General features: G+C 43.6%; 12 protein-coding genes and 2 long non-coding RNA genes across 33 annotated transcripts; 4 read left to right on the top strand and 10 right to left on the bottom strand.

Moving 5' to 3' along the window:
• Positions 1-23911: 23911 nt before the first annotated feature.
• etv4 (ETS variant transcription factor 4) lies at positions 23912-69452 on the top strand. Of its 3 annotated transcripts, none has more exons than XM_037081927.1 (12): positions 23912-24119; positions 31868-31958; positions 32118-32165; positions 39568-39621; positions 56513-56642; positions 57894-58076; positions 58742-59217; positions 63390-63458; positions 64028-64075; positions 65651-65823; positions 67861-67962; positions 68881-69108. In XM_037081927.1, the coding sequence occupies exons 2-12, from the start codon at positions 31904-31906 to the stop codon at positions 69106-69108; spliced, it is 1566 nt and encodes a 521-aa protein (XP_036937822.1). In that variant the 5' UTR covers positions 23912-24119; positions 31868-31903. The 3 variants fall into 3 exon arrangements, with proteins under 3 accessions (XP_036937822.1, XP_036937821.1, XP_036937823.1); XM_037081926.1 differs by lacking the exon at positions 23912-24119 and adding an exon at positions 31237-31293 and having other exon boundaries at positions 68881-69452; XM_037081928.1 differs by lacking the exon at positions 23912-24119 and adding an exon at positions 31495-31745.
• Positions 36268-39013, bottom strand: LOC119010080. The gene is made up of 2 exons (XR_005071894.1): positions 38821-39013; positions 36268-36439 (listed from the first exon to the last, which is right to left on the bottom strand). It is a non-coding gene; the product is annotated as an uncharacterized LOC119010080 (long non-coding RNA).
• A 1439-nt stretch (positions 69453-70891) lies between the features above and the next one.
• On the bottom strand, positions 70892-80386 carry LOC119010069 (ATP-dependent RNA helicase DHX8-like). The gene is made up of 23 exons (XM_037081922.1): positions 80227-80386; positions 79970-80055; positions 79815-79881; positions 79638-79717; positions 78742-78848; positions 78255-78581; positions 77830-77974; positions 77511-77714; positions 77319-77406; positions 77142-77239; positions 76654-76801; positions 75959-76140; positions 75643-75837; positions 75326-75511; positions 75034-75244; positions 73812-73993; positions 73501-73641; positions 73242-73397; positions 73020-73157; positions 72795-72923; positions 72408-72604; positions 72075-72254; positions 70892-71449 (listed from the first exon to the last, which is right to left on the bottom strand). The coding sequence occupies exons 1-23, from the start codon at positions 80327-80329 to the stop codon at positions 71230-71232; spliced, it is 3570 nt and encodes a 1189-aa protein (XP_036937817.1). The 5' UTR covers positions 80330-80386; the 3' UTR covers positions 70892-71229.
• A 1687-nt stretch (positions 80387-82073) lies between these two features.
• On the bottom strand, positions 82074-91095 carry LOC119010068 (ATP-dependent RNA helicase DHX8). Its single transcript, XM_037081921.1, has 23 exons — positions 90915-91095; positions 90540-90625; positions 90374-90446; positions 90188-90276; positions 89810-89916; positions 89232-89630; positions 88761-88905; positions 88391-88597; positions 88216-88303; positions 87699-87796; positions 87386-87533; positions 86639-86820; positions 85854-86048; positions 85570-85755; positions 85269-85479; positions 84993-85174; positions 84637-84777; positions 84382-84537; positions 84062-84199; positions 83772-83900; positions 83196-83392; positions 82394-82573; positions 82074-82293 (listed from the first exon to the last, which is right to left on the bottom strand). Exons 1-23 carry the CDS (start codon positions 91021-91023, stop codon positions 82074-82076), a joined length of 3666 nt encoding a protein of 1221 aa, XP_036937816.1. The 5' UTR covers positions 91024-91095.
• Positions 91096-111011: 19916 nt separating this feature from the next.
• On the bottom strand, positions 111012-147989 carry LOC119010072 (thyroid hormone receptor alpha). 2 transcript variants are annotated; one of them, XM_037081929.1, is made up of 8 exons: positions 147853-147989; positions 136004-136065; positions 130504-130604; positions 129879-130026; positions 129372-129577; positions 119623-119769; positions 116198-116456; positions 111012-115337 (listed from the first exon to the last, which is right to left on the bottom strand). In XM_037081929.1, exons 1-8 carry the CDS (start codon positions 147906-147908, stop codon positions 115087-115089), a joined length of 1230 nt encoding a protein of 409 aa, XP_036937824.1. In that variant the 5' UTR covers positions 147909-147989; the 3' UTR covers positions 111012-115086. The 2 variants fall into 2 exon arrangements, with proteins under 2 accessions (XP_036937824.1, XP_036937825.1); XM_037081930.1 differs by lacking the exon at positions 147853-147989 and adding an exon at positions 141071-141355.
• Positions 147990-148197: 208 nt separating this feature from the next.
• ormdl3 (ORMDL sphingolipid biosynthesis regulator 3) lies at positions 148198-347804 on the bottom strand. 9 transcript variants are annotated; one of them, XR_005071893.1, is made up of 8 exons: positions 346716-346740; positions 338535-338650; positions 328158-328619; positions 326669-326921; positions 325303-325454; positions 231038-231131; positions 194645-194722; positions 148198-148253 (listed from the first exon to the last, which is right to left on the bottom strand). XR_005071893.1 is itself a non-coding variant. In XM_037081943.1 (6 exons), the coding sequence occupies exons 4-6, from the start codon at positions 326840-326842 to the stop codon at positions 259105-259107; spliced, it is 330 nt and encodes a 109-aa protein (XP_036937838.1). In that variant the 5' UTR covers positions 326843-326921; positions 328158-328619; positions 338535-338650; positions 346716-346740; the 3' UTR covers positions 258030-259104. The 9 variants fall into 9 exon arrangements, 8 of the variants coding, with proteins under 8 accessions (XP_036937838.1, XP_036937837.1, XP_036937832.1 ...); XM_037081943.1 differs by lacking the exons at positions 148198-148253; positions 194645-194722; positions 231038-231131 and adding an exon at positions 258030-259108; XM_037081942.1 differs by lacking the exons at positions 148198-148253; positions 194645-194722; positions 231038-231131 and adding an exon at positions 314305-314437.
• On the top strand, positions 338538-364961 carry wnt3 (wingless-type MMTV integration site family, member 3). Of its 2 annotated transcripts, none has more exons than XM_037081932.1 (4): positions 338538-338617; positions 354479-354720; positions 358439-358704; positions 361099-364961. In XM_037081932.1, exons 1-4 carry the CDS (start codon positions 338538-338540, stop codon positions 361576-361578), a joined length of 1068 nt encoding a protein of 355 aa, XP_036937827.1. In that variant the 3' UTR covers positions 361579-364961. The 2 variants fall into 2 exon arrangements, with proteins under 2 accessions (XP_036937827.1, XP_036937826.1); XM_037081931.1 differs by lacking the exon at positions 338538-338617 and adding an exon at positions 347873-348007.
• Positions 364962-365820: 859 nt separating this feature from the next.
• LOC119010070 (vesicle-fusing ATPase-like) lies at positions 365821-390670 on the bottom strand. Of its 3 annotated transcripts, none has more exons than XR_005071888.1 (23): positions 390517-390670; positions 386090-386175; positions 385736-385832; positions 384852-384891; positions 382012-382178; positions 381630-381737; positions 380906-380981; positions 379898-380053; positions 377142-377341; positions 375875-376040; positions 375664-375738; positions 375272-375459; positions 374213-374308; positions 373900-374056; positions 373593-373726; positions 373093-373159; positions 372905-372984; positions 370823-370957; positions 370527-370640; positions 366886-366941; positions 366671-366743; positions 366154-366345; positions 365821-366031 (listed from the first exon to the last, which is right to left on the bottom strand). XR_005071888.1 is itself a non-coding variant. In XM_037081925.1 (22 exons), the coding sequence occupies exons 1-21, from the start codon at positions 390526-390528 to the stop codon at positions 366713-366715; spliced, it is 2241 nt and encodes a 746-aa protein (XP_036937820.1). In that variant the 5' UTR covers positions 390529-390670; the 3' UTR covers positions 365821-366031; positions 366671-366712. The 3 variants fall into 3 exon arrangements, 1 of the variants encoding a protein (XP_036937820.1); XR_005071889.1 differs by having other exon boundaries at positions 366154-366304; XM_037081925.1 differs by lacking the exon at positions 366154-366345.
• Positions 390671-392123: 1453 nt separating this feature from the next.
• psmd11b (proteasome 26S subunit, non-ATPase 11b) lies at positions 392124-400308 on the bottom strand. 2 transcript variants are annotated; one of them, XM_037082046.1, is made up of 13 exons: positions 400150-400308; positions 398920-399021; positions 398626-398822; positions 396894-396951; positions 396367-396561; positions 394771-394915; positions 394605-394665; positions 394329-394391; positions 393901-394026; positions 393641-393676; positions 393488-393539; positions 393241-393383; positions 392124-393144 (listed from the first exon to the last, which is right to left on the bottom strand). In XM_037082046.1, exons 1-12 carry the CDS (start codon positions 400238-400240, stop codon positions 393241-393243), a joined length of 1269 nt encoding a protein of 422 aa, XP_036937941.1. In that variant the 5' UTR covers positions 400241-400308; the 3' UTR covers positions 392124-393144. The 2 variants fall into 2 exon arrangements, with proteins under 2 accessions (XP_036937941.1, XP_036937940.1); XM_037082045.1 differs by having other exon boundaries at positions 392124-393149; positions 400150-400307.
• Positions 400309-401719: 1411 nt separating this feature from the next.
• On the top strand, positions 401720-404529 carry cdk5r1b (cyclin-dependent kinase 5, regulatory subunit 1b (p35)). Its single transcript, XM_037080363.1, has 2 exons — positions 401720-402093; positions 403393-404529. Exon 2 carries the CDS (start codon positions 403617-403619, stop codon positions 404523-404525), a length of 909 nt encoding a protein of 302 aa, XP_036936258.1. The 5' UTR covers positions 401720-402093; positions 403393-403616; the 3' UTR covers positions 404526-404529.
• A 5715-nt stretch (positions 404530-410244) lies between these two features.
• myo1d (myosin 1D) lies at positions 410245-510855 on the bottom strand. Of its 2 annotated transcripts, none has more exons than XM_037080356.1 (22): positions 510396-510853; positions 490256-490464; positions 489225-489318; positions 487982-488147; positions 486912-486965; positions 486471-486566; positions 485687-485803; positions 485037-485240; positions 484476-484621; positions 484233-484347; positions 483939-484109; positions 470053-470123; positions 467277-467351; positions 466682-466814; positions 465853-466019; positions 462312-462519; positions 451109-451332; positions 450286-450424; positions 449303-449407; positions 448997-449110; positions 439918-440072; positions 410245-414697 (listed from the first exon to the last, which is right to left on the bottom strand). In XM_037080356.1, exons 1-22 carry the CDS (start codon positions 510488-510490, stop codon positions 414541-414543), a joined length of 3015 nt encoding a protein of 1004 aa, XP_036936251.1. In that variant the 5' UTR covers positions 510491-510853; the 3' UTR covers positions 410245-414540. The 2 variants fall into 2 exon arrangements, with proteins under 2 accessions (XP_036936251.1, XP_036936250.1); XM_037080355.1 differs by lacking the exon at positions 410245-414697 and adding an exon at positions 438978-439182 and having other exon boundaries at positions 510396-510855.
• Positions 510856-511429: 574 nt separating this feature from the next.
• Positions 511430-519250, bottom strand: LOC119009279. Of its 4 annotated transcripts, none has more exons than XM_037080359.1 (10): positions 518297-519250; positions 516136-516191; positions 515880-515954; positions 515514-515579; positions 514228-514317; positions 514100-514142; positions 513806-513985; positions 513455-513724; positions 512902-512991; positions 511430-512576 (listed from the first exon to the last, which is right to left on the bottom strand). In XM_037080359.1, exons 3-10 carry the CDS (start codon positions 515952-515954, stop codon positions 512170-512172), a joined length of 1221 nt encoding a protein of 406 aa, XP_036936254.1. In that variant the 5' UTR covers positions 516136-516191; positions 518297-519250; the 3' UTR covers positions 511430-512169. The 4 variants fall into 4 exon arrangements, with proteins under 4 accessions (XP_036936254.1, XP_036936255.1, XP_036936253.1 ...); XM_037080360.1 differs by having other exon boundaries at positions 516136-516183; XM_037080358.1 differs by having other exon boundaries at positions 516136-519250.
• Positions 518583-519649, top strand: LOC119009281. Its single transcript, XR_005071679.1, has 2 exons — positions 518583-518692; positions 519348-519649. It is a non-coding gene; the product is annotated as an uncharacterized LOC119009281 (long non-coding RNA).
• Positions 519650-521005: 1356 nt separating this feature from the next.
• On the bottom strand, positions 521006-529243 carry pdk2a (pyruvate dehydrogenase kinase 2a). Its single transcript, XM_037080357.1, has 11 exons — positions 529035-529243; positions 527879-528020; positions 527271-527342; positions 526824-527008; positions 525294-525383; positions 525085-525162; positions 524602-524678; positions 524394-524492; positions 523063-523173; positions 522594-522707; positions 521006-522427 (listed from the first exon to the last, which is right to left on the bottom strand). The coding sequence occupies exons 1-11, from the start codon at positions 529150-529152 to the stop codon at positions 522284-522286; spliced, it is 1230 nt and encodes a 409-aa protein (XP_036936252.1). The 5' UTR covers positions 529153-529243; the 3' UTR covers positions 521006-522283.
• Positions 529244-530383: the final 1140 nt, after the last annotated feature.

The raw sequence follows: 530383 nt of genomic DNA, 5'->3' as shown, positions 1-530383 counted from the left end.
TTTTTTACGCTCAGCAAAACAACGATGTAGTCGTGCAACCGCAGTGTGAGATTTGTGCCAACAGTTTTTTGGGCAGCGCTTTCTAAACAAAGTCATACGTGGCAGTTACAATCGTTTAGCATCCCTGTGATCTGCTTCTCTGATTGAAGGGTCGGGAACTCCCAAACCTTGTGTTGTCCACCCAGTTTAGACTTTTTTTTTTTAGGTTGCTGTTCGTCTTCTGAGTCGGTGGAAACAGCTTTACGCTACTTCTTTAAATTGGAAACATCTCTGGTGATGGTCGAACACACGGGCGTTGTTACCACCGTACCTCCACTACAGGCTCAAATCCATCTTTATGAACGTACTTTGAAAACACTGTTTAAATATAAATACTACATGTGTTCGTTCTTGTGTCCTTTTCTCACAATTGTTCGAGGTTTTCCATTTCTGTAGTCAAACCATCGAACAAGCATTGAAGCGACTGTTTTAAGTTACGGCATCATTGTCTTTGTAAAACCCTGTTAGTGTATTTGGTGGATTAAGATCCTCCGTGTGGTCGGCTGAAGCGCAGCGTTTGGTTTTGGATCTGATGCCTCTGTTTTTCTGACACACTCGGGTCAAACCGAACCGAGCTGATTTGCTTTTCCTTCAGCAGTTTTACGGCGTCAGGCTGAGTCTGCTCTGCAGTGGGCTTTAAAACGTGTTTGTTATTGAATTGGGCCACTTTATTAGCGGTGATCCTTCGATAGCACTGCAGGGATCGAGTGCAAATGCAAATCCCTGCCGCTCCGGGTCAAACCGAGTAGAGCCAGGCCGACAGATATTGATATTTTCTTTAACCAACCTACATTGAAATTGATGTTCTGGTTTGTTTTTTTGTTTTGTTTTTTGTGAAAACTAGAATCTCCTCTGGACTGAAACAGGTGTTACAGCTGCTTCACCTTCAAGACATCATAGAAAGAAATCATTAAAAACTAAACCGTTCAACTTCAACAGGATTTTTTTTTTCACGGTTGTGGTCTGCAGCCATATTCCAATACGAAAGAGCAACAGACAGGTCAATAAAAACATTTTAACGTGTGTGCAGTATTTAATGCCAGTTTCGTTCCCTAAACACCAGCTGTGGCGCTGCAAACGGTCCATAAAGTCACTTAAGCGCTGTGTAATTTCCCTCCGACACAATCCACCGAAAGTGAGAAAGTGAGAAGCCGTCCAACACGGTAGCACCACCTCTCTCTCAGCTGTCCCGCTGAGTGGGAGGCCATGTTGTTTGTGTTGTGTAACTACCGCTGGTGAACCGAAGCACCGGCGGTGATAAAGCCCCGAAAATCACAGCCTGCAGTCGAGATATTTACCTCGGACTGATCTGACCATGGTTTATATCATGTGAGCCGTGTGAGTGGATGGAAGCAGACATGTCTAAAGAGGTGGAGGAGGAGGAGGAGGAGGAGGAGGAGGAGGAAGGTGGGGGCTGCACCTCGCCTTGACCCTTTGTGAAAACCAGTAGACACTTTTGTGGAAACCTGATCAGCAACAAAAACAAGAATGAAGTCAGATCTTTATTTAAGGGAGTCAGCAGGAGCGCCGGTCTGTGATATCCAGAGGAGAGGAGACAAGAGGAGGAGGAGGAGGAGGAGGAGGTGGTGGTGGGAGGGTGGAGTGCCCCCTCCTCCTCCTCCTCCTCCTCCTCCTCCTCCATCCTTCTCTCTTCTGAGTTGTTTTCTGAATGCCTGCCAGGAAAGTTTAATGGCTGTGGAATTTGGACAGGAAAAAAGCGGCGCTGGAAGTTTCAGAGGAAGTGGGGATTTGTGCCTCACGAAGGCAGCACCTCTGTTTGTGTTCTCGCAGGCCGCGAGAGAGAAAGAGACGGACCGGGAGAGTGAAAGACAGAGGAAGAGCGTCAGAGAAGCCCTTTTCCAACGACCAGCGCCGGCCCTCGGGGGGCTGAGGGAGGAGGAGGGGGCGACCTCAGACGAGCCGCCATCATTTAACCTCGCGTATACATCAGCACGCATAGAACAATACGGAGACACACTGCCAGACACACACCCACACACACACGCACACACACAAATATTTTCACATGATGCCGAACACGTGCACACATTAGGTATTCAAGATGCAAACACACACACACACACACACACCACACACGGCCGCATGCACCATCGCACACCGTTTACATCTCGTCCTCCCGAACTGAAACGAGATCTGCAGCTCAGCTCGACTTCTCATCCAGCCAGCTGCTTCTCTCTGAGCTGCAGACGGTACTGACAGATGCTGCTGCACCCACACGTCCTTTCAGTTTCAGGAAATGTGGATTTACAAATGAACAACAGCGAGAGTTCAACGTAGTAATGTTTGAAAATGAGCGCCGTGTCTGGTTTTACTGTCCCCACGTTTAGAGATACAGTCAGCATGAGCTCCAGTGTAACGGAGGTAAATGGTGCGCTTCAGATGGTATTGTACATTTTTGCAGACCACAAATTTGTAGATTTTCAACACTCGTATTAGACGACTCATCTCTCATATTAACATTTTGTACAATTTTGGCGTAGTTCGAGGTGGAGCTCCACGTTCAGACGCTGCGTCCTCACAGCAGCAACCCAGGATTCAGATCCAACCTGCGGCTGCTTTGCTGCACGTTGCTCCGCCCCTCGTCTTCCCTGTCGCCGATTTAAGCTGTCCTGTCAAATAAAGGCACTAAAATGCCCGAAAAATATATATGTTTTTGAAAAAAGTGACATAGATCAGATGAATTCTTGACCAATGACTTGATTTTCTGGTAACAAAAGGATTTTGTCTCAAATAATTTGTCCTTTCTTTTTTCTTTTCTTACCTAGCCAGATCTTAAAGGAACACTTCACCCAAAAAATGAAAAGAATTCAGTCATAATCTACTCACACTTCTCTTTCGAGGTCCACAAAACATTTCTGGAGTTTCACAGGAAAACAGCGTTGCAGCACAAAACTCCAGGACCTCGCCCGTCTTCAGACAGGCTGCACGCTAACGTTTGTAGCTACGCTGCTACAGTAAAGACTTCGGTGTAAAACAGGGATGTAATTAAGGTCTTCTCAAGTGAATTTGTGATCTCAGGGCTTCCACAGCAGCGTATTTTGAGCTGTATGGAGCCATTTTATTTATTTTTCAGGTCTAGACTCCATCTGCTTCAGTTGTTCAGAAGAACGACACCAAAGTTTCGCTCTGAAGCTCCAGAAATGTTTTGTGGACGACAAAACTTAACCCGACTTTCCGTCAGCATGAGGGTGAATACTGCAGATGATGACTGAATTTTAATATTCAGGTGAACTGTTCCTTTTAACCAAAAGTGGCGCTACAACGTAAAACAGAAATGCAGAGATGCATTTAGGTGTATCTTTTGTGTTGGAACGTTGTCCGTCGGGTCCACCAGCTCGCGGTTCTGTCTTCCCACAGTCTCTCAGACCGGAGACTCTCACCATGTCACGGCTTAATGGCTGTTCATCCTCCTGCTCCCCATCCTTCAGCCCACACCTCTCCAGGCTGAGCCCAGAGACAGATGGGTAGACATGGGGACAGACAGGCCAGGCGCCCCCAGCCAGCAACCAGTAAGTCTTTGGATAGAAGGTCCTGGTGCTGGACGAGACCACTGTATCCATTACACACACATTCATGGGAAACACTCCCGGGTTCACTGAGCCTGCGCCGCGGCGTTAGCTACCAGGGGATTCCTTCACACTCGCACGGATGCAGACACACACAACACATTCTCACACATGTGGCGCGCAGTCGACTCACTTCCTCCAAACATCCACGAAGCAGCAGCAGAACCCGACGAGGACACATCCACCTCTCATCACTCCGCTCGGAACGCCACCGGGCAGCGAGTTTAAAGGGCTTCGATCGGAGGAGAGCCCCGCGGCACACGGCGGCCATGAGGGTGATTTAATGACTGCGATGAAAGTTTAAAGAGTCGATCTCACGAGTTAAAATGTGGAGCTCGGAGAGAATCGCGGTCGTGTCGTCTCTGCTGTGTCTTCAGAGGACAGCTTGATGAAGTCTGAGGAAAGAACCTGAGATCATCTAAGTTACTGAGATGCATCATGGGAAACGTAGGATCCAGTATTCTTGAAAACTGACACATCGGGAAGTGTGTTGATTTTAAAAAACAATTCTTGAACCAGTAGAAGTGCAGATACAAGAGGAAGTCCTGGCCTGAAGGACGCAAAGCTAACTGAAGCTCACGTAGCATTATTAAACTTTAAGGTAGAATCAGTGGGATTTTGTCCCAGCTGTTCCTGAACGCACCACGAAGAGAGCTGATTGTTGAGACTCAGGACGTCAAATAGCCACATTTTGGGTCTGTAAAGCGTCCCGAACATCAACAAAAGTGAGAAAATATGAAAATCCAGGCAGAGATGAGACACTAACACGACTTTTCTCCCAATCCCAGCCTCCGTCTGTCTGTTTACGTCTTCTTGCTTTGTTTCATCTGCCGTGCGTGATGTGCACTCAAATGCATCGACATTAAACAAGCTGTGAGGACGAGAAAGTACAGATATTTGTGTTCAGGTGTGGGGAGGAAAAATGAAAAGTTGTCAGAAAAATAAGTAAAGGAGCGACACTAGAAAATCGACGTAGGTATTTAAGCACACAGCAAAGTATTTGTGCGTCATCACTTCTGTCCAAAGCGACCGTGTGTACACAAGAAGCACATCACATTGACCCACAGGAGAGTCGCTGCTGTGCAGTCGTGGAATCGCACACATTACTCACAAAAGGTGTCGTAAAAGTGTTTGTCGCCCGGCTCTGCTGTCAGCTGCTGGGTGTCACGTTCGACACGCTCAAACACAAACACACCCGGAACAGGAAGCGCCTGTCAAGCAAATGGCCCCCTGAAAGTGAAGCGACCGCCGTATAATGTTCCCGCGTCACTTCACCTGTGAAGTCGTGGACAACGGTGGGCGTTAGGAGTTGTTAAACCCGGCTCGGCTCAGCTCGGCTCGGCTCAGCTCCCCCCCGCTGGGTCTGGAACATAACATTTGACACCGCAGCCTGACATGAGAAACAAACCTCTGGCACCGGAGTCGGCCCTAAACAAACTCTGCTGGACACGAAGCCCCTGATAAGTAACAGAACCAGAACACACGTCAGGAGGAATTTGTCTTGATTACAGATTGTATTTGACGCGCGGTATTCCCCGACGTGGAAACTATTTTGTGCTCTTGTGTTCTGGTGGTTGTCGGGGAGCTCTGAGTTCCGCACGCTGCTGGCAATTATGTTGTTTTCTGCCCACAAGTAATGCCTTTGTCGTCTACGTATCTGTTTTGATTAGCCGTCCCGGATCAGCAGATCAATCTCCAGATCGGCTGCCAGCAGAAAATCTTTTTGCAAGAATCTGGAATTACTCACGCTGGAGATCTTGGTGAAATAAGCAGACAATATTCATCCCCCACATATTCATATGGTTTGCGTAAAACCTCCACATGGGCTTTTTTCTTTTTACGAGACTTAAAGAATATTTTTAAGAGAAAGTTATTTATGGTTTGCGTTTATTACGCAGAATCACTGAATCCCTTTTTGTCCGAGGAGGGAACGGAGTTGTGATTGCAATAAGCTGTCGGGAGAAATTACGTTCATGTGACTGAAATGATTAAAATAAAGAAAAGTTTGCTCACATCGAGCTGTTTATATTTTCATATTGACCTCACAAGAGTTTTCATCGGACAAACGCAGGTTTCATCACGTCTGCTTCATCCAGAGACGTCTGCCTTCTCTCAAATAAAACCAGAGGAGCTCTCAGCAGCGCAGACGGTCCTTCAGAAACATGTTGAGGAGATCTTAAAGAAAGTGAGAAGTGATTCCTGGATGGTTGTTTTAAATCTTTTGGTTTTTTATGATCCTCTCCGCTATAATATCAAAGTCAGACTGTGGACGAGCTCCAACATTAAAGTGTGTTTGTGTTTCGTTTAGACGCCGACTGGAAATATTGATTTCACCGCGTGTGTTTGATCAGTTTGATTCTTTAAACGTTTCTGACACGTTTGCTTTTATTCAGTCGCTGATGGACGGGAGACAGAACGGAGAGGGTGACGTGTTTTATTATCAGCTTCTCCTCAACTTGCGTTATTGTTGTCGTCTTTTAAAGGTCTAATGTTCGTGTTTATGTTTCTGACTTTTTTTTTACTCTGATTTAATATTGGAGATTAATGTAAGAATTCAAGGGTTAAACAACAAGCTAAATTCTAAGTTTAAAGTCTGAATTCTGAGGAAAAATGTGATAATGTTACTTTTAAACTTCCCTGTACAGACAAGAGAACTCAGATTGTATTTCTGAGAACAATGTAAGAATTCAAGAGTTTAACATCCAAATTCTAAAACAAAAAAAGTCTGAAATCTGAGAAAAACGTCTGGATTCCAAATTCCGAAAAGTTTTCTGAGTTAATTTCTGAGGATAATGTAAGAATGTAAAAGAGTTAAACGTCCGAATTCTGAAGGGAATCCGAATTTTGAGATTTTTCTCTGACTTTATTGCCGAGATAAATGTCAGAATAGTCAAAAATAAAAAAGAAGAAGTCAGAAGCCTCCAGAAACATTTTCAGCTGCTCTCATCCTCGCTCACACTTTTTATTTCCTCTTTCTAGTCGTGACATGTTTTCATCCAGGTTCAGCCACGTCAATCATTTTGTGGCTTTGCTCTGAAACGTGCTGCACAAAAATGGCTTCAGTTTAAATAAAAGGTTCTTGTCTGACATTAGTTTTACTTTCATACATATTAAAGGAACGATTCACAGTTTTTCATGTCAAAACAATAGTTTTTTTCTCCCCTTGACTCAAACAAACTCTAAAAAAAGAGTTTTGTTTTCTTCCCCCTGACGAGAACTTTTAATTAACACAAAGAAGTATTAGACTGATTCGCTTTCAGGCAGAAATGTGCTGATCCAACCTACTGAATTCACGCGTAACACTTGGCAAAATGCACAACAATGCGACCCTGTCTGCAGAACCGGGTCTCGGGTTCATGCACTTGCACCGGGCGCTCTGTTTGCATCCGGCCAGACGAGGAATGTAGATTTACAAGCCTGTGCAGCCATGCAGATGTGGAACCAAAGAGCAAGTGTTATGGTGTATCCCCTGGTGTGCGAGTCCACCGTCTCCTCTCCTCGTCCCCCCCCATCCACACCCCTCCTGGCCTTCCACCTACCTCCACCCCCACCCCCACCTCCACCTCCACCACATCTCCCCTGTCCCACCTCCCCCCTCAGTCAGCGGCGGGAGCTGCAGCATCCCTGCTGGGCCCTGCCTGTTTATCTCTTCCGAAGCAGCCATGATTAATGAGGCCCTGAGCACATCCTCTCTTTCCCCTGGACCTGGGGAGCCCCACAGCTGAGTAAACAGGCCCAGCCGCTGTTCCACCCCTGCTGCCGCGATCCCGGGCCCGAGGTGGGTCGACAGGGAACCCCCCGACCGCAGGTAGAAACTCACGAGATCTGTCAGAAGCTCCACTGCGCTCGTCCAGATATATCACGAGCCCGACAAGTGTAAGAGATCCAACGCGAAGTCATCTGGGTGTCAGTGGGTGAGGGGAGCACATAAACCGACCCACCAGAACATGTGTGGCGCGCACACACACACACACACACACACACACTCCTGATGGTCAAGCAGTTCAGGAGAGGAACATGCTGAGTTATGACTCTCTTACATGTTCTTTAAAGGGACAGTTCACCATAAACATCTCTCACCCTTTGTGTTATTCATACATCTACATTGTGTCGTGTGAGCTGAAGGGTTTTTGGAGATATCAGCTGTATATTTATATTTTTTATATAGAAATCGGTCTTGATTTCTTGTTCCAACCAGTTTCAGCCGTTAATATCATGCCATCCAAACATCAGTCAGCCTTTAACCAGTGAGCAGGCAACACAGAGCTCAGATTACATGTCAGAAAGACGCATCTGATGTGTTTTAACTGTACAAGAACACAAATGTATGACTTGATTCACTGATTTGAGTGAAACTGATGTATTCCGGTTCTAATGTCCTCGTCCTCTACCTGAACCCTCGATGATTGTCCAGGTGAGCAGATGGCTAAAGTAGCTGCTAACAGCGGCTAACTGACCTCAAGTCAAACGCAAAATGTTGGTTTTGTTGTTCTCTCCTCACTTACTACTTCCGGTCTTTGTCTGTTTTCCCGAGTAGTTTCTGAGTTTACCTGTGTCTCATCAGTTAATCCCTCCAGGTGTGTTGAAGCTTGTGTTTTCTCCTCACTTTCACCTGTTTTCTTCTCCTGGTTTGCTGCTTTTGACTTTTGTATTTTGACAACAACACTCACATTTTGTTCTGCTGCCTGTGTGTCTTGTGTTTGCATCTCCTTTCGTGTTACTCTGACACTGGATCAGAAATGGGAAGTGATTTTCAGGCACAGCGTTTGAATCTTGAACCCTCTGATATATTATTGGGTTCGTCACAGTCTGCCATAGCAACCGCTCTGATCCGCTGAGCACAAAACATTTAGTCTGATTTATTAATGTGAGATTCGGGGCTCCAGAGCTCCGACCGCAAATATTCTGCCTATTTGATACGAATACAAACTTTTTCTCTCCGACGTTTCCCCCGTTAACTCGACTCTTCTGGCTCGAGTCCCGCCAGATCCTCCGTCTCATACTTCTCACTTTCTCATTAAAAGAGAAGAATGCTTCTGAGATTTGTATTCGACTGCGAGGAGAAGACCGAGAGAGAAATAGGGTTCCTGTCAATCTGTCATGTGGACGAGGCACCGGGTCACGGCGCCGTGTTATTCTACACCCACGGACTCCGAGGAGGGGAAGGAGAGGAGCCCTGGTGAAACCTGCTCCTCCGGCTGGGTTCTGTCCAAGCCCTCCGTTATTACCTGCTCCTCGGCCTGCTTCCTCTCTAACAACCTCTGTGTGTCGGCGTCAAGGCTTCACTCATCTCCTGAACCGTATTTCATCAGCGCGCAGACAAAAAGAGAAAACGTCTGAGAGCGAAAGGGAAAAGATTGGACCAATCAGTTTGAGCGACCTGACAAACGCAATAAGCCAAAGGTTTATTTCAGGGCTCCCTCTAAATGGGCTTTAAGATCTCGTATTTCTCTGTTTATATAAGGCTATTTCTTAATTATAGTGTGTGTGTGTGCATGAGGCGTGTGTGTGTTTGCGTGCGTCTGTCTGCGCCTTGTGTGCGCACGCGTCTCCCGCGCCGGACGCTGATTGGTCTTGATGGGCTCGGAAAAGTGACATCATTACCAGATTGTGTGGATTTCCCCCCCGAGAGGTCAAACCGAACGGGCCGGAGTGAAACGCTGCTCCACGCTGCGGTGAGAAGGAAACCAAAGATCTGCAGCTCTGCTCTCGCCGCCATGATAACGCCGTCACCGCTGAGTGCAACTGACACGGCGGAGGACCGGGGGCAGCGTTTATGCATTTCACTTGTTTTAATCTTTAACTTCCACAGAGGGATTCTTTTCTTTCTTACTTACTTTTTTCATTATTTTTGCGAGGCTATATCTTGAAATCTGAAAACATCTGAGAGACGAGAAATAAAGAGGGACAGCGAAACCCGTCGAGACGCTACGCAAACCTCGATATGATAACAGGAAGATCACAGGAAGAGATAAAAAAAAAAGAACCTGTGGTTCATGAAGCTGTGGAGGTTTCTGGGTTATGTTGCAGGATGATGATTGTTGAAGACAGAAATGAGAATTTTTAGGCACAAACCAAATGATGAATCAAGTTATTACACATGAGCAGCTGCTCTGACGGCGGCGGCACAAATTCAAATATAGTTTTATGTTTTAAAAAAATGATAAATTCACCTTGTGACCTGGTGGAGACCTCAGAAAGAAACAGTAAGAAGGGTCCAGACTGTATTGAAGTCTATGGGAGAAACACCCGTCATACATACGTCGTTTGTTCTTTCATTTTCTGGAGACATTTCATCATCAGAAGTCAAACGTCAGAGGTTAAGTCGACTGCTGATTTGCTGAAAATGCATCTCTCATAGGCTTCAATACAGCCTGGTACCAGTGACGTAATGACCCTTTCTTCTTTTCTTATTTTCCTGAAAGTGGATCACATCATTTTTAAATTTGCCGTGCCTTTACGTAAGAGTATTGTCGATGTTTTTATCGGCCCTGTCCTAAAACGGCCTCATTGTTATTAAAAATATCAAATTCATGTTTATAATAGAGCACTTTTTATGTGTTTCATGCAAACTAAAAGCCCAAACTGACCTGATGTGATCACTAATAAGATAAAAAAAAAAAACTAACATCACTGTTTGTTACGGACAATAAATAACATGTATGTTTCCTTTTTCGTGCGTTTTTGATCATGAAAACACAACTTGTCTCTGCCGGCGGGTTTAAACTGAACGCTGTTATAAATAATTAGAAGTTTTTGATTCAGACATTATCTAAAGTGATGTTCAGTTGTAATATTTGAATGGTTTACTACACTAAGGCTTCACATCGGTTCTCCATGTGCTGCATGACAGCCGACTTTGTAGAAGGTCGCTGACGCCACCTGGTGCTCAGATACGACACGACACACAACAACTAACTGGACCCGGACACAAACGTCTGGAGTCTGAACTCTGCAGCACCCAGAGAGACGCCAGTGATACGAGGATCATTACAAACATTTACAAATAACTTTACATGATAGAATAAAAACATGGATCCAAACAATATCCTTTTATATATTTTATATCATGTTTTCTCCACATAAAAGTAGTTTAAAAAAGGAAACGCACAGGTGTTACAGGCACATTTGTACAATTTTTCTGTCATTTCTGGAGAAACAGCTTTGCTTAGTTACGTCATCATCACATTTTCATCTAAGCCCTTTAGTCCGCACCACTTTTTAACAGAAAGATGATTAAAAAAAATAACATAAAATGAAACAGAGAGAGCAGGAACCCTCAAAAGTTTGTCGGTTTTTACTTGATGAATGACAGAAACAGTTAATCGAGTCTCAAAATCAGCTGCTGTTCCATCACTGCAGAGAAAAGAAACGTCACTGACCACTACAAACACATTTCAGTCATTATAATCCTGATATATGTTATATATTCACACACAGTTTGATTTTGGTTGGAGGTTTTCACCCCTCAGTCATCCTGTTTTTCTCCTCATCGCCAGTTGCAGCGTTTCCTGCGCTGTCTCTTCATCCTGAGCCGTTGTTTTAAATCTGTTTGTCTTTTAACCGTCAGAGACGATAACACACAGGAGTCGGTCGTATTTATCTGCACAGTCACAGGAGTGCAAACACAACTCAGAGCCGGCAAACAGGCACCTGTGTGACTGTGACTCAGTCTGTGCTGCAGCCAGAGTGACAGATTTGCTCCCCACCTATGAGAGAACAAAGGTCTGTTTAAATAAAACATTTTAGGATCTTTAAAAAACACTTCTTCATGTGTATTTGGTTTAATAAACATCGCCTCAACATCCACCCTGAGCCAGCAGAGGTGTTGTGCTCCACCAGAAGTGGCCTCACGGTGGTGCCTGCGACAACATCATGACCACGTCGAGCTCCTCGCCCTCCTCTTTCCTTTTTTCGAGAGCTCATTACTGGAAACAGTCAGCAAACAATAAAACACCACGGAGGTGCCGTGCTGTAGTATTCCTCCTCATTCATGAGCACGGGCCCTGAGTATGACCCGGTCACATGGTTGCCACCTCCCAGCCCTCCAAAATATTTACTCAAATCAAACACAGCAGCAGAATTTTATCTGGGCCTCGCCGTGTTGCCCGGGGACGTCACCATAAACCTTATCGTCCCCTTTTGGTTCATCTCCTCGGCCATCTGCTCTCACTTACTCTACACCCAGCAGGGCCCAGCACTCGCTCAGGTGGGCCGACGCACCGACAGAAATAGAGTTTACAACATTTACAGTGTAGGTTCATACGTCGTGTTTTCCACTTCCCTCCTCGCACACAGCGTCGCCGTGCCGTGACAGAAACCAAAAGTTAACACGGATCAAGAAAATGAGAGCAAGTCTGCACACGTTGATGTGTTTTTATGAATATATTCAACAAGCTTCTTGCAAAATGTGTTTGTTCTACTTTCGGGGGAATTTGCTCATCTGATGTGATCGATACCACTCTCATGTCTGCCCATTAAATGTGAAGCTACAGCCAGGAGGGTTTCACTTAGCTTAGCATGAAGACATCATGTCGTCACCATGAGGTCAGAACATCCAGTAATTACTCTCCAGGTTTTGTACTGAAGAAACAAACCAGGCGTGATGTTGTATCAGTCATCCACGGAGGTTTAAGATGATGTGATGATTTCTTTCTTCTCCAGTTGGCAGGATATGATGTTAGCAGTTAACATTTTCTGCAAACCACAGATACGTACAGGGTTGATGTTTGTATTAAACAGTTCGTATCACCTTCACACTATGTGCTTATTAGCGCACTTTCACATAAGGAGGTGCAGGGGGACAGTGGACACCTGGGATCATTTTAAGCCATTTTGTGCCGTGAAAAACAAGTGTTTTTAAAGACTAAAGGGGACTTTTCATGCTGTTTTGTGGCGACAGGGAGTCAGTTCATCTCCATCCATGATCAAGGTGACCAAATCAGGTATGTTAAGACAAATCAACATGTTTTTTCTGACGCCGACCAAGTGGTTTCTGTGTGTAAATCTAACCAGAGCAATAGATCAAAGACAAATCAACCAAAACACAAGTTAAGTTGCAACTTAATGAGACATTCAGTTTGATGGTGAGTGGGTTGGTTTCCATTCCTTGTGCTAGGCTAAGCTAGGCTAACTATCTCCCTGATGTGGCTCCATATGCTAATGGTCACACTAGAAGAAACTAAAAGCGAATCCATTAGTTTACTTAAGTCAATTAGTTTTTTTTTTTGCTTATCATGTCAAGAGAAATGTGGTGTGATCATTGTTTTAACTTCGCAATGAGAACACGTAGCAAATATATTGCATTTAAAAAAAGATTCAAACACTCATTTACTGTAAATCAAGATATATTAAAGACCACATGGGTCAAATTAAATTCATCGACGCATTAAGCTAGTTTTATAATGTGCAGTGATTCCTCTGAAGCTCTCTGAATCAAGTCGATCAATCTTTCTATCTTTATCGCCCGATCAATTCCCAAGTGAAATTGGACTCCGTAGCCCGATCAATGGGCATGGCTGTCAAAACAGGTCCTCCAAAGATCTTAAATAACAAGTGCCTCAATGACCTATTTAGAATCGCTTGTGATTATGCAACGGTATGTGTAACTGGATAGCGCAGGGAAAATGTTTGCACTGAACCGGACCCGCCCGTATCAGATGAACTCTGTCATAATATGGCTTTATTAGCTTCAGGGATACAGCGAGGGTTTTTCACATGGTGCTCGCAGTGTCAGTGACACTTAACTTCTAAAGCTAATTGACTGGCCCACATGTGTTTTATTATTATGCTGTGTTTAAGTGATACACTTAATTACTCCTTCAGTTGTAGCATCAGGCCTTCGTCAGCTACCAAAGGATGTGTGTCTCTTAATGATTGTGTCTCCAGCTACGCAATGCTAGCAGCTTTTTAAGCTAAAGCAAATACCAGAATGCTAACATGCGCTCAATGACAATTCTAAAATTCAGAAGCAGGTGTAATTAGCATGTTTACTAGCTTCACTCAGCTTTTTAGCTTGCCTGTGTTTGGTATAGCAAGATTTTTCCTATGTAGCACGCTCATCAGTAGCCAAACTGGACATATGGTTTGGATTGTTGAGCCTTCTGAGTGTTTTAGAGACATGTCCATTACTTCTGCATTTACAAAGTTGTATATTATCACCATGTTTGCTATGTGTTTTAGAGTAGAGATGCTAGCAGCTTTTTGATGGTCTACTTAAGCACACGTAGCAAAATGCTAACATCAATGCTAACATCAGCGTCCTCACAATAGCAGTAACACTCTGATGAAGGTATAACTGACCTATTTCCATGTTTGCTGGCTTAGTTTAGTGTGTTAGCATGGTAGTGTTTGCTAATAAGCTCTAAAAATGTGATGATATGATTTGATGCTGGTGGGATTTTTAAATGTTTTTTGATCAGATGATGCAGCTAAACGAAAAGCAAGAGGATCACCAAAGTTTGTACAGTTCATCCTGAGGTGAACACAAATGGCTGCACCAAATTTCATGCCAAACCTTTAAGTAACTGTTGAGATATCAATTAGGACACAATGTACGTTTCTACTTCAACACAGCTGAAATCCAAACATGAAATCAGAGCCGCAGTAACACTGAGGTTGTGAACGATATTTGACCTTTGCTTTACCTCCCCGTTACATCTCATCTCTCATGAGAAAGTAACACGAGGGACACATGATACACCTGCGCTCAGCTCTACAAAATGCTCTTGTATAATCATATATATGACAGGAATGTGTGGGAAACAGGCCGCGACCAAACGTGTGGATTACCTGCCGAGAGTGAAAGAAAAAAAAAAAAAATCATTAATTCTGATTTTACAAGCTAATGAGATCAAATCTTCTCAGGTATGGACAGGCTAAAGGTTAACTTTATGAGGATACTCTATACTATTATGCAACCGCTGTGAGATCTCTGTGCATTCCTCCTTCGGTGTTGCCAGTAAGGTGATTACTGAGTATCATTTCCTCTGGCTGTGGAAACCCATTTTCTGGGTCAGTGGACCCCACAAAAGGACTGATTGAGTCTTAAAGGGGGCTCCCTCAAGCATACGTTTGCCCCCCTTGTATCCGACACAATGGAGCCCGGCTGCAGCAAAGCAAAGCAACAACGCCCTCGCGACATTACAGGGGGGGAAAATGCCGGGACGTCTGAAGAATAGGCCGCTAAAGTCAACAACACATCCGACTGATTTGCAGCCACCGTGGTTCGGATCCTGTGTCGGCTGATTGTTACTGAGTTGTTTTTGGATTTAAATGTGTTTTTTTTATGTGTTTTCTGCTAATTCAGGATGAATAAACACAAACACATGAACATAAAATACATCTAGTGATTTAATAACAGGACTGGATCCGACTTTATCAGATATTGGACTTTAAATCTTGGACTTTTTTCTTGTGTTTTGTTGCAGTTTAGCAGTTTTTCTGAATAGCAATCCTGAGTGAAAAAAACAGCCATTATACAGAGGAGGGAAATATAATGTTGTGTAATGAAATATAATGTGTGGTTTCTCCAAATGTGCGTACATGCTTGTTACACATGCAGAAAGTTGGCAAAAACAACTTGAAACTATATTATTAATGTGGCTGCTGACGAACAAACAATCAGCTCCTGAGACATTAATGACACACAGAGGTTTGACTTCCTACGCTGCAGGTAGTGTCAGTAAACGTATCACAGACGTGTGGCGGTTATCTCTGAGCACCCTCAGGTACGATGGTAATGTCAGTCAGGTGTGAATAAGGACTTGATTTGGTTAAAGAACAATATACTGCTGGTGACACAAGATGAAATGCCAGAGGGTCGCCAAAGTCAATCAGACGAATAGAATAAATATGGAGGCTGCAACAGAACCTCATTGTGATCGGCGATGACTCAGATTCTCAGAGGTCTGATTGAACGTGACTCATCTGTAACGAGGTGTTTTCTGGTATTAGTTTCCGCTTCATCTGCTCATCAGAAGTGCTCGTGCGTGGCATCAGTGCTGGAGGAGGAGGAGGAGGAAGAAAGGGAGGGATCCATTGCTCCCTGTGTAACGAGATTCCCAGCTAATCAGTGACTTTCCTGCCTTATCTCTGCCATCAGGACACTCGGGAGGCCGAGTAACCCAGGACGAGCTGATGTCATGCTGAGATGGGTAAAGGGGGGAGGGGAGGGGTGTGTGTGTGTGTGTGTGTGTGTGTGTGTGTGTGTGTGTGTGTTGTTTATTTGTGGGCACCAGTGTTTTGTTTCATGTTGTTTGTTGCTGTGTGTTCTCACAGCTCTGAAGTGCCTGTTCATGGTTCCTCCTCACTTCAGTTACTACACTTGTCCTGTACACTTACTGTATGCATTCCTGTGTGTGTGTGTGTGTGTGTGTGTGTGTGTGTGTGTGTGTGTGTGTGTGTGTGTGTGGGTGGAAGACAGACCAAGCTATAATCCCTTTTAAACACTGACGTTGCCCCGAGTGTGTGATTTGTAGAAAGCATGCTGCCGCCACTGCCGCTCCAGACGCAACAAGGCCATAAATCATAAAACAGCATTTCACCCCGGTCGCCATTTTGAAATCTCCCTGCGTGACAATGAGGCTGAGGTGAGACGAGTTCAGGGAGTGTTTGAGGAGTCAACACGAGGCAGAAAACTGAGTTGACCTGTGTAGGTGTCAAAGAAGCGAATGAGATGAAGGCTTGACTTGGACGCCCGTCGTCAGTGGTTTACCAAAATAAAAACAGATATCGTTCTTTATTTTCACGTAATTTAACGAGTTAGCCAGGCTAGCACCTAAATTAGCTTAAGTAATGTCAGCTTACCCTGATAATAATATCCAAACTTTCAAATTTGCACAAAAAAAAGAACATTTCCTGAGATAAAGAGTATAAATAACATACATTTGTGCCTATGTGTTCCTGATCAGATGTAATTCTCTACCAGGTGCTGGCGTTTAGGTATTTATTTGGTCCATCTTGCTTGTGCACTGATACACAAAGAGACTAAAACAAACCATGACGAGCCTCAGTTACCGTCTGCTCGTCATCCCTCTGGAATGACAGACAGTTGAGCGCTCAGACAGAAAGGAAAGCCGACGAGCAGGAAAGAATGAAAGCAGACAGACAGGTAGGTCGGTAGACAGAAAGACAGACAGACAGAGCAGCAACATCTCCCTGATTGCCACGAGAGGTGTCCCTTACACTGGCCCACTGTGCAGTTAATGGAAAAATGATCTCACCCCTTCAAACACCACTGACTTCATCCCCCCGATGTGAGGCGGACAGAGGGCTGACATCAGTGCAGCTTTACCTGAGCGGAGCAAATATAGCATGACAGGAGGAGGGAGCGGTCGCTGAGCGCTGAGCGCTGCCCGCGGTGCCGGCCCAAGTTTTCTCAATGGGATATTGTTTTTATTATGTCATGCTGCATGGCGCTGTACCCTCCACACATGTCCCGAGTGAGAGCAAAACAAGGTGCCGTGTTACATTACGCCGCTCACACCATGTTTCTGCCCCTCTAATGTTTAAAATAAGCAACCTTAAAGGATCATTTCAGTGTATTTTCTCAGTTTTGAGCATCTGTTAAGATAACCGGAGAGACTGCGAAGAGGTGCTGTGGGTGAGAAACACAAGGACTATCTTGGACCAGGTTATTTGGGTTTTCCTTTCCTTTTATTTTACTTGGTGTCAGGTTTCCAAAATCTCAGCTGTCAACTTGTAGGTGAAGGAATTATGGCAGAAATATGACTCGAACAAGATCCGGTATTTGTTGTTGAACCCAGATTTCAGTGACGAATCTGCGTTTGTCTCGAGCGAAGCTTAGGACAAGTTTTTCTGTCCGAACCCGACAACACGTGTGAGAGAGAAGTGACCGAGCCCGACCCGAACCAAGCACTCTGTGTTTTACATCCCGACACTGTAAACGAAAACTGAAGCTCTGAGTTTGTTTTCCTCTGTCATGCAGCTTCTCCGTTCACCCTGATTAAAGACATGTTCGGTGTAGACGACTATGTAAAGACTTTTTTTTTCCTGTCTACATTTAGCAGTATTTATTTATTTCAAGTATAAGTTTACCACATCTGAGAGGAAGATATTGTACCTTTGTCTGACAGCTTTAGTTACTTTTCTGACACAGTTGCAGTGTTTCCTACCTTAATGTGCGGTGAAAACCGTGTTTCTCCAGATGTTTTTTTATTCTGAATGTTTGTGATTAACTGAAGGACGACGTGTTCCTTCATAGTTTACTTTTTAAGGCATAAACCCGTTTAACCTTTAAAAAAAAAAAAAACGACTCGGATTGCATTACAACAGAGCACAAAACAGGCTGAATATTCTCACTCTGACACACACTTTTACTACTTTAAGCACATTTTGCTGATAATACTTTAACCTCAGTATTTTTAACGTTTGTGAAACAAAGGGGGGGTTCTGAGTTCTCCCTCCACCACTGGGTCTTATCCAAAATCTGTGGCAATCGCTTTACAAGTAGGACAAACTGTTACACCAGTCCTGAAGTGTGTTGTATTAAAAAACGCAGTGCATACACAGAATGTGTTTACTGTTTACTGAAGTGAGTACAGCTTATTCCCAGTGTTAGGCTCGCTCCCAGAGTACGCCCACTCACAGCCCTCACATTAAGCTCAGGGCCGTCACACTGAAAATCATCCCAAGTGCTCCAGGGCTCCTTTTTGGTGTTCTGGGGGCCACTTCATGCACAATTACCCATAATTTATAGCCTTATTGTGTTAAAAGCAGGCGTGACAGGGGAAAAACTCCCCGAAATCGTGAATGACAACGATCTCTAAGTGTTTGATTTTTTGCGAGAAGTTATTCTGAGTTAACACATGTCGATGCGAGAGCGTTGCGGAGACGACAGCAGCGTTATTGATCATTCAGACCGTCGACTTTGTGTCTTGATTCCCTTCCGTGCTCCCGCGGTGAGACTCTGTACACAGCACGTGCTCAGAACAAGGTGACCACCTAATTACCGTGAATATAGTGCTAATGTCACCGAGAGCCGTCTGGCAGAGGATGCCTTTCATTAGGGCCGCATCGCACAAACCCACTGGCATTACAACCTCCCCCAAGGACATCAGCTTATAGTATCCTGAGCTATTAGCCCCACGTACAGTTCAGCACAGGCTCCTCCATCAAGGGCCCTCGTGCACATTCCTGGCCTGGTGAAGTCCCGGATGTCCCAGGACGGCACGGACCGCCAGTCGCGCATATTGTGCCAGGCATCTGCTGCATGAGGGGCATTAGCTGGTCCTTACAGGGGGGGCGGGAGGTCACCTTTTATCTTCTGATTCGCTGTTGTGATTGAACGTGTGTGATTAAAGGCCCTCTGTGTGGTGATGATACGGTAGATTTACTCAGGTGATATATCGGTACGTACGCGTTCCATGACTTTCATTATGGACTTTAACAGCATCCATTTAAATCCATTTAATGCACACAGTAATGTTTCCTTTCCATCAACGTGATGTACAAGTATTTCCATACGTATTTCAAATAATGGAGGTATGAAGAACAATATGAAAAACATAAAGGACACAGGAGAAGTTCATCAGTCTTAGAAGAGACTGCCGTGACATTTTGAGCAGATATTCATGGTCCCCGGATGATATTTCCTCGTAACTTTGGTGCTCTCCAGACTTTTCCTCTGCCACAAGTAGACTGACATGTTTACGTTTGAGAAAAAAGTCTCAACACTCAGTTGCAATGAAATTTGGTGCAGAGAGTCAAGATCCCCAGAGGATGAATCCTGTTGATTTTCAACCAAAAAAACGCAGCTTATCATGGTCAATATTTACATCTGTTTTTAGGTGGCGACCTCTCGAGGCTCGTCATTGTCAAGGGTACAAAGGAGGAAGTCAGGTGATGTGGTATTAAGAGTGACAAGCAACAAACACAGGAGTTTCAACCAGGAGAATGCTGTTGAGTTAGTTACGATACGTACATTACGTAACTGAAGTCATTGAATGTAATTTGGTTCAGACATTCATAGCTCCCAGAGGAAACATTTTATGGTCTAACACTTTAACTTCAGTCCAGAACTTTTGTCCATTTCTTGGTCCAACTGCTGCTTGTCTGTTGCCTTCAGAGGATCGCGAACGTCTCCAACAAAATGTCTCCTCGCTAACAAAACAGGAACAGAAAACGAAGACAAACATTTCCTCGTAAACAAGGGATCATATAGAAACTGTCTAAACATTCTGCTTGCGGTGAGTTTTTTTTTCTTTTTCTTTAACCTTCACATCCTATTAAATTCACCGTCACCCCTGGTGGGACATCTGCGGTCAAGCTGAGCGACCTCGTGTTATCAGGTCTCCTAGTACCGGATAAACCCAAACTAAACACAACCGCCCACTTGTTCGGGCCTCCAAACAGGCTTGTGTGTTGTTTTGGTGGAAAGATCTGGAGGCATTGTTTACACCACAGAGTTTACAAGGATCCAGAGTCATTACAAGCAGGAATCCAACAAAATTAGACAGGCTCCCTTGTGAAAACACTACAATACGGGATCGCAAAGCCATGAAACCCCAGTCGAAAATGAGGAGCAGAGCTCAGAAAAGCTAAAATAACTTGGTATTAATCCGGCTTTTGTTTGACTCTCAGCTCAGTACTGAGTGTCTCTTTATGTTGAATTCATAAGAGACATCTTTATGGTCAGTGTGCCAACAGTCCGACCATGTACACATGCCTTTGATTCAACAGAGGCAGTTTTGATGAGGGGGAGGTCGTGCCCCGGGGCCAGCCCCACTGGTTTTCCCCTTGTATGGATAGATAAACCAGCTGCATCACTATAAATGACATAACATGGGATTTTTTTTGTCCCCCCTCGAATTAGCATGGAAATGAAGTGGAAAATGGGATAAAAATGGAAATGTGGGTGAAGAGGGGGGACTGGTGGCAACAATAGGAGGGTTTACACAAAACCAGCGCTATGAGGGCAGTGGGCGAGTGAGCAAGACAGACACAGAGAGAGAGAGAGAGAGAGAGAGAGAGACATCAACAAGGCTCCTCTGTGTCTCCTTAAAGCCATCCTGCTCTTAGAACAAAACAATGTCTCCCACAACACTCCTCGGGCTCCACGATGTGTCCTTGGCTGCTAACAGAGGGGCTGGTTTTATAGTGCGGACGTGTGAATACGCATGAATGTGAATACGTGGATATTTATTCAAACGGGGTCGTTAAAGACACATGCAAATAAGTTAATGTCAGAGCACGAGGTATGATCCCCAAGAAGTTAATGAAATTGAAGATTAGATATCATTCCTTAATGGATAAGTTCTGCTAATTGCTAATGTTCTGTTACTATGTTAATCTCGTTAAATCATGTGAAAAGAAACAGTGAACTGATGACACAGTCGGCAGAATAAAGCATTAAAATGATTCTGCAGGTATCATGTGAATCATGTTGACATTTCTACATACCTGACACAGGTGGGCGAGAGTGTGGCCAAGCCAGTGACCACTGTTCCAGACTGCGTTTCAGCATTTTGTAAATGTCAAACCACTGGATAGTTTTCAGGAGACCTCAGAACAAATTTTCAGCCATGTTTGTGGCGACAGAATGAGGTATTTTAAGCCAAAAGGTGGTCTTTTCCTAACCCTCACCAAGTGGTTATTGTGCCTAAATGTAACCAGATTATAAGCACAGCACATTACATGAAGTTGAGACTGAACCTAAAGAAACGTTAAGATGGAACATTTCATCAGAATTACAATCAATTTAGAGCAATTACAAGGAAGGTAGAAATGTTACAAGTACGTAATTTCTACCGCTGTGAGTCCATCAGCAAAAAAAAGCAGTAGCGTGATGATGTACTGGAGTTGTGTGGGATCATGGGACTTGTTGTCTTAGATAATAAAGTTAAATTCACTTTACTTTCGCAGACTACCTTCTTCACAGTCTGATGTATCATCTGATGATTCCCAGGAACTTCTGCCAACAGGTGACCAAGCGAGTAAGATCAGAGATTTCTCCAGGTTTGACAATTGATGGTAAAATGTAAATACACAACTAAGCATAATATGTAACGAGATTTAAATGCAGAAATGTAAAATGTTTCATGTAATCGGTATGTTCGATAAAGGTTTGTGCAATTTAAAATGGAAAGACTATTGAAACAAAATAGTAAAAGATACCAAACACAATGCTTTGAAGGTGGGTTTTCACATTTTGTTTGCTAAGCTGTATTTTCTGCTGTCAAACCGTTGAGTTGGGTGTTTGCAGAGTCTGTAGATCTGTGTGGGGGAGAGTTTAGAGTCAGCTTTGTGTTTTCTCTGGCAGCTCAGCTGGGCCGGTGCAGCTGCATGGCAGCCACTTCTCTTCAGGGCCGCCAGTCAAAAACACCCCTATAAATGCTATTGTGCTCACCTGATTGATCTTTCACAGGCCCGGAGCAGGCCAGACAGGCTGACTTTGGACGGCGATGGCAAGGAATGGTCGGTGAACAAACAAGCGAGCCAGTGTCTGGTGCGGAGGAGGTTGGGCCGCAGGTGGCGAGGAGGCACGCTTGGGTTGGCGCACTAGCCCTCGTCAGATGCCAGCAGTGACATTTCCTGACTATGGCTATACACAAGCAGGCATCCCAGCAACGGTGCAGTGTCCCCGGGGGAATGAAGAACAGGCCCTGGGTGGGTTTTTACAGCAAAGGAGGTGGGGATGTATGGGACACGCATGCATTAAACATGACGCAGACACACTTTCTCATAAACGCACTAATAAAGATCTCTTTCTGTCTCATCCTCTTTCTCCTCTCTCACACACACACACACAAACACACACCCCCTTTCACACCAGACAAAAAAAAGCCACTCCCATCTGGCTTTTGTCTTTAATGGGAAAAGGTACAATTGGCGTTTCTTCTCGGGTCAGATGACTTTGCAGACGTCTCGTGTGTTTATCAGCTGTGATGGGATCTTGACACCTGGGTGTTCGTGCTAATTTTTGCCCCTTTTCCAGCACGATGGTGCGCGTTGAAGTAAAAGGATTTTCAAGCAGCGCTCGGACATCATTCAGTCTGCGTTGAGATTAAAATTAGACGAGAGGAGCATTGTCACTGGCCTCCATGTCGGTACCTGATCTGGACTGCACATGTGCAACTCTCAGCAGAGATGAGAACGAAGAGAAGAGCAACAAGTCTCACTCTTTAGCAAAGGAAAAGGGGTGAAAATCTGTGTCTGATTGGTTAAAAGGAAAGTTTTTGGCAGTTGTAGGCTCTTGGAAGGGCTTAGATGCTCCCATCAAATGGATTAAAAGCCTAAAAGAAACATTAGCAATCATTTTAACACCATTTAATTATGAAATACTGTGTTTTGGAGTAAATGGGTTGCTAAAATAGATCTATTGGACATTAAATATTAAGAGAAGTCAGTTTTTGTTGGAGTTTAGCGCATTAGTGAAACACACAAACACCTTATTAGTGAGTTGGCTAAACTTCGTACTTGCTAGTTTGTTAGCTTGTTTGTTTTGTCGAGCAGCCTACTTTTAAGGGGTGTACATGCATTATATTTGTGTTAATTTTGGTGTAGAAATGGTAACAGACACCTCAGCCAGAGCTCCTCTGTTGCTGAGAGCAGGCAGGGCTCAGCTGAGGCGGGTGAAGCCTGACTGAACATCACTGCCAGGAATTCCACCGGGGTGGTGCACGGGTGGGAAATCACTCGACTCGTCCCTGTGGTCTGAAGCCCAGCAGGCAGTGACAATCCCCTGCACCAGCCTCAGCAGCACATCGCCAGGAGGTGTAAATCACAATCCTGGAACATCACCGAAGCTAACAACCAATCATGTCAACAGAAGTGACCCACAAATCAAACTCGTAGCTCTCTTGTGTGGAGCGCAGTGTGTTGGCTGTCATAATGAAGGCGCTGATGCGTGTCTGTTCGGGGGCAGCTCTCCAACAGCAACAATGATATAGAAGCGCTTCAACGCCCCAAACAATGGGATCTTTCCAGGAAGGTTGCAAGTTCAAATAATCCAGCGTGACCTTTCAAGGAAGTGCCGTTTGCGTTTTTGAAAAAAAACAAAACAAAAAACTACGCAAGAAACATGGCTGTCTCTATTTTGTCTGGAGTTATTTTCAGGTATGTATTGTTTGCTGAGGAAATCTTCTCCTGGATGTTAAATCAGGCAGCGTGATTTTTTTTATTTATTTTTTTTTTTTGAGCAAGCAGGACACGAGGCGGTCCTGAGGGGGGTCCAGATTTGGCAACGTGGCACAGTAAGGATGTGTGATAAGTCAGGAAACCTACGCGCTGTTGATATTATTTTTGGTCACTCTGGAAGAGAAACTGGAAAAGGTTTGTCTCTGGGTACGGACACGTCAGCGAGGTACAAGGGCATGAGAAACGAGGGACCGACTGCACTGTGTTTCACACAATGAGTGTTTGCATTAGGAATCATTTTTCAGTTGGCATGGCACGTGAGAGAGGCTGCTCTTCCTCGGAAGCCCGTCCACACTCCAAACAAACCCGGGGTCTCTGGCGGCCTGCAGCCTGAGAGTAAGTCCTGTTTGTTTTAATGGTCCTGTGACGGCTGAACTAATGTCGTCCACGTACGGGGACAGTGTGAGGTGACGGACGCCAGTTTGATTTCAGAAGTTTACAAGAACCATACGGAATATTTGCTTTAACTGGAAACAGCTCTAGTGACTGTATTTAGACAGTGATGGAATTTAAGAAAGTACTTGTTCTTTACTTGAGTATTTCCACTTTCTGCAACGACCAGATTTAAGAGGAAGATATTGTACTTTTCACTGCATTATATTTACTCAATAACTTAAGTTACTAGTTTCTTTGTAGAGCAAAAAGCAGCACATTTTAAAATTAATGTGTTTAAAATGCTTAGTTTATATCAAATAATCTGCCAGGGTGGACCCATATTATATAGCATACACGTATGAATACGTGTATAAACTTTATTTACTAATTTTGTTACTTAGGTACATTTTTGCCAGATAATATCATATGAGTTACTTAGACACAAGTCTTTAACTCAAGTACTATTCGTCTGGGTGACTTTAATATTTACCAGAGTAATATTTTAACACGATATCTTTATTTTTACTCAAGTATGACTGTGGAAAACTTTTTACAACACTGTGTTGATGACATGACTACTTGCGTGCAAAAAGGTTAAACTGACAGTTACTGATAATTATCCATTCAACTCTACAGAGCATTTTAGCTCCTATCAGCTAATTGTTTTGGTTGTCCGGCCTTTAACTCTACTGCTAACATCACCTTTCTTTATGTTGCAACTTAACATTTCTTTATGTTCAGATTTGTATCTTATGTTGTGACATCGCTGTGTTTATGTTCTGGTTACGTGTAGGAAACAAATCCTACTTGAGTGTTTGGGAAAGATCGTGTTCTGTTGCGTAAAATGTCCCATCTCGTTTACAAAATAATGGTTCTGCTCTTTCAGAAGTTGAACCGCAATCACTAATAGTGATCTCTCACTTGAAAACCTTAAGGTCAAACCACCACCAACACCTCCACCTCCTCACAACAAGTGAGCTCATTTATTGTGAATGTGAGGACGAAGTTGGCTGATGAACATAAAGGAACATTTAGCAGGTGGAGACCAAAAACAGAGCTAAAAGGAAAACTAGTTTGCTCTCTCAATTCAACAGATGATAATATGTCAGTATTGTCTTTACAACTTGGCCCAAAGAAAACCAGAAAAATACAATTTAAATTACTTTCTTAAAAATTACACTGTTCAATCTACAGAGTGTATTAATGTTTTTGCATTTCTTTTAACCGTAGAGTTCAAATGCACCAAAATATAATGAAAAACAAAAACCCAATAAATCCACTTGTGGTGAGGAATTTAGATGTTGGCACACATGGATCAAACCCAGATGGTTTGGTTTTGGTTTTGGCAGCGCCTGGCGTTGCAGGGCGAAGCTTGTTATGGGAATCCATTACAGTCGCAGTAGGAGTTCAGCCGCTGCACACACGTTACGGACGCAGCTGGTCGGTGAAGATGGGCGACTTTATGAAAGACACACAGAGATGCGATACACTGCCGGGTTATAACACAAACCTCAATCATGTCACCAAAGATATCAAAATATCGATCCATTCTTAACATTTATGGATACCAGCTGCACTTTCTCCACTCTCTCTTTCCTCTGACAGAGAAATGACACATGTAGTATTTTAAAGGCTTTATTCAAAGAGGAAACAAAACATTTTTATTAAAAACATGTGTGATATTTGATGTTTCTTTCACTGTTCTCCGCCTCCAGTGTAAAATAGAAATAGTTTCATCTTTTCGAATATATTTTCCTTTATTTTTTCCCCCATGGTATCGAAAACGGTGGAGAAAAACAATAAGGTGTCGTATCAAAGTTAGAAATTCAAGTGTTGAAGCCTTTATTTTTTAAATTCATTTCATCGATTTGATGAAGAGCCGCGTCAGACTGATCAAAGACTGTGTTTGTTTGTTTGTGCTCATAAAAACAACTTATTCAGCAAAACCATGAACTATCAAAACTTGCAATTTATATTTGGACCATTAAGATATGAAGATGAAGTTGACAACAAGGACATCAAGTCTTTAACGACATCATATAAAATGGCAAATTTTATGACAATGGACACACTTTGGGAAAGAAGACTGGGGTTTTTTTTTTTTTTAAATCAGGCTTCCAGTAAGTCCCCGTGTGGCGTGTCCTTGTTTTATCAAAGATCTTCACTTGTTTATCGGTCACCATCGGCCTTATCAGGAGCGAGGAAGGAGTGGGAGGGATGGAGAGGGGAAGACGACGCTCCAGAGGGAGGAAGACGGAGAGGTGTTGTCGACAAGCCTTCCAAACAACTCCACCCTCCTCCTCCTCCTCCTCCTCCTCCTCCCCCACAGACGCCTCGGCCTCTGGCTCCTTCTGGCTCCTCGTCACCTCTTCCCTTCTTTAATTTTCTCTCTCTCTCTCGCTCTCTCTTTTTGGTCTTTTAATTTCTCTCCTGAAAGTATTCCGCCGTCTCCCGTCTGCCTCCATCTCGACACTTCTCTGTCTCTCAGCTATAATAACATTTCAGCCATCCATCACGCCACAGCCAGCTTTGATCAATAAGCACTCTGAGTCCACTCCACAGCACCGCACTGGACTTAAAATGTCTCCCCTCTGTCTCTGTCAGTACTTATCTCTCTGCTGACAAAGCCATATTAGACTCAGGGGTGGATGACTATTACAATAGATTTCACAATGCATATCAGCGCCGTGTTGCATTTGTGTGTGTGTGTGTGTGCGAGCCATGAATGAAATAGGTGATCTAAATGGCGACGGCCCGCGTTCTGTTAAAATTTCAATCCATCCGTAACGATCTGAAGAGGCTGTAAATCCTGCGGCTACGTGAAGCGCATCAGCACAACATTAAACGGAGGTATATCACGTACGGCGTAGGTATTTCTTCCTCTGAGGATGTCGAACCATGTGCGAATCAAAAACACATGTGCTCTCCGAACACGTGCCGCGATTTCAAAAGTCAACTCAGTCTTTGATTCGACCCATGGGTGAGAGGTGACGGCGAGCCAACGAGAGAGAGAGAGAGAGAGAGAGGGGTTTTCCACAGGAGGACTTTTATATTTGAATCGTTTTTTTTTTTTTTTTCACATGTGAGACGTTACTTTCACATACAGACAGAAAAAAGAGATGATTCACATGCAGAAGAGGTAATTTTCAGATGGAAAATGTTGCGTCCAAACAGCTCACGGGGTTCGATGTGACACATTCCAGCGTGACCTTTTTTTATTTTGTTGCAAAAGCAGGAATTTGTCAGTTCTGTGGTCACAATAATGTTGAGTCATGCTGTAATATATGTGACATATTGCAGAAACAGCACAAATGTTCCCATCCTCCTCACAGTTTATATAAGAAGGAAGTCTCTACATGATGAAACCAAACATTCTCGGCTCATGATGTCTCATCACAGGTTGTGTATGTTAGCTGCGAGCGATCAAACCAAAGAGGGGGTTTTTTTTTTCTTTCTTTGGCTGTTTTGTTTTAAAGAGATAAGTGTGATACAGGTGTGTGTGTCTAAACCACCGGATCTGTGAGGCTGTTTTCAGAAGCACTGTGAGATAAATGATTATGTCAGCGTGCTAACACAGTCACAGTGACCATTGTTCTGAAACCAGATTAGCATGAAAAATGTTGAAAGATGATACAGCGCGTGGTGACGCCCCACCCGTGATTGCTTTCCCACTGCTCTGCTTCTGTTCAGCTAATGTTTGTTGCTTGAAAAAGGTCAGATTCAGGGTTTATTATAATCAGGGTCAAAGCTAATCGCAGGCAGTTGGAGCGGTTCTTCACGGACTACTGTTAATTTGTCAGCATGCTAACATTTGCTAATGCTTCTAACAGTTGATTAATAGATTGGCACAGAAAGTACAGTTGAGGCTGAATGACATTAGGTTTGTACATATATGGTCATAAACTAGAAATATTAAAAATTAATCATTAAAATTCATCCAGAGGGGAACATGAATGAATGAACCAAATTTCATGGTTACAGTTATAGTACACACAAATTTCACTCAAAAACAACACATTTGAACCTCATTGTGGCGCTAGAGGAATGTCAGAGAAAGTCACTAAGATTCACCCTCTGAGGAACATGAATTTCCAAAACAAAACTTAAGGCTAAACCACAGATTACTTGAGCAGATGTTTGACTGGATACGTGGAAGCATTGATGAGCAGAAAGGAAAAGTCAGAGAACCACCAAAGTCATTGAGATTCATCCTCTGAGGAACATGAATTTCAGAACAAAATTTTGTGCTAATCCAAGGATTATTTGTGCAGATATTGAGCTCAATAAGGGAAACGTTGATCTACTGGTGACACTTGAGGAAAGGTCAGATGACCACCAAGGTCATTGGGGTTCATCCTCTGGGGACCATGAATGTTCATTCAAAAATTAGTTTTAAACATCTGCAGTTATTTCTTTGGATATGTGAAAATAGTTAACATTTTTGACTTGCCGATGTCATGAGAGGAAAAGTCAGAGGATCAACAAAGTCGTTGGGGTGCATCCTCTGTGGAACATGAATTCCTGAACATGAATTTGGGCTTAAACAATCATTACGTGTGCAGATATTTTGCTCAATAAGTGAAAACCTTGGCCTGCTGGTGGCAAAGGCAACATCAGAGGATCACCAAAGTCATCTGGAGTCATCCTCTGAGGACCATGAAGTTCTGCATGAGATGAGTTTGTGCCAAACCATCTGCAGGTATTTTACTGAATAAGTGAAACTTTGACCTGCCAGGTGACCTGAAGGAAGAACCAGATGATTACCACAATCATCGTGATTCATCCTCTGAGGACCGTGAACATCTGGGCAACATGAAACAGGGATACATCTGATAGTGCCTGAGATGTTACAGTCTGGACTTGACCCACCAGACGGACAAAAAAAAAAAAAAAATGCTATTTTGGCTTTAAAATGGGGAAATTCCCCTGTCTTGAGTTGACATGCTTTGAAGTCATGTGTGGTTTTTGGGAAATAACAGAATAATGTTTAGCTTTGCTGTAATGTCCGGGATCGAATGAGGTACCGCTGATGAAAAACAAAAGGAGTCTGAAGCTCTTTAACAACTGTTCATCGAAGCATTAGCTGCTGTTCGCATGATTTTCTTTTCTCCTTTAAACTGTTTAACTTGAAAGATTTTCAGAAGTCAGAGAGAGAGAAAAAAAAAACTCTCCAGTATTTCACCACATTTGTTTTCCATCTGCTTCCCTTCACTTCTCCTTTGACCCTCGTATCTCCACCATATCAACCTCAAATGGTTACAGAGGAGCTTAAAACGTAATGAATCAAGTCCTGAGCAACCGTAATGTTTCCTTTTGTAATATCCTTCGAGCCCGTCCTGGTTCAGTGCTGCTCTACAGCGAGCGCAGGGCAGCTAATGTAAAATTTATAGCCTGTTGTGTGTATCTAAATGTACATCTAAACATCATTAAGCAGGAAGTAACATGTACAGTATCACCTGTTTATGGAGATTGAATCAGATACAAACAGAGGAGGAAGCGTGTGTGTGTGTGTGTGTGTGTGTGAAACTCGACCTCAACTCCCATCAGAAGAACTTTTTTTGTTTCCTGTCTCCTGGCTTCCTTAAAAAAATAATAACATAAAAAAAACAAAAAACAGCCCTTGGCTTCAGTCTGCAGACGCGAACGAGCGGAGGATTTCACCCTCCTCGACGGTGTTTTTGAACGAAAAACGCTTCGTGGAGCAGAACTTTTTTTTTTTTTTAAATCCTGTGGTTTTCTTTTTCAAAAAACCACAAGAATGTTAGAATGTGTATCCCTGAGCTGGGTTGACATCAGCGTGAACGTACAGAGATCCTGCAGAGAGAGAGAGAGGTTGTTTTTTTTTAGTTTTTGATCACCACTTTGAAAAAGAAAAAAAAAAAAAAAGGAAAAGGGGAGTCGAGACGTGAAGTGAAGTAAACAAGGTGAAGTTCTTTGAGTTTGTCCCGGGGTGGAAAAAAGAAAAACAACATGTCAGGGCTGTCGTGCCAGGGCAGGTTTTTATGAATGGAAGTTTTTTTTTTTTTCAGACTTTCCCTCTCTCTCTCTTTTTGTGAATGAAAAACAACTGGAAAATCCAGTATGAAAAAAAAAAAGCCCCATAGCCCCGCCCCCTCAAGAGGAAGCTGATTGGCTCGCTGTGGCTCAAAGCTCCGCCCCCGGTTGCTAGGAGCACGGGCGACCTCGCTTCCGATTGGCTCGCAGCTTTGAACCGAGACTTCATTCATAAGTCAGTATATTCATGCAGGACAAAAGGCGAGAAATTCGAGCCCTTGAAAGAGGAAATGCACCAATCGGGCCGCTCCGTCTGGTCCGAGAAGAGAGAAGAGAGAAGAGAAGAGAAGAGAAGAGCGAGTCTCCTAAAAAATAAAAAAATAAAACAGTCTGGAGCTGAAATGACAGAACAGCTGGCGCTCCAAAAGTCACTAAAATTCAATAATAAAAACTCGCTCCGACTGCGTGCGTACTGCTGTTTTATTTCATTCCTCGTCGAAATAAGGTTTTAGTTTCTGTAGTGTTGCTGTGGAGTCAAAACTACAACATCTGTTTCCCGTCACTTGGAAAAAAAAAAAAGAAAAAAAAAGTAGGAGCCTGGCAGTCCGTCCGGGGCAGACGTGGCAAAAAGCCCAAAAAACATGAGCGATAAATAACACTTATAACTCACACACACACAAACACACACACGCGCGCGGATTTATGAGGTGGTGGACATGTTGCTTTAAAAAAAAATATATACAAATGATATGAACAACAAAAAAAACAGCACAAAGTCGCCAAATACATGTGAATTATTGTGCGTAAAAGTACCTGGAAGTTAAAGGTAAAGTCTGTCACACACACACACACACACAAACAAACAGAAACAAAAAGAAGAGATTTGTAAAGAGGGCAGCAGCCCGCTGGGTAATCACTCGCCATCACTTCCCCTCGGCATTTTTTGTGAATGGAGCTCATTATGCATGCAGCCTCCACGCAGATCCATTCACAAGCAGCGGCGGCGGCGGCAGCTCCCTCCTCTCCCCTGCAGGCTGCGTGGATCTCACTCAACTCAGCCTAAATGACCACAAACGGTTAACGGATGGATTATAAGATGGATGGATATTTGGACCAGCAAGTGCCTTACACTTTAGCAAATGTACGTATGGATGTTAACTTCCAATGCTTTTTCTGTTTTGTGTGTGTTTTGCTTTCGCCTCCTGTGCGCTTTTATGTTTCTCTCTGTGTGTGTTTCGGTGAATCCGCGTCGCGTCCTGCACGAGTTTTTGTGCCGAAGCAGCCGCAGCAGCAGCAGCAGCAGCAGCAGAAGCAGCAGCTGTGTGCTCGATACAGAAAAAAAAAAATACTTCATAACTTCACACAAATCTGCAACAAAGTACAGCAGAGCAACGCGTTTGGTGATGTTTGTGAGCGCGGGTTGTTCTGTGGCACAGTTTGGCTGAACGTGCGCCAAATGGTCACTTTCTTCAGACGCAAAAAAAACAAAAACAGCGCGTTTGTGTGTTTTCTTTTTTCTTTTCTTTTTGGTCTCCTTCAACAGAAATGCCTCCGCAGCTGAGAGATGTGTGGTTGTAGCTGCAGCAGACTCATGTGAAGCTTTATAAATATTTAGCATTAATCGTCATTCGTGTCCACATTAAACATGACATGACTCTCTGTTCTGCAGACTCGCTGCGTCTCGCTTCTCTGTTAACGTCTGTGTGTTTTTGCAGAAGTCGCATGGAAATGGGCCCCTAAATAGACTGTTGATGGCTGCGAAAAGGAAATACATGGACACAGAATTACCCCCTCAGGAATCTGAAGGTAAAGAAGTTGGAAGTCGGCCCTCTGGTCTCTTTACATGACGCATGTTTACATCATGAACCCCTGGAGGGGACGTCAAGTCTGAGACTCCAGTTTAGACTCCTGCAGTATCTGAACTTGTGGTCTGACTGTTCTCTGTTTTTCTCTGTTTCTGTTCAGACCTCTTCCAGGATTTAAGCCAACTCCAAGAGACATGGCTCACAGAAGGTGAGCTGCTATTTACTTTCCTTTTCCTTTTCCTCGTGAGGCTGTCTGGAAAAAGATTGGTGAACACAGAGAAGCTAAAGAATACAACACGCGCATCACGTTTTATTCAGCTTTTTAAAGTAAAAGTCTGATAAAAATCTTGAGTTCAGTGGTTGTCTCCTCGACCTCCCTGCTGACCGACAGTCAGGAGTCCACAAAGCATTTTCTGGAGCTTCACAGTGATGCAGCGTTCTCCTGAACAGCTGAAGCTGATGGGGACTTGTTTTTTTTAAAAAAGTAGAAAATAACCAGAAACAAAATGTCTCCGTACAGCTCGTCCAGTTTAATCCAAGTCCTATGGAACACCAAAGATCTGAAATTGGTTTGAAAAGACATCTTCTCTGTAGCTGCTAGGCTAAAAGCGTTGGCGCTTACCTCGCCTGAAGTGGCTCGACCGCGTGTCAGGGGTGTAAATAAAATATTTTCAAATCAGTCTGAGAACGCTGAGATCTCAGGTTGATCTGAAAAGACGTTGTTCACACTCCTGACACACGGTCGAGTTCGCTCACCTGCTTCAGACCAGGTAGCGCTTTTAGCTTAGAAGCTACTCTGAGTATTTCCGGTTAAAAAAGGATGTAAATGAAATCTTTTCAGATCAGTCTGGGATCTCTGGGCTTCCTGAGACTTGGATTACTTCAGAGACATTTTATGCTGCTTTTCGGCGGCTGTGAAGCTCCATGAAATGTTTTGTGGACTACGAAACTTCCGGCTGACTAGATAACGCCTGAGTTTTCACTTTTGGACGTGCTGTTCCTTTAACTTCCATCGTTCCGTTGACAGCATTTCCACTGTTCATCATGAATGTGCTCTGGTGAAAAACACTGACCTCCTCAAGTTTTTGCTGAATCTCACTCGAGGGCCCAAACTTTTCTGATGCAACACACATGCTCATAAAACATACAAGAGTTTTAGAAGAACGAGTCCGGAGAGAACACAGACGGGACGTTATTAGCTTTGAGCATGTCCTATTTTGGCCATGTTGGCATGTAGCGTGCGTGCCAGCCAGCAGCCAATGCAAACAAACAGGCTGTTTGGCTTGTGTCACTCAAAAGGCGCATAGCAATGAAATGAGGCCCAGTCAGAGGCAGTTGTCAGCCAGTAGACTTAATAAGTGCAACGATGATGTGAGCCCTAATAGAGTAATTATACCGTACGTCAAGAGGATGGGAAACAACGTGAGTCATCGTGTGAACCCGGAGCAACAACAGTGGCGGGACGGAGGCCACGAATGAGCTTCAAGCTGCCGGTGGAGACGGAGAGCGGCGGCGGGAGGTGTGAATTGAGTTGTGTCGGAGGCTTTGATGTGCTTTGATGTGGAGGTTTAAAGGGAAATGCCACTCATTCTTGACATTTAATGTGAACCGCATCGAGCTGATAAATCCTGTTTAAAGTCCCCCTGCGACAGAACAACGCAGATCCGCTTATTGTTGCTTCACCCGGATGTTTTGAGCCTCAGCGTGCTGACGGCTGTTTTCACCTTCAGGCTCTTTATAAGTGATTTTGTGACATCACAGCTTCTAATACAGTTATGTGTGATATTATATTGTCAGCATGAGATGAAACTGTACATATATCACCTTTGATTCTGGACACTGTTATATCTAAATGTGACACGTGTTGTTTTCTGCTGGTTGATATTGAGATCTGTGAGATTTGAGTTTGTCGCTCAGTCCTCGAATTCATGAATTGTTTCTGGTGAGATTTTAAAATATTGAGATGTCTGTTGTTTACCACGATATTGCCGTGGTCCAATATGCAGCTTACACATGTGTGATGTGGGAAAGCTCAACACTCAGAATTGATTTCATAGTGAAATATGAGACATCTTGTGACTCGTATTTAAACATTTTAAAGCTACAACAGGTAACTTTGATGTTTAGTTGAGTTTGGAGCCCCCTGTGGACAAGCGTGGTAGTGCTTCCACTGTCAAACCTGCAACGTATAATGTCAAAAATGAAATTAAATGAAAAAAAAATCTCCTCCTGCTTCTCTTCAACTCCTCACTCCAGCTTCGCTTGGGAGGATGTAAACACAGGCGCCTTCGGTCTGCACGCAGATCCCGCTGGCAGGCGAAAAATTGAATAGTTAAAGGTGCAGTTTGTAGTTTCTAGGGGAAGAAATGTTTTAATCAGAGGAGAAAGATCTTCTCTGTTTTACTTTGTTTGTGTGGCGGACCCTGACACCTTTCTAGCTTCAAACAGTGTTCTGGGATCTTATTTTCCCGTTTCACAGCCAGTTAAAAGCTCCTTGTAGTAGCTTAAAATGAGATATATTTGAGGATTTCTTTTAATCAAAGTCTCGAAGCAGAGACGTCTTAAAACAAGTCTGAGGGGATCTTAAAGTGCCTTCAGCCTTTTGATTGTTGAGTTAAGTCTGTAACCTTTTATACCTTTTATGCACTCGGCATTGTGTTGTTTCGTATTCTATGTAAATGCTTTTCTCATGAGGTGAGCAAACAGCACAGGTCTGGGTGTTGCTCTGTCATTAGGAGTAAAAGCAGATTAGTTAGAAACGTTACGTCACCTTTTTAAAAACAGAAACAAGTAGTCGCAGTATTGACTCTGAGTCACACGCAGACTTTGTCTTCACAGCAGATCAGCAAACTAAACTTAAGGAAGCGAGGCGGCTACAATCAGAGGACGAGCTGCAAGCGGTCATCTCTGAGGGAAGACCAGACATTTAAATTGAGCTCCTTCCTCCTCCTCCTCCTCCTCCTCCTCCTCCTCCTCCCCGGCCGGTCCTGTTCGTGGCAGACAATGCTGCATCCACGTTAGCTTTTCTCACCTTTTTCACATGCAGCGTCAAAAAAACCCAGCAAGTTCACTTCACGCCGGCAGACAAAGACGACAGGGACCAATAAAGCCGCGACAATAGGTGTCGCTTCAAAGTTGGAGCCCTATTTGTATTCACTGTGAGGGCCACACTTAAAGGTTCAGTTCACCAAAACAAAACAAAAAACTCACTTTGTCCACTTACATCAGGTGGTGTAAAGTCTGTAGCAGGATAAGAGCAACCAGCTCACTGCAATGAGCGTGAAGGGAGTTTTAAAAAGTGTTGTTAAAAGTACCCAGAAGTCATACATGAGTTAAAGTTTAGACGTTATTTTAAAATATAATTATTTACATAAAGGTAAATTTGGCTCTGATGCAGCATGTAATATGTAAAGTAACTGTTAACTTAATATAATGGAGTAAAAACGTCTATATGTGAGAGTTTAAAGTTTCAGAAAATGGAAATACTCGAGTAAAAGTGGCTTTAAATTGTACTCAAGTGAAGTATTTGTGTAAAATAACTTGGTTACGTTCAATCACTGACAAAAAGTCATGCTTGAAGAAAGTCACTCATACAAATACTCGAGTAAATGCCTTAAAGTGTTAGATATCCAACTTTTTATTAATATATTTACATGTATGGGATCTGACATTCAGCATCTGTTTGTTGTTTTTTTTTTTTTTTATCTGATTGCCGATAAAATAAAGTAATTTAATGCCGTGAGACTTTGGCTCTGCACAGTAACAAATAACAAAAGTAATCAAATCAATGTAGGGCAGTAAAAAGTACAATATTTGTCTCCAACATGTAGTAAAGTGGAAGTACAAGCCCCTTAAAATTATACTAAAGTACAGAACTTAAGTGTTTTAACACCACAAACTGTCTCCCCTTCTCTTCTAGACTTTAAAATCTTTGCAAATAAAACAAAAAACTGTCTGCACAGCTGTCAGGTGGATAGGAAAGTGTGTATTTTTTTGGGTCATTTTGGTGAACTAACCCTTTAAAAGTTGACATTATCTTATGTCCTGACTTTACAGATTCACTGGCAGCTTATTGTTGAGTCACAGCGAAGTGAGTTAGACCAGAGAAAAAAAAAAAAGCAACTCCAGGAGAGAAAGATGGAAGTGTAACTCTATCAAAGTGTTATTTAAACCTAAGTACGGGCTTGTTTTCAGCTTCCCCGGCTTAGACCTCTCCTTTCCTGTTGCATTAATTAAAGACCTTATCATGACTGATTGCAGTTGTGAGGGATTCACCAAGATTGTAAAAGCTGGGTAGCTGGAGGGAGTTCTTTTTTTTTTTTTTTTTTTCTCCAAAGGAGAGCGGAAGCAAAAAGAGAGAGAGAGAGAAGAGAGAGGGTGAAGCGCTGAATGGCAAGAGTTCAGGAGCTTGTCACATCTTGTCTCAGTTTGGCCTTTAGGTTTATATGACTGAGGCGGCGTCGCTCCTCCCAGGATCTCCCACTGAGAGGAAAAAAAACAAAAAAAAAGTCATTCAAGGTGCCTGGAAGCATCGGGGAGAACATGCGTCTGCGCTCGTATAAACACACTTTTCCTTCTTGTGCTGACTTGCATCTCAAAGCCTCTGACGAGGTGTTCCTGGAAGCGAATCAGATCCGCACACACACACACACACACAAACACAGGAAAGTGCGCTCGGCAGCGTCGCGATAACGTCTGATGCTCTGATTCCTCCTCCTGCTGCCTCTTTATGAGGTCCAGCGTGTTCCACTCTGGACGTGTTGCAACCAGCAGAGAGAGAGAAAAAAAAAAAAAAAAAAAAGATTGATCGCTGGATGTGCAGAACGAAATATTGGCGGCTGCTCTGTCTCGTTCAGCAGCTTTGTTTCTAACCCTCCACCCACCCCGAGGCTGAAGGTCTGAAAAGTTAAAAGGGGGTAATATTATTATGGTATAGTCGGCCGCAGGATGCTGTGTTGTATAAGAAATCGATGTAATTTATCTGAACACGCTCCAAAAAAAACGCCGTCGTCCGGTTTCCTCTGTACAGGAAGGAGCGGCGTGACGACACGAAAGTGGATTTGGATTTCTTATTTCCTCTTTTTGTCCTCTCTCTGGTGTCTCTGGAGCTCTGTGTCTGCCTCGAGTTTTGGTTTCTGTGTTGTGTATCATCGACTGGAAACTGTAAAGGGAGGATGAGCACAGAGAGAGAGGGGGGGGAGAGGAGACGGCTGAGGTTGAATGCAGGGTCAGATTTATCGTCTCAGTGCTTCATTTTAAACTGTTTAATGTTTTCAAGAGCAGGAACATGCTCGATTTTTCAAACTCATCTGGTGTTTCAGCTACACAACCACTCGTGTAAACCAAAAATCCTTTTGGTATTTGAAATCAAATGATCAAATTTGTCATAATTATCTCCTTGAAATGAGTGAAAATTAATTAATCTTGATTAGAGAGACGCCTGAGATGCATTTAAGGGGATTTATTGGAAGAAATGTGCGATAATATTCAACAAATTGGTGTATAATCATCTGAAACTAAGAAATTCTGATGTTTCTACAGCAGTAGTTCTGCAGCCGACCCCGGACTGTACATGTTTGATTACATTTTCAGCAGTAGTCTGAGACGAAGGGTATTTACATGATGTGCAGCCACACGGCTCGATGCCACTGAATCTTACACACTGCACCTTTAAAATGTGATGACAAAGACTTTAAATCTGGACATTTTTGGATTTCAAATGACGTGAAAGTACCTGGGAACCTCAGTATGTCCTCAGAAGCACTTCACAAATGTTAGGACTGGGCAACAAAATATTTTTGATGGAACACCTTAATGTCGACCATCTTGTTGGGATGTCAGGATGAGTAATCATCAGTAATGTGGATATAATGACTAAGTGTGTAAAGTCAGGTATTAGAACAAGTCCAACTGTCTGGTATGTTCATGAAATCGGCCTTTAAAAACAGGAAAAGACAAACAAACACTCAGACGATGGTCTCGTGTCACGATGACGATATCATTTCAATATATTGCTGAGAAAAAGTGCGTGAGGTACGAGCCCCAGGTTGTTTCCGGATGAGGTCACAGTCACATGTTTTGGTGCCGAGTCATGGTGGATTCTGCAGGTGTCCTCGCCCGGCGTCCATTTGTAGTCAGCGAGCGGTGCCAAACTTCCCCCGCTGCGTGGTGCCACTCTGTTTCGCAGCTCATTACACCGCTGATTGAGTTCATGATATTTAATGATCCCACATCAACTTTTCCCCTACCAGCTCGCACCATGATGTAAGTGTGAGTCCCCCAGCAGTGGAAACACTTTTTAAAAAAAAAAAAAAAAAAAAAACCCTCAGAAACCTCGTGGAGCTGGATCGAAGCCAGATTTTGGTAGATTCACGGTTCGGTCGTTAATTCAAGAGCCGGCGATCAAACCGCGGCGCCGTGGGTGAGTCCGACCTCCTCGCCCCTCTGCAGGGTGTTGGCAGGCGAGTGATTCGGGCTTTTCTAACCTGTTTGTGTGACTCAATGTCCAAAAAGCTCTGAACGGGACAATTGTGAATGGGTTTGGATTCCTAAAAAAGGAAAAAAAAAAAAGGGGGGGGGAGGCTGTACAATAGTGTCTGTCTAGCTCGGCTGCACCTGGGCTTGGCACCACTGACTGTGCTGTTTCAGTTTGATCCTGCATGAGGTTCATTGTGGGAGCGTTTTCCAATCAGGGGCCGCTGACATCGAACACCACTGCAGCTCATTATGTTTCAGATCAAGATATCACACACACACACACACACTCTCGCATCGCTGCACCGACTCCTCAAGTTTTATCTTTTTTTTTTCAACAAATCATTGTAGCCTCTCTTCAGACACACCGTTAAATGATAAAACCTTACCTTTGCTCATTCACCTCTCTCGATTTGTTCTCCATCCCTCGTTCACGCAGCGGACAAAATCCAGACTACTTTTTTTTTTTTTTTTTTTCCCGATTTGTTAGACACTTTGGGGACAGAGCGGGGGTTTGAATCAGAGGAGCTGGTTCGTCACACCGCTTGACAGATTTCTTCACTTGTCCTGCCAGATACAGCCTGTTTAGTCTGTCTGGATCTCTGTAACGGAAATAAAAAGGAAACTGGTTAAAAAGCTGGTGGAACAGACCCGACGGCCGGGCGTACAGATGTCAGCCCATTTTGAGTTGTTAAGAGTGAAAATTACGCGTCTTTTTTTAATGAATTAAGTGTTGATTGCAGGATGTAAAGGCTGTAGAGTGACGACACAGTGGGAGGGTAGTTTGCTTCGGCTATTTTTGCACCGAAATCTCCCAGAAAAATGAAGGCTGACTGGAAACAGAGGCCCCCCTGGCACCATTTCTATCTGATTTCACATCCCGGTTGTCGACTGAATGAATGCGAAGCAGTCGTCTTTGCAGCTGTTTAATTACCGAGGCCTAAGGTCAATGTTCTTACGTCCGTGTGTGAAGTGTTAAGTCGTCTGAACGAAGCTCAGGCCGGCTCTGACTCAGATTTCAGAGGGAGAGGAAAAGTAAGACAGAAAGAGGAAGGCAGAAAGGTCAGATTTGCTCTGAAATGTAATAATAATGATGTTTAAGTCACGGCTGCTCTTTCTTCTTCTTCTCATTTCAGCTCAGGTTCCTGACAGTGACGAGCAATTTGTTCCTGATTTCCACTCTGAGAACTGTGAGTAACCTCTCTTTTCAACTTACCATGTCTGTTAAAAAAAAAAAAAAAAAAAAACTGCACCGGAAACTAGATTTCCTGATCATACATGACTCTTTTTTTCATTGATCCATGCAACATGCACAGCTGCACGTGGACATCGTCAGCTTTTTTCCTCTCAGATTTGACACAGCTGCATGAGATGAGACGGGGAGGGGAGAAAAAAAAACAAAAAAACGAGCGTCCAGTCTTGGCTGTGACACGGCCAGAGGCTTAGGTGGGGATACTGTAACCCGCTGATGTTACAGTAATCTCTCTGGCAGACAGAGCTATGCAGAAACAGAAGGCCTAATGAGCCAGTTCATCATGGAGTGAATTTGGATGTGCTGCCGTCATCCATTTGCATGCCTTTGAAAAGCTTGAATGGGTACGGCCCAGGAAACCGGTAAAAAAAAGAAAAAAAAAAAGAAATTCAGGGCGCAGGTACAAAGATCGGCCTTTGTGCACGTCGGAAGGTGTAAAATGGAAAAGCAAATTCCTGGGCTGCACAACTGAGCAGCTATTTGAATGACTTTCCCTTTCTTGTTGTGTCTCAACAATGGCGAGTCAGGATCTGGGTGGGAGGACGTGTCGCTCTGCAAACAGTGCTTTTTTTGTTTTTTGTTTTTTCTCTCCCATTCAACGCACTGCAGGCTTCTCTCGCCCGTCTTCAGCAATGACACTGAACCGATTGGTTGGGAGAAAATAATCTCATCCCAAACGTAGAACTGACAGCTTTCAGTCCCGAGTCAAAGGCGCTTCCTGTGGTTGGAGCCCATGCGTCCTTTTGTGTGTAAACATCACGTGATGCGAGCGGCTCTGAGTCGCGACCCGCCCGGCCTCCTCGGTGACACATGCCCCCTGCGCAACATTGTCGCTCTGTGTCGGCCCACAATGCCGGGGAGGAAGTGTAGATGAGCCCCGGGGCACTCGGAGGCCATGTCTACTTAACCCCCTGACCCGTCAGCCAATCAGCTGTCAGGCCTCTGCTAACGCTTGACCAGGGTGTGATTTGCAGGGTCACGGGGGCTTCGGTTTGACGGGCAGCTCACTTATACGTAGCGGAGACTCTCCCGCGTTGACAGACAGTGTCCCTGCTGGTCTCAGTCAATGGCCGCGGAGTTGAGTTCAAGCGTCTCTATTCAGGGAAAAATTGAAGCTGACAAGCATCTATAAATATATTCATCTCTGCGTTTGTTCTGTGCTGCATGTGCTCTATTAAAACCAAACAAAGCCTTGTATATTTTCCCATAAAGGCGTCCGCAGTGTCTGCTGTTCTTTTTTTAAAAAAAAACAAAACAGGTGACTCACCTGTTTTGGAAACTCTAGACATGTTAGAGAGAGAGAGAGAGAGAGAAAAAAAAAGGCAGCATAAAGCCTTAATCCCAGGTGACCGGAGTATAATTGAGGCCTGCATTGGAAACGGTGCCCTGGTAAAAAAAAAAAAAATTAAACATTGTTGTTTACTGAGTCAGGTCGTTACCTGCTCGGGTGTGGCGTTGACGGAGAGGAGAAGACAGTAACAGCGAATAGAGAAGAGACGTGAAAACACTGGGACATGTTGGAATGCTAGATTAGGGAACAGGACGGGGGGGAAGAGGAGGAGGAGGAGGAGGAGGGATTGTGCAATACCTGCACATCTGGTAAATCTATCTCATCTGGTCTGTTCTCCCTCCGCTCGCGGCTAACAAGCGTGCTCTGTCTGCAGGCTGCCATTGAGGGAAGGTTAGACAAACATGCAAACTTTAATGTACTGGCTGACCTGCCTGTGTGTGTGTTTTAAAGGTAATTGAGCCGTTGGTGATAACTCCATAGTTATGTAATGTGATTGGAGGCCTTAAAGGAACAGTTCACCCCCCCCAAAAAGAAGAAGGAGAATTCAGCCATTATTTACTCATCCACATGTTAGTGCCAAGAAACATTTCAACTGAAACAGACGGGGACTTGTTTTAAATAAAAATGCAAACGTCCGGCTTAATCCGCGTCTCAGGAACCCCTGAGATCTCAGAGTGGTTTGAAAAGACATTATTTACAGCCTCAACATGTGGTTGAGCCGCTTCAGAACGAGTGTGCGCTCATTTTTTTTTTTTTTTTTAAGCTTAGCAGCAACAGAGAAGATTTCTGCTTAAAATTAATGTTTTTTTTGGATTAATTTCGGCTCTGAGGGCTTCTAGATTAGTGGATTACATCTGGAGCCATTTTGTGTTCACTTCCCGATCTACTTCAGTTGTTTTGGAGGGAGCTGTATGGACAAAGAAACTTTCCCCCGTCTGTCCATCGACGAGGTGCTGAGAAGAGAATAACTTTTTTTTAATTTTGAAGTGAACTGCTCCTTTTTTAAACAGTAATCAAGCCATTGGTGCCTTGAGTCTTTAAGTAGAGACGGATTCCTGTTAGTTTTTGGCGAGCTGACGTCCTCCTGACGTTGTGCTGATCTCCTTTGTCTGTTTACCGCCTGCGGGGGGAAGAAACACACGGAGGTGTCAGTCAGATTTATAGCACAAACGATACTTAATTAAAAGCGTTTGAACGTGTCACTGCTTTTGCTTTTTTTATGTGTGTCAGGAAACGGTAAGAAAAAAAGAAAAGTCCTCGTCGGAGCGTTTCGCTGAGAGCCGAGAGCTCGTTCTTCTTTGTCCAAGTATGTTGTTTACACTTGGAGCAGCTCGAGAGATGTGACCCATTCATAAATTTTCTTCCCTGCGTGCGTAAGAGGAAGTGTGCCTCTCCCTCCCCCCTCTCTCTGCCTCTCGCTCTCTCTCCTTCTCCCTCCCTCCCTCTCTCAGTCCTCCGCTGCTCTCCTTCGGTCTTCATTCATAAAAAAGCCCTACAGTACTACAGACCCCCTCCTCCTCTCCAAGTGGATACTCCAAACCCCTCCCTCCCTTCCTGTGTCTGTACAGACTAAGTCGAATTTAAAAATCTGGACGACCACCCCTCCTCCACCTCCTCCTCTCCTCCCCTTTCCCTTTTCTCTCTCTCTCTCTCTCTCCCTCTCTCTGCACACATTGAGTGTTCCAAGATGTGAACTAATCCAGAGATTTTCGGAGCTGTGTGGGACGATTGTTTAGTTTTGTGCCTTGCAGTAATTATAAAGGAAGTTGTGGCCGTAGAGCGCCGTCGCAGTGCTTTTCACTGAGCAAAGTTTAGCGAAGAGGGGAGAGAATGCAAGAAAAGAGGGGAGAGGAGGGGGGAGGAAGAAAAGAGGACATGCTTTGTGAAAATGTGCATCATCTGTTTTGTTTGACTGTATTTTGCAGTGAGACCGCACAATTATTATTATTATTATTATTATTATTAGACTTGTGAAACTTTGTACAAACATGGTGGAAATTACCGCATTTTATGAGCTTCAGCAGCGGGCACGGAGGAAAACGCAGCCCCGGGACGACTTTCACCTGCATGTTTGAAATGTATTAAATACCTACAGAAGTACAGGAAGTCCCACATCTTTAACTTCTCTTTTATCGATCCATAAAAATGGTAGAAAATTGTGAGACATGTTCTCGCAGCCTCGTAGATCTTTGAGTTGCTCGTTTTGTCCAACTAACAGTCCACACGTCGCCCTTCTGCAGCTTTTTTGGCAGATTGAGCAATGTGGAAGGTGGCGGACCCCGCCAGCAAGAAACACCTCTGAAGTGAAACCATGCATCACAAGAGAAATGGAAGCTGTGATTTCAACCTTTTTTTTTTTTTTTCTTTTTGCGAGAGTTGTATATCTGCATGTTCTTCTGGATTCTCTTTTTTTTTTTTTTTTTTTTTTGTTGCCACACTCACGGATGGAGAGGGTCCAACTTCTCGTAGAAGGGGAAAAGAAAAAGGGCGGTTTTGACGCCACAAAAATGGCTGAAAACATCCGCAGGCCTCCTTTAAAAAATATGGCCTGGTGTGACTCCAACGTGGCTCTGAACAACACCGCCACGTTTTGTACAATTGTCAAACTTTGGACTTATTTCTGGTTAGCATGAAACATTCACTGCTGCCATTTTATCCTGGCGACTGAGCTTTTGCTTCACCGGCAGTGTGAGGCGACGCAGCATTAAGCCCTGGTTGCTGCTGGTTGTTCTGTGTCGGTCTGTTGTGTCTGGGCCATGTGATGTTCAGTGCACTATTGCATCAGACAAAAGAAAACAAGCAAATCCTGGGAATTTGGAAGGTTGTGTTCAGCTTTCACGCTCGAAGTCAGAGTTAATGGTTAATCACAAACTCCCCTTAAAAAACCAGACAGAGAATAAGAAGAGAGGGGAACGGTTCCGGTATAACTCGGCTCTCCCAGCAGTGTGTCTCTCTGGCTCTGCGTGTTCTGCTTTGTCATGAATTCACAGCCTTCCTCTTGTTTGGGTTGTTTTTCTGGATCAGAACTGGCCCAATCAGGCCCTATTTGGAGCATGGGGCGATTGGGGACCGAGTCACGCCCCTCCCTCTCCAACTCCCTTCTCTCCCCAGAAGAGAAACATGCAGCTCTGTGTTCGCCACTTTCCAAAATACAGCTGCTATGCAACAAAGTGCACAAAAACAGCCAGGTGGCTGCCAGATATGCCCTGGATACTCGCTCGCTCGCTCTGCGGAGGCCCGGCTTGTGTTTGTTGCACTGTTTTGTTTTCCCCGCGAGTAAAATGCTTGATTTCTCTTACAGATGATTTCTTTTGACAGCCTCTCATCCACTTACTCATGCACACACATAAACACACTTGGCCTGGTGACTGAGCGCGCACACACACACACACAAACTTCAGCCCGGCGGTTTTATGAATGGGCTGGTTGTGAAAGACTGGCTGAGGCAGCACATTGAGTTAAGGGGAGTGAACCTTCATTCATCACGTTGAGGGACGTTGCTCCATCAAATACAACACCTATGAGCGGTGCCAGCCAGTTTTCTGCCAGCTTTTATCCGTCTACAAGATTTAATTTAAGGAAGCATGTAGGGCCGTGTTTTGTTTTCTTTTGTTTTGTTTTCTTTTGTTTTATTTTGTTTTGTTTTGTTTTTTCTAGTGATCCATTTTTAATCCTGAGCTACATGATTTTCTCTCATGTGTTTATGACCTGACAGCCTTGTTTTACCAGGACAGTGTTTTTTTGTTTGTGAGTTTGGTCATTTTTCTCTTTTTTTTTTCTGTCATGTTTTCAAACATGTGAAAAAAAAAGTTCACACATATACGTATTTTTTAAAATATTTTTTCACCTATCCTTAGTATCGTTTTTTTGCTTCCTTTTCACACAAAAAAAATAAACGTGTTCAGAAAAAAAAAAAATCAGAAAAAGAAACTGACCATGTGCACAACAAAATTTGAAATTCAAGAGTTGGAAAAAAAAGTTTTTTTTTTCTGCCTGGATTTTTTTCCCACATTTTTTTAAGGAAAAAAAATGGAAGTGAAATTATTTTGCCGTTTATTTTAACACATAAAAAATAAATTGCAGGAGAAGATTTTTTTGACAGAAATGGACAAAAAAAAATCTGTTAATTTTTAGGTCAGTGTTAAAAAATAAATAAATAAAATTCAGCAGATAAAATAAGGCGATGTGTGAAACCAAGGCTTTTTTTATTTGTTTATTTTTTTCCCCAAGAGAAAAAATTTCAGGGTTTTTTTTCCAAATTTTTTTTAAGTTGTCAAAAAAAGTTTTGATTAGTTTAATGTGTGTATATATATATATATATATATATATATATATATATATATATATATATATATATATATATATATATATATATATATATATATATATATATATATATATATATATATATATATATATATATATATATATATATATATATATATATATATATATATATAGAGAGAGAGAGATTTCTTGAGGAAAAAAATTGGTGTGACACCAAGTGGTAATTTTTTCTGGTACAAAGAAATCTTTTCCCACATGACATTTTCTTTTCTGCAAAAAAAAAAAATCTTCCATAGAAAATGATAAAACAACCTTCCCTCTGGCCACTCAGGGCTTCCATATAACTCGTGTTTTAGGGTTTTCAGACTCGGGCTTTCTTTTGCACTTTCTTTCCTTAGTTTAGCTGCAGTCGCCTCTTTGGTTTCCCCAAAATTGCAGACAGTCTTCGTTACATTTGTTTCAGGTTAGAATCCTAAAAAAAGACTCTACAATTACCCAAAAGTGACTGCAAGTTTACAACATTATTTAAGTCGATTAAATCCAGTGAAAATGGGTTTGTAAAGGCCGAGCGTGGAGAGTAATAGGCGTTTAACAGCTTCCAGTGGGGAAGTAAAAGCTGTACTCCTGCGTGTTGATTCAGAACAGCCCCGTCAAAGCCAGGGGGCCGCGGGGATTTGAGCCAGGCAGCGCAGCCCGAGTGTCAGCAGCATAGCTTTGTGAATGGACGGCACTGTGTGTTTTATTACAGGAGAGTGAGGGGAGGTGTGTGTGTGGAAGGAAAAGAGAGAGTGTGTGTGTGTGTGTGTGCTAGTACATCCCTGTGATGCTCGTGCCGCTGCATTTCTACGTCCGTCTTGGCGTGTTGAGTCCGGCTCTGCTCTCTGCAGCTGGAAGGTTTTCTCTGTTTGAAGGCGAGCACAGACCGAGTACAGTAAGTCCAAAGAAAACACTGGTAGCTCAGTCCGGTTTGGACATTTTGCCTCGATCCCAGCTCATTAAAATTTGGGTTTCGGTCTCCTTTTGGCCATCATTTCTATTGGTACAAACAAGATTGTATTCGGAAGGTAGTCAGGTTGTAAGAAAACTTGTTTGGGAAATAAAAACGAGCAAATTATTACCCAAACTTTCCATTTCTCACTAAACTTGTGTACGCACAGTTTTCCTGGGCATTGAGGGATGATTAGCGGCACCGAATGCGTTCATTTTTTGCTTTTACTTCCAAATGCAGTCGGTTGAGATGTTCTGGCTGAATTGGGTCTAAAAACATCTGTATGATTCAAATAAAGGCCGTCAGATCTTCAGATAGTTCCTGACTTTCCCACCATGTCAACACTTTTCCGATGTTGGAACTGTTCAACCATTTTTGCAATTTTCCCAAACCAAATCTACAAAGATTCCCAATCCAGGCGACAACTGTCCCGATGTGTGACAGTGTTTATGGAGGCAGGATTTAACCTTTTGTTCACGTCTTGCGAGGGAGCTGAATTCACAGGATCGTGTGATCTCCACTCCATCTCGCCAGCCTTCACGCTCCTACGTGACGGATGCTTTCGCTTTTCTCTCAACCAACTTAAGCAAAGATTGGATTTACCAACTCGCTCCACTCGAGCTCTCCTGATGTTGATGTGACTGGTTGGTTGAAGTTAGCTTGTGATAGACGGACAGTTCGTCCAATCACCTTTTGAAAGTTCCTGCCCTTTTCCAAACCCTTTTCCAAGAAGAACATCTCAGATGGTTCTGGTTTGTTTTATTCGACCTCCATCACTTTTCATATGTGCGAAGCCACGAAAAGCCTTCGAGTTTTGTGTGTTGACGAGCTTTGATGAACTGTTTTGCCTTCAGATGTGGTCAGACGACACTTCATACAAACAGCCTCTTAAACATTTCTGACCGTGTCTCTTGCCCGCTCTTACTTTGTTGCACCACTGTCACCACATTCCCAGATCTTTGCCATCACTTTGGTGAGTACACTGGCGTCAAAAGCTGTAAAAGAAATGATCATCAAAACAACAGAAATTAATCCAAGTTGTATAGAAACAGAACAATCGTTTTGAGAGTCTGAGTGCTGACCGAGAAAGGAAAAGCAAAAGCTCCAACACACTAAACACACTCTGCACGTGAGTGGAGGAGGCGGCTGGACCTCCAGTAACCTGCTGACACAGACCAGTAGGTGTGCAGAGCGAGCTGAGAGCCAGCGTGCGGCCATATTGATCCTTCGCCGATCCCGGAGAGGAGTAGGAGGAGATGGAGGGTGGGCTGGGGGGGGTTGATGGATGACTTGATAAAGATAAAGCGCAGATAAATCAGCATGGAGGCAGATAGAGGAAGGAGAGGGGTAAGAGCGGGTCAAACGTGCCGCGTGCACCGCGGTCGAGATCCCAATCGGGGGGGGGGGTGACGGAGGGAAGGGGCGTTGCGAGAGGAGCAGGAAGAGCTGTGGATGTGGCATGTGTGCTGATAATTTCCAGCAAGGTGTCCGGGGCCGCTCTGCGACTTATCTCCGTCTGATAAGGTCGAGTTTGACTGGAAACGGCGGCTGGAAAACACGCGTACGGGCACGCATAGGCGAACAAACAAATGAAGTACAGCACATACACCCTCCTCCTCCTCCTTCGCCTCACATCCACGGTACCCTGGTGGGCAGTGGGAGCTCATTATATCATTTCAGTAACAGTGTGGGGGTGAATCGATCGCTGCATTAAACATTAAGAGGGGACAGCTATATTGGGGGCTGAGGGATTGAGAGTGAGGAGTCAATATTGTGCCAGATTAATTACATCCATGCCTCGCCTGTGACGGGCTGTCCCTCTCGCTTGCACATGTCCCGGGACAGGGATGTATTGTATCAGGTCCGCTAAACAGCAGTGGAGCGGTGAGATTTATGACTGGTCAATGGCCATTTTATAAAAAGCCCACGCGGCAAAATTGAAAGTGAAGTGGACAATGGGGAAAACGCGGGATGTCAGAACCTTTACCGATTGAAATAGAGATCCCCAGGCGCCAGCAAGAGCGAGGAAAGATGAAGTTCGTGATCATATTTGGAGTGTTTCTTTTCTTTTTCCTTTTCAGTGTTCGGGGCTGTGAGAATATACAGCTCTGACTGAATGTCCAAGTCGAAAGCAATCGTTCATGTGGTAAAGTGGGATTCGTCATCCCCGGCTGATATCCCAGACAAATGCTGACTGATATCAAGTTCATTGAGAAGATTCGATGCTAAAAGTGCAGTGATTATTCTGGGAAGAAAAACAGAAAAAGCTGAGTGTTCCAGTTCAAACGAGAACACTCTCATCCCTTCAGACGAACGCTGCACCCTATTTCCAGTTGACAAAAAGGAAGTGAAACATTGATGTCTGCAGAAATTCACTGTGCCACTGCCCTTTTCTCATGATGGGCGTCATTCACATCTACATCCTGTTAGCCAACACAACATGATGCATCAAAAAAGAAGGAAAAAAAAACGTTTTAACGGCTGGCGCTAAAAAACAATCCAATTTGCGAGAAGCGCCGCGGGGGCTGTCCCGGGCCAATCGTGTGTCTCGCTGATACCATTGTACTTTCCATCAATCTCGTTAGGCTTGTTTGGCAGGTATCTGACAACCATTCTTTAAATATTCAAGGAGCCTGAACCATTATCAGATGAGAGAGGGCGACCTGTAAATCAGATAGAGCAGACACTAATGGATCCAACACTCCTGGGCTCCCTGAGCAGACAGATACTGAAGCCACTCTCGGGCCTGTTGGCTCTCAGAGAGGATGGAGGATGAGTTAGTCAGTGCTGGCCACAGCTCGCTCGCTCTCTGTCTCTCTTTTTCTATCTTCCTGATTGTGCAGTGACCTGAGAGGCTCACACACACACACACACACACACACACACACACACACACACACACACACACACACACATGTCTAGCACATGTTTCCATGCTCCAGTGGAATGACTGGATACAATCTGCAGTCGAAGCGGTCTGGATCATATTGTGCCGCCTCGCCTCGCTTCCCTTCCCTTCGCTCTGTCTCTCTCACTCTCTGTTTCTCCTTATACTCTCCCTCTTTTCTCAGGGTTTTTCCACTCGACTACATCCTACAAAGCCAAAACACAATAAATAAATATTTAGTCAACGCAGAGTCGAGACTCAAACCTGACTTTTTTTTCTTTTTTTTTCTTTTTTGGGTGTTTATACTCTGAAACATAGAAATTCATGACGGTGTTAGAAGTCAGTTTGTTTGAAATTCCTTTTGTGCATGAACGAGCTTGAGTCCAAAGACAAACATAACAGAACCTCAGTGTAGAAACAGCTACATGTAAAATCCTGAATTAGGAATAAAACTTTTTTTACTTTAAGGATCATCTGTAGAAGTACTCATCATGCAGACCGGCCCATTTCAGAAGACCCTGTTAGAATTATTGATGCACTCGTGTCCAAACGTCAATAATGTAAAAGTGGAGATGATATTAACTAACCTAGCAAACTGCTGGTCGGCAAAATACATCATGATATTATGTCATATTTTATATTTATGATCTGATTCGTAGAAATTAAAGCTGACAAAATAAATATAGTGGAGTAAAACGTAGAATATACACAAGTAGTGGCGTAGCCTTAATTAGAAGAATTTAGTAAGCTAACAGATAAATACTCAAGTACGAGAGCCTTAAAGTTGTATTTAAGTTAAGTTCTCCTTGACACCTGTTGGAAATAATGTTCAAATGTTAGAAATATTGTTGAATACAAACAAGAAAGTAAACAAACACGTAGAGCTAGCTTGTAATTGCGCCACAGCTAGCCTTAGCCAAAAGGCTAACTGTAGCCGCTGCTTTCTCACTCGTTGTTTCCTGTTACTGATTAATATCTTGAATCGTGAACAAACATCTTATTAACTTTTAATTCTATGTGAAGAAGTTGGTGTCATGGAGAAGCAACAGCAACTTGCCAGGCTAAAAGGAGGCTAAAAGTATCTTAGCTTAGCGTATCAGCTAACACCAACTTCCTACTTGTAATTCATGTTATTTTGTCTGATTTCACTCATAGATTTTAATCTTAAATGTAGGATTTTTCATGATTTATTGATAGTACTGATCTTGTTATAAAGTATGCCAATGATGTTGCCTGATTTATGCCCAAATATGTGTAAAATGTAGGCACTGACCTCCTATCTGTTCATCGGTGTTCAAAACCTCCTCCTGTGTATCCGTTTGCTAGGCAGCAAAGACCTTTCAGCCTTTTTTCTCATCTTCCTCGTGTCGCAGAGTTCGACTTGTTGTGAAGCTCAGATAATCTGACACTGTGCTGTTGGCTTTTTATTCCCATCTGAATGTTTAGAGCCCTTAAAACAAACTTATAAAAAGATTCCAAACTTGGACTTAGAAAGCAAAACATACTGCATGCCGAACTTTAAAATTACGGTCGAAAGTATAGGGTATATCTTACTTATAATGCATGTGTTGACAGTCAAATACTTTGAAATTACACTGTTGCTTTTCCCCCCCGTTACGCCGCCCTCTCACCACGATGGAGCCGTGTCTTCAGCTAAGCAACTAATGTCATTTGCAACCCCTGTGAATCAATAGCTTCCTTTTTAACCTTTTAAAACCATTGTGGCTTAATTGCCATCCTTGTTTTTCTTCATTGATCCGTTGCCACATGCGGGGAGAGAACCAAGGTGTAGCCTCTCACGCGTTCTCAAGCCTGCTTTCAGTGCGTCTGAAACCCGGCGCACCGCCACATGTACAGTACAATACACATCATGTGGGATAAGAACCAGATCTCCAGACAGCCCCGAGATGTTTCCTCCTGCGAGTACGACTTTAAATCGTGTTTGTATGATTGGACCCACTGAGTGTGTATTTATGTTACGCTCACATGTTCTTCGGTTTAGCAAGATCCAGTCACCCTGTTTGACACCGGGGCTGATGTCCGATGAGTTACTGTGAGCGAGGCTGTCATGTGCTGCAGACTTCCAGAGGCTTAAGACTTGGCCAAGTCGCACATAAACATCCAGTGTAAGACTCTCCAGAACCGCGGCTGTCTTCAGATTAGATTTCCCTACTCCAGGGCCTTTAATGGTAGGAAATACTCCGTCTGAAATAAGATGGGGGGAGTTCATAGCGAGGCCTCGTTAGAAAGCCGTACATGAGAGTTTAATCCCCTGGTTTTGTCTCTTTCGTCGCCAATCGAAAGGCCTCAATATGTTGAAAAATGACCTGATCCATCTCAGTATAACACCATCAAACCTGCTGTAGTAAATCTCTGTCGGCGTGATTTGTTTTCTAGGGATCCAATAGTGTTTCCCAAGTTGTCCACACCACCTCGGTAAGGCTCCGCTGAGGGGCCCATTGTGTAGAAAGAGTATGTGTGAGTGTGCTCGGGGTGGAGGGGGTGTCATCCCCGCTCCTGCGATTTGTTTGTGGTGGGCGTCTGTTGAATGGGAGACCCCCCCATGTAATGATCCCTCTACTTCCTAAAGCACTCAACCATGACCATCACCTTTCACCCTGCATCCTCCCCCTCTAAGAGACGACATTTACATATGTAAAAGTCAGTCTCCGCCCTGCCTTTCGCTGGGGGTCATCTCTATACCTTCGTCCTCAGAATGGAGATTGAAACGGGAGATGGTGAAGAAGAAGAAAAAAAAAACACAAAAAAAAGGAAAGAGGGGATACAAGAAGATCGCAGTGAGGAAGAACCCTTTGACCTTATCAGTTTAAGAGGTGCTGGGAATGTGCCAGGGTTCATCCGATGCAGATACATACTTGGGTATACCTGCGCTATCTCAAAATTGTCTGTTTTAAAAGGCAACAGCTATTGTGTACTGTATCTGTCTTTTCACTTCTAAACACCTTTCAGGTTCTCCACAGTTCATGAACCGACCTCCTCCCCCCCTCCCACCCATCCGCAGAAACAATGAAATATGAGGATCTCTGTGAGAGGGTGATGTAACATTTAACAAAGCGGTTGGAGGAGGTCGTATTGCCCCAAATAAAAGCAGGAAGAGAAGGGAACCTGAAGAACATAACTCTCCCTGGATCCGTTTACAAGACTGCCACCACCTTTATAAACTTTAGCAGCAAATTTGACATCATTTGGACAGGGAGATTTACTGTGATACGACAGAGAGTTTGTAATAGTTGGTGGGGACCAGGGTTTGTTTTAATTTGAGGACTATTCTTGGAACTGGATGTTAGATTAATTCCAAAATTATGTTTTCAGTCACGCTAGCGGGGTTTAGGAAGTGGACATGTCTTTTCGTGATCTCCTGACTTTATGTGTGTAGCGTCAATAACAGGTCAATGTCGAAATTAATCCAGTACATTGGTTCTTTTCCTCGATGGATTGGTCATGGTTCCAAGATGATATTTATAAATGATGTTGGCAATCCCCTGACTTCCTTCAGCAGCAACGGTCTTTTAGCAGATTGATTTCCATTAAATTTGATGCAAACAATCATGGTCCCAAGAGGATGTGCTCCAATTACTTTGGTGATCTCCGACGTATCTCTACAACTGTTAAATGGATTACAATTAAATTTTGTGCAGTTATACGTGGTCCCCAGAGGTTGAACCTAAATAACCTAAACCTAATGGGTCAGTGTTTAAACTCATCTAATGGATGATCACAACATTTACTGGATTGATAAGACATTGATAATTGAAATGAATGAAATGACATCTGGTGCAGATATTCGTGGTCTTTAGAGGATGAATCTTTCAAACTTTAATCTCAAGATTTCCTGAATGGAGGGTCTTACAATTTGGTAAAGATAATCATGGTTCCCAGATGATGCATCTTAATGCTCTTGGTGATCCTCTTGACTTTTCCTTTAGCAGCATGAGGTTGACTTTTGTGGGGGGGTTTTTAGAAAAATGTCTCAACAACTGTTGGATGGTTTGTGATGAATAATTTGGTGCGTTATTCATGATCCCCAGAGGCTGATCCCTGAATACTTTGATGATTCACTCATCATTTGGCACCGCTAACATTCAACCATTTAACTCATCCAGTGAACACCATTTTGTAAAGATATTCATGGTTCCCAGATGATGTAACTGATGGCGTTTGCAATCCTCTGACTTTTCCTTTAGCACCACCGTGATGATGACTTATGGCTGCAATGCCTTTTGCTTCAGACATTCATGTCCTCCTCGGGATGAATTGTAAATAACTCTGGTGATGCCTTCAGTTTCCATGGTGAGCACAGTAAACATGAAACCTGCTGAACGTGTTGTGAGCTCGCTGCTCGCATGGGTTAAGACGAGCCCTGTTCAAATTTGTCTTTGAATTTAATCAAATTCATGAAGCAGTTCAGAATCTCAGGATCAAAGTGCGCTGAGTTTTCCAATTTTCTCTTTAGCTCCTTGATCCTCAGCTTTGTAAAATTGGTGAATCCTTAATCGGAACATTAACCAGCTCTGTCTAATTGAAAACGCGTGAGATGCAACAAAACGGCGAGAACAATCGCACGAGCACAAAAAAAAACCCTCTCTGTGATGCTCATTTACAAGATTAATTAATAATCCAAAAAGGTCACACACAAATGGATCAAACACACGCATACGCAGACCCCCTCCATTTACAGCTGACGCCGCTCCCGGGCCGGACTTTCTGAAATGGAACATCCTCATAAAACCGAGAGCCACATCAAGGCCAATATTCCTGCCAATCGCATTAGTGGCTCTACTTGGCTGCACCGTGAGTGGACTTATGTACACTCTGAGGATTGTTTGCAGTTCATGACCATAGCAGAGAAAGAGGTGGGGGGGGTGGGAACGTCAATAGACAAACTCACTAGTATTATTAGAGCGGCAGTCATGTGCCACCCTCTGTGTCCCAGCAGACAAGCTGTCGGAGACGTAGAGGAGGCTGGAATCCCATCGTGTCTGTCTGGGAAATCTGGTTAAATGCTCTCTAATCCTGTTGATCCTCCGCTAAAGCCAACACTTCCTCACCTGCCTGCCTGCCATGGGAGAGTGACTGCAGACCAAAAATAGGAAAGGTTATTATGATGAGCCGCGCCGTTTGATTGTTTCGGCTCGGGTTTTATCCGTTTAAACACGTTTCTGTTCTCCGTCGCAAGGTGAACAGGTTCAAGAAGGAATAAACATTTGAACAGCGACAGGAAGCATTTCATCATTTTTCTGAAAGCCACAAAAATCCTGTCGTTTGAGTTCTTCATTTGGCACACAAGTTCACTTAGATGTGAGTGAATTACGACACACCGAAAGCCGGTTGATCCCAGAGTCATCGCTGCGTATCCAGTTTCATTTTGAAGCGTCAGCCAGCAACATTACTGTGCCCAAACGACTTTCTTACAGATATAAAATGCAACAAATCTTCATCAAAGTATCTTAAAACAACTCGACCTTTGTTTTGTTTTTGATGAGTTATCCCAAATGTTTCTAACAATGTTCACAGCCAGACAAATCTGGATTTTTTTTTTTATTATTACATGTAACGGTGTGTTTTATTTCACTTTAACATCTGGGGAAACATCAGATAACAAGTCAGACGGCGAGGAAGGAAGTCGACCGAGAGCCTGAACGTAACGCGGATTAAACCTTTAAAACATTACCTCACCCCCTGAAGTCACAGCATCAGATTTGAATCTACAGTAGTCGTTGTTTAACAATGAAGTCAACAGCCCATGATCTCACACCACTTAGCCACATCACCAGACTACATCTTCTGTTCTCATTGTCTCATGACATACTCTTGTGTTGTAATGTTAAGTTTACAAAATGATAAAAACTTCCCTGAAATCCGAAGTAACGTCTCAAAATGAGCTTGTTTAGTCTGACCAGCAAATCAGATTACGGCAGATTTTTAGCATGCTAACCACGAGCATGCTACGTTTACAGCCACTTAATCAGAAAAAAAAACACAAATCGTTGCGTTTGTGGAGCGAGAGTCAGATGAATGTTTGTCATTTTTACCTCACAAATGAAAAACAGATGATGAAAATTTCCCTTTTGAACTTTCCTTTTTATTTCAAGAAGAGTTTTAAACAACCTCTTCCAGCCAATTCGAGCATCACCGCCGTTTTTTTTAACGTCACTATAATCTTTTCTCACTTTTCTTCCGCTCTATTCTTCCTCCTTCATTTCATTTTTCACTTTCTGTCTCTCTCTTGCCTTTTGTTGCAGAAGCGTTCTCTGGCCTTATTCAGTCAGCCAGACATTTCTTCTCCTCCTTTTCTTTTTTTTTTTTTTTTTTTTTTGTGAATGGACGGCAGTATGTAATTACCTGGGCTGAGCTTTCAGTGTGGCCTGCTCCGTCAGCTCCACACCCACTGCACACACACAAACACATTCACGAGCGCGCACGGAGACACAGACCGGCCGAGATTCCTAATACACACACTCAAACGTGCACTCCCGCACTCGTGCACACACACACATAAATACAGGCCTCCCCAGCTGGAAGTGCACAGCTGCTGCTGTTTACCCTGTCGGGACCAGAAAAACATCCTGTACAGTTCTCCGGGTGAAAACCTCCCCTCACATAATAAACACAAGCCCTCGGCACAGTTTGAAGCTCCACTTTGGGTGGTTTCTGTGGCCATCAAGGCAAAGGTCCCCTCCAGCAGTCCTGCTTGATGGACAGTTCACCGTGCGGGAGGTTTAGTGGTTGTTTTGGGAAGAAAAAGAATTGTACTAAATATGAAGGGGAAACGTGGCTCTGTCAGGTTATCACCCTCCGTCCCGTGTTTTTGCTGTTACCCTCCTGCGTGAAGCGAAGCCTCCGAGCGATTGGGGCCGACATCTGGATACCAATAGGAAAGAATGCCGAGATCCAGTGTATACGCTGTTCTAATAGAGGTGTGACATTCGCTTTCATCAGCCCGCAGACATCTCTCTGGCCCGTAGAGTTGTTTAGCTTTTGAGCTCGACTTTGACAGAGGAAGTTTTGGCTGCTGTTGTGTCTGGAAGAGTGAAGAAAAGTGGGCGAGGACACTTTGGGCTTCCAAATGACTGCTGGAATGCAGTCGTGTGTGAGCGTGTGTGTGTGTGTGCGTGCCTCGGTGTGTGTTTATACGTGTCTGTCGGCTGCCCTTGTGTTTTGCAGCTGACAGTCACTTGAGCACTTTGGCTGGCACGTAAAAGAGATTCCAGCGCAGACAGAAGTATTTTGCTTGTGCCTTTGAGCTGGATGACGGTAGTATCGGGGCAGGGCCGAGTGAGAGAAGAATATACAAATCCCCGCTGTGTGCGTGTGCCAACCCTCATCTCTGTTTTTCTGTTTACCGTCTCTTGTAGCGGTGGCATTTCACAGCCCTCCAGTCACCATCAAGAAGGAACCGCAGAGCCCGGGCTCCGACCCCAGCCAGTCCTGCAGCCACAAGCAGAGCTTCAGCTACCCCAGTGGAGAGCAGTGCCTTTATGCCAGGTACACGTCCAACAGGAGTGATAAGTAAACATTCTGTGGTCGGAGATACACAGTCCATAAACCTTTGTGTGTTTTCACATGGCCACTGCACCCAAATTACCCAAAAACACACACACACACACAAAAACATTGCCTCAAACCCACTTCATGACGGTTGATGTGATATTGGTTGTGTGGCTCGCAGCATCGATCAACATCTTTCCAGAAACAGTTCTGTGGTTTTTCAGAGATACTATTTCCTCAATTATGCCTCTGAAAAACTCCAACCACTGACCCAAGTTCCTTAATTTTTTTTATTTCTTTTATTTTTTTTTTACATCCGTGAGAACGTGGGGAAAAAAACCCAGAGGAAAGTTTTCATGAGAATTTCTTTTATTTTCAAAAAAGTTGTCACATGTTTTCTCAATAGGAGAAAAAAAAAATTAAGGAAGTTGGAAACATTATCTAGGCAACAATCCTTTTCTACAAACATAAATTATCTGTTAAGTTATTTGATCTATTCACACTGACTGACACAGCATGACGGAAACATTTTGCTTTACATGTGACACTTGAATAAGTAGAAATAGACAGAACATGTGATTCAAAGATTTAAAATCAGTGTCTTAGGCCGATTATTGTGAGTGTCGTAAGTTGTCGACCGTCTATAATAAGGTAATTACACAACACTGTGAGCACCAAAACACACAAAACAAACAAACAGTTGTACTGAAGTGGTGGCAAAAGTCTCTGAGTCAGATATCTCAGAACAAATTAAACCGAAACCAGCTCAAAGCATGACACGCACTCTTTGGTCCCTCATCTTCTCTCAGTTTGGGTTTTCGAGATAAGAGCAAATCAGAGCCGTGTCATTTCCTCCTCCCGGTTCTCTTCTGCACCAGGCTTCCTTTTTTTTTGTTTTTTTAAAGCTCTTATTTGGAGCATTTCTGAACTGTAATTGGCTGATTTATTGGCTCTCTGTATATACACTGGCATCCTTTTGCTACCGAGGGCAGAATAAACAAAAACAGTAATGACTTTATTTCAGCATTCTCAGTAACAGAAGTCGTCCATGTCCAGTGACCCAGAACTGATCAGCTGTCATGTCGGCTCAGCTGAAACACTGACCACATGCTATTGACCACCAACCCCCCCACCACTACTTCTATTTGTTATATTGACTGAAAACAAACACTAAAACTACGACCCCCTCCCCAGTACAGCCGTGTGGTTACATGTGCATGTCCTCATGAGTGTGTTCATCTTTTCCAGTGCCTATGAGCAGAAAAGGGCTGCAGGCGGGGCCAAGAGCTCCTGCCCAGGGACCCCCATGTCTCCCATGCAGCAGCATTACTCCCCGAAACCTGCCACGGCCGGACGGCCCGACGCTGGCTACATGAACCCCGCTGCCACCTCCCAGCCACTGCCCAGCAACAGCTACCCCATCAACACCAGGTGACACACCGGCTCTGACTGACATTTTACCACATGTGTGACATTTTTTCAATTACACAGGAGGGTGTGCTTTACCGTCATTGGAAGCTCGATGGTGGTGACGGAGGCCCTGGTCGTGCCAATAATGCAAATAAAGCTCATGCTTGAGTGTGATGTCGCAATGCAGTACATACAATGGATCACAACTAAGTAAAAAATTAAATCTAAATGTATTGATATTGTTGGAATACTATGGTTGGTTTCCAGTTAATAGTCACGTCTGTAGTCTCCTATGTAATCAAACCTAAGTTACTCCTCCAGTAAGTATGCCAACCCTAATTTCTAGCCTCTGTTGAGTAAGCGAGCTAATTTACGCTAACGCTAATATTTTGTAGAGATCGTGGGATGTCCCAACCTGAATAAATACCAGGTGTATGAACAAAAAAACATTTTAGTAGCTTAATCTTGTTGAAACTGAGAGAAAAAACAAGATTTTCTACGACAGATTTATTGACAACGTCTGCAACTAACACATGTAATTTTAAGCTAGTAGCCGTGTCCAACCAACTTAGTGTTTTCTAACGATCATGGAATTTCCCAAACTGAATGAATATAAAGCACAATTGATTGCATTGATTAAAACGTATGTGAGATGCTGACATGAGCTGCTGTGTCTCATGTCTCAGTACCAGGTATCAGGGCCCTTCAGGAGACCCCATGTGCCCCCAGTTCCCACCACAGGGTCAGGCCTTCCAGCGCATGCCATCTGCCCCTGCGGGACATGGCAGCAGTGGAGCTGGAGCCGGCGGGAGTGGAGGTCCAGGGGGCGGAGGTGGTGGTGGTGGTGGTGGCAGCGGTGGAGGTGGAGGTGGTTATCATCGGCAGCACTCTGACCCCTGCATGCCCTACCTGCAGCAGAGCTTTAAGCAAGAGTACCTGGACCCGTTGTACGAGCGGGTGGCCCACATGGCAGGGTCCGGGCACGGCAGCGGTCCAGGACACGGACACGGACAGGGGCATGGATCTCACCCCCACCCTCACCCTCACCCCCACCCTCACCCTCACCCCCACCCGCATCCACACTCACACCCGCATCAACACAGGTTCCCACCAGCTCACATGATGGTCAAGCAGGAGCCCACAGACTACACCTACGAGCCTGGTGAGTAACGCAGACTGATGTCGAGATATATCTTTATTACTGAGTATATGAAATATCAGAAAATAGTGAAGATTCTCATCTCAGCTTCCCACATTTCTTAGAATTTGCCCAAACAACGGTCCAAAAACAAAAGATATTGACAAACAATGATATAAAACAGAGGAAAGCAACACATTTTCACATTTGATTGACCAGAATCAGCATGTTTGCTATTTTTTTCTTTGTTAAATTAGCTAAACTGTGGAAGCCCTGAGGTACATGTGAAGAATCAGTCTTTTTTTCTCCTCTTCTGATTTATTTTTGATCCAATCAGTGTTTTTGACTTGAGAACTGGTGAAAAAAAAAAAGTTTTGCCATGAAAAGCAAATAAATTATGTTGATCGAAAAACTGATTTATTGAGTGATAGTTTCTGCACTCTGAGGGAAAATATTCAGTTACCTTTCAAGGTTAGTGAAAGTCCTGCGCTCCATAAACGCTAACATCAATTTGCAGGTTTTGGAAGAAACACCTATAAGGATATTGACAATTCAAACCCTCAGTTTAATCACATTTCAGGACACTTCAGATCGCAGCTGATAAAAAAACACCAGTGTTTGATTTGTCTGTTCTGGGCTACTGTAGAAAAACGACTGGTTGATGGTAACAAAAACACATTTATTCTTGATGTTCAATTTATGTAAATATATCACACTAAGTCCTTCACACTGCACCTTTAATAGAATGTAGTAAATACAGAACGTGCGTTTGAGCTGACGCTGGAGTCTGAACACTGGCTGTGATGATATAAAGGTTATTTGACATCTAAATCAGCCTCATTTTGGAGACAAAGCCTCCCCAGTGTGCACAGCTCACTCAAGAACAAAATGTCCAAAAGGCAAACAAACTTCTTCACTGTATCTACACTCCTACACGACTCCCTCCCCGCCTCCAAAACTCCTCCTTTCAACTCCCTGACACTTTGCAAAGAAAAGGAAAAAAAGTACTTTTTTTTTTTTTTCCTGCGGCAGCTACACTCCTCCCTCCTTCCTTAATCTCCCTCCTTCCACCGCTCTGTGAGAGAGAGGCAGAGGAATTTCATTGAGAAAATGGAGGGCACTGGAAAGACTAGAGTCCCCGGTGGAGTGCTCCAGGGTTTCAGGTTGCACCAGCGGCTTCCTTTTTCTGCAGGCAGATGAACTCATAATGGAAAAATGAGCGTGGCCGCAGTAACCCGAACCTCTCACTGGCTGGGCTTTGGGAGAGGGGTGAGAGGGGGGAGGGAGCGGCAGGACTGGGTGGGTGGGTGGGAGGGTGGAGGGGCACGGGTGGGGTAGCCAGCTCAGGCACTTTAACAACAAGCTCAACCGCTGGAGAGCATAGAAACCAGCTCCTCTGCCTGCCTCGCCGAATAAAAAAAAAAGAAAAAGAAAACAAGGAGTGAGAAATTTAACACTCCGCGTACATCATGTCCTCGTTCACCTGCACCGACGCTGCTGCAGGACGTGAAGCAGAGAAGCTGACAGGTCCTATAAGCTGTGCCTCCCAGTGCTGAAACCAGCCTGCTTTATGGGCTAACAGCGACCTAATTCCTTTCACTCTGTGTGTTTTTATACTCGCACCTTCGATAGGGAGACCGGATGTGGCTCTGACAAAGAGTCGCACAACCTTGAGACAGACAGACAGAAAGAAAGAAAGAAAGAAAGAAAGAAAGAAAGAAAGAAAGAAAGGGGTGGAAAGTACAAAAGGATGTTTGTCTGTGGATAACTGCTGCGAGGAGGAGAAAGTTGAGTTTGGTGTGGTTTCCTCAGAGGTTCCTCCGATACGCCCGCGGAGGCATTAAAGATCGGAGTTTATCGTTCTTTAGTAGACAGTTATACAAGACATCACACTTTTTCTCGAGATAGTAAATGACAGGAGGCTCAAATTTGGAAACGCTCGTGTCAAATGAATCTGTCTGGAGAAGGTCTGTCCTCTCTTAAAGGAACAGTTTATCGGGAAAAACAGAAATTCAGTCATGAAATACTCCCTACAGCCTCACGCTGATGAAAAGTTAGGAATCGTAGTCCACAAAACATTTCTGTCGACACATTTTCTGACACAACTGATGTCGATGGAAAAGTAGAAACCGGGAAAAAAATCTCCAAGATTCCAAATTATTTTAATGGTGTCATGTGATTCCAGGTAGTTATATAGTTTTGTAGAGAATATTTACACTGAGGTAATAATACAAACTCAGAAATCTTTATTTTTTCCATAACTGAATAAACAAGTCGCTCTCAGAGGAAAACAAGGTCCCCAGAACACTTTGAAGCTAGAAAGGTGGCAGGGTCCGCCACATATAAACAAAGTGAAATGATGAACTTGTGTTTTCCTTGAAGGTTAGTTTGTTTATTCAGGTTATTCAGCCGTGAACACAAAGACAGATTGTTTATTCTGGCAGAAGGAGTCTTAAGATTTATTCCCCACAACGCAGCGCACCATTCGAATGAAGTAGCGTATCTTTTATTCATCAGACACAGTGAAGGGTTTGTTCCTTTCAGAGAGCTAATTGGATGATGTGTATTAAACCGCCTGTGTTGTAAAGGCAACGCGGCCAAATTGTCTGCGGCGACTGGCTTTGTAAATCATCAGCAAATAAACAACCGTCATTTATGGTCAGAAAACTCGTCTCAGACTGTGAAGTCATAATGAGACGCAGGTAATGGAGCGCACAAAAGATGTGTATTCAAGTGAACGGCGTGTTAAGACAACACCTGTGTTTTCTCCTTTTTTAATGTGAACAATGTCCGCTGAATGCCACAAGTCTACCGTCTCCTTGTTTTTTGTAAAAGCAGGGCTCGAGCAGGAGGCTCCTAGTTTCACATACACTAGAGCTTAATCACTGCTATTGTGTCGCATGAAAGACACAAAATGGTCATGCCACTCGGTACACAATTAACCCCGGTGCTCTCACACCCGATCTTACCCATCACTCCCTGGTGGGAGCCTGCCATCTCTGGGCAGACATATTATTTACAGTGTGATCGAGTGCTGCTGCCCCAGAATGGAGGGTTTGATTTTCCCCAGTGGCATCTTATCACAGTGGCGGTGCTGCAGCTGCATTCCCCGGGAGTGAGTCACGGCCGGAGCCGGAAGGCAAACGGGCTGCACCTTTTTTTTTTTTTTCAGTTTTTGTGCTCTCGCTCGTCTCGTTCAAACAGTTGACAGACGGTTTAAAAAAAAAAAAAAAAAAAGGACAGACCAACACAAGCAGGAGTAGTCTGGGGACACGCCTGTTTTTTTTGTTTTTATGCACAAGACAAACACACACAAAGGTGAGCAGGGCAGTCACAGGATGTAGAACACAAAACATTATCACACAAATGAGCCACACAAGTGTTTCGACTTGCAGAGAATTTTTTGCTCGAGGGGTTTTTTTTTGTTTTCGAGAGGACGAACTGTAAGATCTGTTTCAGTGAATGCATCCACAGTGTTTGAGTCAGTCAGTGATGTGCCCAGATGAAGTGCAGACACTGAATACTGTGCCACTTCTCTGGTCTGGTGAAGGTGCTCGCTCACGGCCTAAAAATACCGCCAGAGACGGGGAGTGAAGTGATATGATAAATGCGGCGTTTGTCCTTGCAAAAAATATCCTATATAACACACACACACACACACACACACACACACACACACACACACACACACACACACACACACACACACACACACACACACACACACACACACACACACACAAACACACACACACTCTTTCTCAGACTGATAACTGGCTGAGTAAGCAGAATGTTTGGGCTTTTTTATTGACTCGAATTTAAGATCAGATTTAACTCTTCAGCCACTTTAAAGGAACAGTTCACCCACTCGCTTATTGTCTATCCATGCTGATGGAAATGCAGGTGAAGTTTCGTGGTCCACAAAACATTTCTGGGGCTTTACAGCAAAACAGCTTTGCATCACTCTCCTGAACAACAACAAGTGTCGACAGCTTGTTCAGCGTCACAATGTCCAGAAATGTTCTGTGCACTACAAAACTTAACCTGACTTCTGAATCAGCGTCGATAACAAATACATTTTCATTTTTGGGTGAACGGTTCCTTTAATTGATGGTTGACAGAGCACATTTTTGGGCCACAGAGACACATTTTCAGAGCAAACTTTTGACCTGTAGCTGTGTGTGCTGCTCTTCCAGATGTGCCTGGATGTCCCTCTATGTACCACCACAACGAGGGCTACCCAAACCCCCAGCACAGCAGTGAAGGTAAGGGTTTATTTTTAAGCAGAAGGAACCGAAGCGATGTCACTGTAGCAGTGTGTCCAACCTCCTCCTCTCCCGTGCTGTATCTATTGCTGGTTAGAGCTCTGCGGTCATTGGCTAACCGGCGCAGAGTGACCGTGTTTCCATTGGCTAACCAGCGGTGTGTCTATGTTTCCATTGGCAGGGGCTCTCGCCTCACCCCTGCCTCAAGAATCCTTGAATAAACATAACTTGTGGAAAAAGCACTCTTATTTCCCCCAGAAAGAAAAGGAAAACAATCTTTCCCTTCATTCTCATTGTTTTGTTGCACCATTTTGGGTCATTCAGCTTCTTATTCACCACGTAGGTTCGGTGCAGGAGAGCTTTAAAATGACTCCTAAAGGTTTCAGAGATGTTTCCAAAATAAAATGTTACTGAACAGCTCCTGTCCACTTTAAGTCAACATTTATTGGGAATCATATCCTTGTGTTTTTTTTGTTGGGATGGTGTTTTAGATGCCAAATGAACCACGTAGCTGTGCTCAGATCAAGGCCCCTTGAAAGTCTTAACACAAGTCTCCCTCTGTCTCCCAGGCTATCTCTTTGAAAATGACTCCCGTGTGGTTCCAGAGAAGTTCGAAGGTGAGCCCGCTCTACCCATAATCCCTCTGCATTCGCACACAATTTCATTTGCACACCCAGAACCACTCGTTGTGGAGCTGTTAGATGGATGACAGCAGGTGTAGGATTGAAACACGAGCCATAAAGTGACCCACTCCAGTCTCTATACCTGACCTGACTTCTCAGGTGTGACGTAAGAGGTACGCGGGTGTTTGCGGAGCTCAGTTAGTGGGTTTGGTTTCCCCCGCACACACGATGTCGGGCTCCTCTGTCACAGCGAGAGCAGAGACGGACAGTTTCCCATGGTGCTGCTGGTGTCGGTGATTGATGCTAAAGGAGATTGAGTGGAGAGCCCGAGGGTGTCAGCACTGGTTGAACCAGCAAGAAACACTGAGAGATAAGTTAGCTGAGCGTCTCGTGTTCCTGCACTTGTGTACAACATATCCAGTAACCGGTAAACAACTAAGAACGAAACAATCCGTGTTTCTTTGACACATCGCTACAGACGAGGATTAGAACCACAGAAATAAATAAAAACAAAATCATAACCAGCTCCGATTTTTATTTTATTTTTCTCTGAGTTTTAAGTCAGAATTGTGAGAAATAAAGTCAAATTTTTTAGGAAAAAAGTCAGAAAGTTCTTGTTTTATTTTTACTCATAGTCATATAAAACACTTTGGAAAATAAACAAGAGTACAAGACATACAGGGTGTGTGTATACAAAGGTATAAAATCAGATTTTTTTAGGGGGAAAGGAAAGTCAAATTTTGAGAAAAAAAAAGTCATTTTTTAAGGAAAAAAAGTCAGATTTTTTTTTTTTTTTTTTAAATGTATTTTATTTTGACACATAGGTACATAAAACACTTTGGAAAATAATGAAAAGTAAAAGACATACAGGTTGCGGGTCCATACAAAGGAATAAAATCTGATTTTTGAGGAAAAGATTTTAAAAAATGAGGGAAAAAGTCACTTTTTTTTTTTTTTTAAAAAAAAGCCAGATTTTGGAGGAAAAAAAGTCAGAATTATGAAAGTCACAGCTGTAAGAAAGAAGGTATGAATTATAAGAAATAGAATCATAATTATTACAATTAAAGTCAGACTTCTGTGAAAAAGTCAAAAGTCAGAGTCCTCGGTGGCCTGAATCCTCCTCTGTCCAATGCTTCCTCCACTCTCAGTAATCAGTGGTATGAATCTTACTGTTGCCTCTAAATATCTCTGACCTTAATGTCCTAAAATGTTCTCATTTCTGGCTCCACTGAACACACTGCAGCCGTTCTCGTGCTGGACTTGATAAGCTGTAGTTAATGAGCATTTGATTCAGTTTACGTCAGTTTGCAAACATGAACCATCAAGATTAGACGTCCTGGCTGCTCTACGATCCAGATACTTCCCAAGTCAAAATTTCCTTGTTTGTACATGTAATATAAGATCCATTTCAGACCGTAATGCAATGATTGGATCTAAATGTGCTGGTGCAGATTAACGTGCCCAAAATACATCTAATGAACGTGTGGTAAACCACGGAGCAGCCGGAGAACCACAGATGTTTCAGACTGCGCCGTTAACTCCGATCTCATTTCCTCCTCGGTGTACCAGGTGAGGTGAAGCAGGAGGGCGGTGGAGTTTTTCGCGAGGGAACACCTTACCAGCGCCGCGGCTCCCTGCAGCTCTGGCAGTTCCTGGTGGCCCTGCTGGACGACCCCGGCAACGCCCACTTCATCGCCTGGACCGGCCGCGGCATGGAGTTCAAACTCATCGAGCCCGAAGAGGTACGTCTGAAAAACCTGCCTCTCCTTTCAGGAGCCAGAAACTAATAATAATAATAATAATGATTATAATGTTTATTTATAAGGCATTCATCAAAGTGCTTTACATAGAAGACATGAAATGAAATAGCAAGATGATTTTAAAACATACAGGACAAACAAACTAAAATCTAAATGAATAAACAACAAATTTAAAGTGATGAAATACTGAAAAGCTCGTAAAACAGTTTCTGCATCGCTTACGTTTAAAATAAATTGGATTCTTGCAATATATACAACACATTTAAGATGTTTCTCCTTTAAAAAATACTCAAAGCAATTCATCGATGATCAGATGGTGATTTAAGAGGGAAGGAATGTAACCGCGTAGATTTTCTCAGAAATCAGAAGAGATGATTATCAGTACAGTCAGCAAACACACGATTTATAATTCACTCTTACTTGTACTTTTGATTCTTCAGCACTTTTTATTGCCATAAATTACTTTTGATACTTGAGTGGATTTAATATCAGGGACTTTGGGTACTTTATAGGACACTTTAGTGATCTGATACTCAGCTCAGGTGTGCTGGATGTGACTCTGGGCACCTCCAGGCTCTCTTGGCCTCTCTCCATTCAAACTGTTGTAATATCCCCCTCCTTAAAAGTTTGACTCAAAGAGACGTCATTCAAAATGCATCAGCACTATTCTTAGCTGGTGTTACTGTACGGCCTCGTGTGGAGAACTGTTGATAGAGATCACGACGTTAATATGAATCTGATAAGGACGACGCGGGAGTTATTCTCGGAACGAGTTTATGTTAGCGGGGGGGGGTTGAAGGCGCTACCTTTAGATAAGATAAGAGCGATCCGGAGTGAGATTCTCCTCGCAGCTCTATTCTCCAATCCATCTTCCATTAGTCGCCCCGCATTCATTATTCAACACGTGAAACACTGGATTGATAAATGAAGGACGAGCGCTATCAGAGGATCATCCAGCACCCCCCATCCTCTCTCCTCCTCCTCCTCTTTTCTCCTCCTCACATTTCTCCAGTCGAGACATTTCTGTGATGTTTAAGTCTGAAAGTTTGGACTGGACGCCACCAGACAGCGTCCATTTAGGTTGGGTCCTAATACGGGGCGGCTCTATACTGTGTTTTCCATTATCTTTTTACTGTACATTAAAAATGAATGGGCTGAGAGTTGTTTTTTCTTTTTTTTTCTTTTTTTTTTTTTTTACAAGAGCAATTAGAGCTGAGAGCGCACTCAGAGATCAAACAGGGCTGCTGGCTTGATGGCCACTGTGGGACACAACCTGTCTCTTCCTGAGTCATGAATCTCAGCGTCTCCCTCCTCCTCCTCCTCCTCCTCCTCCTCCTCCTCCTCAGGCTTTACAAGCTTCCTCCTCAGATGTTTGTCAACACAAAGATGGCTCACCGTTGTGAAAATTATGATTTACTCCTCCCGGCCCCGTCTTGCCTGCGTGGGGTCGGTGCGAGACGCTAATTTTTCCGTCAGAGTTGGCGGTCCCTGCGTCAGCTGAGGGTTCAGTTTTGGGGCTGCGAGTGCGTTTCGTGGCCCGGCCTCTGACAGGCAGCCATGACTCCTATTTCACTGCGAACACTGTGGGACTCTGGTTGCATTCAAGTGGTAATGGGTTACATAAAAAGGAAGTGAATCCACATGTGGGGACTCGCCCTGGTCTTGGCATGTTGACGCTGCTGAGTTAAAAAGACCAGGGAGGAGGGGAGGGCTTTGACTTTGCCGCCGAGGACCCCTAGTGGCCCCCGCATGGGAATACACAACAACTGTGTCAGATTATGAATTTTTTTTTGGGGGGGGGGGGGGGGGATTTGAACTTCAGGAAGCGAGAACTGCTGACTCAAGCGATTCTCTCCTGTTCTGTTGACGTGTCATTTGAGGAAGGCAATAATCTGAAGCATGAAAATAAATCAGTCACGTTTTAAATAAAGCTGAACCGTTCAAGAAGTGTAACCGCAACCATTTCCTCTTCTGCCATCTCCTCCTCCTCCTCCTCCTCCTCCTCCTCCTCCTCCTCAGGTTGCCAGGCTGTGGGGCATGCAGAAGAACCGTCCAGCCATGAACTACGACAAGCTCAGCCGCTCTCTGCGCTACTACTACGAGAAGGGAATCATGCAGAAGGTACAAAAGAAAAGCACCTTTTCTATGTTGGTCAAGTTTCCCTACTTCCACATATTAGCCTCCAGAATCGCCATAACTAATTACTTTTACTTATAAATCAGTTTTGAGCCATTAATAAGAATATATTCTGGGTTGCCAGGTTGTAAATAATCCAACTGGCTGATGTTGATCTTTCTTTAGCACCACACAAAAGTGTTTTTACTACAGTTGACCAAGTCTAAGCTGGTTATTAAGAGATTTTGGTCTGGACAGTCTGCAGCAGAGCCTGACAGATACAGATGACAATATTAGGGATATCGATATATTGGTCAATATATACACACATGTTTCTGCAATGATCCCTCAAATGTGTTAATCAAACACTTGTGACAAAGAAATGTAACCGAGGCAGAAAAACTGCCAAGAATCTTTTTCTGCTTTAAGAATCTCAAGAAAAGCAAATCAGCAACAATCAAACAACGTATAGCACAATATCTGCAATAGATCAGTATCAGCCTAATATCGGTCGGGCTCTCGCAGATCTTTGCCAGAAATGAAAGAGTCAAATGATTCTTTAGAGAGTCCTCCTGATAAATTGAGGATCAGATTTGTAATAACATTCCTGACTCGCCAAATACTGCTGGTGTCTGGATTGTAGGTCAGGTCAAAGTGTCAGTTTTTGACGAGATGCAAATGAGAATCAAAGAAATCTACTTTCTTTCAAATCGGACCTTTTTTAAAGAGCTCGAGAGGACAAGAGATTTTCCACAACATGGCAACCCAGACGCTGTTTTTCCACTTTGTAGAAATTTAAGTTGTCGCCTACCTGCAAGACTCAAACAGGAAACTTTCAAGTCTGCACACCTGATAAAAAAAACAGTTGACTGTGTTTTTCCGTGCACATTCCTGCGTGACTCAGGCCTCTCCGTCTCTCTCCAGGTGGCAGGGGAGCGCTACGTTTACAAGTTTGTGTGTGAGCCCGAAGCCCTCATCTCGCTGGCCTTCCCCGACAATCAGCGGCCCAGCCTGAAGGCCGAGTTCGAGCGCTACGTCAACGAGGAGGACACGGTGCCGCTTTCCCACCTGGACGAGGGGGTGCCCTACACCGCCGAACAAGCCCCCCAGAACATGGGCGCCCAGCCCTACTCCAAAGGCTACATGTACTAAAGCCAGTTTCCTCCCACCTCCCTCTGCTCTTTCCTCCCCTCCACCTTCAGAAATCCTCCTGTTGTACCGACCCATCATCATACACCCCTCCCCCCCCTCCCCCCCCCCCGGAAACCCCCATGCACCTCTTGCACATGCCCACCCCATCCACTTGTATATAAGGCTATGGTGTTTTTTTGTTTTAAATTAATCTCATTAGGGATTTTTTTGTTTTGTTTTGTTTCTTTTTTTTTTTTGTTTTTAAGAGCTGCATTCCTCTCACATCTGAGGCCTATTCGATCCATAAACATGACTGTGGTTGATGAGATTGCTTAATAAATACCCATAATAATACCCAAACTGAAGTCCGGACCATTCTTTCCTGCGTCTTGTGTTATTAATCACACATGTGATGTCTTTAACTTGTCCCTTGTTGTCCTCTTTTCGGAGTGAGCGATAATAATTTAATTGGTGTGAGTTTTCAGCCTTCTCTTGAACAGGATGGCGCCAAAAATATGTTGATGTCTCTTTCCAGAAGCTGCTCACAGACGTTGTTGAGATCAGTTTCATGTGGGAACTATTTTCTTTCTGTCACCACACAGACGGAGGTGTGTACCTACTCATGAACTTGTTCCTCGACAGCCGAGCTGTAACGTTTACTAGCTTAGTTAGCCGGCCTCTCGTCTACTAGTAGTAAGTATTCTCTTACCATCTAGTTCCATTATATTTGAGAGAAAGGAAATTCTGCAAATCCCCTAAATTTGTGAAGTTGTGCTGAAATAATCCAGAGCAGGAAAAATCTGTTTTATTAATTTTTTTTCGAGTGACTTGTCCCTCTAAGAAATATTCTTATTTGCTGTCTTGCTGAGGTTTAGATATGAGGATTGATGCCTCTCTCATGTCTGTAAATATGAATCTACTCCCACCAGCTGGTTAGCTTAGCTTAGCATAAAGACAAGAAACAGCCAGCTGCGATGTTAGTGAACTTTAAAAAGCAGTAGCTGTCGGATGTTGTTACCTTTCGGTAAATCCAGACTTGTGCTTTCTCAGTTTCCAGCCCTTGTGCTAAACTAATCTGCAGCTTCATGTTGACTGTAAGAGACAAAAAGCAAAGGAGAGCATTTCACAAAACGCTGCACTGTCCCTTTAACCCAAACAGCATTCAAACCAAATCGCGTATCTTTGTGAAAACGCCGGTCCTCCCATTAATTTGACTTGTGGGTATTGCGTTTAGGCTTTGGCGCTGTGGACCGTCGAGGACGCCGGAACAAGAAGAAGCGGAGAAAACTTGCGCCAGAATCAACTTTCTGCAGACGAGCAACCTCGACATGGGCGATGATGAAAGCCGGCCATCGAACCGGCTGGTCGACGTATTTTCAGTTGCCACATGAAGGCAACACGGCATCGCAATTTTATAAATACATCAGCAATACTTTGAGCGGTAATTGTTCCAGTATTAAACTGCTGCAGCAGCAGGATCCAGGAGAAGAAACAGAACCACCAATTATCCTGAAATAACAGATGATGTCTCCACAAAGCATCGTACATGCAGAGCTCCTCCACCAAACCAGAGGAAACATCCATAATTTTGAAAGAGCAGCAAAATAAACTTTAGTCTACTTTTTAAACTGCAGCGGTTTGCTCACACAACTGGGCCGCACGATGACGCTCCGACACCGCCACGCTGATCGCTGCAACGCCTGAGTTGGTCTGAATTCAGAAGAACACCCTGCACACGCATTGATTAAATATTCCATATACGCCCAGATCCAAGCAGACAAGACAGTTAATGATGAAGAAGCAATTAAAAGTGCATCCAGTGTTTATGTGTAATCACCACAAGTGAACATCAAAGTTACAATTAAAAAAAAGTTAATTCACTTATAGTCAAAACATTTCATAGAAAATATTAAATAGGAAAAACTGTGTGAACACCTGAAACTGGTATTACAGAGCGAACAAGGCAAAAACAAGTTTCACTGATGAAATCTTAAATATTATGCAAAACATTCCAATAAGACGATTGATTACGGTTTGATAACCGTTTGTCTTTAGCAAAGCTTTAATGACCATATGTAACCAAGTGTCCCCCGTCACATCCGGCTCAACGAGTCCAACCTGGAGTGAGTTTAAAAGGCGCCCTCAGCGGCGTCTGAAGGCGCGGGAGATCCTCCAGGCGTTGGGCTCCTCGTATCGGTTGTAGAGCGGCTCCAGTTTCTGCTGCCTCTTCTGGTAGCTGAGGCGCGTCGGGTCGCCGACTCTGTAGAAAGCCGGAGCCAATTCCACCAGCCAGCGAGGGTCGATGGTGGTCACCTCCCGCATGTACTCCTTGGTGGTCAGCACCAACTCGTGATAGACGAGCCTGGAGGAAAATTATCAGCAGATTTTGTTAAGGTTCTGGTGATAAGCATTAAATAACAGTTAATAAGGCTCTTTTAAACTGTTCACAAGTTCCTAATATGTGCTTATCACTATATAATCTAATAATAAACAACATGCCTTTTTATGCCGTTATTCTATTTTATATTCACACTTAAACAGGTTTATTAATGTTAAGAAGAATTCCACTATACAGACTTATAAAGCCCTGTGTCACTGTGTTACTTATCAAAGCTTATTACAAGGATCTGACTATAATCTGTTACAGAAAAGGATAATTAAATTCACTGATTGTCATCATTTAAACCAAGATATAGTAATTTAAAAAAAATCAGGATACTGAAAACCTCCCATCACAAACATCACCGAATGTATTCAATTAAAAATTATATATAAAACATGAAAGAAACAGATTTAATTTAAGAAGATATAACTGCACATCTTATCAACATTTGATGATTTTAATGATACATGACTGAAGCTGATGAATCTTCTGTCCTCAGTCAACTTATAAACAAATCACTCATATAATTCAAACTCTCCTGCAACAGTAACAGCTCTCAGTGAGGCTCAGATAATGAGGGATATGGATCTCGGTCCTGACTCACCACTCTGGCTGGCGGTTGAAGAGTGTGCTGGAGGGGTGGAGGTACACCACCTGCTGGTCGATCAGGGTACGGTACCCGTCATGCGGGTGCTTCCTGGCTGCGTTCCTGAAGAAACCGCTGCAGATGGCTTTCTGGACCCGCACCGTCGCTTTCCCACAAGACACCACGTCCAACTTGTGTCTGAGGAACATTTAGTTGATTAAGATCTGAGTCCTCTGTACAACACAAGACGTCTGAATATCAACTACCTCATTACGTCTACAAGATAAAGTGTGGTCGATGAAAACTTACAGCAAACACGGAGATAATTCGGACAAAGGGTTGAGTTCATACCTGTCCATGATGCTCAGCATCTGCTTGCGGATGTCCTGAGCTCTCTTTAAGGAGCGAGCCTGGATGAAGTTCTCGAAGCACCACGGGTTGGAGAACTTGTTGTTCTTCCAGGAGTTGTAGACGGCCAGCAGCGTGAGGTGGTCGCCCTCCAGCTGGAAGAACTTTGTCTTCTTCTGGTCGGCAAGAGCCTGTTTGTCCTGAGAATGGGACGATGGACGAGGTTCATATGACGTCCTATCTTTTATCTTGCATTTGATACGAGTTATTTCACAAACACTGTCGCCGTGGAAAATGTTTCAATTAAGCGAAAACACCTCGTTAGTCTGATGATGAATCATTTCATGCGTATGCGTGAGTCTAATCTGATCCAGTTAGTCGTTAGTATACCTTTGGTCTGTAGAAGATGTTCTGCACAGACAGCATGGAGACGATGGTGAGCATCTCTTCACTGCAGCCCAGATGGACGGACATGATCAACATCTTACACAACATGGGCTCCAGAGGGAACTCAGCCATCTGAACACAGGTGAGACAGGTGTAAGGTATCATCGGTGTAATAAGAAGGTTATAATGCAACAATCTGAGTGGTTGGATCTATCGATTTTTCCTCACCCTTCTTCCCAGACGTGTGAGTAAGCCTTCATCGTCCAGAGCTCCCAGAGTGTAGAGCTGCTCCATGGCTGTGATCAGAGTCTCCATCGGAGGGGCGTCCATGAAGTCGAACGCCAGGAGGTCATTAATACCCATCGCCTGGAAGACAGGAAGAGAAGAATCAGAAATGGGGAACATTTAAAGACAACTGGTATGAAACGATTCATGGAGTCAGTACTTCACCTTCAGAGACAGCACAGTGGAGGCCAAGTTGGTTCTCTGGATCTCGGGCACGTTGGTGGTCAGCATCTCGTCCCTGTAGGCTCTCTCAGTGTAGAGCCTGTAACACTTCCCCGGGCCGGTTCTGCCAGCTCGCCCGGACCTCTGCTTGGCCTGGGCCTGAAAACAGAACAAGGGCATCTTTAAATGATTTGGCAGGAACACAGGAGTTTACCACATAGGATAAATTGAAGATGTTTCCTTCCACGTGATGAGGACTGACCTGTGATATGGGCGTCACCACGAGCTGGTCGATGCCCGTCTTGGAATTGTACACGATCTGTTTGACAAAGCCCGGATCCACCACGTAATAGATGCCATCAATAGTCAGAGACGTCTCGGCGATGTTTGTGGCGATGATGACCTGGTGGTAAAGAGAAAATTGGGTCAGACATGAACTCCTCTTTAAGGTTTATCATCAGGTCTGCGCTGAATCTAATAACAAGGCTTTTATCACACAGCAGAGACGCTATTTTGGATAAGATCGCTCAACAACTCAGAGATTTTAAATTCAATCCAGTGCATTTTTACTACCTTTCTGCTGCCTGGAGGTGCAGGGTCGAAGATCCTGGTCTGCATCTCACTGGGCAGAGCAGAATAAACCGGCAGAATGATGAGCTCAGGAACATCAGGCCCCAGAGACTTCATACGCTCATACAGGAGCTCACAGGCGGTGTCGATCTCCTCCTGTCCGGTCAGAAACACCAGGATGTCACCTGGGGAAAAGGACAAGGAATAACAACACAGGTACGAAAAAAAAGAGAAGAAAAAGTAGAGTAAAGTGTTCTGCAAGTGGAGTTCCAGTGTTTCTGTCACTGCGTATCAAAATACAACAAATTGTTGTTCAGCAAAACTCACATTTAGCAGCCTAACATATAAAAAATAACCTACACAAATGATGAATATAATAAATAGTCCCCATTCTTAGTGTCTGACAGTGTCATAAAAGAGATCCCTGCAGAGACCGACCTCTCTGTTACAGAAAAACATCCTCTCTGTTTAACCAGTAACAGCCAGCACGACACTCTCGCCAAACCACCAGACTCCATCTACAAAAACAGTCATTTTAACATCGTAAAAAAACACTAGAAAACAGTTCAATCAAGTTTGACAGAAACAAAATAAAACTCGGCAAAACCATCTTGGTTCACATTGTTCATTGTTTCAATAATCACCAACTCTGGTCTGGTAGAAATAAAAACCTTACTTCACTGTGTTTGATGTGGAAATATCAGAAGAGGTCAGATATCAGGAGAGGGGAAAACTGAATACTTTTACATCTAAGAAGGTGAATTAAGGGCTTATTTCAACCATCAACTGGTGTTGGTGATTGTTGGAACAGTGGGAGAGACTAAAGTGGATTTGGTGAGTTTTATTTTGTGCCTGTATAGTTTGATTTACCATGAGAAATTGAAAATGACTGTTTGTGTAATAGTAGAGTCTAAATTGAATCTGGTGGACTTAGTGTGAGTAACATACTGGCTTTTTCAGGTTGAATAAAGAGGATTTTATTCTTTAACAGAAGAATCTCAGAGGTGTGTCTCTGTAGGGATCCTTGGAGAAGATAAAACTCCCTACGAGACGGTTTCATTTGGTTTCAGTCGAGCTTGAGAGAAGCTGAATCAATCCACTGGACCAACTCTAAACCTTTCTGCCCCTAGTGGTCATTAACAATATGTGAACACAGGGTCCAGGTTTTACCAAAACCAGAATCTATCCCTTTAAATTCAAGGTTGTTTTTCTGACACAACTGTACCTGGAGGCTCAGTTAGATGGATCTGCATCACAGTGATGAGACTGGCGTCCAGGTAGTCTGTCTCGGGCTCTTTGGTGTAGAGAATCTCCACTGGGAAGGTTCTCCCCGGGATGGTGAAGATGGGAGCTTCGAAGAAATACTGTGAGAACTTGACGGCATCGAGCGTCGCTGAGGACACGATCAGCTTCAAGTCTTTGCGTTTCTGTATCGTCTAAAAAGAGACAGAGAAGGTCATTTCATGTGAAATGGCATTTTAGGTACAGAGTTAGGTCTGTTGTGGGATGTTAAATACCTTCTTGAGGAGGCCAAACAGCACATCGGTGTGGATTGTTCTCTCATGAGCCTCATCCAGCATGATGAGGGCGTACTGGCTCATGTCCGAGTCGATCAGACACTCCCTCTGCAGCATTCCATGAGTCATGTACTTGATCACCGTCTCTGTGCTGGTGCAGTCCTCAAAGCGGATGGTGTAGCCCACCTAAAATTAAGGTTAAAACATTGTCATAACGTCTCACAAAAACTTCAACTTGTATGAAATGTATAAATGCTACAGGAGAGTGGACAGGCGTTCATTAAGACTTCTGTGTCCAGATTAAGAAGATGACTCACTTCTTGGCCCAGACGGCAGCCGTACTCCTCAGAGACTCTCTTGGCCACCGACATGGCGGCTACACGACGAGGCTGCGTGCAGCCGATCTTCCCCCTGGAGGTGTAACCTGCCTCTGCCAGGTACTGAGTGATCTGGGTGGTCTTACCAGAACCCGTTTCTCCAACTACAATCAAGATCTGATTGTCGTGGACGGCCTGTCGAGGGAAAGAACAAACTGTTATTATAATGTCTCAATAAAGACTGAGGAACTTGTACATGTTGTAATGTGGCTTTATATCTTTCGAAACATCTTTCAAAAACCGGTTTATCTGATACCTGAACGAGCTCGTCCTTCAGTTTGAAGATGGGCAGACTCTCTCTCTGCTGCAGGATGGAGAGTTCTGTCTTCTTGCCATACGACACCTGGTTCCCACCGAAGGCGTATCTCTTCCACGCTGGAAGATCGATGGGCATAGCGCCGATGCCTCTCATGTTGGCAGCGATCTGCCTTCCTTCATCTGCACAGGAGAGGGAACAGAGCGTCCGGATAGAGGTCAAATTTTGGCACGATCCATCCGAACGTCCCAGAATCTACTATTTTATTTAATCAGGATGAACTGCAGCAATAATGAACTTCCCAACAAGATCTTTTTGCATTAACTATGAGTCAGCGGTAGTAACTGGAAGTAGCCGAGCCTCCGATATTCCCTCAGGCTACGGAAGTCACAGTGCATTATGACTGAGTGTGCCAGTGTGTACACAGAGGGAAGCCAGATAATCATCTCCAGTCATGCTGTGGTAGCAGTGTAATAGGCCTGGCACAGGACAGATGGTTAAATTGTATTTTCTAGATTCTAAATCTCTGACACAACATGGATTGACGTTGTCCTTTAACTAATTTCCGGGTGGAAGTCATATTTGCCCACTGATGCCTGAAAAATGACAGGAAGAAATCATCCTGTCGGGGTCACACAGCCGCATTTATCACAGAGTTTGCTGGATCCATACAAATGTGTACACCAGGTCCTTACAGTCAGGCATCGGGTCTATCCAGTTCTTGTGGAGACCGGTCGGGATGCAGTCCATCTCTGCGTTGCGGGCCGCCTGCTTCAGCTCTCTCCTCTCCTTAGCGAGAGCGTTCTGCATCATGGCCGCCTGAGAGAGGGAGCCATCTGGATTCTGAAAAGGACAAAAATGAGAGAGATCGTTGGAATGATGACAGAGAAACAAACCGCAAATACCTGAATCCCAATGTACTCCCAGGTATGTCACTGATGTAGGACGCACTGTGACATCAGCTGTTGGATTGTGACTAGCGTTCTGAAGTCTCTACTTTGTTGCCATCGTAGTTTTTAATGGAGACAGAAGTGACAATATTTGATCAAGAGGGTGAAGCTGGACAGGAGGACACAATCTATCACAGACGACTAGGAGAAGAATTGGCACATGACTCCCGCATCAAAGGGCAGTGTGAATGTGACTAACGTTAGCATGACAGAACTCACGTCTGGATAAATACCTTCACTATCTTGACCGGGCTCATGTTCGTGCTAAATTTAGTCTGTCCCCTCAGGAACGGCGGTTCCTCTTCAACCAGGTCGATCTCCACTTCTTCATCTGAGCAGGGAAAACGACACGTTATCATGCAGCATGACAAAGATTTTACAAAAACTAATATCAAAGTGTAAAGTTTTACCTTCATCATCTTCTGTTTTGGGAAGGATTCCCGTCTGCTCGTCAAATTCTGGGTACTCTTCTTTAGGAAGGACGTTGGCTGCGATCATCTGAGCAAGAGAAAAGTCATATTAAAACAAACTGGATGGTTATAAAAGAAACACATCACGGCCTGAAGACTGACGCAATCTGTGTGAATGAATTTGATGGAAACCTGTTTAATTTCCCATTTCTCCAGGTCAGTGATCTTGGTGAGCCGCTTGCGTTCTGTTGGGTTCTCCTCTAATTCCAGGACGGAGGCTTCAACAGGCCGGTCGGGGTTCCTCATGGCTTCGTCTCCAGAGACTCCAGCGACTCCAGTGTCCAGGTTTCGTCTCCGATTGGGGTTCAGGTCCTCCCCCGTCTCCTGGTCGACATCCTGGGAACACATAAACACGTGAACACTCATTTCAAGCTGACAGTTGATAAAGCAGCAGGTTGTAGTTTTCGCTTTATCTTACGAGTTTATCATACAAACCAGCTTCTCTTCTCACCTTCATGCTGAGGCTGGCTTTGGTCCCGGTGAATGACAGAACTTTGACCTTCACCTTCTGCCCTTTGGCGACTACGTCAGCCACATTGGCGACACGTCCTTCTTTGCGCAGCTCAGAGACGTGAACCAGACCCTCCCAGCGTTTCCTGCAGACCGTGACAGTAACACACAGGTTGGCATCAAGGAGCAAACACCAAAATATTACAGGCAGATAATGATAATAACTCATCTCAGCATTAAATCTTATCTGGTGGATGTTTATGTTATGCAGCCACGAGGGCACATCTTTTCTAGCCCAGCAGGAAAAATTTAAACTGAAATTATCTACACTATTTATATTATTAGAAACACTTTAATCAATAAAAGTGACATATTTCTTGCTGTTTTGGTGTGTATGGATGTAAACATGACATCTAATCCACCAACCTGAGACCCTCCAGCTGCACAAAACAACCAAACTGCATAATGCTGCTGATTTTGCCGCTGTAGATGTCGCCCACAACAGGCTCGTCTGGCGGAGGTCGATCTACAAGTCTGTCTCGCCAGCGGTCAGAGTCTCTGTCGTCCTTGTTGTTGTTGTTGTTGTTGTCGCCGTCGTCTCTGCGTGGGCTCGGTGGATGGTCACTCCAGCGTGACGGCCGTTTCCTTTTATGCTTCGGGTTTGTGTCTCCATCACGATCTTTTGAGCTAGAACGGCTTCGCTTACACCCGCTTTCTCTGTCCGTATCTCGACCTCTGTCACTGTGCACATTCCTGTCAGACCCCAGGAGAAAAAGATATAGAGAGAAGTCAGATATTTATTCCACATGTTGCCAGTGTGAGGCAATTATAAAGAAATGATTCCATTTCAAATATATCATAAATTGCTGTATCAGCAAGAGCCACTTTTCCAACTAGCTCTTGTTTTAATTACCTGTCAGCTGAGCTCGTTCCACAGATGTTTGGCATAAGCATCTCCAGCTCCCTCATGGCTGCAGCTGCAACTTTCTCATCATCTTTATCCGGGTGTCGTGGTGGAATCTGACAGGGAGGTAAGAAATAATGATGACAGCTCCGTAACCCCACAAATACAACAAACTGCAGTCCCTCTAAAATGCATTTCTCATGCCATTCCTGAAATATCTGTACTTTCTCCTCCAAACATTTTCAAAAACAGGCTCATTACTTTAGTTTAAATACATTAAAGGGGTCATTTTTATTTTTGAGTCATTTCAGGCTGCCTTCTCAACATCACAAGACGGATTTCACTGTTATTATGCTGCTGCTCATGACTTTGCCATTTGACAACCTAGGAATGAGACTCAATAAGCAACTACGTCTGCGGTGCGTTTATGAACAGCTGGGACAAATCCTACTGATTCTAACTTTAAGTTTAGTAGTCTTCAGAGGGATATTTTACTTTTATACATTTCAAAGCTTGTACTTTCTTACTTTTACTTGAGTAAAGAAGTTGAACCAGTACCTCTGCTTATACCAGGGATTCTTTTTCTTACACAAGCATCTGTTCTTCTACTTCAGTAAAAAGCGTGTTTACTTTTGCCAGCTGTGATTTTGAATTCCGAACTAAAAACAACACAGTGAGTCCCACCAACTTGTTATCCTATATTGACGAAGGGGGACCTGTGACACAATAACAAGGTTTGCTTCTTAATCAAAAAAGTGAGATTAAAGTGATTCCAGTAGGTTTGAAGTTTTAAGCACATTAGGATGATTTTTGGGACTCTTGATCATTTTGGCCATGATAATCGTGACATTTCTTATATTTCTTTCGTGCCATGTTTAAATCAAATGTCTTCAGATGAGTCTCACCGTCCATGCAGCAGCGTCTGGTTTACATAAAGCAGGGTATTTCTCTTTCAGCCTGTCCTGCTCATTCTTTGCCTTGACCTCTGTCACACACACACCACAAAGAGAGGAAGTTATCCAACAGGACACCTACAGTTATGAAATGTGACACATCATGACATTAAATACTGTTCCCTGTACCTTTACTTGTAGATGGTGAGGATCGCATGGTATTAATAAGCCTAAGTAAGTTACCAACGAGGGTGTCCTGAAACAAAGACATGTGGGTTTAGAGATAAAACACAAAACTACAAACATGAGGATGGAGGTGTTTGTTCAGTTAGCTGTGGACTTACTGTAAAATCTGCTCCATTCTCACACAGAACTGCTTTGAACTCCTCAAATGTTGGGTGTTTATCAGCCAGACTGATGATGAATTCAGCTGTAAAAATAAAATGAAATAAAACAAAATAAAAAGGCAGCTTGTGTTTAGCCCCTCGTGCTAATTTAGACAGTTTGTTAGCATCATCTTGCCTGTTTTGATAGCAATAGCAACTTAGCTAACTTAGCTGTACAGCTGAGAAAACAACGCTGTCGTGCATCGTAACATTACCCAGATCTTTCTCGCATATTCCCAGATGATTCTCCAACTCCGTGCACACCTTTGACACCAGAGATAAATATTCTAGACGTTTGATTTCGTCCAAAGCAGCCATTTCTTCTGTTTATTTTACCCTCAACCGGAAGTGGTTCTTCTTCGCTTGCTGTATTTTGCGCTCCAATGACGTGTGTCAGCGCTGCTGCCCCCTGCCGGCCAACAGGCAGACTGCAGTACTTACAGTTAGGACAGTTGAATAGATTTACTGTGGTGTACTTTTGAGGTATTTGTACTTTACCTGAGTGTTTCTATTCCATACTACTTACATTTATACATTTGTACATTATGTACTTTTTACACTACAACATTATGTCCACTGTTGCTTTGCAAATTCAGGGTTTTACATCAAAACATTTATTTTATCAGCGAGATGTACTTAAAGTATCACAGTAAAATGTTCCCTGCCAGAGTATTACTGTTATATAAGATGCTTTTTGATAAATCTACATATCAAACAGGCTGGAGCTGATCCAAGAGGGTTTATAAATATTAATAAATTCAACTTTCTCAACACATAAAGGATCACTTAAAAAGGTCATTTTATGTTTGTGGGTTTATGCCTTTCCTTTATTGTGTTATGTAGCATTTGTGTGTATGTGAAACACTTTAGAGACTTCAATTCTTTTTGTATTTTGACATTTGCAAAGGGACCTTCTCCACTGACTGTGCACACATTTACAGAGAAAAAAGTTAATGAGCAGCCAAATCACTGTAGTTTGGCTACAGATACGCATTTTCACAGTATTTGCTTAGACCAGGCATTCATTTAAGTATTGTTTATATGTGGTTCAGATGAGAACAATTACATCATGCTGAAATTTTTGAATGTGGCAAGAAATAGACCTTCAGGACTTATTAACATTCGAACCCAGTGAGTCATGTTCAATGAATTCCGGTTGTTGTTTTAATGCCTTTTTAAAAAAAATGTCCCAAACTTATTTTTTTTTATACTACTTGCGCTTTCACCCTCTCAGAAAAGCTACAAGTAACCCATCTTTAACTGGTTCTGGTCGACCTCGCAGGAGGTCGTGAAAGAAAGTAAACTTCGTTTTAGTGCCGTTCCACCAAACTACTAAGCAGCTTATTGTCTCTATTGGTTTTGAGACTCCTCATTTTTGTAACCAATTCTATTCAGGTAAATTTGAATCCAACCCATTAAGTAAATAAATAGCCATTAAGAAATCATGAACCATGAAGCCATTTGTTCTGATGGTCATGTTTGCTTATTGTAGGTCATTTAGAGGAATCACTATTAAATTAACTGTTTCATAACCAGTTAAAAACTCACTGAGGGACATTTAAAGTTCACAACAAAACCAACAGATTTAAGGAAAAGTTAGAATTTAATGAGGACACATTTTCATTTTTCCACTGGCATGTATAGCAAAGCGAGAGTCTCAGATACAAGAGCATGACAGTTGTCTCAGTTATAGTACAAAAATCTATCACACATATGCTTGTTTCATCCTGACAGTCTGACATCAGAGTATTTACTAGTGAAACATCAAGGTCCCCATTACATTTCGAACCGGGTCTTTATTCGGGCGAGAAACATTACGCGGTTAAAATTTACACAGTCAACATAAATAGTCCATTGTTGTGCAGAATCTCCTCACAGAAGATCTTTAAAATCTGCTGTCTCAAACGACACTTTGGGAAGTTTGTTTCAGTTCCCGTGTCAGTGCTATGAAACGTAAAATGGCTCCAGATTTTCTAAAACAATGACATTAAACTTCCCACTCTGATTTAGGAACTTCTGGAGGAATATATACGATGTGTACAAATATAGAAACCGGAGTGGATCAGCGGCGTCTGAAGGCACGAGAGATTCTCCAGGCGTTGGGCTCTTCGTAGCGGTTGTACAGCGGCTCGAGCCGCTGCTGTTTCTTCTGTTTGCTGAGGCGCGTCGGGTCGGACACTTTGAAGAAGGCAGGCGAGAACTCGACCAGCCAGCGAGGGTCGATGGTGGTCACCTCCCGCATGTACTCCTTGGTGGTCAGCACCAACTCGTGATACACAACCCTGAGGACGAGAGAGGCAGGATGTCACCAAGCTGTTTTTACATCTGGATAATAATCATTTATAGAAGGAAAAATGCTGATGAGCTGATGAAGCGTCATACCACTCAGGCTGGCGGTTGAACAGAGCACTGGAGGGGTGGATGTATACGACTTGCTGATCTATCAGGGTGCGGTAGCCCTCCTGAGGATCCTTTTTGGCGGCGTTCCTGAAGAAACCGCTGCAGATTGCTTTCTGGACCCGAACTGTGGCTTTTCCACAAGACACCACGTCCAGTTTATGTCTGAAGAAAACATTTGAAGACATTAATGTTATTTCAGACTCATTTGCTCACGGTTCAGTCTGTACCAACTCATCTAGGCCTTCCCACATCATGTCTGGGTTTTCTTGACACCACCAGTTTTGCTCCAGATATTTAACTAGTTATTATTAGGTTCAGCACTCTGAGCTTCATTTAATATTTTTGGTGTTTTCTCAGCCTCAACTGCTCATTTTTCACTGGATTAGGTTGCAATTTGTCCTGAACATCGAAGAGACCCAAATGAAATCGATGCTGCAGAACAGTTCCAGTATTCAAATTACTAACTTAACTTGTTTCATTTTCAAAAAGCATTTTCCTCGCTAGTTTTCACTTTCTTGCAACCAAATTATTAGTATCAAATGGCATCTAAATGTTATATTTCTGTGCTTTGTTCCTTCTTAAAACCAAGTTTAAGATATTTTGAGTTTATAATATAATAAATATAATATAATATAATATAATATAAATATAATCATACGATTACTCTCTTCAGAAACGATCCAGTGCAGGTTATACCTTCAGAAGTCTTGTGCTCTTACTATGTTATACAAATTCTAAATCTTTCACGTCAGCCCAACTCTTCTGGTCATCTTAACAATCATACCTGTCCATGATTCCCAACATCTGCTTGCGGATGTCCTGGGCTCTGCGCAGGGAGCGAGCCTGGATGAAGTTCTCGTAGCACCAGGGGTTGGAGAACTTGTTGTTCTTCCAGGAGTTGTAGACGGCCAGCAGGGTCAGGTGATCCCCTTCAGGCTGGTGGAACTTTGCTTTCTTCTGATCGGCCAAGGCCTGTTTGTCCTTTAACACAAAAAGAAAAATGAAAGAAAATGGTGAGACGATGAGTGGACAAACTGTCACGATGATAAACTCGAGCAGAATTTTTGAAAAAGCAAAGACAGGGAAACTCAAAGTTGATGGAACACGTCTTGTCAAATTACAGGCTCAACTGTCACTTTTTAATAAACTTCAAGCTGTTCTTTACTTTCTGCATAAAAAGCCACAAAACAAACTGACAAGTGACGAGCACAGCCATCTATAAATCAAGACAAGAAACAATAACACTCCCCGTGATCCTGACGAATCTTGACTTGTCCTCAATCATATTACATAAAGCTGCCCACTCAGGGAAAAACCTTTAAAAGGGATATTAAATATAAAAGTTTAGTGGTAGACATACTTTAGGCCTGTAGAAGACGTTCTGCACAGACAGCATGGAGACGATGGTGAGCATCTCTTCACTGCAGCCCAGATGGACGGACATGATCAACATCTTACACAACATGGGCTCCAGAGGGAACTCAGCCATCTAGAGGACACACGCAGAGAGAACAAACACAGAATAATTAGATTGATGTTAAAAAGGTTACACAAAGATAATTACATTATTCAAACTACAGAGAGCATTAATGTGATGTGATGCAAATTTATTCTTTAATGCAGCTGAAGGAGAGTAGAAGCATCTCTCACCCTTCTACCCAGACGTGTGAGTAAGCCTTCATCGTCCAGAGCTCCCAGAGTGTAGAGCTGCTCCATGGCTGTGATCAGAGTCTCCATCGGCGGGGCGTCCATGAAGTCGAACGACAGGAGGTCATTAATACCCATCGCCTGGTGGAGGGAACACAAGTTTAAGCAGAGAAACTGGTTTTAATGAAATTCTACACGTAAAAGGCTGAGAAAGTTCAGCAGCAACTTCTTTCCGTTTCCTTCTTTCTCATTGCTTTGAAATCTGAGCTACAGTTCGACCTGGTGCTCATCCTAAAGAGGACAGTTGCAGAATGACCCTTTACCTTCAGAGACAGCACAGTGGAGGCCAAGTTGGTTCTCTGGATCTCGGGCACGTTGGTGGTCAGCATCTCGTCCCTGTAGGCTCTCTCAGTGTAGAGCCTGTAACACTTCCCCGGGCCGGTTCTGCCGGCTCGACCTGCCCTCTGCTTGGCCTGGGCCTGAAACACACATTTTTTTTTGACAATCCAGTAAGCCGACACATCACAAAGTATTTTCTAATCTTCTTCCCAAAACAGTTGGTCATATAAATACTGCACCTGTGAGATGGGAGTCACCACCAGCTGATCGATGCCAGTTTTAGAGTTGTACACTTTCTGCTTGACAAATCCAGGATCCACCACGTAGTAGATCCCATCGATGGTCAGAGACGTCTCTGCGATGTTTGTGGCGATGACCACCTGCAGCAAACAAAAACAGATCTTACACATCTGCACACACATTTTTAAAGCACATTTAAAACATTACAATGCCTGTTTATATAAGAGTTCATATACTTCAGAGAGTATAATTCAAGCGCTTATCAAAGTTTGTAAATAGACCATAAATGTGCTCAGATATTGTAACTTTCCATGTTTAGTACAGTATAAAGAGTTTGAAAGATTGCTGTTGTCACCTTTCTGCTGCCTGGAGGTGCAGGGTCGAAGATCCTGGTCTGCATCTCGCTGGGCAGAGCAGAATAAACCGGCAGAATGATGAGCTCAGGAACATCAGGCCCCAGAGACTTCATACGCTCGTACAGGATCTCACAGGCGGTGTCGATCTCCTCCTGTCCGGTCAGAAACACCAGGATGTCGCCTGGACAGAGACGAGGGACAAGACAGATTTTTTTGACTCTACTGGTCTACTGGTGAACAGAAGACCTTTGTGTTCTGAAGATCTGAAGTCATACCTGGAGGTTCTGTTAGATGAATCTGCATGACTGTGATGAGACTGGCGTCCAGGTAGTCCGTCTCAGGTTCTTTGGTGTAGAGGACCTCCACTGGGTAAGTTCTTCCTGGGATTGTGAAGATTGGCGCTTCGTAGAAATACTGAGAGAACTTCACAGCGTCCAGTGTGGCCGACGTTACAATCAGCTTCATGTCTGTGCGTTTCTGTACAGTCTGAGACAAACAAAAAGAAACACTCAGTATCTCTTTTTCTCACCCATCAAAAAAAGCCTGAATGAAGAAGCAGTTGTTCATGTTGCTTACCTTCTTAAGCAAACCAAAGAGGACGTCAGTGTGGATCGTCCTCTCGTGAGCCTCATCCAACATGATGATGGCGTACTGGCCCAGTTCAGAGTCGATCAGACACTCTCTCAACAACATACCGTCTGTCATGTACTTGATCACCGTCTCAGGGCTGGTGCAGTCCTCGAAACGGATGGTGTAACCCACCTGCAACAAAACATAATTCATATTAGCCCTCTGGAGATGAGACCAGGCGAGTGAAAATCATAATTAAGTGTGAGCACAGTAAAGGACGGATCTCTCACCTCCTGTCCGAGACAGCAACCGTACTCCTCAGAGACTCTCTTGGCCACCGACATGGCGGCTACACGACGAGGCTGCGTGCAGCCGATCTTTCCCCTGGTGGTGTAACCCGCCTCCGCCAGGTACTGAGTGATCTGTGTGGTCTTACCGGACCCCGTCTCTCCAATAACAATCAGGATCTGGTTGTCATGGACGGCCTGTGGTGGATTAACAGGAAGAGAAAATGTTAAACGGGCACCTGAGTGACAGCTATGCTCACTCTGGGCATTTTATCTTGTTTTTGGTGAGAAGAAAAGCAGCACAGGAATAAAAGCTGCCAACAGGACAGACACTCCAGTGGAGCTGCAACAATCTGGTTTCTTTACTCTTCTATCAAAGTAAAATAAATATATTTGGGTTGTGGACAAAAGAAGATATTTGAGGACGTCATCTTGGGCTCCATTTGATTAATAGAGACAATGTTCCCTAGTTGCAGCCCTGCACTACAGATGGTGTCACCACCCACACTGTGGCTTCATGGTATTTTTACTTCAGCCACTTTTTTGCTCTGGGTAATTCATGTCTTACTTAATTATATTTTATTTTTTGTGTTTTGCTGATGTAGAAATCTGGTCATTTACACTCAGCAGATGTTTCCCTTTAGTGCATCTCAAAGCATCAACATCTGTTTGTTAAAAGATAATCACATTTTCAGAACAACCTCATCAGGATCAATTCTGAACTCCTCTGTGAAGCATTAAAGTAAATTGCTGACATGTCTTCCTGTGGGTTTGGTTTTGAAGCGAACCTGGATGAGCTGCTCCTTCAGCTTGTAGATGGGCAGACTCTCCCTCTGCTCCAGGATGGAGAGCTGCGTCTTCTTTCCGTACGAGGCCTTGTTGCCTCCAAACGCATGCTTCTTCCACTCCGGGATGTCATTGGGCATCATGCCAATGCCTCTCATGTTGGCCGCAATCTGCCGACCATCAGCTGGAAAAGAGGAGCAGACGTGTGTTTAGTAAATGAGTAAAACCTGTGTCCACATTAAACACCCCCACTACAATCTCATCGCATCGTTAATGACATCACTGCAAGATCTGTGCGGTTAAAGCGGGATCACGTGGAACCCTGGAAACAGTCTGCACCACCTGAGGCCATGAGGGACATATAACCACACTGAAGCATGGCAAGACTATTCCATCCGGCCTGAAATGGAGATGCAGGAAGCCAGATACCAATCTCCAGTACTGCTGAGCCTGAGGGGTGCTGCCTGCCATCACGGCCTCATATACGACTCAGACTGGTTTTGATGAAGCGGGGCAAACACACACACACACATTCCAAAATGGATTCTGATAATCAAAGCTGAAGCACAAGAAGCAAAGATAAAACTAAATCTAAATAAAATCTGAAGACACACAATTAGACCATCAATATGCTAATTTCCAGCTGGCAGATGTTTTTATGGCTGCAAACTGAAGTGAGGAATCGCACTTAACAATCAACATCTGCGTCTCAGAGACACATTGGGGATGCAGATTAAGTTGTTTCTCACCGTCTGGCAGCGGGTCGACCCAGTGTTTATTCAGCCCCATGGGGATGGAGTCCATCTCGGCCTCTCGTGCCGCCTGCTTCAGCTCTCGTCTCTCCTTAGCCAGAGCGCTCTGCATCATGGCCGCCTGAGACAAAGAGCCATCTGGATTCTACACGCGGAGAGAAACACAAGTGTGTAAGTGTACATTTTACTACGCGTTTCATTCACTGAACAAGAGTAATCAACATCTCTTCTAGAAATAATCGCCACACTAAATATCTCAATGACATTTGTTTATTTCAGGCAAGGACATTTGGTAACCAGTTTACCGCACCTTGACGATCTTGACAGGGCTCATGTCCATGCTTTGTTTAGTGTGTCCTCTCAGGAATGGAGGTTCCTCTTCTACCAGCTCAATCTCCAAGTCTTCATCTGAAAGGCAGCAAACGATATCAGTGAGCAAGCCGTCCACTGCAAGTCATAATCCACACTATATCTTTTTATTCTAACCTAAGGGTAGCCAGACATGTAAAGATATGGGCTCACCAAAGTTATTACAATTCAGCATAAATATCTGAATCAAATTAAATGAAGGCACCCGAGAGCTGTTGAGATATTTCTGTCCGGACCAAAGTTGACGAACAGACACTGCCAACAATGGAAGCACAGCTAAAAGCAGCAAAAGACTAATAACTTAACATCATAAGTTATTCAAACACTTTTTTACAAATTATTTTTTAAGGGTAAACATGCTCAACAGTGTTGCGTTTGGACACAAGACACCCTTCATGTGTGTTTTACTAAGGAATCATGAGTAAATATGTGATGGTAGAAAATGATCAATTTCTTACCTTCTTCATCGTCGACTTTAGGAAGGATTCCCGTCTCATCGTCAAAATCAGGGAACTCTTCTTTGGACAAGACGTTGGCAGCAATCATCTGAGGACAGACAGAGAGCATGATTACTGACGTGTGGTTAAAAAACCTTCAAAGCCTTAAACAGAAATCTTTTCTTTATACACCCACCTGTTTGATCTCCCACTTCTCTGGGTCAGAAATTTTGGTGAGCCTCTTTCGCTCCAGGGTGTCGTCCTGCTCCAGCTCGGGGGCGTGGCCCAGGTTCAGGTTGCTTGGCCGGTCTGGGTTCCTCATAGAGATCTCCTCACCTCCGTCTGGGCCGACGTTTCTCCTCCTGTTGGGGTTCAGGTCCTCTCCTGTCTCCTGGTCCACATCCTGGCAAAGAGAGAAGGAAGATGGTTTTTACATTTACATTTACACAGGGGCAAAAGGTCGACCCGGTGAGAACATGAACATCAAGGATCACAATACTAAAAATGCTGAATTCTGCTCACAACTGTGAGCTTAATTTGGGCTGTTTATTTTCTGTTCTTCTTACCTTCATACTAAGACTGGTCTTGGAGCCGGTGAACGAGAGCACCTTGATTTTGACTCTTTGGCCTTTGCTGACGACATCAGCCACATTTGCCACGCGACCTTCTCGCCGCAGCTCAGAAATGTGGACCAGCCCTTCCCAGCGTTTCCTACATGAAGAGAACAACAACACGGTTGATTTAACTCACTTTGAAATCACCAGTGTGGAAATATTTTGTCATCAAAGCTTGTAAGCTACGTCATGCACGCAACATACGCTCCACATCTGCTGCGAAGAGCGCACAGAGCAATGATAAAAGAGGAGTCAATAGATGGCAGGTACCATCTAACCTCTGACTTCTTTTCTCTACAGTTACTGTTACATTTATATTGTAAATAGATCATTTAAATTTGACCATTAAGGTCTTAGTGTGGAGCACTGCAGACGAGTCAGGTCAGTGCTGTGTTATCACCACTCTGGTGACTTTTCACTGACCTTAATCCCTCCAGCTGAACAAAACATCCAAACTGCATGATACTGGTGACTTTGCCGTTGTAGATGTCCCCTACAGAAGGCTCCTCCGGCGGAGGACGGTCCACATGTTTGTCCTTCCAGCGGTCAGAGTCTTTGTCTTGGTCTTTTTTGGGGCTAGGTGAACGCTCGCTCCAACGTGAAGACTTGTCTCTTCTTTTGCCGCGATCTCTATCTCTCTCTCGGTCTCTCTCTCTGTCTCTGTGCCGCTCACGGTCTCTAGAGCGAGACCTGGACCTGGACCGGGATCGGTGTCGTCTCTTCCTGTCCCTGTCCCGATCTCTGTCTCTATCCCTGTCTCTGTGGCGGTCCTTTTCTCTGCTTCTGCTGCGACTTCGGCTGTGGCGTCTGCTCTTTTCGGACCTGAAAGAATCAAGTGATAAAAGTACACAACAGGTAAACCTCACAGTCCTTTGCTGACTTTCTATAAAAAAAAGTTCTCGGAAGTAGAAATGCATATTTTCTGATTGTGGTTTTGCTTCCACAACAAAGTAAACATCATGTACATGTTTTGTATTTCAAAGAAGTCAAATTCATCTTACTTGCTCTTGCTGCTTTTGGTTTCCGTCCCACTGACGCTTGGCATGAACATCTCAAGCTCTTTCATGGCATCAGCTGCTACTTTTACGTCATCTTCATCTAGGAGTCTCTGAAAGAATCAAACAAAAGACCAAAACAATCAACTGCCTGCAGCTTTGCACTGATTGTGTGATTACTGAGAGGAGAGTCAGGACCAGATGATGAAACTATGCTTTTCGAAGATGTGTAAAGATGCAATGTGCAAATTCACAACAGCTCAATAATTTTGAGGGTTGATGAAGACAATCAGTTTATATGCAAATAACTTTTTTTGTATTACTGGTAGTGGCATTACAAGTCAAACAGGCACAACCTACATATATTGTGTTAACACCACATACCCTCGGTGCTGGATCATTCGCTCTGCACAGCGCAGGAAACAGCTCCTTCAACTTGTCCTTTTCACTCTTCGGCTTGACCTCCTCAGAGGCTGAAAATCAAAGAACCATCATATGATATCATACAGAAACACAGTAAAGCAGTTACACAACACAACACAAAAGCAAATGTAAGCAGCTTGTGATTACCTGTGCTCGCAGACGCCTTGGATGGAGGTCGCATAGTCTGGATAAGCCTGAGCAAGTTACCGATGAGAGAATCCTACAGGAGCACAACAAACAGTCAGTTGCTATGCACTGCTAGCAAACTGCTAGCCTACATCACTTTATGTAACTAGTGTAGCGTCAAACTTACTGTGAATTCGGCTCCATTTTGAAGCAAGAGAGCTTTGAATCCGTCAAACGTCGGCTGCTTCTCAGCGAGGTCGATGACAAACTCAGCTGCGGAGGGAAGAAACAACAAGTTACCAGTGAACTGTATCGCTAACAGTTAAGCTAAGTGAGCTAACTCGCAGTCTCGCACTAATGTCGATCGAAACCCATAAATAAATAAATCGCTTTAAAATCGTACTAAAACCCCACCAACAGTTCGCAAAGTACTCAATCTGCGAGTAAAACAAGCTCATTGTAAAACAACACTGTGGCTAGCCATTAACAGCTACTTAGCTAGCACGAGCTAGTCAGTTAGCCGAGCTTGTTTTTCGTTTCATCACGGGCACAAAATACAAACCTAAATCCTTGTCGCTGATCCCCAGATGGTTGTCGAGCTCCGTGCAGACCTTGGACACCAGAGACAGATACTCGAGCTGCGAGAGCTCGTCAACGCCGCCTTCTGCCATCCTCCACGAGTCTTGTTTTGTTCAGGCAACGCAAACGCCAGCAGACATATTGGGTTTAAGCCACTTCCGTATCTTTCTTTCGTACGTGCTTCGCTATTGGCTTACGTCGTTGCGTCATCACTTCCAACGCACTGGAGCTTCCTGTGTTGCCGCACGATGGCGCTTAAACCCCTCAGTTTCCACATGAGCGGTTTCTACTGTAAAACATGGATTTGTCTTGTGCGTTTTGGCGTCAGACTGTAACAATCTGTATTTTATAACAAAAGTGGAACCATCAAATCTCTGAGGTATATCACTTAAACACGTGGTGAGACAAAGACACACACAGCCTGTGTGTTTCTGGTCCGAGTTACACGAATTGTATGTGACTTGTGTAAATGTTTTCCTGCAGATTTTCTGGCTGGAGATGTGATTCTTTGCAACATCTTCTGCAATGTTGTCCAAAAAACACGCACATCTTAAACCCATTTTCCAGTTTATGTTTAATGTGCTGTGGGACCTACAGATACAGCCACAGCCCTCGGGGTGCACAACAGGAGCGCCGTTATGTCTGGCACAGCCTTATTATCTAAATAATTTGCCACAGTGGGATAAAGAATTTAGTAACTCTGGACGGTTTAAGATATTTAAGTCGTAGAAAAGGCAGAGTGTTGTAGATGTGCCCCCAAGGGAACGTCAATAAAGGGCCATAAGTATGTGAAAAGGTGTATTTTTGGGCCTGGTGCAGATTTTTGTGGTTTGGGCCACTTGGAATTAAGTGGAAGTCTTAATGCTACAGCGTACAATTATGTTTTAGACAATGGCGTACATCCAACTTTGTGGTAAGTGTTAAGGGAAGGCCCTTTCCTGTTTCGACATGACATGAAGAAATGGTTTTCCCAGCTTGACTGGCGTGCAACGAACCCCGACCTCAACCCCGTCCAAAACACCTTTGGGATACGCTGAAATCCAAATGGTTCCTGACCTCATGTGTCTTCTCATGGGAGAGAAACTCTACCAACCCAAAAGCATCAAGGCTGCTAAAGGCACATACCGTATTAAAAGGGCAACTTTTATGCATTAAAGTGAGTTTACAAGGCCTTGAGGAGCACTTCTGGATATGTGAAGAATGTGGTATAAAACCTTTCGTGGCTCCAGAGGAAACTGCATGTAATCTGATAAATTATCTCCAGTGATGTTACATAGTGGCACAGTTGCATCATGGATAATGTCCAATCGAAATTTTCAACTTACCATTTGTGGTCAAAGCCAACTGATGCTCATGTCATATTAATATAATTCAAAGATTATTAAAGGTAGTAGCCAGGTAGTATGATTTGTCCCAGCTGTTCCTGAACACATCACAAAGACAGTTGACTGTTGAGTCTCATTCCCAGGATGTCAAATAGACACAGTTTGGGTTGGTGAAGCTTCTCGAGCATCAACAAAGTAAAACAAAATAAGAAAATCAGTGTTGTACCTCCCACATGTGCCGTCCGCTGGTCTGCACTGCACTCCTGTAACACTGATGACAGCTCAAAAACAAATGATCAGAATCGATACAGCAGAATCAGAGATAACACCTTTTGTCATTTCACACATTCTTCTACCTTTTCATAAACCTGGTGCCTACATTACCCACAATGCAACTGAGCCACTGGGTGAAACACTGCAGGAAATTTAACAGATTACATGCAGCTCGTTCTGGAGCCACCAAAAATAATAATAATAACAAAACAGCTCACATGAAATACTTACTGGGAGTCGCAAGAAACACACACACAAAAAAATGTAATAAATAAACATACTGAAGACGTGAACTCTGACTTCTAGTCTTCAGTTTATAACAACGAATCACTCCGTGCAATCTTGAGCACTTAGCTCAGGCTTCCACTTCAACTTTATCTCAGTTTTTTATCTCGGCCGGTACACAGAGTGTCACAGCGCGCGGGATGATTCATGGTTTTGCACTCACTAACAGGTTTCTGACTCATGGAGGAGGCTTGGAAGTGTTTTATCGAGGGAGAAAGTGTGGACCGGTTAATCAGCGCTGCATATTGCAGCACTTTATGTGTGCTGTCAGGAGGGTCGTGTTGTATGAGGTGTTTATGTTGGGAGTACAAGAAGGAATGTAGGACATGGAGGACGGGCCCCCAGTCCTGGAATAACCCTACATCTCCCTGCACATCCTTAACCCTTCAACACACACACACACACACACACACACACACACACACACACACACACACACACACACACACACACAGACACACACTGCCCTCTGTGTGTTTACATATTTCCCTCAGTCTCTGGCTCTCTCTCCTCTCAGACCCCCTGCCTCTAATCTCTTTATTAAATTTAATCCTAATTACACGTCCATAAACACACCATGTACTTAACAGACTCCGGCTTAATTCCCGATCAAAAAAGAAAAACATCCCATGAATTCTCACAACCTGTAACATGTGACCATTAGACGACGGATGAGATTATGTCTGCGCTTGTCTTGCTCCACAGGAGACGGGCGCTGAACCTCTGCTATCTATCTGCTAATTATTTTCGCCTCACTTGTCATTCCTCATCCTCAGACTCCCGCTTCTTTGAAAGCAAACATTTTTTTTTTCCATTTTCACGTCTTCCCATGTTGACTTAGATGGGAATGGATTCCCTCGCAGAAGCTCTCTTCCCAAGAGGTCACTCCACTCGGACGTCACACGGGTTCTTTTCCCAAGTATCCCTCTATTATGATTCATGAAGTGAAACTCTGGCGTTCACAAATATGGCCAAAAGTTCAGAGCATTTACACCATGTGGCCACAAGTATATGGACACTATAACAAGTCACCGCTCACTGTTGTGGGAAGACTTTCCCCCAGATTTGGGGAGTTTTTCTCTGCAGGGAATTGCTCCAATTCAGCCACAAGAGCGTCAGTGAGGTCCAGAACTGATGTTGGGTGAGAAAGTCTGGTCCGGTCAAGTTCCTCCAGCAGCAAAGCGTCACAGAAAACAGCGCTGCAGCCTTTATGGGATGAACTTGTCCTTAAACTTCTTGTATCGACTATCAGCCTCGCTACTCCCTGAGACAACCCCCTGCATTTATTTCTTCTTCTTCCTTTTAGGGGCCCAGACCAGAAACCAATGAGACTGTCCACATACTTTTGGCCGTATATTGCATGTGGAAGCAGACAAAATGTCCAAAGTTAAAATAACAGTTGAGTAATCGACACAGGCAAGACACGTCATGTTTAAACAGGTGGTGCCATGCTACTTTAGATTAAAAGTGAATATTTATTTTCCCCCTCTGTCCAGTCGCATTGCTCCGGATCAGGCTAATGTTTATGGAAAATGTCTCCCTCCGCCACCGAGTGGTGTAGGCTTCCAACGTTATGCATACATTTCCCATGATGTCCTCATCTGACCACGGTGGGTCTCTCGCTCGGCCGTCCTCACCTGACCTGATTTGAGGGGAAGCAGGCAGAATGTATGGAGCGGCGGGGGGACGGGGAGGGGGCTGGCTGGGCTCATGCTTATATAACCGGGCCTCTAATGTATACAGAACACACGGTACATGCGCACAACTGTCCTAGATCTTCTCATGACAGTCTGCGGGGGGGGAGAAGGAGCTACTGTTGGAGCTGGTCCATGTACGATTCTGTGGAAGGAGAGAGTTTGTGTACAAGAGAGTGAAAGAGACAAAGGGGGGAGACGGATGGGGGGGGGTATTAGTAGGCCGTCCTGTCTCCCATGAGTCCCAGTACTTTGGATTTGCATTCTCCTGCTCCACTGTCCTGGTAAACACACGCTGCTTTCTGGCTTCTATTTGTTCGAGAGGACACGCAGAGACGAAAATGAGGAGCTCTGCTGCTGGCTCACATGCACTGAACATGTACAGTACACTGTGTACTTTGTGTAGCCAGCTAGCTGCGGCGGCTCCGTGCATGTGTGCAGCCGAACACGTGGTGAGGAAAAAGCCAGGGCTGGAAGAAGAAGAAGAAGAAAAAGAAGAAGAAGAAGAGGGAGGAGGGGGGGAGCGTATGCAAACAGTCTTTGAGATTCAGCCGTATAGTGCAGTTGACAGCGCAGCTGGCTGCAATGTTCTCCTGCTGCTGAGTGGAAAATTCCTGCTATGACTGAGCATGAAGTGTGTGTATGTGTGTGTGTGAGAGAGCGAGGGTGTGTGTGCATGACATGAGAGAGAAGGAGGGCGATCCGAAGGGGGCCGGGCTATCAGCCAAGGCAGCCAGCGATGGGATTGGTTGGCGGAAAAGCTGCCTTTGTGAGATCACAGCCCCCACAACAGCTTCCACCCACATGGAGGACTTCATGTGACAAGACCCAAACCCTGCCTTCACCAAATTCATATTAATAGACAAAAAAAAAAAGAAAGAAAGAACAGGAAGTCATTCACAGCACCTGCCACACACCAACAGACCCAGTTACACACTGCTCCAGATGAGTCAGAACCGAGAGACCGAGCGAGTCCCTGACGCATGAATCACCGCTTTCCCTCTCCACGTCCCGTTGGAGTGAAGAGCGCACAGTGACAAACCTCCTCACCTGCAGAAGAGGTGGGTCGAGAACAGAGTCGCACAACCTGCATCCTCAAAACTTAAAAGATGGAGTAGAAATGTTGTGTTTCAGGATAAATACCCACCGGATCGCTGCGTAGAGTTTCAGACGTTTAGTTCGCGTCTCGTGTCAGCGTTAATCAATACGTTTATATTCAGCGTGGAGGATTTTGTGGCATCTAGTGGTGAGGTAGAAGACTGCGACCAACTGAGCACCCCTCGTCTCGCCCTCCTTTACAACATGGCGGACTCCAGGTGTTAAAAAAAAAACACAGCTATTCTTATTTTCAGGTGATTCTTCATTAACGGAAACATAAGTAGGAATATTATATGACATTTCTGCCACTAAATCCGGCACATTGGATCATTTCTTGCAACATCGACTGTTGTTTGAGCAATCTCATAACTGCAAATAATCTGACATACTGATGGATTTATACTGAACGATATTTTCTATGATGACCTAGCTGGAGAGGTGTATGAAGGGTCTTTTCAGATTTATATTTCTCTCTTTCACTCCCTCTCTCTGTATATCTATGACAGCTTAATATACGTATTTCTCCATTTTATATTATTCTCTCTCTTTTTTTTTGTGCGAAATGCTGTGATATTTCTATTCTAGAATGGGAAACTGTAAAATAACCCAGTTTCATTCCTCAGGGGAAAGTAAAAGTATTTGTCACTCGTTGCTCTAGTTTCTGCAGAGTGTTTGCAGAGTGTTGCTGGTTTGCTTCTCTCTCAGATGATTGATGGTTAATTATCACGTTCTAATTGGCTGAAGAGCACAGCGGAGCGTCTCAGCAGTGAAGAGGACAGATGTGTCGCTCAGGCAGTTGGGAGTGGGAATATTGATGATGATGTGGTGTTGGGTAACAACTTCATGCTGTTTTACAATAACAACTTTATAAAGTGATATGTCAGTGTCATGATTGGAGCTTCTACTGCCCCCAAGTGGTTAAAAATGTACATTTGTTTTATTTACCTGTTTTCTTTCCACTATTTTTAGATGATCCAAGTCGACGCCATGACTCTTAAAACATATTGTTCATATTATATATTTATATTTTGTATTTAATCATTTGTAATTGTTGTCTAAGCCTGCTGTCTGTACACTGTTGATATGATTCTGCAGATATTCATCGATATATTGATTCACTGATTGGTGTTCATAGACTCCCCTCCACCTGGTGCCAACAAAGCTGATAATTAACATGTTTTTTCCGCAATAATTTGCTTGATTCAATGCATTGATACATTTTTATTATTTAGTCATAACTTTGTATCTTTTTTAATTTGATCTTATGTGTTGTTGTCATTTTTATTGCCCCTCTTCTCTTTATTTGTATTAATCTGTTAAGCAAATTGCTCCTTTTGTCCTCCTGTTTTACTTTCATCCTCTTTTCCTTCACCTTATCTTGAGTGTTTGTCTTCCTGATTCTCCCACTCTCACTTCCTCTGTCACTGTTTTTAAAGGTGCTATATAAAAAAGCTATTATTAGCAGCAGTAGTATTTTCTTCATCAACTGACCACTAGATGGCGATACACTGTCAGACTGGAGGTGTCACCCCCAGGTGACCTTTTCTAACCTGCCTCGTCACTGCAGACCTTTACCCCACATCATCGGTTGTGTTTCCTGATGTCACACACTCCAACCTGGAGCCCTGTTTGTATAAGAAACCAATAACTGAAAACTCCTCAAGCGTGAATCACATTTCACGGGGGAGCATTTTTTTTTGCCTCACAAGGTCTTTTGGAGATATTACTCCACATTTGTGCCGTACTTAAGGTGTCACAGGAGAGCTGATGACAGCCTTTCCACAATTTGCTGAGCTGCTCGGCTGCTATCCGTAATCCAAATTGCCCCCAACTTGCAGCCAAAGCGTGTATCCTAAACCCACGACACGAGGATTTACAAGGCTGGTTGCAATAATGTTGATGTTTTTCAGCATCTCTGTGAAACAGAAGCAGCTGGAGCTCACTGAGGGGCAATAACACATCATCAGGCAGACATGCATCGAATTTGGCAAATGTTTCTTCCTGAGCGTGCGGGCCGACAGTCTTCCATCTGTGACGACGGATCACTCCGGGTAGAAGAATTATCAGTCATAGCCGCGAGACCGGCTGTCTCTCACCGGGGAAACCTCGCAGCACTCTGAGAGACATCTGATTCGATGTGTCAATAAGTCAGACAGGATATGCTGTGACATGCGCTGATGAACTGAGCAGTGCTGCCAGCGCCTGTCTTTCCGCTCTGACACTGATTCGACCAGACAAACCTTGTTTACTCCTCATTTAGCCATTATTTCAGCCCACCGACTTTATATCCCCTTTTTCCAGCGTGCAACTGTTACCGACATTGTTTTGCAATCATGCAAATATTTCCCACAGACGGGAGGTGCACGCACAGCGCTGGAGTGCACGGCTGTCCTCAATCTAAGTAGGATTAAAGCGCTCATGTTGGATTAAGGTACACGGGCACATTTACATTTTGTATATATTATGACTGAAACCTGCGTCAGGAGGGCAGAGAGTGTTTGAGGAGGAGTTAATGCACTGATAATGTACTTTTTATCTTTTAGGCCAAAAAGGACAATAAACAGTGAGTTTGTCAGGAATTTGGATTAGATATTAGGAAGATTTAACTATAATCTTCAATTTGTGGATTACAGATATGATACAGTGACTTAAAGGAACAGTTCAACCAAAAATTAAGAGTTAATCATCATCTCCTCAGCGACATGCTGATGGAAAGTCAGGTGAAGTTTCATAGCCCACAAAAGATTTTAAAACATGACACGCAACCGAAAAACAAAAACATAATGGCTACATACGTACATACTCATCTGGCATAGTGCAAGAATCCAGAAGCCCTGAGATCACAAACTGATTTGAAAAGATGTTATTCACTCCTGTTTTTAATCTGAAACCTTCAAGTAGCTGCTAACATAAAAATGTTAATGTGTACCTTGTCTCATGTCAGGGTGGGAATCATACACATATCTGTGTAACAGTAAAGATATGTGATATACATTGTTATCGTATTAGTTTGGTAAACGTGAATGTCACTAATACAAATAGTATTTGAGTAAAAGTCTGAAAGTATCTTATTATAAATGTACTTAAATATCAAAAGTAAAGCTGATCGATTATCCGCAGAGCCGACGATCATATCTGATATTCAGCATTTTTCTGATTATTGGAGTAAGTGTTTAAGTATATTTTTTCATGATATTGTTGATAAAACATATTAATCTCAAAGACGCACTCATTTGGCTCTGATGCAGCACGTAATCTGAAAGTAACTATAGTCAGTAACTGCTCAGATAAATGCAGTGAAGGAAAAAAGTACAATATTTGTCACCAAAATGTAGCAGAATGGAAGTATAAGGTAGCAGAAAATGATAAGACTCAAGCCAAATATGCCAAAATACAGCACTGAAGAAATCATCAGGATGCAGCGATTCTGTGGTTTTGCAAGACAATCATCAAACTACACATCAGGCGCATGACTGAGTGCTGAAGGTGTAAGAAGCATCTTTTCAAATCCATTTGAATTCTTGTTGTTTCCAGAGATCCAGACGACACTGGACAGGCAGTTCGAAGCCATTTCACGTTCTATTTTCGCTGTGAAGCTCCAGAAATGTTTTGCAGACTACGAAACTTCCCCCGACTCTCCCTCAGCATGGAGGAGAGGAGACGACGACTGATTTCTTTTTAGGGGTGAAGTGTTCCTTTAAAAGCAAACGTACGTACGACAGCATATACAACAGAGACAATGAGGTGAAAACGAGAAGACGGGTTTTTGTGGGTTTAATTTATTAGTCCATAAATGAAAACCCTCCAGCACATGACGTAGCCGGCTGGAGAACTGAGAGCCAAAAAGAGCCAGTGAGATGTAAATTCAGTCACATATTTATTACATAAATATATAGTAAAATAGACCAGCGACAATTACCATAAAAATATCTTCCTTTAAAACCCTGACCATAAACAAAGATTTGAAAATCACACATAGACATTTACAAACACGCTGATTGTCTGGACCTGTCAAGAAGCAGCCCACCACAAAAACCTGACATCACACCACCCACTGGACTCGTGTTGGGAGGAAGAGGAGGAGGAGGAGGTAAAGAGGAGGGTGGGTGCTCAGGAACAGCAGGGGATTGGGTACTCGCACGGCGGGGGCGGGGGAGGAGGAGGAGGAGGGGGAGGACAGGTCCAGGTGAGAAGGGGCTCGGCGTGATGGAGGTGTGGGTGGTGTGAGAGGAGATCACAGTAGATATTCGGATGTTTTCCTGCGTGTGTGTGTTTATTGAAAGACAAGACCGTGTGTTGTGTTTATGAAGCCCAGAGCGTCGCCTAAAGGTTGACGGAACATACTTGCATGTTTGTTCGCCCCTGTGCTTCGTGGAAATGAATCCTAAAGTATTATAATAAAAAATAATAATATAATAATAATAATAATAATGATAATATATTCAGATACTTCTTATTGTCTGCTTCAGCCTGCACCAGGAGGCTGTAGGGTTTGTAGTAAGCGGGCAGTTAAATAGACTCCTGTACTTTGTGAGACACAGAGAAACCATAAACTTATCCGGAATAAAACTCTGAAATAAAACTAGGCTTTGTTTGACCCTGAAAATATAAACTATCTGGCACATCTGGATAGAGACAGAAGGAGAGAGCTCTGCCCTGCGTACAGTGAATGGCCATGTGTTTCCCTGTGTGGCGTCCTCTGGTCTGCAGGAGGCTCCAGCCGAGGATGTATACCTGCAAACTCCGTTAACACACTGCAAGCGCGGTAATATGTTCTACGGCAGATCTCGTCTGGATTTGTGTTCCCTTTGGCTTCTTATACTCTCTAGAAGTCTCCCTTCAGTAGGTCCCCGATCAAGGACTGAGATGCGTAACAATCCTGGACATCTTGGTCGCTCGTGAATCAATACAGGAAGAATGTTGAAGATAAAAACTCTGGGTGGAGAGACATCCTAGAGTCCTAAAGGTGATGAAAAACATCACATCTGTTTTTTCTTTTTTCTTGATGCACTCCCAAGATTGCGCCCGGAGGAAAGTTTAACAAATTGAAATAGAAAGAGTTTTAGTCGACCTCATTTGCAGTGCAAGACGTTCAGAGGTCTATTTAATGATGGCAGTTTGGTCCTCAAACAACGCCGTCGGACAAACGCCACTCATGGACGGCGTGCCTGTTCTGGGATTTAAATTTTCCTGGAGACACTCTAGGTGAGAAACAAGATGCAAGTTTTCTGAATCTCTCTCCAGTTTAACTCAGCTGCAGTTAATCTTACAGTTTCAAGAGGTATTTGCATCCATTTGCCAAGACCTCAGCTGTTACCAACCAGACGACGGATCTTGTGGACATCATTCACCAGACGACAGAGTTCTGCAACTCCTGTCGCTGGTACGCTGTAATGATCGTAATGTTTTGGAGTCTCTGCCAAGTGTCTTAATCAGTTGTCTAGGTTTGAGGACTAACTCCATGCATCCATCCAAAGATGGTGCAACAAAGCAACTTAATAAACCAGCAGTCTCCTCCATGAGTTACAGAGTAAGACTGCCTTCAACATCCTTCCAGTACTGAATTTTTTTGAGCCACTGAGTGTTAGAAATGTTCAGGTTTCAGGAGATCACATCCATCCAGGCCCAGTGATACAAACAGTACCAGTCCTGGATCAGGACAGCTGGCTGACGAACCTCACCTCAATCTTTTTCACACTGTTGTTCCCAGAAGTCTCCAGAGAATATAACTTACAGGACACATAGGATGGGATTCTATAGTTTGCGTGTAGAGCTGTGACAAGAGGTCGACATGCTTTCATTACAACCTGACCGAAACACCTCACCATCATGTCTTTGGCACCTTTCCGACTAAACCTGATCCTTTTTTTTTTTTTTTTTCTGGACAGGTCGTGACCCCCTGAGCGTCTGCAGAACAAATCATAGTTTTCCCAGCAGCCTCTGCAGTCACAGTGAAGCGAGGAACTCTTGAAGGGTCGGTACAAAAGTAAGAAAATCAGCTGTCAGCTGTTGCTGTGTGGTTCGTTATAGCTCGTCTGCATGTTTGTTTCATTCGTCTGTGAAACTGCTGGTTTGAAGTCATGAAGTTATAGAGTAGTGACGCAGATACTGAGCTGAACAGGGACCAAGAAAACCAAAGAAGTGAGAAAACAAAGCAATCAAAAGTTCCCCCAGAGAGATCTCAGTGCCTGCAGATTCTTAGGTCGACTTCAGTGTGTTCCTATTGGTTGAGTGTGCTGAAACATCCAATCACACGGGCGGCATCGAGACAGATTAAACTCTTAACTGTTGTCGCCGATGTTCTCTGATGCACCTGTTCGTTCTCAGGTGTGTAAACATTCTTTTGAATTTTGAGCCTCTCGTTACGTAACAGGACAGCAGGTTGAGAAACAGCGATTACAGACACATAAGACGGTTCATAGACATTTTGTACAATATCTACTAATAAAGCCTGACATGGAGACGTCTACCAGCACCGACACGTTGGACCTGCTGCAGCCCACCAGGTGTCTGTTTTGTTTTTTTTCATCCGTCCTGCTGTTGAGGATACCGCTTCCAAAGCATTGCGTTGCGTTTTTTTTTTTTTGCTAAACTTTTTTCAAGAACATACTACAAGCATACTAAGCTTTCTGTACATGCGACACCGAGTCCCTTGTGTTGTAAACAGTGTGAGTAAATAAAGGAAGGTCCGGTCAAGAAAGATGTTCCCAGTGGACATGAAGCCTTAAAAGAGGTGGTTGTCAGTGGTTTTTGCTGGTGCTGTATAAAGTGGCTTGGACCTGCTACAGAGTGGAATAAAATCGATCCCTTCCTTTAGGTTTCAGCTGAGCAGAGAGCGTTTCTCCTCTGGTTTTGCATACAACGGCGGGTCTTGTGAAGCGTTCGTGCCAAGAGAGGTGAGTGTGAATGCTGGGAGGATGTTGGACGACGGGACAGAGAACGAGCAGGACAAACGTTGGACCAGGAGCACAGGGACGGGGACGGAAAGCACCCTTTGAGGCCGGTTTATCAAACCTGAGCAGTTCTGAACCAGTTCAAAACCTTATTTTCAACCTGACAAACATTGCATATTTTTTTTTCTCACGAAAGCGCAGATCCCCCCTAAACTAATATAACTAATAATTTAACTAATCTCTGATCTATATCTCTGATTGATAGACATTTAATAGATGAGCTAATTTGCGTACATTCTTCGCTGTCGAGGCATGTGGTTTCCCACCCGTTTACAAAAATACCCCCATGACTACATCATCCCCCATCTTCCACCTGTAAGTGCTCTTAGTTCCTTTTCTTGGGTTTTGGTGTACAGGGCAACCGTCTCAAAACAGGAGCGGGGACAGTGTCCACGCGAAGCTATTCGTACTGTCTCTTGGCCAGATTGTAGTTGGGTGCAGAGGATGGAGCTCCATGTGCCATCGGATTAGATACGGGGTGATGTGGTGTCGGCCTGGGCGATATCGTCCTGCACAAATAACGCAACAGACGATGTTACTGTCATACGGCAGAGACATCTCGTAGTCTCATTCACATCCACCGGCTCACCATTTTTTCACGCTTTCATCATGCAGTACTGCCCAACTAGCGAGCATCGCGAGGCTCATTTATGCCTAATGTTCAACACGGATACAGACGGAGGCTTCGGGCCTTGTTCCAAGTTCATTTCGTCCACGTTTCTGCACGTTTTCTGAGAGCTTACGGATCAACGGCGCAGTGTTGAGACAAGACGTTCACATCAAGGAGAACAGGCTCAGCAGTACATGTTGTAACACAGCGGGCTGAGACTATTTCACCTGCTACGGAATAATCTGTGGAGATGTGGGGGAGTCGATGTGAGCTGGACGACGGCAGAGCCAAGTTTAGGTCCGTGCGATACCCTCACGTGGTTCTGTTCCCGAACATCCATGCCAACGTGAGGGATGCATGTGGGCCGTGACGGATGTATCCATAAACGAGCCTTTAGAAACTTCATCCTCCATGTCTGTGTGTTAACATGCCGCGTGCCGCTACATCAGGACGATTAACCTGCAGTAACCTCCGTCAGTCCGGTCTCATTCCCACCTCGTCAATATCGACAAGCGTCGCCTCCGCTGCCACGACAGCCGATAGATTCTGTAACCGCAGTTTGATATTACAGAGAAATATCGCATATGACAGCAAATATCACGATATTCGATAACATCAGCCCAAGCCGAATGTGGTGTAGTTCTATCATGATCAACTGTATTTACACAAAGCCTCTTATTCAGCCATTAACACGCAAGTGAGGCTGTGAAACACTCCGTTAATTAATTAATTAATCAAACAGTTGATGTAGATTTGGCACTTTGATTTCTTCTTTCAGCTCCTGTGTTTACATACTCTCTACTGATGTTCGTTATTGTGGTAACGTCCCCCAACAGAGACTACTGGCTTTGATTTAGTCATTTAATATTGTGTGTTGCCGTAACCTGAAAACCACCCCAGGGAGTCGTTAACCGCCGCCACCCTGCACGGTAATTTACCAGAGATTGTGCAAGCCTTCACGGTAAACCCTCCAGTGCCCTATGAAACACGCCGTAGAACAACACCACAGAGGAGCAGGGGATACAAAAAGCGATCAATAAGGCCATCATTTGGAAACAGAAATGAAATTGCAAAGCCTTTGAACTGGCAGCAGTCGCCCACTCTGGTTGTTCGCTTGTGGGAATCGCTGCAGCTTTTTTTTTTTCCTCCTTTTTGAAACGTCGCCCACTCTTCATCTCCCACAACCTCCAACGCTCCCACGTATAAATGGTTCCCCCCCTCGCGTGTTGCTCTCTGCTAGCCTGCTGAACACAGCATTAGTTACATTCTTCAGAGGATATAATACAAGTCTATGACAGGACTTCTGTCACGTGCTGCGGCCTTAAAAGGTGCTTTTTTTTAAGGTTTTTTTTTGAGGAGTTCGGGAGGGGAAATGCAAAGCAGGTCGATCGGACATCAGCACCACAGACACAGATCTCTCACATGAACATGGACGCCGACGATCACATGCACACACATTTATATATATATTTATATATATATTTATATATATATATATATACACACACATGCACAGCCTTGAGTAGAGCCATGCCAGTCTTTCAGTATATCACAAAGGCGAAACAGAAAGCACACTGAAATAGAACGGTGGACGGATGGAGCCCGGCTTGGATGGGAGCCACATACTGCTGCATGAACACCATTAGCCAACTGGGTGAGGGGGAGCTGGATATTGCTTCTGGCACTTTGACCGGGAAAAAAAAAAAAAAAAAAAAGTGCAAAGACCAGACTGACACCAGCAGCAATGTCTGAATTTACTTTTGTACACTTCTAAAAACGTGTTTGTGAGGAAAAAAAGTAATCGACGTGTCATTTATTTACGATCACACGATCGAATTGGATCAAACGTTCTGGTGTGTTTTCACCGTGAAAGCCCATTTCTGCCAGGTAACGAGCATTCAAATGTACTTTTGAATAACTTGGAGATTGTAACTCAAAATCAAAAGGTTATAGGTTGAACATTTTGACTTCCTTTATCACAATTTTGATATAAAACGTCAGAAATTTGATTGATTTACTACAAGAGCTTTTCATTTTGGTAACACCTGTTCATTCATTTATTTTCAGTTCTTGGTTTTAATCTCTTTGTTACCTCTAATTTTCACTGTTCTACTCATCAACTCTGTTATTCTATTTTTTCTCTCTTTTCTCTTTTTCTTTCTCTTCCTTCATCAACTATGAATTGCTTTTTTCAGGCAAAGAGACTCCAATAATCCCAACCTTTAAAAGATTTTGGAAATTTATCTCAGACCTTGTTAACCATTTGACGAGAATCTAATTATCGGTTATTTTAATATTTACTAGAATGAGAGCTCATTGCGATGGCGTCACCTCGGACTTTCTGTTCTATAAGATAAAATTATATTAACTTTATCGTCTCACAGGATCATTTGTCTCCAAGCAGCTGCATCACCCAACACATCCATCATTCATACTTACTGTTGGGGTGAGACAAGAGTTATTTCTAAGATGATAAATAATCATCATCAATGGTCACAGGCAAATTTTGAAGGAGGTGGATTTGATTAACTTTTCTATTGGTTTAGCCAAACATTTAGCATTCTGATCCATCAGCTTTAATAAACCCTTAAAGTATTTTTGTGTATTGATTAGACATGTTTTATTTCCTCTAAGTCTTTAACTGTTACCACACCATAAACCATCTGATGAAACAAAAACACAAGATTAATATGACCTCACATCATACACTTAAGCCTAGTGAAGAGGAGAAATCCTTATTTCTACGTACCTGATTCAAACATTTTGAATCAAATATAATCTCAGTTTTCAGAAAAAGGCTGTGAACCTCACACCAATCTGCATACTGCTTTGATTTCAGAGTATTTAAGTGATGTGTCTTGTAGGTTTTGTCACCACAGATCAAATCAGATGAATCAAGTTGCCCTGTGTCAAGTAATATGACACAAAAAACCTCTTATCGTGACATATGGAGTACCTCAGGGCTCTGTTATCGGACATCTACTATTCTCTCTCAATACTTCAACTCTCAACTCCAAATTATACCTGGTAATTGAATTAAATTCACTTTATATGCCAATAAAGGCAGAAGATCATACCTTAAATCTTTAGTTAGAGGCTGGGTTGTCTGGATGTTGCAGTTTCCTGCTCCTAAATTGAGATTAATCTGAAATTCAGGCTATTTAGCAGAGTAGTTAAAGTTTAAGTTCGTCCTGCTGTGCCCTTGAGCTCTGCTTGTTGTGATTGTGTAGTTTGTCTCCATTTCCAGGACTTCATGGTGGAGAGTATGTGACTCATGTCCTTTTTTTCTGATCCGAATAAAGGAAATAACTAAATTTGAGGTTTGTCTGGCAGGAATAGGCTTCCACACAGCGCCGCACCAAACACAACTCACAAACACTCCCGCTCAAACACAACAACAGACGGACACAACACTCTTCCACCTCCACACACGAGGGAACATTCAGTTTCATTCAGGGTTAAGAAAGCAGTGAGGGTGATAAGACTCAGGGTTCAAATTCTTCAAACCTGGACGTCTTCAACCCTTTTTTCAGTCTGACACAGGAAAACAAAAAAGGTACATTTGCTTTGATTGTAAATGGAGAAGACAAAAAAAAGATGAGCTAACAATATTTTTCATCTAAGGTTCATCATCATTTATTAGAAAATGTTCTTTTACCTGAGAGAATCCTTCAATAGCTTCCTTTACCCAGTCACAAGAGGCGGTCTGCGCTTGTCTGTGTGTGTGTGTGTGTGTGTGTGTGTGTGTGCGTGAGTGTGTGTTTGGACCGGGCTGAACCGATGCTCTCACAGGTGGGCGCTTTTTTTTTTGTTGTTTTTTTTACTTTTCATTTTTTTAACAAAAAAGCAATCATGAGATTACTGGGTTTTTTTTCCCACGAATGTATAAATAAGATCTGATGAGACGAGAAATACGCCGAAAGGTTCACTCACTCGCTTATTGCACTTCATTAAAAAATAATTGTAAACTTTTATAATGAGTCATTTAATGTCTTTTTCGCCTAAAGGCTGGGGACTCTATTTATTTTTTTCGGGTGCAGCTAATCTAAAAAACATTAAATGTGCAATTTAAATCTTTTATTCTGTCAACACCAAAGACTCGTCCACTTAGCGCGGCTCGGTCGGGGCCATTCAAAGTGCATTTTAGTTAAGTGCTCATGTACAATTGATGGTCAGGTCGGGTCTGGTTGGAGATCGTTCTCAGCCGGGGTTGATGCAGATTTTTAAAATCCTTTCCTCGCGTCTCTAAAAGCAGAGGTAATGGGTTAAGTAAACTTGCTTTTGAGACGTATATCCCCGCCGACGGACGTCGACCAACTGGATTATTCTTTAACGTTACACTAACTTGGTCGCAGGGAAGAAAAAAACAATTAAAGCTTCACACACGTTAGCAGAGGGGTTGAATTTTAAGGGGCTCGTATAAATCTTGGAATTCAAGGGTCTGTGGCGTCGACCCACCGAACGATGAGAGCATCGCACCCGAACTACCACACGACACACATATACATCGACACACACACACACACACACACGCACACACCACAGACACACACACCACTTTCTGAGCAGTTTACAAAAAACAGCACATCTCGTAGAAACCTTATTCTCCACAACATCCCCAGTACCCCTCCTACTTGTTCTCTGAGACCTGGGCTACTGTGAACAGTTACCGACCCTGAGGACCAGTCGGTCAGGCCCGACCCTCGCCCACACAGTAGCAAGGGTCTCCAGGTCACGTCGAGAACCTCTGGAATTCGAGCCGAATTTGATTTCAGAAGCAAGACCTGCTCGTTGTTGTTACGTCGAGCTCGTCTTTTTCGAAGGAGAGCTGGAGGGAAATTGCATAGACATCTTGCTACTTGCATGTCTTCACAAACTCTACATTTGGCATGGGGGGGGGACCAAGCACAACCATAAAAACCATAAAACATCACAGACAATCTCCACCCTTGTCCAATGTGTCAACATGTGAGAATAAACCCAGGATAACATTATAGGAGGGATGGGCTCGGAGGTCCCCGCAAAGCCAGCCCTGAAAGCCTCGCTTTGCTTGTTGTGGTCTATAAAATGCAATTTGCTTGAGTTGGGGGGGTCATTACAGACCCCAAATTACTTTCAGCTTTTAAGCAGTCAGCGCTGAAAATAAATACGGTGCTCAGTTCAAACTCTCATCATCATCTAAGACTCCATTTACACTTCAGTACATGTGTCTTGGGCGGATCAGATGGCTGCTGGACCTCAGAAAGTCAAGTTCTAACACATTAAAACGCTTTCAAGTTGTTGTTTTTTTAAAAAAATCAGGTTACGTAACTCAGTAAGATATCACTGCCTCTATCCGTGAGTCTCTTGGGCACGTCAATGCGGAGGTTACTGGGGAAACCATAATAGACAATATTTATACATACTTAATAGTGCTGCTTGCCAGAACTAGTGTAGGTAACAACATTTTGAAATAACTGTCGCACTGGCGGTTGCAGAAGCATCAGCTAGGAGCGCCAAGCAAATAATAATAGTGTTAGTAGTAAACACGATAGAGTCGCTAACCTTGATCTTCATGAATGACTGATACAGATTACCGATCGCTCTAAGAACGAGGATTAGCGTCATATAACCGTGGGGAAAAATAAAAACCAACTTCCGGTCAGGTGGCGGGGGGCGCAAGGTATCATAGCGGCTAGGAATTAGCAGACAGCTTAACCCCCTGTGAAAATTATCGCTAAAGTTATGCTAAAATGATGCACTGTTAGCTAGCTAGGTAATTTTGCCAACTGTTATATACTGTAACCAAATTTGAGGTTGCAGGTGTTCTTCTTCTTCTTCTTCTTCCCCAGTTTGGTTCTGCTGTCCGGCTGATGGACTCACATTTATACAGCTTAGTGTAAACAAACTTTTATCTGGATACAAGACACCTGAGAGTGTAGATGGAGCCATCAGTCTTTGCCGTAAACCCGTTCAGATTTCCAAGTCGATAATTTTCTCGATTTTATCAAATCAGAATCTTAGCTCGGGAGGTTTTTCGGACTGGCTTCTGGGGTGGTGGACAAATGGGGGAATCCATTTTGGACTTGTTCCAACTATGGTGTGGGTGTGCTGCAGCCAAGTTAGCCGACAATCAAGCCTAATAATAACTTGCTTGTGTTTTCTATTCATTTCCCCCGACAACCTCCCACTTAATCCAACAAAACAAACCCTCCCTTCCTAATCTTCAGCCACTGTGGCTGCCGGCAACACTCACACCGATAGTGTGGAATAACTGAACGCTGCTCCATAGATGAACACACACACGCACACACACACAACATTAGGCATTCATGTGTAGCGTGTCCTGTTGTGAGAGTACGAGGGGTACGAATCTATCTCTTTGCAAACAAAGAAGAGGCACAGGGTTTATGATTAATGTCACGGGGCACTTGAATATGGATCGGCATGCACATGTGAGAGAGTGCACACATACAAATGTACGAAGCATTACACATTACTCTTTTTTTTTTTTTTTTTCTTTTTTCTTCCTCTTACATGACAGTGAGGGATGGAGCGGCTAAAATTTTACTCTGTTGCGATAAATCTCGAGTGTCATATGGGTTTTGTCCTTTTTTTTTTTTGTATTTACATCCTTGGTTATGGCCAAAAAAAAAAAAATGTAAATGAAAATAAAAGTAAAAACAGAAAGAAAACATAGAAAAATACGTAACATAGTATTGCACCTTGCAGACGGGCAATATATATTCTCAGTTTTGTTGGTTTTGTTTGTAACGTCTATGTGACACCACTATCCTTTCTGCTGGTGTGTGGAAGTTAGGTTGTGGGTGCCGGGCTCAGGTCCAACCCCCTCCTGTCAGCTACATTCAATACCATAAAACACTCAGCCATTACAAAAGTCTTAATCCCTCAGTCTCTGGGCCATTCACATTTTGAGTTCACTGTTTTATAAACTGTGCCTTTAAGTTGGAGAAGTGCTCACATTAGCAGATGATCTCTTAACAATCTCGCGTTGCATCTCCCATCAATCCGAGAAAAACCAAATCGATAAGATAGAGAGCACAAAAGCTTGAGGGAAAGAGTCCTTTTGTAACTTCTACTGATGCGTACACACAAGCACATCTTATCTGAACATATACAAGTTTTTATTTATTTATTTTTTTAAATCTATATATGCATCTGAACTTTCACATGTGCCTGCAAAATATGACTCCTCCCAAGTTCCTTTGAGTTTTGTGTTGTGTGAGGTATGACAAGATTGTTTCAGTTTTTTTTTCTACTTTTCTCCTTTTTTTTTTTTTTTTTACTTTTCAGTTTCTGTTGCATTATTTTTTCCTGTTGAGGTTTTTTTTTCTTCTTTTTTTTTTGTCCAAAGTTGTATTTCATTAAAAAAAAAGAAACAAAATATTAAAAAAAAAAAAAAAAAAAAAAAAAAGAAAGAAATTCCTGTTTTGTTGTTTTTTTTTGTAAATACCTCCTGATAAAAGGGGGGACGGGGGGGAGGACGGACAGCTGGACAGACACACAGACAAACAGATCAGTTGGCTTATCAACACAAACTATAGATGTGAAAAAGAAGTGAAATATTTTTCTATGTTACACTGCACGCATGGTCAAAAAGTGACTACAGCTGTTTTTTTTTCTCTTTTTTTTTTTTTTTACACAGAGCAGTTTTAAGCTTCAAAAAACAAACAGAAACAAAAAAAAAAATAAGAAAAACAATAATAAAATGCAAAAAAAAAAAAAAAAAATCTCCAATCATTTTGTTCAGGAGTCTTTTTTTTTCTTTTTCCTTTAAAGTCATCTCTTTTCATTTTTGTTTTATGGATTTATAATCATTTCATATATCTTTTTTTTTTCCTCTTTTCTTAATCTAAATCAGACTCAGAAGGTAAAAAGCAGCATTATAACCCCTTCTGTCAAACACACGTTACCCGGTCAGCTCACACGAGAACAAAGGACATCGATAAGGTTTTTTTTGTTTTTTTTTTTGTTTTTTTTTTAGTTTTCTCTTTTTCAGTTCTTTGACAAAGACGTGTTGGAATTCCAAACCTGCATCGCTGGAATATGTCGATCCTTGGAGGTGGTTATCCTTTTTTTTGGAGGGAGCTGAAGGGGGGGCGGGGGGGCATTTGGGGTTATCAGCTGGCATGGGAGTGGAGGGGGGCGAATATGGGGGTTGTTTTTGGGATCCGAAGGGGAGGCCGTACGTATTCCTGACATCTCCGCCTCCCCTTCCCTCCGAGTGTTTGTTAACATCAGTCTCTACAACCGGCCACATCGCCCTCTCTCGCCCATGTCAATGATGGCGGTGAGGGTTTGAGGCCCTCAGCTTTTTGTTTCCTGTCCCATGCGTTCTTTTCCTCTCTCACATCCTCACATTCTCGCGCTCAAAAGTCTCTCGTTCGCGTCGCTGCTGCTGCTTTTTTCTTTGCCGTTCACATTCATCCGGTGGCGCCTCTGTTAAGGGCAGTTAATGGCCAGCCTTGTCTGACAAGGGTGAGACCTGGATCCCGTTTGATTTGTCAATGATTCTTGGGGGTGGGGGGGGGGGGTCCCTAGGGTAGATGAGAGGGGGAGAGAGGGTGATGATGGAAGGGAGGGCTCTGGATTTGAAATGTCACTGGGCTGCTATAGGAGGGATGATGGCAAAATGAGTTCTAAAAAGGAGAATGGTTAAGTGCAACACAGCCCTCCTAGCCTAGCCTTCGCAGGGCTCTCTCTCCACCCCTGGTCGGGTCGGTACCGGGGCGAGGGTCATGTGCTGTCGGTCTAATACTGACGAGGGGACAGGTTTGGGACTGAGCCCACTGCGGCTGCCAGCCTCTGTTACACAGAGCAGCCAAATACTCCGACACTGCTCCGTTTTACACAGAGCAGCAGGGAAGTTAATCAATCCAACAAGGGGTAAACGTTAAACTTTAATGATTAGGGGCTGAAGGGAGGACTGCTACAATAGTGCAAAAACTCCACTCTAACACCAGCCTGGCTGGGTAGGGGGGGGCTGTTTCGATGGTGACGGGGTACAGTTCAGTCAGAGCTAGGCTCATTGTGGTAGGGTAGGGTGAGGCAGGGCAGGTGATGGATCTCTGGAAGGTGGGGGATGATGTTTGTGGAGGGGAGTCAGACCAGACTCCGCCATTGTGCCCAAACATGGCGTTCCAGTTCCTCTCTCCTCGCTCCAGACTCGGCCATCCGCAGCGACGCCCCCGTGATCCCTGCCACGCGTTACTCTGCTTAGGTACTTCTGAGGGGTGCAGATGACCCTTCCTGTACAAGTGCCCAATATGAACTACTGCTCGGCACTGAGTATAAAATAGATTTTCTTTGTCTCTCTTTATCTTCCATTCTCTTCTCGTAAGAGTGGTAAACCCAGTTAGATTTGGCTTGGCCCCCAGAATTGGAATGAACAGAGCGGGCTTTTTACGATCAAATCTACATTCTTGAATGGTCATTTGGCTTGTACATTACGATATCTGCCATGGGTATCTGCAGTGGGATATTACTGCAATAGTGGTGAGCGTTGGTAAAGTGAGTGAAGCTTCAGGAACTTTTAAATTGCCTCATTTCAGGTTCCACCTTTTTTTTATTCCCCCCACATCTGATGCACGCGTCCATGCACGAGAGAAAGCTTATTTCATCCGGATTACTGATCAAGATCCAGTGGCAGTCATCGTAGATGCACTGTGGAAGATCGCCATGATGCAGAAGGAAAACCGCCCTTTCTGTGCACGCTAATTCAGTGGACGTGGCCACCACTGGCTCTCAGTTATCTGGTATCCATCCTCCCGCCGCATGCGTCGATGGGCGTTAGCTGGGCTGCACATCCACACTGTCCTTTCGTCGCTTCTGTGAGTCGATTTTTCTGCTTTGACAGAAACTGGTAAATCCAAATTTTCGAAAAAGATGACACTTGGTCCCATATAACAAAAAAGAGATAACCCGAATGTAATGGGTACCATTCCCTGGAGTGGGTGACACGTTCCAGGGGGATGGCTGGCCCTCCTGTCTTCAGTGGTATTTTCATTTCAACCAAGTGATAGCACTGAGGGTGTGGTGTGTGTTGTATGCCGTGAGTGTTTTTTTTTTTTTTGTCTTTCCATGACTACAAGTGTGCACCTATAGGCAAAAAATTATGCACAGTTGTGTGTTAATCTACACATGCGCCAACTTGGATGGTGTATGTCTGTGTGTAGGCTGTGGGCAGCTGCCCTGTGTCCACAGAGGTGAGGTAGTGCCTGACACCACAGGGGCAGTATTGCTGCCCCAGCCTGGGGGTGTGTCCACTTTGAGGTAAATGGTAGCCTTCTTGGCATTTTGCCTGCTCTCAGTGACTGCCCATGGTAAAAAAAGGCAAATGTGTATGGAAGCCTGGAGGGGCCACACTGAGCGGAGTCCGTGAGGAGTGGACTCTGAACAAACCCTGCAGGTTAGGGCTGTATATCATATACAGTAAAATGAGGCATTCACGTTACTTTGAGGTGATGTGTGTTTTCATGTTTGTGTGTGTGTGTGTGTGTGTGTGTGTGTGTGTGTGTGTGTGTGTGTGTGAGACACAGATATAGAGAGAAAGTGTGTGTGTGTGTGTGTGTGTAAGATGAGCTTTTGCCGTCTTGCTGCTGGTTGCTGCTATTCGAAACCTCCTTACAGTCTGCATGTGGGAGATTTACTCCCGACTCTTGGCTCTGGATCTACGATCCACCTATTAAATCTTACCCCCTCTCTCCATCTCCGCTCCTCCCCTCTCTCCCCTTCCAAGTAACTCCCTCACCCCCCTTTTTCTCTCCTCTCCTCTCTTCTCGCTTTCTTTCTTTCCCACAATGCAGTAACTCCTTGGAGAGAGAGCGAGGGACTTAATTGTCATTCACTAGACAGTAGGCTGCTGGCACAAGCAGCACGGGCAATGACAAGGCAAGTCTGCTCATATGTGTGTGTGTGTGTGTGTGTGTTTTTGCATGTGCACTGTACGTCACAGGAGCCGGTCCAATGACACAAATGAAGGTAGATATGGAGCCATGGTCTGCACGGTTTTTTTTGTTTGTTTGTTTTTTTTTTTCCCCCCCGAAAAGGTAGACAACACAATTTCATAAAAGTGGAGTAGCCTTGTATAAATATAGCACCGGTTTCACTGGGATCTAACAGGAAGGAGCTCCATGAACAGCTGTAACGGCTCAGATTGAGTTGAGGAGTTGATAATGAACTACGGTAGGTCTGGTAGCTCCGTTTGACGACAGCCATTACACACCAGAGAAATGCCTCGAGGGCCTGCTGAATATATATATCAACGTGCAGTGTTTTTGCTGATCCTGCATGACTGTGAGCAACAATATGTCACTGATGACGGTGTTTTTTTTTGTTTTTTTTTTCTGAATCTACTGCCTGAAGAGTGATTTCAGAAATAATACTGAGAGGTGCTGGCCAGCGTGACGGCTGGAAAACATGGGCTTCAAAATGTGTAAATCTGTTCCCCCAGAACGGGGAAACGGACCCCTGCAAAGAGCGCCGCTCTGAAGAACTGAGGTGGAACAGGCTGTGGCTCAGTGTGTGTGTGTGTGTGTGTGTGTGAGTGTTGTGTGTATCTGTGTACGTGTCTTGGCAAATGGCTACAACTCTTACTAGATAAGACATCATGCTCAGACAGAAGGGCCCCCACACGGATTTTAAAACAGGGGTAAGTAAAAGGAGGAGAAAGAGGTGGAGGAGAGGGTGTTCGAAAAACAAAATCCTCTGTTTGCTTGACTCTCCTGTTGCTGGTGTGTTGTTTCTGTGATCGCTGCTTCCAGTTTTGAAACCACATACTGTAAATGTGACGTCGGAGAAATGCAGATTCCTGCCGAGAGGACTCTCCCTCCATCCTTCCCCTATAAAAAACGATGGCCCTTCCCATCTCCCAGTTTGCCCCAACTTCCACTTCCTTTTGCATGGTGGCAGCTGTGTTTCACACCTCCTGGTCCTCGAAGACCTCCAGGAAGAGCGGCGGGAAGAGTTCGTTGGGACACTCCACCTTCATGTGGAGGAAGCGGCTGGCGTGGCACGCCCCGATCATCCGCAGGTCCGTCACCTTCATCAGGAGCTTGGGCCAGAAGTGGGGAATGTTGTGCTTGCGGTAGTTGATGTAGTGCTCAAACGCCAGCAGGTAGGTCTCCTGGCACTTCTCGATCTTGTCCATGGAGGTCAGACCAGAGCGGTCTGGTGACGGTCCGGGGGAGGAAAGACAGGAAAAGGTGGAAGGAGGGAGAGGATTGAGAAAATGAGTGCACGAGCAATCATCAACACTCTGTAATTATGTCTAAATGTCAACATACTGGCTGGAAAATGTGACCTTCAGTCGGCTCAGTGAAGTCTATCGTGTGTGTTATTATGGACAATTACCATTGTGCATCACTGGAGTGTGCTGGAGGTTTGGGCTTTGCAGAATTTTTATGAGCCCAAATGCTACAATGAAATTCACTAATCAAGTCTGAATCCCTATTATAGACTTCTAATTAACAAAGGCAACAATTAACAACGATCTCTCAAACGGCAGCGACCATGTCAGCAGAATGAAATCAGCACTCTGACAAGTTAGGAAGGTGCTGGTGCCACCGACCTTGATTTTATATTTTGCTTCCCTTTTTTTATAACCAGATGATCATCACAGAATTACAAACATCCTCTTGTTATTTCTGCCCTGATATTTAAAACACCTCGAGCGTTTTATGTGATGCGAGTCCTGAAGTGAGGATGTGTGAGAGTTTTTACAATGAACAGACCGAGAGTGAAGGCTCTTTAATCAAATTTAGGATGAGCTTCAGATTTCCTCCCTCCAACACAGAATATGTGTGCAGACTTTTATCTTCGGGCCGTAATTACATTTTGATTCACAATAGCTTCACAATGTATACTTTGCACCAAAGCGGGTAATGACTGGGAGTATGTACTGTGGATGGTGTGTGTCTCTGAGGACAAAGACGACTGAAAATTTACATTTACATTACATTAACTCCTGCACTGCCGGAGTTACGAGCAGCACAGAAGCGAAGGCGTGAATTTGGTAAATCAAGAACAACCTGAGCTCATGAGCAGCACGGCCTGCAGCAGCGCCACCTCCGTGTCGTCCAGGTTGAACTGCGCCAGGCTCTTGCCCAGGTCGAAGATGGCGTCCGACACGACGCCCAGCCCGCCGTTCTTCAGCTGCTCGCGCTTCACGGCCATCTCGCCGTTGAGCGTCAGCGTCTCGCTCTCCGGGTCGTAGCGCATGGCGGCTCGGAGAGACATGATCTCCATGCAGCAGCCCTTTAACAGGATGATCTGGTCTTCACAAGGTAGCTGGCAAAGACAAAAGTTTCCCGTTAATGCAGAGTCATTTTTTTCTATTAATAATTGTTTTGCTGTAGGGAGGAGCGACTGTAGCGATGGAGCGGGCGACAGCAAATGTAGTATGGTGTCTGTGTCGTTACTCTCGCGGCCAGAAGGAGACAAACGTTTAAATATTTACGCTAAAAAAAAAAACGTGATCACTATTTTTCTGTCATTTCAGAGCTTCAGTTGTGAAACACACGAACAAGAACAAGAAAACTGTGCAGAAAATGGACGAGAAGCGAAGAGAAGAGAGTGATGGAGGAGGGGCTTTATATTTCTGACACATCTAATTATAATTCTGCTATAAATTCTATTTTTTTGTCGCACCTTACATCTGTCATTTGTAGAAGGGACTTCAATATAATCTTTATTTGCACGGGACTTTTAAAAAACAATGAATAATAACATTATAACAATAGAACCAAAAATCCATATTCCATATTTGGGGATTTACAGACACACAAATGCAAAAAACACACATTTTTAGCAGATTTTGAGAAGAACCATGAGGTATATTTTGGTCCAAAGGTAAATAATATTTACATTTTTCTTTCTATCTCACCGTTCACTAGTCGATGTTTAGAGTTTGGAGTGGAGCAGATGACAAACTGTTTATCATGTTCATGGTTTTACAGGATAAATCAGGAAAAATCATGAACATAGCCAGAAAAACTCAACAAAACAAACAGATGTGCCTCACACAATTCCTCCAGAGAGGAAAAACATGATTTTTACACTTGACCTCACTTGAGACAGATGTTTAGCATCAGCCGATACTCTTAAGTATTACGAATACAACTGTGGCCTTGTTGCTGTTTACGTGATGCTCAGCCTGCACTTGTTAGCGCTCGCCTCAGTTCACCACACTGTAAACATTACACATCTAAAAACCAGCGACATGCAGAGGATCCAAAATCTCGCCGCAAAAAAAAAAAAAAAGTATTTTTTCCAGGAACGAAAATAAACACAATCCCAAATGTTAAAGAATAATTCCACCTAATTACAAGCAGTCCGACTGTCTGGCTGCTTGTTGTTGTTGGACTCGATCGCCGTGTTTCCGTATTCTCAGCACTCGACAATCGAGGTCGAGACTGGAATTACGCTGAAACAAATGAAGGGAGGGAGGAATCGGAGGGAGAAGTTCTGGAGAAACAAAAGAACGAGGGAGGGAGAGAGACACGAAGATGGATTGAAAACGAGGCGGACATGTTTTTCCACTGATGAACACAGATTATGACTAACACTCCCCTGATTTACATGGATATTAGAATCTCCCGGTTGAAACCCATTTGATTAAATCTACAGACTCTGATGTGCCGAATTAAATCTCACCTTAATGTAAGTGTGTTCCGCAGCTCGCTGCTCTCGACTGCTGAGTGGATTAATTGGCATTCATTGGCTTGATTTGTCTTGTAAATTTGTACCTGCAGGGGGACGCTTCTTTTTTTTTTTTGTGGCTTGGCGAGTTTGTTGCTGCGCATTCAAATCGGCGTTTCACCGCGGCGAGCAGATCCCCCTCCGCCTCTTTCAGCAGATTAAAAGGATTCTTTCGCCTCATATGATCTGTTGTATCGGGACTAAGATAACACGTTAAACATGACTAATGTGCTGCAGCGGAAAGATTTCCTTATCTGCCACTGTTTAGTTTCCTCATCTCTAAAATTAATAGAAAATCCAGCAGCAGTTTGAGGAATCTATTGTAATTCACACTCATTTGCATACTAGCATCCATCATTATAGTAACGATTGTCTGATAATAGAAACAATCTGAATGCGTTGGACTTTTTTTTTTATACACGCTGATTTAAAAAAAGTGACGCCCTTTACTTCCTAAACCGTCTGTGATTTATGGTTGTCAAAAATCTGTAATCAATCACAGCTACAGTTAAAAGTTAAGACTCGTATTCATATCTCACACACACACACACACACTGGCTCCGAGACAGTAACTCTGCTACCCTGATAATTATCCAATCACACAAGGTCTCATTATGAGCAGCAGACACAAGAAGCATGATTACATGTTGCTAATTAAGGCGGAGCAGACGGGAGCAGGAGTGCTTCTCTGATTGTCGCCGGCAACAAAAGCTGCTTCTGGGTTTTCATTTCCCGAGAGTCAGACGTACATCGAGAGCGCCGCAGCATCAGTGCAGATGATCAGCGTGTTGTGCTTTTCTAATAAACAACAGAACGACTCAGAAACAAGGTTCTTTATCTTAGCCGAGTTGCTACGGGGTCGGATTTTAGTGATGGTCCTGATGTTAAAGGTGCCCTGTGAAGTGTTTGACCACTAGAGGCGCCGTGGAGCATTTTCCTTTATTTATTTATTTATTTTTAATAATGAGTAGATTCTTGTTTTGTTTTTTTTGAGGTAAACTTGTTTTACGCTATTCTGCTGAGCCACAGTTGAAAGAGTAGAAATTAATCATTTAAGGGAGTGAAAAAGAAATAAGATGGACGTAACCAATGGAGGATTTAAACAATAGTTAGCTTTGTGAGTGTTTATTAAGGGCGGATGCATTCAGTTTGTTTATTAGACAAGTTTTGGTGAAAAATACTAAATGTGAACAACTTTTACCACAGAACAATATTGGGTAATAGGCGTTTGATTAATTTGAGCATTTTCTTGCACAAGCTTCAGACTAATTTAATATGCTAACACCTCAACTTTTTAACTTTTCGCTTCAAGAAGTAGTCGCCACGTTGGCATCCACACACTAGCTGGCTGTGCTCTGATATAGAAATGATTATTGGCTCCTTGTTGGTTTGGTTTTGTACTTTTGTTACAGCTTCATCAATAACTGGATCCAAAAAAAACAGATCAGAAAGCCAGACTGAGGTTAAAATAGCTTCATAAAGGTCGTCATAATCCAGTCAATTCCTATTAAGACCTGTCAGAATCATATCAAAGACACAAGACGCAAGGCGTGAAATTCAGATTACTGCATTTTCGAATCTATAGAAAAGACTTTGCGGTTAAGTTGTGAATATTGATCCTGACTCTTGTTTCTCGTGTCGCTGTACTCCCTCATCAATCAGATAAACTGATCACACATTTCCTGAACCAACTCCCTGACAGAAGCTTGGTCTGACTCCCAACTCTGAACCTGAAGAGCCATTAACCCCAACTCACCTCGGAGAACATGGGCAGTTTTTTGGCAAAGTCGACGACTCGGGTGATGGCAGGAGTGATGATCTTGGTGAACTCGCTGAAGGCCTCCAGGTCCACCTTGTCTCCGTCTGACGTGGGGGCGACCGGGGACTGGCCGATTTTGTCTGGCTGCGTGGGGGACAGAGACGAGAGAGAGGCGGTCAAAACCTGACGTGAGCAGGAGGAGTCCGATGTGAGGACGAGCTGAAGTCAACAACAACAATGAACTGATTCCTTCACTGAGGGTTCTGCTGTTTATTCTGAGTCGATCACACGCCGTCCTGCTCACTGGAGAACCAACTGTGTATCATTCCGCAGCTGAAAATAGTCCCCAACAAATGCATCAACAACAAATTTTCACTGTTTTGCGTCTACAGTCCAAACAAATAAGCTTCATGCTTAGTGGAAAAGAAACAGTAGGGAAGCTGGAAAGTATACAGACAGGGAATAAGATATTATATATCAGTAGCGCGGCAACAGTTATTTTCATTGTTGATTATCTCGTTTGATTAATTGATTAGTTGTTGGTCTGTGAAACGTCAGAAAAAACAGTGAAAAAAAAACTTCTAACGTGTCATTTATTTCATTTAAGAAGCTGGAATCTGAGTAATTTTTAACATACAGCCTCTAAAAATGACTCCAACAGATTGATTTAATATGTGACAACTGATGATTAATCATTAATCAACGCAGCTGTAATTGTTAGTTTTGGTCTTTTCATCGGGTTTTAGTGACGATGAGGAATAATACAGATTATTTGCAGCCTTATCTTTCAAATTAACTTCAAGGCACATACTGTGTACCGCGGAGGAGGAGGAGCGGAGAGCAGAGAGCTGAGCTGAAAATAGAAAAGTTGAGTGTATTACACGATATGACAATAGATTATATCAGAACAAGTTAGAGCTGAGTGTGTGTGTGTGTGTGTGTGTGTGTGTTCCTGAAGAACACAAAAGACTAAAACAAGATTAAAGGGGAATCGATAAGAGTGGTGTAGGGCTCAGAGTGAAATATAACAGAAGGAAAGAAAAGAGTTTTTAACGATTTTATAGCCTTTTTTTCCCTCCCTCCTCTACAAAGCACCGCCTTGCCTTGGGAGACAAATTAAAACCCATTTATAAAGATAAAGATGGCAGATTGTGCTCTGTGAAGGCTGTGGGACACGTCAGTGGACGGATGGCGGTTACGTAGAGGACGACTGCAGCGTCGGGGTGAAACTGCACGTCATCAATACACATGTTTACAGAGCTTTTGGAATCGTGGCTCAGACTATGAAGAATATTGTTTCACACTCCGCTAAACAAAGCGAGTGTCGAGGCCCAAGTCGTTTATTCTGGCCCGAGCTTTCCACTGTAAATGGGACGAGTTTTAAAAAGTATAGAAATAATCACCTCACACAGGGAGCCATCACTCACAGTCCAGAGGGAGAGGGGACGGCGTACATCAGCGCAAACTTAATGACGAGGATAACTTTGATGGACTGCAACCGGTGTCGCGCCAGAGCCAAAACAAAGCCTCTCGGTTTTTTCGCCGGTGGAGGTCTCGTGCGTCATTTTTCATTTTCGGCGGCGAATAAATATCTCTCTCCGGAGAGACGCGGGGAGAGCGTCTGAGGTTCAGAGCTGCCGAACGCACGCCGCGCTCCGACACGAAGAAGAAGAATGGAAACAAATTACGAGACGAAGGTTCAGCTGAGAGTCACGAGTGACAAATACAGAGTCTCTGTGGATGTAACACACAACACGTCCACTCAAAATGACAAGACCTTTGTTATTTTCCTGGGTTGTGTACTAACATTATCCCAAATGTTTCCAATGTTTCTCCTCGAGTCACGCAGACAGATTAGTTTTTTTTTTGTTTTTTTTTATCAGCACAGTGTTTTAATTGTGTTTTGTTTAAAGCCACAACAGCTGACTGCGATGTTTGGTTGATTCTGGAGGCCCCTGTGGACAGAAGTGGCAGTGTCTCCACCCTCAAAACCACAAAATATACTGTCAGAAACAACATTATGAAAAGAAAAATCTACTCCACTGCTTCTTTTCAAGTACTCACTGTAACTTCGCCTGGGAAAATATAAACACGGGCTCTTACAGTCGGCGTGCGAGACAAACTGGCTGACATAACCAGTTAAAAACCCTCCTTGTAGCAGATTTAACTTAAACTGTTAAGCGCACAGTATTTAATTTACGCCACAATGAGGCTTTAAATCAAAACAATAAAAACAAAAGACTACTTGTACTACGTGACGCGTAGCTTATCAACCTCCCGTTTCCCCGGATATCATAGCAACAGGCGACCGAATGAAACGCACTTTAAGAGAAATGAATGATTTCATTGGTGTTTTTTTCTTTTGGATATTGTAAGTACATGATTTAACCAAATATATATCAAAGACTTGGTCGTTTTGAGACATTTAAATGTGTAAATATAGCATGTTATAGCTTTGTAACAGTTTTGTAGAAACACTTTTTAACTAATCTCCAGCGACGTCGAGCTGTGAAGATAGGCTTGGTTTTTATTTGTCCAGGTTTTTAAGATATTTGACATTTCAGTCGCTCACAGAGCCAAAAAATGACATAAAAAAACGTCAACAGCCTTCAAGTTGAAGTCTGTGGATCACACAGGTTAACGAGGACACATTCTGCTGTTTTTTAAAATATAAATATATAAAATGTCTTTTTACAGCGCAAACTAAAATCCGTTGACCTCCGTCACTTCTGGTGTGGCTGCAGAAACGTCCGACAGACAACAAATAACTGAAACTAACCGCATGAAAGTCATGTGAGAATCTTTAATAAGTGGTCTGATAAAACTGGATGAGGAATGCAGTCTCGGTGCTGTGAGAGCTGCCGGAGCTGTGACACCTCCACAGAGCTGCTGGTACAAGAGCAATTACAGAAATGTGTTTGTGTGTGATTATGTTTACTGTGTTTACTGTGAGTGTCCTCCACGTCTCGGGCCTTCGGGGAGGCTTCATATGGACTAACGTGATTTTCTCGCAACTGTTAATGTTTGTTTCTAACTACGTGGCCATCTGGGCGGCACCGAGGGGAAAAACACTTGGCAACAGTAAACAGGCAGAGCTGGATGGTTGCTTGGTAAAAGGAGGCTGAACACTGTGAGATAACACGAGGGTAAATACGAGATACGGTCTCCTAAAGAAACTATTTTTCTGTAACGTATAGAAAAAGGAGACGGCTCGGGATGTGTCCAGAACGAGGCCAGAGATATTTTGGACTTTGACACGAACCCTCGGCGCGCCACTGTGAATTGGCAGCTGTTAAAATCGAGCGGGGAGAGAAAAGAGGGGGATTTTTATTTTTCGCTCCTGCAGTCTCATCAGTTATGTGGAGAGCTTCAACTCCTGACCTTTTATCAGACGGATTAGTGCTGGAAAAGTTTGTTCCAGTGGAGCCGCAGAAGAAAAACGAGGTCCAATATGTTTTAATCTGGCTGATGGATGGTTTCAGCACGGTGCTGCGACTTCTACATGCATCATACTTTGTGATTAAGATGCTTTTTTAGTTAATAAAGTTATGTGTTTTCCCAGGAAAAATATAGAAAAAGGTTGTGGTGAAGCTGCCTCACAGTGAATTCGAGAAGTGTGGAAAATCAGACTCTTACTGTCCGACAACATTAAACACTACACAGTATTTATACTTTAATTCTATTTCCATTTTACGCTGTATGTTATGTTTCTGTTTCACTACATTTTACAGGCAAATGTTGTACTTTTCTCTCCACTTCAGCTGTCTGATAACTTTAGTTAGCAGTCGTTTTGCAGGTTTCACGCTGCGCCAGAGCCAAAGTACCTTACGATGACATTTATTGATTTTATCAGCAATCAGACGAAAAGACACCCTCCAAAAAACAACAATAATCCAGTCCTGTGCTGTACAGTATAGACAGTCGGGTCATAAAGTCTCGGACCACCAGTCAAAATACTTCTAAGTAGAATATCTATGAATATCTCCCTCCCCTTCCTTTTCTTTTAAGGCAGCATGCACTCCACCTTGCATGGACTCCACAAGTTAGTGTAAAACCTGCAGACTCATGCTACCCCACCACGATTTGACAGTTTTCAACTGGGATGATCGGGTATGGCAAAAAAAAACAAAAACAACTTGTGGAGTCCATGCAAGCTCGAATGTATGCTGTCATAAAAACAAAAGGAGGACGGATTAAGATCTTCTGAAATCCATTTATATTATTCTTTTGCAGTATGTTTTCTTTAACGACAGCACGCCACTGATCTGGCATGGACTCCACAAGCTTGTTCGAAAAACCTGCAGACTCCCAGCATGGTATCAACAATTGTACTTGAATGTCACTTGAAGGCTGAAAAGGTCAAACATTCTGTGATATCAGAGGAAACTTTGTGGAACATCGTCACGTCATCAGGTGCGGCACAAACTTGTGGAGTCCATGCCAGGTCGAGTGCATGATGTCATTAAAGTAAAACACTTAAAAGACACTTTTACTTTGAATATTTCACCACAGTATTTTCACTTCTACTCGGCAAAGACTCTTCTCAACACTGAAATCATATACTGCGAAGTGATATCAGGGGAGATTGATGGAGATATTGATCGATACTAATAAATGAATGTCTGCTTTTCAAGGTTCCTGAAATTTCTGGCGTCCAAACTCAACTTTAATGCCAAAAACTCCCACACAGACACACAGACACCTTGAAGACATCTGAGTTGGATTTTTCCTACGGATTGATATAAATCATCTGGTGATAACATCTCTTAAATAAAATGCACAGAACCGTGCGCTGCATAACAAGGTGATACGATCACCTCGTGACTTCAACACCGAACGTACGCTGATGTTTTTTGAACGTCAACCGAAACCATATGTCCTGCGAGCACAGCTGAGGGGAACATTTCAGGCCCGCAAGTGACTGTAGATACAGTTAAAGAGGTCACAACCTATTGAAAAATAAGAGATTTGTGTGATTTATGGTTGGTTTATGCTTCACTTGGCCTGGAAAACAAAATGAAAAGACCTGAAGCGTGAAACGTGGACTGACCTTCTAAGGACGTAAGAGCTGATGGATGGTTAAACAACATCCTGGATATCAGTAAATATTTTTGAATTAATAATTCGGTCATCATCGTTATTGATGATTGAGGCCAATTTATTCCACATGCGCATGAAATGAAAGACGCTCCTCTTCCTCTGCACGGTCACAGGATGTTTTTCGATGTGATAGGACCATCGGCAGCTGTGTTGACTCAAAGACATGCTAATCACCGTGAATTTAGTGTGTTTATCTTGATACAAATGATTAGAAACTACTTCACGACAGATGTGCAGACATTTACATACACACAGCTGTCGGAGCCGAATCGCTGTGTGAGCTGTTTCCAGATGCCTGACCGCAGCGCGTTACGGAGAGGACGCCATGTAACCGTAACTCTGACAGATGTGGAGGCTTCGTCGCGTTCAGCCAAGTACTACAACAGAGGCAGAAACACGGGGAGCGAAGCAGGTTTCACTGAGGACAGTGGAGAATCGAAAACCGCCGGGCTCGTCGGTACCAAACATACCAGAACCGCTGCTGATCAGGTGCATTGATTTGTGGTCAATTAACAGCTTAAACCAGATACTCAGAGAATATGGGTCACATCCTGAGACGAAAATAAACGCAGCGAAGTTTCCTGGAACATGAACAGACTCGAATTTTCCTCCTCATCAAATCATCGCGATGATCCGACTTTTGTCGTGTCTGCGGCGAACGAACACGTTTATTAACGTGGAGATTTGTAGGTCAGGACATCCCTGCAGCGCTGAAGTACTTTGTTATAATGGGGTTTTTTTTGTCACACAGTTGACCTTTATGGAAAAAAATGCAGCTGCTGTGATTTAAATATTGCAACTTCGAAAAAAAAGGAAGCACTTCAGGCGGACTCCTGCCGAGCCACGGAGGACAAAACAAATCACACAGGAGACAAAACGACGACTGGTGCCTGTTCCTCAGGGCGCGACTGGAAACAGAGCCAAGCAGAGTGAATTAAGATATTGCACTTGGCCATACTGCGATTATGACAATATTTCAATTCATTGTGGAGGCCTGATAATAATAATAATAATCTATAAATCTAACAGTATGATGTTTTACACTCTGCACCTTTCCAACATTTGCATCGTCTTGTTGAAAACAAGTGAAAAACGATCTGCTCTTCTGGGAGCATCGGGTGAAAGTTTCAGCACGTTTTATGATGTTAATAGATGATCTCACAGATGTTTTGAGGCCGGAGTGCTGGTGAAGGTGTTTTTAAACTTAAACCCTCTCATCCCATATGTTTGAAAATGTTCCCGTGAACATCATCTGGTACTCGTGCAGTTCTGGTTCTCTTCATTTCTCTTAATCACAAAACGTTTTTACTATTTTTTTTCTTTTGGTTTGTTGATTTGTCAGCAGGATTACACAGAAACTACTGGGCAGATTTCCATGAAACTTGGATGGAGGATCGGTCTCGGTCCAAAATAGACCCTGTTACCTTTTGGTGTGGATCCCGATAAAAGGGACTGATAGTTTTTCCTACTTTCTTTTGTCATTTTCGTTAATATCCAAGGAAATAATGTCTGGATCTTGATGAATATGAATGTGTACACAGGCTGTTTAGCTTAAACACTTTTCTGACACTTTGTCCAGAACTTTTTCTCTGCGTGTCTTCGCCTTTTCTTTTCTTCTTCTTCTTCGTCGCCGCTGTCCTTTGCTTGACTTGACGCACAGCTTACTGTAATCAGTGCATCATTCAACACAGTCATCCTCCACTGAGCACTCATTTGTGAGCTGGAGTACGGTGTGTGTGTGTGTGTGTGTGTGTGTGTGTGTGTGAGGAGCGGTGTCACTGTAGCCGGTTTATAGCCGCGGGGCTGAAAAAAGGCTTAGCATGTAAATGTAGATATTCAGGGTTTGGTGGTTACAGCCTCCAGAGCCCCGTTAGTGGGTGAAGCCTGTGTGAAATAGAACTATTTATCCTTTTCAGATGAACCCGACTCACGGCTTACATGCAGTATTTCACAGTGGCGGGGCAACTGTGCTAATCATTCAAATCCTTGTTAGTGCGAGGCCGGCTGTAGAGGCAGGGCTTTCCACACCTTACAGCAGGTTAATACAGTGATACTACATATTTCCTCAACACTAACCTTAACCTGCTTACTGCGCTTGTAATCCTAAATGCGAGTCTTGAATCATGTTGGAGTTATGACATAATGATCACAAACAAGAAACACAATACACAAACTCATCTTTTCTTCTGAGGGATAATTCCTAAACTTCTTCTTCTGAACACTCACCGACCGGGTCGGGTTGTAAATGACAGCGTGTAATTAGGATGTTGTAATCAGACTGTGACTTTATAACATTTGGAATAATTAATCATGTTTTTATATTATGGCAAACAGCAAATTACAGCACTCCTGTTGTTTGTGCTGGTTCTGATTCTGTGAAGGTGGTTAGACTTTTTTATGTTGTTGTTGTTTTTACTGTTTCAGTGCTTTTATGTTTTTTTTAAATTATGTTTTTCTTAATAAAAGGAGTCGTAACTGAGTCTGACCCGAAGTGGACGGGGTGTTTTTTTTATGTCTGAAACCCGACTGGATCCTGACGCAGTTAAAGCCTCGTTCACATCTGTAAAACAAACTATAAATTGACGGTTTATTAATGAGACTTATCAAAATGTTAGCATGTCTTCATTTTGGTGCATTTAAATTGCCTTCTGTTTGGACTGTACAATAAATATAAACTTGCAATTGTTTTTTTTGCATTGCATTGTTTTTTTTGTTTAAAGAGGCAAAAAAGAAACGTGTTGCGGCTGCGTGAGGTTTGAATTCGAAGTAATCAGTATTCAGATTAGTTTACATTACTAATAAAAACTGGCATGTAATCGATGACAGTTCAAAAGTAATCCGACCCCACTCTGCCCAGCGACACCTCACAGATGCCTCCTTTTTAAATGAAGCCCCCTAGATTTGGCCACGAGCTCCGGCCCAAAGCTGCTGTGAAACTGTAAACGAGTGCTTCAGACTGCGTAAGCACCTCAGATAATCCTCGGCCAAAACATGAGGTCAGCATCTGTCTAACTTGTGTTTGTGTGCGAGGCGTCGGGGGGGTGAAGAGTGATACCAGGCAGGGACACCCTGACAGGGCCGTCCAGGATGAATCCGAGCGGTAGCGCTTGTCGTCCCGCTGTGCTCAGTGCTCGGCTTTAGTTTGAGAGGGAGAAACTCGAACTGCCAGCATCCCTGCCAAACTCGCAGATGAGTGCTCATGACTGAGGATTTGCGCTGGCAGAGATAAGGAGTCGGCTCCAAAAAAACTAAAAAAAAAAACTAAAAAAAAAACAGAGGTGAAAGTAAGGGTAGACTCCGAGGGACAGTGGGAGAGGAAACAAAAGAAATGAAGACGGGAAAGAGATTAAAGCCAAAAAAATAAAAAAAGAGAGAGAGAGAGAGAGAGTCGAGGTGTGAATGAAAACTATGAAGGGAATTAGGTCTGGTTAAGAGCACAGAAGGATTAGGATGAATAAAACCCTCCAAATGCTGGAGAGAACTGAGGAATAAAGAGGCAGGCGGAGAGAGAGAGAGAGAGAAACAGGAACAGAAGCAGGCGGCAGAGAAACGCAGAGTGATAAAGTGGTAAAGAGCAGCTCTGACAGGCGGCTGCGTGAGGAGAAAATGAAACACTATCATTTCTGATTTTAGCCCCGTGTGTTTGTGTGAGGAAATAATCCATATTGTCCCGTTTGTCACCGAAGCTGCACTGCACAATTTACAGTTTGCTATCATCCCCGCGGCTGTTTGTTTGTTTGTGACGCACTAAATGTTACCGTGCGTTCAACCCGTCCTGAGTGCTTAAACAAATCGTACCTGCTGTTGTGTGAAACAGGGACGTAAACTTTGCAAAACACACATTTGGGGAACACTTTGCTCCGTATAGACCTTGTAAAGTAGACGTATTGCTTGAACAGTCATTCTGTCTTAACAACACATCATAAAAAATGGAACAGTTATCCAAAAAAGAGAATTCAGTCATTATCCACTCATCTCACAACCAGAACAAGACGAGGTGGAAAAAGTTAAGTATCGTCTTGCAGTCCATGAAACATTTCTGGAGTTTCACAGCACTTTCGTAAACACCTGAATCAGCTACGGACTTTTTTAAAATGTAAAAAAACAAAAAAACAAGACTCAATTTGGGAGCTCTGGGCTGCCGGAGACTTGGGTAAGTCCAGATGAAATGCATGGAGTCATGACAACGTTGCACACACCAGATTAAAAGCTGAGATCTTGGAGCGCTGACATCGATTAACAAGAAAATTGAGCGTCGAGACGATCAGACAGATAAGTTAAAACAAACCTGCAGATACGCTGAACTTTCAGGGGAGCCGGAAGCTAAAAGTGTGTGTGGTAAACACAGCGTTGCCAGAGTTGAGTGCACAAACAGCTTCCTCACACATGGAGGGATTAACGCATTGTGACATTTCTCATTTTCACCTTTCCCTGTTTCATATTTGACATAAAAAAACAAAAAAAAAAAAACAGAGGTTGTGTTGTTGGCAGCCTGTCTGATCTCTCTTTGTGCCCTGTCAGACACTGTTGCAGCGATGTGTTCCAGGCAATTAACTATAAAAACTAAAAACTTGAGCTATAAACATAAGAGGCGGGTTGTAAAAATAAAAATAAAAACAGAATCTATTTCATCTCTTTCTTCTCACCAGGAATTTGCGCTTCTGTTTCCACTGGGCGCCCTGAGCGTTGGTGTGTCGGTGGGCCTCCGTCACCAGGTGGATCACCTCCCACTCGTCCCCGGTGGGCTCTGGACGGGTTTGGAGAGTTTTCACCATTTCCTCCTTCTTGCGCCGCTCCCTGTTCTCCTCAATTAGCCGCCGCTTAGCCACCCGCTTCGAGTCGTCCAGCACCACTGGGAGGACGAGGAGGAGGAGGAAAAAAAGAGGAGTGCGATTAGTTAACGCCCTGCCAACTGTTCGCATATCGTCTCTACAAAGCTCTCACATCATCATCATCATCATCGTCATCATCCCCTGCATCACTCCATCTTCTCGACACTCAATCTAAGAATGAAAAGTGTAGCTTCAAAGTGATCAATAACTCCTCTCCAGAGTGATGAAGAAGCGTTAAGTGAGACTCGGCGCCGCAGCTACGCCTGAGGGTGAAGTAATGTAAGTTCTCTTTGTCTTGTGTGGAATAGGTGCAGCACTCACAGTCCATGGCCATGCCCACTGCAATGCACTTCTTGAAGCGGCAGAGCTGACACTGGTTGCGGGTAATCTTGTCGATGATGCAGCAGCCATCGTACTTACAGGAGTAGGCGGGGTGGAGGTTCTTCTGAATGGTCCTACGGAAGAAACCCTGTCGGACAAACACAGCCGAGGGACAGATCAGTGGACGGTTTGTTGACGAAGGCGTCAAAAGACAAGACGTTAACAAATCCAAAGCGAAGATTAATCACAACGTCTCTTCTTCGGTGGTGTGTCAGAAATCACACATCACCGACGAACGAGCAGGAACCGGAGGAAGACGGATGATACGAGGCTGAGAGCTGATGTGACAGACTGACAGGTGTAAGACAAACATGTCAATACATCACCCTACTGTGGCGCTTTTATGTGTTCGAGCAGTGAGAGGTGACTGTTTCAGAGTGTGTGTGTGTCAGATATGTAGCAGTGTGTGTGTGTGTGTGTGTGTAGAGGCAGGTGACCTCAGAAGCCTCATTTCAGTATTTCTGACAGATTTTATGTGAGTTATGAATCTGGTGTGTCTTCTGAAACTCTTCGGTTGTGGTGTGTGTGTGTGTGTGTGTGCGTGTGTGTGTGTGTGTGTGTGTACCTTGCAGCCCTCGCAGGTAATGCAGCGGTAGTGGTAGCCTGTGGCCTTGTCACCACACACCACACATGGCTCATCCTTTTCGAGGTAGCTGGGTATGTACCCTGAGAGAGAGGAGCAGAGGGGAAAGTTAGACGAAACAATGTGTTTGTTTGGGGCTGTTTCTCCACACACACACACACACACACACACACACACTTATTTCTACTCATCACCACGGCAGCAGGCCCAGAGACCGAAAACATTTCTGCTGAGTCACCCAAACTGGGGAAACCCGTAACTGTAGCCATCCACTGTTCCTTTCCTGGAAAACACCGCAAGCCAGAACCTTTTCTAATGCGTCCACTACAAATCATAACATGCAACATATGATTATCCTATGTATAAATAGACATATAAGTTCTTATATTTCCCTTTTTTTTCGAGAATAACTTGGCCAAGACAGCAGAATGAACGCTGTTAAAGAAATAAAGACAACTGGAGCCCGTCTCAGATATTAACGGTTGCTAACCTCGCTAACAGACCATAATGCAGAGAGAAAAGATGCTGGGAGACAATTCGCAATCATCAAATTCCCTGTGAAAATATTATCTGAGACAGTTTAAGTGTATTGACTGTAAAACATCCTGCCACAGTTAAATCATCCGCCTCACGAGTGTTTGAAAACCACATTTGGACGGATTCTTGCAAAAAAAAAAAAAAAAAAAGTGTGTGTATGTGAGCAAAACAAGGTCAACCACAAAAGAAAAACAAAAAAAAACAGCTATTATACGTAAACAGGAACAATGTTCAGAGCAGCCGACTCAAACGCGTCCACAGTAACCGGCTCTGACAGCTGCAGAGAAGAAGGAGCAGCTTTTTTTGAAAACCTTCTTTCTTTCTTTTTTATTTTACAGATTTCCTGTCTGACTCTGGGGAATCGCTCCTGTAGAATATCGTAAGAACAAAGGCGAGATTGATTTCGGTGTTAAACACGTACACAGGTTAGAAGGAACCGGCTCAAGGAAGGATTTATACATTCAGGGCCAAACAATGGGAGAGTAAGAGCGCATGTAGTGAGCCGGAAAACACGACCACGTTCGGGGCAGCGGTCATCCCGACTCGCCTGAGCGTTGATATTAACATTAAAGATTCAGCTCACGGTTAGCCTCGCAACGACACAGCAACATCTGGCCTGCAGGGCAGCAAAATCAATACTTTCTATAATGGGATAAAGAGATAAAGAGCCACAGAGCTACAGCGGTCACAAGCGGGTCCCATTTTGCACACTCAGAGTACAGATACCCGACAAAAATATAGAAAATGATCAAGTCACGTCTACTGACGTGATGCTGAGTTATGGACCAGCTGTCTGCGTGGCTGCTCTGTAAGTCCTGCTGAGTGCTGCCGTTTGTTGTTTTTAATACGTATTGTACGTTTTTAATTTTCAATCTGCCTACGTCTGTAATCACGTCAGGTTGGGAACCTGGTGGAGGTCGGGCTTCGTTCCTCTGACTCTCCGCGGCCTCGGCTGCACTCTGTGACACACCACTCTCCCGATGGCCAGTCGGTGGCGGTGACGTGCCAAGAAATGCAGCGAAGAAGAAGAAGAGGAAGAAGAAGAAGAAGAAGAAGAAGAAGAGGAAGAAGAAGAAGAAGACTGGTGGCAGAATCTGAATCTGAATCAGGTTTGGAAGAGTTTTACGAGGAGGGAAATCTATTCAACGTATTTGTAAAACCCTCAAAGATACAAACAGTTTTTTCGCTGGGGTTCACACTTCATGTGAACTGAAGATTTGGGATATTTTTGCTTACAAGAAAACTCCACAGAACGCCTTTAAAAGTCGGCAGCTTCATCTTCAACAACAGAACTGCCACCGCCTCTCTCCTCTTTACTGTCCCAGTTCATCGAGTAGAACATAAGATCCAAATGTCCAGTCTGACGGAGGAAGTCTGTCTAATTACTGTCGACTCTATTAACAGACCAACTAACTCTTGACAACAACTTGATATAAGTGTTCAATGTTTTCTGGCCATAATATAGGCTCTGTAAATATTGACTCATTTCTCTGCAGTCAGCTGTACAAACATGGGTCAAATTGTTGTGGTCACAACGTTACAGATTGGCTCTTTAATGTTATTACAATATAATCCTGCTGAAAGAGAACTTGTTGCACGGGCAGTTTACGGCACATTGGTTACGTAAACGTCCACGATCTAAATTTACAGTATGTGGATTGCTCTCTCTCACTCTCTCTCTGCACTCTGCGTCCTCTCTGCAGCCTTTCCTCCGCTTTAAACTGGGGAATAGGACACTTTGTTCTTTTTCCATACGGCCTGCAACACCAGTCAGCGCGAGGGAGGGAGCGCACAGACACAGGAAATAGCAGATTTCCAGCCACGGCGTATGATATATAGCTCCCGAACTGGGAGGGGGAGGAGATGGTACACTGCAAGTCACAAATAAGCACACACACACACACACACACACACACACACACAGATCCAGTACATGTGTATGACGCTCACATGACACATATGCTTGTGTGTGTCCGTGTGTGTGTGTGTGTGTGTACCAAGGCGTGGTGAAAGCTGTGACTGGCAGTGTCAGTTGGGCTCTGCCTTTTGGCTTTGTTGCAGATTTTAGAGGAAGGGGAGGGCAAGAAGAGGATGGTGGGAACGAGAGGGAAAAGACGAGAGCGAGGGTGTGTGTGTGTGTGTGTGTGTGTGTGTGTGTGGAGGGGGGGCATATGTGACATTTTGGCCCAAATTGATTTTTATAAAACCGCCGAAGAGCTCGAGCATTTTTCTGTTGATAAGAAAAATCCATTCAGTGTCAGAATGTGAATTTAGACCCGGGGGGGAGGAGAAGCAAAGCACTCCAGTGAAAACAGTGAAGGAAGCGTGCAAGTGCATTTGCAAATTACAAAAAAAGAACGAAAGTCAATCCTTCAGAGAGGGAGGAAGAAAAACACAGAGGCAATAAGGAAATAATACAAACTAAACAGGGGTGGAGGTGGAGACTGGGGAGGGGAAGAGGTGTGAAAGGGGGAGTAGGAGGAAGAGGAGAAACAGGCCGAAGCGAAGACAACGAGGACATCAGAGAACGATCATATAGGAAAAATGTCAGCTCCGGTGCGCTGGCAGGGCGAGCAGCAGCAGCACCAGCAGCAGCCGGATCCCAGAGCCAGCCTGCTGTGGCTGTGTTTGGAAGCCAAGCCCAAAATCAATACTGCTGCAGCTCTCCGGCTCCGGCTGCACGCCCCTCCCACAGCGGGCCCTGCAATACGTCCACCGACGGGAAAAAAAACCCCAGGAAAGGGAAGGAGATTTTTCTAGTGTGGCTGACTCAAGATAAATATTTTGTCTTCGCAAGTTTCCCAAGACAACATCTGCCGTTTGGTTTTCTTGTGAAAGCGTGTGGATGGAGTTGGTACAGTGCGAGTCAGGTCCCTGAAGGAGTCTCAGGATTGTTTCTCAGAGGTCCTGACATGACAACAGGACAGCGAGGAGACATTTGAGACTGTAAACAATGAGGATATCAGGAGATGAGAAACTGAGACTACAGCTGTTATGCTAAACCTCGTTCCCGCTCCTGCAGTGTTCATGACTGAAAACACAGAAGAGCTGCGACTCCTGGTTGTTTTCCATTTTCATTTGAGCTTCAGTTTATCCTATAAATCGACCTGATGTTCTGTTCTACTATCAAACTGCTCATTTTGTCTGAACGACAAACTTCAAGTGATGGAATTTATGATCTAATTACGGTTTAAAACTGAAGTGTGAATCCTTAGAGGAGATAAAGTAGAAAACACTGGTGTTTGGTTTGCTTATTTGTTAAGTTCACAATTTAATTAGTGAAAAAAATAACTGATTAATTGATTGTTAAAGCTACAGTAATAGATGCTACTGGTTTTGACAGGTTGTCACCTTACAAACATGTCTAAGCTAACGTGTTAATAATCAGTGTGCAATCTGCTGTCTAATTAATAAATTAGATTCATTTTTTTGTTTGTTTTCTGGCCACCAGACGAATGTAAATCCAATATTCACTCTTTTTTCCATCTCTGTTTGTCATTTGCTAAATGCTTTGGCTAGTTGCTAAATCTGTCCATCTGCCTTCTGGTGCTGCGAATTCATCAGAGCTTTTTTTTTCACAGAACACAGCTACCTGCTACCTGCTACCTGCTACCTGCTACCTGCTACCTGCTACCTGCTACCTGCTTCCTGCTACCTGCTACCTGCTTCCTGCTACCTGCTACCTGCTTCCTGCTACCTGCTACCTGCTTCCTGCTACCTGCTACCTGCTACCTGCTTCCTGCTACCTGCTTCCTGCTTCCTGCTACCTGCTACCTGCTTCCTGCTTCCTGCTACCTGCTACCTGCTACCTGCTTCCTGCTACCTGCTTCCTGCTACCTGCTACCTGCTTCCTGCTACCTGCTACCTGCTACCTGCTACCTGCTACCTGGAAACGAGGCTGATGAGAGCTGTAAGACGTACCTGTAATCGCTGCTTATCGCCGCAGGTGCCGCCAAAGAGAAAAAAAAAAACAGACGTTTCACTTTAAGAACATTTATCCCAATGTATGCCTACAACAACGGCTCCACAGCTGGTAGTGAGTGTTCATTATTACGACCATTTTTTTTTTTTATGTTGGACAAAACCCTCCCGAGTGTCCTGAAGGCGTACTGAAGTGTCCAAAGTCTGTCTGAGGGTCGACTCTCCCACAGGACGACGCTGACATCATTACAGTGCGTGTAATTTGATCTGAGCCAACCGTGCCCCTCAGACAGACGCACTGTCATACTTTCCCGGCTCAAATGGACCATGGCGGGTAGAATATGGTACAAGATTCCAGCGGTGATGCAGAGCGGCGGCAGGGGTAAAAAAAAAGAAAGAGCCTACTGGGAGGGGAAAACGTGACAAGTACCGGCCTGGAAGATATATTTTATAAATGCCAAATCAGCCATCCTGTGCAATCAGATGTTTATGTCGCCGTGCCTCCCACCGCAATCTCATTCAGCATCTCCCTCTCCCCCGTCTTCACTCGCTGCTTTGAGCTCGGGGGGGATTTGGAGCTGTCACTCAGACGACGTTCTACGTCCGACAAGAAAGGCAGACGGAGCAGAAGGCTTTCGTTTATTGATGACAGTTGCCAAGATGTTTTTTTTTTTTTTCTCTCTCTTTGGAGGTGACAAATCGAAAGCGTAATGTGCACAAGGCGGTGATGAATAATGTACCCTGAGCTTCTGTGCAGTCACTCAGCTGCCTGCATTCACCGCGCCGGGGACTGACAGCAACAATTTTCCTTCTCTAAGAAGAATTCAAAAATGTGTCAAACGCCGCTGAACGAAATGTTGGGGAAAGTGATTTTCAGACTGACTGGTTCTCTGCATTCAGAGAAGCTTTTATCCTCTGAAGGAGGGGTGTGTTTTCTGAAGAGACTCAGAAATTCAGGTTTGTTTCCAAGCTGCCACTTCAGATCTGCTTTAGAGAGTCTATCCCCCTTCCATCAGGTACTCACCAGTCATGCTCTTCACCGAACATTGGCTGTTCTTCCTCTTCCTTTTCGGGCCATTGAGCCACCTGAGAGAGCGAGAGAGAAACGAAACAAGAGGGAGAAAGAGAAGAGGGAGAAATAGAAAAAGCAATAAGTAACGGTGCATTTTCTGCATCAGGATGCATTACAAGTCAAACTGGACTGGACAAAATCGCATCTGGAATTGTTCTGGCTTGTAATGTGATCACATCTCAGCCAGGTGTGAAAGCAGTCTGCACGGGTCTGTCCACATGTGAAAGAAAGACAGAAAGAAAGACAAAAAAGCTCAACAAGTTAAAAAGGTCGTCTAATTCCACCTCCTCCTGATATCTCAGCCTGCCCAGGAAAAGGGCTCCGGACCAACGCTTCCTCTGGAGAGAACAAATAAATACACAGACGGCCGGGCGCCGAGTGCTTTAAGGCAACACTGAAGCGCTTCAATGCTGCATTCTTCCTAATGGCCAGCAGGGGGGCGACTCCACTGGTTGCAAAAAAGATGTCTGGTTGTGTGTAAGCTTGTGAAAAAATTACCCAACTTCTCGCTTCATTCATTATCTAAGCAAACATGGTTAGGTTCTTGTCCTCAATCGCTAATTTCAAGTCTACTTTATTCTGTAAATTATTTATCCATTGTGCTTCTGTGCTGGTTGAGTGGGCAACCTAGTCTGAAGTGAGTTTATTATTAATATTTCTGATTTCTTTTTGTGCTGCACAGGTTGTTTTATTCTGAGAATGGACCGGATGCCGTTCCGCTCTCTGACTTCCCATCTTTTACTTGATCTGTTACAAAAATAAAAGCAGTCTGAGAGCCTTGTTCTTCAATATATCGTGTCTTTACTGTTCAGATAGTGTCATAAATAAGGTGATGAAAAAAGAAATGTTGTGACTTCCAGAAACTTTTCTGTACTTGTCTCTTCCCTTCATCATCCTGGATCTCTGTACCAGCTCAGGTTAAATAAAAACAAGAGCATCAATTGCTGCCAGTTCAATTTCTAACAGAGAGACTGACAAATAAACGCTTTATCACAAGCCCAGTGTCAGCTCCGTTCTCGAGGGTTCTCCCACAATGAATCCAAACAGTCGGGAAAAAAAAAAAAAAAACCCCAAAACAATTTGACGGGGAATACAATTAATCCCCACCCAAAACAACTCCAATTATTAGAGTACACGTGGGGAGAGGGCGCGTGATAACAGATGAAACACAAAGACTCGCGCAGAGCAACGCACCTGCACCCTCACCGACACATGGGGGAGGCATGTAACGCACAGACGGGGAACTGGCGGCTCCGAGGGGAATTGTGAACGCGCAGGAGAGACGGAGTTAAGTGGGGGGGGGAACATTTCTGAAGAGAGAGTATGAAGAGAGAGAGTGCTTCTTGTCAGCGTTGGATGTGTTTAGAATTCCCAGGAGTCGAGCTCTCTCTGCTCTCAGACTCTCCCCCGACGGCCTCCAGCTCTCCTCCCACGGCGGCTCCCAGGACTCCATTAGCACCGCAAATAAAGCGACGTCCGGCTCTGTTCGGATGCACCGCGCTGGCCTCAAGGTTACATTTACACCGGGACGGAGCATGTTTGTTATCATGTGGAGGAATGATGCCTGGTGTCACGCCCTCCGTCTCATTAGTGTTTCAATTTGCAGAGCTCTTCCTTGTCGGTTATTAGCGACCCACCCGCAGAATTTATAACAATGCCAGAATGAATGAATGACTGCATACTTTGACATTCAGCACAAATGAAGTTGTTTTATTCACAAAGTCAGAGTCTCCTTGAAATCTAAACTCTACATTTCATCCCTCCAAAGTTTTCTGCGTGCAACAAATGACGCGTAACAATGTTCATTTGCATTAAAGATGATAAATAAATACAAACGCAAGACTTTAAACGTACCGTGAAGAACTTTTTCTCTATACGACCCACATTAGCATCACTGACAGGACCATCAAGGCTGTTTCCATTAAGTTATTGTAAACAGATGCATTACCTCATCGCTATGCATCCTGCAACAGCTGCTCCTTTAATTAAAGAAGAAAAATGTGCTGCAGCTTTCTTCTCACTTGCTTCCAAAAGAAATGCACGCGGCAGCTAGATGGTCCGAGGTGGAGCGTGTTAAATAAACCACGCATGAGATATGTAAACAAAAATGCAACGTGTAAAATCTCCTTCCAGGGAGAGAAATCGCTTCTGAAAGTTCATCCTCGACATCAGGTGCTCGGTCGTTTGACTGCCGTCACGCCACTGCTTGGCCAAAGATCAATTCATCCATCGCAGCGCCGGGAAAACAAGATCTGAATCAACGCTGTCGTCTGTGGTGCTTCACCTCCGTTGTACCTACACGCTGGGATAACTCGCTCTCCATCTATATCTCTGATCATATTTTGTCACTTTAGATTATGTAGTATGAAACTGGGAAGGTATTTTTTTCCCCCTTTTAAATCCTGAAGTACACATTGTGTACTTGGCGGGGTCCGTATGACCTCACTCGGTTCTGTGATGAGGCGTTCTTTACCTCCGCTCCGTTTATCATTTCCATATGTGAGGAAAAACCTTCCCTGTTATCCTCCTGCATGCGCAGACACGATCTAAATGAGACACGATGGCTTCCCTCACCATCTGATCAAAAGCTTTTCGCAGACAACATTTTTCTCACTTCTCTTGTAATCAGGCAGGTTTTTTTTTTTTGTTTTTTTTTTATGTATTTCACACCAGTCAGCAAATCATGTTTGCCCCTCAGACAGATCACATACTTGTCAGTTCAGGAGTTGCTAAATGCCAACCCGATCTGCCTTTTCACTTTTTTTTTTAACCTCGACTTCAATTATAGCATTGGCTTGTTTATACTAATGTTCTCTTCGCCCTTTTCAGAACATGTCAGAGATCTTAACAGGGCGTTAAATAATCTCCAAAACAGCCGACTGGGTTAAAGCTCGATGCATCTTGATTGTTGTGCATGTAGCATCTTATCAGAAACTCATCCGTGGCCTTTAACTCGGGGATATAATGCTCTCGTCATGCTGCGATGTGGAAGGAGAATAGAGGAACGTCTGACAAGGCGACCGTCCCCGAAAAGCCAGACAACTAAAGACGCTCATCTGCGAAGAGACCGTACATACAACAACAGCAAAGGTTGGAAGGTTAATGCGTGTGGCAGCTGGATCGCGATCTTGTGGTCTTCTGAATCCATCGAGCCAGGCTTCAAGCTCTCTGGGCTTGTGGCCCGAACACACTGCGGTCGGACCAGTCTGTGACCTTTGAGGAACTTCTGGCAGCTACAGGTGTGGTTTGGACGTGACGACCAGCAGGAGAAGCAGCTGTATGTTTCAAAACAACAATGGCGGCTCCTAGAGACGTTAGCACGGCTGCTGTATCGTCGCTCGTATCAGAACTGGACAGTTTAGTTCATTGGAACGAACAGAAATGATACGTATCGTATGATCTCTGGCGTGACGGTCTCCTCTCTCATCAGGTCCCTGGTAACACTCTCCTGCCGTCGAACTAACTGGTTGACGTCAGTCCGTGATGGATGTTAATGGACAGATGGTTTGTTTCATCAAGTGTTTTCTGCACAACGACTTTGTGACCGAATCTGTGCAACAAAACATCTGGTGTGACAGGTTAGTCGCATGTTGAACTTTCTAAAAGTCACGTCAGTAGGCTGAGAAGAAACTCATTAACGCTGCAGCGGGAAGACGAGCTCGACTTTTTCACCGCGACGCTCGAATGTAAACATCCACATCATCACTCCATGCAGCTGCTGAGGGCGACAGCCATCAAACTGTCAGCCGTGTGACAGTTCACTTCTCCCGAGTGGCAGCAGGTTACTCAGAGATGGAAAATACAGGCGAACTGGATAAACACAGAGTTATTCAAGTCCCTGTCAATCAAGTGACAACAACGCCTTCTCTGCATCTCGCATCCTGACTACTGGCCCCCCATCAGGACACCACAGCCTGCCACATGTTAAGCTTTATTTTCCCACAGCCGAGCTTCAACCGCACAGCTGATACAAAACAACAGCCAGAGAATTGGCACGGCGATGATAATGGAACGACACTATAAATGACAGCTGCCCGAATAAGCTCCAGCTCTAAACCCTCTACTACAGGCCGATCAATCCAAAAATAGCATTAGTGAAAATATTAGCAGCCTTGCAGCTAAAAAAAAACAAAAAAAGAGAGAGAGAGAGAGAGAGAGAGAGAGAGTGAGAGCTCAGTACTCTTGGCGGAGCTTCAGAGGTGCTTCACTCCGAGGACTCTCAGTGGGAGAGGGTGACAGAGAAAGTGGCCGAGAGAAGAAGCGAACAGGAAAAACAAAACAAAAAGCGGCGGTACGAACAGATACAGTTCAGCGTGGATGTTCCCACATCTGCTCGGATGTTCCGCATGACAGAGCCTCAAACGAGCATCAACTTCTTGTCTAACATCATCGCTTCAAGGAGCAACTCTAAACTAAGATGTTAACAAACAAACTGAAGGGAGATTTGACTTTGCAGAGACGCAGGCAGGCTGGACGGACTCAGATGTCACACAGTAAAGCAAAGTAAGTCTGACGGTCGGTGAATAAAAACAACACAAACATGATCGAGTATTTTTTGATGGAATGGAAGTGTTTTCTTTTGCAGGTCGAGGCACGACGCCGAGTGCCGTGCAGGCATACCATGGAGGGCGTTTTTGGTTTTTTTTCCTTTTTACAATTTCCAACTGTGAAAAACTCCAACGGGATTGCAACACAGCTCTAAATATGCAAAGTCCCTCACACTGTGCCTCTCAGCAACCTGAGCCAACCCCGCAGCAAAACGTGCACACTGTACTTTCCCTTCAGCACACACACGCACACACACGCACACACACACACACACACTCCAACACACAGGAGAGTGTAAAAACTTTAGCTGACGTGCTGAGAGCGACAGTTTGATTTCTACGGCCTGCGATAGCTGCTGAACGGAGCACACATGTTGCACAACAAAATGCACAGAGTCCAGAGCAAACAACAAGAGGAGAGCAGAAAGAGTCGACACCGCGAGCCAGAAGAGATGACATGAAAAAGACTTACAGCGCTGACCTGATGACGCAGTGGGACTGTAAAATATGCATGGCGGAGGAGCACTTCCAGTTCAAGTTGCAGATGTACCTGACTTGCCGCCGCACGGCTCTCACGCATGCACTCCGGTCTATCTGTGTTTCTCACTCTCTCAAACCCTGATGTCTCTACCAGTCGTGCTATCTTTAGCCTGCTGACCCACTCAAACGCATGTTGCCTCTCCCTCCCTTCCCCTCCCACTTCTGCAATCTGTGGGACTTTTCTTGCTCTGCTGGCACCGTAGTACCACCCAGTCTCCCCTGATTGGAAGACAGCCAGTGTCTCCACCTGTGACTTTGACAGCAACCGAAGGGGGGGGTGTTGAACAGGTAATTACCGGGACTGTCAGGTAAGCTGAAGGGCTCTCGTCTATTTTAAGAGGCAGCGTAGCTTTTTGTTTTTTTTTAAAATCACGACAGCTGCGGCACGCACGATCCACAAAACAAAGCAGAACAACGTGTTCTCACAGATAATTGCCCCGAGTTTTGAAGCACTTAAAGGATTACGATGGCGTTATTCTATATGTTTTTTTTTTTTTTAAATCAGGCGTGACGAAGCAAAACAAGGCAAGACAAGACACAACACGGAGGCAGAACGGCACGAAGGGGCAAAACACAAGAGTGAATAACAGAAGTGGTTCGGACTGAAAGTTACAGGAACACACACCGCTGTACTGCTTTTGATGATGGGTACTGACATGTTTCTCGGTACTGTATCAGGTCACAGTACAGTGTAGTACAAATACAGGTGTGTGTGTAAGTAGAGGAGCATTGAGGAGTGTTGAATGAAAAAACTAGATATTTTAAAGAACTTATAGTCGAATATGTACTACAGGTACTTTTAGTTTCTTCTTTTGCTGGTGTTACGTATCTTTGAATTAACTTACTGTCATTTCATTTCACTGGACTTCTCTTTCCTGTACCACCTGAGGGAGCTGAGGCACCACCACGGTCCCAACACGACCGATTAGTTGTGTCAAATGTCAAACATTCGCTGGTTTCGGCTGCTTTTTCTTGGTCGTTGATAATACTGAGCAAAGAGTCTTTTGATTTTCGACTGCTGGTTGGACAAAAAGAAGCGATTTGAAGACGTTACGTTGGGCTCCATCGAGACGAGCTAAGTGCTAATTGCAGAGTTAAGTGAGAAAAAAAAAAAAAAAGCTTATTGTTAATTGTCTGAATCGACCCCTTCGCATCAGTGACGCGGGGCTGAGAAGCACCTGCTTTGAAGCTTGTGTGCTCCTCGAACAGCCAGAACAATACAAAGACACTCAGAGTGGTCCGGAGATTTATATCCATAACAGCGTCTGAATGAGACCCCCTGTACTATGTTTAATGGACCACAGTGGCCTATTGTTCAGCGTGCATGCTACAGTCCTATAGCTCGGGACCGTCTCGTCCTATACATCCAGCTAATGGACACTTTGTTCCCTCATGTGTCCCGCCACTGTCTAAATTACAGGCTGGAGCTGGAGGGGGATATAGCATGCCACTGAGTGAAAGCAAGACAACTCCCTCTGTCCAAACACACAAGTGTACAGCAAACCACACATAACCAATAATAAACATGGAGCTAAATCCTCACATACATACAGCTCGGTACACGCTGTAAAGACCAAATCACTGCAGCAAGCCTGTGATTAGCTGCTTTTATTTCACATCTCGTCTGTGAATTTGATGCGTATTGCCTCAGTAAATTCTAATCTATACTTTCCTGAACTGTTTCCACCAGTGAGGATTACGACTTCAACATAAAGGATGGTGAGCTAACAACTACAACCATGCACGAGAGCGCACATGACAACACAAGTCTGACCACGGACACCGAACACACACGTTATCACACTGACATTTGTTTTCTCGCGCCTTGGACACACTTGGATCACTTTACAGGCTTTATCTGCTCTTTATGAAGAGAAACGACGCAGGAAATAAGTACAAATATCCTGATTCTGAAATCAGATCGAGGCGACAAATTTCCTCTCACTTCCTCTTTTCCTTCCCTACATCCTCTCATCTCCTCTTTTCCTTCCCTACATCCTCTCATCTCCTCTTTTCCTTCCCTACATCCTCTCATCTCCTCTTTTCCTTCCCTACATCCTCTCATCTCCTCTTTTCCTTCCCTACATCCTCTCATTTCCTCTTTTCCTTCCCTACATCCTCTCATTTCCTCTTTTCCTTCCCTACATCCTCTCATCTCCTCTTTTCCTTCCCTACATCCTCTCATCTCCTCTTTTCCTTCCCTACATCCTCTCATCTCCTCTTTTCCTTTCCTACATCCTCTCATTTCCTATTTTCCTTTCCTACATCCTCTCATTTCCTATTTTCCTTCTCTGCATCCTCTCATCTCCAATTTTCCTTCCCTACATCCTCTCATCTCCTCTTTTCCTTTCCTACATCCTCTCATTTCCTATTTTCCTTCTCTGCATCCTCTCATCTCCAATTTTCCTTTCCTACACCCTCTGATCTCCAATTTTGTCACTTCAAATTAACACAAATGCACTTTCTTCTTTTTCAAAATCAGCTTTTCTTTTGTTTCTTTTGTTTGCTTGCCTTGAAAGCCGACAGTCTCCGGTTAACCCAAACCCTCGGAAACTTTAATTTTTGGTTTTTAATACTTTACATCACCGTGGTAACTAAGGTCGCAGAGGTCCGGATGAGGTCGAGAGACAGAAATGTGTGAAAGTCGTCTCCATTCCATCTCTGAAAAACTCAACTCATGATCAGCTTTCAGTCAACAAAAAAACGAGTCTATCACTGAGACAGGTATTTGCTCAGGTTACCGGGTTCAGCAGGTTTATGTATACATTGAACACATCCTATGTAGGCACACCCATATTCTGCTGGAGCAAATGTCAACTCAACAAGACACCTTCATCACATGGCAGAAATAACCGGTTATGCACAGTAACTCCCTCTCTATTCAACCTGGTGGCATGTAGAGAGTATCAAAGCTCCACTTAGTATAATTCAATTCTCACGTGGACAAAGAAGAAGTGACGTAACAAGTCATACAATCCATAGCAACGGAGCAATTAGCAGTGCCTTTAACAGGGGCAAGGCAGGACATCCTGTCATCATGTATGTACGGGAAGGAAGAGCATGTTTACTGCGAGGGGGTGAATCTGATCCACGCGGACACGTGAGCTGTGGTGGGTATTAAAGTCAGCGAGGAGGAAACAGGGAGGCTTGACGTTTACGTCCCAGGAGGTAAAGAAAACAAAGTAGTAACACGTTTTAGATTCATGCACGGATCTGGAAAAAAGGATTTTCGTATTTTCTCCCAAGTGTGTTGAGATGCAAATATTTCATTCTGTTTTCTGTTTTCGAACTCATCATTTATTTCTCATGATGAAAGGTTATCTCAGATGAAGGGAAACGCGCGTTTCGGGAGAGATTCTGCCTCCGACTGCAGGAAGGTGAAGCTGCGATTCATTTCTCAGACTGCCTAAAACATTCTCTGATTAGTGCGGTTGTTTTACTGCAGCTTTGTTTTGGTTTTAGTCTCGTTTTAATTTGTGTTTACGGACATTTAGTTCACTGTGCTAACTGTTTTTCTGCTGCATTTGTTTAGTTTGTTCTCTTTTTTAAATTATTTCTTATTTTCCTACCATTTTTTTTGGTTGCATATATTTTCTTGTGATGCCGCTCTGACACACTGACCGATGAACGGCTAATATCGGTGTCATAGGAACATAATTCTTCAAGTTTCTGTACTTTCATTAATTTATAAATTAAGCGGTGAACTATATACATTAGGGATGCATGCATATATAAATTCTCATCTGACGCAGATGTTTGAATTCGGCCGTTATCTTAAACTGATACTTCTGTCCCTGTTCATATTAACTGGAATGTTGTTTCAGTCATTTTTCAAGCAAACATATCAAATAATCACTTTTTCCAGCTTCTTAAATGTGATGATTTATCACTATGAGAATAATAATACATAGTACATAATACACGTCTCATCAAAATAAATTGTTGATTAGTCGCAGCCTGAGGTTGATCTGCGCAGGTTTGAATGTGCTCCTCGATGCCGATACGCTACAAGGAGTCACGATCAGACGTCTCCTGCCAGTCACAGCTGAGCCAAGCAGCTCATACCTGCGGTGAACATGAAATCCCACAGCGTGACCCGGTCGAACAGGTTAGAGGAACGACGCGGGACGCAAAGGAGCAACAAAGTTATGCACGAGTCATTAAATCACTTTGATTGTCTCTGAGTTTATCTCGACTGCACCGACTGCACCAACCGCCCCGAGACAAAAAAAAATAAAATAAAAACCAAGCGCTGTGATCTTCTCGGCTCTCGTGTTCGACCGGAGGCTCTCAGATCAGGGGATGAAAACAGGCCTCTTGAAGCGCGTCAAAAACAAAGATTCCTGGACGCAGCGCGCTGAGCCTTCATCGATGTTAATGCAACACAGTGCAAGCAGCCTTGCATCAGCCGCGGTGATGTGTGAGCGCGAGTGACGCAAGCCTACGCTTGAACCAAATCCAGCGTGACAACGCGCGCAACAATTTCTGAATTTTAATGAGGCAAATATGTGAAGCAAACTCATGCAGGAACGGCATCGAAAACACTCTGGCTGGAGCAGCACAGAAACCTCAAGAAAGTGTGTCGAACAAAACTATTTTTTGATGAGAGAGTCTTAAAAAATGTCCCGACCACCGTAGGTAGAGGTGTTCCGTTCTCCGTCTGCAGGTTGGTAACCATAGCATCGCTGCGAAGAGGCCCAGCAGGCTCACAACAACAGGCTGTCGACATGCGGGGGGGGGGAGGGGCTGTCGGAGGTTTAATAAAATCCATCATCATCCTGAACACATCAATGATATTAATGCCTCAGTCCGAAGCCCTGAGAGCTTCATTCCTTGTGTTTCAAGTCATCTGTGAGGTGAAACGTGCAGGTGTTCTAACACAAGCAGAGATATATAGAACACCCAGCCCCCGACATGTCAAGGGGAAACGGATCCTACATCCATGACCGTAACAACTGTCCCTGTCCCCCCTCAGCAGCAGAGCTGTTAATCTCCTGACAGGTGTTCATGTTAGCTGAGGAATCTGTGCAGGCTCCGCCGGATCGGCTCTCCTGACGCGAGCTTGCACATGGAGACGGCGTGCAGGGAGAATCTGATGCTGCTTTATAGGCGGCATACTAGTCTCTTCACATGGTAATAAAACGGGATTGCAACACACGGCTCGAAAATATTCAAGGTCCCTCCTCGGCCACCTGAGCTAACCCCAGAGCAACACGTGCGCTGCGCTTCACCTTCCACGGCTGTTGACATGTAACGGCAGCAGATTGATTCCTATATAGCTTTAAATAGGTAGATGCATGGAACACATTTAAGTGTCATTAAGTTCAGGAGTCCAATTTAAACACATGGCATTGATGCTGTGTGTCTAGTGTTGCCTTCACATGCAGCTCTTATCCCCTTACTGCCAAGAAAGCAGTATGTACTATATGTCTGTAACCAGGGCTGCCAAAAGAGAGGTCAGAGCGTCCGCTTGTGTTGCTGGCCAGCATGAGGCTCCATTTATATAGTAAATAAGGAGAAGTTACATGTTATTGACATAGTCCCATCTTTAAGAATGTTGATTTTTCTTGTCTCATTCCCAGCTCGTTAAATACTGATGCTTTGGGCGGGTGGCCGGCCCGATACGTAAACCTAATACTTGACGACCCGGGTAACCATAAGTGTCAGTATGTGACTGGTTGGGAATGGGACTCAACAACTGACTTTCTTCCAAACTGGACATTTAAAATAGATTTAAAAAACCAAGCAGCACAAACAGGAAGGGCTCAGTAAAGGCTCCTGAAAACAGCTGAAGGCGACCGTGATGAAACGGTCAAATAAAACCTACTACAAAAAAAATAAAACCAAACTACTAAGTTTAAGTTTCGGCCCGTCGTCAGACAGAAGCGCTTTGCTTTCACCCAGAAGGAATAAGTCAGTGCAGCTGTACAACATTTGTTTGAATGCCAGAATGACGCTTAATGTTTCAATTATTTCATTGGCAAAAGGAATATTTATCTATAGCAACGTAAATAAGCTTTCTGTAAAAAGCTCCTTGCAATGTGTTCTTGATTAGAAAACCTGATGTGATTAAACAGAAGCTGCTGCGACCTTGCGACACCTCTCAGACACAAGACAAACTTAACAATTTCACTCTTTGTTTTTTCGTCTAACTGAACTTTTCCTCTCAGCCGAAGCCGACTGACAATCCGTCCTTTTACCCAGAGGGCCCCCTTCCTCCAGCGACGGGACTTTCGAGAGCTGCGCGGCTCCATTCTGCTAATATTATGTTTTCATTAATGAGAAGGGGCTTAAACAGCGCCGTGTTTGTTTGTGTTCGGGCTGGTCTGACTGGCTCTGCTCCTCAAGACATGAACAGAGGGGGGAGGAGGAGCGCCGGGGTCAGACGTAGCTATAGGCTCAGCGCTCTGGAAAACAATTCAGACGAGAGGAAGAGCGCGGCGGAGGAGGGGAGGGGGGAACAGGGGGTTACGATGTTCAGACAAAACGGCCCAGAGATATGAAAACAAGAGCGCCATGAGAGCGATTTGGATGATAAAGGAGAGACTTGGGGGAAAAAAAAAATAAAGATTTCCTTCTGGATGTCCTCAGAGCACCTCGTCCATATAGAGCAGCAGAGCGGACACGTCTGCTTCATGTCACGGCCGTGTTTACATCAGGGGAGACAACCTAAAGGAGGAGCTGATTAAAGAGCGAGAGCAGCGTCGCACTCACCGTTTCTCTTCTCCCTCTGATGGGCTAGGGTCCTGCTCCGTCGGAACGAGTTCCATTCACCTTAATTCCATCCAGCAGCCAATCATGAGAGACTGAGGCAAGCCCCACCCTCGGATGCACACTTGTCATTCGCCGGTCGGGAGGGTTCAGTCAGTGAAACATGACAGGGTCCCGTCCCTGAGCATTTGGGAGGAAGCGGTGCCGGGGAGGGGGTGAGGTCTCCAGAGAGGGACTTGCCCCCCCTTTGTGAGGTCGTTGAGGTGCGTCCCAGGTGCGACGCCACAAGATGAGGAAGATGTCGGAGGTGTTCGCTTGAGGTAAACCTGCAGACGCTTGGTGGGGGGGCGGGGCTGGAGGTGGGTGTCAGTCTCAGGGGTACGGAGGGTGGAGTGTGATCCAGCCTGGGAGAGAAGAAAAGACACAGTTAGATGACAACGTCTCTGGAGCGCAAAACACTCGATCATGTTTCGTTCCTGGTTTCCTCGACGACAGCGAGCTGAACATCTGTTGGGAATGTTTGCTTGAAAACCAAGACGCCGGGACTGGAAAGATGCGATGAACACTTCTCACTATTAATGATGTAAATTGCGAAAATAACTGGCGGTTCAAACCCTTTGAACTCCTCCTCCTTCAAATGTTTCATATCTCTAAAAATCTCACTTATCTTAATAACAAAACAACTCATACTGATCCAAACACAAACTCGCCACGTTGTTTTGCACAGCACGTGACGTAACAACATCATCACGGGCGTAAAATGTGATGAAGCTGACGACAGAGGAAGAAGAAGAATACTCTCATATCAACGATCTGATGCAGTCAGTGGCTCCAGGAGGTCGATTACTAATGAAAATAAAACCTTTGCATGTTTTTGCGCTGTATACACACCAGCTAACACAGTCTGACTCAACGTCAGCTGCACCTTTCTAAGGCAGTCAGACTGTTTTACATATGAGTCAGGTGCAGATCTTGTTTTCATCTTTGTGACACCGTCTGACGGCGTCTCTTGGTGGCTCTCCTCCTTCTACGACACGTATTCTATCGGCGACAAATTGCTCATTTTCCTGCGGATGAAGCTTGTTTTCAATGCAGCCGGTAATCTCTCTATTAGCAGTAAAAGCAATAATAATATCAGTCATGTCTAAGGACATTCTCATGCCCCTGTATCCCACTGTTGTGGATTAGAAAAGGCACTGAGCCGGGGATTAGCAGAGGAAAAGAATAAAGCCTTCCTTGGACGACAGAGGAGGGGAGGCAGGGGCTACTGGATCAGGACCCTCTGAATACACACCCACTCACACACACACACACACACACACACACACACGCAGTCTTTCACGCAGATTCAGCTGCACATCCTAATGCTACTTAACCCTGCATAAGAGGTGACATTCTGTAAACAGGCTTCCAGGAAACATCCAGTTTTAGTGTTAGCAGTCGGCGGCAGCAGCTCCCCCCCCCACACACACCCCTCCCCTCTGACCTTCCAGGCCACCGTATCCAGTCTTAACTTGGTGTGTGACTCCGAAGAATGTTTCTCTTTCTAGTCTCTCGCTGAGCCGGCTTCCCTGCACGTCACGTGTTTTAAGTTGGTAAACAATTTTCCAGTGGGAAGCGGGGCTGCAATGTCAGATCAGTTCATGACTGATAAATCCACCAATTATCTGTTTATTCCACTAAGTGGCAGGAAATTTGAGAAAAATGCTCGTTAGAATGATCTGGAGTCCACAGTGATGTCTACAAACTGCTTCTTTTGTCCAACCAACAGACCAAAACCCAAAGACTCTTCATTTACCCTCATAACAAACAAAGACAAGAAGCAAATCTTCAAATTTAAGGAGCTTGAACCTGTAAAAAAGTGGACATTTATACTTGAAAAATGACAAAAACAAATACACTAAATAGCTGATGTGATTCATTTTCTTTCCGGTTAATTGGATAATCATCGTAGGTCTATTTGCAGCCTTTAAATAATAAACTCCTGACCTCGATAATAAATACCATGTTTGACACCAGGGGGGGGAAGGAAATGTTTTATGTTTATGAAAAGATAAATAAGAAGATAAATACAACAAGGTGGGTGTACTGTGTGTTTAGAACAGCGGTATTTAAGGTAATTGAGGGGCAGAGGGAGGAGGTGGGAACATGTGGAGCAGCTCGGGAGAACGCAGAAGCACAGCTGGTATCAGTGTCGGTACTGTTGAACATGAGTGCTGAACGGGTCCAAATATTCAGAAACTATATTTTTCTCTAAATCTTGATGCACTTCGCTGTTCGTTTTGAAGTCTCATGCTTGTTTGTCGAGGCCGAGACTCCCTTGTTAAAGACATTTTTAACCTCAGCAGGAATGTTTCTGCTTCAATAAAGGTTAAATAAACAAAAAAAAGGTTGAGAACTGAGAGTTTAATTAGTCCACAGGACAGACTGCTTAACACCTTCTTTAACCTGTTGAGTTTATGAATCAGTGGAGCCGCTCCGTGCCACTGCAGAGCGGCTGGATCTGCAGCGGTTTAACAGTGTTATAAAGCTTTTATTGAGCTTTAAAAAAAAAAAAAAAAGAAGCAGAATATTCCATCATCAAGAGGTCGAGAAAAGAAAAAAAAAACGCAGCTGAACGGACACCAGGGTGTGTTGCTGAAGTCTCTTCTAGCGGAGGGCGGGCTCACTGGCGTCAGCCAGTTAGCGCCTCAAACAGCCGTCCCTGCGGCCGCACACCTGTCTGTTGTGTGTCTGCTGAAAGGAAAAATCAAGAACCGCATTCAGACCGTTTCTGAAGCATGCACTTCAAAACACAGCACGCACACAAACACCGTGTTGTGACGAGGCTGAGTTGGCCCTACGAGGACCAACTTTGGTGAAGAGCACGGTAATGACACAAACCCCTGCGAGGCCCTGCCACTAATGGAGTGTGCTTTATCAACGCCGTCTCTCTATCACATCGACTGTCGCTACAAGTGGCGCTAGCATCAGTGTTTGTGTTTGTGGCACAAACAGTCGGCTGTTTATGGCGCCGGGGCCGCGGTGACGGGCGAGAGAAGGGGGCCTATTGTTTGATAAGCAGCTGAAAATTAGCTCCGAGTATCAGCGAATAAACAAGCACATGTCCGACCTCGTTCAAAGAAATGTGGAACTATTAGTGGGAAAAACATCTCATTGGACCCGAGGGCTCATCTCGCTCTATTCATCTTCATCTCTCACACCAGAAATAGCCGGGCGGTGCGGTCGCGACGGGCCGGGGTAGGCACACAACTCTCCTCCCTCCACATTTTTTTTTTCTTCCTATGTAAGGAAACATAAACGGTTATACTGCAGCTGCTGTACATATTTTACCATTTTTAAAACGGTTTATGGTCATATTTGTGGAAACAGTGTCTAGGCTTCAAGTGTCTGGATCGGTTGTTTCCCATGGGTGCAGTTCACTGACCTCCGAGGACCGGCGGTTCCAGAGGAGTCGCGCAGTCAGATTAATGGCGTGCTACTGATTGCAGCGCGCTTTAACCTTGTGTAGCCTCGAAGTTGACGCAAGATATTTTCCTCCCCTCTTTTTGACGGGCTCACGTGGTGTTGGCTGTGCACAGGAGTAAAGAAGAGGCCGGCACGTTAGCTGTAACCACCAGGGGTGTCACGATTCTCCAGATTCTTGATTTGATTTAACTTTTGAGTTAAACGGCAGATCATTTATTCTGGCCGCGGGTTAAGCTAACGCACTGGCTTAGTCATTAGCACATTGTGTGCTACCTTTAGATGTCTGGGTATTCAGAAGTTGGAATATAACACTTTGGTTTAGCAACACAAATAAAATACTGGGCTGTACAACAGTCTCACAACTCAGTCAGGAACTACTTCCACCCTGTTCTCTGAGTTGAGGCCAGACAGCCCAGTGTTGCGAACCGCAGCATTAATCAGGGTTTCCACCTTTCCCGGAGGAATTTAATATTCCAGCGTAACATCTGTGTTTATTCAGCATAAAAACAAGTGTCTGACTATTTTTCTTGCTTCCTTGACCTTTAACATAATTCAGATTGTGCTTGGAGGGACTTATTTTTCACACACATAATGACAGGAGAGATTTAAATACATAACGTGTGACATTTCTTTCTTTAAAACGTCTAAAAAAACGATTAGGCCTTCGTAATATTTTACTGAGCTGTGTTCTGGCGTTACTGAGGGTAAAACTTGTTTTAATTTGTTGTCTCTGGCTGCAACTTCCGGGAGAGAGGAAGGAAGTCTGTGAGCGTGTCTAAACATTGTGTGGATAACACTTTCAAGCGTCACCTCGTCTTCTGTCAAAGTCACGTCAGATTGGTTGCTCAACAATGAAGACAACAACTCCCATGATCCCGAGCTACTTGCATCTCATGCTTTGTTCTGACAAAAAAAGGCAAAAGGTAATTACCAGATAACATAAAACCAGTAGCATTAGCTTGCTCTCTTCCATGGGTCAGGTTACTGTGATGGAAAATAACCAGACTGTCAAAACTCAGAACACATAACAAGGTGCCTCAATAACAAAGACCGAAAGTAGTCTGATAAATCTTTTTAACAATCCTCCCCTCTCTCCGCTGGGCTTATAGTTGCCCTCTAACTTACCGTGTCCTTGTATGTACTCGCTCACCCCTCTTGCTCCCACCCAGGATGTTATGCTCATATAAATATCCTCTATAACAAGGTCAGGCCATGAAAATACAGTTCGTCAAGTGGTCTGGGGTATTTGGGTACATAGCATACTTGAGCTGAGGAGAGATGGTGAGAATGAGGGGAGATAAGGAGGGAGAGCGAGGGAGAAAAGGAAGAAAAAAAGGGTGAGATTGAGAGAGTATGTGCAGTATTTTGCGGAGGGGGATATTGAGGTAAAGTCGATGAAAGGTAAAAGAAACACTTGATTTAGGTCCCTGCTGGAATGAAGACAAAATAAACACACTTATCAGAGCTGGAAGACAAATAACAGGAAGAGAACAGGGAGTGTCAAATAGCAGATTTAGGGCGTTCAGCTGCTTTTGAGCACGAATGTACATATATAGATGAATGTCTGGGATTTCCACAGTATCAGATACGGATTTATCACGAAACCATTTATGGCCCTGCGCGCATCGCTGAGCAATGAAACCCACACATCATCCACCTCATGCTGCGATCACATCAGGGAACAAATCACATATAATAACACGAGATTCATTAATTGCTGCTGCAGCGGGACGTGTTCTGAGGTCACCGTCCAACGGCAGAGAAACGACAGTGATGATGTACAACAAAGAGTCCCAGCTGGATTCAATAGACCACCTTTTCTCACGGCAGACATTTTGACTTTACAAAGCGGGAACGGCCCAGGTGGAAACATTAATGATGGCCGCATTCCAGTTAGGAGCATGCCAGTTCCACTCGCTGCAGCACTGTGCACGCTCGCTCACTGACAAAACCTACTGGGAGCCTTAATGGGATGGGGCCTGGGTTAATCCCAGCATGTAGCTACACGGCATGTGCCTTAAACTGCTCAGGCACCATGAAGCCTCTAAAATCCATCGACAAACACCGGTCCACTTTATGCTGGAACTGGTTTCCTCACCGGCAGAAAACAGCTGCTGTGGTCGGCCCAGGTTGTTGTTCAAAGTTTTGCACTCTGCCACAGACTTCTACCGGATGTTGATCCTTGTGAAAGTGTTAATTTGACATGTTTTCCTAAACCTAACCAAGTATTTTAGTCTTCTTAGCCTAAACAAAACCAGTTATTGTAGTAGCCTAACCCTAACCGAGTATTATATTTCCCTACCCAACCAAACAGTGACAGAGAACTGAAAAGAAACTGTGTTGTTGCTCCCAGAGATACATTAATCACAATGTTGCAGGAACAGAACCACGATGGTGATATCAGATACCTCTTCCTGCCGTCTCTCTTCTCTCGTCTGGCTTCGATGCCCCAAAAATGCCATCCATCCACTCCAGACATGTCAAAACACTTCAGCGGCACAATCCACTTCTCACATGTCCACCTGTCCATCACGATGTAACAAACACTCGTTGTTTCACCGTTTCTTGTTGAAGTCATCTAAATCTGGAGGAGCTTTAAAGCCACACAGAATTTATTCCACCATATCTGGGTGAAACTGGGGAGCGGAGACTTTTAAAGGTCATGAAATACTAAGTAAAACACTTCCGAATATGCCGAATTGACTTTTTAGTTCGTATCAACAAAGGCACATACAGCGGTGTACAAGCAGAGGACTACAGACGCTGCACAAGACAGCATCTCGACACTTGGAGTTACATCAAATTAGTGGTTTGCAGGTTGACTTGAAAAAGTCTGACATTTTATTTGAAATTGAATTCCAAGAAGTTCTCAGATTCTATACAATGGTGTCTCCTTTGAAGTGCGTGCACACACACTCACGCACACACACACACACACACACACACACACTACAGCTCACATGGCTCATCCACATGCACCTAGATTCCCTTCCCTTCCAAATTTTAATTGGGCCTGCAAAAAAACGGCGTTTTCCCTCCAGCACGGCTCACCTTTAATTGCACGCTCTGAAATACAGCCTTTAAAATGCATCAAAAGAATAACTAGTGAATGCATGTTGATGCCTGGAGAAGCTCGGGATTAATTAAACATGACCCGCTCTCTTTTTCTCCTGTGTTTCAGGTCAGAGAGATGGATGTCCGTCTCTGTTCTTCAGAAAAGTGAGGGGAGTAGAAGAGGGTGGGGATGAATTCTTCAGTGCAGAAGCAGGCAAGTGTGAAATAAACTAAGTTCTACGCAGGGAAGAAATAATTAAGTTCAAGGATGTTTGGGTTGTGTTTTGATGGATGGAAGTCAACTGAGAGTACGATGAAAGACGAGAGGCACAGAAACAATATTCGGGAATTCACGAGAGCGGAGATGCTTTGATAGTTTGTGAGCTGCGGTACGGATACTATCAGCAGAGAGCGAGCAGGGAGGGGAGACGCACCAGCGAAGGGCATGTTTTTCGTATTTGTAGCCTCGGATACGCGGTGCATAACTGATCCAAGGTCTGGCAGGACTGCTGTGTTTGAAAATCACCCTGCAGAAATACTCTTTCTTTCTCACTTTTCCCCATGCTCTTACCTTCTGCACAAAGACAGCTTTGGAAACATGGCTACCGCTTTTAGCCTGTAGCAGCGGTTTTACCTTGAAACCCTGATCTCAGTTCTGTGAGGAGGCGGAGAGAAACACCTGGTTGTATTAATAAGTAGTTAAATTTACTTTCCGACCCAATCTCAAGTGCTGGTGGTAAAGGGAAACTCAATCCACTGACTGAATGCAAATCCGTTCACTCTAGTTTCTATCACTCTCCCTTCGCCTTCTTTGCCGTCAGTAAAGTTCAGTTCAGTTGTTCCACCGTTACTTGTCTAATACACAGATACAGTATATTTGGGTGGGCTGGCAGGCATTATCAAAAGCTGCCAAGGTATATTTGCTGAACTATTTAAACTTTTTATAGGCTACTTGTTTTTAATCTGTCCATCACTCTGTGGGAAATGCTGCACCAGTTTAAGTATTTGGGTCTTAAAAACACTTCAAGTCACGACCGCAATACACTCATACCATACACACACACACGTCTACCAACATGGCCTACGCTCGACCGACTGTTATTCCGAGTTGGAATCACAAGTACATCAGTAAATTTTTCGAGGGTAAATGAGCTGCCTGCGAGGTCGACCTTCGTCCCCCAGAGCGGCAGCATAAATCTGCCCACGGAAACAAACCCTCGCCCCTCCCTCATTGCCACCACTGAGGTGACCTTGAACAAGGCCCTCAGACCCCACCTGCACCGACGGAGCCGCTCCACGGCCAAAAGACCCGACTCTTACACCCGGCTGCTTCCATGTGAGAACGTCAGTACGTCATTCTGCCAGTTTTAGACTTTAAAATAGAGCTCCGTCAACTTCTCAGTGGAAGAAGAACTGGGAAACAAACGCAGACGACTCCTGCCAGCCAGACTCCCACATTTAATTAACACAGTGTTATGTTGTCAATGCAGAGTGTTTTCTACCCTCTCATGTGACTTTTCAGTCTCCACCCTCCATTCCATATGGTGTGAATGCGACGTGTGAGACACTCAGCAAATCTGCCCTGTTCCCTTACAGCTGATAAGCCGTGAGCAAACTGGGAAAAGATTCGGTCAGCCGGTCTGACAGTTCAGGTGAGTCTGTGTGATCTTTATCCAGATATTGTGAGGTACAACAACTCTGTCTGGTTATACGTACACAAGCATTCAATCTCCAGTCTCGAAGCTTTAAACTCAGTTCATCAAGACGGAAGGAGAACAGATAGGTAATTTAAAAAAAACGTGATTTTGGATCATCTGGTTTGGAGCGATAGAAAGCGTAGTGTTGTCAGAAGATGGCGGTGCAGTCTACTCTGCATTTGTTTGTAAATAAAAAAGTAGAAGAAGTAGAGGCTGCTGACAAAACCAACCAGTCAGTACCAGACGGAACAAAACCAGTTGCCTTGGCGATCTCCGAGGGGGGAACAGAAAGAGGTTTTCAGGAACGCTTTCACGGGATGACGATGCTGACGGTCGTTTCCTCAGAAACAGCTGGTGCGTCATGTGAGGTGACTCTTCACTGTGTCACAATCTTCTTTGGAAAAAAAACAAAAAAAACAAAAAAAGGCTCCCCCATCTCCCATTCAGCAAAAAGGAAGTTTTTCAAAATGTGCAGGTTCCTTTCAAACTCTTTAAGAGCTCGTAAAAATATGTTAATGGAAGCAGCTCGTGGGAAAGTGAAAGAATAAGAAAAAGAAAAATCACTCAGCAGATTTCAACACCTTCGAGGCTGGTTTTACCCCCCACCACCCACCTGCATGTCCAATTTTGGTCCATTTAAATGTTATAGTGGCACACTTATGCTATGACTGAGGGACTGGATTTGGATTCACGGCTCTTTAACCAGTGGTTTGAATCATCGGTGTGCAGGAGGGCAGCAGCCCGTCCACCACGCACCTCTCAAAGCTACTGGCTGCTGGCGTGTTGTGGCACGCAGCGGATCGCATGTCGGCTCACATGTGTTGAAGTCCTGACACACTAAAACAGACATGTAATGCTAAAAATGTTTATGCCCTCATTTAAAAATACCTGAAATAACAATTCAGCAATTCATCTGTGCATGTCATCATTCAGCCGTATTATTTAGTCGCTGCGAGTCGTGTGTGAAGCCAGAAACAGACTTTTAACCAGTTTTTCTTCCTCTTGCTCTTGTTTTGTTAATGAAATGTGTATAAATATTATGGGTATAATAATAATAATAATGATATGGCGTCCTTCGTGTCTTATACAGTTGCTTTGGCAATCAAACACTATAATGAGCAAAACAAACCAAATATAAAAGAAAATACATTTCTTTCCCCTGGAGAGCCGGTAGAAGATGAAGGTGCACACATGCTCTGAAGTTCAGCCCCTCGAGCTCCTGAGGAGAGCCCTCGTTAGAATTCACACCATGACAGCAGTCGCGGGGTCAATGCCCCCGACTCCCAACGGTGGCCCAAGCAATTAGTGGTTAAGTAATGGAACATGGCCAGGCCCGAGTTGTTGATGTGGTGCACGCAGTCCGATCAGTGGAAGAAATGGTGGTGGGAAAGGAGGGAGGGGTGTGTAAGTGCCCCGCAGGTCGCGAGCAGTCAAAGGCAAAGAGATCATGTTTCATGCGACGTCGCCGCTCGCTCTCTCGCCACGCTAATTACCGTCGGGGGATTATTAATAGGTGCCAGCAGGTCAAAGCAAAGTGACTAAATGCTGTCTGTACCACCGTTTCTTTAAATGTGAACCTTGTGGCTTTGAGTAGGCAGAAACACAGATTAACAAAAATGTTAATGTTCAGCTAACATGCGTGCACAGCAGAGCTGATGTGGGGTTTCATACATTATACATACAGAAGGAAACTACCAGCTGATTCTAGCGTCATAAATCGAAGGATTTGCTGCTTTTATCTGCCATTTATGACAGTAAATCTTTGGGTTTTGGACTGTTGTTTGAATCTTTGGACATTTTTCATAGACTAAATAAATAATCAGTTAGTGGTAAAGCGTTATGTCGAGGTCCGTGTAATCAGGGTCAGTTAATATGAAAAGAATGCTTATTGAATGCTGCTGATTTAAGGTGCCATTAGCTAGTTAGCTCAGTTAGCTGTGCAGCTAACTTAACATTAATTCATACATAATGTCATTTAAACATTATAAGAGTATTAAACAACAGCATCATTAACATGTTGGGTAATCATTTTGAGGCACTAACAAGAAACTTATAAAGTTTATAAAAAAAACTTTCATGAGTTTCTTAGAACTGTTTAACAAATTATTGTGTCATTGTTAAAACTTCAACAAGCTTTTGTGCTTTTTATCAGATATACACTCCCTTTATTCTGCATTTATGATATGATATGATTATGCGGCTTAATCAATGGGCCCATAGGAGCCACAGCACCTGACTCAGCGTTGTTCTTCACGTGATGCAGAAAACTGCTCAAGACGCGAATCTCCGGTTTCAAACAGTTTGAACTTTGACCTACTTCGACGCTGAGCTTTCCGAGCCGTGATCAGCAGCACTCAGTTTGTCTTGTGTATCCATAATGTAGATGTCAAACAAGCAAACAATGGTTCCTTTAAATTGTGTCACTTTCTTTGTGCTCGGTGTGTAAGGACGGGGTGTTTATTACAACAACACGTTTCTTGAGAGCCCCTATTACACTGTGTGTATGTTTAAGCCTTTATATAGTACACACACAAAATCCCTCAGAGCTGCCCTGCTGAAAATGGGAACACGGTGTCCTACCCTGACTCTGCTGGTAACAGTATGTTTCTTATTCTGTCTGCATGTACAGTATGTGTGTTTGGGCGTGCATATAGACACGTCTGCACCGACAGAGGACAAACAGGACATACTGGGCAGACGGTGTTATTGTTTCTCTTATTCTTTCAGCCTTATCTGTTCCTCTCACCAATTTTCTTTCCTCGTCTACTTTATCTTCCTTTCAGCCCTGTTTCTGATCTATTTCAAGAGACTGCACGTCCCCGCTTCTCCAGCTGTTTTCACCTCATTCCTTGGATCTCTGGTTGTCACTTTCGGAACTAATAATGACAGTAACGATGAAAAGGCTCATAAAACAAAACCCATGGGAAAGCCGAACCGCTGTGAGATCTCTGTTATTTTTGCTCCCCGATTAGCATCATGCCAAAACTGCTCAGGCTACGTCAACATTGCAACTATGGAAGGACTACTGAATGACCCCATCGGGCAAAGAACCCCTGCGGTAAAGATTTCTTTGTAGAAAAATCAATCCAGCTACTTAAAACTGACGCAAAACAGCTACAAAGTGATACAAAACAATAGAGGATACATAAAACAAATAACATGCGCAAAAAATGCTACAAATTATGCAAAACAAGGACAAAGAGATGAAAAACAAATACAAAGAGACTGGAAATTAACATACAGAGACCAAACCATCTACAAAGAGACACAAAATGACCACACAGAGATGTAAAACAACTACAAAGACACACAAATGAACACAAAGACATGCTGAACAGCTACAGAGGAACTGCAAATTACCACAAAAAGATGTAGAACAATCACAAAGCGATCAAAAACAACTACAAAGAGACACAAAATGGCCACAAAGAGATGAAAAACAACCACAAAGAGACACACAAATGAACACAAAGTCATGCTAAACAGCTACAAAGACATTGAAAATGACCACAGAGATGCAAAACCACAACAAATACATGCAAAATGACCAAGATGAGACAGAAAACAACTACCTATGGATGCAAAATTACTGTAAAGAGACACAAAATGACCGCAGAGTGTGACTGAAAACTACAATGATGACAAACAATGCATATTGTTTCCCTTTCGGTGTGGGTGACATCCTGCGATGTACAGTAAAAAGGGCGCGGGGGTGTTTACATGTCTGTGCTCTGCAGCCCATTGTGTCATGATGACTGACTGCAACAAAGCCAACAGAGGCAATCAGAGATGAAGACGCTGAAACACGTACAGAGCAGCCTGAAGAAGGCCAGATGGATGCTATAGATGAGCTGGCTCACATACAAGCAGAGCGGCTGGAACTCTTTTACAACCTGTTTACCCAGAAGAAGAACATCTAGTCGTCATCCAGTAGCGCCACTGTTTTTCCTCGGAGTTCTTGCGGGAGTTAGCTACGTCGCTCATCAGCAGGAGTTGTTTCAGGGGAAGTCCAGTGGCACAGCTAGGCAGAGCTGGCTGGCGCCTGGCACCGACCAGCAGTCGAAGACATAAATTTACGAATGACATCTGCATACTTGCAAGGCACAGCAGCTAACGATGCTGCCAGCCTCCCTTTCTTCCCTCCCAGCACTACAAAGTCGCTCATTCTTAACGTTTACCGTCCTGTTACGACAGGCAACATGTCAGTTCTAACCCGTAAAACATGACGAACACAGCAGATGTTTCGTGTGTCACATTTGTGTCTTTTCATTCTGTTTGTCTCGATTAGATTTTCCTCAAACGCTGCTCTTAGCAAATAAAAAGACGGGAAGAAACGACTGTCAGTGAATTTGTCACATTTTTCCCGGTTACTAAAGGAACCGTTTTGCCTTTAAAATGTCAGAAACTGGTGAATAATGGCGACTATGAGTCCCCACAGCCCGAGGTGACGTCTTCAAACTGCTTGTGTTGATCGAACCAACTGTTCCAAATCTAAACATATTCAGTTTACAGTCATCGTTCACAAATATTAGTTTTTTTCTGGCTTAAATCATTGAAACTGCGGCTGTCTGTTGATTTTCAGTCAATTAATGAAACAATTTGTAACAAGAAAATCGCGTTTTTGGCACAAAACTGTGTCAAGAAGTCATTTCAAATGTTTAAAAAGGACGATTGTTTCACTTTAAGTGAAGCAAAATGCAAATAAAGTCAGTATGTGTAACTTTCCAGCCGTTATGTGTGGATTTTGAGAACAGTTTACAGATTATAACTTAATGCCTTACGGTAACGGTGATGTGTGATGGTTTTTATTTGGGTAAAAGCTTCCGTACAGTCGGACGAAGCGGTGGGAATCAAACCCGAGGACATCCTGTGACTGGCTTGTGTTGTTCTTGAGACCGAACATAAAAAAAAAAATGGTGTGTTTGTCAGCAGGGGCTAAATGGGGCAATGTATAGTTTAACAGGAGCCACAAACGTTGGAGGAAGATTACAGACCCTCCTGCACGTGTCTGCTTATAGAAGGCAATGTGAGCCAGGGCCAAAGATTAAAGTACATCTATAGATAATGTTCACATATTAACTTTTAATCTACTCGGCAGCGGGCAGAAAGGAGAAGGAGGAGGAGGAGGAGGAGGAGGAGGAGGAGGAGGAGGGGGAAAAAAGGAAAAACAATCTGTCCTTTCTCCTTCTACCTCTCTCATCCCTCCTCTTCCCACCCTCTTCTGGCAAGGACAAGCGAAGGTGCTGCCAAGAATGTGACTGCATTTGGAAAACAAATCCAGCTCACTTCTCTTTTTTTTTTTTTTCACTTCTTCCCTTTTCCTCCGCTGGCAGTTTTCTTCTTCTTCTTCTTAAGGTGGACGCGTGAGCGCCTGCAAAGACCCCCGACGACTCCAAAAGCTCAAATGTTTTCTTTTATCGGACGGATCGACTCATCTGCAGATTCCTCGGCTCAAAGTTGTGTTTTCCGTCCCCCACCCCCCTTTTTTTTTAACCCCATTCTCTCTCCTCACACAGCTGTTTCCCCCCCTGCCTTGAGTTTCCTCACCAGCCCACCTTAAAAAAAAACTGCACTCGGTGTGAATCTGTCCGAGGCTGGATGCATGTGTGCTCTCCTGATTGTTTTCCCGGAGATGTCCACTTCCCCACACTTGTTCATTTCCCTCGCAGCTAATGGAAGTGTCTAATTGTTAACGAGACGGCCATAAAGAGAGAGAATCCATTACTGCTAAAAATGATTAGTATAACGTCGCTGTGGAGGATATAAAAAAACAACGTACAGGGTCCTTTTAAGGAGGTCTGTAGCCACCGTCTCTCTCTCCATGTCTGTTTGCATTACATTACATCAACTGCAAACAATCCTGGCTAGAAACTGTACACATAATGGAAACACACAGTCTGGATCCAAAGAGAGGAAAGTGTAGATTTTAAGATGAAGATTTATCGTAGCGGCCGCTGTGATCGAATCCCACGTGTGGTTAAAGCGTTCGGAGGCGACAGTCACGCCAAGTATCCGAGGAAAGAGCCCGAGTGTGTGTCAGCGGGCGCAGGTGGCGTAATTAGATGGACCTGCAGAGCAGGAATTCCACTTCCAGTCAGTGCGCGCACGTGTGTGTGTGTGGTTTTTGTAGTATTTTGTCGCTGTGTGTGTATGTGTGTGTCAGTCTAACATTAGGCAGATTGAGCTGGCAACTAGACGGCAAGAGGAGAGGTTTTGTGTGTGTTTGTGTGTGTGTGTGTGTGTGTGTGTGTGTGTGCGCGTCTGGGCTCTGAGCCGAACCTGAAGTGCTGCAAACACACACACACACACACACACACACACACACACACACACACACATACACACATCGGCTGTGACTGCATGGGTAACTTTGTCCAACTGAGCCGGCAATCTGGGCCACCACTCCTGCTCCCTCTACTCTTCCCTCTCCCTCCCTCTCTCCCTCCCTCTCGCTCTCTCTCTCCCGTCTCCGTCACTTTGTCTCTCTGTTGGACCTGTACAGGTGCTGTTGCCATGCCGACGGCCCGGGGAGAGGTCTCCTCTACTCAGATCTAGAGATGGAGCATCAGGGAAACCCCCTGAAAGGCCACAGCGAGGGCAGGACTCTCATGAATTCCGCGGAAAACACAGCGTACGTCCTACTGAACGAGGAAGACGCTGATGGGACGGTTTGAAAAATAGATATATGTTCTGGACAACAAAGTATGTTCTGTATAATGATAGGGCTTAAGTGATTTTAAATATGTATGCTGTGGTTTGTTTTGAGTCGAGGAGTCTGATGTGGAGGATCCTGAGCCAGAAATAAGCACGCGATCTCACGTTTGAATTTACATGAAAACCTTTAAGGCTTTGAAGAATAAATACAATATAATAATCTGACAAAGGTTTCGCCAACAAGAACTGTGATATTCACAGTTCTTTTTCTATTCCAGCACATTTTATTTTTCTAACACGTACAAAAACTAAATCAATATATCAGCTCACTTGCAATTATGATGAACACACTGGAGGATTGATTTTAAATGAGCTGAAGCTTGTTCGTTTGACAGAATCACAGCTTCTTATCTCCCAGAGTGGTCGTGAAACAACAGCAGTAGTTTGCGAGCGTGTGCACGTGCACGTACTGTCGTGTTTCACTGTGTTAATCGTGTGTGTGTGTGTGTGTGTGTGTGTGTGTGTGTGTGTTTGTGTGTAAACAGGGCGGGGGGATCCAGGCACCAGCCTCGGCTCAAATAAAACAAACCAGACTCGCGTATAAACACAGGCACAAATAAAATGATATAAACAGACGTGTGCAAATTTATCGAGTTAAACAGCAAAAAAAAAACCTCAACAAATTGGGTTTGTGTTTGAGACGGAGCCAGTCGGAGCTCCGTGGGAGATGCTCGTGTCTTTCCTGAGGCGGGTGTGACTTTCTAAAGTCTTTATTAGTTATTGATTGAAGACGGGGGAAAAAACTACAAAACCGTGGACACAAGTGGGTCCTCTGAGGTTTAGTAGCCGGATTATTATGCCTGCGAGAAGCACAAGGGCTGAAATAAAACCACCACCATCAGGAAAAAGAGCCAGTTGAACTTTAAGTCGACCTTTTGTATCTCACGCTGTTTAGCTTGTTCTCCGTATGGGGCAGCGTCACCAGCTGTCTGGCCTAGATACAGCAGGTCGGCGCTCCGCAAGATCCCGTACGTGTCCAATCAGCGGATGCCTGGACGCGCGTATAAGATGACACCGAGCGACAACACTGAGGCCATTCTGACCATATTGGAGATCACGGCGCCGGCGTGCAGCTCGCCTAAAGAGGACTGAGCTGTGTCAGGCTGTGTATTCAGGTCATGTGTGTGTGTGTGTGTGTGTGTGTGTGTGTGTCAGGCAGCTCTCCCAGTTAAAGAGGACACATGTCCAGATGTATAGGCTCGGGACTGTCACATCAGACGCTCGCTGTTTAACGAACATGAGCCAAGAGAGCGTCTGGTTAGTGTGGAGGCGTCCTGAGTGTGTATATAAGGTGTTTAAACCCCACACTGTTTGCAGTTACCCCAACCTTTTAAAATAAAAGCATCTCCTTGCATATTTTCTGTGATTTATTTGTCAGTATTTTACTGAACTCCTTGATTTGTTTAATCTCTACAGACACAAGTAAGACCTTCCTGTATCAATGCAACAAGCCTGAACAAAACAGCAGCCTTGAAAGCTTTTACATCGCGCTCCACATGTCCACGTTCTGGATTATCAAAACCAAATTGAAAATCGTAAATTCTGAACTGCGCTCCAGCTCTTTTGTTAATTAGCTTCCGATTTATATTACTGTCCGACCCCGCAGCATCACGGTGAGCAGCTAACATCGCATTCAGCAGAGAGGAAATATGTGAAATCCCATCAAATAAACCACTTTTGGAATTAACTCATCAATTTGAAAGATGATTATAATAATCATCCAGATTACCTCAGATTACATTTTTACAACTTAGTGTTATTAACATGAACTTATCATCATTAAGATAAAGCCTGCACGCTGTATATTGTATGTATACATGTAAATATGAATATAATGAACTAAATCAATCCCCACACACAGTGTTTATCCAGTATTTATTATCCCTTATGTCTTTGCATGAACTCTACTGTTTACAACAATCAGAACCAGAAGCTTAAATACAGACTCGTGTGTCACAGGAGTCAGGAGTCACTGTCAGCCAGCCCATACAGCCGCTCGATATGAGGGTGCGTTAGATTTTTAATATCCTGTTCACACGATTATCTTTTCACACGTTACTGCACAGTGCAGATCTTTAGTGAGTCTTTATTCTTCACCATTCTTTACAGACTAATCACAAGACTACAGCGGAGGACTGTTCCTTTAACTGTACTTGAATACAGATGTTTTTAAGGACACACACACACACACACACACACACTCACACACTCTGTACTCCATGTCACCTTTCTCCACCCCCCTCAAACCATTCCATTCATCTCCACATCTCCGTCACCTCTGTAATGAGCAATAAAACACATACTGTAAAGAGACCAGACACACACACACACACACACACACACACACACACATATAAATACACACTCACAAAGGACCAACATGGTCATTTTGTACATGCCTCCCCCGCCACCACCAATCCCTCAAACCCAGGGGTGTAATGAAGCCTACGAGGCTTGTTGAGGCCCCTGAGCTGTAACTACACCCCCCTCACACTACAGTCCTTCACTGACTGGATGCAGCAGAATCCATGAAAGAGGAGAAGGTGGTAAAGGCGCAGGAGGAGGAGCGTTTGGTGAGGGTCTAAACGTGGAGGCAACAGGCTGGAAGGTGATTTTCTTGGCAGGGAGTCTGGATGGGGGTACAGAGGGGCCATGGGCGCAGTTTCCCGCCGGCTCCCGCCCGAGTTCCTGTGTGGTCCCGGATCTGATTAGCGCCGAGCCCACATCATACACAACACACACGCACATACACACATACACAACATGCTACAGCTGTCCACATGTGAACACCAACACAAGCCAGCATTTACAAACAGATTCTTACACACATACCCGATCAGTCCAGGAACACGTGCTGTACACATGGAGTCCAAACGGCGTCCTCGCCGTTCAGATTCGCTTGTTATTGGAACGACGTCGGGACCGATCGAGGGGGAACGCAGCGGACAGGTTTTGGCCTCATAAACGCAAGACGGTGATAAGAAACAGAGCAAAATGGTAGAGCGGGGAGAAAGAGAAAGGGTGATAAAGAAGCGGTGGAAGAACGCGACGAGAGCCAAGGCTGTCAGAGCGCAGAGCTTTCTCTGCAAACTACCCCGAGGAACGAAAATCAAACAGTTACACTCAAGCGTCTCATTTTTCTTCCCATGCTTTTCTCTTTGTTTTCTTTCCAGGGATGCTCCACACAAAAGCAGGGAACATCTACAGAATCAATCCTAAGGCAACAGATACTGTACGTGCACGAGAGAGAGATGCTTCTTCTGTGCCGCGGATGAGTTCACCCAGAGTTTGCGGCCGGTGCGCGTTTGCTTAGTGAACCTGAGCAAAACTGCGTCCATGTGGCAGCCGAGTCCAAAACCATGGGTGCGATTAAAGAATGGAGAAGAAACGGTAGAAGAAGATGGACGTGTGTTTGAGGCTGGATGTCGGGACGGATTTTCTGCTGCTGCTTCAACGTGTCTTTGAATTCTGGAAAGTCAGAATCACAGTTAAGACTGATGGTGACAGGGAGCAGAGTGAGCCTCCTCAGACAGGCTCCACCTGCAGAACGCCTCAGGAGTGCGTCTGAGGATTAACGATCTGACCTAACATCACATTTAAACTGATTAATCTAACTACGTGACAGTTCATGACTCAAAGTGCCCTACTACGTGTTTTACACATTTGGATGCAGGACTCACGTTTGCACTTTATAAGACGCATTCAGTCTCGTGTGTACCGTTTAATTAATTGAGCGTGCAGACGCACGCCTCCAGAGACAAAGTGAAATAAACTACATGTGGCAAAGGTTGAAGCGATGGAGCCGCGCTGCATCCTCAGGCGGAGGGAGGAGGGGCTGAGGGGAAGGGCGAGCTGTCGGCGGCCCGTCAAGCACCACCTCCGCTTTGTGTTTCTGCTTTGGTGGGTTGGAATCCGTCTAATGATCGGATGAATGCTCCATACAGTAAGATTTGGGGGCTGTATGGCACGGTAAGTGTGTTTGTGTGATCAAGCGAGATCCAAATCATATAGAACTCATGTGGATCTATATTGTATAGATTGTATGTATAGATTACTTAGTGTTGGATATGTAGGACACAAAGTAAACCGTGCAGCTCCTGTTAAAGATTCCTTTTGAGACATTTTTAAGATGGAAAAATACTGCTTATGCTATTTTCTGTGGATAAAAAGAGAAAAATACCCAAATTCCCAGAGTCCAATTTCTTAAATATGTATATTTTCTGGTTACTTCACCACTCACTGACAGTAAACTGAGTATTTGAGGATGTCATTTTGGGATCAAGAAAATAACCTATAGATTAATCTAGGATGAAGATAATTGTCAGACGCATCCCTACATTGTTTGTCCACATCACACGTCTCGTATGTCCACGTGTTGAACTGATGTTCCCGGACGAGTGCAGAGAAACTTTTCCCCTTCAGAAGACGAAGGTGAGAACAGACTCTGCACATACATCATTCTGCACAGCGAAGGTCAAACCTCCAAGAGAAGCAACAATGAGCGAAACACATTTTTGAGTTAAGGAGGAACATGTGTTTGTAACTGTCCTTGAGGCGGCGGCAGACAAACACTTGACGCTGTGTGAGTGTCTGAATAGTGGGTATTATTGAAAACCTTTACATTGAAGGGTAAACAAGACCAGCATCTAGCTTATTTATTAAGATGGTCAAAATGGAAGATTGCATGGAAGTGCTGGATTGTGAAATCACTGAGTAGTTCATCCACACGTGTGATAAAGTGACGATGACTGTTTAAGGTTACAAACAGCTTCCTCTCTCTCGTTTCTACTTTCAGTATTCAATATTTTCCATCATCGCTTGAAAGTGAAAGCAAAGCATCGACCAAAGTCTTCTTATGTATGTGCAAAAAATAAGATTCAACAGTTTCCGTGCTTTTAGTTAGTTGAGAATTTATAAAGTGACACAACTTGAAAAAGAAGAAATAACACAGTCCTCCAACCTTCAAAATAAAATGCGGGTTCATCAGCATAGAAACGTACTCCTGGGGCTTCTATAAGAAAACTTAATTATTAAAAAAAGAACTGAACTTTTTAAAGGTCACTCAGACCTTGGTTACACTATCTTTGAAAGAGCACAAATTGGGTCACACAAATTAATGGAACGACCTTTAATATAACCTTTCACATAAAAAAAAAAAAAAGATTAGTCTTTTGAAAAGTAACTGCTTCAAAAGCACTTTTCACCTGCTCAAAGATAAAGACGTTTCAGTCCTCACATTATCTAGCTTTACAAACTGATAGCAGGCTGTCATTGAAAACCTGATGTTAACATGATCACATAAACATGAACGATATCTTTATTTGCTGATGGGTTGATAGCGAGGCGATTAACGGCCGACACCAATGACTGGCAGCGACTTGGAGCATCTCGACTCTTCTCTACTTTTTAGCTTTAGCACTGACCATCATCCTGCCACTGTCTGCTGTTCAGCCAAGCTAAATAGGTTCCACCTGGAAGCCAAAACTCAAACTGATGGGCAAAAAAGCGATAAAAAGTAATTAGGTGTGGGTTAATGTAAAAAGGAAATATGCGGTACAGTAAAATATTAACACTGTGCTGCAGATAAAAGAAAATCTAGTTGAGAGAAAAAAATGCAAACATGGCAAATCTCTGTGTTTTTAATTAACCTGTGTGGAAGATGAAAAGCCTCTTGGACAAATGGAACATTATGTGCGCTTAGTTAGTTCTCGTCGGAGCATTTTTTTTTTCTTTTTTTCCCCCTCGAGGGAGGGAAGTCGGCGAAGCATATGTGAATAAAGATGAACTTGAGCGGGACGGTCCTGTTCTACCAGATACAGAGCAGCCGTTATGGCCCCGTCACACACCACAGAAAACTGTGTTCAAAACAGCGTGACAGCACACAAACGCACTTTCACAAATTCACATCACACACATGCGTTGAGCGCGGCCAGACATGCATACACAAACACGTCTACGCGGACTGTATGGGTGCATGCACACGGTAAAGGTCAGAGGGGTTCGCTGCAGGCTGTTTAAGGCTGCTGGAGAATCAAGTGCACCCGACACACACTCCCCTCCTCCCCTTCTTCTTCGTCCCTTATAGAAAAATAACTATTGTGCGCAGTGTTAATTCCGTCCTCTGACCGCTTCATGCTCTAACCTACAGGCTACAGGGAATCAAAGAGAGGGGAGAGCCATCTGAGCGAGGAGCAGGGGAAGAAAAGAGGCAAACAAAGAAGACGGATAGACCGTCTGCACGGTCGACTTCACACTGTGTGCTCTTCATGCAGAGAACATATGGGCACATGCAGACGTACAGCACACACAAGCTTGCGCAATAGGGGAAGGAATGCTGTTTGTCACAACCTTACAGAAACACACCTGTCTAGATTAACAGGTGCGAGTCATGATTCTTCCCCTACACGTTCAATCTTTATTTCACCGCCCTTTCACCGGGATTTTTTCCCGTTTTTTTCCCGGAGCTTTTGCTAAATGAACAAACTGTCCAGGTTCAAACCAGAGGAATAGTTCTTTGACAGTCAAGTCATGAATGTAGGTTTTTCAACTTTGTGCTGGACTATCAGTCATAAAAAAAAAAAGTTACCATCTCCATTTAAAGTAAACAGCACCCATAGGAAGAGATTACCCAATTAATTGCTTTATTTTCAAGTAAATCTAAATCTAAAAATCAATAAATCATCATTGAAAGTAATTTGTTGGAGGTGCACCAGTAAGAGTTTTTAGCTTAAAACATTCAAAGCAAACACGGCTCACACTCATACTAAATGCAATACATTTTTGTCCTCAAGATACATGAACTATTATCTGGCAAACTAACTGCTAATGTACTGGATCCGTGCCTTTATTCAGATCTGTACCAAAACTTAAAGAGGGCCTATTCTGGGCCCAGACCCATCATCCATCCAAGTTTCATGAAAATCCGTCCTGTCATCTTTATGTAATCCTGCTGACAAACCAACCAACGGACAGAATATGAAGAAATATCCATTTTGCATTGTGTCGCAGTGACATCTACTGAAGTTAGCATGCTAAGCAGCTAGCCCTGGCACCTGTGCTAGCTCCAGTTCTCAGCATCACTCTGCTGATACGCTGCACACTATTTGTTTGGAGTTTTAATTCAACTAGTGTTCAATTCTTACATATCGCACCTTTAAATGCCCGTTTGCAGCCTCTAGAGGGGGAGAGTGAACCGCTGGTGTTTGACTCACACGACTGTGAGTTCAGTATCTTTGGCCTTTAGACTTTTAGTAAAAGAGAGAAAGCAATCTGAAGACGTCTCCTTGGACTCTAATCATTAGAGTCCAAGCAGCGAATCATTAGTTGCAGTTAGTCATTGCTGACTGAGAGGGAGAATGAAGCAGTAATAGCAGCAAAAAAAAAAAAAAAAAGAAAAAAAAAAAAAACTCCGCTGGTGTGAAGTGTGAAGGTATTTTCCAAAGCAGGAGGCAGACCAGTCATTTCTACAGTTCTGTGAATTCAGTATTGCCAACAGACATTTTTATCTGAATTTCCTCTTGTTCATACGGGCCATTAAAGATAAAACGCTTCTATTAGGAGAGATAGGGGACAAACGCTGCAGTAGTCTCTAGTGCAGAAATGTGTTCTACAATTTATCTGACGTTAATATGAAGCTTCGGTTACACAAATCAAGATGGTATCTTTCAAACGTCGCAGTCTTTCATTCCCAGGACTCCCTCTTCAGCTTTGCTGAGCTGCATCGGAGAAAAACAACAGACAGACTGAACGATCACCCACATTTTCACTTCAGATAAATCTTAAACGTGTGTGTGCAAAAACAACGAGGACTGTGGGCTTTGTTCTTGATTGGAAGCGCTTCAGGAAAGGTGTCTTTTAAAGGCCTCGAATAACAGCAAAGACTGATTACAGCGAGCCTGTTTCGACGAGCTGATTGATCCACAGCACATCAGATCTATATTTAACCAGGATGGTCTGTTGAAATCCGAATCGTCTCGGCTGGTGTGATTGTGTTGTTAAACAAGTTAAACAAACCGACCCGGAAAGAGCGTTCGCAGCGATAAGATCAGCATGCAAAGCAGGAAAAACCTTTATGCACATTACGAAGATGCCACGCATGACAAACATACCAAAAGCAGATTCCCAAGCTTGTTTTATCCAAAGATAGCCACGCAGCATGCAGAACGTAACAGTCAATGGACTCCATGATACACCCGCTGAAACAATTCCTTCATTTATCACTTTGATCCGAACGATACATCAAAAGACAAACAAGCCGCGGCGACTCAAAAGACGATCAATTAGCTACTGTGACGGGCTGTTCCAGGCCGCACAGTGTGTCGCGGCAGATCCAGTATCCAGCGCAGAGCCAGCCAGCCGCCGCCGCTCCCACAGCTCTCATTAGCCAAGTGGGACGCAACCAACACCAGGGTCGCTCATAAAGACCTAAAAAAAACCTGAGATCAAAAGTGGCCTTTGTTTCACTGAAACGGTTAACTCAGATCTGTGGGAATAAAGTTCAGAGGGAGGGCTATTATTCTTCACCGTGTTACAGGAGAACCCAAGTGACATAAATAGTGAATAAGCTCTGCCTAGCTCCATTAAGCCCAGTGGTGGAGCGCGGGGCCACTGGGAGCTGTAGTCTAGATTTGACTGTGGAGTTAGCGCTGCATCATAGACGGAGATATAAGGGGGGATGATGACACGTTGCCACGGGACACTGAGCTACAGCGGCCCGCGCAGGATTTGCTCTACTTAATCTGAGCAAAGGGGCCGTGTTAGATAGGAGATTTCGCTGCAGTGATCTCTGAAACGGAGCCGATTGCCGCTGCAGGAGGGACAGGGAGGGTTCACAGCACAGCGGTGGGCAGCTATATGTGTCCGTATTACTTCCTGAGAGGCTGGTGCACATTTATCCCACATGCCAGCCCAGAAAAGCACACATCTTCTATTTTGGCTCCTCTGAATTTTTGTGGCGTCCGGGCACAGACTCGAGCTCTACACACGCCAAGATGTGACCGACTACAACATAAATAATATGCGCTAAAAATAATTTCGCTAACTACCGTTCTGACAGGCAGCATCGCTCTGAAGATCCATTTTTGGATCTGTGCTGCTGCGGCCCAAACAGCTGGCTCAGCATCCAATCAAGTGACAAGGGAAGACAAGATAGGGAGGGAAGGCAGGCGAAGGGAGGAGGAGAAGATTAGCAGAGAGATTGAGAGAAGAGGAACGATATATATGAGGGGAAGTCCATGTGGACATTTTGTTCCATCTCCAGACTCAATGATAAACATCTTGTACTGCCGAGCAGGCATCAGTGAATGTACACATCTCTCACCGCAGCCCATCTTTTCCTGATGAAGCATTGTTTGACAGATCCGGCAAAGCAAGACATTCTGGGTCATCCAGTCCAACACAAACACAAGATACTGATACGTGTTTGGTGTATGTACAGTATGTGAGAGGAGGGACAGGCGTGGGTTACCTGTGGAGAGAGGCCGCCCCACCTGCAGCCCAGCCGCCTGAGACACCGCGAGATAACGTCCATCTCTTTGTTTGTCCGCTTATCTTTAAATTATTTTCATGGCATCGACATGCATCCTGACTGATCCAATCACTAAGACCACATTCAGAGGTGGTCTGGGCCACACGTGACCGCATCCTTTGAGCAGTGTGTACACAACATGTGTCCGGGGGGACGCGGTGAAGACCCGCCCACTCAGCTGACGTCCTCTGTGACACAGGAAGAAGCTAAAACGTCAGACAGAATGGATTACACGCTGTCTTAAATGTATCAAGTTATTCATCTATTTATTTATGTATTGTCTTCAAATGTTAAATTTCATGGGAAAGTAAACAAATAGTGGTATGACTATGTAGGTAAATACACATATAAGTAAATTAAAACAGAGATATTATTGATGACAAACATGTCAAACTAGCACAGTAAAAAAAATGGGCTAGTTCTTGCCTTGTTCCCAGGCTCCATTTAAAAATCACTTGATTTTGAGAGTTCCTGTGTCAAAAGACACTTTATAAACTTTGTGAAACTCTGACTTTAACATTTTCGTAAATAGTTGGGCCTTCCTGTTAATTCTGCAAATGTTATACACAAACATATTTCGTTCTTTGTGTCCCAGTGACGTTTATGCTTATTTGCACACAGAACAGGGAAGTGAGATCCGTTTGCATGTGGTCATGGGACAACTGATGGGATTACAGCTGTCCAGTTGTGATGGGATCACTCAGGATGGATGTTAATACGAAGTCTGAATTCACTCTCTGTCTCACACCATTACAGGATCTTTACCTACATCTTTTTTATTTATTTATTTATGTCCATTAGAAATCTATCAAAGGATGCATCAAACACAAACACAATCTCAGAGACAACAACGTGACCACCAGTGGTCCCGTGTGGGTTGTTTGGGACCATGCTGCCCCTGTGTCTGCTCAGATGTAAACGCTAAAAGAGCCCATTATTCTGTGGCCACAGCCCTCCTCTAACAGCTGCACCCACTGACAAACAGGCCGCCTCAGCAGCCTTATCACAAACAGCAGGCCTATACCAGCTGCCTGGAGCTCATGTGACCATATCATTAGACTAATGGGCCGTCGATTAATGTTAACATGCCAGCAGAGCTCATATCAGGGAGATCTACAGGTCTGTGCACAGCCATCAATCATATAATTGACTGGCGAGCTACCTACCTACCTTTTATTTGTTATCTTCTCTTGAGCACACAACGATCCGTTTTCCCTTTCTCCTTAGAGTCCGCCACGATTACGCTTCATTGATAAAGTGAGACAGCCCAGGGTGGGTACAAGCAGTTTCCACTTTTCTTTCACAGAGTACACCTCCCTGATAACTGGAACCAGAGTCAAGATATACACAAGGACAAATTACATCTATAACACAGTCTATAAAAACACCCTCTGTTTACTCCATCTAAACTGATCCTGTTGGGCCAACACAGGGCTACAAAGTGAGACCATGTAGAACAACTCAGACTCGTATATGTTCGTGTCGTCTCTCGCCTGGACAGAAAACTGGTGTCATGAGTGGATGTTGGGTAAATCACGCATAACGTATGGTTGGTTTACTCCACTGAATCTTTGTCAGCGCCCGTGTTTTTGCTGTTAAAGCAGAGCCTGGGACTTGTATAACAAATACGATTCCTGTCCGCCTAACAAGACAGATTGAGTGTGTGATCGTGTCACCTACGTCCAGTAGGTGTCCAGCAGGCGTTCTGATCGGGCGCCCCTCCTTATCGTAAAGGTGAGCCGTGATTGTCTTCTTTGGATCACTACCCAAACCTTCGCCTCCAGCCCCGCTCCGTCTTCACCATGACAGTCAAACGGTACAACGGCTGCATCACGATCTGCCTGCTGATCTCCCGCTCTGTTTTACCTCCACTTGTAAAAGATAAGGTATCCACTAGTTTCCTGGGGAGGTTACTGGGCAATCAATCATGGGTTATCCTTCTAGTGCTCGTCCAAGATAATGCAAAGTAACAAAAGCTACAGTTGCTGTTAATTGATTGAAAGAGCCACAAGTCATCATATCATCATACCTATATTAGTGACTTTATCCAGTGAATATCTCTAACACTATTGTCGTTGCTTTGGCCACTTAGCCGACACTTCTGCAGCCTGCGCATCAGTTATCATGATACTCTGCGGGTTATGCTAGTTACGCCGAGCAGTGGAAGTACCACCACAAATCATTTCCCCACTCACCTCCCCAGTGACCTTCACAGGAAGCCTGTGTACACTGTACTCCATCTCCGTCACTCATCGGTGCCCTCTGATGTAAATCATTACAAACCTTTAATCTTTCGCCTCAAACAATCTGTCACCAACACAGATTTTTAAAGCTCCAGAGAAATGTGGCTGAGAAAAGTAGAAATAGAAATAAAGATGAAGCTTTCACCCAAAACATCTATTTGTGAGCAAAAAAAAACAAAAACTGTACACAGCTGTGAGGCAGCGCCAGTCAAATGTTGTGCTTTTGTGAGGGGTGATACCTGCTGTGGCGATATCCCCCCCGCTTAAGAGGATTGGGAATTCAAACCAGGCACTTTCTGCTGAATAAAATATCACAGCTTTAGGGGTCGTATGCTGGGTGAACGCTTGGTTCTGCACACGGCAGGTAGGTGTGGTGGTGGAGTTGGGGGGAAGCTGCGTGCGAGACACAGCTAAGAGGCATTACGCTCACCTTTTGATGTGAGCGAGAGAAGGTGTTAGTAGAAAAACGCAGCGTTATCTGCACGAAGGGTTTTTTGCTCGAGCTTTGCCTCTTTGTGTGTGTTTTTGTACCCTCAGTCCCGTTTCCAGAGAAGAGGGGATCCTTCCTCCTCCTCCTCCTCCGCCGTGACAGTGAGTGCTGGAGGATGAACAACATCAGCCGATATGTTTCTTCACAGGGGGGCGAGCGTCAGCGTTGGGATTAGAATCCTCGAAAACTTCAACAGCAGCATCTCGGATGGAATCTAGTTACCGCGGCAAGGTGACAAGCAAACACAGGAGAGCTCGTTTTATCTTTCAGCAGCCGGAAAACATTTTGGGGAGGGGGGGGAGGTGGCGAGGGCGAGCGGGAGGTGTGACTCTGACTGCTGCTGCTGTGAGACAGCCGATAGCAGGATGACACCTTTTCACTCAAGCCAGGAAGCCCGGAAAACAATGCACGACGAAGAACTGGATCATGGAACTTTGGGTTTAAACGTTGTATTACAGGCGTTATTTCAAAAGTAGGTCAAAGCATACATTTACTTTAATATGTTAAATGTGGGTTACACTGTCGGAGACAACTCCGGCTCGCACAGACGGCGTCAATATATCTTGATGTCGGTAAAACATGGCAGCAGGCAGCGTTTAACTTTACTTTAATCTCCTTCCTGCCTATTAGAAAATAACCTACTCCCTGTTTTATTCATGACAACAGCCACATTAATCAGTGTCCCGCTTAATCCAAGTGAGAACTGAAGCGACCCTCGGCAGCGCTGAGTTCCCACGCCTCCAACAACCTTTCATTTCGGGAAGACTGTTGTCAATTATTGTCCCTCTTTCCATCCACTTTTCCCCGTCGACTTGATTAACTTGTTGATAGACGACCAGTAAAACTTCAGTGTCCCTGCTCCTCACTCACTGAGATGCCCTAAGAGTGACCACAGGGTTGCCAGGTTTGCATCCAAATGTGAAAGAATGAATGAATGAGTAATTTTCTAGGCCGATACTTCTAAAAAAAGACATTCACGGAAACACTATCAATTACATAAGAATCAAGTTAGAAGTTGTTGTTTTTTTCTCTTATTGGAAACTGTTCATCCAAGATGGCTGCAGAGACATGACCCAATTAGAGCCTCACGTCCTGACTGATGACAGCGCAGGCATTTTTCAAGCCTCTGGATGTTGATAGTCACACTATACATGAATCAATAACATCAAACAGCTTCCTGTGAAGGTCCTAATGTATTCAAATCTGCTGCAGCATTGCAGTCAAAAACCAATAAAAACACCATGAAGGAGAGACGACTGGCAGAGGCTTAAAGACACACCAGCACGGACTGAGCTGCAGATTAGAGAGGGAGGGAGGAAAGTTTTCAGCGGAGTTGGCCTTTACATTGCCTAAAGCAAATATGTATAACTGAATATTGTTTGAGCAAGTAAATGAGGCAGCCGTTTGTCTAACTGAACTTGTTCTTTTCTTTCTTTTTTTTTTAACATTCTCTTTTATGTTTGCACAGCGCCTGTTCTGCACCCAGAGACTTCTCGCGAAAAGAGTAAAATATTAAAGTCTCCCAGGATATGCAGCACTAAAGTGAATAAATGATAGGAAAAGAGTGGGATGGGTGATTATTAATGAATTGCCAGCAGCAACATGACATATTTAGCTGATTTCCCCCCCCTGCAGATTAAAAAAAAAAATCCAGGTCCTGCGACGGCAGCAGGTAGGAAAAATCCTCTGCCACAACAAGTGACTGAGTGGATGTCATGAAACCCACTCCGATTATACATCAACATGGACTTTGTGAGAGTTTGGAAATGTTTTCTGTGGAAAGTTTTTTTTTTTTATTAGAGTTTTTTATCTTTGCTGTGTAATTGGGCCATAAAGCAAACGTGTGGTCTTTGATCCCATTGAAGTTTCAGGCCAGGCTTTGAATGCTGCACCCCTATGGGGATGTTATTTACCATGCGTTTGAACATCCATGCATTATTTGTGGAGCTGATATAATGATGGCAGCACCCTCTCGGTGCCTCTGTCAGCTAAGCGATGAACCGTGACCCATTACCAGCATTAATGACGGGATTTGAAGGGGGAAAAGTCAGCAAACTGTGACTTCATGCAACTGATAAACCGCGCCACAGCTGAAACCGTCCCGCTGCAATGTATTTATGTAGCCGAAAATCCTGCATACAGTCTAATCCCCTCAACAAAGACTATTTAGGACATGAGTGGATATACTAAGATTCCACATTAGGCACATTCTCCATGCATGAAAACCATCTGGCAGCAAGAGCCCGGCAACATAAAAATGTAAATATTACTGTTGGAAATTGTACAAATCTTAAAGTCTGTACAATCCTGCAGATGAAGAGCATCCCTAATGCTAGATATCATTACGCAACAGTTAGAAATTATTTATTCCAGCACCAAAAAAAAAAAACCCAACAGAAAACAAGGAGAAGATTCAGACCCAAGCATGGTGACTCATAATCACGGGCCCTCGAGGCTTTCTCTGCGACTAAACAAGCAGTCTAAATAGATAACCTAGATAGCGCACCGCGTCCTCTCATCTGTCACGCTCAAACACACGGCAGCACATGATCACGCGAGGTAACACAGGAGACAGGCTGGCTACGCTGCCGCTCGCTAACACAGCCAGACATGCATGACCGCTGTCAGATGGGAAACATTAAAATAACATGGGACCTTAGGGGACCGGGAAAGAGGATTGGAGCCATCCTGCCTTCCCTCGCTATCGGTCCCTCAGCACCGGGAAGAACATGTGTGTGTCCCCTCAGCAACCTCTATACGCTGCAGCTAATCACATTGTATGTGGCTATATAATTACCTCACTCATTAGTCAAAACCCAAGGGTTATCTGTATTAACTGCCAGGGTGTTGTGAAGAACGTGCACATGTGGCTGTTGTGTCTTTGTTTAATTAATTGCGTTTTGAATGGGCTGCCGTTCGCTGCCCGTCACCTAATAGCCGGGCAGGATAATAAATACGAGGTCGTTCGATACATTTATAAAAGTCAACAGCAAAATAGGTTAATTACTGCAGGGGGGGGGAGTGATGCATCAGCCGGCTCTGTGTGCTCTCCGTTCATGTGACCTCAGACAACACGTTCGAGAAATCAAGTAGAAAAACGTAAACACGAAAAATTAGATTACATGTGCAGCCCATAGGGGGCTGATTTGTTTCTGTGTCCACATGACTGAGCAGGTAAGTAAGCTTGCAAAACATCTGTAAGGTCACACTGGGAGTTATTATGGGCATTTCTATATACAAGATACAATCAGAAAACATACACATCCCTCTACATTTTCCTATAATATAGTTTTATGAAAGTTTTTGAGACTTATGCTACGTTTCTGCAGTTCTAGGTTCTAAAATCATTTTTGTATTTGTCTCTATACTTCTACTTAAAGGCACACTATGTGAGAATTAGCCACCTGAAAGACGGTGGAAGCATATAAACAGAGTAACTGCCAACTGCTGCTAACTGTAGCTGCCGTCGGGTATCTAGCTCAGCTGGCAGTGCAGCTAGCAGCCTGGGACTGAGAGCCCGGAGCACCGCGGGGGGGAGCACTGGTGCTGTTTACACCGCCGGCACAGGAGCTCCTGACCGCTGGGAGGAGAAGGTGTTGAGGCCCTGGATGGAGGGAACGCTCCCACGCACTGCACCTTCAATTTGCATGAAATGTATATAATCGAAATTAGTCTTTAGCCACCAGCTAAAGCCAAACAACAACGGATTACACAATGAAATGAATGACAATAATGTGGTTTTGTCCTTGCACAGCCCCTGACCTGACGTGTCTCCCACCTGTCACAGATCCATGTGGGGCTGCTAGAGTGCTGAGAGAGTCCCATAAACCCCCAGCGCTCATATACACATTCCTCACATGCTGTAGATACTGTACACACCCTGCACTCTATAGCATATACAGCACAAGTGCCACCACATTAACACATGCTGGGGTGTGCCCAGATAATAAAGTCGAACCTGTGCTCTGTAGTCTTTTGTGTATCTTTAGATAAGTTTCTTGTATTTTTTTTTTTCAAATAGCTGGATTGTGAATGTCACTTTTGTTCCTGAAAGAGTTTCGATAGCAACAAAAGTACAGCATACAGCAGCCGACCGCTTCCTCTAATCTTTACGTGCTTTTATCTCATCTATACGCCCCGAACAGGCCCGACAGTGGTAAAGAAGCAAACCAGGGGCTCTTGGATCACATATTTTCTGGTTTTCCCTCTCCTGTCTCTTTCTTGGTTGACATATTGGACCCAAGTGGTCGTCGTAAGTTTTTCAGGGCCTTTTGAACCCTGCTGGTAAAAGCCCGAGAAAAGATTCCCACCCTTCTTCTCAACAGCACAAATGTTTTAACCCCCTCTTCAGTTGGGTCACTTACGATCAGTGAAGCGTCGACCACTTCCCAACATGTGAAGCTAATGGAGGATGTGGATTCTGGCTCAGCCCATGAGGGACTATAACAAACCGGTCGTAATCCACTAAAAGACTAACACTGATGTACTGGAAATCAGAGCGCAGGTATTAATGTTTACTTCCTAAAACTGCTCGAGCATCACTGATTTTTTTTTTTCCTGCTCCGCTCAAAAGTTTGGACGAAGTTCTACAACGCTGACAGCGAAGCGAAGGCATGGCGGTTCTGTTTGTGTGTGTGTGTGTGTGTGTAACAGCTTCGGTTAACTGAACATCCTGTCGGGCCCGAGGCTGTATGAGCTGATTTAAAAACCACTGCTATTGATCTCAAGACCCGTCTGCCAAAATGTCTCCTGCAAGCGTCCACACTCGCTTACAAAACACACCGGCTCCTTTACGATCTGTGCTGCGGAGAAAATAAAGAAAATTAGGTGTGAACCGGACGAGGAGGAAGGGGAGAAAAAAAAAAAAAAAAAGAGAGAGAGAAGAGCGCGAGAGCAGGCAAAAGACAAATAAAAAAGGAAGAAGAGAGGGAACAGAAATGTATCCACACTGGATGTAGCCTTTTGAGCCATTAAAGCTGAGCCATTAAATCAATTTCCTCTAATCTGGACAGGGCCGTCCCAGAGCAGGAAATGCCAACCAGTAAGCTTCTCGAGGGAGAAGCAGCCATTGTGCAGCACAAACTGAAGATCTGATTTAATAACATGGCTTTTTTTTCCCTCTTCACTGCTGGAGGGACGGTGCCCCGATCGGCTCATTCATTCCTCTGTTCACTAATTTGATCCACCTCGGCGTTTCTTCACCAACACCTCCCATCACAGGACTCCACAGCAACAACACACACCTCATTACCGAGAATAAGGTCCGCCTGATTAAAGCGCTAATCGAATCAATACAGAACTGACGCGGGTCTGACAGGGAGCGGGATCGCAGCATGATTTGTGCAACACATAATCTCGTCTGTGTTGTGTTTTAATGTGAACAAAAAGTCGATCAATAGAGAGAAACACGTTCAACTTGCTAAAAAGAACTTTCTATTTTCTGATTGAATATCAATTCCAGCATAATAATATCAATTTTCTTTTATTGAAGTATTTGAGCTTTAATTTGCCATTATTTAGCGTTCAAACAACACATCACTGCTGCAGCACCCTCTGTCAGAACGCACCTGTCTCTTTAAGGCCCATCTCCTGAGAAAGCCAAGCTGATTGGTCAGCTCTCACAGCCCTGAGCAGGGGCAGCCTACTGTGTTTCCACAACTTCACAGAAGTCCTGACAGCTCATAATACAGATACTAGACATAATTAATCATTAACAAAAAGGAAGGAAATCTATGTGCAGCATTAGTTTAGTATCAGAATCTCTTTCATATCCAGGCAAAAAAACCCAAAAACTGAAATATCCCTAACGAATGAATATTGAATTGGACTGAATTGAAGAAAAAATCTGTAAAAAGATTCTAATCGCCATGTAAACCGGAACATGAGATGATTTGGGAAATCGGCGGTGATGTATAATCTTTTTGCAGGAAACGTTTTTGACAGGAAGAGCAGATGTAGAGCTTCACCTCGTGAGCCACCCGGGAGGAAAAAAACCGCTGTGTTTGTGTCGATGAAGCAGCGGTCTGAAGATGCCAGAGAGAAGAGAAACAACAGGAGAGTTCTTACTCTAGTTTAGACATCACCGCTGGCAGCACATCACGAGTCTGTTTGATGCCGAGCCATTGTTTTGATCTGATTCGAGTGGCCTCACAGAGCGTGTGAGGTGAGGAGAGACGAGGGAGAATAGTTAAAGTATCAGATGATTTTATGACAATGTGGAAGTGGATCCTTTGAATTAATCTGACATGGAAGTTTTTCTGTCTTTACCCCCCGAGGCACGAGGAGGCTTTTCACTTCATGAAACTCCCATCAGCTGTGCGTATATATCACACACACCCTCCTGCTCGCGCTGTTGTTCTGTAACGCTTTTGTTATACTGTTTTACTCCACAATGCCAGAGTGCGATTATGCGTCATCTCCAGCAGTAGTGTCACATTATTTGTGCGGGATGATAAAGCCTTATGTCATTCAATCCTCTCTCTCGGGATAACTGAGTACGCTGTGTGTGTGTGTGTGTGTGTGTGTGTGTGTGTGTGTGTGTGTGTGTGTGTGTGTGAAGGGAATATGCCTTTATCCTGTGCCGGTCCATTAGCTGACAATGGGAGAGTACAGGAGGGGGGATATCGCCACAGAGACATTTGTTCAGTGTGTGACAATGTGCAGCTGTGAAAGGTGAGACTAAATCTCTCCACCAACCGCCCACGCAGATGCGTTCCTGTTCCTCTTCTTTCCCTTCTTCTCCGCCTGTGCAACGTGTTTCTACAGAGCGAGCTCTCCAACGCCTCTTTCCATCGTCACGAGCATCGCGTCATCTCCCTGCAGCCGTGACTGAGACAATAGTACCGGCTGAACTGCAGAGGCTGCACTCCGCCACTAAACAGCTCCGTCTCTTCCACCCCTTGTTCGTTATCCTTTCAGTTCCCCCGGTCGCCGCAACAGCAGCACATGTTCCAAACCACAACTTCCTGTTGGAGCCGCGAGCTGATTGGGCGAGAGCGGTACATACCCCCGACACACCCACCCTGAAATGCTTACTGAGGTTCCTGGCACCGGTTCCCTGGCCTTCTCTGCACTGGGCAATTAAGAGGTTTGCGTCTCTGTTCTGTATCTGTACACCCGCCCACACATGCACACACACACACACACATACAAACATCCCCTGATAGATTAAGGATAATACACACACACACACACACACACACTACTGCTGGAGTCAGTGCATAAGCAAATGTCAGACCTGGGCTGTGCTGCGAGGAGGAGGACAGCTGCCAGCAGTGACTCGCTGTGTCAAAACACATCGCTCACACCTCCTCACTGTGGTTTTATTCCACCGCTACTTCACTGATAGGCTCTCAGTAAAACACTTCACCCGGAGAGGTGCTAAATGGAAGAGAAAAATGGGCAGATGGGACGAGAGAGAGCGGCAAATTTAACAAAAGACGCCTTTCTAGTCCTGAGCAGTGTTTTCATACTTTCTGTGGCTTCTCTGAGACCCAGCCCTTCGAACCACACACTCAGCCCTCAGCGGGAGCTTCAACACGGACCACCTATAAGCGCTTTCCGCACCGCTTAGCCGCTGATGTACGACTGTGGATGTAAGATTGAATGACGGCGGGCACAGAAAAGAGGGCAGAGATAGTAAAAAGAAATATTTCCTAATGATGTGCTAAAATTAGAGAAAAGTGGTGGTTTTGGAAGTGGAGATCCAGTTCGTTCTGCTCAGCTGTCTTTTATACGGGGCTGGTATTAAATTAAGGAAATGTAAAACTGCAGCTTTATACGACGGGTAAACATTAACGGCACATGGCTCGCACATTGTCCGGGGGGAATACCAGCTCTCAGTCCTTCTGGCTGTCTAAACTTACACACCAAACAACATTAAAGCTGGAGTTGAATCCAAGAAAAATGAATAAAACCGTATTTAAAACAAATTCCCCTGCATGAAGAAAAAATCTTGTCGTTAAAAAGATCATAAAGACGGGTCTCAAATGTGCGGCGTGTCTTGGCAGCCTCCTTGTGGGAAGGAACACAATAGCCGTTGAAGCTGCTAATAGCTCAGCACGTTTGTTTTCTTTGCATTTTAAGAGCTGCTTGATGGAGGTTAAAGTTTAAGGCTATAATGCACAGAGCGGACCTCCAGGTCCCGCTGCTGGGTAATGACCCTAATCTTTTTCCGAGCAGGAGCTGCCCCAGAGGTGGTAATGCATTTCCCCCGAGTCAGCGAGAGCGTATGGGTGGCAGAGCAGCGGAGAGCAGGACTACAGCGTAACACAGTGGCAGGGCCATCATCGATTATGGTAATTAACTGAGAGGAAACGTGGCTCGCTCCTTCTGCAGCGCTGCAGAGGAGAAATGAAGGAGAGGGGAGGGCAGGAAACAGGAGTGGGGGGGGCGGCTGTGACGGGAAAACATAAAAAGGTAAATGAACAGAGAGGAGAGAAGACGGTGAGGAAGAGATGTGGGAGTTAATGTAAGATGTGCCGATGGATAGGCGAGTCGAGAGGGTGCAATCGTTGTCGTTTCACACATTTATGGTTTCCAGTCTGCAATTATACAAACCTGTGATCTGCAGCCTACATGCTGCATCTGCATGCTACTATGCTCACAGGAAAAATATACTTGTGTTGAGAAGATATACAGATAGGACAGTAAACATGCACACCATCTAAATTTAGCATCGTAGCATGCAAATGTTTGCAATTTAGCACCAAACACGAAGGAGCGCTGGAGAACTTCATACGTTGACCTGATGATGGCGGTAATGAAAAGCTATAACTGTTAATCCTCGTCGGGACGTGAATTCACTTTTGTCTGATTGCTGATAAAATAAAATAATTTTTAAAATGTGTTACTTTGGCTTCAGACTCTCACTTGATGTCCAGCCCACAACACGCCTGTGGGGAGCTGGGAGACGGTCAATCCCTGATCACGACACATCCTGTTGGGAAAATGAACGTCTGCACAAAATCTGGTACAGATCTATTCTGCAGATGTCGAGACAGTAAACAAGCTAAATGTTTTTACGTCGATATAAAACTAGATAGAAATCATAGGATTATCATAGTCTCAATGGTTCAGGCCCTGGGGGAACATGGACGTGTGTGCAAAACGTCAATCCATCCATTAGCTGTCGAGCTATTTCAATCTGGAACAGGGTGGTGGAATGATCAGCTGACAGACCAGTGTCCTTTCTAGTGCAAGCATGCTAACTGAATTATATCACGTAGCTCGTCGCTAAAATTCACAGGGCAGTAGCAGGGTCATGGTCAAAGCCTGGAGACTGTGGCACCTCGTGGAGACAAACTACGAAGCTACACATGCACAACTTCTGCCGCTACACACCCGACTCGGATTCCATATTTCACCCACATCGTGAAGTATGCGGCTCGCTGCTCGTGCCAAGCAATGTTGCAGACTCACAGGAATTTAACAAGTCTGAAGGACACTTATTCACCACTTTTTCTTCAAGACCGCATTTCAGGACCTCGTTTTATTTCAGTAACTCACAAGCTGCCAAGGCTGGAAGAGAATAAAGAAAGGAGGAGAAATGGATGAAGAGGAGGAGGAGGGGGAGCCAAGGCCCGGCGGCTCACTGCATAAAACCAGTCTCTGGGGTAGTGTGTGTGTGTGTGTGTGTGTTTGTGAGCTTGTGTGTGTGTGTGTGTGTGTGCACGCCCATAATGGGGGTAATTAGCTGATCAAACAGATAGACAGTGAAGCAGACTCGTGCTGTGGGTGGGCTCTAATAATCCAGATCATTAGGTAAGAGTGTATGTGGTTTATATGTGGCTTGTATGAATGTGTCTGAGTCTGTGCAGAGTGAGTCTGTGAACTTCTGCTGCTAAGCTGCAGCAGCACTGCTGGATACGAACACTAATCAGGTCTGTGAGAGGTTTTTTTTTTTTTCTAAAATGTTTTACTGGACAAGAAGGAAAGAAGAAAAAAGCTTTTCCCACAAGAATCTAAAAACGTCTGGCCTGAGAGCGGAGAGGGAACGTGCACATTTTTCAAATACACCTCATTTCTTCTACTGTAGACAGAGTCATTACATCATGCCGCCTCTCACTGTTACGGACCGCTAGTTTGTCAAAAAGACCCAAAATTATGAAAGCAGAGCAGACTGAGGAAACCTGAGGGGAACAGTGACCCTGATCTGAGCCCAGACAGGAGCCTTTGTTTAATCACATTCCCGCCCGGATCATCAGCAAGGTTGATTAAAAAATACCACAAGGTACAGAACACGTGCATCAGATGAAACAAACTCATATATAAATCCTCTTCACGTCTGCTCTCTTTTATATTTCCCTGTTAGCTGCTTTAAAGAGACGATATGTAAGAATTCAGCGTCAAAACAACTGCGTCTTTGTTGAGCTGCGCACTCAAGTTTTCCAAAACGTTTGCAACAAAATCAAAACCCGGAAAAGTCTGTACATGTACTCACGGTTTCATGTCCATGTACGAGAGGGAAGTCAGCCAACGAGACTAAACGTCCTCTTCATCAAGTCACTTCACACCGCTGTTATTTTAGAAATACTGTACTCTCTTCTTTTTCAGACCAATAATCATGACACAAAAACTATAAAACGTCACGAGGTATCAACCTTATTGATTCTTCATTAATTAGGTTTTCTTCTCAACATCACACTGATCTTATATCCTCAAATGTCTCCACACTCCGAACATGCCCAGAGATTTAAGTCGTCCATAACATCGTAACGGAAACAGAAGTAATGATGTCGTCTCTAAAACTTTTTATTTATACTCGTGTCGTCTCCCAAAGTTCAGATCGGCGTCTCTGACTCTCGCTGTGTCAGAACTTTACAGTGCAGAAAATCATATTTCTCAGCCTTGGCTCCAGCTTCACGCCCGTCCTGTGGGGACGACCAGACGCGGACCTGCGAACCAAATCAGGCCCCAACTGCTAGTTAAAGAAAACCAGGCTCTAACTTATATAACTGTCCCAGACCAGGAGGAAACCTCCGCCTCCCGCTGGATCCCACTGTGAGGGATAAAAGTCCTCTCAACACGTTTCATCTGTCCCATAGCTGCCACATCCTTCCACTGACGTTTACGAGCTGACTGACGGGACAATGGACAGACCGCCGCTTGTGTCCGCCCGTGGCCGTTTGATCGGCCAAATGCCACCCTGTTCGCGCTCTGATGTCATCAGCGGAGGCCGAGGCCGGGTGAAATACTGTACAAACAGAGCGGAAAACACATGTTGACACATGTGAAACAAACCTTCGCTCTCTGGTCTCTAGCAGAGGGAGAGCGACCTGAAACATGATTTGGCAGCGGAACAAGGATTTCTCTATGCCGCTGCCCCCAAAAAATATGTGTTTTTTTTTTACACACATAATATTTGTTCCTGACAACGCAGATGCCATTTTAGGATAAAATACAGTGTGTGAATATTTACATTCTGTCATAACTGAAGTCCTGGGGGATTGTAAATTGTAAAAGGAACACACACATACACGCACACACAGGCTAAAACGCTGACACACGAGCACATTTAGCGCCTGCACACACAGCAAACAGTCAGTGTGTTTTTGGGTCGTCTCCAAGCGCGTTGCCCATTATGAGCGAGGCGCCTTCGCTGAACAGCATCACTGTGCTTTCTGTTTGTGAAGCGAGACGATGGCGAGCACGTGAGGAGGAGCGCGACGAGCCAATGGATGAGCGAGGGAGACGATGTGCACGAGTCATTACACCCGCAACACAGGCACAGCAGGAGAGACAGAGGACGGGAGGCTTATTTGTTCACGTTCATTACACGATGTGATTGCACGCAGAGTGATATTTGTGATGATAGCCCGGGCCTCTGACCACAAAAGGGTTTTGTACAGAAGAGCAAAAACAAATCAAACAATAATTACAGCTGCAGAGATGATCGGCGAGGATTCTGGCAGAAGATCGATGCACGTGCTCTTGTGTTGATGCGCGATGCAACAATGGACCTCTGGATATTCTACGTTTTCTTCGATTGTCAACAAATCCAATGAAAGGACTAAAAAAAAAAAAAAAAAAAAAACACAATGAATTGATCCGACTAACAAGTATTGTGTGTATCAAAGCCTGTTATTGCTTCCTCCTCTGTGCCAGAGTTCTATTGTCGTCCAAAAAACGATTAAAAACACATCAGAGCGGCCGGCAGGTTTCCTCATCACCATGAGCGCTCGCTCGCACACTGTAGTTTATTTTGACTCCGACCCACAACCCACTCAGTGCTGCTGCTGTAAATACACACTGGAGAACCGCATGGGTATTAATGTGTGGCTGGAAATAGTCCCTGACAAATCTGCTACAAACTACCAGTTGATTTAGGGAAGAAAACCCACATCTTAATAAAAAGTTAAAGTAAATATACAGTATTTTGACCCGTTTTTTAAAGGAGTTTTATGTCCTCAGCAGGGGCCGATGTGCTCAACGTGCCACAGACAGAGTGGAGCTGTGGGAAAGTACTGAGAGGTGGAGGTGGACTGTATTCAGTCTTTTATGTGATTTGTAGGGAGAGGAGAGGAGAGGAGAGGAGAGGAGAGGAGAGGAGAGGAAAGGAAAGGAAAGGAAAGGAAAGGAAAGGAAAGGAAAGGAGAGGAAAGGAAAGGAAAGGAAAGGAGAGGAAAGGAAAGGAAAGGAAAGGAAAATATTTTTCACAGATGACACAGCTGGCTTGCTGGTGGCCTGCAGCTGCATTTCCAGAAGGTAACTCTGACAGTGCTAGAGATGTTTCAAAGATCCTCTATTGATTTAAGAAGAGTGTTTAGTTTACTGCAGCAGTAAAAAGCCTGACCATGAGCCTGGATACACTTACTGTATATACACTGACCTGAAGCCAGAGGGAGGAGCGCTGCAGCTAAGGCACCACTGTTAGCGGCTAACATAGCAGCTCATTAATGCTGACCGGGTCTCAGAATAGAAGGCAGAAAGACCCCCGGCAAAAAAAAAAAAGCATCTGCAGGCAGCCAGGAGGGGAGCTGACATCCACAAATACAAATAAAAATGCCACAGGAAAATGAATGAGTCGGGTATTTAGCCACCACAAAACTCACTTGTGTATGACAGCTGCAAACACCCACACTCACTCCAAAACATCAGCAGCAGCAGTGAAGTGCGGCGGTCAGCTGCGGCGGTCGGCACTGTGTACTCTGCGCTAATGTATTCAATCTCTCGTTAAGCGTACGCCTGTCAGGGTGAAAGTGAGAGAGAGAGAAGAAAATGGCTCTCTTCAGCGACTGTGAGCGGGCAGGTCGACCACACAGAACACACTCTTCCCCTCTGAGCTGCTGGCAAACAGCCCCCAGAGCGATGGAGGAACCACTGATCAATGAGCTGTGGGACAGGGTGGCAGCACACAGCTAGTTAGGGCGGCTGATAATGCTCCGACAGAGAGTGAGAGGAAAAGACAAGTGTGTGTGTGTGTGTGTGTGTGTGTGTGTGTGTGTGTGTGTGTGTGGTTGCTACAGGCAGGAGGAGTGACGGTTCAAACACACAACACTGCACTGCTGCTGATAGCAACAAGACGCCCTGCCTGCCTTTGATTACGGGTTGTTTTTTGTTTTTTTCTTCTTCTTCTTCTTCTTCAGGTCTGTGGCGCATCACCCTGTGTGAGTCTTTCTGCAGCTCACTGTTCATTTCGATAACGACTTACATTTCATTTGCAGCCTTTTATTTGGTCCTTTCAAACCTCCCATATTGTAGAAAGTGAGATTTCCTGTCTGCTTTCTATTATAAAGCAGGTTCAGGTGCAACATTTTAACAAAACTAACCCTTTAAATAAGCCGTCAGGACGTACGCAAGGTTGTGATGTCACAACTACACGGTCAATCAATCCTCAACGTACAGCCCAGAAACACGGTGGGCGGTGCCTGCTCAGGCCTGTGAGAGCTGACCAATCGGAGCAGTGAAAGTGTCCTTAAAGAGGACAGTATGAGAAACACAGTCATGTGAGAAGAGGAGAGAGGCGAGACTCGAGGTAAGAACGTGATGATGATATCTCACCCGAGACGATATCTGTTAAAGTTGAGCCGGTCATGCAAAGTGCTAGACTGTTCCCAGGATGCCTCAGGTGGGCAGATTTTACCCTGAACAGAACTCACCTGTCATAGTTTTCCCTCCAGCGGTCATTAAAGTCCAGTCTGTGAGCGCCATCATGGAATAAAAGCCGGTTCGCAGTGTGACCGTCCTCCGAGTTTACGTTTTCCTTCCTCTCCAGGTATCACTGTTTTGTGTCAACACGTATGCACACCTGAGGAGATGTTTACTGTCACACTACACGCTCAGATCTCTTAAGGACACCGCAGGGTCTCGAGGTAGAAGCACTGTAGTCGTTACACACAACGAGACACATGATGTGAGGGGAGGTATGTGTACACGTGCATGAACACCACCTGTGGAGCAGCCGACTGCAGATGGAAAAGTACCTTAAGTTCAGTGAATATATAATGGGCTCCGGCCATGCCGCATTCCTCCCTACACAGCAGTTCAGCGAGCGCACACATGAACAACAGCAGCAGAGATAAAAACCTGAGTGGCTCGATGTCACACTGCCTGTACATTTGCAGGGGTTACGTCGGCAATTTGCTCCATTGTCGGTAACAGCACATCCGGCTTTTTAGCTGATAAGAAAACATAAGAAAAGCACAATAGAGATTAAGTATAATTTCCCACGAGCAAATAGGCAGATTATTTCTTTTGCTCGAGCGTGAAATGTGTTGTTTCAGCGCTGTGTGGAGCCCCAGGGGCAGTATTTACTGACAGCTGCACAACCAAAACAGGTGACAGTCTAAAGTATTTGTCTATGGATTTAAAAAATGTGAATGGCTTTGGTTTCAAAGGGTGAAAATAATTAAATCACAGCGGCTACAACCATTATAATAAACGCTGTCGGGCATGTTTAATTTTAAAGATCGGGTTATTTCATTGTCATGAATCTGTTGATAACTATCTTGATTAATCAGATAGCTGGCTGGTCAGAATAGGTGAAAAATGGTCGATCAGTGTTCTCCCAAAAGCTAAATTAGACTCAAATGTCTGTTCTGTGGTACTGTGGGAATCTCTCTTGGGTTCTGTCGGGTCGTGCCAGGGGCGGCTGGCTCAGGTTTGAGAGCTGTCGTTGAAACTAAGCTGACAACGCCGCCAAAGATCCTCGATTAATTTAACAGGTCAGCGTACAGCGTCACTGAAGGCTGGCATTATTTTGTTGAACTCTGCAATTTTTATTTTTGGAGAAAATTACTTGAACTTTAAAACCTTTAAAACGTTCCTGTAGATACGACCAAGATGTCAAAACAAATCAAATCATGAACTTAACATCAAATGTATCGATTGTATTTTACTAATTATAGCGTTTTATTTATGTGGTTTAGTCGAGTTCCTCAGTTCTTGATCATTTTTTTGTCCACAGCCTCACACATATTTAGTTTTGCTGTCATACTTAAGAAGCAAGAAAATATTCACATTTAAGAAGCTAGAATCTGAGGATTTTTGTCTGTTTTTCCTCAAAAATATTCCTTAAACTGATGAATCCATTATCTAAATAGTCGGCGATCCAGTTAATGCTTTAGACTCTCGCTTGTTTTTGCACGCCGACTCGCTCCGACTCACACGAACGCGAGTTGACACACAGCAGACGTGACAAATAAAATCCACTGACAAACATTAAAAAACAGCCTGACAAAGGGGCCACTGTTCTGTGTAGATTATGTTAAGACTTTGGACTCGGGTGTGGACAGTGACTGACACCTAAGGTTGCCAAAAGAACTGAACCGGGCGAGCGGTAAGTCACTGGATTGTGATGGCGACCGGGACAAATCTGCAGAGGGATTAGTCGTACTCGGTGTCCCACGCTGCAAATTAATTCAGAAGGGCTTGAATTCAGTGCGTCTACAATGCCTCCAAGATTATCTTTATTTTTTCTCATGTATGTCAAAAGAGTGCAGGGATGGAATGTAATAGATTACACTCACAGATTATAAATCACATTGTTTTTTCCAAATTGGCTGCTGCTGCTGACATGACCGACTCTGCGGCTCCGACTTTAACTGTGCCATGAAACATACTATATATATACACACACACACACACACACACACACACACACACGGCTGCGTATAACATGCACCCACTAAAAAAAGTGCATGCTACACAGTTTGCACATGTGTGTACGAGGTGTGTGCATGCGTGTGTGTGTGTGTGTGTGTGTGTGTGCTGCAGCAGCTCTGTCAGCAGCGGGCCTGTAGCACCAGGTGAGATTTATGAGGTGTTAAGAATGTTTGCCTCCAGCCCACTGATGGGAGACCGATCCCACCTCCGCACCCCGCCCCGGCTCCTAGTTAAGGACACACAAAAGGGACCCACAGATGCACAATCGCATGAACACACAGCTGCCTACGAGCACATCAACCCCTGAACCCAGAAGTGTGAGCCCGAGGTCTGCACAACCCCCATCCCCGGCTCTGAAAGACTCACTTCCTGCAGCTAAACACACCTTCTAAAATATCCAGCTCCGCCGCCTCCCCTCCACCACTTCTCCTTCCCTGACAATGACATCCTTCTTTTGTGGATGAATCGAGCATGTTCCGGCCTTCATCCAACCAAAGAGCACGGAGATGCCGTCTTGCAGGGAAACCACTCTGATAGAAAAGCTCGACTTGAAAGTGGCTGGAAAAGGTCGCGTCGGGAGCCGGTGAGAGGGGAGCATGTTTCACAGCTTTTACAAGCTTCACCAACACAAAGGCCTCTCGCTTTAATGGCCGACACTGAAGACGCTCTCGTACGGAGTTGCACAGAGACGTGTGGGAGTGGAGCTTCTTCCTTCAAAAGAGCACACAAACCTGAGAAATACCCGATACCAATTATTTGGATTAGCTTGATAAATGCTCCTCATCGCTGATTTGTCTAAAGCCATGCACCAATGAATCTGCCATGTGAGAGCTGGTTGAGCACCTTGTTTAATTATGTTATCTTACTGAATTCCTTACAGTCATTCGCCTATTTGGGCCGTCTCTTACAACAGGAGCAACAAAAAATCCAGATTGCAGATACAATGATTAGAATTTCTAAGCTGTCAAATCGATTATCTAACAAATCAGTGAAACCTGACACTCATTATGTAGCGTGCAACAGACATGCAACAATCAATAAACTTATACGTGTCAGAGGTCAGGGGTCAACACGCTGGAGGTCAAATATTTACAATAGTATTCAGGTGATTCTTCAGAAGCTCCCCCTCCACTGGAAGATACCAAATCCGATGTGCACGTGCTGCATCGATCCCGACACTAACAACCAAGGCGGGGCTGCGACAACGATGACAGCTCAATTCTACTCCGAAGGAATGACACTATTGATTGATGAGACCCGCTGATCAGACTCTCTCAGGCCTTCAGCGCTCCGTTACCCTGAAACAATCACTTGTAGCCGAAGCAGCAATCAAACAGGCTCGCTTCAGCATCACCATCAGTTCCCATAAGTCGCAGTTCAATCTGCGACTGACACCGGTCCCCCTCCGGTCCAGAAGGAGCTCTCCACCATTAAAACCTTTCTCACCGAGCATCTGTCCAAACAGCTCTGGGGGGGGGGTTACTCCGTCTCACTCCACCCGAGCTGCTGTGCATTATCTCCCTCTGCTGCTTCCCTAATGCTGCAGGGACTTAGGGCAGGATTAAACCACAATTATGCACTTCCCCATTCACTCCAGCTGTGCCGTATGAGAGGAGAGGAGAGGAGAGGAGAGGAGAGGAGAGGAGAGGAGAGGAGAGGAGAGGAGAGGAGAGGAGAGGAGAGGAGAGGAGGATACAGGACTATGGGAGGCACAATTTGTTTGTGCGGAGTCACAGAAACAAAACAGATTTCTCCGCCATCATGATTATCTCAATTTCCTGTCGTGTAGACCGACACAGAGAAAAACTCCTCTTACTTACAGTCAGGTTTGTCATTAATAACCATTAAGACATCAGTGTTTCCCACGCAGAGTACTCAGGTGGGTTATACGAGCGGCTGCAGAGGTATATTTGTGCCGACCTGTTTTACAATTGTGTGCTTTTCATTACTTTTCCGCCAGAGAGAACGACAACTGCTGCCTGCTGACATTTGCACAGTGGAAACACTCGCGAGTTATAGGTAATTATGAGAAATGTGAGCAACCAGCAACAAAAGGAACTCCTGCAAGAACAAAACTGAATTCAATTAATGTCGACTAAAAATGGAAAACTGGAACTGCTCCACATGCACCTTCTTATTCATCAGAAGAAGTGACAGTGTAGCCGACGTGTTTGCATCACTTATGCAATAACTAAATACAGTTTTACTGATAGAAAACGGATATTGAGACAAGGCTGCATTCACCACAAAACCGCTGAATATATTAAATAAAAAGGAAAGCGTGCACAGACACGGATCACTCTCTCAGTTGCTCTTCTTTTAGTTTCCACCAAATCCCGAGGGGGAATTTTTGGGTTAGAATTGCTAAATGCTCCGCTATGTTCACTATCTGGTCCTCGAGCTGATACTGTGCAGAGATTATCTCAATCACAATGTGGCTATTAACTGCAATATCCAAAAGTGCAGGAAGCTGCATTCCTTTGATAACAATAACATGTATATAACTTGAAGTGCCGTGGTGCTGCAGATGTCCTCGCTGACAAATTTTGTTCTCCAGATGTGAGAAAGCTCGTCACATCATCTGGATCATTTGGGATTCCACCACAACTAATCATGTATCACATCCCATCTGACACATCTGTCAAAATAATCACAATGTGATTATATTTTTCATGCGACTGTACAGCCCTAGATTTTTAGATATAACGTGCTAAAAAAAAAAAAAAAAAAAAAAAAGACGACTTCATGCTGCGGCTGTGAATGTCCCACTGAGAGCAGTGAGAGTGAGCCAGCACAGTAAAGCTGTGGGTTGGGCAGTGAGACAATGAACTGAAACTGGCTATAAAGCCTCGTAAAGCCGCCGGGATGTACTGTACTTTTATACAAATATTGATTATAGTCACTTTATTGTGCCGGCCGTGGATTGTAACATCCCCTGGTCCATGTTCCTTGTGTTTCTCGTCATCTTCCTCGACATTCAATTCTCCAATAACAGAATAAAAACATCACCTGTATTGAGCCTGGCAGGCAAATCAGAGGGCAAAGACAGGCAGTGGACAGACAAAAGCCCTGCGAGCATACAGGAATGACTCAAGGTGACCCTGATGAGCGTGTCAACATATACATGAGCTTCTAACGGGGACAGCTGGACCGCAGGTGACGGCGTGTTCCTGAAGTAGATCAAACTAAACCTCAGAGAATTTGGAAAGCGAGGGGGGGGGAAACATGTCGCTCCTGTGTCCGGTGGGACTGGCATCGTTCGCCTGGACGCTGAAGCTTCCTGGTTTGTAAGAACTGTGAGGGCGGGATGTGACAAATCGCCGTGTGTAATTAGTGAATGAACACAGTCGGACAAGATAAAGATAACAGATCGCCAAGTCAAACAAGCGCAGATTCCCAACAGGCCCGGCTCGCTCAGTCCGCGATGTGCAAACACACGACGCGCTTAAACATACATGCGCTAAAACACACGGGGAGAGATGGGCAGAACGCAACCTACCAGTCATACTGTGTGTTTGTGTGCGGTTAATGATTTCCCCCCGGCCTCCTGCGTTGTGTGGTCCGCCTCGTCTCCGCCCTGGAAGAAAAATAAAAAGAGGATTGTTAAAAGGTGGGGGGGGGCGAGCAGCTGAGAAGGAGGGCAGAGGGAGGAGGAAGGGAGGGATACAGCATATAGAAAACAAACAAGGCCATACAGTACAAAGGCCAGCGAGGACACACACCTCCTCCTCCTCCTCTTCCTCCTCCTCCTCCTCCTCCTCCTCTTCCTCCTCCTCCCTCGCATGAAATCTCCCAGTTTCCCTCTCTGTCCTCGCGCTCACTTTTCCCCCTCTGTTTCTTCTCTTGACTTCAATCTCTTAATCTTTCCTTTATCGCTCCACTTCTTCTCAGACTTGATTTTGTTCTTAACTCATACTCATATTTTTCTAGTCTTTACTTCCCTTCTTCTGTTCCATCCCTCGCTCCTCTCTGTGAAAAAAAAAATCCTGACTCTGGCCTCAGAAAGCCTCGGCCTGTTTACCTCACGAGGCGGACATGAAAGCCAAACACTGGTTGGCGGGCCTGCGTCACAGTCATGCTATAATGGGCGCGGAAACATCCTCCTACAGCTAGCGTTACTGGTTTTAATGTCAGCGTTGGAACTGGAGACTCTGGCGGGGCCAGCAGACGTTAGCACGCGTGCTACGGACGTCTGCTACCTTTAGGGTCAGACTTTGATGTTTACCAACCTCGTCATCTCAGATAAGGAGCCGCGGCAGCACTGCTGTGTCGAGAACATCAGCTGCGATCTGCCGGCCTTCCATGTGGGTAAACAAGGGGCTCATAACATTTTGGTAAATCTAATTATTAACTATTTTTCTGAGAGTGAAACGTTGCATCCCTGTGTAGAGTATGTAGCTGAATCGATTCCTTGAAAACATCCATCATATCCTTTTTTTGCTCACGTTGTTCACAGCTTTCAACTCAGAATAATTCAACCTCTACTGTTTCGGAAAAAGACATCTTTTGTGAACGCAGCATCATCCAAACTGTTCACTCGGCGGTGTCAACGAGAGACAACGCTAAACGGTGGTCATTCATTTTCAAAAGTCTGAGGCGTGAAAACAAGAGCTGACAGCGAGCAGAGCGAAACGGAGCGCTGGCTGGAAGATTTCAGTGACTTGGCGACGGCAGAACATTCAGCAGAACTTTATGATACGTGAGTCGCAATTCGGTGCGAGGGGAGGATGTGTCACTGTGTGTTTCTCTGCTGACACTTCTTTCACTTTAGTCCCTTTGTGTCGCTTCTTATCAGTCGCAAAGTGAAGATCTGATTATTGCTACACGGGCTGCAGCTCACAACACAACACAACACAACACAACACAACACAACACAACACAACACAACACAACACAACACAACACGTCTGTTATCTGGTGAGGTCGCAGGCATTTTATCCTTTTTGGTTTGTGTCTAAACAAAAAAAAAACAAAAAAAACCCCACGTACAGTTCTGCTCGCAGGCATCAGTCAGCTGCAGGCTGGCCACAACAGACGGCTAATTGCCGCATGACAGACAGAAACAAACAGACGAGTGGAGGAAGGTGAGAGATTGATCGAGAGAAAACACCCAGAAATGTGAGAAAATCTGTGAGAGTGAGAAAGATGAAGGTAAGAAAGACACCTAGACCGGAGAGAGGGCTCTGAGACAGGAAGGGAAAGAGGAAGCAACGTATGTCTTTACGGTCCCATCGGACAGGAAGTGCCTGAAGTACTACGTGCCTGTGTGTGTGTGTGTGTGTCTCACTTGTGTATGTGGATGTGAAATTAGGAAGTGTCTGCGTCTTGTGTTGCGGTATTTGTTCTCATGTAATGAAGCATGTCAGACATGCTTCTGAAATGTTTATTCCTTTAATGAGCCCATATTTTTGCTCATTTTCAGGCTCATACTTTAATTTTATGTGTCGCTTTTTTTCACCAACAATATTTGTGCGACTGTATAGTTGTGACAATCTCAGGGAAGTCTTAGCGACTTATTAGAGGGCACAGTTTCTGATTATGAGCTTGACCCTCGGAGCTGCTTTATTATTAAAAAGTACGTTAGGTGGTGGTCACTAAATGGACCTTGATTTTTCCGGCCTTTTATTTACTAGGTGATTAAAAAACAGGAAATCCTTCCAGCTCGTTTTATCCACAACCAGATTTTAAATCAAAGGTTAAGTCATAACCCAGCGCACTCACTTTTCTTCTGGAGCTTTCAAAGAGGATAACCTTATCTGCTTATTAGATCTCATTTTGACTAATACAAATCCGACCTCAAGAGTAATTTGATAGCTTTTTAATTTACTCTTCGGAGCTTCCAAGCTGATTAAGCTCCAGAATTAAATTTTCCTCCCTAACTGCTTCATTTCCACGGTCAAGTATGAACGTTGCGATCAACTTCCTCAAGTAATAATCCAGAAAATGCGCTGCATCCTGACATAAACTGAAACCCTGATTTAAACTCACTTATACTGTGATGAAGAACTCTGTTCGTCCACTCCCAGCGTGCACACTGATGGCATGCGTGGAAAATGTGATGAAAAAAGACAAGTATGGGTTGAATTTAACATGCGACATGAGGGGAATTCCCCCTCAGTCTGAACATAAAGATCTATTTCATGCAGACATGCTGTGGACAGGAGAGGACCGTGAGACGGATGGATAGCTTGATGGATAGAAGTGCAAGTGGAGCCTCCAAACATGACTAATTATGCTAATAGATGAGGCCAAAGGTCAAATACTGAGTTTACACAAGGGATCTCCGGGTTTGCAGATGCAGTCAGACAGTGGACTCCCACTGACGACCAGTGAGACAGATTATCTGTGCAGTGTTCGGCCGTTTGAGAATAAAAATAGCATTATGGGTCACATGTGCCAGATCAGCTCGCTGAAGACAACGCGTTACGATGGGAGGTCAACTGTTTAACCCTTCGCGCTGGCAGTCTGTGACGGGGGGGTCGACTCAATCCTCTATCCTCCCACACCGCGGAGCGACAGAAGATGATGGATGGCAAAACAGAAACAAAGCGAGCCAGGGGGGGACGGGGGGGGACGGGGCACCGAGCTGAGAAATTGGGTGTCTCTGGAAGAAGGGAAGCTTCAAAGTCAAGTCTCTTCATTTTGCTAACCCCCTCCAAGCAATGCTATCGCCGCTGCCAGTGCGGCCTTTTCACCATTCTGCCGACATGAATAGCTCCCTTTGTCGCGGTGAAATTCCACTGGCAGGCCTCTAATTAGCTGGAGGGCTCTTCTTCCCCTGCAAGACCTGCTTGGGCAGAAAAGACCGGGCACAAGGAGCGAGGTAGCTCACTGCGAAGGGGATCTGGGCAAACAATGAAAGCCTGAACGGGAGAAGCAGTCATATGATGCCCTCCTGCTGCAGCTAAAACTAACTAATGATATAATTTGAGTGGAGGAAAAATAGACGGAGAATTTTCCCCCGGCCTCCATGCTGTGTTGGTTTTCAAGGCAAGGAATCTGACAGGTGGTTAACCAGCGCTGGGCTGTCAGAAACCCAAATATGAATCCTCATGTTGGTATTTACATGGGATTGTTAAGGAGTGGCTGACCTACAGGAATGTGACAACTATTCTGCCTGTCAACAGCTGACAATTGGCTGAACGTTGAATCAATCATTAGTAACGTGACCTGCCTCGGTTCTTCAGGTCGAACTTAGAGGAGTACTCAAACAGGTGAGTGATGAACGGTGGACGGTGAAGCCTCAAGTTTGGCGTCGTAGCAGAACGAGTGAATGACCTGATGTTCATCAGACGACACCCTGAGGTGTCTCCTACATCTACGACTGCCCTGCAGAGTAAAAGTGTCTCTGTTCTGCACAGAAAGTGTGACACTTTGTTGGCCCTGTGCTCATGCTGCTGATGGGATGATGGCTGTCTTGTGAAGACTAGCATGTGATCACATGCTCGTGCTATATGTGCTCTGACTGGATAGCGATCTTATATAATGTATATAATTCGACACTGGTGCGATGTCAGACGACGTCGTACCCTCACTAAAATGTTCCACTCAGTGAAAAAAGATCAAAAACTATCTCGATGGATTTCGTGTTTATTACCCGCTCTTTTCTTTGCACAGAACAGAATTTTGTTATTTCTTTTAAGACGACTCAAAGCTATGAAAAGATCTGCTGAAGGCGAGAAGAACAGCATCATTCTAAAGGTTCAAAATAAACCTGATACTGACATCTGAGGAAGCAGCTTCATCTGATACATCAACAATAAAGTCATGGCAGAGCGAGATGTAAATTGGTGACTTCCTATTTCCTGTTAACAAAGCGACCACAGGTGCTGCGAGTAAACAATACGCGGCTGTGAGGCTGCAGAGGCTAATGCACAGAGAATCGATAATGCATACCAAAGTGCAAGGCTGAATCTGAAGGTAGTGCAGACGACAACTCTGGGGAGAAAACATGAAGGTAACATCCAGCACAGTGACAAAACAATGAAGACGCTGTCGGACGACAGAATACTGATTCATGGTTTCATTAAGGAAATGTAGTGCTGGTCTTTGTTAATGTTGATTTAGTGGCACTTAAACACACAAGGACAAACCAAAAAAAAAAAAAAAAAAGAGGCAGCTTCTTAAAAGGAATATCTAATTATCTGATTGTTCTAAATTAGCTTCACCAGCGCGGGAATGTTCCAGAGGAGAAAAAAGAGGAGGAGGCTTTGATAAGATGCATCAAAGGCCGAGTCTCAGGTTCACCCTGACCGACTGCTCGATGCCTATCGGACCCGACCCGCCCTCCAGGTCCCGACATCACCCCCGTGTCTTTTCAAAGACACACTGTTAAAGCCTGCCCAGTAAATATAGTTCATGATGTCTTAACTGTCCCTCCAGTAAACATCTGAACTCTGCAACAGAGGTGGTCTGATATTTTTAGCTGCTGTGATGATGACATTTCCTGCAGTATCTCTAAAATACCTTCCATCATTTTATCTAAATAAAGACAGAACATATTGATGCACATATTTCTTTACTTCATGTGGTATTTTTAAGGACACCTGCAGACACATCCAGCAGTTTTTTCTGGGGACCATAACTGGCTATTTGTCGCCCAAACCATGATGTCATCCTAAACCTAACCAGGTGGTTTTCGTGTCTAAACCCTAACCAGAGCACAACCGCAGCACTGTGATGAGAGAAATAGGAAATTAAACCAAAACAGATGCAAAGCTGCAACGTAAAGAAACGTCCAGTTTAAACTCCTCTCTGGTTTTGCAGAAACCAACATTTATTCTGGCGACTGGTGTTGCTCTTCAGTATCTCTGCCGTCCTGCTTCTCTGCTCCCCTGGTTTCACTTCACCGCACCGCTACTCTTTCTCACCACGTTTTTTGCACTGCATGTAAAGCGCTGTAATGATGTCGAGTCTGAGCTTCCCGCTGCAAAAAGAATGAATGCTGTAGCTGTCAAGGTTTTTACTTCACAACGATTTAAACACGATCGTGCAAACAGTTTACGACAACCAGTCTGCCAGCAGGAGGTCTGTTTTCACAGGGCTAAGAAAGTTCTGTGATTCTGATTTAAGTATTTCAGAGATCGTTACGGAGCAGAGTCTATGTTTCAATCCAACAACGGAGGCAATCATTAGCCGGAACGAATCAAAAGGCACCGCTGTTTTCTTGACACTGCAGCAAAGACATCTCAGCTAGACAACTTCCACATCTCCACAGAAGACGTGACTTTGATGCACGCTGCGAGAGAGGGGTTGTTTTGTGGGATAAGAGCTTCCCCTCCTTCCCTCCAAGCGCCGAAGTGAAAGCACCACCGACACGATATCGCCAGATTAAAAACACCCACAGCGGACTCGAGGAAGTCCTAAACAGAAGCAGAAAGAGTCTCCCCACTTCAGAGGACGTCCGACTGAAAACATCTCGAGGGTGAATTCTGTCAGCGGGCCCCCGAGCTCCTCCACCACCACGCACCCTCTCTCTGGTGGCAAATGCAAAGGCTTTGAACTAGAGGCTGGGAGGAGGAGAGGGGGGTGCTGGGAATTCACTGGCCTGTCAGGACTGTGAATGATGGTGGATGGGGGGAAAAAAAAATAAGAAAAGAAAAGAAAAAAGTCAGATCCTGCCCCGCTGTTATGCCTCCAGGGAGACGATCTTCTGACGACGCAGGCCGAGCCACGCAAGGCTAAACGTGGTAAGTCATAAAGAGACGCTGTAGCTCTGACGTACGAAGGCTCCAATTACACCTGCAATTCTGTAACCAACCAGGTCGTCAGACTGTTTCTCCGATGCCTCCAGAAATACTTTGAGGTGCTCAACAACCCAGTGTTTTATGCAGGATGTCAAAGCCGGAGATGATTATTAGTGAAGTACGAACGGTTTTGATCCAGTGTTTATCTCAGTTTGGGTGGAGGGAACTCTGCCAGCCACGGTTCCCGCTCTGCTCTGCATCGTGGATATTCTTGTGGCTTGTGTGGGAAAGAGCTCAAAACCAATCTGTGGCAGATTGGTATAAAGCAGATCCCCGTGCCAGTGACTTTGCAGACTTCACATGAAAAAAAACCCCGGCCTCCCTAGGGGCACTTTATTTCCCAAATCCAACTCGTCAAATCCGCACACCACCCTCTGCTTCCACCGCATTTAACCTTCACCTAACTCACTTACCCAAAATAAGGAGTAAATGAGATCTAACAGCCAAAGCCCCTTTTGATCTTCTTTTTGGAGGAAGACAGAGCACAGCCAGCCTGCACCGAACCGGCGACACGATGAGAAAATACTGTGAAACAATTGCAGCAATTTATGAGCGCTCGGTGCCAGCAGCCCGAGGGATCGCAAAACTCGCCTGGCGAAGAGAGCGCGAGCGAGACAACAAGAGAGAGAAGAAGTCAGGAGTCTCTCCGGCTCGCGGCGCTGTCTACGCCGTGAGTTAGGTTGCTGTGTATGTTTTCTAAAGTACATTTAATTTATACATATTGTTTATGAGCGCTGCAAAAAGGGAAAAAAAAGACATCCGAGCCGACTGTGGCTGAGTGCTTCCAGACTAGACAGTGACAGAAGACCAGAGCTGCCGCTGCTGCTGACATGCAGATTTTGCAAGGAAACCAGCGTAGACGACATGTAACCACAAAAATTTACAGTGAAGAATATATTTTCACATGAAAGAAGAGAAAAACACAAAGACAGTAAGATCCATGTTTCCTGAAAGCCGTCCAAAATACGATTTTACGCTAATAAAACAAATCCACCTGAAATGATGGCAGCTGATAGAAACCTCTGCATGAATTAATGCTACAACTTCCAGATATTTTCATGACAAATCAATCTGCCTGTTGTTGTCACGATTAATCAACCAATTCATTTCTATACGATTTTTAAAAATAAAAAGTAAAAAATAGATCCGGGAGCCGTCTTTAAATCGCTTCTTTTGTCCAACCGTCGGTCCAAAAACCCAGAAAAATCTTCATTTACCATCATAAATATCAATATGAAAGTAGTTGGCGATCTATTTTGAACTTGTCTGATTAACTGTGGCAGCTCTAGGATCAATTACAGATTTGACTGAGCTTCACGGTAACTTAACACGGGAAATCATGTACCGCTCATAAACATACAGTACATCAGAAATCATATATAATTTAATCCTTATCTATTATGTATTATTAGGTATTCAATGATTTATTGAATATGTAAACATGCCGCATCATATAATCATGGAAAAATCATTCCAAAGAGCGGAAGACTGAAACTTTGACCTTAAATCCCTGTAAGACACACAGGTTTTATTAAAACTATTTTTCTATACATAAAGAGCATTTTAGGTCACAACTGAGAACTGAGCTATCACTAAACTCCCTCCAGCGTGAAGATGTTCAGCCTTCTTCACAGCGTTTACGTCTGAATGGATGTAGGCAGCCTTGTGTACTGAGCATCGCACCAAAAGACACGAGTGGACGTTCTTCATGCGTTGACGGGAAGGAGAGGAAAAAAAAAAACAGCTGCTAACTGTTTTGCTAAGGTTAGAAAGGAGGACTCAGTGAAGAGCACATGTTTCTCTGCCTCGTTCATGGTATTGTCTGTTACCAAGCAACCGACCTCCATGTTTACCAGGGCACCTACATGCCTACTGATAGTGAACGGCCAGGGGATGTGTGTTTTCAGGTGTGTTGTACCATGTTTTCAAAAATAACCATCTGTGTGTGGACTCGGCCTCCGTTGATGAATAAACTGAGGTTTTGTCCTGTGTCGTTGGGAGTTTCTGCTCTGAGGAAAACAGATCTGGTTGTCAGTAGTAATACCACTCAGGGATGAAAGTTGCCTGTTTCCATTTAAAGGTACAATGCTCTAAAAAACATGGGTCTTCTTATGGTTAACGAGAAATTATGTGATCAGTTTTCTGGCTTTGCGAGCGGGATCAAAAAATGTCTGTGCATCAGGATGAACTTTCAGCGTTGGTCACACGGGGACTCCGTCGTCGCCACACGGAGAGCGACGAGATGAAATGTGGCTGCTGCCTTCAGGGACAGCCTGATATGTCATGTGTCTGTGGTCAGCGAAGGCATCATCACGGCAACATGACAGGCATTGCATGACAGCGGTGCACACGAGCAAACACGTCTTTTTCGGGGCAAATCTGCGTTTCGCCCATCTGGAGTTGATCTACGTTAGGGGAGAAGAAATTGCTCCTTCATGCTATTTTAGCCGTTTCATGTCCAAACAAAAACATGTTGTGGGCTCGAGCGCATTCTTTCACTCTGGATATAAAGCTCGAGACGCGAGCCTACAACATCAGGAATCGATTGACGGGCCGTGTGAGAGTAGCTGTGGATAAAAGCATTTTATTCTCACATACATGGACGTCCACACACACAAACTACAGTAAATGTCCTTCAGGCCATCTGTGTGTCAATCTATTCAGGTTGGAGGGGGGAGAGAGGAAGGGGAGTGTGTGTGTATGTGTGTGTGTGTATGTGTGTGTGTGTGTGGGGGGGGGGGTGACAGCATGTTCATAGTGTCACTCCAAGGGCGGTCGTTTTTTCTTTGTCCCGGAGAAAGAGTGGATTCACGGCACGGGCGGTCATAAAAATGCACAGCACTCAGGAGGAAAGATGACCAAAGAGAGACGAGGAGGAGGAGGAGGATGGCAATAAGGAGAGAGATGATGAAGATGGGCAGACAGAGAGAGTCGTTGATGAGGGTCTGCACAGCTGGATGGTTCAAGGAGACAGAGAAGATGGAGGGGAGGAGGGGGAGGAGGAGGCCATGGCTAACAGGGAGAAGACAATGCAACAGGGCTTGTCAAAGTGAAAATTTAGTGTCGGGCGAGCTGCAAATAGCTCTGACTCTGTGCCCTCAGCGGCGTTATTTGCATGAGGCATGTGTTGAGAAAGAGAGAGAAACGGGCGCAGGGTGAGGAAAGAGGAAGGAAGATGGAGCTGTATAGATCCTGTGTGTGTGTGTGTGTGTGTGTGTGTGTGTGTGTGTGTGTATATACGAGGCATGACATGGAGCAAGACCATTAAAACCACTGCAAGTCACAAAAAAAATCAAAAAAAAAATCAGTTGTGTTCATCTGGATCAGTGTGAGAAGAAGAAGAACTGTGTGAGTGAATGACAAAACAAAAAAAACTGATTTAGTTTTTTAAGACAAGAGAGGGTGAGAATGCTAATAAGTTAATCAATCGATGAGTCAATGAAAAGAACATTTAAACGACAAATATTTCGATAGTTATTTAGTTGTTTCAGTCATTTTTTTTTTGCTGGTTCCAGCTTCTTAGATGTGAGGATTCTCTTCTCCTCTTTGTAATTTATGACGGTCAATGAAGACTCTTTGGGTTTTCGGTCCGCTGGTTGGACAAAAGAAGGAATGTGAAGACGCCTCCTCGGGCTGAACCTTCCTCCAAACGACTGAAGCTGCACTATGTAACTTTTGTAGTAACTTAGGACTTCGAGATGGGTAACACGATCCTTGTGTTCTCACCCCGCCATAACTCAAAACACGAGCCCGCTGACGGCTTAATGGATGAAACATGTTGCCTCCTGTAATGACTTGGCCTTTTAATGACTGAGCCATCATAGTAAAGACTTTTTGTTGTTGTTTTTGATTGCATATTTGGAGTGCTCGGATTGCCTCCGGCTACAAACACAAATGTTAACATTCAGCTTTAGAGTACGATGAGAACTTGAAGCTACCTGTTGCAAACTGCTGTTTCTTATATGAATAATCTCTGTTTATAGCTGCATAATGCACCTTTAATAAATTAGCCAAACAAATTAATTGATAATAAGAATACTCTTCAGTTGCGACCTGTTCCTGAGTACTGATTTGGGATGGGACTGATGAGCGGGTCGGCACCTTCAGCGTGACGACGTGTTGAGCTAAACAAACTCAAGTCCACGTTTCTAACAACTCTGTTTCTCCTCCTCACATACTTCCCCGTGTGATTTTAATTCACCACCACAGACACGCTGTTAGTATCAGCAGCGCTGCGCCGGTTTGTTAGGAACAGAAAAATTCTTTGATGCGGTTTTTCCCCCCGATGGGTCTTCCTCGTCTTTTTGATGAAGAGGTCGGTTCAGCTGTGTTTCAAATAAGTGCTGCAAATCCTTGTTTCTATGATCTATAGCTCAGGCAGCTGCAGCAGCGAACCGCCGCAGTAAATCACAGCAGAAGAATCAGCAAAATAATGCAAAGCCAACGTTGAACTTCTTTTTCTTTTGGATGTTTTATGGTCTAAATTCGGGTATAAAGGGTAATTGAATTTTATTACAACTTGGATCTTGCGGTATTTTCATAGTTTTGGCCAATATCTCCGCTACGAACTCACCAAGTTACAGTCAGAGAGACATGAAGCTATAAAAGAGGTGAAAACATCGTTATCATCATTCATAGAAGTGACAGGCCGTAAAAATAAGATCCAACTTGTTTCAAATAAAGTGTTTTTTCGCCACTCCTAGCCAACATGTTTGGCCTACAAATATGTGACAGCTGTCAACGTAGGTCGAGCCAGTTTTATTTACACAGCAACAGTTCACAACAAAAGTTCTCTCATGACACCTTCCAGTCGTAGCGGCTTTTCCAATTTCAAATACAGGCGAACGTCTTTTCTGTCCGCGCCAAATGAGTCGACACATGCTGATTTAGCCTACAGCCTTCAGACAAGATGTCTGTGTTTTACAGTATGCCACCGTTTTAAACAGCCACAATGGAGAAAGACAAAAAGTTCAATACTTCATTGTGCAAAAAAAAAAAAAAAAAAAAAAGTAGAAGAAGTAGCAGTAACGAACCCAGAAACAGAACCAATTGCCAACTGCTAACACACCTCAACAAAGAAGAAGAGGAAGAAACAAAACAAGTTGTTCTGGTTGGTCTACGAAGGAATGCGGAAATGAACCTGGAACGGGAATCATGTGGGAATATCTGGGAAAGATGCGAACATCAGACACAGCAGCTGCTGCTTCTTCTTCTTCCTCTTCCTCTCTGAACGGGAAACAGCTGATAGATCATGTGAGTTTAATCCAACAAAAAAGGTACTTCCATCCAAAAAAAACACCTGAAACGAGTGTAAAAACCTTTCAATAATAAATAAACTTTCTGTTTCTATCAATCTTTTCAAATGCGACACTTCAATCGTTTTATTCTTCAGAACGTAAGAAGCTGATTCTTTATGTGTGTTATAAACAAACTCGGATCCTCCTCATACGTACGTTCATGATCCCACAGTGACCTTCCCTCCTCAGGATCCAGGAGGGGAAGAAAAAAGGAAGGAAGAAGCTCAACAGGTGCACGACAACAGCTGGGGGCCCCACCAAAAGCTCAGGACATGCATTAAATCATCCCCCGGGGCCTCAGACCCGCGGCACGGCCCAGAACAGAAGCTATCATCGCGGAGGCTAAACGCGATTAGTGTCCGGCGGTAATCTAGGGTCTATTCATTCCTGCTCGGAGTAGGTGACACATCTGATTCAGAGGATTAGTCCGCCTCTCCTCACGGTGCAGGGGAGGGGAAATCAAAGGGCCCACGTCAGGGAAGGAGCTGCGTGGAAGAGGAGGAAGGAATATCAAAGAAACAGAAAAAGGGGAGCAGGAGCCGTGAGCCCAACACTCTTACATAATTAAAGCGGACAGTTCCTTTGTGCAGCCATGTCATTAACATAACCCGGCACACTGCGGGGGCTACGAGCGCAGCAGGCTTCCTTCAGCCTTCAGAACATACGTGATGAGAGGCCGAGAGACGCGAGGAGCCGTCTGATGCCGCGGAGTCCGACACGTGACGGGTTTCAAAAAAGGACTTCGACGACTGCGACATCATGAGTCCAATTAGCCGCTGGGTAAACGCAGCTTTCGCCCTTCAGCGCGCATCGATGTAAATACGTGCATGAACTCCCAACAAAGACAAAACTCACTGCAGCAATCAACATGCATGTCCGTAAACAACGCCAACGCCGTTTAATTTGCATCCTTTATTTCATATACGCACACACAAACACACACACACACACATATATACACACACTGCCACTGTCTATTTAGCACAGCCCCATTAAAACTGTGGTGTTTATCACACAATAAGAGACATTTAGGAGCACGGCGGTTGAGCTCATCCACACAGGCCGCTGCACAAAAACACTGAGGAACCATGTGACTCACCACATGATGTCACATGTGGCTCTGGGCGCTTCATCTACGAATCCGCCTCTCTCTCCCTCTCTCTCTCTCTCTCTCCAGCCCCATCTGCAACCACTTCAGCCACCCGATCTCTACATGCCGTTTTTTTTTTTAAAAATCGAAGCTTTCCTCTTCACTGATGCAAAAATAAACAGGAGTAAACACACACACACACGCTGGCACATGGAACTGATTTTTGAGATCATGTAACGTGACTCATTAGGGTCATATATGTGTGTCCACCTGGGTTCAAAGCTGTTGGCTTGTGTTACAAAAGCAATTTTTTGCGCTAATGATGAAATCTGTTACCCTAAAGACACCAAACCGAGCCTTTAAAAAATGCTAAACACAAGCACACCTGCGGCTTCATTTAAATGCCAAGCGGCCGTTAAAAAAACAGCAAAAAACGTCTGCCAGAAACAAAGCACGAGCTCAAATGTCTGTAACAAAAAGAAAGAGAATCGTCAGTATTCCAGCTTTTTTTCAGAAAAAAAAAAGGCACTGCAAGAGAACACAACACTGCATACAGCAGTAATGACTGTATGTTCCACCCACAGAGCACACTCGAGCTCAAGAACAAACACACCAAACGGTTGCAACACATCCATTTTTTAAGAATCTCAGCTCTGACACAACGCATGAGGAGGGGATCTGGGGGGAGATTTCACAGGTTCACGTGTGATTTCCACTCGCAGGACCGAGTGGGATCACGACACGGACCAGGAACGTTCAGCTAATTTAGCTCATAATGGCACGACACCCATTAACTGGCAACTTAACGTCTGATTTTTACTTCCACTTGCGTGTTTCTTGGTGAGATGATCTGATGTGTTGCCGGCTGGAGAGGCTCTGATGCGGCAGCACACTCCCACCTACAGTTACAGGTGGGTGTGATGTTGCTTTAGCTTGTGAGAGCTGTCCAGCAGTCGGGGGTCAGATCTAGCTTGACTTTTAGCTCATTCAGTCACAGTAAGTCACCATAATGTACGTATGAACTGAACTCTTTTAATCCCTCTACCATGATAAATTGCAGGGATCAGTCCCAATCGTTCAGCTGGGTGAAGGCCGAGGACCATCATCCCCCCCCGGCTGGCGACACAATCCCCGCCATCCTCTGATATGGAAGCCATTTTTACCATAACTAATTTGACTTTGTTGCCTTTCTGGAGGAAATCAGGATTTCACTCAGATACAATCAGGATCCTCTTCATCTTCACCCTCTCGTATAGGTAACTGTTGGCGCCAGAAATCCAAGATGGCGACGGACGTGACGCCACACTCCTCTGCAGAAAACTGTCACTTGCTGGTTTGGTTTTATCTTCATCATCTTACAGACTGTACACTCAAAAACTTCACTTTAACTCTACCCCAAATGAAAGTATGTTACATATTAATCAGTGACAGGACCGGGTTCCCAATCCTAATACTTCACTTCTAAAATGTGTCCAAAGCATAAATATAAAAACCCGTCAAACACAGCGAGACGGCGTTGGATGTCTTCCCAGATTTGTTTACTTGTTCATGCATGTAACATTTCCTGATGAAATTCTGATTTTTTTTCTTTCCAGTTTTACACTTCTTTATATAGTCAGAGTTCTTGTGCTCAAGAACAGTTAGGAACCCCTGGCTTCTTATGTCAAATGAAATGACAGGATCGTGGAGAAAAACTCAAATCCAGTTTGGAATCAAGTCCATCGAGACACAAACAATAAGATTTTATGAGCAGAAATTTCATTTTCTCACAGGAAGGTAAAACAAACTGTGAGGAAACCGTTGGATTCACAGAAAATAAAGCCTTCATTTCGCAGAAAATCAATACATCAGCAGCAGGGTGATACAGATATCACACTGTCATGGCAGCCACACACACACTTTGCAAAACCCTTCGAGCCTCCTACTTGCATGTCTGTGTATCTTTATGTGTGTGTGTTTTGGGTTTTTTTTTCCTGCGCTCGTATTATTCACCGCTTTCCCTCTGTTGATTTTTCCATTTTCTCCACATGGAAGTGCACAGCGGTGGCACATAATGTAAGCCCTGTGAGGTTTCTCCCGGTCAGGTTTGTGCATGTGCTGGCTTTGTTATTGGGGTCTCCACAGATACAACCGCACAGAGGGGCAGACGGGGGGGGAAGAGTGACGGAGCACCAGATTTAGGCCGTCGCACAGCAGCGGCGTGAAGGAGCGAGCGAAGTCCGAGTCGGAAAGGATGACGAGGACAGGAAAAAGAACGGTGACGAGAGGTGAGCTGAGCTGAGGATTTCTGGTTTCCCTTCGGCTCTCGACGGGCACAGAGAGAAGCTGCGAGACACTTCTGCTTTAAGCCGGCGGCACAGCTTTACTCTCATATTCACTGTCAAACAGACACAGGGCGGTTAAAACAGTGGCACAGAGATACAAGGCGACCTAAGTAGGCCAATCACAGTCATTGTGGCGTCTGCACGGCCTGATTGGCCTTTGTGCAGCGAGCCAGTGGGGGGGAGATACTTCACACTGCTGCTGACAGAAATACATTTCACTTCAGAATCTGACTCAACTGGTGTTGAAGCAGGACAGCGATGCTCATTCTTAGAAAGAAAGGTGTGAGATAAGTGTATTGTAGCATCCTGTTCATGTTGTCTGTGTCTGTGATGGAGGTTCTCACACAGTCTCCTTTAGTTTTATATCATTTTAGTTGTATATCTTTGACACCATGAAGACATCACCTGTGGAATGCTTTTCTTTCTGACACTAAACAGACCAGACAAGTAATCTAAAGAGTCATGGATAACGTCCCGCGGCTTCGCTGCATGAACTCACACATGAATCAGCAGAGAGCTCAAAATAAAAAACTGCGCCGTCAGCTGACCTGCCTCTCGTTCCACCTTAATGACGTTACCCAACACTCCACATGCATGTTGAAACCTCAGTCCATAGATAACATCTCCCACAGTTCAGCCCCGCTGTACGTTAGAATAACGAGGCTGCTCTGCTTCACGACGAAACCTTTTCATTTTGCAGTCGCGGCATAAAAAGCTGAATTCTATAGCGGGACTTAGTGCGGACACACCCTTATTTGTATTAGCCCGGCTCCAGCTTTTAATGCCGCTCTGCTGTGCACGGTGTAGTGCGCGTAATGTACAGAACATTATGTACTTAACCACGGTGTTGCACTGTGCTACAGACCCTGGCTCAGTAATCCTCTCTCTCTCTCTCTCTCTCAGACTCGGGACAGAGATAAGGAAGGTGTCTACCTCGCTGGCTGTTCGCCTGTGCACGCTGATGTGAGAGCGCATTGTCCTCGCCGGAGAGGTGACACCGGCGGATCTATACCATGAGCACAGGGATATCTTCATCATGTGGAGCCACAGGCGTAGGTCTGTGTTACAGCCGAGCGCGTATCAGGTGGTGTTACAGCCCGCCGTGGCCTTTCAGTGCAACGAACAATGTTATAGAAGGCAGGGTTATTAGTGGGATGATAAATGCAGGCATAAAATCTGAAATAGGACCTCTCTGACAGCATTGTGGGCATCTTAAAGACGAGAGGCACAGCGAAGTCGTTCCGAGCCATTTTACTTAAAGAAATAGATCAGGATAAATAAATTCTGATGGCACGTCATGATACGGAGGTCGCCTGCCGAGTTTCTTATCACAGCTGTATCAGTATCAGGGTATATACTGTACGTCGGATGGCTCGTAACAAGATATCTGAGGTGGTTTAGAAAATGGCGTCTCCATTACATAGTTTGACCAACAGCTTGGAGTGAGGCTGGGGCGATGTCTACAGTGAAAACATCGTGATGGATGGATCAGCTGTCACGACCCTGACGGATCTGTCTCCGCCTCTGTCGGTTGTGTTCGACCTCTAAAAGCAATCAAACTGAGGAAGAAAACGCCAGAAACTTTGAAAGAAACACACAAAAAAACAGCCCGCAGAGAAGAAAGCCCACAACCGTAAATGATGCCAAGCATCTAGGCAGGTTTAAAGGGGCAGTACGCAAAAATTAAAACTAAAGCTAAGTCACCAGAATGTGAAGAAACAGCAGTTTGGATGTACGTAGTTGCAGAGATATCCACTGAAGCTCGATATCCAGCTCTTCCTCGTCCAAAACTCCCACCTCAATTAAGAAATGACTGTATTTCTAAAACATTTAAACCCCCTGCAGCTTTAGCTTAGCATGAAGACTGGACGCATGACAAAACGGCTAACCTGGCTGCCATCAACATCACAGTTTGCATTTACGTTTCATGTTAATGAGACAAATGTTTAGAGGTGTTTGTGGCCAAAGTCAGACGAGCTCCTACCTCCCCCGCCTCAAGTCCGTATGCTGAGCTTGGCAGAGGATGATACTGACATGTTGGTATGTACAGTACATATAAAGCGCCGTTGGACCGGCTGAAAGAAAACACTTCTTTTTATCAATTTTGATTGTACGAACGGGACAACACCCACTGGCACACACGTCTGGTCAGATTGGTGATTTTTTTAATGGATCTTCTGATCAGATAACTCTTCAGTAAGATCATATCAAAGCGTTATTTGGCCACTAGTGTTCAGACAACACTTTACTTTTCCTTCCTAAGCCGAAACTGTGCAAGAATGAGCTCAAGTAAAACAGGTAGAAGTGTGTGTGGGCTTGCTGGCGAAAAGGGAAAGACAATCCCTGAGATCAGATTCTGAAGCATTTCCTGTCACATTTCCAGCAGCTGTATCTGAATGTGTATTAAGTGACCTGCAGAATCAATGCGGGAAGGAAGCAAAATAAACACAAGCACAGTAAATAAACTCTCTAGTAAACACACAGCAGCATTTGTCTCCAGTCTCCCCCGATGGCCGTAGCTGCCAGATTACATCGAGGTGCTCGGCTGAAGCGCGATGAAAGCACAGCGGCCACATTTTCCCAGCTGATCTGACTCTGACTTTGTCACAAGTTCAGGCCAATTCCCACCTCCCCCCTTCTCCTTTCTCCTCGCCAGATAAGCACAACAGCAGTGGAGCAGAGGTCTGGCAGGGAGACAGACGGTCGTCTGACAGGCAGCAAGAAAAAAAGCATCGGTACTGGCGGCCGCACGCCGTGACCGATCGCCCTGCCAAACCCTCCGATTGTGTACGTGAGCCAAATACTCTGTCGCTATTCTTCTTCTTCTTTTTTTTTGTTTGTTTAATCAGAGCGACGTGCGAGCTGCCGGCCGCAGCACAGATACTGTACTATGAAAGTGGGTAACCAACAACTTCCTGTAGAGATGCGATAATGTAATTCTGTACAGTTGCATTCTTACAAGTCTTGCAACCTGCAGGATCATCAGCAGAGAAAACTAATTTTCCCGGCAGATTTACTCCCCGCGAGTTTTAATAATCGATTCATCTATTCAGTCAATTTCCAACCAAAAACTCAATCAATTGACGGCTAAATATTGCCACGTTTGCCCAACATATGCAGTATTTTTCACAATATCAAACAAGTGTGTGTTTCTTCACCTGAGAGGACCTGATCTGATGTAAATTTACATTTTTTTTTTTTTTTTAGAGGGTGGGGAGCCAGCAACAGACCTGCTGCCTCTAATATTGTCGGCTCTAAGTTATTATTTAACTTTATTTTGTAATCTAAAAATGTAATTGTGATATTTGGGCGGGATTTTAATGTGATGTTACATTTTGGATATCGCCCTGATCTAGTTTCACGCTTTTATTTTGACGCTTGCGAGAGTAATCGTCAGGTTTTAAACTGTTAGTGGGTAAAAAACAGGAGCGATTTGAAGACGTCACTTCAGGCTCTGAACCTGTACGATACTTCTTTCGATGCCAATCGTATTAAATCCATTTTGACGAGAGATTACTCCGTCTCTGGGTGAAACCAAGCGTGGACCGTGCTTATTGGCTCACCGGCGCTGATGAGATTCTTCGGTACTGAGATTCAGTCAGTGCCATGAAAGTCAGAATTCTGATACCCGGGCCTAATCGATGAATGAATAGATGCTGATGTTTTTTGTTGGTAGCAGCCTGAACAGTTGATGTTACTAAACTGTCCCATTATACTACTGAAGTGCATGAGGTTCACCATCAGAGCCTCAACTGAGATACAAACACATGAAGCTCTATCATCGCCGTGGACCTTCCCCTTCACAGAAAACGTGATGCCGCCGCTACATAATTGATGCCTCAACATATGAGCTACTACGTTTTTGGCTGGATCAGGTAACTCCAACAGGAGGAGGTGGGGGGGGGGACTTCTTCTGGAGTAACTGTATGCTCGTCTTTGTGCTGAGAGAACTGGAGATGTGACCGCTATGTGATCTGTGATCAAATCTCTCGATAGGACAGGAAGTCGGACTGACGTCGGGCGTCTGAGAAGTTTTCTACATGCAGAGTAAACAGTCTGACGAGCTGCGTGCTGGCAGCTGAACGGTGACGGGCCGAGTCAGGCCTTGCGATGTCTTTCTGAGAGTTGCAGAAGTTAAAACACAGCCCTTGTTATTCAAAGACAGAAGTCAACAACCACAACAGCCCTGGAGGACATTTTGCGGTAGTTGGCATGAATACATTATTGCTGAAATGTAAGGTCGGAGAACAGCTACAAGACTTCTAACTGCCTGATGCAACAGCTTCCACTGCAGTGTAAGTGGGCCGCCCTGCTGCCTGATGATAAGGAAAACCTGCCATTTTGTGTCATTTCTCTCATTCAGTCTGACATTTTGTTCATGTGAGCCTCTCTCAGTCTCGTATTTGCTTTGTTTGGCCCGACCAAATCAGCAGAAATCGACGAATGCGGTCCAAAACAAGAAGTTTCAGTCGACACGGAGGCTGTGGTCGCGCTTACGAAGAGCAGCTGACGCATTCATGGTGACGGATGAAATGTGAGAGATTGAGATTTATTTTCCTTAACTTGACTCAGCCACTCATCCACACCGTGTTTTTCTTTTTTTTTTTTTTTACACAGGTAGCCAGTTATTCAAATTAGTAGTTCCAAACTTTCAACACGACCCGTTTCTTCTCTGCCATCTTTCTGTCAGTTTGTTGGTTTTTCGTTCACCACGAAACACGTTGATTAGGCAGCGGCTGCTAGAAGGGACATTTTTCTCTTACATTTTTCTTTTTAAGAGCTGCTCTTAAAAAAAAGTGCAGCATGTAGGAACTGACCACCTGTCAAAATTCACATCTAAAACAGAGGCAGCATATCACAGTTTAATTGTTAGCTTAGTTAGCCGTCCAGCTAACAATCCGCACTGGACACGTCAGAACTGGTTTTCACACTCTGGTGATGACATAAGTTAATTCTTGAATGTTTGAAATTCCAACATATTGCACCTTTAAAACATCCAATCTCTCCAATCCACACTTTTGTCCATTCTGTGGTCACCATATTTCATGCATGTAGGTAGCGAGTGATGTAGGAAGACGGCGTCCCTGTTGTTCATCCTGCCTGAAAAGCGGTTTCCTCTTTGAAAGCACATCAGGCTCCTGTGATTTTGGATATTGCACGTGGACGGTGGTCAAAGGTCTTGAAACTGACCAGCTCTCTGTGCAGTGTCCACTTCTGAACACACCGCTACAGTGTAAGCAGCTCTGTGGGGCGACAGATCGAAGAGAACATCCTCCTAATGTAATAATGATGAAAAATAATCATGTCAGCAAAGGTCTGTCACCCACGTTTGGCTTTCAAGATAGATCACAGCGGGCTCAGACTGGATAACCACGCGGTTAATTTACATCCAACAGTTCAAAAACAGGAACCAGGATCGCTTCACGGTAACAAACGGTGTGTCGTTACACAAAACCTGTGATGTCCAAAGCCCCTAACGAACCACATACACTCTTCTATCACACTGATCAATCCCTCACAGCCTGAATATGTTTGATGCCTATGTGAAACGCTGAATTAACACGCAGAGCTAAAAAAAAAAAAAAAAAAAAAAGCCATGTGTATCAGCAGGACTGAGCCCCCACTGAAGATATGCTAATCATAAGCTCCGTGCCTTTTTGTCTTTTTTTGACTTGATTTGGGCGCCTGGAGATTATTTCTGATGTAATTTTCTGTACTGTAGGTGTTTACAGGTACAGGCACGGGGTCACTCCGCTGTCACGTAACACGCGCAAAAAAGGCATGAATATATTTGGGTCTTTTAGCCCGGCGTGTTGGGATGAAGCTGGCTCTGCCTCGAACATGCGGGACAACACATCGGCTCTGCACATGGTCTCCAGCCCCCCTCCTTCCTTCACCGAACTGGGAATCCAAACCAGACCAGAACACAATGGACAACCGAGGGCGCTCCTTATGGCAGGATGAACTAGCGGAGGGAGTCGAGGCTGGAGAGAGAGAGGGGGGAGGAGGGGGAGGAGGGCGAGGTTGGCGCCGCGGCCAAACTCACTAAATCACAGCGCTAATGTGCAACAGGCTTCTCATCTGAGCATCTCGCACATGCACCAAAACAGTTCGAAAAGCAGCTCCATACCCGCCAAATCTCATGTGGACGAGCCCACATGAAAGCCCGGCGGAAGGGGGACCCCTGTGTCGACGGAGCTCAGCAGATCTTAGCTTTTTTTTTAAAACCGCGGCAGTACAGTGAATCAATTAAAGTGGAGGTTTGTTAATCAGCACGCAACGGGCCAGACGGACATGATGTACTGGAGAGAGAAAACGGAGACGGGCTGAGATGAGCGAGTGAGACAAGAGGGTCATGCAGAGGTAGAGGGAAGGCAGAGGAGTCACGGGGGGACTCGGAGGGAGAGAAAGCAATCCTCTGTTCGACCTCGCTTCAGGCTACGGGATAGACAACATCTGTAGAACAAATTTCTTTCCGTTGTACTGTTTTGTTTTGTTTTTTTTTCCCGCACAGACGAGGAGAAGGCAGAGCAGGAGATGATCCCTGGAAGAAAAGAAAAAAAAAAGAAAGAGACGAATCTAGAAAAAGAGACAAAAAACTAGAGCGAGGCACAAAAAGTGCATGGACGCAAACCACAAATCAAAAGTTCTGTGAGCTCTTCCTGAGAACCCGATGACTTCAGAAGTTAAAAAAAGATCTGATACTCACTTCTTGAAGAAGACGAATAGCCCGAATTAAAAAAAAAAAAAAGAAAGAAAAAAAAAGTTGTGGAATTTCTTACCGGCTTTGATTTAGAGAAGATTAAGTGCTCTACAAGAAATAAGCTTGATTGGTTTTTGGACAATTTGGCACACGTTCTCTGATTTCTTTCTTCTGGGATAATGGTGAAGCACATCATTTGCAGAATGTGGAGTATGTGAGGGTGGAAAGGGAAGTGGAGGACGCTTTGATTGTACTTTAATATGATATTAGGAAATACGAGTCTCATTAATGTCGGGCTGAGTACCTTTAATCTAATTGCTGCACAGTCTTTTTTGTATTATTTCCACAGGGAGGTTGAGCTTTTCATTAGTTGGTTGATTAACTGGTCGGTTGGTGTGTCAGCATGATTTCACTAAAACTGCTGAACAGATTTCAACAAAACTGGGATGGAGGATGAGTCTCGGCCCAGAATAGACTCTGTTAACTCGTGGCGCGGATCAGAGTAAAGGGAACGATCCAGGAATCTTTCGTTAATGTGGTGAGACAAGGCGCTTTTTGACATTTTCGTAAATTTCCCAGTGTAATAATGCATGAAATTGATGAATAAAGCGGAGGCTGGAGTACAATTTAATACAGATCCACAGGACTGCTAAACAAACTTGCAAACACAAAAGTCAAGAAAGAGAAAATAAGATTTTAATGGGGAGGTACAAAAATCAACCATCGCCGCTGGAGATTGGGAGCGATGGGGGTCACAGAGGTTACCAAAACGTTGCCGGCCAATTTATCAAGTTGTGACCGACTGGAAGTGAAAAGAGTGAGAAAATGAGAGACGGCGAGGAGGAGAGAGACAGAGGGGGGTCAGAAGCTATCCGAGGAGTCAGCACAACCCTTCCCCTGGACAGGTTTGTCTGTCAGCCCCCTCCCCGCGTACACAAACACTCCCCGGGGTCAACATGTGGGGTGACAGACGCCCAGCGAAAGGGGCCCAGGGTGCTGCAGCAGCCTGTAGTTGATTTAGGAGTTTTGAACGCGGGCCAAAATTCCTGAAGGAACACAGTAAGCAGGGGAGGGAGGGGAGGAAGAGGAGGGGAGGAGGGCGGGGAGGAAGAGGAGGGGAGGAGAGGGGGAGGCCATAAAAACCAGCCAAGAACTGGAGGATAAAAAAAAAAAGAAGGGAAGAGAGGGAAAAAGGGAATGTGGTGAATATGAAATAGCTGTGTGTGAGCATGTGTGTGTGTGTGTGTGTGTGAGCGTGTGTGTGTGTGTGTGTGTGTGTGTGTGTGTGTGAAGCGGCAGACATGCTGGTGTTGCTATGGTGAAACAAGATTCTGGGAACGGTGGAACGGGTGAATTCCAAATGGGAACGTTGGGGGTGCAGTGTGTGCATGGAGCCAGATAGATATGACCGTGGTTCACATGTGCATGTGTGTGTGTGTGTGTGTGTGTGTGTTGTTGCGGCACAAAGCATGTTTAAAGGAGCGTTATGGAGGTACGTCACAGGACGAAATCGGGCTTGAGGACGAGGAGGCGTGAGTGAGACCTGAAGGGCAAAAAATAGAAGAAAAACAAGGTCATAAAACGGGTTACAGTGCCGTTTAGGAGGGCTGGGTGTCAGCCGAGGATTTAGACCCTTAAAGCCGCAAATGTGCAGCCGTTAGGAAAAAGAGATGCTCACCACTGGGAGAGTGCAAACGCACGGCGTCAGTGTTGAACGTTTGATGCACATTTTCTAAATCAGATTTCTCGGAGGCGGCTGTTGAAGAAAAGCTGGCAGTGACACTGGCTGTTCATTAATGTTTTACAAATTGATGCTGTGCAACCTTGAGGCTAAACGTCTTCAACACCTATACAGCCACGCTGTTTAAAAAGTATTTACAGATGCAAAAAAAAAAAAGAAGAAAAAAACAGGTTTTCTTTGCGACGTACTGTACTCAAGGACTCAAACTGAAAGCTGCAATAACAAGACGAAGGTTGCGAGTCCTCCGGTGACAGAGCTGCAGTTTCTCCTCTCGCCCATCCATATGCATTTCAGCTGTATCTAAGGCTGAGCAAACACTGTTCCCGTGCCTCCATCCATCCATGTAAGCCCCATTATAGCCTGTCGGATCAGAGGGCAAACAATTTGTTTGAGAACCTACAAAACTCCTCTTCCTGAGAATGAGTCACCGACCGCCGGGGTTAAGACTCCTCTCATTTCTCTTGCTCAGCCACCAGAAAACCCCTGTAAATTCACCAGACACCCTCCGCCGATCTCTCAGCGGCTGCAAAAGAAGGCGCGCTAAAGAAAAAAAACAAAAAAAAAAAAAACGTCCACAGTCACTTCATTGCTTCTGCTGTGTTTATGCCTCTTTATTCACACCAAATATTTGATTTTCAATAATCGTTCCAGGGACGAATGGAGTGTGTCGTACAGATTATATCAGCCTGGGAGAAGGGTCGAGACGCCACATGATTCAATTCGATTCAGATCCAGAAGTCTGTGTTACGATTAATAACCCCATTATCAATGCGTCTCCATGTGTCTTCTACTTGCATCAGTGTCCTACGTAGCCGGGTGCAACTTCCCATAATGATCCCAGCTGATGCACAATACAATAACCATATAATACTGTCAACCAGTCGCCCATGCACTACTTCTATACGATGAAGAGGCTGGTCTGACTCTTCACATCAGTCCTGTTATTTAAAATAAAAATCAACTCGTGTGTGTTGAGTTTGGAGCGAGGAGTGAAGCCTGCAGTTACACACTGAGCTCCAGTCACCCAGATCTGGACAGAAACCAGCCTCATCAGACGTATCTTTTTACAAGTTTTAAAAAACGCTAATGAATTTTACACCGACACACATTAACGTGTACCTCTGTTTTCCCAGACGCATTATAAACATTCGTTATGTTTGCGGAGCGACGACTCTCCGGCGGACCTCCGCCAACGGTGACAGATGTGGTGGCCGCGGCGGTTACACTCAACGTATACGACTCTGCGTTACTTCCCTAATGAAAATCATAAACATGTCAAATCTAGAAACCCAAAACCCCTAAGCTTTAACATAAACACATTAATTTAAAGTCAATCTGAGAATACTGCTCCTTTTTTATTTTTGGTTAAATCTGTTCCTGGTTATGTGCTCTCGTGTACCTGAGTGATGGTTTTTAGCTCAGCCTGGACTTGCAGAGATCATCTGGCCCCCGGCTGAGCGTTCAAACAGAAACCGGCTTGGTGAGTCAGTTTCACACCGAGTCCCCCCTCTTCTTTTTTTTTTTTTTTTTTTCCCTTCCTCTTTATCAGCACCTTCTATTTATAGCACCTTTACTGCAGTGGCGCAGCTTAGTACAGTATGTTCCACAGAAGCACAGGCCGCTCCTGACCACGTCTCTGCAGCCGTCTCCCACCGCCGTATGCACGGAGCGTATGGAGCCGGAATTATCTCAGACTGGGAGGAGGCGCACACAATGACACACACAAAGACACACACATAAGTCGTGGGCACCCACACGAAAATGCATGGACACACACACCGCGATGCATTCAAGGACCCAGCTCACGGTCGGACAAGGACACGCGTGTAGTGTTAAATGTAGAGAGTGACATACTCACAGAGACATGCCGAGAGGTCACGCGGGACATTTTACAGACTACAGACGAGAAGTTTCGGACAAGGACGCCATTAATGTCTATATCCTACATGCTTACTTCTACAGAGCGATGCAGTGGCGGCTGACGTCCGTTAGAAGGGCAACAGTTCCTGCGAGAAAATGCTCACGGCAAGGTGTGTGGAGGTTTTCACTGTTGAGCTTTTAAAAAGCTCATGTTTGTTTATGGAACGCAGCATCGACAACTTTCTTCCTACGTTTTATACATTTTTGGGAGTTTACTGACGCTAAACTACATCACTGGAGACAGTAGACTGAATGTCACTGTGTCTTGTATCTATTCCAGAGGCTGAAAAATGAAAAGTTTTAGTCACACAGATCTTGCAGCAATTCAACAAAGATCAAGTAATCAAATCAGTACTGTAGTTTATCAACCTCGACGGGTTTTTCAGTCACTCTTGTGAGGTTACTCATGATAATCCTGATCCTGAAATTCATCACAATCAACTTCTGAGTTTTTTATTGTTTTTTTTGTTGTTTTTTTTATCCTGATCTGCGATAAAATCTTTGATCATCCCTCGCTGTCGCCGGACAAGGTGACATCATCTCAGGCCGTGATGTACAAAGAAAATCTCATTAGTTACATACATAAACCGCAGTTTTCGTCCAAAGCAGCTTACTTTTTATTGCCCCACATACACAGGAGGAGCCAGGGGAGGGGATCAAACCGCGAGCGCCGCCACCACCTGACCTACTGACTCCGCGGGCTTGTACGTTTTATTTCGAGATATCACAAAAGGATAATGTTCAGTGCAGGCATCCTCACAGCGGTTCAGCAGAAAAATGTCTCTTGACCGCGGTGAAATCACTACAGGCGCTGTCGGACTCACTTCGCCACTCGTGGAGCAGAGACTTGTCTCTGGATGACATCAGAACTAGTCTGCAGCTACACAAACCTGCTGGTGTAACACTGAGCTGCCGAGGCGGAGGGTGATGTCACAGGAGCGTCACAAACGTGGAGGCCTTGATGAGACGGAGGGAGTGTGCGGAGAGGTCAAAGGTCGAGGCTGGGACTGCATGTTATCAACAGGGAAGTGAAGCTGATGCAGAGTGGCCTCAAAGCTGCATCAGCTTCGATTTGACTCGACTGGTTTCAAAAAGCATTTTGACTGCATGTAAGCTTATGAAAAAATTACCTAAGTTCTGAGTTGATTTATTACCTCAGCAAAAAGTTTCCGTATGAGGTGATGGTCTCAATCACTAGTTTCAAGTCTTCTGTAAAACCGCAGGATGATCAATTATTAAAATATGGTCCCATTTAGAGTAAAACAGACGACAAAGCAGCCTTGTGATTGACAAGTCGTTACCACGACTACCAGCCTATCCTCCAGCTTCAACACCTGCAGGGATCAACGGGTGATCCATCCAATATTCATCATACTCTGAGAACCATAATGGGAAAAAATATAAAATTAAGACAGCGCGAGTCATTCTACAGCACAACAAAGTCACACATGTAACTTGAATCTATCTAAAAGCAGAAATGCAACTGGAATTGAATCAAGTCCAACGACACAAAAAACAGCTGAGAAGTGTTCAAAGATCCGCCTGACAAACGGCCGACTGCTGAACAAAGTTTCTCACAGCAACTTCACACACATGCACACGCACACACAGGTGCGTCTAACCACACTGGCACAACGTCAGCTGAAACTAACCTTGACAGACTTGGCTGAGTTTCCACACACTATCTGCTTTGCCAAAAGGCACGTGGGCAGTTTATGTAATCGAGATAACACCTCAGCTGGCAGCGCAGAGCGAGATCAAACAAACAAAGAGAAAGAAAATGACATTAAGGGGCACCGCGGCAGCAACGCCGGCGAGAAGAAACATCAAAATGAGAGAGTAGAACACATAGAGCGAAATCTGTCCCGTCGTCGGGGATGAATACGTCCGCTCGTATGAGTCACACATCTCACCTCGGTGTGGCTTCCGTATCGCTTAAAAAATAATGATATTACTCACGCCGGCAGGGACCGAAGCCTAGTTAATGTTCAACCGACCGCCAAGTTAAATAAAGAAGAGGTGTGAGTTTGATCCGACTTTATGACATGATCTATCAAAGTGGAGTCAACCTCTGCACACAGAGTGGCGTAGGAGGGAGGAAAACGTCCCAGCGTGGCTTCAGCTAGTCGCGGCATGTCGAAACTCGCTCCGTAGCTTATAAAAGTGCGTCTTTAATGAAAAGGTGCAGAGCACGGTTCACTGATCTGGAACTCATCCAAACGACGGTACAAAAGGTGGACTGATGCATTCCTGTGCCCATCCCCCGCCCCCCCAATTCTCTTCTGTACCTGCTGGTATGAGAAAACATGCACTCAAATACACTGTACGTGTTTGTGCAAGCGTTCACCTGTACGTACACCTGAAAGATACAGTTACAAACACTTACACATCCACTTCATTCACCAGTCTTTAATAGTGTCTGTGCAAGACTGATTGTGATTCTGACCCCCCTCCTTGCCAATGAAACTCTTCCACATGCCTGCGTAAAAAAAAACTCAAACCAGACCGAGCGAAGTGTCGCAGCAGAACTAACAGCGGAGACCACGTGCGGAGCGACGAGAGCGTCCAGTGTGTGCAGCGAGCCGCCGTTCCTAACCCCGGGCGTTTAATACTCTCTCTCCGCCTTTATTGGAGTCCTCCAAAGTTCACTTCGCTTGTGTGGCAGAGGAGTAGGAGTGAGCAGGGGAAGGCTGGAATATTTGTGGCCTCGACAACAAAAGAGCTGGAATGTCCTTCTCCAAGCTGGTTAATGCTGCCCACCACTCTCGAGCCATTTCTGCCCTCTCTTCCCTCAAGTCTTTCTCTCAAATGTTTCTCTTCTTTGTGTGTTTTTTTTTTTTTCTTCTTCAGCCTCTGTCCTCCTGTAGGAACAGTGGTCTGGCCTTGATTATAGACATTTGCTGTACTCTGAGCTTTGTAGCCGTGTTTACAGACATTTGGACATAACAGACGCGCTGGCTGCGGATATACGGCTTTTGTTTTGAGCCCTCTGAGAGGTGCCCGTGGCCACAAAGACCGCCTTTCCTGGGCAGGAGGCAGCTTTTGAAATTAACACCAACTCTTTACACCCGCACCTCCGAGTCGAGATTAACACTTGCCAGAGTACACACTATCAGATTCTCCTCAACAAGGATAAGCACACACTCCTATATGCAGCCATAAACACCCAGTATAGAACCGTATGAAGCGGCGTGTTCTTACATGTACTCCCTCGGAGCATGTAGAACAAAATGACCCACTTTTTCCCCTCCAAACATGTACAGCCCCTCCTTATCTGCACTGATGTGTTATTCATTAAACTTGCAAACCGGCAGACGCTCTCCTTTCTGTCCTCAGCTGGGGGTAAAAGACACCGTGAGGTGACATACATGCTATCTTTATCTATAATCCCATACGTGCTGAACGCTGACGGGATGAGAGTGAGAGCAAACACAGCCAGCGTGGCGTTAAACGGGGGGGGTGCCCGGCGTGTTTGAACACTTTGAACCTCCGTCTCCGCCCACGTGACTGGCAGCACAGTGGCAGACTGGGCTGTATGGTTGATATATACGTATATAATGTGTCGTGCGGCGGGGGCCAGTTCCTGCTGTTTGAGCAGGAACTTGTGTTCCTATCAGTCTCTGCTGCACCTGTTCACAGCCTCAACCGACACCGCCTAAGGGAGAGAGGAGAGAGGGGGCACAGAGGGGGGACAGGAGGACAAAATGTACATGGAGGAGGCCTGCATGACTGTTAGAACATATAGACGTTAAGCTGTAAACACAGCTGCCACAAATATGCAAAGAACTGCTCAGATCTTTTGTTTCTTTTCACCCATGGATGAGAAATTCAGTCGTTATCATCCTGCCCCCATGCAGACGGGAAGTCAGGCGAAGTTTTACAGTCCACAAAGCATTTCGGGAGGTTATCAGCGAAACAGAAGTCTCTGGTGAAAACCCTCAGCTTGCAGAAGACCCAGGGAACCTAAACTGATTTGAAAATGTGGTGTTTACACCCTCAACAGCTCGTCGTGTGCTAACACTTTTAGCACAGCAGCTACAGAGAAGATTTTGACTTAAAAAAGGGAGCAATATGTGAGAATTAGCCACCTGTTATCGGTGGAGTAACTGCTCACTGTGGATGCTGTTAGCTCATTAGCTCAGTTAGCAGTGCAGTTAGCGATCCAGACAGGAGCTTTGGGGCTCAGCTTTCTGTTTAGCTTACAAGCAGAGATCTCTGCAACACACCACATACAGCACACGCCGGCTCTCAACAGTTCGTGTTTTCCAGCAACTAAAGTTCAGCGTGTTCATATCGCAAACGTATTTATTGATTCTTTTCATCTGCGGATGAATACTTGATAATCCAGAGTGCGAGGATGTGTCAGAAACTCGGGGGCAAAAATAATTAGGTGACAGTCCGATGAAAGCAGTCACCCACTTCAGTCCTTTAGTACATGGTAATGACAGTCACAACAAAGGGAGGCTGTCCTCACCGAGACGTTTGTTCGCACCCTTCAAACAACAAAGCAGCCGGCCGGGAGTCCCGCGCTCACATCCACTTCACCGCTGACAGTCAGCAGCGGTTTGTTTTACTGTCGGCTGAGTTTTTACCGTGAGAGAAACTCCAAACGTGTGTTTTCCTTTGTCGCAGCTGTTTACTTATTCATGTGTTTTTCTCTTTTCTTTACCATTAGACATACCGAGCCAGAGACCGCGTGTTATTAAGTCGTGTCTCTGTGATTTGTTAGTGCGTATGTTTGTAGATTCATTCCTATAATAATAAAAACACTCGTATGGATCATTTTTGTAACGGTCACTGAAGAGCGTGACGCAACAAAGCTGCAGATCACAAAGCGCCCGTATGTTTTGTTTTGTTTGGCGGTGACGAAGGGCCGATCCTGCCGTTCAGGTTGAACTGACCAGCAGATAAATGCAACAGATTACTGATTAATCTGCCTGTTAATCTTGTCAATGAATTGCTGGATATACAATACATGAAGAAACACTGAGAACATCTTCTTTTTCTCTTGTTTTGTCAAACAAGAGAGTGAAGGCATTTATTTTACTATTATCAAAGAAGAGAAAGGCAAAAAAAAATCACATACAAGAAGCTGAAAGCATCAAACTTTGGGCTTTTCTTCTTGAAATATTACTTAAACGATGTCCGATGCTTGACTTTTGGGGATGATACCAATATTAGAAAGTAGAAAATTAAGATCCCTCGGGTCAACGTGCCAATGACACGTAACAGGACATTTTACAGTTTAACAATAATCTTTCTTATCTAAAATGACATCAGTACAACTTACAGCGAATTAAAGAAATTAAAATGATCCCAAGCATCTTCTTCTGCATTATAAAACTCTTAATGAAGAAAAGAAAAGAAATGACGCAGGATGTTGTGATTAATCTGACAGGTAATCTTAACAAAAAAAGTCTTCTTTTGTTCAACAATGTTCTAAAACTTAATGAAACTCAATGTTCTATAATGTAGGACGAGACACAGGGACAATTTTTTACATGTGAGAAGCTGAGGCCGTCAAATATTTGCATTTTATTTTGAAATATGACCGCGAGACAGCCATAACAAAAGCTATAAACCCTCACATTGATTGTAACACAGGTACTCGAGCCCAGATGTGTTGTCACAGATAAAATTGTAAATGGATTACCGATAGATTTGCCTCGATGTGATAACGACAGAGCTGCTGCACAGCCCCTCGACCGCGTTTCATTAACATCCGTATCAGATGTCCGATCGGCTCTGTGATTAAAACTCCTGCACGTTACACAATCTCTCCCTCCGTCAGACCTCACGAACATGCAACTGCCACCGAGCGTTCAAAGCGCTGCAGCGAACAGGTTCAGCGTCTCTGTGGTCGTACTTCACAGCCACGTCGGTCTGCGTAAACATCCTGTCATCTTGGATCAAACTGCAGCGCGGCTTAGAAAGTCATTAGGAGTTTTTCTTTTCTGTTTTTTTTTTCAGCGCCAGCTACAAAGCCAGAATGTCGCGGAGCAAGTTCCATTGTGTTCCAGTTTGTAAACAGATCAAAATGTCAAAGCTTTAGTCATTTGTGTGGCTGTCAGACTGGATCATGAAACAGGAGCTTATTAACTTTTCAAGTGGCTTCGCCGCTGGGGACCGCGGCGCAAAAACACCAACAGCTTCTTTATCGTTAAAAAGTCCATAACTCATCCGTCTTGTGAATTCTTTAACTTAAATGGTTTACAAGGAACTTTTAACTGGTTGTGGACAGTCTCAGTTTAATACTGATGCCTCTGTATGACCCACATACACAAACAAAACCATCATCTGGACCGAATATTTGTCACCTTGTCAGATGACAATTTATCCTCATCCTGTAAATCACATATTTAAAACTCATGTTTGTGGAAAAGCACTGAGGATGAACTCTGCTGCTCAGATCTGCAACAAGAACTGAGTTGCGACAGCTGACTTGGATCCTTTAATGAATTTGAACGCAGCAATCACACTTTAGTTGGAAATGCTCTGGCTACACTTGAAATAAGTTATAAAACATGTTGGAATGATTCATAAATATAAAAACATAAACCTGAAGTTCTCTGACCAGGAACAGAATGAAGAGTATATTCAAGCTTTTCTAAGTGTCAAATACACATTTATGGAATTAGATTAATCTGCATTTCGCAGACAACTTTTGCTCCTCTTCAGCTAATATTCAGTTCCTGATTCTTTTCATGATGAGTGGATTGATGTTCAGTCATTACATTTTGAAAAACGCTTGTCACAATTTCCCAGAGGCCAAGGTGAGGTCTTCAGTTTGTTTCTTTCATCCAATCAACAGTCCAAAACCCAAAGAATATTTCATTACTTCCATAAACAGGAAGAGAAACTTCACAAGTCTTTGGACAAGAACATCTAGCAGAAATCAGGCTTCTCTCTTACGTCACTAACAGCTGAATGTATCCCATCATACACATCAGCGACGGCATATTAATACACCTTTAAGAGCCAAAAAAGTCCCAGTGTGAGATTATTTATTTTCATTGTGATCAGGAAAATGGTTGCCCGGCCACCCGGCAGCCTTATCCAGGGGCCAGATTTGGCTCACAGGCCGTAAATTGAATATCACTGACTTCGAACAATGTGCCCTGTCTGGTTTCCTGAAAGAATTTGGTCATTGTGAGTTTGAAACTGGATAACACTCGATACAATCATATCTGTTTCACACCGTGATATCCAGCTGGCTGTGTGACAGGAGCCGCTGCAGAGACCGGCACCGTTCAGACGGCCCTGCTGAGGAAACCCGGCCGCATTCAGCACGGATGCAACTCATCTCAGCTTTGATCACAGGTTACCAAGGCGAGGGTCACGGAGGCGATGCGGCTCGATAGCAAACAGCTTTCCCCCCCCCGCTGGAAACATTTCAGCTGTCATCAGTGTGTCAGTCTCGTCTCCCCCTTCTGCTGCAGCCTAAAATCCACAGTGATGAAACAAAGTGCTCTCACAGCAGGAGGGACGCGCTTTAAAGAGGAAGACAGTCGGCGCTGCAGACGAGCGCTACAGCTGTGCATCCGTGCTTCGAGCTGTTACAAGATTCAAAATGAATGTCGGCGCTGAAGGAGAACATAACTTCTGATTTTTGTTTGGCATGAATTCCTGATGGCTCGTTTGATAGGCTGAACACATCAATCATCGGCTGACTTTTAACCATCCGTGTGGAGATTTCTGGTATCGTCGGGCGATTGTAGTCGGATATGTCAAAGTGTCCGGCTGTCAGATAAGTGATGGAGGACTTTTCTGCGCAGAAGGGCCGGTGAGATCTGTCTGAGGATGTCTTGTATAGCAAAATGTGTTCAAATAAACATTTTTCTAACAGGATCCTTCAGATGACCGTCGCCTGATTTATCCCGTGTCCTTTATACGACTTGTAAGCACGGCCACAGTTCACTGAGGTAGAAGTCACGCATAGTAAGAGACAGGGAACGTGCCTGGGGTGTCAAGTGACTTATCAATTAGTGGATGGACAGAAACATTTTAATTAAAAAGCAAGAGTGTAAAACATATTCCGGCTCCTGCTTCCCTAATGCAGCAGCCTTAAAAATCACTTTGGATGTGGATTAGTCACAGTGCGAACAGGGGATCATACAAATGTGATTTAAAAGAATGCAATTAAAAGATAATGTAAAACAAATCCGGCTAATACAAACATCATAAACTTCTACTCAAGCTTAACGTGTGTGCTGTGCAACTCCAATCAGCTCCAAATAAAACCAAAAAAGAAAAAGAAAAAGCAGCTCTGAGAGGTCAGCCGCCATAACCAGGAACAATATCAGGCCGCAAACACTTTCAACTCTCTGCCAACTGCGGTTTTGCGCTTTTCCGCTCGAGCTTTCCTTCTGACCCGAGCGCGCCTCGGCTCCTAATACGCACGTTGATCTGATCGCACGAGAGCGAGCGAGGCGACCGAGCGTCAGCCGAGAGCTGCAAAAGAGGAACATTTTGTGTTTGTGCTGCGACGAGGCACAAAAAAAAAAAACCCCACTTCCTTTCAATGAATGAGAGAGCTGTCCAAGAAACCGCACGCTTTCACAAAATACCACCCACTCTATCTGCGCGATGCTGCAACCCCACATTACATCTGCACCTTGTTTATGCCGCGCTGCAATAAAACCATATGTGCATTGGTGAGGCACATCTCCACCGCTGCGCTGTGACCCGGCCGAGCCGGCTGTAACGCAGGTAAAGCCGCCTATCACAGGACGGAGAGAAAACCACAAAGTAAGCCACACAGACACAAACTAATTCAACCTGGTATTAGCCGGCGTCATTATTCGGATATTGTTTCCTCAGTTCCTGGAAATGTCATTTAGCAGCATGCTAATTAATCCCCGGCTTCTTTGCGGAGTAAAACCAAATTGCCGGTACTCATTTCTGTCTAGACATCCGAGAGGCTCCTCCAGGCTGCTTATTAAGTTTGTTTATTGATCACCGAGAAAAACGCTGACTCAAATGTCACAAACACAGGAGGAGATGGCAGTAATACAGCGACAGTTTTGTGCGCACATCCGTCTGACTGTAATGGTTTCACTTTAAATGTCACTGTGTCTCCTGTCTGCACAGCATTAACGGTCATAAAGCCTGCCTCTTCCGGTTAGCGGCAGGCAGAGGCCCATCGAACGGCCATCTGAGAAAATTCAACTCACTCAAATTGGAATTGAGGTTTTAGTGCGGGAGCTGTTCAAAAAGCGAGCGCTGGGATTACCCGGCCAGGTGGCGAGTCAAACTGTCGGAGAATAAAAGTAATTCAGCCGCTGGCTCGGCGCCCGTTCACAGTTTGTCCCGTCCTGCTGAACGGATCGGAGATAAATGTTAGCAGAGCTCCCAGATTATCCCGAGTATGAGTGCGCGTGTTTGCATTTTGCGCGCATGCTTCCTTAAATGTTTGTCCATGTGATGAGGTGCGTGCATGTTTGCATTTGTGTGCCCAGGTGGGGGTTGTGTGTGTTTGTGTGAGTGCGTGTGTGTGTGTGTGTGTGTGTGCCAGAGCGGGAAAAGTGATTCCCCTGATGGGCATGACAGCTGTGCAGGGAGTGGCCCGGCTCGTTGCCACCTGAGAAGCCCTGGGGCGGGATGTGTGTGCGTCGGTGGCGTCGGTGGCGGCGTCCACGCTCACCCGTCCCCTCCCCCGACAGAAGCCGCTTTGTTTTGATTCATGTGCCGGCTCCTTACAACGGTGCAAAGACTGATAACGTTAAGTCTGTCTGCACGCTGCCACAGAAGAGAGAGTCGACTAGAGCTTGAGTAAAGTTCTGATTTTGGATCTTGTTGTTTCATCAGCAAAAAATGTCCAAAACGTACAAAACACTGCTGCATAAACAGTGGATGCAATGTAAATAACTGAAGCCATATCGTCATCGTTGCGCCTTTTCTTAAAAATTTCCCCTGGCGCACTCCTCACTTTTTCCATCCCAGCCAACCCTCCTGACATTTGAGCAGGCGACACCTGTTGCTCCTCATGTCAATGTATTTTACCGTTGTTCATATGCTGTTCGTCTCACTTTCAGGTTGTGGATGCAGGTTGTAAATTCATCTGGCTGCCACTCGAAACTGCTTCTGCCTTTTCGGCCAACAACAGCTGATTATAGGCCTCGACTGACTCGCTGAGTTTCAGGTTTGTAAAGCTTGAATCGACCCAACACTGGAACCGGAACATATCACTGAAAGACAACTGCTACATATCTGTCTACTGCAGCAGCTGCAATATGAAAAAGACGGTCAGTTCGCATCAACGTCGCTGTGAAGCGAAAGGTGTCGACTGTCGGTGAGGTAACACATGTTAGCGTGTGGACGGCAGCAATGACTCTGCAGGATGATGCTCCCGGGGGGGGAAGAAAGAGCGCTGACTGCTGCAGCATCAGACTCGTGCCAACGACTGTTTATTCAGCCCCGAGTGACTTCTACAGAGACATGTGCAGAGAATACTTTACTTTACGGGATATTGAAAGTGTGATTTGTTTGATAACTCATATTCAAAGTTATGTGTGGGCAATGTATGTGATCACGCCGATGAATCACTAAGGAAATGCAAAGTTTCCTGACATGCGATTTGATTTGTAAATGAAGGCCGGTGCAACATGTAGACCCGTCCCCATATGCTCTACAACCAACGTGCTGCTCAGGTGTTGGAGGGAGAACGCCGTGATCATATATCTTCCTGAGAAATCTGCACACTCTCGCTGCAGATCGCACGAATCAGTGCTGCATTTTTGTTCACTTTCCAGTTTACCCTGCAGACTTGACAGGCAAAAAGCGTCGGCAGCTGCCATGTCAGTGAGCCGCACATATGTGCTGCTGTGTAGCTCGCATGTACAGTACGTCCAGGACCCGGCCAAACAAAATCTGATATCTGCACCTGTGGAAAGGAGACACTGTGTCCCAGCCCGGAAAAATAAAACCAACCCCACATCCCCAGTGGTCTTTTGACTTTGTGACACTATGGAGGTAACTATACACTCCCGACGATGTAGGTTCACAGTTGATCACGTATGTGCGGGAACGGGAACACAGGGAGAGTGTGAGGGTGTGCACAAAGAGAACGTACCTCGGTGGTCAGCTGTCGTCACTCCACTGTTGTTGTTGTTGCTGCTCTCCACATTTGATCCCAGCCGTTATCCGATTGCAGCTCTCGTGGAACTCTGTAACCAGAGGAGACAATCTGTGATTCCTTCACGTCTTTGCCAACAAAGGACAAACACTCCAGGGAGTGACAAAGGCTTACAGTAGGATCTTGCGAGACAGGGAGACGGCCAAACCCTGCAGATAGCCGCCGCTCCGCTCGAGGAAATCCACATGGCCACTGATGCATGCATGTACTGCCAAGTCAGGGATGACATGGGCGGAGTCTCAAGAGTTCAAGAGAAGCAAATCTCAGGAGGAGGTGCGAGGTTCTCCTGTCTGTGCAAACCGATGTCAGATTTTCATGTGACCAGCTTACTGCTAAAAGGCTTAGCAGTCTAATCCTTTAGCCAAATGAAGTGTCTAACTTCAGGCTTAGGCTGGCCAGAGGAATCAAAGGGAGTTTATAGTATGAACCTTGGTACACTTTCAAGAGGCCACGAGCACAGTATCTGTTCAGGAATGCAGCGATGGAGAGGGATTTCTGCTCGCAACAGGTATTTCCTTAATCATCTCCTTGGCTCGTCCACGCGGCACGGCCCATTATTTACACCTGCGGCTTTTAAAACAATAAAAAGGCAGGAGGTGTTATTAACCAGACAGCCTTTCTAAGTTTAATATCATACCACTCGTACATCAACTCAAGATGTCACAATCCTGGCAGCAGAGGTGAGTAATTAGCTGCCACGTCTCAAATGTCATCAAGGTGGAGATGAGAGATGCAGCTGGGAATCTGCCAAGACACGCCGCTGGTTGTGAATGTCAAGTGCGCCGTTGCTGAGAAAGAGCATGCAGCTCTCGGGCGAACCCGCACAGAAACCTTGTTCAAAGGGGCTATAAACATAATCAGTCCGTCCTTGATGAACGACTGCTGGAGTAAATGCTATTATACAGAACATCACGTTCAATCTTCTTACGGACAACAGGACCCGAGCCTGCCTCCTCGCATCGGATCAGAATAAAGTGACTGGCAGAGGCAGATTGAATAATGCTTCACATCTGTAGCTTCTCACACACACACAAACATGCAGTATACACACATTTATACAGAAACATATTCACAAATAGCCAAAAACACAGAGGGCTGAAAACAAAAATTACTTTCAATCGCCTCAACTTCACTGACAACTTTGATTACTCGTCAAGTTAACAGTGTAAAGCTGATAAAATTCTCTCATTCCAGAGTCTATAATTTGAAATACTTTCTCGTTTCTCTACCATTCTATGACAGTAAACTTTTTTTTGAGTTGTGGACAAAACAAGACACTTGGCGCTGCGCTCGAACACATCACAAAGTCTCCAGCCGACCACCAACACGCTGTGCCTGCGAAACAAGGAAATAACCCTCCGTACCACCAGGTTGTGGTTGGTGTGTTCATCATTCAAAACAGGAAACCAGAAGACTCAGGACTGTGTGTGTACGAACCGCTGTTATGATGAGGCAGGGTTTGTTGACATCAATAAAACCCAAAAGGCTGGAAATGGCGCTGGTGAAGACGTGGAGGCCAAAAAATAAAGAAAAAAACACACTGAATAGGTGAAATAATGGATACAACAGCAACAGGCTGAGAGGATTTATCTTCTCATGTACCGACCTGATTAGCTGAACAGCCAATGAGTGATTTTCTCTCACTGACTGATTCTACATGCTCAACCAGCGCAGGACGCACCGCCACAGCCGTAGACGCTCACCGACAGGGCCCTTGGTAACAGTCCGAGCTGGGTGTGTGAGACTCGCTGCCCCCCTGCTGGCTCGCTTTGTTCCCCATTCAAAGACTCAAAGTTGCTTACAACATTCCCACACTGAAAGAAATATCCGAGACTGCAGTGTATGATCGTCTGGAAGCACGAGAGGGTGGCGCGTTAGCTGAGCGTCAACAGAAGATGAGGAACGCCAACAGCAGCAGCTTCAACTGGCCGACATAGAAATACTCAAAACACTAAATTGAGAAAGACGACACCGACAGTTATTTATTGTAAAACTATCTCAGATTGCAGAAAAGGTACATTTTAGAACCCCGTTTCCAAGTAAGTTGAACTCCTTGATCCACACTTTCACATCATTACATAACAAGTGTCTGCGTCTTTGGCACATCGGCCACATTCTTCCCGGTTGTGTCATTATCGGATGACATTCAGCCAAGTAGCGCCACGGCATTCTCACCTTTCCACCTGACGTGGCGGGCGGCGCGCACACAGGGCCGCTCCTACCTTCCATTGACAAGATAATCAAATGTTTCTTCTTGGATGCACGCGGACGTGTCGACGGGTTCATCAAAAGAAAACACGAAACGGGACCGCGGGCCTTTCTCTAATCAGATTGTTGTTCTCACAAATCCGAGTCATCGGTTAGAAAATGAGCGGGTGATCCATTTTCATTTTACACTGACTGTCTGTATAAGCATTTAACTTACTCAAAGGGTTTCCATTTGAAGTCCATAACGACACTCTGTGACGTCCAGATGTTTTTTTTAAGTACCATCAAAGTGAAAACAAAGAAGGCACTGACGGCCAGAAGCAGTTCCTTGTAAACAGAAATATATTAGATTTGTTTAAAGGTACATTGGATTAACTTATGGTACGCTTCAATTCCATCAGCGTTATAGAAGCGACATTCCGATGAGTTATTTTAGATTTTAAACAGCGTAAACAGGCTCACATACGACAGCACATATTAGCTACACATTTAAACTGGTGCGTTACGATAAACATCTCAGTCTCATTCAGTTATTATTAGTGGGTTATATTTTCACTTGTGTCCGTTTCTTAGCAGGCACGAAAAACTACCAAATGGATTTCCACGAAACTTGGATGCAGGATGAGTCTGGACCCAGAATAAAACCCCTATTTACTCTTTTACACTCGGTGAGACAAGACATTTTTCGACATTTGTGTTAATTTCTCAGGGAACAACGCATTGGATCTTGATGGAAAAAAATAACTTCAGGTGCTGGTATCTATGAGTTATTAAATACATGACAAAGCCAGGAAAGACACAGCTGAGTCTCCTGAACAGAAGTGACTGAATCATCACTGCGAGTTTCCTATCTGCTCTGCCGACCTGCATCTCTCTCTGAAATAGAACAGAGCATATACTGTAGATGGCTTGAGTGCTGTCAGGTTTAACCTTGCCTCCAAGCAGCTGGCCTTCTTATCTCTCCCGCCTGTGCCGATGCATATTTATCCCTCCCCGAGTGGCTGAGAGCTGGCTTAGCATATGGATTAGCCAGGCAGAGAATCAGATGCGTGACCACACTGAACTGCAGTCGTCCGGTAATGAAAACAAACGCGTGGCGTCTCTTTAAGAGACGTTCATCTCAGATCGGACTTATGGAGGAGGTCGGCTGAGTGTATCCAGGCATTAATGCTCCAGTTTACAGCCACCATTTGATAAACCATACCACTGGTGGACTGGACTCAAACTGAGTGATCATGATGGAAGTAAGAGTCGAACCCTTTGACCCTTCTGTGCGGATTCTGTTAAAAATTAAAGGCCCTCTATGGGCTTCAGGGCCTGTGGAGGCCTGAGTTAGCATACATCTTAGACTTCATCACAGAGAAGTTGTCACTGAGCTGAGCTGAGGTGTACAATATTTGCAGTATTTTAGTATTTAACTGATAATGACAATAATTAGAATGGCACTCAGTGGAGCGGATACCTCTGCCAAAGCCCAACAGTCTTCCTTTAATACAATTTAATTCAAGCCTAATCCAATATCGAACCCGACAGCCCGTTATCAACCGTCCAGAACTCTCATTTAAACTCACCAGATCTGGGACGAGCATCAGCTTGCACCCACACACAGATAACAACCACCAAACAAAAACGTCCAATCTTTCAATGTTAAAGAAAGTGAGATGAAGCGATTCATTCGTCTCGTTCCGCAACAACCGACCAATAAACCAGTCGACCAACATGCCAGCCAACCAATCAACCAACCAACTAACCAAACAACCAGCCAAATTAGGCATCAGAATATTTTTGGCATCTGTATCGTATCGGCTCTAGGATCAAAACAATTCAAAGGATATCCTGCCTCACTCTGGACCCCGCCTTTATTTGTGGCACTGGCGTGCACCGTCATGCCTTTCACCAATTTGTTGTGGTGTCAGTAATAGGGGTTATAAATCAAACCCACAGGTAAACATCATTACTCCACTCATTTGTTTGAGCAAATATAAGATAAGCTGGGAACAGTGATCTCATGTGACAGAATCTGAGCCATTCGTAATCATGTTCCTGCCTCCGAGCGGCGATCGCTGTTGTGACACCACCAGCAGTCACCAGGAAGTTCAGAGGGACAGGCGGATACTCGAGATAGAAGAAGAAACAGAAAAAAACAAGAAAAAAGATTACTGCTCTCCAATGGGTCGGTAGTGAGATGTGCCTCCACACAAGCTCGTGACATGTTTTAATGCGAACCAACACACAGCCGCACCGACGGGGTCGACACATGACGCCGAGGTTCAGCGGAGGGCCACCACAGATTAAGGTATGCACCCTGCAGCAGGATTTAAAGCGCATTAAAGAATATTAGTCGTTCCTGGAAGCCCATTTACGACTGTGACCACCGATCACATTCATCTTTCATCCCAGGTTACAGATATGTTCCTGCATGTTATATATCATGCTGAGGCCGTCACTCAGAGATGTGATCCAACAATTCTTCATTAAAATGTCAAAAACCTAAAACCTGAAGATGAAACCTGTTATACATTTCGTTGAGGTGTGAACTTACAGTGACCCAGATGTTTCCAACAATGTGAAAACCCAGAGACTCACGATAACGTTGACAGGTTGCATCATGAGGTCGTTCCAGGAGAGAGTGAGGAAGGAAGTGTGACTAAAACATGAAGTAAGTTTAAGTGTAAAAACATTATCTCATCTGAAGATTTCCAGCCTGCGTCACACCAGATACAATTTTTCATCACCAGTGCTGGTTTTGATACCATGCTACCAACGTCCAGCACCGAGACGATGAACAATCCATGATGCAAAACTCTGCATCAAGGAATTGTTTGACATTTTCCAAATTAAGCTCATTTGATTCCTTCCCCAAGAGCACGACCATAACATTATGACATCAAACTAAAACTTGTTTAACATTTAACAAAGACATAAAATATGGCTCCATGAAAACTGTCAAGGATTATCACATTGCATAAATTATCCTTATCATACTTTTCTTTAGATCTGCAGATCTGGCTTTGTTTTTTATTTCTGGGTACAAACCCATTTTGTAAACTGTTTTCATAAGTAAGCTTTAGAGGCAACAGTGTTTTTTTGTTTTCATTTTATGAACTTTGGCTCAACTTCTCCTTGCATCTAGCCTTTATGCTAAGCTACGCTAACCATACACTGAACTCCATTCCGGTGTTTAATACACAGAAGAGAGATAATTATTAAACGGCACTTTGTGTAATGAGTTCTAATGTTCTGCGGCTCGGCTAGAAACATTCTTTCATCCGTCAGCAGACACATCGCTGATAATGTAAACTAGTGGAAAGCATTCACGGCGGTGAACTGCGGGAAAGTGAAATGGAACAACAATCTCACAGAACGTCATGGTACAAGACGGCGAGCCCCGAAGGACCGTTTTAAAACAGTCCACAGATAAAATCTCTCACAACAGGGCGAGAAGTACAGAATGAATGCTGGCAGGATTACCGCCTGCATTCTTGGACAGGCCACACAAAAAAAGGTGAGATTCCTGCGCTTATGGAAGCAAACATACGTTTCGTTTCGACAAGGATTAGGAACTAACATCCACAGAGTCCGCGGGGCGATTTCTGATTCTCTTTGAAACGCTAAAACTGAGAAGAAAAAAAAAACTCTCGAGTGCAGTTTGTTGCTTTAATTCAGCAGTCTATATAAAACTGCACCGTTCACCAGAGTCTAAAAAAGACGAAGGTTGTCTTACATCAGGCTTTATATAAGCTCTCTGCTCTGCTGTCGTCCTCTTTATACTGCGAGAGAATGTGTTTCCTATAGGACAGCTGATGAGAGGCGCGATCTAAAGACCTCATCAAGCCAAGAATAATAAAACATCTGTTTTATGTGAAGCTCCTTCCTGCTTAATGAGGTGTCGTCCCTGTCCTCCCATGTGGGCTCGACAGAGGATGTCTAACACATCAGTCTGCCCAGTTTGTAGGCAGACTCTGATGCTTTATCTCCACAATAAAAGCATCTCTCCTGTAAGATGACAGCGCCTCCCAAAAAACTAGACACGCAGCCGCTGTTAATCATTTCGGACGAATCTGACGTTTGGGACGGTGCTGTTTGTCAAAAGCTTCGTGTTAGAAACAACATCAAACTTATTGAAAATGAAACTGGACCGTGTGCTGACGGGAGAAGCTCTGACCTTTAGTCTTCTGTGCATGTTTCTACACAGGTCCTCTATGAAATTACAATAGATGTCAAAATGTGTGCACATTTTCTATGATTGCACTAAACATCTTTGGGTTTTCTGACTGGCAGTTGGATAAAACTGGGTGTTTCAGGACTCTACAGTAACAAGCCCGATTTCTCAGACTAGCAGTCTAAATCTAGTAACTGGTGAAAAAGTTACCATCATAACATTTCCTTCCATTTCCAACAAGTTTTCCTCGTCTGATGGTGGAAAGAGATTTAGGAATGACCCATCCACCTCACTTCTTTCTCTCCTCTGTTGAGAATTGCACATGCGCGGGTGAGACTTTTAAAAAGCTGAAGCAAATGTTTTAATTATGCTGTAGACAGCATATAACATGGAACATGACAATTTTCAATATGCAGAAATGATAGTTGCTCGGCATCTCACCACATAGTGACGACCGTATTTGGCCAAACACAGAGGTCACGTGCTAAATTCTTGTGCAAATTTGTATGTCTGAGATTTGGGGTTGAATTTCTTTCTGAACATCTGTTTTCTCTCGCCAGACAACCGACCGAGTGTGAAATCCTCGTAAAAATGTTGAACGCAAGTCAACATCTGCGCCGTTAGATCGGCGTTATTAACATTTAAGCGCGATGACAGGGAGGGTTAGGAGCAACGAAAGGTTGTCATATTCGAGCAGAGCCGCAAAGCATCTGTCGCTCGATCCGAATGAGCGGCACATGTGTGTTTACTCCCCCGACACATGCAGAAAGTTGGCTAACAGAGTTTAAACTATATTCAAGAGGTGGCTCGTCATTAACAGACATGTTGCTTCTGAAAGTGGCGCAGTGAGCATGATGGTACACGGCGCCTTCGTTTTGTTTTTGGGAGATAATGCAGATAAATACAATTCGAGTTTGAGTCCAATCTGTCACCACTTGCTGCATGTCTCTCTCTCTCCCCCCCTCACTCTCTCTCATCTCATTTCCTGTCATCTTTCAATCTGTCCTCTCAATAAAAAAAAATTTAAAAAAACTATATGCCGGCCAAGTACATTAATGTTGAAGCCTGCATTTGAGGATGTCACCAAGGGCTGTATGGATTAAAAACAGGCACTATACACAAACAAATCATTGAGAAAAGTGTGAATAAACTGTACTGTTTCATTTCCTCCCCTCGCTTCGTGACGTTCTTGCTGTGGTGGGTCCACTGTGGCGGCGGTCCTGCCTGCAGTCTGATCCTGAGAGCGGCTGTCACACGGCTACGACTTTCTAATAGAAGCGCTCTCGGTGCCAGAGAAAGGCCTCAAACAGGAAATGGTGCCGGCTCTCTGTCGCTGTGCCAAACCACCCGCTGAATCACATCCATCTGTTTGCATATTATGCAAATCGCCCAGAGTTACTTAAGTGTAAAGCGGAGTAAGTGTGTGTTTCGACTGCGTGCGAGGGAGCTCGTTTTTCCAAATCAGCTCACAATCGACCGTGACACGTTAACATCAGCCGAGTCAGACGTGCCACCTATAGGACTTCACGTGCACGTCTCAGGCTTTCACCGAATAAAACCTGACTTCCTTTTATTTTAACTTCGTTTAGAGCCGAGAGCAGCATGTTTTCCATTAATGCTCATTTCAGCTCTAATCCAATTCATTGTTCCTCCACGCTGCTGCCTGTAGAATAAGTCATTTCCACACAGAATTAATCCACTCTGCTTTACTTTGAGACCGATCTGCTGCTTTGCATACTTCAAAAGCTTAGCTGTTACATGCGGTCTCACACACACACACACACACACTCTCTCTCTCTCACACACACACACACAACCAGAGTGCTGTAACTGAGCCAATGTGGAGATTGATCAGCTGGGCCGTGTCCAAATTAAAGTCCGTCCTCTGCCGACATGCCAAGCATAATAACTCTCTCCTCTCTTTGCACTTTTCCTTGGCAAGGCGGGGGGGGAAACTGGGGAGAGCAACAAAAAAAAAAAAAAAAAAACGAAAACCACTCATGAGAGAGAAGAGAAAGTAAGGAGAAGAAAAGGAGGCGCAATTGGATAATGTCTTGACACCCATCGCAGAAAAAAAAAAAAAAGAAAAAAGGGACGCCTGGCTCTCAGATGTCTGACCCATTTTTCGGCGCTCGCTCTCCCTCCTTTTCTCGCTAATTTCCTTCCTTCCTCTAATCTACAGTAAAAGAAGCCGTCTGACTCAGATTCACTGGCGCTCCCGTGAAAACACGGTGCCACAGGAACTTAAACACACGTACAGAAACACCCACGCACGCCGCCTCGCCGACAGAACGCCACGGCAGTAACTGGAACGACAGACAGAACAGAGCACGCTGGGCTGGAAATGACAAACAATTTTATCTTCTCTGTGAGGGGGGTTTATGGGAAATTCAGTGTTTGTGTGTGTGTGTGTGTGTATGTGTGTGTGTACCCTGTTTGAGGCGGGCACATGTGCTGTATGTGTCCAGCAGAAAGCATAATGAGAGGCCTGCGCTCCAACAGAGACAGTCCAATAATCAATTATTCACTTGCTGGAAACACACTGCAGCTCATTTCTAATAATAAAATCAGTTGGCGTGACCGTTTGATGGCCGACAAAGACGCCTGTTTACTGCATTTCTGAGGAAGTAATTGAGCCGCATTATCGCACAATGATGGATGAACTTATATGTAATTATATAAAATAATGAGGAGAAATTTTCTCCCCCCCGGTTGCTCCGGTGCATATTTGCATTTTCACATTTTACTGTAATTTATGGATGTCTGACTCCGAGCATATGTTGTGTGCAGAGTGGTTTACAGGGCTACTCACATTTACATTCATTACAATTTTTTAAAGAGTCGAAAAAGAGCTTCTTCTGTCCAACAAACTCCAGAGAACCTTCATTTATTACATGACAGGAAAGAGACGGATCCTCACATTTCTTTGACATCTTTGCTGGAAAAATAAACGACCAAACAGTTGCCGAGCAGTTCTCTTTTGATCGACTGATCGCTGAGGCGCTCCTGGTTACAGGTGAACAGTTTAGCTCCTTTAACTACATCTTCACTGTTATTGGTTGCCTTTAAGGCCTCTGCAAGCGAATTTTAAAGGGGTAGTTCACCAAAAAAGTCAGCTATTTTCTGGACACTTTCTGTACTTTTGAATTTAATGTGACTTAATGTGTCCGTGCAACACTTTCAGCAGCATAAACTGTAACGCCCATTACATCCATTATGTCAGGGAGAGGACAAAAAGGTCTAAAAACATGCATAGCAAGTGAAAACAAAGATTTCATTGTAATGTGGGTTAATACATTCTTTAATAGCGTAGCAACACTGGAAACAATGGCACTGTAAATGAGCGGGCTCACCCAGATATGGAGTCCTTTCAGTTCTTTTCTTCATTTGTTTTGATTCATTAAATTAATCATAAAACGCTCCTCAGGATTCCCGTCCTGGGTGATTAAGCCACACAAACAGGGTCACAGTGTTAACAGCGAGCGTGGTTTAGTTTTAGAACTCCGAGGCCACGACCGCCGTACAATAAAAGCAAACTCATGTCTGAATGTGAGGCAGCAGCTGAGGGAAATGTTCGCTTGCATTAGCAGTAACTTAATACAGCTCTGATACAGCTGCAGGAGAGCGAGCGGTGAACAGAGGGAGCTGACATCAATGAGATTAAATTACAGTGACGCTGGATTACACGCTGCATCGTTTCCTGTGAATCCCTGCTGCATGAGCAGGCCATATGAATCCTGCAGAGGAATGGCGGACACTGATGCTAAAAATGGAAACTGCCATGCAGAAGGTAACAGGAGGGCTGCAAAATATGTGTATAACAATATCATTATCCTCATGTCAGCGTATAAGATATCGCTGTATCATGATGTTGTATAAGAAGCTGCATTACGGTCAAGTGATACCATTTTCCAAACTTACTAGCAGAAATATGGTGTTCATTTTTCTGAAAGTCACCACAACAAATATTGTTGCAATATCAACATCCAAGTATGAGGGTAAAAATATATTGTGATATTTGATTTTGTCGACCTATCCTAACATATATGCAATACTTAAATATCGAGATTAATTATCATGTATATGCTTTCGAGCCTAAAACAATCAGACTACTATGTTAAAACCACGTCGCCCAAACTTTGGTAACATAAATAGAAAAAAAATGACACAGCAGCACTTTACATTAGACACTGTTAATATACGGTAGGTTTACTGTGCATTTAGTTTAACTTTAGTTACATAATATTTCACTGTTAACAAACAATTAAATGCTTTATAAAACGTTTCTCGAGCAATTGTTTTGTTGTGAAGTTGCAACCGATGTCTGCAATCTTTACAAATGCTTAATAAAGTGTTATATTGTGCATGAGAGTGAAATAACTACTGACAACAACAATTCAGACTCAGACTTTTTATACTTACAGTATGAATGAGGTAATAATACAAACTCTAATGTATTTATTGTTGCCATGACTGAATAAACAAGCTGTTCTCAGAGGAAAATAAGGTCCTCAGAGCACTGTGTGAAGCTAGAAAGGTGGCAGGGTCCGCCACATATAAACAAAGTATGATACTACTGTTATGTAGTTTGTTTATGCAACTATTATTAATGTACCAGTTATTAAAGATGGTTAATGAAAAAAGTGAAAAAACAAATCATCTTTACCCCTAAACGACACACGGAAACACAAAATTAAAGAAGAGAAATGACTTCCTGGGAGCTTGGAAATCATTTAAAAACCCTGTGGTTTCGCTTTGGGAAATGATTAACAGGAATGTCTGGGATACATCATTTGAATTTAATGAGGTTGATCCGCGCAAAACAGCTGGCACGGTCCTTAAAATCCATCCCGGTGGTCCTTTTAATGTATGATAATGTACAGAAGCTGCAGCAGACTGTTTGAGTGACAGTCTGTGCAAAAAAACAAGCGGGAAGGGCCACGACGGGCCGAGGTTAGAGGAGACCAGGAGTCGCCTTCGGTCAAATAATCCCAGAGTCAGATAAGGGTCAGCCTGCACACTCGTGCTTAGCATACTAGCACACACACACACAAAAATACAGGAATAACAAGGGTAAGCCATGGACTGTAAACTAATCATGTGATGGATGTACACACAGAGTACATGAAGTCAAGTCCAACATGTGATCTGACCACCTTGTCTTTCTGCTCTAATGTTATCTAATGTTATAACTCTCTCTCTCACACACACACACACACACACACAAACAGAGCTGCCTGCTCTGGCACAGAAGAGGACTACAGATGTGAGAGCGGGGAGCGCTCGCTCCAGGGACCAGCTGGAGCCCGGCCAACCTGGACAAGGGTCAGGGACAGGACGGAGAGAGCGCAAGCTGCATCTCGAGGGGCCTCGGCCAGCTTGACACCCTCGTCGATCACCACCGGGCCTCCGTCCAGGCGTAAAAGTCTGTGAGCGCTCTGTCTGTCGCTGCTGCTGAGATTTTTAGTCGAGAGCATCAAAAATACACGAATCCCACATGTCGGAATCAGAGTGAAAAATGACGCCGTTTCAGTTGAAAGACAACTGTTTTGATAGAGGAAGTCGTTGCGGTGATACAATGCAGGACTGCTGGCAGCTTCCACGCAGTCGTCATTTCGCAAGTTAAACAGTTGTTGTTGGGCTCGCAGCGAACGCTCGCTGGAGACGGTTTGGACAGAGCTGAGCAAACAGGGCGGCTGGCGGGCTGAGAAATTAACCGTACGTGGCTTTAGTGCATATCCCTGTGTACAGTACTGAGCAAACACCGAGTATCTGATGCAACATGAGTTCTTCACAGGTCTGTGGGAGCCTGAGTGAAGCCAGAAGAGCTGCCAGAGCACATCAGCTGTGTGGCTGCTGCGCAAAAAAAGTGCAAAACACAGGCAGGCAACGCAAACTCCCTGAACTTCTGCATCCAGCGCTGACGGGGTCAAAGATACAGTACACTAATAACAGAGCGGTTGCCTCACACTATCGCCTCTTGAGTTTCCTGCGACCCTGGGCCAGCTATGTGGGAGGAAACACGAGCCCGTCCTCCAACGCCAAACATGCAGAGCGGCTGCAGAGATACGACGTTAACACACAACTGCAGCCCCCAATCGCCACCTGCACCCCACGTGCACGTGTGCGAAATCTGAGGCGTTATTTCCAATATCAGCGAGAAACTGAATCCCTTTCAAACGACTGCGGGCCAGATTTCTGTTGACTGGCTGCAGTTTAAAACACCTCAGATGAGGAATGTGCGCTTCTGCCAGATCAGCAAGTCTCTCGGTGCTTTTCCAAAAGACGTGCACGCACACGTACACGCACACACACACACGCGCTCGCACAAACAGCCTCAGGGTGCTTGGCATTAAGTTGGCATTCTGGACCTCCCAGCGCGTAGCTTTCTCTCCGTCTCTATCTCCTTCTACCTGGCGAGCGACTCTAACAGGTAGAGATGAAACACATTCCCTGGCTCAGGTAAATCCCAGGATTAATGATGCACTCAAGCCGAACAATATCTGGATTGTGCAGCGGGGGGGGGGACTGGGTGATCTCATAATGTAACACTAATGATTGTTTACAACTCCCTCAGTCGCTCCCAAACTAGTACTTCACATTTTGAAAAGGCTTAATTTCAAGAGTGCTAATAAGCAGCCGACTTCCCCTCCCGGTGCAGCGCTCTGGTGGACGAGGATTCAATTATGTTTGATTGTGTGTGTGTGTGTGTGTGTGTGTGTGTGTGTGTGTGTGTGTGTGTGTGTGTGTGTGTGTGTGTGTGTGTGGAGCAGTAACTGTACCTCTTGTTTGATTATTTGCCAGTTCCACACCTAGAGCCATTTCCCTCTCAGCGATTCTCGTGCACACCTCTCTCATGAATCATTAGTGTCGCTCTCCGACGCAAACGATTCGAAATAAAAGTGACGCCTGGTTTAAAAATAACCTCTGACATTTGAATTACATGCATTTTATCTTATTTTTTGTCAACAATATTACATAATACAGCACAAAACGGTTTCAATTAATTAATCCCCTAATAGGTTTTACCTTGTTATCTTCCCCGTTAAGCAGCTTTCAGGTTGGAAAAGTCATCTTATTCCACCCTGTCTGACAGTATTATATAATTACGACTGCGACTGATTATTTTCATTAGATTAATCTGCTTTTTTCTTATTTTCTAGATGAACCAATTTGCTTGTAAAAAATGTCAGATATTCAGTTTAGGATGCCTCTAAAGGGCCGTGTAGCCGGTTTTGTTGCTGCATCTGACAAATTCTGTCCAAATGACTCGTTCCTCTTTCATCGCTGCATTATAATTATCATATATCATTATTATAATCTGTGTTACTCGCAGTGAAGTGAGAAGTCTCGAATGACAAGTGTGCCAGTGTGTGAGTGTGCAGGAACTGGAGATAATAATCAGGAGGGGAACGTGTCATCACAAGTCGCTTTGGCATCGCTGCATCTAACAAACGGATGAGAAGGTGACTTGCGCTTCCTCTTCCCATCAGGGCCCTGCACACACACCCACCTGCAGCCTTCGTGTAATGGCAAGAAGATTTCCGCCCCTATCGCTGTTCGATTATTGGAATCGGATTTGTTTTATTCAGGCAGCTGCTGCCAAACGACTGCACGTGGCGACCTTCAGCAGATGTGGGACAAGTAGCCGGTCTCACTCGAAGATGAACATTCGCTCAAAATAATCAAAAAGGAAGGGGGAAAAAAGTCACTGGCGTAAAACGATGATTCCAGCTTGAACGCGAGGCCAGAAACAAAAAGGTTTTCCTCAAACAGAAAAAGTGCTCGGTAAGCGGTATTTAACGCCACGGCCCGGTGAAGCGCGGGTCACTGTCAGTCACACTTCACAGAAGCCCAACTAAACTCTGAAGTGATCTTTCACCTCACAGACAGTCATAACATAAACCAAAGTCTGGTTCAGCCAGGAGGAGGGGGGATATCTTACACACAGTCCTGTTGGCCCGGTCAGACCGGGTTGTGACTGGACTACTGTGAAAACCAAACACGTGACCAGAATCTGGGGCATTCGCCAACTGAGGAAGCAGCTTGCTGTAAATTAATAGGGTAGCGGTGTGCAATAAAAGCTAGAAAGAAGGGGCTTGTCATAACTGAACATATTAAAAACCTTCATTTTAAGGCTTGAAAGCATAATCCCTGGGGGTTAATTACTTTATAATGGTTAATTAAACAACATAATACCAGTAAGACTATATTGTAATAAGAGATAGAGTACTTGTTCTGTTATTTTATAGCAGAAAAGTGATTTCCAACCAAAATGTACCCCAAGGAGCACTTCTGTAGGTGTCAGGGGGGGCAGGGAGCTCAGCCAATTTTATACAGCACAATTTATTATTTGATTAAAGGGAAATATTCACATATGAAGTCATCTGAAAAGCCCTAAAGCTGCAAATAAGAGTATGTGGAGACAATATAGTGGATGCTGTATGTTAGCAAGTCAGCAGGGAAGTTCAAATAGTTAGCTAAAATTATAAACAGCTGAATTAGTGAACTAAAACTTGGAGAAGAAAAAAGAAAAAAACAGACTAGACAGTAAGCTAAAGCTAATGGACAAACAGCTAAATTAGCTAGCTAAAACATTAAACATAAGTAATTAGCTAAAACTGATATATAGCTTATATGCTTGAAATAGTTAGCTAAAACTAAAAAAAAAGCCAAATTGATTAGCTAAAACTACGACACAGGCTAAATAATTAGCTTAAGCTAATGGACAAACAGCTGAATTAGCCGGATAAAACTACAAAAACTCTTAAGTAGTTAGCTAAATGATTGAAACAGATTGATAAAATGTATCATCAATAAAAGTAGCCTAATGGATAAACAGTAAAGTTTGCTTGAATCAATATAAAAATGGTGCAAGTAGGTGTAATGTCCAGTAAATCAACCGTATGAGAAATTAGCGGGTGATGTCGCTGCAGGCCTGACTGAGTTCAGGGTCGTGGTGGTCTGTCTGCTGTACGACATGTACGACAGCCTCTTTCACCCCACACACCTTTTCACACACACACACACACACACACACACACACACAATGATCAAGAGGTGGAGTTTTGGAGGAGCTTGCCAAACCATCAGGCGTTGGAGCGACTCCATCCGAGTTTCCTCGAGCATGACAGATTACAAAAACAGGGAGCAATAATAAAACTGCAGCCTTTTTTCTTTCTTGCACTGCCGACCATTTATCCAGCTATCTCATTCAGGCGCCGTTCAGGAGGAACTGCACTGAAGGCTCGGTAGGAGATGTTTCAGACGCACAATGATATTGTTTACAAAAAAAAAAAAAAAAGTAGATTAAAAAAAAAAAAAAAAAGAAAGAAATCCGGCGACAGTTTAGAGCATGGAGTAAAGAGCATTAACCTCTGCGCTTCACGGATGGTAAATGCAGCGCTGACCTATATACAGTGCAGAGCATGTTGGGAAGAGCAGAGCGGAGCGGAGCGGAGCAGCCATAGTGGAAGCTGGGTCCTGGCCAAAAATTCTAATTGTGGGGTTTTATTATAAGCATCTCTTTGCTCTGAGTTATTCATTACCTCAGCAGATTAATACGTTGAAGCGCGGTACATTTCCAAAGAGACGGCAGCGTCACAGAGGAGTTCTTCTGCCGTACTTTCCTCGACCTCTGGCTGATTGTGCTGATATACTTTGTGTGTTATATTTAAACACAGCACAAAAAAAAAAACATTATGCAAAAGTCCAACAATGATCTGGCTCCAAAATGGGATATTTTGGGGGGTTTTTGTCTATTCGTTTGGACAAAACAACCAACTTAAATGACGTCAACGTGGCTTCTCTGGACTTGTAATTGTGGCTGATACATTTTCTCAATCGATCGATTAGTAGTTCGGTCCTTAAAATGTTGCCTGAGGTAACGTCCATCCGATATTCAGACGAAGCGTCACAGAGGACTCAAGAAAACAGAGAATATTCATATTTAAGAGGCTGAAATCAGAAAACAAAGGTATTGTTTTGTTGAAACTGACTCAAAGCAATGAATCGATGATCAGAATAGTCACTTTTTCCTCAGTTTTGGACATTATTTGGGGACTGAAAATGATCTTGTATTGGTCATTTATTGACACATTATCTCTCTGCTGCATCAGTCAAAGCAAAACAATTATCCCCCCCAAAGTAAATCTTCAATTATCTGTTTTTACGATTCGTATTATCAGTTCCTGTTCTTTAGCGCCGGCACACAAACTCCAGTCGTAATCACACACACATTAATTCCTCTCGGGAACTCTGATTATAAACTGATTATCATCTGGCCCCCCGAGGGCGTGGATACCGAAACTGTTACTGCCAGTTTAATCTCAAATCCACACGAAGGGGAACCCCTCTGTACGCCGCAGCCACTCGCTGTTTATGGCGCGGTGGGAAGAAAAAAAAATAAAAAGTGGCCGCTTTATTGTCTCGGGAACTGCTTGTTTAATACGTCTGCAAATGTGTAGCGACTTAATTTTTATGCTGCTGAATAAATTGAAGCAGCTCTCTCTCTCTCTCTGACACACACAGAGCGAGCGGACGCAGTTCAGTGCCAGCAAATGTGGGATGGACTCCTCCTCGTAAAGTGCTCCGCTTCACCCTGGCAAAAATAAACCTCGCGGGCCCTCGGTGCCAAGTATTCCCGCTGACGAAAAGCCAGTTGTGAGCGGCCCCAGTTGTACCCGGGCAGAGCCAAGCCGGCTGGTGTTAATAAGCGAGCGGCGCGGCCTCCTCGCTCCTCTCTTTTGGCCCACAAAGGCCAAACTTTTGCAAAAACTGTAACATTCCCTTGTGATTTTTACGATGCTTTTCAAGCTAAAATGGCTCGAGACCGGAGAGCAGCAGCAGAGAGCAACAACAGTTCAGAGGAGTATAAATTAAAAAAAAATTTAAAAAAAGAAAAGAAAGAGGGGTGGGGGAGTCAAGCTCAACTGAACCCAAACAACTGAAAGCGAAAGCAAACTCGCTCAGAGGAGGCTGAAGGGAGGGGCGGCAAAAAAAAACACAACAGTGAGAGGAAAAAAGCCACAAACTTGGCTGACAGCTGACGTCACGTGACTGCAAGTGTGTTTGTGTGTCGGGGTGTGTGTGAGGAGTGTGTGTGTGTGGGGGGGGGTCGTTACAGTATCTCAAACACAGCAGGACCCCAAGTGGTCCGTGTGCAGAATGCACTGATAATCCCCTTGTCGTGTTCACCATGACAGCAGGCTTATCAGCGGCGGCGGCGGCGGCCTCTCGACGCAGCTACACGAGGCAGCGACGACATCACACGGCAAAAAGGTTCACCTCGTTCTTCTCCGGCTGAGGAGGTCTGAACTGCCGGCGAAGACGCGGTCGTTAGATAGATAGATAGATAGATAGATAGATAGATAGATAGATAGATAGATAGATAGATTTGTAGTCATGACAGCGGTGCTGCACTCAGAAACTTTAGGGGGCGCCAAATCGCACAAAATGCCAATTTCTACATACTGTTGCTTTAAGTTTTAATCATTTACATTATATCATCCCTGTTTTTACCTTTTTTCATTGATCTTAAACATTTTTAGTGTTTTAATTTTCTGTTTAATTTCATCTCCTGTTGTTCATTTTTGGTCCATGTTGTGGGTTTTTTTTTTTTTTTTTTTTAATTTTGCTATAAGAGAAAAGGACTTTGGACGCATGTATGCTATGTAATAATTATCTTTATTGTCTTCGTATACATGCAACAAGATGCAAGTTGCTGTACAAAGCTACAAATAGGAGTAAATACAAAATATAAGCATGCACTTTACCTTCAAACATTAAATATAGACATAAGTAAGAGTTCCAAATAGGCAGTGTTGTCATCAATCACTTTAAATTGACTTATTCTGCAATAATTCCTTATATGCTGCCCGCTAATCTGTTTCCCTCAAGGCTACAGACAGATTTACACAGTTATTTTTAGCTCAAAAACGTGCATTAACTGCTGATTGCAACATTTGAAAACACTGAAACAGCTCAAGTTGTTGTTACTTGTTGCGCGGACCTGGATGTTTGTGGCATAAGAGGTCGTTTTGTGAGCAGCAGGGAGCTGTGAGGAGCTGTGACCAGCTCACCCAAATCAGCAGATAATCATGATTTCATTTGTGCCTGGACTCTATCAATAGGCCTGCATAATGATCTATAGGCCTGCGCGGACAAAGAGCCCTAATGTTGGTCATCTGAGCGAGCTTTTCATGCGTAAAGAGGCCGATTAATTTGCTTACATGAAAAAAAAAGCGGGATCAAATGTTTCCATACAAATGCCCTTCTTGATAAAGATGGCTTTGTTGGGCTTCTAAGTACTTTACGTTTTGGTAAACACAAGCTATATTTAACGCTGCCGCAGAAAAATCTATTAACCCAGTTCCAGCGCAGGAACCCGTGATGATCAGATGGCATTTTGTGGTTGGCTGCATCCTCCCAGGGCTGAATAGATCCTATGACCCAACCTACAAGTCCATAGCATATGGGTGGCATAATCTAATTAGTCACAGAGAGCAACGCAGACAACGTGGTAAAGCGCCTCGAGGCCCCATCGGCTTCTTTAGGATGAGCAACAGTCAGCTGAGGTCAGATGGAACGTAAAGGCGCAAGAATAACAGGCGCGTGCCTCCATTGTCGCCGCGGATGTGTGCATCTCACGGAGAGGTGACATCAAACGAGCCTCGCGTGTGACGCCAACCTCCGCTGAACATCAGCTGCAAACACGTCGACTTCTCTGACCTTTAATTATCCCCGCCCATCTACCAGTAGGTGCGTTTGGGAAACTGCGCCGAAATCCGGGGTCGTGGAGTCTCGAGGCATTCGGCTTGACACATGGGCCAAACAATGTTAGCTGCTCCTTCGGGGACAATTACTGCCATGTCTGGGACATTCCTTTTACTTAAGATGACAAAAACAAAGACAAAACACCTAATCAGCTGTATCTCCGTCGGCCTCCATCATCATCCTGAGTGACGAAAAAAACAAAAAGGGAGGAAATAGGGAGGCAAATCCTAGGATCACCACCCCCTCCCCACTGTCTCTCTCTCTCTCTCTCTCTCTCTCACCAGGCTCGGCTCAGGAATAGCTCTTGACATATTGGCCTACCCAGCATGCCCTCTGCCTCTCTAGACAGCTCTGACATCATTATACAGCAGATACAGACCAGGACATCAGCTGCACAGCCAAGGTTATATAAGTGAACGCTCTATGTTTCTAAGCATTAAGCGCTGCTGCTGCCGTTGCTGCCCCACCACCACCGGGGGAATAGGAGGGGATGGGAGAGAGAGACGAGAGGAAGGTGGGGGGGAAGGAGCGAGGAGGAGGAGGAGAAGGAGGAGGAGGCCAGGAAGAAAGACAGACAGAAACAGGGTCACAAAAAGAGAGGCCCACTGGGGTGCTCGCCTCTGGGAGGGGGACTGAAGAAGGTCACCTCTGGGCCCCCTGAAGGAGCCCCAGCCAGGCAGGGGAGAGAGAAAAAAAAGAGAAGAGCCGAGAGAAGAGAGGCAGAGAAGATATAGACCAGGTCACATGGGGCTACACCCACCCAGCCTCTGTGTGCGCTCTCATGTACAACGCTGTTACATCACTCGGTGGGAGCAGAGCCAGCGTTTCCCCTTCTATGCATGGAAGAAAACCGCTCCAAATAAAGAAAAAAAAAAAAAAAGGAAACAAGCGGGAAGATTATCGAGGAAATGTCAACTTAAACATCCGAAGAGTTTCCATGAGTGTTATTCTTTAACTGCACACGTTTGTCCACGTTAAGTCTGTTTAAAGAAAAAAAAAAAAACAACAACCCTATTCTTAGTTGAAATCTTTACAGCCGAAGCAGTATAGCTTAATAATCAACCCGGAGAAAGAACACTGCGATTTAAACCGATGGCGATGGCTAATGATTACTGAACGGTGAGCGTCTGGGGCACAAAAACCAGCTGATCGGACATAAATTAGCTTTTGTTTCAGCTCGTTTTGTGTCAAATCCCAGGACTCTGCAGGAGAAATTTACATAATATTCACATTATTACGCATTACTTATTAATCACGGTTCGTGCAACGAACCAGATGTGAGCGCTTTTGGACTTCATACTGTAAAAAAACAAAAAAAGCCTCCCAGCCTTTCTGATTTAGACATCCAAGAGTCAGACATTGCTGGAAATTCTCACTGGTGGACCATGTTGATCCACTTTGAGGATAGAAACCCCTCGGTGCGCTGGAGGAGATGCCTCTGTTTGCCAGCTCCATTGGACTCAACTGCGAGAGCGCCGCGCAGCTTTTAGACTGTCACTTCCCATCAAGCAACAGCGCGAGATACCACCATGGAAAATGAGCGAGAATCAAACCCACCCCCACACACACACACACACACCGCCCCTTGACATAAATAAATATTAAAAAAAAAAAAAAAAAGCAGGGGAGTGATTTGATTATTCCAGCGCTGATGAAGAGGGGCCCCCACGTACACAAACATCTGCAGACGCATCAGACAAACTGTCAACACTGATGATCTGCTCGCTCTTAATCCAGCAACTGGGATTATTTTTTATTCTTATTTATTTTATTTTTTTACCAGGGGGACTTCCACACGGGTCTGAGGAACAGATGGCACTCACATCATTCAAGCATTTTTTTTTCCTTCTTTTTTTAAAGTTTCTAGCACAATGTATTGTTTCTTGCGCCGCACTGGGCACATCTGTGGTAATCTAACACCCCTTCGGACCCTGACAGCTCTGATGAAATGCACATTGTTGCCCCCATCATAAGAACAGCCTGCTCCCATGCTGGTGGGGGTTTCTTCTAGTTTTCTGATGTATATATCAAAGGATCAGAACCGATCATCTGTGCGGCAGCGACACAGAAAAGATGTAATGAAATGAGCACCATCACACACACACACCTACCATCAACTACGTCTGCATTTTACAGCAGAGGCATGAATGACATGTCAGTGTGGCACAGAGACAATCACAGGTGTCATCACTGTTTGTTTGTTCTGGACCTCTGCTGTAAACACTGACTGTCAAAAGTCACTCCATTAGTAAAAGACGGTGGAGGAAGTCGATACTCGCTGCAGGACGATCGGGGACTGTGTGATAGCTCCTTATCGATCAGCCTCGCGTGCCTGCTGCTGTGCTGTGTGCATGCGCGGTTGGACCCAACGCGCGCGCGCCAGAGTGCAGCAAGGCATTCAAATAATGATAATTTAAAAAAAAAAAAAAAACAAGTTCGGGCCTGTGTGGTGCTGCTGCACACATGACCCACTATCGCACACACACACACACACACACACACACATATATATATATATATATATATATATATATATATATATATATATATATATATATATATATATATATATATGCACAGCGGCCATTGACAACAAGCAGCACAAACCCAAACGGGAAACGTCAACAGTGGTGTCGGTGCAGCCCGGCGGTACAGTACCACCGTGTGTGAGTGTGTGTGTGTGTGTGTGTGTGCCTGATCTGATCTGTCAAACCAGGCTACTGAAGCTAGCTCCGCCAAACAACTGCATGCCTCCTCCACCTCCTCCTCCACCTCCTCCAGCACCACGCTATCGTTTCTGCCCCGGTATCGACACTCACCGTCGGCTCGAGCCCACCACACACACGCGGTCCCCGGACAACCAGCTCGGTTCTCGGGGATATCAGGGCATCAGGCAGGAAATGAAGCGGGAGAAAAGTCAGCGGGGGTCTCCTCCTCCTCCTTCTCCACCTCCTCCTCCTCTTCCTCCTGCTGCTGCTGCTCCGGGTTTCTGCACAAGTGCCGCGGCGGCGCTGAGTGGCTCCACGTCCCCGCTCAGCCTTCACTCCGAGCCCGGTGCTCCGCTCACAGCCGCTCGGTTCTCCTTCTCTTCCCTCCTCTCTCTCTCTCTCTCTCTCTCTCTCTCGCAAGGCTTTCTTCCTTCTACCACCACCACCTCCTTGTTTTTCTTGTCCTCCCCTCCGTCCTACGATGTGTCCCAAAAAATAAAAAGCGCGGAGTCGTTTTCGATTTTACGCACCTCCTTGTTTTTTCTCGTTTTCTGCTCGTCTCTTCCAGGAGCGGGGTTTTCTTTTCTTTTTCTTTTTTTTTTTTATGGACGAGGCTGCAGCAGCGACAGGGAGGGAAAAGAACCAAAAAAGAAATACTACACGGCTCGCTCCTCCCTCCGCTGGTGTACAGTACTGCCTGCCGGGGCTGTGACCGCTTATTAAAACTATCTACCGCTCTCTACAGGACCACCACTGTACAGCACACACTGTACTCACACACGTCGGGACGCTCCGGTGGTCAAATGCGGAACATCCTCCTTTTGCTTTTCCTTATTTATTGACCTCTTCTTCCCTCCTCTTCCTCCTCCTCTTCCTCCTCCTCCTCCTGCCTTCGGTAAAGGTGAGATTAGTCCATTTTACGCACGTGGTGATGGAGAACCAAACAACAGCGAAAATAGTTTAAAGAGATGTTTGTGTTTGTGTGTTTGAAAGGATCCTGCTGCTACAATGATTCAGTTTAGAGTGAATATAAATGCAACGTGCAACATAAGAGCGTGCAATGTCAGGTATCAATAATATATGTATGTGTATCAGTTCATCGCAAAATAATAAAAATCGCAATATCCGAATCAACCTGCAATTATTTTGATATAAAAGGTGAAATGTGTCACAAATACTACATCGTCATCATCGCAAAATGTAATATATAAGGAGTGTAATTCAGTACTGAGTTCTATCCACAGAAAGTTTAGCAACCATTCACACCTGGGCTCACCTGGCCTTAGCAACCACATGAAGGCTAGTTGAGTCAATGACAAACAAGTAGCCCTAATAACTCTGTAAGGACACTCCCACACCCTGTATGGACACTCCCATACCCTGTAAGAACACTCCCACAGCCTGTAAGGACACTCCCACACTCTGTTAGGACACTCCCACACTCTGTAAGAACACTCCCACACTGTATGGACACTCCCACACTCTGTTAGGACACTTACACACTCTGTTAGGACACTCCCACACTGTATGGACACTCCCACACTGTATGGGCACTCCCACACCCTGTAAGGACACTCCCACACTCTGTTAGGACACTTACACACTCTGTAAGGACACTCCCATACACTTTAAGGACACTCCCACACTGTGTGGACACTCCCACACCCTGTAAGGACACTACCACAGTCTGTAAGAACACTCCCACTCTGTAAGAACACTCCCACACACTGTAAGGGAAGCGAAGCAGAAATATCACATTTTATCAGCAACAGTCTTCTCAAATACAAGGATTTATTGATATCTTTGGTTTTTGAACTTGAATTTGTTGAACAGAACAGAATCTTTTTATCAGTTAAGTGGCTAAAATGTCTTTAAATTGGTGCGGAATAACAAAAGATTTCATCTTTGGATTGTTTGTTTTGTCCAAAGAGCCTCGGATGCTGGTGAATGGTAAATGGAGTTGCATTTCTACGGTGCTTTTCCCGTCTACTGACATTCATATGATGATGGCAGAGGCCACCACGCAAGGTACCAGCTGCTCATCAAGAGCAATCTGGGGTCCAGGCACATACAGCTGGGGGCGTGGAGCATGGATTCGAACCAGCAACCTTCCGATTACTGAATGATCTGCTCTACCTCCTGGGCCCCATATTCTGTTCATAATGCCTTTAAAACACAGAGTGATTACATTTGAGAAACGTTTGGCCTCCTTGTTTGACAAATGCCTTTAACAGCTAATCAAATGTGTTTACATCTAAGAGCTGTTACTGCAGCTCTGCACACACCGAAGGTTTGAAGACCAGCAACTCATGCAAAATACCCCCCTCCCCCCCTTAATCAATTCTGATAATGATTATTACCACGAGCACTAACATTGATTTGTTGTTTTTTTAGAACCACATTCTTGGATTAACATTTCTCTGACCTCTGACTCTTAATTTAAAGAAAACCGCATTAATTACAATAAATTTAACTCTATATATTTCGATAACGAAACTGAATTTGTGGCAATTAAGCATTCACCATCGATTTTAAATGCAGTCTGGGGGGCGAAAACCGTGCAGAGTGGTGATCGTTATCGCAGGCCGAACACCAGCAGAGTGGATCAGGGCTCTCTCTCTGATCACTCTGAATGAGTAATCCTCTGACTTCCTGCGCATCATTCCACTTTATTTAACATCCACCAACAAATCTATGGGCACATAGACGGAAGTGGATGATAATCTTCCTGCAGATCATATCTGCATTCCTTTTCAGATCTGAGAGATAATGCCCTCCCATTCATTGTGATCCAAGTAACAGCTGGAAAAACATAAAACCTTTTCAGCAACATAATCGCCATAATTGCTTCAAAGAGGCCGCACGGCATCCTGCAAACATCCAGGATCTGTCAGCGTACGGTTAAGTCAAAGCCTTTTTTTATATTCATGCCGTCACATCTTTTTCAGAGAGTCCAGCTTAGTGCAGGCAGGGCTCATAAAATATTATTCAATGGGATGGCTTCAGCTCCGACTCAAACAACGCCTCCCCTCCTCTTTCCTCTCAGTCTCAGCTAATGTATGCCGACTGAAGCCTTCCAGCAGGCAGATATTTCTGTCGCTAATCTAACAAACAAATATGCAGGAAGTCACCAGCTGCAGGTGACACCATCTCTTCGCGCTTGGATGCCCGGCAGTGTGACATTTACATTCCATGTCTTTCAATTGCAGGCGTGGAGGAGGTGGGAGAGGATAAAGGGTTATTTTTTAAGTGCAAACGCTGCTGCAGCACACACATGGAATATTCCTGCTGTTCTTCTGAAAGCATTATCGATGTGTGTGTGTGTGTGTGTGTGTGTGTGTGTGTGTGTGTGTGTGTGTGTGTGTCTGTGTGTGTGTGTGTGTGTGTGTGTGTGCCTGTACAAGGCTTGGACGTTTCATTTTATTGGGAGTGTATAAAATATCCTGATACAGGAAGTTGGTACTTGATTACATGTCCTCTTCATCTTGTCTTTTTCCTCCTCCATATTCTCCTCCTCCTTTCCTTTATCTTCTCCTTCTTCCTCCCCTCTTTCTCATTCTTCTTCCCCTTCTCTTCCTGCTTATTCTCACCTTCCTGCTCCTCCTCTCTCCTCTCTTTCTTCTTCTCCTCCTTCCCCATTTCCTTTTTCCTTCTCCTTCTCTTCTTCTTTTTCTTCTTTGTCTCATCTTTCTCATCCTCCTTATTCTCCCCCTCCTTTTGTTCATCTTCTCCTTCTCCTCTTTCTCATTATTCTTCCCCTCCTCTTCCTGTTCATTCTTATCCTCTCCTCCTCTTTTCACTCCTCTTTCTTCTTCTCCTTCTCTTTCTTCCTCTATTCCTTCCCGGTCTCTTCTTCTTCATCCTCTTCTTCCTTTTCTTTGTCTCAACTTTCTCCTCCTCTTCTTCATCTTCTCATTCTTCTTCTACTCCTTCTCTTTGTTCTTGTTCTCCTCCTCCTCCCGCTCTTTCTCTCATGGTTAATGGAGAAGATCCATTAGTGGTCAGTGATCAGTTGATCACCAAAGTCACCAGGACACAAATCTAATCTGGGAGTCATGAATTTTCACACAATCCGCCCAAAATTAGTTGACTGACCAACATCACCGTCACTTAAGCCGGACTGCGACTAAAAATCCAAACGTATTCTCTAAATGTAGGTGTGTAGATCGTGGTGAGGACGAAACCATCTCCAAGGTTTTTAATATTAAGAAACCAGCTGATGCTGCAAACCTCGGGCTCAAGTGTGCCATCAAGCATATTAACGATACGCCCATCCACCACCCCGACAATACTTCTGGCAGCGTTTTAAAAATGTCACTCTAATTCCCACGCTGGCACCGAGCGTTGGCACCGGACGCAAGCCGTAAACTGCAGAGTCGTCCAAGTGAGCGTTATTCCTACGGCGGGAGGAGAAGGGGACATCTGGCCCGAAGAAATGGGATGGACGCGAGCGACAGCGAGGACGGACAGATGGATTACGGCTCTTCTATAGGAACCTATTCCCACCACAGACTGGTGGAAAATACGGACGTGACATCTGGCGCTGGATTTTGGGGTTCACCAGTCACCACCATTACCGAGCCTAGACATTCAAATTCGGTCAAAGGAGAATATCAACACAATCTGTCTCAAATGTCGAAGTGATTCCTTGATTTTCTGTTGGCTCTTGTTTTCTGTCGGCTGTGTGCGAGCGCCGATAATACCCTGCGTTGTGTTAGAAACACTACAAAGACTTTTTAATTAGCCTCGTGTCATCACTGCTAAATTTTAATTTGATGTTTTTGTTGCCCGTGCACCATGTGTACGCTCTTTTAATCAGCCTTTCTTTCCTGTGAAGCACCTTCTGAAAGAAATGTGTTGAATAAATAAACTTCCTGCTCTACTACCAGGGTTGTAAGTCATCGTCTGGCTGTAAAAGAAAAAAAAAAATGGGGCCAGAACCTTTAGTGCGAGCATTCAAACACATACAGACACACACGTAAGCGCTTCGAAACCTTCAATATCTCATTACCATTCACATCTGAGTCCACTTTTGCGTTTGCGAAATGTCCTGAAGCAGCTTTTGGCATTTTCTTAAGTACATACACGGGAAAACTTGGCATTTAACAGCTCTCACCCTCACCCTCCTCTCTTTCATTGTATTTCGAGGGGTTGCACTTGTTGACACCATGAGTGTTGTAAGAGCTTGTAAGAGATTTAATATTGGATTAAAACAGTGGGGCAAACACAACGTCTTTGTGTGTGTGTGTGTGTGCGATCAAACGGATTAAGCCTTGTACTTCCTTTAACGCCGATCCTATACGTCGCCCTGTGTTAAGACCGTTAGCCGCTAACACCAACGGGGAAATTAATTCCCGCGTAGCCGCTTTTACATCATTCACGGCGGTGTGCATCATTAGTCCGGATTAAACTGAGATTATATGTTGGAGATAATCGTTTAATTTTAGATCAAGAGCGTCCTTTAATGCACACAGTTAACACGTGTGTATGAGACAATACTCGTTATTTGTCATTTAAAGGACGTGTGAGTAAAGAGAGAGACTAAAAATCCTTAAAGTGTACATATGGGCGCATATGTCGCGCTGAATTAACTGGTCATGTTTGGTCGGGAACATTAATTCAACAAAGGATGACAATGTTCGCTCTTCGGGGCTTTGAACATAAACATATGTGCGTTTTTTTGGGGCATCTTTCTGAAATGACTGCTGCCAAAACTAAACAGTATCCCATCTGTTAACGGTTCTGTTCCCAAAATCAGTCCTCATTTGATGTCATTTATTTCCAGAGACAGGTAGCAGTTGCTGGTTCACACCCGAGCATGTTTTTTTTCCTTCTAGTGATGAGAATAAAATGGGTGCTTCTCAGTTTCTGTGTGGGATATCTCTTCGTGGTGAGGTGGGCGCACCGCCGTCGACCTCGCCTGATGTGTGTCCCGCTCAAGCTCTCCACTCTGCTCGACCCGCTGCTGAAAAATGGATGAAACGTGTCCCGGGAAGAAGAAATACACTGCCAATTTCACCCGATTTGGTGCGAGACCTTCCCATTTACCGATGCTGCTCCGCTCGTCGCACTTGCTCGTCCTATTTCCTCCAATCAGCAGACTGTAGTCCTCCAGACTTTATCCAGCCTCTTCTACTTTTTGAAGAACAACGCTAACTGTAGAGATATTAAATTTAAGATTTCAGACTAATGAAAAGGCACTTTACTCTCACGTCCTTGTATTTATTCTTCACTCAATCAGAGCTGTAAAGTTATATGATAGCGAGTTGGGGGGGGCGTTGAGGTTACGTAATCTGATGATACCTCAGAAAATCTCGCTGATTTTTTTCCACAGCCTGATACTCACAGCGCTCCCAAATTAATGAATTCTGTTTTCGAGGAGTGTGAGCCGAGGGTGCTCGTGAAGCCGAGTCCGGGTTCATTAACACTTTTATTGCAACGTCCAAATCAGAACAAAAAAAACAGCTAAAATCCTAGAAAAGATAACAAATAGAGGCTCAATAGGTAGTTCAGTCCCTTGTTCAGGACAGAAATTGCTGGAACAAGTGGTTCAGAGTGGTCATTAGTGACACCGGTCACACTCACGCCTCTCTCTCCTGATCCTTTGTGCTTGTATTCGCGACCCTTTCACTGATTATGTGCCAGCGAAGAGAAAACCAACTTCAGTGGCGGGGCCGCACCTGTGACATTTCCCAGCAGGAAGAACTAGGACTGCAAATGAGCAGCCTAAGCCCTTTTTGAATATGGATGTAGAACCCGAGAAGCGTCCGCCATTTAAAACATAGCTCTAAAAAGGGCCTGATGTGTGTATAGGTTGCGATACAATACTTTGGAAGCAGCCCATATTGTTTGTCAGCATTATACCTCCTTTGTCCCAATGCAAACACAGTCGGAGTTAATCTAACAAATGGCTGCCGAAGCCTGATGCCGGAGAGGCTCCGCTCTGAATAATGGATCGCTCCATCTGCAGCTTGTCCTTTGCTTTAATGGCAGCGGCACCTAATCCAGCCCGTGATGAAGTTCTCCACTGATCGAAGCTAACATGTTGTTCTCTGTTTGATGGAGACGCCACCGCGGTAAAGGTCACGTGTTGTCTCATTTATTAATCAACTTGCAAACCTGAACTGTGATTTAAGATATTGTTGTTCATTCCTGAGAGACTTTGAATAATCGCGTCTTCGTAAAGCATCACTGAAGTGATTCTGATTGAGATGCGAGCGGTAAAGATGAGTCAGATGCAGAAAAGAACAAAATGACATTTAAAAAAATTCTTGAAACATGGGAAACTACGCTGACAACGAGTCAAATTATTATCTATTATTAATAAATAACATGCCACTTTTCCAGTCTTACCAACCACTCAAATCACTTTACAGCACAACATTCACCCATCCATCCACACAAAGCGCTACTCGCCAACCAGGATGATTCTCTAAGACTGAATACTTTGTTAAGATGGATGGATGTTGATGTATGATACAATTTTCAGGAAAATCAAACCCTTTTTTTGCTACTTTGCATAACATAAGTGCTGTAATGTAGTCAAGTGGACTTGTTTCAGTTCCTTGAAGACGTTTCACCTCCTAACCACCTAAACGATCAAATGAAAAAACTAAACAAGTCTACCAGTCCGACACTAGATTTAAATATCCTTCGCAGACACAAGATCACAAGAGGCAACACAGTGTGTAATCCAGTTTCTGATCTCACTGATATCAATGTTAATACTTATTATTTAGCCTCCGACAACCGTATGTGTATCAGGTCACTGCTAGCGCTGAGGCTAATAAAGATGTACAAAAGTGTCCCACTGCTACTGCTTCACGTTAAAAGCATTTAACTGGCAAACACAGAGTGTCTTTTATTGCAAAGCAGTTACAGGAAACAACACGTGCTTGTCGAGGAGGTGAGCGCTGATTGTGTATCTGTAAACGGTCATTTACTGCATGTCGACAGCCGGTCGGCAAGGTGACAGACTTCAGCTGTGTGGGAAAAATGACTCACACCACGAGTCACCTGACATCAAATCTCAAGTACGGTCATTTACGACCATTTCTGATGAAGTAGCTGCTCGCTGACTGTTTGCTGTAGCTAATCAACTCGGGAGTGAAGTCTCGATGGTAACGACTTTGTATTTCAGGAGGAAAATGGAAACAGCTTTTTTTTAATTCCTCGACTTCAGAGTGTGAGTAACACTTTGCCCACGCACCATACTCATGAGCTCTCAGGAGAAGCACTCTGTAGATAATCTTACCCAACTTAACAAAAAACGATGAATATTCCTGATGAAACGACATAATAAAACAGGTAAATACGCGTCTGTTGATTTCAGAGTGGGACTGGAGATCGAGCATTCAGAGCACATCGGGGCTGAATTTTCAGTTTTTAATATTTAACATAAAAAAAGGGGGGTGACATCATCACATCCCTGACTGGGCTGGTCCCACCCCTCCCTCCCCCCCACTATATCCTTTCTGTTTTCCGTGTCGGATGCTGTGGCCCAGAGCCAAACATCTGTTGTCAGTTGTCAAGTTGTATCAGCGAAAATTAGCAGAAGTGGGTGCTGAGAATCTTTCTGGCCAAACGAAGAATCCAGACGCAGATGCTGCCGAATGTGCAAACATCACAGATACGTTTGCGGCAGCGGATTTAAAGCAGCGGACGGGCGGACGGAGGAGAGGTGGCTGGGCCGTGGTCACCGCTGGGCTGAGGAGCAGGTCAGGAAGCTGAGGAGGAGACTGAGCAGCGTGGTGTCTTTTCCCCAGCTGGGAAATTCTAATTCAGGGTGTTCATGTGAGAATGTGGGAGCGACATGGACACCAAAACGAAGATGTTTTGCGATCTATCGCTCGGGGCTTTTAACAACACGCTGACAGCTGTTTTGCTTAATTGAATGGTGAAGAAGAACCAAGGGAACAATATGATGAATGTACAAAACGTGACGTTGGTCAAAGATTGTTACCATCAACCCAAAATTTACTTTCCTCCACCATGTTTCAGCTTCACACGGTTCAACTCTCTGACATAATGAGTTGCTGTTCCGACTCAAGGGGCTTTCACGTGAATGCTGCCAGTCTGACCTTTTGAAACTTCTTTATTCCTCTTTATGGTGCAACTTTATGTTCCTGTCAGTTCAATTTTTCTAGTTTATGTTGTGACAATGCTGTGCTTATGGTGTGGTTGAGTTGAGGAGGCAAACCCACTTGGTAAGGGTCAGGAAAAGATCTGGTTTTGGCTCAAAGTCCCATAAATATCAAATGGTTTCGTCAACTGCCAATACATTCGCCTGGTAACCTGTCGGTGGTATCATGCCATGATATTAATGACAAATAATGATTAACTCCATTAATGAAGACTATGATAAGTCAGTCAATAACAAGAGGGTTACAATACGCATATTTAAACAGACTGCAGGGATGTTGTATTGGTCGGTGTCTCTAACTGATTGTGGACAGCTGGTCTGCCTTGACGCAGAACAGTTTGCTTCTTAAAAAATAATTTCTCCACATATAAAGTTTTCACAGCAGTGATTTCAGATATTTAGGCACACATACTGCAGGGTGGATACCTGCTGTATTCTGTTCTTAAAAAAACAAAGTAATGCACATGATAAAACCCCGAACGGCAGCGGGCTTACTGAAAAGACTGGGCAGACAAAAGCAAATCACGCTCACCCTAAAACACCCCTTTATTTCACAGCTGGTCTGGAGGAAATTATTTAAATGTACGACCAGAGTTTATTTCATAAAGTTTTGAAGAGGCAGCCATTTTTAACGTGTCTCTTACTCGTCATGGATGTCACATCTGTGTCATTGTGTTTCTTGCTGTGCTGCTTCTTATTTCTTATCTTCACCATCTTTATGTTAGTCGTCCGACCTGTCCAATGTGTACCATGAAGCTATAAATTAAAAGTATCCAGAACTTAATCCAGCTGTACAGTGTTACTGTTAGTCGTCTCCGCTGTTGTCCAGTGACAGTTTTTGTTTTTACCAGACCCTCGGGGATTGTTATCTCGCCGATAATAATCTGCTGTTATTTCCACGCCCTTCCTTTATTATCGCTGTTTTGTGGTGGTTTTGAGGAAGAACGATCTGAACTTTCTCCTCTATTTGCTGCGGTAAACAACAAACTGAATGCTTCTGGGAAGGAAAAAAAGAAATGGTGTTTGCTGAGACCAGAAGTGTAAGAGAGGCCAAATTATTTGACCCAAGACAAATCTCCAGACACGCCTGCGGGCTCCAGGCAGCGTTTCTGTATACTCTGTGATACTCTCGCACTATAAAATCACACCCAGCCCAATCAATTCTTAAGTAAGAACCGTTCTTAAGTCGGGATAATTGGAACAATGCAGATGTGTGGTAGAAGTATAACGTGGGGAGGTATTAGTCACTGAATCTTTTAAGTGTTTTTTAATCAGATTTGATTGTGGATTCTATACATGATGCTTTAATATCACAGAGACCATTAAAAGTGAAGTAATGACTCTCCCCTCATGCATTAGATAGGGGCCTGGTCTCGTCTGAGGTGGTGCCAAGACTTGTCTAAAAAGACGTAAGACTTTGCCTGAAGTCTTACGATGAGATAAAATGACTTAAAACAAGATCAGTACTATCTTTGTTCATTGGTGTAAAAGCTACACACATGCAGGACCTGCATAAATCCTGGCTCAATCAGGTTTTGATTGCCAATAAACTTGTTGCAGACATTCATGTCCCCATGAGGAAACATCCCCGTGACTTTGGTGGCCCTCTGACTTTTCCAATATGCTGCATGAAGGCCAACATTTTCACTCTCTCATTCGTCGAAATATCTCGACATCTACTCTTTGGATTGAGACAAAATTGATTACAAACATTCATCACACTCAGAGGATGAATCCCAATGACTTCAGTGATCCCCTGACTTTTCCTCGAGCGCCCCCAGCTGGCCTAAGTCTCCACTTATCTGGTGAAATATCAAAATAAATCTACTAGATGACTGGAAATACAACTGGTTACAGACATTCATGATCCCCAGAGGATGACTCTCAGAGATTATAATCTTTGTCCGACTTTTTATTCCACGCCATCTTCAGGGCAACATTTCAGTTTGTCATCGAACACCAGCAAAACATTTTCCCATTGACCTTCATTGTTAGCTGAATTAAGCATTGAGCTGGACAAATTATCACTTGTTAGGACACTTTTGACCAATAATGATGAAGTTATTTCATAATCCTTACACTTCACGCTTGTAGTCTGTTGGATGGATCGATAGCAACGGCATGTGACAGGTTGAAATAAATGAACTCATACAAAACAGAAGTTTAAACCTGAGAATATCATGTGAGAGGGAAGATTAAAACTAAAGCTCCAAGACGTTCATTTCCCTCTGTTGTTCTGTACAAATCTGGCAAAATGACAAAACGCAGCGTGTGTAAAAATGAATACTAATTTGTAAATCAATTAAATGTGTCACAGATCAAGCGGCTGCGATGGTTATAATATCGATCACGAGCATCCGTCTGGCTGTTCAGCTTGATAGACCAAAACTCAACCTTTGGATGAGAAGCTGGAGCACAAGTTACGTTACGCTGCATCCTCACTGTCTCGTTACCATCAACCTTTACAGCACTAATGTTCTCATAATGTCCCTATCGAGGCTTTGTGTGTAACAACGAGAGCACTGGAGCTTCATCCGAACCGCTCCGTGGTTATGACTCATCACTCTCACAGTCGGCTCGGTCTTTAGCGGTGCTATTTATCACTCACTGAAATGTAAGCAAGTGTGCATGCAAATGTGGGCTTGAAGGAGGGATTTCTCAACGCCATTTAGCAAACTACACTCCAAAATAAGATGAAATATTCGAGTTGGGAACAATTTCTGGCGATGTAACACCAGCCGTTAGAAACAACCCTGGTGGGAGCGCAGTGTAAGCAAAGCTACAGGATGGCGTTTAATCATGAAATGAATGTTTGTCGTACTATTTAAAGATGCTGCAGCGCTTTGTTGACTTGTTAATTAATGGGAAGCAGCGCAGAGGGATCGGCGGCAGGAGCAGCACAGCCTGGGGTCAGATGTGTGTGAGAAGCACACAGAAACGCAAACGAAATATGAATGTGATCACCATGCACACACACACACACACACGCACACACACTTCAGATCTGGAGGTGGAATAAAATGGAGACATAAAAAGAGGCGAGAGACGGCGTCTAAATAAGAAACACTGTCTTAAGTGATCGCCTGAATGCTTAGCGTTCAGTTGTTGATATTCTCAGATGATTCTTCATTGTGAGCGACTCCGTTTCGCAGCGCAAATTATGTATAAATGATCACCTCCCTTGTGTTCGATAATGAAGACGTTGTCACTGAGGACAGCGAGGCTACATGTGATGGATCAATGATAGTATACACGCGGTGGCTGTGAGTGATGACAGCCGCTCTGGCACAGTCGAAGAACAACACCCATCACGGCAGATTGTTTTCTTTGCCAGCAGGTTTAGGGCCAACAGAGGGAGAAGACGTTTTGTGCTTCCAGTTTCACAGTGATGGTGATTGAGAAAACCAAACTTTAGCTAACCTTTACACACAGCATTATAAATATGACGAAGGACAGGTCTGACATGCAGCGCTGACGGCTGCTCGATGCACAAATTCATACAGAAAATCATCCATTTCTGAGGACGTGAAACATGCAGGTGAAGAACGGCGTCTTTACAGTCAGCCACATTTTGACATGTTGTGAAACTGACAGCTAAGCTGAGAAGCTGTGAAAAGACTTTTTTGTTCAGCTATCTAACAAGCACCCTGTGGAGTTTTCTTGTTCACAAACACTCGTTGTGTTTGCATTCAGCGTTCCTCGCCAAATACACGTTGTGTGTGTGTCCTTGAGCTCCAACAAAGGTATTAAATGCATTTCCTTCCTTATAAAATATTTGCAAAGCACTTAAAAAGCAAAGCCCTGTTAAAGGTATTGCATTAGGGTCTAATGTTGTTGGTTTGTTGCTGAACTTGCCTCGTCCTTGTGCGATTGCACGAGATGAAACAGGGATGCACTTGAAAGCTCTTTTCACGCAGAGATCAACCAATACCACCCCAACAGAGATTCCTCTTCCGCAGCCTTTGTGTGTTTTTTTCCACTAAGAACAGAAACAATGGTGGCAAAGTGCTGTCCCAGTGTGTGACCTTCTGCAAGCGAGAGGCGCTGCACCGTCTCAGCAGAGCCATAATAGCATGACCATAATAACCGCTTATCATCCCCACAGATGCTATAGCTAACTCAACCCCCTGTGTAACATCGTAACATCATGATCTCAAAGGCGTCCCACCCAAGCGCACAGGTAAGTAAAACAGATCCATAACACAAAAACTCCACAGGAAGCCTTTAATAGAAGCGGTTGTACGAGACTGTGAGGTTACAAATATCTGATTAACACGTTCACCAATTATATGCCTGCCGTTACCACGGCAACAGAGCTCAGGTTGGACCCGGGGATTCACCTGAAAGTTTGCTGACGAACCCTCTAATCCTGCCCGAGGAGGAGGAGAGGTCAGTGATCAGGAATCACATCAGAAGCCGCTCGGGCTCCTGAGGAGGATGAATGACTCTGCTTGTATTCCGCTCTGTGTCTTGCTCTCCAGCTGTTCCATACCTGTGAGCGCCACTTCTGCGACTGGAGCCCCCCACGGCCCTTTTCATCACAACATGATTTATATCTGCTGCTGGACAAAAACAGCTTATCTTTGAAACATGTCCACAGACTCATTTTCCAAACTTCTCAGCGGTCCGGGCCTGTTTCATCCCTTTGTGCCGCGCTCCTGAGGAAGCTGACTCATGTTCATCATCGCAGTGGGACATTTGCATTTCGGGCCTATTTTTCATCCGATCTATTTTTCCCTCTGAAAGGAGAGGCACTTTGATGTCCCTCAAATCTCATTATGGCTGGGGCTCAGCACCGGCAAAGACTGATTTCCTTTGGTTTTGCAGTGGCGGGGAGGAAATGAGAGAGTCAAAATCCCTGTGGAGCAAAATCCAAATGGATATGGCCGGTCATGAGGGGAACCCTTTGAAATGCACAGCGCCAAGAGCCTCATTCCATCATGGAGGCGTACCTTGTTTAGCCGTGATTAGTGTGACACAGTGTGAGAGTGAGACTCTGTTACGAAGACACGTGCAAACTCCCGAGAGGATTAATCCGCCACTGTGACTTCCGTGGTTGGAGTTGGGAGCGAGGGGTGGATCTGACTGAGAACTGAGGACACGTCCACCTGAGCCAGCGACCTGACTGTACCTTGTGTCTGCGCTGACGAAGCAGCGACACATTCTCGCCTCCAAACGATGGCGATCTTCCACAAGTTCAAGTTAGCAATGTATGTTTTTTTTTTATTTAGTTAGAGCCAATTTGGCCAATTCCAATTTGCTTTGAAATAACTATAACTTTAACCAACAGCGTACATGTGGAGAAAACTCTTGTCATGCTTAAAACTGTCCGGTTCCCGTCTCTAGCCGATCAGTCGGTGCACCTCCAGATGTGCACACAGCTACTTCTCTGTCAACTAACTATAATTAACCACACTAAAAGGGTACGAGGTGTGAACTTTTACCGAAAACAAAATCATTAATGGAGGATTAGAAGCCCTGTAGGAGGTCTAAATGACTAATTATCTAGCATATTTATTCCACTTAAATCCATTCATAATGAGCTTGGCGCATATATGTACACCAAATATCATTTTCATTCATCAGCCGATTATTCACAATAATTGGCTCGCCTCCGACGGCAGCGGTAATTACACAGCGTGTGTCAAATGGGAGAAGTGATTGCGGAGATATTCCCTCTTTTCTGAATCCAACTGTGGCAGGAAAAAAAAAATGTTTGTACAGTGTGTTTATGTCCGACCCAGCTGCCACACCATGAAGTTTAGCTTCACATGTCAACACATGTCAGGAATGTCCACCCAGCGCAAACATTGGCATTCTTTTTGAATAAAGGGCAACATATGGACGCATATACACGGAGGGATCGAGTGCGGTCGGACCGCAGGGTTTAAAAAGATGCAGTCAAGCTGCTTCTCCAGGCTTTCTGGGCCGGGCTAGTACAGAGATTTACAGTCAGAAGAACAAACAATTTATTCAGCGCGGCCATCATCAACAATTCAGGGTTGATGGGAGAGGCCTGCTCATCATCACGTCTCAGAAATGTGTAGCCGAGCTTTAATGGCTGCCAGATAATAGGCTTCTTACACACTCTCCCCACACTCCTCTCCCAATCCTCTCCTGCCAGAATATCCATTTACGTGTCCTCTCTTTCAACATTTCACACTGAGACCAAGCACATGTGTTCGTGTGTGTGTGCACATCACATGTCCTTTTCCATCTATTGTGCAGCACCAAGTCCAAGATACACAAAGTTTACATTTGATAGATTTTCCTCTGGACACAGTCCCAGAGTGGATCGAACGCGTTCGTTCACGGACAGGATGATTTGCACAGAGGGTCTGCAACCGTCAACATGTGCAGCAAGGTCACGTGGCCACGGACTTCAATTGAGACAACACACAAGCAACTCAGGGAATACAGAAGAAGATGAGAAGTGAGACGTGACTAAATGAAACAAGAGGAGAGAGAGAAGTGTTGAAAGCACAGCACAGTTGGGGAGGCTTATGGGAAAATAATCACGGTCAAAGGAATGAAAAGACTTCTACAGTGTTGTGTTTCAAGAGGAATGCTTTATTTCAAAAATGCTGCTGGCGTTGGACAGCAGTCCGTGACTTTGCATTTATTTGATATTCCCAAACAATAATGAGCACTGTTTTTATGGACAATAAAGAGAGCCTCTAGGTGGAGAATAAATATGTCTGGCTATTGTTTTTCTTCCAGTGCATGTTCCTGCTTTACACAAAAAATAAATGAATGAAAAATATCTGGGAACCTTGGAAGAGCCACTCAATTATTAAAGCTTGTGTTGGTTAATTATTCAAGAGGAATTGTCTTTGTTATATTTGTAGAGAACATCCTGGCAGCATTGTTTAAATCAAATGCTGTGACACAGTAAAAAGAAAAGATTACAGTAACAGCTAGCTAACTCAGTAGCAATAAGTACATACGGCCGCTGAGCCAAAGAACAAGTGAGCAGCAGCAGCAGGGACTGTAGTCGTTCAGCTGGTAACCGAATATCACAAAGCACGCAGCCCCTGAGCCCAAAAAGCTAAGCCTGTGCAGCAGGAACACACTCCTGTTTGCATATTAGCACAAAGCACACAGCCCCTGAGCCCTAAAACTAAGCCAGGGCAGCAGCAACACACTCCTGTTGGCACATTAGCACAAAGCACACAGCCCCTGAGCCCAAAAAGCTAAGCCTGTGCATCAGTAACACATTCCTGTTAGCACATTAGCACAAAGCACGTAGCTCCTGAGCCCAAAAAGGAAACCTCTGCAGCAGCAACACATCTGGCAGTGGCTAACGTTCACACAAAGCACACAGCCCCTGAGCCCCCACAGCAAAGCCTCTGCAGCAGCAACGCACTCCTGTTGTCACATTAGCACAAAGCACACTGCCCCTGAGCCCTAAAACTAAGCCAGGGCAGCAGCAACACACTCCTGTTGGCACATTAGCACAAAGCACACAGCCCCTGAGCCCAAAAAGCTAAGCCTGTGCATCAGTAACACATTCCTGTTAGCACATTAGCACATTAGCACAAAGCACGTAGCTCCTGAGCCCAAAAAGGAAACCTCTGCAGCAGCAACACATCTGGCAGTGGCTAACGTTCACACAAAGCACACAGCCCCTGAGCCCCCACAGCAAAGCCTCTGCAGCAGCAACGCACTCCTGTTGTCATATTAGCACAAAGCACACAGCTCCTGAAGCAAACAGAGTTATGGCAGCTAATGTTAGCATATAGCACACACCCAAGGTAACTGTCAAGCTTGTTGGTCTTTTCGGACTTAAGTATGTTCGTGACAGGTTCTGTAGCCTGAATTTGTTCAGAATCAGTTAGTGTCATCATAGCAACATTTCTGCTTTACGTGTCGTATGGTGCTCAAGTTGTATCTGTACAGTAAGAGCTGAATCTTGTGTCAGGATGTGAAGGGGATGGTGGCAGTGTTACACCCAAGCGAGAAGGCTGCCAAGCCAGAGAGCACATTTGAGATGACTTTTCAGCATCTGTAAGTGTGAAAAAAACAGGATAAAACTATTTTCAACCAGCCGTCAGGACTTTTTCCAGCCACATTTGCATTAACAGAACGAGGCAAACCAAAACAGAAACTTTTTCCTTAGCCTAACACATACACACATACGCTAAACTGACCGAGAATAAACTCTGAGATGAAGCGCTCTCTCTCACCTGCTTTAAAACCCGGGCATGTATGCATATATTAGTTGGCAGCTCTGACACAAAGGAACGTGTATTTCACAACCAAACTGTTATTGCAGAGCAGAGTTTAAATAGACCTGTGATAACTCTGCTTGCACACTCGCAGCCTGAATTTTACAAAGGTGTGCTTTTGGGTTTCTTTGAACATGATTCTATAACCTCTTCCTGTGAAATTGTAGTAATCCGTGTGCCGGCAATGGAGCCATAATTGAAAAGCAGAGGAGAATCGGAGCCCTGAAGATAATATTTCACTCGACATCTGTCTGTAATCAAGATCCCTGTCTGAGAGAAAAATTGACACCTTGATTGAACAACAGGAACAAAGATTTCAAAAGGCTGTTAATAGAGACTCCTGCTGGACCTTTGTGCGCTGACTCCAGCACTGTGCGCTGCATTGTTTGCTCCCACCATTTCATTGATGCAGTCATGTGTAGTTATGCATACAAATAACAAGTTGTAATAGCTAGTCCATCATTTATCCCTCGCCCTACTGAGGAGCGAGCCAGAGAACACAAACACGCAGGCAGGAGTGCAGAGTGGGTGAGTTATTCTTCAGAGGATCAATCTCTGGATAATACCTCCAACACCAGGAACGTAAACATGTTGCCTTTCTGCAGGGAACGGGTCTACAGCCATTGTTAGGGGAGCTAGACTCACAGCAAACACTTCAGAATAAGAGCGTGGCATTTATTTTTCTGCAGTGATGTCAGTGAGAAAGTTTGTTTTTGGGAAAAGTTTCAGAGTCAACAAAGCAAAAAATACAGACATGGTCTCTCTCTGCACAACAGTGGACAAAACACAATAAATTGAGATACCTACAGGACTCACACATAGAGATTTGTAAAAAAAAAACAAACAAACAAAAAAAAAAACTGGGGGGCAAGTTGCTGGTAAATGTCTTTGAAATGTGATGAATGTGTTGGCGCTGACAGTGACAGCTGAGTTAGTTTGATATATTGTCACTCTGCTTGGATCTACAGGATTCCTCCTCTGTTGAGCGTGACAGCTCATGTACAAATATATTTTGAGTGATACAGTCGGGGGTCCGCTGTGATTTATTGTACTGCAGGACGTACTGTGGGACACTAGATAGAGACACCACGTTTTCCATGAGCAGTTGTTTTTTCAGGGCTGATACAGGTTATTTGTAAGCGAGGAGACAGATAGCCGACATCAGGCGCAGGGGGAATAAACGCTGAAATTTATTTCTCTTTTTATTGGCCAATTGATTAATCGACTTATCACTCTGCATGTGTTTGAGTGGTCCTGAAACATTTCCACTCAAATGCCTCTTTAACGCAGAGATTTAAAGGAGACCTATTATCTTTTTCATTACATTCCGTTCCTTCCGATCAAAAGATCTCCTCTCTCCCGCAGAAACGCTGCTCCTGAAGTACTCTCGTCAGTAGTCCCCGCCTTTAATTCTGTGACTACATGACATCACACTGCGTCCATGTTACACATCTGCATGACTTGTGCCTGTAGACACGCTTTACGTGAAGCTAACCAGAGAAAACATGTCGGGCGATGCTGGCTCAGGCGTGTGCAAGCTGACCAATCAGAGCAGACAGTGTATTCAAGTAGGGAGGACGAGACAGGACAGTAGAAAGGGGTGTTTTTTTGCGTATGAAAGCATGTACATCTGTTCCAGCAGTAACCCAAAATAAAATAATGGACCTGAAAATGAGCATAAGGTCACCTGTAATACACAGCGATGCATATAACACTGTGTTACACCCCCTGCTGCACATTTCAGCCCACCGTAATCACAAACTCCATAGGCAGCCAGGCGCTATGTACTGTGAGGGGGCATCCATAGTGTTTATCAGCGTATGCGCACAATGTTCCCGTGTGTCCAAGGCAACAAGGATGGTGGCAAAACAGAGCGAGAAAACAATCTCAGACACTACAGACTGTTTCTGTGTTGAGGGGTTGGAGGAGAGCAAAGGCCGAGCTGAATTCAACTCGAGCCATTGTTCGTCCTCGTGCAGACACATCAACAGTTTGTCTCCTCACCACTGAGAACATACTATTTATTTACTGCTGCTCAGCGACGGCTCTGTCCAACCTTGACCATGTACAATGACCGTGGGTGATTTGTAAAGGGCCAGTCCCCCAACATTACACAAAGAAGGAGAAAAACATACCCTAGAGCGTCTGAGCAGGCAGAAGTTCACCCTGACATTCACCTCTTGTAGTCCCTAAAGTGAAGATAGTTTGGGCTTTTATCCCTCTCTGAGGTTGGTGCGACATCAACAAAGCATTTGAAGAGCTCTATAGCAAAGTGGCTTTCCAGAAACAGAGTCCCTGTCACTCCAGATTGTTAACAGATCCTGCCGGTGACTGTTTCCATAGGGACGGATCCTTTGATTGGAAGTAGCTGCAGAGACTGACTGCACACTTTCACATACAGTCTTACATCTTCAGCATCATATAAAAAATGCATTTCTCTTTCCGCAGAAGACACAATGTTTGGAGTCAGTATGTTGTACGATGTTAAGATGATTTGTCTTCTGATAATGACGATGTTACAGCTCTGTTCTCTCCTCCCTCAGGTGCTCCTGACAGACTGATGATTGATTGGTGGACCTGCCAACGTTTAAGGGAGGTTGGAGGAGCGAGGCAGCTGTGACAGTCGCAGATATTTATTTATCTGTCACTTTTATTTTTTAGTTTGTGTTCTATTTCTTTCGAGGGCAGAGGTCTGGTGGTCCAGCTTCGCTTGTTAGTTTAATTTATGCAGGTTTTTTAAAATTTGTTTTGTAAAATGACAAAGAAAAACAGATTAGACAAAGCCCTTTATTTTCTATCAAACAATTTGCATTTCATGGCAGCAGAAATTCTCGCATACTGATATGTGAAAACTTAACCACAGAATGAAATTAAAAAAAAACAAAAAACATTTAAATACGTCTCAGGTTGACTTGGTTGCAGTTCCAGTTGGTTACTCTGCAGGTGGAGGATGCTGCAGTGTCTCAATGTTTAAAATATCACATGTAAATTTGCCTAATAGCCTTTCAAGCACAACGGACACTTGGGGTCGTATCCTATCATACCTTTAAGTGACCCTCATCTCTTTTCAAGCTGCTACAGAAGCGTCTTGATCGCCTGTGTTTTGGCTCCTGGGCTCCTCTGCATACTAATGCTGCGGTGTGATAGAACGTACAGCCTCCAGATTCCCTCTGCTCGCGCCTTTCTTCTCCTGCCAAGCAAGGCGCCATCTAATACATGAGCTGAGTGTTTGAGTGACAAGTGGGGAGAGGAGAGACGCCTGATAACAGATAATCATGAGAATGCGTGTCTGTGTAATTTGTGTGCATCCTCTGCATATGAGTGCGCGTTATGAGCACCGAGGCATGTCCAAGACTGCAGTGCTTCGGGATTTCCACATGCAGACCAGCTCCTGGCAGCGACTTCTGAATAAACGTGCCTCACACACATGCCAGCCATCCTGCCCGGGAGCTGGCATGGGTTTGAAGAAAAAATCTGATTTCTGGTCCATCCGAGTGTGTGTGTGTGTGTGTGTGTGAAAGAGAGTGTTGGCTGTGTAGTGGTGTTCTGTAGGGAGATCACTTCACACTGTAGCTGCGCTGAGCCCACAGGGGACAGCACATATTCACATACAGATATGTACCCTGCCTGGAATACACACACATAGCATTGTTCTCCATTAGAAGCTGATTGGAAATGAAGGCGAGCTCAGCCCATGTGTGGAGTGGAGGAACTCACAAGTGATTAAACAACTGGTCAAAAATAAAGTTCACAGCTTCAGTTCTGTCTGTCTGACAACCCTGCAGATGAGAGAATGTTATTATTTTTCTTCACTTTTATCGCTGATGAACAAGACGGATGGAGGGCTGATGGGGTTTAAGAGGCACACACAGCAGAATACATGGCCTTCGCATAAAACTGGGCTGCCTATGAAGCAGATAGATGCAAATATGTTGGTGAAAATTAGTGCCACATGACCGAAAACCCACGCCGAGGGAAGACATGCTGCTTGACTTTGGCTCGGAGTCCGTTTTGAAACAGAAAACAGTTTTACATCCACACAGAACACTAACACTGCATCCAAATGTCCACACTTGCAGCCTTTGCGGACAAGTTTCCGGGAAGTCTGCAAGTCTTGGGGGATGTCCAAGCCCACTATTTATCCAGACCACTGATTTAATCATCCATAATTCACTGTAATAGAGACGTGCGGTAGTAGATCTTATTATGAAAGTGTAAAATAACAACTTAATCAAAACTTTACTTGAATCGCTCCGGCAGAGATAAAAATTTAAGTGCATCATGATACAGAAATATGTAGAAGTAAATGTTATAGGGGTAATCACGCTGATTTTATTATTGTAGACTTTAATGCTGTGTGTCAGCAGCTAATATTTGCCTTGCGGTCTCACACGCTCGCAGACTTGACACGATGACAGTGAACACATCGCGGTACGTATGACTGAAGCCCGCGCGGGCTCAGACCACTGAGGTCCAGAGGGTGGAGATTTGGATGAAGCCTACGACACGTTTCTGGAAACACTGGAGGAAAGAACAGACGATGAGCAGGACGATAATTGATCAGCACTGCACTGTTTTACAGTTTGATAAGAGTTTTTTTAGCCTTTGTTTTCATGGGGCAGAAACAATATGGAGGCGATTTACGATCCTTCTCTAAATCAGCTTAACGGTAAGCTCAGAAATGTTTGCTGAATGCTGAGCATGTGAGCCTGCTTACATCCTCATAGTAAATATATTAACATGCTGATGTTTGGCAGATGTACCACGTTTACCATGAAGGATTAGAATGTTAGAATGGTGAGCTCTACAAACAGCTGAAGCTCGAGGAAATGTAATTTTTTCTTCTGCGTGCAGGCTACACGGTCATTATCCAAAGTACCAGACAAATTTGAAATGTCATTCATTCTGGGTAAGAATGAGTGACTGTCTGACCGACATACAGACTGACAACGCTGTTCCTAGAGCCACGCTGCTCGGCATGTGAAGCTAAAAATGCTAAAGGTTAAACTGAGCTCAAGCTGCCAGGCTGCCTACCCGTCGCACTGGAACCGAACCCTCGAGCAAGATAGGCTTCAAAAATATTTAACTTTTGACTGACATATCTGTTCAATGAGCATCAGCTGTCAAAATGTGTCCATCTCCTGCACGACGGGCTGCTGTCAGAATAAATAATGAAAACCTAAATCTTAAAAAGCCTTGCTGGTGGAAATACTCTCCTGTGGGACCCAGCCCACGTTTTCAGACCTGGATTTCAACCTTTAACTCATCAACATGTGAAAATACAGTTCTACGACGTTTGTCATTGTTAATTAAATATATTTAGCTTTTGGGACATTTCATGAGACATTTCAAGATTTCATCTTGAGTTCTGGGAAACTGTGAGACATTTAACAGAGTGGAAATAAAGAATATTTGTCGGCCACAGCGCTGGAACGGACACAATGTCGTGCAATGTGTCTATAACCACACACACAAACATCCAAACAGCATGCATAAAGTCTGTAGAACAAGCCAAACATTTCTAATACATGTTTAATCCCACAGATCTGTGTGGTGAGTGTTCACTGTTTACATATTCAGAGAGCAGACGGTGCACGGAGACTAAAACATACACACAGTCTGTGCAGTAAATGTAAATCGACGATCATATTCACACTATAGGTCCATACGAAGGTCTGATTAGACGGCACAGAGGATCAAAGCTCTGCCCCACCAGAGTCTCTTGGAGGCCGACGCTGCAGGTGTGGAGGGTTTACCACAGCGAGGAGGCTGGTAAGTCCTGCTCAATATTCATGGCGAAGGAGGACAAAATGAGCACATGTCCTCCAAAAACAGACGTCCTGCCTTTGTGCTCACAGCAGCAGGGAAATGAATCGGAAAGAAATCCGTCCGTTTTGAGTCCTAAGCCGCCCTGGTGATCGTGTTCACGCACTGCAGGCCGCTGCGCTCACTGCAGCGGGGAATCTGTTTGAGATGCTCTTCAAGGTGTTTGTCTTCATAACCTGCCTCAATAATCTCATTACGCAATGTTGTTGAAGACTGTCGACGGTACGAAATAGTGAGTCTCGATCTCGTCAGTAAGCCAGCTGGCTCGCAGCTGTGGGTGGTTACTGTGAGCATGTTCCTCGCTAGCTAGCAACACTGTCAGCTGCAGCGGCCATGTGACCATCAACATATTCATGTGCGCATTTTAAAGAATCTCATTAGAAGAAGGTTAATGTTATGCGCTTAAGTTAGAGGCGACAAACCAGCGGCTGGAGTTTGAATCTGCGTTCAGGCATTTGTAAGCATGGTGGTTATTTATAAGGAGACCGGGGGATGTTTCCAACTGTGTTAGTTGGGCCAAACCAAAATGTTTTCCTAATCTTAACCATGTTCTTTTGGTGTCTAAACCTGACCAGAGCATATTAGCACAGCGCTGTGACAAAAATTGAACATAAACAAAGGTAAAGTTGCAACACAAAAGAAAAAAATTGCTTGAATTTATCTGTGGTTTTTTGCAAAAATGTACTCAGCTAACATTTGTCCTGGCGACTGATTTGTCTACTGGCGCTCTTTAAATGACATCGTCTAGTTGCGCCTCTCTTCTTCTGCAGTGGTGTGACGGTAACTAGAGAACTGGTGCCACCTACTGCTCAATGAACCACCACCTATTAATCTCATAATGAAGGAAACAAGGTATTTATTTCAAATTGGTGACACAATTGGAAGGAAACCTGGAGAGTGGTTCCCAAACACTACACATCACCATCAACAGAGACCACATTCTGCTTCATGCACAGGTGGGGACACTTGCAGTAAAGTGATGTTTTGACTCTTTCCTTCATATATTTTGTTTTTTAGATGTTGGTGCATGAACTGTAAGGGTGACTGAGACACGTGCTGAGAAACGTACTGTAATTACAGTGTGCCTGGTTGGGACTCTAGCATGCAACTGCAAAAAGAAAAAAAAAATCTTTAAAAAAAGATAATCCTCGGGGACGATGTGATGCAACACAAGCTGTGATCCCGCTTCAAACTCCCAACAAATCTAAGACCACGCAAGAGAAACTGAGCCCAAACACAGCCTCGTCTTCTCGACTTCGTCCGCCATTCGCGTAGCCTGAAACTCACAAGATGTCTCACTGTGTCGCCATGCCTGGAAGCGCAGCTGCCATAAAGCTCATCTACGACCCCGGATCCAAAGCAAACACAGCCTCTTGCCGCTCCTTCGCTACGTTTTGCCGTGTACCCGTTTCTCCCCAGATGTCTCTTATTCCACGCGAGCCTGAGAAAACAAGATGCCGAGAGCAAGAGAGGGGAGAAAAGCTGTAGAGGTATGCGAGCAGGAAGAGCGCGAGCTCTAATTTCTCACGTGTGCCACTGCCAAACCAAATGTCTTTGTTGTTGGGAAGTGTTCCCTTGTTAAGCCCGCAGCGATACCAACTGAGATTTCATTTATTATCATCAAATATACCGTGTAATGAACACTTTGGGTAAATATAAACATATAGTAGGGGCCAGAGCCAAACGCAGGAACTCTACACCACCGAAGGTGTGCAAATACTCCCTGGGATGATACACTGATTTATTTTTAAGTCTACCGGAGTGCACACAGTACGAGGACGACGGCACACGGGTTATCAGAAGATACCACAGGGAGGAAACGAGACATCCAGTTGTTGCACTCATTAATTCCCTGTGTGGTTTTTGTGACATACGTGCATGGAAACAGTGCTGCAGTATCGTCCTCACTGACAACTTGGGATTCTGTGACATTGAATCGTCCTCCGACTGAATGCTTCGGGTGGTGCGCAACCTGGAGAAAATAAAGGCTCAGCGTCCGAGACAGAGCGCCCAGCGTGGCACAGCCAGGCCCTGTTGTGCTCCTTCTCCCCTCTGCTCGCTCGGCCTTTCCACTTGTTTTCTCTCTTTTTCCCCCCGCTAAACCCAAAAGGATAGAGAGCTTACTCACTTCTCCCCCCCTTTTTTCTTTTGAGCCCTCCTCCTTTTCACCGTTTCTTCCCTTCCGAAATAAAATATGTATAAAGTTGTCTGAATCTGAATGCCTGCTTTTAAATCTTTGATATCACACTTCAGATGTAGTTGTGCTTTTTTTCTGAAACAGGATTTTGTTGGAAATTGTTTTAGGGAATGTGGCGCTTTAGGGATGAGAAATAACTCTATAATAATAATCTACTTCTTACTCAGCTGCTTTTGCCTTTTTGTTTTGACCTTTGTTACAACTCATGTGCTACAAATGTGGGGATTGAGTATGTGGGGGGGGAAGGTTGTCATCAGCTTGGAAGAAAAAGAAGAAGCCACCTGATTTTTGACCACAACAAAGTGAAACTCAGAACAAAAGAGGGAGCTTCTGGCAACAATCTCCGCTTACGTCTGGCCAACATTTGACTCTCATATATGAATTCTGATTCACAGTGAATTTACATGTTACGACCACTGCCCTGTTAAAACAATGCGAGTGTGATAGTCGACCTCAAAGAGCTCAATGTGCCACACAGTCAGGAACATGAAAAAGTTAATTCATTGTCAGATTCATGATTATGTACTGATTTACAAAGTCTCCAAGAAGACACTGCAGTTCAAGTTATACAGTCTCACCTGAGCACAATGGTTTCTGGGTAATAGCACTTTCAGCACTCTACCCACCACTAAATATTGACCTCAATGTACCAAATTATATCAGATATACTGTCATTTGTAAATTTTCCTCCAATGTAAGCTTGTAATGTATAAAATGATCAGATTTGAGTGCCTGCTTTTGTTGAATCTGGTGAAAAAAAAAAAAAAAACACTCCAATCAAACAGTCCTGCTCGTTAGTGTGCAACACTGACCACAGTGGCCTCAAAGAAGCCGAGATATTAAGTGGAACGTTCAAAAAAAAAAAAGAAAAAACTCGACCAACTTGAGTACATCGTCGTATTGTCTGACCCTGGACCTCAAATTACATTTTTCCAGTCTCTCTTTCCATTACAGAGGTATGTATGTGTGCTGCATACGCTGCAGATGTGACTCTTGGCACAGCTCGCACCTCCATCACACACACACACACACACACACACACACACACACACACACACACACGTCAGCAGCCTCCATTCTTGGCTTGGACCTGAACTCGCCTCGCTGCTGCTGCAACTCTCTCCAATCTCACCAATTAAATTGCAGTCTGCCAAAGGAAAAAAAAAAAAAAAGAGGCCATTTTCCCCTCCTCACATGTTCTGTAGATTCACCTCTCACATCACATCTCTCCTCTCTCTCTCTGTCTCTCACCGGCTCCCCGTCTCTCCCGTTAATGCAGACGTCTTTTTTTTTTTCTTCTTCTTTTTTTTTTAAAAGGCTGGTAGCATGTAGGCACTTTGCTCCGGAGCAGCTCGAGTAAGTGATTAGCGGAAGTACTAAGAGCATCTCCGACTAATGTCCAAGTGTAAATCAGCTTGAAACAGTCGGAGGGAGGTCAAACAATAAGGAGTGGATGAGGATGTATGGCTGAGAGAGTAAGAAGACACTGAGGTAGATATTTACTGCAGATTAGATCACAGCCCGAGTGAAAAAAATTCGGCACCACTGCTCTTTTCCAATTTAGCTGGATATTTACCGAGACGACACATGTAAATGAGCTCTGCAGCGGCTCGTCTGATTTGCATGAACGCAGTGAAACAAAAACCCTTTAGAGATGTGTGCTGTGCATGTCTGGAAAAAAACAATGGAGGGCAAAAAAAAAAAGCTATCATAATATATTATTCTTTGCTGTAGTTGTCCTCACAAGTGTGCATTTAAAAAAAAAAACTCTCCAGGAGTTAAAGAGCACCAAGAATTTTGGCAGTTCTGCAAATTGGATCAGCGCTTCACACTACTAAAAACAAAGTAATAGTCATTCTTTGAAATCATAAGTTTGACTGCTTAAATCATGTCGTCACAAGATCAGTAAAATTCCGTTTGTGTACCTGCAACAGGTGTACCACACTTTCATTGTAGGCTCGCAGTTTGGACAGGTTTAGGAAAATATCATGATATCGGGGACAACTTCTGCTTGTTTAACCCAAACATCCATCTCTCACTTCCTCCTTTGCAGGTGTTATAAACACGACAGCCACTAGATGTCGCCCCACTTGAGGAACGTTAACATGCACCATAATTAGGTTACTAAATACAGATAAATATTATTTGTTTACAGCCTTTGAAGAGCTGCAAATCCCCAGTCAGACAGTTTTTTTTGGTGCATGAGTCTGTCCTCACAAATGAAAAGTCTGGGCTGTGTATGTTCTCGTCTGTATAACGTTGAGAAAAATGGACATTTGTATGCGTGCTCACTGCTCGTGCCCTTGAATAAGCCCCCCACACGCCAGATACCAGCAGCCCCCCCCCAACAAAACAGATACAGCTACAGAAAAATGCCAGCTGGTCCAGAATCAAAGACATTTTACTCCTAAGCTCCAGCGCTGCCTCACCGCGAGAAGGAATCTGGCAATTCATTAAAAAAATGGTGTTATTCTCCACATCCTCTGTCTTCAATATCGCTCCTCTTCCTGAGCAAAGCCCACACTGATATTTCCAGCTGTCTTTTATTGGTTTTGTTGGCACTACAGGCTCTACGGATGATTCCAGAGAGGGCAACGTGAGGAAATCAAAGCCTCGCTGATCTGCGGTTCCACACAGAAGCCTCGTATTTCTTTATTGCTTAATATCACAGTGACCCTTGTCGGATTTCAGGGTCAGCTCGTGTCTACAGGTATTCTGTGTGTGTGAGTGTAGAGGCTGAGAGGAAGGCTTCCAGACAGGAGCAGAGCAACAGAGAGACTGAGGGAGCTGATGAGATGATTCTCGTTTGTAGCTTTCGTAGATGAATAAATAAATAAATACATTCCCAGCGGAAACTCTTACGCAGTAGACTTTTCTTTAAATTATACACGCGACGTCCCCACAACACAGAAAACACAAGGGGTCTCCCGGAGAGCTAACCGTAATTAACCGTATATTTATGTTACCGTTGTCGGTTTGAATCATCTCAAACATTTCGTCTTGTTGTGGCTTTCAAAAGATACCCACGAGCCTCAGCCACAGTTGCCATGGCGACGCATGAAAACAGGGCGAACCGTTGGCGCTCGTGCGCCGCGGTGATCTCGGGGCACATGCTTTTGCGGGGTTGACGTCTTTGCGGGGTTGACTCAAAGCAGCCACTTCGCCCCGTGTGAAGCATCCGCTGTGTGTTCCGGCCCGGCGAATGGCGTGATGGTCTGACCTCTGAGTCTCATCTACGTACATCCAGTTGTCAGTCATCTACTATAATCGTGCCGGAAAAAGAAAGGGAAGGGTTGTGGAGTAGGGACGAGCATCACGGGGCCGGTGGTGAATTGGTAACAGTTCCTGATTGGTCAGTATAGAGATCATCAATCATAGCGGACTTTTTTCAGTTTCTTATTGGTCCCACGAAGGACGATGACACCGCCAGCGTCATGTGATAACGTTTGATGTTCCTTACACTAGTTGCGGCAGAAAGTCCAGCCACACTTTACTAAATCTAATGAAGCTTGGTGCAACATCAGTTGTGTGTAAAAAGGTGTAGCAACAACCAACAACCTCATGAACCTCTAACAAACACAGCTGATTTAATCTGAAATAGCAAACAGATCGAGCCTCACTGCGCTGGGAAATGAAAGTGTTTCTGTGCGTGGCGCTGCTCCAGCGTGTTCCGGTCTTCCCCATCGGTCCAGTTTCGAATGCACACATGTGAACTTGACCGCCGTGTTTGTGTGCATCCTTTGAGAGAGGAGGAATCGGCCTCCATCGCTGCTCAGCGGTAATTGAGTGGCTAAGTGGCTGAGGACATCCTGCCAAGTCAGCAGCAGCACAGGAAGAGGAAGAGAGGGTTCGGCTGCACAGCGGGGGGGCGAGCGTGGCGGTGGTGGGAGCTGGCGGCTACATTACCTCCCCTCCTGCATATTAAATATTAAACATCCATCCACATTATTGTCAACCGAGGACAAAAATGTGGACAAATTACGAGAATGGACGACAGATCAGGCAGGCCGATGTCAAATCAATAGAATCCATCATTGCCCGTGTTAGGGAGCGGCGTCGGTGCTTCACGGTTAAAAATGTTAATTTGATCGAGTCGCCGAGGCGGAAACACAGAATCCACGACATCTTTACACCCGCAGGAATTATTACCACAAATATCTGCTTATCAGACATGTTGAATTACCTGTCAGGCAGCAGTCGCGTTCATTTGGGAATACCCAGGAAAACGCTGTAATTTCTGTTTGCAGACGTCCGTTAGATGCATCTGTTTCTCATGAATATCTAATATCGCATTAAAGCGGAGGAAATCCCTCAACAGTTTTTTTCTGTTTTTACAACCGAGAGCCTCCGACCGAACACCGCGAGGAGCATTCTGAGTGGGCGATCGATTCGACGGCTGATGTATACTTATGTAGTGCATCATTTATGTCCGCCCACTCGAGTCTGAAGTTCAGCGTCGGAGAAAAAGGTCACGGGGATAATGGCTCGGATTCCTGAAGACAAACATGAATGAATAAATAAAGAAGCAAGAAGTGAAAGTGGGAAAACTTCTCGGAGGGACGTCCTCTTCGCGTTAACGGCCGATCAAGATGCATTCGTCACGTCAATGATGCTGGTGATTGTTGATATAGAGGAAACACAAACAAGCAGTAATAACAGTAATTTACTCGCCCTGCTTCATCTCGTTGAGCGTGACACGTTCATAGATGCAGGAAGACTATAATAAACCATGACAAAGACTGAAATCTGACCAAAAAACACAAAACTCAATCGGTACAATAGGAGGCTGAACAAGAGGAAGAGAGTCTCTGATGAAGCCGGGCAGAACTCGGGGTTAAATCGTCCCATTGTATAATTACACTTTAATTAAAATAATTGTGTGGCCAAGGTGTATTGATTGTAACCAGACAGTCACAATGAACCTGTGCTGAATGATGTCAGGCTCACGGAAAATAGGCAGCGAGAAGGCTGGAAGCAGAACAGCTTTGAACAACTTGACTTTATTCACAACCTGTCTGATTCGCGGGTGTATATAAGAGGAGTTGACGAGATCTGTATCTTAGGGATTGATTCCATGTTGTGCAGCCTGTAGGGATTTGGGCACCAGGTTGGGTTTAAAACTTCTCTGTGTTTATTTTGTAATTAAAAGCTTTTATTATGAAGCTGCAAAATCAGGGAAATGTCGGTTTTCACTGGCAGTAAGTTGACGCGACTCGTGAAACAGCAGAGAGAGAAGATATCTGAAAGTACGTACGGGGACACTGGAGATAAACTAAACTGAAAACATCTTTCTCTCTGGTTGAGTCTGGCAACGCAGCCTCATTTGAGGGAGAGAAACTGGTCATTGCAGGTTGGCGTTAACACAGAGGCAGAGCTTTGGGTCGACAGTGAGGAGGGTCCAACCCGGGTTCAGCTCGGCTCAACTCCGCGAGGTAAAACTGGTCATTGTCTCGGTTTGACACCAACCGTGCCAGTGGAAACACCCCAAAAGGCTTCGGCTAGCTGGTTTAGCCCTCCAACACCTGATTTTGGTTCTAAAATAATATGATTTAACATTCCAAATGTTATCAGACCAAAATCTAACCGTGAAATGAAGTTTGACGTTTCCAAAAAAACCCCCCCATTATCTACAGTTTTACAGCTGCTTCTTTCAACACAACCTCAAGGCCAGGTGTTTCTCTGCGGTGCTCGGCTCTGATCGGGCTGCTTTCCTTATGCGAGTCGTTAGAATACACGTTAAATAAAACAAACTCATTTCTCTAAAACTCTCTCTCGGTCCTCGTCTGACTTCCTCTTCGAGATGCAGCTCTGTTTCCAGATCTGAGAAGTTAACTTAGCGAGCAAAAATCTCAAATTTCACCAGCAGAAGTGATGACTGTAACTACTAAAATAACTATACAAGTGGTATGGAATGTACTGTGTGAATCATGAAATGTTCCTGGTCCTCAGGGTTGAAGCCAGGCAGCAGTAATTGTGCTCTTTTCCAGCAGCTCTGTGTTAAAAGTGTTTTTTCTCCCCTGTAAAGTGGGCTGTGCATCAAGAGATTTATGTCCAACCATGTGTGTTCAACTGTGACTGCACTTACACCTGCGTGTGTGTGTGTGTGTGTGTGTGTGGTTGTGAAGAGACAATGAACACTATGTACATGACAGTATAGTCCAATTAACTCCACAGCAGCTGCTCTGAGCAGCAGTGCAAAGTCTTCTCGGGTTAGTTCGGATCCTTCTATCCGGGGTCAAGATATATTCCCTCACCTCGGGACAGAGCTGCTGCTGCATCTCGGTTCGGGGAGGGGCTCAAGGTCTGAATTTCAAGACCGAATACATTAAAGAACGCGCCTTCAAGGCCATTCTCATGTCAGCAGAGCTCCTCTGAAAGCAGAAGAGAAAAACTTTGGAGGACAAAAACTGGTGTTGAACTCCGCAGTGCTCAGCATCTCACAACCCTCCGCCGTCCTCGCCAACTTCACGTGTCCACACACAGGATCTGACTCTGGACCAGTAAACTAGCAATCTAGACACATAGCTAACCCTCACATTAACATAGTAGACTCTATGTAATCATACCAGCAGCAGTGTTGGCAGGACTTTGCCTCCTGATGCACCTGCCACACACGGTAACTGGCAGCAACACACACTGACCACGCTGAGTGTGTTCAGTGTGTGTCGATCAACGGTCCACAAGCTGATGTGTAAGATCGGGTATTTAGACATTAAAGTACAGGAATTAAATGCCTCATCTCCTCCTGTCTTGGTCCGTCTCCTCTAAGCAGGGCAGAATACCCTTCATGGCTCATATTACAGGAAGTCAGTATACACGCCATGCTGTCATGGCGACTGTAATCGTATTTATATCGGACGTGACGAATGCTAATGACGCTGGCTCGAGGCGGTGCTCGGCGCATGACTGACAACAGCTTCTGACGGCGATGAGTCGTCTGAAATCTTGCAGCGACACTTGGGTTAGCATCAGGAGGAACGCTACTGTCTTTCTGCAGACAACGCGATATCTCACGTGACTTTTGATATTAGTATTGTTTCTTATATGAGGCTCGTTTTTCATCTTCAAGGTCAATATTGTTTTCGCTAACGACAAAACTACAAATTCTCTGTGCATTTATGTGGAACGAAGCTTTAGGAGCATTCCACCTTAACTGTCCTCCAGGTTACGCTGCGTTCAGAGATCAACACTTCTCGGCTGGCAGGACGGCGGCGAGCGGAACAAGCTACTGCTAACGAGTTGTACAAAAACTTTCTTTTTAGCAACTCTGTGTACACAAACAATGTTCTCAATGCTGGTGTTCATGTGTAGAGACCCTGGTGATACTACGAGCAAAGTTTCATGTTGTGTAGAGCCTTCTTAGTGTTTTAAAAATAGCGAACTCCCACTGAAAATGAGTTTCACCCGAAAACAAAAATCTTAAAGGTGCCTCTTTCGTCGTAATTATGCTTTTAGACGACGGTTTGACCCTAGGTTGCATTTTGGCGAGAGTTTCACTTTCAGATCAGGAAACTGAAGGACCACATATTCGTCTTGATGTTCTATAGAGAAGCAGGGTGAACGAGGACACAAATAAGAAAAATGAGCTGCCTTCTCCTGAAAGCTGCAAAAGACAAAGCCGGAGACACAAACCTCTGTTTATGTCCAACATTAACAGCGTGTATCTCTGTTTTTTTCCCGCAGTGTTCCCATTACGCGTAGCGCCGCCGAGCCGCCGTAAATCTAACGCTGTCTGCTCCTTTCACACAGGCAAAGTAAATATCAGGAAATGATTACTTGGAAAAAAGCGCCATTTATTTGCCTTGTCAACAAATGCAGGAGAACATATAGCCCCCTCGCCGGCACACTGCATTGTGGGAACTTGGCAACTGTTCTCTTTAGTATCAGCGTGTCGTATGGCTGAATAAACATGATAACAAATGAGAGGAATGAGAAAAAAAAAAGAACCCCAAAGAAAATAGACTCATTTCTGTGACCCTTCTTTTGTCATCTGGGGCAACGTTTAAATTTGTTACGCTGTGATAAAATATTAGATTAGTGACAAATTAAATCCAAATCACATCCAACAGTCACATAATCGGATCTGTATTCTCGCCCAGACTCTTGTTTAAACTATGATCCCCTCTCGCCCTGCCTGTATGTAACTCCCTATACGTTCACGCGGTAGCCGCTGAATCGTAATGTATTGTTTCCAAGGCTGTTAACGCAGCAGATACGCCGAGATAAAGATACACAGAGGTGCTTGTTTATTCGGTAGGCTACACCTGTACCTGCACGCCGTCCTGCGATAAATCATAGTTTACACCTCCTCTCAGGACCGTGTTGAGCGCATCAGCGGCGGAAAAAACAACTAAACTTGCTCTGCCATTTTTTTCTGAAAGCGCTGTACCGCAGTGTATTTTATTCCACGTGCAAAATATCAAAGAGAGTTTTTTGCTTCACGTTATTTCTCGTCTTGTAAAAACAACATCATCGTTATCGTTATTATTACCGGAGGGGCCAACTCCTCAGGTCAAGGCTCCACTGCTGTCCACTCACATCTGAAGGAGAAAAAAAATCATTCCTGTGGGGCCGACAATGTAAAAGCTGAGTAAAGAATAAAAGCTGCGGCTAGTGAGAACAGAAGAAGCCTCTTAGATGAGACGCGAAACACGTCCAGTTGCCTACGATACAGCACGATACAGAATAACCACGACCCGGATGACTGACGACCTTCATCAACATGCAGCATTATCATTAGAACTCATCTATTTTTGTGTCTGCAGGTGACCGTACGTTTCATGTGTGGCAAGACAAGCTGTTCAAACAAAGTCCTGTAAGAAGGATGATGAATAGCTTTTCGTACTGGCTGTATCTTTTTTTTTTTTTTTTTCCCCATAATTACATGTTTATCCACAAACTTTAAAAGAAAGAAGAAAAGAAAAGTAAAGAAAAGAGAAAAAAAGAGAGAAAAATGTATGTCTACAGCAGCTTTCAAACAAATCAAATGCAACAGGAAAGCGTTTAACAAGTAAACAAGAAAACACAGTAGATTAGGAAAACAAATCAAGTTCAGAAACTAAAGTACACCAGTTACAATAAAGTACATGAAAGAATAAAAGATAAAAACAAGAAATACAATAACAGATGAAGATAAAATTAAAAGAAAAGAAGAGAAATAAAAGAAAAGACGAACCTTCCTATGTCATTAATGAGCCTCCTGTATACTGTATACAGTGTACAGTATACTACATACAGTATACTTTATAATAAATACTGTACACTGTAATGTACCACACTGCACTACTCTGTGTTAAATCCTGAAGCGGCCTGTTTTCCTCCCGGGGATCTCAGGCAGCGAACAAGCGAGCTAATCTATCCACTACACCATTTATGCCTTCTGATGCTTAAGTACATATTATTATTTATACATTTGTATTTCCTGCGTAACAGCCACTTGTACTGAGAGGAGGTGCTGCTGCTGCTGCTGCTGCTGCTGCTGGGGTCAATTTGTTCAGGCTGAATAAATGAGTGGTTAGAGCTTGGTATGCCATGGGTGACTGCGCTCTTCACCAGACCTCTAAGTCACCAGGCAGCAGCTATTACTGCATTGCCTGGGCCCTGAAGGGATGTTTCAGCTCTCATCAGGCAGTAATGAGGAGAGGGAGTGGGGAGGTATACAGGGTCACGTCTTTGCTGCTGGTCTGCTCACCATGAATAATAAATAGGTGGAGATCTGTCTCAGATCGAGGGTGGGAGCGCTGGTAGTCCGCCTCACATCCGTCGACGCGTTTCTCTCGTCACCCTGTGATCATGGGCGGTGAATGTTTACATATTCATACATAAATGCTGGGTTAATTATCCAGTCGAAGGAGAATGAAGCGGGTCAGTGAACTGGTGTGGACGGGATAATAAAGTCACACTTGTCATACGAACAGAAAGAAATCAGTAAATGAATTCAATCAATTCATTAAACCCTACGCTGAGGAAAAATTAGCACAGAAAGCCCTTGTGTTTTTACTACCTGCTGGTAGAAAGCCCCCTGGGCAAAAAGTGGCAAGTACCTCAATCAACCATCAACCCTGATTATTTAATAATCTAGCTAAAAATTGATTGGTACGTCAAATTAAGCAACAAGGGGTTGTAGTTTCTCCCCTCAAGTGTGTTTACAGGTCTTGGGTTGTTCGACCTCATGTGTCAAACAAAGTTAGTATAAAGCCTTCAGATGAAGCTGCATGTTATCTAATAAACTGCCTCCAGTGATGTCACTCAGTAGCTGAGTTGCACTGTGGGTAATGTAGGCACCACTGTTTGAAAAGGAAGATTAACGTGTGGAACGACACAGGTGATACCTCTGCTCTTTGTAAAACTAACCGTAACGAGTTCAGTGCACTGTTCTCCCAAAAGAACCTGCTGCCTGCATTTCCCACAATGCAACTGAGCCACTGAGTGACATCACTGGAGGTGACTGATCCTCTCCAGCCAAAAAAGGCTTTTGATATTTTTTTCCCCACATATACGCATTTGTTCTCCCCAAGACCTGTAAATGTACTTTGATATGTAAAATTGGTGGAGTGACCCTTTAACTAACAAGGACAATCCAACCCCATTTTTAAAGATAACTTTAAGCTTTCTTTGTGGTGTTACTGTCGGCGCCACTGACACTGTTAGCAACATGGCTACCGCTAACAGCCTAGCTACCGTCCAAAGCAACAAACCAACTGCAAGAGTCTCGGTGAATTTGTCGGAGTTTTTTAAACAAACCTTAAACAACCTGGGGGGAGAAAGTTGTGTGACAGAGTGCTCTGGCTTTCTAAGCAGCTTACCCGCAAATACAAGAAGAAAGATAACCTCTGTTACGACAACAATACACGGCTCATTTCCAGCGGTATCCACCAGGAATATAAATATACAAACTGCAGCAGCGACCGGCACGCAAAACCTCTTCCTCCTTCTCCTCTGCGACTGTAAACAGACAAACCACATCCCATCCAAAAAAAACCCAGTGGAAATAATGAATTCACTTTGGTTGTTTTGGTTTAGCTCATACTGTACAACACACACTACAACTCCACACAAAACCACAGGAGCTACGTCACCGGGCACCGACAGGATCGGCCAGCACAGATGAAGAAACACAGCCGCGATAAATACCGCTGACGGCCGAGCTCAGATAATTTCTCACTCAAGTTTACGACTTGAAAAACGGTGATCGAGTCCAAAAGCGTTTATCTAATAAGAAGAAAGAGGCTCTCGCTGCTGTGATCCCTGGCCCTCCACGGCGATGACTCACAGCTTTGAGTCATGGTTTTTGGCTGAGATCTGCGAGGTCTGAGATCAGAGCTGCGAAAGACGAAGGAAGATGGAGGCCGGGTTACACGGCAGGGATTAGATTTAGGTTGTGTGTGTGTGTGTGTGTGTTGGATGTGTCTTTTTAGTACTTATTTCAGCCGCGCTATCATCACACAAGGGGTCACTTCTCACAGCGCTCTGGAGTCAAATGCACATGAGACGGTGATATTTATAAAAAAGTGAGCCAGACTGGAGACGTCAAACAGACGATCTGTGGGACATTTTGGGCGACATTTCGTTCAAAGCCGCAATCATTTTAGCACATCGTAAGTCTCAGTAAAGTGCACATTTAATGACATTTGCTCGTGTGTCTCTAGCAGGATTTTACTGCAGGTCGAGCGAGTAGGTTACTTTTTTTTTTTTTTTTCAGCTAAACCCTCACATCAGATAAAAAATCTGGGCTACATTTTAAAAGACTTGTCACACCTTAAAGCAGCAGATATTTATAAAACATCCTTGAAAATCATCTGACAGGACTTTCAAGCATGTTATATGAAAATCTGTACGCGGGAGTTTGAGGTGGAGCCCCGTTCATTACTATGAAAGCTGCTCAGTGGCGCATTAAAAACCAAAACGTCTCAACTTCCCGGCTGTAAAATTACTCAGATCTTCTCTGTTGTGCACTGGAAACTTCCACCGATCGAGCTGGCTAACTTCCTGTTTAGCGTCTGGCTACACTGAATAAAAATCAAAACGATCCAGTCCTGCGACCCTTCCTAGACTTTCCCGATTTGACTGCAACCAGTGGCTTCACGAATGAAAGTCAAATGTGTCATTTTGCTCAAAATAAAATGCATCCAGTGTCCTACAGTCCTTCACGTGATGATGTGATTACATGTTACACTACGAAAGCTGGTTTTTGCGATGACCCTAGATCTCTATTATGTAGCTATGACACTCGTCAGTGCGATGATGCTATCACTAATTACCCAAAATAAGTTTATAATGAGTGGAAATATATTTTAAAGGGCTGATTTCCCACATCGAGGCTCGAGACTGCTGCATTTCTAAATAACCCAGTTTAGTCTGCAGTCTGGGGACCTGGCTCCCAGATCGCTTTTTTATTTATTTTTTTTCCCAATTTTGATGTTAATGAGCTAACTCCAATGCATCTCTGATCACTCGTGAAGGTGGTGCAGGATTAAAAATCGTGACACTGAGATTAAATTTGATTTAGCACAAATAATGAGAGCGTACACAGGATTGGAGTTTGCGATTAATTAATTAAAGGACAAATGTCTCTGTGATGTGCACCTCTTTCTGCTAGGAGACAAAAAGTGGAGAGAAGGCCTCCTGCAACGCAAGAAAAACGAGCACAAAGGTGATAATCACTCAAATCCCGCATATACATGTATATCAAGCGCGTGGGAGCTGCTGGCTCGCTTTGAATCAGTTTGAAAACGCTCATTTGTCAAATTCCAAAAAAGCTTTATTAGGATTCCACCCGTCTATTTTCCATCCATCTCTCTTCTCTCCTGGGAAACCAAACAAGCCGGGGATGATTGAGATTCATGAGCTGGAGAAAATAATGACCGTCCTCACGCCCTCCAGATGAAAACAGAATTTCCGGCTCCTCTTGAAGCCACCACCTGTAAAATGTGATGTTTAACGAGCTGTGTGATGACAGGTATCACTCCCTCTGTGACGGTGCTTCGCAGCAGTCGACTTTCCTCGCAGTTAAATGTGAATCTGCGGCGTCCTGCTCTCTCTACTTTCATCCTCGCAGATTAACTGACGGGCAGCTGCTCATTACCAGCTATCTCAGATGTCGCTGATTTCGCAGGCCGAGTCGCGTTCTCCTCCTCCGATCTCCATCATCAGAACCCAGATTTCTATTTACATCTTAAGAGGAGGAAATATCACTCACGACAACACTTGAGTGTGCGGCTAACCCTTCTCCTCTGATGTGGGACAAATCACCGTAGGACTCCCTCCGTGTGAATTGATTGGTCAGAGATGGAGCGATGGATGGATGGAAGGGAAAAAATGCAAAGTAGAGGTTTGATATATGGATCGCTCTTATCAGGGAGCCCGTTTTATGAAGCTGCTGAGAGAAGGAGAGGAAAAACCAGCGCCTGAGGGACACACACCAACACACTCATCACATGTTGTATCATTTCATCTTTTTTACGACGTAAATCCACGTGATCTATGTCGAACGTCTCCATCTTCATTATTAAAATATTCCCTCTCCAGTAATACAGGCCACGTCGTCAAATAAAATGTTCTGCGGACTTTATGAGAGCACTGTGGCTCTTTTTTAATTTCATCATCAAAAATCAAATGTGTCCTCTGTTTTTCTTCCAAATAATACATTTCATGTTGATGAATGAGCCTGGATTTGAATCTACATCCAGCTGCAGCGAGAGGAAAAAAACGTGACTGAGGTTGAAGAGGAGGCCATTTTATATTCATGAATATTGTGGGTTGAATGTATACTTACGAAGATAATAAATCAATAACAGCAGGCTGAGACTGAAGCAAGATGGCAAACTGTTTCTCTGTTCACAGACTCTCTGCCCGCAACCTAATCTGCACTCACACACAGATCAGCGGCTGCACGATCCGTAACGGCAACGTCCTCTGTAAGTACAATATGTTCCCCACAGTGTTTTCTGAAGGAAGCTCGGCAACAAATGTGTCGTCTCTAGAAGAGCACACGTGCAGCAGGGATTAGTCAGTCAGTTTCACATCTTCTCCGAGCTGACGGGTATTTTTTCAGGTGTTGTCTGTGTTCACTTCTGGCTGGGAGTGTGTGTGTGTGTGTGTGTGTGTGTGTGGGGGGGGGGGGGGGGGGGGGCGTATTTAAACAGGCTTAATTACATCAGCTGGTCAGTGGGTTTGTTAGCGAGCGTGCTAATGGTCTTTGTTGAGCTTGTTAGTCTCGGATCAATTTGTAAATGTTAATTTCATTTCGAGGCAAAGAACAGGTGAGCCGAGGACAGAAGGGCTGGAACAGAATCTGTACAGGAAAAGAAAAGGAAGATTAAAACCAGGAAAATATACCCCAGTATGTTTGGAGGAAATGGGATTTGGCCTCGTTCTTATAATGTGTCCTTGTGCCTGTACATGGCATCGTGCCACAGCAACTGCAAAGAAGGTCGAATGTTTACATGCGGCGCTATTAAGGTGCAAATACATACAACCCCCAGGAGGACGTGCACGCCTTGACATACAGCAGCACAAATGGCAGGTGGGGGGGGCAGGATCAGGTGTCAATCAAATCTAATAGAGCGCATCAGCAGAGGTCCGTCAGGACAGCGTTTACCTGCACCCAATTAACCCGTGAAATCACCGCCTCTGTCCTTCATCTTCCGGACTGATGAGTTGCCGCGGAGGGTTAAGTGTTTGGTAATTGACCGAGGCTGCTGCTGCTGCTGGGTTTTTCTATTCTGCCATCTAATTATATGAGATTCCAGTTGTAAATCAGCGTCTGACTGAAAAGAAGCGTGAGAACCAGCGGAGCACCGAGCCGCAGAGACAGTGATTGAAGTCACCACGAGTCACGGCTTGTTTAAGAGGCTTCTGTCGGCTTCTCACATGTTGCATAATAGAACGCACAGCACTGACACGAGGGTATTATCATAGCAGACCGTAATCTTGAGGTGCACACTTTCTTTGCAAACAGCGATGTATTTATTTATTAATGGTGTCATGTGTGAGAACCGGCCTCCTACACCACCTAACTGTTGCTCCGTTACTGCTGTAGCAGCTACAGGCTCGCTAGCTGGTTCAGTTAGCAGTGTAGCCTTGAGCTGTACTGTGCACGGTAAACGGACTTGCATCTATATTCACTTCTCTTTACAACACTTGTCACATACTCATGATGAGCAGTTGGTGCCCATTTACAGAGACGTATGAATGTTTCTGTCACGGTTCTCGTCCATGTTGGGTTGTGGTATTCGCCTCTTTGTCTTCTATTCGAGTGCCATTTTCCTCTGTGATCCACAGACCACAGCGGTCTTCAGGGTCTTCCTTACGTGTCCTCCCGCCCTCTTTCACTCTGATCTGCACTTCAAATCTTCGGTATATCACGAGAAGTTCTCACGTCGAGCGCCGTCTGTTGCTTGGTGTGGGGACCTACGGCGCGGAGAAGCACGGGGAGGAAAAATCACCAAAAGCATGCGAACGCACGCAGATGAAAGCAGCCGGAGGGAAGCTCGAGCGGCTTCAAAGAGAAACACCAGCGACTCTGACACGTGTCGCTTCTGTCAGCGCCGCCATTACAAGCAGCTCAGGACACGCGACAGAGCGGCTCGGACTGAAATGATCTCGGCTGATTTGTTTCGTCGATGTTTCCTTCTCCACTTTATGTTAAGAGGAGAAATTAAAACCAAGACAATATTTTCACTCACGGCACGTACTTCTGTGCAAGAAGGAAAATAATTACCACAATGCTTTTAACGTTATCTTCATGAATCTATTATTTAAAACTGATTTCTTTTATACTCTGCTTCATGCATTAATTAGGCAGGATAGCTAATTATAAAAACATCACATTGGTTTTGAAGCTCGGTTCTGCTTTTTTTTTTTTTACCTTTCAGGGTGTTTTAACTCGTCCTGCAGCACGTGCTCAGCAGATTTATGTCTGAAATCATACGGAAACGTGACGACTGGTGGACTCTGTTCAGCTGATGTGACTGCAACACTGTCCCGTGACCTCATCTGCACCCAGCTGTAACTGAGATCATTTCTTTTAAACTCAGTGTTTTGACGCAGATGCAGTTAGGGAGGTAAGAGTGGAAATATACAGCATGAGGAGCTCCGGATCACAGTAACCTCAGGTGACTGGATCTGTTTGTGGCACCAATGGATATCTTTAAAAGAGATCAAGGACTAAGGACAATTTAGAGTTATGTTTGCGGCAACAAGAAGCTGTAAAAAAATAAGAACAATTTCCAGCCGTGTTCGTTGCAGAACCAAAACAGATATTTGTTTTAGCCAACACACAATCTTCTGTCACCCCTGACTGACTGGATTATGAGCGTGAAGCTCACAGGAGCATCACCACAGAGCTGTCCAAACATAAAATAGAAAACTAAACCAAAAGAAACGTAAAGTTTCAACACATAGTGACATTGTGGTTTGTAGAAACAGACACAGATCCTGTAATCATGTCATCAAACACCATAAAAATAAAGTTTATCACCTACAATCTGAAACTTCTCGGTGATATTCAGTCCAGCTGGAGATCTTTTCTGGGTCGTGCTTTTATCAGCTATTTTGCGTAAAAAAACGAGCCTCTGCTCCATGAAATCGATTTCAGTTTCATGAATCTCTGTTAAATCTCTGAAGTTTCTATGGTATTATGAGATTATAGGACCAACCAGGAACCGGCTGCCTGTCACGCTGCCGTGTCACTACGTCTACTGACAGACCATCGACTTTAACAACATCACGTGTCTTTAATTTGTACTCAATAGTTTCCTTTTTATGAATTATATGAATAATTTCTGCTGGGTTGAGTCAAATCTACACAGCTTCAAACAGTAGAGGTACATTAATGCTATTTTTTCCCCCCAAATGCTGGTATCAGTTTCCGACAAGTGCTTTGTGTCTTGAAAAACTTCCACATACATACAAAATATGTTCATCTGTTGGAGTAGATGACCGCCGACTGTGACAAAAACCCCCCAAACATCTCTCCGCCGCCGTAAGTGTGTTCAGCTCCACTCCGGCGCCACAATGGAGGCCGTGCCTGAGAGCGCGACACATAAATCAGCGGGCGGATTCATCTATAACGGCAGCAGGAGTACACAACGCTGTTAATCTCACGAGTCAGAACTACTAGTCTGCTGTTGTGCCACCTCTGAACATTAACACAATGAGGCCTGCGAGCTAGTTCGAGCAATCAGCTCGAGTCTGCCGCTGCACTCACAGCGTGCACTTGTCACTGTGGCGCTAACATGACATACCGCTCCGACTGTCGACATCAAACGCATCTCTCCGGAGGGGAAGTCATTGTCATCATTCTCCGCTCCCCGCTGAGCCGAGGCTGGCGGTTTCCTCGTGTGGAGCGACAAGCTCAGAAATAAATACAGTATTCTGCAGTCACATGCTTTAACTCTCCCTCCCGAACCGCTCTCTCGGGATGCTTTCCAATTCCCTTAATTGACATTTCCTCGCTCCCTGGCTTGAAACGGAAGTCGCTCTGATCCACCGTCCCAAAGCTCTTATTTCTGCCTCAGAGAAGCGAGGGACACACACACGACAAGAGACTTCACCCGAGTCTTTTTAATGGCCGACAAACCTCCCACGCTGCCGCCGACCGGACGCTGCAGCTGATCACGCTGATCTCTGACGCATCAAAACACCGCTGGAGCTTCGCAGAGCAGATAACAGATTGAAATCAAGTGTATTTCTCCAAAGTTTTAACTTGATCTGTTCCTCTGATTCAACATCCAGTTACAAATAAAAAGTGCATTGGAATATTATTGAGTTTACAGTGATTTTGCTGTTCAAAGTCATAATAATAATGTTTTTGCTCAAACAATTTAAGAAATGAATCATCTGGCTCTTCTGTTGCTTGTTTGTTTTCACACAATATTTCTGAAAAAAGCAATTATTTCATAATGAAAAAGGAACTGACGAGAACACAGACATCCTAACGAAGCCACGCTCAATCATCAGCGCCACTTATCATTTCCCTCAGCCACGTGCGAGGCTGAAGTGTTGGCTTTGATTCGTTACACAATTTACCCTGATAAGTAACGTTCCCGCATCCAAACGTCTCCACTCCAAAATCACATCCTGCGTTATTGAACGACGAATTCCTAATCAGAATATCAATAGATACGGAGGGAAATGATGAATGAATAAATGATCTGCAGTCTGGCAGTAGAAGCGGCTCCTGTTCCTCTTGAGGCTGGTTTACAGGACGCGGTGTGAATACAGAGCGCAGCCTCTCTATTCACGAGCAGGTGTTTGTGACGCAGGTGACAAACAACACGGCACTGTGCCTCTGTTAGCGTTAGCACAGCGCACAGGTGTGCAGACACGTTCGTCAAACCTCTGCACAGCTGTCGTCAGGGACGGACGGCGCTTCACATGAAGCTTCGGAGGGAGAGGACGTCTCAATGGACGACGCAAGGAAAGGACACAAGTGAGGGAAACTTTGATGTCATTTAAATAAAAATGGGATGCGTCCTTCACTAGAGATTACTTTGCTTCTGTGTTAGTTTTCTTCAGGTCAACAGCTTTGCTTTATACTCGACCCATCACAACACTGATGCCTCATATTTCCATATTTCATCTGTTAACTGTTAAGCATCGTTTCATAAATACTTTTCACCACCTCTCATTATCGTGTCGACTATTTCATCCGTTGCTAATCCAGAGGCGTGTTTGCACCTCAGCGATAATCCACTCTGCATTTTGAGTCGCCTGAGTGAAATCTGACCTCGATCGATGAAGATGAATTTACTTAATGCCGTGTAAGATCACGCAACTGCTTCCTCGCGTATCATGAGGAAGAGCTTTGTTTTGTGTGCGAGCGCAGCCGAACTTTGTCCTCTGTTTTGTTTCGTTCTGATTTTCTCTCCAGAGATCCAGAGACGCTCTTTTGTGAGCGTCGTCTGTGTGTCTCCATTCGTCAAATCATTTCTGTTTTCTTTTAATTTCTTCATCAAAACTTTGTGAGGTTTTACTAGCAGCTGAAATAAACATGAAGTCATACTGTATCTTTAGTGGACTCGAGAGATCTCAAGTCACTGTTTTGATGACTCGCAACTCAGTAGAAAACTCTCGAGACACTGACTTGAATGACTCGTCCGTGTTAATGTTGTAAAACTATTTGAACTGGATAAATTGCTCAATAATCTCATTTATAGACAGGCAGTAATATTTATTTCTCTTAATAATGATCTGATATGGCAGCTAAGACTGAAGTTTAGTCAGTAGGGAAAAAGTGACTCGACTTGGGACTTAATGTGCTAAACTTGGGCTTGACGTAACACATCTTGCCCGATAAAAAAAACGAGTATCAATCACAGAACTTTTTCTTCTAAAACAGACGAACGACGGTATTCTAATCAGAGGAAAAGACGCCGATCATCATTTTAGACCCCATTACTCTGAGTCAGAACTGTCGTGCGTCTTCTTGACAGCAATCTGCCATAAAATAAATGTTCTCAGTGGTTTGCGGGAGAGAAATAAGAAAAGGAGAACCGTGTTTTTTCGCTGAAACAGATTTTCTGAAACCCTTAAATCTCATTTTCATACCGTTGCATCAATTATGATAACAGCGATGAAAATCCAGTAATCATCCCGGACAGCTAGACGATTCTTTCTGCTGGTCGTGCTGAAGGAAGGAAAACAGTCGCACAGGAACAATATATGACTCATCTCTTTGGATTGATGACATTTTGGATGTGTTGGGAAACGCTGAGTGCGCAATATCTTCTTTTAATGTGAACGTTTCCCTCTCGGACGGCAGCTGAACGCTTTGTCTTTGAGCTGGATGTCACCGCATGAATTCATGAATATCGTGCGCGTGAATACACAGCGTGGCTTTAAAGGTCTTGTCTTAAATGAAGTGTGTGTGTGTGCAGTCGAAGTGGGTCTCTTGAGTTTCATTATGAGTTCACTTTCATCTCAGTCACATCTGCAATAAACCTGGAGATATTTTGCGCCGACATGCAGTCCGGTTCATCTAATGAACAAAAAAAAAAACCGAGGGCTCTGCAGATTTCATTCATATCCTAAATGAAGTGAAATAAACCGGACACACCGCGAGCAGACTAAGACCAAAAAAAAAAATCAATGACAGTGATCCGAGGTCCCTGAAGACTGGGTTAACATGCTCTGTTTGCCTCAGCTTATTGAGTGAAGACCGTGTGGGCTCAGCTTCATCATCTCCTCTTCGGCGGGGCGGAACGGACTCCGTAACGGTGTTCGATACCGTAATGAGCTCTGAAGCTTCCCATTCATTACCGCGTTTAACGCTCAAAATTGAAAGTGGATGCACCCCGGCCGTCGATGGGGAACCTCGAAGCTTCGATTCTGACACCTCTAAGAAAAATCTCTTGACCCGCGAGGGGTGTTACATTTGTAAACAACCTTGTTAGAGGTTTAATTGGACCTTGGACTGGAACTGGTAAGTGCTGCGGGGGGGGGCGGCTGATGGTGTTTACCATTAGATCAATACCACTCGCTCCAGTAGTTGTGTGGCTGAACGTCAGATCAGCAGCCATTAAGATCTAAAACAATCAATGATAACGTAATCTCACTCCAAAGCGTTCTGAAAACACCCAGTGGACGTTTTGTTTGTTAGCCGTGTTGGTGGTCGTGGTCCCAGGAGGAGAAACCCACATCACCCTGACAACAAAACAGAACAGCTCAAATAATAATGGTTGAATTTACACGCAAGATGATTTAATATTAAAAAATATATATATATCGTTCTAGAATAGTTCCAGTAAATCAAACGAGATGTGAAGTTTCCAGATTCTTCGCAGAAAGAAAAAGATCACGTTTTTCAAATACGTCAAAGTAAGAAAAGAAAGTAAGAAAAGTGCTGAATATCCAGTCAGATAATCGTGTACATGTAAATATACAGTTTTGATACATTTAATACAAATATGTTACATCTCACGTGAGCGTGGTTTCAGTGGGAACACAGGATTTAATCAAGCATGAGAGACGTAAAAGAAGTAGTTTGCAAGTATTACAAATTACAAACAGTGACAGGTCTTATTATTAGGGATGGACACTGACATGTTTCCTGATGCGAATTTGAGAACAAACAACCAACCAACTGAAGAGAAACGGCGTTCAGTGTGCAGGCCGACGTGCGTCGATCAAGATGCTGTGTTAAACTATGTGAGACGTACAAGAGAAAGGATGAGAAATGAAAAGAAACCGGTGGGTAAACAAAGTAAGCGAGGAACAGATGCCCACAGGCTGAAAATTATTTAAAGTTGATATGACATTTTTGATTTAATCCTGATTCGCTCAGGGTCAGTTTGGGATCCTTCCTCCGTCACGCTGACTTATTATGGAGCTCCATGCAGTGTTTGTCCCTGTCGACTTGCCTCGCGGCTTCAGAACGAGCGAGTGGAAGGACAAAAAACACTGAACCTGACTATCGGGACACCTGGAGGGGAACCTTATCAAAGCTACACAGTCAGGTGTCCGCGAGAAAAATGATGAAAAACATTACAGCCTTTTCACCCAAGTTGCTCTGAGTCATAAAAAAAAAAAAAAAAGAGAGAGAGATGGCTGACGACTCTTGTATTCTGCAGAGAGTGGGAGGATTAAAGTCGATGAGGGGAGAAGGAGAGAGGCTCTCTGAACGAGAACCCCTCGCGGTGGAGCAGATTACCGACGTCTGTGGCGTTCACACAGATTTCATGAAGCTAATAATCAAAGCAGCAGCTGGAGGAAAAGGCCAGGGCGGAGAGACACACGAGGACAGACGCAGGAAAGAAAGGGGGAGGAATGAGAAATGAAAATCTACGTAACGGAGGAGGAGCACACCAACCGCTCTGCACGTGTGTTTCCATGTATATATTCATGCAACAGCTCAGCAGCTGCCACTGTGACTGTAAAGGAAGTCCTCCTCCCCCCCGCCGTGAAACTCAAGTTGGCCAACTCTCTTCCGGGGCTGATATTTTATACAGCAGCGAACTAAAAACCTTGAGATGAATTCAGAAGCTCCTCTGATTGAGAACATCTTTAAAAAATGCAAACCCCATCAAAGCGCTGCACTCTGAATCCATACGAAGATGCAGCCGGCGCCTCACTGAAGCTTTCCAACAGCTACTTTCTTCTCCGGCCTTGATGTCAACCCTCTGGCTTTTTGATTATTAAAGGGCTCTTCCCCATTCTTCGATAAAAGGGGGTAAAAAAAAGTGTTTTGCTTTGACCAGTTTCCTCAAACATGTTTTTTCCTCTGACAGCCCCTGTATGTTTTATTCCCATTATTGTGCCGAGAGCTGCAACGATTGAACAACAAATGGATGAGCTGTCAAAATTTAACTAATCACTCAACTGTTTTGATCATTTATTCATCGGTTTGAGCACGTTTTTAAGAAAGGAGAATGTGAAAATGTTTTCTTTACTCTGTGACAGGAAACTGGCAAAAAAAAAGGCAAAAACTGATTTTCTAGACCAAAAAACGAATCAATGAATCGAGAAAATAATCAACAGGTTAAATGACAATTATATTTGCAGCCATTTACCTCATAACAAACATTATGTCACATGTTATCTGTGATTAATTTATCTCAGGTGTGCAGTGCTGAAGCAGAGCTTATTTCCTGTGGAGGATTATCTGCACTGAACCAATTAATTCATTATACACATGCACATTAAACAGCTATTTTAAGAAGCAAGTATTTGTTTTAGTTTGTCGTTATTCATGCTAAAATGTCTAAAGTGCTTCCAGCTTCTTAAATGTGACGATTTGCCGGTTTTAGACTGTAAATGAATTAACGGTAAAACTAAGTTTCAGTTACAACTAATGCAGCCGTGAGTTTGAGATGAAATCTGACATTCAAATGAGCTTCATAAAGTCTCATTAACACTTATCAATAGTATGAAGCTATTAATCAATAATCTTGTTAATAAAAATGGTAAACAAGCTGGCCTCGTAAAAAACAAGGCCCCACCTGTAAAAACTCAACTATTGATCATTAATGTCAATTTCTTTTTTTTGTTAAATCAACAGTGCAGAACCAAAAAACTCTTCATTCTCTAAACTAAATGACAAGAAAAAGAAGCAAATTCTGACGATTAAGAAGCATTTTTGCTTGAAAAACGACTGAAACGTTTAATTAATATGAAAGCAGTTATAATTTACTTTTTACATAAAATACCAAAATAAGATTTGCAGGTGAGTCTTGTTGTTGTGTGCAGCGCTGCAGCTGACAAACTACTGAGCAATCTATCCTTCAGACTGAGCTGGATGTTTGTCTTCTGGCTTTTTTTAGTTAAGTAAGAAATAACATTAAAACACTATCAGGAGAGCTCAGGTGGGTTATTATTCAGTGTGTGTCTCTTGTGCTACACGCTGTCAGACTCTGTGACCGTCTGCCTGTGACAGAACGCTGATATAACTTAATTACCTTGATGTAAATACAATTAGGACTGAAACAATTTGAATTTGAACCTCTTTTGGGCGACGATTCCCTCTGAAAGAAAAAAAAAAGGACAAAGAAAAACACGTGATGATAAATTTAACTCGGATGTTTTTCAACAAACTGAACATTCGAGATCATACAGTCAGAGCTGCTGCAGCGCCGCCGTCACAAAGACTGCATCAAGGTCCAACTGGGAGAAATCCAGCTGGGGTTTAAATTTGCACTCCTGAAAAACCTCCACTGTTCTTTAACTGTGCTTGTTCTGCAAAAAAAAACTCCTTGTGTTGTAAAGAAGTGGCCATGAGTTGATGAGCAATGAAACCGGGCTAATTGGCTTGCCGAGCTGGTGGGCTGTCCTCGCCCGGCTTGGATCTCGCTTCAGTCGGGAACACTCGCGCTGTGAAGTCAAAGCCATTATTCTCTGAGTGGTTACAGTTGAAATTTGGTGGCACAGGTGCTGCTCAGCGGCGCTTTGAGCTGGATAATCAGTACCCTGAAAAAAAAAAATTCAGCAGGGAACACAACAAAGCTGCCAGGAAAAGAAAAAAAAACACAAAAAAAAAACCCCACAGAATTTTCAAGGAGCCGAGAGGAATCATCACAGCGACTGTATCTTAATTAACAGGGAGGATGTCGGCGGCGGTGAAGGGAAGTAAACAGCCGTGTGACAGACACATGTAGAAACAACGAGCGTGAATGTGACCGACACTTTTAAGTGGCGCAACGGTGACGGATTACGTGGAACTTCCTTATTTTAAAGGGATTCTGATGCAACGTACTGTCATATTCTGGGTTTGAGTTCTGTATGCAGAGCAGCTGATGTCACGCGTCGTGTCTCTGCAACCTCACAGAGAATTCAGAGTTACTGGATCTTAAAAACTCTTAAAGAGCGAACAAACATGTCCGAGGTGACAGACACGCTGTCGAGGTCACACACATGGATATTTCATGAGCAACCGTGACATTTTTTTTTCCTGCTGTACAGGACACGGACATTATTTATTTATTCGCCTACATCATACTGTACATTAACCTTTCAATGCTTCACACACACACACACACACACACACACACAGTCCTGTACATCTGACCACACACTCACACTAAATCTGGCTTTCATGAACACGAGGTCAGACGCTCAGAGCAGACGGACAGAGCTCGCAGCGCCGCTAAAAAGGTGTGTGGGCTCGGAAAAAAACAAACCGAGCTGCCAGGCTCAGTCTCTGTTAGTGTCAGCACGCCGCCTTAAAAGCCTGTAATATGAAAAATGGCGACTACGGCGGCACATGAAAAAATAACATATTAGGTCTGAGAGGACAGGATGACAGAGGAGGGTGTTCGAGGAAAAGCCGGGAGGGAGAAAAGCGAACGGGGAGGAAGTCCTACAGTGTTAACTATCTGTCTGCTGGAGCTGCAACTAATGATTACTTTCATTATCAATTCATCTCCTGATTAATATCTTTTGATTAAAGGGGAAACGCCTTAAAGGTGCGGGGCTTGTGGGGGACTAAACAATCAATCAAAACAAAGCAGCAGAGGCAGAGACGTTGTCGCTTGAAGAACCAGCGCAGTCACCAGGATATAATACGTCTCCAGCCACGTTTGTTTCAACTGAACCAGGTGTTTTTTCAGGATTCCACTTCCCATTTTTAGCCAAAACAGGTATTTTAAGCTGATCCATGTTGTTTTGCAAACCCTTACCGAGCGGTCTTTGCACCTCAGACTAACCACATCATAAGCACAGACTGTGACGAGAGTAAACTAAACCTTAACAAACGAACTTATGTGGTTTTTAGAAACACACTGGGCTAACATGTGTTCTGATGATTGGGTTGTAAGGACACAGTATAAAAACATCTGTGTCTACAGTACTAATAGGATCCAGTAAGAACGTACATCGGTACAGTTGGAGCCCAAGGTGACTTCTTCAAATACCTTTTTTAAGTCTTGTTTGTCCAAAACTGTTAGATGTTCTATTAACGATGATGTAAAAACACTAAAATGCAGAAAATCTGTGCACGTAGGAGCTGGAACCCGAGAGTACGTGTTTGCGTTCGATAACAGATTGATGCTGAAATAGTTTTTGATTAGTTTTCTGTCGAGCGACGGGGAGGAGGGGGTGGACTGCTGTTTACAGTCACGCTCCACGTACCTCTGCTGACTGCGTCTAGACGGTGCACACAACAGGTCGCACATACACACTGTTCTCCTCCCTCTGGCCTTATTTCTTCCTCTTGTGCTGCTTCTTGCCGTTGACGCTGATATTTTATTCAGCCAGAACCGTAGTTCAGAACTTGTACTGATGCTTAATTAAACCGACACGAATCTCAGGACGTATTCCGAGGGATTACGTTGCCTACAGCGTTGTTACATTTCTGCATATGTATCGGAGAAAGATCCAGCAAAAGAGACTTACATGGATCACACTGTCTCGACCTCTAGGGCCAATAAGACATATAATCCAGCAGTAAACGATAGTAACGCTTGGCAAGGCAGCGTAAAGTGCAATGCATTGGTCGATTCAGTTCCTATCACCCCATTTCTCCTCAAATAGACATTAAAACTGGCGCTGGATCAAACCTGGGAGTGTTAAAGCTGCACAGTTCAGTGTAGGCAGACATTTTGGCATTAAACATACAGTTTCCCATTAATACTGTGACCCTCCCCATCCACCCGTGTCAGCTCGGCTACGTGTAATCTGCTGTATTAATGTGGGAAAACTTGCTCGTGTTCCGCCGGCGGGGATCTCTTCCAGCGTCGCTAAGCCGCAGGACACACGCTCCGTCAAAGCGCCGTCACCTGTCTGCCACGCGGCTCTCTGGATGTTGGATGTGCTCCCCTGGGAAATCACGCATTAAAGCGAAGTCTACGGAAACGACTGAAGGCGAGCGATCAGCAGGCAGCGAGGCGTTAAAAACGAGGGCACGTGTCGGGACCCCGCACCCTGGTGCAGATGAGTGAACATTAACCACTGCCTGCCAGGCTTGACATGACCTAAACTACGGCCTCTTCGGGAGTTTAATGCAGGATGGAGATAAAGGAATCTCTTCAGCATTAGAGGGAATGATAGAAAGCATGTAAGCCCGACGAGACCCACCTGACACATGATCAGAGCTGCGTACAGTCCTCTACAGAGAGATGGCACTAAAGTCAGATCAGATTCCGAGTGTTGCTCAGGTATTTTTCTTATGATTTGAAGGTCCAGTGTTTAGGATTTAGTCTCGCGGTGAGACTGTAGCGATGGTCCGGGCGCTTGTGTTTTGGACAACATCTAACATTTGAGAGCTACTCCTTCTCTGGCTGCCTTCGTATTTTCAACTCGGTTTTCGCTTCAGCTCTACTCCCGAATCCCTTCAAGTCTGGAGTTAGCCTTTTTCCCCCTCATTTCCGTTTGGCGTTGTTTGGTTTGTGAGGACGGCTTTTTCAATTTTTGTCCCCTCGAAGCCTCCTCCAGAGATTCGCTTTTTCAAACAAATGCCTAATCTCTGAGGAAATGTGCGAACTGGCACAAAGTGAGACCGAGCAGATTGTGATAGCGCTGCAGTGTGTGGCTGTTCATGTGGAATTTTAATAGGCAGCACGCTATTCTGTATGCACACACACACACACAGACACACACACATTTCGAGGAACAAAATCTCTCTATGCCCTGAAATGAATTCACTTTCCCCACACCAGCCGCAGGAAAATGTTATCTCCAGTAAACTCAGGCCAATTTGAAATTGAATAAATGACATTCCTGAGCAACTGACAGATGATAAAACCTTTGATCCCTCATTGTATGCTCCATTTCTTTTTCTTCTGACACCATGATAACCGATTGAACGGCAGGAACAAAGATAATCATTTCCATGTAAATAAGTGGAGCAGACAGCACACTTAACGAGCGCTGAGATACAACGCCCCGCAGCCAATCAATAAACAACTTGTGGAAGTGACTCATCACCGGCGCTCTCACCCCTCTCACCCCCTCCTCCGCCTCCAAAGCAAAGTGCTGAGGCAACGCTCTCTCCGCGACCGCTCCGCTCCGCAGCGAGACGAGAGGAGATGTGATGGCCCCCACTCAGACACAAGTGGCCTGCTGGCAGCGAGTCCATCCCGTCTCATTGATCCGTTTCGGCCCCGGATCTAAGAAATATGACTGAAGGCTGATTCCCTAATGGGACCGCAAATGCAGGCAGTAGGGCTGCGGCCTGTCCACATGATGTATGCCTGGCATATGGACAGGCCACTCATCTTCTCATTGTCAGCTAATCGCCTCCCCGCTGTGCCTTGTGTCTAGGTCGGCTCATGGCTAATAGCCGGCAGGACGTGTGCTCCACTCTCATCCCCAGCCGCCCCCCCACCCTGCTGCGGATCAATGTCATACAAACATACATACATAAACACATACATTTCCCCCCCTCACCCCTCTCTACTCTCTACATCTCCATCCACCTTCCCATAGGGGACAGGGTGAGTGCTGTGCGGTTATGGCCATGTGCTGCACTCATGGTGATGCACATACATTTATGATCAGCGTCCAGCCCCTCCACAGCACCTTCGGTCCACAAGCGCCACGATTCGTATTCACACACTCGCTGCCAACAGCTTCACTGCAGCTTATCTGCATCTGGACAGGCTTGTAGAACGTATCGACTGTAATAGTCGAGGCGATATTTCGACTCGGTTGAAGTAATTATATGAAAGGTAACCACTGAAGAAACGGGCTGCTCGGTCAGTCTCCTGATGATATCTCCTACACAATATTGAAAAGGTTGCTGATACCATCGGCTCAATCAATCACTTCGAAGGGTAATATTCCCCCCCCACCACCACCACCCAGTCTACAAACTCAAGCCTGTTAATCTTGGGATTAAATCAGAGAAGCTATATTAAAGCCAAGTTATTAAAGTGAACCTAGGTAATAAAGTGGGACTACGAGAATCAGCTCCAGTTTCTTTACCTGGCTGTAACTTATGATCATCATTAGGCCTCGTTTTTGTTTTTAATCGCAGTACATTTTTGGACTGAAATGTCTCTGCAGCAAAACAGCATTTGAAGACTGTGATTAAGATTTTAGTTACAATTTGGCTGTTTTTCAACCCCACTTTTCAAACCCTCCTGTCACTTCAGGTTACGGATGGGAATCGAGAACTGGAAACACCGCCAACTGTTTGCAAATCGTCCCTTCTATCAGAATCGTTTGCCTCGGAGCTTATCAGTTCCCTTTTATCGATGCCATCGTGTTTTCCTGACAGGTGTGCGACAGGTGTGCGTCGTGTAACAATGTCATCAATTCATATTTCTACGCTGCTGGAAACCTGCAAGAGACGGGAGTCACAGCGGGGAGGAGAATCGCTCAAACCTGCAGCTTCCTATCACGAAGAAAGACGACAACAGTGCTAGAAGTAATGTATACTGAAACGCCTTTCTACACAACACGGCCTTAAATACCCGCCATGCCAGGTATCTGAAAGACTACAAACAAGCGCTGCTGCTTTCCAACCAAGCAGCAGGAAGGTATCTTGTTATAATAACATTAGCGGCACGCAGGCAGGCGCAGAAGTAAGAACGCCTGAATGAAAGACGCGCTTGATGTTGCTTTGTTGCAGCTCAGAACAGGATGTGCTTGTAGTCGGGATACAACCTGACGTACGAGAGCCCACAGGAAACTGTAGGTGGGGAGGGGAGAGAGGCAGCACACACACACACACACACACACACACACAATTACATTATTAATGTAACAGGAATCATGAATCATGCTTTTATGGGGAATAAAAAGTAGATGGAGAGACATAAAACGACACACAAATTATACAACCAGCGTGGCGGCTGAGTGTCGGAGCAGCAGCAGCAGCTCTGGGGTCAGCAGGTGGAGGTGAGGCGGTGCTGATATATCGGATGTCTCACTAGAACAATGTAGTAAATGCAGTAAAGCAATAAGACCTTCCGAAATTGGAGTTATTGATCCTGCAGTTTGCTGATCAGAATTCCTCCTCGCTGACTCGGAAAGCATCACACAAGACCACTCCGCAACTTTTCACCCCGATGAGCCTCATCAATGAATTTAAAAACTCTGGTTTTGTTTGGAGGAATTTGTGCTACATGTCTTCTGAGTTTTGAGTAATGCCTGCGCCTGTGTCTAACTGACCCTCAATGTCGTCGCAGAGGAGAGGGAGCTGTCCAACGCAGAACATAAATACAACTGAAATGGATTTAACAGCCACACACACACACACATTTCAAAGTTCGATGGCTGAGCGGCGGCGTGCTCTCTCCAGGCCACGGAGGCAGGCAATTTTCCAACATGGATGTATGTAGGAGGTAATGTGGGGAGATGCACTCGCAGCAGCAGCCACTGACGCTGACCTTGGTGCTCCTCACGAATCAGCCGAGCACTCAGCTCAAACCCAAGCCGGGGAGGAATCAGTGTGAATAATTTCTTAATGCTCTCACAGAGGAACAAAAGAGGGAGGCTGATAGAAGAGGGTCAGGGAGGGAGAGAGAGAGAGAGAGAGAGAGAGAGAGAGAGAGAGAGAGAGAGCTGGACTGGGAGGAGGACAGAGACATAGTGGAAAGTTAGAATGGATGATGGTGAGAGGGAGAACAAATAAAAACCGGAGACAAAGAGAAAGTGGAGAGGGAGCGAGGAGCGTGATGATACATAAAGTCACAGTAAAAAGGAGGAATGGATGAAAGAGGGGCTGCACATGAAGGAAGGAGGAGGAGGAGGAGGAGGAGGGGATGGAGAGTGTCCAGCGCCCTGGGATCCTGCTGCAGTCTACATTATTCATCGCAGCTCCAGATTCATCCAGGGTGACTTACATCGCTCATCATTTACATGCTATCACCTATGAATTATTAAAATAATGACTTGTGGCTCTGATGATCCATAAAGTACTGGGGCGAACTCCCCGAAGGAAACATTGACTTAGAGGGCAGCGACAAGAAGCCAGAATAAACGCGGGCTGGTGGTACCCGGGTCACATTTATAGACCAGGTGAAAACGAGTATCATATCATTCTTTTATTACATTTTCTACAGGAGGAAAATAAAAAAGTGTAGAGTAGAGTGTGAGACAACTAGCAGGGAAAAATCCAAACCTCTGTGAGCATATTTATCAATTAGAAATGCAACTTCTAGTTAATAAATAGATTAGTTTTTCTTTGCGGTTAATGAGAGAAAATCAGAAGTCTTTGGGTTTTCTGACTGTTGGACAAAAGAAGGAATTTCATGTGTGGATCGATCGATTCTTGTCCCAGCCAGTTATCGGTGCCGATAGGGAGGAGTGCTTCCCAACACATGGGTCTGTGGTCGGCCCACAGCTCAATCTGATTGGTTCTAGTCATGAATAACAGAATAATCTTAGTCTGAGAGTCACTAATAACTAAAGTCATCATACAGATGTACTGGAGAGGAAATATAAAGTACCAGAAAGTAGAAATACTCATGTAAAGTACCTCAGAATTGTACTTGAGTTACATTCCATCACTGGTTATTCTACATTTTAACACTTAGATTATAATTTTTTACTGTAAATGTCCAAATACTGGTTATAATTCTCCTTAATTACTAATAATTGGTATTGATACTGACCCTGATAAACACTATCAGTCAACTGTTGATCAATACTAACGTCAAAAGGACAGAAAGTAAGTTGGCGTGGGCGATCCACAGTCTAAATAGTGATGTTTTCCCCAGTTTTTTTTAAATGCCCTTAAGATTTGGCACAATTGAATTTATGCATTAAAACACAATGCTGCAATTTAAGATTAAAGTGATTGTTTGGCAGTAGTTCCTCATTCCACCGCGCCTCCAGCTACAACTCATCTAACAAAAGCCAGTTGGCCGCATCGCTGTTTTGTTTTGTTGTAGCAGCGCAGATCCGCTGAGGTCCGCGTGTGAAGACTGTAAACACACCGTGATCACCGCAATTTGCCTAAAAAGTAGATTGTTGACGGTTTCAATATCGATCATGATCCAACCCGTCTTCGCTCGCTTTGCACTGAGACACATGCAAAAATATAAATAAATAAAATGTTACAGCAACTGAGATGCCAACCAGGAATCACTCCAAGACCCTCGATCAACCTTCATACTGTGGAGCTTTGGGAAAGAAGTTTTAAGTTTGGGAGTTTGAACTTCTTCTCCAAAACTACATAGTGCCCCTTTTTAAATGTCCTTCCCAAAAATAAAAACGTGTCTCATGAAACTAGATTCACATTAATAGAGAACATGAAGGTTTACGTGTTATTGTCTCCCTGGAAGCTGCAACGTGGAAGCCGTTAATGCCGATATGTCCCTGAAAGCAGCATAATGGTAAGAACTTTATTATTTTTAGATACCAACAGCACCATGTGGTCGAAATATAGTTCCTCCAAAAATATTGTAATGAATATTTTGAAAAAAATGTGTTATAGTAACGACAATAACGAACCCAGAACTGTAAAACTAAACAAAATCCTATCCAGCATCTGTGTTTGGGGAAATAATCTGCACGTTGTTTTGACGGATACGGGAGGTTTTATGCTGCACGCGCTCGTGATGATGGAGGCGTCAGACTTTTCTTCTGCGTCCGACTGAATCAAAATAACAGAGGCGCACTGGCACCGAGTCAGTTTCCAAGCTGGATCATCCCGCCAGCCAGAGACCTCTCTCCACCACTGCAGTACAAACAGTCCACATAAGGTATTGTTGGCATTGCTGGCACTGCCGCGTGATAACTTATACTGCAGACCATATATAGTATACATTTCATCTCGGTATGGTCGGGAGGTCGTATAAACTCGATCCAGGTGTAAAATATGAGATGCTGCTTAAATCTGGAGGTCTGGCAGCGAACGAAGTGTTTAAATGTCATTTGATGATCTTTAATATTCTGCCCACATGTCCAGTGTCTCCATGTCTGTACCTGAGATTTACCTCCGAAAACACTTCCAGGCGTCTGTCTTGAAATAAGGTCTGTGATGAGGAAAAGTCATGTTTACCACCCAGTGAAGGACTCGGCTACAGTACTTCTCACTTTCACTTCATCATGAATCCTCTCAATATTCTTTCCCTCACTGCACAACTTCTCCGAGGTCTTCACCGTCCTTGTAGACATGGGATGAGGAAAAAAAAAAAAAAAAAAACTGCTCACACTCTCCTTCACTTGACCCGAGAGTCTTGACTGTGATGTTTTCCCACAAGTCTGCAGTTAAAAAAGAAAAATTATAACCCCTCGCGCTGCATGTTAGCTCTCGCGGAGGAAGAGAGATCACTTGTTGTCCATGATCTCGCTAATGAAAGAGCAAGAAATATTCATTTTAAAAGCACTGACATCCCTCTGGAACCTGTTTAAAAAAAAAAAGTTTTTTGACTGCAACAACTGTCCGAAAGTTCAAAGTAGATTCATCCCGTCCAATTATTTTTCAGACATAACATGCCCTCCAGCAGCAGCTGTCAATGAGGCTTGGTAATAACACGAGAGGAAGAAACACTAAATTTGATGATAAATGGATGAAAGGCCTGTGCAGTTTTATTTAAAAAGTATCGTATAGCGTAAATTATTACTATCTCACACGATTAATGACTGGAGAGGCTTTCTTTATCAGCGAAGCTTCGCATTTCTTCCGCCGAAATCCAACTCTCCCTACCATTTGTAATGAATCTAAATTAGAGCACATTATTGAGAATAATTCAAGTGATTTGCATGAGATACCACAGTCTCGTCTGTCATCCAGAGAATACACGGCGCGCATTTGATCACGCACTGAAATTCAGGGCTCGCAGTGATAAGATAGAAGTGAAACTCTGAGCTGGAGCCTCGAGCACAAAAAGATCCAGAGCACGGTGATCAGAGTTGCATCAAAGCAGTTATATACATACATATATCATAGACATGCTAATCATTAATTAGAGTTAATCATCATATTGGACTGGCACTGACACAACTCTCTGAGCTGAGCAGAAATCCACACTCGAGCAGTGTTGACGTGGTGGTATAACATAAACTGGAGGAAAATTTTGTGATGTGATCAATAATGTTTCAGTTCAGCTGCTCGCGGGTTGAATCCAACCTCGTCTGTGTTGTCAGATGTTTTTTTGGCTCCTTGATAGCTCAACACTGACGCTTCGCTCGAGGAGGATATTGTCATGTCAGAGTGAGACAGACATATGTTAAACCTGCGCGCTGTATGTCTGAAAATGCCTGACGAGAGGCATTCGGTGAGACTATTTCATCCTCGAGCAGGCTCAAAGCGGTCGGGGAGTAAACGTAATTGTGGTACATTTGATGGAATTACCGGATCCTTCAGAAGGTGCTCGTGATGAGAGTTGAGCGGTTCTGATTGCGGCCCACATTCCAGAGCGGTGGTGAGAAATACCACTGTCACAAATCCAAATCCCCCCCAGTGTCACACTCTGTATGTCTGATGAGACGCCAGAAGAAACAAAAAAAATATGTTTAACTTAACTTTTGATCCTCTTCAGGTTTGTTTCAGAGCCATTCACAATTGCAAATTCCATGCAAATATGGTTAATGTACTGTTGAAGACACACCAAGAAGAAACCGTTCTGTTCTTGTATTCGCTCAGAGCTACAAATGACACAGAAAAATGTGAGATTTGACTGATATTTTGCTTTTGGCTGCTTATCTTCGGCTACATACTTGTCGCATGTTTTCACAGGTTGGTCATAATAACCCAAAGTTTTCCACAGATGCAGCGCTGGCTCAGGTAAACTACGCTGAGGCTGCCGGAGAGCAAACTTAAACAAGTGGACAGCGGGCGAGCCAATCATCAACAGGCCCGGTACGCAATGAACTAATTAGCCTGACATGCTAACGATGGCGGTTCACATTAGAGCAGACACTGTTGCTCTTGTGTTTTTGGTCACGCAAAAGCTAAAACAAACAGACGCCATCCCTCAAAATGTTTAGGCGAGTGTTGCTCTGTGTCCTTCCACCTGTGGAGGAATCCAAAGCTCGACAGGCCGCACTGTGCAGCTGAAGTTGCTAAACTATAATTGGACATTCTCTATGGAGGGATGATATTCTTTAATACTGCATGCACTGTGCACACCATCATTATTTTCTTCAGAGTAACAGCCAAGCATTCTCACTTCAGACGTCTAATTTTATGCACAAAGATGTGGAAAGTGGAAAATACTGGGCACAAATGTTTTGATTCTATCGTGCTTTTTGCAAACAGTCTGGGCAGTGAACCTTTCTAACTTTGGTGGAAGATGCATTAGAGCTGTTTTGGCATTGTGTTTTTTTCTTCGGCTCCACTTCGACTGCTGCACAACTTGATCTCAGACCCGTCCCCGGACTTCGCCTCGCCTCAGACTCCAGTTAAGCGGTCTTGATTTACAGCCCTGCTTCTCGCGCGCCCTTCCCCTGTCTTCCTCTCAGCATCTTCTCTCCTCCCTGTTCCTCCTCCCCCCTCCTCCTCTACACTCACATGAAGTGATATAATGAAACACAACAGAAGCTCACACCACCCACACACTCACACACACACATACACATACACAAACACATGCAGACAACACTCTGTTTGGAAAACAATAGTGCCGATTGTCCTTGAAGAAAAGGGAAAAATAAAAAACAAAAAAGAAATAACACAAAGCCAGCACAAAATGCTCAGGAAGCCCTAGGTAATTAATTAGGACTGTTCAGATTTAGTCATGGCCTAATACCCAGCAGTGCAGCGCTAAATTGCAGCGAAGTGAAAGCTAATTAGGCCCGTCTCTAAAGTCGTGATGTGTTTTATTTATGACTGCATTTCTGGAGCGTTTTTCTCAATTTATGCAGCAGTGGCCATGGTGACCGGCAAATCTGACGCCGCTGATTCGAAAGTCCGGATGTCACAGAGCATTCATAAATCTTATTATTGGGTGGAATGAGTCTGTTAATAATGTAAAACAAGAACAGTATATGAATATTCATGGGTCCTATGATAGATCTGGGGTGGGTCGTTACGAGCTGGCTCTTAGCTCCGCCCCGGGCAGACGTCTCATTCTGAAAAGCGATTCATCATCTGAAGGTGTCACCGCGGACAGTCTCATCCATAAAGGCACTAAAGTGGCGCTCAGTCAAACAGCTCGGGCTTTTTAAGACTCTTCCAGAGCTCTACGCTGGGCTGTTAGGACCATTTCACACATTTTAATGATTGTTTATTCTGTTTTACTGAAGGGGGTACACCAGTAATTTTGCACTGCAGCCTCATAATCAACCACAGACTCACAGTCAGGGAGAAAATTAACATCATACAACAATCAGAGACAGAGATGTCTTCAACTAGAAAGAAGTGATGATATGTAGTGAGGTCCACAGTCAATCCTGATCCGTTTCTGACTACAGCCCGTCCATACAACCCACTGCTCTGTTTCCTACCACATCTATTTCTACTTCATACAGTACGTACTGTATGTGTGTTTTAGTGTGTGTTTCAGAGCTGCCATTAAACAGCAGACTGACCTTTTTAGAGTCCAGCACTCGCTTCTCTCTCAGAGCCCCACAGAGCATTTCAGTGACAGCACAGCAGCTTCAAGGGGACTCAGTCTCCCGTCGTCAGCCCTGCCCTTGGCTTCCTCTAGTTAGTTCAAAGACCCCGTGGGGTATCCAGAGCTCATAATTAATTGATCCGATCCTTGTTTGGTTCTATTTATAGCCGTCCGCTTCCTTACAGTAACTCTTCCTCCTTCACCCCCTTCCTGTGAAACACACAACACACAACGGGTGATGAGGCACATTATTATCATCAGGTCAAACTGTGTCAATGTCGCAGCAGGTTAACTGAGAAAATGTATCTATGGCTTGTTTTTTTGTTTTTTTTTATGTCATGTTCCTGTTGCTGTCACATCCTCCGAAAAAAAAAAAAAGAAGCAGAGCAGTCGCTGTGGGAGCCTCGCAGTGTGGGGCATGCATATTTCAAACGCTCAATCCGAGTAGATGGCATCGCCACGTGTTCTCTCGGTCGCTAAGGGCTTGATGGCGGAGGGAGGAGGGAGGGGAGGAGGGGGAGGGGCGCTGGCTCTCCGGCGACGCTGTCATCCATATTGAATGATGTTTTTGGTTGTGTGGCGGACGGCCATGTGACTTTGTATTTATCCCTCCTAGAAGAAAGCAGACGTGCTGCCCGCCCAGTGTCACCACAAACTTTTCACCAAGTTGCAGCTTCAGTCACGAGGAGAGAAGATAAAATATGGAATCAGACTCAGGCTTCATTGATATTCATGATTTTTTTTTTTCTCCAGTATTTCCTCCACTACATTTATGTGAGAAGCACATTATTTTACTGACGATCAAATAAGAGAGCAATGATTCTGATACTCCAATAATCTAATCAATCTAATTAAATAACTGAGTGACCTGCAAATAAATGTCTAATTTACTTTTACCTCTGATTAAATACGTTTAAAATCAGATATCTAAACTTACTGAAGTGTGATTTTTGGTACCCTATCGAGGTACAAGTGCTGAAGTATTCTCAGCGAAAGAGACCTAAGAAAGTAAAAGTACTTGTCAGTCAGCAGTGAAAGTATTTACTCCCTTTTCTTACGTACGAGTACAAATATCACACTGTACAAATACTGTCACATGTAACCAAAGTATGTGAATATTATTAGGGAACATGTAACGAAAGTATCAAAAGTGTCCACATTTACAGAATAAGCTCATATTTTTTTTGTTTGTCTGAAATCACATTTTGTAACTCCTAACTGTAGCTGTTACATAAGTGCAATGGATCAGAAGTATAACGTGGCGTTAAATGGACTTACGGACTTGAACTCATCTTGATAAATACAGTGATATGTTTTCTTATTCTATATTCATTCATTACATTAATAATTTCATTCATTTACACACTATACAACAGTTCCATCCAGCAGTTGCCAAACTACAGAAGGGTCAGCAGAAAACTTCCAGGGGTCTTTTGAGATGATTCATATGGTGAGAAAGAAGCAAAAAGTCAAAGTGCAGCTCCGCACATTTGTTACTGTCTCGTTTCCTGCCAGAAAACAGTTTATTAAAGGGTCATCAGATTATTAATGGATGAATTAACACACAAACCTCCCTGCTCATGTTTTAATTCTGATTTAATTATGGTCTGGAACTGCGGCACATGGTTTTCAACACTTAAAGCAGGGCGCAGAGAAGTGTGAATGGGGAGGCTGTGCAGTATACGCTGTTATCGACGGACGGTGCAGAAAATAAATTGGATCTGGAAATCGTGTGGGACCGAGAAACGGCGTTATGAGTAGCAAAAGAAGAGGTGTTATTATTCTTTGTTACTCACTATGCGGCTGCACTTATAATAAATATATTCAAAAACATCTCTCGGCACACACATAATCTGAGCTTCATCGCTTATCCTGCAACTACGTCTGGACACATATTACGAATAAGTCTGCTTCCTCTCCTGGGTACTGAGTCAGTGGGACCGCTGCTACCTGAGCAATAACATGTTTTCATTTGCACACATACAGTAGAAGCACATTTCTGCACCAATATCTGTCGTTTGTGGGTCATGCGTTTACTGACAGGCAAAATTTAGGATAATTTCAGTGAGGGCAAAGTGGAAAGAAAAGGCCGAGAAATCATCATATTTTCATGAGACTGTAAATCTGGATGGAGTGAATGAGCAGAGAAGACAAAAAGACAAGAGGGAAAAAAAAAAGACCAATAATCTCTCCCTCGTGGCGTTCCTATTTATAGGGACAAAGTGTCGCTTCAGATTAAAGTCAACGGAAGCAATCTGCTGCCCTCTACTGGAGAGAGACAGACTCAAACTGCAGTAATGTTATTTTTTCATATCTACAGTAACATGTGCACCTGCTCCAAATCCTTTATAATTTCACTTCTATCAGGAAAAATAGGAGCGCTTAACATTTCATATTTAGAATTCAACTGTTGTTCCAGAGTGTGTGTGTGTGTGCGTTACGCTCTATATGCCTCAAATCTTCACCACATGTCACAGGATGTAATTCAATTAATTGGACCACAAATTCACAAATTACATCCCACATGTGCCTCCAGGCACGAGTCTCTTAAAGCTCATATGACATGAAAACAAATGCATCCACATCGTCGAGGCTCTGAGGATAGAGTGTGACGTGCTGACTGTAAAAAGCCCCTTGAGGAGGATTCGTGATATATTTATCATATTGGGGCTGTAAAAATAAAAACTGGCTCGACTTTTGCACAAGCACCTTGAGCTGAAGCGTAATCAGAGATATAATCTGCGAAATCTAATTAAATAAAGTTACAAGTCATCCTAGTTTGTTAAGATAAATGAATTAATAGTTTATATGATTTTAAAATATGGCGGACAGAGTAAAAAAACGTAAACAAAAGATGTCATCATACGTCCCTGGCTTCCCCCGGTGATCACTAACGTTAAGTTGTAACAGTGGGAATTTTTGGATATACTTCTTAATCATTCCACACAAAAAAAACAACCATAAAAAAATGTTTTGTTCGCCATGTTTTAGGAATAAAATGGACTATAAATCGGCTGATGGATGATGTATAAACAAACCCCCCTGAAGCATATAGACAGGAATAACACTGGAGAGTTCGGTGTGTGTAAATGCTTTTGCTAAGATTTCTGACTCTGAGTATAAGGAATCATTTTGAAAGAACAGCCATAGATATCACCATGAAACGTCCTCAATCGATTGCATACTTGACAAGAAGAGTAATGTGAATTAAAATAAACAAAATGTGTCTTTTCTAATGTTTCCTTTCCACTTCTCTGAAAGAAGAGCAGATGATTTGCACTTCCACTGCGTTATAGACACTGTGATCTAATTTAACCAAAGTGGCTCTGACTCCCCAGAATATAACCTCATCTCAATCTTAATTTATATGTAAATGATTTTATGTTAGGTACCCGTCTTTTTTTTCACCATCTTTCTTGAAAAGTTGACCTTTTAAAGTAATTGCTGCTTGTCTAACAGCGGCGGTATCTAGTGCTTACATCATTATGGAGTCGGAAAGTGGTACTTAGAGCGTTTTGAGCCAGGAGCCCGGAGGAGATATTTTGACATTAAGTGGCGATACTGAAACATAATGGCCGAGTACATGCATGTAGGCGAAAGTAGTGTTGAATTAGCGGTTGTCGTTTCCGGATAAACAAGGCTGACATTTCGTGTCCAACATGAGCTGAAAATAAAAAGCAGTTATAGACTCAGCTTGCATTTTAGTGTGTGATGTTTGTCAGACTGTCAGCAGTTATTGCAGCTTGTTTTTAGTTTTTCACATCATAGCAAAACATTTTCTCATCATTACATCATACACACTTTTAAATTGTTCTAGTGAAATGTACTAACATGACATTTTTTTACATCATAATGTGATAATACAGTTTGATGCCGTATCCTCTGCCCTCCACTCAGTCTTCACACACCTTGAAAACATCTAGAGGTTGATGGTCGACCAGCTCAGCGGTCGATACAATCTCACCCGCGACTTTAAAAAACTTAACATTCTGGGCTCGACTCCCTCTCACACTCTGCGGTTGGATATTGGACTTCTTCACAAGCGAACAGACCCCAGACAGAACAGATTGGCAGTCGCACTTCAACTGTGCCGGAGGGCCGTGTGCTCAGCCCCCTCCTGTTCACACTGTAGCCACATGAATGCACTCCCAGACATGGAGAGAAGGCTATTGTGAAGTAGTGAAATCAACAGTTTTGCAGATTGGCGCGATCCACAGCTCAACTTCAGCAAAACCAAGACGCTGCTGATTGCTGATTTGAGAGAGGAGGAGGCCAAGACAAACAACTGTCTACATCAGTGGAGCCGAGGCGGAGCAGGTGAACAGTTTCAGGCTCCTGGGATTCAACATCATTTACCATCCTGGTAGATAATGTGCAGCAAAGGTTTTGCTTCATTAGGAATGTTAAGAAGGCTAGATTCTGGTGCCAAGTTGCACTTTTACAGAGGAGCGATAGAAAGCATCCTTACTGGAAATATAACAAACTAGCATGGTTCATGCAGGGGTCAGGACATCGAGACTCTACAGGCGGTGATAAGAGAAAGATACAGTAAAGAAGCATCCACCCCTCACACCACACCAAACAGTACAGCTTATCTCCTCCTTGCATTTCATTCTACAATTATTTTTTTTACATCATAACATGATAATGATTATTTCAGTTTTCGTGGCGTGGCAGCAAAACGCTTCCGTAAGCAACAGACATCATATTATTACAAGATCAGCATGACTTCTATCAATTATCTGCCTGCACACCGATTTATATTCCTGGTCTCATACATACAATTATGAACTCAACCTTTTTGACACCAAGCAGAGGATATCAATTACAGAGCCATTCACAAAGCTTGTGCCTTGTACACGAAACAAAATGCTGCCACACCTTTGTGTGAAAATAAAAAGGACTCTCGCTCTTCATCAACGTTGGGGATTTGCCAAATCTTTGTTTTCCACGGCAATTAATCCAACATGATACCCTGATATATTCACTCTAATACCTCACCATTACTTTCACTTAATCAATGTTTAACAAGCCTCCGGTGTTGTGTAACAGAGCGACAGCGTACAGTACCAGTATCAGCTTGCACTGTCGAAATAAAGACCATGGATTCAATTTTCGATTTTGAAGCCGCAGGACCATCCATCAGTTCCACCGGGTGGAATTGACAGACAGATAGTACAGAGCAGGAAGGTTTTACGCTGTAGAGGACAATCATGTATTTTTCATTAGCCTAATGTGCACTGCAGCAAAACAGCGACGGCTCTTGGAGGGCAATCAGCATTCTTTGTGGACTCATTGTTCAAATGTAAAAACACTGGCGCAAGAAAACAAGTGAAGAAATGACTGATAGTTTCAGTGGTCCACACGTCTGTCACACACCATCACAGTGGACAAATCAGTTCACACATTTCTTAGTAATCTCCACACTATAAGTACTTTAACCTCGCTTGATTGTAATACAAGATGTTTTTAACTGGTTATGATACAGCCTCGGTTTAGGAGAGATGATTGGTTAATCTTTGCAGTTATTCCTAACGCCTGACACCAGGTCAGATTCTAACTCATCCAGGTTAGATACTCTGTTTTCATGGTGAAGTGTTGAGGTCTCAACAACCTGAGGAAAGAAGCTGGTCTCTCGTCCAAATGTACCGTTATTCACCATCCGAAGGTGCAGCCACAATCAACAAAAAGTGGAAAGTATTTTTAAAAAAATTATCATTCTGAGATGTAGAACAGTAATCTATTTTTTTTTTTTTTTTTGCATGTCAAAAGTTAAAATCCAACGTGATTCTTCTGATCGTCTAATAGGACTGCAACTACTGAGTCAATCCATTATTTTCAAGATTAGTCGTTAAGTCTATAAAATGTTTTTCACACATCCCAGAGAGAAAAGTGAAATCTTCAGTCTGCTTCTTTTGTCATACCACGAGTCCAAAACCCCAAGACTCTCCGTTTACTGTCATAAATGACAAAGAAAAGCAGCAAATCTTCACATTTCAGAAGTTGGAGCAAGCAAATGTTTGACAGTTTGTCTTGAGAAATGACCAATCACTTATATTCACAGCTCTAAAATCTAAATGTTCAACCTTCCTGAATTATCAATAATTAAAAAGCTAGAAAAGGGCAGGAGGATCCTACAGGTTTCAAAGTCTTCACAGGCGCATTGTAGCTGTTAAATGACAAAGCAAAAAACATTTATGTGCTGGCAGTTCCTCCCGCTGCTGACATCTTGTACTGAATCTTACCCTAAATATAATAAGAAAACTGAAAGTAACTGTCTTTTAAACTATTGTCAACTAAGTACTGTCACAACATAACAGTTTAAAAGGACTATATACTCTATAAATGTATGGATAAATACATGCAGACAACCTGAGACACGACATCTCCGCCACAATACAAAAGCAAGAAGGAAAGAATTTTGAGATGATACTTGAAAAATACTGTATTTTGGGGGTCAAGCACTCTTACAGAAGTTCACATTGACATTTCCTTCAAAAGTACACGGATCGACAAACAGAAGCCACGAGCGCACTGTTTCACGTTTACATCAACATTCAGTTCAAAACCTTCTTTCACAAACTGCTTGGTTAAGAAAAAAGAAAACATGACAAATGCATTATCACATTGTGCTGTGAATTATCACAGCATGTCGCTGAAGAAGAAGAAGAAGAAGAAGAAGAAGAAAAAGCCCTTTATGGTCACGACAGATCAGAATCATCATAATGAAGACATGAAAGCCGCAGCAGATCAGCTAGTATTTACAATTTCCCACAATTCTTTGGTTGTTTGGTCCATTCTATGTCATTGGTTGGATGAGTAGGTTGAGCCAATCGATTACATGTATCTGCTAAAAGAAAAACACACTGATAGAATTGTTTTGGGCTCAGCTATAATCCACATGAAACAACATGAATCACAATAAATAATTAATAATGACATTTGTCTCTCATCTACCACATCAAAAAAAAAAAAAAACAACTGGTATCTTCACTACTTTTACTACTGCGTTCACTGTCAGTAATATTCATAATTATGCTACTATGGCTACTGTAATTAAGAGTAAAATGTTCAGGTAAGCATCCGTAAACATTATTGTTTTAATTCCAGAGGGACACATTACCTTTTGACCTTTATTGCAGCATAATATTTATGCTAACATTATTCTGCTTTCCTGCGATTATCTGAAGGAGAATTAAAGAATATACACACAGTTTTGGCTCGTCGTCGTTACTGAATCAAAGTTGAACTAAAATCCCCACGCTGAGGATTCAGACTGAATCGCTGCCCGAGTAGCGACTCACACCCTGTACAATTTTATATCATTACTTTTTACTTCACATTAACAAACTAAAGTCAGGACGAGAACTGCCACGGAGAAATGGTTCATGGACACTTCAGCCTCCCACATGCATCAGACTAAACTTTAAAACCCTTAACATTTTTAAATTAACAGTGACGTATTACCTTTTAGACATTCTTACTCTATTACGAAGCAGCTCTATGACGAAACTCAGAAGCCGTTAAGCAGAATAACTGCGATTCCTTGGATGCTAAAAAAAAGGTTTGCTTGATAGTTCTGCATTTGAAAGATCATTTTGTGGATGTGGCTACAGGAAACAACCCATGTGTGGTTTAGTACGCAGATATTTCTTTCTAATTGTTCCATTTGTAAAAAAAAAAAATCAGTCTTAATGTTGATCTGGAGTCAATATTGTTTTAAACTAACCGTGGACCAAGTGACTGCAATGTGAGAAGCGTTTCTCAGAGTCACAAACCCACAATTCACAGAGCCTCTTTAGCTCATTGTGTTGGTTTTCAAATTCACAATCTTAACAACTTACCAACAAAAGTTTGCTAGCAGGTGAAAAAAAGATGGAGCCTTTAGCAGGTGAAGGAGGTTGGTGAAGACCAAAACAGCACCAAGAGCAGAGACAATACTGGACTTTGGATTTATCAGGTCACCAAAACTCCAAATAAATGTTAAAGTTGCTCAACACATTACCATAAAAACATATGTTAGTGTTGTATTTCAGGACTGCTTGTTGCCACCAAACCAACTAATGTAGCGTTGAATTGTTTCTCTCTTCATATTTGTGATTTCTCACCAATGATTTCATTGCAGCCGTGTCTGTAATACTCATCTCTTTTCATGTATTTAACAGGGGGTGAACCAAACATTGGAAACATGTGAGTATTTCCGGATGTACTGCAGGGTTACTGATGGGCGTACCTATATCTGGTACCTCAGTGTCTAAATTTCTCCCCTGATTCCAAACTGAGTAACATGCTCAGTTAATGTAATGGGTCCTGAGTACTTTCATAGGAAAGTAACAAGCTTGTGTCTCCATATGTAGCGTGTATGTAAGTATGACATAATAGGGGAGAAATGCTTATCTCTTCACTCCTATTGCAAAACCTGTGGTTACGTTGGATCAGTGCTCTTGCACATTCTTTCTGCACACGGGCCAGACGGTTCTACTGACAGGAGGCTTTCTGTGACACAAACCAGGACAGCAGGAGTCCAAATATAGTAATGGTCAGATAAAAATAAGGATTGTTTAACTTCCCAATCTTGGCCCTGAGTGGAGCAGCGAGGGCTAAATATAAAACCGTGTGGTTTTTCATGTCTCGCCTCTGCTGCAGTTCACAGGTTCCTCAACATTTCATTAAACTCCTGTTCCTCTCCTCCGAGCCCAGAAACCTCAAGAAAGAGGAAGCTCCTCGTGGGACTGAAGCTGAATAAATACAGCAGTGTATCATTACACACAAAATAACTTTAGACTACTGCCTCAGCGTGCCAGTGGGTGAAAAATGGCACATGAGTTTTGTGCGACTACGTTGTCCTCTCCTCCTGAAACCTGTCACATCAGAAAACTGTCATTTCTACAGAAATGGACATAATACACCCTTTTTACAAATGCTTTTTAAGTCTCTCTATAAAACCTGTGACGCAAAGGAGAGCCACAAACTGCCACAACAGTACACTTTCCCTTTGTCCTCTATGTAGAGTGTATTTTGTCTCTTTCCTGGGTTTTGGTACCACGGCAGAATCCCCAGCAGGCTTCATTTAGAGTGCTGTTCAGCAGAGTCGAGAGCCAGAGAGCCACAGATCCTCATGGATCTGCAGCCAAATCGGAGGCCTGATACTCTTTGTGCTCTCAGCAGTCCATGAGGACTGAGGGAAGGAGGTGTCCTCTTCTGCCTTGTCAGTACTTATTAATCCCAAAGATCCTCACACCGTGCAGCTGGGGCAGCTTGGGGATGAGTACAGTGAGCAAGGAAACTGTGTTGACCACAAAATGGACACGATCGTATTTGGTGTAGAAGCTGGTTAATATATACCTGCATCAGAGAGAGATGAGGGGAGGAGAGAGTGTTAACAAGCCTGAGGAACATAACAAGGTCCAGAAATAATTTGTGGAGTACAAAACTTTAGCTGACTTTAAATCTGCGTAGATAATGACTGAAATTAATATTAATTTTAGGGTGAACTCATCCTTTAAGTGTGAAACAACCTTTCACTTATCTTTCTTTTGATAAGCTCTGCAAGATGTTTCCTAACTCTAGGACACAGTGCCAACACTTGAATCTGAGACGGTTTCAACATGCTGAACAACACGATTGCAACATCAGTGATTATTACTGAACTAAAGCATGCACATGTGAGGCTGCAGTACATTTACATATTTATTAAGCTCAAGGGCATTTCAATTAACAGATAGTGAACAAGTGACAAACAAATCCTCAGCACTTCTTTATCAACCCTGACTGTGTCCCGACACCCTGATTTGATACAAATACAATAACTGCACTCACTAGGGGACTTTTTTTTTTTTTGGCCAAGAATAAGGAATTGCACATCCTGTTCTCTTCTGAACAAGTGAGGACATGTAATAAAAGGCTCCTGAGAGACTTTCGCAGATGTGTAGGTTTTCCATCCGGAGCTGAGAGACTGACCACTTGTCTCGTCCTGCTGGCACCAGCCTTGAAAACAAAATGACTAAGAGGCCTGTGAAACCAGTGTGTAGAAGCGTACACCTTTAAAAACTGCTATAACTACAATGTTCGGGGCTGAGCTGGCAGGATGACCCCAGGGAGCCAGAACACTTCCTCTAAGCTGAACTCTGCTGGTTATTAAGGACAGAAAGGGGCATGAAAGCAGCTGCAAACACAAGGTCTCTTAACAATGTGTGTGCTTGGCTAATGAGGCAGCAGCACGGATGCATCAATCAACACCAAAAGAGAGGTACAAGAGGAGTGTTATTTTTAATGAGAGGTACATTTTAGCAGCAAATAAATGTTAAAAAAAACCAGTTCAATCTAAAATAAAGGTGAAGAAAAGTCACTTGAGGTAGCAGACTGGTTAATAGTGAATTCATGTGGTGTCATTATCAGGACATTAGTTCCCGAATGGAATAACTCACGCCAACGCCCCCTCAAGCTCGAGTCGGAACAACAACATGGTTCTCGACTTGTCCATGTCCACTTTTTGACACGAATCTTCAAACTTCTAACTGCTATCAAGATGTTGTTATGGCGTTATGAGCATTTCCTCACAGAGTTCACGTCGTTTCCACATTACAGCTTAAAAGCTCATGAACACACTGAGGTCAGAAAATGATTTCCCAACACAGGGAATGGGACCCAAGGAGCGAATTAAAGTAGAGTAAGGCGCCTGCCTGACACAGGAGGAAAAAGCACTCATGCATCTCCACCGAGACCCACAAACACAACTGGTGCTGGTTGGTGGGAGGCCAGTGAGGGATCATGTCCTCGTCAGAACATCAGATTATCAGAGTTGAGAGTCAGAGAGTGCCAAATGCTGTACAGATTGTAAAACCCTTTAAAGCTAATTGTGATTCTGGACAATGTAAAAAAAAAAAAGGTTTTGTGACACGACATCAGGAAGTTACTCTCTCTGGTCTGTCAACACCTCACCAAAGTCAAGCGTTGTCACGCAAGAGTCTCATCTTGTGTCTGTACTTAAGTTTAGATTCATCCCTAATGATCAGCTGTTCGTTCCACTTGTTACGTAACTGAAGGTCAAGCAATAGGATTTAAGGGCCACTTACAGGACAATGGGTGTGATGGTGAGGAACTTGCGTGACGCGGTGAACTGCACGCCGTAGTCCATCTGCTCCCAGTGCGTGAGGAGGCGAGCCTTGCCCTGATCTGGGGTCTCGAACGGCGTCCCTTTGACGGTGTGAAGCAAGAGGTACATGCACTGCAGACAAGAGACACAAAGAAGAGAACTGACATGTAGACATAAAACAAAAATTGGGTTTCGTCTTTGCCATATTCATAATTTACTGTAAACCAAAACCGAGCAATAAGTCCCAAAACAACACGTGGATATGTTCGGGGGATTCCCAGTGTTAGGAGAGCTTTCAAAGCTCCCATGAAGGAGCTAATTAAATGGTATTTGCTTTGGTAAATCCATATGTTTTCTGTAAACAGGTGTGGCTCCTGACACCCTGAGGCTGAGTGAGCAAACAGGACCGCTAGCTGCACGGCTTGACTGACACAAAATTTGTATATGCCCCCGGAATATGCACAGACGGCATTTTTTAAATAGTTTTTTAAGAGAATACAAACTTTTACGGCCCCCAAAGTCGTACAAACACTTCTACCAATGAATGCACTTTAATGTTCTCTGTTATCTCTCTGTGTTACCCAAGTGTGTGATTGGTTGCAGGTGTGTTCTGCTGCGTGATGACTGTGGGAGTGTAGGTTGTCCAGGGAGCTGATTGGTCCAGCCTCCAAACCAGAAGCTAAAAGGCCGGCTCCTCTCAGTTCCCGTGGGCTCTCCTCCCTCTGCATCCGGCCGGACTGCCAGCATTACTGTTTGTATGTTTGATGTGTTTTAAAATAAACCTGTAAATCATTTGTTGCTGGTAATTCTTGGGAGATGGGAAGAAGGAAGTCTCATTTTCATTGTTGCGCCAGGGTTTCCCCGAGGCCCTGCTCGTAACACAAACTCAATTCCATAAAGAATACTGACAGAACAACTCATTTTTTTGCCATTGTTAGGCCTGATAGTGGCGTACTAGTGAGAGCAAGACAAACTGTATGTGATAAAACTGTAACAAGCTCACACTGTTGTTAATATTATGCTTTTCCAAGAAACTGCGAGCCAGCCAGACAGTTAGGTAATCAAAGCTCGTGATACAAGACTGAGGAATAACTCTGAAAACTAAAAGCTGGTTGAATCATTGCTGGCATCAATCTTTTAACAATGAACATGACTAAGGGGCAGTTAAGCCTCGGTGCAGAGATTTGTCATCCTCTGACTCCTTTGTTAAGTCACCTTCATTCACCACATCCAAAGGCCATTTACAAGGCTGCACTGTATGTGTCCTTCGCCGATATGACTCGTTCAACAAACGCCAAGAGAGCTGGTTGTGCTGGCGGTGTCTACAGGCCGCCTGCTGCACTCACCAGATTGTGTATGAGGTTGGTGAGGGTCCAGACCACGGGTACGCTGGCGAAGGGAATGCTGAGCAAGATGACGTGCAGGAGACCGATGCCCAGGATGTAAGACAGCCACATTCCTCGGCTGTTCATCACTCGGGTGTTGGGGTTCACCTCGCTGTGTGCCGTGCCCACGTTCATGATGGGACGCTACTGACTGTACGATGTACAGACACCAAGTGATCTTAGTCTGAACCCAGCTGGTGTGACTGTCTGTCTGCTGCAAATTAAACAGAAAGGAGTTATTCACAGATTGAAACAGGTCATCATGAAAGTTATAATCTAGTGAGTGAAGTGAAATTTCTCAGCCTTGCAGCGTTCGCCAAAGAAACTGAAGTGTCATAAAAATCAAAACAAACAGAAAATGGCTCCATACAGCTGGTCTGGTGCAACCCAAGTCTCCAGAAGCCCCTGAGATCCCAAACTGATTTGAAAATATATTATTTACACCCTTTTTTAAAGGCGTCTCTGCAGCCACTAAAGCTCACCCCATCTTGTGAGTGCACAAGCTCGACAGTGTTTCGAGGGTGTGAGAAAATGTCGTTTCAAATTAATTTGGGATCTTCTGCTGTGAAACTTCCAGAAATGTTTTGTGAAACTACATCCATCAGCATGTCTGTCTGAACAGTTATTTTAAGACTTATGACAGCAAAAGTGAACTTGCTAAACTGTCTATACCATCAAATATTCACTGAACGGCTTGCTTGCTCCTAATTTTCAGTGGAACCAATTAATTTATTGTTTATTTAGATCCCCGTTAGCTATTGTCCTATAGCTCCTAGTTAGGTCCACATACCAGTATTTAAATGAAAATGACAAAAAGAGCATGATCGTGACGGCTGTGTGATCATCATGTTTTGTTTTTGTTTTTTTACAAAAACCTGATGTCCAAGTCGAGGAATTCCAGCAAACTGTGACTGAAAAGTTTTTTTTAATTTAATCATATGGAGTGTTCTTGTGCCATAACTGATAGCAATTAACATCACATTAATTAAGGATTTTGCAAAACATGATGTGTCACTGTGAAAAGACTTATCAATACTCCTCATTATCATTACCCTAGTGATATTGATTTTTTTATCCCATGTGGACCAGGGTGCCTCCCATTTCATCAGCTTCAGATACTGTACAATAAAGCACACCTGCAAGCCAATGATGTCTTTGCGGCCAATGATATGAATAGAATTAACATGTAACTGAGGCTAAATGAAGAAGTGTGCTAATTGTGGGAAAGTGATAAAAAACTGCTGAGGAGAGCCATTATCTATCAGCTTCACAGTAAATGACTGACAAGAGTAAACAGTGTCATTCCAGCATGCTGTTCTCTCTGTTCAAAGCCGGCTACATAATCATCCGTAACGTGGCTACAAGTGGACTAGCTAGCTCTGCTGCAGTTAAAAAGTACACGAGCTAATGTGTGTCAGTTTTAAAGCAGTAAATAAATCATTACACTCACTGCAGAGGAAAAAAAATGGCTTCAACTCCGACCTGTACTGGCACTAGTCCGTTATCACACTTTGTGTCTTGTCGATGCCTCCAGTTATGTAAGTGATAGCATCACTGTGAGCCCGGCGAGCCTCCGGAGTGCCGATCAGTCATCCGGCACCATCTTTGAGCTCCGAACGTGCGGCTGCGTGCTGCGGGGCTGCTCGTGGTCTCACGATCACTCCAGACACTTTTCCTTCGTCTTCCAGACAACAGCTGGTGACAACACAGCACAGTTCATGACGGAGCGTCACCGACGGTCGTTTTTCCACGGCCGCTGTCTCTTTACTCGTCGCATTCTGCGCCGATTGGTCGAGATGTGTCACATGGCCGACGCTGACCAATCACGGTGTAGTGCGTTGAACGCAACGTGGACTACGCCCCCTTCCTACGTCACAGCGAGGGAGGGATCCGAAGAAATGGGCATGATTGACTGGATAACGGAAAAAAAATTAACATTTAAAAAAATAATTTCTAAATGCATTTTTCAAAATTTTTGACATTCATGTCCATTTTGAAATTTTTTTTTAGAAAAGTTTTAATTCTTTTTTTTTTTTCCTAAATGTTTTTGAATGGGAGGGTTTTATTTTCTAAGTAAATGGAAATTTGACATCCTTGAAATAAAGTTTAAAAAAAAAAAAGAAAAAGTGGCTCTAGAGATTTTTTATACACTATAAAGCCTTAACGTTTTCAACATTTTTTTTCTTTAGTTTTAGTTCATGACACAGCATCACCGATAAATTGTGACAAATTCATCATTTTAAAAATATTTTTAAAAAACATATATTGTTTACATTTTTTGTTTATTTATATAAAAATCTAAAAGTTATCTAAAAAGGTTTTTCTCTTCTTGACAAGTTTTGCAACATAAGCAAGCAGAAATTTCACACAAGTTCTTAAAAAATTAATCAGGCTCCAACATTATGAAGTATTAAAAATACACTTTTCTTTAGTTTTAGTTCATAACGGAGGGTCACCAGCAGTCGCTCCACATTCTGCTCTGGTCAATATGTGACACACGGTCAAAAGTGACCAATCACGATGCAGTGCATTGAAAAGCATGTGAGAGATACAAGAAAACTGGCATGACTGACTGGATAACAGAAACATTTTAACATTTTAAATAACAAAAATGAAATTTGTTTTGTTTTTGGTTTATTTTCTAAACATTTTTGTAAGGGAGGTTTTTATCTTCTCAACATGTTTTGCAACATAAGACATTTGACACCCTTGAAATAAAGTTTTTAACCTTACTTGTGCAACGACTCTGGAAAGTCACACCCACACAGAGGTTAAAAGCCTGCCAACTCCCCTCCAGTTAGTTAGAACTGAGTAAGCCTCTTGGATGAGAGGTGAAACATCTTCAAGAAACTGAAACAAGTCCAGCTGCCTACAATACAGCAGTTAGATCATGTTCACATGATCATACTGACAATGCTAATATGTTGATAGCAGGTACAATGTTCATCAGGTTCACCATCTTGGTTTTGGCTAATAAGCATGCAAGCATTTGTTAATTTACACTAAAAACAAACTAGTTAAACTGGAGTGCATACCTCAGCAGTCCCCTTTAATTCAGTAAGGCCTAATTCAATATCAAATTCACTAAGTATAACCATAATTTCAGATCACCAGCTCAAATTGCACTCACTCACAGATCCCAGCCACCTAACTACACCAGTAAAAAAAGAAAAAAAGAGAGAAATCCTGGATCCATATCCCTTTATCTGCATCTGCACTCAAAGTTAATGGGGGCTATTCCAGGTCGAGACCCATCCTCCATCTAGGTTTCCAGGAAAGTTATTATGTAATCCTAATGACAAACCAACCAACAAACAAACAGTCACGGGTGAATACATAACCAACTTGATGAAGTTAAAAACCTACAGCAAAGGTTGATGGCTGAGTGAATGTCCCTGGTGTGGGATTAATAAAGTTTGATCTTATTTTATTAGTCTTGCTGGTATTGGGTCATGAACCAAAGTGTAAACAGGTATTCTGAACTTATTGTAGTGCCACAGAAAAAAGTCAAGGGACCACCAGCAGAATTCATGGATATCCATCCAATAGCAGCCAAAACATTTCAGACCACAAAAATCAACCTTATGGCAGTGCCAGAGATAAAGTCAGGGGACCATCATGCTCTGGAGACCATGAATATCTATGTAAATTTCATGTAAATCAATCCAGTAATTGTTGAAATATTTAAGTCTGGGCCAAAGTTGTGGCACCGACAGACAGAATGACAGGCCGACAGCCATTTCTTTAGAGCTATCCACATGGCTAAAAATAAAATAGCTCGTACAGCTATCAAACTGACATAAAACAGAGGAGAGAGCCACTTCAGATTAGGCTTGGCATGCGTCATGGCTCTTCAGATATCATTCAAATTCTGGTCATGATGAGTTCACTGCCTCTGACGTCTCTCTGGGTAGCACTTGATACTCAAGTACAAAAGGAGGCCCTTGACTTCTTATGTACCCATGGCTAGAGGAGTCATTTCTAGAGGGAACAAAAAATGACTGATGGGGCCGATACTCTGGTCCCAAAATCAAAGATCAACAGTGTCAAGTTATAGGTCCCAAAGCAAGCCCCAATACTAATTTAGGTCCACAGTAGCCTGAGGCCAAGAGGGTCAACTGTGTTCTCCTGGCATGCGATGTTACGTGACACCCACTGTTTGTAAGGGTAGCCCTGTGATGAGTGGCAAGAAACAGGTTTGGCCGACTGACAGTGAACTCTCTCGTACGCTCATAGCCTTGGGTGCTATAGCCGTGTTAGCTTTGTAAACCTAGAGCTCTGCTAAAACTATGGATGACAGTACCATGAGATCATCGCTGGCACTGGAACAATGGCCAAACACATGACATTGATTAAAAAAAAAAAAAAAAAAAAGACCTCAGGAGGGGGCGAACGATGACGACAACAGATGCAATGTCAAGAACAACAAGTCGTCATCGGGATAGATTTGACATTGAGAGAGGTAATGTAGATTTAAAACAGAGACGGTACACTTTTCTCAAGTTGCGCGAATTATGGTACAACATTAACACTTATAATCTAAGTAATGAAATTAAATTGGGATGCTTTGCCATCTGTATCTCTTTTGTCTTCTGACTTGATCTGTAAATATTGCAAGTTTAAGCAGCATAAACATAAAAATGAACATCAAATTCTTTATACTTGTCTTTTTTCAAATAACGGTTATATTACTCCCTTTCACAATATGTACACTCAGCCAAGCAGGAGTGGGTATCTGATCTTTGTGGCAAGAAAACTTACTGACGATAACAAAAAAAATCAACCCTTCAGTCCTGCAGTCATATCCATTTCTTTACAACCACATATTTATGAAATATATTTAGATACATTCCTCTGCAGACTACAATTCTCCACCCTTGTGATGCACACTGGTCGTCTGGCTGAGCCTCCCCAGACGTAACCTGATGCCATTTAATAGGACTCATGCACTTTTGTCCTGGCATCAGTGGCTGTCTTCAACTGTCAACTTAGATTAAATTCTTTGTGTCGTTTAGAAATAATTCATAAAACTTTATCTGATAATCAACTACAATTTTAAAACCATAATACTGTACCTAACATTCAGATAGTTCCACACAGACTGGACCAGGACCAAAATTTGAACCCAAGAACAATTACCTTTACGTAACAGTTGTCATTGAACCGTTCCAAAAACTTTAACTATCTATTTCTTGTTACACCATTGCTTTTATATTATCTTGTGCTTGCACCAATATACAGTCGGTCGTACCTTCATTATAGCTAATGGTTTATTAGTTGCCCCCGGTCGTCAAATACTGATGCCTTGGGTTGGTAGTTCGTGTCGGACGCCAACCCAAGCTGAGTTTTGAGAGAGAAATCATTCACTTTACTTTTGGCCCTCATGCAGCTTGCATTAGTGACAAAAACAGCTGGCTTTACAAAAAAAATTCTGAATTCTAGGCTGTTTATTCTTTGTGGTAGCAGAGATTGCAATATTGCAATGTTCTTGTCTGGGGAATATGGTCTTAAATCACTTGGTGCACCATCTGTCAGTGTAGTAATTTTATCGTAACAAACTCACCAAGGAAAAACAATCTTCTCGCTTGTTCAACAACTTTGCCTTAATTAATCAAATCACATTTGTAATCTATAGAGCATAACGCTCATTGTTTTGTAGAAAGTGACGACATACATTCTGCTCCTGTTTTTAAAGCAATATAAAATGTGAAATACAAAGATTTCCTTGTTTTTTTTCTTTTTTGTACAATTTTAAATTGAACAACTTGACTTTCAGTCACAAAGAATATGAATATCTGAAGGTATCAGTTCATGACACTCACTCATCACAATCACTGACATTTTATTGACTAATTGTTTAATATAATACTGGTATTTGCAGCTCTAGTCATATGCCATATGTCTCTGTCACATTAAAGGTTAATGATGCTTACACGGCATTTCATTTACTGATTCTACTTGACAATAAAGACCCTCTGATGCTGTGTGACCAGCAGATGTCACCATCAACACACCCTGAACAGGTTCTCCAATCCTGGAGTCTTTGTTGTGATGCACCCTCAGTCATGTAACTTTGACTCAACCACAGTGGCGCAATCAAGATGAAATGTATATAATAATTAATACTAGTACATTCTGTCTGTGTTTTACATTTTACTACTAATCTACCTTGTTTCCAGCATCTTCCCCATAAGTGCATGTATCCACACAACTGAGTACTGTACAGTTAATGTTTATGATGTGATAGTGTCTTTTTCATAAACGCATTTACGTGATAATTTTCACCATCTAAAATGAAATGGCATGCTTGTAGTCTGCACAATTGATGCTGAATGCTTAATCCCTGTTCACATAAAGCACATAAACAGGTATCAGCAGGTACACCTGGCTGAAGTTAATGCAGTCTAAACCAACACTTCTTCAGTAACTCAAACCTTCATGACAGTCAAAATATGCAGTTTGTGTTTTGATTCAACTTCATAATCGTTTCAGAGGTTGTAGTTTGCGGTGTGTTGCTTTATACCGAGAGGCATTTCTAATATTTTGTCAACCCCATTCATGTCAACCAGGGTTAAATCCTCCACATTTAAAGGATTAAATGAAGCTATAGCTGACTAAAGTATGTGTAACAATCAAAATATGCAGTGTTAACTGTATTCATCTTTTTGTGCTTCTTGTATTTTGTATTTCTTTTCACACTTCCTGCCGACATGAAGTGCTTATTGACTTTCATGAGGTTGTACAGGGCCAGAGTAGGAATTTGTTCAAATTCATCAAAGCTGGTGAAAAAGGAACACAAAAGAAATATTCCTGTAGATCTTCTGCAGAGCTAACAGGTAAGACATCTGCTGTATATATAAATATACACAGCTATTAACATGAATGTGCTCTTCAGGTCGATGGCATTGCAGCTTGAACGGCCTGTAGATGAGCTGGATGTGACAGGAATGACACTGCTGGGGCACTTTTCTCCAACAGGAGAGGTGGACTTGTGACCCAGGCAGGCTTGGATGATAGCCTCGCTGGAAAAGGCTGACGCAGGGAGTCCATTATTGCCCCTGGAGGAAGCTGAGGATTAGAACACCAAAGAATTTCAATAAAAGAAGTGTCTGTTTGGGGGTCGGGGAGGGGCAGAAGGATGGTGGTGGTGGTGGTGGGGTGGGGGGGTTCCCCTCATTGTCCCAACGGTGATTGAGAGCAAGAGGAGGGGAGTGGGACGGCATTGTGTTTGCAGCTCCTCTGAAGAAGGTGGTTATTAGGGGGGATGGCTAAGGAGGGGTGAGGGATGGGGAGGCTGTTGACTCTTCATCTTGTGTGAACAAAGTCTCTGGCACATAGCCCTCTTCTGTCCCTCTGTCCTGGACTCCCTTGTTTACGAGTGCCATGAATTCTGTCCCTCTCGGCAGGGACCCCCACCAACTCCAACCTGCACCGCCGCACATTGTGGGGCTTAAGTGCCCTTTAATTAGGCCGCCTCAGTGTCCGGCTGAAGACCGCTGAGGGTTTAGGCTCTTCCCTGTGAGACCGTGCTGAGCAGCTCGCACACACACACACACCAATAGAGCTTCTCTCACACAGCCGATGGATGAAGTGTTTGCTGCTCTAATGAAAAAGGTTTATTTGGGGGGGAGAGGTCTTGTCGTCTTTGTCCCCTGACTTAAGGAGTTCTCACAAAGGCGTTGATATTATCTCTAACACTCTCCCATTTCCAGGACACATTAGCGAGGACTCTGAGGTGAGGTCTCCAAGCACCAAGAGGACTTCCAAAATTCCCCAGATGAATCATGACACTAAACACGATGCACTTCCTGTACAGACAGAACTACGCACCAGAACTTTATTACCACTATCTGGTGTCAATTAATCGGGCAATTACTTCACAGATGGAGGGGAAAGTAAATCTGATTCCCAGTCATGAAATTTCCATTTCGAACATTATGTAGAGGAGCTTGAATTCATGCAAAAATATGTAAAGGAGCCTTAATTCACATAAATTCAACCATCATCCGCAAACACATGCACAGCTTTGTCAATGTGATGGAGCACATTTCATTATCATAACAGCAAAAAAAAAAAAGAAGAAGAAGAAGAAAAAAAAAAGCACAGGATCCGGAGTCTAAAGGGGGAGGTGGGCAAGAGGCATTGGGAATTTGCTGAACTGCTCTGGCAAAATGAGTAATTTCTGGATGCCCCCTTTGTGTGAAGAGATTACAGGGTGAGGGCCCTGAAAGGAAGAGGCAAAGGACGGATATAAACATGGGAGCAAGTGGAATAAAGTGAAGGATGGAAGGAGTGAGAGACAGAGAAGAATGATGAAAAGAAGTTTGTGAAGGGAGCAGGGCAGGATTGGGCGTGTTCAGAAACTTTTTCGCTACAGCCCAGTGTGTGTAGATACCCTCCTAATCCTGGTTTTATTGGCTGCCTGTGTCCAGCCATGCCGGTCGGATTGAGTAGGGAGGGTAAAGAGGTGGGGGGGCCGAACACATGTCCTTCTTTGTGGTAATAGGCTGATTAGGCCTGAGAAAGAGCCGGACCTGGTTACGGCCTTTCTCAGGTCACCGTAGAAACCGGCCCGGTAGGGGACCTCTGTGTGCGCCTCCCCCTCCTGTGCACCTACTGATGCAGACACGCAAGCAGAGGCCTTCCACTGCAGAGAAAACACCACCACGATGAGTGTTGTTGAGTCACTGTTCATCTCAAGATCAGGCTCCAACGTTCTTGACCTTAATTGCAGCTGCCTTTCCAGACAGTTCGCATTGCACTTGTGGCCTCAACCTGGGAAACGTGGTTTCAATGTTGTTCAGATGCAGACCGCAGACTGATTCCTTCGCCTGGGCTCATAAATTAGACCACTGTCACATTCCCCCCATCCATCCCTGGCCCTACACACCGTCTAAAGCTCCTACAGAGCAACTGTCATCCAAATCCTGGAGCTGAGCTCGGCACATTTCTGACGATCACAACAATGTTCGTGATCGAAAGCAGACCTGCCTCATTGTCAGCACCGCGATGACATACCGCAGCTTGACTGGAGGCACTGAAAAGTCATCTCTATTGGTAGAATGTAGAAGACTCCCCACCACGACTGGCTGGAGAGCAGGCTCACAAAGATATCTATCAATTAATGTCACATTTAGAGACTCGGCGAACCCCCCCCGTCCACTCCTCTCAAACAGGGCGGTAGGTCGAGTGCTGCTCAGTCACTGCCTGTTTCCCCTACCTTCTTTGTGATGGAGGAATAAAACAGAAGGGGTGGAAGAAGGGGGTGCACTCCACTGCTGACCTCCAGACTGTGGTCACTGTGCTCTCTCTCTGCGGTGGGCACTCGGCCTCCTCTCTGCAGAGTGCATGATCCCAGCCCCTGCTGAGCGACCTTCCAGCCCCCTCAGTCCACCGAGCTCACTCACGCCCTGCAGGTCCTCAGCATAGAGACCACGGGGCCCCCGGGCAACTCAGATCAGAGGGAACTCAGACATGTTGCTGACGTATAAATACTGTTTAAAACCACTTCATAGCAACAACAAATATATTTGAGTCACCTGCCACTTTAGACGCATCATAAACCCTAATCTATGACTTAAATACTAAACTGTGTGCTTTAAAATTAATTCCATTCATTTTTTTGGGGTTGCTACAATATTAAATCAGGATGAAATCAATAAAACATCTCTTACTATGTCACTGAACCTATTATGACCTTTCTTACTTGGAAACAGATCTCCCAAAGGCTGGTTTCCATATGGCTCCGCACACTCAATCTGTTGTGAAATCTATCATGTAATCCATCTGGTCTAATGACTTGAAAATGTATTTTTAATCAGCATTTACTCACATTTTAAATTATGTGTTCAAAACAGCCTCCAAATCTAGTTCATTAGTTCACCTGGGACCAGTGTCCAAAAAAATCCTTTTAGTGGTTATTTGGCAAAATTTTGAGTAGTATTAATCTTCTCAGAAAATACTGCAATTTAATTAAACAAAGATGTTACCACTGACAACGAGGGCTGCGACTTATTTTTGACTAATCTGTTGATTATTTTCACAATAAATCAATTTGTTCCTCGGTTTACAAATTATAAGAAAATGGTAAAAATGTTGAAAAATGTCCAGGACGATGCTCTCAAATGTCTTGTTTTGTACACAACCCAAAGATGTTCAGTTTACTGTCACAGAGGAGGAAAGAAACCAGGAAATATTCAAATTTTAATGACGGGAATCAGAGAATTTTTGACTTTTTTATCATTACATAATACTCAAACTGATTAATCGATTATGAAAGCAGTTGGAGATTTATTTAATAGCTCACAACAGATCTATTAATCGTCTGGCAACATCAGTCTCTAAAGGAAATGGAGCAAAAGAAAAAAATCTAGCAGCGAACTGGCCGGTCGGTCAAAATAATCCAGATGTTTAAGGAACTTTCAATAAAAAGTAATGTTCTGTGAAGTCAAACATGACATTTACACTGATGAACCCCTTCATTACTGCTTTCAAAACATCGTCTACCATCTCTAACAGTCACTCTTTCCATGATGCCTGGCTGATAATCCTTTGAGACAAAACTCCTCAGCAGATAGTCATCACTACAACTGCGTTTGTTTGATCTCTGCCGGGTATCTTGTTTGCATTCGTCTTGATCAGTTTCCTTGTGTGTGAATCAAATGCGTGCTTACTTGAGGCTAAGTCCATCACAAGTGTCCCACCCTTCTCCTTCACTCTCTATCTATCTGCTTCTCCTCGCCCTCCTCCTCCTCCTCCTCCTCCTCCTCTTCCCCCGCCCCCCCTCGTCCCACGGCTGCTCGCCCCGCAGCCCATCAGAATGACAATAGTATTGATGTAAAATGTGTCGCCTTTGGGCCGCTGAAGCATATAACCCCTGCATGCCTGGCCCAGCCACCACCACACTTTATGGCTTTATTGTGTCCCCTTTTATGTCCTCCCCTGTTGGGGTGGGCGGTCAACAATTTAGAAAATTCACTGTATATGTCTCCGTGAGCGGGGCAGAGATTATACGTGTGTTGACGTGTGTGTGCACGCACTGTATGCACGTATATCCGGATCAATTAGTCAGGGCGCAACCCCTAAAAAATCAATGTGTCAACACGTACGTCAGCGTGTCGCAGAGTCTTCTGGCCTACATCCCATCTCCCACCTGCAGCCACTTTGGAGGAATAATTTTCTTCAATGATCACGGATGAAACAAGTTGAGTAACAACTCCTCTCTACCTTTTTTCATGTGTCCCTCCCTCTCTCACTTCCCTCCCTCCCTCTTTTCACTCTTTCCTTTCTTTTCCACATTACCAGGGGGTGGCGTGTGATTGACAGATGGGAACGAATAATAATTTTTTTTTCGTAACCTAAGGCCATCTTCTGTGATTGGCTTGCCAGCTGACATCTCCAAACCTCATTCCCCCCGCCCGCCCGCCTCTCTCTCTCTCTCTCCCCCCCCCCCCCTTTAATATTGGGCCTGTGGATGAGGCATCCTGAGGGAGAAAAAAGTAGAGAGAGAGAAAAAGATATCTACCTTAGGGAAGAACCTCAGAGAGAGGGAGGGAAGGAGAGGACGGGTAGGAGCGTGTGTGCATGTGTGTAAGAGACACTTATTCTCTTAACTACTAGGAGACAGACACACTTTCCTGGCCCGACTCAAAGAAGGGGGGAAAACAGGAGGAAGATTTTTTTTTTTTCTCAATATCATTTTAATCTTCCCCCTCATTCAACAATCAAGCTGCCCTAAAGCTTCTCTTCCTGGAAACTTCTTCTTCATTGCCTGCTGGAAGTTCTATGTATTGATCCATTTACCCTCTCACACACTTACAAGGCTTACCTCATGGATTTGTATCTGATTGGATATTTGATGTGTGTGTGGTTGTCCAGCTCACGGGTGCTTGGAGGCTATCCCATCTGGTGGTGAGTACGAATCCACAGTTTCAGCATCAGACCCTATAGCCGCATAAAGAGTGGGAGTCTTTTTGGTCAAATGATCATTTCTGAGAGGGCAGAATGTGCACTTTCAGTAGACTGCGTGGAAAAATGTTCTCCGGCCCAGTCCAAAGAATCTTAACCTCAAATACTAGTGTAACGGAAAAGGCTCGCCGTTCTTTTCCCCTCCACACTCAGGTCCATTTATCATATTGGAGTATGTTTTGATGCAAAGAGGGTGAATTTTTAGTTTGGGAACGAGTACAAATGTGGAGATCTTTTTTGAATTCAAGAAAATATATATTAGCGAGGGGATGCCATGTTGATATTAATTGTCAACAGTACTGTAAGGACTTGTGAGGCATTTCCACACAGCAGTGTAAGTCAGTGAGATCATTCGTTATTACATAAATTTTGGATATCGCTCAAGGAAAATGATAACACTGATGTTGCTCTTTAAATCTTACAAAGCATCAAAAAAGGCACGTGTTTCTCTACCGTAATCGATTTTTCTTTCTTGAAATTCAAGCACATAATTTTAGGACTGACAAACAATCATGACTTATAAGATCAGCGTCGTTTTGTTTTGTTTGCTATTGTGTGTCACTGCTGTACATTCAGGCCGCCGGCCCCCCAAAACATGCCGTGAACTGAATCTGAATTGTTTTTTGCAGACGTGTGACACCCGTTAAACACAAAATCTTTGCCACTGAGTTGCTCACAATTTTAAAAATATATAACGAATTTTGCGCTCTGCCATGGGGTATCAGCTGTAATTAAATGAATCTCTTTTTTTAAGCATATCATTTTGCTTTTCAATTGCACCACAATTCACCCCCTCCACTACGGATTTGTCAAGAGACAATATGTTTAGGTGCCGCAGGGTTTTACTCTTTGTTAAATTATCCCAGATCGCTTTTGGCACCAGCTACTGAAATTTAGAGGTTTATCTCATTACAAATTCAGCTACATGCAGCTGACCTCATGGCTCCATGGTCTTCTTTTGTAACATAAAGCTTCTATTTTGGAGATATTTGCGTAGGCGTATGACAAAGCTCTCTTGGCTCACGACACAATACTTGTCAGAGCTACTGCACTTTTAGTAGCCCAACTAGCATGTGGTCCCACCGTGGTGCTGTCCAAACCGCGAGCATCTTCTGGTTTCATTTACAGAGCAGGCAGCTGCCAAGCACACAGGCCACAGGGCTGAAGTGTTAATGGCAAAGAGGACTTTACACCCACTCCTGGCTTCAGCGAGAACCATCAGACAACAGTGACAAAGAGCCTGGGATTCTCTCTCTGTGAATTACCTGCAGCTGTTCTGTTCAAGGAGCTTACATGACACTGGTATAATGTTCGAACCCTAACAATGCGCACTACCTTTGATTTGGGTAACAAATTTTGAAGTGTAGGCTAGGTGAGGGGTTACTGGGGAGGGTGGGAAGATGAAAAGCTGAGCCGTAGCTCCAGGTGACTGGGCAGGTGCTGAGGAATGGGTGTCAAACAGTGCTGTCAGTGGCATCACCCCGCGGTGTCGAACACGTCCAAAAGGAGACAAAATGAGGTGGTGCGTCAAACAAGAGGGTGCCGAGTTTCAGCGAGGGCCCAGGCAGGGTCCTCTCAGCTTCTGTCTCAGGGGCGAGGACTTGGCCATAAATTCTCCAGCCAAGGTGGGACGGGCTGGAGGGAAGAGCAGTTTTGACTGCTTTATGCCTGGCAGCCGTGCTTTTACAAGATGGGGTGTTGAAAACAAAACAGAACATAAATAACTCCAGTGATATGCAGATATGCATGGAGGAAGATGAGGTGTAGTAGAGAGCAAAGGCATAGCAAACTAATGAGGCGGGTTTGGAAAGGCGAGACTGAGCAGTAAATTGCCCTTCTTGAAATGCAAGAATGTTGGGGAAACAACAGGATGAAATGGCCAAAAAGCTTTAAGGTTTGAGAGAATTCACGACAGCATAAAGCTATGTGGTGACCACACGTAATCCACAGGTCCTGCAGTGCCTCTGTCCAACTATCTGACAACGCCATCCTCTCTGTGTGGCTTGAAATTGAAAAAATGTCTGTTCTTGGACTTCTTGCTGTGTTGTGGTTTAACCTTTCAACTTACATTTAATAATCAAGGAATATCATAATATAAGGACCCTAAAGGACTATTAGAGAATATTCTGTTCTCATTGTTCTAATATTGTATTAAAACTGTGTGGCTTAACTCGTCAGCTATTTTCCGAGCAGCTTAAGCGACTCTGTCAGCCGGAAAGTGTCTGTTTTTCTTTCATAATCAGCGCTGGTTGTAGGTGAATGATGACAGTCACTTTCAGCGAAGAATTACCTCAGCTGAATTTATGCCAAAACCAGCCATGGAGCATCTGCGGTGATTATCGGGTTCAACCACAAGATGTTTTAATCCAATAACAGTTATTCTCTTAATCCTCTTTTATCATCACTGCTGTTAAATCTACAAGAGATAATGTACGCTTGATGTAAATCTCTTTGCAGGTGATCGTAGTACCATCTCATACAGATTTCAGCTTTTGCCGAAACATTAATTAATGGCTTAACATTTGCATAGTTGTGGTTAGGAAATGAAGAAATGGTAGGGAGAGCGGGAATTGAGACAGAAAGACTGACAAAGAGATCGTGAAAGTGTTTAATCCTACAGCGCAAGTTGTTCTAAATAACAAGTCTCTTTTTTAAAATGTGTAAAATAGATTTACGGCATGATCTTTGCCAATGTTAAAATCAACTCCTGCTTTAATGAGCAAGCAAAGCAGTCCTGATCCACCAATGTTTAGTAAACCCAGCAGGGTTTTTTGTTATTGGCAGTCTGGCTATCTGACTGTGAAAAAATAGCAATACAAAAGCAGCCATGATTTGGTTATATTCAGTCACTGCAAAGATAGATTATAAGAGTTAAGCTACTGTGTGTAAGCAGAGCACAAAACAAGAAATAGCTTCCCATTTGTTATTACACATATAAATAGCTCTGTGCATTTTTAAAGCTTTCAATAATCCCATTTTAACATATTTTAATTAAAATATGGGGCACTCATAAGCCTAAAGACGACTTCCTGACTAAAATTGTGTTTGCCGTTTGAAGCACTACTTGTGGAAGTTTCTGAACCCTCAATAATGTCACTGCCGTACCTCTCGAGAGATCTCTCGCAAAGCTATCTAGGTTTGCCAAACTGCCCAGTCTATACACAGACATTTCCAGTTCAACCTGAGCGGCTTAAATGGGGCTCTAGAGTCCATCTCTGGGTATCAGGAATGTCATTATCTGACTGCGACACCCCCCACCTTCAATCTTCAATCCAATCTCCAACCCCAAAAACCCCTACCACTGGCAAAGGGATCACTTAAATGATTCTTACTGCGGGAAAATCCTCCGTCTGCCGCCTTGTGTGAAAAGATCAAGGATGTTTGGGTATTATTCTCAACAGCGTGGTGGAAGGTGGAGAAAAGAGCAGGAAAGTCCAGAAGAATGTCATTCATAAGAAACTTCAGGGTTCCATTATGAATGGATGAGGGCTGCCGTAGGGCCAGGGTCAAAGGCAATTTTGGGCTAAAGCTCAAGAGAAATGTCCCCACAGAGGGTGACATCTAAAGGGATACAGGGCAATATGGAAGGAATAAGCCTGCATTCACCAGCTCCTCTGATGGTCCCATTTTGTTGGGGTATTGTTTTTACGACTTCGGTGTGTTCATGAGATTGTCAAGGAACAATTCAACCAAAAATTTTAATTTAGTCATTGTCTAGTCAACCCTAGGATGATGGAAAATCAAGGGAAGGTTCGTAGTCCACAAATCATTTCTGGAGTTTTTCCTTAAACAACTGAAGAAGCTGGGGACAACCAAAAAATTAATAAAATAAAAATGCTCCATATGGCTTGTTACATGTAATCCAAATCTCCTTGGGAAGACACTTTTACACTCTTTTGTTAAGCTGCAATCTTTACTGTAGCTGCTAAGCTAAAAGCGTTAGCATGCACCCTGTCTAAAGTGTGTGCACAAGCTTGACTGCATGTCAAGGGTGTAAATGATATCTGTTCAAATCAATTTGGGATCTTTGGGTTTCAGCAATTTTGCATCACGTTAAAGGAACTGTAGGGAGCCATTTAATGGTTCTTCTCTGTTGTTGTTGGGTTTTTTTTGTTTTTTGTTTTTTTTTTACAATTTAAGTCAAAAGCTACTTCACTTGTTTTGGAAAATGCTATAACGTCGTTTTGCTGTGAAGCTACATAAACATTTTGTGGACTACAAAACTTCACCTGGGGGTTAAGTAGATAATAGCTGAGAGAACACGCAGATGCATTTTTATATACAATGCTTTTATCATTTTTACACCAATATTAGACTGAAGATGCAGGTTTTGTTAAACACAGTTAAACCAACTAAAAGTTAGCGAGTGACTCCTTTCTGATTGCCACTAGAAGAGTTTTTGCCTTTCTGTTTTTCCTTCCCCTCGTGTGTCATGTTCAATTACACAAACACGCCAGAAAAGGGGAACCGCATGGAGGACAGTGGCAAAATCATGGCGGTTACTTTTCCATATCTTTTACTTCAGTCTCTCATTCAAACTAAACTGAACGACGTATGAATGCTGCTTGAACAGAGACGGATGGAAAATCATTGATACGCAATTGTCCAGAAGTTCAAAGCGCGTCATGGCACTGTGCTGGAAAAGGCGCGAAAATTAGCCTGTCCACCATCACTGCTGACTGAATCTGAGCCGATAAATACCCACGACTTTGACCTGAGGATGAAATTGGATCCTACCCTTCCTCACTGAAGATACCGAAAAGCGGGAAAGACATTAAAATAGGTGTTCATGGGATTTTTTTGAGTGTGAAACGATTTTTAATTTTTTTTTATAAACTACTTTTGAAAATAGAATTTTGAACATCACACCAACCAAAAAGGCACCAGTCTTCAACTGAACTTGTACTAACACTGTGAAATCAACCTTGATGTGCTGATCCAAGACGTTACTTCACAAAACATTCACAGATGGATTTCAGTGAACAAGCATGTGGGATGACACTATCCAGTCAAGCCAGAGCTACGTAGGTGAGCGGTTCAAAGGAGAGTGGTATTTCAAAGCAGCGAAGGCGAGTCCTAATCTTCAGCCACCATCAAAGCGCATGCGGTGTGCGCTTGTAGGAAATAACAAAGTCCCCCAGTGCACAGCTATTAGCTGCACTAAAACACAGGCCAGGACGGTTCCTCAAAGGGAAAACGGCAGCGGCCAGGGGCAAGGAGATCATTAGGGCACACGTGTGGAGGCACAAACACACAAAATTTAAAGTCTTCATTACCTGGCTGATCTCACCTGTGTGGCTTGTTACACATGTTAATTATAAGCAGCGAGCAGTTTCTCTGACACACAGGGTCAGTGACAGAGACGAGCTGATCACACCTGTACAGCCTATATTCAGTCAAAGCCCTCAGGTCAGTGACCAGGTCAACCAAACTACTGATAAGTGTGGAAAGGAAGAGGTGAATATCAATCAACAGCTCTGAATTACAACGGGGGAGGAGCAGCTCATGATTCAGACCTGATTCAGCTGGTTATGTGAAATGATAAACCAATTATCATACATAGCATATTTACAATGATCCCTGATTAAAATAAAGATGTCTTCGCTCAGGCTCAGCTATTCTCCCCAACACTCAAAAGGAAGCCTAGCTTAGAAGGTAAACACATCACACAATGCACATTGTGCAGATGAAGAGTAAATGAAGAGTCTTTGTATTTTGGACTGTTGCTCTAATGAAAAGAAGCAATTTGAAGACGGCACTTTGTGCTCTCAGAAATTGTGACGAGCAGTACAACTCTTTGACATTTTAAAGACTGAACTAAATTGATTCATCGTGTATGTCTTACAAAGGTAAAAGGTAGAGGGAAAACATGTCTGATGGTTGGTTATGAAAAGACGGGGACCTGCTCATCAACAAAAAAGAAGACAGTTAGGGCTCTTAGGTGGTTCTGCCTGTGAGGGAATAACTGTGGACTGGCAATCTTTATCAGCCAGGTTCATCTCTCACAATGTTGTTACACATTCCAGTTTTTTGAGACTGTTATTCAAATCAACCAAGCATGACAAAGTCAACAGCAATTAGATTTTTAATTACTTTTAGAGCTATGTGGTGTTTCCACGAAGGAATTCCAGACATACGAGAGAAGATTCCAGACAATCCCGACGAGTTATGATTTGCATATGATGCATAACCGCTGACAATTCAAGTCGTGGTGCCAACAAGCCGGCCCTAATGAGCAGAGGCAGGGAACAATGCCTTGTTTGAGTTGCGGTTCATTCACTCAGTCCCTCAAGGCTCTCATTCAAACATGCTCTGTCCTTTCAAGACAACAGCTCAGACTCTGTTGTGTCCACCTACAGACACCAACCCTCGCATTTGTCAGTGCCTTGTGCACTTCTGTGCAGAGCTACTGCTGCTCTCATTCACTTCCTGACAGGCAGGTTCACAAGTTTACACCCTGTTCAGCTTCCCTCTTCACGTCTCCATACATGTGACTGCAGGGGCTCCCTGTCCCAACTCCACACTCCCTGCAATAGTCTGCAGAGAGGAGAAAGGAGTCGAGGTAGAAGAGAAAGAACAGGTTGGAACATTTTTCAGGGGTCCCGTCATTTTTTATCTGATCAGCCAGGAGCTGTTGGACTACAAATCAAAAGTGTGCCAAAGAAAAAAGGAAGACAACAAAACACAGACAGAAGCTGTGCATTCCAGCCTCCACCAGGAAAAGTCCCATCCTCGGGCAAAGCCGGCAACTTTCCTTGGCCCACTTACTCTCTTTCGCGTGTCTTTATCTCTCTGCGGACTCTGTTGTGGGATTTATAAATGAAAATGTGAGAGTGTTTTCAGCGCACGTCTCTGTCTGCTCTGCTAGGCCCTCTTTTAGCAACACGATGTCCTCCGGGCAAATCTGACAAGTTGAGCTGCGGCGTCAACATATAGAGGTAAATTAGAGGTAGATTTGAGTTTAATGCAAACAATTTTCCTGCAGTCTGTTATTGCAGAGGCCTTTTCAGAAGGGCCTGGTGCTCACAGAAGACATTTGGGACTCAGCGCTTCAGGCACAAACCCAGCATAAGCTAACATTAATTTCTCTTTAATGAAATAAGTTAACTTGTTCAGACACGGCTAAGAACGACTGGCACCCATCGTCAATAATGGCAAATACATTCAAATAAGATCACATTGAATCAAATCTGTTTATAAAAGCTTAAGCCTTTCGAATTACTTATTGGCTGTATTTAGAGGCTGCTTTAAACCATTAACAGTACATATAATACAGATGATATTTAAGAAGTAACTTAATAAAGGAGAGAAGACAAGAGATTCGATGAGAGATTCATCAAAGGAATCAAATCCTGACATTTTGCTAGCTCAGAAACCGCAACCATAAAAGTCTCTCTGCACAAATGAGGTGTACTAGAATAAATCATCAGACCTGAAAGCAACAGTCTGGAGAGTGCCCCAGCTTGTGATGGAACTGAATGGAAAATTATATCATCATGTGTCAGCAGTTTTCAGCATGTCCTGCAACAAGGGTGCAACCAAATTAAGGCTGTTACAGTGTTTGCACAGAACGGGCATTACGATTAAGGCATCCCACCTCTTTGCCATCATCTCAGTGATAACCCTGCTGGAAGTAGGAACTTACAAGTAGCAACACAACCGCGTAGTTCAGTCTGCCTTCACACATGCACGCAGGTTTCCATGAGGCTTTAAACAGTGCCTAAGGAATAGTGCATGGAGGGATGGATTGTGACAGGCTCTCTAATCCCTCTCTTTTCCTCTCTGCTTCACTCTCAGACTTTGGTTGCCACTTAAACATTCCTATTTGCTCAGAAATGCAAACTCAAGTCAATTGAACACAAAATCTGAATTTGTGCCTTTCAGACCACCAGATATAGATTTGTATTAGGATCACATTGTCCTCACTCACAGATGCCTGCCACCACACCTGCTTCTCTTCATCAAGATCCATGTATTATAACAAAAAACACCTTAACTCACAGTGTTAAAGAAAGCGAGAAAATAAAGCCTGGATCCATACCTTTATCTGAAGCTGCGCCAAACATGAATGGGGTCTATTCAGGTCAGATCCATCCAAGTTTCTTGAAAATCCACTCTGCAGTTTTTGTGTAATCCTGGTGATAAACAAAAGACATGAGTAAAACTACAAACTTAACCTTGGTGGAAAAACAGTCTGTGATGGAAACACACCAGACACATACTGTACAATTTGAGCACAATATTAGCAATAACAGCCAGTTGCTAACAGTCAAATTAGGGTAAAACATGCAAGTAGTTGGTAGATTTGCTTCACTTACTCGCTTGATGGCTGGTAAAGTTTTAACATTCACTAACCATTTGGCTGCTGACATAAGTCCAGTTTTGAGGTGTGTGTACTAAAAGCAAGTACACGTTACTTCAGACACTTACTCATTTCTGAAGGACTTATTGTATGTTTTCTAAGTCCACTACAATAATTCAACACCTGTAGTTACTTGTCCCTTTTTAAGTTTTAAATACACAAAGGCAGCGATAGATTCTGATAGATTCAATTATAAAGTACTTTACTCAAGACTTCTATTTTCTGCTACTATGTATTTTCACTCCATGACATTTTGGAGGCAAATATTTTACTTTTTTACTCCACTATATTTATTCCACAACTCAACTAACTAGTTATTTTTGCAGTTTACATGCTGTATCACGATATCTTCTCTTCTACTACAGCATGATTTTTACAACAATGCAAATAGGATGTGATTAGCTTATTAAACATGCATTTTTATCATTGAAAGCACTCCATAATATGTTAGCCTGAGGTTAGCTCCACATGAATCACTTTACAACATTAAAATGCATCATACACGTTCATTTTTAGATAACAACCACAGTATGATATCAGGTAGCAGTGACAGGGGCTATTCTTCTTGTAAAATATGTAGCTACTTTTTGCTAATAAATACATTTAGACTACTTAAATCTTATTTCATCCAGCACTTGTATGGCACATTTCTGCTCTAGCTGAGGAACTGAATAGTGTGTCTAGCTCCGACTAAACCTTAGAAACCAAATATAATTTGGCATAACTTACGTTTGGAAGCTATCGCTTTAGAAAATACAGGTCTAGCTTACGTTAGCTAGCTAATGTTTGCTAGCGCCAGAGCAGAGGAGATGACGTCATCGAACGTTAACCACCTGGCGGGTGCGTGAGCAAATACGGAAGTACAGCGCTACAAGACGCCATTTTTATTAGCAGCAGTTCATTAAAGAAACCAAAAAACAAGACTAAAACAACTCTTCCCTGACTACATGATGAAAGCAGAAATATTCAAGGTAGAGTAGACGCTCCTTACCTCAGCTGTCACCCATTGTTACTCTTGAAATCACTGGTGTTAAAGGTTAGGCTACATTTGAAGCACAGGGCTAATGTTAAGCTAGCTCTGCTGCTGCTGCTTAATATACAAGGGACATTTTGAAGAAATTGGGAGGGTTGTTTGGGAACACTTGCCACTGACTTTGAGACATTTCCATATTCTTAAAAAATACTTCTGACATTATTCGACTAGAACAACAAGTACACTGTGTGTTGCTGGAAAGAGAAGATGATTAGGCAAACCTGTTTTCTACTTTTTGATCAAAGATTGCTGCCAGATTGATCTGGTATGTCTGTATAACAAGACAAATATGAACATTAACACACTACTACTTAACTTTAGTTTAGTTTATTTGAGCTGGAACAGTGCAAGGTGATAAAACACATGCTTACACGTGTGTAAAAAATGTTCAAAAAACGCCATTTTACATCTCTACTATTTTAAATTGAGACGTTTTGGAGATGTGTCATACAAGGTGAGTAAGAAGGAGAATACATGCTTATAAATGTGACTTAAATGTAATTACTGACACAGAAGTCTCAAATGGATATGCAAGGTACAGTCTGAGGCGGAGCTACATTGAATCTTGTAAGAGTATGAAAATAACTGCATGAAATTATTCCTTTAAGCAATTTGAAAGCTCATTCAACTGTCACAGTAAGAGCTGCCATGATTAATCAATTAGTCATCAACCATGAAATGAATTGCAACAGTCTGAGTTGTTTTTAATGGAAAAACATGTCAAAAATTCTCTGATTCCAGCTTCTTAATTGTCAATATTTGTTGGTTTCTTTTTCTCCTCTATGACTGTAAACTTAAGGTTGTGGACAAACAAGACATTTTATAAACCACACAACTAATTGATTAATCAAGAAAATGATGAACAGATTAGTGGACTATTGAATTACCTATGCAATTTAACTTGGAGTGGTTTTTGGTGTATTTGAGCATGTTCATGTGTGGAGGTCCCCAATGTTTGTCATGTGAATCTTGTGCGCTTTAAACTTCTCCAAGGTCAGGACCAGGACCCAAAACCCTGTAAAGGGCCTATATTGTGTTTGCCCAAAACTTAATTGACTTAATTCCCTCTGAGAAGCAAGATATATTGAAGTTTTGTTTAACTTCATGTATCAAAACACTATAGAGGAGTCTTAGAAACTTGTATCTTGACCCTGGTCATGAACTTCAAACTGTTTCCGTAGGCCATCAGGCTGAAGGCAGTGAGGTCAGATGTCATGTTTTCCTCAACAGGTTCAGAGGGTCACCTGGTACTTTTTGTGCCTCTGGAAATAGGAGGCTGTCACACAAAGAAAGCTCATCTGTGCACAGACATGTGCTACACACTGACCCCTGTAATGCAGACCTCCCACAATAGCAGCTGCAGCATATTCCTGAAAGTCTAAGGGTCCTTGACTCACCTCTTAACTCAAGCTGAGCTTTTGAGACAAAGTAAAAATTGTAAGATGGAGCAGGGTAACCCCTGCTTCTCTATGTTTCTATCCAAGCAGCAGTGATTGTACAATAGCAGTGATTTTATTGGATTGGGAGTGGTTGAGTCAGAAGTTTTTGTTGACAGTGTTATAAGCTTGATTGCGTGAATTTCCACTCTGCAGCGAGGTGTGTGGTGGAATCCCTTTGTTTCCTCTGCTTCATTTCTGTGGTTTCTAACACCCGTCATACTTTCACATCAGCCCAGTTTAGATACTGAGAAAACCCCCAACCAAGCCGTAAACCCCCCAGGCCAATAGAGGCCTCATACGGACCTGCCTGGGCATGCACCTGCCAAGCCCTGCCGCTTGCTGCTGCTCTGCTGCTCGTCTCGTCCCCTGCAGCAGATTCCCCCGGCATTCTGCCTCTGCGTCTGCTGCTCCCTCACTCGGTTGAGACACGTCGCTCGTGGCTTCCGAGAAGTGAGGCAAAGCAGGCAGGATCAGCATGGCACACATGTGGTCTGCATGCATGAGTCTGCGTGTGTGTCTGTTTGCACGATACGCCTCATAACCCCTCAGGGTTAAGACTCTCATTAGCACCTAGCCAAAAAGATATCCCTTTCATCTCATCTGTCCATACAGATCAAGTGAGGCACATCCTTCGCAAACAAAGACAAATAGGCTGGCAGATCCACAGCCTGTAGTCTAAACATGCTATGTCCACCACAAAGTCCCATGCGGTTAGCAAATTGATTCCATCAGAAATCCCAATTTCAGCGTCTAAGCCTGTATGTCAGAGTGGTGGGCAGGCAGTTTAGCTGTCCTGAATAGAACCCAAGATGTATCAGAGGTTGGCATGGTGGCATAAACACAGAGATATCTCAGTTGGGCAGGGGAGATTTTCCTTGGAGTTAATGTGACAGTGTTGAGTTCAAGTCCAAGCTCTGTGCAGGGCATCATCCACCCTGGTCCATCCCATGACTGAGAGATTAATGGGCAGTAACCAAGCTAGCAGACAGTGTAATTAAGGTCCTTAGTCACTCAGTCACCAGACGGAGTGATGTCAGCAACACTTGAACTCAGTGATGTCGGTGGGATCGGGCAGATGAGCTAATGTGGCTGCCTCTGCTTGGGTACACCCAAGACAAGAACATGAATGGAGATTGATGAGCTCTATCAAATTACTGACTCTGCATCGGAACATCAAATTGGCCAAAACAGCATTTAAGTTGCATATAAAAGAGAGGAGACTTATTTTTCCTCATGCATGATGGTGTTTGAAAGTTTTGAATAGTTTATGTAACTGTTCTGTCCTTGAGGAACTGTGGGTTTCATGCTGAAACATAAGAATTGTTTGTTGTGTGTCAGTGTCAGTCAGAACACTCATGCCAGCAACACAAGTGGCTGATTACGTGATCATCATATTTTCCAGCAGCTGTAAATGCAAAACGACTCCCATTTCTCTGTGTGGGACTACCATACCTGGGAGCCTGCTGTAACAATGCTCACCTGACATTAAAAAAAAAAAAAAACTGTATGGGAGGTGGAGGAGGGTGTTGGGAGGTGGGGGCAGGGTTTAGCCACATGTAGAAAGCAAAAGCGCACATGAGCTGTGAACCTATCTAAGGGGGGATTTTTTCCCTGTGACTTCAATGGCTTGACTTTTGTGTTGGGGTGGGGCGCTGCACTGCACTCATCTGTCAGAGTCAGTGGCTGCTGTGATTGGGTTGCACCCTGCGGGGGTCCTGAGGTCATCCTGAGTGGCGCTCTGATCTGATCAGAGTCAATTGTTCCCCCATGATCCTCTCATGGCCTCCAGCGCCACGTTGTCCGCCCAGACTCAGCCGAGTGCTGGAGAGTCTGAGTCCACACTGGTAAAACTCTTCTCACATCTTCACCCTGTAAACACCATAATCACGCATTTTCTATCGCTATTGACGATAGCCATGATATTTTTAAACTAGAATGGCACCCAGTAGAACACATACATCCACCAAGGTCCAACAGTCCCCTTTCATTCATTCAAGCCTCAAACCAGTATCAAATGAAACATATTCAAACACAGATTTCTATTTGGATCCACATCAAATCCAAGATCCATGCATTGTTCTCTGGGAAATTTATGAAAATGTCAAAAAATGCCCTACTCCAATAAGAGATAAAGCCAAACAAAAATGTCTCCATCCTGTTAACCTGATCCTCCATCCAAGTTCGAGATCCATTCAACAGATTTTGTGTAATCCTGCTGACAAACCAACCAACCACCCAACAAAAGGACACAGCCAAAAACATAACCTTCTTGGTGTAGGTAAAAATGATTGGTATCTTAATAATACAGATGAGGGATGGGAATGACAGAGTTACTCACGATATGAAATGATTCACCATATGTTGCTCACGATGACGATAATCTCAGTATTGTGATACTGAGATAATCGTTGATTGCAAGACAATCAAGGGTCAGGATTGTGTATTTATTCACTATATTGTAGCATCAGTTTCACAGAGGACATAATGACATAAAAGTATTATTTCCGCTTATATATGATAATTTCGTGTAAACAATCCAGAGCCTTGTAAAACATCCATCTCAAAGGAAATGCAGACCTGTACAGAGACATGTATGTTCCTTCGGGGGATATCCTTCATGCCCAGGAATAAATAAACAAGAAATTTCAGTCTGACGTATAAATGCCTGACCTTCTGGGGGAAACTGTACAGTTTTGTTTGAGCTTGTCATACTAAAAGCGTGTTAAAACAGGGGCATGGAAAACATGTTTTCTCTCCTTTGCTCTTTTATTTCAAGAGAAATAGAAACCAATTAAAATTAATTACCTGAATGAAACTATAATGGTTTCTGGCATCACGAGCTGATCTGAGCTGTCTCGTTGTGGTGATTAATCCCTGCTTTGGCACATCTGCACGAGCCTTCTGGTGAGACACACAGTTTCAGATATGCTGTTTTCATCCATCACCAGCAGGCTCAGCTGTATATGCTGTCATTCTTAAAAAACTACAGAGAAAAACCGCAAATGAATGATTGAACTTCAGAGGCAGGTGTCTACATATATTTGAGATACGCGAGGGGGCTTTTCCCCAAACAAAGCAGACAGGTTCTTGTGTGTTATCTGTAAGATCAGCAGATCTGTGTTTGCTAACAAGTGGGAACACTTTGAAAAGTCACGACTAATAGCTTGTATCCCTGCCCTGAAGTGGGCCTATTAACTTTCCTTGCCTGGTGCAAAAAAGAGACAAAATAAACAGGAGCTCTCTGTATAAACTATATTAAGTAGATAAGTCAATAAAACACTCAAGCATGAATCACATGTACTGTCAGAGAGCTACGCCTACAGTTCAACCTAAGATTAATTAATACGGAGGCGGTCTCCCCTGCTCATAGAGCAGAGGCCTCCCTGGCAGGGCACCATCATTGCTATTGTGGGGTTGAGTTCAAGGAGGGCACAGACTTGTACTGCGAGGAGAGCAGCTTTGCTTCTTAAACAATTGTTAAAGCACTTAGACTGGTTATCATATGAGTTTCTGTACTTAAAAAGCAGATTTGATACCAATATGATACCTTTTTTGATACCTTACTGAGAGAAATATGTTTGTTTTTCTGAACATATATTTTTTTTATTCAATTAACGTGATGATCTCACATTTGAATTGTCGTCTAAACACAAGCAGCAGACTTTGACTTAAAATATTCAGAAATTGGTATTTATGTGCTGTAATGTCAAAACAGCGTGATCACTACAAAGAACATGCCTTGTATTATGAAGTAAATAACTTTCCTCACTAAGCACTTTACATGGATATCAACGAAACCCCAAATTAGGGTGCTCTAAACTTTTGATGACTGTCACTCCATAGAAATGATCTGTGAATCATCTGGTCACCATGATGAACATTTCGCTGTGGGGTAGATTGAAAATGTCACGTGGCTCTGATTTCTGTTGAGAGACTCTTAATAAATCAGGGTGAGGAAAAATGTGCTATTCATTACGTGAATTAATCAAAAGCTTCAAACGTGTACTTTGGTCCACTGTGTTTTAGCGTGTGTCGGCAAGTCCTGTGCCAACATTTTTGCAACTTTCCGAGTCATTGTCCTGATATGAGATCGTGTTCACTGAAGTGGTTTTCCTGGTTAGGAATTCATTTTTTTGATCACTCCAATACCACATGAATGCGCCATACATCAGGAACCATAGGGGAATTCTGATGTTATTGTGCATTCATAAAGAGTTGGAATAATTGAAAAAATTACTTTTCTATTTGGAAATTAACGTGAATGCAAAACAACTCAGAAATGAAGATTTTGGCGTTTTGATTTCCTGACTTTTTATCATATATTCGAAAACATGGCAGACGAAAGTAAATGATTCGCTTAGTTTGTAACAGTTACTGTAGTGGATATCCAATTAAAGTGACCTATATTAGTAAGAAGGTGAATTATTGGCATTTACTCAGATAACACGTGCGGTGAAGCAATTTCTTTGTGGTTTTAGGGAATGTACTGGTGCAGCAACAAGTCTGTATGTCTTTGTAATATAATACAAGTAATATAAGGCTTCCAATTTTAAACAGCTATCAACATGTTGTCTAAATGCTCTGAGCAATAAAATACAGGACACCTCCTTTGTAGGAGCATGAGAATGCACAATTAGCTTCTAATACTCGACAGTTTTCTGTGGTATGGACAGTTTGGCAAGTGCCAAAAAGTATTTAAAGTAATGAAAGAAATTATGCCTGTCGTATTTATAGTGATGGCCTGATGTGCTGACTCTTTTGATCATGTTGCACTCGTTTTAATTTACCTAGGTACCTTTAATCAACACAGAGGCAGAGATTCAGATTTATCCTTGTTGTCATGATACTCAGGTACAACAAAACGTTATTTGTCTTTTCCTTAATTAAGGAAGAAGAGCAACACAAGTAACTGATTGTTTTATGGCAATCAGATCTCACTCTAATGATGCTTTCCTCTCTGTCTGTCACAGGTCCCTGGCCCTCGGGCAGCAGTACTCGTCTCTGGGGTCACAACCCATCCTGTGTGGCTCTATCCCCGGCCTGGTGCCCAAGCAGCTGCGCTTCTGTCGCAACTACATTGAGATCATGCCCAGCGTTGCCGAAGGTGTCAAGCTGGGGATCCAGGAGTGCCAGCACCAGTTCAGGGGCCGACGATGGAACTGCACCACCATCAAGGACAACCTGGCCATCTTTGGGCCTGTGCTCGACAAAGGTAAACTCTTAAGAAAAGAGCCAGACATAAATCTTTATTGGTGCATGTTCCATGTGCTTCACAATTTAAAATAAATGATCAAAATGATCTCTGCCAACAAAACCCAAATGTAAAAAGTCAGTTATATAGTCGAGGCCACTGCAAGCTGTTACAAAACACAGGGTTTAACAGTTTCCACCCTAAGGCTTAGCACTGCCTGTTCTCTGGGCTTCTGCTGACAAACGACTAACTAGGGCAATTACAATAATATACACCTTTCCTGGCTGCTGTGAGAAATGAGAGCAGGTACAAGCACTGACACATTATTCATCTTCCATCCATCTTTACCTTCAATATCACATTTGTCTTCAGAGTCAGTGGCTTCTTCCCGGCGTTCCCAACCGTGTTTACACTCTCATACATGAAAGAGGGTCAGTGCAGTAAATCTGTCAACGAAACCTGACAAGTACAGCAGATATACTGGAGGCATCCATCACACGCTTCACACGCAGAATACTAATTGTAGCGCTCCCGAAAACAATCCCATGAAACCTGACAATGGGAAACAACAGGCGCAGGTGTCTCGCTGAAGGCCTTGCAGTGCCTGATTACAAATGTGGAGGTTTGTGTGTTGCTGCTGATTGGAAATGAATTAGCCCGTATGTCAGAGGGGAAGGAATCTGGGCAGAAATGGGCAATGTGAGCAGTCCAAGCTCCTCAGTCAAATAAAAGGGAGAGGGGAGGCCAAATGAGATTACAGGCAATAGAAAAGGGCCGGGGGGCTCCGCTCAACCCCTACTGTGCATGAAGACCAGTGCGCGCCTCACACAGTCCAGCTCCCACGGACGCCCCATTCACACGCCCTTTTGACTCTGTCATGAAAACAGGCTGAAAGGGGATCTCTCCCAACCTAGTCCGGGTGTGCACTTTGGGATAGGGAAGCAAAGGAAGGAAGGACAGAAGGAAGGAAAGAAGGAAGCATCTCACTTTGGTTGTGATGAATTGAAAGTTAGCCACCAACCACCAGTTCCAGCCACCTTAAAGCTCCATGGTGGTGCTGTTGGTGGATGCCTGGAGGAAGTGGGGGGTTGAGGTCCTGTGGTGGGTGGTGGTGTATGGGATTTCAGCTTGGGGTGTTGGCAGAGGGGTGGCTGGAGAGAGAGGGAGAGGGAGAGGTGGAGGGGGGAGTTAGGGAGTTTAGGGAATGCCAGCTCCGGGCAGAGCGGGGCTGTGGGGGCGCGAGTCGCTGGGCCCTTTGTGTGGATAATACAGTGTGACACAAGGGAAACAAAGGCGGATTGATGGGCCCAGCAGGTAGCAGGAGCAGCGCTAGCCTTGGCTAACAGCCAGAGCTCCAGGGGCCCAGGGCTCACAGGCCCCTGTTGTGGAGGGCCCGGCCAGTCTTGCCAGGGCGAGCAGGGATGCCGAACCTGAGGACTGTGTGTCATCAATCCAATCATGCGAGGATTCACTGAGGATTTAGACGAAAACTGTGTCCATTTCACCAGGACTGAACAGTGACAGCATGTCGTGACACACACACTAGAGTCTAGCTGGTATTTTCTTCCTTTAGGTTTAATAAGAAAAGATAATAAGTTTGGTCATCTTGGGCTTTGAAAACATTGAGCAACCAAACAACCAATCAGTCAGTCTAGATCGACATGATTAATCGACATTCAAGTCAAGTCAAGTCAGTTTTATATATATAGCCTTAAATTACAATCACATTGCCTCAATGGGCTTTACAGTCTGTACAGTGGACAACATCCTCTGTCTTTAGACCCTCGATTCAAGTGAGGAAAACTCGAAACTCGAAAGAAATGGAAGAAACCTCAGGAAGAGCCGCAGAGGAAGAATCCCTCTCCCAGGACTGACAGACATGCGATGGATGTTGCGTGCACAGAACAGAACAACAAAATTACAGAGTACACAGATTTCATTGACAGAATATCAAGTATCAAAACGATTATTTAGAAATACAAGTGATGAGATCCAGGAAGACAACTGAGCAGAACAAGGCATCAGGCTCCAAGTGATGCCTGAGCCAGACAACGCAGTGACCTGGAAGAAGACAGGCTACACAAGATAATGAGCAGAAAAATATCAATGCATACATAGGAAATAATCGTGGGTTGCAGTCCTAGCGTAAACTGCTCATTCACCTAAAATGCATGTATAATAACAAAACACTGGGTTAGACCTAATTTACCTGTTGGGCCACAAAGACTAAAGAAAGTGAAAGCTACAGTAAATAAAGTTAGCACAGCAGAAACATCAAGTCGGTTGGACCACTGTGTTGAGCGACGCATCTCTGAATGTTTCAGTTACGGCTGAAAATGACAACAGAAATTAACAAGTTTGCAGATTTCAATGTCATGTAGTTGGTAGTGCAACAACACAATGCTTCTGGGTATTTCAGTATCTGAGGACAGCATTAGATGATCCATCTGACCTTCCATCCTGTACATTATTAGCATTAGTGTTGTGACCATACTAGAATTTCTTTGATGCAAAGCCTTGAAAAATATCTCTAATTGACAATTGTACAGAGAAGGCATACAATTTTAGATTTTCCTTAAAAGATAAATATAACAAGGCTTGTGTACTGTGTTGTACACAACAGTATTCAAGATAATTTACTTCTGACTAGAGTCATGTGAGCTTTACAGTAGTACCTGTGTCAACTGTGTTCAAATATTGAGAAACACGAGCATGCGTGTTCTCACAAATGTCATAAAGATGGCTGCATAAAAAAATATCCAGCACAGATATCAACCGTTTCGGCATCAGATCAACACCTAAAATAAAAAGACGCCTTCAGGATGGGAACATTCAACGAGGCTCCAGCCAGACGTCAGCAAACTTTGTCTGTGTCTTGGGTCCTGAAAGCCTCATTGGCAGCTGAATTGCTGAGGAATTTCCAGCTTGAGTAGCCACTGTGGTCTTCAAAATAAGGGCCTTATTTTCTGGTCGTGCTTAAACAAATTTCAAGACGCTAATCAGACAATTTTGCACATCCCAAGCTGAAAAAAAAAAAATCAAGCCACTGCTGGAGGAGCACCATACTGGTGTGTATGTTTTTCTGTCTGGTCTGAGCTGGTGGAGTGTAATGGGTGAGCCACGGTAAGTGTGCTGTGATTGTGAAACAATGGTGTCTGGTTACATAATAAGCTGTTGCCTTCAAAGGAGGCGTAACTCCATCCCTTGGTGTAAAAAAGAGACAGGCCGACACACTGCCAGGCTTCACCAGAAGGCCTTCAGGCTCTGAACAGCGACGGGTAGGAGGAGAGGGGGTGACAACATTCCTGAAACACTATCCAGATGCAAAGCAGCACACCTCAGGGATGACAGGAGGTCACTGAGATCCCGCTGAGCGTTAGGCCCTCCTGACACAGCCACAATGGGCTGATGTCACTGCAGGGACTCTGCTTTTAGGCTCCTTCATGTGTCCTGTATGTTCCTCCTCATGATGATGGTGATGGTGGTAAACACTGCGAACCATGTTTACAGATTGTAATAAGAGAACTTGGAGGGTTTTTTTCTTTAGGCAGTGGCAAATACCGGTACATAAATGTGCCTCTCAAAGATGAAATGTTGTGTTAAAAGGTTTTTGCCTCGAGGTATCCCTTTCAATACCTCTGTCTGGATGTTGGCAGTAGTAACTTGTCCATGTTCAACACAAGACTGACACACTCTCTGTCTCCCTGTCTTCCTGTCTGTCTTCATCCGTCTCTCTCAGCAACCAGAGAGTCAGCGTTCGTCCATGCCATAGCATCAGCGGGCGTGGCGTTTGCAGTGACGCGCTCCTGCGCCGAGGGCACATCCACGATGTGCGGCTGTGATTCCCACCACAAGGGGCCTCCAGGGGAGGGCTGGAAGTGGGGCGGCTGCAGCGAGGACGCAGAGTTTGGGGTGTTGGTGTCCAGGGAGTTCGCCGACGCCAGAGAGAATCGTCCGGATGCCCGCTCAGCGATGAACCGACACAACAACGAGGCAGGACGCACGGTAAACACATTTAGATGCATATCATGAAAACTGAGTCATTATCTCCTTTTACTAGTTTCATAGTCCATAAAGCATTTCTGGAGCTTTACAGCAGAACAGTGTTGCAGAATTCTGATAAACAAATGAAGTAGATTGTGACTTGATGGGAAATGTAAAGGCTTCAATCTTTTTGGAGCTGTTAAACGTAAAGAATTAGTGCACTATATGTCTGAAATGGTGTGGACGTTAGTAAATAACATCTTTTCAAATCAATTTTGGGATCATGGGACTTCCAAAGAGTTGGATTCCAGAAATGTTTTGTGAACCACGAAACCTCCCCTAACTTTCCATCACCATCATGGTGAGAAGATAATGACTGATTTTTTAAAATATTTTTGGTGAACTATTCCTTTTAGATTTATGATCACTGTAGCTAAGCTGGGTATCGCAGGAAATGGACTGTGGTGTCCACATACTTTTGGCCTGATAGTGAACAAATTGATTTCAAAAGAAGTGGTTTAATAGCTACAAGATGTGCTGCATATCTTTAGGACTGACTCTGGAAGACAAAGGGATCTCACTGTTGAGCAAATTTTGTTCTGTAGGATAAAAACACCGCAATACATCACATTAATTAGGCACCCTCAGCACATTTTGTTCAATAAATCGTAGAAAAAAGAAGAAAACTGAAACCCAGATGTGGTAAACAATGGACAATGATCTGAGTGTGATGCAGAGGAAAAGGATTTATCCAGGAACTCTAATTGTTCATTTGACGGCTGGGGATTTAGAATTCGACTTGTCCGCACATTTCTGAGTTTCCACTTGAAAATGAGCACTTGACTTTGAATGACTGGTTAATTACTGATCTTAGCAGCAGCGTCCCTCCCGCCTCGCCCCCACACCTCGTCTTTCATGCCTTGCATCCCAATGAAAAATTCCCTGCCAGTCAAATAACCAGAATGAGTTGAGGGGAGAAAAGAAGGAAATCAGGTCCGACTTAAAACATCACTGGCTGCTGTCACCGCTCAGAGAAAACAGGCTCGCTGAGGGGCAAATGGAGGGACCACACGGCAACAAGACAGCCCTTTGATCTGAGCACACAGGAGCAGCCAGGAGACCACAGGAGCTAAGAGAACAACAGCACAGCTCCTCTCCTCTCTTCTCCTCTCCTCTCCTCTCCTCTCCTCTCCTCTCCTCTCCTCTCCTCTCCTCTCCTCTCTCTCCTCTCCACCTGGCCCTCTCACGCTCCATTATTTAGCCCAGAGGGCCTCTGGGACTTGATGTTGGCATGACAAGCTCCGCAGTGTGATGTCACCACTCCATCCACTCCCCCACTCTCCCCTTCCTCACCCAGAGGTGCCCCAGCCACCTGCCTTCCGCCCCAGCTGGGGGAATTCTGCAGCTAAATATAGCCGTTGAGTTAAAGCACAACAAAATCAAAACACAAAGGTAAAATATGGCCCGAGGCAGCACAGTCATGATGTGAGCCAGTGACTTCAGAGGGAATTAGCAGCAGCACAGAGCCTCTGTACTTCACAGCTGCATGACACTTAAATAAATTGCAGCCAGTGGCGTATTGTTTTTCTTGGCCTGCTCTGAGAGTCTTTAGTGGTTTTGTTCATCTGAATTACTGAACTTCCTGTAAACTTCTGACCATAAAACTTCAACAGATCTTTCTTGGTGGTGACTTCACTGCCCCATAATCCCTGAGTCATCAAATTAAGACCTGGGCATGTCAGTTAATTACACTTTAAATGCACAGTATTAATCTCTGCCTCCAGGGGTCTCTCAGTCAAAACCAGGGGTGCCCAAACCTTTTCCCATAGACGACCAAAACTGAAACTTAATGGGCCACAAGAAAGTGGTGCAGACACTTTAACAGTACAATACAAGCAGTGCTGGAGTGTAACTAAGTACATCTACTCAAACACTGTACCTGATTGCAGTTTTGAGGTTCTTGTACATCCACTTCACTCCATGTATTTGACAAATTTAGCTACTAGTTGCTTTGCAGAAAACAGGGAGAGAGAATTTTTCTGAGAGAGATACATTCTGAGTTAACGCACTAAACCCCTGCGAAATTAATGAAAATGTCAAAGGGCCCCATCTCATTATCCTGTAAAAAGTGAGATTTCTGGATCTGTCCTTTTATCTGCATCAGCACCAAACGTTAATGGGGTCTATTCTGGGTAGAGACACGTCCTTCTTCCAAGTTCCAGGGAAATCGGTTCAGTTGTTTTAGTGCAACCCTGCTGACAAACCAACAAACCAAACAGACACAGGTGAGAACAGAACCTCCTTGGTGGAGGTAATGGACTCAAACTGGTTGCCAGGTTTTTCAGGAAAAGTAGAACTTGTGAAGTTTTAGGAACTGTATTAAAGCAAGTCGATGTTGTCCTCTGTGTCCCTCAGACCATCCTGGACCACATGCACCTGCGCTGCAAGTGTCACGGCCTGTCAGGAAGCTGCGAGGTGAAGACGTGCTGGTGGGCGCAGCCCGACTTCCGCATGCTGGGCGACTACCTGAAGGACAAGTACGACAGCGCCTCGGAGATGGTGGTGGAGAAGCACCGCGAGTCCCGGGGCTGGGTGGAGACGCTGCGGGTCAAGTACAACTTCTTCAAACACCCCACGGAGCGCGACCTGGTCTACTACGAGGGCTCGCCCAACTTCTGTGAGCCCAACCCGGAGACCGGCTCCTTCGGGACGCGCGACCGGGCCTGCAACGTGTCGTCGCACGGCATCGAGGGCTGCGACCTGCTGTGCTGCGGCCGCGGCCACAACACCCGGACTGAGAAACGCAAGGAGAAGTGCCACTGCATCTTCCACTGGTGCTGCTACGTCAGCTGTCAGGAGTGTGTGCGCGTCTACGACGTCCACACGTGCAAGTGAGAGTCAGACTAACTGACTGCTGGACTACAAGTGCTGCCCCGCCCCCTCCTGCACGACCTCCACCTTCCTCTGCATCCCACACACAAACATATTCATCAGCACACACGCTCAGGCCCTAATGGGTGATGGCACATCAGTAATGGATTCTTCTACACCATTTTTTTTTTCTCTTCCAAACCACTACACCCATTTCCATAATAACCGACCAGAAGGCGTCCTGTGTTGACCTGACTGTTCTCATGGGAAGAAGCTCGAGTTGTGCCACTCTCTCCCCCCGGTTCCTCCCCCTGCAGCATCCCCTCCCCTCCCCCGTGTCTTTATTTATTTCCCGCCTCCATGCCAACATGTCCGTGGCATGTACAGTAACACTTTTTACCTGTGAGATTAATGCAGTAAAAAAAAAAAAGAAAAAGAAAAAAAAGAAACTTTCAGACTCTCTTTTGCTTTTGATTAAAAAGCATCTTCTAACTAACACCTCACTTCTCTGGCCCGTCCGGCTAGTTTTTTTTTGTTTTGTTTTGTTTTGTTTTTTTGTTTAAACTAAACCAACCTCTACATCGTGATACTGAACACGTCGGCAGCCCCAGGAAACCATCACTTTGTAACTACTGAACTGAACTGAAAACAGCAGGCAGGTGTCCTGTCTCTTGTTAACTACTGAGCTGATGAAATCCTCAGTGTTGCTGACTGACTCCGCTGCACCAGTCAGCCGGGGAGCCTGGAAGATATATGCTACAGCCTGATTTTTATAGCCCTGCATTTCTGAAATATTACCATCGGGCTGGGACTGGGAGGTATGCAGCATGTGTGTGAACAAGCATGCTCATTCCACTAACTAACAACCCGACACATGTATATGTATGCACTATTCAGTTTAACTCCAGGTGGTAAACATTTGAGCTGCGGTTGATGCGAGCGAATGGCGACTTTCGGGCGCCATCAACCTGCTCACGATTTCCACAAACAGAGTCATACATTATTCAGAAAAAAAAGATTAAAGATTATTGATGGCTGTTTCATTTATAAATATTGGCGTCAACTTCCAGTCAAGCTTTAGCATGCTTATTATTAATTCTGGTCTTAGGAGCAAAGCGGTTATTTTTTTATCAAACACTTCATGCGTTCATCAGGTCCATCTTAGAGGCCTTTGTCCCTAAGCAAATCTCTCATTCATCACTGTAAACAAAAGCAAAAAAAAAAAAAGAAAAAGTGGGACATGTGACGACATGTGGAAACCAGAGTGAAGCGGAGATCCGATTGGCTCTCACGTCTTCCCTTCCTTCTGTCCATGTTTTCCCTCAGTCTGAGGTTTTCAAGGCGCTGATTGATGTATTTACTCCTGTCAGTAAACCCTCAAACTGCCTCGCTGTTTTGGTTTTGGAGAAAACTGGAAGAACAATGTGCTGTAATTTACTCAAGAAATGTTCTTCGGAGTCTGGGGTGTTTGGCTTAGTTGATGCTGACTTGTAATTTTGAACAAAAGGAAAATATTTTTAGGATCACTGAGGAGAAAAAAAAATGGCGCGAATTTGGATTCTGAGAACATTAAAGAGACAGAGTGGTATTTCTGCTCTCACCTGTAGAGCTGTTCATCCATCTGGATTGTTTTGGTGTGAGCTGTCAAGTTTTTGGAGACATGGATGGGAGAGATGTCGGCCCTCTTTCTGATGTAATGGAACAAGATGGCACCTTTGGTTGTGATGCTCAAAGCCCCCACAGAAAGCAGTTTCATAACGGAACTATTTTCTTTCAACTGTACCACTGCATATAAGGAAGTATACTCATGGTAGTGCAGGATGTAGACGCTAATGCCGTCCTTCTCAGCAGAGTTGGCTTAGTTAGTTAAACTCTTGTTCATTATCTTGAGTAACGGGATCATGATTTATAGAAAGAGACATGCTGTTGAGAAGGCAGACTTCTGAAGAGGAAGCTAGATTTGCAAGACCGCGTGATCATCTTTCCTGTGGCTGAACACAGGTGTGGAACCAGCCAGCGTCCTCTGAGGACAACCAGCAATGGCGGCTCCTTAAGAGGTTGACGTAGCTGCTGTAGCATCTGCTATCTCCTATCGTTGACTTAAGGTCAGCTCATGACAGACAGCTGACAAAGTATTTTTCTGTGTCCGCACTTTTCCAAACAGCTTCTAGTGGCTTTTTACCAGATCAATTTGTAAAACGAACCACTCGGCGTCACGATAGCCATCTAGTCCCATTATATCCCAGAGAAGGCCGACGTCTCTGTGGCTGGTATCTTCAAAACTCTGCATCTCTCACCAAAACAATCTAGATAAATTTTAAAAAAAGCACTACAAGTAAGATTCTGGGGTGAAAGTGTCCCTTCAGGAACTCTGTGATTTACATGAGCGAGATGTGGATGGATGTGCACATGACGGCTGACAGAAGGCTGCGAGAGGTTTCCACACAACATGTTCCGACAGTCCCACCGGCTTCCTATTAATTATATCCAGCGACACAAGTACCCAGTAGAGTATAGGCCGCCCTGTCTTCGTGACATAGCTTAGCATTTGTGTCATCTTCCACACAGCCCTTCCCTACCTGGGCCCACCATCTGTGTTCAGTTCCCTCCACCTCCCCACCCCCCAACCACCACCTCCCCCCGCTATATCCAAAGTTTTGTACAAATGTTTTAAAGTGAATAATTCCCTTTTTATTTTATAATCGTAAATGTTATGTTTTTATAAATATTATTTATTATACAATGTATATATCTGTATGACTGAACTAAGATTATATATTTGAAGAACAAAACTGTCTCATGCTTTCTGATTTATGAACACACACACACACACTTTAAACACACGTTGTTCCAGAGATAGATGTATTGATCACTTCTATAGTTGTCGAACATAAAATATCACAACTTTCATTATAAAATGAGGCATTTGAAGAACATTTACTGTTAAGAAATCTCATGAAAAGATGAAATAAAACAATATTTAATTATCAAAATCACATCAGTGTCACATCCTGTCCCTTTATTACCATGAAAACACACTAAAATGAATCTAGATTCAGCCCCACATGCAGCTCCCTGCTGCCAGAAATACATCCTCCAGCACAAAATGCGTATTCATCCGCTGACGAAAATAGTCCAACAAATACACAAATTTGCTCCAGTTAGAGTAACTTACATTAAATCTACAGTACATAGAAAAATGGCATAAAAAATAAGTGCAAGGATGAATATCATTAAATAAATGTGTTAATTTGCAAAATTAAATTGTTAGATTTTAGAGGAAATGCTAGTTAATATGTCACAAGTGGATCAATCATCAAAATCAGGAAAGAAATGTTGACGTAAGGCGTTTAGGACACATTTTTCACATGACCACATTTAACTCAGTCTATTAAAAAAAAAAAAAAGTGAACATCCATTTCAGTGATCATACACAGAAAAAGGAAATCGATGTTTACAGCACAAAAGAAAAGATCTGGTTCCTGCTTATTTCATTTCACTTGTTTATAAAAAAAAAAAAGAGAGAGAGACGACCACATGTTGAAGCAACAGGATTCCCATGTCTGACCTGATTCAGTAGTTTGTATCTGAGTCTCATTCTGATTTGTTCTGACGGCGTCTCCACCCTCCTGCTGCAGAAGCTACGTGGTAAAACGGCTGACGGTGTTTTCTCGGGTTGTGCAACGCAGTATGTGGAGGTTAACCGCAGATGTCTCGGTAGGTTCGTCTCATTACCAGATGCCACATTTCTCATCATTACCGGATAATTATGCTGGATTATAATTATAAGACAGTTCCTCATCATTTCAACATGCCGCAATTAAGACAGGAACATTCGATAATTAAATCAACCGGTAGCACGCTGTTGTTGTCACTGTTTTCCTTAGCGACTGTCGTAAATTGAGGTTTTTGTGCAAACTGGACCACCGTCATTAACTCCAGAGGTTTTCTTTTGTAAGAGATATAATTAATTTATTCATAAAATAACAAGCTCAGAGACAGCACAACATGTTAAGAACAGAGTGAGATCTTTTAAGTCGTGGAGGCGTGAAACGTCCTGGAATGATCACAATACAAATCTGTGCATACAGAGAAGGCCTAGATAAAAACACACAGCGTCATGATTAGTGTTTGTGCATGCACAGAACCGTATGTTTCGCCTCCATTCTTTCACGTATATATATGTATATATATATATATATATATAAAATCCCAGTGGAGTGCTCGAGGCATCACGTACAGATTACAGCACTAGTCTTCAGGAAATGCAATATACACAGATACATCAAACTCTTTTATTTTACACGTCCACAAAGTGCTGAAGAGGAGGAGGAGGCTGCAGAAAGCTGCAGTGCAGAGAGGAGCGTGCAGAGCTTCAGGGATGGGAAGGGAAGGATGCAGAGGGAGACGTGGAAACTATCTCTCGCTCGCTCGCTTCCTCCTGCCAGCCTCTTTTCAGGCTTCCGTTCCTCAGCAACTGAGTGAAGAGAAGACAAATAAAAGTGAGAAAGAGACAGGCAGGCGAAGGAGACGTGCTGCCACAAGAGAGCACCTGTCTAGTCGACCTATTTTTAGGAACACGCTGTGCGCTAACTATACCATAAAGTCTCTGAGGCAGCGATGTGAAGGAAAAAAAGCTCCGGCTGCGAAAACTGAAAAAAAAAAAAAAAAAAGTCGGAGCTTTTGTTGTTCATCACCGTGGGCAGCTTCTCTTCCTCCTCCTCCTCCTCCTCTTCCTCTTCCTCATGGACTGGTTTCTCACAGAGCAGGATTAACAAGTTAGCCAGGTAACTTAAAAATAAAAAAACTAAATGTTTTCTGAAACTTTGCTATCATCAACATCCAGGAAGGAATCCTATAATCAATCTGTCTACGAGGGATGTAGGACAATAACGTCTTTTCTCACACAACGCTAGAGCGGATGTGCTTGTAATGTCGGTGCCTACATGGATCTGTGAGGAAACGTCACTACACCTACAGACCCTGATCATCTACAATACAGACACCTCAAATTCACAAAAGTCTGGAGGATCATTATTAGCTCCCTTCGGCTCAGACAGGAAGTGATGAGTAGAAAATGTGACCGTATATCCTGATGCAGGCGCTGCTGTCTCACCGTTGAAGGATGCCTCTCTTTCACTGCGTGGCTCCACCGAGTCTAGATCGCCATAAACTTATCAGAACCCAGTCTGCAGAGGGAGCAGGAAAAGAAAAAAAGTGTATTATCAATCACACTTGATAACCACGATGAGAATGTAAACGTCTTGTGTTTCTTACTAGTGTCTGTCTTCTGAGGTGACAGATGTGAGTGCTCAGGAAGTGAATACTTACGCTCCTTCATCCTTCAGTAGACTCAGGAACTTGCTGACTCTGTAGCCTGGTTCCATCTGAAAAGACAGACGTGTCACCTCTTAGTGCACATTACATCTTTTACTAACAGACCCCTACTTTCTATTTTCTCCAACAAGCATCTGTTTCATTTAAAAAATTCAGATGCGAGGTGTTGAAATAGCTCAACGTCCTGGAGTTCACACTCTCAGTCTGCACAAACAGAGCTGGAGGAGGAGGAGGAGGAGGAGGAGGAGGAGGGAGAGGAAGTAAAATTAATGGCAACCTATGCAATAACTTACAGTACGTCTGGAATCGCCTGTAGCTACTAGAGTGAAGACATGAGAGCAGGCAGAAACATTGGAATGAGAGGAAAAAACATAAAGAGAAGACTGAGCCGAGTGTGTGTGTGTGTGTGTGTGTGTGTGGCTGTTTTTCAGCATGTCTCGGCAAACACACGTTCATACTTCTTCAGGCGGCTCAGGATGGGGTTGGAGTTGGAGGTTTGGGGTGGGTGGGTGTCTGGGGGCTGCAGGGTGCAGAGCATGGCTGCATTTGTGCATACCACAGCAATTACACAGCATCCAGCCTCAACAAACAGGCAGCACACATCATCAACATACCACAGACACGCAGTCAAGCGGGAGAAATTAACAGCAGCCAGCAGTCAGATTTAGGTCAATTTCTGCTGCTGCTACCTGTCTTAGTAAACACACTGCAATTAGGAAACACTTATCTCAGCAACAGTGGAAGGAGAAGCTGCTGCGAAACAAAAGCTTCTTTTTTTGGCACAAACGCCTCCAACAGTACAGTTGGAACGGATTGCAACTGGCTCAGGTTTAAAAACGTGAAACAGCGTCTTCTGGAAACAAATTCATATCTGACAGGTTTGGGTTTAAAGATGACTACACTTCCAGGAGACTGGGGGATCTGCAAAACACACAGATTAAAGTGGAGATATCGCTGAGTTTTAGGCCCTGATGTCGATATCAAGCAGCACAGCAAAAGGATTTCTTCAGGAGGTCCGTGTTGGTTTTAAGCCGGCTCGGGCATGAAGTCATTCCCAGCTGTGACTTCTACCTGCTGAGGTCAATGAACCGCAGCATGTGACCGTAAATAAGTGTGAGTGATGGAGCTCACAGTCTTTCTGCATGGAGGTTTTTTTTTTTTTTTTTTACAGCCTTCAATAACTCAGTAGTAAAATGCTGAACAGTTAGAATGAAACAGCCACGTGCAAAGATTCAACAGTAGCACAGCTCCTGCTTAGCTAACATGCTAGCCATTAGCTCAGCAGCAGCAGAAGGTGTTCACTTCCGAGACCTGCGAGTGGAACCACCTGGAGCCTGCACTGACATGTGAAAGTGATGGACAGCTCTGTTAGGTAAGGCCAAAAACACAGTTATAATATGCTGATGACAAATGTACACCCAACATCTCCGTCCTCCACTGAGTTTAACAACTAAAAGTATTTATTCATGGAGCACTGCCAGAGAAAGTCTTGCAGTTAAGTTGCTGCCACTGGAGCGATGATGTGCTGCTTTACCGACACAAAAACTGAAATCACACCAGGATTTTCTCTCCTTAAACATTAAAGCCTTGTCATTTAACAGGTGAGAACGAGCTGGTCACAAGTGTGTGTGCAGAGGAAATAAAACCATCAGTGGTAAAGCTACACATGAATAGGATAAAACAAATCACCAGGAAACTTTCCCTGTTCATTATTTACATTCAGACCATTTTTGGGTGGATCAGATGTTTTCTGAAAGTGCATTTTTAAATGTACCAATGATGCATTATCCAAAAAAGAATATGTGCTTTTTCCATAAATTTCCAGCTTGTAAATCCAAACTAAAAAACACCTTATTGTTTATTTTGGATGTTTTCTTTCTACTCGTCTGTCAGGAACAAAAGGCACAGAAACAAAAAAAAAACATGTTTTCACCCGTGGTGTCCTCCCTTAAATCTCTAATAAATGGATAAAGTTAAAGCCTCTGCAAGTCCGTATGACGCGCATTCAGATCATGAAGCCTCCAAAGCACTCGGGGAATGATGCATGACCAGTCTTGACTTTTTGCGCGATCAGCTGGATTGATTGTCCCGGTGTTTTGACAGGGTCAGGGCGGCCGACAGAGCTCCGCAGATAAATCACCCGGGTACGGGACAAACACATAACGACACAGACGTTTTCAACAGGAACCCCTCGAACAAACCACAAACACCCCCCACAAAACACTTCATGCCGACTGTGCTCATCTTCGCACATACAAGTGGTGTGTTGATAAGAAGCCAAGAATCTGCTGTGGGTCTCTGATCTGTGTTTTCATGTCCACAGTCGGACGTGTTCAATGTACAAATATATGTTTTATCCCCTGCTGTATATGTTAGCCACCATGATGACGGATCCTAATTGAATTTGCTCTAAATTGTAGAGAACCACAGAGCGTGCATGATTGTTCTTATGAGTAGCTTCCCTCTGATTCAGAACACATGGATGTAAGCTGGAAAAGCGCAGCAGTACACGGTTTCAAAACGATGAACGTACTTGGGTTTCTCAAACCGTTTGGAGGACGGTTCGTGAACTAGAAATATACTGGATCCCTCTGCTCAACAAATCATCGGCGAAGCCACACAGTTTTTCACTCCAGCTGATAGATGACAGTTTTTTGTGACGGAGACAGATTGCGCTGGCTGCTGGGAATGCCGGCCAGATGTGGAGGCAGAGGAGGGACAGGGTGCTCGAGCTCAGACCGCACCATCAGGAAAACAATAACACACAGGCCGGGCCAATCTGAAGTGTGTGTTGCTGAATAAAAATGTGAAGAGATGAGGGGGGAGTTGCTGAAAGACGAGAACGCCCTGGTCTTCTTAACTTACCTTCACTGCAGTCTACTCAACCTTTCTGTCATGTAACAGCATCAGTGAGCATGGAGTTACATCAGCATTAGATTTACCATATGAACAACATACAGCCAGCAAAAATAGCAATATTTGACAATGTGACAGAAAACAGAGAACTGAGAAAAGCAGCGTGGGGGCCGGTGACGATGTTAAGATGGTTTTTTTGTTTGTTTGTTTGGTTTTTTTTTACATTTTTTACTTCAGTTTCTCTTTCAAACTCAGCTGACTGAATGATGTTGGAGCACCGTTTAGAACGAAGAATCTACTGTCGCGCCATCGTCAGGCTCTTTAACAAGTGTCATACACTCACGGTGGAAAATGGCACATTTCCATCAGGGCTGATCGGAGCTGCAGTCTATAAACATCTGTGACTGCTTAGGAGTCATTAGACCTGGGAATGAATACCTTTCTTACATGTTCACACTGATGACAAAAGCCAGATGCCTGTGGGTATTAATGGGTTTTTTGCCAAGAGTGAAAGTGGTACAACGCCATGATTCCACTGGGCATGTCTCTGTAACCACACCTGTGTGATGCTGCTTTGTTCCAAATGACTCATGAGCATCACGACTGCCTGATATCACCGAGTTGCTCCGATTGTGTTCATTTTGTCATTTTTACTTAATTCGGTCCCTTTTATTTTTGAAAATCCAGCGTATGATCTATCCTGTTCCCGTGTCTGACCTTCTCTGTGCAGCTCGGCTTTAACATACAAATGCAAAGAGAGTGTAACATGCCATTCTCACCTGCACGGACATTTCAATCAGCATGAGCAGCTTTTTAATGCCGATCCACAGATTTTGGCCCTTCACAGCTTTTGCTATGCTGGCTCGCTCAACGTCCTGAAAACTCCCCAGCAGCTGTAAGGAGAAGATAAGGAGAGAAGAGGAGATAAAACAGGTAAAATTCAGAGTCCAGGTTCTGAGTTAAACATCTTAACACCCTCACTGACAGAGTAAAAGCCATTATCAATTATACTGGTTTAAAGGTGCTTCTGCATGTATTCAGGGTGTGTGTGTGTGTGTGTGTGTGTGTGTGTTACCTCCAGGGCTTCGACCAGCTGCTCTCCTCTGGAGATGTTGGGAATGTGGATGGTGGTGCTGAAAGCATCCAGCATCTCCATTTCCTGGAGGACGTCCTTACGACTCGTGGTGCCGATGATCAGCAGCTTGCGGCCCTGAAAGAGACGCAGAACTTCAGACTTTAATGTCTTCATTCAGTCATTCATTTACTCATATTCTTCGTCAGCTGCTTTCTTCTCATATCAGGCTCACTGCGGCATTAAAAGATGTGGAAAAGAAAAGGTGACTGGAGAGGACAGAGGAGATACTGTATGTGACTGCTTTGTGCATATAAATGAAGATCGGAGCAGACGGATTGTGAATTCTTTATGTTCAGTTGAAGTCACCGCACACTGTGAGATCTCGCAGGTTCACTGTGTGAGATGGTTCTAATAAAATCTAGCTAGAAGTTGGTGTCAGAGCGTACAGTACGATATTAATTTGGGGGCACGTCATGTGTGATGAATGTTTCGGTGAATCACGGCCCAGAAATGCAAGCGGAGGCACGGAGCGCTGCCGTGGCCCAACCGTCTCCTGTCATCGCAGCAAAGCCCGGTTTGATTCCATCTACGTGGTTATCATGTTTTAACAATGAAGCCAGACATAAACATTTGGCCGTGGTGCTGTTTTTTTTTTGTTTTGTTTTTTTTGTTTTTCTCTTTACCGATACTCTTGTAATGTTGTGTCACCCGACGTTTGCAGCATCATTTTCAGGTTAATGATGAGAACTGGTGCTGAATTTATGGCACTATCAGAGATGCCATGCAGGCTGTCTTTAATAACCACAGCTCTGACTGGCTGTTGGTGGTCGGATATCAACATGAGACTGAGGATCGCCAGATTTCACCACATTTCTGTCATGATTGTGTAATCTTGAGCAGCTCCAGATGAAGGTCAGATGAGGGCTGGTGATGCTTTTAGGTAATAAACACTTAAGTCCTTATAATAATCACCACTGAACTTGCATTTCTCCAAAAGTTGATTCTGTTTCAACTTTTCTCAGCAGCCTAAAAGCACGATCCTCACTCAAATGAATACCTGGTTGCATTCTTGGTACATGAGGTGTGCGTTCTACCAGGTGAGCTACCTTGGAACCCACACTTAAAACCTGACAATACACCTCGTTATTATACTGTTATTAACACTTATATAGTCTTACTAACACATTCAAATGTTAATAAGCATCTGACAAGAATAAGGGCGTCTTACCTATGAACTAACGCTTCTTACAAGAGCCTTTGTACAAAGTGCTACCTAAGGGCCTGGAGTCCCAACGAGAGTGTCGGTAGAGGAAAATCATCAGGAGACAGGAGAAGACAGGACAACAGAACAGAACGTAACAGGACAGAAAACAACAGAAGACAACAGTGACGCAGACAAACAAGCGGAGAAGAAAGAAGAGAAGCTAAAGAAATGTAGCTCCACTAAGCCGACAAGTTGGAGAAGCACCAGGAGAAGAAGACGAAGCAGGAGGAGAGGCAGAGGAGTGGCGAGCAGACAGGGGGATTATGGCTGCCGGCTGCCCCCCCATGGCGTGGGGGGTTGCGATGCTGCATGCAGATGAGGTGCCACACAGGCGGCGGTGCTGCCAGGTCCTGGCTCTCTCACAGAGCCCATTCTCCTCCCTGTCCCCCTGGCCTCCCCCGGCCCCAGGCACCCCGCTGGGCCCAGCGCTTTACAACCCCAGAGGAGCACTGCAGCCAGGCATTCAACACCAGGCCCCGCGCCACTTCTCATGCACATGCAGCCATATAGTGAGGCTATACTCTCATTCACAAACCCATCAACAACAGACACACACACACAAACTACAACCAAAGAAACTATGAGAAATGGGTCTCTACCTCCACCATTCACCGTGAGCACAACGGGCCTGGACCAAAACACTCGCTAATAACCATACACTCACACACACAGTCGCTCACACATGCCAGTCGCAGCCAGAGACCTCCAACAATTCCTCACAAGACTCTGCGCTGGCATCCATAAGATCTGCTGCCCTCTTTCTGCCACCTCAGGACTAACAGCCCCACAGTGAGAGGGCTGCACAGAGTGTGTGTTACCTTTGGAGGAGGTTTCTTCAGCAGCACCAGCAGAGCTTGTAACACCAGGTTGGAGAAACGAGGGCCAATTGGGACGTAGTCTGTTGAGACGGATCATATTTTATTTTAAGATAAAATCAGCAAAAGACAAAACACTTTTTTTAGCTGCCTTGTTGTCCAGTGACTCTGAAGGACAACTGGAGTCTTACCTAACAGACGTTCAATGTCATCCACGACCACACAGCTCAGCTGGGACTTGTAGGCGTCTTCAAATATCTATCAAAGGAGAAAACAAGAGCCAACAGGTCCAGTTCACAAACAAAAATGTATGCATGACCTGAAAGAGAATTATTTCTTTGTTATGCTTTGACTACCATCTGTTTGAATTTAAACGACATCTCTGAATGTGTTCCAACTTAAAAATATCTTCCATACTTCTTGAATCAGTTTGAGTACAAACTCTAACTCACTTTTACTCACATGACCGTTTAACATCGCTATTTTATATTTCACTTAATTTCCCTACTTTTTCAGAAAGGTCTATGGTGTGAAAACAGAATGATTCGTGAAATTTCATTCATATTAAAAATCAAAATGATCCATGTGATGAGAAACAACAGCATTAACAAAGAATTGACATTTTCTACGGACTCACAAACAATCATCTTTGGTTTTTATATGTCAAGACTGTCTGCTACGTGTCTGCTACCTTCTTGATGGCTTGGCATTTGGCGATCTCTGAGTGTCCGATCATCTTGTCGGGGGAGCAGATCTTGATGAAGGGGAACTCAGATTCTTCTGAGATCTTAGCTGCCAGCGCTGTTTTCCCACTGTTAGGTGGGCCTGAGGGAGAAGACAGAACACACATCAGCTGTTTGTGATAACAAAAAGTCACAAAATGTATCCTTAACACACGTTTCAGTTTTTATCTTTTGAAGGATCATTATGTTTTTGACTGCTGAATGCTGACTTTGGCCTGATTGCTTGACTTCCATGAGGTTAGTGTGTAGCCGTACCTTCCAGTAGCACAGAGACCAACGGTGTGCGGTCGCTATTTTTTGTCTGCTGCACCAGCAACTCTCCGTCCCCCAGGACCGCTGACACCGGATCACCCCATCGGATGATCCCGTTCATGATGTAGCTTGCGTAGTCCTCCTGGTTGACGCCAAACGCCTGGACAGGAAGAATGAAGGAGAAATAGTGAGGTGGGAAGTCGAGTGAGAAAGAAAAATTACACCATCGATACATAAATTGTTTCCCTATAAAAAATGGCAAATAAACAGCGACAAATATGAACTAAATAAGAATATTTTAGGAGAGTGAACTTACAGGTTTGATGTCATTATTCAGCGAGGCCAGGAAGTCGAGCCTGCTGACCATCAGCTTCCCTGCCGTCTCGATGTTTACCTCCACCGTGTTACTAGCCTACAACAACAACAAACACAACCACACACACACACAACACAAGTTGAGCGACAGAAGGTAATGAGTTACTCTCATTTCGGGATGAACTCCACGCCTCCCTCTAACGAAATCCATTACGTGAAGTACGGCACATTTAGATTGCACAATTCGCTGGAGACAGTGCGCTCCCTCAGAGCAGAAAGGTCAGAGCGGGAGGAGGAGGGAGGGAAGAGTAAGTGTTCAGAGGAGTGAAGAGAAACATCGCAGCCATCAGACGAGCGTAAGGCCCCTTGTTGGCCATTTATCATCACCCTCTAATATCTGCTGCTGCGTGTGTCTGTGGGGGCAGAGCACTTAACAAATGAGAACTTCACCTTATCTGTGTAGAACTGAGTCTGTGCACCTGATAAAACACTTGAGTGAGGACGTACACACACACCTGGGTGGCTAGTTAAACTGGCACTGTACTGTGCGGCAGTGCACTGTGCCCACCAGGTGTGTGGCCCGCACCTTCAGATGAGAATCATAAGTTAAAACAGATTAGCTTTTTTTTTTTTTTTACCCTGAGTACTGCCTGCAGGTCTGCATACTGCCCCAGAACAACCTTCAGCAATCACAAAGGGCAGCCTGTGTAGTTTGGTGACTACCGTTCTGAAGCCTCAACTTTGGTATTATGGTCGTCGTTATCTTGTTTTTTTGGAGCCAGAAGTGATGATATTTAGAAAAGAAAGGGAAGCTGGGAAGGATATGCTGACTGAATGTGTGAATGCAGGTCAAAAACAAAAAGCTTGCACAGCAGACAAGCACAAATGCATCATATTGACTTTTTTTTTTGTTTAGACTGTAGCCCAGACAAATTATGAAAAACAAGATCACGTATTGGGGTCTTTGAGACTGAACACACAGAGTCACTAACTAAAGCCCTTATTTAAAGAACTCCTCATCTGCAATCACAAAGGGCAAATGGACAAGGAGACATCTGACCTTGATGTGTCTGTTCATGGCAGTGGACTGTGCAGCCCGGACCAGGCCCTCCAGCTCGGCACCGCTGTAGTTCTTCGTCTCCACAGCCAGCTCCTTGATGTCTACATCGGTGGACAGCAGGTCGTGCTGACGCATCCTTGCCGTGTGGATGTTGAGGATCTGAATTCGTCCCTTTTCATCAGGTAACCCTGAGGGACACAAATCAAATCGGTTCACTGCATTACCCTGGTACTGACCTATGAGTTCCTATTTTCCTGTCTGCTTACAGGACTGGATTCAACTTTTAAATGTTCACTGGGTTTTTAGTTTAATTCCATTTCCAGTAGACAGAAATAATCTGTATGGAGTTACCAGTACTGTGAAACCACATCAGAGTGTTTAGGACTTCTTACCGATCTCCATCTTCACCTCCAGTCTTCCTGGCCTCAACAAGGCATCATCTATCAGGTCAGGCCTGTTGGTCATACCTGAGGGAGCGACAGATGGACAGATAGCGAAAAGGAGAGACAGCAGATGAGTTAGAGAGAGTGCAGGTGTTCAGGGATGAGCCTGTGGGTTGTGTCAGCTTGTGGAATTAGAGGGAGAAAGTTTGTGTCTGAGCACCTATGACCAGGATGTTGTTGAGCTGCTCCACGCCGTCGATCTTGGACAGCAGCTGGTTGACCACGGTGTCGTGGACTCCCGTGCTGCCCGCCATGCTGCCACGCTGTTTGCAGATGGCGTCAATCTCATCAAATATGATGATGTGGAGGCCGCTGTTGGCACCGAGCTGCTCAGCAGAGAGACAAGGAAGACAATGAATGACAAAGGTTCATCTGTGAACTCTGAATACTGATGTTACCTAATATATTCTAAAACTACTAATAAGGTCCTCGATGTTGTGCAGTGTTGGCTCTGAAAAGTGTCTTTGTAGTTGACGGTTGTGCACAAGTTAATCACTCACGAGTGAACATCAAATTAAATGGACTATTCCTGCTTTCAAGGTCTTATTGTGCCATAATTGCTCTTTTTGGGGGTAAGGTAAGCCACAAAGCTTAAATTTTTTGATGAAATAATCCCTAAGAAATATCATTTTACATCCTACAGTCTACCCTCCAGTCAATGTTTGAGTGTCACTGCGTAGAATGATGGATGTGCAGAGCTGTTTTCACATTCGCTGCTGAAAAATTGAACTTTCTCTGTGCTTACAGAAGGATTGATTTTATAAAATCATGTTAATTTTTATCCCAATTATTCCCAAACCCAATATTTCTGAGACAAATATGCAACAAGACGACAGAGACACTTTTCTTTCAGTACCTTCCCTCAACGGAGAGACAGATGGAAAAAGTGAGGGAGCAGCAGGGTGGGGGGTTATCCCTCCATCTACAGACCTGTCAATCTAAGCCGTAGCATTTAAAGCAGGTGTGGAGCTGTCCTTATTACACACTGGATGGTGTGTGTGTGTGTGTGTGTGTGTGTGTGTGTGTGTGTGTGTGTGTGTGTGTGTGTGTGTGTGTGTGTGTGTGTGTGTGTATCGAGGTCTAATAGGAGGTCAAAGAGAGCCCAGCCCCTCATTAGGTGGTGAAGAGTGAGGCTCGACGTTACTGTCTGACCATCCAAAACAACCGTCACTGCTGGGTTTCAATGCACACACACACACGCAGAAACACACCAGAACTTTACCAAAGTTATTACAGCTATGTCTGACCAAAGGGCAGATCTCTCCACTCCTGAAGAAATTAGTTTTTTTCTGTTACGATGGATGAAATGCTCATCTGTGTTTCACGAGGAGAATATAGACTTCCTATGACTTTTAAATCAGTGTGTAAATAGTAAGTAAATCAGTCTTGTGAGCGCACACTTCTACTCTAACGTGCCCTCCACTCACCCTCTTCTGTTCGTCCTCTGCGTCTGCGAACAGCTTCCTGATGTTGGCCTCAGACTCTCCGACGTACTTGTTGAGAATCTCGGGCCCATTGACGATCTTCGGCTCGCGGGCCTTGAGCATCTTGCCAATCTGTCGAGCCATCAGGGTTTTGCCGCAGCCTGGGGGTCCGAACAGGAGGATTCCCTTCACATGCTTACAGCCTGGAGACACAGAAAGGGAAAGAGAAGTATACGAGTCAAATTGAGCACAGGCAGCAAATGTTTCTACTTGTTATTAAACTCATATCTCTGTTGGATGAAGCTCAAACAGACAACTTCTAATACGATCTGAACACTGAACTTATCAATCAAGTGGCAGTAATTATTCTCATCCTGAGCAAACATTTTGGGCTGGTTTTGCATATCTTTTCCTTGTGATATGCAAGTGTTGGCCTGATTCAACATTCAAATAATCTTTCCAAGTCAGTATTTTATTCATGCTGGTGTTGGGTTAGACACTGTGAAACTGTATGTACAAGCCTTTCATCAGCTTGTGTCAAAGAGTCATCCTGACTGTTGACACAAGTTGATGAGAGGCTTGTACATACAGGCTTAACAACTTATCATTTGGACTCAATTTCTTATATTTGTCATTTTCCAAATTGTACAGCGGTTGTCGAGGACATCACACATCATCACGGCCAACACTGAAACTCATTTACTCACTTTTCTGTCTTTACATGCTGTCGCACAAGCGGCTGTAGATGATAATCTTACAAAATAAAACATGTAAATATCACAACCTTAGGTTTGTCACAGACTGTATTCTCTGTACTATCCATAGACTTTTTGTTGAGGAAACCAGGGCGATGCTAATTTCCAGGTGAGTCTACAATAATCACCATCCTTGTTGCTCTCTGTGATGACTTTGTATTTTAATGCTGTCATATTGCCACTTCCCAAAATCCTAGAAGTCCATCAACCACAAACAAAAAAACAAAATTACACGAGCAAAAGTCACTCTCTCTGAATTCAAATTGGTATGAGGAAGTTTGCATATAGCGCCTCCTCGATAGGCTAAATAATAACAGCGTGTGAGAACACTTTTGTCTCTCTAAGAGTCTTTCAGCATTTATCAGGTCTAACAGAATAATAATAGCACTGTTCACTGCTCACAATCGCTGTTTTCAGTTATTACCTTCAGCTTGTGCTTAATCCATGTCTCAATATTATGGCAATACAACTTTGAATAATTCCTTTGTGGAATGCAACATTCCCTGAATCACTGAAAGCCACAATCAACGATTAGCAGGTGAGGCGGTGTGCTCCTGCAGTGCCTGGACCATGACTAAAAACCCCTGACAGTGATCCCTGTGCACACTCATTAATAGATCTCTGACAGCTGTCAGATTACTATGATGATTCACTTTGCAGAGGACAGCAGCTCACTGTAATAAAAAGCCATCAGGTAGTCGTCTTTGTGACTCATACACAAAACCTCCCTTCCCACACACACATGTGCGTGGTCCTAATCCTTGAAGTCTTGTGAAAACCTGTTGTAAAGACCTCTGAGCTCAGCAAATACACACATTATTTAAACCTGGGACACACAGACACTCTATACCCACAGCGCTAAGGGCCTGAGGCGGCGTCCGGCAGTGTGTGAGCTGACCTTTAGCCGGCTGGTTGTGTGCAGGAGTCGGCCTTTGGCTGTGGCCAGCTGGCTGCTGTAATGAGATGGCATGCCCTGATAGAGCATCCAGCTAAAGGTGAAGCTGTAATTGGCAGGCGTGGGGAGCAGGGAGAGCAGCCGCTGACAGAGGGGTGGTGTGCATGTGCACGTCACAAATTTTGTGTGTGCGTCGGAGCAAAAGTCTGAAAGTTTCACCTTGTCTCCCCTTTGCTCCCCGAGAGGTGAAGCAGACAGACAGAAGCTTCAGTGCCTTCTCTCCCAAAAACAACACAACTCCCCCCCACCTGTCATCCTGGCTGCTTTTCCTTCAGCAGGCCCAAATGGCAGCTCAGATGGTTATCTGGGGCCTCTCAATTAGTCTGGGCTAAATGTCATTAAGCAGGTGCAAAAGGCCATTAAAAGACCCGCACTGTAAACTTTCTCCAGGCTCCACACTTATGGAGGAGGAAATAAAACAAAGGGAATTAGGAGTGATGTGACGAGAACAGTTGGTAAAATGTAAATAAAATCAGGATTCAATCATTTACAAATGAAATTAAATGAAGTTGAGTTGTACAAAGTCTTCCTGAGTCCAAGTAATAATATCATTTATACAATCATGTGTTTCCCAAAGTATTGAACCCCGCCCCATCCCTGCTAGTGAACAACTGAGCCTTTCATACTGATGCCCCTCTCATACCCAATCATGATACTATGACCTGCTACCAGTGAACCCGTTCACCTGTGGAATGATCCAAACAGGAGTTTTTTTGAACATACCACAACATACCACACAGGCATATATTTAGAAAAACGAAAGAATCTGATAATGTAAAATATTATGTAGCAATTATCTGTCATCTTTCCAACAAAACATTTGCTGGTTCCAGCTTCTTAAATGTGAGCATTTGCCGCTTTACTTTGTTACCTACGATAGTAAATATGACTCTTTGGGTTTTGGGCTGTTGGTCCCCTGGTTGAAAATGTTCTCAGCCACGACACAGACGGTCTTGTGAAATCGTCATCTGACTTGCAGCGAGACAGCGTAAAAAGGCACAAACAAATGAATAAGTGATGGCGGGATACAGAGAAAGAGGGAAACTCACCCATCTGTTCTACTATGTCTGGAGGGAAGACTCGGGAGGCGAAGGCTCTACGGAAGATGTCAGAAAACTCCTTGTCAAGACCGCCAATTCCCATCCGCTCAAAGTTCCAGTCTGGGCTGATGATGGACTGGCGAGACCCTCGGGTCTTGGATTTCCCTGGAATGGGTAGAAGTTTTGCTCAAAAGGAGGGTCTAATTTTTTGATTATATACTGACAAATAATAACAATAGGCTGTGTTTCTAGTGTGCCTTTCAAAACCAGAGTCAAAAGAGCTTCACCAAATATAATACCACATAATATAGTTACAAAGATACCCAATCACAGAGAAATAAAACACAATAAAAACAAGGATTTCATAACAGTGATAAAACAAGAAAGGAAGACAACACAAAATCTAAAAGAGCAACATTTAAACATCTCGGTAGATAGTATTGCTCTGGTTTTTATTTAAAAATCAAAAGTTGTTTTGAGTTCTTTGCAGTGAAATTAATATGGTGCATTGAATAAGCTTTGTCTGAACAACTGCCTTGTCATTTATAAGATTTAGTTTCTGATTGATGTGTTTAATTAAATCCTCACAACTTTCGTACAACCAGATCGTGTTGCAACCTTGTTATGAAGGTAAACTGACCGTCAGGTGGCCATGGGCAGAGTTGGACCTAAATACTGAACCAGTGCCAACAAAATGTGAAAAAGGAGAGCAAGATGTGCAAAATGTGTGAACTGTGCCCCCTTGTGGCTTTATAAAGAATCATCCTGCAGCCAGTGAATGAATATTAAAAAGTAAATATGAGGTTTGCAGCAGTTTTAGCTGCTCACTTTTTGTTGTGATCATCACGTGATCCTTAGTGACTGTACAGAACGGATTAAACTACAATAAACACAATTAAAAATCATTCCAAGTAATGAACTATCCAAACTGCAGCTACTTAAGTGGAGCCCCTTGTTTTCCAACTGGTAATAAATAGCTATCTTTTATAAAAGTTGTGTATAAGGCGTGATACTCACCAACCAGAGTCATGGACGAACTCTCCGACTTATCAAAAAGCACCTGACTGTTTCCCAACAACAAACCGATCTGAATCTGAGGAAGGATTTAATAATAAAAAAAGGTGCTTCACAAAATACAACACAGCACAATATAGATGCAATGAAACAGAATCATAGAAGAATAAAATTAAATAAAAGGCAATAAAAATAGTGAAGTCAAGAACAAAAAACAAGACATTTAAAGCACAAAGGGACAAAAACAAAATATAAGACAAACTTTCAAACTCATGAACAAACGCTTGTCTGTAAAGATGCGTTTCAAGAAGCTTTTAAAACTGAGACAGCGATCGGATATTCTTGGGGAGTTCGTTCATAGTCTTGGAGCTAAAGCAGTAAAAGCTAGACCCCTCTTTGTTTTAACTTTAAACAGCATTTGATTCTGTGAACTGAGGCGTCTCAGAGAGGATAAAGGGATTAGGAGTTCTGAATGGAAAGAGGAGCCGGATCATGTAGGGATTAGAAAGTAATAAACAACAACAAAAATGTTGATAACCATTCGGGACAAAGCTACAATCAGCAGTTATGTTTACTCAGCCACAAGACTAATTATATATGTATATGTACAGAAGAATGGTGCAACATTTAGCACTTCAGCTACATGCGGTTTAAATAATTTGTGTCCATTAAAATGAATAACTTCCACGTTATGCATAAAAGCCTCTACAGAGGAACACTGTGGTACCTTGGGTTTCTTGCCAGAGCCTTGTTCTCCCTTTAGGATGCTGGGGTCCATGGCCTCAATATCCTTTATCATTAAGCTAAACAGCTTATCACAGAAACTGAACACGAGCTAGGGAAAAAAAAAGAAACATATAGAGACACACAGTGAGTAAGGCGATGTATAAGATGAGGACAGAAAAACTAATAATTCAACTGTTTCATTCAGTTGTATTTATAATGAGAGTTTCTGCTTTTATTGTGAACTTACATCGCGCTCTTTCATGATTTACGTATGAATAAGTCTCCCTGCATCTACAAACCTGAAAAGTTATTCCACTAATCTCTACAACAAACTCGTTAATGTTCACGCTGACACATTAGAATCCCTGTAAAGCTCCAAGCACCTGCTGGCCGACGCTGAAGGCCTGGTTGTTGAAGTGCTGGATGAACTCGCTGGCCAGGCTGTCTGAGTCGTAAGGGTTGCTGTCCACACTCTTCTTCTGTAGGAAGTCGATTTCCATCGTCATGGTGCTTATACACTGTTTGGACTTGTCAAACTTGTATTCTGTTACTGTATGGGGAGGAAAATAAAATGATGATTAGGTGATTGGGTTTATAGTTTGGATGATTTCTGATAGGATCGTTGGTTCTACTCAGAGACATAAATTGGCCGAATCACACTGTGTGTCCTGCAGGTCTTGAGGAGACTTTTCCTTATCCTGCAGTCGTGCTGTCTAATTAAAATTAGAGCTGCATTAATACATTCTTGTGGCTACCTGGGGGACACAGAAAAATAGGAAAACATTGGGTTCTTTAGCTGCTAGATGCTATTCTTTTCCTGCTGAGTTTTTCTGTCCAGAAAACCAAAACAGCTAAAAGAAGCTGAAACAGTTCATAGAGCTTAAGCAAACTGCAGTTGGGTACTTATCATTTGAGGGTTTATCACAACAACTGGCCCTTTTCTCATTTCATGTACCTATCTGATCAATTGTGATTGTGAATACTCAATGTTCTTGTCAATCTGCATCATTATTTTAACACTTTTTAGAGGGGATCTCTTCCAATAGAATCCTAAATGTAACAAATTGTAACAAAATAACTACCATAAAAGTGAAAAAAAACAACTTATATTCTGTTTTATTATTGCTCTCCAGCCATTTAAATGCAGCACACAGGATCTGACCAGCAGATGTCGCCCTTTTTGTCCATATCAAAATGCTTCGAACTTGAACCCTTTTCAGCAGGACTGCCTCAGAAAGCCTTGACTCCCCAATCACTACTGAATACCCCCTGCAGCTCTGTGGTGTATTTTCTAGTGTCTCTGATATTTATATTTGGATAATGTTCAATTAGACACAAGTTAAAAGGCAGGGTCTCTCATTAGTCTATTTGGAGTGGTTACCAAATCAATTAATGCCTCACTAGCAAGGCAGTTACAATCAGCATTTCCTGCATTTGATACGACTTGTAGGAACCTTTTCCGATTCAGATTGTCTGCATGTCTTCAAACTGCTGCTAATGCCTCATTACGGAAATTACAGATGCTGAAAGGAGCTCTCTCCTAGACTCGGCTGATATTTCCACCACTGCCAGGTAATTAGGAAAATTACAGCCGGTAATAATGCTGCATTATTCATAACACAGTTACCAGGAGACAAAGCTGAAATATTGCATCCATTATGGAAAGTAATTAAATGCTCAAACGTTATGATTCAGTTGATCCAAACAGGGAGAGAACAGAACGTCCCTTTGATCAAATAATAAAAAGAGCTATGGTTTTGCCGTTTTTCTCAAGACGCTGTCTGTGAAGCTCTTTCATTCTTTCACTTGCTGGATTATATTTTCATTCCTCCTTTTCACTCCTGATATGCAGACAGTATTATAATAGCGCCCATCAGTTCGGGCGTCTCTTGGCCTGAGGGAGCTGGAGAGAAATACCTCATCAAAGAACCGGCCTAGTCTTTCCCTGGATGCTGGCCAGCCTCTGAGACTGATGTGCAGTGACACCATCTACGCATATTGTTATACTGTCTCTCCTCGCACTGCTGCACATCTTCCCTCCACCCTTTAAGACATGAATAAACCCACTAACCCCCTGGTATAAATCGTAATGTGCGGGATATGACAGTCAGATGTCTGCACAGTGACAAAGAGTGACAAAGACTGCAAGCCTTTCAAGTCAGTCACATGTAAACTGCATTAACCCCTCAAAGTCTGAAGGTTAGAGTTGATGTCAGCGGCTCTCGTGTTTCTCCTGGTGCAGATGCCTGTGATTCAAAAGGCATCCAGAGATAAGAGAGAGACTGTCAAGTGCTGCTAATCAATAGATGGCTGATTAATGGAAGTCGTCACAAAAGGCTCAAAGGATGTCCTAAAGCAATCAGAAGTCTGTGCAGCTGGTAGAAACATGTGGTGCGGCTCTAACCCAAAACCATTTTACTCAGTTAGCACTTAATATTCTTGAATTCTGTTGACTGTTACAGCCAAACAAAGCCTGGAGGACCGTCCACACAAAGAAACAATCACTTTAACGATAATGATGTGTCAGACTGATGACACACAGTACGCACTCAAGCTGTGTTGGCAGCTCAGAAAAGTGGATTTCTTTAAAGATGAGAAGATTTAGGAGGATTCTTTTGCGTTTTGTCGTCTTGTGAAGACAAATCTTACTCATACATTCATTTGAATCAACATCAGTTGTCAGTTATACAGTGAGGACGAAAGGAGCTCAGAGACTTCAGCAGTACCAAATATAAACTATTGTACGAGATTACGTGAAACTTTGAATGGAGGATGAGTCACGGCCCAAATTAGACTCTATCAGCTTTTGGTGAGGATTTTCTCTCTTCAGCATTGCAAGATACGGCGGTTTTCCACATTTTGGAAAATCTGGCTGGTATCTATAACTGCTAAAATTGATGCAGATCCAAATAAAAATCCAGATCTAACTGTAGTGTATATAGTAGTAGTTGAAAGACTAAATCATGCATATTTGTGTGATTATTTACAGCTGCAGATTGATTTGAATGTGGTGCACGAGTGAGTATTTACAGCTGCATGACAGTCTATGGAGTACTCTGTAAAAATAAACTACAGTGTGCGTGTACATGGTAACAAACGAACATGTCACCCAGTGCAACAGTGTGGTTTATTGACGTGTTTTTGGACAACAGTGGAGCTGAACAGCACACAGGAAGGACATTATTCAGGATCAACAGTTTCCTGCAATGAAATTGAAGCTCACCTTCAACCTCTTGTCCAATCGAGAGGCCAGCCCATTTTCTCTATTAAGACAAAAAGCAGGTGATTGATTTGGTTATTTCCATGTCTCATCATTTAATTTTGTATTATACGGATACGTTACTGGAATGGAACCGTTTAGCCGCAAATTACATTTTCCAGAAGGATTAGGAAAGCTATACTTCAAATGAAGAGTACTACACATTTCACGGAGACATCAGTGCAACTTTCCTCTGCAGTATGGTCTTATTTCACAACATTTCTACACACTAAATGCAAAACTCTGAGATATTATTTAGTCCATCTTAAATGACTGTCTAATGACAGCTACCACGTCGAGCAAATCAATCAGTAGGTAATATTTAATGAGGTAAAAATGGTAAAATAAGACCGTTTTGAGGAAGTTGCAGTAGTACCTTTGTGCCGCTGTGGCTGCCATGTTTATAGGCGGAGGAAGAGCAGGCAGAGACAGGCAAGCAAAAAAGGAAAAAGCAGTGACAGACAGATTGAGACAAACAAAGAGGACCATGCAAAGAGCCCAAAGACAACCGCAGGAGCTAACGTACGACTTTCATACAAGGACTCGAGGTCACATACTGCGATCAAGGTTTAAACAACAATATGTCTGCAGAAGAAAAACTGATGTTTACTGGAGATTTGTAAAAGGATGAACTGTGGATATCACCTGTTAAATAAATGTATTACTTACAGTGAAAACATAGGCATATTTCATTTGACATGATGACTTGGAGATTAATCATTAGTGATATAAGAAAAAAAAACAAAGCAATCACTCAGCAGGAAACAGTTTATCAGCAATGCTCAGCTTCCATCAGGCCACACAGTTATCAGAGATGATGTGGCAGAGAACACTTTGCTTTTTTTTACCTGTGGCAGGCTGAAGGCAATGCTCCCAGAGCTCACACTGGGGTGTCTCCTCAAGGTGAACACATACTTGTGGGTTAAATTGCGCACAGTCACGTGTCTGCATTGAGACAAACAAACAGGAGACAGCGGGACATGTTTAAATAAAGGAGAACAAGTATCAACCTAGATGTCACAGTTCTTCCTCTTCCTGTAACGGCGTCACTTCAATAAAAGTTAAATATGTTAAATATTCAAAAGAGTCAAAATAAAGTTCATCCACCCATTCAACCAACAACCCACACGCATATACACAAATAGACTAGTATTTATATAGTATGACGCATGGTTACATGTACCAGAGGAAATCCCACTCACTGTTCAAATTGCGGCTCCTTGTCATTGATGACGGCACAGTTGGTCAGCGACAGCTCGTCTGTCGGACATTTAGCCGCTTGCATAACCTGAAACAAAGAGAGCAGAGAAACATGTAAACAACAACCCCAGTGAGGAATTCATCTTTACAGACAGCAATATATATCAGCCAAACATCAGTACCAGCTGTCACTGACATATTGGCAAATAAAATGACTTTCACCATTAGCAGTGTCTGATGTTTATCTGATGCATCAGTTTTGCGCTGGCACATTCATGAGCTGCTGGCTCGTGGCATCAGTTTTGTGGGACTGTCACTGAATAACTACTTGTGTACAACATTTCAGTTATTTTATTTGTTTTATAATCAATATCTCTTTTTTCCCCCCCCCGTGGCACGAAAGTGGAAAAGACGAACTAAACCAACAACTTCACAGTGGAAGAGTCTTATTAAGATCACTTTTAACTCACAGGCAGTGGTTTATTTTCAGTTTATAGTAATAAAAAAAAAAGGGGGGGGGGCAAAAAAGACTTGATAAACTAACATTTTCATATAGAGCACTTGACCTGCTGGTACCACTGTTGAAATGCATTGATAGCAAGTATTGTGGACTGTTATATGAAATAACCTGCAGTGTTTGCAGTTGTTATGTACAGTCTCCATAAAGCTGAACAGCTACAGAGACTAGCAGATTATATAGGTCAGCTCTCATGAGGCTTTGCTTCCACTTACACAAAACCACCATGACATGCATGTTGCTATGGTGATCTCTTCACACTGATAAACCCTCAAAAAACTTCCTGCTAGGTCTGGATACTGAATGTCAAATGTCTGTATGTCAAGTGTCTATAACAGTCATTAAAGAGCAAATTGTTCCGAATGTTTCAGTTGCTGCTTGGAGACACTATTCAAAACGCTCAGCAAGCAATTCTGGAAAAAGACAGTTGATTGTTCAGTTTCACTGCCAGGTCATCGAATATCGATGTTGCTGACCTGGCAATAAAACTCACCAATCAACTGTCTTTCTCCAGAATTGGGGGCACTCAGAAACACTGCAAACACAGGGAAATAAAAATAAGTCAGCACAAGCTGAGGGTATGGTTTCTGCAGGTCAAAACAGCCATACACTTCTGGTGGGTCATGACTGATGATTGAGAGGGATTATTTTTAAGCCTCAGCAAGATTCTCTTATTTTGTAAGTGTCGGGCAGTCTTTACAAAGTCGTGCTATGCAGCCAAATATTGCACAAACACTCAGAACTTTTTTCTAGCTCTAGTTCAGTTTATAAACTCCTCCTAAAGGTCTTACAGGCTGAGTTTTTTTTTTACTGGAAAAGTGCAGGAAATAATGACATCTTGAATATTTCTATTTGATGGAATGCTGCAGCCATTAAAAAAAGAGCTACACTCACACAGAATATGTGCTACCGTCTGACAGTGTGGGAAAAGATGAGTTTAATGACCTCAGAGATACTTAAAGGGGACATGAAAGTGAGAAACTGGATGTCGAGGGCTTAAACATCATTACGAGGAAAGCCGCAGCTCTTCAGGCTCTGATCCTGACTGAAATGCATCTTCCCAGAAGCTCGGTGGAGTGAAGTACCATACTGCCTCACACTGAGCTACTCAAGTCTGATCTACAGTATTAACTGCTGGCTGGATGATTAGGCATCTCTCAAAGCTAAGATGAAGCATGCACTGTGATGAAATGTCAACTAAATGGTTCGGTTCAACATAGCCTCTTTTGATTTGACCTCAAAAAAGTACCAACTTTGACTAGATACAGTATTTGTGGTCTATTACAAATCAGACTATCATGAACTGCAAGAATTCATTGATTTATAAAGAAAATAATCGACAAATTACTCGGCAAGAACTCATATTCTCTGAACCCATTTTCAAATAAACACGTACATAGAATACTAAATACATAAATAGGAGCATATGGAATATAGGAGTAATAATGTCATAACAGACGTTTAAATTTATACGAAAATCCCACTTTATTAAGCCTTTCTTAGAAGAACACAGCTCTCATTCCAATAACCTAATTAAGTTACCTACTGACCTACATCTCAAAAACATCAAACTTAACTTAATTTAAGCATTTTAGTATCTAGGCTCTCAAAATTTAGAAATCTAGAGAGCATGAACTGCAGATAAATATGCTTTTATTTAAAACTGAACTCTTCCTTTTATTGCATTATGCATGTTTTGTGGTGTTACACTCTCATTCTAATGGATATAATATTTCTAAATAATTAACTTGAAAATGTGACTTATGAATTGTGCCTTTGAGTCTAATTGCAGAGAATATTTCAAATCTTTGTTGTGCACCAGATCCTTGTGTTAAAGCGGGGCATTCTTTACATTGTTTCCATATAATCAGCTCAAATGTGAAGTGTTAATGAGGTTCAAGAAAGTTCAGTATAATCTGAGCAACTCTTAAAGTAAAGCAGTTCCAACAAAAACTGAACTTGTTAGTTCATTTATTTTTCAGTTGCTGCGATTGTATAGTGAACATGTTTTGTCTTGTAACTGTTTATACTTTTATATTTAAACAGAGATGTTATCTCAGTCCCCTGACTTGTCAGGACTAGGTGTACAAGGTACAAGATGTCATTTTTTTTACACAAGGGTTCAAAATACAAAATAATGATTGAGTCCTTGAGTCCTGCTACATCTACTTTAGATAACGGAGGATTGAGGAAGAGTTCAGGAGTCTTGCAGCCTGGGGAGTGAAGCTGCTGTCATCTGGTGGTACGACAGCAGATACTTCTGTATCTTTGGTCAGATGGCAGCAGGGTGAACAGACTGCAGCTGGGGTGGGTGTCAAATACAAAATAATGATTGAGTCCTTGAGTCCTGCTACATCTACTTTAGCTAATGGAGGATTGAGGATGAGTTCAGGAGTCTTGCAGCCTGGGGAGTGAAGCTGCTGTCATCTGGTTGTACGACAGCAGATACTTCTGTATCTTTGGTCAGATGGCAGCAGGGTGAACAGACTGCAGCTGGGGTGGGTGTCATCTCATATTATTCTTTGGGCTCTGTGCAGACATCTCACTTCACTGATGACAATGATGCTCTGTAGATGGTACCACTGATGTTCTGAGCAGTTTTAATCACCCACTGTGGAGCCTTCTTGTAATAGTAATGAACCATGCCTGTTTGTGATGTTTCCAGTCAGGATGCCTTCTATTGCCAAATTCTTTGCCCCTTCTTTGAGATTTAAATTATAGCTAACTCTGGTATAGCAAATAAGCTATGTACTACTGTCCCTATCAAACAAAAAAATCATAGCCATTGTGGAATTTGAGGCCATAACAACCTCCATGAATGTAGGATTTAATGCAGAGTTTTGTGTTAGACTGCAATACTTTCACTTTTAACTAGGTGATCCTTAAACACTAACAACTGTGTGTTAATGTAAACTACTACACTGAAAAAAACGATAATTTGTACCAATATTCATTTGCAGTAAAAATGAAACTGTGTCAAAATGTTGAACAACCAGTGATGAAATACAGTACATTTTTTACTCTAGTGTTGTTCTCAAGCACAGTTTTGACGTAGTTTAATCTTCTGCTACTTATTCATTTCTCTCCACTACATTAATATGATACATTTAGTTACTAGTCACTTTGCAGATTCACGTTATTTAATTTACAGGCTATTAATTGTGATGTGTTACACATCAGATATTATTGTGGGCAGGACATTGTGAGATACTGATAATCTGGAAATACTGAATATTGGCAGAGGCTTATCTGTCTACCCTTGATGTCAACAACTGCATAGTGAAAGTTTCTGTCCATTTAAAATGCTGCTACATTTCCCTTATTTCCACATCAGATCTGTTTATGTGTCCTTTTGTTCATTTAGACCCATTTTGTCCTTTCATTTCTCTTCAGGGCCATTATTGGATTGGCCTTTAAAACTCAGAGCTGTGTTTAAAGTCCTTTGCATCGAAGTAAATAACACTGTCAATACCCAGTGAGAGATTTCCAAACGTCTTGTCAAGGAAATTGCTCAATAGGTTGCCATTTAGCATTTTCACGTAAAAAAAGGCGTTTAAAAAGCGACAGTGGTCACCAGCTGCTGCTCACGGGGAACACAATACTGACCGACTGCGTGGCTAAAATACGCACTTTGTTACATATTTAAACTTATATATAGTACAACAACAGTAAAGGTACTACATGCTAGCAACAGTGTGAGTGGTCATGAGATACTCCATTCGTCTTCCGGGCTGCCTACGAAGTTTTGAATGACATCTGATTCTGCCACACAGGCTAATGCCGTGTTGGCTCACTTTACGTGTCAAGAAAAAGCCTCTAACACTTTAGCTAAACGTTAGCTTTGGTACTGACTGTTTTACGTGAGTGCTCTACTTCTGTTCAAATTGTAATATTCGCTTGAAATGAACTCACCCGGCCGCTCATCTTTGTGTTTTCTACTCCAGTTCAAGTGCAATTCAGTAGAAAGCGTCTGCTGACAGAACAACTGCAGACGTTGGTTGTAACGTGCGGGGAGGCGGGCTCTCCCGACGTGCTATGATGTCATCACGTACACGACGCACACAAGGAAGTAAGTGGAGATGTAAAACCGATGACGTCCTTGCCTGAAAAACTACTTTAAAAAAAAATAAATAAATAACGCAAAAAAAGGTTCATTTTTATTAATGCAAAATAGCACTCTGACTGATTATAGTGCTCATCAGATAAATCATCTATTCAAGTTGGAAGACAAGATTCAAATTAATAATTTTGTACAAGGAAAACGACCAGAAAATATAGCTCACACATTCATTGACTGGATCATTTTGGGAAATTTCACACCCAAGAATTTTTAATTGTTGGTCTTTGAATTTGGAAATAAGTTTTAAACTTGTGTAAATTGTGTTAATATAACAAACCTCCCTCAGATATTATTGATAGTTATTTAAGAGAGATTGCTATGTTTTGTTTTTTTCAATTTATTTTAATTTATTCTTTTGTCTTAATCTAACACTTAATTTTGAGTAGTTTGTCAAATCAAAATACTAAAATTATAACTGTAAGTGAGGGGCAATGTGAAAGGAGGACAAATGAGAAACTGAACTCATAGAAAAAAATATTAACATTAATTATCCTCAGTTGTTTCTTACTTTGTATGACAGACAAACCTTAATTTTGTTGCTGTTTTTAAAGAAGTAAGCAACATGGATGCCCGAGACCGACATTAACATTTCCAAAATGTAACTTGTGAATATAATAGAAAAAAAAATGTAGTTTGAATTTTCATTGTGAGGTCAAGTCTTTATTTCGTATGCTCAAAGAGTCACAGTGAAAGTCTGTACCTCTGATAACAAATACTGAAGGATATGGAGTCTAAAAATCCTCTTTGTGAATATTTGAGGCTCTAACAGCGACAAATAAAAAGACGGTATGATTGTGCTTTTCATTACAATTCTGGAGAGGAAAAAGTTTGTGGCACTTGTTTGAACAGTGGAAAACTTAAATGTCCTTAGAAATGGCAAAAAGGTTTCAGAACAAAGACTGTTTTTTTGCCCATAGGGTTGCAAGCTGAAGTTAAAAAAAACATGTCCATACCCAAGTTTGACAACATGGGTTCAGTAAACATCAGTTTGTGTGGAAAAAGAAAATTAAAATAAAAAGACAATCCAAAGTTGTCCATTTAACTGATTTAATGCCCTTTGATGTGAGGTGTGACACATATAGCAGCAGGAGGAAGAGACTCTTGGGAGAATTTTTTATGTTACAGTGTCAACATCTGTTTTCCCGTGTAGTCATTTTTAAAGAATTGCTTCTGACTGCTTATAAACCTTCTTTCTGATGAACAAACATAGTTCCACTGAACTACCGTGTACATTTTCTGGGTCACACTCCCAAGACACTTTTTGCAACATGTGGATCTCGTCTTTCTCAGCCTGATACTAAAAAACATAAGAACCAAGTGTCCAAAGAAATTTACCACATCAAATTACCATCTGCAGGTTTTTTTGTTCTTTTTTTTTGCAAGAGACAAGACAAAATCCTTAAAATACAAAATATTTATTTTGAAAATGTCTTTATAAGAGAAAAAACGAAACAAAAAAAGGAAAAAGAAAAATCAAAACCAAATCAAAACCATACAAATTGTTTGGTTACTAGCATACCACACTAGTGCTAGGAACTAACAATGGAGAATTGCTCACTCAGGGATAACTCATAGACGCTCAGAGGCGATGAATACATCTCCACCTCTGCCCTTTCGATTTCATATTGCACCCAAACGTTGAGGCAAAGAGAAGCGCCGAAAAAGTGGCACTAGTGGTGAAATGGCATCCCGTCTGTTCTTTAATGTTACATAAGCAGGGCGGGCAGACATGTGGCAACCTTCTGATTTTCTTTCTTTCTTTTCTTTCTTTTTTTTTTAAACAAAAACACAAAAACCAAAAACAAATAAAAGTGAGTTTAATACATATCTGAAATACAGTGGGTACTTAACTGTTGGCATTGATATGGTGAGGGGGGAAAAAAACAAAGAAAAAAAAAACTAGAGGGAGCTCTTTGACCACATCTCAGAATCCCAAGGAGTATCCCAACCTTCCAAAAACTGAACAGTGTGCTTCTGAAATTATGGATAAGAAGAAGAAGAAAGCCTCCTCCCAGAGTCGGAGGCCGCAGAGGTCAATGTTGCACCTTTGAGGTTGCAGTGGAGACAGCTCGAGGCTCTGTAAGCCCAACCTTATAGCAGATATAAACATATATGTATTCTTAAACCTTTTTAATCTTTTTATTGTGGTTGTACAATATTCCCTGATGGCCTGATTTGGCCGCTGAGTGTTATACAGAATCCTGAAGAGATATCAAAATTAAAGAGGAAGAAAAGAAAAATTAAAACAAACAAGAGAAGTGATGAAATTGTCCGTTGAGGGAGAGGAGGGGGAGTTTGATGGGGGAATCCTGTTTGTTGCAGTTTGTGGGACTTTTCGTTGCTCTCCCTTGTCCCCTTCTTAAAATGTTACACACGCTGGTCAAACACACACAGTTCCTCCATCGCACTGCCGTGGCAATCTGCTCTGAGGGCGAAAGAAAAAAAAAAACACATTTAGCACAAAACACAGAGGCGATTCTTCTTCTTCCTGCTCTTACTGAAACATTTTGTTATACCTATGTTAGCTTCTTGGCTTTGTTGTAAAGTGAGTCCACGACTTTGCTCATGTTCTGAATTGTTTCCAAGGCTGCTTCGTATGTTTTGTCCACTGGGGGCTCCTCAAATATGATCAAGACACCTTCACCTTGGTCGAGAATTCCTGCAACATTGTCATAAAAAAAAAATATATATCTATTACGGCACACTGAAGACTCTCGCTGCACCTGTGAAGAGTGAAATATCTGACTTGTTCATGAAAATTACCGTGAAACTTTTTGTCCAGAATCATCTGTGATAATTTCCTCTCTACATCTCCCTGTAAAGATATAACAAATATCAATAATAACATCATAACAATAACACTGAATTCATGATTTTAAAACTCAGGTAAAATTTGATAACTGCCAACATACATACCTTTGACAGTTTGATTAGACCCGATATGTGTTCTATCTGTAAACAGAAAGAAAGGCAAATTAAAGACAGGACGTACTCATCGTTTTCTTGAACAGGATAAGAAACAAACAAACCAACCAAGAATGGGAAAAGAGAGGCCCGGTATTAGCTTGAGAAGACTCAGAAAATGCAGGTAAGAGACGACTCTTAAGAAATTACTGAGATGGCCCAAAATCATGGACAGACACACTGACATTAAAACATATCCTGTTTGTCCTTACCTGTACTCTGGAAAATGGTTCAATGACTCGGATGAGGTTTTGTTCCAGCAGGTTGTCGTACAGCTTGGCCAGGTGAGTGTTGATGATGGGATCGTCCCTCAGCTCTGCTCTGTACTCTGTTAGGGCCTGAAGGATGCAAAAGTTTGACTTAAATCACTTGAAGCAATCTGCAACAAAAACTTTTTTAAGCAAGGCAAAGGCAGGACACACAGAGAAACACTTGGAACAAGATTTTGGGCATCATGTTCTCATCAAATATAATCTTCCAGACTAAGATTCAAGGGACAAATAGTTCATTTCTGTGCGTGCTTGCACATCAGCCGGCAGGCAGAAGGAGCAGTAACTAAACAAAAAGGCTAAATGGAAGTGTGCCTCTTCTATCTGAACATTCATTCAAATTAATGTGACAAGACAAAAAGGCTTCTTACCTTTTCAAAGTCTGCTAATGATCTGTTCTTGCTGGCCTGGGCGACACATTTCAGTGCGTCTGTCTGGATGGATCAAAACAAAAAAGACAATCTTAGTTTTAGCTTAATTAGAGTTTTAGCAGAACAAAACAGAGATGCCACAGTGAAGGTCATTTAGTTTCAGAATGATCACAACAGAAACTGAGCGGAGCACAAAAAATGCAATTATGCCACATTACAAATTCCAAGAAAAACAAGGAGAATTTATGTGATGAGTAGAAGGTTGTTGGTACTTGCCTGTCGACCAGCATACCGCAGGGCCAGCTTACCGCTAATCAGGGCCTGGACCTCCTCTGGTCTGAAAAAAACAAGTAACAGAGATTTTAATAATTAGATTTTTAATTCAGTAATGTTCATGACTGAACCATTTGGATGCTAGGACATAGTAACGACTTCTACTCACAGGTTGAGCACAATTTTGCACAGTAGCATGTATTTGAGTGCTGTGATGGCTCTGGGGCTGTCGATGGAGTCGTAGCCCTCGAAGGCCTCAAAGAAGTAGGAGTAGGCGGTCTTCCAGTCCTTCTCCTCAGCTGCATGGATGATCCCTGCAACAGAGATGACACGGCGTGACAGTTAGCATCTAAGGCCAAACAGTTACAAGGAAATATAAAAATACCAACTAAACTGGAAAAACTTGCAGTGCTGAAGATAAACACTGTAGCTTCCATGACAGTATCATTCAAAGAAATATTAAAACAATGTGTTGAGTCTCGCTGGGTGTTGGACCACATAACCAGAATGTTGGAAGCCACAGAAGCATTAGCCATAAGCTTTGTCTCTTTTTCTTCTTCACACCAAGCTGTAAACTCATAAATAACCATGATACTGTAGAGCCTCGCAGCTCTTCAGTCTTCACACTGCCGATCACAAACTGTCTAACTTTGAGATGATTATCAGCATAGAAATGAGCTGAGTCACAGAGAAACACACCACAAATAAACTCCCAGTCAACTGTGGAGAAGAAGAATTGCTTAAAAAAGGAAATATCAACTCATTTTTAGTTGTCTTAGTTCATGTGATGCCTCCTGATGGTGCAGTATATCACATGATGACCACAAATATTTAATTTGTCTGAACTCAATCATGACATTGATCATCAGGGGAAAAAAACAAACACTGCCAGAATACAAAGAAAAATAGGTTGAAAAGCATAATATTTACTTGGGTGTGATGCCATAAAAAAAAAAAAACAGTTTTCTGCACACATTCAGTATTTTAGACTTATCTGGCGCCCCCCAGTGGTAGATTAATGCAGAGACAACTTAGTAGAAACAAGGATCACCACATCTCTTTACAAAAATGTTTGTTATCAGAATAATTTATGTATTTTATTAGGGTTCTTTCACCTTTTCCATAGTAGATTTTAAGTACTTCTGAAGCATTTTTTAAAGCCCATTTTTAAGCTTTTTCAGCAAATTAAAGTTTAGTTTATATGTTTATAAACATATACCCTCAACTTTTAAATCAGATGATGTTGAGTCAAACAAGCAAAACCTTGTTTTTTCGTGAAACCATGTTATGGACAGATGAGCAATTAAAGGAAAACACACAAAGTTTCATGTTTTGAAATGTGTACTGAATTATTGTTATTATTATTTTTTTGATATGTGACCTGGCAAGAAAAACACAGGTGTAATTAATAAGATGAATAAGGTCTGGAATTTCTTAATAGTTGTTATATCTGTGCTTTTCCTGTTATGACAAGTGAAATTGAAAAACTTCTAATAAAAAGCTTTAACCAAATCCATTATGTGGTTTGTTTTTCCAGGTGGTTAAGCTGTCAAATAACATAAAACAATAATTACTGTTGAGTCTCTGGAGGCTATTTTTCCTTATTCAAAATATTTTCTATGATACCGATAACACAAATCATTAAATTCTCATTTTCCCCCGGCATGATAAATTCTACCCATCGGTCATTCCCCACACACACACAGAAACTGGACCACTTCAGCCAAAGTAAAGTTTATAGGTGAGAGTCATGAAATCATCTGACCTGACTGCATGTCCAGAGCTGCCTGGAGCTTTGGAGGACAGTAGATGGCGTTGGCGGTGGTCCTGGCTGAGGTGAGGGCTGCGCGGGCCTTGGGCAGGTTGCTAAGAGCATGATATGTCTTGCTTTCAAGCAGCTGAACCTCCACAAGAAGAGCTTTGTCATCCATCTTTTTCAGCTCCTGGAGCAACTGGGAGCCTGAGGAATAGAAAACGCACCAGAGTTAATAACATGCAAATTAACTGTTCCATTATCTTTGTGAAAAGCTGAGTAAGCAGCCAGGGGGGTTCTTGTACAATTACCGTCCTGATACGTGCTAATCTATATTTTCTTTACAAGAACAACTTTGCAAATAAGATTGCATCAATAAAAAAATATCTTTCGAATGTGTTGGTGTTTCTTCGTGGACTGTGTATGTTTGATAAACATGTCTGGGCAAAAAGTAATTTTCAGCCTTTTTTGTAAAAATTCTGAAGACAAATGCTGCCATTTACCCGCAGACAAGAAATGTTGGATCTCTAAACACTCACCAAGTGCCAAGGCCTCCTGGTATCGTTTGGTGTCAAAATAGAGTGAGATCAGCCGTGCCTGAAAGAAGAGAGTGTGATTAGACAAGCAGAGAATAACTGTGCCAATAATCTATCGCCTTGAAAAGCTGCAATATGCATCCTCAGAGACAATAAAATGAGTCTTTGCACATTTGCACAACTACATTCTTAATACATGACTGAAGAAACTGTGACATTTATCAGAATATATTACAATAATATTTCAGGTCTAGAAATCACAGCCTCATGAGCCACACATTTTGCTTGTTTGCTTCCAGTTTGTCATGTTATACCCACGTGTCCCTTTGTCTTTTAAAATCATCTAAAAGAAATCATACTAGGAATGTTCACGTAAACTTTAGTTTATCACGTTTATTTGCAATGTGCAAAAGGCCATTAGCCATTAGCTAATTTCCAGCTGAAAGCAGACACAAACAGAAACCTGCTACTTTATTCTCATCATGCTCTATACACAAAGAAGATTTCATTGACATTTTGATCCACCTAGATCTTTACCTGAAAGTTTACTGTTAGATTCCTGACAATCTCTCCACAGGCCCTTCAAAATGTCAATCATTTTGATGCATTTCATTTCAAACATTGAGATGTTGAGATGCCAGTCACACACTTCTTGGAGGAGCATAGACAGTTCCCACATTTCTTTTGAATTATTTCTTTCAGAGAGTGCTAGAGAGAGGAGGTGAACAAACTGTTCTCAAAGGTGGATCTTATCCAAGTACATGAGGACTTCTCTCTTTCAGCCCGAGCTCATGGCACACATAGTGCTATTAACAAAGTGTCCTGTCATTGTTTCATTCATAGAGTAATTCATAATGTGTGGCCCGAGGGAAACCGCGGCCTGTCTGAGGAGCATCCCTTTTCTCAGTTTTCACTCATTCATACTTGCATTTGTTTCATTCTATAGTTTTCTTCAACACAGTACAAATACAAATTCTTGCTGATCCTGTTTTTTGTAATTCAGCCAAAAGCTCCAGCTATCCCGGAGTGTGAGTGTGAACCAGCTGGCAGTCATTTGGCCAAGGAGACCATTTTGGCTGCTTTTAGCAGGGTGATGTCATTAAAGATGGCAGTGTTTAGTCGATGTATCAGCATCTCTCATTGTCACTCTCTTCAGGCAGTTACAGATTTGCTTCAGCACATTCATCAAGTTTCCTGTTCTCTTTTGGTTTTAACTCAAAGTGATGCCACAGCGGCAGTGTTACATGTTACAACTGGTTCTCCACCATTCCCTGTCTGAAGTCACAGTGTCTCCAGCTACACAAGCCTGGAGATGTTCAATTTGATTCCTCACACGGCAGCTGTTTATACTTAAGGATATCGCTTTTATTTTTACTGTCATTAATCATGAACCGTGTGGTATGTCACTGCTAACTACAGTTGAGAATTAGGATGGATACATCAGCAGTTTGTGATATCATGTTTTCATGGCAAATTGGCCATTTTTGGGCTAATCACAAAAATCTAAAAAAGCAGCAATTTCAATTTTTACCCCATCAGCAGTCAAGGCATCAAAAGTAATGCAGACGATTGTCCTTGAACAACATAATTGCTGTGCTGTGAGTTTGTGCAAAAGCTTTTGAAGCCCAAATCTTTGCCTACAGCAAACTCAGCAAAAAAAAAAAAAATCATGCAGAGGATTAAGTTACGTTATGCCGTTTGATAGCGCCCACAAGCTTATTCGACACCTCCTTACCTCCAGAGCCTGTCGTAGGAAGGTTCTCTTCTCTGCCTTGGCCCACTCGATGCATTCAAGACACAGCTCAACTTCCTGCCCCGTTGCTGCCTCCATGTCAAGAAAGAGATCCAGCAGAGAGCGGACCAGCCGGGCCGCCTTGGCCTTGCTGATGGAAATGAGGAAAGGCCTCACAAATTTCAGAAGACCCCCCAGCTCTGGATGACACACAAAAACATCACATAGAATTAGTCTCATTAGGTTATTTAAAAGCTGTGTTAGCACAGGGTGAACAACAAAGTTTGACTTGATTACCTGCAGCCTGTCCGGTCTTAGCCAGGAGCGTCCCCAGCTCCAGGATGCTCTGTTCTTTAACCCTGACAGCTTCCTCATCGTTCTCCTGAACATCTCTCCTCACTGTTTAAAAAAGACAACAACCTGAAGTCAGAATCCAGTTCATTATCTATCATCCACAAAAAGTCCATTATGAGACATTCATTCCACTGGTGTGAGTCCACGACTTTTAAGCTTTGGAAATCATGACTGATTTCCTGTTTCACAATTTTTGATGTCACATGATCTGGTTTATTTACATGAACTCAATATTAGTCACAGCTATCAATCAGATTTCTGTAAAAATAAAACATGCGGATCAGACGTTTCTGGGGCTGAATGTGAGGTCTAAAAGATTTGTATGGCTGATAAATATACACACATATATTCACTTTAAAACGCAGTTATAAAAAAGAGGGGAGCAACAAATAATCACAATAAAGATGGAACCAGTGAAAGTTTGTTTTGCTCAATAAATGACACACGCTTCTGTCAATATGTCAGCTGATTACTTTTCTGTCAAACACTAATAAACTGATTAACTCTCATTATCATTAGTTGAGAATAATAAACAGTTTAGCGACGACAGCTAACGGGCTGTAGTGACAAGGCAATTTGAGGTCAGTGCTGCCTGTGTGAAATTTAAGAGCTGTTTACAGTAATGCAATTATCATTTGCTCTCGATTACCAAACCATAAACACAAAAGCAAACTCTGACCGGTTACTCATTCATGTCCCAGCAATAAAACAAAAAAATAGTTGGTCAATATTTCCACAGTTAGCCAGCTGCCTTTCACTTTGTTGATGACATGGGGAGAAGGCTTTTTGACAACAAGCTAATGACGTTAGCTTACAACACTCATCATGCTAACGTGACAGTCTCAAGTAGAGTTAATAGGGGTTAGCTTTGAACCTGTGTTCACTGACACAACAACGCAAGGCTAATACACAGCAGGGAAACTTAACATTACTCGTAACTATTACATATTTCACGCCCAGGCCTAAAGTTAGCAAAGTTGCTAACGAGCTAACTCGCTAATATCCACTAGCAGTTGCCGTTACCCACCGTTCAGCAGTGAGTCAGCACGGCACACCACCGGCTCTTGCTATCGAGCCCCGCTAGCTAGCATGCTAACCTCGCCACCTGAGAAATAGCACATTACAGCGGTCAGGTGAACAGTGTCCGCCTCTAATCCCCGGCCGAACACCTACCTATTGAGTGGAGGATGTCGATAGAGGCGTTGCGGTCCGTGCTAATGAGAGACTGGGCTCTCTGAAATTCAACCACTGCTGCAGCCGCCATCTTCCTTATTCAAAATGCTGCCTGAATGAAAATTACGTGCGGGGACTACGTTACCTAGCGTATGTGACGTCACGTACGACTTGCATGTCGGGATTTTAGGGCATCTGGGTAATGTGGTCTTTTTCTTCCAGAAAGGGATAGTAAACAATTATCAGAAGCTCCTTTTATTACGCATTTTATTTGATCATATTAATCAATTCTTTCGATATTTTCATTATGTATTTATTTAATTAATGTTTGAATCTTTTTTGTATACATTATAGAAATTGATATATAGTAATTTGGTTGTGATGACTACATTTGACTTTGATAAACAATAAAGATTGCGAATAGATGCTATTATTAATATTTTATTATTATTATAAGTAGTAGTAGTAGTATGAATTTATTCTGTGACATTTGAAAACAAATGATTGTAATTAAACAGAATCAATCAGTTGTCACTTATCAAATTAATTGTCAATGATTTGATAATCAATTAATGTGAGTAAATTCACTTTACTCTTCTATGACTATAGACTGGATATCTTTGGGTTGTGGACAAAACAAGAAAGTTGACGACGAACATTTTTCACAATTTTCGGACATTTTATAGACCAAACAACTAATCAATTTACCAACAAAATAATCAACAGATGAACTGATACATTGCTACTTGTTAAATCAATTGCTAACTATTTTGATAATTAACTAATCTGAGTAACTTTCTGAGAGAAAAGTGTACCAAAAATAAAAATAAATACAAAATTAATTCTAGTTTTATAATAATGAACATGTATTTTGTATTTCTGTATGACAATAAACTGAACATCTTTGGGCTGTGGACAAAACAAGACACTGAAACATTATCTTTGACATTTTTCACCCTTTTCTGATATTCTACAGAGCAAACTACTAATTGATTAATCGAGATCCAATCCAGTATGGCAATAATCTTTAATTGCACTCAACCGGCTGTTCATTCAATATTCAAACAGCTGCATCGCTCCAAATGTCCAAATAATAATCTGAAGTGACCATAAATCATGATGGTGCACAGACGCTAGAGGACTGTAGCGGTGTGAGACGGACCAGACTAGAGGAGATCACTGTAAAAAAAAAAAAAACAAAAAAAAACTTATCATTAAAATTAATGTAACAGACTTCCAGTGGATCTACCTATAGAACCAACACACTGCACACTCAAAGGAAACCATCATGGCAGTTCACCGGGTTCAGGTTGCATGTGCGCCTGCTGTGTGTGTGTTAGTGCGTGTTAGTGTGTGTGTGTGTGTGTGTGTGTGTGTGTGTGTGTGTGTGTGTGTGTGTGTGTGTGTGTGTGTGTGTGTGTGTGTGTGTCTATAGGTGGAGTTGTTTCCCAGCAGAGAGGAGAGAGAGAGAGAGAGAGAGAGAGAGAGAGAGAGAGAGAGAGAGAGAGAGAGAGAGAGAGAGAGAGAGCAGCGCGCACAGAGCGCAGAGCGGCGCCCCACCACCGCCTTTGCGTCAGCCGTCCTCAGCGCAGCCTCTCTGACACAAACACAACATCAGCCTCCTCGCAGCATCCGCATCTCTCGGCCGGGGAGGACCAGGAGCACATCCTCATCTCCAGCAGCGGCAGCAGCAGCATCCATTCCACTACTGCCTCTCCAGGCACCCGCACCAAGGCGCTGTAGCTCCTCATCCACGCTTTTGCCCTTTTTTAAAAAAAAAATACATATATCGCATCGGCTCGGATTATTATTTTTTTTCCTGTGCTGCATTTATGATCCTCTCCGAGATGGTTTTGTGTTTTTGTCGCGTCTTGTGAGGGGGGGAATAAACAAAACAACAACAACAACATACAGCAAAAACCAGGCGGAGCATCTTCTCATCTGGTGAGTCTCATTTCTGGGAACATAATTACGCTTCTAGTGTGGTATCTTTATCTGTGGGTGCGTTATGATTTGGAAACAAACAAAACAAAACTGCGTCTATTGATAGAACACAGCGGTGTGAGGTGATATGCAGCCACACAGAGAGAGATATCATGAGAGAGCGGTGAGGTGAGTGTTTTCCTCCACAGTTAAGCCACCGCCTACGATGGCCAGCGCTTTCGTTTCGACGCAGAAGACGCTCAGTTTCAGCACCATGGAGAGCAGCCGATGTACACACACACACACACACACACACACACACACACACACACACACACACACACACACACACACCAGCTCCCCCCATCAGATCAGCAATAACATCCTGACCATTTTTTTTAAAAATTCCAGCCCGGTAGAGCCACATTTAAAAGATTAAAACCAGGAAAGATAGAAAGAAAGAAAAAGCTGCTGTTGTGGAATCTCTCCTCATCAGATCAGTCAGGTTGATAACGGAGGGTGATGGAATGGAGGATGGATGGAGCAGCTTTTCTTTCTTTCTCTTTTTTTGTGTGCCAGCTCTGCGCAAGAGAGCAAAGTCGATCCATCGATGCTGCCTCTCTCTCTCTCTCTCTCTCTCTCTCATGTGCTGCAGTGAGGCTGGAAAACACGTCGCGCACAGAAGGACTCACGCTCCTCTTTGTGCCGGAGCAGCTGCAGTGCGCGCACGCGTCTGTGTATGTGTGTGTGTGTGTGTGTGTGACCTTGGATGTTTTTGGTGTTTTTGTGTGTGTGTGTGTGTGTGTGTTGCGCTTTAAATAATCTGACTCTCCTCCGCATCGGTAGGCGACCTTCACCTGTGATTAAAGGTGTTCACGTTGTCTGTCATCCATTTTGGAGCGAGCAGCAGCAGCAGGAGGAGGCGCGTTGGTTCACTCGTCGGCCATTGCCCATGAAATATGAATCTGGTTATGAAACGTTTATGATACAGTAGATTCAGATGCAGATTCTCCTGCATGTGTTTATGATGCGCTGCAGATGATCGGGTTTGTGATATTCTCCTGCTTATCGCTCCGATCATCTGCAGCCTGCAGGATCTGTACTGACGGGCTGGATCGGTATCAGCGGGCTGATCCATTCCACCGCTTTACTGAGGCAAATCAATCCCGCTAATAAGCCCGAGGTACAGTCAGATAAAGCCTCGCAGAGCTGATAACTGCTGCATTAGCATGCATTCTGTTTGCTGTTTGTCAGATTTGAAGCTAATTGATCCTTCACCAATTAGTTTTCCTCATTATTGATCTCCTGTGCTCCCTGCAGAGGCCACCCGGAGAGCTGAGAGCCGGCAGAGACTGTTTAAGTCGAGGTGATCGTTATCCCCCTGCAGAGGCTTTAGATGCCCAGCGGCAGCCTGTAGCCCCGGGACCCCAGATCCCAGCAGCACCGAGGCTCTGAGACCCTCCGGGCCCCCCCAACCACCCCTGGCAGACTCTCTTCTGACCCAGCGCGGCTGAAGCCCCTGGACGCCCCCACACACACTCACCATGGGAACCGTGCTGTCTTTGTCCCCCAGCTACCGGAAGGCGGCCCTCTTCGAGGATGGGCCGGCCACCGTGGGCCACTACACGGCCGTCCAGAACAGCAAGAACGCCAAAGACAAGAACCTGAAGCGCCACTCGCTCATCAACGTGCTCCCGTGGAAGCGGATTGTAGCGGTGTCGGCCAAGAAGAAGGGCTCCAAGAAGGTGCAGCCCAACGGCAACTACCAGAACAATGTGACCCACCTGAACAATGAGAACCTGAAGAAGTCGCAGTCGTGCGCCAACCTGTCCACCTTCACCCAGGACCAGAGCACCCCGGCCCTCACCAAGAGCTCCAACAACACGGTGTCGTCGGTGAAGAAGGCCCCTCTGGCCAACTCCAACGTGGCCCCCGGGACCCCGAAGCGAGTGATCGTGCAGGCCTCCACCAGCGAGCTGCTGCGCTGCCTCGGGGAGTTTCTGTGCCGGCGCTGCTACCGGCTCAAACACCTGTCACCCACTGACCCAGTGCTGTGGCTGCGCAGCGTGGACCGCTCCCTGCTGCTGCAGGGCTGGCAGGACCAGGGCTTCATCACGCCCGCCAACGTGGTCTTCGTCTACATGCTGTGCCGCGACGTGGTCTCCTCCGAGGTGGCCACGGAGCACGAGCTGCAGGCCGTGCTGCTCACCTGCCTCTACCTGTCCTACTCCTACATGGGCAACGAGATCTCCTACCCGCTCAAGCCCTTCCTGGTGGAGAGCTCCAAGGAGACCTTCTGGGACCGCTGCCTGTCCATCATCAACCTGATGAGCGCCAAGATGCTGCAGATCAACTCCGACCCGCACTACTTCACTCAGGTGTTCGCCGACCTGAAGAACGAGAGCCAGAAGGAGGAGGAGAGGAGCCGCCTGCTCATCGGCCTGGACCGGTGAGGGGATGCTCGGGGGGGAGGGAGGGAGGGAGGGAGGAGGGGGAGCAGAGGAGGGTGAGGGGTGAGGGGAGGAAGGGGAGGGGGGAGCTCCAGTCTGGCATTTTGAAGGATTATTTATGAGGCTTTTTTAAAATTATTATTATTTATTATTGCCAGAAAGGAAAAGTTTCACACCCACAACAGCTTCGTTTCCAGTAGAGGAGGCTGAGGGGGTAAAAAGCTGCCTGAGAATTGGGTTTTTAAAATCAAAGGGCAAAGGATGCATCCTCTGCAGAAACCTGCAGGATGAAAAGCTTTTCTGACAGCGACACATTCAAAAAAAAAAACAGACAGAAAAATGCCAGACTCGGGTGAATCCTTTGCTTACACACAGATATATATCTCTATGAAATACTGAAAATCTTAAAAAAAAAGACAAAAAAAAAAAAAAAAAAACATTAGAAAAAGGAAGCATACATCTACAGCAATGAATGTGGACAGTGACTGAGGCTGCAGCAGCCAGCCAGTGACCTTCTGACTGTCTGACCATGTGATGTGCACTGCCTGCTGCAGGAGGGTGAGGGCCTCCGCCTGACTGGCTTTCTTCAAGCATCACCCATGAGAACAGGCGACCCCCACCTCCACCCACACACCACCCACCCACCCAACCCCTCCTACACAAAGCTGGCCCTCTTAGACTCTCTCTGGAACGCCAGCACCACCTCCTCCCTGCTCCATCAACACGGATACGACTGGACTTCTTCTCTTCCCCCCCCCTGCTGCAATGCATATCTGAAAGAACAGCAGGGGGCCTGTAGATGCTGGATCCATATTCTTGAAGTGGTGGTGGTGGTGGGAGGTTCTGTTTGGGGGGGCCAGGACTTCTACTGTACAGCCAAACACTGCATTGTGGGGACTTTTGATAAGGAGGACGACCCAGCCGGGAGAGGACGTGTCGCGTGTCCTTCAGAAACACTTTATTTTCATCTAGAAAAAAAAAATTAAAAAGAACAAGTTAATGGATGTTTTACTCCCCAGAGGTCCCACACCCTCATGGAGGCTTATTTATTGCTTTCTTCTGGAACAAGTTTTCTTTGATTTTCTTTTTTTCCTTTTTTTTCTTTCTTTTTTGTTTTTTTACTTAAGATAATGTAATGTTTTTGCACGTGTGCCATGCAATTTTACAGAGTTTTTTCCCGGGGAGGGCTAGCAGCAAATCTCTTTCTTCTTTCTTTTTACTTGATTTGTAAAAAACAAAACAAAAAACAACAACAATAACAACAACAACAACAACTGCGTCTGCATTAGAGAATGCTGTGAACAAAGTGACACTAGTTTCTTTCTTTTTTTTTCTTCTTTTTTTAGCTATGCTTGCTAAAATAGGCTATTTGTTTACCAGGGAACTTCTTTTTGTACCTTTTGTCGATAGGTTGTGTTGCAACCACTTTGGAATGATGTTTGATTTTGTGCTTATGATTCAGCATAGAAAATGTTTAAAACAGTGCCATATCTCTGATGAAAAACCCCCCCACAGGTCTGAAATACTGGACTGTCTTGTCCAGCTGTTGGACGACCGGGTGGATTTTCATCTCCTAATAACTACTTACTGACACCTAATTTATTGCCATTTAACGTATTTATTTAGGCACATTTAATGTAAATGAAAGAACCACGATGAGAGACTTTGAAGGAGGGAAGGACACGAGGAGGGCTGGTGGAGAGCAGGTGTGCTCATCTTTGGTGGGAATGAAGATTGATCTGGTTGATGCAAATGAATGTTGCAGGAGTTTATCGATGGATATCTAATGAAACAGCCCCCCGGGTCAGATCTGACCATCACCAGAGAGACATCATCAAGGACACCTTGACAGAACAAAACACACGCCCTGAAAAACATCTCTCTCTTTTTTTTTTTTTCAACCCAGCCTGCTGTCCCACATATCAGACAGAGAAAGCACACACACACACATTTTTTTCCTTCCAGATGGGATGAATTATTCCAGTGTTCAGAGAAGCACAGCTCACCTTGAGGATGATCCATCAGCATCGCCTGCGTGTTAAATCGAGCGCGAGGCGGCATCATGTTCGTCGAGGTGGCTGTAGGTGAGGAGGCGACCTCCACAGGAATAATCACATTTTCAATCAGAGAGATCACTTGACCAAAATAATACGGAGGACTGAAGCTGCCAAAACAAAACATAAGTGAAGAAAATAGTTTAATAAAGAAGTTAAACTGCCATTTGATTCATAAAAAGTGGCGTAAATTGATATTTCTGTTTTTAATTTGCTTCTGTAATTATTTATGCTGTATCAGTTCCCCTATTTATTTATAATCCCGTCTATTTATTTATTTACGTATTAGTATTTATTTCTGTGTTCCTTTTCTCTTTGCATTTTGCAAGATAACACTAAATATGCATAAATAATTAGGTAAGTAAATTTTAAATAATACAAAATACATTCGGAAATGAAATGGTAGAACACATTGGGAAGCAACAGAAAGTTATTGAATAAATAATACAAATAAAATCTATTTAATTATTTAAATAATTGTGTATTTTTAAAAAATATGTTGAATGTATTTATTTTAAGTATGATCTTTGGTGGATTTAATTACATATTTTTCAAATCAATTTATTATTGTTATTTTTTTTTTTTTTTGGTTTTGGCAGTTTCAGTCCTCCATAAAACGACATGCTGCAGTGTGCCATGGCAACGACCTGACAACCAAAACAGAACGCAGGCAGAACACTTGTGATGTGCATCCTGTTAGTTTCACAGGAGAACATCTGGAGCTGCTTCACTGAAGCTTTTTGTCTCCGTAACGGCTTCAGTCACACGTGAGGCGACAGTATTTCCATCCAGAAGTCTGTGAGAACTGGTTTTCACATCTGATCAGGATGTAGACGAGTTGTGCACACTCTCGTTGTGACTGCTGGTGCCAACAAAAAGGCTTCGGTCATGTTTTTAAAAAGCTGTTCTCAGAGAGCGAAGGCTCGTCTGCTGCTGTGTTAGTGTGAATCAGAGGAAATGAGCAGCTCTGGTGGTCACGACCTCGTCTGCAGGACTGTGTCTGGAGTCAGACCGCTGAGAGAAAGTTCATTTGGAGTGTTTGTACTGGCACAATAGGGGGACACGCACTTTGGATGGGCTTCTGCAGGGCCTCAAAAAACAAACCCAGAACCGTCCTTCTCTCCGTCCACTCGCCCCGACTCACTTGAAACGTGCCATTTCTTTTTTTCCACTTTGCATCATCGAGTAGTTGTTTGAGAAACAGTACTTTCAAAAGCTTATAAAATATGAAAAAAGACTCAAGTGATAGTTAAAAAGATTTCTGTCAAAAATTCTTTTCTGTATCTTGTTGCGTACTTTGTAGATAAAAAAAAACCCGAAACAGTGGTTCAGAACTTGAAGAAGAAGAAGAAGAAGAAGAAGACGACGAGAGGCATTCAATGGCTGCATGTGTGTGCGAATGTGTGTGAGCGAGTGTGTGTGTGTGTGTGTGTGTGTGTGTGTGTGTGTGTGTGTGTGACAGCGTTTTATTTGTACAGAAGAACGTGTGACATGTTTTTTTTTTTCTTATGGACTCGGAGCATACACCAACCACACCGGTTACCAAGGAGTCGCTGTCCCTCGGCGGGGTGAGGGACGGGTGTCGATGCTGTTCAAATAAAAACTTTTTTTTTTTGTTTTTTTTTTGTTTTTTTTTTTTGGGAAAATGACAAAAAAAGCCGTTGCTGTAATTGAAACTCTTTTCAGTTAGTTTCTGCTTATTTTAATTTATTTTTGTACTGTGATGGAAAAATAAAAAAAAAAAAAAAAAAAAATGCACTGATCGTTCAAAGAGGGGGCCGCTTTGTCTCTTTGTGCCTCCAGCTGTGGGCTGATGTGGAATCACTCAGTCGAGGTCATCAAACAATTACATTACAAACAACTTTATCTATAGAGGGAAGTCTGCACAGAACAGCCACAGTCAGACCTGTTGGCCGGTTCAAAAACTTGCTCAAGGGCGTTAGGCTCTCAAAACTTTAAGTCCATCTCTGGTTATTTTGTTTTCGCTGGATAAAAACCAATGAATCAAACTCTAAATATGCTCCTTGGGTAGCTGTAATTAAGTTGGCTATTGATTATATGGTTGGTAGTTTGATCCCAACCTCAACCAAATCAAATTATCACTGAACAATGACACTAAGGCACCAAATGGCTCCCAGTTTGTGTGTCTTTGTGGGAAAAATCCAAGCTGCATTGGACAAAAAAGTATAGACTGGATTCAATATGTGAGGTATCCCCCCCTTTCTCCCCGTGTTTCCTGTCCGCGTGTCAACTTTCATGACCAAATACAGGCAAAAATATAGAAAAACTAAAACTAAACTAAAAAAATGAAAGTGTAGCCAGCTGCTGCGGTGCCTGGCTGATGGAGAAAACACTTAAACGTTATTGGTTTGCACGGCGTCGGTGCTGAGAGCAGTCAAAACAAGTCACTTTTTATTTAAGAAAAGGCCAAAACCACAAGTCAGCAAACAGTTTACAATGTCCTCTGTCTTTAGATCCTTCATTTTGATGGGGACAAACTCAGAAAACTCAGAGAAAAAAACCCTTAAAACGCAACAAATGTGTTGACAGAACCATCCTGAACTTTCCGACCATTGTGAATCTGTCAGTTTAGGGTTCAAAATGTGAGAACACAGCAGCTTTAAACACCTGAAGTTCCCCTACAACCCTTAATTTCTATTATTTTAAGGTGGACTTGATTTGAAAATGTGTTCTCATCACACTGAGGTTGTAGAAACTGTGGGTGCCTAACGTTTATCTGTTACTTTCTTATGTCACCATCTCAATTTCTGCCCTTTAATATAAAATACTGTATACAAGCCTTTGTCCTTGGCAGTCTGCCTCATTGTGGCTGATAGTTTCTACTTTATCGTGACAGTAAAAATACTAAATACGAGCCTCACATCGATTTGTAATCCTGCTACACAGAAACATGCAGATTTCACACGACTGGGTTGATTTTAGCCACCTTGAAATTAAAAGCGGTGAAGCTGCAGCTCTCTCTTGTGTAACTCAGAGGATGTGTGTCACCTCTGCTGGTCGTCCTCAGCTGATCTGCCCGTTATCGTTATCATGTCGCGTTTATGTTCCTCCGAAACGCAAACACGTGGATGATAAAACCGTCCGGATGCTGCAGGGCTTCACTACGCTCGGCTCTGGATGGGAATCAGTGCTGCATCTCCAAACACACTAAGAGCTGAGAGCCCCCCTACATACACAGATTAGACTGGGTCAGTTCACTCATCACGTATCACTCTCTGTCCATTAATTCCCATTTACTTAACCACCAGGTCAGCCAGTAATGTCTAACTCAGTCACTCCCCCTTAGGGAGAGAAAAAAAAAACAAAAACACAGAGTCATCCCACTTTTCACAGCAGACAGTCATCCATCAGCCGGTGGATTATAAACCCCTGCTGAGGAAGCCGCTGACGGCTGACACAGTGGCGGTGGGAAGTGGCGTTGTCATGCCGACTGCAGGGGTTCTGTCAGCGGTGTCGACGTCACCCCGGTGAAAAACAGCGGTTAGTGGGTGGATTAACGCTCACCGCGCTGCACGTTAGCGGCTGCGTCCGGCCTCCAGGAAACATCTGAGTCAACGTTACATCAGTGTTGACGATGACTTCTGACCTCTGTGATCAGCCCCGCGTATTCAGACACAACACGAAGATAAGACTCAGGAAACATCAACTGAAGCAAATAAATTTATTAATAAAATGATTAATGAAATATTTTCATTATGGAACATCATGGAATGCATCATCTGCATTTACACAGAAAACATCTGCACAAAAACAGTATCACGACGGTAAAGTTTTCCTTTAGACTTGATCGGGATATTACAGTATATCTTACGGTACGTAATCACAAAATATGCAAAATATAAACTTAATATAAAATTAGGCACTTGCTGAATGGGTGGTGCATACATACAGTTTTTTTTTTCTTTGTTTTTTGCTTAATGCGACAGTATATAGAATAAATTATGAATAAAGAATTTGTCGTCATTCTTTGGCTGACATGAACTGAAAACTACCAATAAGATCCCGCTACAGAGGAGAGTGAAGGGGAAACACAATGGCACGACAGCTCGGCAAGAAAATCTAATCCAGTCATTATCAGCTCAACTCTGTTCTGATGGAAGGTGAAGTTTCATCATCCACAAAAAGCTTCACAGCATTTCTGGAGCTGCAGCGTTCTCCTGAACGACTGAAGCAGATGGCGACTTTAATGTGATTAAACAGCTTGTGCAGTGTCGTTTAAAACTCGAGAAAACTGCCCAAATTGATTTGAAAAGTTGTTATTTCTCGTCAAGCTCGTGCATTCACGTAAAACAGGGCTAACGCTTTTAGCTTAGCAGCAATAATAAACATGTCGGCTTTAAAAAGGGCGGAAATGACGTCTTTTCAAATCAGTTTGGGATCTTTTCCAACCTGAAATCTGCAACTGCGAAGCTAAAAGTGTTAGCATGCAGGGTGCTTTTGCTAACGCTTTAAGCTTCGCAACAAGCTTGACCACGCGGCAAGGAGGTGTAAGAAACATCTTTGCAAATCAGTTTGGGATCTTGGGGCTTCCAGAGACTTTGATTACAACAGATGAGCTGTATGGAGCCATTTTATGTGGGGGGTTTTTTTATGTAAAAAAAAAAAAAGTCCCCGGCTACTTCAGATGTTTAGGAAAATACTGCGATGATCGTTTTGCCGTGAAGCTCCAGAAATGTTTCGTGGACTACGAAACTTCACCTGACTTTCCATCAGCATAAAGGTGGGTAGATAATAACTGCATCAAAATGTTTGGGTGAACTTTTCCTTTTAATTCATATTTGACATTACTTCATACCCATTTATGAACTGTTATTTAGGAAAAACCTGTGACAACCAACTTAATCGGGTTTGCACACCAGAATAATCACTTTGTTAAGAGTAATAATAAAGATATAGAACGACATCATCCTGATCCTTTAATAGGTTCTGCTTCCACAGCATTTACATGTCTGGCTTATGTACTTGTTGTTGCTGCATGGTGCTCCTATTGTTCTTGTTGCTGGTGTAGTTTCCCTTTTTTATTTCCACGCCTCCCGGGCACAAGACGGCTGAAGGAAGGAAGGAAGGAAAAAAAACAAAACAAAACAGAAAAATAGGAAAAACCTTCACTGCCCTGCAGGATGGTAGAGTCGGCCCAAGTGGGCGAGGAGCGAAGTGATTTGACAGAGGAAGGAGAGAGGGAGAAAAAAAAAAGAGAGAAGAGGGAGTTGAGAAGAAGAAGAGGAGGAGGAGGAGGAGGAGGAGGCCAAGCGAGGCTTTGTTCACCAACCCCCCTTTTTGCCTTAAGAAAGCCGAGAGAGAAGCGCTGAAGTGAGAAGTGACACGGAGTCCATCCTAATGATGAGCGGTGAATAGCGGAGTCGAGAGGAGGAGAGGCCCTGTGGGAGATTACCATGCTGAAGGATATGGAGAGCTGCAGCGTTATAGTCCACACACACACACACACACACACACACACACACACACACACACACACACACACACACACTCATCAGAGGCAGCTCCTGCGCCTGAGCTCCTTAAAGCTACCCATGTCACTTCCTTAATCCACGCTGTGAATGCACCATTTTCCCCAAACAACTCCTCCCCGCGTCCAAGTGCCTCATCGAGCGACAGGACAAGGTCGGCCGCCGACAAAAGCCGGCGCGAGGTAGAACGGAGATTTGCTTTTCCTCAAAAAGACGCCGGCGCTCGCAAACTAATTAAGATAAACGACCGGTGTTCGGGCAACAATTAGAGCGGCTGTGCCGCCGCGGCTTAAGAGGCTGGTGGTAAAGTTTCCCTCCTCGCTGGACTAAAGTGCCTCAACTAGGCCAGACACCGAGGGAGCGCTGATTCATAACCTTGGGCTGTCGCTCCTCAGCCGGCAGTCTTTACACCGAGACAATACAGACAATTCTCTGAGGGGAGAGGCGTGGTACAATTTGTCTTTTCTCATCCTGACAGTTTGTGATGTTTGCTTTTCTCTCCACCATGACGACCTCTAATCAAAACTAGCTAGAAACGATCATGAGAAGAATCTGTTCGGGCTCGGCTAGCTAGGGTGAGAATAAATTATTCAACTTTTTGGGCTCTTCCAGACTTTCTAAATGTTATCGGACCTCATGGCTACAATTCTACAGCCGTATTTAAATACTTTTGTGCATCACGTGACGATGTTATCACACGGATCGGCCTCTACGAACGCAGGCTTCAAAGCCTGCCGCTCTTTTCTGAGGGCTTGGTTTCTCTGAGTTTAGCTCTAATGCTAGCGTGCGGTGAGGTTGTTTCATTAACTCTTTACTCCTTATGTCCTCAGTTTGTGGATGGATATTAATATCAAACACACTGTAAAGCCAGAAAGTACGAGCTTCTGTGCTGCCACAAAATGTTTGCAGAACATATTGTAAATGTGCGAACGCTTGAAAAGCAGAGTGAGCGGTTTTTGGTTTTTTTTTGGACAGATTGTGAGAACGGAGCAAAAAAGTGTTCGAGTGCTGATGATTTGATAAGTGTGAATCGGCTGAGAGAGAAGTGGATGGAGTTCAGCAGCAGCCGCAGCAGATGAGAATCAAGTCTCCAAACAGTCCTGCCGCTCACAGGGAAAAGTGAGGTAAACTAGGCCAGCAGACTTTCACACCCTTCTGTCTCCGCCCGTTCGCCGTGGCCATTCGCCAGACGCTCGGTCTCGGAGCCAAGAAGAGGAAAGCTAACAGAGCTAATCGACACACTCACACCGTCGTACCCACACACACACACACACTCTCGTTCCTCTGCGATGGAGAAAGGGGGATATTTGTCAAATGAAAGTCACTAAGCTATTCACTCAGCACAAAGACAGCAAATGAGACTAAACGCTCAGGGGCTGGAGTTCAGGCGGGATTACACAGCGCCGGCCTCTGCTGCTAAACTAGAGCGTTAAACCTTACGACGAAAAAGATCTTTACATTTGCCTTCTGTTGCAGTCTGTCCCTTTTTTTTTTTTATACTGAACGCAATATAAGTGCTGTGCTGAATAAAGTATATTCTAACCTTTGATATATAAGCTGTATGAGAGTATTACAAAGAGAGAGAGAGTATAAGAAGCAGGATTTAAATTAATAGCTTTTGCATGAAGCAGGCTGCAGCGCTCAGGACGTGCTCAACACATCCCGCGACTAACAAACTACCAACGAGTTCGACGCCGACTGAACCGACCGCATCACATTTTTCCGTCCCCACATGTGATTGTAAACATTCAGTAAAGTGGAAGTGGACGCCACGCGTTTCCTTTCATTTACCGCGTCGACATTATTATTCCTTAGAATACGAATCACACATTCCTTTCGATTTTTTTTTTTTTGATCAGATCATCAAAACACACAATAATCGTACATAAATATCGTCTTACTTCATTTTTTTTTTTTTTTTCCACTTTTGATCTGGCTTCTGCACAGAGAAACTCGCAGGGATTATAAACTCCCATTATGCAACACGAGTGGTTCAGAGAAACAGTTGCCGCGTAATCTCCTCTCACCTTGACTACCACATTATTCCGTCATCAGTTGAAGTAAATATTGCACAAAAGCGAAATCATCTGAAATTTTGGATGTTAAAAAGGAAGAGAACACCACTTCGGTGGATTATCCCGTAGTGCATTTTTCTAAACCTATTTAGCGAATGACATTTTTGCATGTAGGCGTTTTGTGCACTTCCCCGTTTATAGCAACATTGCATAGAAATCTATAAAACAGGTCAAATTTGGCATGGCGTTGCATTTTCAATTACCCCAATCCTCCCACGGAGCTGCTATATAAATCGTCACATTATCAGCAGCCACCGCGTGAAAAACACATGAAGTGAATCAGAAGTGAATCAGAAGTGAATCATCATCGTCATCATCATCATCATCTCGGCCTCGTTTCATATCAGCTGTCACTGTTTTTCTCCCCCCACCCCCCCACCCCGCCCATGTTCGGCCCGCTTTAATTGCCAGGGACAGCCAGTATGTAACCGGATCGGCTCTTGGTGAAGTCCGGCTGCGTGAGGTTGATCTTGGGCTCCACGATGACCGTGCACTTCCTCCCGTTCATGCTGCACTGGATGGGACTGGCGATGTTGACCTGCAGCTTCCTCTTCTCGCTGCGAAGACGATAAAAGATGGAGGACAGCGAGAGACAGAGAGAGACAGAGAGAGACAGAGAGAGACAGAGAGAAGTTATTGGTTACTGGCAGTTGGAAACATTTACAGATATAATCAAAGTTTACTCATAAACTCTTATTACTGCGTGCCTCAGTGGCTTCACATTACGTTCAGTCATAGTTTAATGTGCAGGAATAAAATATGAAGATCCATTAGTGACCCAAAGTGTGTGTGTGTGTGTGTGTGTGTGTGTTGGTATGAGAGAGCAAAAAAATATGAGGGGCCATAAATCATCCCTGCTCTCTCTCTAACACACACACACACACACACACACACACAGCATCATAATCTCACAAATACACCGCATTCATTCACACACACAGTCGACTATCATACACACTTCTATACACACAGTCACACTCGCTCACACAAACACTTGAACTTTCGCACACAATCAAACTCTCACACTCATTGTTCCCCTTCACAGCGGTGCTGTCGGGCTGATTGTGCAGAGGAGAGAGTGATTTTGTCCTGGAAAATGAGACGAGCAGCGTATTAAAAGGCCCCCACAGGTGTTTTCATTTACCTACACGCTGCGCTGAGACCAGATTCTATGAACCGCCCGTTTAGCGTTCTGAATGCGTCGCCGCGGGAAAGCTTTAATTTCATCTTTCTAACAGCTTGTAAGCGTTGGCAGAAGACAGAATCTCTCCCTTCTGGATTCGGCCACAACGAAACTACGAGAGAAATGTGTTTATTAGATTAGTTCGCAGTGCTGCCGGTCCACGTGGTGTTCTGTTTATGTGCTGAGCAGGACCGTCGATTCAAGTCGGAGAAGGAGAGAGAGGAAACCACTAGTGACACAAACCTGGCACGGCGCTGGTTTTAAAGGGAGTAAATTCTCTGGCGTTTACAGGCGCAGCAACACTAACATCTGTCTGTTGGCTTCAGTGGAAAAGGCAACAATCAGCATCGACTCTCCGGTCAAATGACTCCGAGATCAGCAGTGATGGAAACACAACACCTACACTTTTGCCCCCTTTTGCTGGCACCACGACTCGCGTTGAGGAAACAAAACTGTTTTCAATCCGTCTGTGTTCAGTCGCCTTCTACTGTTCCCTGTTTCAATGAGTTTCAACAAACGCTGGTCCACTGTCAGTGGGAAGAGAGTCGGAGTGACTGTCGGTGAGTTTACCCACGTTTGAAAACCTGCGTATACAAGATTATTTTGCTGTGAAAAACAGGGTTGTACAGGTGAGCTGCCAATCAAACCCATTTCGTTTCCATAAATAGACTGTATGACTAAATCGTAGGCTGCTGGCTTCTGGGTTTGAATCCCAGGGGCGGGGCCTGTCTTTGCTGGGTTTGCATGTACTCCCTGATTCCTCCATCAGTGCCCAAGGCCAAGACCAAGGCACCCACTAAGAAAATAAGAAATGTTGTGATATATTCATTCTTAATTTCTGGCAGTATCAGAATTTGTCCCAGGCTATCTTTGGTTGCATGACTGTGAAAACAGCCTCCCACAGCTGGACGTAGGACTTTGACTAGAGAAGACGCAGGAATACGTTGGAGTTGTTGGACAGTAAAAAAAACACTCACGATACGCTGGACAGAGAAGCTCGTCTGTGATACGCTAAGCTAACCAGCTGCTTCTTATTTAAACCTCACGGACACCAGAGCGGTATCAAACGTCTCATCTGTCGGCAATAAACCAGTTACCAGGAAGTCTATTCCTTTAGAAACACGGTAATGTAATAGAACAGGAGGTTGATGTAGCATGACTGGTTTGCAGCCTCGTAAAAAAACAAAACAAAAAAAAAAAACAACATTTCACCTACCAGGAGCGTTTAAATAAAGCCAAGATGAGCTGTCTCCCATTTACTATCATGGCAGAGTTTAATGTGGGAGTGTGGTTGTATTGTAGTGCGATGCTGCATATAACAGAGGATGAAGTCAGAGGGTAAAGGACTGTGTGTGGGAGTGAATATAAGCAGGATTATGCAGCTGTATGTCCTCAAATCCTCTCACACAGGAGAGACTGGATTGTATATGCGAGCACGTTTGAGCAGAGAGATTGAGAACATCAAGACGAATAACAGAGAAGAAATCAAGCCTGGGTCCTGTTGAAGTAATGATCCATATGGCGTTGCCGGGGCTGATGATGCAGCAGCAGCGGATTGGCTTTTAGTGCCTGTCACATCCAGTTAGAGCCTTTCTGGGTGAACGGCTGCTTTGGCTCGTTTGCTCTTAAACGGGATCGATGACGGGAATCAGAGAGTGAGAAGAAAAAGGGCGGCAGAGAGACAGAGAGAAATGTAATGTGATGTAAATGTGAGTGGGAACGAGGAGAAGATGAAGATGTGGTAATGTAAACGTGGAGTGGCTCGGAGAGGGCGAGGCGCCGACAGGAGGATAAAAGCTTGATAAACACACACACACACACACACACGCACACACACACACACACACGCCTCTTTGGTCAAGTGCTCGTCGTGACACACTTTCTCACTGGCACAGTTACCCATCACGGCCGCCCGTGTGTCGTTCAGAAAACAAATCCATTAACGGGCAATTACCGCGGCGGTCACACAAAGGCTCCGATCTCGGCCCCTCGGATCTAAACTTGGGAACTGAGTCGAGCACCCGACATGACACCGACTTGTTGCGCAATAACAACAAGTCATAAACAACGTGCAAAAGGCTCCTGCTGCCCACGCCGCACTCCTCTGCAGCGCTCGTATCTCGGCTTACATGCGGAGTGGAGAGCGCTCAGGGTAGCGCTGGTGCTGGTTTCCATGGCAACCCCCATGAACTGAACTCCCCCATCTGTCATGGCTGCCAGCCAGCCAATGGTGCTGTGTGTGTATCTCTGTGCTGTGTGTGTGTGTGTGTGTGTGTGTGTGTGTGTGTGTGTGTGTGTGTGTGTGTGTGTGTGTGTGTTGTCTCTCTTTCTCTGACCGTCTCTCATCCCGTTACTTGTGCATCTCAGTGAAAATGCCAGAGGGGGAAGCAGCTCTGTGCTCCTCTTGAAGGGCAAACAGGGTTAGGCTCACAATCACAGGAACACACACACACACACACACACACACACACTCACACACATGATGCAACGCACACACACACACACGATGTAACACACCCTAAACCAAGCTCCCATTTGGTGCACCAAACAGGTCTTTGACACCTTTCCGATCCGATCCAGAACTCTGCCTCTGAATCAGCGCTCTGGCATCCCAATAAAAACCAATAAAACACTTCATCTGTGAATAGAAAACACGATCAGATGAGTGTTAAGGTCACGGGCTGGCCTTTCCCGTCAGGAGCCGGCCCGAGCCAGCCAGACCCCCGAGGGCAGACTTAGTCCTTCGCTGGATGGCCCTCTCCGACTGGAAAAATCAATTCTTCCCTTTCCCCACCCCCCCCGGTTCCCTTTGTGTGTCTTCGCCCTTCATGCCATGTGAGTCCAGGCTCACTTGCTCCCAAAAGTACCTCCTCTGTCTCAGGAAGGATGGAGAGAGAGGGGGGAAGAGAAGAAAGAGAAGTGGCACAGAAGCTAAAAAAAAATAAAAGTGGAAGACAATTTTCTCAGGGAAGAGATTCAGGGCGGAGAAAATTAGAAAAAGAGGGAGTGTGGAAAATGATTTATCGGAAGGGAATATGTAAAAAAAAAAAAAAAAAGTACAGAGCAGAAAGCCGGAGCGCTGAAAGGTATCGGAGTGAGGAGAAGCGCAGCCTAAATGAGAACAGGGGAAGAGGAGCGGGAGAGGACGATCATGGCTATTTTCAGGTCGAGGAGCCAGGATTACCTCCAGTCTGTGAAGCCATCCAGTCCCACTTCTGAGTCATCCCCCTCTAATAGCGTACCTGGCTCTCCCCCAAGCTCGCTGCTGCTGAAAAATAAATGAGCGCTGCAGGTGGGGAGGCGAGGAGGAGGGGCGGCCGCAGAGCTGACTTGCTTATAAAGACTTTGAGGAGGTGATCAAAGTTGGACCTCTCCTCGCTTCTAACTATGATGACAGAGCCGTTTCAGGACTAAAGAAAGAGAGTAAAGAGGTGGAGAATCATGTAGAGCGGCGACGATTTATGGATTAGATGTCAACTATCAAATTAATGACCAACTGTTTCTGATGGTTATTTAATTGGTTTGATTAGTAATTCAGAGAGAAAAGTCAATTTTCTTTGATTTCCAGCTTCTCAAAGTTCAGGTTCACGCATTTAAAAAAATTAAATTCAGCCCATGGAGATGGAAAGTGAGGTGAAGTTTTGTGGTGCATGAAACGTTTCTGGAGCTTCACAGCAAAATAGCATTCGTTGAAACAACTGAAGTAGGTGGAATCCAAGTCTCCGGATGCTCGAGAGATCCCCGAATTTAAAAGATGTTATTTACATCTTTGACACATGGTCGAGCTTGTGCACCCACTTGAGATTTGTAGCGCACTAATGCTTTTAGCTTAAGAGCAACAGTGAAGATTTCGGCTTCAGAAAGGGTGTGAATAATGTCTTTTCATATCAGTCTGTAATCTTTGGAGGCTTGGATTACACCAGAGATCTTAATGCAGCCATTTTATTGTTCGTTTTTATTGTTTAGGTGAATGCTGAAGGGAGATGGTTGAGTTGATAATGAGGGAACTGGCATTTTTGTGCAAACTGTTCCTTTAAAATGTAAATATTTTCTGGTTTCTTTCCTCCTCGATGACAGTAAACTTAATCTCTTTAGGTTGTGGATGAAAAAAAAAACATTTTGCTATAGTTTTATAGACTAAACAAATCCATTAATCTAGAAAACAACAACATTTTACAAACTAACCAAAGCTCAAGGACATCTAAAACAAAGCCTACAGTAAAATCTAAATTATTTTAGAGAACATTATCATTGAATTTATCTAATTTTGCTCTTCAAATTAGCATAAAAAGCACTTCAATGTCCAACTCTCTCTGTCTTATAATTCTATAATTAGCGATTTCACTGCTCATTTCGGTGTCATCTTATTGAACCGATTCTCAGGGCGACAGCAGTGTAGGAGGCAATTATCTGCTTTGGTGGAATAAAAAAAGATGAGACCGGCGGTTCTGAACAGTGCAGACTCTGAGCCAGAAGTATGCAGGAACACAACAATGTTTCCTCCTGAAGGAAGCAACGCGCCGTGGATAAACGAATCAAACGGATGCACGTGCACGCTGACAGACGGACACCTGTACTCCGGCAGGTTGACGCAGACGGGAGCAGGAGGTGAACTCACGCTGCTGATCTGTCGGAGAGCTCAGAGCTGATCTCCTCCTGCAAGTGACGCCACTTTCTTGTTTTGAAAAAGTCTCCTCGCATCAATATTTCAGTTTGTGAGACCACACTGAGATCAAGACAGAGGATGCATGCACACACACATGTATACTGTATGTGCCCTCCTGACAGGGTGTGTGTGAAGGTCAGGCACCAGGGGGGCGGTGAGTGCACACTGCAGACAGAACCACGCTGCCTTCATGATGGATGGATGGATATCCGGGCTTTTCTCCCTCCTTTCCAGACTCCTTGTGCACAGCAGGGTCAGACACAATACATCAGCACGGAGGCAGTTTTATATAAAATATGAGTGCGTTTGCAAGCCAGTCGCTGAGAAAATTAGAGCTTTTATTACATTTATGCATCACAGGAAAACCTCCCACCTGGTTGAAGTGCTTCTGATTATTCAGTGTTTTTTTTTTTTTTTTTTTAAAGGCTCCACGCTGGATGTGATTATATAGCGGCACATTTAACGGTAAAGGTTTGGGTTCAGCCTTTCTTCCACGAGAGACGGACAGAAAAGAGGGAGACAGCGAGGTGGATGAAAGCAGGAATCAAAGTGTGGGTGGTGCAATGTATAGTACGAAATTCAGATCACTAGACCACAGGATGCCTCATGTTAGAGCCCAGATACACCGAAAGAAAACGGCACTTGAACACACCAGAAAGAGAACAGCGGATAGCCAGCTAGCTTGTACATTCTATGCTATCTTTAGAGGAAATACTTTCTGTACCACCACGCAGAAGCAGATCTTATTTTTTCAAAAAGGGAGGCTGGAAGACTCAGGACTTTGGATCCATATACGTAGAGAAAGTTATTCGGTAGCGTTTTGTTTGTGTGAAGGCAAACAGCTGCAACAAGATGGTGGTGATCATTCACATTCACATTCAAAGTTCAGGTAGACGTCGTCCGCCGACAGTGACTACATCCATCTGCAAAATCTGACATTACCGTATTTGACATTATTACGGTGAAAATATACATTTTGGCCAAATTAACGGTTCTATGACCAAAATGTGTATTTTCACAGTAAAAATGTGTGTTTTCCACGTATTATGATAGCAAAAATTAAAGTTATTTATTGTTTCTTGACTTAGGGTGGTATACTATTTTCATTTTCTGGTGTCTTACAGTCCATACAATTTATTTCTCAACCATATTTTTAACATCTTACTTCTTTAACTTTAGTGTGATTACATATTTGTGACATTACAGTATTTCCCCGTTAATTAAAGTTCATTACCGTTTGTTAATTTAGGGTAATTCAATGTATTTATTTAGTTTTTTTTTACTGTAAATTTTACAAACATTTCTTGCAGTGCAGTTGGCCGAAAAGCCACCAACACCAATCCGACTGGGACCAATGGTGCAGGACACAGCACAAAACCCAGGGCCATAGTAAAAGGTACACTATTCTACCATGTTTGCTATCTTAGTTTAAAGTTTTAGCGTGCTAAATTAGCAACAGAGACATTTCAGTCTTGATAAAAAGATTTACGGTCATGAACCATGAACATTTTGTGCAACTCGATCCAGTAGTTGCTGACCGCGCTACGTTTAGATATTTGGTTAAGCGGTGGAGGGAGGAAGTATTCACATGTGGTACTTCAGCAAAAGTTGAAATACACAAGTCCTGCATCTTGCATGAAATAGAAAAGCCCAAATAAGTACAGTGTTGGAGCAAATGTACGTAATTAAATTCCAGAGCTGTCGGCCCACGTGTCTGTCTCCCCTCACCTCTTTCATTTTTCTCTCTTCCCACTTACATCCATGGATTTGCATTTAACACCAGAACCTCACACATCGCCTCCCTTCCTCTCACCGTCACACCCTTCCTCTGTCTCACATGGCTGCATCACACGTCTCACGTGCTTCAGTGTGCTACATCTTCACCGGAGAGGAAACGGGAGGATGCACGCGGAGCATGAAGAGGCGCAAACACACAACACGAGACAAACCTACATCAGCTGAATCCAAACGGGCCTTTAACGACCGACACAAAGTGGGAGTGAAACTGTAACGGGTCAGCCTGTCCCAGTTTTAAGTGGCTGGGGTTTGGACTGGTTCGATGCGCGAGAGAACTGCCTGAGAGGCTTTTCTGAGCGCACTTCTTTAATTAGCATCAGTGTGCCCAAGTTACACAGTTCTGCTTGTACAGCAGCTGCAGATGTGGTGTATGAATAATGGAGAAAACGCAGAGGGAGAGGCAGAGGCAGAACTTGTGTTGATGATAAAGATGCTTCAGCTCAGTATTATGGTTCTGGTGCTGTGCGGTCGGGGTCATACGCATATTATAATGTTGTGTAAGTAAGACAGTACTTCTTGAATACTTCTTGTTTTGTCACAACAGATAGCAGTAATTCACCTGAACGACACCACCTGCCAGAAAATGCAACAATCCAATAAGTGTCTTTGTACTTTTCGTTCACTTCTGCACAGTAACGGTGACCGACTCTCTCTCCACCTCTCTGCACTTCTACTTGAGTTTAATTGATTTGCCAAAAAAACCCCAAACTTTTTTCCCTGAATTACGAATCATAATAAACTATCAATAAACTGGCATTAGGTTTGACCACCACGTTTTCCTGGTCATTTACAGCGATGACCTTAAATAGACCGACTCCCCCCAACTGTGACTGACTCCCAGCATCCCAGGAATATTACCATAATAATGTGTAATACTGTTAATTGATCCATGAAAATCTGATGCGGTGACGGCCCTAAAAGAAGGCTGCAGGGGTATTTCATCACATCAGCAGAACTCTGGGTCAACAAGTCAGAATCAGTTTGAACTGTAGATAATTTCTGCATTGGGAAAAGTTGTCCCGGTACCACTTAGTCAAACTTCTCCCTCTTTTTCTTTCTTCTGTGATGACAAAATGCAGCTTTTTCAGTGCTGAAGAGCCTCGAAGTTAAGCTCCAAACTACAAAGAATAAAATGTTTAGAGGCAAGGAAAAACCGCCGAAGAGCAGATAAAAGGCAGCGCTGTGAAAACCTTCTTCAACAACCGTCTTTGGTTATTTCAGCAGGTTTAGTGCAACAAATTAGACCACAAAGCAGCCTCTGCTCGCAGTATTTACTGAGCTGTGAAAATACAGAAAATAGGAATATGGATATCTTCTTTTTATGCCTTTCTTTCCTGCCTCTTTCTAATTGTGTGTTCCCTTTCCCAGCTCTTATCTTTTCTTCTCTCAGCTGCACTCACAACGGGGGAGATTACTAAAAGTAGGTCATTTTTAAAAAAGAAAAAAAAAAAAAAAAAAAGGGGTGAAAATGCAGTAACAGCAGAAATGCTACCGGTTAAAATATGTGCACAGAAACAAGAGAGGTCAATTTAAAAGTCCACATTGGAGATGTGGTGGAGTTCAGAGGTGGAGCTGCTGGAGTGAGGCTTACATCAAAAGATTGCGTCTGAGTGTCGTCGCCGCCGCAGGCCTCCGCACGAGACAAAGAGACGGGTCAGGAGACGTGGAAGGAGGCGTGGGCAGCGGACGACGCTGCAAACCTACATGTTCATCGTGCTGTCAGACATGAGAGACGGTGGCCCACTGAGACACACTTGACTTTAAAACATTATGAGAGCTAAATCTCCAGTACTCCCATGAGAAGCTGGATCATACATGCACAGTAAACACAAGATACAAGAAAAAAAAAGGGCCGCTGCTTGTTAATATGCTAAGCTAGTATTTCTGCTTCTTTATGCACCGTAAGCAAGATCTCTGGAGCTGCAATGCAGGCGGGGGGGGGGATACAGGCGCTGACGATCAAGAGCCCCCCCGAGGGTCCCCAGGGTGGCTTAGAATAAAATGTCTTTTGTGATCGTCAAGTCTGAAATTATAAATATTTTATAGATTCTTGAAATCTCTCGAACTGAAAACAAACATTCTGCAGCTGCTGCGTCATCTGATGAACCTGTAACGAGCAGCGGCTCAGTTTTCTTATCTGCTCTCCAGATCCTGAGGAAAAAAAAAAAAAAAAGACTACTGATGGGAAAAATTTGCAATGGCAGCTAATTAACCACAAGCTATGATTTTAATCAGGAGTCATTGTCCTGTAGATGAATGTGTAAATGGTTGTGTTTGCTAGATTTAAAGGTTTTATTTCATTATACTTCCATAAAGTTGAGGAACCTGCAAGAGACGGATGAGGAGCAGATCTAAAGTGATGCAAAAGAGACCGTATATACAGATTTTAACTTTAAACCTCCTATAAAGACCAAATTATGACTTTAAAAGGTTCTGAAAGGACTGAATTCCCTCTGCGTTATACCAGTATATTAATATATAATGATGCTCTCTGGGAACATTACACAAAAGTGTTTTTCCAGCTTCCAGCTGCGAGCTTGACAACCGGCGTGATAAAATAATTTCCTATTTAGACAGAACCGTCTGAGAAGTCGTCCCTGGAAACTGTTGTGGAGGAGCAGAGATGTTCAAAAAATACTTCGAAGGGGATCTGATCCATCTGTGATGTCGCAGGAGAGCCGATGGCGGACAAGAGAAGAACAAAAAAGTTTTAAACACGAGGAGAAACCTCCACCGTCCAGTCCTGATACAACCGATGCAGCAACGCCAGCCTCTTGTTTTCAAACATACTGTTGTTTCTCTCGCCGTTCGTTGCACCGAAATCAGACCCGTAGCTGCCGGTGGTTCCTCATAAGATGCCAACGCCCGTACCACAAGCGCTGCCCCGTCTTTGAGCTTTTCTAACCTCAAATTTTGGTGTTTGTGACGCTCAGAAGAACGGATTCACACTCTCAAATCCGTCCCTTTTGTAATGATTGTGTATGAGCCCGGCCCTGTTCCTGGAGGATCGGCCACGACAATAAAACCTCCTGTGGTCAGAGCCCGTAAATCCTCGCGACGCCCCCGGAGGAGAACATAAGACGGAGTGGACAACATGCGGGCTTGACCATTGGCAGGTTCCACACATGGCATCTGGAGATTCCTCCCACAGGACAGCAGGTGAATGACGGCTGTCAATATCAGTTACAAGCTGTTCAAAGGCCCGGCGTTCAAAGATCACTGCTCAAACAAAGGACACACTTCTCACCTCTCTGTTTCTCTGTTTAAGAGATCAGTGGGAGATGAAACAGGACCGGAAACGGACAAAGCAAAAGGCCTCCGGTCTCTGGGGGGGCCGACGAGGTGCTACACAGATGGCGGAGGCTACCTCACCCTGCAGAGCCATAATGGCCACACAGCAGGAGGGTTAAACAAGCGTGTGTTTGTGTGTGGGAGGTCAGATCCCGTCTTTCTCATTGTTGTGAAAACCGGTGAGCTAAATCTTTACTCACTGCTCAGCCGCATCTTCGGCCTTTCAGGAGGACTCGCCGGGTTCCCAAGGCTGAATGGAGTTGGCTTAAAAACACATTAGGCAAATCAATAATCCGGCGCAGCGCGAGGAGAAACAGAAAAAAAAAGACAGGCAAGGAGCCTCAATTGGTTGCTCATTACCGAAGGGAGACCGCTCACTTCTCGAGTGGCTCGGCCTTCCAATTCTGTTCATTAAAGGTGATCAATACATCAATCAGAGGTTCATCTGTTCTCATCTGCTGACACGTAGCTGTTTTTTTTTTTCTGTTCAGTGGCAGGAAGGTTGAGTCACCATCAGGGACGTGCGTGGGTGACGCCGGCTTCAGTTCTGCTTCTCAGCCAGTTAAAAGTGGGCTAAAAGGGGCGATGTGGGAGATACGGCCTAGATTTTAGTCCAAGATGTCTCCATACTGCAAGGCAGAGATGTTAGCATGCTAATCATGTAGCCCCTCGTGTAATATCACTTTGTACCGCCATCAGCCTGGCGAGAATCACAGCTCGTTCTGAGAAGAGTCAGAAGAATGTTTGACACGTGTTACGATAGATTAGACTCTCGTTATTTTTACAAAGATTCACCACGTCTTCAAATTAATCTACAGAAAACACACAACTGGGGCTACAAGTGAAGGACTTAATAACAACTCTCAGAGCTAATAATCAAGCCTATGTTTTATTTTCAAATGTCACACTTTTTAGTCACAGACTCGTCATTGAATTGGCCCGTTGAAATGTTTTATTCCAGCTGTAATAAAGAGGTTTTGTACCTTGAACTAGTTTCTATTTTTCGCCATGTTTTATAATTTGAAAAGCACATAATGCAAGGTCTTTTTTAAAAACACTTAATTCTGGAATTAGACAGATGACTAAGTGCGCCTGGCTAAAAGAAGTCAGACACTCCTACAAGCTTTTAAGTCAGTCTGCAGGGGTTTCTGTGTTTCTGCTCTCCGTCTGTGTTTTATCTCACAGAGACGTTTCACTAAATGTTAGATCAAAGTCGGAGCTCTCTTTGTGCGGGCAGCCCCGGGGTCAGGAGATTTGATTTGCTTGGAGGCTGGACGTTACGCGAGGTGGGATAAAAAAGCAGAAACGAACAGATGACATGGGAGGGGAGGTGGAACAAAGGAGGGGTGGAGGTGTAATGAATGAGTGATGCAAGGGGAAATTACAGTTATGTGAGTAAAGGGAGGAGGAGATGAAGGACAGAAACAAAAAAAAAAAAAGATGCCTGACCAGAAAAGACGTGAGGTGGAGGAGATTAATGGCAGGTGGGAAATGAAGAAGGAAGGCAGGCGCACAGGAGGACAGAGGAGCGGATCAAGGGAGGGAGGAAAAAGGAAACGAGGAGGTGAAGGAGGGGAGGAGGGAGGGTGCTGAGCCTAATCATAATTGGCCTGACAGTGGGAGATGGTTTGGTGCTGTTGCTGGGTGGAACATGTGTGTTTCTGGGGGGGGGGAGGGTAAAACACAGAGGTCACCGCAGAGATGGAGTCCATAAAATATTCCTACTGTATCATCGTAACTGCTCAGCACTTAACTGATGCTTTCATCCAAAGTGACACCGAGCCGGTCGACTACAGTACAGGACACGTTCAGCACGAGGGGAGCTCCCGTGGGACTGCAGAGGAAGCTTCAAGTGGCCACGAGGAGATTAAATATAGCTCATCCACGCACACCACTTCACATTTTGACTAATATACAGTGAGTATATATAGTACAGCAGAGGTTTGTTGTTATTTTGTTTTGGATTCGGCTTGTTTCCAGAGTTGGTTTTGCTCATTTCACTCCAGTTTTTATTGTTTAAAAACGGCTTAATATTAGTTTACTAAATTGTAATATGGAGGTATTTTCAGGGACACGATTTAAGCAGCTCGGAAAAGTAATCTTGTATTTATTCAACTCATTAAAACCTTAATTTAAACTCGACGAACCACAGAGAGGTGACGACATGCCTCCTCTGAAGGAGCACCACGGGACCTTATTTCAGAAAGTCACAATATTTTCAGTTAGTTTTCTACTATTTCTTCTATCGTTTTAGTCTTTTTTGGTTAGTTTTAGTTAACAATAATACCACGGAGTGCAGAATATAAACATGTGCTTGAATTTAGGCGGTTAATCATGAAAAATCATTAATCTAAGAGTACACATAACTTATTTATTATGATCGTAAACTTCACCCCCTCCCCTGATGCCTGCCGGGTTCTGTACATACCGTTTGTAGACAGACGATGTTTGAGGTTTAATGCAGCAGCTTTCCAGCCAAAAGCAGACCACATATTTACACATCACTGCGCCTCCTCGCACAGTTTATTTGAGTTGGACACGGGCCTGTTGTGCCCAGCATTTACAATAACCACACCATCAGTTCCTACAGCTATTAGAAAAATAATAATAATAAAATGGAGGTTATACCACACAGAACAGACAGAACGGCACTGGACCGACACCAGAAAACAGTCCTGACCCTCCTACTAATGTACAAATATTCATTTATTTGTATTATATCGGGCAGCTGTGACCAGCGTCCTGTTTTCAGAAGGTCACTGGTTCGATTCCCCTGGTAACCCTAAACTGCTCCTGAATGTGCTGGTCGGCACCTTGCATGGCCGCCACCGCCATCAGTGCATGTATGTATGAATTGCTACGCCCTGAAGGTAAAATGTAAATGTATTGTAGATCATTCAAGAGGCTAAACTCCCCAAAATCATCAGTTTAGTGTCACAATTGATGAAGAAAAGCAGTGAAGATTTGGCACTTTCGCCTAAAATGGCGACACAAACAGCTGATTGTTTGCGCTCTAGTTGTGGCGCCGAGTAGCGAAATTATGTCTCTAAATATTTTTGGCCCAAACAGTTAATAATTAAATACACTGCAAATACATACATCCTTATACAAACATACGATAACGTAGTGAATTATTCATGCCAGATAAATCTGAAATTAAATGAAAACAAAACAAAAAAAAAGTTAATTGTTACAGAAATGACGAGGGCCTCGTTTACGACATGAAAGCGTCGAGGTTTTTCATTCAATTTGCACTCGCAATCTGTCTGTAATTAGTGTGCGATTTACCGAGACAGACACTAATCACGCAGTCAACAACTGGGACTGTGTTTTAACTGCGTCTCTGCAGTCGAGGTGGAGCCCGAGAGGAAAAGTTCAGAGTTGTCGAGTCTGTCTTGAGATCAACAAGCTCAAAAAATGAATAAATAAATAAATATCACGACCCCAAAATAAAAACCTGCTCGTTAATGAAGTATCAGCATTTCAAATAATCACTGAGGCGGCAATTAAAAAAAAAAAAACTTCAGAGGCGGAGAATTCTTCCTGATCCTCCGCAAATGAGCGTGAACCCGATTGACTCCGGCGACACTTTTATCTCTAAACGCGTTTGAAATGAGGCTTAATAAATCTGTTCCCCCGGGTGAAAGGGTCAGAGCTCATTACAGATGTGCAGTTTCTGTTCACATCAAGCGTGAGACTGCGTGCGTTTGGCTGCGGAGGGACGGAAGATGGTAAAACAAGATGTGTGAGCAGCATTCTGGGAACATTTACGCCACTGTTTGATCTATAAAATGTCATAAAATTGTGACAAATGCTCACACTTAGTTTTCCAGAGCCCCAGGAGACGTCTTCAGGTTGCAAAATCCAAATATACGTACACTATATTGAATTTTCCTGCATTCTGGTGACTAAGAAATGGGAATTCTTTTTTCCAGGAAGCTTGAGATTTGTTTTGCTTCTCCATTTTTATATTTTGTCTCTCATTCACCGTGGAGGGAAGAGATGCAACAGAACAGTCTACAGCCAGAAACAGGAAAAGAGGAAGAGGGTGTGAAAACTTTTCATAAATTCAGGAGAAATGCAGGAGAACTGTGACCCCGGGAGGAAACCTGGGGCGGTGTATGAAAATGAGTCTCCTGGGAAAATCATCCGTGGGTTGACGAGTACTGTGTGCATATTCGGATGAGATGGTGGAGCTGTAGAGGATGTTCTGATCGGATCTGACTCAGAACCCGGTGGCAACTTGTCAATCACAAGGCAGCCATGCCCCAAAAACATACCCTGCTTTATCATCTGTCTTACTCTGAATAAGACTGTAAGTTACAAAATGAACACCGTGCCGTATTGAAGCTAGAGATTGAGGTCATGAAATTTTCATTTTCTCATAAGCTTACATGCAATCAGGCTTCTTTTTGCTGCCTCTGCTGGACAGTGGAAGCTAAAAACATTTTTTTTTTATCCGTCTTTGATAAAATTATATCATATATTAAGGGTTTGAACATTGTTGGAAACAGTTGTGGATAATGTAAGTACAAAAATAAACACATATAAGGAAATGTTTGATATTATATCTTTAAAATACACACAATCATCTGAACAGTCTAATCACTTTAACCTTGAAGCTTTACATTTGACCCGTTCATCTGTTACGCTGACGCTCGCTCCACTTCCTCTGCTCATGCCGCATAATAAAAACACACCACGGTGCTATTAGTGGGGTTAAACCCTCTGTAACACACTCCACTAAGTGTGTTAGCTCTTGTGTGTGTGTGTGTGTGAGGGTAAAGAGACGGAGCGGAGAGAAAGGTTGCTTGGCAGGGATTCGGGGAGGGCTGCAGCGCAAAAAGTAGGTCAGACCCGAGTCGAGCATCGACTCTTCTTCTTTCATTCATACACAAACCCCTGATGCGCACTGTGCGTTTTTTTTTTTTTCTCACACCTTTTAATATCATCTCCGATGTGTATTTACACAGTCAGCACCCACAAACACACACACACACACACACACACACACACACACACACACACACACACACACACACACGCTGGCCTGGCCACTCGCCATCCATCACTCCACCCGGCCTCCACCCCCAGGCTGCAGCACGGTGCCAATGAGACGAGCTGGACTCCCCACTGGCCCACATAACAATGACTCTGAGTGTGTGTGTGTGTGTGTGTGTGTGTGTGTGTGTTTGCGCTGGTCTGCTTTAATACATGTGAGAGAATTTGTGAACTTGCACGCAATTTTGACTTTGCAAATTGGAGGTTATATAACGACGATGCAGAGAGATTCATCCTTGAAGACACTTTGGTGACGGAGCAAAGTTTTTTTTTTTCACCCTTTGTCGAATCAACAATAGCTGTTTTTTTTTGTTTTTTTTGATACTTTGACAGCTCGCTTTGAGAAATATGAACGTGTCTTTTTTTTTTTTTTCATTTAACAGAAGAAGTTCTTGTCGCAAAGCTGTACAAGAAGTTTGCCTGAGGAAAAAAATAGTGAAAGTTTGATTTAAAACAGGAGCGATCTAAAGAAAGAAGGTGGAGAGACGATTTGGTTATTGCACTTTTTCTACATTTGATGTTACGCTCACATTTAAGTTAATCACAGCGTATGGAGGATTGATATTCTGCCCTAATTTTCTGTAAAGCTCTATAAGCTTGTGCTGATTCCTCTCCATCCCCTTTAATGTCCTCCATCTTTCTTCCTCTCTAATCTTTACATTCCTCTCACAGTCGTCCTCCCCCCTTTTCTACACTCTCTGGTTTTTGTCTGCATGTGTCTCCGGACCTCTCGTCTGTGGTCTGTGGACGAGATGTGCCGTTATTATCTCCAGCCAGCAGGGTTATTAATGGATCGCGTACGTATCAGACAAACATGGATCCAATGGTTGCCATGGGAACTGCATCCGCAGCGCCCCAGAAAGGATGGAGAGGTAGAGAGAGTGAGAGAGAGGGAGGAGAGGATGAGGGAGGAGAGGATGAGGAGAGAAGTGGAATGTGAAGTGAAAAACAAGAGGGGGGAGGGTGAGCAGAGGCAGCAGCAGCAGCAGCGGGGCGGGTGATTAATGGAGAAAGAGGAAATAGAGAAGGAGGGATGGAGGGGAAAGAGGAGAAGAGAGAAGCCCACTTCTATCAGTCTGAAATATTTGATTCAGCAGAAAGGGTGACCTTGGCGAGGAAGACAAAGGCAGCTTCGCTTTCTCTCTCTCTCTCTCTCTCTCTCCATCTCTCCGTTTGTCTTATCACTCGTCTCTGCCACCGCCCTCCCTCATCCTCCTTTTTATTAACAATGCTCATGTCATCTCAAAATAAAAGAAAAATGCACTATGACACATTTATTTAACAGTTTTTTTTTTGGCTCGTAAATATTCATCACCCTCTGGAGCTCAGCAACAGATAGAATTCCTCCACGAAGGCAAACAACGTTAAGATGACGGCCTGCATTTCATCGGCAAAACGTGCAGGTTTGTTTTAGAGATTCTGATGTATTTTTACCACATTTCCAGGTAGGCAGGGGTGTGCTGATCTAATACACAGGATCTACATTATATCATTTTTGCTTGTCAGTATGTTTGTTGTGTTTCATCCTCAGTTACATCCATCCAGTCACAGCGGGTAAAGTCCCTGGCCTACGATATAAACGTTTGCTCCATGCAGATTTCAGAGCAGGATCCACAGGATCAGGATTCCAGGCAGGCAGCCATTGGTCTCCTTTAATTTCAATGGAAATAAATCACTTAACATTTTGACTTGAACGTGCCTGAAATACAGACTTCTCTACAGCGCTTTTCCAGTCTAATGACCACTCAAAGTGCTTTTACAACACTTGAAGAGGAATTTTGGGTTCAGTATCTTGCTCAAGGATGCGTCGACGCGCTGGGAGCATCGGCGCTGAGGAATTGAACCAACAACCTGCTCGATTTCTTGAGCTACAGCCGCCCAATTTCCAGATTTAGGAAAAGAGGAAAGAAACCAGCCCACCTCCTCCATCTGCTGACTCACTAAATCGCCTCGCTTCCTTTTTTTTTTTTGCGCTCCCTACATAATTACAACACCCACTCCAGGTCTTCACCCAACAATAAACATAACTATGGGTCATACTGGGCTGACTGCACAGACACAGAAATGCCTTTTGTAATGAACCCTAGTATACATGAATCTGAAAGAAGAGACTACGTTTCAAGACTGTGTGCAGAACAGTTTTAAAGCAGTTATTCAAAACTAAAACATTTGCATTCCCTGATGAAATGTTTCCACAGTTTTCATGTTCTGTTGATGTGTTCTGACTCCTGAAGCGAGAGAAGATGTAACGTGGTTGTACGGTGATTGTTACAGAGTGGATCATCTTCTCTCACAAGCAATCTTGGGCAGAGTACAGACTTCAGCTGGCAGAGAGCACTTCAACCACAGCAGTTTGTCTTCCCCTGATATCAGGTTACTAACGAAATTAGCTAAAAATCAGACGACGTCAGCTGAGAGCAGATTAGCAAATAAAGAACTGAACACTGATGTCAACCTGAGACACTAAAAATACATCAGAACAATCTCTTAGTATTCCCAAACATCCATGTGGACTGAAGAGAAACTGGTGGTAGAAGAATGACAGAGCACACTGACGCCCACATGTCTGCCGAGAGTCTGATGACACCACCTCATCTCTGCAGACTCATGTTCCTGACGGGCCGTCTCAAAACCTCCGGTGACTCAGAATTTGTTGTGCGCTTCTGTTTCATATCCGACACGTTCTACAATTCACGTGCTTCACTTTGCATCTTCTCTCCACCTCGGTCTCACCTCAGCTCATCATTCCTAACACGCTCTCAGCAACACTTTCTTTCTGTGTTTCTAAATCCACTTTTTTTTTTTTTCCCCTTCTCCCTGAGCAGTCCGGCTTAGCAGCTCCACCTCCAACGCCTTCTGCAGTGTCAGGAGCAGACGGGGGGGAGGCTAAACACTCAGGTCTTCGGGGAGAAGGGGCAGAAGCAAGGGCAGAAATGGAATATGACCACATCACTCTGACAGATCAATGGAGGGCTGTGGACTGCCGCTGACTCATACTGTAGGACGGGCAAGGAGACAGAGAGGAAGGATGAGAGCCGGTGGGAGGGAGACAGGAAGGACAAAGGGTGGAGGAGGTGGTGGTGGAGGTCAGAGGAGAGCAAGACAGAGAAAGTATGAATGGATGCAGCCATGCTTGAAGACAGATAGTGTGTTCAGGAGGTAAATCCATAAACATCTGTCACGGAGACAGATGTGGGCAATTTACAGCGGTGTAAGGAGGGAGGAGGGCTGAGAGGGATGTCCTCTCACACACTGTAGGTCCTCAGCACCGGAATAAATCAGCAGAAACTGCAACAAACCATTAAATATCACTTTATTTAATTAGCAATTAATCCTGTGGTTCCCAACCTGGGTGTCGGGACCGTTTACAGGGTCACGAGATGAATGTAAGGGGACGCAAAATGATTTCTGACGTATTAAAAACACAAATACACAATATTTCAGGCCTCATAACTCAGTCATACAAACTAGTCGAGGCTTTTTATTGAAGCAAAAAAAAAAAAAAAATGCTGAGAGCCTCTTAATGGTCTGTTGACTTTTTTCTTTTGTTGCATCTATAAAAACATTTTTTTTATCTGACCACCAGTCAGTTTCTATATATATTCAATTTCGATAATAAAAGAGTGAAAAGCAGAACGTTCTCTCGTTTGTAAAGCTGAAAAGCGCGACTGACGTTTGATATTTCTGATAGTTTTATGATAGTTTTTTCTTTGACGTGCAGTGCGACGCCCCTCTACTGTACAGCTGTTTGTTAGTCAACATGTAATTATGTGATAAATGAACTAAAGATATTATTTCTATTCTAAATGTTTCCCAACTGATACATTTTCTGTCCACTGAACAGAATCAATCCATCATTTCAGCGCTGAAACCATCAATGTGCTCGATGCACCAAAACGCACACGGAGGACAGAACAGCAGGCCGGGGCTCATAAAATCATGTCAATGGTGTCCATGACACACACACACACACACACGCACACACACACACACACACACACACACACACACACACACACACACACACACACACACACACACTATATCAATCTGCTGCTCAGGGTTTTTCATTAGTCACTGTGGACACTGACAGCGGTGGTAGCTGTGGACGGAGCTGTTGCTACAGAAACAACCCACAGTGCTTTTTATTGTCTAAGAAACCAATTCCAGCTGCTTACACAACACAGACACTACAATGACACGAAGACAGAGCGGATTATGTGCACCAGGGATTTACAAGACCTCGGCCACGGGGCGACTTTGTCATTAGGTCGTGACTGACGAGGAGGAAATGTGCCGAGAGGCTGAGAGCGACACGTTGTGCACGAAGCGATCTCGACACGTTTAACGTCAAAACATGTTCCTGCTCAGAAGTAACAAGAACATTTCTGCACTTAGTGCGACGTTGTGTTGTGTTTGAAGGAGCTGAATCTTTAAACTTCAGTTTATCACCTGTGAGATCGGAGGATGTGGATGAATAATTCAACAGCGAGTTTATTTTTACATTCCAGATCTCAGCGGAGGAAAGTGTGAGGCAGAGTGTGTGATAACGGCGCCGACCGAGAAATAAACAGTTAGGAATGTTTGAAAACCGAACGAGATGAAACAAAAAAGCGCTTTCAGATTCAGCGTCGAGTCACAAGACATTTGAAAATATTGTTACACCTCAGTAAAACACTTCACTGAGCAAACCCAAGACAGGGGCGCGAGGTTAGACTTGTTGCTCAAGGGCACGGCAGCTGGCAGAGACTTTTACTCTTCCTGTTGTGTCAGGATGGGAAATATATTGGTAGCATATGATTATTGTGATCTGGGAGCTTTACTTCAGAGTTAAACTGGAGACTGTTTCCTCGTCTTCATTATGATATTTGTGATTGATTCATGGACACACACACACACACACACACACACGTCATGTAGCATTATTAGTCTTTTTGCCCAGTTTTATTCAAGAGCCATTTTTCCAGCGATGAATGACATCTTTTTCTCAGCATAACACCTTTGATAAGATGATCTCAGGCGTACTTACTTTAATCAAGCACCTGAAACAACCCCTGTTCCTTACTGCGCTCATTATTCAACACATAATACTGTATATCACAGAGCATAAAAGCTGCGATTGTGTGAAGCGTACATCATAACACAAACACAACATACAAAAGGAGACGGTCGAGTTATGTCACAATGAGTGACCTCATCGATCGTAAGAGTTGATTACGTACTTTGATCTACATGAGGACTTTAAATATGGAATATCTGTTGCTGAATAGCAGCTGAAAAGACAGCAGAGGAGGCGCGATTATGAATTATTGGTGAATGGAATCAGAGGCAGAAGCGCAATACAAGAGTGATCCTTACGTTTCTGACTCAAAGAGCCAAAACCGGCCAAAAACCTTATCAAAACATGATTAAAACTACATATAAATCTGGGTTAATTGAGAAAAACGATCGATCTCTAATCTTAAAAACTAGTTCAAAAAGACGTATTCTATCTCTAGAGAACGTAAAAGTAATCGATAGGAGGGGGGAACATGTTGGTAAGATCCTCTGGATCGCCTGGATGTCTCATTGATTACTGCAGAGTTTGTGTGTGACAGATGCGGACGGTGGGAGTACTGCAGTCGCTGCTGCGTGGGGTGCATGTCAACACACACACACACACACACACACACACACACACACACACACACACACACAGAGGGAGACAGAGAGGAAAGGGGGTGGCTCTGTCTCATCTAAATATAGGCCTCAACAGCAGCACAGCCTTAAATATTTCATTGCCTCCTCTCCAGAAATGAAGATGGGGGAGCCGGGAGAGAAGACGGGAGGAGGGGGAGATTTGGAGGAGAGAGATGAGGAAGCGGAGGGGGGGCCGCAAGGGGTTCATCAGTACAAAGGAGATATAGTCAAAAATAGGAAGACAGAAAAAGGCATGAAAGGGAGGGGGGAGGATGGAGGGATGGAGGGAGGGAGGGAGGAGGCATGGGAATCTAATCCCCCCCTCCCGTCCTTTTTATGCAAAATAAGAATGAAGTATTTCTGAATTTCTCGAGACAACTGGTGCGTCATGGCCGATAAGAGGGTTATCTTCTTATGGATACGCTGCGGAAAAATCTCTGAATCACTTTGGCTTGAGACGGCTCGGTGTGGTATTGATAAGTCTGCTCTTTATATAAAAAAATAATAATAATAAAAAAAAAAACTGAAATAAGTCAGCCTTGAAGAAGAAGAAGAAGAAGAAGAAAAAACACTCCAGTCCTTCAAAATATCAAAACATTCACAATAACATGAAAAAAAAAAAAACAGATTAACGCCGAGCAGATTTAGAAAAACCGTCAAAAAAAACAAAACTGCGGCTCATGAAAAAACTCGAGCATCCTGACACGAGCTGTGACGGGGGAAAAGAGAGAGCGGGGGTTTTACTCCCAGCGGTGTGTCACTCTGCTTTGGCCTCGCTGTCATTTTGAGGAGGATGAAGTGATGCTCTGTTGCTGCTGTAAGCTGCCCTTCTCCCTGCTCACCATTGTGCATATAGTGCACAGTGCAGCATGCTGAAGGAGAGATAAAGGTTAAAGCCACGTCTGCGGGGAGCCGCGGCGGAGGATCATACGGCGGCGACGCACAACCGTCCTGTGCAGGAATCTCTGAGACACGCATGCAAGTTAATGCAGCCGGAGGAAACGCACACAAACACACATATTTTGCTCGTGCCGGCGTGGCCCCTTTGTTCTGTCGGTGTTTCCGCAGTGATGGATGAGTCGGCATGCTGAGCACATGGAGGGTCATTACGCGAGGCCCGGCGGAGGCCTTTTCTCAGCCGCGACACCTACAGAGAAAACGAGCTCCGCCGTGCAGCGAGATACCATCACAGAATAGAAAACGACTGAGCCAACACACACACACACAGATAAGCAGATTCACAAACATCTGTCTGCACGCACACATGCTGTCTCTCTCACACACACACAGACACACAATGAGAGACAAACATGGATACGAAAATCAATACATGTGCCAGACTGTTGTGGAGGAGTCGATTCAATAATCAGTGGAATGAGCGACGTCAGTGATGTAGAAACAAAAACAAACACAGCAGCGGAGGTAAAGAGCCGTCAGATCATCGGAAATAGTCAAACATTAACACAAATCACCTTCTGTTTTTAGCTCATCAATCGGAAAAGATGCTTCGGGGGAAACTTTCCACGGATCAATTAATGAGTTTACTTAAAAACGAGATTGTCTGTTTAAATTTGCTGATGAAATTCTCTTTTACACACTCTCACAGACACCAGCCACCCAAATACGCCTCATTTCTCTCATCGTGATCCATTGAAATGAACAGAAATCGTGCGACGTTAAAGAAAGCTGGAGAATAAATTCGTAATAAATCGATGTGTATTCTGGGCTCATCCTCCATCAAGTTTCGTGGAAATCCTTTCAGCAGTTTTTGGGTAATCCTGCTGACAAAAACATAACCTATTTGGCTGAAAGTAATCATGGACCACAAACTTGGACGTATCAGCTGTGGTGTCACCTTGGATTTGGGCTCTGATGAGTGATTGTTCCTGGAGCCAGAAAATCCCAAATTTGGCAAAGATGAATCGAGTTGTCGAGGAACAAGACTGAACCTGTCTGTCTCTGATATATATCCTTTTTTTTTTTTTTTTTTTGGCATGTTAGCAGCGCAGCTTTGGATGACAATATTGATCCTTCAGATTTTAAATTCTGAAGACTTTGTTCATCTACTGACTTTCCTTCCACTGAGGTGATAAATCAAATGACAAGTTGGGTCAATTTTTCATAAGCTTACGTCCAGGCTGACTTCTCTTTGCAACCAGTGGAGTCGCGCCCTGCTTACCATTACCATGAATACACAAACATCAACATTAGCATGTTTGCATTTAGCTAACTGAGACTAGACACTGCTGGCATGTCTGTTAATGACGATGTATTTTCAAAGACTACAGATCCAAACGAATACCGAAAGTCTAGACGAGCTGCTGAGAATTTCCTCAGACAATACCAGCATTCTTGTCAGAGAACATAGCAGCCCGGTCAGAAGGTCTGAATAAAACTAGTTAATAACCACATTACAAATAAGTGACAGAAAGGGAAGAGGGGAAGAAGGCCAACAACGTTTACAGCAGCACAGCCTGATTTAATTACAAATCCAATTCAAAGAGCAAATAAAGCGAAGCGGGTTTAAGTGGGGACAAAAGGTCCAATCAGTACAAAAAGTGAAGTGAAATTAAACAGCAGAAATAAAAAAGAAATCAACAAATATAGGTGACAACCATCGTGACCCTGAAGGACTCATACAGGACTTGAAGTGCTTCAGTTTTTCTGGTATTTCAGTTGCATTTTGTGCTTTTTTTCTCATCTATTTTTCTGTGTGACGGTCGTCTTCTCCGAGGATTAAAAAACCTGATGAAAGTGAAGCGGGTGGATGAATTAAATCACTTTATTCACATTCACTTGCTGCTGGAGCGGCTTTGTTTAAAATTGTTCTGGGGTGACTGAGACACAAAGAGTCGAGTGGTTTCCTAATGCTAACGTGTAGCATAACCTTTCAGGAGCAGCTCGTGATAAGGAAACAGTCACCGTAACACAATTACCAGCATGTGACAGCGTCTTAATTTGTTACATAAGAGAAAAACCCTTTGATTCGAAATGACTACACAATGAAACGTACAACTGAGGACGATCTGAGGTCAGTTTGGTGTGAGAGGAAGCGAGCGGGGGCTTGATCTTCCTGATGCTAAGAGAGAAAGTAAAGCAGACCCAACGCAGCTGGAGTCACCTCTCATGAACCGAGTGAAATAAATAAACTCAGCTCGAGGACACTGCCTCTTTTTCACGTTTTAATACATAAAACGTGCACCTGAATGACTTGAATATGTTGATATCTGTGGTTATTCGTCAGCGTCTCAGCGTGACAGAGGGTATGAAGCGCGGTATGAAAGGAGACGGTCCTGACGTGAACCTCTCTGACGGCAGGATTCGAGGATTTCATCGCCTCCGTATCTGTTTCTCTGCCTCTGTGGCTGGAAAACAAAATGAATGCCGGCCTGAAGAGAGCTTTGTTGAACTGAACATTAAGGTTCACGTTAGGACAGCTGCGGCTGTGAACTCCATCTGCCCTGTAATCCCCCAGCCTGCCACAGGTCACACCGGTCGATGCTGCACATCTGGACAGATGCTACTGGATCTGACACGATGTTTCAGGAATTCAACAACAGTATTCTACCTTCACAACAATGATAAGAATGCGGTGGCCTCTGCGATCACCTCAAGCAGAGGTCAGTTCACCCCCTAATAACAATCTCATATGTTTCTTCTCACCTGTTGTGCAGTTTGTTTTGGAGATGTTGGCCATTTACTCAAGGACAGTTTTGATATAACTATACAGTATTATACTCGCATTTATCTTCATTCTGGAGGCAAAGATACATTTATTTGATAAGATTGCATACAGCATCATAGCCAGACTAAGTGGCCGGACCAATAAGCAGTCGACTGCAGGAACTATTTTCTACTGGTGTCACAGAAGGAGGCATCCATCTGCTCATGGACAAGCAGCTAGTTTTCTAAGCTCACTAAGCTCAGGAGGACGCCATTAATGTTTACATCCTGTCACGAGAGCGAGCATCTCGTCCATCCTCCTGCGCAGTGATACGTAAAGAAAATAGTTCCAGTTATCTTTTCTAACCAGGTAGACAAATTCAGCCTGTACCAACACTTGTTGCCCCCCCTGCCTCCCCCCATCACCCATCACTCACCTCTTGAAGTGGCTGAGTAAGGTGCCAACCAGCTCCCCGATGCGGCTCTCATTGGCAGGCACCATGCCCTGCAGGCACACCACGAGGTCCCTGCTGTCCTTGGTGTGGAACACAACCAGCTGGTCCTTCCCGGGGGACACGCTCACTCCAGTCACCTGGGACGGCGCCAGAAACAGAGAGAGAGAGTGAGAAAAGAGAGAGAGAGAGGACACGATTAAACACAGACAAACATGTACACAGTCAAACACAAACATGTGAGAAGGGAGGAGCGCGTGTTGAGAAACGTAACCATCTGTACTGTGGATAAACACAAATACAGCCGATACAGACGCAGATGCATATCAGAGGATCTGAGCTGGGGCGTCCCGGAGGACGACAATTCACCGCGGTCGACAATTCATCACGTTTAACTTCCACAGGAAGTAAAGAGAGGAGACCTGGGGTTCGCTTACTCAGCACATCCTCTGCTTTAGTGTGAGGAAAGACAAAGACACTGCTTCTGTTATTTATTCCGTTCTCAGTAAGGAGGACATCTCATTCAGTGAACCGTTGAAAAAATGCTTCCCTGTAGCTTAATGGACAAAGTGCTTGTGCTCATGTTGCAGCCACAAACACTTTAACTATCTGATTTGCTAATAGGCTAATGCTAATGAGGACATTTTGACACAGTGATGAGTATTTAGCTGCTTCAGTTTCTGGTGTCTCTGTGTGCTGTCTCACTGTCAAGACTGGTGAAAAGCCAGACAGACAATGTATGGATTAAGCCCGATTTAAGCCTTGAGGCCAAACAACTGCTAGATTAGCCGGCGTTTGATGTGCAGACAAAAAGACAGAAAGACTCTGTGAAGATTTTCAGTGAATGGAAAGTAACAAGAACATTTCACAGAAGACTTCAACAATAGTCTCCAGTTTCTGCTACAACATGTGAAATACTACTTTAATAATATCAAACACGGGCCACATTAGAGAAGTAGAGCCGACTGTGGACGGCCAATTAAATCATCACATATACCAGAAACCCAAGAGATCATCGGAAAAACAGATTGTTGGTTAAATAAATGCATTTACTGGGACTTTTCCAGTTGCAGTATTTTTAAATACCAAACACAAAATCACCTGCTCGGGTCCTCAGAGTGCCGCCAACTAGTTTGAACACTTCTCACTAAACATACAGGTCACTCCATCATCTCAGCGTGAGTTTGGAAAACATAACTGCGAATCACTTCACCACCTCGACACAACATCTGAGTACTCTCCTTATCTCTTCTGTAATAATTCCAGCAGATCTCGACCGTCACTGGGTGCGAGTAGGAGTGATGCCGATACTGATATTATCATTATATTTTTAAGATTTATCAGCTGATATTCTTATATAGATTAGAAACATTGACACACATGATCAGCTGATGATTCCTGGTCATGGTTTAATCTGCAGAGCTGAGTCCGAATCTAACATACATTATCTACAGTCACGGAGATAACGTGTGTTTAAATGTATTTAATGTGGTTTTAATTTACGCTTTGAGAAAATCACCGTTGCGTACTGTTTTGGGCTAAATTAGTTATTGATTGATGGCACGGGACAGACTGGGCGGGGAAAAAAAATCAAACAATCCCAAAACAAAATACTTATATTCAGAAAGAGCTTTTTTACATTTAAACTGAGTTGGAACTGTATAAAAACTCGCCAATATCTGGTGTCTGTTGGTTCATGGGATCTCTCCCACTCAAGGCTTAAATCAGCACTTGCAGTAAAGATTTATTGATCAGCGTCCCCCAAAGGCCCAATCGAATTCTTTCCCACTCAGAGCCCCCCCCCCCCAACCACCAAACCAGAGCAGAGCAGCACGGCTAAAAGGGGAAATCCCGGCTTTTGCAGTCGGGTTGTTTAGCTTTACAGGTCTTCAGTGCAGACACAACAGGAAGACACCGATATCTCCACAGGTAAACACAGCTCAGGGGGAAAAGGAGCTCATTACCTCTCCATTTCTTCCTCTTTTATCCTCTTTCTACTCTTATCTCTCTTCCTTTTAGCCTCGCTTTCCTCTGTCTTCTTTGTTGCTCCCTCTTTTTAGACATTTATTTCCCTTCTTAATTTGTCTTTTTCCAAGCTGAACGGAGGCCTGTTGAGGAAACACAGCCACGGGGCAGCCAGTCAGGTAGCATTAATATCCACGCAGCAGACTGTAATGCTTGGACAGATTCTCCATCAGGAGGAGGGACGGGATGCTACCGGCGGCTAAAAACCCACCAGCTAGCTTATTTAGCTCTAACGTGGCTCCAGAAACAAACACTTCACATAATCAGCGTGAATTAGAGCCTAAAGCCGTGCCCCTCTGTCTCAGCAGTGCACCCGCAGTTAATTACATGGAGCCGATTACATTTACATTTATATTAAAGGCTTAATTGATTGGAACGACAGTCAGTGTTCTAATGAGCTGGCTAATGATACATTCTGATTCGCTTCCTTGTCTAATTCTTTTTTGTCTTGATTTACCCCGAGTAGAGGCATTTATCTGCGCAGCCATCTGTTCGAGTGTTTGTCTAGTCGAGCCGAACGCATCCCGACGAAAACTTGAGGCTGATGATACATTTTCATTAAAGCAGTCCAACTTATACGCGTTCGTTTGTGTAGTTTATAATGATCCGGCTCATTGTGACGCTCGGCGAAACGGGTTGAACAAATTCTTGGATGCAAATCTGAATACAAATGTCAAGATATCAATTTTTAGGATTGTGCAGTGGATGCCTGATGAAATGCAACTCTCAGCTAGCTGAAGCTCTTCAGTCTTTGTTTTATATCAGAGTTCAGTGATTGTCTTTAGGTTCTGGACCAGCAACAAGCAATTTGGAGACGTCACCGTGAGCTTCGGGACATTTTGTTGGCCATTTTCCCCACTTTTCTGACGTCTTGTGATAAATCTGATGTGTGAGAATCAGTGATTTATAGCTGAGTACGCAATCTGATGATTTGAGATCGGGATCAATCTTGAAGGCGTCCACAGTCTTCTCTTCAGCAGATCACATCCTTTTGCATCCCCCCTTTACTTCTGTTTTCTAAACTTAACCTCACTGACAAGCAAATCAGCGCCAAGATGGCTCAGCTGACTGGACGTGGCTCTTCCTCAGGCGACGTCTTGGAAATAATCCGACGTGAGTTGTAGCTAGCAGCGAGGCGTTTGAGGATGAGGAATACCAAATCAACAATCAATCAATGTTATACCCTGTTATTTTAGCACAGTTGGAGGCTTTCATTATTAGTGTTAAACTACTTCTGCAGAATTAGATTCCAGTTGTTTTTTTTTTAACTCCACACGAGTTGGAAACAATCCTTTGAAATCATTTCCGTCTGATGAAATATTCTGCTTTAATCCATATTTATTCCAAAACAACATCTTCACTGCGGTCAAAAAGCGGTTCGCTCTCTGGTTTTTGCTGCACACAAACGGAGGCTCATCAACTCATTTTAATCTGATGAAACACTTTATTCAATTTGAGGACCTTATTAAAGGAGTCATGACATCATATAACATGATGAAAGACACAGACATTCAAAGCTTCTTATGAAAAAAAAAAAAATAAAAGCTTTGAATGTTAAAAAAAAGAAGTTTGGTGCAGCTCTAATGATTACATCATAATTTTACAGACTAAGCGTCCAGTCTCGACCCTAAAACACCTTTTTTTTGTTTGGTCCATGTCTTCCAGCCTTACGTAAACGCTGGGTGCTTTTCCTCTCCTCACATCGCTGCTATATTTATTCTTAAATCACACCGCTTGACTCCTGGACTGTTTGCTGCTATTTCTCCCAGGAGAACGGCACAAACTGCGAAGGTCAACTTCTTTTCTGATGCCTCGCTTCCAAACAGAAACACCAGCGAGTCCTTTTTGGTAAAAGCACTCGTGAAACAAACTCCTGTACAGGCAGGAGCACAAAAGCATTTTTTTTTTTATCAAGTGCTCTCTGGTTTGATCCACTTCTGCTCTGGCGCTGTCATGAGGACATCATTTTGAACAGCAGGTTATCCCAGTACATTCCCTCATGGGAACAACTTTACCGGTTATATAACACGTCTCACAGCAGTCCTGTAAATATAGAAGACAAAAAAACAAAAAAAACAACAGCGAGCGCGCAGGGTGGGGCTTCTGTGATTAAGTGGTTATAATATGATGAACTAAGCTTTGCAGCCATTCATGTTGTGAGGCTGCGAGGGCACCAGTGAGCCAGACGGGGATGTTTACGGGGCAAAAAAACAGTCAAGTTGCCCCCCCGTGGTGTTTGAATCTATTATTACAATTTGTGCTTCATCAACTTCCAACCTGATCTTGTATAAGATGTAAGTAGATCAGCATAATCTAAGAGTTCCTTACAGCCAGCAGACATCTCTAAAACATATTGTTGCACATGTGCCGCATTTTTCTTTAAATATGATCACACTGCAGCCGTGGGTGGTGGTAGGTTGTGAACTAACCGACTGAAAAGAAGGGATCAACGGGTGGATGAAAGAAAGAAAGAAAAAAGAAAAAACAAGGCGAGAAAGGACGCGAGGAAGACGAGCGCCGCGAGGGATCACAAACAAGCCTCGCTGGGAGCAGGGCGCACATACAGGAGGAGCGATTTGTGCACATGCCTGAACGACACCAGACATCAGCTGATCTGCCCTGCCGCTCCGTATCCATGACAACACTGTCTCCTGGGAAGTTGGCATGACAACAACGGGAGGAGAGAGAAGCGGCGGCAGCAGCAGCAGTGAGAGGAGGAGGGGGGAGAGAGGAGGGAGGGAGGAGAGGAGAGGGAAATGTGAATAGGGACGAAAAAAGATGGCGAGAAGCGGCGAGATGAGTCACTGATGCAGAATGGATGTTTCACCGTATTTGTTTTTTTTTTTATTTTTTTTTTTATGTAATGAGAGATACAGCGTGATGATTTCACTTTTGCTGCTCTGGCATTAATTGGTGTGTAAATCCTTTGGCAGACAGTCGTTGGCTCCTCCGCTGGAGCGCCGGCCATCCATCAGACCAGGCCGCTCCACCTTTAGCTGCCCCGCAAGAGCAGCAGTAAATACACCGTGTAGGGCAGCCAAAGGCGGGGGGAGGATGCTGCACTGTTAGCCTATCAGTGCTAATCAACAATGAGCTAACTGCTCTCCCCTCTGTTTGACCTCCCCCCCCCCGATCAATAGCCTCGCGTCACGCTGCCGTGGCTCCAAGACTACAGAACATCTCTATCTCTGCCTCCTCACCCGTCTCTCTACTCGTCTTCTCAGCCGCCTTTCTTTGCGCCTTTTCACTCTCCCACTCAGTTTGACATTTACAGTGCTGCAGAAGGACACAGAAGGGCAGCAGTTATAATCAGTAGTGTGGAGGAGACTGAAAAGATGAATGAACTTCTCTACACAGAGAGACTGCCATGTTTATGAGCTAAAACATATCATTATGTGTCTCAGTTCACCATTTCTGATCTTTTAACACCACTTTCTGCTCTGTGACTCTGTGGGTCTGGCAATCAAATGCTTTTAAGAGAAACGGATGGTCGTATTCTTTATTTCTCTTATGGTCAACAAAAAAAAAAACGGGACCAAAAACAACAATATTCTGATATTTTCCAACACATTCTGGCTGATAACATCAAGTTGAGTTGAGTGCAGAGAATTAAAGCTTCATTTTATCGGCCTGTTATATTTTTTTTCTCAGGCTGAAATGTTTGCTTCAGGCCGATGCTCATATTTAATTTAAAAGCAATTATTGGCGGATACATATAAACAGTATGAGGCAGAGACTGCAGTAATTGAGAAAAGCTAAGTCCTTGTTGGTTTTGTCCTTTTCACAGGAGTTGTCAACTCTAGTGAAATGAATTGAACTGAATGAATTAAGACAAATCCTAGTGAATGGGAGCCGATCCTTTAATATTAACACCACATCCTTCCTGTGACACTCAGCCGAAAGCCACTTAGTTCCTACTTAAGATGCAAATCTTTAAAAATGTGTTGTTAGCGACCAATTTCAAGTGCGGATTCACAGATCTCTTGGGGGTTTCTGGTGAGTATTAACAGCATATTTATGATTTATGACGTCTAATTGAGCCAAATCAAACCACGGTGGTGTGTTTTTAAATGATTTAAGGGGCAACGATGGCGCTTGACTGCACAGAGGAAGAAGCTACATCAGCCTTTGGATATATGAGTATATTCATCGTTTGTTTTGGTCATTTCATGGGATTTGATGACAATATAACATATCGTACAGAAGCAACACGTTCCTGTTTGTAAAGAAACTGACATGAAAATGTTGTTTTGTGGTTAAGAAGGGAGATTAAAGCAGCTGGAGACGCCTCCACCCTCGAGCAGATCTCTGGTTTGTAATGTGTACCAGGACTCCACTCTTGTGTCACAGTCGCGGTGTGAAAGCTGCAAACCATGTCGCCCCCCCCTCCGTCCTCCAACACTTCCCATATGACGAGTGGATTGGACTGAGCCTCATCTATCAAACTCAGTGTGTATCTGTGTGTGTGTGTGCGACTCGCTCTGAATGAACAATAACTAAAAATCTCCTTAACTCACGCTGCTCTCTCTCTGCCGCCATCTGTCTCAGCTCCATCCCCTCATTTCACTCCCAGATGCAGCGATACAGTTCTTTCCGGGTATCCGTCTCGAATCTCCCTAATTCCCCCCCTCCCCCCACCTGTCACTTTGTCAGATTGAAACACTGGTGCGTCTTGTCACAGTTGTCACCGCCGCGCCGGCCTCGTATCTCGCTCATTCCACCAGACGACGGGGGCGTACATACAGCCGCAGAGATTAATGCTTTACACCTTCACTTCCTGTCTCATTTCTGCCTCACCTGCAGGGTCAGCGACGGTGAGGATGCACTGCGTAAGCAATATCTGTCATATCGGCGCGTCGCTGGAGAAGATGGATGAATCAGAAATGTCAAGAAAACTTTGTTTGTCAGGAAGATTTGTCAGAAAATTTAAAGTCAGCTGCATGTATTAGTTTGTGAGGATCTATTTGATTTATCTACCTCACCTCTTCCAAGCTGTCCGAGTGTGAAAACTTGAGATTTTTGTTTAGTTGTTGTCCTCTTGTCTTGTCCCCAACGCTGCTATTCTGACCCCATCTTGGTTCGGTCGCACTTCAACAACAACTTCTTACCTACAGTTTTGGGATATATGCTCGCCATCATCAAGTAGTATCCATGTTCTTTATTCACGACTGACTTCCTGTTTCACTTCTCAGACTTTCTCAACCACCGTTTGAAGCCACGTTCATAAAGTTTATGTTGTGTTTTGTTTATGTTACTAATCAAAAACCATAAAATAGAATCACCTGGTGTTAATAAGCGGAGAAACTGTACTCCTTTCTTTTCATTGACATGTTATTTAATACTGCAGCTGGTTGCCTTGATTTTTTTTTTCCACTACTGACCCGTTCTGAGATAACCGATGCTATAGCAGATACGCTAACCTCTTGAAGAGCGGCCATCTTTGTTTTTTTCAAACAGTTGCTTGCGATTGTTTCAAACACTGTGTCTTCAACATGATGCGTTAATATCTAAAGAAAATTTGCTTCAAATATAGTCGCTGCTGCTGTCAGCCTTCTCTCAGTGAGCCACTTGACCACATGGCAGCGGGATCAACTCCCTTTTTCATGGGTTTCGCTGAAGACAAGACACCATGAAGTCTCACGTGAGCGGTATTGATCTCCAGCGTGAAAAAGAATAAAAGTATTTCAAATGCCTGACTGTCTTTTCTGAGACCAACGAGCTTAAAAACAAAAGCACACCCACAGCTTTCTACTAGAAATGAATAATAACCATCTAATGTACAAAAAAAGGGAGAAAAATTCCACTTTAAATGCAAGTGAGTCAACACAAAAACACACAAACACACACAGGACACATTTGCCATGGAAACAGCCCCATGTGCTGTGTGCATGTAGCAGCCTTAATGGGCCTATCACAGTGTGAATGTGAATTAAAGCCAGCCAATTGTAGAGCTGAAGGGGTTTTTTTTTTTTTTTTTGCATATTGACATGTTGCCACAGAACAACAGGCTGCTGGGAAATCAGAGATAATGCCGTCACCTCTGCCACGACTTCAGGAAGACGCTGCCTGACAGCTTCCTCGTGTTTTTAATCACGTACTGTATCACATACAGAAGGAAAACTGCAGGAAGATCATATCACTAATGTTTCACTGTACTGTGAGGCTGACATTTCTGAGGGAAAACCTCAGTCTGGGCAGCAACTAATGATTATAATCATTAAAAATTAATCTGTTTCCATTTTATTTTTCTGGCTGGTCAAATAGTTTGTTGTTCAAGTTGTTTTGTCAACCAGAATCCGACCATAATCCTCACGTTTCAGATGCTTGAACCACCAATGATTTTGTGTTTTTTGCTTGTTAAATGATCTTAATGATTAACTGATTATCTATAAAGTTGATGATGGATTTACTTTTGATTCCAAATAAATAAATCCACTAACTGCTTCATCATTTGTCCTCATTAGACTTGTATCAGGGGCCTTTTATAGGATTTTATAGGATGACTGTAACCTAAATATAAACCTATTTAAAATGATATCTGTTCAACCACTTTCAAACTATAATATGTTCTTAAAAATGAGATGCAATGTCTGTCTAACTTCTGTTTATAAGAGATTAATGAAGTGCAAAGCAACATAATCTATCAGAAGCTGCCTTCCTTCACCTCACGCACCCTCAAATTCATCTTTCTTAATCATATATGAATACGTCGACGTGAATTTCACACCAGGCTACACGTTAGATTTATCACTCACATAAACAAAAGACTCATTTCTGGAGCTAATATGATTCATGTCGCTTCATTTTGAAACTGCTCAGGTGTGAAACATGTAAGTCAGATTGAATCAGAAGCAATTCTGCATAAATAAGTCGAATTCTGATGCATATTTATGAGGCGCACGTGATCCAGTGTTTTATGGATTTGCACCTAGAAGATCTCGACTTCTCTCGAGCCGATGTCAGTAACCTTTTTGGAAATCTGCACCTAATGAGCCGCCATCTGTGTCTGTACCACGGGGAGGCTGTGAGTGTATCATACGTTGTAGAGGGGGATGCTCTTCATGGGCTTGTACTGCTTCAGGGGGTCCATCTTGTACAGGTGGCGGTCAGTGATGAGCACAGCGCGGTCCTCCGCCTTGTGGAAATGGTTGATCTGGGAAACACAAAGCACCCTCATTACAAGTTAAAGTGCACACACACACACACAAAAACACACACATCTGAACTACCCTGCAGGGGAGACGGAGCAAACCAGGAGCAGTTGGGTTTATTTGTTTGTGCAGACAGAATCACGTCGTGTGTTCATGTGGTTAGCGCTGGATAAATGCTCTAAAGAGTCTCCAACCTTTCGCACGTTGCAGGAGAAGAGAACTCGCATGAATTTGTCTTTCCGCTGCAGCTCGCTGGAGACCAGTGTGAAGGATGAAGCCATGTCGGGGCTGTCTCGCTTCTGTCGGCCGCAAAAAGAGACAGAGGAAAACTGTTGAAACACAGGAAATTCTAGAGACAGCACTGGCGTTCATCGAGTTTATACAATCAGCTTATACACACTGTTAATGGGCTCGGTTTTCATTTCCTAAATTGCATTAGAGTTCAGCATTTTGGGATTATTGCTTTTTCATTTTCTGGTTTCTTTCCTCCTCTGCGACAGTTAACTAAAATATCTTTGGGCTGTGGACAAAACGAGACATTTCAGGACGTCGTCACTGGTCTTCGGGAAACATTGACTGACAGTTTTCCCCATTTTCTGATGTTTTACAGACCCGACAACTAATTAAGTAACAGAGAAAACAATCGATAGATTAATGGACAATAAAAAATAACTGCTCATTGCTGCTCTGCTGGTTAGCTTAGCTTAGCACAAAGACTTCTTTGCATCTTTTGTTAGGCTTCTTTCTATGTATGCATAAGTGTCTCGTCTTGCATAACTTCAAACATTAAGAGTGGAACGTTTAATTTTACTTCTAGTGTTCAGTCCAAGATCAATAAATTTACACTACAAAGTAAAGAAAATCGATTCAAACATTGTGCCAACAAAAGACAGGAGAAATCATTCTCATGTTGTTGAAAGAGTTGATGCTGTTTATTGTTTGTGAGGTAAATGTAACAATCTATTATTAAAAATTGAATTGTGTGAAATACTTAACTAAATACTTCAAGATCTAAATGTTCTTTCTGGACAGCCTTTATATTTAACCAAAGATGACAGTAAAACATAACTACATCTCACAGACGATCCTCCTTTGTTTAATTTCTCCCAGTTCTGACGTATAAAGACACATATTGCTGAACTCCAGCCACACCCTCACTGCAGTCCCACGTACTCACCAGGTAGTTTCCTTCCCAGGCCCTCTGCAGACCCAGGTCGGCCCTCTGGCCCTTCAGGGCCTCCAGGCTGGCTACCTTGGCTCTCACCTGCAGGGCTTCTTCTGGAGAGAGGCCTTTGATCAGCGTCCAAGCCCACCACCTGGAGGTAAACACACACACAAAGAGGACAGTAAGAACCGGAGGAAGATCGACTTTCTCCACCGGGGCTGTTGCACAAGTTCTTGAAAGTGAGGTCAACGTGAGCTGCAGCGAACCCCAGCTGTACTGTACTTATTGGCCTTTCCCTCACACATCCTGACAGCCAACATTATTCTCCAGGAAGGCTATTTTCTCACTGTGCCCGGCTTCAAATGGAAGAAAAGCAAACAAACAGACGTGCGGATGAAAGGCAGTGATGAGTCTTTGATGGAGGAAGGGAAATCAATGCCCAGTGTGAGCCCGAGGCAGAAGGAAACATGTGTAAGTTGCTTCAAACGGACTCATCTGGATGTAAAATTACACTGGAGGCCGCACGTTCTCTCCTGCAGTCAGACCCACTTCAGCCAATTTAAGAATCCCATTTTCTTCAAAAGGAAGCAATTTAAAACATTTTCTGTGCTGAATTATATTAATCCGAACAAAAGAGATATTGTTAAACATTACACTGTTAAATAAAAGAGAATCGACCCCAAACTACTTGAAAAAGCGAGAACCTTTATATAAATCTCGCTGGCTGATTATTTTCACAATTTCACAAGCAGTCCAGAAACAGAAAGACTCACAAAGCAGCAACTAGAAAGAAAATGTAAAGTAATATTCTCTAGAGTGTTTTATTTTGAAATACCTGTTATAGATGCTTCTGAGAGCCTCCTCGAACTTGCGCAGGACTTTGGGCGGCGTGGGCCACTTCACGTGCCTGCCGTAGTCCTTCATGGCTCGGACGTTCTTGAAGCGCCGGTTGACCTCGCGGATGTAGGACTTGACCTTGTAGCGTCTGTAGGCCCGCAGGATGACGAGGGCCGCTCGCATCCGCCGGTATCGCATCCTGGCGATGGTGCCCCTCCACACCTGGAGACAACGGGACGGTGACAAAAGTCTGCAAAGATCCTCGAGAGATAACTTCAGGTACACGGAAATAAAAGGAGACCCTTCTGATGGGAAGTGACATTTGAAAGGAGTCTGACACAAATCCTGGATCCTGGCTGAAAACTGAAACTGACTCTGAGGGTAAAAACAGCGGTGTTGCTTTTTTTTAAGGAATGGAGGAATTTGAATAATGCAGAAGCGATGAGGAGACGAGTACAACAAAAAGTTATTTACATTTCTTATCTAAGAGTTGTGACCTCTGAACCAAACTCTAAGCTACGAGCGAACGTACAGAAAATATCCTCACGTGCATTTCAATGTGTCGTGCAGCCATTCTCACAATCGCACAAAGAAACTTGTTGTTGTTGTTTGTTCGAAGCAGCAGCACTTGTACTGCTCAGATAACACATGGACTCAGACTGAAATAAGGGGCTAAATTAAGGACCCCAGAAGCCCGCCTGTAACCAAACATAGGTTGAGTGGCTATCAGACCCTCTAAAGCATGAATAATAGATGTAAGTGGGGCCCCGGGGAGCCATAACTCCTGGTCTGCCCTCGCTAAAATCACCACCATATGCTCCCCTTTTACTGTAACCTCTCTCTCACACACACACACACAGCATCTCAATTATTTACACTTTTATTCCACTGCGCTGTACCTAAATAATCCTAAAGTATCAGTAAAACGGTGGATTTAGTGTCGCGGACCAAGCATTCACACATTAAAATGCGATGCTGCACTGGAGTCTCACTTCAGGATATCATCTAAGTGTGATGCAGTGTAACCACGGAGATAATATTTAATCTTTTAAAGTGTGGGGGAGGCCCGAAGGCACAGAAAGAAAAAAAAAAAAAAAAAGGATTTCCTGCATTTACATATTATAACCGTGAAGGAGGAGGAGGTGATGAGACGGGTGGTGTAATAATTGGCAGAGGAGAAGGTAAGTCGTGCACCGCTGGAAATATGGAGGCAGGAGATTCATTTATGTCTTCATCAGGAAGATAACCTTTGAACTACATGAGCTGCATGTAAGTGTTTAAGTTAAGCTTCATTCACTGATTAATAAACGTCATGCAGCATGGAGCTGATGGTCCTCTGAAGAAGACCGGACAGACATCTAACACCACCGAGCCAGCCTGGTCAGACAGGGACGGTTCAATTCGGATAATTTGAGCCCTGAAGTTTATGTAATCGTGTGTTATATCTCCGGTAATCTGAGATCAGCCCTATCAGGCTAAAACAAGGAGAGATCCGTCCTCATGGTGTCATCTGATACAGACTAAAGCCTACCGACCTCGTTCTCTAGGCTTAAAATCTCAGATTCCTAAACAGTATTTAATCATTACAAATGTTACTTTCGCTTCAAATTAAAAAGTAAAAGATCATGTTAAAATATAAAGCATCTGATATCAATTGTACTTAAGCTGCACTATGTAGTTTTGGGGAAGAAATTTCAATCAGAAAAGAAGAAAAACATCTATAAAATGTATTGTAACTTATGTAATTATCCATATTTTATTGTATGTATTACTGTATACTGTGAGTTGACAGGTTGTTAACTTGGCCAGTTATCGGGTCAAATATTCAGCCTTTTTTTGATTTGCATGCAACCTGCAAAGTAAGAAATAAATGTGGAGGAGTAAGAAGAATATAATCATGATATCTGCCTCCAGAATGAAGCAGAGTGGACGTACAAGTACCTCCAACTAACACATTTAACTACATGAACTACCTGTTTTTCTTATCTCGTGATTCATGTCCAAACATTACACACTCCTCTCTGATTTCTGCATGTTTATGCGAAGCAAACAACATCTACTCATGTATAAATCAGCTCCTCTAATGCTGCGTTACTGGCAGCAAGTCTCCGACGGTGCTTCTCTGGCAAAATGGCAGCCGACGACCTTTTCCTGCGTTTCCTCCGTGCTGCACCGTCTCTAATACATAATGCATGAGAGTGAGAAAAAGAGGAGCAGCTACATATTCATCACCAATCGACCCGTGAGATGACTCTGTGGGAGGAATGGATGGTTTTTACTGCCTGCCCTGACTTGGTCGTCTCTGCGGACAAGGTTAAAAGTTACTTTCATTCATATTCAGAGCGTTACGGTAAATTAGGCAGAGTTTTAAGAGCAGGCATCGGGTCAAACATCGCTGTCGAAATGGTCCTGGTGGTCGACTGTGAGAGCTTTTAAACATGAACTGGAGCCTTTTTAAGGTAAGTAAATAAAATTTTTATGTCTGAGCTCAATTTCACGCTCATATCCTGAGTTTATGCGATTCTTAATTCATTTTTTATTGTCTGCAGCTTTTTCATTATGTTGTCTGCCGGGATCATTTCCTGTTGACGCCATGACTCAGAGGAAAGGTGAATAACTGATAGCATACACAGTCTAATTTCATATAAACAAAACGACCACATCGACAGAAAGTGGAGACGAATCTGAGGATGTGGAAGATCCTGGTAGGTGTTAAAGGGCGTTGTGAGTAAAGGTGCGATTATGATACGGATATTCGATATATGGATATTCGACTTCCAACGGGAGCACCACAGGGTTGAGTGCTCGGCACCCTCCTGAACTTCCTGCTAACTTACGACTGTAACGCCAAGCAACGCAAAGCTCCAGAGTTTTCTTTAAGCTTGCTTATGACTCAACCATCCGTGACCGCAAAACAGCACGGCACTGAAGATGGTAACCAGCTGGTTAGAGGTCAACAACCTCTCTCTGTCTTTTCAACATCACTAAAACTAAAGATAAGATCCTGAACTACAGGCGAGAGAAAGGAGATGGACACCTCCCCATCCCATCTCAAGACTGGTGAAGCTGATGCTGAAAGGTTCATCAACTTCAGGTTCCACTGGATGCAAATCACCAGTTTCATTTGCCGATTTCACAAAGTCTGCCACAATGTGATGTCGATTAAAGCCAAGGGCCAGAAATCAATATGAGATGATGTCTGCTCAGTCACAGAAGAAGCTGCCACCGCTTTATTTTCTTCCTTTGGCCATCAACGAATGAAAACAATCCGTAAATAGCTGTAAAGAACAGTGAAAGTTTAAAGTAAACTTGACTGGCGAAGAAGATCCATGATGTTTCTAACCTTTATATCTACATCTGAACCTCTAAAACGTACTCTCGGCATATAAACCCCTTCCTCCACCCTCCCACGCAGACGCACTCCCACCCCGTATGTGCTCACATGATACACTGAGTAACAAAGCAGAAGAGAGGCCAAAAGAGATCTTCAGCGAGAGCTCAGTTAAGATGTCGCCTGTATAACATCCACATGGGGGGCGCGGACCTCTGCCAGATCAACAACTGTGTTTGCCTGAGCCACAAATCGCTAATTAAATCATAAAAGAGTGAGGGTGGAGGAGCGAGGCAGAAAAAAAAAACCCTCCATAAAGCAACAATGAATCAGATAACAGCGGACGTAAAATGTGTCCACTGTCTTCTGAGCCTCATTAAGGTGTGTGACAGGTGGAAAGCGTTGAGAGGTTAGAGTTACGATGGGGCCCAAACACCATAAACACCATCTTCTGCTCCACAAACAGCGGAGCAGAGCGGCTGCGATGGCGCTGGTGGAGCTGATGAAGACGACACTCGGGGGGAATGTGGATAAATCAGGCCAATAACAAGGCCCCTGACGGTCGGCCCCCTTACTCTCCCGGCCAATAAAGCCATCTGATCATCCTTTTTAGAGACTCTGCCATCATGGAGGCGGGCCCCTCACCGTGCTGCGGAGCCCGGGATTTACGAGATCATCAAAGCCAGATTGGGGATCTGTGGTTGCGACAAAGCGGGACAGATTGCTGGGGTTTTACTTCGGGGGGCCTTGGCTGGTTTGAAAACGGGGTAAACGCGTTCACAAATCACACGCGCCAGGGCAACTGGTGAGAGCTGGAAGGTCTCGGTTGAGATGCAGAGCAGGGCAGAGCAGAGACAGGGTCCAATACTGGATACTGAATGTCTTTAATCAGAGTTAGTGGAGGCTACAACAACAGATACCATCAGATAAATGTTATATTTAGATATGCAAAGGAGGCATTATCTAAAAATTAGCCAACCAAATCTGAACGGAGACAAATCCCCTCCAGAGTATAGAAAAGAATAAAAGGAAAATCCTCTTCTTTTTTTTTTTTTTTTTTAAAAAAAAGCTGCATTTAAATGATTCATTCTTGAACACTGTCTCTATTTAACTTCTGAGTCATTAGCTAAGGATGCAGGCATTACCTCGTTTTTCGTATTTTCATCCTACAATTATTCATTCTGACCCAAAACTTTTGGAATCGGTCCAGTAGATCGCCTCAGCTGGCATCTGCGACACGGCTGTATCGTTATCATTTAGGGCAGCTGCAACCGTCAAAGACATTTCCGCTAACAGGGCTTGTATCTGTCACTTTCTCTTGCTCTGAAATCTTGCAGTAGGATGGCTGTTGGAAATATGAATCTGAATTTGCAGTTTGTTAAGAGGAACCGCCAGCAAGAATTTATTTCCAAAGTCACGGCTGCATGTTTGAGAGTTTCTGACAGGCGACAACTGTAAGAACTCACCTCCCTGAAGATTTCAGAGACATTTCTGGTCACAAAGTGGGATCTTACTATTCAACAAAAAAAGGTCTTTCTCTATAGGAATAGTTTCTGTAATCTTGTCAGGCACTTTAACCTGTCGGTGGCAAAAACAAGCACTTCTACTAGACGTAACTTTAAATGACCTTGGAGCTGCGATGTGGCTGCCAGCTGAGGCGATCTACTGCACAGATTCTGTTGGGTAGTATGAATCATTTACGCATCGAGCCATATAAATATAGGGCCGTGGTTTTAAAAATGCTGGTATTTCACCTTTAAATGGAAAGTTCAATGTATGTAACGACTACTGAACCGGGAGATTTATGGCTCTGAGAAAACGAAGATTGTAAAGATTTGTAAATTAAATCAAAAGCCAACGTGAAACTTCCTCAGTTTGAAAACTTACGTAAAGACAATTGTTTTGTGTTAATTGGGTTTAATAAACAGATAACAATATCTAGTTAGGTATGTACTAATTTGCAGAAATGTCCAGAATAGAAATCTGAATTCAATTCATTTCTAAATTAAATTACAATTAGTGTAAAAAACGACATGTTACGGTGGCAAAATAACCCGAAATCTCTCAAAAAAAAGACCAGTCCAGTATAAAAACACAAACCCGTCACCTTGTCGTCATTTCGGAGGGTTTAAGGAAAAAAAAAACTGACCAAATTCCAACATGGAGGGACAGATAGGCTGGCCTGCACCACTGACACACTTGACTGCAGCCGACTGCTGAACCTCTGAGTTTCCACGTCCTCTGGGGGATATCGAGCTGGTTTTCCAGCGACATGCTCGATGCACACGGCGGGCAGAGAGAGAGAGGGAGGGACGGAGGCTGAATCAAGAGCATGTGACACAATTTAGCGAGGCTGCAACGTGCCCTGACCACAGGCTGTCATAGGCAGAGGCACAGGCCACCAGTCATTATCATAAATCAATAAAGTGCTCGGGTGAGCAGCGACACACACACCAGTGACGCTAACGCCAACATGTAGACACACTGATTCTCAGTCCTTCCATCATGACTCCTGGTAGGATCTCATTCTAAGATTTCCAGCTCTGGGCTAATGTGGCGGACGGCGTTATGAACGTGCTCGATCTGATCCTGAACAACACGGTCTAATTAGAAGGGACGCTATTGAAGAAATAAATTGAAAGGCTCTGGACGGTCCATCCATCAATTAGATGGGACAGGGCAAAATAGATCGGAAGAATATTGTCAGTGGTCAGCAGTCTGAGCTTAAAGTGACACGCACGAAGGACACTCAAGATAATCAACTTATTGGAGACGCAAAGCAAGAATACAGCTGGTCATCGATCCACTTTAACCATCATGTGAAAATGAAAGAGGAGACGGCAGATCATTAAAGGATAACTCCACCACTTTTACACATTAATTGTGTTTAAATATCTTGACAACAGTGGCGTGAAGCCTTTTGTGGCTCCAGAAGAAGCTGCTTTGAATCTGATAAATCACCTCCAGGGATGCCACTCAGCAGCACAGTTGCATTGTGGGTAATGTAGCTGCTAGGTAGCATTGCTCTCCTGTAACACTGCTGGAAGTGCAAGCAAAACTTTTTTTTTTTTTTTTAAATCAAATATCAGTAAGCTCTGGCGGTGAGCCACAAGTCAGTTGCCATGGAGAGAGGTCCGTGGATACAGGAGTCTTTACACTTGCCTAAAGGTGTTGTGTACTGTAGGGTATTTTTAGGCTGCAGCACTGAAAGAAAGCAAAAAAAAAAAAAAAAATCACTCAATGCTGCAGCCTTTAAATCATTGTCTTGAATGTTTTATTTGAAAATGGATTACCGCTATACGGCTGAAGGACAGCCGGAAGGTCAGAACAGAAACACAAAATATGCTGCAGGTTTGCAAAGCTACTTTTTTTTTTTTTTTTAATGGCACATTAATGTCCAACAGCAGAAGAGAAATCAGCCCCTCGAGTCACAGAATCAATGGTAAAACAATCTAACGATAAGAGAGCCAGGTCCTGGTGGAAGAGACAAAGAGAGTCGGTTTCCACATCGCAGCTTTCTGAGAACAGAGGCGGCACATTTCCTCTCCTTAACATCCAGCCGTGTGATTGTTACAAAAAAAAAGTTAAAGCCTTCCCTCTTTGATGTGCTGCTGTGTTCCCCACCCGCCACAGTTTTTTTAGTGGAGGTGATAGCTTTGGATGATAACTGAAGTACATTGCAGGTTTCAGAGGGGGGATCAGAGGATTAGAGATCATGTTTCTGCTGAGGTCTAGCAGCAGGCAGATCAGTTCTGGACAGTTGAGCAGAGGAGGAGGATGAGGAGGAGGAGGAGGAGGAGGAGGAGGAGGAGGAAGCAGCTCTAGCCTCGCACTAAGTAGCCTGCAATTCACAAGAGAAGCTACACGGAGCTAACCACAGATTACTCTCCATGTCAGCCAGACCCTCCAAAAAAACAAAAACAAAAACAAGATTGGATTTTATTACGGTGCAATTTATTTCCTCAAGACACGATCTTTCCACTGGGTAACGAGACTAAATTAAAAACAAATAAGGCTCTATCCTTTTTTAAATGTCTTCATTTAGGCTTGCGCTCAAACAAAACCCCCCCAATGGCCGCGCTTGTGAAAGCTGACTACCCAAGACATAACACTCGCCGCGTCTGATAAACCCCCTGCAACACAGACACTGTGTAAAGCTTTTGGAAAGCAATTAAGGCGGCAGCTCGGGATACACGAGGGGGAGGAGGAAGAGGAGGAGGAGGAGGAGGAGGAGGAGGAGGAGGAAGAGGAGGGGGAGGAGGAGGAGGAGGAGGAGGAGGGGGAGGAGGAGGAGGAGGAGGAGGAGGAGGAGGAGGAGGAGGAGGAGGAGGATGAGGGGGGTCTTTCCTCTCGTCATCACTGCGGCTCTGACAAGCGCCGACAGTTAATGTGATGTGGATGGCTGAGCTTGAATTTATGAAATATTCATTTTAACAGAGAGCGGGTGGGGGTGGCCTATGTTTAATTTATAATATCTGTATTTATGCCGGATTGTGTGCCTTTTTTTAGCCGTCTACCAGTTGGCAGTTCACGTTCCTGCAATCCGCGGGTATGTTGAAATTCATACATGTCATACGTCTGATATTGACATTTCTACTATAAGTGTCACATCACATATATGGTTATGAGCCGACTTCCATGGTTGGAGGGCATGATGGTGGCGTTACAGACAGTCGAGACGGCTGTTCGAGACAACATTTTCATCATGTTTTGACGAGACTTCAGGACATTTTTTAGCATATTTGCTGCACCAAAACCGAAAAATGTTTCACGGACATGTGAGTGGCAACAAAAGTAGATATATTTGCAAGACATAGAGTCATTTTCAAACCTCGTGGCAACGAAACTTGAAATGTTTGCTGAGATAAAGACATTCTGCAGCGTTGTTAGTGGCAAGAAAACCAGAAATCTTTAGGATATTTTCCAGCCATGTTGTGGCAATAAAACTGTATATATTTGACAGGACATTCTGTCAATTTCCAGTGGCAACAAAACCAGAATGTTTAACATGAGGTTGAGTCATTTTCCAACTGGGTTTGTAGCAAAAAAACTAGATATATTTTATGAGACGTCAGGATATTTTCCAGTCGCGTTAGTGGCATCAAAACCGGAGATGTTTGCTGACATATCAGGACATTTTGCAGCCCTGTTTTGGGAACCTGATTTGTTTGACATGAAGTGTTTTGTTTTGGCCTAACCTAAACAGACCACGAGCACAGCGATGTCACAACATACAAGCAAAAATTCAATCTAAAGAAACGTGAAGTTGCAACATAAAGCTACGTAAAGTTTCATCGTAACCTTGGTTTGAAGAAACAAACATAACTCTGGCGTTTGTATGTCCAGTTTCCATCTCTTAAAGTGGTGATGATTAGATTGCTCTGTGCAAGATGCTTTCAGTGTCAGCGATGCAGGAGGACGTAGAGCAATCACTGGTAATGCACACAGGCTCTGATTGCAATAAATCTCAGGTGGGGAGGACCGACTGTAGCACCGCAAGCGAGGTGGAGAGAAGAGGTAAGAGCCCGTGAAGAGAGGAGCGAAGGATGGAGAGAATGGTGGGATTAAATGGAGCTGTGAAGGAGCATCCTCCTCCCCCTCCTCCCCCTCCTCCTCCTCCTCCTCCTCCTCCTCCTCCTCCTCCAGCCTCGATCATTTCCTCTAGCTACTCCCCCATCCAGAGAGCAGGAGAGGTTATGGAGATTTAGAATGAGAGTGAAGCTACAGAGAAACACAATGTTCTCACAACCTGGACAGGAAGTGGGAGCACTCAACCTGATTTTTAGGCAGCGTGCACATTCACAGATCTTCTTTTTTTCTTTCTTTTTCTTCTGTTGCTTGATGGGGCAAGCTGACTGGTGTTATTAGAAATCCATGAGGCAAACGGAGGGACGAGGAGTGTGTCTGAGCCCCAGTCGCAGGCTGACGGTCCTGGCACCGCGGTCCCGACTGGCATAAGGCAGCGTGGTGTGCCAGGTGCTGATAAGGGGATTGCTTGGCGCAGCAGATCAGACTCAGGCTGGGATGTTTGTTTGAATAACAGCATGGCAGATACAGGAGTCAATACTGCTGTCACACCACTATTTGATTGTGCCTGCATGTCAGTGAGTGCATACAGCATGAGTGAAGCACACGCTGCATGCCTGGCCTCCGCACTGACAGAGGTTAAGATTAAATATGTCTGCTCCGACACCTCTGCCATGCTATGATGTTTGTTTTGGTGGGGGGGGGGGACACCGCGATTCCTCCGGGCTTTCCCTTCGCTATCAAAGCCTGCTTATCCTGGGAGATACAAGATAGGATTCTCCAGAGGGAGCGATGGAAGGATCGCCCGTCTGCTGTGTCTGTGGGAAGAGCCCGCGAAGGGTCACGCAGATCAATAGAAAGGTCATCCAATCAATCCACCACGGGGGTTAATTCGGAGCTTGGGGAAGACATGAAAGCAACGCGGTGTGGAGGAATCTGCCCACATGGTCCTGATGTAATTACAGGTTTGGGAAAATGTACAAGTGTCAGTCACATGGCTCCCAGGTGTGACGATGCTTCAAGTGCCAAGATGATGTTTGCTGGAGGGGGTTTCTGCACAAACACACAGTTCTCGAGCTACCTGCCTGTCAGAGATGGCATTTCTACAAGCCGAATCACGCGGTGCATCCCAAATTCGACAGCCAGACAGAAGCACGGCCGCGTGTTTACAAACCGATCTGTCAAAGTGACAAAAAGTTTTACTCTCCGTGCTGATTTGACACGCGTCAGCTCGCGCACTGTAATCACGCCGAGACGCCGCCACTCTCGCCTGAGGTTGTCAGCCAATCTCCGACGCATGAGGGGATTACTGAGACGCACGGGCAGCGATCAATATTCATAGCAGATCATTACACAAGTGAAGTGAAGGGAAAATGGAAATGCAGGTCAGAGAGCAATAAGATACGAAAACATTCAGTTGAACCAAACTGAACAACTTTTTATTAATTTGAGCTTTCTTCTGCCTGGCCTGACTTGTAAATATCGTCTTCCTGAGTATCCTGCTTCTGCTTTTGTCTCCCAAAGAAAAAAGATGGTTTAGGTAGCAAAAATAACTAAATACATTCGAAATAACTTAAAGTCTAAGATGTACTTTTCTCGTATGAACTATGGACTCTGATTGAACACAAAAGCAAAAAAAAAACAAGAACCAGATTTCTCTCAAAGCTGCACTGTATGAAAATGTTCTGTTCCAATCAGACACAAAGAGCATTCGAGTCGCTGCAGAAAAACTCTGAAACATTTCAAATTATAAATCAGGGATCCACTCAGCCACCTAACAGCTTCACAAGAGCTGTGTGGGTGAAAACTCAGACCGAGAGAGAGAAAAAGACAGAAACATTCACCCTGAGAGATATAAGAGACTAATAATACAAGATTAGATTAGCTCTAAAAATACCGCCGTGCTTGTATAAAAATTTCGACCGGAGGTTTTTCTGGTCTCCGAGCTTATTCATATGCAGAACCAGAGATGATGAATTTCAATGAGAGCCTCGACTCGGGGCCTTGAAACCAGACCTTGTCTAAAGGCCCTCGTCAGATAATAGCTGGTGATGACTGGCAATCAGAGGTATTCACAATGACAGATGTTTGCAAATAGGAGCGCTTTCGTTATCGTCAAATGGCGGAAAAAAACGGACAGCGTTCATTTGGTTAACTGGTTTAAATTCAAGACAAAATCAGGGAGAGATGACAGAAGGATATGAAAAGGAGGAGAAGTAATAACTCCGTGGCTGCAGGGGGGTTTCTCAAGTTTCCTCTCTTATAATGTCACAAATTCTGAGTTTCCCCGTCGGCTCTTGTCATTATCTGAGCTCATAAGCTGCCGTGATGAATTCAGACTTACCTTCTGGAGGAAGAGGACGATTCTCTGGACCATCTCCGCCCGCTGCTCCTCCAGGCTGAAGAGGGTGCGCGGCGTGCGGATGAAGACCTTGGTCTTGCCGTAGGCGACGTCGTGGTCGAACCCGCAGCCCTGCATGAGCCTCTTCACTGCGTCCTTGTCCGACGGCAGGTCGTGGTTCGGCCACGTGAACTCTGAGATCATCTTGTACCTGCGGGGACGGACGAAGTGGTCGCATCAGTTTGTTAAATTAACTGGGAAAGATCAACATCATCATGACTGACCGACGAAAAACAAACTTCAAACAGAGCTGGAGGATCTGAAGCATCAATTGTGTGTTTAAAATTGATTTTTATTTCTTTTTTTTCTCTTTTTCAGCTCGTATCATATCTCAAAGAGGAAACAGCTGTCCTGGGAGTACAGTACAGTGTCGTATAGATCCTCTTAATTACTAAGAAAGCATTGGGACTCTGCTCCTGGCACGTTGCCATGGAAATCACTTCATTTAATACATGAAAAGGGGATTAATCATCATGTAGTGCACCTGTAGCCCGGAGCAGGAGGTGAGGGGTCAGATTACTCTCTTAGAGTCTGTCCAGGGACCGACTCAACTGGAATCCATCAACTTTGATTCAAGCTTTTAAGGCATTAAATCATTTTTTCCTCAACCACCAATTTCGTGTTTTTTTATGACCTGTTGGCAAGGAGTCGTAACATCTCGACTCATTTTAATCATTAACTGGTAAATTCAAGTGTGAAGGCTTGATGGAGGGTCACCGGAGCTGAGAAACATCTTGTCCTGTTCTGTTCTCTGATGATTAACAACAAAAGGGAGGCTGAAAACACAGAAAGTGTTAAATCTCTCTCACAAAATCACTTTTCTCCAGAACCGCGCTCTCCATAATTGATTATTCTCTTGTTTTTATTTGTTTTTAATGAGTTTAAGTCACAATTACCCTGCTTGTTTTTTATCTCTGTATCAGTTGTACTTTATTTATCACCACCTGGTAATTGCTTTTGTGTTCATGTCGATGTAAGAGAGCTTCTACAGGTCCAAGAGATGTTTTGCAATCAACAACTCCACATGGAAAATCTTCATCATGATCTCCATCATCTGAGATCCAAAAGATCGCGGCGCTCTTGTCCAGACTGAGCCCCCCGTGTCGTTTCACAGCCGACCCACCGGCGAGGCTGTGATGTAATCCCAAGTCCAAAATCCTCAGCGAGGAGGATTGGACGGCTTGTTACGCAAAAGACTCTTTCACCTAATCCTCCGTCCAGCGCGACGGCCTCTAGGAGGGCAGTGGGCAAATGTGACAGCTGGGGAATAAGGGCACGGCTGCAAAAAGTGTGTGTGTTGTGGTACAGTATAGTGTGTGTGTGAGAGTCTGTTGTGAAACATTAGGACAAAACCATCTTGTAACCAAATCATTAAGTAAAAACAGCTTAAAAGTCGCCTGTCGGGCTTAAGATCTCATCTGTTACACAACGAGCGCAGCGTATCTCGTCCTCCGCAGGGAAACACGAGGTGACGATCGAGGCTCCAGAGATCTGGATCCTGATCTGACTCACTTCAGACCTCATCCTCTCTCCTCCGTCTCGTTCTGTTGTGAGCCGACACAGAAGATCCTTGCGAAAGATCTTGTGTGCAAGACTTTACATTTAGTCCAGGGAAAAAATAATATGTCAACCCAGAACAGATGCACACTCACTTTCTGTATCAATATCTTAAATTCAGCAGTATGTGCATGTGTTTTTTTCTACAAACCGAGCAGCTCTGTCATTAAGAGCTACTGGCCGACTTGGAGACCCCTGGTTTAATCAATAAAATGTCACATAAATCATGAAAAATTCAATATATATACGCTTTTCACAGATCTACAGATGATTTAATTTGTAAAAATGTAAAGACAAGCAGCAAATCTTTACACATTAGAGGCTGTGACAAGGGAACAGTTACAGTTTTTGCTTGATGAAAGGTTAAATTTGAGTAGAATTTATTTATTTTGATGGACTAATCAGTTAATCAACAACTTGTTTCAGTTCCAGAGATATTATCAGACATTTCTAACACATCACAGACGACCTTTCTTGCATTTTCTTATCTTTGCTCTTATCTTGTTAATTTCTCTTCAGATGCTTCCGTCCTTTATTGCTTTATACAATATTTCATACGGCATTTGTTTAAATGCATTATATAAAAGCACCTTGAGCGGCTGTTATTCATGAAATGCACATTGCCTTTTCTACTTTTGATTCTTATCTTATAAACTCATTTAAATTGACACGTTTTTTTTGCTCGGCTATCGATTTAGTTTTACTGCGTGAGATATCTGACATCGATGTGGAGGTCAGCCTCAGAAATCCATTGTTGATACTCAGCTCGCAAAAACAAATTACAGCTAATTTGTATGTGAACAGACTCTTAATGTTTCTACACGTTATGAATAAAACATGAGTTATTAGCGCAGCTCGTTCAATAATAATGAAAAAAAAGGTTTTTGCAGCACAGTGAAATGTTTTACCACGACGTGTCTCCTGAGTATTAATAATCCAGCCTGCTTTTAACGAAGGTCAGAGGAGAAACATGTTATTCTAGCAGCAAACTGAAAAAACAAAGTGTGTTACACGTAACGGATGCTGGATATGTAACTGATCAGCTGCAAGATCTGATTAGATGTGAGCTGATTGGAGTTACACAACACGTCTTCACACCCCGCAGTCAGGATGTGTCATGTAATATCCTCGATGTGAAGCCTCGATGGGGGTTCACGCTTCGTGTTTGTCCAGAACACTTAAATATAAAAAAAGTGTGTGAGGTGACGGCGGAGGTGTTTTCACTGCGTCACTTCTTCCACTCAGATTTTAAAAGCCAGTCTCCCCCCCAATGAGTGAAACACTTCACCTTCAACTCACAACTGTAGCATGATTTGACAAGTTATGAAATATGCCTGTAATTCAGGTAATTTTTTCCTTCAAAGTCTTAAATCCACTGAACCAAATTAAGCAACTGGAGCAATGATCATTTTGGGTCAGGGGCACGCCGCCGTTCATCGACTCGTTCCACTGGACTGACATGTTTTGTAAAGTTGGGAGACAAAATGAATCGGCAGCTGTTTTCAGGAATAATGTCAAAAACATTTTCTAGTTTTAGCTTCTTAAATGTGACGATTTCCGACTCGTCTTTGCCCGTTATGATAGTAAACTGAATCAGATGTCAGATGCATCTACATCTAATTATAACAGTCATTTTATATTATATACTATTTTGATTATTGAATAAAAAATAAAGTACAAAAAGTTTACTGGATCCAGCTTCTGGTGTCTTCCCTTCTCTGTGACAGGAGGAAATAAACATTTGAGGACATCATCAATAAAGGTTTCCCCCCATTTTCTGACATTTCATAGACCAAACAACTCACTGATTGTTTAAGAATACAATCGACAAGTTGCAGCTAGACTTGTACTGAGTAAAAACATCTCAGGGGAGCGAGACAGAACTCACTGCAACAGGTTTTCTCGAGGTGCTCATTGTGATGTTTACCTCTGCAGGAAGCGAGGGTACGTCTGTCTGTAGGCGAAGCCGGCGCGTCGCACTCTGACGTTCTCCAGCAGCCCGAGGTACTCCACCTGATGGCGGCAGCGCTCCTGCTCGAACAGCAGAGGGGACTTGACATCGTTGGGCTTGATGCAGCGGACGTAGTACGGTTCCTGCAGAAAACAAGAGGCAGTAAAGTCAGCGCTCAGAGGACTCGAATAATCGTAAAGAGGTCATGGAGGTGACAACAAAAGTACTACAGCTGTTCTTTTTTATCTGACTGTCCAGTGAATTTGAAGCAAACTTCTGAGATGGTGCGATGAAAGAAAAAACAGAGAATTAGGTGCGTTTCAGCTGGTTTGAACTGATAAAATAGGCTACACAAAGCTTAGTTTTGACCTAAGTTTGGGTTAAGTTAAGTTAAAAACTACATTATTCATGGCTGTAACTAAGAGTAAAAGCTCATCTTTATTTCAGATGTTTACAGTCCACCTGCTCGCATCAGCTAAAGAAGGCTTTTGATAAAAGTCCTGCTTGTAACGTGTGAGCGGTGGGTTTGTCGTCGCTCCGTGTTAAAAAGCTGCATTAATGCTGAAACGACGATACCACGGTTCCACCGACAAAACAAAACGAGCCTTTAATTTGCAGAACAAACTGAAGAGGGAGCCCTTTTTGAGATCACACATGGGAGTAACGTGATGCGAAGTGTGTGTAGAGTTGACTGTGTAAATGCCATTTCTGAAGATTTGAGAGGTGGGTAAACAGCGTGTGTGTGTGTGTGTGTGTGTAGCTACGTATAAAGCCTGTTAAATCTCTCCTGCCCCTGACTCGTCACCTTGCTGGCCAGGTTCTCCACCAGTGAGATCATGGAGTTTTTGAAGAGCGTCGCGGCTGTCAGCGGCCGTTTGGTGACTTCTGTGATGCTCAGTTTGCCCTCGGGCCACATCGCCTTCAGCACTGGGTTAGCACTGGCAGAGACACAAAGGTAGAGTCGGATAAGTGGAGACAAAAACACCTACATGACTACTGGGTGAGAGTCAGAGCACGGTTTAACGTTTAAGAAAAAGGACTCAAACGTTGCAACGAGCAGGCGTTGTATTCAAATGACTCCCACCTTTTATCATTTTATATTTTAACTCTCTGGTTGCAAAACCAAAAACCAAATCCAAAAATGTTTCCATTATGTCATCAGTACAGCAGTTAAACATCTTTGGCTGCTCGTCCAAACACCCTGTTGTTGACCCGTGTAAAAGAGTATCATAAAATGCACATTAGAGAGGTCAGGAATTACTGAGACCTCACATTTATATTCAGCAGAGGAAAAACACCAGAGGATTAGAGAGAAGCAGCAGCAGGAGGAGGAGGAGGAGGAGGAGTGCTGCAAGGAAAACAGAGGAGAGTGTGTGGAGGTGTGTGTGTGTGTGTGTCACCTGTTGTACAGAAGTCTCTTGAAGTCCTGGAACAGGGTGTCTTTGTTCTTATCTATGAAGCCCACCACGGAGTACCTGCGAGGAGAGGGAGGCAGGTAAACGCAAAGTCCACACGTGCAGTCCTGCTAACTGGCATGCACAAGAAACATCAGGACTTAACAGCTATCACATCCATGCTGACATGAAGCATCTGCAGCTTGCACATTCATGCTGTGAATCTTCGGGATGTGATGACTGTGGAGCTGAGACGAGTTTCCCCCAAAACTGACTGTCACGTTCTGTCAGCCCGAGATGACGCGCGCTCGGTGAAATGAGGCATTAGAAGATGATGTGCTGCTCAGACTCGGTCACAGATGATGGACGATGTTTCCCAGATGTCGGGGGTTTTAAAAACGCAAACCGTCTTATCATCAGCAGCCACTTTCTGGATGTATATATGCAAATATAAAACTGTGCCTAGTGTTTATGTATTCTACTCTAATTTGAACATTCGCAGGGTTTCCCACACTTAGCATTTTTATTTTAATGGCTACTTTTAGTCTTTGAATCCCTCTGAGAGAGAAGACAACCAAATAACGTCCTGTTGAATCCATTCTGCAGAAAGAAACTTGTTTTTTGAGTCTCATTTTTAAGTCGTTATACACCAACATCATCATACATAACTATCACTTATTTATAGCATTCTTACAATATTGTCTTTAGCTCAATAGTGAGGAGGAAAAATACAAAAGTGAACAAAGGTGCTGCTGCTTCCTGTGGACTTGTGAACCAGTCTTCTCCTTTGTACTTTCTCCTTAACAAAAAGCTTCTACCTACAAAAAAACTGCAGCTCACTGTGTTTTGTTTTTTTTTGCTTTCTTCTCTTTTCACTGAACTCAAAATCGCAGGAGATCAGCTGTTTCTGATGTACTCCAACCGGCCCGTCGGGCACCAACAATCGCTCTACCGTCAGACGTCAACAGATGCTCACCCTCTTCTGTATACCTGTGCTTTAACGCTGCTGCAAAATGAGTGTGTTTGGAGTTGATCTAAATATGACAACGTATGTTAATATACACTTGAAGTTAATCTGCGCTGTTAATCATGAGCTTTCTATAAATGACACCCTGCTGTGAGACGGTCTGAGTCCTCCCCCGGCTGGGAGACTCTCAACACGTTTCCATGAGAGCTCTTTTTTTTTTGTGATTTCATTCATTTGAATGATGTCCGAGTGCATCAGGGATTTGGGAAGAGTCATTTTTGGAGTGACGTCCTTCAATGAATATGCAGTTTAAATGTTCAAGTGTGTGTTTTCGAGTGTTTGTCTCCCGTCTGAATGTCAACAGGAGGCAGATATTTGGCTCCTCCATGATTGATGCACATGTTTGTAACGAGCTTTAGTGGCTTTTAGTGGCTTTGTTATTTTATGTTTTAGAAAAAATTGGTTAAAGTTTTTTTTTACATTTTTTCCTACTTACTCTCTGTTTTTGTGTTATGCTTCATTAACTCTGGTGAACAGACTTGACATTTCTGAGAGAATTGTCCTATCCGACCACAATGTGGACTTTTTTTTTTTTCTCTGAGGACAGTGAGGACATGCTCTCTGTGGGTGCTCATTATTCAAGATTACACAACATAAAATCAACTTCCGGGTTGATTAAGAACTCCTTCCATGTGGGAATAACGTCTGAAAAGTTTTGTGTGCATAAAAATAATCTTTGATCAATTATTCCTTTCCCCTCCTGATCCAAGATTAATGTGCATCTTCATTTTGGGTTATGGTGTTTTGATGTTGTTCCTTCCTCCGGATACTTTATTTTTATTTTGTATCCTCGGTTGGCAAGTTTAAAAAATGCATCTGAACATATAAATGTTGCAGTGAGGTGGACTGAATGATTCTAAGTGTATCCTGTAGAGTATGATACTGCACCTGTGTACTGTATATTTGTATATTGCACAATGCACATGTTCTGTACATAGTTTTATCTTATTATTCTTATTGATTCTCAGATCTTTGCAGGTGATTTTTAACATGATAACTATGTTTTTCACTGTCAAACAGCATTCAGAGTGGCAGAAAGCACATGTAGAATTTCGTTGTACAGGGAAACTTCTTTCTTAAACGCCTCGAATCGTGAATTTTATTTAGGTCACAACGTGCCCCTCCCTGACTGAAAACTCTCTTAAGTGATATTCTGGCTGACAGATGCAGTGCGCGAGGGGATCTGCAGTGTTTTTTTTTGGACAAGATTTCAACTGTCAGTTTAGTCTCAGGTATTTAAGTAGTGCGTGAAACCCTCAAACGAATATCTAAATCTAACAGCTATCTTCTTCCGATAAGTTTGACGTCTCTGAAGTTTTGCCTGTGGATGAAATCTCTTCCTCACTTGTACACAGTCCCATTAGTTTTATCGGTGCACAGAAATGGAAATGTCCCTTTTTTTTCCTTTTGTAATATTTTAAATGAATGAATCAAAGATGTTACATAAAGTAAAGGTTTTAGAGAATGATTCAGCCGTACTTGGAGAGCAGTGACAGCTGAATAGACAATGGAGCTCCAGTTATGAAAACAATATTTAAGTGTGAATGAGTGATGCTCCCACATCTCCAGAGCAACCATCGACTTTCATTCAGGAACTCAAACTCCCTACTCTCTCTCTCTCTCTCTCTCTCTCAAGACTGTGGTTTCAGTCTGCAGCTCTGCGGCATGAATATGTAAAAACGTACAAATGTGGGAAAAGAGCATGAATCACCGGTAAAAGCTTTTCCTGAATAAATAAAACTTTAAGATACTTACACCACGTCTCCTGCGTAGTGCCGGATACGAAAGTCTCTGTCGAACTCCAGGCTCTTGTCAGTCGGCGAGAGCTGCAGAGAGACGGACAGTGATGAAGACTTTAGTCAAAGCAAAACACTTTGATGCGACTGCTTACTTTGATATTACTGGAAGGATTACATTTTTAAAACCTTACTAACATCTGTAAGTCTCGAGTCCTCGGTTTTAGTTTAGTCATTTCCAGTTTTATGTTGAAAGAGAGCATTAAACTTCCTGTCTTTGTACTTTTTCCACTTGTTGACTTGCGTTAATTAGTTAGTTTGTTCCTGTATTTAGTCGGTGTGTTCCCCTCTTTCAGATTTGAGGTTGTCCCAGTGTCGCTTTGTTCTTTGTTCTGAAGCTCGGCTCTGTTCTGGATATCTTTTTGGATCTTCTATTGGACCGCACTCGTTTGGATTACTCTTTGCTGAACTTGTTTCTTTCTGTTTTCCAGCCGCTCTTAGTTACTTTGTGCTGCCACCGTCAGTAAAGTTAACTTTTGCTCGTTTCACTTACATAACTGCGACATCTTGTGTCGTGTACTGCTTGAAGCTTTCTCCAGAACCGCTCGTCCCAAAACTACTTCAAACTCCACGCTGCACTTACTCGGGTCCTCAGCAATGCACCCTGACGTGTGTGGAGTCAACTGGATGAATAGTTGTGGAGAAATTCAAGTACAGAGAAATATTTCTTCTTTTTTTTTTTTGTGAGCACAAAACATCACCATGTCAGCCTTCACCACATGTTTCTGACTGCACTAAACCACAATGAGTTACCAACACGAGTCGACCAAAGTACTTTACAAAACAAGGACAAAAGAAAATAAAAACAACAAAAGTTCAAGTTTAAGGGTGACGCCATGCAAAGCCTGCCCGGCGCCTCTAACACAACGATTATGTAACTCCTCTGACATTCGGCCTCGAGTGAGTCGAGTCTCACAGAGGTCAAACAAGAGGAACTTTTCAGGACGCATTTCTACAAACACTCCTTACAGACTTTCAGCTGCAGTACAGGAACACAGACGTGCTGTTAAGAGGTACTTTTCAGGTTCCTGTGGTCCAGCTGAAGGCACTTTTCCTTCGCTCCACTTGGCAGCGGCGTGTCCTGAGATATGCCCTCTGAGAAACCTCTTAAATTCTAACCTTACACATAATGATTGCATCAGCTTCCATAAATCCTGCTGACCACTGCCAGAGAAATGAACTCCCAATGCCAGCAGACTGTCAGGAGTGAACAGCTGCAAACCTCTGGAAAAGACTTCTTACTGACAAAGAAACAAGATTAGTTTCTTTGATTACTCATTTCAGTCTCTCTTTATCCTGTCTGACCACTTTTCTATCATTATTATTTCACTTATTTCAGTTGTTCATGTCACTGTCTGCTGTGTAGTTCGCAGCAATCACTTACAGAGAGCATCAGTATTAAAGATAAAACTCATGAAACAATAAAAACGTCAACTGAAGGTTCCACAATTGGAGGATGAATTTCATGACCATCTTCACCTGAGGTTTATTTCAGGGAACGGTGCAGGTTACTTCTAATATGAAAACTGGAAATGGAAAAGGAGTCCAAGTTTTCAAGTCTATAGCTTCAGACGTTACATAAGGCGGGAAATTGTAATCTAATCTGACATAAAACGACAGCTTCCCCGGAGCAGCAGGAGAGAAACCTCCAGTGAATAAACGCTGGATAGAAATCTGGCTGAAATATAACTTGCAAGTTTGTTTCTGTCAAAATAGCCGATCCACAGCGAAGCTTGATAAATCGAACTGTCCGCATTGTTTTTTATTCAATTACCAAACTCTGAGAATGATTCGCAGAACTGCAGAGCTGCTGCAAAAGCAGATGCACTGATGCGGAAAACAGCATCACTGTCAGGGTGGATAAAGCCTGAAAGAGACGAGGAGGAGGAGGAGAGAAAGACAGGAAGAAATGTGCAATTCAAGAAGGGAGGGGGCAGGCAAGGACTGAGGAGGAAGAAGAGAGGTGAGTGTCGTACGATGAGACGAGACAAGCCTTAAAAAAAAAGTGTGTGAAAGTGTGTGTGTGTGTGTGTGATACTGATGCCTGTATGTAGGCCAGAGAACGAAGGGAAGAAGCATGAATGGAGGTGCAGAGCGGTCTGTCACCGCCTCGCCTTCTGATCATGGCTGGGTTCATGTCGGTGAAAAGTATTATGCTGACATTAGAGATTAGAGGGAGAGAAGTGGAGGGAAGGAATCCTGCAAGCTCACGATCGACTGATACAACGACAGATACATGAAGAAGCAAAAAAAACCACGAGGATATCCCTGATCTGACCCTTGGCTCCATTAAACTTTTAACTGGTTATGTAATACAGATGCCTCTATGACCGCATAAACAATTATCTTTTATGGCAGAGTGCTGACTTTAGGAATCTCTCAGCCTGAGGAAATAAGCCGCTCTGTGGTCTGGTTAAGATGTTTCTACTTTGATTCGCCATCATCCAAAAATTCAGAAATGTGCCTACAACGATAGGTCTTAATTTCAAAATCGATGGATCGTCTGTTCAGACCAAACACAAACTGAAAAACAGTTTAAGTCTCCGTATGGACAAAACCGCCTCAAACCTGGCAACCCTTACAGCAACAACAAGACTCTGAGATCCAGAAGTCGTGTGTCAAGAACTTTTCCAGTTGTTTCCTTTTGTTTCTGGGCTTTAAGCTCAGCTAGGCGAACCCCATCCTCCTCCAGTTCAAGAGTCAACCTCGATTTTCATTTAACTCACTTGTTTCAGTGATTTTAAACAGACTCCACACCTTAATCACCATACATCAGTGCTGGACCTCGCTTAGGCGTAAATGTGTGGGCGTCCACGTACTTTTGGCCATGTCTTGCACTTACAGTCGCATCAGTACCGGACACTGGTGTGGAGGAGCCGAGCAGGAAGCAGGCTGGGAAAAAAAACACAGCCATCAAATAAAAGTTTTAAAGCCACACTCTCGTCTACCTTGATGCTATTTCCGTCAGTCGAACTAACGAACTGTTCTGGTACTTTGTGAAAACGCTGAATGAGTCACCGTAAAGCTCAGAGCTGTCTCTCTCTCACACACACACACACACACACACACACACACACACACACACTGAGCGAAGGAGCTGTCCCTAATGAGAAGAAATATTGTAAACAGAAAAAAAAAAAAAAAATGAATCAGTCAGCCTTGATTCAGGTCCAAAACCACACAGGACACCAAAGTAAATCCTTGACAGAGCCAAGTGAAATTCCTCAGAGAAATCAGAAAGACTGTTTACCTCAGAGGCCCGTCACAAACGCACCGAAGCATCGAAGTGTCAATGCTAACAGCGACGTGCTCGGCCGACAGAAGAGAAGAAAAAGCCTTTAAAACAGAAAATCTGGATCATAACTTCAACCCCGTGTGGAGGAAACGTGACTGTATTAAGATTAATTAATAATCTAGATGGAAATTAAAGAAAGCGTGAAACATTTCAGGGGTTGAATCTGAGTAACAGGCGCAGGGAAAAAAAAAACAAACATACATGAGCGCACACAAACACACAGAACGACAGATGCACCGACAGACAGACAGCCTGCATCTGCTGGAAGCCACACGGCCCCTCATCCATCACAATCAGTCACACTCCAACACACACACACACACACACACACACACACTATCATCACTGTCACACCCTCGCTCTTAACATTAGGCTGAATCCCAAACACAGAGGAGGCGCTAATAAAAAAGCTGCCAAGGATCGTGTGTGTGTGTGTGTGTAGAGGGAGAAGGAGGGCAAACTAATAGAAACAAGGTCGGAATAATAAAAGGAGGAAGCGGTGAAAGGAGGAACATAAGCCCGGGTCAACAGGCGACAGAGAGACTTTCAATTCAGTACAAACAGAATCAGGAGATGGTGTTCCGGTACTGATCCGGTCTATTTATATCACAGCACTTACACCAACCTAACGACACAGCTGTTGTCTTAGGAGTCACAATTAAATTCATTAAGCAGAGATGCTGATTACAGCCTCGCAGATGTGAGTTTGGTCTAATTTGTGACGTATTTCTTCTCTAAAATTATCGGTTCTGGACTCTTTTTGACATTCTATAGACAAATAAATTGATTAATACAGACTTGTTTACATTTGCGTCAGTGTTTAAGTCATTTATGATGAGATGATTTAACAACTTCTCCTTTGCTTATTTCTGCAAATATGTATTCACAATAAAACAAATGTTCAAGAATTATAAAAACTGAAGGACCACCTCAAGAAATGTGTGAATACTGGCCGATATGTTTGAGTTTTTTAACTCCTTGGTATCAGTCGGGCTTTAATCCAGAGAGACAAATCAACAGATTAATTAAGTAGATCTCAGGCGCAGCGCGACACTGAAACAAGACAGAAAAAGGGTCAAAGTGACACACAAAGAAAAAATAATTAGCTCAGGAAAGAGGCAGCGAGTGTTTTACGGATGTTAGTTTTCAGTTTAATTAAATAAGATAAAGACTAAAGCAGAGCAGGTCGGTCGGTGACGGGAACACAGAGAGAAAAACTGACACAAACACAACAAATACAGATACTTCTCATTCCTTCCACTTATTTCATCCTTCTGTGGAGATTGTCTTGAGGTTGAAAGCGGCCGCGAGGTTTAACAAAAGGTCCTCAGCAGCGACAGAGGCGACACTTGAAGGCCACGTACGCCGACGTACGACGGGTGACAATTCAGAAGGAAGAAAGAGACGAAATTTGTGATTCAAACGCGTCCATACAGGCCCTGAGGGAGCTGACTCATCTGCTCCGACACCTACAGGTACGGGAGTAAATGGAGTCAGATGTTGAACGATGCTCGAGTGACGTTCATCAGCGGAGGATTCTGGTTGAACAACAGCTGACTAAGAAACTTTACGCTGATGTTTCCTTTGATTTGTCACCGTTTCACACCTCCATGGACGGTCTCACATCTAGAAATACTGACTTATAACGGTGCTGATACCTTCTTAAACGATAAGTATTTATTCCTGTTATCGTATCAGGATCCCTTTAAATCCTTTTACAGATTCTGCTGCAGGTAACCGAAGGCTAAAACTCAACTCAAAGATGTCTAATATTGGGTGAGAAGACAGAAACAGCACAGCTCTCAGCGTCACGTCTAATTAATGCTTTCAACCCGTGTTAATTAAATGTATCTGACGTGTTGAATTAACAGCTGCACCTGACAAGTTACCAGCGATACAGTCGATGTCATGTTTCTCTGAAGAAAGTCACTTTTATTCAGAGTCCTCAGTCATAATTTAATAACCTTTTCTTTTACTCTCTAGCTCTGCTGCCACTTCCATACAACAGAGGTGAATTACATTTTGTTTGTGGATCATTTAATCATTTAATATCTTAATAGTTTATTTGTGCTCTGCTGGTAAATCGATATGCACGACTGTTTGTGTGCAAGACTAATCCCTTCTTCAGTTTTCAGTATACCAAGAGTGAAGATTTTATTCATATTGTCCTCTCATGGCTCGTTACTAGTCAGTGTAAAGTCAGAAAATATGTGGAGTATTAAAAGTGAAACACTATCAGATCATTATATCATCATATTTGCATTATCTGTCCCTGTTGTTTGCTCCACCAGTCAGTAGCAGCTTCAGTCATCCCTCCGTACAGACAAAACAAACTTCGTCAGATTGCAGACTTCCCCCCCGGCAGGACAGTAAATTATTTTTTACCACCAATCTGGGAGAACTTCCACCTCAATCTGACCCTCTCCAACTCACAAATCCACTGCCCTCCCCTCCAGCAGCTCCTGCAATCATTTCCCCGACTACCCTTTCTGCCACCTTTGCCCTTCCTGCTCTCTGTGGACAGCAAATCCACGACAAGCTCGAGCCAGACCTCCCGCTGAGCAGCGTCTGACTGTCTGCAAACCTGTCAAGAACTCTCAGTGGGGACCACGGGAGCTGATCCAGGCGGCAGATGACGATGTGGATTTTACATTTCATGCCCAGTGCTCTGACTGGCAGCTGTCAGGGTATTAAAACCACATCCTGAAGCAAAATCCTCACTCTTACATGAGTACAACTCACGTCGAACCCATCAAACTGAACCTCCACGTGTCCTCGCCGCTCACGACGACTTTGCACCTCCCCTGCAGCTGATGAGCAGAGCGTGACTAGCATCGCCAGCACATGGCCTATGAAAGCTTTACCAGCGAGCTCAGACCCCTAACATGGAATCATACATGTGGAGGCAGGTCGGAGGACACACATGTAACCACAACACACACACACTCTTCACATCCCATCATTATGCTGCACCTGTACATGCAACGTGCCGAGACGCTTCTGACGTATAAATGGAGGCAGATGAGAAAATAGAGAAAGGTGGCGACAATGGAAGTGAAGACTAGAGGGAGTCACTGAATCAGGGATTGTGAAAGAGCTAAATAAAAAGAAAGGAGAGGCAAGCGGAACGACTGTGTCAGCACTTGATGCTGAAAAAGCAGATTTGGGAGATCAAAGTAGCACAAAGTGAGACGAGGAGGGAGCGAGGAGTGCTAGGAAACACGACGAGGCTTCAGCTGAGTCCTGACTTAAGGATAAGGCCGCTGTTACGATACAAAATGATCAAATCCCATAAAAAGAACAAAAATAACAACACGTCATCCTTCTCTAAAAACTGTCTGACTTCCCTGTCCTGTCCACAAGCTCACTGAGTTCCCCGTAAATATTTAAACCTGCAATCACATTGAAATGGGGAGTTTCTTCAAGGAAAAAAGCAGCGAGACTCGACCAAAGCACTTAAATATCCAACTTTAATACTAAAGGATTTCCAGTAGAACCTACAAAGACCAACTTTCTTTCTTCAGCATAGTTTAGTTTTGCCGTGCACCTACATGAACAGCTGCAGTCAGGCTGTTCGAACACACTGAGATAAGATACAGAGCATCAGTCAGTCAGTGTGGTTGGTTGTGATGCAGTGACCTAAAAAAATAACATAAAAAACTGACGCATGACTCAAGTAAACAAGCGCGCAGCTCGCCGGCTGTAGGTCAACGAGAGTTAAACGACTGAAACTCGTTAAAGTTCAGCGTGATGAAAACACAAACCTGACAGGAAGCCGCAGCGACGCATTAGCTAAAAAATTCATCAATTAATAAATCGGAGTGAGACGTCATCCGCAGCACATCAGATTCAAACGTTTTTTTTTCCCTTTTAGGTAAGACATCTTCTGTAAACAAGCCCGAAGCCGCTGCGCATCAAACGCGCCTGATTAATTCACAACAAGCCTGAAGACGCCTGGAAGCCAATAAAAAGAATTTCTCATCAGCAGACAGCAAAGCCAGAACAGAGTGATCTAAACTTCCCCCTCCTGCTTTTAATCTCGTATCAGGTCGGAGTGTGTGTCAACATGTGCACATATATCTGCACTTTGTACGCTGAGAACATGCCATGACTGCTCACATGTGGCGGATGAATGAATGGATGGATGGATGGCAGCAGGGCGTGTGCGCCTCATGCAGCATCATTCAGAGCTGGAAGGAGGGCGAGAACATAAGTGCAGACACAGAGCGCCGATCGTGTTACAGAACATCTCCTGGAATAGATCTCTGACTCATTTTCTTTCCTGTCGACTCTTTTTCGTCTCCTCGGTTCTTGGCAGCGAGGCTCTCAGGCTGATACTCAATATGTATATTTTATTTGTTCTGTGAGGGCAGCGGCAGCGGCGGCGGTGCTGCTGGGAGGCAGGAAGCCGTCTTGACCCAGGGAACAGCAGCTCCAGGTCAACTTCACAGCCCACACCCTTTGTTGTCAAGCTGCAGTACTTCCTGATTACAAGTTGCTTTTAGGGTGTATTTTTTATGAATTAAACATGATACATCTACACAAACTGCATACTGTATATACTGGGTGTCTTCCAACATGTTGTTTTAGACAAGAGGACGCCAGTGGATGCCAGAGTTTAAGTGCGTCTTGCAGCTCCAGAGGAAGCTGCATGCAATCTGATCAATTCCCTCCACTGATGTCACTCAGCAGCCGAGTTGCATTGTGGGTAATGTTTGCACCCGATTTTGAAAAAAGGAAGAAGACTGTGCGAAACAAAAACGCTGATGTCTCTGATTCTGCTGTATTGGTTCTGATCATTTGTTTTAAAATGAGCCCAACGCCTACATTTCCCACAATGCAACAGTCACATTGGGTCTCTAAGCATCACTGATTGTAGAGAAGGAGACTTGATTGTTGAGTCTCATTTCCAGGTCGGGTTCGTGGTTCACCAACCCAAAGCTTTGGTGATTGTGGACCTGAGATTGAACTTATTAAAGCTCCCTTACGCCACTAATAATGTTGCTGCAGAGATAATCTATATCTACAAATCCAAGACAAAAACTGAACTGGAACATTTTTCACCAGAACATGCCAGAAAATAAAACATCTAACACATGTTAAGTTGAATGTAGGTAAATGTGTAAACAAATATTCTTATTCACACATCGGAGCAACTTCACATTTGGCGCCGTGTTTCTGTCCACCTGATGAATCGACTCTAACATGAACTCTCCTTTTAGCAGTTTTTGTCTCCGCCAACTCTTTTACCTGCTAAATTTTTCAGCGTTCAGCAGCTAGTTGCTAACTTTGTCTGTCTGCCTGTTTGATGCTGGGCAGAAGGTGTACAGCGGCGAGATGAGAGCGAAAGTCTGTGGACCAGGAAACCCAAAATAACGAGCTACAAGAGTCGAAAACGAAGGAACACAGAGAGCTGCAGAATTGGGTGTTAACTCTCTGTGGCTCTGTCAGCACAAGCCACCCATTCATACTATATATAGTTCATTTGATCCATTGTTAAAATAAGAAATAAACTAAAAACTGTGCCACTGAATCAGGTGCTGCATCAGACATCACCGAGTTTACTCTGAGCTTCTGGTTTCCTCCTCGTCTGCATGTCTCAGCCCCCTTTTTTTCTCTCCCTTGATGTGCATATCTCAGTTCCTCTCACATTTAATTCCCGGTCTCTCCCAGAGCTCCTCTCTTCCTCTTCTCTCTCACTTCATCTTCTCTTTCCAGCTTCACACTTTTATCCTGGCAGACAGACGTGGAGAGTGTACACTTTGTTCCCCTCACGGCCCTCAAATTTCCCGAACTTTCCCCAAGAGCTAATTTGCATCACGAGTGTGGCTTAGGATATCTATTTCAGGTCACACTATAACACAGAGAATATTCTGTTCGCTTTTTTTCTCTGGCTGAGAGTAATTCAACAATCTCAGGGTTCCTTTCCCCTCCTGAAATTAAAGAAACCCTCTCTGCTGGAAAGTAATTAAAAGTCAGTGTTTTTTTATCTTTATCAATTAATGTATTTTCTGTTTTTTTGTGCATTGCTCAGGCTTCTACTTAAATGTCTTGTTCCGTCTAACTATTTTATTTTTTGTTGTTGTTCCTTATCATTATTCAGGTGACTGAAAATAAAATCACTCAATATGTTTTGCAAAAAATCGTCTGCATTGCATGTTTGAAATCACAGTCCATCAGTTTGATATCGTCCAAGTGCGAAGAACATGTTTCTCCACAAACTTAGCTTGTCAATGATTTTAAGAACAATACATAGTCTTCATTTCAGGAAATAACATGCGCATTCAATATTTACTTAAAGATTCTCCTAAGACTGCAGATATTACCACGACCACTAAGTGGTGCTAAGAACAAAACGTCTAATCAGCCGTTGGCGGCTCTACCGCTCCACCTTTTCAATTAACGTCCATGTGGGACAATTAATCACCCTCAAACAGAATCACCATGACATCAATCAAGGCACAAAGGACCCCTCGATGTATGCAGGTCCGCAGACAGTAACAAATCACCAGAAACTACAAAAAACGAGCTCATTATCATATTATTAATAAAAAAGGTTACATACAACCCGCGTGGCTCTTTTGTGTTCATTGTATGAAGCCACTTCTTACATGGGGAGTGGTTTTTGTTTCCCTTCCAATTAATCTAAGAAAGGAAACAGGAACAAAAATATGAATATGCACCTATACATACTCTTCATATTGTACCTCATGAGCATCTTTTCATTAAGGAAATTAAAGATGATGTAATTAAAATCTGTTCACCTGTAATATTAAGTGAAACAAGTACATTATATTTTCTTGTTTGCAGCTCATGTTTCGTATTCATTTATACAAAGTCTAATTAAAACAATAACATGGATAAATCTATTTTGCATGGGTAACACTTTACTTAAAGTTGCCCTATTTGGAATCTAAAGCAGAGTCGGGCTCTTTAAATGTGCACGAGCCCTGAAAATTCATATTTTTTTATAATCTGAGCACAGCAGATAGAAACAGAAATGATAGATACCTCCAGAAAACACTGACTGGTACAGCTGAAAAAAAAGCAAATCACTGGTAAAGGGCTGCAGACAGACGCCGCCTGCAGAAGATAACTGGCTTAAAGTCGTCGCAGAGATTCAGGCGATGAAAAAAATAAATGACTTATACGTTGCAAGATGGAAAAAATGGTAATTTATTAGCTGAAATCAAGAACGTGGCTGGTGGCTTTTTCCCTTCTCGTCCGCTCAAAATGTAATTTACCTTCCTTCCATTGATTCTCCACTGATCATGGAAACTTAAATACAAGTTATGAAGTGTTGTATAATAACCACCTGTCCATAAACTATAATGTAAAATGTTTGTCACCTGGAAGTTTTTGAGTAGTGCCTGGCTACGATGTTGATGTACCATGTAACTACAACTCGTTCTGTGACTGAACACAGTTGTAAAAATATAAAATGTATCTTCGCAGGCATTAATTAACACTAACAAAGTCATTATACCTGCTAACAAACATATCATAGTGTGTTATAAACCATTTGCTAAGGTGTTTATGAATGATAAATGGAGGGAAGGTTCTGTTTGCCCCTCTGGATTTCCCCGCAGATGAATTTTAATGACACCAACATTCAAAGTTTCGTCTTGCTGGATTAACTTTCATCATGACTGTTAATTTAAACAGTAATACACTCTGTTAAAAAATGCCCTGGAGATCGACTAAAGCCCCGAGCAATCCACACCGCTTCCTGACAAAAAAGCCCATTATGTTAAGTTGCCTGGCAACAGGACTCCAGACAGTAACAGGAAGAGAGAGAGAAGAGAGAGGAGAAGAGAGAAGATTTCTGGCTAATATTGATTTGCACCAATATTGGCTCCAGGAAGTAACAGCTGGGCGACTGTAAGTTTCAAGCCTTTCATTTCACATGTGTGCTGCTGCCAGAGGAGCAGGTCAGGAGGGCGACAGCAGGGAGCGCATCGACTCCCAGATGACAGAGATGCTTCACGAATCGATACAGCCTGCAGCACGGCGCAATCTTTACCCCGCCTTGACTCATCCTTCCTTATTCTCCCTGCTCACTGTGTGCTTTTTTTCCACTGGAAGGGGAAAAAAACTTCTCTGCAGGATTCGGAGACTTCAAACTAGCTAAATGTTGTTTCTTTGGATCAAATGGAAGTTATTGTTTTTTCCAAGGCGTTTCATTTTGAGGCCTGTTGCGATCTGTAGGAAATGGCAAGAATTCTAACGTAGCTCCAAAACTATAGGGGGCAGCGTAGCCAATCATCGCTACTCTGTGGTAGCGACTGTATTCTTTTCTGTTATGTAGTTATCTTTGGCGTTAGCGAACATGGACCTATAACTAGTGGACACAACTTTCAAGGTTGATTCCTGGGAAAGCTGCTCAGTTGCACACTAGAGACTTCTGCCAACTAACTTCCTGTTTAGCAGCCAGCTAACATGAACAAAGATGAAATAATTTCATCGTTTGGCTCTTCTAGATTTTACAAATAATACTGGACCAAAAGACTTAAAATTATGACAATCAAGCACAGGGGTCGAGATGCTCAAAAATATATATCTACCATTTTACGGGTGCTTCTTTCACAATGTTAGCTTATGGGAAAAAGGTATTTTTGTGCCGCAGGGAATCACATGACGCTATAGTTACATTGTTTGGCCGCTATGAAAATAGGCTCCAAACCCTAACCAATTTACTGGGGGCTTGGTAGTGACTAGTTGCCATTAGCAAGTAGCTCAGTTAGACACGGCTGGACCCCTGACTGGGACTGAACACAGATGCCAGTTTAAAAACAGTGGATAAAGTATGGAGGCGATTTACAGCAGCTCTGACTATGACTCCAGGGATCAGTCGAGACAATAGGCGAGGACAGAGGTAACATGAAGCGGCGAGCTGGGCAGAAGCGGGAAAAAAACGGTGTGTATTTCCTTCCTTGACATTTTATGAGGTTTTGTTTTCTTTAACTCACTGCCTTCCATCTCTCAGCTGAAGCTATGGGGACCATCAGACCGATTCTTTGGTTTCAAAATCCAGTTTACTGACGACTGCATCATTATCTCACTCCCTGTCGTTGTCCTCACAGTTTCTCTGTTTGCTTCTCCTCACACATTTGTAAAAACATCCTCTTCACCTCCCCGTCCCTCCGACACACCACTCTAACACAGCAAAGTACCAGCTCCACACTCTCCCATTGGCTGGCAGTGACATCACTTGTGCAAAGTGTCGAGTCAGACTCCGGCTCGCTCTCTCTGACAGCTGATGCCCTCTTGTGTCTACAGAGGACACTGCAGTCCTTTAAAATAAAAAAATAAAAAACACTGCTGTGGTTTCACATCTGCAGATGTTAAACATGTCAGAGGCTGATAAGCAGAAAGGCTGAAACACACTGACCCCAGATCAGCGATGACGAGGAGCGACTTTCCCTTTATCTAAGTCATCTGATCCCGAACAAATACTGAGGATGTTAGCAAAGTAAATTGGCTCATGTTTTGTCTGCCAGTACAAGCCATTAGAGTGAATTAGACTGTAAGCCTTCCTGATTATTCAAGCTAACAGGATCAGGTTCAATCTCTCTGCTCTCTGCTGCTGATTGTCACTCACTGCTTGGTGTAATCTGCCCTCTGGTGTTCTCAGCTTCCAGCAGCACCACGATCTCATCTAATGTTTCATGTCTCGCTGATTTTATTGTTTTGATTATTTGATTATATTAGCAAATTGTGACTGAAAATCAACTGTCATGCCCTGTAAAAATCCAGAATTACTTCAACACTGTTCAGCAGAGGGCTAAAAGACATTATCAGTTCTATTTTTAATTGACTGATTGATTCTAAGTGTTGTTTTGTCCGACTAACAGCCCAAAACAAAAATATTCAGCTCACTATATTCTTAAGATGAAGAATTCAGACATTATAGAAGCTACAATGACACAATAATTGACATTTTTCACTGATAAATGCCTTCAAATTGACTATTTTTATACTTGCTGATAAATCTTCTGTCAGTGGATCAATAAAAGAGACTAATCATCATAGTGTTGCAGTTCAAAGGGAGACCCACAAAAGTCGTATTTGAGTAAAAGCAAAGATCCATCAGTCGCAGCCATCCATGCGAATAGTACTCGTGTAAAAGTCTTTTATACTTATAAAAGTATCTGATAATAAACGTACTTAAGTGCCATAAGTACAAATGAAAGTAAAGTATTCATACATTTACATTTGAAGGCGGCATTTTTTCTTCAGGTGAAGAAGTACAAACAGTTAAATTCATGTATCATTGACACATATAAAGATGGAGAACATGACTTCTTGATCGCCCCCTGGTGGCTCCCTGCTGTATAGGTCATGGATTTCTCCCCTTGATGACACTGACAAACTAAAAACTCAAAGTACAAGTCAAATAAAATGTTACCAAAAGGGGTTTCTGTTATTTTGGGTCCTTCATATCACACTGACGGATGTTTAAGGTTAATCTGTGTGATATTCTTTTTTTTCACGTTATTCATCTTTATATGTCTGTCTTAGATGATGACGATGGCGTTTAGGTTTCTTACCTTGCGACTGGTGTAGTGGGCGTGTTTGGCCAGTTTGCCGTTGAGTCCTTGCAGGAAAACCTCATCTGTGACTTTGCCCACATTCATGCAGGCTTCATCCAGCACGGAGAAGATGCCCTTATGCTGCTGCTCCACCAGATCCACGATGATCTGATTATTGAAGTAGTCGATCTAACAACAAAGGGACACAGAGGATAAAAGACAAAGTCAAAGACAATTTGTAAAGACAGAGAAACATCCAACCATAAAGCACATAAATGAAAATACAGTAGGACCAAAAAATATCCTCTGTACATGTTTCCAGGGGATTCCTTCTCGCTGATACTCTTCCTGTTCCTGCTTCAGCACCAGCTGGATGAAGAGCTGCTGCAGCTTCTCGTTACAGTAGTTGATGCAGAACTGTTCAAAGCTGCAACACAAACAGAGGAAAGCGAATGTTTCGGATTCACATACTGTAACATATTCTACACAAAGACGCAGGTGTTTTGATGTTTTTTTTTCTTTTTACACAGGTGGAATATTTGGTTTAATTCAAACCTGTTGTTCTGGAAGATCTCAAAACCATAGATGTCCAGCACCCCGATGACCGTGTTCTTCCCGTGGACTCTGGCGTCGTAGTTCTTCACCTCGATGATGTCGTTGATCCGTCCCACGATCCAGCAGAACAGACGCTCGTACATGGCCTGAGGACGACACAGACACATTCATCAGAATCAGTGTGTGTGTGGTGGATGATTGGCTGCCGGCACAGAGCAGTCTAGCACGCAGACAATGAACGGTCACAGATGCGACCGCCACGAGTGAAAATGTCACAATATCAGTGAGTCAGACGTTTTTGTTTGCAGGCCCACACTGCTGGTTTAAAATGTGCCCACATGCATTGCTTCCTCCACAGTCTCCAGCCTCTGTCTGGAGTCATAACATTGTGACTCACGCTCGTGTGAATCAGCGTGAACCGCTGTGAAAATATCGTTTAGTGAAATGTCACTACCCCGCGGACATCAGCAGGTCCGTGTTGTTTTTGTCTTTGTTGTGCGGCCTGACGGACGACCGCAACGTGTAATTTTGTGTTGTTTTTTTTTTCCCCCCAACATTAACCTTGGCGAGAGCGTCCCGTCCGTAGCTGGCCTCTTGTATCGTGTGCTGCTTCTCGATGACGTCTCGGCCCGTCGCCACGGTGCGGTACAGCAAGGCCTTCTCCACGTTCTCTTCTTTGGTGGACAGCAGCTCCCTGAGTATCGACACCAGCTTTGTGTTCTCTATCAAGGTCACGTCGCCGTCCACCCCGAAAGTCAGGTTGCCCTAGAAGAGAAGCCAGAGAGGAGGACGGCTTATTGCTTAAAAAGTTCAACATAAGGCAAGAATATCGATACCAACTACGTGTTTTTCCAAGGAAATTCTTCTGAAAATCAACATCTGGGATAAACTCAAACAAAACTGTGGTTAAACTTTGTCTCTATTTTCAAGTTTTTTTTTTTATTTACAGGGAACTTCCAAAGAAATGATGAGCAGCAACCTGCAATACAGATGTGTTAAAATGAACCATCACAAGATTTTAAATTGTGTGCTGCTTTTTTCAATGGACACAAGTGAATCCTCTAATCTTTATTCTCATTATCTTATCTTGGCAGCACTGGGCCAGTCTGGCACTCATTTGGACAAAAATCGATACACAGCACAACATCGAGACTGGCACACAGCTGGCGAGAGAGAGAAACAAGCAGGGATTTGATATTATCGAGTATTACCAGATGTAGGATGGTGGCCAGGATCTTGTAAACAGTCTGAACCTCGTCCCCGGTGAAACCAATCACTTTCATCGCATCAGCCACGGCTTTAAAATCCGCCCCATCGTTGATAGAAGACTGGAGAGGGAGGAAGGAGACAAGGAAACACATGTACTGGATCAGTCTCTGTATTGTGTTGTCAGCTTTTCAGCATCTCTGTGTTGTGCTGCATTTTTAGTTTCGTCCCACAGCTTCTTCTTCTTCTTCTTCTTTTCCCCTCCAATTAATCAGGCCGGGATATCAAATTCCCACGGTTAATTAAATTACAAACTGGAGCTTAACTGCGATGTGGCATTATATAAAAATAGGAGCCGCTGAGACACACAGCGTGCAAACCGCCACCTCGGCTGTTTGGTCGTGTTTTGTTCCATGACATCAGGCTGTTTGTCGCTGTCGAGTGGTTTCGTTCCTACTCATTAAGCCCGTGCAAAGACATCAGCGCACAGCCGAGCTCTAAAAACAAGAACCCTCCTCTGTAGAGCGTCACGAAGATGCTGATGAGAGCGGAAATACTTTTCCTACATTCAAAACCTTCAACTCCAAATATGTGATTGGTGTGGTTTGCTCCAAAAAGCTTGTAACACACATCTGAAGAGTCGCGTGATTGGTTGTTTTTCTGCCCTCTTGCAAACAAACTCGCACTCAGACTTTCGTTTTTTTTTGTTTTTTTTTGTGGTTTTCATGCGCTTCTATTTGTCCGACTGCGTGTACGCCAGTTGACTTTCACGTTAATTGTTTAGTCTACCTTAATCTGGCCTCCGACTTTGATGTAGTTGTAGGCTGTCGGGTCCTTCTGGATGTGAAGAGAGCGTAACAGGGAGTCCGGAGCTCCTCTGAGCAGCTGGTGACGGAGCAGAAACACACAAACTTTACATACACAAATTCACACAGTAGCTTTGTGTTTTGTTTTTTTCAGAAGGGCTACGATGTTTTAATTTAATACATATATACTGAAGATTTTCCTCATTCTCTCACACTCAACATCCAACACAAGCTGTGACCTCATTCTCACCTCCGTACACTCCTACGCGTAGGAACAAACTGCCTGTTGATGACTCAGAAATGCTGCACGGATTCATTTTTCCTGCCGGTCGGTTCAGTCTTACGCAAACAAAATAAAACGTTTGCATGCACACACACACATACACACATGCAAACAAACACGTGCACACACAAACATGTTTACCTGGTAGAATGAATGAAAGCTCCTCTCGCCTGACTGTTGGAAAATGACCCTCGACTGCAAAACAAACAAAACAGGACAGTGTGGAAGAAGGCACTGCAGTATGATGACGTCAGGGTGTTTACAATGTTCTTGAACCCTTTAAAGTGGAGCCATGTCCCTCGTCATAGGTTGAGCTTGTAAACAAAAAGAATTTTTCCCTCCAGACTGTTTTCGTTTGAACAGTTTTTGCGAGTTTTAAAGCAGAGACGCTGGAAGTCAGTCACAGTTAGAGGTGCTGAGGGGCAGTGACACTATTGTAAAGGGTGCATATTCATTCATTGTTATCTTATTTTGAAAGGACAGGACCAAAACATACAGCAAACTTGAACACAGACATCAGCAACACCATCAAGTTCAGTCAGCAACAACAAGGAGATGAAGAGGGGTACAAATTCCCCAGACTCCCTTATAAAATCGCTCAGTTCTGTGAGTTGTTGAGTTGGGAGAACATTTTTCAACTTTGTGAAACTCTGTCTATGACAACTTCTCAATCACTTGGGCCTTCTTGTAAATTCGGCATATGTTAACGACAACAATTGATGGTTTTCATTATGCTTTGACCCTAGTTTCTTCAAGGGGAAAACTCTTGAGTATTTCACAAGAAATACAGGCAAAATTAGAGAAAAGTCTTAACAAATCTAGTCCGTGTGGTGGAATAAATGCAAATGTCACACAGTATCTTGTTTATCGAGACACAACCCCTCTGATGTCCAACATCCTGGTTCCCCAGTGGGCGTCCAGACCCTCCAGGTTGGGATCAACTCACACATGCAACCAGGGACAAAGAGGAACATGGCCACCAGATGACTGGAACAGCAGTCCAATGTGGGAATTATCAGCACATTTGGAACCAATTCAATTTAATGCTTGGCTGAAACAACCTGTTGTATAACACAATATGTTAAACCTGTTTCCCCTTCTGCACTCACAGTAAACTCTTTATTGAACTAAATCAGTAAAGCAAACCTTCACTGTCACCACATTAAAGATTACACTGCATGACTGTCGTTGTTAGCCGACGTGCCGTTTACCTTTTCCAGCAGGTAGTTGCTGATGTGGCCTCCGATGGGATCCCCCTTGAAGTCAAAGTTGATGTCCATGTACTTGCCGAAGCGGCTGGAGTTGTCGTTGCGGTTGGTCTTGGCGTTCCCGAAGGCCTCCAGGACGCAGTTGGACTTGAGCAGCATGTTTTTTACCCTGTGGGGAGAAAAGAACGATATTACAGGTGACTCATAATGATGAAGGAACACCTGTAGACCCACATGTGAGACTACGCAAAGATCAAAAACTGCCTTCTACAGCGTTCATGTTTCAAGGCTTTTTAGTTTTATACTGAACCTTTTACCTAGAGTCTCTTATTGTTTATCTTTGGAATGTGTCACCTTTTTATACACCTGGATTTATAACCTGGAGGACGATAATACTGATGGCACAATCTAATCTAATCTAATCTCGTGAATTCAGATGCAAAACAGCTCTGTGGAAAGTTGTTATATTGCGGTGCCGAAGGTTAGCTGGCAGAGAGGAGATAAAACACATGCTGCACATTCTCCTGTGGCACCGACTGGCCTGCGACCCAAGTTAGATCATGATGACCTACATTTTACCAAATCATAATCATTACTTTACTACGTGACACCATCACGTCCAATCTGCTGAGTCATGTTTGTTTGGTATGTGTGGACTAGGTTTTATATATTCAAATGTTTCTCCAGGAGTTTTTTTTTTTTTTTTTTTTTTAAACGCCCAGCTGCGACAGTTGACCTTAAAACCTCGTTCTTCTAACACAGATCTTAACTTAATCTCTGACCTACATTCTCTCTACTACAAATCAAAGCTTCCCTCTTCACAGCTATCTACGTTCACCACAGTTAAACATTAGTAATATGACACAGTTTCTCCTGTTACGCCGTCAGGTCCACACCTACTCAGGTATGACGATGATTTAAGAGACTTTTACTGGCAGTATTTATTTACTGGAGGGAGGGTAACAATGATTTACTTCACACGACAATGGCTGTGATGAAATAAATAAAAAAAATGACCTGACCTGCCGTCTGAGTTCCTGTAGCTTTATCAGGAAACAAAGTTAGTTATTAAAAGACATTTTCATGACAGAAAATATGAAGTATTAGTTGATGCTGTCACAATGCAAATATCACAGGAAGCAAAAGGCTCCTCATCTGGGAAGATCTGATGTTTAGTGACCAAACTGAGCCTGTGCAGAACACTGCAACATGTTCAGGTGTGAAAGGGTCCATGGCAGCAGCTCACCTTTCAACTTCAGCCCTCTGATTGGGATTGGTGATAGCAGCGATGTATTGCATGATGTACTTGCTGGCTTCTGTCTTTCCTGCTCCACTTTCCCCTGCACACAGACACACAACGGGCAAATTAACAATCCAAACACCACCAAACCTCGAGTGGATTAAATAAGCGAACATTAAAGTTTGGACAAAACTGCTCAAACAGAAAAAAATACAACATAAAGTCAAAGGTTTCTGTCATCAGACGGCAAAATTAAGCCTGATTTGTTGCTTTATTTGGTTTAAGATGTTTTATTTAAACATTATTAAACATGATTTTGAGATTCATCTGTTCAGTCTGGTTTTGATTTAGTGTCTTATAGTTTTTATGTTTTTATTTATTTCATGTGTTTCATTGTATTTTAGTGCATTAGTCTAGTAAAAATAAGTTTGATTGATTAAAACGCTCATATACTTAAAAGGAAACCTACATATAAATGTATAGTTAAATAATCTGTTAAATACTTATGAAAGAGGTATTTTAGAAGAAAATACGACATTATGACATTAATGCTCCTGACATATTCTCATTTCTTTTACATTTCTAAGAAAAGATTCCATATTGTGATCAATTGTTTTGTTTTTCCTTTAAAAACATTCGTTTGTCTCTCTAAAGCAGCAGACGGACTGTAATGTCGTTCACAAATGAAAACTAAACTGTGTTTTTGTCTTGGTACGGAGGTTTTATGAGGGTTCAGTTCCCCCTCTGACCACCGAGTGGTGCTTCGTCCTCTGTGTGGTTTCTCTGGGCTGCAGCTTGTGACCACATGAAGTATTGGTTTGGAAAAAAAATGCATTTTATTTTTTACTTAACAGTGGTTTTATAAATATGTCTATTCTCTAGAACTCCTCTCAAGACAGAAACTATCTGAGGGTAAGAGGACATAACAGACTGCTACAGCAGGACTTTTGTTTATTTTTCCAATACGACAGAAATTCTTGTAGTGAATCATCTTCGTGTCCGGGCCGTGCAGGAGAGACAGGGGCTTCCCGTGATACCTGAGATGACGATACACGTGTCTTTGTTCCTCCTCTTCATGGCTTTGTAAGCAGCGTCGGCGATGGCAAAGAGGTGGGGCGGCCTCTCGTACAGCTCGCGGCCCTTGTACTGCTCGATGGTGTCACGGCCGTAGATGTTCATGGCACGGTAAGGATTGACGGACACCACCACCTCGCCGATGTAGCTGTAGATCCTCCCCTTCTCAAACCTGAGGAGGCACAGATATGGATCACTGAGATATGGAAGAAAAACACTTTTTATATGTATCTGATGAGCCGATAAACAGGAGAACCCTTAATGTCAAGAGTGTTTGAAGTGTAATCTGTGTTGACGTCCTCAGACGTGAAGATTATACCAACATTTTTCTGCTGAACAAAAGGAAGAAGAGATGCTTCTGGTCTCTCAAGAAGTGGTTTAAGATGGGACAGACAAAAAAGGAGCAAAATAAAGGTGGAAAAAGAAGATGAAGAGATGACAAAGATGGACAAGAAAGAGACGAAGGAAATGCAAAAGAAAGAAAACTGATGAAACGTGCACAGGTGGAGACGAAAACAAAAGAAATAAGCAGAAAAATGAATTAAAAGCAGAGAAGAGATGAGCTGTTCGGTTCAGTCACTCCCTCTTCCTCCCCTCTTCATCTGGGTGATTTCCAGCTGAAAGGAATTTTGTCTTTGTGGTCAGAGCTGATGACTTTACATCATAACAAGCTAAACATTAGCCATTGTCATAAATCTATCAGATGCCGTCATTGCTCAAATAAGTTCACCATAAAATAGTTCACCATCTGTCCAAGGACACAAGTTTCTATGTTACAGTCTCACAGACAGAGGACTGTTGACTTTTAATCACACTGTCAGTCACTGTCAGTACAGGAGGCACGTTACATGAGACAGAGTTTTAAGTTCAGTCGATTAATTGACTTTGATTAATTGTTTTTTATTTATTTTTAAGCAGAAATGTTAAACAGCTTCTTCAACATCAGGATTTGCTGATTTTCTTTGAGGAGTCTTTGGGTTTTGGGACGAATCTGAAGTCATCACGTTGACCATTTTTTAAAAAATGTAATAATAAATCATGAAACAAAAACAATCCCTAATATCAGACGCCAACATGATGTCAGTGAAGAGATCCAGCTTCTGCCTCCTCTCTCTCTCCTTCCTGTCCACATGCTTTTGTGTTGAGGACAAAGGTGTGCCTCCAACTTTGTGTCAGCTGTTTGTGTTCATCCACTTCCTGTTTCCTTTGTGCACAAACCCAGGCCCATAAAGAAACGGTGTTAAATAAATGTGACCGGCCTTCACGGAAACCTGATGTCCAGCCTCATCCAACACCTTTTTGGGGATGAATCTGGAAACTGACGCTCATGTTGGACCTCACCGAGCAAATCTTTGCAATCGGGGTCCAAAAATGCTGTGGCGAGACTGAAACCAGAACCAGAAGTAATCGTAATTATCTCCATTATCATTATGTTCTGGTGTCCACACACTTTTGGACATATACGGTAGCTTTGCCTCAGTTTCTGTGCCCTTCTCTCTCTCCCTCCCTCCACCCCGGGCCGCCTGCCTCACTTCCTTCCTCTCCTCACAGAGGACCAGGATCCCAGTTTCTCTCCACAGAAAAGAATGGCCTCTTTCTTCACAGCTGCCAAACCTCTGCCGCTGCCTGGCGAAACAAGGCCAGAGGCACATTATTCCAAAGAGACGGTGCTAACAGGCCAAAAGTATTCGTGGCTGTGGGTTTGAAGCGACCGCCAGATAAACTCAGTCGAGCTCATATTTGCTTAAACACGAGCCAGATGTTGAGATATCATTTTGTGATTTACCGGGAGAGCGACACATCAAGCGCCGATGAAAGCACAACTTCTGTTCAGTCAAAAGGACCTCGAGGCCGCTGACAGACGACACTGTTATAGTTTATGAGCGTTTCCTAAACCTTGACATGTTTGAGCCTTGACTCCTGTAATCCATCTGATCTTCTCTAAACTAAAAAGTAAAAACACACACAGCGTCAGGACAGTCAGGCAGCTCGTACTGTATTTAAGAGCGTGACAGTTACAGAAGAATAGATAACTGGTACGTAACAGCATCTTGCTCTGGAGTGAGAAAACAACAATGCTACAGTACATGCACTTAACACACATTACTCCGCAGCACATGTTCGGATTAGCTCATCCTTGTGTGTCAGATTCAAGAACCAGCATTTATACTGTATGTGCACGAACTGGCACGACAAGCTGACAATGACACGAGATGCTCATGTGTCCCGGACACTCGAGCGTCTCTCTGCAACAGTCCTCTATTATTATACTCTACATATTTATGCCAACAAATTATGTTCGTGTTATATTACAGCTAATTACAAAATGATGCAGCTGTGTTTTAGAAAACCCGTTTGCATTTATTTCTGAGTCACATCAACTTTTTGTCGTCTGCGCAAGTTTTACGTCTGTATTACTTGTTCGGATCTCTTGATTCAGATTGAACACATTACCTTCACTTGTTTATTCAACTTTTATACATTTCACGCAGAGAGAGGCCTGTGGATTTTGTCCCCTTATCACTTTCATTGGAAGCATGTTTCCAAAAGGGATCTGGAACAGGAGGAATGATGCACCTGATTACAATTACAGACTAAAGAAATCAAACTTGTTGCAAGTTGAAAGAAAATGCATGGAAACGCAAGAAAACCTCCTGATAAAGACAAAGATCTAATCTCTGAAGCATTTACCATCGTCACCATATGATCATTTTTAAATCACAGCCTTCATTCACTCTGGAAAGAACTATTGCAATCACAGTGAGTTTGACTTGTTGGGGTCTGAACCAAACAAACATCTGGAGAACGAGACTGACAGTATCAGCCAGTAAATCTCTGCAGCGCTTCATTAAAATGTGTTTTAAAACATTTGAACTTTATGAGAAAATAATTACGCTTCCAGGCCACATATGGGATTTTGATACCGTGACGATTGACTGTGAAGCCAAACTACAATCAGGAGGGCAGATTACAAACACCGAGCATGGTGGCTATGATTCCTCTGAACATGTTGGCTCTTCTGCAGAAAAAGACCCATTGTGCCGTCCCCTCCCCTCGGTCAGGAGGCTGCTGTGTGCCCGCTCCATTGTTCCGACGTCAATCGGAGGTCTTTGTCTGAGACAGGCCCTGTGTGTCCCCCTACACGGGCCGACGCAGCGAGCTGCCCACTTAACGCAAATGTACAATAGCTCCTGGAGGATTGTCCACAATGGCTTAACATGACGGGAGGGGCGTGTCTGGAGTCCCAGCTGGGTAGAAGGTGACGAGGTCTGATGTACGTAATGACAACATCCACAGGTAGTTTCCATGTTGGACACTGAGCTGATTCCACAGAGGCCGTGTGTACACTGAGACGGGTCATAAATGCAATATTTCATCATATATTTCACCTATATGGAGTGATGTGAGGACATTTTACACTAAGCTGATATTCCTAAACTCCAGCTACCTCTGTGTTAAGTGCTATAAGTCATAAGCAGCAGTGATTTATGGTTATTTATGATTTTATTTTTTTACATCAGTGTGATGCTGACAGTGTTTCAGGCGTCTGGGAACAGGCTTATGAAACATCATGAGGTATTAGGTGTTTAATTCAATGTTTCTAGCAGAAACAGACAGAGCCATCTCCGGGATTTATCTCTAGATTAATTCTATATCAGATTTCCAGGGGGAGTGTTTGTAAATCCTGACACAAAGACGGGTGACAAAGTGAGGGAAAGCCCTGATTAGATAAGCGAAGCTGGTTTGATAAGTGTGATTAAAATGATGTGAGTCATTTGTAAACCTGTGCCAAGATGTTCTGGAGGGATGTGTTGAACCAGCACCATTCTTGTCGCTTGTGCCAGGTTTTTATCACCTTCAATTAATGATTAATAAAGATGATAAGTTCATGTTTCAGGCTTACAGATCTGTATTCTAACATCATAAACATACAAAGTGTCTGAAAGGGTTCGGAGTCCATCGCAACTCACCCGAAGTCTGACTCTGAACTTGTCTGATATCTAAGCAGCTGCTGAAGATTAACAGTTATCAGATGTGAGGTGACACAAGAGAAATAAATACAGCTGCTGCTGCAACGACTGTATTAACACAAGAGATTTCGCTGACTGACAGATGAGCAAAACTGCAAAAATCAGTTTGTGCAACGAGCCAGATTGAGGCCAAATCATTGTGCGTGAGTCAGAGGAGATATCAGAGTAAATGTTTTCATAAAGGGGAGTGTCAGTGTGGCATTAACAAAGCACGACACGCTGGACAAACAAGCCGCAAACACAGCTACGCAAAACCATCACAGATCAGGTGCACAGGTGTTTCCTCCCCCACACCTCTGACTTTGGAAGAGAAGAGAGAAGAGAAGAGAAGAGAGAAGAGAAGAGAAATCAATCAGCTGGAGTGTGTCGGCTGATCCATCTGTTCCACTCTCATCTAGGAGGATTTAAATGGACACACAGGACAGAGATTAGAGAACCTTATGGGTCGTAATAGCCTCTAGAAATGCTATTTATAGTCGCGTGAAGGCGGAATGAGATTTGTAATTGGTAACGCGGGCATCTGTCTGTTTGTTTCTGAAGCCACAGGATGGATAGATGGATACAGGTTGAGATGCGAGTTCATAAAAACTGGACGGGAGGGTTGATGATCCATAAATCCTCCCGCTTACAATCAACCTCCATTCAGCCTTCATCTCTCCGTCCGTCCAGCTGTGAAGGGAAGTGAGTCTAAACTGGTCTGACCTGCAGCCCTGTGATCTCTCTCCAAAAAAACAGAGGACCCCTCCCAAGAGCTGCCAGGAAATGAGAGACAGGCGGGCAGAGCGAGGAGGGCGACGAGAGGGAGGGAGGAAGATCATACGTGAATGCACTGATCGGTAATTGTGAGACATCTGATGATTCATGTGCAGGCTCCACCTCAGGGATGTGCCGTCATCAGACCGTGGCGAAGAATTTCACGACGACGGCTCATTTTCGTGATAATCATCAAACTTTTCCGGGAGTTTCCTGGTCAGTGAAATGTTTGACTGCAGCTCTAGTGGAGGAATAACATGAAATACACTGAAACACAACACAGAAAAACGCAGGTTGATGGTTTGAAGTAGAAGATATTTGAATGGAAATTACTTTAAAATATCTGAGTCTCCTGTTTTCTACCTGTTCATGTTCGGAGTTTCTTTCTGGGCGTTCAAAGTTAGAAACAGACATGAAATCAAGCACAGAGTTGATTACTTTTTGGTCCTGGTACCCTCATAAAGCTAAAAATCTTTAATTTCAGGATGTTGAAGTCTGGGGCGTTCTTTCACGGTTTAAGATCAGACCCACCTGTATCAAAGACTTTCTCAATTGCAAGAGCTTTGTAGCAACAAACAACAGCCTTTAAAGATGAACCTTTCTTATTCTAACGGATCTTCGACTGCTTCCTTGAGTACCTGGGAGCCACGAGGATCACATTTACACCTGGTACTGAACTGTGATCTGTATTCCAGCACGTTTCAAAAGGACAAAACTGGGACTAAACTATAACTTGTTGTGTTATTGAAGCACAAAATGTATCCGGCTCTTTTTTCTTGTGTGTTGGCGTCAGTGTCACTCACATAAAAAGCATCCTCACTGCTCTCTCTCACTCAGCATCCGTAAACTACCAGCACTCCTGCAGGTCAGTGAGCTACTGTTAGCGTAGCGAGTCATGGGTAGCTACCCAGACGAGGAGCTGGTTCTACGGTCTCGCTGTGACTCTGTCGCTCATAAAACCAGATGCTGACAGCTGTGCAGAGATATTTAAAAAAAAAAAAAAAAAAAAAAACGGACTTCAAAGATTTTTTCTTACACAAAAACAAAAGCAGAACTGTGACCAATGTTTGTCACTCTACCGAGGAACTGTGTCTGCCTGCGAAAATACCAGAGGAAACCCTGACGCCACAAACACGCTGACGTACCTACACACACACACACACACACACACACACACACACACACACACACACACACACACACACACACACACACACACACACACACACACACACACACACACACACACACACACACACACTCACTCCCCCTCAGATGTGAATTACAGAGGGGAAGCCGAGCACAACCGCTGTCTCCAATCTTGTTTGGGTGGGTCTCTTTAATGGTTAACTTTAAGGAGGAGCGCCACCGATTTATGACATTTTCTCACCAGCAGCCCCTCCCCAGCTCTCCACACGCACAGAAAAACCGCCTGAGAGGAGAATTAAGATGTAAAAGTGATTAAAATAATGACGTGAGAACGACAGAGACCCTGAACATCTTTAACCCCTGAGGCTGAACACACTGGAGTAATTATCACATTTGATATGATTATATTTATTACTTTTATTACCTTATATGAAAAGGCAGAATTTCAAGGAGGCTGAGAAAGTTTATCCACAGTTAAATACATCTTCATGTGTTCACGCCATAAAAGTCTTCCTGTCCTATATCGGACTGTTCTGGTTCAATCTGTGGCCCATATTGGCGCGAGCTGAGCCGGCACGTGTCGTCATCGTGATGTGTTTGAACTCTGGGGTCATTCTAGGAATTATGAAGTAGATAATCTGTGTCTGTTCCACTTTTTTTTTTTTTTTTTTTTATCTCTCAGGGTTCATTACCATCACAGCTCTTGTTTAGACTAATAGCAGTATGCTTCAGGGGGCTTATCCCCCGCGGCTGCTGCGTAAGGAACATCTCGTCTTTCAAAAGTTGTTGTGTTTTTTTCTCTTATTTTTCCATCTAATCTGTGCGACGGGACTCCGTTCTGTCCTCACTTTTAAATGTTTGCAACGCAAAGCAGATGACAGATTCAGGAGAAGATTTTGGAGCTGCAGCGATTAGTCGGACAGATGATGATTAAATTAGTGTTTTAATCACTTTTCAAGCAAGCGTGCCAAACATCTGGTTGTTCCAGCTTCTCATTAGGAAAGTTTTTATTCGCCTTATATGATAATAAAGTGAATATCTTTGGGTTTCGGACTGTTAGTCAGGTTAAATAAGTTATCTTTACGACATCATTTTTGGCTCAGGGTTTTTACTAAATTTGTTGATATTTTATTGATAAAACAATAAAAAAAAACACTCTATAATTCTTAAAAAGCTGCAGGAACTGTGCTGTTGTTCACCTTATCTGCAAGACTGGAATGTAAAGTTTAATGTTTTAAATGTAAAGAAAGTAGTTTTCTGCATTTTACCTACATTATCCCAGAGGAGCAGCGAGCAGCATCCAGGGACCAAGTCCAGAACTTAGCCAGTACCTGGGTCAAGGCCGCTGACTGGAGAATTAACCCCACCTAACTGGGAGAAAGGGGGAAACTGGAGCAACTGGAGGAAACCCAGGAGAAATCGCTCCACACAGAAAGACCCTGCTCCAGCTGGGATTCGAACCCTTTACCTTCTGCACCACCACGCCTCAGGATAATCCATTTCTCCCTGGAGTCATCTCATCATTCACTACGCTCTGCTGTTTGAAGGGATCACGACAAGCTCATTGTCATTCACAGCAAATAAACTCAGCGGATTGATGAGAGAAGCTAAAAGTTTGGCAGATGGATGCGATGATAAGCGATGACAGCTCTCGACGGATGTGAGGAAGACAACAGCGAACAACAGTAAATCCAGCATCACTTCTCAACAATCGTGTCAAATCTGGTCTGACGCCGTCTCTGAGGGGGTTATCAAGTCAGATAACGAGATCGACACAGCCAAAGCAAACACAACATTCAACTGATGGCTCATAATCCTGAGATGATTCAGTACTGTAACTGATGCAATTACTGTAAACTGAAAATCAGTGAATAATAAACTAGTTAGTGATCTCTGCATCCGTTTCCTTGCTTTCAATAATCATAAAATTATGCTTAAAGCTCTTAAAAATGGCATTAAAACATACGTAAATCACTTAACCTTACATTTTTCTTGAGAAAGAATATTGAGAGAGCAAACTGGAGGTGCTGAATACATTTCCACACATCCAATTTAACTTTATTTTCTGGCGAAGACCATGGACAAGCTGTGCAGCAGTCAGACACGATGGGAGGTTTAGGGATTTTAAATGACTGAAACGATGCAGACTCCAAAATAATCTGCTAATCTGTGCAGGACTATAGACTATGGACATTTCTTTCAAATTCACCAGATCAGTTTATCCCGAGTGTTTGAATCACCATGTATCTGAAGTGTGTCGACCCGCTAACATGACACACGTGTGTTGTTGAACATCTCACTCCAGAACCAGGAGCCTCCATCTGCTGCTGTAACCGCCTCCACTCGTCTGGTTTCAGGTTCCCCCCCCATCAGATTTTCTGGAAAAACCTGGCTGCAGGGATCTGCTCCCGTTCAGCCACAAGGCGTTGTCAGTAACGGGCTTGAGGTCGCGGCTGTCTGCGGGTCAGCTCGCAGTCTGACACACAGGAGTTCCACGTCGTGTTTGTCGTGTTGTCACCGCCACGCTGAAACAGGAACGGACCGAACACAAACTGATGTGGGAGCTCACCGCTGGGTCGTAGTCTGACCTGCTGAGTGGAAGCAGCTGTGACAAACTGCTCCTGCAGGCAGTTAGGAAGATTGTTGATTATTGTATGAACTAAATCGTCGTGTGTTATGTTGTGCACAGCCGTCCATTCATCACCTCTGAAACAGCTATTGCTCCTCAGAGGCTAATAAAGGTCCATTCTGCTGCAGGACTGAAGTTCAGTCTGAGCATCAGAGCGGGCTTTTGTCTCGGGCACATCGGGGTCGTTTTCATTCTGGAGATCCACCAGAAACTAGTCCAAGTGTCGCTCTACTCCACCTTCCTCTCCTCCGCTCCACTCTTTCATGTACAGTGTGACAGAGGCCTCCTTCACGGTCTGCAGCCGTCAGACATCTGGGCTCTGCATTAGGGGATTTTCCGCTGCTTTGTAAAGCCTGCTTAGTGCTACACAGCAGCTTCCAGACTGCCTGTAGGAGACGCAGCCCGTCGACACATAACACATCCAGCCCTCCCTCGGGCCCGACATCAATCTTCTCCCAGAATCAGAAGAGGTAGTTTCCCCTGCTACCGACACAGCTGGCCCCCGCGCTGAGACTGGAGCAGGGAGACGCGTTACGTAAGACCCTCACACAGGGCGGTTATAAATCCTGAATTGTGCGTTTCAAGAGGTTCACCACAAAGATGTGTCACAAACCAAAATAATACAATGATGTAACACAGATACAATCGTGTAACACAATGTCTTCTGACCATTACATCATCTTTTTATCTCCTGATGACACGGGCTCGAGTAAATCTTCTATTATTTGATGTGTAAAGGTTCCGGTTTGAACACAGGACTGTGTTCCGCTCTCCTGCACTTTAATGACGCCGCGTCTGGCTGTGAGGAAATTATGGTTGTAGCGACTAAAAAACCTTCTGCTTTCATTCCTTTAAGAGTCAGTTTGACTGATAAAAACTATATTTTGTATTACCCTGATACTCTAAAAGTGTGATATTCTCTGAAATTATTATTATTATTATTATTATTATTATTATTATTATTATATTCTCTGACATTACAGCTGATGTACATATTTTGACTGATTTTACATTTGCAATATGATTCCCGATTAGTGTAAATTATCATTTTTGTATCACAATACCAATTTTCACTGATAGATGATACACAATTGTTGAGGTCTGGACCAGACAAACTTGTTTTCTTCCATCTGGAGAAGAAGATTTGCAGACTTATCTTGTAACACACCTTCATATCTACACTGGTTTACAGCAGCATTTCACCTGCTTTACTTTGAGAAGACCCCATTTTTCTCCAAGTCTGTCCAAGGTCAGATTCTACAGCAAAAACTCTGCGATAAGGAGCTCGATATCAACTCGACCTCTGCATCCAATCCATACATATCAACCAGGGTGTGTTAAACCTGGTTTAGTTCAAGTGGATGCTGAGACAGGCAATGATTTTGCTTCGGTCACCATCTTTCCTGTACGCGCTCTGCAGGAAAAAAAACACACAACTGTTTTCACGTTGTAGCAACAGCACAACATGAACACGCGAGGACAAAGTCATAAGTTCATGCTTTAAAAGCAGCAGAGAGCCTGTGTTCCTCGCACTCACACTACAGGATGTTCCCATGAGGCTGGCAGGTCCGGATACTCGGGGGAAATGGGAGCCATGTGTAAACAGCCTGGCTGCAGATCAGGTGGCTGACCCTCCTTTCTTTGCTGACTGGGATCACAGCCATGCACCCCCCCCCCCCCCCCCCCCCCCCTTTACACACACACACACACACACACACACACACACACACACACACACACACACACACACACACACACACCAGGCTGTTACCGTAACACTGGATTCAATAAACGGGCTCTTTGGTGAAAGCACGAGAAATCAAGGGAGGAGTCATGGTGGGGTTTTTTTTGGGTCCTGGCTACCCGCCTGATACAGAACCTGTTTATGCTTTAACACACTGGCCCGGCAGCGGCTGATGTTAAAAAAATCACAGTGGGCTTGGAAATGAAAAAGGGATGACTGGATAGATTTAGAGAAACAGAGAGGGAAGAGAAGAAAAATGAGCCCATCCAAGAGAAAACCAGACATTACTCAACATGCTATTTCAGGAAGGCACTATGATTTCTATCAGGGCTAAAAGAAGGGCAGAGAAGAGCACAAAAACAGGCAGACGGACAAAGAATAACAAGAGAAGAGGCAGCGGGAGGGAAATATGGGCCGGGACAGAAACAATGGGATTATAGGGAGCAAAAACAGTTTACTGGAAACATTTACTGGAGGTAAAAGAACCAAAACAATGATGTAAAAATAAAGTGCGGTATTCAAAAGTAAGAAAAAACTGATTATATCAGCAAAATGTTTTTTCACAGATTTGTTTTAACTACTTCATATACAATTTATTAGTGTAGGAGCCGTGAGAAACACGACACACTGCAAATGTTTTATGCTTCTCTTATTATGAACTGTTCTTTTGAGCAGCGGCATCTCATTTGTGAGTATTTTTATGTCAGTATGGTCGGACAAGACAATTAAATCATCTTGAAATAAACTTGGAAGGAGGGAAACTCTGATGCACACATTTATATTTATCTTTTGGATTTTTGTTTGGGAGTTCAACTTACTGCAACAACTTGCAGACAAAGGGTCCCAAGAAGTGTTCTAGTTTAACGTACAAATCATACAACTTTAGTGCGTTAAAATGTCGCTGTGTTGTACATTTTGTTGAGTTGCACACCTACATTGTCCTTGATGTTTCCAATAATGTTCGGCCCCAGAGGGATGTAGTTTACTCAAGGAAACATGAGAGGGTCGGTGAACGTGACTAAACGTAGCGTGAATAAAACATCACCTCATCTGTGTCAACATTTCTGCCTGAGTCACCTCGGATAGATAGTCATCAACAATAACTCCCATGATCCCGTGCTGCTTCGCGACATCATCACAGCATGAGTTTTGTTTTTTTTTTCTTTGTTTTCCGGCAGCAGAAAATGCATGCTGTGCTTTTAAGCGGTTATGTATCGTATGAACTTAGCTCGTCATGATCTTTTTAACATCCTGGAATTTGAAACGATAATAATTTTGACCCCTTCCATTGTTTCTGTCTCACGAGAAGGTTTTAATGTTGTTAGGTGTCACATTAAAGCTGTCTGCCTCATGATTTAACAACCAGCCACATCCTCTGTCTGCAACATTACCCCAAGACACAACTTCCAAGAAGCCTCCCTCAGCGGCCCACACACACACACACATACACACACACACACACACACACACGAACAACATGATACACGATGCATTCATGCGATGCTCTTATCTTCTATCTGAGCCTCATTCACCAAAGTTACGAGCGTGAAGTCTTTCAGGAATCGGCTTGCGTGGTCGTCGTGTTGGGGAATCCCTAATGATGCGTGTGAGTCAGACGGTGATGATCCACCATGTGTGTGGGTGTGTGTGTGTGTGTGTGTGAGCGGGTGGGTCGTTCCTTTGTGTACGCCCGTGTGTCCCAGGTGGCTGTGATGTCATTCTTCACCTCCCCTCGGTGTTGTTTTGTTCTCTCTCGTCCACCTGTTGGAGTCGTGCCCTGAGCCGCGGTGGGGTGGAACAGCCTGCTCACTTTCACAGCCAGCGCCACATCACTTCACACACACACACACACACACATGCACACACACATGCACACACACACGGCTGGATTATTTACCTCCACTAGGTAATGCACATATTAGTCCCTTCAGCGGTCTTCAGACAGCGGTGGAAGGTTACTCAGTACACTTGAGGTACTTGTACCTGTACTGATCAAACCCCCCAGAACAGCTACTGACCTAGATATTGTTTCTGAGGTCAGTAATTAACTTTGAACCCTCTTCTAGCACAGTTACATTTGAAATCAGAAGAACTACAGTTAAAAATTCCCTCAGATATCGCACTCACGTCAGGGCTATCACTGGCACGGTGCCGTGAAATTTAAATATTAACCTGATTAAGCAGTCAATGCCAAGTTCCAATAATTCAAACTACAATACTTTTGATTTTTGATGCTACAGACAAAGTAGGGCTGCAACCAAAGGCTTTTTAATCATCAACTAATTATGCAATAGTAATGGGTGATATTTATGATGTTTGCTTTAAAATGCTTTTTTTTCCAACAAACAGTCAAAACCCCAAAAACTCTTCATTTACTGTCCTAAGTGACAAAGAAAGGCAGCACATCATCACATTTAAGGAGCTGGAAACAGCAAAAATTAAACATTTTTGCTTGTAAAATGACTGAAACAATTAATCGATTATCATCAAAAAAGCTGGAGGCTAATCGACTTATCGCTGCAGCTCTAGTCAGCACTTTCAATACCCATCTCATCCTGCTGTAACTTAAAATATCAGTGATTAAACATACTATGTCTTCGCAAGAAACACAATCACAATGTATTAGAGCAGCGGAATTAAAAGTCAAATTGGTGAAAGGCAGTGGGTCAAATGAAATGGCACTAAAAAACTATGACACTAAAAACAGAATATGAACTGGTAAGAGCTCGTTCTGCTCCCGAACCCGCCCGCCAACTCCAGGCAGTCCCACAAATGAGACGTCTCTGAGAGCTGGTGAACTTATTTTAGAGGGGGAATAAAGCTCCACGAGCACAGCCCCTGTTTATGTAAGGATGGTAATGTGTTTCAGATTACAGACGGTTGTATGGAAATTCTTGTGGCGAGACTGGACTTTTCACTGCTGGGTTGCAGGGGGAGCAGCAGGCCTACGAGGCAACTTCACTCTCTTCATGACCAGATCGCAAAAAAATCTCCTGGGAATGTGAGTCTGAAGTATTACTCTCATCATGAGGGGCTTTTTTTATGAAGTTCTGACTACTACAGCATAAAAGAAGTATATTTTATGACCTCAACTGGCCGACCATCTGCCTCAGATCCTGTACCTTAAAGCCTGTGATTGTAAATGACATCGCACTCCCTCCGCCGCCGCCGCTGCTGCTTCAGGCAAAGAGCTACTGGGCAAATGAGCAGGAAGTGAACTGGGGAACGCTTTTTCTATCTTAGCATTCATCTATAAATATTTCTCCTCCGGTCTCCGACCACCGCTAAGAGGAAAAAACTTTAATAAGCGGGTTGGGATTAAATATTCTTAGAGGCATTTGCTGCACAGATTCACCCGTTTTTTTTGTTTTTTTGTTTTCATCCGTGCAGCAGAGTTTGAACACGTCGGCCAGAGCTGTGTGTTTTGCACATGGACTTTGGTTTTTATGAGCACCGAGCGAACAAAGGATCACGGGCTATAAATGCGTCGATACATCCAGTACTTTTAATACTTAACAAGGATTAATACTTGCATACTTTTACAGACATATAAAACACTTGTTGCAGCATAAAACATGTCATCAGTATTGACTTTGCTTTCACTGAATAGAAAGTAGAGGCTTATTTACTCAACCGTATCTCACAGGAGGAGTACAAAGTCTGACCTTTGACTTTCAGGCTTCTCTCCCTGTTGAGCCTTACTCTACCTGAGCCACGTGGGCACTTTGATCCCTCTGTTTATTCTGCAGGAGACGAGAGAGAAAGAGTATGCTTTCCTCTCTTTTCTCTGCCACACCTCTCCTCCTCCTCTTCTTCCTCCTCCTCCTCCTCATCTACCTGCAGCTACCAGCAGTCAACACAGAAGAGCCATTGTTCAGTCAGCAGCACATGAAAATAATTTACCAAGCAAATTTCACAGCGGAAAACCAGGAAACACCAGAAATAGAGCGACACTTTCACTTCAAAAAAGGCTTCACACTGTGGGTTATGTAATACCAGAGAGCATGTGTGAATAAAGTCCACACCGTTTTTGAATCCGTCTGCGCGCCGGATCCCCCCGGCTAACCTACGAAGAGGGGCTGCAGGAAACAATGAAATGTGAGGAGCAAAGGCGAGGGGGAAATGCCAGCTTTCCTGCCTCGCTGGCCTGCTCTATATTATTAGAGTCTTCCTGTTCCAAGTCCTCTTTAACTCCACATAGACGGGTTCAAAGGTCAAATCACTCGGAGCACTTTGTAAAGTCAAACAAACGGGAGCTTTCAGGAGTTTTTGGCACAATGTTTGGACTCATTCGGACGGAGATCAAATCTTACTTCCCGCTGGAACAACACAAGGAGCTGAGAGCTCTCTCTCTCTCTGCTGTAACATCTTTGTACCAGATAGCGGTGCATACCACATCTGGGCAAGCTGACGGTCAAACAGTGCACATATTTGGGGCTCTGATCGTGTTTTGCTACGGGATATAAGCCCCACCCGTCCTGTACTCCAGCATGATTAAAACAAACATCCAGCCCTGCGGAGCTCAAAAACGCCTAGTTAAGTTTGTCTCGTCCAGTTTTCATTCACCAACACAAAAACGGATAAAGATCTAAAGTTTGCATCGAGGAGAGCTTATGCTTTGCGATCTGGAATGTGGAAGAAGAATTAAAAAAAAAAAAAAAAAACTCCTTCTGTAATTATTTGGAAAAAACACAAAGCAGTTTGTGCAGGAATGTTTTTTTCCTGGATTCCAGAGGGGCACACAAAACAATGCTGCCTTATAAAGACATTCAGCAGCAGTAAAATCATGCCTGGCTGCTGGGATACACACACACACAGACACACACACACACACACACACACACACACACACACACACACACACACACACACACACACACACACACACACACACACAGTAGTCTGAGCTCACAGCATCATCAGAGAGTCGTTGAGTTTTCATCACTGCTGTCAGTAGAGCCGACGAACGTATGAGCCGATATATTGACCCATCACAGATACATCAGTGTTAGTGCGTATATTGCCTAATATGTGCCAAAATAAAAGAGATTTTAATGAACAAAAAGTTGGTTATAATTCATAGTTATCAAATTAAAGGTTAAAAGGAACATGGAAATTCTGTTACTATCTACTCCTCTCTATGCAAAACAGCATTGCAACATCATCCTAAACAACTGAAGTAGATGGAGACTTGTTTTACAGCAGGAATAAAACAACTCGAAAAACAAAAATATAAAAATGGCACCATACAGCTTGTTGGGTACAATCCAAGACCCTGTAAGTCCAGAGATCCCAAACTGATTTTAAAAGACGTCATTTACCCATTTTTCAAGCTGCAATCTTCACCGTGGCTGCTGTGCAAAGATAACTCAGCGTTATCGTGCATCCTGACTGAAGTGCTCAAGCTCGACTGCACATCAGGATTTTAAATAGCGTCTTTTCAAATCCATTTTGGATCTCGGGGGCTCCGAGAGACTCACTTTACGCCAGATCGGCTGTAATTTCTTTCTTGCTGTTGTGTCTTTAAGCTTTAAAACAAATCCTCATCTTCCTCAATTAAGCCGTGACGCTCCAGAAATGCCGGCATGGGGGCGAGTAGATAATGACTGTTTGGGTGTTTTTGCGGTGAACTGTTCCTTTAAGGTAGATGTAGGTAAGAGGAGATCTACATCCAAGACCCTTGTGACGTCCATGTTGCTGAGGAGCTCTTGCGCTCAATCACTATCATTTGCAGGGGAACTCCTCAGCACGCCCGACTTGTGGCATCAAGTACACATCAGCTCAGGGAGGGCGGGAACAAAAAAGTCTTCAAACATGTATTTTGATACCATAATTCTCGTCAGTCTGTAACCAGCTGTATTTTCCCACCATGACTCATTTTTTTAATCACACATCAGTTGATTCTCCTCCACAAACACGTGACGCTCCGATGAGCTGCGTCGCACAACTCCTCCAGTCTTATCTGCTGACTGGTCAGTTCAGGCGAAAATTCCCAAGATCCTTCCAGGAATTTGGCATGAACGTTTATCCTCCCAGACATCTCTGTGAAGAGACTGGGCATCTGCTGGGCTCTATTTAGAGAACTGGGAGGCTCTCTGGAACGGGTCACGCGGTTCAAGCTCAAGTCAAACAAAGTAAATGTCAACGTTTGAACGGCTGTGTCCTGCCGCGCCGAGGGGGAAACGAGCAATCTTTCCCAAAATTACCTACTCAACATGGCAAGTATTTAATGACTCAAGGAGAAATCCCCTGCACAGCAGTTTAATTCAGTTGGTTGCTAGTCAAACTCAGACAACAAGAGCAGTAATACATTTTTACACCAAAATTTGCATGTATAGTTACATTTTACAAACACAGGCAAACCCACATTAAAAAAAAGTTTCCCAGTGTCAGCGGAGGAGTTCTCCCGCTCTGTTTTTTATCCTGGTGTGTCACGTTTGACATCATAAACAAACCAGAACCAGAACAAAACAAAATTATCATTTTCATTATTGTTTACTCTGCTGATTATTTTCACAATTAATCTGTTTGGTCTCGCTGGAAACATCTGGAAACAATAAAAAAAATTGCCAGCGATCCAAAACACAAAGATATTCAATCTACTGTATCGCAGGACAGGAAGGGCAACAAATTCTCACATTTGAGAAGATGGAAACATCAGACGTTTGCCTTGAGAAGTGATGATCATTCAGCCAACAAAAAAGTTGCCCGATGCCTGCAGGAGATTATGTTTCTGTTTTTGTCCGGCGTGTCACATTCGATGTCCAAAATGGGCCGGAAAACAGGGAACCCAATCTTTTCCTTCAGTCTCTTTCCAAACCCAGTGATGTTCGAGCGCTGCTTGAACGGACAGGGAAGGAAAACTATTGCACACCAACATCTGGAACTACAGCACGTTTAGCATTGCACCTGAAAAAGATGCGTCCAACTGGATTTAATGTTTCCATTGCTGCCAGTCAAGAAATTAAGCAGATAAATATCGGTGACTACTGCGCCCGGAGTTCTGGAAGAGCACACACACGATACTCTCCCAGGTCTTAGATATTTGAATGAATTAATCTTGTTAAGTTGGTCTGGAGCTGAGCCTTTAGTGTGCAGCAGCAAGCCTTTCTTTCATTATGCCGGCATTTAACTGCGAGGCCGAGCTCCCACACGCAGCGTAAAATACACCCAGGAGAGACGTGCAGATGTGCTCCAGACCTCCTTGTTTTGGAGAACTGTACCAGGACAAATGGAGGCCATTAGACGGTTCACGCCCTTTTGGATCCCTCCTTCAAGCAGTCCACTCCCGCTGACAAACACACTCATGCATGCATGTATGACCAGGGGAAAAGGAGCAGAGAGGAAGCACTCCTGGCCGGTCACACCCTCGACAAATAACAATCTGCACGCGCCATCTCCGGGCTGAGCTGTCTGGCTGGAGGGAAAACAAACGGACAGAAAATGGGAGCGAGCTGGGAGAATGAGGCCCGGTGCTGTCTGGTTGCTCTCAGGTCTTCTTGTCTGGCTGCCAGAGCTACTGTATACACCGCAGCAGATTGTGTCATGTACAAAGTATGGAGACAAAAACACTGCAAACCAGAACTGCCCAGTCAACCGAGACCACCTCCACGCATACGCAACACTTTTTTTTTTTTTTTGCAAGAACCAAGATAATCTCATGCACAACCCTCCTTTCTGCTGCCACAACATCTTTTATCTGCATGTGTGTATGAACTGATGGAGTAAAGAGACTATGACAGATGTGCTTGAAGCTAAATTATGCATTAAAAGTGAATGGAAAGTCAGTGGAAAGACTGGCACAATCTATCGAGTGGCAGAAGAAAGACAGTGGATTAGATTTACAAGTGTCAAAAATTAAGCACAGAGCCAAGACTGCCCTCATTTATCAGCCAGATGGCAGAAAGGGAATGAACAAGTTCCTGTGGAGGACATAACTTCCATCTGTTCAGCCATAGAAGGGAAACCGTGCAGAATACAAGCCACCAAGAGAAACCTGCATCCTCAGAAGCCTCCAAATATTTATTCTACGAGTCATTACTGGCAGTCTGAACCGCGACTGGCTCAAGAACGCAGTTTGCCAACCACTAGTGTAGAAATTACAACCAGTAGGATGAAGATGAGGAGTAGGAGGCTTACTCTCAGAGGATCAAAGTCGTGATTTATTGAATTGAATCCACCTAAACTGAACATATCAACATTTAACAACCATTCAGATCTGTGATCAGTGATAGGCAAGAATATTTTGGCCTTGTGTGCCCTGATAAAGTCAAACTAAGAGGTTAAATTCAACCCCTTTTTTCCCCTGATCAATGAAAATGATATAAACAAATAGGCCAGCTCATTAGAAACAATCATGAATTATGATATTAACGATAAGAAACTTCAGCAACATCAGCCAGGCCCATTCTTTACTCTGACTTTTGGCAGAATATGCTAATACTTTTACTTGCGTTAAGTTAAGATGCAGGACTTTTATTTGTAACCTGTATTTTTATACTGTACTAATTTCCCTGAAGTAAAGATCTGAGTTCTTTCCTCACCGCTGCTGGTGTGTTATGAGATGAGATACAGTTTTATCACCTGTCACAGACTCACTACTAAGATGGCGTTCACTTACTGACATCGAGGTGTGAGTGGTAAAACAAAGTTTCTACTGCAGAGAGCAGGCGTAGACTGATATATCACAGTACTGTACTTGAGTAATTCTGTTTCCATTACTTTGATACGCTGAGTTACTAGTGCAGATTAAGATTATTCAGTGTTTACAGGATATTAATTGTGACGTGTTACCAATCAGATATTGTTGTGGACGCTGTCGGAGAGCCAAGGTAGCAAATTTTTAAAAACAGGTGGTTTGAAAGAGGAGTAAATGAATCCATCTATGCACTGAGTTATCGCTCCAGACAGCTTAACAACCATTCACACCTGGGCTCACCTGGCCCTCGCAACACCTCATGAAGTCAGGTTGAGTCAGTGACTCTGTAAGGACACTCCCACACAGAGCTTAAAGGCCTGCAACTCCTCTCCAGCTAGTCAGAACTGAGGAAGTCTCTTGGATGAGAGGAAGGAACTGAAACAAGTCCATTCGCCTCCATACTTAGAATTACTTAGAATTACCATGACCTGGATGACTGAGAACCTTCACCAACGTGATTATCAGCCGGGTCAATAACTGGTCTACCGCTGGTGCAGAGCTAAACTACTGGTGTCCTCTTGACATGTGCAGCACTATGATTTGTCCACAGACTCCAGGTCCTGCTGAGCTGCTGGCAGACATCAGGGATCAGTTTGCACTTTCATTACAGAGGCAGGAGGCTGTGAGGGAACTGAAACGTGACGTCTACCCAACACTGCTCTGTCTGTTCATTCACAAAGCATGTTTGACTACACAGCTGACAGAAACCCGTCACCTGCTGCCCGAGTGAAAAGGTGGAGTAGTAATCACCTGCTGCCTGGGTGGAGCAGCGCAGCATTTTTCAGATGGGCATGATCGAAAGGGAAAACATCATATGAATGCTGCTCATCCACCTCGATACAAGTGAGCAACTGTTGCAGAATCCAAAACACGCGAGAGTTCACACATCAAACACAGGTGTGGTGACACAAACACACACGACACGCTGAGCTGAAACTTTAGTTCATTCATGTATTCTAAGTAACATAACAAAGCTGTGGGCGAGCAGCGGGCAGGCAGCACCTGTTGAGATACTAAACATGACTGAAGCGATACCAGAGAGATGCTACACCTGTCCTCAGGTGGGTTTACGCAGGTCTGCCGCAGGGGTCGTTCTTACCTGAGTTTCAGGTTGCCCATGAACTCCTCCATGGACACGTTGTCCAGAAGCACAAAGTCGGCTTTCCCATACTCCAGGCTCTCGTGCTCTGCCATGACGCCGGTGTCTCGTGTCCCTCAAGACGAAGTTTAAACTCAGCAGCTCTCTTTGAAGCGCCGACACCAGGTGAACATTGGCGGGCTTCTCTGCGCGCGCCTCCTCTCCCTCAGCGGACGATGCGCATCGCCATAAAAAGTCAAACTGCAGTCATGTCCAAATGACCGACAAAAAAAAAAGAAAACTGCTGTAAAATTATATCCTTTAGCTAGAAATAGTGACAGAAGCGCGTTTTGTCGCTTAAAATTCCTTCTTTCCTGTCAGAAATGGCGAGTTTTCCCCTGAAAATATCCTCATGTCCATACAAAGTTCCCTCTTTTGCGCAGGAGGATCTCCTCGTCCCGTTACACCGTGCGCCAGGCAGCCCAGTCTCTCTTTTTCCTGGAGTTTTCTCTCCTGTGCTGCACACCGACCGTCCGCCAATGGGATAGCAGCCGCCTCAGCGAGGCCCCGCCCCCCCGCCCCGGTCTGCAGAGAGGTGTTGGTCAGGCTGGCCCTGCTGGAAGGCGAATAGCTGCACAGACCGCAGCTCCACCGCTCCTGATACATATTTCAGCGGTGACGGGGCCGCGTCTGAGTTGTAAAACACCCCGAGAGAGAGAGAAGAAGAAGAAAAAAAAAAATCAAACTTTTATGATGCCCTCTGTTACCATAAAAGGGAAAATGAGGGCTCGTCAGAATTTTCTCAATGGGATGTGAATGAACTGATACGCAGAGAGTCATTCTGCAGAGACAGCAGCGCGCAGAGGTCAACCTGCCGACTTTGAAACGTCCTTTATTGGACTCTCGGGTCTTTATCAGTGTCTCTGATCTTTGACGAGGCCTCCTGGTTTGAAAAGCTAAGAACAGACTGCTGCCAGGGTTACACTGGTGTTAGTGCGCCATCTTGTGCCAAAGAGAGGAAAGTGCATGATGGAATATAGCAGGTAGGTGTCACAGGGTACTAAACCTGCAGAGGTATATCAGTGTTTGTGCCATAAAACGCAAGGATTTAGACCATCCCTTGAAATTTGGTTTGAGTTTGAGGCTTTTTCTCAACATTTTTATTCAGTCATTAGTCACAAGGGATCACAGGAACTTTTATTTTTCTTGTGTTTTGTTAATAATAACATGAGTAACCCCAACAACTAAACACAGTGTGATACAGAAATGGTCATATCTCAAAAACGTTTTATTGTTTGTTTTACATTTTGATTTTGTCATGTGCAGCCACATGTCTTGGCAGTTTCTTCAGTAAATTCTGTGTTTCCACCTCTAACAGAAAAAAAAAATCCTGTGTGTTTTTCCCTCACATACTAAATACTGCTGTTTGTCATTACTTGGTAGCAGCTGGGGACCTAAAACTTCACACACTCTACATCTCAAAGAGTAAAACACATAAAAAAAAAAAAAATCTAATATTATATATAATAAACATACAAAACATGAATACATGTGTGCATCCTGCAAGTCAAGTTCATATTTTGATCATCAACAACATTTTGCACATTAAAATCTCATTTTATTCCTTAGATATACTTTTATTTGGAAACATTTTACAAAAGAGTTTTTTAATCTTTAAATAAAATACATTTGGAACTAAAAGATGTATAAATGTAAGAATAATGTAAAGAACAACAGATAGATAGATAGATAGATAGATAGATAGATAGATAGATAGATAGATAGATAGATAGCTTTATCTCATTTGTACAAGCAGCGAGCCTCCGAACGTGATGGTGGTTGCGGCGGCGCTGGCCCAGGACCGGCCACAGTTGTGGGTGACGTACACTTTAGCTCCTCTGCGGAGGAACGTCATGTACGTAGACAGGCTGCCGGCGGTGGAGCGGCGGGGGATGTGTGTGTGGGAGACGGCGACCCAGTAGTTGTTGACCACCAGCCACAGATCAGTCTTCAGGCCCGAGTTGGCCGTCTGAGTGGAGAAGAAGAACTGGTAGACTCCTTTAACAGGAGCTTTGAACACTCCGGTCCTCCTGTTGAAGGCTCGGCCCACGTTCACCAGAACCTTACTGTACTTGATCCTGTTCACCTTGCCAAGGAGCTGGCCGGGGTAAGAGGCAAAGAAGTGGACCTTTTTGGAAGACCCTGAGAGAAAGAGGGGACATTATTGATATTATTGTTGTTGTGGTTATTGAGAGGGAAATGTAGGATTCAGAGTCCAGCACCAATTTTAGCCAATCTTTATATTATATATTGTCTTTTTCTTGCAATGGTCTTTGTATTTAAAGGAATCACAGTACAAAATGGCTGCAGAAACTTAAACACACTCTTTTTTCTCCTTTATGTTGCTTAATATGATCACAAATGTTTCATTAAACCCTCTCTGGATCCAGAACTCCATCCAACAAACATCTTTAAATGATATAAGAGAACAGAGGATGGACACTCTCCTACAAAAATTATAACTTACGTCTCCTTGTCTTACACCTCCAGTTAATCTTATCTGTGCTCACACAGGACTGGTTTCTCCTGCACCGCCCACATACAAGAGTGTTGATATCTGGGAAATAGACGTACAGCAGTTTAAAATCATCCACAGGCATTAAAACGACTAAACTACATTAAACATCTCCTAAAATGTCTTCAATTTGTCTCAGATCAGAAAAACTACAAGCCTGATGGGAAGTCTGGAGGTCCCACAAGAATAAAAACAACATGGCAAAATGTTCTTAATTGTATATTTTAACATTAAAGGACTTTTTAAAGCATATTTAAAGGTACTGTCCTGGTTTCTATATCACAAGGTCTCTCAATAAACTATTTACTCTATTAGATTTAAACAAATGTAAAACTACTTCGAGATATAAGATTAGTTAAGACTGAAGCAGGGATGAACAAGGCCTTCAGATCTCCACTCCACGATTCTAATTCTTAATATATTCTTTTATTTTGTTAATTAACATTAAAAAAAAAACTGTCCACAAGTATATAAATGTAGATTTTGGACTATCACGGTTCAGTACCTGCGCAGTAAGCCAGGTAACAAGACGACGGAGGCGTGAACTTGTAGACGAAGTAGTTGCCGCGACACTTCTTGACCTGGATGGGGTTGGATCGGAAGGCGCAGCATTTCTTCTTCCAGTGGCCGCACACACTGCGGGTGACGATGCCCTGCCTTCTCTTCGGGTGAGGCCCCGACAGCCACAGCGGGGAGTGGGTGCCACACTTGTTGATGGGGACGCACCTCTCAGGCATCTGAATACTCTTCCCATTGTAGAAGAGGCGGTACCAGCCTGTGGAGGATAGAATAAAGAGGAATCATCGCTGTCATGAGCATTAAAGTCAGAGAGATCTTTTGCAGAAGGTCTGGCTACCTTTCCATTTGACTTCGCGGTCACACATCTTGAACTTGGTGGTGGTGTTGGTGGCCCTCCAGGCCTGGTCCAGGGCCGTGTAGTGGAAGCAGGGGTCGCCTCTCCTCCTCGAGTCTCTCTCGGGGCGACTCAGATCGTCTTCACCATCGTTTGAACCGTAAGTAAAGACGTGTGTTCCTGCTTGACAGGAGACATTTTTCCACCAGTTTTCAAAAATGAGTTCGACAGAGCACCGCAGACTAAATCATTCTGTTTCAGCCGCAGAAAGATGTTTGTGTTTTTTAACTGACTGACCGACTTCCTCCTGAGCTCCGTCCTCACGGCTCGATCTATGCGTCTGTGAATGAAGATGTAAAAATGACACATTGAGGAGTTGATGTACAGCATGCAGGCAGATTGTAAGGACTTTAAATAGAGGCTACCTGAGTCAGAGCGCTCTGCTGCTGCTGCTGCTGCTGCTGCTGCTGCTGCTGCTGAAGTGTTGTTTGTTCACACCTCAGGCTCTCCATCTCCTGCGGAACAGCAGAGTGTGCATTTTTAGCCGTGATTGAGGTGTGAGAAGCTCATTTAAAAAGACAGCAAATTCTGGCGGATTCATTATACTGGGGGATTAACATGATAATGATGAATTCAGACGGTGCAAATTCAAAGTCGAGTCCAGAGCAGTCAGGGAGAGGGGGATTTGCATTTCTGGATAATTTGAAATGTCGTTAATATGCTCTTTTTTTAGGGCAAGACCATACAAATATTTTATAATCCATGGCAAAAATGTAAAAACAACATTATTATTATAACAACTGGTGATAAAAATTCAACAAGAAAGTATTAAGTGATTAAAAGCTCAAAGGAATAAATGAATTTTCTTGGTGGTGAGTCAAAAATTTCTTTGCTGGGTGGGGTTGTACTCGGGGGACCTGTTATGCTCTTATTTGCCAAATATTTGGACTACAGATGTGTTAGGAGTGTGACAAACTGACATGACATTAAACAAAATGATTCAGCATGTAATGATACAGATATTTATGCAACTAACATTTATTTTTAAATGTTGATTTATCTCATATAAGAGAATAGTTCAGTTTATGTCTTTCAGCGTTTGTCTGTTGTCCATCAAACGTAACAAAAAAACATAAAGGTTCCAGAGATGCAAGAATAAGAAAAGCTTCATATCTTCACATTTTAGAGAATAGAGAACAGAAATAGAGAATGTTTGATAAGAATCTTTTGAAAATGGCAGGGAACTTGTTGTACTTGTACTTCACTTGAGTATTTTCATCATCTGCTACTTCATATTTCCACTCCACAACATTTTAGAGGCAAATATTGTACTTTTTACGCCACTAAACTCAAATTATCAACAAAAATGACCTGCATTATCATATATAAAGCTACCTGACAGCATGTAGTATATATTTTGACACCAGTACTTGTGTAATTTTACAAAGTCAGGTCAAGCATGTAGGATTTAGTGGCATCTCATCCCGTCCTCATGCCCCTCTCTGGATTCAGTGCTTAATTTGTCCATTCTGGCCTACTTTATAAACTTTTCAGGTGATTATAAACCACTGAAAACATCCTTTGAAATCCTACATATTGGACCTTTAAGTAAAAAATTGTGACAATCTTCTTATACTGTACTATTGCTGCCTTTCTTTCAAATTGTCTCATCAATCATTCAGCTCGTCGGGTCACAGGTGTGTCACAACACCTTGATCACGGCAGCTAGTCGCACAGCCAGAGGTTGATCTTCCATCCTCCACAACTTCAGCTCAGTCTGTGGGGGGAAAAAAAAAAGAAAGAAAGAGAGAAAAATGGAATAAAATATGTTTCAAAGTTTATCACACAACTTTGCCAGTAAATGGTTTTTAAGCTCATGTTCTGTTCTCTTTTACAAGAAGTTCAGCGTGACAGAAGCTCAGCATGGTTCAGTCTGTGCTCAGCAACATCTGGGGAAACTTCAGTTGCATAATGAATGATTTTTTTTATTTTTTGTATTTTTATTTTTATTTTTTTACTTTTTACGCTCCATCTGCCTCCTAGCCTGGTATTATCCACGAACAAAGCTCATACTCACAGAATTTGTGCTCCCCGAGCAGCCAACTGCACAGGATGACAACGCTGCGAACACTGCCACGGCTAAGACAGCCATCTGGGGACAACAGTTGCACAATTGTTATGTAAAAAGATGACAGTTATATGGTTTCTCATTTACTAATTGTGTGATAATAGTACAATTTAGATCTGATCAGCCTTCTTAAATAGCTTCTATTAAGAGATATGTGTATATTTGACTGAAAATAACAAGAATATGTTCTAAACGTCACTCTTACCTCTTCAGATCAGCATGATGAGGAACTCCACCTCTGTCCGAGTATCACCTTATATACTCATGACGCAGTGAAACATGAATAAAGAGGAAACGACAGACTTCAGTTTAACAGCATCGTTCCCACTCAGTTTTAAGTGTTACTTTTCACAGACTAGTTGCAAGTGTAGACATGATTTTTGTTTGGCGTTGGCAGTTTTTCAGCCCGTGTGGTCAGCAGAGAGCGGCGAGGGTGCAGCCACTCCACACTGGCCACGGATGGAAGTGTGAAAACTGTCAAACGAGCATCCATGTGAAGGCTACTTAACAAAATATATTATCCAAAACATTAAAACGGCTTAATAAATAATGGGTGAGAATGTTTTTTGTTTTAATGAGCTCCTCTGTGATATCAGAATCTGAGAAAAGAGCTGCAGCAAGGAGAAAATTATTGAATTGCCTTTATTTTCTCTCTGTTCTTACTCACGTGGCCACAATTATGTAAAGCAAATTCAATCTTTAGAGAGTTTAAACGACAACTACACAGTACAAAGAGTAAGAGAAGAAGTTTATTTTATTGCAATTTTGAGAAATTATAGTTGAATAACTGCTGTAAATTCCTGTTTAGTTTGACTCATAGATGGTTGCGATGATCACGTGCGGCTTCTGTAGCCTAACTTGTCATATTCAACAGGAAGTGGACACTTATTGTGAAGGTTTGTGTTGTGTGAATGAAGGCGTCGCGTCATGTCATCCATATTTTGTGGTTATAAAAACAGGAAACACAAGCTTAAGATTAGGGGTGTAACGATACATTGATCCGGATTGATATATCGATTCAGTGACTAACATTCCAATAGCATCACCACCGTTGTTAAGATACGCCTTTATTTTGAAATTCCCATGGCATGTCTGTGGTGTGAAGGCTGTCCCAATTTGAAGGCTCCTCAAAATGCAGCCCACAAATGTGGCCTTCTTTTCTCTCTTTTTGGAGGATGCACCGCTACTATCCTCACATATCCCAAGATTCTTTGCGCGCCCGAAAAAGAAGCAAGCTAGAAAGAAAGAAAATGTCGACATCGTGTGGCGTAGTTAGTCAGTGTCGCGGGCTTTGGGGGGCACAAATCATGCAAACAGAGCTTTCTTTTTATTAAAAGGAATAGATATTTTCCATTTAAATGTCTGGAACCGTTGAACTGTGAAGTGTTCAGAAATAAAACTGTCAAATCTTATTTTAGCTGCTTTTTGTGATATAAATGGGCAGATGACGTCATCCTATGTTGATCGCAGGCCTCTCTATCGAATTGAATCGCAATTCTATGGCGGCAGACTTTGTAATATCGGCAAGTATCTTATCGTTGTCAGAAGAATCGATATATAATATATATTGTATCGTGATGAAAGTTTTTGATTTTCCCACTACAAGAGCGGATTTATTCTAACAAACAGACCAACAGTTTCATTTATCCTTTGGTTCTTCAGTGTGGTTTTCACAACAGAGAGACGGACAGAAACTGGAGTGCAGGAAGATTGCACCAGCACATCACATGCTTCAATCCAGACGCTGCAGCACATGGAAGAGAAAGTAAAACACACTCCAGTGACACATGAACCAGAGCACTCTGACAGTCCAACCTGGTAATCAACTCTCCATGAAAACAGGCTACTTGGCAGCCCGGTCTCTGTTGGCAGCTGCTACACTGACATGCCTCGTTCACACACGTCGGCCACGATGTTGGCAGTTGTTGTGTTGTGATGCTCACTATCAGTATCAAGGGCACCAGGCCACAGGTCACTGAGGGATTGGACCGAGCAGGGAGTGAAGGCCCGCATGTATTCTTTTCAACCGTTCTCCCAAAGTAACCTACGTGACCACGACTATTTCCTGATTGATTTTCGGATGATTATTTGGCTTTTGGCTGCCTATTTCAACCGTTTATCTACTGATTCCAGTCTCAGCTGCATGAATCACTTCACACGCGGACAACAACAACATGGTTTTCGCTGTAGATACCAGTAGTATCTGTGATGATAGGATAGTATATCAGACGTGTACCTTGACCAGCAACAGTACACAACATAAAGGGCATGAACAGGATAATAAATCAAGTCATATCAAATATGACTGACTGGACTTTTCAAATCTCACAAAGATATTATCATGTAGGAGTTTATGTGTAACTTACCTCTTCATATCAGCACAATGAGGAACTCTAGTTCAACGACCTATCCGTTACTTTTAGCTAACAATGCTAATTCAAACATGTATAGGCCTATTCATTTTGGTTATGCATGATTTATCATGAAATATTGGACCATTCTCATCAACTATCTGTTATATTATTATCTATCCATACAACATACCCTTTAGCTACTTTTAGCTAACTGTTGAAAACATTATATTATACTACTTTCTTATCCATAAGCTAATTTAAGCTAATTCAGCTGTTCAGTCAGGCCTACAAAAGGTATTACTTTTAGGCGTCCTGTATAATGATTACTTGGTTATTGAATTAGCTAAAATCGGGATAACAAAGTAGCCTAAATATTTGAAATAGTTAACCAGATCTAATGGATAAATGGTAAGATAAATTTAAGCTAGCTTATTTAGGCCTGTTAAGTAAATTGTTAGCCAAAAGAAATGTGACATTAAATTGGTTGACAATACAACTAACTTTAAACTGTATAGGCTATTCTACTTTTAGCTAGCTAAAGGCTAGCTATTAATCCATTATATGTTAACTGTTAGTTTTATTGAACTATCTCAACTATTATTTACTTTAAGCTAAATATATAACCATTTAGAGCTAACTTTTGGCCAACATTTCTTTGAGCTAGCCATTTCAACCGTTAGCATATTCATTACATTTAGCTAACCCTCCTAAAAAACATCTGCTAGCTTGCTCACTTCCAATCACAGAACCTTGTGTTTAATCATTACAGCTGAATCAATGTGTTGATGTCTCTTTCAGTCAAATGATAATTTGTATTTCCTTTTAATTAGTTAAGCTCCTTGTCAATCTCTTCTCACACAGCTACCTGCAGGGAAATTCCTGTGGGGTACAAGCATCTGTAATATCTCACTGAATTATGTAACATCTAATTATTTTACTCCATCTTCTTTTGTACATGTTGCACACTTTGTGGATTATACAAGAGATGTCAGGAGTAAAGCACACACAAACATGCAGATATTGGACATGATGTTTTTTTGTTTTTTTTTTTGCACTGCGGCAGTTGTTCTTGTTGCCATGGAGAGTTTATCAGCCCGTTGTTTGTACGAGATAGGGAGAAGGGGCACCGTCGGATTCTTTCCACTCCTCGCTGTAGCTGTGGCGGCCAGGCGGGGAGGTAAACATCCTGGTTCTATGGCCGTATTTGGATGTTAACCCTGCCGGCACATGTGAACTTGAGAGCGCCTGTAAAAGGAGACACACATGACATCTGCCACCCGGCAGGATCGCTCATTCAACATCCCCGGAGAGAAACGTGCCAGACAAATATAGCACCTGCACTATGAAATAAATAATATAATTGAGGTCTCAAGTCTTTAGCTGATCTTTTTAGTTCATTATTAATGCATTTATGTAGTTTTTATGGATCTTAAAATGTAAAACTACACAATAAAAGTAAGATCGTGTCAGAGAAACATGCCCTTTTTCATATTTTGGATCTTGTTAACCATGTTTTTGAATGAAACGCAGCATAAGGAATCAGGCACAAGTATCTTTTAAACATTACTTTTCACCACCTAATGTTACTGATGTGAACTGTGTGCTGCCTCGCTCTCCTTTTATATACTGTAAAATATGTGACACAAAAGAAGCCGTCTATTCTTAGAGCTCCCTTCAGGCTTTTAGCCTTTAGCTGCATGAGTTTCACATGCCCTTCATTCTCGAACAAACCACAACGGCCACGACATTTCTCTTCCCCTGCTGACCTCTGTCTTATTGGGCTCTGGGCCAAAGGAGGCAAGAGGCACACGTCTTATCTACCTTGTCATTTGCCGGTATAATTGCAGCGTAACACTGTGTACCCGCAGGCAGAGGGAACATCAGCTGAGTGGTGACTTCTACTGACACGTGGCTTTTAGTTTTATTTTGTGCCTGAGGGGTCTGGAGGTTGAGCGGCTGCAGGGTACGGTCGCTGAGCTTGATCTCATCACCAGCTTCAGAATAGATCCGGTGACACCGAGTCAGAAATCCTTTCCGTCACTCAGCTTTTTTGTCTCTGTGCAACTTAAAGGAACAGTTCACTCAAAAATGAAAGTCCAGTCATCTACTCAAAGCCGATGTCGAAGGAAAGTCAGGAGATGTTTCGTAGTCGGTAAAAACAGCCAAACCAGAGCTGCAGCATTTTGATAAACAGCTGACATGGATGGGGACTTTTTTAGAAATGGCACAAAATGGCTGTCTGTAACTCATCTGGAGTAATCCAAGTTCATGAAGGCCCCACGATCCCAAACTGATTTCAAAAGCTGTTGTCTTTTTATATATTTGAACTTTAGCATCTACTTCATACGGGGTGTGTGCTAACAGCTTTAGCTTAGTGGCTAACTGGCTACATCTTTTCAAGTCAATTAGAGATCTTTGACTTCCAGAGACCTGAACTACGAGACTTGAATTTTATTTTTATGTTTTTTTTTTTAGTCTCCATCTACTTCAGCTACTCAGACACATCTGCAACTCTGTCTTACTGTGAAGATTCAGAATTGTTTTGTGGATTACAAAAAAATTCACCCACATTTCAATCTGAAAGACGGTGAATAGATAATGACTTGGTGAACTGTTCCTTTGAAGAAAACTGAGTGATATAATCAATCACCTCTATACACCTAATCAACTGTAATTTACTGAGACACACAGCATGCAGGATAAATCAACACAACAGAAGCGTTTTGTACTGAAGTCTTTTCTTTTTATTATCTCGATTGTATTTACAGTATTTACAATCATTTCGTCACAAAAAAAGTGTCTCTATAAAAATAACCTTTCACATAGTGTATGATTAAGATAAGTTTAATACAAAAAGAAAACTGTATTTCAACACATATGGACCCAGGACATCTTTTTTTCCATACACGGCACTGTCTAATACACCATCCGGCCTTGAATTACTGGATCACAGACTGGTAGAAGAACTCAAACATGACATGCGTTGCCCTCTGGGGTTTAATAACACTAGCCTCCATTGTACTGAGCTAAAAAGCATTAAACCTCCGAACAAGCATGACTAATGCCGCGGTAGCAGGCTGTGAAACGTCAGGGAGGACTCGGGGCCTTAAAGCGCTGTCCTTGCTGTAAGTTTACTCTCTGTGATTTAATGCAAATTAATGCACTGAAGACAGAGAAGTACATTCAGCCCAGTCCAGAAAAACTGACGCTAAGATAATAACATATCTTATCAGTCAAGTGCCAATACTGCACTTTAAAACTTTAAAAAGGCTGAAATAACAAATATCCATGCACAAACACACTCAACTTGAAAGTCAAAAACCTTTGTTCCGATCAGTGTTACAGTACTTTAACGATTAAATGAAAGGTGCAACTTGATTTTTTTTTTTAAATAGTTCAAGTATTTTTCAATGACATGAGCCTTTGGGTGAAGTTGCTACGGTAAGGCTTGGGTGACATTTTCTACAGAAAATAAAGGATCTGGTCCTCTTTCAGTTGTTCAACAACAGGCTCCTCCTGTTTCCAACTGAATTATGTCGCTCCTCACACATCTGCTGTTACATGTCTAGCATCTTAAACTTAAATATTTCGACCCAAATCGGTTTCTTTCCACTCATGTTCCCACTTTTTTGTTTTAGTCACAACACAACACCCTTAACATGCTTAGTGCGGCCTCTGTTACTTCCTGCACTTACACTCCCTCTTGATACAACACTGGAAATGTCTGTCCGACAAGTAGTCTCTGTTAGTTTTCTATTTTTCTTATGAAGAAAGACAACAGGGTACTGAAAACAACATGAACACACTACTGCTAACGCCAGGCTGAAATATGAGAGGACACTTTTGTCTGCTTCAGTCTGGAGATGACCCTCCCAGAAAGAGAAAAGGTTCGGCGCCCACATCTGCCTTGACAGATGACAACATGGGAATATGGGAGACAGAAATGCTGAAGGCGTCGTGGTATGTGGGGCACTTCAGCGCCAGGCCTGGAGGACATTTTCACTTGGCCACCTTATAGTTGCTCAGATCTAGGGGCTCTTTGCTGGGTATGCACCAGTCGTCGGCCTCTTGGCTCACTTTGTAGTTCTTCAGGGCGGTCGTGTTGTACACCGGCAGCCTCTCGATGGAGTCTGTGGACAGCGCCTGGAGGGACAAGACGAAGAGATGTAATTGTCATACCATACCTGTGCCGGCTCCACAGGTCTGCAGAGTTTGTTCTGCAGTTTTATTCCTCTGTTTATGCGCCGCCGGCTTTCAAACTCTTGGCTTCTTGTCACAGTTTCATGCATGATCACCGCGCCTGGCTCACCTTCAAGTAGATGACGGCGTCTGTGCCGTGGCCCTCCATGGAGTAGAGCTGCAGGTCCCCCTGGAAGTACTTGGCGTAGAGACGAGAGATGGGCAGACCGTAGCCGAAGCCAGCCTGCAGAGACGGAGGGGATCAAGGGTTTAAGAAGGCTTTGTTCCCTGTCAAACTGCACGCCGCAACTCTTTTGTCAAGTTTGCATTATGTATTGTAGGTCACTCATATTATTTCACAGAAAAACAGTGCCAGGATTTCAATCTTTAAATAGGAATGAGAGTCCAACTAAAAGGCTAAATGAGCATTTGGCTGTTTGAAGGCTACACATTAAAGCATCTTAATGACATATGGTGCAATTAGCAGCATCCCTACGCCTGCAAAAAAAACAACTTTATTCGTTTTTCTATGTACGTAGGAGTGAAAATTAGTTAATAATGTAGTTTCTGTGGATCGCGTCGCCAATTTCTCTACTTACCAGTGGAGGCCGTGTGTGCTCTCCGATCTGTGGAGCAGGTGCGGTGGAGTACATGTAGCTGAAAAGGTTCTCGATCCTCCGAAAGGGAACGCCGCCGCCCTTGTCACTCACCTGCAGACAGGAGAGAGTGGATGCGTGAGGTCCTTGAACAACGCTGAGCCACAAAAAGGCCGAGGTGACACAGGCACACAGGTGCCCGTCTGTCGTGAACGCTTGGCTTCAGTGTAACAATAGAAGCTAAGTGGCCTCCAGTTTGTTTACTCTGCATATTGTCAAGGTAATGTACATCTGAGCCACAGTACTCAGTATATACAAACATGTGTGTATATGTATTTACTTTTATTTTCTTATCGTTACTCTTTTCTGCTGATAACAGCTGCCTGCTGCTGGAACTGGAGTTGAAAGTGAACCAAAGCAGTTAAGTTGAAGGCTGTTAAACCAAAACAATGAGCTAAAAGACAGTAAAAGGGGCTAAACTAAGAAGAACTGAAGGGTCTGGTGATAATTACCTCCAAATTAAATCCATTGTTGATATAAAAACCTTGTTTCTCACAGCTTTAAGTGCTTAACTTCACTATTAGCAGTTTGATAAATCAGATCATACTAAGAGATTTTATTGTTAGTAACATGTCCCAGTAGCAAGTGAGCATTAAGACAAGGTTTAGGGAGGCACGCAGCCAATGTAGATAATCTGATCAGAGCTTAGTAGCTGCTGTTGCCAGTAGGCACTGTGTTTAATTGAGGGTAAGGTTGTTACATAACACGACCATTAAGAGGAGGATTCGGGTGCTGCTCTTATCTTTAAAAAACAAAAGGTGTGCTGTACTGACGTTTGTTTTAGCTCCTCATAAGTCTCACCTTGTTTATGTATGCATATTTGTCTTGTTACATTAACTGCTGCACTAATAAAAACCAAACAAAGGTGTGCAATAGGGGCATGTGATTGATTTATCTAACACTAAACTGGTCTGAACTTGTGCAACAGCAACAATGCGAGAGGCTAACTTTGTGAGATAATTTAATCTTCGCAGGCTTCATTGAACTTGTTACACATGTGCTGGTTCTCACGGAGCGAACAAACATGAAAAGACACCCACGTTCCTGTTCACTCCTACTCACACCGGCGATCTGAAGCTCTAATTAAACCATGTGAACATTATGGGAGAAAACTCCTGAGAGAAACTTTCACAAACACAGACAGAAACATGCGAAAAAAGTCAGCACCAAAGAAGCTGTAGGCTGGACTGACTCACTAACAACCACGGAGTCCCCTCTGTGCAATTTCCATATTCTAAAATAGGCATTTCATGGAGCTGCAATTTGCAACCCACCTTGATTGACATGTCCTCGCCTCCGAGAGAAACCATGACTTGAATGGGTGGAAGGTTGTTGCTGTTCTCATGGGTCTCGATAGTTGCTCTCATAGCGTTCTACAAAAAAGGGAAAATATTTCATGATGAGACTAATTTTCAAGCAGTTCTTTTTAGAATTATATCATTTTTACCTTAGTATAATTAAAAACTGCAGGACGTGTCGTACCTTAAAGAGCTCAAACAGCATGTGATAGAGGTGAGAGGGCACGTATACGATGCTCACTGGAAGGTTCTTCTTCTTATCTGCAGGAGGGGGGTGAAAAACAAAGTGTCTGAATTCTGTCCACTTCATTTAAAATTCATCATCCTCACCACTCGTGCGTGTTTTCCATCAATGGCAATTATTCTGCTCTGCTCTGGTTTTAAGGTTGAAGAGGATGGAGAGGAGAAGGTCTGTGTGTCAATATTGCCTGATGCAGCCAGCCGGACCCACTTAGCCACACTCCAGTGCTATAATTAGAGGCCCCTCAGGTCCATCTGGCTGAATGTTTTACATGCTGACACTCATACTGTATTTAGAGGGCTTGGCTTGATTTTGTTCTGTATCTAAATCTCTTGCACAGGCCGCGACACATTACATGAGCATCACATTTGCCCTTTGCCAGAGTAAAGCTGGGTATTTAACAAGATTAAATTTATGTAAACTTACTGCTCATCTCCTGCAGTATCAGATCAGGGGAGCGGAGATAGTACTGGTCGCACAGCATCTTGGCGCTGTGGAAGGCATCTGGACCAAGAGACGAGGGTCAGAAATTAGTACGATACAAAAAGAATGAAATTATCGGTCCAATTAGAAGTCACGTTAGATTTAACGCGGTTCATCTGACCCGTTTAACTTCAGACATGATTCATATTCACCTTGGACGACATCTCCGACTTGACAGTGAGGGTCAATGCTCCCGATGGTGTTCGGGTGAACAGGGTTGGCAGAACCATCAAAAATAAGAGCTGCAGTGAACAAAAAGAACATCAAATTAGGAAGAACAGAAAGCTGTGAGTCATCTGTACTAACTGGACCATCAGCAGATCAAGTTCAGTAAAATTTCTGCCAGCTTTGGCACTGACACCAAGAGGATACTCTTTTCCCCCGATACCTTGAAGATTACATAAGAGCTTTTCTACAAAAACATAACAAAATAAGCCAAAGTTGTCCTTCTATTGCAAACTAAAATACAATCTAAAATAAGCTAAATTAATATCTGAATAAGTAAATATCTCAGAATAAGTAAACATGACTGAAAGTTTAATATACAGGCTGAGTAATAGAACAAGAAATTCTTAAAGCAGCTTCAAGGAACTTTTTTGTAGTTGACAGTGGCGGCCCATGTGGTCAGCAGTGGTATAACAACCATTAGCATCTTGACGTGGCTAGCATTTGCAGAGGAATCCTATTTTTAATACCATTTTTCCTGTTGCTGTTAGCAACATGCACGGCAATATTTGTGGTTATGTAAAGGTTAATAAATGCAATCATCCTCCGCACTCCACAATAAAAAAAACATTTCAATGTCATGACTTATCCAACCCGGAGGCAAGCAATAAGAATAATTATAATTATTACACAGAAATAGGAGATCTTCCTGCCGATGGTCTAGTTTGCTTATATAGGTCATATAGAGGCATCGGCATTAAATCGTGTTCCAGAAGCAGTTCAGAGTTCCCTATAGTATGTTAAGATACGTTTACACGCGTTTAAGAAAGAACAGGGGAAAAAAACGAAAAAAGATAAATTAGGTTTTCCTAAAAATTCATTAAAGCCAAAATGGTTTTCCCTGCATGCAACGATAGTTTTGAAATCAATATAAAGCTCCGTGTGACTGATGATACCTCTGAAAACTCATAATAACAAACGCACTCTGAACAGTAGAATATCATCATAGAATTTTTTTTTTTTTTTTTTTTTTTACAGCACAACATTTAGGAAAAATGTTCTGTCAGCATCCCCCACTAATTTTGTAATGTGCTGCATGATTAAGTATCTTCTTCTTTTTTTTTTTTAATGAGATGCCTGTCTTGATTGTAACTCGTTCCCCAGGCTTGAAAAAGACATCCCACATAGAAAATCTGCGAGGGATTTGACAATAAAAGTTTGCGGGGCGACGTGTTTTGAAGGATTCTGTCCTGATAGACTGACACTTCCTCATCCCTCTGGGTGTCAAGCAAGTGACAGCGAGCAGCCCGAGATGACAAAACCCAACTCAGACACAATGCAGAGAGAAAATAAACATACTACATTTAGGCCCAGTGTCTATTCTAGATGTGAAATCTTAACCTGTGGATGTTTGTGGTCCATACTGTGCACATCAAATGTCAGCAGAGGGACAGAAAAGCTGAGTGTTGCACATAAAACTCCACTGGTATGGATATTAAACACTTGTTGTTACTCACTGTGCTGGTTGATGAGCATACGGATAGAGATGCGGCTCAAGTAGAAGCGGTCCAAAAAGTACTGGATATTCTGGTTGGTTACCGGGTCCTGGGGGAAAGCCTCTTTGTATTCTATGATACCCTGGGCCATAGTCGGCACGACATCGTTGTGCCTGTTTCTGATTGTGACCAGGGCGTCAACAAACCTGCGGAGGAAGGATATTTAGTGTCCTTTAATGCTTATAAATACAATATACTATTACTATATGCAGAATATTAGCATCACTATAGTAAAAGATAATCCCAGGCTCCCTTTTCCAAATACCTGACATAAACACACAGACTAAAACACCCTCAGGCTTAAACATATGAGCGAGAAAGTGTTGCGTCACTGAATAGTTTGGTCTCTTCACAACAAAGCCTTGAGGAACAGTGAATGTGAGCCTGTCTGGGAAAAGTTGGACTTACTCTCCCAGGACTTTGTAATCGTCGGGGTTCTTGTCTAGGAAGTCAAGGATCTCCATTAAACTCTGGATGTACCTGAAAAAATCACAAATAAAAAGATATTCACATACATAAATGATGTTTATGTTATGTTTTTAAAGATGTTGTACAATGCAAGACAAACAGGCCAGAGTTCAAGAGTTTTACTAGTGAAAGAAAGTTCTTCATTTCCCAGGATATTTAGGTCACGGTGTCTCTTTCACAACAGGAAAGAAAAGCAGACCCTACTGAAAACACAGTCACGTGACACGTGGCCTGAAAGTAGGGTAAAGTTCAGAGCTGAGAGCCTCCCCCTCCTGCACACTGCTAGTTGGAAGGACTACAACTTGGTCAAAGGCTGCTTTTGTAATTGGGACTGTGACATCATCACAGTGTCCTGCTGGAAGTAAACAAGCCACCAGCTGTTAACGATCAGCTAACAGGAGATGAAATACAGTTTCAGATTTGGCTTCACTGAGGCCGAGAGACAGAGTTTGTTCTGGGATGTTTCTGTTGAATCAAAACAAAACCACAGCCACATTTTACTCTTATTTATGTGTAACTTTAATCATGATTCTCCAGGTTCGACTTACCAGCTCTGCACCATCTGCACAGACGGGGTCGTGAGCAGTCTATCCGGCAACAGGTTAATTTCTTTCATAATGTTTGAAAGTCTTACAGGCAGCTCCTGCCTCAGAAAGACAAAGGACGTCTTCTCACAGGCGTTGATTGAACCTGAATCAACGCAGAGACAAATGATAAAGATGAAGTTGATTGATAGAAAGTGAATTTGATAGATGATTTCAGGCAAAACATGCAAAATAATTGCTGATTTCTGGCTTCTATAAAGATTTTATATGAAATTATGAAAATGTTCTGCCTTTTGTTGACTTTTGTAATAACAAATTGAATATATACACTCGGGTTTTAAACTGTTTTTGTGTTTTTTTTCCCAAATTGTCTGACTTTTTATAGATGTAACGAACAACTGGTTGATAAAAAACTGAAACTAATGAATAAAATGATCACAGTTAGATGGGTGTTTTTTGACATTTTCTGACATGTCATTAGTTTAACTAATTATTTGATCTTGAAAACTATCTGAAACTGATATCAGTCGATGAAAATGATTATTAGTTGTAGTCCTGCTTAGTTTTAGGCTATTGGTTGGACTAAACAAGCTGTTTTAAGACTTTGCAGATCTGAAAATGTGGTTATTTTTAGTATTTACTGGCAACAAAACAACTGAATAATTAATCATCAGATTAAGACAATAACCAATGGCTTGAGCCTTAACAGTAACAATCATTATTGTAAACTGGATATTTGCATTGTTATAAGCATAATGCTCATTTCCTTCAAGCAAATACTTGTGTGATTGAATGTTATACAGACTTCCTCTGCAGAATTTGCATCACATTTGATTTGCAGGCTGGTTGTAGTTTATTAGTGACTGTTAGCAGAGGTGATTCAGTGCAGTGAGTCCTTCACTGGGCCCAAACAGTGCAGCCTGAGCTGGATCCACAGATCTGACGCAACACTCTGCATTATGAGCACCGTGCTACTCCAGGCAAACCCTCCAGCCACAGCCTCCACAGAGCAGATGGTGGTCAGGCTTACTAACACGCACTGGACATACTGTCTCTAACATCTGTCAGCGGGTTTACAGAGCTCGAACATTAGCTTTCCACACACCTAGCTTGTTTGTTACATCGACAGTGACCCATGTAAGGGTGGATCGATACTCACCGAAATCCAGAAATTGCTTCATGGAGAGCGGTGAAGGAGAGAATTTGGAAAAATGTTCGATGTGTTTTGGCACACTGGCCAAGGCGGCGTTTTTCATAATAAACCTCACGAACTTCATTATTGCTGAGGCTGTCGGGCTCTTGTGTTGGAGCTCAACGTCCGATGCTACGATGCTGCTCCGCTTCTATCTGTCCGAACCTGCTATCATGTTGCCGTTAAGAGAAAGGGCGGGGCGACGGCGGGGAGAAGAGAGCTGCGGCCAATGGGAGGGCGGGGATTTTTATTTACGTTCCGCACTGGCCAATGAGGAGTCGCGAGGGGGCGGGCTTAGTAATGTTTGGGTGTTCCCGGTCTGGAGCTTGAGGCGGGCACTTTCTCCTCTTTATTATGTCACAGGTGATCAACAGTTCAGACCACAAACACACAAGCAGCTGGATGAACAGGTATGAACGTGTCGGGACCTGAATATGAACATAACTGCTATTAAGCAATGATGGGAAGTTACTTAACACATTTACTTTCTTTATGCACAAACTTAGGTGCAGTTGTTGTTGTGACCCTTGCAGTTTGCTTGAGTATTTTACATTTTAAGCTGCTTTCTACGACTTCTGCTACATTACAAACCTTTTAATCCACTACATTTATCTGACAGCTGTATTTACTAGTTATGTCAAAGTCATAATCACGTCACATCAGAAGTTACACAGCAGGCTATACAAAAGTGTTCGCTTTAACGTATAGTACTATAAAAGATTTGTGCTAACTGTAACTACTTGATACACTTTGTCGTTTCATTGAGACGCACAACACCTTGGCTATATGTGTCCTGCCACAAAGCCATACCATTGCCCTGGCAATGAGTCTAGCCTGAGTTAGCTAACTATTTGCTGTCTTTCTGTAGGCTAACCCAGAAGTTAGCTCTGGTTCCATCCACAAGAAGCCTATGAGATTTTTCAACTGGATTTTGGTCTATTGCCAGAAATACTTGTGCTATTTACATGTTTTGTGCAGCAAGATACACCACTTTTGTGATTCTTGAGGCGTAAATAAATTCACTAGAAGTGAAAAGCTAACATTAGGCTATGAACCGACTAAATTGCAGTCACATTGTCATTGCTTTCTACACAATTACTGTACACGTCTTATATAAACTGATCAACGTGCTTGTTGCAAAGTTAGTTTGTAACTAGAGATGGAGATGGCAGCTGCAGGGAAACCGAGGGTCAAGCTTGAAAATTCACATTTTCTTAAATTTGAAAATGTATAGGCCTAAAGGACGTTTTCATGAGTAAATGTAATGAGAATATGCTTAAGTTTGCAAGGGTTAATTAATCATTTTCATAGTCAAT

This window comes from Acanthopagrus latus, chromosome 20 (genome assembly GCF_904848185.1).
Source record: "Acanthopagrus latus isolate v.2019 chromosome 20, fAcaLat1.1, whole genome shotgun sequence".
NCBI classification, from domain to species: domain Eukaryota; kingdom Metazoa; phylum Chordata; class Actinopteri; order Spariformes; family Sparidae; genus Acanthopagrus; species Acanthopagrus latus.
The sequence above is the reverse complement of the archived record's forward strand: the minus strand, read 5'-3'. Positions and strand labels throughout refer to the sequence as shown.

Excerpts from the sequence above, each read along its gene's own strand:
- wnt3 (XM_037081932.1), top strand. The coding sequence starts at position 338,538 with ATGGATTTGTATCTGATTGGATATTTGATGTGTGTGTGGTTGTCCAGC. Across the intron at positions 338,618-354,478 it reads GGAGGCTATCCCATCTGGTG|GTCCCTGGCCCTCGGGCAGC; the intron begins GTGAGTACGAAT and ends TGTCTGTCACAG. Across the intron at positions 354,721-358,438 it reads TGGGCCTGTGCTCGACAAAG|CAACCAGAGAGTCAGCGTTC; the intron begins GTAAACTCTTAA and ends CGTCTCTCTCAG.
- cdk5r1b (XM_037080363.1), top strand. The coding sequence starts at position 403,617 with ATGGGAACCGTGCTGTCTTTGTCCCCCAGCTACCGGAAGGCGGCCCTC.
- LOC119010072 (XM_037081929.1), bottom strand. The coding sequence starts at position 147,908 with ATGGAACTCGTTCCGACGGAGCAGGACCCTAGCCCATCAGAGGGAGAA. Across the intron at positions 130,605-136,003 it reads TTCGGTGAAGAGCATGACTG|GGTACATACCCAGCTACCTC; the intron begins GTGAGTACCTGA and ends CCTCTCTCTCAG. Across the intron at positions 115,338-116,197 it reads CGTGCTGCTCATGAGCTCAG|ACCGCTCTGGTCTGACCTCC; the intron begins GTTGTTCTTGAT and ends GACCGTCACCAG.
- etv4 (XM_037081926.1), top strand. The coding sequence starts at position 31,237 with ATGGATTATAAGATGGATGGATATTTGGACCAGCAAGTGCCTTACACT. Across the intron at positions 31,959-32,117 it reads ACCCCCTCAGGAATCTGAAG|ACCTCTTCCAGGATTTAAGC; the intron begins GTAAAGAAGTTG and ends GTTTCTGTTCAG. Across the intron at positions 64,076-65,650 it reads GGTTCCAGAGAAGTTCGAAG|GTGAGGTGAAGCAGGAGGGC; the intron begins GTGAGCCCGCTC and ends TCGGTGTACCAG.
- myo1d (XM_037080355.1), bottom strand. The coding sequence starts at position 510,490 with ATGGCAGAGCACGAGAGCCTGGAGTATGGGAAAGCCGACTTTGTGCTT. Across the intron at positions 467,352-470,052 it reads CACTACGCAGGAGACGTGGT|GTACTCCGTGGTGGGCTTCA; the intron begins GTAAGTATCTTA and ends CTCTCCTCGCAG. Across the intron at positions 451,333-462,311 it reads TCGTCCTCTTCCTCCAGAAG|GTGTGGAGGGGCACCATCGC; the intron begins GTAAGTCTGAAT and ends CGTTGTCTCCAG.
- psmd11b (XM_037082046.1), bottom strand. The coding sequence starts at position 400,240 with ATGGCGGCTGCAGCAGTGGTTGAATTTCAGAGAGCCCAGTCTCTCATT. Across the intron at positions 394,392-394,604 it reads TGCGGTATGCTGGTCGACAG|ACAGACGCACTGAAATGTGT; the intron begins GCAAGTACCAAC and ends TGATCCATCCAG. Across the intron at positions 393,677-393,900 it reads AACCATTTTCCAGAGTACAG|ATAGAACACATATCGGGTCT; the intron begins GTAAGGACAAAC and ends TTCTGTTTACAG.
- pdk2a (XM_037080357.1), bottom strand. The coding sequence starts at position 529,152 with ATGAAGTTCGTGAGGTTTATTATGAAAAACGCCGCCTTGGCCAGTGTG. Across the intron at positions 523,174-524,393 it reads GCGAGGACATGTCAATCAAG|GTGAGTGACAAGGGCGGCGG; the intron begins GTGGGTTGCAAA and ends TCCTGTCTGCAG. Across the intron at positions 522,708-523,062 it reads AGCACACACGGCCTCCACTG|GCTGGCTTCGGCTACGGTCT; the intron begins GTAAGTAGAGAA and ends CCGTCTCTGCAG.
- LOC119010069 (XM_037081922.1), bottom strand. The coding sequence starts at position 80,329 with ATGGCTGCTTTGGACGAAATCAAACGTCTAGAATATTTATCTCTGGTG. Across the intron at positions 79,718-79,814 it reads CTCACCATCTACAAGTAAAG|AGGTCAAGGCAAAGAATGAG; the intron begins GTACAGGGAACA and ends TGTGTGTGACAG. Across the intron at positions 75,838-75,958 it reads TGAAGGACGAGCTCGTTCAG|GCCGTCCACGACAATCAGAT; the intron begins GTATCAGATAAA and ends TTCCCTCGACAG.
- LOC119009279 (XM_037080358.1), bottom strand. The coding sequence starts at position 515,954 with ATGGCTGTCTTAGCCGTGGCAGTGTTCGCAGCGTTGTCATCCTGTGCA. Across the intron at positions 514,143-514,227 it reads AGCAGAGCGCTCTGACTCAG|ACGCATAGATCGAGCCGTGA; the intron begins GTAGCCTCTATT and ends CTTCATTCACAG. Across the intron at positions 512,577-512,901 it reads GAGGTGTAAGACAAGGAGAC|GGTCTTCCAAAAAGGTCCAC; the intron begins GTAAGTTATAAT and ends TCTTTCTCTCAG.
- LOC119010068 (XM_037081921.1), bottom strand. The coding sequence starts at position 91,023 with ATGGCAGAAGGCGGCGTTGACGAGCTCTCGCAGCTCGAGTATCTGTCT. Across the intron at positions 84,538-84,636 it reads TGGTGACTCCCATCTCACAG|GCCCAGGCCAAGCAGAGGGC; the intron begins GTGCAGTATTTA and ends TGTGTGTTTCAG. Across the intron at positions 84,200-84,381 it reads CCACTGTGCTGTCTCTGAAG|GCGATGGGTATTAATGACCT; the intron begins GTAAAGGGTCAT and ends TCCCTCCACCAG.
- ormdl3 (XM_037081937.1), bottom strand. The coding sequence starts at position 326,842 with ATGAACGTGGGCACGGCACACAGCGAGGTGAACCCCAACACCCGAGTG. Across the intron at positions 325,455-326,668 it reads CCAACCTCATACACAATCTG|TGCATGTACCTCTTGCTTCA; the intron begins GTGAGTGCAGCA and ends TCTTGTCTGCAG. Across the intron at positions 323,573-325,302 it reads ACCATCACACCCATTGTCCT|GTATATATTAACCAGCTTCT; the intron begins GTAAGTGGCCCT and ends TCTCTGATGCAG.
- LOC119010070 (XM_037081925.1), bottom strand. Across the intron at positions 370,641-370,822 it reads AGCTGGTCGAAGCCCTGGAG|CTGCTGGGGAGTTTTCAGGA; the intron begins GTAACACACACA and ends TTCTCCTTACAG. Across the intron at positions 366,744-366,885 it reads CTACTGAAGGATGAAGGAGC|ACTGGGTTCTGATAAGTTTA; the intron begins GTAAGTATTCAC and ends CTCCCTCTGCAG.